The 576716-nt window shown below is 42.1% G+C and overlaps 6 protein-coding genes and 1 long non-coding RNA gene across 25 annotated transcripts in view; 5 read left to right on the forward strand and 2 right to left on the reverse strand.

Moving 5' to 3' along the window:
- Nucleotides 1-46956: 46956 nt before the first annotated feature.
- LOC311520168 lies at nt 46957-146959 on the reverse strand. The gene is made up of 5 exons (XR_014711499.1): nt 146192-146959; nt 65815-65969; nt 58907-59106; nt 55501-55577; nt 46957-47453 (listed from the first exon to the last, which is right to left on the reverse strand). It is a non-coding gene; the product is annotated as an uncharacterized lncRNA (long non-coding RNA).
- On the forward strand, nt 83827-97456 carry FRG1 (FSHD region gene 1). Its single transcript, XM_084625832.1, has 9 exons — nt 83827-83985; nt 84519-84586; nt 86475-86597; nt 90951-91008; nt 91273-91387; nt 91777-91881; nt 94486-94577; nt 95311-95421; nt 96559-97456. The coding sequence occupies exons 1-9, from the start codon at nt 83924-83926 to the stop codon at nt 96593-96595; spliced, it is 771 nt and encodes a 256-aa protein (XP_084481958.1). The 5' UTR covers nt 83827-83923; the 3' UTR covers nt 96596-97456.
- On the forward strand, nt 115937-143555 carry ASAH1 (N-acylsphingosine amidohydrolase 1). The gene is made up of 14 exons (XM_084627237.1): nt 115937-116111; nt 126994-127040; nt 127244-127334; nt 128580-128666; nt 130394-130472; nt 131595-131669; nt 133022-133067; nt 135247-135391; nt 136796-136850; nt 137084-137165; nt 137839-137970; nt 138307-138430; nt 139228-139284; nt 140445-143555. Exons 1-14 carry the CDS (start codon nt 116040-116042, stop codon nt 140532-140534), a joined length of 1182 nt encoding a protein of 393 aa, XP_084483363.1. The 5' UTR covers nt 115937-116039; the 3' UTR covers nt 140535-143555.
- Nucleotides 146960-165419: 18460 nt separating the features above from the next.
- On the forward strand, nt 165420-171869 carry LOC311519983 (general transcription factor IIE subunit 1-like; the record flags this gene model as incomplete). The annotated part of the gene is made up of 4 exons (XM_084627130.1): nt 165420-165867; nt 167921-168122; nt 169746-169975; nt 171481-171869. 4 exons carry the CDS (start codon nt 165420-165422, stop codon nt 171867-171869), a joined length of 1269 nt encoding a protein of 422 aa, XP_084483256.1.
- Nucleotides 171870-178700: 6831 nt separating this feature from the next.
- On the reverse strand, nt 178701-267801 carry PCM1 (pericentriolar material 1). Of its 11 annotated transcripts, none has more exons than XM_084626936.1 (40): nt 267644-267801; nt 258005-258118; nt 257084-257329; nt 254779-255051; nt 253956-254126; nt 253650-253766; nt 248761-248938; nt 244573-244682; nt 243531-243747; nt 234744-234945; nt 234147-234320; nt 232875-233032; nt 232376-232581; nt 229627-229781; nt 229411-229540; nt 220743-220874; nt 213522-213712; nt 212415-212606; nt 210520-210742; nt 210230-210375; nt 206113-206306; nt 204912-205089; nt 201200-201561; nt 200277-200444; nt 198806-198862; nt 195206-195378; nt 194994-195122; nt 194128-194248; nt 193735-193872; nt 193358-193491; nt 192419-192553; nt 191147-191344; nt 189465-189524; nt 187313-187451; nt 185814-185971; nt 182958-183033; nt 180610-180866; nt 180288-180380; nt 180031-180154; nt 178701-179032 (listed from the first exon to the last, which is right to left on the reverse strand). In XM_084626936.1, the coding sequence occupies exons 2-40, from the start codon at nt 258098-258100 to the stop codon at nt 179007-179009; spliced, it is 6237 nt and encodes a 2078-aa protein (XP_084483062.1). In that variant the 5' UTR covers nt 258101-258118; nt 267644-267801; the 3' UTR covers nt 178701-179006. The 11 variants fall into 11 exon arrangements, with proteins under 11 accessions (XP_084483062.1, XP_084483059.1, XP_084483065.1 ...); XM_084626933.1 differs by having other exon boundaries at nt 232370-232581; XM_084626939.1 differs by lacking the exon at nt 253650-253766 and having other exon boundaries at nt 232370-232581.
- FGL1 (fibrinogen like 1) lies at nt 266321-335878 on the forward strand. Of its 2 annotated transcripts, XM_084626944.1 has the most exons (10): nt 266321-267561; nt 284206-284360; nt 290447-290522; nt 307317-307497; nt 312707-312866; nt 319492-319589; nt 321581-321669; nt 322647-322834; nt 327058-327181; nt 334948-335878. In XM_084626944.1, exons 3-10 carry the CDS (start codon nt 290457-290459, stop codon nt 334990-334992), a joined length of 951 nt encoding a protein of 316 aa, XP_084483070.1. In that variant the 5' UTR covers nt 266321-267561; nt 284206-284360; nt 290447-290456; the 3' UTR covers nt 334993-335878. The 2 variants fall into 2 exon arrangements, with proteins under 2 accessions (XP_084483070.1, XP_084483071.1); XM_084626945.1 differs by lacking the exon at nt 334948-335878 and having other exon boundaries at nt 266322-267561; nt 327058-334313.
- A 41881-nt stretch (nt 335879-377759) lies between these two features.
- Nucleotides 377760-576716, forward strand: part of MTUS1 (microtubule associated scaffold protein 1) — a 202678-nt gene continuing 3721 nt past the window's right edge. Inside the window, exons 1-15 of one of the 8 annotated variants that reach the window (XM_084627576.1) lie at nt 377772-377923; nt 435203-437548; nt 439357-439552; nt 456018-456185; nt 459341-459475; nt 465431-465535; nt 467025-467075; nt 514863-515080; nt 545958-546024; nt 565361-565575; nt 566610-566715; nt 567920-567993; nt 568116-568211; nt 574736-574852; nt 576620-576716. The exon at nt 576620-576716 is cut by the window's right edge and continues 1 nt beyond it. In XM_084627576.1, the coding sequence (XP_084483702.1) occupies nt 435407-437548; nt 439357-439552; nt 456018-456185; nt 459341-459475; nt 465431-465535; nt 467025-467075; nt 514863-515080; nt 545958-546024; nt 565361-565575; nt 566610-566715; nt 567920-567993; nt 568116-568211; nt 574736-574852; nt 576620-576716 (3787 nt within the window). In that variant the 5' untranslated portion in view covers nt 377772-377923; nt 435203-435406. Of the gene's footprint in view, nt 377924-378360; nt 378564-435202; nt 437549-439356; nt 439553-456017; nt 456186-457284; nt 457744-459340; nt 459476-465430; nt 465536-467024; nt 467076-467596; nt 467631-478566; nt 479001-514862; nt 515081-544678; nt 544914-545957; nt 546025-565360; nt 565576-566609; nt 566716-567919; nt 567994-568115; nt 568212-574735; nt 574853-576619 lie in introns of those variants that run through there. The other 7 variants (XM_084627578.1, XM_084627577.1, XM_084627579.1 and 4 more) reach the window with 7 other exon arrangements.

Below are 576716 nucleotides of genomic sequence, written 5' to 3' on the forward strand. Positions count from 1 at the left end.
GAGAGAAGATGGTGCTAAACTGAGATTAGTGGCAGGATGCTGGTCAAAAGACATATATTTTGGGAATGGATTTGGAGGAGGATAGGTAGGTCACTTGATACACAAGAAGAGGAAGCCTGTTCCATATCTTGGGAGCAATATTAAGAAATAAAGGCTTGGAGTCAACAATGAGAGAAGAAAAAAAGTGTTCAGGACAGAGGGTGGGCAGAGCACAGAGAAGGGCTGGGGGCGGGGCGTTGCTTGCACTGTTCCAGGAGAAAAGATCTTTGGATTCTAAACCCACAATTATGTTTTAAAAATGCTTCCAAACCATGATTTCCTGTGGAAATGGCGGTTTGAGATTACCTCAAATTGACATGACAAAGTGCACAACATTATACAGACAACAGTGCTTGCCAGGAGTAGAATCCAGGACCTCACTGATGGTGGGCATATATCGCTTCTATGCTATGGATTTATAAACTCTGTTCTAAACTAAAGGCAGTATTTTTGGAGTGTTCTGTGACTTGGCACACAGGAAGTAGAAGTTTGGAAAGGAGTGCAGCAATGGTGACCTTTTGTGAAAGCTTGCTCGAGTTAACCCTACCAAAAGGAGGGCAGTATAGCTCAGCAAAAAAAGAAAAGTAAACTCCTTTATTATCAACGTGGTGATAATTTAGTTTTACAGCAGATGCCATCCAGAAGGCTCTAGTCTGTATGCAGCATAAATGAAAGTCAGAAATGATCAACCATTCTGCATTCAACAGAAGGACTGTATCTTGATACACACTAACTTGGAAGGGTGCCTATGTGTAAGTGACCCTCTGCTTGCATATCAACAACACTCTCCCTACCACTGTCGCCAGTCACTGCTTTTATGATCATACAGATGTGATGCCAAAAGAAAGAATTGTAATATGTCTGGTTACTATTTCAAAAAGGAAATATCATCCCAAAATAGGCTAATTATAGTATACTGACTAAGCTACTCAGAAAACCTATGCATGTCAGCACATTCGTAAGCACCAGTCATTTCAACTGCATACTTTTTAGTTTTCCCCCGTATGTACACCTTCAGCTGTACATCATTATCATAAAAATGAAGGGCTGGAAGGGCCCTTGAAAAGTCATCCAGTCCAGCCCCTTGCACTGAGGCAGGACCAAGTAAATCTAAACTAACCTGTTCTTTCAAAACCTCCAGTGACAGGGATTCCACAACCTCCCTTGAAAGCCTATTCCAAAGCTTAACTATCCCTTATAGTTAGCAAGTTTTTCCTAATATTGAACCTAAATCTCCCTTTCTGCAAATTAAGCCCATTATTTTTTTGTCCCATCTTCAGTGGACATGGAGAAAAATTGATCAACAGTTCTCTTTATAACAGCCTTTAACATATTTGGAGACTGTCCCCCCTCACGTCTTCTTTTCTCATGCCCTCTTTTAAAACTTTTCTCTTTAAAACTTTCCTTATAGGTCAGGTTTTCTAAACTTTTTGTCTTTTTTTACTAAATGGAAGTGGGGGGATGGTATCCTATAAGAAATAATTAATAGAAATAGAGGAACATTCTAAGACATCAGTAGACTATCCCAGAGTCCAAAGGAGAGCATTGTGAAGAATAGCACTCATTTCACTCAAATTTACCTTGTTACTATTGTATTGTACACATGTATATTCAAAACAATGTATGTAAATTTATGCAAACCTGTTCTCATTCTTTACTACAGGGATTTGTTGGCAACTGAAATATTCAGTCTTAAAACTGGAGTTTACTGGAAGTTTTATTCGTTTTTAAAAAGTGAGCTCTCATTGGTTTATGCAGTAAAAAAAATAATCTGTAAAAAAGGGATAAACAATAAAGTGGCAAAGTTTGCAGATTATACAAAATTACTCAAGATAGTCTAAAGTAGACTGAAGAGATTCAAAGGGATCTTACAAAACTGGGTGACTGGGCAAGAAAATGGCAATTGAAATTTAAAAAGTTGATACATGCAAACTAATGGCCCTGCAGGTGTGGCTCGGTGGGGCCACTTGGGCCGACAGCTACTCCTTAACCCCTTGCTCACCACTGTGGGGTTTGTATACCCCATCACAAATTCACTATACATACAAAGTGATGGGGTCCAAATTAGCTGTTACTACTCAGGAAAGAGATCTTGGAGTCATTGTGGATAGTTCACTAAAAACATCTATTCAATGTGAAAATGTCATGCTACTATAGAAATCCATGGTATATCCACACCTTGAATACTAAGAGAAGTTCTTGCTACCCCACCTCAAAAAAGGCACATTAGAATTGAAAAATACAGAGAAGGACACCAAAAACTTTTAGGGATATGAAACAGCTTCCATATGAGGAGAGAAAAAAGACTAGGACTGTTCAGCTTGGAAAAGAGACAACTGAGCAAGGATATGATAGAGGACTATAAAAATCATGAATGATGTGGAGGAAATAACACATCACAGAACACAAGAACAAGGGGTTGCCCACTGAAATTAATAGGAAGCAAGTTTAAAACAAACAAAATGAAGCATTTCTTCATATCATGCACAGTCAACCTGTGGAACTCACTGCCAGGGAGGTTGTGAAGGCCAAAAGTATAACAGGTTCAAAAAATAATTACATAAGTTGATGGAGTATAAGTCCATCAATGGCTATTAGCCAAAATGGTCTGGGATGCAATCCCATTCTCTTTTTGTCCCTAAATCTCAGACTGCTAGAAACTGATGGTGGAAAACAGGGGATGGATCGCTTGGTAAATTATTCTGTTTGGTTCTCTCACTCTGAAGCATCGGGAACCGACCACTGTCAGACAACAGGATACTGCACTAAATGGACCATTGGTCTGGCCCAGTATGGTCATTCTTGTGTTTTGTTTGTCCTTCATTTATAGTGCTTTGTCATTCATTTTTAAGATAGGATGTATATTGTACTTTTTGCTCTTGGCAGGACGGTCACTATGTCATTCTAATAATAAACATATAACTAAGTCAAGAAAGTCCATTCCTGTTCAACAAAGCACTTAAGCATGTGCCTAAAGTTAAACATATGCTTAAGTACTTTGCTGTATAGGGATGGACCAAAACATAAATGCTTTGCTGAATTGTTTTTTCAGGTTCTGCCACATGACTTTTCCTTATGCTAAATTTTTCATGCAATGTAGCCATTCCATAAAGATTAACTGTGGTTCGCTGTATTGGCGCAGTTTCTCAGCTAATGGGTAGTGGTGTAACCTATTGACATTAATGGAACTATGCAAGTTTACATCAGCTAAGGAACTAGCCCAGTGTCTCTATATGGAAAGTACACTTGCTCTGTAAAGTCTATAGCAAAGGAGCTGATGATCCACTGATGTCTTTGAAAATGCATCTGTTGCTATTATTTCCTTAGGAAGAATCCTACAGGATACCATTCCCCACAAAAAAACCATTTGCTGTCCCTTCTTCCCCACAATGATTTTCACAGGCTGTGTGTAACACTGCCCCAACTTCAATCTATAAGAGACAAATGGGGCTTTCAGCAGGGCCCATCAACAAATCTTCAAGTTGTTGCCGAAAGAAATTGGTTGAGAACACCATGAGCCACTTCTTTCTCGCAGGTCCAGTGAGACCTGGTCTGCTACTGCCAGAAATGAAATCAGACTCCTGAACTCACATTGCCTGCACAGGCAACACATTGGTCTACCACTGGAGCATCAGGTTAGCCCTTTTGCATCATTTTATAGATGAAAAGGCATTGATTAAGACGGTCTTCTTGCCAGATGTTACAATCAAAGTCAAGTTAGTATCCTGTCTTGGCCCGGATTTAGAAAAAAACCCTTCTCTTTCATTGTAATTTATATTTCAGGTTTACAAAGCTAAGCTAATTTGCAGAGTTAATTAAGTACTAGCCCATTGAGGAAATTCATACGAGATCTATATTCAGAAATGAACACAGAGTGTACATATAGTAAGAGGCATTTAGACATCAGCTATTCTACAAGTGCAATTCTCCCTTTTTCCTTCCTTTATATAAGATTCATTGCCCCTTAGCACAAGGAAAATTATCTAAGTTTTCCATTTAAACCTAACTGCCAGGCAACTCTCAAGACAAATGAATGGAAAAAGTATAAACCTCTTTCAATCTTTTAAAATCCCCTTGGCCTTTTTCTGAAAGGAACTTGGCCTCTCTGGAATGGTTAAGACAAAGTATGAAAATAACATATTTCATTCCTTGGCAATCTACAAAATTATTACTTTAATCCATTTGCAGAACGAAACGTTCTTATCTGATGCAGATAACCCAGCTGAAGCAAGGCTGGCTTGTGAGATTCATTATCCATAAGAAGAAAAGGAGTACTTGTGGCACCTTAGAGACTAACTTATTTATTTGAGCATAAGCTTTCATGAGCTACAGCTCACTTCATCAGATGCATTCAGTGGAAAATACAGTGGGGAGATTTATATACACAGAGAACATGAAACAATGGGTGTTACCATACACACTGTAATGAGAGTGATCAGTTAAGGTGAAAAGAAAAGGAGTACTTGTGGCATGAGCTCATGCTCAAATAAATTGGTTAGTCTCTAAGGTGCCACAAGTACTCCTTTTCTTTTTGCGAATACAGACTAACACGGCTGTTACTCTGAAACCAGTTAAGGTGAGCTATTACCAGCAGGAGAGCCGGGGGGGCGGGGTGGGGAGGGGAAACCTTTTGTAGTGATAATCAAGGTGGGCCATTTCCAGCAGTTGACAAGAACGTGTGAGGAACAGTAGTGGGGTGGGTGGGAATAAACATGGGGAAATAGTTTTGCTTTGTGTAATGACACATCCACTCCCAGTCTTTATTCAAGCCTAAGTTAATTGTATCCAGTTTGCAAATTAATTCCAATTCAGCAGTCTCTCGTTGGAGTCTGTTTTTGAAGTTTTTTGTTGAAGAATTGCCACTTTTAGGTCTGTAATCGAGTGACCAAAGAGATTGAAGTGTTCTCTGACTGGTTTTTGAATGTTATAATTCTTGATGTTTGATTTGGGTCCATTTATTCTTTTACGTAGAGACTGTCTAGTTTGACCAATGTACATGGCAGAGGGGCATTGCTGGCACATGATGGAATATATCACATTAGTAGATGTGCAGGTGAAGGAGCCTCTGACAGTGTGGCTGATGTGATTAGGTCCTATGATGGTGTCCCTTGAATAGATATGTGGACACAGTTGGCAACCGGCTTTGTTGCAAGGATAGGTTCCTGGGTTAGTGGTTCTGTTGTGTGGTATGTGGTTGCTGGTGAGTATTTGCTTCAGGCTGGGGGGCTGTCTGTAGGCAAGGACTGGCCTGTCTCCCAAGATCTGTGAGAGTGATGGGTCATCCTTCAGGATAGGTTGTAGATCCTTGATGATGCGTTGGAGAGGTTTTAGTTGGCGGCTGAAGGTGATGGCTTAGTGGCGTTCTGTTATTTTCTTTGTTGGGCCTGTCCTCTAGTAGGTAACTTCTCGGTACTCTTCTGGCTTTGTCCATCTGTTTCTTCACTTCAGCAGGTGGGTATTGTAGTTGTAAGAATGCTTGATAGAGATCTTGTAGGTGTTTGTCTCTGTCTGAGGGGTTGGAGCAAATGTGGTTGTATCGTAGAGCTTGGCTGTAGACAATGGATCGTGTGGTGTGGTCTGGATGAAAGCTGGAGGCATGTAGGTAGGCATAGCAGTCAGTAGGTTTCCATTATAGGGTGGTGTTTATGTGATCATCGCTTATTAGCACCGTAGTGTCCAGGAAGTGGATCTCTTGTGTGGACTGGTCCAGGCTGAGGTTGATGGTGGGATGGAAATTGTTGAAATCATGGTGGAATTCCTCAAGGGCTTCTTTTCCATGGGTCCAGATGATGAAGATGTCACCAATATAGTGCAAGTAGAGTAGGGGCATTAGGGACGAGAGCTGAGGAAGCGTTGTTCTAAGTCAGCCATAAAAATGTTGGCATACTGTGGGGCCATGCAGGTATGCATAGCAGTACCGCTGATTTGAAGGTATACATTGTCCCCAAATGTGAAATAGTTATGGATGAGGACAAAGTCAAAGTTCAGCCACCAGGTTTGCCGTGACATTATCGGGGATACTGTTCCTGATGGCCTGTAGTCCATCTTTGTGTGGAATGTTAGTGTAGAGGGCTTCTACATCCATAGTGGCCAAGATTGTGTTTTCAGGAAGATCACCGATGGATTGTAGTTTCCTCAGGAAGTCAGTGGTGTCTCGAAGATAGCTGGGAGTGCTGGTACCGTAGGGCCTGAGGAGGGAGTATACATAGCCAGACAATCCTGCTGTCAGGGTGCAATGTCTGAGATGATGGGGCGTTCAGGATTTCCAGTTTTATGGATCGTGGGTAGCAGATAGAAGACCCCTAGTCGGGGTTCCAGATGTGTGTCTGTGCGGATTTGTTCTTATGCTTTTTCAGGGAGTTTCTTAAGCAAATGGTGTCGTTTCTTTTGGTAACTCTCAGTGGGATCAGAGGGTAATGGCTTGTAGAAAGTGGTGTTGGAGAGCTGCCTAGCAGCCTCTTGTTCATATTCCGACCTATTCATGATGACGACAGCACCTCCTTTGTCAGCCTTTTTGATTATGATGTCACAGTTGTTTCTGAGGCTGTGGATGGCATTGTGTTCTGCACAGCTGAGGTTATGGGGCAAGTGATGCTGTTTTAATGCATCCGATGAAGTGAGCTGTAGCTCACGAAAGCTTATGCTCAAATAAATTTGTTAGTCTCTAAGGTGCCACAAGTACTCCTTTTCTTTTTGCAGATACAGACTAACACGGCTGCTACTCTGAAACCTGTCATTATCCACAAGCTACTTTAAGTAAATGGGTGATGGACATGCCTTCCAATTCTCACCATCATGTGAAGGAGTTAGATCTGTGGATAAATCTTGACAAAGGCTTTCATTGACCTGACAATACATTCTATGTGGCACAGTTCCAGAAATGTTTAATGCCTGTAAATATGTGCTGGCCGGTATTGCACTTTCAGAGAACAATGTACAATGAAGACAGTGAAAATGTAATAAAAAGAAAATCTTATCTTTACTGCCCCCTGCAGGCTATAGTGACTTTAGTTTTATGCAGCTGAACATATTCTATACTGCAATAATTTCTGACAGTCTTTGAGGTAAAACTTTTCTTTAAATTGTCTTTAATTTACGACAACTTCCTTTAAACAAAATTTATAAAGGAGCATGAATCTATTGTGTGTGAAATTCAGGTTGTAGTTTTGATGGCTTGATTAGTGAAATGCACAAATCACAAGTTGCAAGTAACTGAAAGATACATAGTGAAACTATCTGCTAAGCATTATAGAATCACAACTGTCCTATTCATATTAAACAGCTCTTTCATAATTTACAAAGCATTGTTTCTCATTTTGCAAAAGAGCCAAAATCTATCACTTAGTTATTGTGTCATTTTTCACCTCCCATTAAGTTAGTGTTTTATATTACTTTTGTCCAGTTAGTGTAATTTCATTTTTCCAAGCTAAATCTCATATTATTTTTGCCCATGTTCCTTACCCCTTATTTTTGTCTCAGTAGTATTTGCAATTCTTTACAATTTAGGACCATCTTCATATTGTATTCATAACATCTTAATGTGTTACTCCCTCTTCTATAGCTTGTATAAATGGTTAATTAACCTGGGCTTAAAACAGTCTCCAATGTGCCCACCAGACAATTCTCCCCATTTAATACACGGTCATTTATCATCTTCTTTTGTTTATATTCCTTCAGCCAGTTTTCACTTTGAATGACTATTCCTATCCAAGCAAATCTGAATTAATGTCTCGAGTAAGTTTTAATATGGTATAATATCACCTGATTTATTAAAATTCAAATATCTACTGTGTTCTCTTCATCCACTAATATTCTACTTCTATCAGATCAAGTTTGTCTGGCAAGATTTAGTCTTTATAATCTCACCATATTTATTACTCATTGTTCTATTAATTACTATCATTTTGGCGAGGACGCTAAGTCTGATAGCACCTGCCTTTAAAATTTGGGACAAAAACACCCAGCAAGGAATACAACAACAAAATCTGTAGAAGATCTTGAAACAAATAGATGTTCAGTGACTTATGGGATGGTAATTTCCAGAATACTTTTTTTTCCTTGAAAATCCCCTAGGCACTTAAGTTTTCTCTAGTTTTTCAGAATTCCACATTAAAAAACATGGCAAAGACCAACATTAACCATATAAACATAAAAGCAAAGCAGGTTGTATCTATCCTGTGTGTAAGAATGCTAATTTACATAGTACATACAAAAACATGGGGTGAAATCTCGTTTGCTATTAACCTCATTAAGGCAATGATTACATTCCTGGTCCCTAAATTCTGACTGCCACAGCTGTGTACCCTCACATCCAATTCAAATTCTGAACTATATTCTATTGTTCTATTCTGGAACCAGATTTTAAATTTTATTTTACTTTTATGCTTCCCAAGTTCTCTGTTCTTTCCTTAATTCACTTTACTTTTTTCCTGGATTTTGCCCAGCCTTTCAAGAGCTCAGCTTCAGTTTCCCCTATAATTTATTTTTCCCCCCACCTTCCTCAGTCTAAGGTCTTGTCCACATAGGTGCAATGAGCACTACAGTGGCATGATTTCCAAAGTGCACTAATGTGGTGCATATTATTTGGTCCCTGTAGACCCAACTGGTGTGCACTAAAAGTTCCCTACTGCACTTTAACTTAGTGCTGTTTAAACAGTACCATATTAAAGCATACTAGAGTACTTTATTGCACACCACACGGTCTACAGGGACCACTTAATGAGCAACTTTAGAATTCACAGTCCTGTAGCACACATTGCCCTACCATGTAGACAAGCTCTAAATCTCTCCTCCGTCCCCTCCATTCTCCTCCTCTTTCAGTGCTCCCTCTGTCATATTCCCTTTCATTCTTCTTCTCTGTCCTGCAATATATTTTGGATATCTCGCCATGATTGTCACTTATGCAGGGTTTGATCCTGCTCTTTATCTCACTGAAGAATGTTGTATGACTTGTTTGTTGTGCATATAAATTACACATCATGTATTTTACTAATGTAGACATAATATTGAAATATGACAAGTGGGAGAGACAGAGAAACACAGTATGGTAGCCAAAAAACACAAAACTACTACTGGGCTAAGTTTTGAACAGCTGAGTTCATTACTAGTGGTAATCTCAAACAAGTCCAAATAAAACCTTTACAGCACCATGAACTATCGTGTATTTTGCTTACGACACGGTATAGAGAAAATTCATTATTTACGTTCTAAAATTGTTTGCATTATATTTTAATCCCTCCACCTCAAAAGACAAGTTATCCTAGAGCCTGATCCAGCAAAACGTGCTTAACTTTAAGCATGTGAGCAGTTCCTGTTAAATGGGACTTAAAATTAGGCCCATGCTTAAGTGTTTTGCTGGACAAAGGCCTTAGTTACCATTCATAGCCCTTGGACTGATGGAAATATTAGAATAATTACACTTCAAGGGAAGTACAATGTAACTGTATATGATTAGGCTTCCTGAGTCAAATAATTTGGAAAGCTAAACATAGTAACTTCAGAAATAAATTTGTAGGTGAAGGTAAAGCAGTTAAACTGCATTTATTCTGCCCCTTTATCATGTTTGCTCAGCTAATGACATGGTTACAGAAAGAAAGGAATGTATCACACGCATGGATATTACCACATATGCCAGAAAATTAGGTCCGATTTTATAAATATTTCATAGATCTGGATATTGCATTTTTTCCCCACTGTTCTGATCCAGTTTTTAAGATGTGCCAGACAGAAAGATACAAATAGGACCTTGTTTGATCTGATTAGGCTGGAATGGAAAGTTTGATTCCTCTCCAAAGTATTCTAATGGGTAACTAGAAATGTGTCAAAAGAGTTTCCATCTCTTTTGTTTCTATTGAGCTGTCCCAATTTTCAGATTTCAATGGGCTCCCTAATTACCCTGTCTTTGAAGCTTGTTTGTTTGTTGTTTTGAATGATTACTTGAATGATTAGCAGATTTCCAGCCTCAAGAGTGGTTTCCCATTTGGGTATGAACGGGTAGGGCTGACTGATATACATGTCCATGCAGGAGCAGAAGCATTAGGCTACAATATAAGCACAGAGAAAATCACTGGGATTACAGCTTTAGCATTTTACAGTACAGCAAATCTATAACCATAGCCTTAATTAATATTCTGGCAACTTTACTGGTCACTATGTCTATGCATCTAGTACAATTAGAAACTTAATAAGGAGGTATTTATAACAGGAATTATTTTTCAGTATAGTTTCATCAAGGCATAGTCAGCACTCTCATAGTAAAAGATTGCACCGAATTGATTATAGCATACTGGGGATTAGAAAGTAGCGAACAGCACAGCCGCTAACAGAAGGAGTTTGCCTGGGATCTGCCTGAGAGGAGGTACGCTAAGGGCTGCATTAAGGAGGCTGTGTTGGTGAGTATCTGAGTGTTTGTTTGTTGTGAGGACAGTTTGACCGTGTGCTTGATTGGTTGTTTGAAAAGGGCAGGAACTGGGAGTGCTTTGTTCCAGCTGAGCCTTAAGTGGGCCTGACTATATAAAAAGCCAGTCAGCTATGAACCAGCTGAGCAGGGAACAGCACAGCAGCTAACGGAAGGAGTTTTCCTGGGAGGTCGCCTGGGGAGAGCCCACTGAGGCTTACGTCTTGTCGAAGTCTCTGAGTAATTACTACAACTCCTGAGGAAGCTTGTAGAAGGAAGGGAATATGGATGGGGGGTGTTCAGCTGTTGTGACCTGCATTGGATGTGCTATGTTTGTCTTTCTTCCACAGGACAGAAGCGACTTTGTCTGTACAAAGTACAAGCTGGTCACCATATTGGAAGAGAAGGTTCAAGGTCTGGAGCAACAGGTATCGACCCTGCGTTGCATAAGAGAAACTGAAGATTTCCTGAACAGACATCAGGATATGCTTCTACAGGCACAAGGTTCTGAAGATTCAGAGCAGGCTGCACATAGGGGACAGGAGGATGATGAAGAAATTTGGCATCATGTGACCTCCAGAATCAAAAAGGGGAACGTCCATGTACCAGCAACGCAGATACAGGTAAGTAACCGTTTTCATGTTCTCTCCACATGTACTAATGCGGAGAGTGGACCAGATGATACGTCTGAGGGAAGGGAGCAGGAGACTCTGCCAGTTGGAAGGCATGAGAAGCACTCTCCTAGGGTTGGGGGTTCCACGACCACCACTCCCAAGAGAAGGAGGCGGGTGGTGGTGGTCGGGGACTCTCTCCTCAGGGGGACTGAGTCATCTATCTGCCGCCCCGACTGGGAAAACCGAGAAGTCTGCTGCTTGCCAGGAGCTAAGATTCGCGATGTGACGGAGAGACTGCCGAGACTCATCAAGCCCTCGGATCGCTACCCCTTCCTGCTTTTCCACGTGGGCACCAATGATATTGCCAAGAATGACCTTGAGCGGATCACTGCAGACTACATGGCTCTGGGAAGAAGGATAAAGGAGTTTGAGGTGCAAGTGGTGTTCTTGTCCATCCTCTCCGTGGAAGGAAAAGGCCTGGGTAGAGACCGTCGAAACGTGGAAGTCAACGAATGGCTACACAGGTGGTGTCGGAGAGAAGGCTTTGGGTTCTTTGACCATAGGATGGTGTTCCAAGAAGGAGGAGTGCTAGGCAGAGACGGGCTCCACCTAATGAAGAGAGGGAAGAGCATCTTCGCAAGCAGGCTGGCTAACCTAGTGAGGAGGGCTTTAAACTAGGTTCAGTAGGGGAAGGAGACCAAAGCCCTGAGGTAAGTGGGATACCAGGAGGAAGCACGAGCAGGAACACGTGAGAGGGGAGGGCTCCTGCCTCATACTGAGAAAGAGGGGCGATCAGCGAGTTATCTCAAGTGACTATACACAAATGCACGAAGCCTGGGAGACAAGCAGGGAGAACTGGAAGTCCTGGCACAGTCAAGAAATTTTGATGTGATTGGAATAACAGAGACTTGGTGGGATAACTCACATGACTGGAGTACTGTCATGGATGGATATAGGCTGTTCAGTAAGGACAGGCGGGGCAGAAAAGTGTGATTAAAAAAGAGCAGTGTGATTTATTCCTTTTGAACCCTATGTAAGTCCAGAGTACAAAACAGTGTCTCTAACATGAAAATGAGAACGAATTTCCCCCACTGTGTTAGTAATGACATTGAGAGTTTTTCAGCAACAATCACTGCATTATTGGTCGGTCATCTCCCTTAGGAAGGAAAAGATTGAATGTTTACCTCTGCATTATTTACATCCATTCCAAATCCAATAGCATTGGCTTCATCATAGATACAGTTAACATCCACAGCTATTCTCCCTTATTGCAAAAATTACTACAGTGTTCAATAGTAATATTCCAACCCACTGTGGAATCTTTATTGCAAACTGCAGAGTTTTGGACCAAATATTGCAGAGCTTTTGTGAGAAGGATTGAGTTTGACTCCTGGAAAAAAAAACATTTTTGTGGTGAAAACTCCAAATTTTTAAATGAGGATGTGGCGGAGCACACTCATCCTGCACCAGATGGGAAGGGGTTAACACTGAGACAGCCACACCCCTTTCTCACTACTGGGCATGCTCCAGGTGTACCAGTATGAAAGAGAACAGCCCAGCTCAGTCAGGGAGAGATGCCAGCAGGGAAGGACATGCACCAGAAGCCCCTGCTGAGGATGGCCTGTAGCCTGCCCCAGAGGGGAGCGGAGAGGAGATGTGGACCACAGCCTCAGACCCCAGCAGCCCCCAGAGTGACTGGTGCTGGGGAACTAAGCGATCCCAATGCCTCCTGGACTACAATGCCTGAGACTGAAGTAGGAAGTGACCTGGGGCGGTGTTGGAGTGAGAGCTCCCACTGAGGTAAGCTCAGTGTGTTTTGGTGGGACTCCCCACTAAGCTGGTAGCTGGTTGTTCCACCACTACTAGGGCCCTGGGTTGGGGCCCCTACCTGGGCTGCTGGCAGCCTCTGTGAACTCTGGCCATTGGGCCACACTACCCTGGTAGCAGGGGCTTGTTTCATGGACTCTGGCCACAAGGCTGTACTACTTCTGAATGAGCAGGGTGTTTGCATAGACTCTGGCCACTGGGCCACAATGCCCTGGCAGTAGGGGTATGTTTCATGGACTGTGCAATACTAGGCCACAGTACCCCTGAAAGAGGACAACGTGGTCCAGAGAGCAATGCATGTCCCAGTGGTGGAGACAATGCAGCCAAGCAGACAATAGGCAAGACACCACCTGCTGAGGGTGCTCTGAAGCTGAATGAGCTAATTTCCAGAGCAGCCAGCAGGAGGTGCCATGGTGGTGAGCACAACCTGTTACAGAGGGCAAATGCATTATGTGTTTTACTATCGCCTCTAACCCAGTTACATGCCCATGGGACTATATCCCTTCCCATCTCATGACTTACTACAATCCCTTTTTCCTTCTCATCTGACACTTTTCATTCTGCCTGTAATCATACTAGTGTTTCTTCTACTGTAATAAAATAAAGAACACCCTCAATTCTTCCTACATCTCTACCTATCACCCCATTTCATGCCTCCTGTTTTTTTTCCATCCCTCTTGGGCTTGCTATTGATACTCTGAAACCAGGAATTTGAGTAACAGCCGTGTTAGTCTGTATTCGCAAAAAGAAAAGGAGTACTTGTGGCACCTTAGAGACTAACCAATTTATTTGAGCATAAGCTTTCGTGAGCTACAGCTCACTTCATCGGATGCATACTGTGGAAAGTGTAGAAGATCTTATTATATACACACAAAGCATGAAAAAATACCTCCTCCCACCCCACTCTCCTGCTGGTAATAGCTTATCTAAAGTGATCACTCTCCTTACAATGTGTATGCGATGTCCATCTCCTCTAATTCTCATTTGGATTCCCTGCCCTCTTGCTTTGATTTGTACCACTCCTAGGCTAGAACTCTAATAATCTGCTTCTGTTGACTCCCGCAGGCATCTTCTCCAATCTGATCCTCCATGATCTGGTCACTGCCTTTGACAGTCAGCCACTATTAGAAAGGTCAAAAAAAAATTGACGAACATTTTTTTTTCAATTAACATTTCTCAGGTCCAGGATGGAATTTTTAATTGGGGAGTATGACCAGGTGCTCAACTTGCCACTAGGGTGGCGCTTCCTCCTGGCCATTCTGGGGATTAGCTTCACAAGGTTGACACCCCTTCCCACAGATGAGCACCATCACCCTGCGGCCAAGTCTCTCTCTCTATGCATTTTTCCCCTTCCAGGGTATCAGTCTTTCTTCAGGAATCTTAGGCAGTCCTCCCATTCACTGCCTTAGTGACCCACAATGTCACATCCTCAGTGACTGGCAGGAGAACCCAGGCGTGCGTGCACACACACACCCTCTCTGCTTCCAATTTCCTGGCTTTATAAACCCAGCCCAGCTCCTTCCTCCTCTGCTGGGCTTCCTCACACAGTCAGGGAATTACTCAGCCACCTGATTCCCCATAGCTGTGGCCTGTTGGGTTAATTAGCCCCATCTCAATCTGCATTAACCCTTTCAGGGCAAGGGTGGGGTAAACACCCCAGGGAGAAGGAGACCCCAGAATAGCCGGGTGGATAGGGCACTCCCCTGGGATGTGGGAGACCCAGATTCATTTAGAGCAAGTACCTGAACCTGCTTCTCCCATATCCAAGGTGAGTGCCCTAAGCACCAGGCTATTGACTATTTTCTCTTTTTAAAAAAAAAAACCAGAAAATATTCCAAAGATCTCATTTTCCTTCCAGTGTGGAAGAAAACAAATTTTGAAACCAACTTTTTTTTGCAACATAGAATTCTTGTTTTCCAGCCAACTCTAGTCACTATATATCAGCACACTCTTCCCTGGGCTTATGGGTTTCTTTGCTCAGAGTTCTTCTAACTCTCTGATCATTGGTCCTTCAACATCTCACCTGGTGGTGCCTCCTCTTCCCTGCTCCCATATTCTGTGTCCCTCATGTCTGTTCTTGGACCCCTTCATTTCTCCCTTTAAACCCAATCCACTCACATGGCTTCATATAATCTGTCTACAGTGATGACTCCCAAATGGACCTTTGTAACCCCAAACTCCATTCACTCATGCTTCTGCAGCTGCCTGTGGTGGAATTGGAGCTGCTCAATTTATGAATATTGTATACTGGTTATTGGGATGTTTACTGTATGAATATATTGTGCTAGTTTAATAGGGGGAGTTAATGGTCAAAACCACAAGAGATCATAAAAACCATAGTAGAATTTAAAAAGGAACTCTCTTGAGAGAAGTATGTGGTTCAGGGGAACCAAACTGTCACAGGAAACTGCTGGGGTGTCTGAAGTAGTTAGGCCTGCCTAGGTTACAATCAGGGGATGGCAAGCATTTAGATAATAGTCTACGTGCATGTCTATCTTATCTTAAACCCATTTTCTCTAAATACCTTGTCCCCACTGTGTGGGGAAAACAATACTTTGTTTTAACAAGGTTGTTTTGTCATTATATGCCACTGGTCACAGATTCCCCAATGGAAGAACTCGGGTATTTGAACTCAGTTGGATCTTCTGGGTAAGCACAGTTGCTACACTGGGTGTTGTAGCTCAGGGCTTGGTTTAAGAGTGGGAGAATTTCAGAATTCCACCGTGGGAAAGTTCTGACTAGCACCCCTATGCACTATAGGAATATAACAAATATAAATAACAATAGACATGCCTGCCACCTGAGGGGATGCATTCAGAGGGACAGAGGTGAAGCTAACTCCTAAATGTGATAGGACCACTCTGAAGTTTCCTCCTGGATATCCAACTTCCAAACAGAGAGGTTAACAAGTATACTTAGCATTACACAAACCACAGAAACTTCCAGTGTGTTAATCCTCCTTGTCCCAGAACCCCATCTCCTTTTGTTTGCTTTCCTGTCATGGGATGAAGGGCCTGCACTGTAGCACCCCCTACTCACCTACTGTGACACTGCAGGCACTCCATGCTTCAGTTTCCCTTCTCCCAGGGCCCCTTAAGAAATCTACACTATCTAAAAGAGTCAAAGCAAAACTCCTCCTGGGAAAGTTTGTCTTAAAGTACAAATAAACTTGAGCTAAAATATCTCTCATCAGGCTCAGGGATGCACAGCCCTCTTCTAGCCCTCAGACCTGGGAGGACAGGACAGTAGTCTCTCCCCTTGGCTCAAGGGTTGCAGAGCTCCTCAAGTCTCTAGGAGCTCACCTCCCTTAGAGTTTGTGTATCTCACTCAGCACCTCCCCTTCAGCTGAGCACAGATAACCTTTTATCAGCCTCAGGTGCTCATTATTCCATTAACTGCCTCATTCCCCTTAAATGAGCTTAACACAGCTTACCTGACACTGGACTCCTTTTAAAGGGGATAGCTGCCCTGTGATACTTCCACTGTTGTATTAAACATCCCTCATGATATTGAAATAAAAGAACCGGTCCCTGCCAAAGGAATTTTGTCTGTAAAGTTCCATGCACTCCTGTAAAGTTATGTGAATTTTTTAAATTAAATGAGTTTAATATATAATTGTATTATATTCAAAGGCATCATTGATACCCTTTGTTTTTTCCTTCAGAAGGGAGCACTGAATGCCAGGTATGATAGCAGTTGGATACTATACTGTAAGCATGTTACTTTAAATGGCAGACAATAAAAGCTACACATTCTTTTCCTTTAATTTACTTTTATTCCCATACTTGGAGGCTATTGCTTTGGAGTTTGGATATTGTTGATACCTATGTTGGACTATTGTATCTTAGTAATATAGACATGCTACATCCTAAAATAAAGGAGGGTAGCACAAACACTTTAGCAAATGATCCAACCCTAAAGGTAAAAAATAGGAAAAGCCATCTAACATTTTCAAATTAATAATTGATCTGGATATTGATTATTTCACCCTATCAAATTCTTCAACATTTTGACTAAGATAGAAATGTCATGATATAAATACAGGTCTTTTCTGCTATTAAAAAGGTAACCATGTGGGCATGTATATTGTGCAGTCAGTACTTGCCTGATCTGTGCAAATCTCTTCAATATGCAAAATTGGTCTCTATCTCATAACAATTCTTCCTATGAGATTTCTGGAGCTTCCTGCTTCCAGTCAGATGGAAATGATATAGGAACATGTTCTTTTTAGGGTATTTTCAGGGCTCCCACCTCCAGCACCCCAGCCATAATCAGGCAATGCAGAAAATCAGATAATTACCTACATATTTTTAAAGTTTTCTACACCATTTTTGAGCTTCAAGAAAGGCTCACTTTGGGTTCACACTAAATGAACCCAGCCAGGCAATTCTTAGAAGCACAGAGAACCTCAAACATGCTGCTACTCAACATCTGCATTATGGGTAACCCCAGTTTTTTATACACAATTATATATGGTTTAGTCATTTAGATGTTAAAATACTCCAAAAAGGCTTTCAGCACCCTAACATCACAATAAAATCCCAGCAGCATTAGTCATTTCACAGAAACTCAGCTAGATACCTACAGCGATCCCTTGCCACCCCTGTATCACTCATACCCTCAGCTGTCTCCAAAAACCCTGTGAAACAGATGTATTTTGAAGTGTAGCTAAAAGTCACCAAATTTTGGACCAAGTCAGGGAATGAATTCCACATACTGGAGCCCTCACAGAGCATGCTCTGCCAGCCACCCCATCTCTTTCATAACTGAATCATTTCACTTCATTTCTCAAGCACATCAAGTTCAAGCTACTTCTCACCTTTCAGGTCCTCCTCATTCTTCCCTCTTGGATTAGCTAACTTTATTTCTTTTTGTACCACACCTTGTCCCCTGTGCCCTACAGATGACCTCAGCTTGCATGCCCCATTTGTCTGCTTTTTTCAAATCTGTTCACACTTTCTTGCATGCCCAGAAACCATTTCCTGAGCTGATTTGTGCAAGGACCTCATTCATTCAACTCTTAAGACCATGTCTGCCATGATGCCTATACTAAATTGGACAACCGAGGGTATATCTACACTGGAGGTGTAATTGTCAGCTCAGATAGACATACCTGCACTAGCTCTGATTGAGCTAAGATGCTAAAAATCACAATCTAGCCATGGTGACACAAGCAGCAGGAGGGGCAAGCTGCCTTGAGTAGGATTCTGTCTGAAACCCTAGTACATCCTCAGGCAGCTAGCCCATCCCACCACTTGCAAACTCCTGGCTATACTTCTATTTTTAGCAGCCAAAATCAGTCACAGTTAGTGCAGGTATATCTATCCAAACAGGAAATTCTACATCCTGCTCTAGTGTAGATAGATGTATCCTAAAACATTCATTTAGACCTAAACAGAAGAAAAATATCTTCTGTGCTCCACCATGTCGTACACCAGCCACTACACAATCTTCTTGATGCTACTGAACCTGTCCTTTCCAAGCCCATCCCTACTGTCATTTTTATGTCCTATCTAATTTAGTTGTCTGATACCTGCCCCAAAGGAGCTTACCTATCTTTCTGTTTTGAAAGCCACCTAGAAAGCCTTAAGACATTAATAATAAATAGCAGTCCTTATCAAGCAACACCTGAACTGCCATGCTCTGCCTGCCTGAATTTTAAGGTAATGTCTTGTATGACTTTAGAGGCACTGTAATGCTATTGTATTCCATAACCCTTCTATTATTGTAGGATCCAAATAAGCTATTTATTTCTATATATCTGGCTGGTCTGGAGATTATCATTGTTATGAGTGTGTGCTCCCTTCACATCACACATTGGGTACTGCTTTCCTAAGGATAGGAACCTGAAAGGGAACAAATTTCCGTCACACATGTAAGATTTTATTGCTAGCAACCTGGCACAAGAGAAGGTCAGTAACTCAGTACAAACCTTGTTATATTGCATGGGTAACACAGCAAGAACTATGAATGAAATATCCTTAAAGGCTTAGGGTGAATTTTTCAAAGCTGCCTTAAGTATTGGGATGTAAATCCCATTCATTTGAATTAACAGAATTAACATTTTTAATTTGAATGGCATCCAAATCCCTTGTGTCTTAGAAAACCTCACCTGAGTGCTGGGCTAAGGCTCTTAAAACCAAAACAAGGGAAGAGAGAGGAGACAAAGAGGCATGGCACAGACCTGCACATGCTAAATGTTCTTTAGCAGTGATAACAGAAATTTCAGTTGACTGAATTTAAGAAAATTCATTATTTTTGCCATGTTTGCAGGGGAAAAAATTGTATTTAGCAGGAGTAATGGCTCATTTTAAAGAATTTTGTGGGAATGCATAGGTTTCCCACGTGAATACTCAAAGCAAAAACTGGTTGTTTTGCATAGCTCTGCAGACCAAGAAATATCATGGAACTGTTCTGGATGTAACTGACATCAATGAGACTTGTATGCACATAGAATCATAGAATATCAGGGTTGGAAGGGACCTCAGGAGGTCTAGTCCAACCCCCTGCTCAAAGCAGGACCGATCCCCAACTAAATCATCCCAGCCAGGGCTTTGTCAAGCCTGATCTTAAACTTCTAAGGAAAGAGATTCCACCACCTCCCTAGGTAACGCATTCCAGTGTTTGAGGGCAGAACTTGGTTAAGCACACTTGGGGTTGTGATGAGACCTGCCAATCACTAGGGCATGCAAAGTGCTGCTAAATCACAGCCCTGGGACAACTGGAGTACTGCGGTGTGGTGTGGTGGCAATAAAGGACTCCTGAGACTTTTAGACTGAAATGCAGCTAATCACACCAAAACCCTATATTTTCAAAGACCAGCACAGAATTGTGGTTATACAACTAAATCTCCATACATCTCTTCACATTTAGGAGAAAGTGTTACTATTGGATTAAATATTTAATACTGCTGTTTGGACCAAGAGACTCCAATACATCTAGGGAGCTATTGGTTGCTGATAGAAGTCTTCCATGCAGCATTGGACTTCTGGAAGCCTAACTTGAGATACATTAAAGGGGCCTGATTTTTAAAGGGTAGGAGCCTGGCATTTCTGAAAATCAAGCCCTTTTAACTAATGGTCATTGTGTATTCTCTCTCACTATTTTTAAATCAAGATTGGATGTTCTTCTCAAAGATATGCTCTAGGAATTATTTTGGGGAAGTTCTATGGCCTGTTATGCAGGAGGTCAGACTATATGATCACCTTCTGACCTTGGAATCTATGAATCTATAAATGTTTCAAGCTGAACACCCAGGAATTTCTGAAAATTTGGGCCTATTAGTAGTTGCATGAGACTTGTAAACTATCATACATAACTTTATTTCATCTAAACTTCCAGCTGTGATCCCTCCAGTGTTTGCAACTGAAACCAAATGATGCATGTCAATTTCTCACTAGGTTTCTTAATCATGTTTGTCACCCCCAGAGAAATAGTTTACTTTTTTTTAAAGCAGTGGGTTGCTTTTACGATCATGGAGCTAGCAACATTTCATGTGGCTTAGCCAAATTCTGTTTATAACATTCACAAAGGCTCATTTCTAAATCCCATGTTTAGTCAATAAAACTCCTGCTTTTGAGGACAACAGGAGTTCTGTCTGAATAAAGAGCACAGAGTAGCCCCGGGTCTTAGTCAGATTGACTAAATCCTAAAATAATCGGTGGCATATATGACTTGTGTCTTACAGATCACATTCAGCTCCACATTAAGCTTGTCAGTTATGAAAGCTGACTTTTATTAATCAGTTGTCCATTTTTGAAGCTAAAACTAAACTTCTGGATGATTTTGTTTTTTTTTTTAAATATCTAATGTCCTACTTTGAACCAGATTCTTCACACAACACCATCAGGTGCTTTGAGGAAGTGTGCTTTATAAATATACAGCAGATCGATTAATGGAAGACTTGATGGCTGGTTTATGTCATGACCTTTACTTTCACTCATGATCTATCACTCATGAAGCAAAAGGTCAAAATAGGACTCAGCCATTATGTATTCTCACTCCCTCACTCAAGATAGTTATATTCATAGATATATGAAGGCTGACATAAATGGGCTCACCTCTGTGCTTTTCCATTTCTTTTCTCATCATAGGTGAGTGCCAAATGTCAGCACACGTATCCAGCTTGTCCCATATTCTTTTCCATTGTTTTTTACATTCCCATTGACAGGTATAACATGCAATCAAAAATGGCTCCCATAAGAATTGCCCTTTTTGATTTTCTTTTTAATCTTATTTTTGCTGACAAGAATCCTTCAGTGACCGAAAGGAAACTGGCAGGATGAACAGAGTTTGTGAATGATAGCTGCTTTTATTGAGAGGAATGGATCCGTGCAAAACTCAGCGGCTGTGCTACGGAAAGGTTTGTGTAGATATCTTTATTGGCTTCAGACTGCTTAGGTTGGTATTCCTCTTTTTTTCTTTGAGTTTTGGATTTAACCTAACTCAAAATCTCAAAGCAAAACTTAATAAAAAAGCCACAAATTTCAAATGATACCCAGGCAAAGCTAGTAATCAATCCAGGTTCACTCCATTAATGACCCAGGTTTGCTCAGATAGCTCAGGAACCTTTTGAGGAACACGGTCTGAGTTTCCAGATTGTAGCAAAACCCAAAGCCATGGGAGTTTTACTTAGTGCCAGGTTTCATCTGGAGTATTTTACACAGCTGTAATGAGGTATTTGATGCAGCAGTTACATGAATCAGCAAACTACTAATCTGCACTGGGAAGCAGAGGTGGCCTTGATGTTCTGCAGTGGTCCTTTTGGGGGAGAAAAGAATAAGCAAATTATTGAAGTCAAATGATAACAATGGTATTGGAACAATAATGTCCTACAGATTGACATGAACAAAAGAGCTTTGCTTTCCGATTCCACACAAAGTGTGCTTTATCTGCATGCCTAGAAATAAAGTAATAACAATAGCATGTAATAATAGATTAGAAGAATTTCAGTTTCAAGGCAAAGGAGTCATGTCTATACTAAAATAGCCTATCAGTTGAGATGCCATAGAGAATAATTCTGAGCTGGAAATGTATGTTAATGAAATATGTAAAGGTAACATGGATGTCCCATTATCCAAAGAAGCAAAAAATGAACAAGCCCATGTATTCAGAAGATGGGACCTTTACTTTTAAATAGTCAGACTGTGACATCAATGAACAAGTACACTTTAGGGAGCATTCACAATTTTATAATCGACAAAATTCCTACAGTATTTTATTCTGTTCACTTAATTATGTCTTCTCTAAATGATCACTTTAATTTTTCATAGTACCAGAGTCTGTTCAAAGAAGTTATTCATGCAGTGTTAAAGGCATAATGCTTCTCTGCAGCTTTGGGAAGCCTTTAAAAGGAATAGAATCCTGCTGGACCTCAGTGGAGATTCCAGGGGGTGTAAGCGCAATGACATTTTATCAATTTTAGATTATGCTGAATAGGTGTCTTATTGTAAAACCATTTCTACAGGTGCTGGGAGGAGAACTCTTCACTTCAAGACAATTGTAATTCAGAGGTACAGCCACAGTTTACCAGCTGTCCCTTTCTGCAATGGTAGTGGCATCTCCCAGAAGAAACCCAATCTTTTAGATTAATTTACCACATTATTGGGGTCTTGAATGTATCAAGGAAAAATCATTCTTACAAAGCCCAAACTGCAATATGCCCTAATAAATTGTTACGTTTTTCAAGGATGGCTTCAAAAGTAATTTTTTATCAAAACATTTTAGAAGGGAAATCCAACATTTTCAGTTAAAAATCCTGCTTAATTGTTGTCTGAATGTACATAATGGCAAAGGGAAGCATTTGCTGGCACACACAACCTGTTTTTCTCCCATGTAGCTGAGGGTGAAAATTAGGACCCTAGGGCCAAAGAAGCATAAGGTGAAATGCTGGCCCCATTTAAGTCAATTGGAGTTTTGCCATGGACTTTGAGGACAGGATTTCACTCACAGATTTTAAGGCCAGAAAGGACTGATATGATCATCTAATATGATACCCCAGCATGACAGAGGCCTTCATCAAGTGATTCCTGCATCAAATCCATACATACTTAAGGCTTTACCCATTAAGGGCAACTCCTTAACAAACACATGTTAAGCATGGACATGGAGGGACATAGGATATAAGGAGCCCATGTAGAAGGTACAAAGCTCATCAGAGTTCGCAACAAAAAGACAGGTATGGGACAGGGACAGTAGGTCTGCCATCATCCCAATCAGCTGGTCATTGTCCTACATGCAGCATGAGGTGCTGCTCCGCCTCCACACAAAAACTTCCTACCTCAAAGCCCAGGTGCTCAGGCTGCATGTTTGGAGAAGGATTCACTCTCAACTGTACATGACAATGTATTCTTGTGTCCACACCCTACATACTATTGTAATATTTGTACAAAGTATGTCTTGTGAAATATCATCTGAAAACTCATAATTTGCTGCTCAATATGGTCTTGATAAAATGTGTGTGGCAACATTGTATGTGAAGTTATAACATTATGCAGGGAAATCTTAACACATGTTCCAAACCACAGGAGAAGTTGGCACACAGGTCTGTCTCTAACAAGGAATGTGTGCTCTATTTAATTTGCATTTTAGAAGTAAACAGAGTCATCAAGCAGGAAGGGTAGGCAAAGAAACACCAAACACGTGAGGAAAAGCTACAGGGAACATCCTTCTCCACAGACTTTGTCTCCAGAATCTCAGCTGGAAATGTTTTCCAACAGGGGGACCGACCCTATAAAAAGAAGGGGCAAACACCCCAAGGCACCCCCTTCTCCCTCTCTTTCTCTCTCTCTCTGTCAATTCCTGCACCAGAAGGGACAAAGACAGCAGTCATTGAACTGGAGAAGGGGTCCAGAAGACTAAGAAGTTTGGTCGGTAAGATTGCTGAGAGCATGTGGTGAGAGAAACTTTGCTTTGAATTTAACATAGTTTGTTTAGTTAGGCACCTGTTGTGTTTTATCTTTATTGATCTTGTAACCATTTCTGACTGCTATGCCTCATTACTTGTACTCAAGTTTATTAACTATGAAGAGGAGAGTTTGTTTTGTTTTATCAAATCCAGTGTATTTAAATTGAAGTGTCTGTGAAATTCCATTTGGGGTATCAAGGTGTGCGCATATTATTTCTGTTAAAGAAATGCAGACTTTATATGAATTTGTATTGTCTAGGAGAGGGCTGGGCAATACACAACATCAATTTCTGGAGGGAAATCTAAGAGGACAGCATTATCTCCCATAAATGTAAACAAACTTGTTTGTCTTAGCAATTGGCTGAACAAGAAATAGGACTGAGTGGACTTGTAGGCTCTAAAGTTTTACATTGTTTTCTCTTTGAGTGAAGTTATGTAACAAAAAAATCTACATCTGTAAGTTGCACTTTCACCATAAAGAAATTGCACTACAGTACTTGTATGAGGTGAATTGAAAAATACTATTTCTTTATTTTTTATTACAAATATTTGCACTGTAAAAATGGCAAACAAATCTAAAGCAAGTACTGTCTACTTTCAATACTGTGTAATTGAAATCAATATATTTGAAAATGTAGAAAAACATCCAAAAATTTAATAAACAATAGAATACCAATTGAGATTTAACAGTGTGCTTAAAACTGTGATTAATCACAATTAATGTTTTTTAACCGTGATTTTTTGAGTTAATCATGTGAGTTAACTGCAATTAATCCACAGCTCTAGCTATTAAGTTAGAGGATGGATGTCCTGACTGTTTTTAAAACTCACAAAGTGACCTTCTCAGAAAAATCTCATATATATGGGTATATACCTACAGGTAAGCAGGATTGACTATTATGTCTCCACACCTTTGTCCTCACTGCATAGGGGTGGATATTGCCTCCCAAATCAATTGGTGCACTGTACTAAACTCTAGTGTAAGCATAGTATGAAACAAAACCAAAAATAAATACAAGCATGATTATCATTTCTTTATTACTTCAACTTATTATACTTATATGATACTCAACTAGTAATAACAAAATTATGTTGCATAATAATGCCATAAATATTCTATATACAGGACCTTTTCTTGGATGTCAATTTTCCGTAACTTTAACAGCCTACTGCAATGTTCGTCATCTTGGATGCATTTGAGCAAATACATCTGTCCATCTTATCAAATCTATTTTGTAAGACAGATCCATCTAAACTGCAGTCACAGCCAGGTGGTTAAACTTTTTCTGTGACATTGTTGAGCAGAGAGAGTTCTTGATTCTCTTCACTGTGGAGAATGATCCCTCAACCAAGAGCACATGGGGAAGGTCATGGCCACTCACACTTAAGGAACTCCTCTATCGCTCAGTTTTTGATTGCTTGTGACATCATCAGAGATGATCATACACGTAAGCATTTAGCATGTGTAAACTGGAGCTATTGGGATTCCTACTGTTTTTCTATAGCATCAGTTGGGGAGTCACTATATTCATATTAAGTGGCCCCAGTGCAGATATACCCGAGATGATGTCACGATTGTCTGTAAAGCTCTTGTTGAGTTCACTGACTGATAAGACAGTTGGCTCAAACATGATTTTGCGATAGTATAACTGCACATCTTCTCACCTTTCTAGTGATTCAGACATTCCATAGCTGGAATTAAGTCAGCTTGATACTGTTTCTGTTGTCATGGTGCTTCTCCCATACATCAGCCTTATGTGCCATACTGGTAACATCAGTCCAAACCTCACCTAATCACATTTTCACAAGGTTCACCAGGACAATTTCCACATGCAGCAATGATCTATCAAGTGTGATGTCCTCCTTCGGTAGGCTCTCAGAGAGTGGTTGTGTTTCTTTCAAGAGGTGCAGTAGGGTGATGTAAAAGGATGAAATCTCTGCTAGCAGCCCATCTGCATCTTGATCAGTAGTTGAATGGTCCAGCATTCATTCACACTGACTCACTCTCCAGTATCTGAAGGATGCAATCAAATTGATTCACAAACACATATACGCAGATCCAATGTGTGTCACATTGGACTGTATCTCCCATTTGTGTATTCCATGAAGTTCTTGGACCTTCATGAATACATCATCATGTTTTGCAGAGATGCTGAAAAAAGAGTCAACCTTCTCCATAAATCTAAACATTTTGTTGATGTGAGGGATCCCTCATGCTAGGTTGAATCTGGTGGTTGTTGTCCTATGTGCCATGTAGTAAATGTAAGGGTATGGCTTCTGGCTGGCTTTTCTTTTAATAGTTTGGATCCCATTCGTTGTTCCAGACACGATGTTGAAATCATAATAATTTTGTGCCATGCAATTTTTGATCAAGAGATTGGCCTAATTAATTTCATCCAATGTTTGTTGTTTTTGCTACAGAAAATGCATCATATTTCTGCATAGTGACAAAACACAGGAACCTTTCCTTGACTTTGCCGGAACTAACAGCTACGTAGCAAAAAGAGATAAAAAGCCGTTTGATATCTGAGATGCCTCTAGATGCATTGGCTCTGTGATGGGGTATACAAACCTTGCACCAGTAAGGAATGTGTTAAGCAGCTGCTCTGGGCCCAGGCAGCACACCCTCCTCTTCCCCCCCGTCCCTCCCCCCACCTGCAAAGTGTACATGGCTTGGAGGAGAAGCTCAAAAGGGGAACAGGGAGCTCAGTAAAACATCAGATTGTGGAGGTGAGCTGACCTAAAATCCTAGGAAGGAGCTCCACAGGAGTTCCTGAGGCCTGACACCTAACTAAGGAAGAGACTTGAGATCTGTAGAAGGTCTGAGACTTTATCTTTGATTTCCACTTATTTGATGTCTTTACTTTACCTGTTGGAAAAGAGGGGTGAGGTAGGAAGTGATCCAGAGAGACAGCAGTATAGCACTTTGGCAGTGCAGGATGTAGTTGCTTACACTGGGCCCTGAATCAGAATCCAGTGGCAAGAGTGGGCCGTGGTTCCCCTACCAGCCCCTAAGTGGTGCCAAAGGCAGAAGCAGACCCCTGATACAAGGAGTCTACGGGAAAGAAGGCTCTGAAGCCTGAAGGCCAACACCCTTGGACCTCAGCCCAGAGAGCAACCCAGAGATCCTCCCTTAAACCAGGAGGCTACCTATTGTTGGGCTCTTTATATACCCCAAAAGGGGTAGACATGAAACACATGACCTACCAGAGGTCAGAGTCACAAAAGGGCCAGATCACTACAGGACCAGAACAGCTATCAACAAGGGTGCCAGGAGAGAAGAGGCCCTGCCATACACTTTGTATATATTCACATGCCTTTTCCCATCTATTAAATCTAGTTGTAACAACTGACTCAGTGCCAATGCTACCAGATACCTTATTTATTGTGGACAGAGTGAAGTGTCAACAATAGAAACAGAAGACAGCACCAGCCGGGACCAATATTCAGTGAAAGGGAATTCTTTGTACACTGCCAAATTAAAACAACTTTTCACATTACCAGTCATCTGCTGTGGACAATTTTGAAGTATCAGTTGACATGGTTTCTCATCCTTACCAGCAGATAGGGCACCCTGTAAGAGAGTTGAAGCTTGTGAAGTGATTGATGGAATTGCAGTCATCGATGTTTCTAGAATGTTTCATTCTCATGGGTCTTCAAATTCTCTGAAACACTTCTCAGGCTATGTAGTAGTTAGTAATCATCCATTTCCCAAAAAGTCTGCTATCTTCCTGGACATGATTTTGAGTTTTGTCTAGTATTGATGCATAGCATGTAGCCTCATCTTTATTTACTATCATAGATTTCTCCCCAAACAAGTAAATAGTTCATGCTTGGAGTCCACATCTTCCTGACCATTTGGAAGCCATGACGATATTGCAAAGTATGGTGACCAATTCCCTCTGCTAGGAAAAGAATCCAAAATCTTTGAGGGGGGAAAAATCTTGCTTAATATGTACACTATGTAACTATCACTTCCCTGATCCACTTTATCACTAGTCTTTCCTCTTGCTCCTTACTGACTGCAGTCAGAGTCTGTCTGCACAGCTTCTTGGGGATGGGATGGTCTTTTGCTGTTTGCCATGGTCTGAATGCTGCAGGTCAGGTACCTCTAACCTCTGCATATAGCTTGCCAGAGATCAGGCATTTGCATTCAAGAATGGTCCACAGCAACTGTCCCAGCATACCTGGATATTGGCCAAGATAGATATCTTAAGTAAAAGAAAGTTTATGTAACATTGTATCTAGTACACAGCATAGGCAACAGCCAAGGTAGGTAGGTTAAACCTTATAGTTACAATACTGGTAAATCAGAGATTATGCTGTATTCTAATGTCCCATTTCCTGAGGTCATAACTGGCCATGAGATTCTAGTCTAATCTCATCCTCTAAGGGTCTGTCATTTATATTCTCAATTTTTCTGTGATCTACATGTAAGGGTCAATGGGACTAGAACCCACATCTGCTGAGCCTGGGCCAGATGATAGTCCCACATCACCATTGGGAGGCAGTGCAGACCTATATCCAGAGGATCACTATGGAGATTAGTATTATCCAAAGAACTCGGTGCAGCAGCACCTTCCATCCTTCTGATTAGCCTGATTTCTAATTAGCCCTGAAGGGTGGCTCAGGAAGTTGTCTGGACAACCATGCAGACTTCTGACTTGCTGCAGCTCCAGGCCTAGTCTCACAATATTCAATCTGCAAGCCTGGCCTGAATTTGACCCTAATTTTTGCTTCCTGTTTCCAGCTTGGTAACCACTCCTGATCTTTGGTCTCTGACCCTGGCCTGACTCTGACCCTTGCCTACAGGTTCTGGATCTCTGATCCCTGTTGCCAACTTCGTGGCTACCCCTTGACTCTGCAACATCAGCCCAGCAGTAATCACTAGGCCTGATGGCCTACAACTGGTCTTTTATGCTAGATATGAACACTTTTACGTGAAGACTGCTAATCCGGCAGATATGATACAATAGATTTTGAAGCCAACATACCCTTTCCAGTATATGTCCCAATTTTATTTATTAAGAGTACTCCGCTTTCATGAGTAGAATTTTTCATCACCTGTTACTCAAGCTACATCACTTCAAAGTAACTCCAGGAACTTTTGGATTTCAAGACTTGCAATTGACGTGCTTGCACATGCATCTAGTGGGCTCATTTTAAAAGTTGAAAAAATGAGTAGATAAAATCTGCTTACTGAGAATTACTTGAATCTGCTAACTTTTGATCCACTGCATTCATGGTACTTAACTTAGATTTGTAAAACAGTGATGTTAGTGGTTCTAGTATAAACTTTTATTAAACTATAACATTCAGCTTGTGTCCTTTTGCCATATTATATGTGACAGGTACATTCAACATCACAAAACTCTCTAGAATAATGTCAGTCTCCTTTAAAAAAAAAAAAAAGTTTGCTGCCAAAAACAAAATCAGTATTATTATAATGAATGCAATGCTCTCTATCTTTCTCACCCCTCCCTCCCCCTACAAGGATACTTTGATCCAAATTCTGCACTGCCTCTCACAATATACAAATAACATTTAAATTAATGGGAGGTATACTGTGTATAAATTTAGGCAGGATTTGGCTCTTTTGAATTAATCTTTCTGTACCTGAGGGGCTTCATTATAAACATTTATCTTTCCTCTGAACTAAACATTTAGAGCTTTGGAGGCATTTCCAACAGCTGCTAACCCAAGAAGTAAGAACCTAGGAATGAGAATCAAACAGGGTTTCCCACATAGTAACCACAGCAGAATTCTGATACTAAAGTAGCCCAGTTTTTTAAAAAATACTTCACTCCACTCCTAAATACTTTAAAATGACCATCATCCTTACATGTAGGCTCCAGAGAAATTGAGGATATAAATGACAGGCCCTTTGAGGAAGGGATTGGAATAGAATCTCATTTGCATACTGCTTGCCCACTCATAGCTTGACTTGAATTCTAAAGCCAATTTGAGTGAGTCACTGCTTGCAGTACTGATGGCAGGTGCCAAACCTGAGTGCTGATACAATATGACACACAGGTTGCAATGCCAATTACTCAATTGCGAATGCATGGTTTTGTGATCCCATATGCCAGGTCGCAGCTGCACTCAGGTTTGCCCTACCTGGGCCTGTCGTCTGTGGGTGCAATTGCACCCAGGGACCCCAACTAAAGTCTCCCCTGATGCTGCCCCTCCATACAGCACACTCTTCCCAAGCTGGTCTGAAAGGCCACCAACCTCTCTTCACTGAAATTGCTCCTGAAGAGCCATATCTACTGGGATGCCTACAAGAAACCACCCTGCTGATTACAGTGAGATTATGAGTACATAGGACTAATCTATTTATTTTATTGAAAAATAAAATAGCACTCTCAAAGCACTGTATTCTGAAAGCCTTGTATTACTAGAACATGGCCAGTTATGATCTTGAATGCTATGCTTATATACTGTATCACATTTCTCTGCCCCTTTGCCCAGTGTGCTTGGTACATTGTGGGACATATCAGAAACAAATGATGAACATCATAGTAACAAGAACAGCTCAAGCAGAAGTCCAAGCCTGCTCAGACCAGTTGCTTACAAATTGGTGAAACCAAACCTGGACATTGAGTGTTCAGTTCATAACACACAGTGTCACAACACATTGTTATACAAACACCATTGCACACTGGTGGCTCAGAAGAGTTCTGTGTTGCAAGGGCTAAGTCCCAGACCACAGGAAAGAATTTGAATTTGTCAAATTTTGTGGTTACTGACCAAACGCAAATATCTTTTGTTTCACTCACCCTGTGATGGAATAGTGACTGGCCTCATGTTCCTATCATAAAAGGCCTCTCAGATTTAAAAGTCCCAGATTTAATGGAGGCCAAGGTAGCTCCTACACTCTAGCAATTTTTTCATTGTCTTGTTCATTTACAGCAGGAGTGGGCAAACTTTTTGGCCCAAGAACCACATCTGGGTATGGAAATTGTAGGGTGGGCCATGAATGCTCACAAAATTGGGGGTTGGGATGTGGGAGGGGGTGAGGGCTAGGGCTAGAGCTGGGAGTGCAAGCTCTGGGGTGGGGTCAGAAATGGGGAGTTCAGGGTGCTGGAGGGGGCTCCGGGCTGGGGAAGAGGGTTGGGGTGCAGGAGGGTACTCCAGGCTGGGACTGAGGGGTTCGGAGGGCAGGAGGGGGATCAGGGCTGGGGCAGGGGGTTGGGGCATGAGAGGGGGTGAGGGGTGCATGCTCTGGGTGGCACTTACCTCAAGCAGCTCTTGGAAGCAGTGGCATGTCCCTCCTCCAGCTCCTATGAGGAGGTGCACCAGTTCCTGGCCAATGGGAACTGCGGGGGCAGTGCTTGGGGCAGGAGCAGTGTGCGGAACCCCCTGGCTGCCCCTACGCATAGGAGACAGAGAGGGGGACATGCTGCTGCTTCCGGGAGCTGTGCAGAGCCACAGCATGCATGGAGCGGGGCAAGTCCCCGATCCTGCTCCCCGGCAGGAGCTCGAGGGCCTGATTAAAACTTCTGAAGGGCCGGATGCGGACACCCCCAGGCCGTAGTTTGCCCACCCCTCATTTACAGTAAGCATCATTTATTCTGTTGTTTCTTGTTCTCATCAGTGCCTTGAATGCTGGACAAGAACTTATAAAATTAACTAACTAAAAATAATTACATGAGAATAGTGCATGAAATGACTTGACTTTTCTGCATATCAACCTAGAGGAGTAGTTAGAAAAATTTGTCAGATTTCGCCTCCTCTCGTGTCATAATTTTCTACCCTTACATTTCCTCCAGTGTCAACGAATGAGAAATCTTGACAAGTGATAAAACACTCATGGGTATTTACTACCTGTGATAAAAGTCTGGGGGTTTTTTATGTTGTGTCTTTTCTCTCTGCTTGTATATATACAGAGAGCAATTTCTGATAGTAAAGCATAAACTCACAAGTAAAAATTCACTTTGGTACCAAGCGGAAAACTCTAAGAGGGAAGAATTTTATGAAGGGAAATAAAAAGGTGTTTTAGTGGTTAAAAAATATTGTTCCTGCATCTCTTCATATAGATATTTTTAGGTCTTTTTAGGCCCCTGTGCTGAGCGACCTTGCATGCAGAGGGTGAGGAGGTTGCCAGTGCATTACAGAAATGGTGGCACTGATGAAGAATAACTACATTGGCCAGGTTGAAAAGTTATCTCTGGTTCTCTGATTTGTAAGAAGCATTGCAAAGCCTTAGAGACAACTTCAAAAGTTGAGTCATTGCACTCTACAGCTTTCTGACAATTCCTATTCTGGCTCCATTTGTACATTAAAGTAAAACTTAGACTAAGAAAGGTGCTGTAGTTGAAAGACACTGACACTTGCAGGTAATAATATTTAGCAGCTTTTGAAGTCTTTGATCACCTACCAGCTGCCTCAAGCTGATATATGGTAAAGGCTAAACAGTGAGAGCCAAAGCTATTATGGTGCAAACCAAGATGACATTATGAGACACCTGTAGCAAGGGGGAGTTCGCTTAAAGTGGGACACAGAACCATACCTGGGGGACTCAAGATTTTCTTACTTCACTCACAGACAATAATAAAATCTCTCCCATGTATTTATTTTAAAGGACCTTTTAGACAACTCAGATGTCTTACTAGGATATCCAGGATTTGTAAGTTCAAGAAATCTAAAAGAATTATAAGCAACAAAACATTTCTGCTAATATTTACTCCAGTGTTCAACGCTGGCTCACAGCCAGGCCAGTGGCTAAGGAGTCATTGAACTACAAACCAAGAAGAATTTGATGCAGGAACTAGTGTAGACTGTCAATCTTCTGTGCAGCAGGAGCTCAGACTACAGGATAAGGATCTCATCCAAAGCCTATTGGAGGCAAAGGGAAACCTCCCACTGGCTTCACTGAGGTGTATATCCAGGCCTAAGTTTCTTGGGCAAGGTTAAGATTGGGGATTGCACTATGCCTCACTCTTACAGTACTGGCTGTCCTTCCAGCCATACACAAAGTAGGGAATTCTAACAAAGTGTCAGTTCAGCTGCAGGAGGCCTGTGATATAAGTAATTTGGGCCTGAGGACAGGAGGGAGAGGAGGGCAATCATCATAGTATTTAGGAACCAAAATACATTAATGAAGAGTAACATCAGACTTTTAAAAAGTGGGCTCTGCTCTCATATACATTTTGTTTGGCCGCTTATACCTGGAGTTCTCTCATCCTGCAAAGCTAACTTAAATAGCCCCATCCCCCTGCATTATCCAATGGTGGGAGGGTTACCCAGTCCATAATTGTGTAGCTACCATACTCTTCCTCTTCTGATGGAAGAACTGTGCTTCAATAAGTCTCAATGCCTTCAGGAGCTGACACCAAGACTGTGCAACCTCTGCACTGTACCTTACCATCGGCTCACTTGTATTAGGGCAATTTAGCCTGAAGAACTTTTTAGTGGTTAGCCTTAGTCATTCAACTATTTATTGAGGGGGAAATCTTCAAAGGTACAAATGTGAATTAGGCACACAAATCACACTGACTTTCAGTAGGAATTTTTGCCACTTAACTGACCTTTGTACCTTTTGAAAATATTCCACTTATAATTTATTTGAATCCCTAATCATTCAGGTCTTAAAAGAGCATCATCAACACCTTAAATTGCAGCACGAATAAGAAGCCAGTGCAGAAGCTTCAGCATAGGGTCCACATCATCCACATCGTGGGTAGCTGCATTTTACAGAGACTTCATGGTGATGAGTAACCTAGGTGACAGAAAAGGTCTAGAGTCCTTTTAAAAACCTAATCCAGGGATGCCATGTAAACTGTGTACTGACTGTAAGTATCCAGTTTGAGATTAATATGCATATGCTGCTTATCTGCCAGACTAGATACTACCTGACTTCTGGAAGTACAAGGGAATTCCAGTTAAAATCCCACCAAATATTACTGGATTATTACAAATTAGTATATTATGAGATTATTTTAAACATAGTACTATGAACTGCACATGGTGTATGTTATGTTCTGACTTGAGCGAGCTCAGAAGGCACCTGCATGAGTCTTTTCAAAGCAATTGTAATATATTTCACTGGATGTGACAAACCCTATAAAAATGAAATAATGTCATGCTTTACAAGCATTTCAGTCAATGGGACCAAACACATGGAGGGCATTGAGGATGATATTTAACTTTTTCCATGTGTTGATTTAATACCACACAAAAGTTTGAGTCCCATATTGCCAATTTTCCACCATGTGGTAACTATTTAGTCAGGTTTTTAAAAGTTACTGAATTACAGAGTTGAATTACAGAACACAGCAACTACCAGTGGGCACTGGGTGTAGGCATGTCCCTCAGGCTTAGCACAGGGTCACATATACCGGCAGTAAATCATGGAAGCATTCCTATGGCAGCACTGTAGGTTTACACAGGAATGAAAGTGCCAGATTGCAAAACCATAGGCTTATGTTGTTCTAAAAATAGAGAATGTTAGTGTCAGATTGAATTGATGTAACTCCATCAGGTTCATGTCATTTTTAGTATACCTATGGAAATATAGTTCAGTATAGGGGATCTGGAATATGACCCTGCTAGAGAAGCCTGCTAAGTTATATGGGGTCAATTAAATCAAGCTCAGACTATTTTACATGGCTATGCAGGTCCAAATGTGAACCAAGAAGTACCATTAACAACAAGATTTGAAATATTCACCGAACTTTCACATCACAAAGAAGTAACATTGTGAATTTGTCCTTTTCAGGTTAGGGTAAGGCCTGAGTTGACAACTTTTGAAGAGAGAAGTACTTTTAAAATACATCACAAATCATTGAAGAGGGAAAACATCAATCGTTTCATTCATTCAATATCAGTGATAAAGATCATTCATTTAAAGCCAATGTGTTCTGTAGTGGAGTGATCACCCACTCCTGCCTGGAAGGACTTAAAACAGCCCTGGGAGAGGTCTGGAGCAGAAGAAAAGCTGGGCTGATTGGGAGGAGCCACACCCAAGCAGACCCAGCTGGCCCTACAGTAAGCCAGTGAAGCTGGGAGCAGGAGACACTCTCTCTTTCCTGTTGAGAGGGAGGGACCTGGCTGCTGGGAGCATACCAAGGTACCTGAGGTGGAGCAGGACTGGGGGAAGGCCAGAGGAGCTGGGGAGCTCCGGCCTGGAGACCCCCGCCCCAGGCTGCAGGCCTAGTGGAAGGCCAGATAGGTGTGGGGTTGCAGAGGACAGCCCAAGGGGTAGGCAGAGGCAGCAGGTCCAAATGCTATGATGAGTGGTGCTTACACTGCAGTCAGCCCCAGGGAACAGGGGCTAGGTGAGGACTGGCAGTGGCCACAGACTGAGGTGAGGGTAGAGGGTTGGGGGTTCCCCGGGGAGGGGAGACCCAGATCTGTGTGGGGTACTGCAGGTGGCAGCACCCCAGGGGAAAGGGGGCACCGGGGTCCGGGAGGGACTCTGGCCTGTGGAGGGCACTCCCGAGGCTGGAACACTAATCCCTGGATGACCAGCAGGAGGCGCTGCAGAAGTGAGTCCCGCACCACTACAGTTCCCAACAGCAAAGATCTATTGCAGAGCATGAAGTCTGCTGAATTATCTAAGCATTTTATCTGAGGGATTTACTATGATGATAAACAGCAGTATATCAGAGCACCCACCTCGTAAAATCTATAGCAAAGATCTGCCCAAGCTTTCACATGTTAAAATAGGCTGAAAATATACTGCATTATTACCAGCTGTACAATATATTGAACATAGTAAGATATTGTGCATGTTTTCTAAGTTAGTTATTCTGCAGCATGTCTTTTGAGGAAAAATGAAAGTGTATACTATATCTCATAACCAAGTAAATCTTCAGTGCTACCTGTGATAACAGATCAGTGCAACTGTCTCAAGTAATAAGGCCAAACAGCATGCAGAAGGGAGCAGACAAACCCGCGATTCCTGCCCAGGCATACAGAGGAACTTCCCTCAGCACTCCCTTCTCGTCTCACCACCATCTTGACACTACAGCAGGATCATTGGTGCGGGATCCTGCTGCACTCGGGAGAGTTCCAGAACACCGATGCATTGGGAGTCAATGCTGCCTCAGGCTGTATGACTTGGTTGCAATTTAGGTGGGGGACCTTCCAGTCCAATGCCTCCCTCTCACTCCTGACTACTCCCCCAACTTCTACCACCCAAACCAGCGAACACCTAGATATTTTGCACAGGCAGTACAGAGAGAGCACATCCCAGTTAGCCACTTTCCCTTTCCACCTGGGTCCGTTATGGCTTTTAAGAACATCAGAATAGCTATACTGTTTTATCTAGCTCAGTATCTTGTCTTCCAACAGTGGCTGGTGCCAGATGCTTCTGAAGAAATTAATAGACTAGGGCAATTTATCAAGTGATCCATCCCCTGGCATCTAGTACCATCTTATAGCAGACAGATGTTTAGGGACACCCAAAGCATGGGGTTGCATCCCTGACCATCTTAACTAATAGTCATTGATGGACCTATATTCCACAAATTTCTCTAATTCTATTTTGAACCCAGTTCAAAACCCAGTTTTGTCACAGATTTGCTCACTTCTACATCACAAAGTGTGATGGAGACAGTATCAGCTAATCTTATTATTCATTCCTTTCCATAACCCCACAGGTATGCATAATATCGTACACAGTTAGACAAACTCCATGGTCCAAGAGTTTACAGCCTAACCTAATGGATATAATATGAACAATGAGACACAAGGTGGAAGGCAGACAAGAAATGGCAAGAAGGGTGGGGTTTTTGATTCAATTAAAAGTGGAAATGGAGGATATTTCATTCCAACCATGAAAAAAATAATAGAAGAGTCAATAGTGAGAGGAGAGGACAAATGGCTCACTTTGGAGAACATAATCCCTAGGACTCCTATAACAATTTTTCTATTCAAGGCAGTTTACAAAACATTAACGAGTGACTCCGCACCATATTCCTCTTTAGTTAAATCCCCATTTTACAGAACTCAATGGTAGAGCAATTAAATTGTTTGCTCAGGCCTACGGAGAGATCAGAACAGGGATTAAATTTCAGGGCTTGTCTACACTGGAACTTTCTCGCTCAGGGGTATGAAAAAAACATCCCCGAGCACTGCAAGTTTCGGTGCTGTAAAGGGGCAGTGTAGAGTGCACCCGCGCTGGTAGCTACGCCCCTCGTGGAGAGCTCTCTCCCAGTGCTGTGATGCAACTACACGAGCCATGAGCTTTAACATTGCCAGTGTAGACAAGCCCTCGGAAAATCCTTGGTCCTCAGCCAGTTCTCAGACTACTACATCACGCCTCTTTCTGGGAGTATCAGAGAAGTCTGATCATATGCATTTTCCTGGACAATACATGCTTAAGGGTCATTTTTCAAATGTATTTCTCTTTTGCTATTCCTTTGCTTTTACATTCATGAAAGAAATGTTAACTTCCCCATAAAATATCAGAGGAGCCAGCCAGCATCTGTCATTCCTGACTGTTCTTCTGTTTTGAAGCTCAGACTACCTGATGCAAATAAAACTTGCTCTAGCTAATTATTGTTTTTGGCATGAATCAAGTCAAGTCCATAGAATTTAGATGCTCTAAACATTTTTTGAAATACCAATTAGGTATATAATCATGGCTACAATCACTAGTACTGACTATTCTTTTGCTGATAATGCCACATCTCACAGGAGCTCATTACCAATCCCCATTTCGACAATCATTTAAGCATCCTGTAGGATAAGAAGAATGAATCAGAGAATTAGCAAGCGGCCTTTTACTACAATATCCATCCATAGTTTTGGCACAGTTTATCAGACAAAGCCCAAAATTAATGAATACATAATCTCCAAACCCCCTCTCACTCAAAGACAATATTGTCCTTTCTTCTCACTTAGAGACAATATTGTCCTTTCTTCTGAAGTGTTTCTAGTGCAGTTTGGATGTCCAATCCACGTGTACTGGGTTGGGGAGAAACTGGACCTATGCCCTACCCCATCAACCTCCAATATTTCCAATACTTCAACATTTTATGAAAAGTAGGAGAGACAAGAAAAGAAGAATATATATCAGCTTATTTCCCACTTTAATACACTAGGGGAAACATCCTTATCTGATTGTAATGGCTGTAAACCTTAAAAATAATCACTAGACAGAAAGAGGACTTCTGTATCTTTCTTCTATTACAATATGAAAGCAGTTCATTACTGTTTAAAGAATCAAGTTTCCACAGGAGGTTAATACTGTACTCGTTCTGCTGCTAGCATGATAATTTTTCACAAGGACTTCAAAGTCTTTCATAGGACCCTATGGAAGACAAAGGCTGTTGCCAATGAAGAGAATGAAATGTCTGCACATCACCCTAGAGCTTTTTGTTTGGACATTTACAAGGCATTTACTGTAGACATAACAAATTGCACCATTGCTTATACAGAATGGCTACCTAATAAATAAGTCTACTGTTATCCATCTTTTATTATATAGAGACCAAAAGGCCAACAATACAGATTTATTTGTGTCTAACACTCGCCTTCAGAGTGATGGAAAGAGGACAAGAACAAAGCACAAGAGTCCCTCTCCAATTAAAAGGGATGTTATCAGCCTTTGAGAATAAAATGTCCCATTTCAAAACCCATTCTGAAATCAAATTAGAGCATAGACATCAGAATGCTCCAGCCAAGGAAAAAATGCAGTGCCCCTTTCTTGCAGTTTGTATGCAGGCCATTGGTGACCCATGTGGACACTCACAGAGATGAGGCACCTTGCCTCAGTTGTAGCATTAGCTGGACACCCCACTGAGCCAGACAGTAGCATGGAGATTTTGGATGCACCAGAAAACTATTCAGTAAATAAATGTGAAACCTCAGAGAGGGCTTTTTCCGCTGCACTTGGGATTTATACTGAGTTTCTGTCTAGCTGCACGACAGACCCTTGCCCAGCAACACAATGGTTATTATCTGGGTTACATGTAAATGTTAGCCTTCCAAGTTATATTATAAAGGTGTTTGTCACAATGCAGCAGACAGACAAGTCTCTTTTAATTTCCAAATGTCTCCTCTTAAAGTATGCATTGGTGGCAGAGGGCTTAGAGATTGTGGGGTCCAAGACCCTATTTATTTTCTGTAGTAGCTGAAAACAAATTGTTTCAGAGTAGCAGCCGTGTTAGTCTGTAAACGCAAAAAGAAAAAGGAGGACTTGTGGCACCTTAGAGACTAACAAATAAATCAAGAAATGCCAGTGGAGCCAAATTGTCTCTTTATGATAATAGCTTTTCTCCTTAGCACAATACAGTACTGCAGGTCAATATTTATGGAAGAAAGTGATGGACAGATACAACATTACCTGGAGTCAGGTATAGTGCAGACGCAGACAGATGCCGTGCAAGCTACTGAAGAACCATGCTAATACAGAGTGGAGTATGCAGCAGGACCTGTGACTAGTACTTGATATCTAGTACTGAAACATCCTATTATGCTGAACAATATGCTAGCCTGTAGCCGAAACCAAATGGTACTAGTTTCCAGCGGTGAAAAGATAGTGCAATACCCTACAGTGACACTATGCTAAATACCCCCTGTGGATTTTGTTTCTTCTAGTCAGAATGTTACTTTCGCCACCAAACATCCATTTGTCATCTGTTTCACTGGTTGCACTGGTATAGTGGTGGTGTGGGAGCATTCAGAATGAAATTAGACATTGAGCTCCTATGCATCCTTCCTAAATCAATTCCTGCCAGTGAATGAGCTGTTATATTTGCCTATAACGCAAATCTAATGCAAAGGCAGCATCAGTTTCCACATTTAAGTTGCACTTGACACTTGACACTGAAAAATGCAGAGAGACATTTAAATGGTTCTTGGTAACTTAATTAAAAGTCATGCTGCGAACTAAGGTTGTACTTTTGAGCATTATGGTCAGTAGAAGAATCTTTTTCTAATGTGTACACACACACACACACCCCAATTGGAGTGAAGGTTAACCTAAGTAACCACAGGCTATGAAACTTTCTGCACTAAGCATAGTTCACTCTCGGAGTCAATTTTAGCTTTTTCTCCAGGGCTGATGCCTTAAATAAATCTGCATACCCACCCACGACCTATCAAGCTAGCATCACTGTGGAGCAAAGCTACACCTCAACTGGGCAAGGATCCGATTCTCAGCAGTGGGACTTCTACCAGAGTAGAGCCCAACCCCCCACTGTTCACATCCAAACACAAGACCTACACCTTTGATAAGGACTCCTCAGTATCACCCTCAGACCTAATCATAGGCATGTTAGGTCTGGTCTACATTATGCACTTATGTTGATATAACTACATCAGTCAGCGGTATGGAAAATCCTGTAAGTGTAGACAAGCACTTAGAAATATTTCAGATCAGACAGACTGTTTTCATGGCTTTGAGGAAGAATGGTGACACGCAGAATATAAAAGTGTATAGGTACCACGGCTAGATTCTGCAGTTTGAGGCAGGTTGCTTTGATTCCTATTGACATCATCCCCCACACACACACACACTCTCCAACAGGTCACAGAGAAGATTGGTGAAGCTGCATGACTGCTGGTATATTTACTCCATCGAAAACAAAACGAAAGCTGATTGTCCCTTTTTAGACTCAGGAGAGGGAGATAATCAATAAAACCCTAAAAAGGGAAGTAGACAGAGTTCTCAGATCGTTCATTGCTTTTCCTGTTTGCTCTTGCTTTGCTCTTGTGTATTTATTTCTCTTTTGTGTGTTATCAATCCTTAGTCACCCAGTGATAAAATAGTAAGAATTAAGATGCCAAAAAGTAACAAAATATGGGACACAACATCAATCATGTAGGAAGGAGCTCTGAAACAAAATGCAAAACATCCTTTGAAACTTGTAAATGCTACTTGGAAGTAAAGTTATTTATTTAGGTTTTTTTAAAATCTTATTTTGCATGTTCGCACTAACGTTTTCCTATAATGGTCCTGCGCAGCTTTTCCTACATGCTGCATCAATTCATTTTTACAGGGAGATTTGTCACATTAAAATACACATTGCTCATTGAGCAGAGGCATGCCTAATATACTTTTGAAACACTCCAAGCACAGAGCTAACTGAAATGGGATTCCTTATCCTCACTCGAAAGGAGCTTATATCTCAACACACACACAAGTAAGTCATCTTCCACTATCGAGAAGCTAGGTAGGAGGCTCCCTTTGAGGCTGAACAACTTCACACCATTAAAAAGAGGCTGTCTTTCTAGGGCAGAGTCAAAGCTTTTAGAGGGGGTACTGTAGAGCATATTGTGATTGCCTGCATCATACTAGGTCTGGACAAATGGACAGCCTTAGCTCCCTGCAAAGCAGCTTTCAAATTTTGAGATGCTGATTCAGGCTACGAGAATCCAACTGGTGAGGTGGGATTTTATAGCAGGAAAAGCCTAGGGAAATCTAAGTATATTAAGATACAAAGAAACATGAAGCCATAAAAAATGGTATGTTTTGGAGGCCTCTTGTGTGGTATTTATAAAGATTCATGACTACTCATTAACCTTCAGAACACCCACACTACAGAGTACCCATACTAGGGACAGCACACTGCTTGTACTACGCCACTACATAATATCACCAGTTTAGACAGGGCCTAAGCTTGCTAAAGCAATTATTTACAACAGGCTGCACTGTTTACAGGACACTCATGTCCATGGGTATGTCTACACTGGAGCTGGAGGTGTAATTTACAGCTCGAGCAGACATATTCGTACTAGGTCTGATTGAGCTAGCGCGTTCAAAATAGAAGTGTAGCCCTGTGGCAAGACAGGCTAGTCACTCCAAGTATGAGCCCATCTGAAACCCTAGGCAACTATTCAAGGAGGCTAGCCCATCCCGCTGCTCATCTTGCTGCAGTGAAACTCTATTTTTAGTGCACTAGCTTGATCAGAGCTAGCATGGGTATGTCTATCCAAACCGGAAATTATACCTCCAGTTCCAGCATAGACATACCTTATATGTCTCAACTGTATTTTGGTGTGTGGCATGAGGCCAAATGCCTTTGACCACCCCAGAATATTCTGTAGCATTCTGTTTTTATAAAATAGGCTGTATTGCATTTCTGAAGATTGTTTGTCCATATTATATTTTAATTGTATACGTACAAAGTTCTGTAGAGTGCTAAGCATTGGGTCAGCACTGAACACATACGCAGAATGAGGGATGCAGTGTCAATCATGGTGAGCAAGTCTGAGTGGAGGCTGTGTGAAGGCAGAATGCTAGGTTCGGTCTTCTGCAATTCGTGGCAACAACTCTCAAGCTTCCTCTGCAACTGCTCCTTTACTCACAAGCGCACAAGATAAAAAAGGAATAGGTATGGATAGATAATGTATGTGCCTGGGAAGATGTGCATTTGTGTGATTACTATCATGCTAATGAAGTGCTTACCCTTTTAGGCCTAACAACTGCACTCTCGGAGGAATCTACATGTATGCTGTGCAGGATCAAGTCCACAGAGTATCTGTGTGCACAAGTAGCTAAACATCCAATTACCCCATTTTATGCACAAGCTCCTTTTTTGCCAGCACAAGTGATTATGTGCCCAAGAGTTGGCATTTAACCAGAGGCTGATTTTGAAAATGATCCAGACTAGTGGCCCTTGGCTGCTGGAGTGCAGAGATCACTGCCTGTCATGCTGACCAATACTGTCTCATTGCTTCTTTGCACCTAGGTCTGTAACCATCTGTTACTTCTTGTCTTGTACTCAGGCTACAAGCTTTTGGGGGAAGGGACAGTCTTTTTGTTTGTTCTGTGTTTGCACAACTCTTGGCACAATGAGTGGGGCTCCTCAACACTATGATGATAAAATAATAACAGCAACAATAAGGAAAACCAAAGGAGAACAAGTGCATCTGAGCACCTAAAATGCAGAAATTCAGTGTAGGGTTTAACAAAACTACGTAAACCAATGAAGTTGGTACATGGTCAGGATTTATTGGTGACTCCTGGGAATAAATTTTAGACAGTAGCTTTCCCCTTTTTATGATTAAAGAACTTGTATATTCGGAAGACTATTTATTTTAAATACATCTATCTATCTATCTCTATGATGTAATATCGAAGAATAATTATAATAAAAAGAGTTATGTGTATGGTACCTGGTTGTTAAATACACAAATCATTTCCTTTGAAGCTTCAGGGGCTATTCTTACACAAAATAAATCTGAAATGTTCGGGTTGAATTGCTTTTGTTGAAGACTAATGTAAACCTTTGATGTCATAGATACGCTTTTAACATTTCTTATTTCTTGTGTGTTATGCATACAATATAAGTGTGGAGATGATGTCGATAGGATACATTATGGAGTCCTGTGATAAACATATTTATCATTCACCTTTGACTGCTTCATCTGTCCTTAGCACACTAATCCATATCTGCTGAAATTAATTCCATTGTTCCCAAGTTCAAGTCCATTGACCATTTCATTGCCTCTCAGGGTTCCTCAACAAATTCCAGCTATGGAAACACAGCCAAGGGAGAGAAATGTAATCCACTCATTAGTTCCCAAAATCTTTATAGACCAGGAAGTAGATCCCAACTGCTGCCATCTCCCTCTACTGTATTTAGTTGTTGCCTTCTGTGGAGGAAGGGAACAGAAAAGGCTCCTACCTGTATCTTCCTCACCACCTTCCACTTAGCTTGGAATAAAGACCAAAAAAGATACAAAAAAGCACCTATTTTTTTAAAAGCATTTAAAAAGCATTTTTAAACATTTTCATGTTCCAACTCATACTGATAAAACCTTTACACCACCCTATGCCATCATACACACACACAGTGGTATATTTTTGAAACAAATGCTTACAACTAAACCAGAGAACTTGCCTTTTGCCTTACGGCTTGAGTCTAGTAGCAAATTATGCCTAAGAAGAAAATAATAGGGTATAGCTGTAGTCTGCTGTGAAAATGAATAAATCAGATGTGATCGCTGCTTGAGCTCAGCTTCTGAAGTGTTGATTTTTAACAGATCTGTGAAGGAAGCTGACAGGCAAAATAATCTCTCTAATCACTCGGGATGAAATCCACCTTAACTGCATAAAACTTAAGTAATCAGGCCTTGTGCAGAGTACCAAATGAGGGGCTAGGAAAGATGACATTCATAGATACACATCTCTACCTGTGAGCCGGCCATGGGGTCACATAATGCAGATACTACTCTAATACAAGCGTTAAAATAACAGATACTGCCCCATCCATCAATGCTCTGAAGGGACTGGCCCCCCTTAAGCACAGATCCCGTGGCCCTTCCCTGGCTTACTATGCTCTGGGTACCCCTGCGCAGCCACCAACACAAGGCTTAATTATGAGCTGCCTCCTGATAGTCAGGCCTCGTGATTGGAGTGGAGGTCAAAACCCAGACATAGGGTCAGGACTGGACTGAGGGTAGCACTGGAATTGAGATCCAGGGATAGGCAAGGATCAGAACTGAGATCAGAGTCCGTAGACGAGCCAAAATCAGTACAACAGCTGGAGTCCAGGTACAAGCAAGGGATCGAAGACAGATATTCGGAGTCCAGGAGGGTCAGGAGGCAGAGGCAAAGCTGGAGTGAGTTTGTAACAGGGCTGGAGCAAGGTCAAAGTAGGACAAGAACAAGACTGGACAGGGCTCAGGCAAGGCTGGGCAGGAACAGGTTCCAGAGCAGTCTAGAGAGTCTGTTACACTGTGTGGCAGCAGGAGAGTCCCTCCCTGGCCAGGTAGTGCTGTTGCACACACAGATCTGCAGCTCTGGCAGGGTTGGGGAAATACCTGAGCCTGAGGGTCATCTAACCAGGCTCAGCTCAGGGATAGCTGACATGTGCCTGAAGGCTGAGTCACTGCAGGTTCTGATGGCAGGGTAAGTCAGGGCAGCTACTGAGGCACTGGGTATGGGCCTACCCACATCTAAAGGCCCCTCCCTAAGCCTAAGGAGAGGAGCCACCAGACCCAGGCACCAATTAATCATGGGGGACAACTAATGAAAAAACAGGGATGGGAGTGAAGGTCACAGTTTCAAAATCAAGGATCCAGAGGGGACCCTGAGCAGAGAACACTGGACAGAGCCCATTGCTCCTCAATGGCATCCGGGGAGCCAGTGGACACTGCCCAGAGGAACACTGCTCAGAAACATGACAGAAGAGAGGACCTTTACAGTGGCGCCACGGATTGGGTGTGCGTAAATAAGGAAGTGCAGGAAAAAGTGCAGCCAGAACTTAAGGAAGAGGTTCTAAAGGAGCTCCAGGACTGCATAAGAGGGGCTGCAACCTGGTGCACTCAATGTAAATGTGTGCCAGGGTCACCCTCTCGCCACAGAAGGAGCAGGTGTCAGGGCGGTTGTGAATCATGCCAGGTATGCGCCCACGCTCACAGCTCCATGAAGGAGCCACCAACTAATATCCCTGTCTGTTGGAGGGGCACCTATTGAGTCTCTGGGGAGCTGAGCAAGCAGCCCTGGGTTGACTGCAGGTTTGCCTCACAGTGACTGGGAGCAAGGGGTCAACTTCCCACTGTGCAACTGTCTCCATCCCACAATGTCATGTATGTCCCATAAGTTTTGCACATTTTTAAAAAATACCATGAACCTACCATGGTCTGCTATCTCTGACAGAAGCATGGAGCCTGCACAGCTCTGCACTATTGTCATAAGCGTTGCAAGCACAGGATGCACAATCCTCCAGTATTTGCAGAGCCTAAAGAAGAACCGAATCATCAGGGAACATAATTTCTTGGAGGACAGATTGCTGTGGGACATAGCTAGAACCAATTTAAGGTCATTGGTGTCATTCATGTAAAAGCTACAGATGGTGGAGTGCCATTTCTAGGCCTGAGAAACAAACACTGATGGGTGGGATCGCATTGTAATGCCAGTTTGGGATGACGAGCAGTGGCTATCAAACTTTTGGATGTGCAAGGCCACATTCCTGGCTCTGTGTGCCAAGCTTTCCCCAAACCTCCAGCACAGGGACACCAAAATGAGAGCTGCACTGGGAGTGGAGAAGCAAGTGACGATCATACTGTGGAAACTTGCCAGACCAGATTGCTACCAGTCAGCAGGAAATCATTTTGGAGTTGGGAAATCCACTGTGAGGCTTTTGTCATACAAGTTTTCTGCTACACAGGACTGTGACTCTCAGCAACACGCAGGACACAGTGAATAGATTTGTGGCAATAGGATTTCCAAACTGCAGTGGAGTAATAGATGCCACGCATATCCCTATTTTGGTTCTAGACCACCTTGCCACAGAGTACATCAACAGAAAGGGCTACTTTTCTATGGTTATGCAAGCGCTGGTGGATCACTGGGGATGCTTCACTGACATCAATGTTGGCTGGTCAGGAAAGGTGCTTGATGTTCACATCTTCAAGAACACAGAACTGTTCAGAAAGCTACAAGCAGGGACTTACTTTCCTGACCAGTGGATTACCTTTGGCAATGTTGAAATACCAATAGTGATCCAGGGGGACCCAGCCTGCCCCTTGATCCCTGGCTCATGAAGCCATATACCAGCCTTCTCAACAGTACGAAAGAAAATTCAACTACCTGTTTAGCAGGTATAGAATCACAGTTGAATATGCTTTTGGTAGATTGAAGGGATGTTGGTACTGATTATTTACAAGATTGGATCTCAGAGAAAAAAACATCCCAATAATTATAGCTGCCTTCTGTGTCCTGCATAATATCCATGAAGCAAAGGGGGAAAAGTTGCCACTGGGGTGGAGGTGGAACAGCTGTCGGCTGAGTTAGAACAGCCGGACACAAGGGCTATTAGAAGAGCTGAACACAGAGCTATTCAGCTAAGGGAGGCTTTGAAAGAGCACTTTAAAAGTGAGCCAAAGTAATGCTTTGGGGTTTGCTGTGTTCTACTTGAACCTGCTGTTTGGGGGCCTGTTGGGAGTTGCATGGTGCTTGGTGTACATCTACGAATATAACACAGTCAATGACCTATTAATTTTCCAATGCTTCCTATCTATTTATGATAATTGCACTGTGTTTGTCACTGATCCTGTGAGTTGTCACACTGAACAGTAACAAATAAGTGGGTGCCTTCAGAGCTGCTAGGCACTCTGCAGCATATGTTGTGAACTAATAAAGATGAATTATTTTCCAAATAATAGAATAGTAGTCAGTAACAAAACCAGTGCAAAGAAAAATCTGTGCAATTTAAAAGCAAATACATTAAAAACTTAATAAATTAATGGAGCAGAACTTATGAAGGGGAAAGAACATTTATGTCCATTTTACCTACACATTCAGCAACCGTGGCTTTCACAGGTCAGTGTATGTGAAGCTGTGGTTGTCTCTAATGTCCCCCGGAGTGGAGTAGTAGGTATGGATGAGGCCCCTGATGCCATGTGGAATGTTAAGGGGGGGAGGTGTAGAAGTTGCTGTAATGGACTGCAAGGGTGGACAGTCTGTGATGGTTAAATCTGTAGGTCCATAAGAGTCTGTGTATGCTGCTGGAGAAGCCCATTATGTCCTTGTGCATCTCCCTCTTCTTTTACTTCTGGGACTCAGGGGCCTTTCTCCAGTCTTCTGTTTCCTTCTCCAGGATGTCTGCAATAGTCACCATCCAGGCCTTTTGCTCTAGGTCAGATGCAGCACTGGTTTGCAGGATCTCAATGAATATGCCATCCCAGGTCCTCTTCTTTCTCCTCCTTGTCTGGTGCAGATGTTCTGTAGCTGTCGAGGGGTGACCCCTTAGTGCTGCCATGGCAGCAGCTGCAGATAAAACACACAGAAGTACCATTGTCAGTACAGTCACAACAGAGAGCAAGCGTTAAGATTCGGAACTCCCTTCCCTTGCTCCCCTAAAGTTTTAAACAAGACATGTCTATTGACACTTCTACTTGGGAGTGCTTGCGTATGGCACCACTCACAGCACCAGCCCTGGTGAGTATGGCCTGCCGGAGCGAGGGAAATGAGGAGGGAATTGCTCGGTTGCATGGAACTATAAGTATAGGGCAGTGGCATTGAGTACTGGCACCACTGTCCACAGGCAGCGGTGATTTTAGCTGATCTCTCACTTTTGTGTGTAACAAAGGCACGGAAAGCACAGCTGCTGCTGGTGTCCCAAAGCCACCCGGACCTGTATGCTGCTAGCTTGTGTAATGCAATGGTGCCTGCCAAAGTTATCTCTGACTGGTGTGGGGAAATGTTGTACCGCAGAGGAAGAAATAAGGCAGCCATCACTAGAAGACTTTGGGAGAGGATTGCAGAGTACCTCCATAAAAGTTTCATTGAGATCTCTCAGGAGGATTCAAGGGGCATCCCTGTGTACATAAAGAAACAGCTCTGCGTGGCACCCTGCCTAACTCCAGAGGGGAATTAAAAGCAATTAACCCCTCTCTTTGTTGTACCACTACCTTTTCCAGTACATGTAAATTTAATGAAAAGTTGATAGCTGTGTCCAGCAAAGTTGGGGTTGCCATTAGTACATCAATGCAATGGGAAATACAGTAGCACACTTACCCTAGATTCCTTCCCCTGCATCAGCCTTGCCTGTGCTCAACTGCCGGGACTAGCTGGAGTGCGGTGGATTCTCAAACAGGTCCTGGATTGTAGCATAGCGGGACCCCACCCCTTCCCCCGATCACATGTCCCCCATCATCCTCCTCCATCTCATCCTCATCCTCACTGTTCAGGCCAGGGGTCTGTTGCTCAAGCTCCTTGGAGGAATCCATGGTGGTCTGCAGGGTGGTGGTGGGGTCTCCACAAAATATGTTATGAAGCTCCTTGTGAAAGTGGCAAGTCTGCAACTTGGCACCAGATAGACTGTTGACCTCCCTGGCCTTCTGATATGCCTGACACAGTTCCTTTCTTTTCATGTTCCACTGCTGCTGATCTCTGTCATATCCCTTCTCCTGCATCCCCTGGGCAATCTGCTCATAGAAATATGGACATCTGTGCAAGCCTCTTCTCCCCACAAGCCCAGGAGATCCAGTATCTCCTGTCTACTCCAAGCACGAGCACATCTGGAGCATGTAGCCAGTATGGTCAGTTAGCCAGTTACACACAACAATGGAGTGTTGCTAGGTGTACTAGGTGAGCTGCTAGGACAATCGGGAAAAGGCATTTCAAAAATCTGTAGGGCTTTAAAAGGGAAGGGAGCCTTCCTTTCTCCATGACCCCTGGGCAGTAGAGTTCACAATGTGACCAGAGCAGTCAATATGGAGTACGGTGGGACAGTTAGGGTCAACATAAGCAATACAGTGACTACCCTTGCGCTGCCTCAACCTCAGTACATCTACCATGGCTCAACTCTACTCAAGGAGGTGGTATCACTACGTTGCTGTAACATGGCACTTACATCGGTGGGAGACAAATCCCAATGTACATTCATACCCAGCTAGGTCGATGCAAGGTGGCTTATGTCAACCTAACTTTGTAGCATAGACCAAGTCCGAGTAAGGCAAGCAGGAGTTGGTCCTATGTTTGAAACAGCACACTCTAGTTGAAAGGCACACAGCTGGGCTTTCCAAAGCAAATGTTAGCATTGTTTAACTCAGATAGGGGCACTCTGTTATGTATGCTATGGGACTGTCCAAATCCCTGACAGAAAATAAACCACCAGTATTCAAATAACTGCAGATTTAGAAATTCCACATCTGTTTGTTTAGAAGCCCTAACAATACTCCTAAGGATATCTACAGTTCCAGAAAAATGGTCACTCTGGGGATTCCTCATTGCCAAAAGAGTGATCTTTATCAAATAGAAATCAACAACAGGCAATATGTTGTTGCAGGGATGCATTACAGGAACAAGCACTGAATTGCAGCATTTTGTCTTTAAAAGAAATCTCATTCCTTTCACTATCCAGAATCACTCTTATTAAGGGCTAAATCCTGCTCACTTGATCATGCAAATATTCCCTTTGGCTTTGGCCCTAAATCAGAAACTTGGAAAAGAAGCTGTAGCTCACGAAAGCTTATGCTCAAATAAAATGGTTAGTCTCTAAGGTGCCACAAGTACTCCTTTTCTTTTTGCAAATACAGACTAACACGGCTGCTGCTCTGAAACCTGAATCTACACTGTTTGCCATGGTTTGCTCATCTCCATCACCCACTCTGTTTAAATCACAACCCACAGTGGATTCACTGAAATTGCTCCCCAGAATACTTAAGGGATACAGTTTAGTAAATACCTGTAGACTTGATACAGTTGGTAACAACTGGATGAAGGTTACAGGTACCAAAAAAACCTTCCCTTCCTTTGTATGTATCTTCTTGATTCCACCTCCACAATCATTCATTTCTGTCAACTGAATATTCAACCCCCTCTAAAAGCCCTAGTTCCTCCCATGGCACTTCTAGACTGAAGAAATCAGATTTAACTAGCAGACAAATGAAAGCCATCAATACAAAGCATAAAATATTAAAACCAAAAACAACACAATCAAACAGATCCTGTGGCACTAACACAATAGCTGCTCCACTTCACTCCTTGCAACCTGAGCTCAGCCTTCATTTGTATGCTGTCTTCCTACATGGCAAGCTGTTTAGGGCCATTCCTTCTCTTTTTGTCCATTTGTAAAGCACCTAGCATGACGCTGGCCTTATACAAGTAATAATTAACCATAATTATACTCTATATCAAAAGTTTTGCCTGTTACAAAGATTGGTCCGAAAAAAGAAAGCTGGAACTGGAAGGTATGTTTACCAAAGAATTTACACTTAAATTCTGCTGAGACTGAACACTGAATCTTTAAAATTCATTTTATTTCTAAAGGTCCTTTAAAATTAAGCTAAAATTACCTGTCAACCACTAAGAAAATAGAGCAGGAGTACTGAGCTGTGGATACAGCATTTTTATTTTCATGCAATTATATATCATTTAAAATCTTTTTCACAAGCTCATTTTCTTTTTTGTTCATAACATTTTGGTTTATTGCTTTTAATCACTTCTCAGCAATTTAGTAAACAATATTATCAACTACTCTCAATTTATTTTGAAGATTTAGAGCCCAGTGAAGTCAGAATTTGCAATCAATGCAAATAACACCCTTTATCTACTCTCAGATCCCTGCTCATGAATCATGATATGACAGTATCTATATCTACAAGGTGCAACACTATTTCTAATTCACCTTGTTTAATACCAGATCACAAAATCTTCATAAATCATATCCTGTTTTTATACATCTCAGCTGCAGACACATTCATTTTTCAAATGCATCATTTCAAGCAACATTTATTTTCAACTTCAATTTCCTCACCAATCTAGTCATATAGGTTATGACACTCCTTAATAGGTTTTGTATGTGTGTGTGTATATGAGTGTGCAAGCACACTCTTTAGAGCAGTGGTGGGCAACCTGCAGCCTGTAGGCCGCATGCAGCCCGTCAGGGTAATACGCTGGTGGGCCATGAGATAGCGTTTACATTAACCATCCGCAGGCATGGCCGCCCGCAGCTCCCAGTGGCCGTGGTTCAGCGTTCCCAGCCAATGGGAGCTGCGGGGAGCCATGCCTGTGGACAGTCAATGTAAACACTGTCTCGCAGCCCACCAGTGGATTATCCTGATTGGCCGCATGCAGACCGTGGGCCACAGGTTGCCCACCACTGCTTTAGAGAAACAGCATTGTATTTTCTGTGAACTATCCCAGCTGATAAATCTAAACCCTCATTTAGTTATCCTTTTGCATCCAAAATCTATTGCACCTCATCAGCTGTCCATAGGGCCTGATTCTGCTCCCACTGAGTCAATAGCCAAATTCCTATTAAGAAATAGATATAGATGATCTAGCCTGGTAGTGGCCACAATGTGCTAGGCAGTTTCTAAACATAAAAGGAAGCAGGGCCCGGTCAAAAAAAGCATTAAATTTCTTTCAGTGGGAATAGGATCAGGCCCATGTCCTGTAATTTTAAAAGTAAAGAGACAGGCTCTAGACCTTGCTGAACAAAATTAATGAGAGCTCATCAACCCCCTAGGGCCAAATTCTCAGCCTCAATTCCATTCTCTTTGTACGAACCCAGCAGCACAAAGGGGCCATCACCTGGCCAGTTCAACATTCCCTCTTGCTTTTCTCATTAATAAAGAATTTCATCACTAAGGGGCATGTAGGGGGAAGGAATGTGACAGGATCAGAGATGGGTAGCTCCACTTTGCTCCCCTAAGGCAAATTTCAGATGGCATACCAGTTCCAACCAGCACCATAGCCATCTGGCGTGACTTAAAGCAGCCCCTAGACTGCTATAATTTTTGTCAGGGCCAGGGCAGTTTGAGAATCAGGAAGCTGTAACAGGCACCCTGACAGCCCCCTCTGCTTCCCTCCACTTAATGTATCTTGACACTGGGTGAATGTGGCCCTCCTTTGTCTCAAATTTATGCATGGAAAGGGTACGCCACTCACAAATCTTCCAACTTCCATGCAGATGTGGGGCTCAGCTGACTCCATGGTACCATCCCCTATTCTGAACCCTTCTGAGATTTTTCAAGTAAGGCCATTTTCTACCAGTGCGGGTATTTCAAAAATACAATTTATCCACAATGGTATAGAGTTGGGGGGGGGGTTCTGACACTATCGAAAGATACTGTGATCTATCTAGCAGTCTCAAAGCTAAAACTTATCGTATCCAGTTAGTAACACAGACAGTGGTCACTACAAAAAAAAATTCTACTGATACCCTGTCAAGGTTCCTTCCGCACTCTGAACTCTAGGGTACAAATGTGGGGACCTGCATGAAAACCCCCAAAGCTTATTTTTACCAGCTTAGGTTAAAACTTCCCCAAGGTACAAACTATTTTACCTTTTGCCCTTGGACTTTATTACTGCCACCACCAAGCGTCTAATAGATATATAACCGGGAAAGATCCCGCTTGGAAATGTCTTTCCCCCAAAAATCCTCCCCAAACCCTACACCCCCTTTCCTGGGGAAGGCTTGATAAAAATCCTCACCAATTTGCATAGGTGAACACAGACCCAAACCCTTGGATCTTAAGAACAATGGAAAAGCAATCAGGTTCTTAAAAGAAGAATTTTAATTGAAGAAAAAAAGTAAAAGAATCACCTCTCTAAAATCAGGATGGTAAATACCTTACAGGGTAATCAGATTCAAAACATAGAAAATCCCTCTAGGCAAAACCTTAAGTTACAAAAAGACACAAAAACAGGAATATACATTCCATTCAGCACAGCTATTTTATCAGCCATTTAAACAAAACAGAATCTAACGCATATCTAGCTAGATTACTTACTAAGTTCTAAGACTCCATTCCTTTTCTGTTCCTGGCAAAAGCATCACACAAACAGAGGGAGTCTTTGTTTCTCCCCTCCTCCAGCTTTGAAAATATCTTGTATCCTCATTGGTCATTTTGGTCAGGTGCCAGCGAGGTTATCCTAGCTTTTTAACCCTTTACAGGTGAAAGGGTTTTTTCCTCTGGCCAGGAGGGATTTTAAAGGTGTTTACCCTTCCCTTTATATTTATGACATACCCATAAACAGACTTACTGGGAAATTTTATAATTCTTATTCTGCTTAACCTTTACTTAACATTCTGAATTGCTGAAATACAAGATAATTTTAAGCATCTTTTCTCATTAATATTATGTCAGGAGAGATCAAGGCGCATTTATTTAGCCACTGAAACCATTACATTTTTTAGAATTCTGTGTTTTCTTCTAATTTAGCAATGTTTGGCATTAACATAGCAGAAACACGTATATAATGAAATAATTACAAAATGCACTTAGGTTCCATCTTTGTTCCAAAGAACTTTAAATGATCTACAAAGTTATGTGAGTAACTCTGTGCCCACTTCAGCTGGGTAACACGAGACATAGAGAGGTTAAGTGATTTGTGTAAGGTCACACAGCAATTCAGTAGCAAAACTAAGGATAAAAGCCAAGTTTCCTGCTTCCTAGGTGTCTGATCCAACCACTGTTCAACACACCTCCCACAGCTATTCAGGACTCACCAGTATCAATCTTTATGTTTCTAACACACACACAAAAGTCATGGACCAGATCCCAAGATAGGGCAAATTGGAGCAGTTCTATTAAAGTTATGCTATGCTGATTTATACCCACTGAAGTTCTGGCCCCATTTTTCTAACCTCATATCTTTATTTGATTGCTCTTGTAGACAGCAGTAAGGAAACATGAAATAGCCAAAATGTGACCTGAAAGTAGTTTAAGAGTAGAAAATAGAGATCAGATCCTGCAAACCTTTATCATGTGAGTAGGCCTATTATCTTCAGTGAGGTCCATTCGCATTAATAAGGGTTTGCAGGTATCGTAAGTATCCTCTGCTTCACACACTGGTATTACAAAGAAGGATTAAAGAGAAGGCACTGAATTCATAGAAATTAGAGATGGAAAAAACTTTTTTAGTCCATCCGTTGATTGTACGATTGCTTCTTAAAATATATTTCCAGTAATTTTTTTTCTGATTAACCAGACTGAATACCAGACTTCCTATTAGAAAGTGCATAGAAATTTCTCCAGAAGTAAGTAAGCAATGAGAATTGCAGATACACAATGTGAGTTTTCCTAATTCAAAAAAATGACATACCAATTCCCCAAATCTTCTTGCTTTACACTGTGAGAGTGTTATCGCAAATTATACATCAGATTTTAAAAGCAAAAATGCCGGGTTTTCAATGCAAATTAACAAGTGATGATTCTTTTCCACAGGCCTTGATCGAATTTCTGTCTTCCCTTTATTTTTTGAAAAGTTACTCCTGCTTTACTCTTGACAGCAAGATATCCTAAAAGCTATAATGATTGTTTATCTGGAGTCTTAAGTGCGTGCATTAGACTTACCATATTCCCCAAGCTAGCTGACTGATTTAAGAAATGCACATGTGTTTTTATACTTCACAAATACAATCAAATCTACATTTGGAGAACATTAAGTTGAAGGAGATAAAATAATGTCAGGTTCTGTGGAAGTAATTTTATTTAAAGATAAACAGTATTTCAATTATATTTTTAATTGTCATTATGTTTGACAACCTAGCAAGTACATTTCCAGAAGCGTGTTTCTATAAAGGAGTATTTGGGTGTATCTGTTATGAGCCATCATCTCTGAGGGCATTGCCATTATTAGTATCACTGTCACTTTTCCAAGATGGCAGAAGATGATGTGTACAGATAACTGGAATCTAAAATGATATTGAGAATAGTATCCCATACTATGAAATGTTTCCTTTTTAATCTTATATGTTAAATCATTCATATGTGACATTTCAAAGGAAATGTTTTCCTACAACCTTTGATCAGATAGATTTTACAAAAGAGCAAATGTCACACCAACCATAAACAAGGAATAAGAAAACATCAGGCTCCTTAGGACTTTACCCGTTATTCATACAGCATCTCCAGGTGTATGGTAGACTTAGCACTAGCGATATTTGAAATCTGGTAAGAGTTTGCTGCTTCTTGCACATTCTAGCTGCTACAATATGTATGTGAGTTCAAAACTCACAAACAGAGCTTGTCTTATGTATGTAAAAAGAATGGTATTAACTTGAGTTAACTAACACAAGATAAAATCCTAGTGAAAACAAAGCAGTTGCTGATCAGGGAAGCAATTACTGGTGCCTGGGAGGGCAAGTGAACTGCTTATGTTATAAATCTAGAATGGTTTAATAAAGAGAGGGAATGTTAACTAAAACTCCTAGGTGCACATGCGGAGAGTCAAGAGGCTGAAACTGAGGTAACTGTGTTGCTATGCTGGGGACGAGAGTAGTCTGTCCTGAAACAAGTTGTATGTTTAACTCACAGGATTAATATTGTATACAGCATAAAGTCCAAAAGCTGACATTTACCTCACTCTGAGTCAATCGTAGCTGTAATGGCAGTCATCTCTTGTTCCCTACGTTTGGAAAAAACTGGATCCCTGCTTCTGGAGAGGTATACAGTAATGGAGAGTCAGCAGTTCTGTCATACGCATGTGTTCAAAAAGCACGAGTCAATCCCCCAAAACATCATGAGATTTTAAAGAATAATCAGTTTGGGGTTCTTTGTATACTGAACCTTTAGGTTACATTTGGGTCCTATTTTCTGGCTTTTCTCCACAACCATGAAGACTAATTACTTTATTTTTTAAATGAAAGCTGAGATTGTCATGACTCCAGGAGCTGGTCTTTAAGAAAAATAGCAAGTATGGTGAGAGTTAGCAACACTTAGTCAGTCTCAGAAAGTCTCAAATCTTGTCTCACCTCTCTGAGTATGTGGGTAGCCCAGTGCTCTCTGAAGAGATCTAGGAGAAGGAGAGTGTATTTTCTGATACCACAGATCTTTTAAGTGTAAGCAGAGTCAGGATGAGCTCCACCCTGACATCTGGTGGTGAGGTATGGCAAGTTGTGGAAAAGAACTTCAGGGGCCGATCTCATTTGCATAGGCACACCCACCCTGCCTAGAATGAGGCCATAACTGCCCAAATGGTCACTTTGGCTGTTGTGGGATCCCCAGTGTCTCTGTTATTGGGGTGGGAAGAATAAATTGTTATTACCCTGATTATGGGAACTGTGCTTGGAACTGTACTTGGCCTTTTGTTATGATGGAGGGACTCACCATCAACTAAGTAGCACTCGCTAGACAAGGGACATGGGTTCCAAAACTCTGTGAATTGAGATAGGTTTAAGACAGGTATTAGTGCCTGGTGGTGTGGGCCCTTTGTGAGGGCCTGAAACACCAATTGCACCTCTGTCTCTCTCCACTGTGGAATGTCAGAGCTAACTTTGGGTCTATTAAGAATCTTGCTACAGGTACTGTGCTGAATTCACTTTGGCCTTATGGTGCACCAGCACTAAGTCTCCCACTACTATGAGCTGAAATCACTGAGCACTGTGTCAGGTAGTGGGGAGCCAGAAGATCTAGAGTGCAGTGGTGCTGTTCGTGGATAGGCTGGTGGAGCGTTCGTGAGACGGCGAGGCGAGCTGTGCAGAGCAGAGCCGTTCATGAGACGGCGAGGTGAGCTGTGCAGAGCGGAGCTGTTTGTGAGATGGCAGAGTGGAGCGTTCATGAGACGGCGAGCTGTACAGAGCGGAGCCGTTCGTGGTGGAGCGGAGCACTGTGGGGCAGTCAGCTTCAGGACACGTAAGGTGCCCCTTACCTGTTTCCCCCACACAGAGGCACATTTTAGCCAGACTGGGGAGTAACACTAAGCAGATGAACTTTTGAACTCTGGGGCTGGACTTTTTGGACTTTGGGTGATTTGTGGATTGCTGGACTCAAGAGACGTTTGGGTTCTGGGACTCAAGAACCCGAGGGAAAGGATGTGGCCCAATTTGCTGGGGTGGGTCTTTGCTCATGGTTTGGTTAATGAACACTAGTTGTGGTGTTTCCCCAATTTAATGCTGATGTCGTTTACCTCATGTTATTAAAGATTCTCTGCTACACCGAGACTCTGTGCTTGTGAGAGGGGAAGTATTGCCTCTTTGAGGCACCCAGGGGGTGTGTAAGATTTTCCCAGGTCACTGGGTGGGGGCTCAAGCCAGTTTTGCATTTGCTTTGATGAGAGGAAACCACTGTGTACTGAACCCGGCCCTTGCTGCTATCAACTTGGCCTGGCAGAAGGGTTACATAAGAGCTGAAGAGAAAAGTGTAGCATTAAGGTAACTTTTCTCATCAGTTCCTAATAATCTGTAGGTATCTACTGCTCTTATAATGCAATAAATATTTGATACAAAAAATTTCTAAATGGTGCCTTGGGAATCATATGGATTTTTCTAGGCTTTTAAAAACAGCATTCACTCAATATCTAGTTATGTATCAAATTATTTTACCTAAAGGCCAGGGCAAAGAACTGATTTTTTGTTTGTTTAATAAAGTGGGGAGATAAAAGTGAGACTACAGTTCAGGCTCACAGAGCATTCAGAAAAAAATTAATTGTTGCCTAAACTTTTCAGTTTATCCCCACAACTGAGACGACAGATTTGCCATAAGATAGCTGAGAGGTTGAGGTGCTTTGGGATAATGACTTGCTTATGAGAATGCCATGTATCCCCTTTCAATCAGAATTCCTGTACTTAGTATTGCCACATTCACAGCAGCTTTTGAACTTCAATTTACCTAGGAAAGATCTAAAAATTGGAGCCACAGCGTTACACTCTGTTAAGATTCATCAGCATGGTAATTGATTTGCTAAACAGAGCTTACACAAATGATGATATGACCTCACTTTTTGCCTGCATTAGTATTTCAGGCTAAGTAATTATACTTGTTTCTTCCACCTACTCACTTCAAACCACCAAAGTCTCAAAAATGAGACCAACAAAAAATCTCTTACAATGTAGAATATGTCTGAAAAAAATGAACATGTATTTGTGAAGGTCTCTGCAGCTTCTTAAGACAATCTCCAATCTACAGGAAAATATCACCTCTCAGGAAAGGGATGGAACTTACATATACTATCTTTTGCAAAATAAAAATGACAGGCTTTCAAATGAACAAAGTGTAAGTTCTTCATTTTATTATTAATTATTAATTATATAGTGCCATAGACAGGCATGGCACTTAATATATACAAAGACAAGATCTCTGACCCAAGGGAAGCTTACAACTTGAGCCACATCCTATCATTGGGATTACTTGTGTATGTAAACCAGAAGGATGTGACCCTCAGTCAGACAGCTAACAAATTTCATGGAGAAGGGCTGATGCCATTAACATACAGTTGCTCAATGTGTTGTATTTATTTCAAATTTAATGGGCCAGATCTTCAACCAGTGTAAATTTGCCTAGTTCCATTTAAATAAACTAAGGATCTAGCCCTATATCTCTTCACCACTGGGTGCCGGACTGGTAATGTGCAGTACCCATGTGAAAATTAGGAATGGAAAGTAAACAATAAGAAGCATCATTAATGCCTGATTCAGACCTGTGATGTTTTTTCTTTGATTTATACAACAGGCATGTATGATATTATAGAAGGAATACAGAAGAGCTGGCGGATGAGAATAATTATCCTTTCAATTTCTGTGTGTGTGTGTGTGTGTGTGTGTGTGTGTGTGTGTGTGTGTGTGTGTACACAAAGTGCATGCATAACTTCCTATATAAGATTTGAGTTGCTCTGAGCTGCTAAAATCAATCAAGGTAATTTTTACATCATTTTTCTGGGTACTGTATTGACAAAACAGACTTGATGGATGAGACTTTTTCAGTGTCAGGAGCACGTTTAAGAAAGAAACGTGCTGAAATGCCCAAAAGCCAAACCCAATTCCCACTTACTGTATGTTGCTCAGAGTCTCTAGACTCTTCCACTGATTGCATGCTTCCTCTAATGGGAACATATTCAGCATCGATCTTCACATCCATCCTCTGAACATGAGGATTTTCTTTCCTGTGTAGCTTTACTAGTTTTGTAGACACGTGTGGACATGTGCTACTCTTCCCTCTGCTGCCAGGTAACGTGTGAATTTTCTGGTGTACTGGAAGTAGATGAGATAGCCAAATTAACAAATTCATCCAGAGCTTTTTAATTAATTTCTGCATTTGAATCAAGATGATCTGAGTCCAAATGGTATTTTTTTCTGGTCTGCATCAGAAAAATTCAAATCCCCAGACCTAATGTGTACCACATTATTTCTAGAATTGGCTTTTATTTTCACCATTGCAAATGGAAAATTCTCTCTCATAGTCTTCCAGTTATCAACTCAGAACCAAAATAATCTTTAGATTTTTTTTAATGATGCTTACTAGGGCTGGGTAAACTGGTCAAAGAAAATTCTAGACATACTTGTTTATTTTTTTAAAAAACTTCTCTGTCAAATAGTTAGCCCTTTGCAGCCATATCATTCCACTTGTCCTCTGCCACAGTTTTAAAAAACAAAAATGAAAGCTTTCCTTCACTGATTAATCATTACTTCCCCATTACTGAGCTAGCACCCATCAGAATGCTACAGTGTATGTTAGGTCTAAGGATGATCAACCTATCAAATATTACCAACAAAATTTACCAGAACTGGAAAATTAAATCTGAGAACCTAGTGGATCCTCCAAAGTGTTTATTTACAGCAAGGGAAGTTAAATGGCTTATGTGCAGACAGAAAAATGGGTGTGTCAAATCAAAACCCTCAAAAGGAAATGAAAGGTGCCACTGTGTTACACTGACACCAGTGACCGCAGGAGGCTGAAATAGCAATCAGCAGGCTTTATGGAAGCCTCTGGCCACATCTCTTCTGCCAGCCATATCGTCTACACCAGCAGCCAGGGGGGAGGATGGTGTTGTAAGAGACCCTATGCCAGCACTGTGGTGATCCTCCAGATAAGCCATTTCCTCTGGCTCATTTCTGCCAACAAGATGCAAAGCAGCCACATTGCATTCAAAAATCAAAAATGCATGAAGGTTTTAACCAGCACAAATGGAGTAGATCTGACCTTCATTACTCTCTATATATATAAGTAACTCTGATGGAGCCAATCTAACTGAACAGAAAGGTGTCTGTTTCGGGGGTCTAACACCACCTTTGAAACAAAAAATCTTTTTAGGTACTAAGTTCAAAATATGCAAATAAAACTGGGTCAGTGTTGATAAATGCAAAAAATGCACATTGGAAAACATAATTCCAACTATACATATAAAATGATGGGGCCTAAATTAGCTATTGCCATTCAAGAAAGATCTTGGACTCATTGTGGATAGTTCTCTGACAACATCCACTCAATGTGCAGCAGCAGTCAAAAAAGCAAATTGAATACTAGGAATCATTAAAAAAGGGATAGATAATAAGACAGAAAATATCATATTGCCTGTATATAAATCCATGGTACGCTCACATCTTGACTACTCCTTGCAGATGTGGTCGCCCCATCTCAAAAAAAGATATATTGGAATTGGAAAAGGTTCAGAAAAGGGCAACAAAAATGATTAGGGGTATGGAACGGCTGCCATATGAGGAGATATTAATAAGACTGGACTTTTCAGCTTGGGAAAGAGACGACTAAGGGGGGCTATGATAGAGGTCTATAAAATTGTGACTAGTGTGAAAGAAAATAAAAAAGGAAGTGTTATTTACTCCTTCTCATAACACAAGTACTAGGGGTCACCAAATGAAATTAATAGGCAGCAGATTTAAAACAAACAAGAGGAAGTATTTCTTCACACAATGCACAGTCAACCTGTGGAACTCCTTGCCACATGATCTTGTGAAGGCCAAGACTATAACAGGGTTCAAAAAGAACTAGATACATTCATGGTGAATAGGTCCATCAATTACTATGAGCCAGGATGGGCAGGGATGGTGTCCTTAGCCTCTGTTTGCTAGAAGCTGGGAATGGGCAACAAGGAATGGATCACTTTATGGTTACCTGTTCTGTTCATTCCCTCTAGGGCACCTGGCATTGCCACTGTCAGAAGACAGGATACTGGGCTAAATGGACCTTTGGTCTGACCCAGTATGGCCGTTCTTATGGGTCTTCGCTCCTTACTGCAAAATGAGTCCAATGGTCAGTGAGTTTTAAGACAGTATCAAGTCTGTGTTTTGATTTTCCTCCTGGAAATTAGAAGTTCTTTGTTGAAATGCAACAGATTTTAGGATTGTGAAAAGATAAATTAGCTATTACAAAGCCCAATGATACCCAATGGACATGGCAATAAAAAAGTAAGGAGGCAATGACAAAAAAATCACTCTCCCCCTACTATCATACAGGCTTCGAAAGGGTTAAATGAACTGTCCTCAGAGTGTACTATTGTACTGCTGGTTCAGACAAATGGGTTTCATTTTATTGCATCTGATAAGGTTTTTCGATTGATTCTGGTGAGTCACCATGCCTTACAGCACAGGTTGTTATTCTTAGAACAGCATCTAGTGCCCTTCACAACACAGTGGTTTTCCTTAAAACAGGCAGGTGTTATCAAAGCTAAAATGATCAGTGGAAGCAGCTTCTCAGATTTTGTGAATCAAATTAAATCAATTCTGCATCAGCACAATAACCATAACAACCAGAAATACAAAGAGACCAAGACAAAAATAATGATATTTTTCTCTTCTGTCAATGTTTGGACAGCATGAAGATCCAGTAGAATCCACAATTCATAATCCCAATCCACAGCAGGAATGGTGTCAAAATATGTGTTTTCAAGTCACAAGTGCTGTTCTTAATGAGACTAAACGTACTTTTCACTGGAATAATTAGCAATACGAAGAACTGTGACTTCAGTTTTAGAATGCAGACAACCAGTGAAGCTAGGATCCTTCTTCATCCTCACATTACATTGAGTTAATAATAATGAGAGGTGAACCTCAAAAAGTTTCAAAAATATGGATAGGTTTTAAATAACAAAAGCAGTGTATCTAATAATTAGAACAGAAAATGAAAACTCAAAACTCCTTGAGTCCAACTCTTCCATTGACTCAATGAGTAATATTGGAAAAAAGTCACCTCTCTGTACTCCATTGTTACCCTATATTTAAAAAGGGATAATAATATCTATTTACCTAACAGGAGTGCTGAAAGAATTCACTGTTTGTAAAGTGTTTTAGGAATCCCGGACACATGACACAATAAAAATGCAAAGTATTATTATACTGCCATTATTATCCATAGGTTCTGACGCTTATTTTGAACCTCTGGATTGGAAATATCAAAAGAACAGGCTCTCCAGAAAACTTTGCAGTACTTCTTTGCAGCAATGTCAGAACTCCTGCCAGAGTAGTGTCTTTCTTAGTATTCATGCTTGTGATCATATCAAGCAAGTGCAGAGGCCCTAAAACAAATTAAGAATTAACTAAAACTTTTTCAGTCTTCCATTTGAGTTTTGGATGGTTTGTCTTTTATCCATACAAGTTTGTCTGTGCTTAGTTTTTGTCATTGCAGGTGTGCTCTGTAATTTAGATAAAAGATTGATTAAAATCTGCTAGGATTGTTTTAAACCTCTTTTTTTCAGGATTTTTCTTAAAACTCCTAAAAAAGTTCCGAACAAGAGATTTAATCTTATTCAACTCCTTCCTTCCTGTCTGTTTGTTAGCAACTAGAAACATGTCCAAGCCACAAACCAGATCATGCTTCAAATTTTCCCAAGATTTGAGGGTATTCAGAATCACAGTGCTGGTTTGGCCAGCTATAATAATAGAGTAAGGCCCAGATCCACAAAGGGATTTAGGCCCCTAAATCGCAGATATGATGCTACTGTGAGCCACAAAACCCCCATTCAACTGCTTCCAAACCCTATGGGTTCCTATACTCACTCAGCACCTAAATTTTCACTGTAAAAGTTTCCTAGGCACTTAAGTTTCTGCCTCTGGCCATGTGCACTACTGCCTCAGGCAGGTGTCCAGATACCTATCTCACTCCTAAACCCCAGTACGATCATCAAAATAAGTGAAGATAGGTGTCACCCCACCTATCTCGCCTGTGGGGCCCAATCCGCTAGGCATACTCACAGCAAGTCTAACTCCACACAAAATCAGTTGTGGGTCGGTGCTTTAGCTCAGTGGTGAGGGTGCTCACGTACGCTGTGGGAGACTCCACTTCAATTACCTCATCTGCCTCATGTAAAAAAGGGATTTGAACTTGAGTTTCCCATTTCTCAGGTTACGGCCCTAACCACCAGAGTATATCATGCTCTAGTAGGGGGCACGATCAGTCGCTCTTGTTGAAGCTGTTCTGCTTTGTGACACTAATGAAATATGCAGAACGGTGAACCACAAAAAGAGTGAGTCGATAGCCCAATGGTAAGGGCACTCACCTGAGATGGAGGGAACTCCTTTGCAAGTCCCTTCTCCACAATAGGCAGAAAAGGGAATTGAACAAGTGTCTTCCACATTCTAAGTGAGTACCCTAACCACTGGGATAAAGGTTATAAGGCACCTTTATGTCCTCCCTACCCATTTTGTGTGGTGTTACACATGCACTACCATCATTCTTGCAAGAAACAGCATAGGCGTCCAACACCAGAGCTGTTCCCAGCTAAAGATCACAAATAGAGATAGGTGCCTCTCTATCAGATGGACTTTGGTGCCTAACTCCATGTGAGGAGCAGGGTTTAGGTCACCCACTTCTTGTCAGCATCTCCCACTGGCTAGTTTAGGCAACTCCCTGCCTAGTGTGCTGGCTTTTGTGGCTCCCATTCTCAGGCACCCATCTCTCCACATGCATTGTATAAGGGTCCTAAAGTGCCTAATCCAGAGTTTGTGGATTCCACAAATTTTCCAGGTACCTACAAGTTAGGTGTTGCAATGTCTAAGTTTCTTTGTGACTCCAGGCCAGGAAGTTCAGATGCAAATCTGGAATTTCCCAGTTTCAAGGTGTTTTGATCCTGGGTTTTAATTCAAGCACAATCTCTATTAGAAAAATTACAAAACCTTGGCGTATGATACAGAAAAAAGTTCAGTGCCATCCTCCAGTGGAGCAGGACCTGTCCTTTTATACTCATGAGGAGCTTTACATCTGTTCCTGAGCTTTCCTTTCAAATTAGCTGCTTGTCAATTCTATTACCAAACAAACATGAAGCAGCTGTAGCTCTCAAACTATGATTAGTATTAAACCCTCCAAATCCAGCCCAGCTTAGACAGCCTCCCTACAGTTCTACTCAATTGATTAACTCCAACTGGTTTGCTACTAAAACTAATCTATTAATTTAACAATCTGAAAAAGCTTCAAATAAAATGCTTCACACCAGAGGGATCCAAACAATAAATTAAGTAAAACATCAATGGAGACACCACAGAAGTGTTTTAGGAGGGATAAGTAACTTTACGTTTTAAATCAGCAAGTTTTCTTTTGCCTTATGGCACTAAAACTGCGGATTATTTTATTGATTCAACACTCATTGTTTTCCTTTGCAGAACACTGGAGGACTGGAATAATGTTATTATTAGTCTTCTGAGAGAGGTAACATAGAAGACTCTAGGAACCACAAACCAATCAGCCTACTATCTGCAGCCTATAACGTCTGTGGCAAAGTATTGAACAATTGATTTACAGTAAAGCTGGATTCCAACCATGCTAAAGAATAGCATTTTGATCTGAACTTTCCACAACATATACCACCTCTGTGCAATCAACAAAATACAGGAAAAGATGACAAGCTATAACCCATCAATTTGCATTATCTTGTTAAGTCATGTTGCGATGTGTAAAATACGATAAAGGAAGAAAGTTGGTTACATACAATATACTTACTGATCTACTGGTTCAAGGGTGCTAACCAAAACAGTGAGGGGCTGTGTCACTGCCTATCCTGTAATCCTGAGTGCCTCACAATGCCTTGCTGCTGTAGCTCCCAACCTAGGACACTCACAACCAGCCTACAAGCTTGCAGATCACACCCTGCATGTCTGTGTGCTTAGACAACCCTGGTTCAGCAGCTCTGACCGCAACAGCCTCTCTACAGCCCCAGTGTGGCTTCCACCAGCCCTAGTTACTACTTGCAGGGTGACCCCAACACACTCCCAATTCAGAACTTTCCCAAACCGTGTGCTCTGTAATGTCCAGCTCTCTCCTGGACAGTAATAAGGTTTGCTTTTCCTCTAAACACAAAAGCACATCAGAGCATATTAACTTAACTGGAGTAAAGACACCATCCATTTAAATACAGCACTGAGATGGTTTATATTAACAATAAAACAAGTTTATTAACTAAAGAAGATAGGTTAAGTGATGCCAATTAAAAGGAATAAAGTTAGAAAGGGTTACAAGCAAATAAAAATGAAAACACACATAAAAAAGTCTAAAAATCTAGTAAAATACAGGCTTTGTTCAAGATATTTTTCTCGCCTATAGTCAGTTCCCAGAGATTTCAAAACAAACACACACACACACACACACCTTGGTTGAAGGGCCCATCTTTCTCAGCTTGCAAGAGCTCTCTTCACTTGTGTCTGGCTAGTGGATGGATGCCAAACATGGCTGCTCTCCTTGCTTATATATTCCAAAGTTCAATAACTTTGTTTCAAGAGGCAGGGTGGCTCCATGCTGTTCTTCCCTTCCTGTGGGCTTCCCATCCCCTTCTATATAAATGGGACTTCTGTTGTTTTGATTCCATCATCTTTAACTGACATAGGAGATAGGTAAATAGTTACCTTCTCTACTGTGTAGAGGGAACCTGTTTCTCCCCAAATGGCCACAGACTTCAAAACATAATATCATTTCCTCATATAGTGTTAATACATACATTTCACAATTATATTACTCACCAAGGTGTCATTAGCTTTCACTCCTATACTGCAACAACATTGCATACAGTCAGTTGATTCAATTGCTTTCCTCCAGAACCATGAGGGCTAGAAACATCCTTTTTTAAAATAAAAGCTGAGATTTTCACATAATCACTTCACTCCAGGAGCTGAACCTTAAAAAAAACACCAAAAATGAGAGTTGCAACAAAATCATGATAGTTGGCAAGACTGATTCACATATTATAAAATAGGTTCTATACATTATATAATACTATTAGATGTTACATGCAGATGGCAAAGGTCCAGTGGTTTAGGTGCAAGCCTGAGATTTGGGAGACCCCAGTCCAGTTCCCAGCTCTATCACAAATTTCTTGTGTAGCCTTGGGACCTTGATTTCAGTGGGAATTAGACACCTAATTACTTTTAAAAATCTGGCCCTTAGTCTCCCTGTGACTCAGTTTCCCATCTGTAAAATGAGAATAATAATGCTTCTCTATGTTGTGGGGCATAATACATTACATACATTCTGAAGATAAATACATTAAAGATTATGAAGCATTCAGCTATTATGGTAATGGTAGAAGTAGAGAACTATCCTAGATTGAAAAACACTTGGAAAACAAGAAACCAGTTGGCAAAACTAATAACTAACTATTACAAAACGACTAACAATGAGCACTGCATTTTTATGACTCAGGCAGTTGAGCAATCATGATCAGTGTTCTGTGGTTGCTGGCATCCCACGAGTTCTTTCCCAGGCTAACCCAAATGAAGTTTGTTGCAGTAGTCCAGCTTAGAGGTAACAAATGTTTCAATAGCAAAAAGTAATGCGGCAAGCAGACAGGGTAGAAAAACACAGTGCTTTGTTAAACTATGTCTACACTTAAAACACTACAGCTGTAGTTAATCCACCTTCCTGAGAGGCAGTAGCTAAATTGACGGAAGGATTCTTCCATCAACCTAGCGCTGTCTACACGGAGGTTCAGGTCGTCTTAACTACGTCTCTCAGGGATGTGGATTTTTCATAGCCCTGAGAGATGTAGCTATGCAGATTAACTTTTCAGTGTAAACCAGCCCCGAGAAGCCAACATTACATGCTGGGGCTTTGTTTGTTTCCAAAAAAGCCCCAAGCTTGCATTCCTCAGGCCAGGTCTACACTAAAAAGTTAGGTTAACCCAGCTATGTCACTCAGGAGTGTGAAAAATCCACACCCCTGAGCAACACAGTTAAGCCAAACTAAACCCCACCCCAAGTGTAGATGGTGTAGACAGAAGCATTCTTTATTCCAACCTAGCTACTACCACTCAGGAGGGTGAATTAAATACAGCAATGGGAGAACCCCTTCCATCACTCTAGTGAGTATCTACACTGAAGCACTACAGCTGTGCCACTGCAGTGGTTTAAGTGTAGACATAGCCCATCTCTGGTCTCATACTAATATATGTCCTTCTTGAAACCTGATCACCTTTTTCCAGTCCCACTCAGCATACTACATCAAAAGCATGGATTACCATGGCAAGGCCAAGTTCTGAAAGAAAAAGTCACAGCTTCTGAATATTTCAGAAGCCCCAGCTGAACTCCTGGCCACCTCAGAAACACAGGCTTCCGTGTTCAATTTATGGACTTTTTGTTTGTTTCTTTCTTTCTTTTCCTACCCAAATTATTTTTTTAATTCAATAGCTTTAAAAATAGCCTAACCAATATTTAAGACTATGTGGATATAGGCTCATAATATAATCTGAATGGATTTTGCTCACCTAACAGATTTTCATTAACATGAGTCTTGAGACAGCAATGCATGCTCTTGTTCCTCCTTAGTTTGTGTTGGTCTTAAAAACTCAGATTCAAAAAGTTAGATAGCCCAAGTATATTAGGTTTATGATGGAGAGAAAATATTGACAAAACAAAAGCAAAAAGTAGAATTATTTACTGATGATGTCCTGACTAAGGTACAGATTAGGAAATTAAATGTACTGTATACTTTTTTCATCCCTGTCACTGATATAAATCCAGTTGACCGTTATTACATTAGATGGGTGTTGGGATGGAAAATAAATGTGACAGTCTCATTAGTCAAGTTCCTAATGGAAAAAACCACTAGCACCAACTGACACTGTTAAGGCATCTAGAGTGGCTCAAGATTATGAGTACCAACCGCAGGGCAGACTTTTAAGAAGCAGAGCACAAACCCCAAACTGGTGTGAATTCTATCCTTAGATTTCACCAACCAAGTATCAAGTGTAAACTCCTCAGACACTATAATAGCCTACCCATGGAGTCACAGACAGTCCCCTTGGGCACTCCAGTCTATCTTGCCACCTAGGCAAGTTTGCCTTTTCTTTCACCAAAAATCACAACAATATTCAGGTTAATCCTAGTCCCAAAGAACCAGTTACTTGCCCCAGGTCAATTGTACTTTAAATCATATACCAAAGATGACACTTATAGCCAATCCTATGATAAACTAACTAAAGATTTGGAGTACTTGTGGCACCTTAGAGACTAACCAATTTATTTGAGCATGAGCTTTCGTGAGCTACAGCTCACTTCATCGGATGCATACCGTGGAAACTGCAGAAGACATTATATACACAAAGGAAGATGATGTCTGTCTGTATCTGTACAAGTTTTTTCATGCAGTTGATAGATTTCCACTCCATACGGCTTTTCTTTTTGCAAATACAGACTAACACGGCTGTTACTCTGAAACCTAACTAAAGATTTATTCACTAAGAAAAAGAAATGAGAGTTATTTACAAGGTTAAAGCAGCAGGTAAACATATACAGACAAGTGAGTTACAGTCTTAGGTTTCAAAAGGTGGTAGAAACTTCTATAATAAACCAACTCTATCTGTCCTGGAGGGCTAACCCAGGCCAAGCACTGGGGAACTTCTGCTTATTCTTAGTAATCCTTGCCCCTCAGAATATGTCTACACAACAAAGAAAAACTCCCGGCTGACCCATGCCAGCCACCTTGGGCTCGTGGGCTCAGGCTGTGGGGCTGTTTCATTGCTGTGTAGACTTCTGGGCTTGGGCTGGAGCTTGGGCTCTAGGACCCTCCCACACCACATACCCTCAGAATCCAAGCAGCACAAAGATACCCTTTCATCCTGTCACGGATTTTTATTCCCTTCCCCCAGAGTTCAAACTTATGTGACGAATCCACACGCACGTCTCTTCTTCATAGGCGTGTGGGAGGGAGCAATCAACGAAAGTCTTTTATCCTCTGATGTTCCACAATGATTTGTCTATAGGCCTTCTTTTGTTGGGCAGGAAATAACTCCTGCGGCAAACCAATATTTCACACTGAGTAATTTTCTCTCCTGACTGATGGTATGAGTTACAGAGCAAACACTTAAATATTATCTTATAACATGGGATATGGTTATTATAAGTCAGTTTCATGCATGCAGAAACTTGCAAGCATTTCATAAACACTAAATGCATTTTTATAAGCCTAATACCTATTTTACCTACAACACACCCATGAGCCAGACTGGTTTCCTATGCATCTGTCAGTGTTCACTTGAGGCCTAAGGGCCTTGGCCTGAGCTGGTTTGCTAGTATCACAGATACTTTGCCACAGTCATAGTAGTGAGACAATAGACTGAATGGACATGGAGAATGAACACCTAGAGGTTTTCTTTTCAAGCCAGGAAGCTTGCTCTGCCACTGCCTGTGCTCTGCCTGTTCTGCAGATAAGGGTCCTTTGCGCTTTCTCCCACCTTTCACAAGTACTAAGTTTCCCCAAAACAATTTAAAAAAAAATAAGTTGTTTAAAAACTCAAGGATTTCACTCCCATTGCGTGTAAAGAAAATTGTGGTTTTGTGGGGACAGTATCTGGATTCAGGACAAATGACACAAAATCAGAAGCTCTGTAAGATATGTAGAGGAAAGTCACCTACAACAGCTCTTCCAATTAAAATGGGCAATGAAAACAATCAAATACCTTGGCAGTACCTTATCCCAGTTAGACAAAACTGTAAAGAAATGATACAGCATTCCTGTGGGACAGCAAACATAATTTAGGAAGAAAAGGCTTATGGTTTTATGGCTGGGGAGAATAGCAGCAGTGAAAATGGATAACCTGCCAAGGATTCATTTTCTTTTTAAGCTCTGCCAATTCAAGTGTCTAGGGAAACTATAAATGACATCCAGCATTGTAACACAAGATTTGGGGTTAGAAAGTAAACTGCCAAGACTTACCAGTCATGTGCTATCAAGGGGAAAAAAGGGTATGGGATGGGCCCTCTACAACACTGAAACATATCATTGGGCTACACAACTAAGGACCCTGTTCCAGAAATATGGCCTTTCCAGAAGGAAGCTGTCACGGTTCCTCCCCCACTCTGAACTCTAGGGTACAGATGTGGGGACCTGCATGAAAAACCTCCTAAGCTTATCTTTACCAGCTTAGGTCAAAACTTCCCCAAGGTACAAAATATTACCTCCGTTATCCTTGGACTGGCCGCTACCACCACCAAACTAATACTGGTTACTGGGGAAGAGCTGTTTGGACGCGTCCTTCCCCCCAAAATACTTCCCAAAACCTTGCACCCCACTTCCTGGACAAGGTTTGGTAAAAAGCCTCACCAATTTGCATAGGTGACCACAGACCCAAACCCTTGGATCTGAAAACAATGAAAAAGCATTCAGTGTTTTAAAAGAAGACTTTTAATAAAAAATAGAAGTAAATAGAAATAAAGAAATCCCCCCTGTAAAATCAGGATGGTAGATATCTTACAGGGTAATTAGATTCAAAAACATAGAGAACCCCTCTAGGCAAAACCTTAAGTTACAAAAAAGATACACAGACAGAAATAGTTATTCTATTCAGCACAATTCTTTTCTCAGCCATTTAAAGAAATCATAATCTAACACATACCTAGCTAGATTACTTACTAAAAGTTCTAAGACTCCATTCCTGTTCTGTCCCCGGCCAAGACGACTACAGACAGACACAGACCCTTTGTTTCTCTCCCTCCTCCCAGCTTTTGAAAGTATCTTGTCTCCTCATTGGTCATTTTGGTCAGGTGCCAGCGAGGTTACCTTTAGCTTCTTAACCCTTTACAGGTGAGAGGAGCTTTCCCCTGGCCAGGAGGGATTTCAAAGGGGTTTACCCTTCCCTTTATATTTATGACACGCCCCCCAAATCTCAGCTAGGGTGAAACACTGGCTGGGATTTCTTCCTGGAGCTCTAGGAAAACAGAGTTAATAAGACACATGCATCTCTAAATATACTACCAAGTACATAAAGACTAACAATATTTTCCACATCTCAAGGACGATTTTAACCAGTTGATTCTGGGAAACTTTCACGGGAGAGTGCATCAGCCACTTTGTTAGAAGCTCCTGAGATGTGTTGGATGTCGAAATCAAAATCTTGGAGAGCTAAACTCCACCGAAGAAGTTTTTTGTTAGTTTCTTTGACGGTGTGAAGCCACTTTAGTGCAGCATGGTCGGTTTGCAGGTGGAAACGCCGTCCCCAAACATATGGGCGTAGCTTTTCCAGAGCGTAGACAATGGCATAACATTCTTTTTCAGTGACTGACCAGTTGCTTTCCCTCTCAGACAGTTTTTTGCTGAGAAACACTACAGGGTGGAATTCTTGATCAGGTCCTTTCTGCATTAAAACTGCTCCCACACCACGCTCGGATGCATCTGTGGTTACTAGGAACGGTTTGTCAAAGTCTGGGGCCCTTAGTACAGGGTCAGACATGAGTGTCGCTTTAAGCTGGTTAAAGGCCTTCTGACACTTTCCGGTCCACTGAACAGCATTTGGCTGTTTCTTTTTGGTTAGGTCTGTCAGTGGGGCAGCGATTTGGCTGTAGTGCGGTACAAATCGTCTGTAATAACCGGCCAAGCCTAAGAAGGATTGAACCTGTTTCTTTGACTTTGGGACAGGCCACTTTTGGATAGCATCCACTTTGGCCTGTAGGGGGCTGATAGTTCCTTGACCCACCTGGTGTCCAAGGTAAGTCACTCTGTTTAGGCCTATTTGACACTTCTTAGCCTTAACAGTTAGTCCTGCCTCCCTTATGCGCTCAAGGACTTTTTGTAGATGTTCCAGGTGGTCTGCCCAGGAATCCGAAAATATGGCCACATCGTCAAGGTAGGCGACTGCATATTCTCCTAATCCCGCTAGGAGACCATCTACAAGTCTTTGGAAAGTGGCGGGTGCATTTCGCAGCCCGAAAGGGAGTACATTAAATTCATACAGCCCGAGATGTGTGATGAAGGCTGACCTTTCCTTGGCAGATTCATCTAGCGGTACCTGCCAGTACCCCTTGGTTAAGTCCAAGGTAGAGATGAACTGGACCCGTCCCAGTTTCTCTAATAGTTCATCAGTGCGTGGCATTGGATAGTTGTCTGGGCGAGTTACAGCATTTAGCTTACGGTAGTCCACGCAAAAACGTATTTCCCCATCTGGTTTGGGAACTAGAACCACTGGAGATGCCCATGCACTTTCAGAGGGGCGGATTACACCCATCTGTAACATATCCTTGATCTCCCGTTCTATAGCAGTTTTAGCTTGAGGAGACACCCGGTAAGGGTGGACCCTAATTGGGTGAGCATTACCTGTGTCAATGGAGTGGTATGCCCGTTCAGTCAGTCCTGGGGTGGCTGAGAACGTTGGCGCGTAGCTAGTGCACAGCTCCTGGATCTGCTGTCGCTGCATACGCCCAAGCGTCATGGAGAGGTTCACCTCTTCCACACCACCAGCACATTTCCCTTCGTAATAGACACCTTCAGGCCACTCAGCGTCGTCTCCTCCCTGGGCTGTAAACTGACAAACCTTTAATTCTCTGGAATAAAAGGGCTTTAGAGAATTAATATGATACACCTTAGGCTTCCGGTTGGAGGTGGGGAATGCTATGATATAATTAACAGCTCCCAGGCGCTCCTGGACCACGAATGGTCCTTCCCACGATGCTTCCATTTTATGGGCCTGGAGCGCCTTTAAGACCATGACCTGGTCTCCTACTTTGAAGGAACGCTCTCTGGCATGTTTATCATACCAGGCATTTTGCTCTTTTTGAGCATCCTGTAAGTTTTCTCTAGCAAGGGCTAAAGAGGTTCGGAGGGTGTTTTGTAGGTTGGTTACAAAGTCCAGAATGTTAGTTCCTGGAGAAGGTGTAACTCCCTCCCATTGCTGCTTCACCAACTGCAATGGCTCCTTAACCTCACGGCCATATACAAGTTCAAATGGGGAAAACCCTAAACTGGGATGTGGTACAGCTCTGTAGGCAAAGAGCAACTGCTGCAATACTAGGTCCCAATCATTGGAGTGCTCATTTACGAATTTACGTATCATGGCCCCCAAAGTTCCATTAAACTTCTCCACCATGCCATTTGTTTGATGATGGTAAGGAGTGGCAACCAAGTGATTTACCCCATGAGCTTCCCAAAGGTTTTTCATAGTTCCTGCCAGGAAATTAGTCCCTGCATCTGTGAGGATGTCGGAGGGCCAACCTACCCTGGCAAAAATGTCTGCTAGTGCCTGACACACACTTTTAGCCCTGGTGTTGCTTAGAGCTACTGCTTCCGGCCATCGGGTGGCAAAATCCATGAAAGTCAGTATGTACTGCTTTCCTCTGGGTGTCTTTTTCGGAAAAGGACCCAGAATATCCACAGCTACTCGCTGAAATGGAACTTCAATGATGGGGAGTGGCTGGAGAGGGGCTTTGACCTGGTCTTGGGGTTTTCCCACTCTTTGGCACACCTCACAAGACTGGACATAGGTAGAAACATCCTTGCCCATTCCCTCCCAGTGGAATGATCCCCCCAAACGGTCTTTGGTCCTGTTCACCCCAGCATGGCCACTAGGGTGATCATGGGCTAAGCTCAAGAGCTTGGCCCGGTATTTAGTTGGAACTACCAACTGTCTCTGAGGATGCCAGTCTTCCTGGTGTCCACCAGAAAGAGTTTCCTTGTATAAAAGTCCTCTTTCTACAACAAACCTGGATCGATTAGAAGAGCTGAGAGGCGGTGGGTTGCTCCGTGCCGCCGTCCACGCTCTCTGGAGGCTTTCATCTGCTTCCTGTTCGGTCTGGAACTGTTCCCTTGATGCTGGAGACATCAGTTCCTCATTGGATTGGGGACATAGGCTTGGTCCCTCTGGAAGCGATATAGGGGATGGAGCTGTTTCTGTTGACTGTGAACCGCTCTCCGCTGGTGCACTATGTTGGGATTCAGGCTCCGGCTGAGCCTCTTGTGTAGGGTTATCGGCTGCTGCCAGGTCAGGTTCGGTGGGGCCCTCTGGTGTTGAGGTTGCAAGTACTGGATTCAGTGCTGGCACGGGGTCTGGTGTTGGTTGTTTGGCTGGTTCCGGTTCTGGGACTGGTTCCGTCCGGGTCTCTGGGACTGGATCCACTACTGCTGTTGCAGACATTGGCCTGGGGTCCGGGTCCATCACCTCTGACCGGGCCCTGATAGAAGTTTCCGGAACAGAGCTAGGCCCCACGGCTTGTTTAGCCTGGCTGCGGGTGACCTTTCCCACCCTCTTGGCCTGCTTCACATGATTGGCCAAGTCTTCCCCCAACAGCATGGGGATGGGATAATCATCATAGACTGCAAAAGTCCACATTCCTGACCAGCCCTTGTACTGGACAGGCAACTTGGATGTAGGCAAATTGAAAGAGTTGGACTTGAAGGGTTGAATCGTCACTTGGATCTCTGGGTTGATTAAATTGGGGTCCACTAAGGAAGCATGGATAGCTGACACTTGTGCTCCGGTGTCCCTCCACGCGGTGACCTTCTTCCCGCCCACACTCACAGTTTCCCTCCGCTCCAAGGGTATCTGGGAGGTATCTGGGCCTGTGGACCTCTGGTGTGATTCCGGTGCAATGAACTGTAATCTGTTGGGGTTCTTGGGGCAGTTGGCCTTTACATGCCCCAGCTCGTTACATTTAAAACATCGTCCAGCTGACGGGTCACCGGGGCGAGGTGGGTTGCTGGAGAACGGGGTGGTGGGACGATAAGGGGTCTGGAGGGTTCTTTGGGAGGTAGGTGGGGCTTTGGGCGGCCCCCGGTAATAGGGTGTGGTCTGGGGTGGTCCCTTCTGGTCTCCGCTCCAACTGCGACCAGTTTTCTTCTTCTCTGCCACCTCCACCCATCTGGCTCCAATCTCTCCTGCCTCGATTACAGTTTTGGGCTTCCCGTCTAGGATGTATCTTTCTATTTCCTCAGGAACACCCTCTAAGAATTGTTCCATTTGCATTAGGAAGGGCAAATTTACTGGAGATTCAACACTTGCTCCTGATATCCAGGCATCCCAATGTTTCACAATGTGGTAGGCATGTCGGGTAAATGACATGTCTGGTTTCCACCTTAGGGCTCGGAACCTCCGACGAGACCGCTCGGGTGTTATCCCCATTCTGACTCTCGCCTTGGATTTAAACAGTTCATACTTGTTCATATGTTCTTTAGGCATTTCAGCTGCCACCTCAGCTAAGGGTCCACTGAGCTGCGGCCTCAGCTCTACCATGTATTGGTCAGTAGAGATGTTGTACCCAAGGCAGGCCCTTTCGAAGTTTTCTAAGAAGGCCTCAGTATCATCACCTGCCTTGTAGGTGGGGAACTTTCTGGGATGGGAAGTGGTACCTGGAGAAGGATTGCTAGGGTTTGTTGGTATATTCTGCTGGGCCTTTATCCTCTCCATCTCCTCCACATGCTTCCTTGCCTCCATTTCCCTCTTGTGGGCAGCCTCCTGTACCTCCTTCTCCAGCCGCATGAGTTCTATCTGTCTTTCATGTTCCCTTTGTTTTTCCTCAGCCTGAAATTTGGCTAATTCCAGCTGTAGTCGAGCCGAGGATTTGGCCATTCTAACCTCTCTGTTTTTAACTAACTTTACACCCGAGGTTTAGAAATAAACAAACAAAACTTGGCTGTAAAATTTTGCTGTGCTGGAATAGAATACCTATTCTCTGATAGTGATTGTCAGCCTACAGAAAAAGACAATTCCCTTGTCTCTGCTCTGGGCCCAAATTAAAGCAAAAAACCTCCAACTACTTGGAAACCTGCTTACCCAGCCCAAAGAAAAAAAAATTTTCTTTTCAAACCTGTGCTCCTTGTAAAACAAAAAAAAATCAAAATCCTAAAAAAAAAAACCCTGCCACTTTTGTCTCCAGGCAAATGGGTAGAGCACACACCCCCTATTTACTTTTAGGAAGAAAAGAAAAAAAAAAAACCTCTGGGTTGGAAGACTGTGAATTTCCCTGCAGGAGTTAAGTACCCTGCCTCCAGGCAAAGAAAACCTGCAATTCACAAGATAATCCCCTTTTGTCTCTGCTTGGCCACAAAGCAGAGAGAAACCAAGCTGCTTTCAGTTTCAAAGCTGCTTTCTGGACTTCCTAAAAATTCCTTTTTAAAATCTGTATTTCTAGTTCAAAAAATCTCAACTGGATCTCAAAATGATTTCAGGTTAATCCCACCACTGTGCCACCATGTCACGGTTCCTCCCCCACTCTGAACTCTAGGGTACAGATGTGGGGACCTGCATGAAAAACCTCCTAAGCTTATCTTTACCAGCTTAGGTCAAAACTTCCCCAAGGTACAAAATATTACCCCCGTTATCCTTGGACTGGCCGCTACCACCACCAAACTAATACTGGTTACTGGGGAAGAGCTGTTTGGACGCGTCCTTCCCCCCAAAATACTTCCCAAAACCTTGCACCCCACTTCCTGGACAAGGTTTGGTAAAAAGCCTCACCAATTTGCATAGGTGACCACAGACCCAAACCCTTGGATCTGAAAACAATGAAAAAGCATTCAGTGTTTTACAAGAAGACTTTTAATAAAAAATAGAAGTAAATAGAAATAAAGAAATCCCCCCTGTAAAATCAGGATGGTAGATATCTTACAGGGTAATTAGATTCAAAAACATAGAGAACCCCTCTAGGCAAAACCTTAAGTTACAAAAAAGATACACAGACAGAAATAGTTATTCTATTCAGCACAATTCTTTTCTCAGCCATTTAAAGAAATCATAATCTAACACATACCTAGCTAGATTACTTACTAAAAGTTCTAAGACTCCATTCCTGTTCTGTCCCCGGCCAAGACGACTACAGACAGACACAGACCCTTTGTTTCTCTCCCTCCTCCCAGCTTTTGAAAGTATCTTGTCTCCTCATTGGTCATTTTGGTCAGGTGCCAGCGAGGTTACCTTTAGCTTCTTAACCCTTTACAGGTGAGAGGAGCTTTCCCCTGGCCAGGAGGGATTTCAAAGGGGTTTACCCTTCCCTTTATATTTATGACAGAAGCACACTAAGTTCCAAGGGATCTTCTGCAAACACAGATCAAGGGCACAGAGGAAATAACTGCTTAGAAAGAAAAAAACAACTGCTGAAGTAGCAGTTGGCAGTTTGAGGAAAACTGAGGTTATTAATTTTATCTAGGGCTCAGGGACTGAAGCCTTGAAGTACGGGTTGGGCAAGGCGCCTTATTTTCTCAGGCAAGAATAAGGAATTTTGGGAAAGTGGGTTTTATATATTCTTCCCTCAGAGAGGGGGAGATTGTGGAGGCTTGCAGTCTCTCCCAGAGCTACAGAGATCTTGGCCTATTTTGCTTCCAGCTGTGAGGAAGAAACATTTTGAGGAATCAGTCTGATACAATAAAGGTAAACACTGGGTAGCAATTGCTTTGGAAAATCATATAGAAATTAAATTTTGGTATATAATAAAAAGAAAAGACTAACCTCAACATTAATGGAATTACATGAAACACCAATCACTAAATTCTCTCTAGAATTTTAGAGACAGTTGTTTGAAAAGTTGGCTATTGCCTCATTTTCTTTCCCCATATTTTCATTTCTCCTAGGATGTGAAGCTAGCGTATTTGCACAATGAGATCCATACATTGGGCCACATCAAATACCTACCACAGGGAATTAATGTAATTACGGCAAACCAAGGAACCGTCAATATGATTACAATATAATAATGATTACTAAGAAACAGGAAGGGAAAGGCCAATATATAAAAGCTAGGAAGAGTTAGTGGAAAAAGAACAATAGACTTTAATTTGGGAAAGAGTAGATGTCAAGGTTCCTTCCCCACTCTGAACTCTAGGGTACAGATGTGGGAACCTGCATGAAAGACCCCCTAAGCTTATTCTTACCAGCTTAGGTTAAAAGCTGCTACTACCAAAGTGTTACACAAAGAACAGGGGAAGTGCCCACTTGGAAACGTCTTTTCCCCGCAAAATATCCCCTCAAGCACTGCACCCCCTTTCCTGGGGAAGGCTTGATAAAAATCCTCACCAATTTGCATAGGTGAACACAGACCCAAACCCTTGGATCTTAAGAACAATGAAACAGCAATCAGGTTCTTAAAAAAAGAATTTTAATTAAAGAAAAAGTAAAAGAATCACCTCTGTAAAATCAGGATGGTAAATACCTTACAGGGTAATCAGATTCAAAACATAGAGAATCCCTCTAGGCAAAACCTTAAGTTACAAAAAGACACAAAAACAGAAATATACATTCCATTCAGCACAACTTATTTTATCAGCCATTTAAACAAAACAGAATCTAACGCATATCTAACTAGATTGCTTACTAACTCTTTACAGGAGTTCTGACCTGCATTCCTGCTCTGGTCCTGGCAAAAACATCACACAGACAGAGAGGACTCTTTGTTTCCACCCCTGCCTCCAGCTTTGAAAGTATCTTGTCTCCTCATTGGTCATTTTGGTTCAGGTGCCAGCGAAGTTATCTTAGCTTCTTAACCTTTTACAGGTGAAAGGGTTTTTCCTCTGGCCAGGAGGGATTTAAAGGTGGTTAGCCTTCCCTTTATTTTTATGACGGCAGACAATATCATGTACTCAGAAGGATAAAATGAAATCAGAAGAGTTAATCCCAGGCAAATCTACAGGGGCCAAGAGGGCCATGGAACAGCTGCAGGACTGTTCTGTAGCTTCGTTGCCCTTTGACTCCAGCAGCAGTGCTGTGCAGAGGAGGAGCACTGTATTTAAAGGTTAAGCAAAATCCCACTACCTTCTGCATTGTCTCCATTGCTCCCTAAGTTATTACAATTATAAAGATATAATGCTTCCAGGCATCTCAGTTCAGGTGATATACCTCCTCCTCCCACCTGCACAACTTCTGAATGTAAGAGGCTAAGGCAGGCTAGTCCCTACCTGTCCTAGCACTGTGCTGCGCCGCGGAAGCAGCCAGTAGGTCAGGCTCCTAGGCGGGGGGCCACGGGGCTTAGCGCACTGCCCCCTCCCAGAGCACCAGCTCCACACTCCCATTGGCCAGAACTGTGGCCAGTGGAAGCTGGGGAGGGTGCCTGTGGGCAAGAGCAGCACGCAGAGCCTCCTGCCCCACTCCTCTGTCTCCACCTAGGAGCCAGACCTGCTGGCCACTTCCGGGGCGCAGCACGGAGCCAGGACAGGTAGGAATTAGCCTGCCTTAGACCTGCTGCACTGCCGGGAGCTGCCCAAGGTAAGCCTGCAACCCAACCCCCTACCCCAGCCCTGAGCCCCCCCACAAAGCTGGAGCTCCCTCCTCCATCCCAAACCCCTCATCCTTGGCCCCACACCCTGCCCCAGCCCTGTGAAAGTGAGTGAGGGTCGGGCAGAGCAAGCGGGAATGTAGTGAGTGGGGGTGGGGCCTGGGGAAGGGGTGGGGCCTAGGGGAAGGGGGCAGAGCTAGGGTGTTCGGTTTTGTGGGATTAGAAAATTGGCAACCCTAGGCATCATGGAAGTTTTATGATCAAAATCTGTCAAATAAGCAAAAATGTACTATAAGCTCTTACATTTTTTCTGATATCCTAAATATTGTATTATGTATTGACTAAAGTTGTAAAATGCTTGTTTATGAATGTTTACTTGTCCATGTAAAAATCTGAAATTAAACTTCTTATTTAACAAAACTGGCAATTTTCAAGGCATCTGTAATATTCAGAAGTTACAATAAAAACATTTTCAAAATATAGTGGGCCAAAATGACTCTATTTTGACATCCAGGGGCTGTGCTCTGACATCATGACTTGCATCATGATATTATGGCGATGCATCAGCATGATCACACAACTATTTTGGAATGTTGTAACAAAGCATTGCAAGGTGGCAGCCTGAGCTCCACCTCACATCAGACTTCCCTCCTCCAAATTATCAAGCAAAATGTAAACCTCACACAAGCTACCTTTTATGCAGCTTGTTATATCTGCCAAGAGCGAGATATTTTAGGAGGGCCACCCATAGCTGTAAAGAAAGAGAAACTGAGCCAACTCCACAATTAAGAGAGCTCATTCACCACTAGAGTTTGTCTTAACCTGGAAGATTTCCACATTTTCTAACTATAAATAAAAGAGATAGACCTAGACCTATACAAAGTTCAGATCCCAAAGTTCAAGGATGTTCAGATCTCGGATTTTGGTTCAAGCCCATCTCTAGCATATGCATCTAAAGCACTTGAATATATCCATGCAAGCACAACTTCATCTCTTTATTTCCATCACTTCAAAATGTCCTAGAGACATGTTGTTCATAAGGATTTTTTTTATAACTTGAGCTATGAAGGTGCCCATTTTGCAAATGACACCTCAGCGAAAATACCCCATCTGCATGAGAGACGGCAAATGATCTCAATCTTTAGGAATCTTTATTAAAAAAAAAAGAAAAAGCACATACAGCAAATTCCAAGCCAGTAACAAAATCCATCTATGATTTGTTTTCTAGATTTTCATATACCAAGGCTCCATTTATTTCCACTACCATAAAGAAAATGAACCATTACACATTTTTAAACAATCATAGCTAGCACATTTTGGAAATGTTTTAATTTCAAAAATACTAACTGGCAAATTAGAATGTAAATAGCTTTCCTAAAATGGCACTATTTTAGACACTGTTTTCTGATTGATGGTATGACTTTGCCCTGAGGGAGAAGATTTCATAGTTTTGTATGTATAATGTAATGATGTCTTTTTGCTGTTAGTGTCACTGAAATGAAAAATACTTTAAAATATGTAATTATTGTAAATAAAATTATATCCATTAAAAAGAAGAGAACTTAAGTCTCACATTATAGGAGCTTGAGAAACTCATGCCTAAATTTTTTTAAGCACTAGGAATGTATACTCTCAGCATTGTAGAGTAAGAATTGCAAGGTGGCAGCCTTGCAAATAAATAGTAAGTGTAATAAATATGGCCCCAATCCCGCAAAAATTTATACACATGTTCAATTAAAGTGCATAGTTGCTTCATGGACCACTCAAAATGCACAAAGTTAAGCAAGTGTGTAAGACTTTCCAGGATCAGGCAGATATCATTAGCAAACTGTAACAAAAGTATAGACATTATAGTTTTCAAAAGTTTGTTAATTTTCATGTATTTTTGTGGATACAGCAACATCTGGTGGACAAATAGCAGAATATAAAGAGAAGACATTTCAGTTATCTGATAAAAACGAGAAGTCCGGTGGCACCTTAAAGACTAACAGATTTATTTCAGCATAAGTTTTTGTGGGTAAAAAGAAGTGTGAGCTATGAACCTGTGAAATGGATCCATGTCCCTCCTGGCTGGTGAAAACCAGCAAAGAACTATGCCTACTACTAAAGGAAATAGTCAGTGCTTCTTTCAGAAAATAACATAACTACCAGACTTTGTGAAAAATGCAATGGTTAACTCAAACTTCAAGAAACCAACATTCAGTCCTGAATTTCTCTCCATCTACTCACCCATCTCCAGCCTCCTGTTCCTGGGCAAAATAACTGAGAAAGTAGTAACCACTAAGTTCCAACAATATGTGACATCAGTCAACATCCTGGATGCCTCAGTGTTCATACTAAAGCACATAGCTGGTTCTAGTGGCACTAGAAGACAATCTCCTCATGATCATGGTCACAGGTAAAATCTCCATGCTCATGCTGCTGGACCTCTCTGCAGCCTTTGATGCCGTGGACCAGAAAGTACTACTAACTTTCCTACTTGACACAGAAGATGACCCAGCTCTAGTGGCTCCAATAATTCCTCTCCAGAAGAACTCAAAGAGTAGTGATGGGTAACTTCTTCTCCCTCTGAAGACCCTCACCTAAGGATCCTGCAGCAATCCCTTCTTTCCCCCCAGTTCTTCAATATCTACATGAGACCACTGGGAGAGAGAGCGAGATGCTACGGGCTTAGCTGTCAACAGTATGCCAATGATACTCAACTATATATCTCATTCTCAACTGATGCAACCATCACCATTTTTTAAATGTCAGAACATTTATGGAAAATAAGCTCTTGGATGAAGAGCAGCTGATTCAAGCTGAACCCAGGTAAAACCAAAGTGGCACTGATCAGAAAGAAGAACAGCTTGTAAGAGCTGGCCAAGACATTGTCTTCACCTTCCATCAAAGGACACAGCCCTCATTCGTCAAAGTGATGTGAAGCCTCAGGGTCCTATTTGACCCCTCACTGAGCTTGGATGACCAGGAAGCATCAGTTTCCAAAAATGCCTTCTGTCACCTCCAGGTTGATATGAAACTTTGTCCCTCTCATGCAGACAAGGACCTGGACATACCGATCCATGCATTTGTCACCTCCAGACTGGATTACTATAACTCATATCTGAAACTGAATATGCAGATGATGCACTGACTGTAGCTGGTACAGAATATGGCTGCCCACCTTCTCCATGGCTCAGGCCATCATGAACACATCAAGCCTGTGCTCAAGTTTCTTCAAGTTTTTAGTGTGGCCCATCACACTAGTTTCTGATGCTTTCATCCTGATTTTCTAAGCAATTAATGGATCAAGGCCCACCTAAATCAAAGTCTAATTTTTGATCTATGAATCACCGTGCCAGCAGAGCTCCTCTGGGACAATGAGATCTGAAAGCCCTGGATAAAGCATGTGAGAGCTGGGGACCAAGCATTCTCTGTTGAAGGGATTTGGCTATGGAACAATCTTCCTGAGGAAATCAGGTGAATCTAGAGTGTGACCATCTTTAGGAAATGTTGCAAAGCCTTCCTCTTTGAGAAATCCTTTTCAACATAAGTGATGCTCATAGTTCAAACAACTCTTTTATTTCCAAATGCCTTTCATCACCACCCAAAAAGAAAAAAAGAATCAACCTATCCCAAACAGAGTTTTGACCTGAAAAGGAAGAAGGGCCAGAGACCTCATGAAGTACATTGTGTCCTGGCTATTGATATTGATTGTATGTAGATGTTCAGATATTATGGTGATGGGCTGTACTATAAAACCCTTAGGATACATCTACACTGCACACTCCTTTTGGTGGCATGTAGAATACAGACACTATACACACCACTAGCATGGATATAAATAGTAGTGTAGATGGTGAGGTACTGCTTAGGCAAGTAAAAACACACCTGAACCCTTTGGTCATGTCCCCTATGTGGCACTCTACACACCCAAGTAGTACCTCCGCCCCTCTACACTGCTATTTTTAGCAGTGTAGTGTTCCACTGCCTCCCGGCTGCTGGAGTATTTCCCCTCCATAAGGAAAGGCTCCAGCAGCGGGGAAAGGCTCTGGCAGAGGGAAGGCAGCGTGGAAAAGCTTTGGCAGCTCCCCGCTGCTGAGTCTTTCCCTGCTGCCTCCCCTGCCAGACCCTTTCATCAAGACCTCTGGCTACACACTGTAGTGTGGACACAGGCTGCTTTTCACTGTGCTGTCTAGTTACACATACTCTACACACTGATGAAGGAAGTTCTAGTGTAGACATAGACTACGAGTATGTCTACGCTGCAATTAAAAACCCCTGGTTGGCCCACACCAGATGAGTTGGGCTCGTGAGGCTCGGGCTCACAGGGTTGTTTAATTGTGGTGTGGACATTAGGTCTAACACCCTGCAAGGTGGAAGGGGCCCAAGCCCAAACGTCTACATGGTAATCAAACAGCGCCTTAGTCAGAGCCCCAAGCACCGGAGGCGGCTGGCGTGGTCCCGCCCTGGGTATCTAATTGCAAACTCACAACACCCGCCCGAAGGGGGCGGGACCAGCCGGGTGAGAGCAGGGGCTTCGCTTTCCCACTGCGCATGTGCACACCACTCGCACGCGTTGCCTAACGGCCGGCCGTTCCCATTTGTCCCTCGGCGGCCCCCGTTGGAGTTGCGGAAAGGCGTGGACGTTGTGTCCGTGCCGCTACGCGGCGGCCTCTGTGGTTCAGCAATGGCGGAATATACCTGCGTGAAATCCACCAAGCTCGTTCTCAAGGGGGCGAAGAAGAAAAGGTGCGAAGTGGCTGGGACGTTCCGCCCCCCCCGACCCCCCCGCATTGGTCGCCCACGCGCCGCGATGAGCCCCGCTCCCCGGCATGGACAGGCCGGTCCGTCTCTGTCTGCTGCTCCCGGGCGGGGGCCCTGCCCGGGGCTCGCTCCCCAACCGTGAAGTCACCGCGCGCCCTGTCCCCCGCCCCCGCGTGACCGCGCTCGTTCCGGGGTAAAGCGGCCCTGGCTCGCTGTAGCTTCGACTGACTGGGGTCAGGTGTGAACTAAACCCCAGCGAGAGCGTCCACACGGCGTCGTGCCTGGTTTTGAGTAAAGCGGTTTAAAAACCGACTTCTGAGATGGGTACAACGTGAGCCTGCTGACAGCTCGGTCTGCAGAGCCCAGGGCTGCCCTGTCAGAGCGGAGGTTTGTCCTGGTGACCCGCCCCTCTCTCCTCCTCCCGTGTTACTGTGTATTAGTGGTGGTGGTCCAGAGACACACGGTTAGTTAGGGAAGGCTTATTATTTAGCCGTTTTTGCCATTGTCTCGCTTTGCAGTAAGAAAAAGCACAGAGATAAGAAAAGAAAAAGAGAAGAAAATGCAGAAGATCAGCTTGATATTGTTGGTGAGTGGGCTTTCAAGGATGTGCACACCAGTATAGAAGTAAAGATAAAGACAGGAAAAGTTAGGGTGTTTGTTTTGTTTTCTTGTTTGGGCTTCTGGCATGAATACAAAACACTTTTGCATTGACTATTTGTACATGTCTGCAAACCTATAAATCATAGTCCTTGTAGTCAAGAAAAATACATAAATGACTGTTTAAAAAATCTGTACAGAAATCTTTTTTTATATGGGGTAGAAGGGAGGTCTGATGTCCAATAGCCTCTGTTTCTCTACACACACTATGCTCTCTTGGCTGCTTCCAAAAAAGAGGAAAAGGCCATTCTAAGTTTAAGGCTACAAATAATCTTTCCAACAGCTAAGTCTAACTTCTAATTGCAGTGTGTCACATCATAAGTCAAAAAGGGTATTTGGTGTTTGTCATTTATTCGCTTTAAAGTGAATGATGCAGAACACTTTTGTTCAACTTCTGGAATACTTGTAGATTGTTTTACTGCAAGAGCAAAATAAGCCTAAATATAATTATCAATCAAGGCTTCACAGCAAACTACCTAAACAGTAGGAGCTTATCATGCTACTACATATTACTAGATAAGATCTATTTCCTACCCAGACCAAAATCTGCATCTCCTCGTGGATGTCTAGCCATCAGCTGAAGCTCAACATGGCTAAAACAGCTCTTAATCTTCCCTCAATGCCCTTTCGGCACTGCTTCCTTTTTCACTCAGGCACATAACCTGGGCATCATCTTCAACTCAAACCTCTCTCTAGATCCTCATATTTAAGCTATCTTGCAGATTCTTTCTGAGAAACTTCTCTAAGATATAGCCCATAGACAATGTTTCAGAAGTAGTGTGCTGAGTCTTCATTTATTCACTCTAACTTAAGGTTTCACGTGCCAGTAATACGTTTTAATGTTTTTAGAAGGTCTCTTTCTATAAGTCTATAATATATAACTAAACTATTGTTGTATGTAAAGTAAATAAGGTTTTTAAAATCTTTAAGAAGCTTCATTTAGAATTAAATTAAAATGCAAACCCCCCCCCCCCCTCCCCCCCGGACTGGTGGCCAGGACCCTGGCAGTGTGAGTGCCACTGAAAATCAGCTCGCGTGCTGCCTTTGTGCCTTAGGCTGCCTATCCCTGATATAGCCTTTCCTATCCATCCATGCAGCTATCGCTGCATCTTGATCACTGGAACATCCTTTTCTCTTTTTAACATCTGTAACAAATGAAATCTTGTCCCATTCATATCCATTCAGAATGCTGCTGCAAAGATCATATTCCTAGCCTGTTAGTTTGACCATATCATCTTTCTCTTTGCAACACTCCACTGGCTCTCCCATCTCTAGCATATCAAATATAAGCTGCTTCTCTTCACTTTCAAAACGCTGCACAGTGTATCCCAACTCTACCTATAATTTCTCATTCACAGTTGAGATGTTGATTCACACCTCTGATCTGCCATTGATGCCAACCTCTATCACCCACTTATTAAACTTTCAAATAAGCACCCTAATGCTTTCTCCCGTGCTGTCCCTCATGCTTAAGAGCATTTCCCACAAACATCGTTATCCTCCAAACCCTTTCCTTTGCCATGACACCTACAAAAAGACTGAAGACAGTTAAGTTGCTGGTATGCTGAGACCACTGCCTATCCTGCTAATGAATACTGTCTTGGTTCCTTGTACTCCCCTGTCTGTCTGTATCCATCTGTTGTCAGTTGCAAGTTCTTTGAGGGAGGGACCGTCATTTTGTTCTGTACAACACATAGTCTGATGGGGTTCTGATCCATGATAGGGCTCCTACGTTCTATGTTAATTCAAATAATAATAGTATTTGGCTAAAATCCAGTTGTAAGTGTGCTATGTTATTTCATTTTCTTATATTTTAGGAAGCTGGTGGGCAGTAAAAAATTTTGGTGAAATCACAGGAACTGTAGCAATAGAACTGGACAAGGGAGCCTATATCCACGCTCTTGACAATGGCCTTTTTACACTTGGAGCACCACATAAAGGTTTGTATCAGAAAAAGAAAAATTTTGCAGTGTCGAGGTATGAAACATATTTTGCTAAGTGGAGAGTTTTTGTTGAAGACAATAACCTAAAGATTTTTTTATAGTGATGCTAGTTAATATACATAATACAAAATATCATCCTATATGGCACAGCCAAGAGGATAACTGAATCCTAATGACTGACCACTAATTAATTTTTCTAAGCCAGTCTTGATGTTTTCTTTATACATGCAATTCAGTTCCTTTCCTGATGCTCAATTTCCTTGTATAAAAGTCCTTTTTCTACAATAAAACCTGGATTGATTAGAAGAGCTGAGAGGCGGTGGGTTGCTCCATGCCACCGTCCAAGCTCTCTGGGGGCTTTCATCTGCTTCCTGTTCCGTCTGGAACTGTTCCCTTGATGCTGAAGACATCAGTTCCTTGTTGGATTGTGGACCTAGGCTTGGTCCCCCTGGAAGCGATGTAGGGGATGGGGCTGTTTCCGCTTGACTGTGAACTGCTTTCTGCTGGTGCACTACATTGGGTTTCAGGCTCCGGTTGAGCCTCTTGTGTAGGGTTATCGGCTGCTGCCGGTGCAGATTCGGTGGGGCCCTTTGGTGTTGGGGTTGCAAGTACTGGATTCAGTGCTGGCACTGGTTCTGGTGCTGGTTGTTCCGCAGGTTTCGGCTCTGGGTCTGGCTCTGTCTGGGTCTCTGGGACTGGATCCACTACTGCTGTTGCAGACGTTGACATGGGGTCCGGTTCCATCACCTCTGACTGGGTACTGGTAGAAGTTTCCGGAACAGAGCTAGGCGTGACGGCTTGCTTAGCCTGGCTGTGGGTGACCATTCCCACCCTCTTGGCTAGCTTCACATGATTGGCCAAGTCTTCTCCCAGCAGCATGGGGATGGGATAATCATCAAAAGTCTACGTTCCTGACCAGCCCTTGTACTGGACAGGCAACTTGGATGTAGGCAAATCGAAAGAGTTGGACTTGAAGGGTTGAATTGTCACTTGGATCTCTGGGTCGATTAAATTGGGATCCACTGAGGAAGTATGGATAGCCGACACTTGTGCTCCGGTGTCCTTCCACGCTGTGACCTTCTTCCCGCCCACACTCACAGTTTCCCTCCGATCCGAGGATATCTGGACCTGAGGACCTCTGGTGTGATTCCGGTGCAATGAACTGTAATCTGTTGGGGTTCTTGGGGCAGTTGGCCTTTACATGCCCCGGCTCATTACATTTAAAACATCGTCCAGCTGACGGGTCACTGGGGCGAGGTGGGTTGCTGGAGAACGGTGTGGCAGGACGATAAGGTGTCTGGAGTGTTCCTTGGGGTGTAGTTGGAGCCTTGAGCTGCCCCCAGTAGTAGGGTGTGGTCTGAGGTTGTCCCTTCTGGTATCCGCTTCAACTGCAACCAGGATTGTTCCTCTCTCCTCCCTCCAACCATTTTGTTCCGGTTTGCCCCTTCTGATATTTGCCCTAACTGCTACTAGTTTTTTTCTTTTCTGCCACCTCCACCCATTTGGCTCTAATCTCTCCTGCCTCGATTACAGTTGTGGGCTTTCCATCTGTATCTTTTTATTTCCTCAAGAATACCCTCTAAGAACTGCTCCATTTGCATTAGGAAGGGCAACTCTTCTGGACAGTTAACGCTTGCTCCTGATATCCAGGCATCCCAATGTTTCACAATGTGATAGCCATGTCGAGTAAATGACATGTCTGGTTTCCACCTTAGGGCTCTGAACCCCCGACAGGAATGCTCGGGTGTTATCCCCATTCTGACTCTCGCCTGGGTTTTAAACAGTTCATATTTGTTCATGTGTTCCTTAAGCATTTCAGCTGCCACCTCGGCTAAGGGTCCACTGAGTTGCGGCCTCAGCTCTACCATGTATTGGTCTGTAGAGATGCTGTACCCAAGGCAGGCCCTTTCGAAGTGTTTTAAGAAGGCCTCGGTATCATCGCCTGCCTTGTACGTGGGGAACTTCCTGGGATGAGAAGCGGTACCTGGAGAAAGATTGCTATTCTGCTGAGCCTTTGTCTTCTCCATCTCCAGTGCATGCTTCCTCTCTTTTTCCTTCTCCTCCAGTTCTTTTTCCTTTGTCTCCGTAGCTCTGCTGCGGGCAGCCTCTCGTTTTTTTTCTGCCTCTTTCGCTGCCTCCAGTTCTCTCCTTTGGGCAGCCTCTTTGTTTTTTTCTGCCTTGGTTTCTGTCATGTTTGCCTCTCTGTTTTTAACTAACTTTACACCCGAGAGTTAGAAATCAAACAAACAAAAACACTTGGCTTGTCAAAAATATAGGTTGTGCTGTAACCTGATACCGATGTTCTCTGATAGTTTTCTCAGCCGACAGAAAAATCCTTTGTCTCCAGACAAATAGACAGAAAAACCCTCTAATTGTTCTTGGCTAAAAAAAAACAAAAAAACCCGACCTCTTCAGGTCTGTGAAGAACTTGTGAATTTCCTTGCAGGAGGTTAACTACCCTGCCTTTAGATAGAGAAAACTGCAGCTCACAAAAGCAAGCTCCCTTTTGTTATGCTTGTTGCTTTGTCCCCTTTTACAAAACCCTTTAAAATCTTTTAAAATTCTTCTGTGTTTTTGGTTCAAAAAAAATCTCAAAATGATTTCAAATAAATCCCACCACTCTGCCACCATGTCAAGTTTCCTTCCACACTCTGAACTCTAGGGTACAGATGTGGGGACCTGCATGAAAGACCCCCTAAGCTTATTCTTACCAGCTTAGGTTAAAACTTCGCCAAGGTACACACTTTTACCTTTTTGTCCTTGAACCTTTATGCTGCCACCACCAAAGCGTCTAACAAAAATAACAGGGGAAGTGCCCACTTGGAAACGTCTTTCTCCCCCCTTCCCTCCTCACCCCCCCAAAAAATATCCCCGCAAGCACTACACCCCCTTTTCTGAGGAAGGCTTGATAAAAATCCTCACCAATTTGCATAGGTGAACACAGACCCAAACCCTTGAATCTTAAGAACAATGAAACAGCAATCAGGTTCTTAAAAGAAAAATTTTAATTAAAGAAAAAGTAAAAGAATCCCCTCTGTAAAATCAGGATGGTAAATACCTTACAGGGTAATCAGATTCAAAACATAGAGAATCCCTCTAGGCAAAACTTTTTAAGTTACAAAAAGACACAAAAACAGGAATATATATTCCATTCAGCACAGCTTATTTTATCAGCCATTTAAACAAAACAGAATCTAACGCATATCTAACTAGATTGCTTGCTAACTCTTTACAGGAGTTCTGACCTGCATTCCTGCTCTGGTCCCAGCAAAAGCATCACACAGACAGAGAGGACCCTTTGTTCCCCCCGCCAGCTTTGAAAGTATCTTGTCTTCTCATTGGTCATTTTGGTCAGATGCCAGCGAGGTTAACTTTAGCATCTTAACCCTTTACAGGTGAAAGGGTTTTTCCTCTGGCCAGGAGGGATTTAAAGGTGTTTACGCTTCCCTTTATATTTATGACAACATGTAATTCAGTTCCTTTCCTGATGCTCACCTGTATGTTTAGGCCTTTAACAAGGTGGAAAGCACTATCGCTCTTGTAAGTAACCATGCAAAACCAGAATGAGGGTCCTGGTCTAACTTTAGTTTCTCTTTTTGTCTTATAAAAAGAGAAACTAAAGTCAGACTAGGACCATCATTTACCAACCAACAACTCCCACTCCACGTCAAAGGGTGCTGACTAACCCTCCTATACCTGTAATTGTTATGTAGATGTTCTGTGGAGGTGGCCTGGTAACTGGTCTTTCCCTCACTCTGAGAGTGAGAGAGGTACTGCTCAAGTAGGGAATCCCTGTTCTGGAAGCAGAGTGAATTTGGATGTATTTCAACCCCAGAGTAAGGTAATGGCCAGTCCAGGAATGGTGGCAGTATATCATTCCCGCTGTTGCAAAAGTGATGGTGGCTTTTAAAATACTGAATTCTAGTCATGCGCTCAAGTAAAACAGTGCAAGTACATTTTCTTAGGAGAAGCTTATATAATGCATAGGCTGAGATTCACAAAGCAATTCAGTGGATTTAGATTCACATTTTCCATGAATAGTTATAAATTCTCAATCCTAAATTTGTTGGGGGCAGGGATAGTCTTTATTTGTGTCTTGTAGAATGCTAACCATATACTGTAAGTGCTTAGATAACTCCTATAAAACTCTTCTTTGCTTTTACAGTGTTTGGATACTCTTCTGAAAATTTATGTCAATATCTGGCCCCGCATTATAGCCTTTTCCTGTATTGTATACTGATCATTCTTGTGTAATCTATCATCTTTATTTAAACTTAGTGTCATAAATTCAAAAATTGTATATCTAATGCTTTATACCTAATAATAATTTTCAAAAAAAATGTCTTTCAGAGGATGATGGCCCTAGTCCTCCTGAGCAGTTTACAGCAGTAAAGTTGTCTGATACCAGGTAATTTCTCCAGTGGATTTTTGAAAAATTTGATGTTGTGCAGGTTTTACTTCAAGAATGTCCATAAGGTCTCATTTAGACTGCTATATGTGATCTCTTACCCTGAATCAAAGCTAATTATCCCTCCCTTAAAATCTCCTTTATTGTAACATCTAGCTCTTAAAAGTATAGCTAAAACCAAAATACTGGACCTCTTTGATATATTGAATATTTTACAGAATGTTTTAAAGTTAAAACACTATCTTTTTTCCTCATTTCTCTAAGAATTGCACTGAAGTCTGGCTATGGCAAATACCTTGGCATAAATTCAGATGGTCTTGTTATTGGACGATCAGATGCAATAGGATCAAGAGAGCAATGGGAACCTGTCTTCCAAGATGTAAGCCATCTCTAATATTAACTGCAGGTGATGTTCTTGGTAAAAATTGTTGTTTTAAACTTAACATTAATAGTGCTAATGGGATACTCTTCCATGCAAGTGGTAAAACAATGACATGACAGGTATTGCAAAATTATAAAGAATAGTTAATTTGTAAGTTGCAGTTGGGTACATTACTGTATTTTTAAAGACTTTAAATCAAAATGTTTTTCTGGTTTTGGCAGCAATATACAATGTAAGAGTAAAAGAGAGAGCAGATTGCCAAGGGTGGCTACTAAGAATTCCTTAGACATCTGTGGTGTCTTCTGGAGTATTCTAGAATTCTTATAATTTTAAGGCATGTCTAAAATTTGTTAACAGTACTAACTTAAATGGTGGTATTTTAACAGGGGAAAATGGCTTTATTAGCAGCAAATAGCTGTTTTATCACCTGTAATGAAGAGGGAGATATAGAAGCCAAAAGTAAAACTGCAGGGGAAGAAGAAATGATAAAGGTAATTTGTGTGTGATATATTCTCTATACTTATCAGCTTGAATGCTATAGTGGAAAATGCAAAACCTATGTACTATCCATAATATTTATGGAACAAACATTCTAACATCGTAAGTTTACATAATACCTTTCATCATGAATTTTTCTAATTCACTTTACAAACTTCATATTAAGGAGCATCTTCATTCATCACTGAATTATGGACCTCTCCAAGGTCATATGGGGCAGCTTTTCAACAAATCTGCTGCCTAACCATTTAAGATGGGAAGAGAGTTATACTCATTGGAAATTGCAGGTAGGCAGAATACTCAACAAAACTGGCTTATGCCAAGTAACCAGGATTGCAAACGCCTTACTCTTGTGCAAATGCCACAAGATCTCTGACCACAAGTGGTCACTGTCTTTTTTGGTCTGAACAAATCAGATTGTAGTTCTGACAGCAAACTGCTCTCTAATAGTATGCTAGATTATTTGTTCAACACTTGCTCAGAAGTGTACCACCTCCTCCTTGCCAGTAACTGACAGCAACTTGGGTTTTCCTTGGCAATGTCGGGTGCAAGTACTAGATGTCCCTGGTTTGTACAAACAAGACTATCACAGTTTCTAATAGAAAAGCACTTAAGCTCCATCTATAATTCAACATCAGTTAAATTAGAAATGCAATATATTGTCACTCCTGGACATTAAAGGAGTAAAAAAAAAAAAAATTCTTGTCTTGATTTCTAGTTTCTAAAATCCCATAAACTTAATCTAAAACTTGGTATATAAAATTTGCTAAGAACTCAGTCTTGTAAGATTGTACAATTTAAATAGGAGTCTCCAAGTCCTCTTTCATCTTGCCAAGTACAGATGATGATGTTTTAATTGCATATATAGCAAAGCATTAACTGTTTCAGAACATGACACCATGCCCCATATAATTCATAGAAATACTGTTATGATAATGGCATAATTAAGGTGTATTTTATGCAAGATGAGTCATGTGAGATACCATTGGAAAGGTTATGATTTACTGAATATGATTATCATATTTGTATTCATGTACATTTTTGTATCTGAAGTTAGGAATATTGTCTATACACCTATTACAAATGTGTTTACACCTGGGGAACACGCACTAAACAATGCAGTCGGTCTAGTTGCTGGCTGGAAAGGGCCATTTGGAAAAACAGTAGGTCTTTGAAGATATCCCACCCTCCTGGAAAGCCTTCCTGTGGACTCTGCAAATAGACTTTTAAGTTATGGCTGCAGGGTCATGTGATCAAGTCACCTGACTCCATGATAAAATCAGTACTTTTCCACTGGCCAGGAGTGGGAATCACTGGAAGACAAAGGATTCCCACCATATGTAAAACCTATTTAAGGCAGGAGAGTGACATAATTGTGGTTCATTCTTCACTGAATCCCTGCCCAGGATGACTGCTAGAAACATCTAAGGGTATGTCTTTATTAGCAACGTACGGCAGCGCTTTAACGTGGCTGTGTAATCATGGCACCAGCGCTGGGAGAGAGCTCTCCCACCATTGTAAAAAAACCACCCCCATGAGGGGAGTAGCTACCAGCACTGGGAGTGCAACTACCAGCTTTGGTGCACTGTCTATGCTGCCACTTTACAGTGCTGAAACATGTAGCTCTCGGGGGTGTTTTTTCACACCCCTGAGTGAGAAAGTTGCAGTGCTGTAAAGTGGCAGTGTAGACAAGGCCTTAGAAACAAAGACTTGGGGAATGAGGAGGAGGAGCTGAGCCCAGGTTGGGAGGGTGTCTTGTCTGTGAAAGAAATTCCTGGAGTTTTAAGCTGCAAGCAAAAGCAGCTTGCTTTCAAGAACCTCTGCAATCTGCTTAAAACAACATTTAGTTTCTTTAGTACCTTAAGCTTAGCTTGCGAGTTTGTTTTATTTACTCAGTAATCTGCTTTGATCTGTTCACTATCCCTTATAATCACTTAAAATCTATCTTCTGTAGTTAATAAATTTTGTTTTTGTTTTCTCTAAAATCCAGTTTGTGGAATTCATAACGGGGCCAAAAAGCTGTGCGTATCTTCCTCCACATTGAGGGAGGGAGCGAATTTCATGAGCTTATACTGTACAGTTCTCTGTGCAGCACAAGACAATTTTGGGCTTACACTCCAAAGGGGGGTGTGCACTTGAGTGCTGGGCAAAGTGTGTATCCTGGAAGGGAGCTTGAGAGTCTGTCACAGCAGCACAGTGTAAAGGGAACCCAGTTCCAAGTGGCACCCTGGGGGAACCAGTCACAACATGAATCGTGGCTAATCCCTTAAATGTAGTGTTTATTACTGTAGATTCAGAATATATTTTGTTTGTATATTCAAGAAATATGTGAAATGTTGTTTAGTGTTTGTATGTTTTATATATACAATTTCAAGGTAGGAGCAAAGGCTTTATAAAACCAGAATAGAATAGAATCAACTTTTTTGTTAAGAGATCTTTGTCATATCCTAAGAAGCTGTTAAACTGAAAAGACCTACTCAAAAATTCAATGCTTTTCATATCCTGAGTGCCAGGAGAAGTTGGAATGTGTTTAGTTTTTTCTTACTATCAATTGTAGTTCGTATAATGTATATTTTCTATTTTCCCCTAATAACTAGATCCGTACTTGTGCTGAAAGAGAAGCTAAGCAGAAAGATGACATTCCAGAAGAAGACAAAGGAAATGTTAAACAATGTGAAATCAATTATGTGTATGTAATTGAAAGCTATTTAGCTGCCAGCCTTCTACATCTAAAATAAACTATCCATTTCCGTATCTGAGCACAAAGGATTCCCATCTCCCCTTGTTTAAAACAATCCTGACCCACCATCCTTCTAGTCAAATGAAATTCTCTTCAGAGTCCTGTCAGCACTGCACATTAACAACCCAAAGAGGTTCCTGCTGAATGACAGTCTTCCCTCTCAAAGGCGGGGAGGCTAGTCTATCTTCCCTCCCCCCCCGCCCTGCCCGGAGGAGCTTGGGGCTGGCCAAAGCCACACCATGCCTTCCCTTCCCAGGCCCAGCCCGCCCAGGGGAAAAGCATCTGTTAGAAGACTGTTTCGATATGCCCCATGCAGGTTCTGGGGCAGCCGAGGAGGCCATACCACCTCCTCAGCCGCCCTGGCACCTGCATGGGGCATAATAAAGCAAAAACTTCACCACCAAACCCCGCAACCAGGGGTCCGGCAGGTGTGGCAGCAACACCCCTGGCCTATTGTACCCGCCACCCATGATCTTAGAACACAGACTGTCTGAATAGGTTGTACCCACAACACTCAGTGTAACATGTGAGACCATTACCGATTCTCTTGCATCTTATTCTACTTTTAGGCCACGAATCTAGCCCAGGAATTGAACTTTGAAATCCTTGCACAACTATTGCATTTTATTATATAAAGTTCCAATAGAACTGGAGCTATTTTCACCCTCTTTATTGGTTGCAGAAAGAAGTTCCAAAGTTTCCAAGATCGTAAACTCAAAATAAGCCAAGAAGACAGTAAAGCTCTCAAAAAAGCTAGAAAAGAAGGCACTTTCCATGAGACGTTGCTGGACAGGTATTTTCAAATCCAAATAATTCCAGCTGTTAATTAAATGAAAGCTATTGACAGATAAATCTGTGATATACCTGGAATGCTAAAGACAACTAGAGTTAAGATTGCCTAAATGTTCTCACCATAGTCCATTTTCTGCTGCCTGTATATTTTTGAAACTCGCCTTTTTCAAGCCTGCCTGGTTTCTACCTGAAAGAAAACCTTTATGGAAAGCTTGAGCAAAACTCGTTTAGTCAATTGAGTACAAGGAGAGTGGAGAACAATAATACTGTATTATAAAAGCAAAATTCTTACATTTATTTTTTTCAACAACCCTGACACCAAAACAAGGATAGAAAGTTGCATTTTTGTAGGGAAATAGCCATTATTAAGGATTCTTTTCACATTGTTTAGTGAAAACTACTCTTGGTTTGACCAAGCTATGAGGGTGTGAGAATAGCACTTTGTACAGGTACAGTATTTGGGGAATGCAGAATATTCCAAGCACTACTTACCAGCTTTCTAAGCAAAAGAAAGCTGTACTGTATACCTATAAGTAATTAACTCAGCTGCGAAAAACATTGAGAAGAGCTGATGCCACTACTGTACAATTGTTACGTCGATTTAAGGCATTAGGGTTCCATAGGAGCCCTGCCCCATTGCATTGACTTGTGCAACTGAAAATTTTATTAACCTGGCGTAATGTTTTCTGTGATGTTCGCTGTGTATGCCAATGAAGCCTTTCCTTGTTAAGTGTGATGTGGCATGCCAGAGATGGTCCAGCCAAATAGTTTTTGACTATGGAATCATTTTTGTTTACATTCCCTGTCTTTAAAAAAATTCTATTAAAAAAAACAGTAAAAGATTAAGGCTTCGTGATTCAGAAACCAGAAAACTCCAAAATTTTAAGGTTGCATGTGCGACCAGTGGGCATATTCCTCACGGCTCTAATGCAAGAGCAAATACTAGCTGTACAAAGTAACAAAGCCAACAAACAATTCAGAAGTACTAACAGGCCTCTAACGTCATTTGCCAATGTTCCAAAGTTAAGTAGAAGCAAATGTTATAACAGCCTCCCCGTATGTCTTGTAACTATCACACTGTTGAAATGTATGTGGCTTTTGTGTAACCTAAATTTTGTCTGTCTTCTCTTTCATATAGGCGAGCAAAATTGAAAGCTGATAGATACTGCAAGTGACAAAAACAATTGGCTTGTTTGCTTGCTTTTATATCCTTTGGTTGTCCAACTGAACATACTATCTGAATAAGACATTTTGCAAATGTGACTTTATTTATGCAAAGACTTTTTTGTTCCTTCTTCTCATTAGAGTTAGTATCTAGTGTCACTCTGCATAAGAATTTGTCATTATTCTGATGGAATGCCATTTAGTTTATTATAAAACTTTACACGGTATTGAAATTTGGTATGCAGAATTTTATCCAAAAGCAAATAGCTTTAGCAAATTGAATTGTTGAAGGTTGAGAGAAGCAACTCAGTAATCTGAAGGTCATGATTAATAATCACGAAGAGAAGAGCTGCATACAAAACCAAACTACAAAGTTGCCCTGACCAATTGTACTTTCATTGGATAAATAAATTTTATCAAACTAATGTCTCTCTGAACATATGGGACTGAAGTCTCAGCTTGACTTCAGTGGAGCAATGCTGCCTGATACCAACTGAGGATCTAGAATGGTTTTCAACATTTATAGAGAACAGTGGGTCTGTAAACATTAAGCGAATGTTTGCATAAACTATGTAGTTGAAAAACAGTATGGGGAAATGAAGAAAAGGCTGTCAGAAATGTAGAAATTGAGGTTCTTCATGAGAAAAGGAAACCCTTTAATTACCCATATGTTGCTGATGGTTTTTATGTTTTCAAATTTTGCTAATTTAAAGCTGTTGGATGGACTTGTTTCTATCTTTTAAAGTAAAAATGTTAAAGAATGTTTAAAATGCAGATACTGTGCATTCCTAATAACTATTACATAGAATGCTGTTTGCTATTTATGCTTGTTACCAAAATTTTATTTTAATAAAAACCGTTTATAGGAACTATTCCAACTGTACTGATTGTAACACCACCTTCACAATTCAGCTCTAACCTGTCGTCAAAAAGTATTTGGTTACCAGGCTCAGCCTTTTCATCTCAAGTCTTACTTCTAGTGAAGGCCATAATTTAAGTTACCTACATGCAACGTGTAGTCTATGCTGGTTTTTGTGGTTTTAAATTTGGAGCGTGGAATTGCCTATAACCTAAAGCAGGGGTAATTAATAGGGAGACCACGAGCCAAATCCAGACCGCCAAACACTTTTAATTGGGCCCCCAAAATATTTTTATTTACTTACTTTTATTATTATTGTTATCTGGCATTGGGACCTTGACTATATCTTGACCAAGAAATTTGGACCTTGACAAAAAATAGACTACGCCTGACCTGAGGCATAAAAATGGGATCATTAAAAGAACAGGTAGAGTCTGAGCATAAATACCCATCAGCATAAGGCTGAAAGACAGCACTGCCAGTTTAAAGTGGTGTCACTTCATAGCCAGCCTGTGTGAAAATGAAACAGGGTGAACTTAATTGCCTATATTCAGAACAAGTTATAACTGGTGCTGAAGCCAAGTTAAGAAAGAATTGCAGTAGTAGAGCTGTATACACATGAGAGTATGTGATGCTGGTGTCAGGGACTCATAAGACAAACAGGTGTATAGCTTGTGCAGATTTATATTGCTGAAAAACTCATGTTGCACACCATTTTATTGTCCCTCATCACATGAAAAGCTAACTGATTATTTACTGTATCAGGACTCAGACTGGTGCTTGGGAAAGTTTACTGGTTCTGTGCTAACTAAGCACATTGATTGTTGGCTCTCCAACATGGTTTTAATGCCAGGAATCGAATGTTTTATTTTATACTATTAAAAAGATAAAGGATCCAAGTTTTAGATAATATAGAGCAATGGAATCCAACTCTTAGTTTTTTAGAAAATATATATATTTAAAAAAATAAAAACCATAGCACTTGTCCATTGTATTATCACCTACTTTTTATCCCTTGTTGCTGTTTGTCTAGACGTACCAGATCATGCCATTTACCTTCATGCAGAGGGGACTCTGCACCTAGGTCTCCCTCATGGAAGGATGGGAACCATAAGCTGCACTGTTCCCCTGTGTCCCCAGTCCTGAAGAAAGCCCTCTGCAGGTCTGAGAAATCATAAGAGCTAGGGACGTGCTTGGGAATGCACATCCTCCTGCCCATGCTGCAGGGATCTCACATGAAAGTTAATATAACGTGGGGCTATATCCCTCCTGTTGGGAAGTAGCTTTTCAAGGGGAATCTGTCACAAGGTTCATTTGCTGCTGCGCTGCCAAGAAGTCGGAGGGAGGGTCAAAAGACTTTCAGAGCTGCTGTGGAGTCAGAGGGCCTCCATGCATATGGCTTTTGCCTCCATGTAGATCTCAGCCGATCTACTTAGTCCACAGGGTGGTCAAACTTATTACTCAACAGAAAAATAGGCAGAAACTCTGCCATTTTTCCTTCCCAAGCCTTTTTGTGTGAGATTTTGCCTGAGAAGAGGACTTGTCTACATGAGGAAATTTACAGCCATGCTACCAATATAATTATACTGGTATAATTTCCCATGAAGACAAGCCTTTAAATAGTAAGTTCACTGGAAGGCACATAAGACCTATGAGGTTGATAGAAATAAGTTAGAATACAAAGAAGTTAACTTAAAGCAAGGGCCGTAGCCATGCCAAGCTGTAAGAATGACTAATAATATGATAAATTAATCAGAACAACAAGAGAAATTGCCATCACTTTTGTCTATTTCATTCAGTAACCTGTATCTGACAGTATCAACTAACAGATGCATCAAAGATGAGTGCAAGAAACCTCACAGTAGACAATTGTGGTCGAACCTGACCTTCAGAAAAGTTTCTCCTTAATCTCTGTTACCTATGGCCTGAAGTATGAGGGTTTATAGCCTTTCCTAAACATAACTCTAATGCTGGACATTTGCTTTTACTATATAAATGTCTAATCCTTTTTTGTATACAGTGACCTGAAGAAGAGCTCCATGTAAGCTCAAAAGCTTGTGTCTCTCCTTAACAGAAGTTGGTCCAATAAAAGATTCTCTCACCCACTTTGTGTGTCTGATTGTTTTCTAAATATTGTTCAGCTCAGCCATCTCAATATTGTTTAGGAATGAGTCTGTCTTAAGTTATGTTGTCAGGTGTTGGGGTTTTTTTTAGTATTTGCAGGTATCAGTTTTGAATTTGTTGCTTTCCAATTTCACTGAACATCCCACTTGTTCCTGGATTGTGAAAAAGGATAAATAGGAGCATTCAGTTTATCTTTTCTGGGCTATTTGATTGTATAGTACACTTCCATTATATCACCTGTCATTTGTGTCCTCTCTAAATGAAGCAGTTCTGGTCTTTCAATTCCTCATCCATACAAAATCCTGCCATGATCTAATCATATTCATCACACATGTCTGAATTTCTGTTTCTGCCACGTTGTTTTGAGGTAGGGTAACTAAAACTGAACACAGTATTCCAAGTAAGGAGAACTATAAGCTTGATGTAATGGTGTTATGTTCTCAGTATTGTTCTTTCTTTATGCATCCTAATGTATTTTCTTTTGACAGTTGCTGTAGAGCAGTGGCTCTCAACCTTTCCAGACTACTGTATCCCTTTCAGGAGTCTGATTTTTCTCTTATGTACCCCAAGTTTCACTTCCCTTAAAAATTACTTGCTTACAAATCAGACATAAAAATACAAAAAAGTGTCACAGCTACACTATTACAGAAAAATTGCTTACTTTCTCATTTTTACCATATAATTATAAAATCAATTGGAATATAAACATACTTACATTTCAGTGTATAGTGTATAAACAAGTCACTGTGTATGAAATTTTAATTTGTACTGACTTCACTAGTACTTTTTATGTAGCCTGTTGTATAGTTAAGCAAATATCTAGATGAGTTTATGTACTCCTTGGAAGAGTTCTGTGTACCCCCAGGGGTATGCGCAGCCCTGGCTGAGAACCACTGCTGTAGAGCACATTGAACTGTCCATGCTGACACTTGTGTCTTTCTCTCTCTCTTTTTTTTTTTTTCCACTATCTTGCATTTTGTCAACAACAAATTTTCATCTGATCTGGTGCTGCCCATCTACCTAGCTTTGTTAGGTCCCTCTGACGTTGCTCATAGTATTCTGCGGGCTTGACTAAACTCTAGAATTGTGCCACCTGTAAATTCTGCAGTATCACTTTTCACCCATTTTACGAAGATAATTTAAAAATATATTGAACTCCAGTCCTTGTACAGAGCCTCATGTCACCCTACTTTAACCTTTTACCATGTTGAAAATTGGTCTTTCATTTCTATTTTTTATTTCCACTTTATGGCAGTATTTTACCTACCAGAGTAAGCTACCCCAGAGAGTTTGCAGATCATTTAGAGTGAAACAAACAGTAGTCATGTAGTTACCAAACATGTTCCGTGTTTCTCTAATTTTTTCACGAACTTCACATGAAATTACATCCCTCCCTTCACATACGGTTCTTAAGGCCCTATCCCTCCCACACCTACACAGACACACATCATGTACAATGTGTTTCTGTTTGGGCTAACTGTAGGATTGCATATGAGAATTTGGCTTGAGTCCTTTGGGACACCACCCTAAGAAAAACTGAAGAGGCGTGTAAAGCCTTAGTCAAGCAGTAATACAAATCACATACTGCTGCTGAAGCCTTAGAGACATGGTATGCATTGGTATGTTACAGAGATAACGCCCCATAAATGCAAACAAAAAAAAGATGCTTATGTAATTAGTGGATAAACAGTTTTTGTGAATGAGTTCAGACATTTTATATAAAGCTTACCACATAATGAGATCACTATCTGATTTTTTAAAATAAAAAGCTTAGCTATGCCAATCTCTACATGACTAGCAAAAGCCCAATGTACATGGTTGTTTTAAAATGTAGAAATAAAGACCAAATAGCCATTTACAGTGTGTCTGGTATTACTACCGATATTTTTCAATTGTCTACAATATAAATCAGGCACAGGCAACCAAATAAAACACTGTTAGGTAATGAATTCTCAAAAAGTTGGCAATTGTTAGTCTTAGAGAATTTTTAAAATAAATGCTCAGTTCCTACTTTAAAGTGTGTTTGTGGTCTTAAAATTGACTATAAGCTACTGCACAAGTCTGCTTCATTTAATGACAAAGTTAAAATCATCAATGAATATGTGTCAGTGTGAGATTGGAATCTTTTTAATAGCATCGACTGGAGCCACTCGGGCCGTATTCTCCTCACACTCCTGTATGAGGGCATAAAGGGCAGGGCAGCTGTGACCCTCCACCAGTTCCCTCTTACTGCCCAGTGTAGGGAGACAATCTGGTAAGTTTCCAACACGTTTGTTCTTAGCTTCAGAAAAACCTTCAGAACTCTTCTGATTGCCTGACAGGACTGCTGTGAATGACACTGTCTGAACTGAATATTGGACCTGAAAAAGAGCTCTGTGGTGCTTGAAAGTTTGTGTCTTTAACTAACAGGAGTCGGTTCAATATGAGAGATTACCTCACCCACCTTGTCTCTGGACTGAATACAAACCCTCTTGTACAGGGCTCGATATGATGGATTCAAACCTCTTCTGTTTAGGAAAGTCCCATATAGAGAATGCTAGCAAAACTCAGTAACACTGACCTGCCCAGGTATAGCCATATGTGCTGGGAGGGTATAAAGAGAAAAAAAAAACAATTGCTGAATAACGAAGCAATTCTTTTGTGAGTGATCCATACGTTGTTTCCCAAACAGAAAAAAGATTATTAATAGAGAGCCTGTAATACGGAACTGATAAGCCTCCCTATTACTTAGGGTTAAAACTTTGGTGTCCTCTTTGATTCCTCTCTTTCCTTCACACAAAATCAAAACCTTTGTTAAATCCTATCATTTTTTCTTCTATGATATCTCTAAATGTAGCCTTTCTTCCATCGTTGCGACTCAGACTCCTGTCTATACTTTAGTACCTTATGCAAGAAAAGTTGTCCATTCTTAGCCCTGGTCTACACTACGGGGTTAGGTTGAATTTAGCTGCGTTAGGTCAATTTTAAAATGAATGCATCTACACAACTAATCCCATTCCATTGACCTAAAGGGCTCTTAAAAATGACTTTTGTACTCCTCCCCAGCGAGGGAAGTAGCACTAAAATCGACCTTGCTGAGTCGAATTTGTGGTAGTGCAGATGCAATTCAACGGTATTGGTCTCTGGGAGCTATCCCAGAGTGCTCCAATGTGACCGCTCTGGACAGCACTTTGAACTCCGATGCACTAGCCAGGTACACAGTAAAAGCCCCAGGAAATTTTGAATTTCATTTTCCTGTTTGGTCAGCGTGGCGAGCTCAGCAGCACAAGTGACCATGCAGTCCTCGCAGAATCGCAAACAAGCTCCAGCATGGACCGAAAGGGAGACACTGGATCTGATTGCTGTATGGGGAGAAGAATCTGTGCAGGCCGAACTTCGATCAAAAAGAAGAAATGCTAATATATATGTCAAAATCACACAGGGCATGGTGTAGAGAGGCTACAACAGGGACACACAGTAGTGCCACATGAAAGTTAAGGAGCTCAGGCAAGCCTACGAAAAGACAAAGGAGGCAAACAGTCGCTCTGAGTCAGAGCACCATACATGCCACTTCTATTATCAGGTGCATGACATTCTAGGTGGGGACCCTACCACTACCCCACCACTGTCCGTGGACACCTGCAAGGGGGGCGTCTCACACAACAAGGAGGAGGATTTTGTGGATGAGGAAGAGGAGGAGGAGAATGTGCAGCAGGCAAGCGGTGAATCCATTCTCCCTGGCAGCCAGGATCTTTTCATCACCCTGGAGCCAATACCTCCCAAGGCGGGATCCCCGACCCTGAAGCCGGAGAAGGCAGCTCTGGTGAGTGCACATATGTAACTACAGTACAGCGTTTAAAAGCAATAGTGTTTAATGTTTGATTTGCCCTGAACAATTGGGATGCATTCACGACCAGTACAGCTACTCGAAAAGTAGCTGTTAACGTGTCTGGGGATGGAGCGGGAATCCTCCTGGGACATCTCCATGAAGCTCTCCTGGAGGTACTCTGAAAGCCTTTGCAGAAGGTTTCTGGGGAGGGCTGCCTTATTTCATCCTCCACAGTAGGACACTTTACCACGCCAAGCCAGTTGCAAGTATTCTGAATCATTGCAGCACAAAGTATGGCAGCGAATGGTCCTGGGTTTTGGTCGCATTCAAGCAACATTCGGTCTTTATCTTTCTGTGTTAGCCTCAGGAGAGTAATGTCATTCATGGTCACCTGGTTGAAATAGGGTAATTTTTGTAAGGGAACAGTAAAAGGACCCCGTTCATGCTGGGTTGTTTGCACCTGGCTAAAAGGGATCATCCAGGAGAATAGCCACGTGGCGGGGGAGGGGTGAAGGGATCATCCCAGAGAATAGCCACGGCTTGGGGTGGGGGAGGTGTGTGCTGCACATCCGCCCGAAAACCACAGCCCCTCCTTTTAAATGTGAAACCCAACCGGCATTGCTTGGAAAGGATGGCGCTGCAGTTTGAAACCATTCCCATATGTTATGAAGGCGTAAGAAGCCAACACCTCGTACCCTTTGGCTTACTATGGCTGCCTGGAAACTGAATTCTGTTGCCCAGCTGTGTGATGTATCACCATACCGGCAGGCGCTCAATATAAAAGGCAAAATGCGACCTTGTACCTAAAGTACATGTGCTGTCTGCTGTAAATTGCTTGATTCACTGTGAAAGAGTCTCCCTTTTGTTCTCAGAAATGTATCATCTTAAATTTTAATCTCCCTTTTTATCTCCCCCCAGGTGCAAATGTTTCTATGCTCCCCCTCTCATCTCTGTCCGTGAGGTTAGCACAGATTAGAAGGCAAAAAAAACCTGACTTACGATGACATGTTTTCCAAGCTCATGCAGTCCTCCCACACTGACAGGGCACAGATTAATTCATAGAGGCATTCAGTGGCAGAGGCCAGGAAAGCATTAAGTGAGTGCAAAGCACAGAGGCAGGAGGTGATGCTGAGGCTAATGGGGGAGGAAACGGACATGATGAAGCATCTGTTGGGGCTGCAGGAAAGCCAACAAGAGCACAGAGCCCAGCTGTATCCATTGTATAACTGCCTGCCCTCCTCCCCAAGTTCCATATCCTCCTCACCCAGACGCATTGAGAAGTACCCCTGGTGGTTTATATACTGGTTGGCAAGGTGGTCCGGTGCCAAGATAGGGATATGTGTTCCGTCTATCACCCCACCACAGTTAGGGAACCCCATTGCAGCAAAGCCATCCCGTATGACCTGCACGTTTCCCAGAGTTACTACCCTTGATAGCAGAACGTCAGTGATTGCACTGGCTACTTGGATCACAGCAGTCCTCACAGTAGACTTGCCCACTCCACATTGATTCCTGACTGACCGGTAGCAGTCAGGAATTGCAAGCTTCCACAGGGCGATTGCCACTCGCTTCTCAACTGTCAGGGCAGCTCTCATCTTGGTATTCCTGCGCTTCAGGGCTGGGGAAAGCAATTCACAAAGTTCAAGGAAAGTGGCCTTATGCATGCGAAAGTTTCACAGCCACTGTGAATCATCCCATACCTGCAACACTATGCGGTCCCACCAGTCTGTGCTTGTTTGCCGGGCCCAGAATCAGTGTTCCACTGTATCAACCAGCCCCACTGCCACCATGATGTCCCAATTGCCACAGCCCGTGCTTTCAGGAATGTCTGTGTCCATGTCCTCATCACAATCGTCCTTGTGCTGGCGTCTCTTAGCCTGGTTTTGAACATACTCCAGGATAATGTGTGAGGTGTTTACAATGCTCACAACAGCAGCAGTGAGCTGAGCGGACTCCATGCTTGCCGTGGTATGGCGTCTGCATGGGTAACCCAGGAAAAAAGGTGCGAAACGATTGTCTGCCGTTGCTTTCACGGAGGGAGGAAGGAAGGGGCGACTGATGACATGTACCCAAAACCACCCTCAGCAACGTTTTTACCCCATCAGGCATTGGGAGCTTAACCCAGAATTCCAATGGGTAATGGAGACTGCGGGAACTGTGAGATAGCTACCCACAGTACACCGCTCCGTAAGTCAATGCTAGCCATGGTATTGAGGACACACTCCGCCGACTTAATGCACTTAGTAGGGACATACATAATCAACGGTATAAAATCGATTTCTAAAAATCGACTTCTATAAAATTGACCTAATTTTGTAGTGTAGACATACCCTTAGATAATACAATAACTATAGTATCTTCTTATGGTCTGCCCTCTGTAGCCAGACAGCCAGCCCCCCCCCCCGTCAGACCAGCATTGCTGGAAATACAGGAGGAAGCCGGAACAGGGCACTTAACATATATTCCAGCACAGCCTTTGAAGCTGTGAAAGCACAGGTGTGCTGCTACAATGTGCCTCTGGGAACAGATACCACGATTAAGCTCACAGCAGGCAGAGGCCCTGTGACAGACATGGCTCTTAGCCCCTACTAAATAGCGTGATGCACACACACCAACATCCTAGGTGGGAAAATATTTACCCTGATAAAAGAAATGTCCAGTAGTCGACACTTACTGTTTCTCTCCCTTGCAAGTGTAAACTACTCTTGCGAGAGCTGGCGTCACCCCGACAGACCAGCCTCAATTTGGCATAAGAAAGGAGAAAGAGAATAAAGGAGTACAGAGGTATAAGTAGGGGACCTACAGCACCATGATTTTTGAGTGCTTTTCACTATCTATCTGCTGGTCAGATAAGTGACAGCCTCCCAAGGCTTCTGCAGCTAAGAGGGTCCCTACGCCTTGTCCCTTATTCGTCTTTCCGCGGAATTGAGTGACCGATCCTGGTTTGGCACCACTGGAATCGAGAGATGCAAGGAGGGTAAGAAGCACCCACACCTGATCTCCTATCTTTAGTGTACACATATTTTGAAATAGAGCTCTATACTTTGTTTTCTTTCTTTGGGATTGTGGCTTCAGTTTTGTAACTTGTTTGTGTGTGTAACATCTCTACATTTAAATAAGTAGGCACTAGCAATTTTGTAACCACATGATTAGAATCTAGCTTAATAAATTTTGGTAACCATTTGTGCATAAGCCTGACTTGTTTTCTCTGGTTTACTGTAAAGCAGCCAACACAATTAAAGAACCTCAGCCGTTTTGGCTCTAAAGCCTGGCCATTAGGTGAGAGTACTAAGAGCCTAGCGTTGAGTTGTGCCGCCTCCACGGGGCAAACTCTTGGGGCACCTGTCAGTCAATCCTGGCTGCCCGCTGCAAAGGAGCTCTGAACTCTAGCAGTTAAAGTCACGGGTGTGGAGAGGCTCTTAGTGCTGCCATTGGGGCACCTGTCAGTCAGTATTGACTGCCCGCTGCGAAGGAGCTCTGAGCTCTAGCAGTTAAAGTCACGGGTGGTTAGGACCTTGGGGCATCCGTCAGCCTAGCCCGGGCTGCCCGCCGCGAAGGGACAGTGCGTCCTAGCGGTTAAAGTCACGGATGGTATAAACGGGCATAGCTGGCACCTCACCAAACATCCTTGGCCGTCCGCTAACACCCTCCCTTGATACCATCTAACTTTCATGCTGTCCTGATCTCATCATATATGTCCCTTTACTCCTTCTGTAATAAAAAATTAGTTCTATTGGAAAGTAATAAATATGCACCATTGTAACTAGCTACAGTAAGTATAGCACTTTGATGATATTCATGTTCTGAAGGAGTTAAAGTTTTCAGCACATGCTCCTCTTTTATCTTAATATTTTGTTGTTACACAGCCCAACTAGTAGCTATTAGTCTAATGTGGAAGCAACCTAAGTGACAACATCTGTATAATGCACAATATTTTTTTTCAAAGGAGTTTTGCCGTGGAAGAATTTGGCCCACTTCATCTGAGGTTGGAGCTAAGTTGTAGTCCTAGTTTGATTTAGGAATCTTATATAAGAAAAACAGTAATACATCCTTAACCTATATGTACCAAGGTTATCTGCATTAACTGCATACTTGAAAACTGGAAACCAGATGTTCAGCTATTCTCTCTTGTTGGCATTGATGCAAGTCAGTTTTCCCATGGAAATGGTGTAATATACTTTTGTAAGCTAGCAAGATTAAGTTGGCTGGTCTCTTTTCTTCCAGTAGACCAAAACAATGCATCCAGCTACCACCAGTAAATATGAAGCTAGTGTTCTGCCACATGCAAGGTATATTCCCTTCCACCCCCAATGAGGACACCCAAGTAGAAGGACAGGTAGCCACCAAAGAAATTAGTGTAGGTGATTTTCTGTACATTAGGTACTAAAACAAGCTTCCAGAGCCCTTTGATGATGAAACACTCCTGTCAAAGTGCTGAGCTCCACAGTTACAGCAGCAATTTTCCCTATTTCTCAAATCCGTACACAGACTTCACAATGTCCACATCAGGCTTCTCATCGTTACCTTAAAAGCTTTATGCAACTCCACACCTGTCTGCATCTATTAACTGGCTTCCTACTCATGGCTGCACACCCTACATTTGCTTCAGGCACTCTTAACACTTTGTTTCCTTTATCGTTTTGTGACACTATACCTTCTTCGGTGCCTCCCACTCAGTACAGTAACCCATTGGCATTTGCCAACAACACATTCCCTCATCTTCATATCATCTGGGTTTTATTTATTTGGGGGGCAGTTCAATACCTGAATAACTTGGATAACTGCAGAGACTAGCTTATTAAAGAATTTATATCTTGTGTATGTGTGCTTTAAATTATGTGACGTGCCTAGAAACTGAGTAGGCCATTGGAAAAATCAAAAGAAACAAAATTAAAATGCTCCCATTCCAGAAGGCCTACATACCTAACATTCAGACACAGTACAGTAGAGTGCCTGTGTTTTAGTACAAAGCACACAGTATTAAAACAATACTAGTTTGTATTTTTTTTATTATAAACTCTTTAGCATCTGGACCTTGTTATCTGTTTGCTGAGTTATTTATAGCCCTGTAAAACATCACATACAGTGACACATAAATAATAGACACACTGTCTAAGGTGGTAGGTCTAATGCTACATCTGTGTTAGCTCTGTGGCTGCATGCCTGTGGGTAATCTGCTTGTTGCATTCTTGAGCAGGCAAGATAACAAAAACTCCTTCCCCACTCCCACACGCCCCCCAAGAGTTTCAGGAGACTAAGCTTCTTTATTACCATAACCTGCTAAAAAGAACTAAGCAAATAGACAGAGCAATTAGATAGAGCAATGGATACAAAATTAAACTTACCGCCAGAGGTTTGTTCAGACAGGGTTGCCTAACAGAGAAAATAGAATCCTCGTGTTGCAGCCTCACTTTTGCAGAACAGATAGATTTTTTTTTTCAGTCAGGACACTCGTTTGAATATGTATTTTTAAGGTAGGTTCCATTTTGGGTTAGTATTTTAAGTTGCTGTATCAGCTGAAAACCAGTCAAGTATCTTTTAAAACAAGCCAAATGCAATCAACAAGAACCTGATTGTCAAGTTTCTGTTCAGTGAAACAAGTATTGTCTCACAGAAAGAAATGTCAAAAACATAAAATACACTAATGCGGTATTACAGCTGAAAATGTTACACACGACAAGTTGGACATTCAGCTGCTCAGACCTGTTGTTCTCAATGTAATAATTTATATTATTTTGTATTAACTATACTGCCATAAAGAGACACTTTCAGATTAAAGAATAAGTGATTAAATGAAGTTACTGAATAATTCTACTTTCAATATTTATGCAGTCTCTTTTGTTTTTCATTCTACTTGGATAATGCAAACAGATTAAAAAGAGTTCACTGGAAATTTGGGAGGGGGATTCCCATGGAAAATTTAGACTTTTTGTGCAAAAAACCCATGAAAGCCTAAAATTTTGGGGGGTTAGATGAAAAGTCAAGATTTTCCATGGAAAGCAAACACTTTCCTCAAAAAAATTATTTTGTTGAAAACCCAATTTTCTGTTGAAAAACAGTTGATGGAAACTTTCAACCAACCCAATTGAATAATACTGTTTTGCCCTTCTACCGCACCTCTAGCCAACGAGCTCACTCAGCTTTACAAACATTAAAGAATAAAATCTTCCTAACACCTTGTGAGGAAGATATAGTTTATTATTGCTTTGAGGCAGAGACCATTTTTTCCTTTCAGTCTGTACAGAACCTAGCACAGTAGGATTTGGGGGCATGACTAGGGCTCCTAGGGGCTACACGAATACAAATAAATAAATAAATAAAATAAGCCAGGTTCACCTCTGTGCTTAGAAGTGCCTTGTTCTGTGAATATGACTTTAAGGAGGTGCTGAACCCTCCCAATTTCAGTTGAGATCAACGAGAGCTACAAGTGCTCAGCACTCCTGAAAAGCAGGCATCAAGTGAGTTCCCAGAGAGAAAATTGACTAAATCCCTCGAACGAAACCCACATTGCCTGATTCTCAGTCCTGTGCTTTAACCCCAGCCGTCCTCTGCCTCATCCTAGTTTGAACTATTCATGTGAGTAAAGGTTTGCGAAATGACACCCTTAGACTGACTTTTTTAATAATCAAAGTTATGTTACTTCTTATCCAGTAGCACAATGCCTCAGTGTTTGGAATGCAACATTTACAAAGTATATTTTGTTTGATTTTCATTTTTTTTTTAATAGCTGCTGTTGAAGTCAGCCATGCAGCTGCACAACTGGTGGGATAAGTGGGCCACTCACTTCTCATCCTGGTTCTGCCACTAGGTTGCTGTGTAGCTTTGAGCAAGTTATATGAACTCTCCTGTACACAGATGCTTATAAGGAAAGTACCTCCCCAACTATAACTATGTGTTTTAAGAGGTTTTCATGTCTTATATTTTATAAGGTTTTCATTTGACCTGAGCACCTTGGGGTTGGGTGTTTCTGGGTGTATTACTGATAAAGTTATTGGGACAAATTAATCCTCACTGTAACTCTTTTGACTTCACTATACTACAGATAACTATATCCCATTTTTATTAAACTATTCAAAGCAAACACACCTATAGATATAAAAGAAAAAACACATTAACTACAAAAAGACTGGACTGGTTTGATCAGGTTCATGCAACCTTCCTAACTGCCCACAGTCCTGCTGTTGTATTAATAACACTATCCTCACCTCTAAAGGTTAAAAACTATTTCAGCCCAAGGTTGGATTGCTATAATCTCAGGAACTCCCCATTTGCAATATCTAGGTGTTCCATCCTCTGCACATGAAATGATACCTGTGTTAGATTTCTTAATATATTTCTTCATACAGTTTATTACTCCCAGGCTGGAAGGAGGCACCACCAAAAGGAGATAAACCACAACACAGAACCAGATCCCATAGAGTAAGATTATGAACCAGCTCTCTGGCTCCTGTTCCAGGTGTTTTGTGCTGCAGCAGCAGAGCAAAACAGCTGGAAAGTTGCCCTTAAGAGTCCGGCAAGGATTCCCCTGAGATAAATCATCAGCTGGTGGAGTAGTCCCTATGAAAGTGCTCCAACTGATATAATTTACAGCATCCCTTGGGCTACTCTATGTTGGAGGGAAACAGTCCATGGAATAGATTTGAGAGAATGGAAAGGTGACTGAGAGTCATCTTCACTTCCAGCCCAACCTCAGCTGTAGGAGCATGACATAGGGACAGCTGAGGGCTTGACCCCATATGCTTATTTTACAGCTCAGAGTGCATCCACTGAGGTAGACATAGTCTTTCTCACTGCTGACAGTAGTCTGAAATATTTAACCGAGGCAACAAGACAATAGCAAAAGTCTTTGGAGATTGCTTCACTCCCACTTATTCCTTATTATCATTTACCCAGATAAGTCAAAATATGTCCACAAAGATCAGCCAGCAAACTAGCAGCCGTACCTTGATAATAAGCCATCACTCGAAGTGTTTGCAGCATCAAGGCTGTCAACCAAATAATTTGGCAATTCCTGTTTCAACTACTTGAAAAATATAATTTTGATATTGTTTTAAAGTGCCAAAGCTATTCTACAATACTCCAAAAGTTGATCTCTTCTTGAAAAAGAACTCTGCATCAGCTGATGCTGTCATAGATCAAAGAACAATGGAGATCCTAAAACTCTTAGGGGTAAGGACTGTTGTTTACTGTATGTTTTCACAACAAATAGCACAGTAACTGGCTTCTAGGCACTACCAAAATATAAATCTGTGATAAATGTAGCCTCCTTGGTATTTTGGGGGCTTGAGAAAAGAAGCTTCCAGCAGCTCATGCAGTCAGAAGCACAGAGGATTGGGGAAGTGCTACTGAAACTGCTTGCCTGGCTTTTGCTTGAGGGACACAAACTGCTTGTGAGGCCTGGGGAACTGGAGTCTGACTGACAAAGCAGGGCAAACACATACAGACCCTGCATAGCCTGTACATGACTGGGACCATCCTGACATTGGAGCTGCACCAGACAGACCCCTTGTTTGGGAGGAGAAGGAGTTACCATATCAGAACCTGCTTGCGTGGCCTGGAAGACCATCTGCAGACCCCGGAGAGCTTGCATATGCCTAGAACCAGCCTGACATGTGCACAGAGAGCTGGGCAGGGGCACTGTTTGTGGGAGACAGCTGGCTGCAAGGAGTTAGGTTACAGCAGCAGGAGGAGAAGCAGACCTAGCGTTGCTCCCTGTAGCAGAAGGGGAAACAGCCATTTTATCTCTCTCAGCCAGAGGGCTTGAGACTGACCTAGAACCCCTAGCTCCACAAAGAAGAGACTGAGTTCCAACCCAGTGCTGTGCCTGTGAGGCGCAACTGTCAGATGCGCCCCAGAGGCCTCCCGCTATGGTTGTCAACAGTCCCTTATTACAAGGAACATCCTAATTTTTTATTTCTCTACAACAACATTGAGAGTTGCTGAGGGATGGTGGAGTTGGAGCTCAGTAAGAAGGGCTGGTATCCCCCACTGGGAAACCAATAGCTCTTCCTTTTGGCTGGAGTAGCCCTGCTGACATCAGGCACTGTAGGGTTGCCAACTTTCTAGTCACACAAAACCAAACACCCCTGCCCTGCCCCCTCTCTGAGGGCCCGCCCATACCCCACCCCTTCTCTGAGGCCCCGCCCCCACATCACTCACTCTTCTCAACCCTCACTCATTGTAACCGGGCTGGGGCAGAGGGTTGGGTGTGGGAGGGGAGGTATGGGCTCTGGGCTGGGAGTGGAGGCTCTGGGGTAGGGCCGGGGATGAAGGGTTTGGGGTGCAGGAGGAGGCTCCGAGCTGGGTCAGGGGATTGAGGTGCAGGAGGGGTGAGGGCTCTGATTGGGGGTAGGACCGGGGATGAGGAGCTTGGGGTGCAGGAGGGGGCTCCAGGCTGGGCCAGAGGGTTGGGGTGCGGGGTTATGGCAGCACTTACCGGGGCTCTTGGAAGTGGTCACCAGGTCCCTGCGGTCTCTAAGTGCAAGGGTGGCCAGGCAGCTCTGTGCGGTACACACTACTTTTACGCCCACAGGAACCGCCCCCCGCTCCCATTGGTCGTGGTTCCTGGTCAGTGGAAGCTGTGGAGCTGGTACTCAGGGTGGGGGCAGCGCGTGGAGCCTCCCAGTCCCTGGATGCCCTAGCGTCTGGGGGCCGCAGGGAGACGGCGGCCCCTTCCAGGAGCTGCAAAGAGCCAGGGCAGGCAGGGAGCCTGCCTTAGCCCCAGTCCGCTGCTGAGCCACCGACCAGACTGGTGTAGGGGAGCGTGTTGTACTCCTAAAGCCAACTAATCTTGTTGTCTACCACTTCAGAGCTCACCTCCCTTCCAACACTACAAAATAATTTAATTTAGTCTTACAGCAAGGAACAAAATCACTAGTTGCTTCTAAACTAAACTACAATTCATGCCCTGCTGGGTAGAGTTAGGAAAAGTTTCTCATCTGGGAGGATATTTTGCCAATAATTATAATAAGGTATGGAACTGTTCAGAACCGACTATAATCTCTCAAATACTTTTAATTATCTGCACCCTGTCTTCAAGACTCAGCTAGAGAACAAGTGAGAGTCTCACAGAAATACAAACTGAGAAATCTCTTTCAGTAAGGATGGACTCAAAGCAATTCATCTCTGAAATAGTCTCTTCATGCTCCATGCAGTGAACTCTGAGAATAGAAACTCAATATTATGTTGACTAATGATCATTGCTTTGAGATGTTGCAACATCCAACCTCATTCCCAATGTGCTGTAGATTGTCTCCCTCAACTCTTTCTTTAAACAGCTAAAATTCTTTATATAACATAGATTGCAAAATAGGACTTGTCATACTAGTTCAGAATGGTGAACCATCCAGTCTAGTAAGGTATTCTACATCTGGCAGCAGCTAATACAGGGTGGACAAACTTTTTGGCCTGAGGGCCACATTGGCGTTGTGGCCTCTATGGAAGGCCGAGTAGGGAAGGCTGTGCCTCCCCAAATTGCCTGACCCCCACCCCCTATCCACCCCCTCTCACTTCCCGCCCCATGACTGCCCCCCTCAGAACTCCCAACCCATCCAAGCCACTCTGCTCCTTGTCCCCTGATCACCCCCTCCCAGGACCCTTGCCCCTAACCACCCCCCCAGGACCCCACCCCCTGTCCAACTACCCCTGCTCCCTGACTGCCCCAACCCCTATCCACACCCCCAACCCCAGGCAGGCCCCCCAGGACTCCCATGCCTATCCAATCCCCCTGTTCCCTTTCCCCTGACCCCCCCGAACCTCCACCCCATCCAACTGCTCCCTGCTCCCTGTCCCCTGACTGCCCCCTGGACCCCTCTGCCCCTTATCCAACCCCACCGCTCCCCACCCCCTTACCATGCTGCTCAGAGCAGCAGGAGCTCGCAGCTACACTGCCTGGCCAGAGCCAGCCACGCCGCCCACGCTGCCCGGCAAGAGCAGCAGGCTGGTGGTGCACGCTGAGGCTGTGGGGGAGAAGGGACAGCGGGGGAGAGGGGACAGCGGGGGAGGGGCCGGGGGCTAGCCTCCCCAGCCGGGAGCTCAGGGGCAGGGCAGTACTGTCCCATGGGCTGGATGTGGCCCGCGAGCCGTAGTTTGCCCACCTCTGAGCTAATAGATGCCTCTGAGGAAGGGGTACTCCTGGGGGAATTTTGCATCACTGCACGTGCGCAAAATTCATGACCTCTGCAGATTTCTTTGCTTCCCTGCAGAAAAATTATTTCTAACGGGGATACAAAGGGAAGCCGCAAGAGTGGTTATGTGCCCCTCCCCGGCAGTGCAGACAGATCAGTTTGGCTGCCCGGAGCAGCCAGTAGAGACACAAATCTCCGCAGGGACAGGAGGGCTGGGTAGTCATACATATGAGAGAGAGACACTCTGTTCCTCTCACTTGCTATTGTGGTATGCTTGGTGTGGAGGGGCAGGGCTTTGGGGTGTTTCTCAGGAGGTAGGTGTGGACCAGACTCTGTCCTCTCAGGCAGAGCAGAATGTAGCAGTCTGCCTGCTTAGTGAAGTGTTCTCATTCTTCTTACTGAATTCCCCCAGGAGTATAAAACAGATGTAAAAATTTTAAAGCTCCTTTACATTGCCAGAGTGGTGTAAAGGAGCCTTATTGTAAAGTGTGGCCTTAGAAATGCTTATGGCGCTTTAGTGATTAGAACCTGTCTAAATTTTGGGACTGAAAAAATTTCTTATCAAAACGTGCTCCATGAACTGTTTGCTACTGACCTTTCTGGAGATGGTCAGTAGCCAATATTGTGAGTTTGAGTCCCCAGCCCTTACTTGCTCTTCAGTTGCCTATGATGTAACAGTGAGCAGATGGCCATATATTTGTTGACTAACAACTAGAAGAAAGGGTCAATGCTAGCTACATTGCTATTAGACAGAGGGGGTTTGGGGATTTCCTCCAATGCTTCCCACTCCAATTCTCCATCCATTATATTGCAGTTTAATTACCAAAATAATTGAAACCAGCATGATTATGGTTGTGTTATTTTGACAAACAAAATACGTAGAATTTTGCAGAATTTTAAAATATTCTGCACAGAATTTTTAATTTTTTGATGCAGAATTCGCCTAGGAGTAAAAAGGAACAAACCCTGGAGTGGACAATTATGGAATAATCTGCCCATGAGGGAAACTTATTCCTTACTCCAGGAAGTTAGTGCCTGCGTTATTCCAGGTGGCCGCATGAAGGCTTATAGCCCTGAAACAGTTTTAATCTTAACTAATACAAGGCTGGGTGTTCTCACTTCACTGTCCATATAACTAGCCCTTCCCTTTTTTGCTATGACGGCTCTGCATCGCCGTGGTAGTGAGTTCCACAGGCCAATTGTGGGGGGTGCAAAAGAAGCATTTCCTTATGCCGCTTTCGGCGTGTGCCGAGGGCTGCTGCACCCTGCTGAGCCACCTGGCCCAGCGCCCGCACTCGGACTCCTGCACTGCCCCTTGTTTGCTTCTCGCTGGGTGCCAGCAGACCATCCCTCGCTTTCTCTCCCCCCTCCACCGTGAGTGGTACCTTCCTGGGGATGATGAGTCACGTGGCGCGCCACACACTGGGCGTGGGTGGTGTGGTCTCAGAGCCGAGTCACATGATGCCGCTTTTCTCCTGGTTCCTGCGCGTGCCGGCTCAGTCAGTGTGCGGTGGCTGTGCGCGGGGCCCAGCGGGAGGATGAGTATCTCGCGCTGGTCGCTGCTGGCGGTCACTGCCGCCGCGGCGCTCGCGGCGCTGGCCGAGGACCCGGTGAGCGGGGCATGCTGGGCTGCTGCGTGGGGCAGGCTGCAGGGCTACTCCCCGCGGGTGACAGCTGGAGGTGCGGGGCTTCGCCCTTCTCCGAGCCTCACCCGCAGCGCCTTGCTGGGAAGCACCGGGGGGAACTGCAGCTGCGCCGGGCTGGGCGAGGGCTGCCCCTGCTTGCGGGACGGAGCGCGGCCCTCAGCGGCCCGGGCACTCTCTGGGGTTGTGCCCCCTTGCAGCGCTCTCCTCTCAGGCAGAGGCGGCCCTCGCCTGATTCGGCCTCTGGGTCCCCGGGGGAGGACGCGGAGCCTTGTCGGTACTAGTTATGTGCATGGGCCGCACCTCGCTCTTCAAGGCACCGCCCTAGGCTGAGAGAGAAGTGGGCTGCCGCGCCTGGGTTAATAGCAAGTAGGTGGGGGCTTAGGATCCTGGGAGTCAAGCTGGTTTCAGTTGTTCTTGTAATTGGTATCGGTCTAAACTTTCAGAGTGGGGTTCCCGAAATTAGGCACTGCAGCCTGACCTTCCAGCATGGCAGAGGTGCAGTGCTCCTGACTGCTTCTCTTAGTATCTTATCCTCTGTCTTCAGGGGAGGCTGGGGGTGTGTAGCTGTTCTGAAAGTTAGGCCACTGATCTAGGTACTGAATTCCAGGTGGCCAAACTCATAAACGGTAGCCCCTGTTAATGATGTAGGAGCTTGGTGTATTGCTGTGCAGAAAGTGGTACTGTATAGTCTACAGTAAGAGCAAATCCTTTTCAGCCTGTTTTATGTGCTGCTGAAGTTATGGGTTCCCCTCTTCTTAACTATTTGCCCCAAGCCACTCTTTGTATGGGTTATTTGTAATGTATAGCTTTATTCGGTAAAGCAGGAGATGGTTGGGGCTGTTTACATTGTTTAGTGATGCCCTGAACTAGTTAACCAGTGGTCTTGTTGTTTAAGCAGGGTGATTTAAATGTGCAGAACGTTATTGGGAAAACTTGATTATTCTCTGTAGAAGGTATAGGCAGAAAACTAGTATTCAAATGAGATCTTCTAGGAGTAACCAGAAGTATTTATTATTCTGCTTCATATGACAAAACATACAATTAACATGTTCCCTGGGTTAGGAAATGTACAGACAAGATAATACACAGAAAAACCAGTGGTGGTGGCCTATGGGAGAACATTTGTAAGACCCCACTTTCTCTAAAAACTCCACTGAAGTTAGTGGCCCAGGGAACTTTTCTGAATTGAAGCTTGGATTTTCTTCAGTGGAAAAAGAAAACACTTCAAAGTTTGCGCAATAACCAGAATAGCAGAAATCTATCCAAGCTAGTTAAATTCCTAGCTGATTAAATTTACACAAATTGGCTTTTGAGGTAGCCCGATGCAGCAAGTGAGCTAGAGCTCACAAAAGCTTATGCTCAAATAAATTTGTTAGTCTCTAAGGTGCCATAAGTCCTCCTTTTCTTTTTGCGAATACAGACTAACATGGCTGCTACTCTGAAACCTGTAACTTTCCTACACCTCTGAATTAATCCTCTCAATATCTGTAACTTCATTTCAGTAGTAGATGAAGTGAGCTGCGTGTATACATTGAGATGAAAAAATGTTTAAATATTTGGATTACAGTAATTTCTAGAGACCTCATTCAGAATTGGGACCTCATTGGGCTGGAAGCTGTGCAAACAGTAATAACTTAAATGCCTGTCAATATAATGACAAGTTTCAGAGTAGCAGCTGTGTTAGTCTGTATCCGCAAAAAGAACAGGAGTACTTGTGGCACCTTAGAGGCTAACAAATTAGAGCCTAAGCTTTCATGGGCTACACCATCATAGAACCTAATCACATAAGCCGTGCCTTAAGGGTTCGTTCACCTGCACATCTACCAATGTGATATGCCATCATGTGCCAGCAATGCCCCTCTGCCATGTACACTGGCCAAACCAGACAGTCTCTGTGCAAAAGAATAAATGGATGCAAATCTGACATTAGGAATCATAACATTCAAAAACTGGTAGGACAGCACTTCAACCTCTCTGGCCACTCAGTAAAAGATTTAAGGTTGGCAATTTTGCAACAGAAAAGCTTCAAAAACAGACTCCAAAGAGAAACTGCTGATCTTGAATAAATATACAAACTAGATGCCATTAACTTGGGTTTGAATAGAGACAGAGTGGCTGGGTCATTACACATACTGAATTTCCCTAAGTTAAGTATCCTCACACCTTCTTGTCAACTGTCTAGATGAGCCATCTTTATTATCACAACAAAAGTTTTTTTTCCTCCTGCTAATAGCAGCTCATCTTAACTAATTAGCCTCTGTTTGTATAGTAACTTCCAACTTATCTGTATGAAAAAATATATATATTTTCCTCTTACTATATGTTCCATTCTATGCATCTGATGAAGTGGGCTGTAGCCCATGAAAGCTTATGCTCTAATAAATTTGTTAGTCTCTAAGGTGCCACAAGTACTCCTGTTCTTTCTGCCAATATAGTTAAGTTTTGTTTTAAGAAGAGTCCTCTGACTTTCTTCTCCCTAGTCCACAGCAACTTACAACAGAACAATTGCTTCCTTTTATGACTTTGTGGTCTAGGTAACAGTTTTCTTGTTTCATAAGAAAGGAGTCCAGGAGAGCTGGCTGTATTTTAAAGAAACCATCTCGATGTGTAGAAAGAATAGTAAATATGGCAGGCGACCAGCTTGGCTTAACAGTGAAATCCTTGCTGATCTTAAATACAAAAAAGAAGCTTACGGGAAGTGGAAGATTGGACAAATGACCAGGGAGAAGTATAAAAATATTGCTCAGGCATGCAGGAGTGAAATCTGGAAGGCCAAATCACACCTGGAGGTGCAGCTAGAAAGAGATGTTAAGAGTAACAAGAAGGGTTTCTTCAGGTATGTTAGCAACAAGAAGAATGAGGGAGGCAACCTAGTGACAGAGGATGTGGAAAAAGCTAATGTACTCAATGCTTTTTTTGCCTGTCTTCACAAAGAAGGTCAGCTCCCAGATTACTGCACTGGGCAGCACAGTGTGGGGAGGAGGCTGTAACGATGCTGGTTCTTGCAGGACCCAACTGAGTGTGCCAGTTGAGGACCAATTGCTTAAAGCAGGGCAGTTACAGCCCAAGGCTGGAGTTCTATGCACACCAAGGCAAACCAAAGCAGCTAAACAGAGAAGACTTCGGTTTTACCCCACTGGCTAACCACAAATCACACAAGCAATTCCCTTAGACACTCCAGTTTCCCAGTATTACCACCAGTGCCACTCATTATGGGACAGATGGGTATGAAAACCTTTTTTCTTTTACTGGGGTATTGGTTCTCAATCCTAAAGGACCAAGCCCCAGACCCAGGTCAATATACAAATCAGATCTTACCCACAAATCACGCTGTTGCCAATCCTTTAGAATCTAAAATCTAAAGGTTCATTCATAAAGGAAAAAAAATATAGATGAGAGCTAGAATTGGTTAAATGGAATCAATTACATACAGTACTGGCAAAGTTCTTGGTTCAGGCTTGCAGCAGTGATAAAATAAACTGCAGGTTCAAATAAAGTCTCTGGAGTACATCCACAGCTGGGATGGCTTTCAGTCCTTGGTTCAAAGCTCCAGTGTAGCAAAGCTCCTCCAGAGGTATGAAGCAGGATTGAAGACAAGATGGAGGAGCTGCAGCAGTTCTTTATATTCTCTTGCCATGTGGTCTGTCTTTCTTTGTTCCAAAGACAAGTTGTCCATCACATGGCATGGAAAAACCTCAGAGTTCTGTCCATAGGCATGTCCCTGCATACCTTGCTGAGTCACAAGGCATGTTTGCCTTCTCTCAGTGGGTCACTTGTATAGCTGATGGTCCTTAATGGGCCATCAAGCAGGCTAGGCAGAGCTGACACTAACTTGTCTGGGGTGTCACGCAGAAGCATAGCACAAGTTTGAAATACAGACAGTATAGAGCCAATACTTAACTTTAAATACAAAAATGATACATGCATACAGATTGCATAATCATAATCAGAAAACCGTAACCTTGTCTTAGACACCTTATTTGACCCCTGTTATACAATTTTGGTGCTACTACAGGACCTTGGTTGCAACAATGTTCTATACAGTCCCAGTTCAAGTCAGTCACAGAGGCGACCAGCCATCTGTGGAGAGTGTGGTTCAGGACTATTTAGAAAAGCTGGACGAACACAAGTCCATGAGGCTGGATGCGCTGCATCTGAGAGTGCTAAAGGAGTTGGCGGATGTGATTGCAGAGCCATTGGCTGTTATCTTGGAAAACTCATGGTGATCGGGGGAGGTCCTGGAAGACTGGAAAAAAGCTAATGTAGTGCCCATCTTTAAAAAAGGGAAGGAGGAGGATCTGAGGAACTACAGGCCAGTTAGCCTCATCTCAGTCCCTGGAAAAATCATGGAGCAGGTCCTCAGGGAATCAATTCTGAAGCACTTAGAGGAGAGGAAAGTGATCAGGAACAGTCAGCATGGATTCACCAAGGTCAAGTCATGCCTGACTAATCTAATTGCCTTCTATGACGAGATAACTGGCTCTGTGGATGAGGGGAAAGCAGTGGACATGTTATTCCTTGACTTTAGCAAAGCTTTTGATACGGTCTCCCACAGTATTCTTGCCAGCAAGTTAAAGTAATATGGGCTGGATGAATGGACTATAAGGTGGATAGAAAGCTGGCTATATCATCGGGCTCAACAGGTAGTGATGAATGGCTCAATGTCTAGTTGGCAGCCGGTATCAAGAGGAGTGCCCCAAGGGTCCGTCCTGGGGCCAGTTTTGTTCAATATCTTCATTAATGATCTGGAGGATGGCGTGGACTGCACCCTCAGCAAGCTTGCAGATGACACTAAACTGGAAGGAGTGGTAGATACGCTGGAGGGTAGGGATAGGATACAGAGGGACCTAGACAAATTGGAGGTTTGGACCCAAAGAAATCTGATGAGGTTCAACAAGGACAAGTGCAGGGTCCCATGCACTGCTACAGACTAGGGACTGAATGGCTAGGCAGCAGTTCTGGAGAGAAGGACCTGGGGTTACAGTGGACGAGAAGCTGGATATAAGTCAAGAGTGTGCCCTTGTTGCCAAGGCGGCTAACAGCATTTTGGGCTGTATAAGTAGGGGCATTGCCAGAAGATCAAGGGACGAGATCGTTCCCCTCTATTTGACATTGGTGAGGCCTCATCTCGAGTACTGTGTCCAGTTTTGGGCCCCACACTACAAGAAGGATGTGGAAAAATTGGAAAGCGTCCAGCGGAGGGCAACAAAAATGATTAGGGGACTGGAACACATGACTTATGAGGAGAGGCTGAGGGAACTGGGGATGTTTAGTCTATGGAAGAGAAGAATGAGGGGGGATTTGATAGCTGCTTTCAACTACCTGAAAGGGGGTTCCAAAGAGGATGGCTCTAGACTGTTCTCAATGGTAGCAGATGACAGAACAAGGAATAGTGGTCTCAAGTTGCATTGGGGGAGGTTTAGGTTGGATATTAAGAAAAACTTTTTCACTAAAAGGGTGGTGAAGCACTGGAATGGGTTACCTAGGGAGGTGGTGGAATCTTCTTCCTTAGAGGTTTTTAAGGTCAGGCTTGACAAAGCCCTGGCTGGGATGATTTAACTGGGAATTGGTCCTGCTTTGAGCAGGGGGTTGGACTAGATGACCTTCTGGGGTCCCTTCCAATCCTGAGATTCTATGATTCTATGATTCTAAGTGATCATACCTTTTAAAATACGAAATGTGGCCTTCACCAGTACAACAAATATTTGTAATATGTTTATAATGAAAGTACTGCAAAGGTAATTGAAGGGAGGCAAAGGGGATCTAAAAATCCAGCCAGATTCTTAGATCCTGATCTTGTAGTTGACTGCACCCAGGTGTATCCTTGGGGCTCCATGTTCACATGGAGCATACTACTGTAGTGGTTTAGAGGCACTAGTGTGAAAAAGTGTTGGGGTAGGCTATTTAGAGGTGTGATGGGAGAGTTGGTGGTGAAGTGGATGACTATATAACTTTTAATTTGTGTGATTCAGTTTCTTAAAGAACTTCAGGTTTCTTTTGATTTGATGCAGATGTATTAGGTTAAAGTATACTTCATACCACTGGCTATCAAGCTGGTTTCTCTTGTCACTTTGTCACTAGTATTAAATATCCTAATGCTTTCAGTTACAGCTGTGTAACCCCATTGTATTGAGAATTGCACAGATTGTAACTGAATGCTTTCAGTGGGTTGTACACATGTAACTGAGGGCAAAACTTGTCTTGCCATTTCAATTTAGATAGAACTAAAAGCAGAAGAAAATTGGGTTCACTTGCCGTATCTGCATTGTCTGCAATTCTGTTAAGTTGTGTATTACTTGTTACTATTATTCTGAAGGATGAAAAACATCAGTAGGATTATTACAGCATGGCAGAATACTGCCCTGTAATGGGAGAGGTAAAGAAACTGTTTTATGGAACATAGAATTCTAAGCTGTCTTTAGTTACAAAAAAATGCTGAATATCAATTAGTCTGATAGCTTTAATGTGATATCTTTAATCTATAAAATACTATTCAAAGTTATAGTTGTGCAAAGGGAGATTATTAGGAATAATAGGGTTAGGTAAGGGAAATCTTAGACTGAGTAGTGAGGAAAATTTCCAGAAATTCTGGAGTACAGAATATTCTTCCAAGGCAATGATGAAATCCCTGTTGCTTGGAATGCTCAGAATGGACAATTTAAATGTCCAGATGAACTTTATAAATGTAAATAGGCTGGGCTTGAAAAGTTTACCCAACTGTTACTAATCTGGGCACTAATGCTACTCTACAGTGACAAATTTGTGGCACCATGTTTCCTGCCGTTTACAACAGCTATATTCTGTATTTAAATGTAACTGTCAATTTTCTATTTAATAGACTTTTTTGGACTCCCTTTCTTTGTAACTTGGCTTCACTCACTTTGATCATGGTGTATCTTTTCTATGTGGTCTTCAGCCATCTTACCTCTTTCCCTGCATTGCATTACCTTTCTCCTCCATTATATATTTTTCCTTCTGCTTCTCCTCCACAATCTATTGTATTTCTCTTTCGTAACTTATGCTGCCACGCACCCTCACATACTTTCATGTACACACGAAATTTAGAAAAACTTTACTCGACATTTAACAATCAAAACCTGGTAGCAAAAAGTTGGTAAGATAGATGCAGCCTGTCTGGGCCAATGTCCAAGCAAGAAGCTATCCTATCTTCAACCAAAATTCCCTAGCTATTGAGAAAGAGGAAAGTATAGGAATTTTTAACAAGATGCCGCTTCAGGCCCCTGCTTCCAGGCTCCACTTTTTGTAGCAGCCTCTGATTAAGTGTCTGACATACCTGAAGCCCACTTTCATGGCTTCTGAAAGTGAAGAGAAGATCTGTCTACTAAGAGCAGCCTGACTGTTGAGAGGAGAGGGTGTGTCTCCTCTATCCTTCCTCCAGCTTCATGATAGTTGTAAAGGAAGGGGTCTCCCTTACCACAGTAATAGCTCCAGACCTGCTCCTAATTTCATTCTGTTGCTGGGAAATGTGTCAATTTCACTGCTGCTCCAGAGAAGCTTCTGAACAGCAGTAGTGAAACTAATCAGTCTTGTCAATTTCATGCTTTTTGCTTAGGAAAGCTATGAATAGTAGATGCTCTAGAACTGTCTGAAGATCTGGAAACAGCAGTGTGTGTTGGTTCATGAATGGAAGGCTATGTTTGTAACCCTCCACCTAGAAACTTGTCTGTTTTCTTGAACTTTAAAAATAAGTTAAGGGTGGTGTTTTAACTAACTGTGACATAATACACACTGACTATAACTGAAAGACTAGAGAAAAGTCACTTCTGGACATAAAGGACGGTTTCATCCACCCACCCCACACCCCCTTTGACTATGTGGGTTATTTTACACAAAGAAAGGGGAAGCCTTGCAAAAGTGATTATAGAACAGCCAAAATTAGCTGGGGGATATAGCAGCATATGTAGGACTAGAAACACCAAACTTAAAAAAAGGTTGGATTTCAAGCTAATGTCCTATTATGTTCAATTTGCTAGAGGCAATAATATTTCCTCAATTAATATAGACTGCTTAGGTTACCATATTGAGCTTCTTATCAAGAAAAGGATTCTAGAGTATCCAGCTATCACTTAAAAAAAGAGACAAACTTCCAAACTGAAATTTGTCATTTTCCCTTAACAGTAGATAACTAATAAGCAGTTGGGTGCATTGCCTGGAAGTCTTCAAACTTATACTGTTTACCTAGTTTTGTGTTATAATTTTGTTGTGAAGGGATAATGTTTTTAAACAATGGTGGCAACAAAACCATTTATCATTTTGAGATACTTGAATATTTGTCTGTTTAGCAATGTTTTTCAGCCAGGTATCTATTTTTGAAGTGGCACTGTACTAACTGCCTGACCTAGTCCTAATTTTGCTTTATCTGTTAAACAGTTTCATGTGATGGAATATTTCCTTTTTGAGTATTGTGAAATGTAAAAGTTTCACAAGATACAGTTTTGCTGTTCAGAATTCCGACTCCTTACAGCCTTCTCAGTCACCTGATGTCTCCAGCTAGCTTCCTTATTTCAGATTCCTTAATTTGGTAGTTGCCTCTAAGTTTGAAATTTTTTTACATTTGTCTTAATTAGGAAGAGGATATTATAACTGTGCAACATTGTGTTCATGCCCATGAATCTGCTTACTTCTTATAGTCATGTCTAGCATGAGCTGTGATTCCCTTCATAAAGTTTCTTACCAATCACCCAAAACAGCAAGAATACAAATGTATTACATTTATTCAGCGCTCTGCTGATGACTGTTCTTAGCTGTGACTAGCACAACAGGGTAAGAGTAAGAAGCAGCTGCCAAAGGGTAACCTCTGATGGGTATAAACTCTCTTCGCTAGATTAATTTGTTACAGATCAAAAATCCTCTCACCAATTATATTGCACAAGTATGAATTAACTTTAACGCTTTTAAATGTCCTGTCTTCCTCTGTGATTGATACCATGGAATAACTTGTAAGATGGAAGGTATCTTGCACAATGTCACAGGCTATTTGAATTTATGAATCTAGGGAATTTAAGATGAGTTGCCCAAGGACAACTTGCATCTCCATCCAGATTATTGAACACTGATATGTTGGCTGTCAGTTGTTTAGTCTGAATGAGTTGTATGCCCATTTGTCAAGGACAAACTTAATCTTTCTTACTGGTGCAACCAAACTGCAAATAATTGACCTTCTGCCTGTTTACTTGTAAATGGCATTTGTGCCCATAAAACACTTCAGGGTGCACTTATGTTGTTAGCAGTGTGCCCTTGTTCGGTAGGGCAATGTGGGGTGTACTTGGGTGAACAAAACTCAGAAGCAGGCTGGTAATTTTTTTCCATTACTTCTGTTAGCTGGCTACGCTTACAAGTCAAATGAGGTGAGTTGCCAGAGTGAAATAGCTGGTGCATCACAGGATTGGAAGCAGGAAGACTTGGGTTCTGACCCTGATGCTGACTCCTAGACTTCCCTATACTACAAAAAGAATACTTATTGGGTGCAGCTGATATGCTTGGGATTATGCTTGCAGTTAATCAGTTTCTATATTGGTGCTGAATGTAAAATTAATTAAATGGTGCCAAATGTTACCTTGTATTTAAGTCATATTCAGCACCAGTTTAGCTGCTCACGTCAGCAGTCGGTAATGTCTGTACCATATAGCAAGCTGTGATGACTTTAGGCAAACCACTTAATTTGTATGTGCCTTTGCCACCCATCTGTAAGACAAGGATACTGTCTAACATGCCTGTCTTGCACGTGTGTTGTGATTTACTTAACGCTTCTGAATTATTCTGACCTATGAACAGAATGCTCTGTAAATGCCAAGTGCTATCACTGGCACCTCTGATCACAGTAGAGTAATCAGTTAATATATAGGATTAAATGCAAGCCATTAGCTTGTCCACTAAGCAATAAATAATAATTTCACTTGTTCAGCTTGGACTACCAAAATACAGGATTTTTTTCCCAGCCTGTTGTGATTGCTCAGCTAACCAACAGGTTATATTATCCTTTATGATAAAAGTATGAATGATTCCCGGTCATCCCAAAGTACCCCCTTGTGTCTGAGCACCTTAAGGCCAGGGTTACTGTCCCACTTCCTCTGTCAGGCCCTCTAAGGACTCCTCAGCAGGCTCTCTTGCTTCAACACCCCTCCTTGGGGCCCATTTATTACAAAAACATCATGCAAATCAAAAACAAAAGTCCCAAAGCATAGTCCATCTATATCACCACCAGTGCATCTAATCCATTAACATAGCACATACCACACTCCCAGTACCTCTTTGGTCCTCTCCTAGCCTTCTGCCGAACAGCCACCTAACCATTTCACCTGGAGTACAACCCCACTATTCCCAGCAGGGACCCCTCTCTGCTGGGAGTTCATCCATGTCAGGGGAACATACCTCACTTCTGTTAACCTTTTTCCAGCTCTCCAGCATGTAGCTCATTGGGTAAACCCCTCGTTGCACCCTTGCCTTTAGTCTTCTCTGGTCTTTGGTTTCAGCTCTCCAGCTTGGAAGTCAGTAGGTAACTTCCTCTCTAGCTTGGGGCAGTCAGCCAGTAAACATCTCTGTAGCTCCCCCCCCCCCCCCCCCCAAAAAACTGCCCTCCTTCTGTGCTTCTCCCTGATCCTTTATAGCTGCATGTGCTTCCTAGTCCCCCTAATTGGTCAAACTGGAAGCACCTGTACTGACACAGAGGCACTGGACATGCTTCATTTAAAAGGACCAAAAACCTAAGACTACTTGGCATATTAAAAACAAAAGTCAGATAACCAAGAAATTGGTTTAAAAAAAAAAAAAAAACACCTTGCATTCTTAAACAGTATTGTTTCTCTCTCTCTCTCTCTCTCTCTAGTTTGGAGAAGACTGCAGAAGTAAAACATATCCTCCTACAGGACCAACGTGAGTAACTCCAATTACTACTACACTTTCTACCACATTACAGGAAAACAGTGAATTGGGAAGAAAAAAAGCAGTTTAAACTTTTGGCTTGCTTACATAACAAAATCAAATGAAAACATCTCTTCCATAGTTTTGGCCTTGTACTTGGTATAGCACAAATGTATAAACCTGTATAAATATGAACTTTGGTACTCATTTTTCAGATTTAAAGGGACGGTTCCTATATACATCATAAATCTTGATTTACCACCCAGCAGAAGATGGGATAAGTTGATGAGTGACAAAAAAATGGAGGTATGAAATAAAGCTTTTGCTCTTAAGTTTAGCTTTAATAACTTGTATACAACTTTTTCATGGAGTGGGAAGAATTTATCTTTGAAATATTTAATGATTAACGTTTCTAATTCCAGTCTTCTGTACTTAAACTGATCTGACTTAAGGTCTTGACCAAAAAAAAAATAAAATGGCTAAGTAAACACTTTCTTCCTACAAAATGTAGGTTGTCAAACTAGATCTGACTTAATAGAAGGTAAGTTAACTAGTAATTAGAACACTTTGAAGAGTGGTGTTTCCCGAGGTGGACTTAAGTTTTTTCCTCTTCAAATCTAAACACGTTTATTACGGGGGAATTGTGCCAGAGTGACAGCCTTCTGGGGGCTGAAGTATTCTATCCACAAACGCAGGATACAGTGGCAGTAGTCTTAACTTTCCCACACGATCCAGTCAGTATGCCTCCTTCCTAATATGGAGAAACTGACTCTGGTGCTGAATGGGTAGTACATTCCTCATCACCATACTGTTTTTGGCCTTCCTAACACTGTATGTAAATTAAGGCACCAACTGTGGTGGAGTTTTTTGTGGAGTGGAAAGAGGTCACTAAATTTGGTTCATTCAAGCCATCTAATAAGCCATTGGGTAGGAATAACTCTTGAACAATATTAAGGTGTTTGGTTTGAACCTAAAGAGAAAAGAAACTGTCAAATTTTCAAGTTTGCTGGTCTCAAGTTAGCCTTAAAAATCATATTTAGGCCTCTAATTAGAAGTGGCTTTTTTCCCTAGATGTGTTGGGCATGAGCTTCTTGCATTGACTCCAGTGTCAGCTGGGACTGTTAATCGCCTCTTAAAACTAAGCTAGTTCTGCTTTTGCCCAAATGCAAGTTTAGGAATCTGTTTTTAGCTAGACTGGAAAACACCTGCCTATATTTTAGATCATGTACCCCCTCTTGAACCATGTAAACCAAATCAGTGGATTTGCACCATTTACAACAGGGCTGCATTTGTTATGTGCTCTCAAGTGGAGAAAATTTGAAGCTTTTCCAGTGTATATACTTGAAGTTTCTTAGAGTAGGGCCCTTATCGTCTTGTGTGAATAAGATAGTGAGTAAGGGTTCAAGAATTGGGCTCTTAAATGGCTGCAGAGACTGGCAATGTTTGTCTCATCACTAGCATCAGATTATCATTTTCCTATCATTTCCTATATTAAAATGCAAAAGTATCACAATCTTGAACTCTATTAACTTAAAATTTTTGCCTTTCTAGTTGAAGACTGTAATTCAGAGTATTAAAAATATAGCAAATGCATTCGTCCCTAGTGGCAAAGCGGTTGAAATAGTGGATACTAAGTTGGTAAGTATCTTCAGTGTCTAATTTTTTTTAATCCTCCAACTGCATGCCCTAGCCTCCAGAATGCAGTCCTAGAATCCATAGAAATGTAGGGCGGGAAGGGACCTTGAGAGGTCATCAGGTCCAGCCCCCTGCACAGAAACAGGATCAAATACACCTAGACCATCCCTGACTGGTGTTTGTCCAACCTGTTAAAAACCTGGATGGGGATTCCACAACCTCCCTTGGAAGCCTATTCCAGAGATTAACTATCCTTATGGTTAGAAAGTTTTTCCCTTGCTGTAGGTTAAGCCTGTTACTTATCCAGAGACTGAGACTTCAGATGTGATAGATACTTACTCTTAGTTTAGAAAACTTATTTTCTGGAGTTAAATTCTATTGGAAGACAGTTACTAAACTGAGGAAAAAATTATTGCAAGTGTTCTGTTTGGGGGAATTCTTATGAATTCAAGAAAGTTTGAACGTAGTCTATCTAGTAGGAAAATTATTACGCCATTGAAAATGACGGTCTAACAAAACAGACTTACTGCAATGCTGTTTTTTCTGCTGTGCTGTACTCCTTAGTCATTTTCTTTAGTTCACTGCATGTGACAAGTGTCTGACCACAACAGCACTTATGAATTTACCAAACGGTCTTGATCAGAGTCCATTGTTTTGGACTAACAGCAAAACTGTGGCCCCCTCCCCTTTAACTACTAGCAGATATGTGAAGTATTTGTGAGTAATTCACGAGTGTGGCAAAACTGAATTGAAACAGTACAGTTTTGAGCAGCAGCAGTAATATCTGGAGTTAAAAGTACCATTTTACTATGTGCAGTTTTGCAAAGGGTAAAAGGGACAAAAGCAAGAGAAATTGCAGATGTGGTGTTGATAAATCTGCTGATCTATATTGTAAGACATGTCTGTATACACTGCAATTTCCCTTTTATCCTTTGTAAATTTTTAGACCTCCTCAGCTGCTAAACTGACTGAAATGATTATCTTTAAACTCTTAATAAAAGTTAGATTCTTTGGGTCAAACCTTCAAGCCTAGTTGATCCAGACTTGGTACAGGACCTGAGCAGGGAGCAAGATGACATGCTCAAGCTAATGTGCTAAAAAGAGCAGAGTGGATGTTGAAACATAGAGTAGCCACCCAAGTATGGATCCGGGCATCAGGCAGGCTTGTAGCTGGTCAGCTAATTCTTTGCCAGGTTATCTTAAGCAGAGCTTGTGTGTGTCTGTCTTCCTGGACTGGGAAGCATTCTTAGTTGCAGTGTAGACATAACATTAGACAACTCTGCTTGCCTCATCCTGAAGGCAGCAGGCGGCCAGGTCTGTCCCTACACAATATACAACAGTCTGATGTCACTCCAGTTTGCCTCTGTGGTGGGGAATGGGTAGTGTAGGTAGGGATTCCCCTAATCAGCATTATTGTGAATGATGCCTTGGTCTTGTCTTGGTCTTAACAGTCCGTGGTCTCAAAAATTAACTGGACTTTGTGCCCATCTCCATTGTTTGAGTGTAGAGATTTTAATAAACTAATTTTTATTCTTAAGGTGCTTCCTTGCTTTTCAGTTTTTTCCACAAACCCCTCAAATATTTGCAGATATTCAGTGTCCAGTTTTACAATGTCAGCCTAGAAAGATGTGACTAAGGAGGAGAGAGCCTCTGTTTAGAGACCAAGATATTATTCATCATCAGTTACAATTTAAACAAGTTGTGGGTTTGGTATTTTTTTTGTCCCCCAGGTTCGGCTGATTTCCACCCTTCCCTACCCTTTCAATGAAGAGCTCAAAGGGATTGCAAATGCTTCGGGCATTCCTTTGGGTAATAATTTCAACATTTCAGTTCTATAATGTCTGAATCACTGATTTTTCTTCCTCCCCTTTAAAATTGCAGTGCATTTATCTATCACATTAGCCTACACTACCTAATTATTCAGTATATAATGATAATTTAATGATTTATATGAACACATTATCTGTAGGAATATGACAGCAAATGACACTTGAAAGATTGCAACTTGTAACCCTTGTGTCCAACCATGCCCTCTCTCTGATGGCCTTGTGAGGCAGATCTTCTGCTGAGAGATATGGAGGCTCTCAATCTAGGACTGCTAGAAGTTGCAGCACTGCTTTGTTGAGAGTTCTTTGCATTTCCTTACACCCACTCCCAACATGCCAAGAGGGGGCAGGGGCAGGAGTGCTTGTGGGACTTTTCTCCCCAGAAAGGCTATGTGTAGCTACATGCCATAGTAAAAAGCAGGCCGCAGCTACACATGCAAATGAAAGGCATCCCACTTCCAGAGCCATACTGCTAAAAATAGCCTTGTAGACTGAGGAGGTGCTGCTTGGACATGTGGAGAGCCATGTAGGGTACATACCCACAGGGTTCAGATGTGACTTGAATTGCCTAAGCAATGCCTCACCATCTACACTGCTGTTTATACCAGTGCTAGGGGGACATGCAGCGTATGTACTCTACATGCTAATATAAGGTGTGTGTGCAGACTCTCACACTGGATCTCTGGGTACTACATGTTCTCTGCCAGAATCCAGGCAGATCAGGAGAACTGCTGATCTGTGCTTTTTTCCCCCAACAATCCTGGCAGTGTGCAAGCAGCACGAGCAGTGCTATGTTGAAGATCTTGTGTGATGCAAGTTGCTGAACAAGGAAAGCTGTATCTTCAGTGTCAGATTTGGGTGGGCACATAGGTGCAAGAGAATCTAGTCCCCGTGTTAGTTTAGTTAAGATATTGAAGCTCCTTATACCTCTTGAGGCTCTTGCCTTTAAGTGAACTGGCCATTGACTCAAACCCTAAGAGTCAAATTGAAATTCTAGAGAGGTAGTGCTGTAGGATTCTCCTTTCTCCAATAGACTTCTTTTCTAATAGCTACTCTTTTTATTGACAGTCTGGCACTTGGATTGAATGCTCCTTTTTTTTCCTAGGAGAAATTGTTCTGTTTAATATCTTCTATGAAATCTTTACAGTATGCACTTCAATAGTAGCAGAAGACAAATCAGGTAAAGTCTGTTCTTAACTACTTTTATTGTGAATCTTATGGGAGCAATGGCTTTTGTCCTGTGTAAATACTTTTTGGTTGAGCTTTTGATAATAGTCCACTAGGAACTTTGCTATTGCTGGCTTCTGTTCCTTGCTCTGTTGCTGTCCAGCTGGATGAAGTGACTTACTCAAGGTTGCTGTTTCCTGCATCAGTTTCCCCTTCTAGAAAGTAGAGGCGATGATGATATTGAACACTGTAAAGCATGTTGTGATCTAGAGATGAAGAGCACTATGTACAAGTTCGGTACTTTATGTGGAAGGTGCTCAGATACTGTGGTGATGGGCAGCATTTATATAACTCTAAACCAAAATAGTTTTAAGTGGCTGATTCATACCTACTGAATTAAAAAAAAAAATCACTCCATCGTTGCAGTGTTCTCAGTTGCTATGTGAGAGAACTGGGTTTCTGGTTTTCTTTTCTTGGTCCATTCTTTCCCCTTCCTAAACTGCACAGACACTAATATGAGTTGTCGCAAAAGGAGTCTTCCATTTTTCAGCCAAATGGGTGATAGTTTTGAGGGTAGGAGTGAATTCAGTGAACAAATGACATGAGTATTTCATTTGCTGCTTTTTCCCCTTCCTGGAAATGAGTTCTGATATTGCATGGTCACTCTTCCCATAAACAGAGTTTTTAGAGCAGGGGGAAAAAAAAACACCTTTACAAACAGAGTAGATCTACTTATTTAAAACAAAACCCTCAAACAGCTGTGGATTGAAGCAGTAAACTGGAACTGCTTTGTATTCATCATTCCAGGGACTCTGAAACACTATTAGCAATCTGTAAACTACTATAACTTTGCCTAGGTTTCAGATTTACTAGGGTAGTTGAAATGCCTTTCCAAGAAGGCACAGCATTTTTAAAGTTACCTGATTATGTATTCATTCAGGTGTTCTGTCATGTTAATTTGATAACATTCCATGTTATTTAAAAAACAAGTAATGGAAAAACTGGGAGAATTGTATTTTAATCCCCAAATAATGTTGGGGATTGGAGTCCATTTTGATATAGAAAACAATGGGACAAGTGTCAGAGAAAAAACACTAAGGTTAGGAAACATTAAATTTTAGAAAGGAAAAGCTTTAGAAGCAGACTTGTTCCAAATATCTCTTTGGTCTCCCTAATCATTCTTAATATAGAATGGTATTCTTTAGCATCCATGTTGGTATAGCAAGAACACCCACAACACCATCCAGTTATAAAAATCTATCTGCTATGAGTTCAGCTTGCCTGTTTTTCTTTAGTCAGAGCCTTAACCCCCTAGACATGCCTGTTTTTAAAAATATATTAAAATAACTTCTCTTCTAAATCCAGGAAAGCTGTACCATGCTAGAAATTTAGATTTTGGACTATTTCTGGGGTAAGTACATGTGTGTCTATCTGCCCATTAGAAATCATAGAATGATTCCAAATAAGAGTCCTAAAAGCAACCGAGGCGTGAATGTTACTCTGCTGTTTTTCAGTACAAGCTATTAATTTAACATTTACACATTGTTTGTCACAACTAGTTACTGTTACTAATTAACTCTTCACTGTATATTGCTGGTATAATGAAAAAGACTAGTACAGGGTAAGAGTACAGCTCTTTACCTCAAGTAGTAAAATGACCCTTCTTCCATACTTAGCAGAAATGGCTGTTCCATTTTTTAAAAAAATCATATCTTGTCCTGCTAGCATGGAAGAACCCCATAGATGGCCCAAGTGAATCCCCCCCACCCCCTCACACACACCAGGGAATGGGCATGAATAGTTGCTGGAAACACTTGCACTCTGTGTGCTCCACTCTGTCCCAGCAGGTGGGACTCACTCCATAGCACAGCATCTGCTGTGGCACAATACACAAAAGAAACCGTGTAAAAGAAAAGTAGTGGATCACCGGGGTCACCAAGCTTTGGCTGTGGTCAATATCTAATTCTTCTAATAGCATCATGTGAACTGAAGAAGCACTTGTACCATGTCATCTGGATTATTCCTGCTGCTTGTTTTATGGTCCTGTGTGTGTATACACACATACCGCACAACAGCACCATCAGTGTGAACTCTGGAATTGAGTTTCCTTAAAAGGATAGCTTGGGTCAGACACACTTCAGCTTTTACATCTCCTAAGATCAGTAGAAATGTTTCCATGGAATAATCTTCTAAATTCTCTTGGAGAGTTTGCATCCCAAATATTGCCACATGGTAGTGCAAGAGTTTGACCAGTTTGTATTTTTCTTAGCTCAGAGATTGTAAACCATAAACAGTATAAATAGTAAACTGAGTACGAAACAAGGGTGAGATCTTACCACTCTTAAAATTCTCTGGTGCTGCTTAATGTGCTTTGTTTTTAAATTTGTATATGTTTAACCTGCCTATCACTGTACTTTCAGGTTGTTTTCAGTTTTTTTGTTAAATAACTATAATCATGTAGTTATGTCCTTAGTATCTGAGGCCTACAGTACACCTTGCTGCTTATAGACAGATGGACTAGAGACTCAACTGTGTAATATTCTGAGCAATGTCTCTAAACAATTCAGTTTAGATTTGGGTAACCGTTATTGTACAGGTCATTGTTTTCTTGACTTCTCTCAGTATTCACAATCTGTTCTGTCCAGAGCTGGAGTCTACTCACTATTATATATCTTCTAATGATTCTGTATCATGTTCCTTTCCACTCTCTTTGTTTGAATAGAGTGAGCTCCATTGTTTGGCAGTAGTTTTCCTTCCAACTGTCTTTATAGCCAAGAATTTCAGAATTCCATTAACTTATTCACCCATTACATTTCTGAAATGTCAGTTTTATCTAGGTTTTTCTAATACCTCCACAAATTAACCATAACTACTGTCTTCTCCATATTTTTACTAGAACTTCTGCTCTTTTATTCGAGCTTCATTGATCAGTGCTCCTCAGCATCTTTCAAATTTCCCTTGACTAATATCAATAATAACCTCCCCACAAACAACTTCAACTCTGGTTCTTTCAGCTTTCAACAAAGAAAACCTCTATGTCTCTTTAATGAATCCTGATAATATTGCGTCTTTGGTTTCTCAATGTCTGTATAAGATAAGGACCTGGCTGAGACTTTAAACTAAAGATGGACAAAGGGTGATCAAATCTCATGGCGGAGACCACCAAGAGGTATACATCTTTGGGGTGCTTTAAAAGTCTCAGTAGCTCCTGGAATTCCAGGTAATCTCTGCCAAAAGTGGGGTCGTTATGACAGTTGAGATCACTTCATGACCCCTTACTAATAGGGTTAGGGTGGCTTAGTAAGTATTGCGTAGAGGTCCAGTTTGGCACTGAACAATCAGGTGTGGGCCAGTATTGGGTCTTTAAAACCATATATTCACCCATAAACTGCATTTTATAAATTTGATTTACACTTTCTTCATGCATAGATTCGCTAGAAGTAAGGAATTAAAAGTAATGCTAAATGTGGAATTAAGAACACTGTTGTATTGGGTTTATGTGTACATTTAATGCATAGTTAAATGTTGCAGTCTGTATAATAACATGGGTTAGCAGAGTTGTCTTAATAATGCACACTTTCCTTCTGTAGGTGGGACATAAAAAATAGTTCCTGGATTATAACTCAGGAACTGAAGCCCTTAGTGGTGACTCTGGACTTCCAGAGAAACAACAAAACAGTATTTAAGTCTACAAACTTTGCGGGATATGTGGGCATGGTGTCTGGAATCAAACCAGTAAGTGTTCTTTGTTTGCAACACCACAAAACTTTCTGGCTCAGATTTTCCTTTTTTAGAGCAAGATTAACCTTCCTTCTAAGGATCAGTTAGGAACAGGTTTGAAACTTGTTCATTTGTCACCTTCAGAGATTGTCCATCTTTTGTAACTGAGCCCTTTACACAAGTTATAGCATCCAAGTTTACTTATAGTTGAGATGGAAATGTATGCTTCCAAAGAATGGAAAAAGAAGAAAGGATACTTGTTGGAAAATGCCATTGATTTGCACAATTTCATTATAAAAGGAAATTGCCCACATAAAATACTTGAACTTTGAAGCTAGCTTGTATAGCTAAAGGAAAATTTCACACACTCTCAAAATTCAGAATCGTGCGGTCTTGTATCTAACACAGATTTGGCTTTAAAAAAAGAAAAGTTAGATGAGCAGCTTTGTGAGCAAGCAAAAAATGAGATCACCCGTGATTCCCAAAAAGACGAAGAGCTGAACTTAGTCAGTGTTCTTAGTGTTATGTGTTCATCTCTCTTCCTGGCAAACGTAGGCATGTATTTTAAATTAACTTGTCTTGATTCTTAGGCAGCTGAGATCTGGGGTTTAATCAAGATTTTAAACACTGACTATAAACATACACCCTGCTTCTCAAACGGGTGGCTTTTCTCTCTGCCTCCTCTTTTCCCTATATTTTACCATCACCTCAGATCTTCTCCAAATGCTCTGTTCCACTCTTCTCTACCATTTTAGCCACAAACACAGTAAAATGAGCTCCAGCAATATAGTGTGAGTTCCACCTTCAGGAGTCTAGGCCTTAGCTGTTGAGTTCCCTTCCCACCCCACTGGAGGAGTGGAGTACACAGGAGGGGTTGGGGAAATTAACCTGGAAGCTCATACACCTTGGTAGTTTCATGTGCGACTATAATTTATAAGTGTGGTACCAGTGACCATGCCATGGGGCAAGTCTTCAAGCCTGGAACTTTCCTAAGGTCTGGTCTCTTTCTGGGAGACTAATTAGGTGGCTAAAAGGGAGGTCGGATACATTATTGGCAGGTAGCTGATGTGATGCTCCTGTAGTGGTTTGAAGGGAGAATGACCCCAGCATTGGATTAGCACGACAGGAGAATCTTCGTGGCTTGCTACAGTAGGCTACAAACCCCAGAATACAGTTCAGCCTGGTCTTACCCACATCTAGATTAGTGAGGTTCTGCTGCACGTGTCTAATTTTGCGATTCCTTTCTCAATGAGTAGTTCCACTGGTATCTTTTGGGAATATTCACACACAGAGCAGATTACAGGATCAGGCTATATGTCCACCTTAAAGTACAGTGTTACTCACTGCAGTGTCAGTAATTAGTAAAAGTATCTTTCACTTCATTATGAAAGCTAACTCATTTTGTTTACTGTTTCCCAGGGAATTTTCACTCTTACAATGAATGAGCGCTTCAGTCTTGATGGTGGCTACATTGGTGAGTAACTGAGACTTGTTTCTTGAATACATAGCAAAGTTTTCAAAATTTAGGGGCATCTGCTAATTTACACACAAAAAAAGACTGAAGTCAGTGTCAGATGTACAAGACGGGGAAAAACAGAGATGCTGAGGCTAGGGATTATACCAGGGATGTAGAAGCTATAAAAGTCAAGGGGAAATAAGATTGTCTCTCTATGAAGAAAAGTTGTTATAACAGGTGATTTCTTTCAGGAATCTTTGAGTGGATTCTTGGGAGGAGAGATGGTATGTGGATGGGTTTCCTCACCAGAACTGTGCTAGAGAACGGTACAAGGTAACGTGTTTTCTGTTCATCTTCCAGTGGGTTTGTTTATCATGGTAGTGTTGTGGATATTAACATTTAGAACCCCCCTACTCTTTTTTTAATCTCTTATTAGAAACTTGAAAATTAAACTGATCTCTGCCTATTTTAAAAATGTGTGGTAGATCTTTTTAGAAGCTAGAAAAGGAACCTTTTCCTGGCATGCATGTGTGGGGGTTCCTGACGAGCCCTTGTTTTCTTAAATGAAGCTAAAATTAACAGGACCACTTCCACCTCTCGAGTGGCATATCATGACAGAACCTCTTCAGACACTAACAAGTTAGGATGTCATGATATTGGGGGAAAAAATGCTTTGTTTCGCTGCAACCCACTAGGTGGGTCATAAAAAAGTTCCCATTTCTGTCTTGACAACCATTAAAAGAAAAAACTATCCAGGAGACGTCTCCCAGAAAACTATAGGCTTTTTTAATAGAAAATCAAATTGTAAACATGAGCAGCTTGCTATTGGAGAATTTTTACTTCTAGAAACTCAGTATTGTTACTTTATATAGTTCTATTAAAGTTTACTTATTGAATAAGCCTGATATAATGGAAAATACTTTGAGCATCAATGTTTGGGTATTCGTAGGGCTTAAAGCACACGAGTCTTGTTGAACTACATTTTTTTCTCTAATGCATTATTTAGTTATCAAGAAGCAAAGGACCAGCTGGTTAAAACAAGACTACTGGCTCCAGCTTACTTCATACTGGGCGGAAACAAATCTGGAGAGGGCTGTGTGATCACTCGTAGCAGACAAGCTGCCTTGGATGTCTGGGAGTAAGTACACTTAAGAGTAAGACAAATTCCGTTGACATAGGCACACCTATGTCTAATGTATGAGCTCTTTTTTCCTTAAAAAGCTGACTCTGGAATCTTATTGCTTGATTGGATTAAAAGCTTTAAAAACTCTAAAAAGCAGCGTTTTGATATAGTATCTGGCTTATTCAGGAAAAAGTGCTTTTATAATCCTAGGCTATTTCACTAATCTGCTCAGGAATCTCAAATTCTTTAACTAGTGCCGTCAGTGAAATACAGATACAGTTAGCATAGGGGGAAAAGTGTATCTGGAGTATTTAACCAGAAAATGAACACACATTTACATCTCTTTTCAAGCCTTAATGCAAACAAGGGCACATGGTACGTGTTGGAAACAAACTATGATCGTTGGAAGACTCCCCTTGTCTTGGATGACCGTAGAACACCTGCAATGAAGTGCATGAACCAGACAAAGCAAGAGGTAAATATTTTAAAATAACTTAATTTAGTATTTTGAAATTATCTGAACTCAAGCCACCTCATAGTAAGGGTCTGCACTAACCATGGCAGTTCAGGGCATTAGCTTGGTAACAGGAACAACTAAGGCTTTAGAGTAACAGCCGTGTTAGTCTGTATTTGCAAAAAGAAAAGGAGTACTTGTGGCACCTTAGAGACTAACCAATTTATCTGAGCATAAGCTTTCGTGAGCTACAGCTCACGCTCAGATAAATTGGTTAGTCTCTAAGGTGCCACAAGTACTCCTTTTATTTTAACTAAGGCTTTGATGCAAATTTGCCTACATGATGTATGTATAAAGCAGCTCAGCTGGCTGCTGCTAGGTTTAATGGGAGGCTTCTTTCTGGGCTAGCCTGAGGCTCTCACTGCTTTGCATTTTTAAACTCCAATTTCTGAAGTATTTTTTTCTTCAGCAGTGCAAGCAGGTTGGGGTACAACTGATCATATAAAAACACTTCCTAAACTACATATAGGGATTGCTTCATCCATGAGCAAAATACTACAGCTGAGTTTACAGGTGCCAAATGTTACAAAACTGCCCTACCTTCAGCAAAGCCTGGCCTGCCAATCTCTAGTGCCTGCTTATCTTATGTCTGGAGGATGGTTGGGGAGTTATGTATTTTCAGTCTGCTTTAACTTTATAGCTTAAGTAGTCAGCAAAGATGATAGGTCACTGTTCTCAGCATGATCTTGCTATGTAATTTGTATGTAAACATGAGCTAATATAAACCTAGCTAATTGCAATTTACTCATCTCTTTCAGAACATCTCCCTACCAGCCATCTATGATGTTCTCTCCACAAAGCCTATCTTAAATAAGGTAACTATTTTTTCACATTTCTTGCAGTGGTGATGTATTTCCACAACGTGGGTACATCACTTTAGGCCAGATTCAGTGGAGTTTCACCTACTCATGGCTGACTCTAAATTTGACCCTGGTTGATCTCTGTATATTTTGGTAGACACTTGAAACAAAAAAAATATTCTTGGTCTTGAAAATGTTTCAGTAGATGTCTTAGTGGTTATTTTACATCAGTGAGAATGCGATGATCATACTAGCTTGGTAAGAGGATGTGCAGCAAATCCAACTTCATCAAAAAAGGATGAACATCTAATCGTTTCTAACAGCAGTCAAATTACAAAAGCAAGGAGAAGTACTGACATGAGATTCCTAAGTAAAACTTCCTTCAAAATATGTTGGCGTCAAAGTTCTCTGGCACTTGCAAAATGTATATGAAATCATTTAAACTTGTATCTGTAAATAGTCAGAGGCAAAAACACTTAGTGAATCTGACCTCGTCCAAATCTCATGCTGTTACCTATGAATTTAGAGTTTAAATATCCAAGGGATAAATCTGGTCCACTCTGTTTACAAATTGAGTCATCACACACACCTTATCTTCCTTAGTGCCAGGAGCAAGGAATCTAATGTCAAGGAGCAAAGATCAAGGGATGAAAAGTGTTTGATTTATTTTTATAGGGGTGATGTAAATTTTAGGATAATGTCTCCTCTTTTATAAATACACGGATTCAAAAACATTTCAGAGGTTCTGGGCCTTCATTAAGCATAGTACAAAACTGGTTAATTGGCGATCCACATAACTTAGACTTAATTCTTTTAAAACTTTCGGGTTGCAGCTCAAGGTGCTACGTCCCAGCATGCCTAAAGTTTTTCTTTTAGCATAGAATGGACACTTGTCGGTTCTTCAATGGGATTAGGATTAAATCTAGTTATAACTAATCATAGTGGCTAGACTATAGGCTTTTTACCTCTGTGGATGGCAAGAACATAATAATTTTTGCTCTTACAGCATACACCTAATGTTTTACTAAAAACAAACCTCATAATATACACAGCTAGAAATATTAGAAGCTAAAAGAGCCAAATAGTTCTCATCCTCTCTGTTCCTCAGGGACTATCTGAAATAGGTAAAATGTGAATCACAGGAGGGATAAAATGAGTTTCCTTTCTCTTGCTAGCTGACTGTGTGCACAACACTGATGGAGGTTTCGGAAGGCCGTTCAGAAAGTTATCTGCGGGAGTGCATAGGTTCCTGTAGTCCATGGTGATCCTTCACCCATCTGGGATGAGCTCTGCCTGTTGGAATTGGATACCCTTCAATAAAAATAACTGTACCTCTGGAAAGGGGATCTTCAGCCTACAGATTTTTCATCAGAAGTTTGATAGCTATCTGCAGATAGCTAAGAATAGATCCAATGTAGGACAGGTCATCCATCTGCTTCCTTAATTATTGACTGTTCAGACAACTAGTGTTCTTTTGTTTCTACTTCCAAGTATCTTTGCTGTAAGTGTAATACAACAATTACCTATTAGTCCCTTCTAATTTGTTACCACAATTGTTCACTATCTGAAAATTCCTTTTTTAGAGTATATGCTTTTAAACTACAAAATTGCATTAGCATGGCACCCTCTCCCAGTATGAGAAAACTGGGAATGGTGTAAAAGAGGCAGTTGATTAAATGAGTTCTCTTACTCTCTTTTCACAATAACAAAATTAAGAGTTTATATTGTTTGGAAGAATGTTTAATGCAGCTATTCATTATTAAGGATGTATTTCTAAAATGTCTGTGTGTAAAATGACCTATCCATAAAGTAGCTCCTATTAGAATAAACAAGCTGTTGGGGAATGTCTTGTGTTAGATCTGGGACAGAAGTAGACTTTGGTGTTTGGGAGATTTTTACCCACGTTATTTCCTTGGCATGACATTTGCACTCTAACAAAAATAACATTTCAAAACATTAATATTCCTCAATTTTCCTAGAGAATATCTATCTATTTTGACATCCAAAGTGCCTATGTATGAGTCACTGGTGCACAAGACACCTATGTACTCAGGTGTAATATAACAGTGTGTCATTTGCAATGAAAATAGGACATTGCAAACAACTTACATCAAGTAGAGAAAATATCCTGTGAGGAACATAAACACCAATTATTAAATAGCAGATAAAACCATAATGTAAAGCTGTACAGAGAGTGTACTACAAAAGTAGTATTTGAAAAACCAGTAATGTTGGTTCTATTTCTCAGTTGTTAAGGACAAAGGAACTATAGAAACCAGAACTAGTAAATTGGGACAATACTCAAACTGTAGGAAGAAGTTGAAGATGCTTACTAGAGCTGAGTGAATGGGTTTGGTTTTTCCAGTTCCTGGGCAGAACTGAAAAATCCCCAAAAAACACTGTTTCAAAGTGAAACTTTTTTTGTTGTTGTTGGTTCTCTGCTTGTTTTGGGTGGGTTTTTCTTTTTTGTTTCAGAATGGTTTTAGGTGTTTCACCCTCTAAGTAAATAGCTACTTCTGAACAAAACACAATTTTGAAATGAAACGCCAAAATATTAGCCAAAGCTTAAACAGTTTCAACTTAAAAAAAAAACTGAAGTAGTGTACACACTAACTTGCGCTCTAGATACTTGGGTCACATTGGAGGCTTTTCCCTCACCCACCTGATACTATCTTAGAAGTTTCAGAGAACCACGGTCTCACATAGAAATAGAAGTTTTGAACATTGATTTTAATTTGGGGGGGGGGGGGACTATTGATATTGCAACAGTTAATAAAGATGAAGACCATGTATACCAAACTGTTAAGCGATTACCACTATTATAAACTTTCTGGTTTCTATTCTCAAACTATAAAACAAATTAGGGTTTAACAGTTTATAACAGGATATATTATTAAAATGGTTTAGGGGACTACTCAGTAGGTTTTAATTACATCCAAACAGAGGCAACGTTCACTTAACATATAAAACGCCAACTGTCATTTCAGGGATTTTTCTTTTTAAACAAGTGCCCTGTTTAAACATAAGTGTGAAAGGGAATGTGTATACAAATGTGGGAAAGACTAGACAGTATTCTAATGGTGTGGGAAGACCAATGTTTTGTATTCAATAGCCAAAAATATTCCTAAAAAGTGAGGTTTAAGTTGTAGTCTTCACTCTAGTGCTTAATTTAATTTAAAGCAGACAACAGAACTAAGTGTGATTAAATAGTGAGAATATAGTGATTCTGTAGATGCTAAATTCACACCCCACTATGACTAACTGGCATGGTAGTCAGACAGCTACACGCAACTTATCCTAACTCCATTCCTTTGCAAAGTGCTGTAAAGATGAAAAATAGGTACCTCAACACTGAATGTTCAATAGGTCAAGAGCTTAGTATGCGGAAGCCATAAACCTACATTGCAACAGTTATGAAAGTCTCTTTTGATGCATGTGATTATCATGGGCAGATATCACCACCTCCTACACATACGGTTGCAAACTCTTCCCATTAGAACTATTTTCCCACAAACTCAAATTTCTGAAATATCTGCCTTTTGGAGTTTGAACTACTGTTGTGCTTTAAGGAACATTCCTTTGGAAAGGATAGACTAAGTGTCTCCAGCAATTTTAATGCAATCAGAAAAGAAACTAGTTTTCTATTTTAATAATTTGTTTTTAAAAAACTTGTCAAATGGGAAAAAATTCATCCCAATCAGTTTGCTAAAACTATATAAAAATGACATCTCTTTCCTAGACCACTCTCCCTACACTCCCCCATATGCTCCTAGAGGAGGCTGGAACCTGCCTTAGGGTCTGTCACAGGGACCACTTAAGCAGCCAGCCTATCTTAAAAAAAATCAAGCTTATGCTCAAATAAATTGGTTAGTCTCTAAGGTGCCACAAGTACTCATTTTCTTTTTGCGAATACAGACTAACATGGCTGTTACTCTGACACCTGTGAATTTTAGTAATTTTATTTACTGAGGGTTAAATAAAAAAAAGTGTTAATCTTTCCTTAAACTGCTAAAGGATGTGCCCAAAGTCTATTTAAATGTGTGTGTAAAGATCAGCCAAAACCACTGGTCCAAATCAATCCAGTTTTGCAAATAGTTTCAGTGCCCCCCAAAAATGTATTTTTTGGCAAATTTACTGTGTGCTGAAAAACTTTGCCTGGCTCTAATGCTTAAACCAAGCATCCATAGTTATCCTACATGACTGGCACGGGAAAATTTTACATAACTAAAGTTGATTACTTGCTTTGCAGGATTCCAAGAATAATAAATAAATAATAATAAAACTCAGATGTGTGGAGTATGTGTCATTGATTATACCTGGGATTAGTGCCTATTCTCCACCTCCATACATTAAGCTTGTAGGACCAAGTGTGTTTTTTGACTTATACCCACAGCCTCTTAAATTTAATTTATGTTGTAGATAGTGTTATGGTGAGTAGCTACAAAGCTGAGCAGTTCATGCCTATCATATGAGCAAAGTGGCATTCTTCTGTCCCTTCCTGATGGTATACAAAATTATTTTTTCCTACTATCCGTATCTGGATAAATCAAAGGGGCTTCAGGTGTCCTACCAGCTTTGAGGCTGTCACAAAATCACTGTTTTGCCTGAGGCATTAAAATAAAATGTAGTAACGTTAATAGACAAACTAAAACAGCTACATTAAACATTTTAAATTAGTCATCAAGTCAGCAGTAATGCTGAATACTTGGCACCTGTGTAATTTTCTTTTCCAGATTCTCCTCAAATGAAAGATTAGGCATACTTTTTTTACAATTAGTAATTAACCATTGGAACAATTTACCAACGGTTGTGGTCGATTCTCCATCACTGACCATTTTTAAATCAAGATGAGATGTTCTACTAAAAGATATGCTCTAGGAATTATATTAAGGAAGTTCTGGGGCCTGTTTTGTTCAGGAGGACAGACTAGATCAAAATTGTCCATTCTGGCCTTCGAATCTGTGGAAAAAAAGTGGCTATATTAAAACAGCAAGCACAGCCTTCCCTTCATAGTAGTAAATAAAAATCTAGTAATTTTGTTCCTTTTAGCAATCTAGGAAGTCAAGAGGGAAGATTGTGTGTGTTGGAAAAGTTAGTTAACTCTTATTACAAAGATCAGTGCAGAACTTAACAGTGGGAGTGTCCATTGAGTTAACTGTCCAACAGCAGCGTGAGGGACAAATTAGTTTCTATTTTACCATTGCATAGGTTTAATAATGAAACTTAAATTTTACAATACTTAATATTCATGCATTAGAACATTGGTTCTTTTTAAACATTGGTATGAAAAGAATGGTGGCTTTTTAAAAATTGGCCATTGTCATCACCCTTCAGCAAACTGGGTTGCAAGTTGATGAGAGACTGAAATGCCATGAATCCCTCAGCCCCACAATAACCAACAAAATTGATTCCCTCTTACAGAGAGCTTTTCACCTGAGGATACTGAAGCACTTTATAAACTTAAACCTCAGCCTGTAGTGAAGCAAGTCTCATACCCAATTTACAGTTAGGCAAAGTGTGACGTGCACATTTAGGGGAGCCTAGGTAAGTTACTGAGAGGCAGCGAGGGAAGAACTGGGAATGAGAATAGGACTCAAGACTCCTAGGCCCTGGTCCCTGAGCTAAACAGGGGTGTTACCTTCGGAGTTTAGAAGCCAATTAAATTACCTACAAATGTATCTGACAAAGGGAAAGCAAGGTTGTGGCCCTAAAGGAATTGCTAGGGTTTTCCCAGGGGGTTTGTCTCTGACCTGGAGAGGGCTCCCCAGAGCAAGCTAGTCTTGATCCTTGAAAGGACGCAGATACCACTTTCTGCTCAAGGATTGTTACACAAGTAGAAATTCTTTGAAAACAAATATTTAAAAAAAACGTAAGAAGTTACAGGAAATTTACTAAAGAAAGAATGCATCAAACATAAAACATAATAGAATTACATTCAAATACACAGTGCAGCACACAAAGACACAGACTATATAATGTATAGCAATGTAATCATTCACTTAAGACAGTCACATTTAACACTAACAATTTAATACCTAACAACTGTCTACATTAATATGTACATTAACATTCTGTGAGGGCTGATCATAAAATCATAGGACTGGAAGGGACCTCAAGAGGTCACTTAGTCCAGTCCCCTGCACTCATGGATGGACTAAGTATTATCTAGATCAGGGGTGGCCAACCTGTGGCTCCAGAGCCACGTGTGGCTCTTCAGAAGTTAATACACGGCTCCTTGTACAGGCACCGACTCTGGGGCTGGGGCTACAGGTACTAACTTTCCAATGTGCCGGGGGGTGCTCACTGCTCAATCCCTGGTTCTGTCACAGGCTCTGCCCCCACTCCACCCCTTCCCCTGAGTCTGCCATACCCTCGCCCCTCCCCCTCCCCACGAGAGCCTCCTGCACGCCACAAAACAGCTGATCGGCAGGGCTGCTGGTGGGTGGGAGGCGCTGGGAGCGGGGTGTGGAAGTTGCTGACGTATTACTGTGGCTCTTTGGCAATGTACACTGGTAAATTCTGGCTCCTTCTCAGGCTCAGGTTGGCCGCTCCTGATCTAGACCATCCCTGACAGGTGTTTGTCAAACCTGCTCTTAAAAATCTCTACTGATGGAGATTTCACAGCCTCCCTAGGCAATTTATTCCAGTGCTTCACCACCCTGACAGGAAGTTTTTCCTAATGTCCAACCTAAACCATCTGTGCTGCAATTTAAGCCCATTGCTTCTTGTGCTGTTCTCAGGTTAAGGAGAACAATTTTTGTCCCTCCTCCTTGTCACAACCTTTTACGTACTTGAAAAGGTATGTCCCCGCTCAGTCTTGTCACAGGATGGGTAGGGGAAAGCTCACTCAGACACAGGCATCCAGCTTTGTTGACAGATGCACCCATACATTCCTTAATAATAGATGGGGATTTACACTTACTTCTATTATTCCCTCTGTAGCTCTTGAGCCCTCAAGGTCCTTTTGCTCGGTCTCACTGCTGTTCCTCCCCGATGGTACACGACACCAGCGCTGATTATGGCAGGCAGCTGAGGGAGCAACAGCTACAGAACTGCTGCTGGCAGAGGCTGTTGGTTTGGTTGCTATAGCAACCATTGCCAAGGCAACCTCAGGGTTCTTTTGCTGCTGCAACTGCTGCTTCTTGAGGCTTCTAGCAGGCAGTCTCTTTCTGGAACCCCAAACTCTCACAAGACTCCACCCAAAATCCAGCTTGTTTTGCTTGCTACGTCTTGATGCCCCTTGTAAGTGGTGGTTCTTCAGAACCCCAAAGCAACCCCTTCCCAAAGCCTCACAAGAGTCTACCCAAAGCTGCCTAAGAACCCTCTTCTCGGGGAGGAGTCTTGCAGCTTCTGTTCTTCTTGAAGGTCTCAAACCATTAGGAATTCAGTCTAGTGGCTGTTGCCCTTATATACACTTTCCAGTCTACCCTGCTCAGCTCTGATTGGTTGCCTTTCAGTGGCATGATATTTTCTCAGTCTCTGATTGGTTGCTCTTTCAGTAGGGTGACATTCTCTTAGCCAATCAGCTACCTGCTTTCTAACTCATGTGTACCTACATGTGACTACTTCTCCCTGGCACCATCTTGGGTTCTAGGAGTTCCTAAAAAGTTCTAGGTGATCTTTCCCTGTATCTGCCATTTTGGTCCTCTATATTGGATTTTATAAATTTAAACTATTAATTTTTATTTATTTTAAGCCTTAATTTTAAAACTAATTACTATTTTATGCACACTAAAGTGTCCTGATACTGTCATCACTCTTTTTATGTCCAATTGAGAAAAAATTTACAAATTTAAACCCCCTTTCAAGGTTTTTCTGCAAGCCTTTATTCAAAACTTTCAAGGCAAAAATCTCTCACTACACTGTAGTCCCCACTTGAGCTTAGGGTAAAATAAGTATATAACTACTTAACTCAATTGACCTGAACAAAAGCAGTGAGAGAATTTCTTTAATTCTGTACCTAATCAAAAAATGTTAACAAGTAAGCAACCAGCAACACATCATTCAGTATGTGGGATTTTTGTAATTCACGATTATCTTTGGGTTCTTTCTTTAATCTGATTGTAAACAAATTTGATTTGAGTTTAATCTTTAACCTGTTTTTACTAAGACTTGAGCATAGTGGAGTAAGGTCTTTATTCCCCCATGGACATAAACATGGATACATGACCCACAACATACCTGACTAATGGTACAGTGCTATGGTTCACATGAACCACTTTACCTAAACAAAGGTAATCAAATGTTACATTTCATGGCATTAAAAAAACAGATTTTATACTACTCCATAATCCACACCCTAATTCAGGAGTTGGTACCATTAAGGTAATTAGGACTACTTGTGGAGTAAATATCTGTCCCTCAATTAGCCTGTCCTTCAAAAAAACCAACCAAAAAACCATCCAGGTAAGGCATCCTATCATCATCAGTAGTGAATGCAATTCATTTACAATATTCTGCATAAAGTAGGACAGTACTTCTTTGTGTGTGCTCTAAATTACCCTAGCAGCTCTTTTAGTTTTATCAAGTGTCCCCTTAACAAGTACTGTGGCTGCCTCTTGTGCAAAATAGCCTGGATTTGTTGACTTTCAAGTTATGCTGCAAAAAGAAAAGGAGTACTTGTGGCACCTTAGAGACTAACCAATTTATTTGAGCATAAGCTTTCGTGAGCTACAGCTCACTTCATCGGATGCATCATGTTATGCTGCAGGACTCATTTATTTCACCTGCCTTTCAAAGAGAGCCAGGAGGCTTGAGGTATAAGCTGATGTATGATTTGAATTTTGTATTTAATTCCAAGCTGCTACTTCTTACAAGGGGCGAGCTGCCTGAATTGCATTTTTGGTTCTGTAATTTTAAACAACTGGCAGGGTGGTCAAAGTCTATGGATGGGTGGCCTTTTTGTTATGCTACATAAAAAAAAATAAGTCAATAAAGCAAGGGTCCAGTGGGAAAAATAGTGTGTGAGGATATAATTGAAGACTGTCATAATACATGTGGACAAAGAATCTAATTAAGGTTGCACGGGCAACTTTAATTTTGGCATTTCCTTACATTTGAGTGCTTGACTTTGCAACCTTAATGTTCATCTAATTTAGCTTACTATGTAATTTCCTAAGTTAAAAAACAGTAAAAATTTGTTCCATGTGATGATGATTTTGTTTTTTCATATTGATACAGAGCATCATCGTCCTTGATATAGAGCATCATCAGGATTGCGGTCTTTAAATCCACAGCACATATCCATTATGATATAGTCTTTAATTACATGATCACATACTATTTTTGCACCAGACTTGTGCAATTCAGTGCACAGGCTGGATGGTGAGCAGGTTTTCAATATTATGTTTTCTCCTCATTGTTTAATATGTAGCCCTAAGCTTTATTTACTGCTGATAGGATTATTCTGCAGATAGGATAGATAGATAGATAGATAGATTATTCTGCAGAGAGGATTATTAATGTCTTCATGGACTTTTTTCCTTTGGTATCTGAGTTCTTCACAAACACTAACTTATTTTCACAACACCTCTGTAAAATGAGTAGGGAATATCCCTGTTTTACAGATGGTGAACCATGGTACACTGATTAAGGTAAAAAATACCCCCTAATTTTGGGGTGGCCAATTGGAGACACTTAGGACCTGATTTTTCAGAGTACTTAGCATTATCTAACACTTTATACACTCAAAGCACAGCTCCCCTTGCCTTCAGTTGCAGCTGTCAGTGCCCAGTACTTCTGCAAATCAAAAGCCAAAATATCAAGTTGGACACCCAGAAAATGAGGAACACAGAATTTTAGTGGCCATCTGTGGAAAAACCTGGTTTATGTGACCTACCCAGAATCATATAGGAACTCTGATACAGGCAGAGGTAGAATCAGATTCACAAGGGCAGCATTCAACTGCAAAACCATGAGACCTTCCTTTCTCTTCCTGCAATTCCTTGTCTGATCCACTACACACCTTCCAATTTCTGCAAATGAGGCATGGGTCCTACACACAACACTTTCCTTCGCTACACAACCATTATTCATCCCCAGCACAGGCCTGTGCTGTGCACTAAATGAGGCAGGGCACCTGTGGAAAAAATATGTGACTATGTAATCAAAGACTATCTTAATGCATAGGTAAAAGTGGGCCAAATTATTGTTGCACAAGAAACTTAATTCTGGCATTTTCTATCTTTCAAGTGCTTTGCAAGCAATTCTTTAACATAGTTTTTTGGATGTAATATACAGAGTAGGGCAGCTTCTGTGCCATGCTTTCTGAGAGATTCAGTACAGAAGTCGCGTCTCAGGGGGAGGTAGGGTGGGGCAAAAGTTACTTTAAACCACATTTGTGCTACTAAGAGTCTTCTTTCAAGACCAGGAGACACTGTGGACACTAGTGTAAGTTAGAGCAGCCCCAGGGACCACTTACACTGGCCTTTTGCTGCACCTATGCTGGTGTCCAATGTACTGTATTTGCCCAGCTTCTTGTGGCTCTCCTACAGCTTCAATGTGCTACCAGACCAGTGACCAGTATGTGACCCAATGTACTTATTGTTTTTATTAATTGTCACTCTCTGCTCTATTCTTCAGTCACTTAAATTTGTTTTTCACTCTGTGTCTGCTCCATTTTCCATTCTATATTTTTCATTGGTTATGTCTCCTCTGTGCAATGCAGATGCCATAATTTTCCAGATGAACTTTCAAACCATGCTTACGTGGGTTTGAAGTGAGGAAAAATGCATTTGTCTATTCTGGTCTCTAACTCCTATTTTTCAGTGAGGGTTATATTCCAGAGCATTATGATAGAATGTTAGCATGAAAACAGAACCCCCCAGAGCAGGGGCAGGAAACTTTTTGGCCTGATGGCTGCATCGGGTTTCTGAAATTGTATGGAGGACCAGTTAGGGGAGGCTGTGCCTCCCCAAACAGCCAGGCATTGCCCGGCTCCTGCCCCCTATCCGATGCCCCCACTTCTCGCCCCCGATGGCCCCCCCGGGACTCTTGCCCCATCCAACCTCCCCTGTTCCCTGATGGCCCCCCCAGGGACCTCTGCCCCATCCACCCCCAATGCTCTTGGTCCCCTGACTGCCCCCGGACTCCCTGCCCCTAACTGCCCCCCCGGCCCCATCCAACCCCTCCTCCTTCCTGACTGCCCCCCGGGACCCCTGCCCCATCCAACCACCCCTTCTCCCTGACTGACCCAGATCCCTTGCCCCTAACTGTCCCCTTCCCCTAACTGCCCCCCACCAGTCCATTCAACCTCCCCTCTCCTTCCTGACTGCCCCCCCTGGAACCCCTGCCCCCATTCAACCCCCATTCCCCTCCCTCTGACCGCCCTGACCCCTACACATGCCCCTGACCACCCCCCGAACTCCCCTGCCCTCTATCCGACCTCCCCGCTCCCTGCCCCCTTACCGCACTGCCTGGAGCACTGGTGGCTGGCTGCGCAGCTGCACCAGGACAGGCAGCCGTGCCGCGCAGCACAGAGCACCGGGTCAGGACGGGCTCTGCACCCCCGCAGCCCAGAGCATTTTGCCGCGTGACAGCATGGCTGTGGGGGAGAGGGGACAGCCTCCCGAGCCAGGAGCTCGGGCCAGGCAGGATGGTCCCGCAGGCCAGATGTGGCCCACGGGCCGTAGTTTGCCCACCTCTGCCCTAGAGGCTGTGTCTTGGCTATGTATATTGGGAAATCCAGTGCAATCCACACCTTATTTTAACTCTGATTACAGGTCTCACTTTTACTCTCTCTAATTGCACAGTATAAAGCCAATGAAAAGGGTGATAGGTACACAAAATAATGTCATATCAAATTCTCTGCTAACCTTATTACCAGTGAAATTGCCTGACTGAGCAACCATCTCATCAGTGTTGTGGAGATCAATTGTATCCACCTCTGAAAACTCATTTTATTGATCACAACTTGCTCAGATTTGTGTGATTTCATGCTCCTGAACAATTTTATTTGATGATGAGAATGTTATAAGCCAGGTCACAATACTACTTATTTTAGAAAGCCATTTAATGTTTTCTTATGATCTAGCCTCCTTCTCCCCATTGACTGAGGACTATTTGAAGATAAGATTGGTGAATGGTCAAAATACTTTGAAGTTGGAAAGTGCCATATAAGTGCTAGGTATTAAGTGTAAAAATTCCCAAGGCTCAGGTTAAACTTGATCTGTACAGTTGTTTGTATCTTCAAAGTCCTCATGCAATGGCAGTAACAGTCTCGCTCTTTGATTTGTTCTAATTTAACCAAAACACAGTTAACTGAGTGTATTATATTCCCTGTCCTAAAATGATTTTTGTGGGGTAAATCAACTGTGTTTACTTGTACAAGTATTTAGAAATCTAAATTTCATTTTTATTTTCGGACTATTGGAGTTGAAATACTGGAGTCATTCTTATCTGTTACATTCCTCTGTTGTACTGGAGTATTCACCAGATCTAGATTCACATTTAATAGGGTTAAAGAATGCTGTGACCCTTCCCCATGATTGAGCATTACATTGTTGCAGCAGGTTTCAGAGTAACAGCCATGTTAGTCTATATTCGCAAAAAGAAAAGGAGTACTTGTGGCACCTTAGCGACTAACCAATTTATTTGAGCAAAAGCTTTCGTGAGCTACAGCTCACTTCATCGGATGCCTACTGTGGAAAGTGTAGAAGATCTTTTTATACACACAAAGCATGAAAAAATACTTCCCCCCACCCCATTCTCCTGCTGGTAATAGCTTATCTAAAGTGATCACTCTCCTTACAATGTGTATGTGTCAAGGTTCCTCCCCCACTCTGAACTCTAGGGTACAGATGTGGGGACCTGCATGAAAAACCTCCTAAGCTTATCTTTACCAGCTTAGGTCAAAACTTCCCCAAGGTACAAAATATTACACCCGTTGTCCTTGGACTGGCCGCTACCACCACCAAACTAATACTGGTTACAGGGGAAGAGCTGTTTGGACGCATCCTTCCCCCCAAAATACTTCCCAAAACCTTGCACCCCACTTCCTGGACAAGGTTTGGTAAAAAGCCTCACCAATTTGCCTAGGTGACTACAGACCCAGACCCTTGGATCTTAAGAACAATGAACAATCCTCCCAACACTTGCACCCCCCCCTTTCCTGGGAAATGTTGGATAAAAAGCCTCACCAATTTGCATAGGTGACCACAGACCCAAACCCTTGGATCTGAGAACAATGAAAAAGCATTCAGTTTTTTTACAAGAAGACTTTTAATAAAAAATAGAAGTAAATAGAAATAAAGAAATCCCCCCTGTAAAATCAGGATGGTAGATATCTTACAGGGTAATTAGATTCAAAACATAGAGAACCCCTCTAGGCAAAACCTTAAGTTACAAAAAAGATACATAGACAGAAATAGTTATTCTATTCAGCACAATTCTTTTCTCAGCCATTTAAAGAAATCATAATCTAACACATACCTAGCTAGATTACTTACTAGAAGTTCTAAGACTCCATTCCTGGTCTATCCCCGGTAAAGACCAGCATATAGACAGACACAGACCCTTTGTTTCTCTCCCTCCTCCCAGCTTCTGAAAGTATCTTGTCTCCTCATTGGTCATTTTGGTCAGGTGCCAGCGAGGTTACCTTTAGCTTCTTAACCCTTTACAGGTGAGAGGAGCTTTCCCCTGGCCAGGAGGGATTTCAAAGGGGTTTACTCTTCCCTTTATATTTATGACACGCCCCCCAAATCTCAGCTAGGGTGAAACACTGGCTGGGATTTCTTCCTGGAGCTCTAGGAAAACAGAGTTAATAAGACACATGCATCTCTAAATATACTACCAAGTACATAAAGACTAACAATATTTTCCACATCTCAAGGACAATTTTAACCAGTTGATTCTGGGAAACTTTCACGGGAGAGTGCATCAGCCACTTTGTTAGAAGCTCCTGAGATGTGTTGGATGTCGAAATCAAAATCTTGGAGAGCTAAACTCCACCGAAGAAGTTTTTTGTTAGTTCCTTGACGGTGTGAAGCCACTTCAGTGCAGCATGGTCGGTTTGCAGGTGGAAACGCCGTCCCCAAACATATGGGCGTAGCTTTTCCAGAGCGTAGACAATGGCGTAACATTCTTTCAGTGACTGACCAGTTGCTTTCCCTCTCAGACAGTTTTTTGCTGAGAAACACTACAGGGTGGAATTCTTGATCAGGTCCTTTCTGCATTAAAACTGCTCCCACACCACGCTCGGACGCATCTGTGGTTACTAGGAACGGTTTGTCAAAGTCTGGGGCCCTTAGTACAGGGTCAGACATGAGTGTCGCTTTAAGCTGGTTAAAGGCCTTCTGACACTTTCCGGTCCACTGAACAGCATTTGGCTGTTTCTTTTTGGTTAGGTCTGTCAGTGGGGCAGCGATATGGCTGTAGTGCGGTACAAATCGTCTGTAATAACCGGCCACGCCTAAGAAGGATTGAACCTGTTTCTTTGACTTTGGGACAGGCCACTTTTGGATAGCATCCACTTTGGCCTGTAGGGGGCTGATAGTTCCTTGACCCACCTGGTGTCCAAGGTAAGTCACTCTGTTTAGGCCTATTTGACACTTCTTAGCCTTAACAGTTAGTCCTGCCTCCCTTATGCGCTCAAGGACTTTTTGTAGATGTTCCAGGTGGTCTGCCCAGGAATCCGAAAATGTGGCCACGTCGTCAAGGTAGGCGACTGCATATTCTCCTAATCCCGCTAGGAGACCATCTACAAGTCTTTGGAAAGTGGCGGGTGCATTTCGCAGCCCGAAAGGGAGTACATTAAATTCATACAGCCCGAGATGTGTGATGAAGGCTGACCTTTCCTTGGCAGATTCATCTAGCGGTACCTGCCAGTACCCCTTGGTTAAGTCCAAGGTAGAGATGAACTGGGCCCGTCCCAGTTTCTCTAATAGTTCATCTGTGCGTGGCATTGGATAGTTGTCTGGGCGAGTTACAGCATTTAGCTTACGGTAGTCCACGCAAAAACATGTTTCCCCATCTGGTTTGGGAACTAGAACCACTGGAGATGCCCATGCACTTTCAGAGGGGCGGATTACACCCATCTGTAACATATCCTGGATCTCCCGTTCTATAGCAGTTTTAGCTTGAGGAGACACCCGGTAAGGTTGGACCCTAATTGGATGAGCATTACCTGTGTCAATGGAGTGGTATGCCCGTTCAGTCAGTCCTGGGGTGGCTGAGAACGTTGGCGCGTAGCTAGTGCACAGCTCCTGGATCTGCTGTCGCTGCATACGCCCAAGGGTCATGGAGAGGTTCACCTCTTCCACACCACCAGCACATTTCCCTTCATAGTAGACACCTTTGGGCCACTCAGCGTCGTCTCCTCCCTGGGCTGTAAACTGACAAACCTTTAATTCTCTGGAATAAAAGGGCTTTAGAGAATTAATATGGTACACCTTAGGCTTCCGGTTGGAGGTGGGGAATGCTATGAGATAATTAACAGCTCCCAGGCGCTCCTGGACCGTGAATGGCCCTTCCCACGATGCTTCCATTTTATGGGCCTGGAGCGCCTTTAAGACCATGACCTGGTCCCCTACTTTGAAGGAACGCTCTCTGGCATGTTTATCATACCAGGCTTTTTGCTCTTTTTGAGCATCCTGTAAGTTTTCTCTAGCAAGGGCTAAAGAGATTCGGAGGGTGTTTTGTAGGTTGGTTACAAAGTCCAGAACGTTAGTTCCTGGAGAAGGTGTAAATCCTTCCCATTGCTGCTTCACCAACTGCAATGGCCCCTTAACCTCACGGCCATATACAAGTTCAAATGGGGAAAACCCTAAACTGGGATGTGGTACAGCTCTGTAGGCAAAGAGCAACTGCTGCAACACTAGGTCCCAATCATTGGAGTGCTCATTTACGAATTTACGTATCATGGCCCCCAAAGTTCCATTAAACTTCTCCACCATGCCATTTGTTTGATGGTGGTAAGGAGTGGCAACCAGGTGATTTACCCCATGAGCTTCCCAAAGGTTTTTCATAGTTCCTGCCAGGAAATTAGTCCCTGCATCTGTGAGGATGTCGGAGGGCCAACCTACCCTGGCAAAAATGTCTGCTAGTACCTGGCACACACTTAGCCCTGGTGTTGCTTAGAGCTACTGCTTCCGGCCATCGGGTGGCAAAATCCATGAAAGTCAGTATGTACTGCTTTCCTCTGGCTGTCTTTTTCGGAAAAGGACCCAGAATATCCACAGCTACTCACTGAAATGGAACTTCAATGATGGGGAGTGGCTGTAGAGGGGCTTTGACCTGGTCTTGGGGTTTTCCCATTCTTTGGCACACCTCACAAGACTGGACATAGGTAGAAACATCCTTGCCCATTCCCTCCCAGTGGAATGACCCCCCCCCAAACGGTCTTTGGTCCTGTTCACCCCAGCATGGCCACTAGGGTGATCATGGGCTAAGCTCAAGAGCTTGGCCCGGTATTTAGTTGGAACTACCAACTGTCTCTGAGGATGCCAGTCTTCCTGGTGTCCCCCAGAAAGAGTTTCCTTGTATAAAAGTCCTCTTTCTACAACAAACCTGGATCGATTAGAAGAGCTGAGAGGCGGTGGGTTGCTCCGTGCCGCCGTCCAAGCTCTCTGGAGGCTTTCATCTGCTTCCCGTTTGGTCTGGAACTGTTCCCTTGATGCTGGAGACATCAGTCCCTCATTGGATTGGGGACCTAGGCTTGGTCCCTCTGGAAGCGATATAGGGGATGGAGCTGTTTCTGTTGACTGTGAACCGCTCTCCGCTGGTGCACTATGTTGGGATTCAGGCTCCGGCTGAGCCTCTTGTGTAGGGTTATTGGCTGCTGCCAGTTCAGGTTCAGTGGGGCCCTCTGGTGTTGAGGTTGCAAGTCCTGGATTCAGTGCTGACACGGGGTCTGGTGTTGGTTGTTCGGCTGGTTCCGGTTCTGGGACTGGTTCCGTCTGGGTCTCTGGGACTGGATCCACTACTGCTGTTGCAGACATTGGCCTGGGGTCCGGGTCCATCACCTCTGACCAGGTCCTGATAGAAGTTTCCAGAACAGAGCTAGGCCTCACGGCTTGTTTAGCCTGGCTACGGGTGACCGTTCCCACCCTCTTGGCCTGCTTCACATGATTGGCTAAGTCTTCCCCCAACAGCATGGGGATGGGATAATCATCATAGACTGCAAAAGTCCACATTCCTGACCAGCCCTTATACTGGACAGGCAACTTGGCTGTAGGCAAATCGAAAGAGTTGGACTTGAAGGGTTGAATCGTCACTTGGATCTCTGGGTTGATTAAATTGGGGTCCACTAAGGAAGCATGGATAGCTGACACTTGTGCTCCGGTGTCCCTCCACGCGGTGACCTTCTTCCCGCCCACACTCACAGTTTCCCTCCGCTCCAAGGGTATCTGGGAGGTATCTGGGCCTGTGGACCTCTGGTGTGATTCCAGTGCAATGAACTGTAATCTGTTGGGGTTCTTGGGGCAGTTGGCCTTTACATGCCCCAGCTCATTACATTTAAAACATCGTCCAGCTGACGGGTCACTGGGGCAAGGAGGGTTGCTGGAGAACGGGGTGGTGGGACGATAAGGGGTCTGGAGGGTTCTTTGGGAGGTAGGTGGGGCTTTGGGCGGCCCCCGGTAATAGGGTGTGGTCTGGGGTGGTCCCTTCTGGTCTCCGCTCCAACTGCGACCAGTTTTCTTCTTCTCTGCCACCTCCACCCATCTGGCTCCAATCTCTCCTGCCTCGATTACAGTTTTGGGCTTCCCATCTAGGATGTATCTTTCTATTTCCTCAGGAACACCCTCTAAGAATTGTTCCATTTGCATTAGGAAGGGCAAATTTACTGGAGATTCAACACTTGCTCCTGATATCCAGGCATCCCAATGTTTCACAATGTGGTAGGCATGTTGGGTAAATGACATGTCTGGTTTCCACCTTAGGGCTCGGAACCTGCGACGAGACTGCTCGGGTGTTATCCCCATTCTGACTCTCGCCTTGGATTTAAACAGTTCATACTTGTTCATGTGTTCTTTAGGCATTTCAGCTGCCACCTCAGCTAAGGGTCCACTGAGCTGCGGCCTCAGCTCTACCATGTATTGGTCAGTAGAGATGTTGTACCCAAGGCAGGCCCTTTCAAAGTTTTCTAAGAAGGCCTCAGTATTATCACCTGCCTTGTAGGTGAGGAACTTTCTGGGATGGGAACTGGTACCTGGAGAAGGATTGCTAGGGTTTGTTGGTATATTCTGCTGGGCCTTTATCCTCTCCACCTCCTCCACATGCTTCCTCTCTTTTTCCTTCTCCTCCTCCACATGCTTCCTTGCCTCCATTTCCCTCTTGTGGGCAGCCTCCTGTACCTCCTTCTCCAGCCGCATGAGTTCTATCTGTCTTTCATGTTCCCTTTGTTTTTCCTCAGCCTGAAATTTGGCTAATTCCAGCTGTAGTCGAGCTGAGGATTTGGTCATTCTAACCTCTCTGTTTTTAACTAACTTTACACCCGAGGTTTAGAAATAAACAAACAAAACGTGGCTGTAAAATTTTGCTGTGCTGGAATAGAATACCTATTCTCTGATAGTGACTGTCTTTTTCTGTAGGCTATTCCCTTGTCTCTGCTCTGGGCCCAAATTAAAGCAAAAAACCTCCAACTACTTGGAAACCTGCTTACCCAGCCCAAAGAAAAAGCAAATGGGTAGAACACACACCCCCTATTTACTTTTAGGAAGAAAAGAAAAAAAAACCTCTGGGTTGGAAGACTGTGAATTAAGGAGTTAAGTACCCTGCCTCCAGGCAAAGAAAACCTGCAATTCACAAGATAATCCCCTTTTGTCTCTGCTTGGCCACAAAGCAGAGAAAAAACAATCTGCTTTCAGTTTCAACTGCTTTCTGGACTTCCTTTCCAAAGCAAAAAAAAAATTCTTTTTAACATCTGTATTTCTAGTTCAAAAAATCTCAACTGGATCTCAAAAGGATTTCAGGTTAATCCCACCACTATGCCACCATGTCAAGGTTCCTCCCCCACTCTGAACTCTAGGGTACAGATGTGGGGACCTGCATGAAAAACCTCCTAAGCTTATCTTTACCAGCTTAGGTCAAAACTTCCCCAAGGTACAAAATATTACACCCGTTGTCCTTGGACTGGCCGCTACCACCACCAAACTAATACTGGTTACTGGGGAAGAGCTATTTGGACACGTCCTTCCCCCCAAAATACTTCCCAAAACCTTGCACCCCACTTCCTGGACAAGGTTTGGTAAAAAGCCTCACCAATTTGCCTAGGTGACTCCAGACCCTTAGATCTTAAGAACAATGAACAATCCTCCCAACACTTGCACCCCCCCCTTTCCTGGGAAATGTTGGATAAAAAGCCTCACCAATTTGCATAGGTGACCACAGACCCAAACCCTTGGATCTGAGAACAATGAAAAAGCATTCAGTTTTTTTACAAGAAGACTTTTAATAAAAAATAGAAGTAAATAGAAATAAAGAAATCCCCCCTGTAAAATCAGGATGGTAGATATCTTACAGGGTAATTAGATTCAAAACATAGAGAACCCCTTTAGGCAAAACCTTAAGTTACAAAAAAGATACATAGACAGAAATAGTTATTCTATTCAGCACAATTCTTTTCTCAGCCATTTAAAGAAATCATAATCTAACACATACCTAGCTAGATTACTTACTAAAAGTTCTAAGACTCCATTCCTGGTCTATCCCCAGTAAAGACCAGCATATAGACAGATACAGACCCTTTGTTTCGCTCCCTCCTCCCAGCTTTTGAAAGTATCTTGTCTCCTCATTGGTCATTTTGGTCAGGTGCCAGCGAGGTTACCTTTAGCTTCTTAACCCTTTACAGGTGAGAGGAGCTTTCCCCTGGCCAGGAGGGATTTCAAAGGGGTTTACCCTTCCCTTTATATTTATGACAGTATGATAATCAAGGTGGGCCATTCACTTGGTAAACTTAAATTAGTTCCTCTTCTCTCAGTTTCTGGTTTGCAGAACAAACATTTACTGTAGTTTCCAATTTGCGTATTCCTCTTGGACCTCATCCCTCCATGTGCTCAGTGCCTTGAACTCTCACTGAAGGGAGTGAGATTTGCACCATTAATTTTGTTTATAGTGTTGTTGTAGCCATGTTGGTCCCAGGATATGAGAGAGACAAGGCAGGGGAGGTCATATCTTTTATTGGACCAACTTCTCTTGGTGAAAGCTTGTCTCTCTCACCAACAGAAGTTGGTCCAGTAAAATATATGACCTCCTCTGCCTTGTCTGTCTCTCCCTGAATTCTGGCACCCAATGTTTCACAGGCTCAGGCTCCTTGGCCCTTGATCCTACAAGCTGCTCCATTGATTTTAGTGGGGCTCTGCGGGCACACAGGGTGCCCCCATGCCAGGCAGTTTGCAGGAACAGAGCCTCAGTGTAGGGGAAAACAGATCTGTGGTGAGGAACTGGCAATATGTGTCATGTGAGTGTGGAGCTCCTATGGACAACCTCTCATCTCCACATACAGGAACAGATATGAGCACATATGTGTAGGAGATGTGTTGTCTGATGATCAAAGGATGGAACGTGGAGTTAGGCTCTGCAGTATTCTAATCCTGGCTCTGACACCCTCTCTGGCCTTGTCTTAATTTTTCTACCTCAATTTCCCCATCTATAAATGGGAGATTATACTACCCACTTGCTTCCCTATGTCATGGAGATGTTGTGCGGATTAACTCCTTAATATTTGCGAAGGGCTCCAAAGATGAAAAATACTAGTATACATAAATAGGTTGATGACACATAGGAGTTCCATTCTCTCTTCTGCAGAATATACTCAAACTGCATATATCTTTGCAAGCTGCTGTGGTTATGAAACCTTCTAAATGCAAGTTAAAACAGGTAAGGCTAAGGATCTGTTGTGCAATCAAGTAAAAGGGCTTGGGTTTAGTTTATACACACTGAAAGAGAGTTACTATCATCTTGAGGAAATAGGTAATAGAAATGAGTTTAGTAATTCCACATACCCATTAGTTCTTTTCCACATTGCTGAATTAATTTTGCTCATAGCTTTAATCTTCTACAGAACAGCTAATTAAAAAGGCTACTTTTTGATTGCAACAAATAACCATAATCATTTCAATCCCTTGTCTGCTCTGGGTGTGTTTGTTTAGCAATAATATTTGCATGGTGTAATTTAAATGTTGATTTCATTCTGGTGCTAGAGAATCACTTTGAGTGCTTCTTCTTCCAGATGGCTATCAGCTGGGACTTATCATTGACAGGCCCAGGGAGAGGGTGGCAAAGAGTTAAGCTTGGGTGAGGGTTGACTCTGAGCCCTTGGAAAAGGCTTATATCTGCTGCAAAATTAAATCAGAAACTTTCTAGGGAAAGTTGGTCCTGTATGCTCCCAGAGAGGTAATAATGAGGGGTTTAATTCAATTGCAAGGGGGTTGATTGTTTAAGACTTATTAAAGGTTTTGGTATAATAAACCCCAGCATTTTAGTATTTCTAAAATGTATAAATTGATCAAACTCTCACTGATAAAATGATTGTAAGACAGTTTTTACTTTTTCTTAATAGCTGTGGTAAGAAATTAACTTTAAGCAACTGGCTTTTTAAAATTCTGCCACACATACTGTGTAACTTGAATTCTGCTTTGATAATTGTCTACCAATTTGATAAGTAACCTTATGTAAGCCTCCTGTAAGCAAAAAATCTCTGAGGGTAATTTCTACATTCTTTATCTGAGGCTTTTCCCAAGGAAGTCAAGCTAGTTATCATCCTTACAACTTGATTAAGTTGCCTATGATCTAATGGAGTTTGTCTATTTCTTACCAACACTGGCAAGTGATGTCTCAGGCTGGGGTGGGAGGGTTTGTTCCCACTCCTGTCTATGAGGCGGCTTTGGAGCTGTGGGATGGAAGCGCTTTCCAGGTGCAAAGCATCTTGCCTTAATAGAAATTAAATTGGTTTTGCATTTGTTTGAAAATTGAAAGTTCTGTGCAGTGTCTACTAGGCCATTTTAAATAATGCTTTATAGAGAGAGAGAGAGAGAGAGCTCATTCTGCTGAAACCAAATCTGATTTAACAATGGTTAGGGCCAAGGCTGAAGTCAATCAGTTTAATTGATACAATTGTTTAAGAACAACTATTTTAAAAAAAACTGAAGTCACACTTATTCAAGAAGCTGCAAATGTACCTGGCTTCCTTGCATGGGGACTTGGGATGCTGATCCTGCAAATTACTGAATGTAAATGGATCCACATTGAAGTCAATAGGGCTCTGCCTCCAAGCAGCTCAGAGATTTGCCCCTAGTCTCACAAGAAATCTGTGTTAGAGGCAAGACCAGAAACTATGGCTCCCAGCAGCTAAGTCCAGGTCTCTGCTACCAGACTACAGTGCATCCAATCGGGTCACTTAATCTCTGTATCTTTATTTCTGTCTCTCAAATGGAGATAATACTGATCTGACTCCCCTGTGTGAGTATCCATCCCATAGCCCTCTTGCTTAATGCAAAGCTAGCATCTAGTTTACAGTCACTCCCATGTAATGACTTGGAGAGGTGTGTGGGAAAGAGTTCACCACCTAACAAATATGTGGGCCAACTGTCAGACCAATGAAATTATTTTATGCAGGAGTATGTTACTAGAGGTAGCTTTAAGGGAAGGAAACTTCGATGAGGAGAAAGGGGGTGTTGGTACTACACTGTCCAGCAAGCTGCCATAATGTGTTGTGTCAAAGCAGCATTGAACAAGCTAAGGATGGGAACAGAGGAGTGGCTGAGCCACTCCTCTCTCGCCCCTGACTTTATGGCCTCAGTCAGTGGGGCTGACATGGAGCAGGATAGTCATGAGGTGACAAAAACTGATGTCTCAATGACTTGCCAGGAAGGGTGGGAGGGAGCACTTTGCAAGGAGAATGGTATTCAGGAGACCTGGGACCTTACCTTCCACCACCCTCAATTACACACCTCTCCCATGTGGCACACTAGCAGGTACTTGTCTCCTGCAGCAGGAGAATAGGGCTCCTGGGTTCTACTCCTGGTTCTGCCACTAAATTCCTGGGTGACCCTGGGCAAGTCTCTTAACTTCTCTGACTCCCTATCTATAAAATGGGCGTAACGTTATTGAATTACCTCACAGGGGGACAATGCATTGTCTACATTTTAATGGTTAAGTAAATTATTACGGTGCAAAGTCTGTTAGTTGGTGCCTGCTGCAGCTTGGGGTAGCAGTGCACAGGGGAGACTATTCCTGTCAGTAGCCTAACTATGCTGCCTTTCACAGAGTGTGCAGGACAGGGATGTTATCAGGATATATGTAAAATGAGAATTACTAGAAGGGGCTTGAAGGGGAGAGTGTTTGGCAGAAGCATTTGCTGTGAAAAGAGAATCTGATATATAAAGACAATGAAAGAGAAACAGCAGTGGGGCTTCTAAGCCATGCTGAAGAGGTGGCAGAGTGGTCCAAGCACAACATTTTGAGATATTTAGCGACCAGTTCAAACGTAGGCAGGATTAGATCAGCTGTTCATCTTCAAGGTAGATAGACTGAGCTCCATGCAGTTTGCTGTGGGAAGTATTCTGGCCAGGCCCTAAAAACTGGAGCTCAGTGTGGACATTGGAGAGTATATGATGCATTTTGCAAGAGAAGGTTTTCTCAGTGTCATTACACAGACCATCCTCCCACTCAGCCACCCATCTTGTGCTGTCGTTGGCAGGTGGCCTCCACCCCAGAGGACATGGCCCTCTAGTTCAGTGGTGCTTTATGTATATATTTTGGAGAGTATGCTGAATAAAAAATGCTGTGTAAAATGTTACACGATACTACTCAACCTGGACATATTGAATCAAGATGTCTGCTTTCTTTGGGCCGTAGCCAGGGAACAGATTTTTCCCTGATAACCTTCATTATCGCTAACGGTTATAATATCTGAATTAGAGAGTATGAGCATAAATTTTAACTAACAGGACTGATTTTGTGACAAAGGCCCCAAATCTGTGCCATGTACAAGGGCTGGAAACCAGTCACATCATCCCACCAGGGAACATTCCTGTCAAAAGGAATATTCCTTGGTAGCTATGGGCCAATGGAACACTCTTACGCTGCACCCGGTCTACATGGGTATTTTGGGGGAAGGCTGGACTAGGCCTAACCCCTCTGTGCTCTGACTCTTCTGGGTTGCTGAACACTCATTCCCTTGGGGACCATTGCAATCTGGACAGAAGTCAAGCATTTAGAAGATGGGAAATGCCAAATTAAGATTTATAGTTCAATCTCAATGCTGCCCTCTTGTGTTTATCCCTTGGAATGGTGTCATGAGGTATGTTAAACTATTTTATTCATTAATACAAGAGATCTAGGGTTGCCAACTGTGTAATCACACAAACATCCTTGTCCCACCCCTTCCATGAGGCCCTGCCCCTGATTACTCCATCCCCCCTCCCTCCTTCATTTGCTCTCTCCAACCCTCACTCACTTTCACCGGGATGGGACAAGGAGTTGGGATGCAGGCTCTGGGCTGGGGCCAAGGGGTTTGGAGTGTGGGAGGGGACTCTGGGCTGAGCCTGGGGCAGGAGGTTGGGGTGCAGGCTCTGGGAGGGAGTTTGGCTATGGGAGGGGGTTCTGACCTGGGGCAGGGGGTTGGAGTGCATGAGGGGGTGTGGGGTGCTGGCTCCAGGAAGGGGCTCAGGGCAGGGGGTTGGGGTATGTGAGGAGGTGAGGGGGGCGCTTACCTCAGGTGGCTCCCAGTTGGCAGTGCAGCAGGGCTAAGGCAGGCTCCCTGCCTGCCCTGGCTCCACACCACTCCTGGAAGTGGCTGGCATGTCCGGCCCCTAGGTGTGTGTGTGGGGGGGGGGCGGGCAAGTGGCTCCATGTGCTGCCCCTTCCCCCAGCACTGATTCCACAGCTCCCATTAGCCGGGAACCGCGGCCAACAGGAGCTGCAGGGGTGGCATCTGTGGGCAGGGGCAGTGCGCGGAGACCTCCTTTCCTAGGGACCGGACATGCTAGCAGCTCTCAGATGCAGTGCAGGGCCAGGGCAGGTAGGGAGCCTGCCTTAGCCCTGCTGTGCCACCAGACTTTTATCAGTTTAAAATGTCCCGGATTGGCTTCAGTGGCCTCCCGGAAGATTAAGCCCGATTCTGGGAGACTCCCGGCAAAACCGGGAGGGTTGGCAACTGTAAGAGATCACATGACACTTGCAGAGATTTCTCACTAACCTTGCACACAGTAAGTTCCAGCACAAGACATGAGATGTTCACTTACAACCTGAATTCCAATTTGATGTGATCTACAAGCCAAGCTGAAAGAAAATGGTGGTCTTAAAGGTGGGGTGGGTGACCTTTAGAAACCAAACAAAGCATCCTGTCCTCCTCCTAACCCCATGTCCACCCCAGAGGAGATAGCTCAAGGGAAAACTGTAAGAAAAACTCCACAAGCTTCCTCTAATGCCTTCTCCCTTGCTTTCTTCTGTAGGCTCTTACCCAGCAGGGTCCATCTGTTGTATGGACACTCACTAATACACAGCTCGGCCCAAAAGCATTCAATAAGCTTTAATATCCAGATGTGGTGGGGTTGATCAGAACCTAATAACGATTGCACAGAATTCAGATGCAGACTCAGACTCCTTTTGAAAGAGCAGCACTGCAGATGACCTGCTTTAGAACAAATCCGAGCTATCCAAACATTCACAAAGCACTTAACGTTGCGTAGGCTGTATATGTAACCCACAAACCTCCTGGGTGTGGTGTTCTGGCCTATCTAGTGGTACTGAGACCATTTAGAGAGAGAGAGAGAGATTGGGTTTGCTCTACATCCTTAGCTAACAGCCATATGGCTTTTAGTTCATGCTGTAGAGCAGTGGTTTGTTTACCTGCCACGTCTGCAGGTTTGGCCGATGGTGGCTCCCACTGGCTGCAGTTTGCTGCTCCAGGTGCTGGAAGCAGCGTGGGCTGAGGGATGTGCTGGCCGCCCTTCCCGCAGCCCCCATTGGCCTGGAGCGGCAAACCGCGGCAAGTGGGAGTGGCGATCAGCCGAACCTGCAGACGCAGCAGGTAAACAAACCGTCCCGGTGCGCCAGGGGCTTTCCCTGAACAAACGGTGGACCACAGTTGAGAACCACTGCTCTAGAGGCTCATGCACTGAGGCCCCAAGTTCGATCCCGCCCACCAACGACTGGGGTCTGTCGGTGTTACATATACTAACGCTCCTCTTTCTGACACAGTTTAGTTACTGATGGAAGATCAAGATGTTATTACCGAAGTCCCTGCAGCACTGAAACGGCTGGCCAAATACATGGTGCGTGGCTTCTATGGGGTAGAGTACTCACTGGTCCTTGACTTATTGATCCGATACCCCTGTGTGAAGGAGGATGACTTGTTGCTACTGCTCAAGTATGAACGCAAACAGTTGCGCACTGTCCTCAACACACTCAAGGCAGATAAATTTGTCAAGCTGCGCATGCGGGTTGAAACAGGGCCCAATGGGAAGAGTACAAGGCACAACTACTATTACATCAACTACAAGTTGCTGGTGGACGTGGTGAAGTACAAACTGGATCATGTGCGCCGGAAGATAGAAGCAGATGAGCGGGATTCAACCACCAGGTCCTCCTTCAAGTGTCCATCCTGCTTCAGCACTTACACGGACCTGGAAGTAAATCAGCTGTTTGACATATTCACAGGTATGCCAGCTAGGCTGCTCATCTGCTCTCATCCTTCAGGAAATTGTTGGCAGCATTAAATGTGTCTGCACCTGTGCACATTTTGTAATAGAACCAGGTTGGTTGGGTTTGGTTTTTGGACATTTGCCCTAAAAAAAAGTAGAAGGAAATAACTGGGCTTTTAGAATGACCTGTGGTGAAGAGGAAGGGTATTCCTGTAGCTAAGATGCAGTCCTAGGATTCAGATTTTAGTCTCAGCTCTGCTATGGACTTGCTGTTTGACCTTGGCCAAGTAGTTTAACCAAGTTTTATGTTGTCTTTAATTTCCTCACCTGTAAAATGCAAGTAAGTTGCCCATTTCACCTGGGTGTTTTGAGGTTAAATTAATTTAATGGTTATAAATGCATGAAGATCCTGAGGCAAGATGCCATAAAATATTAATAAAATACAGTATTTCAAATTGTTTTAACAAACCTTAACTAATTCTCCTAACACCAGAGGGGGAGGTATAAGCTTCCCCATTCTACAAATAGGGCAACTGAGACATAGAGGTTCAGTGTCTTCCCAAAGGCACATAGCAAGTCAGGAGCTGAGTTGGCATTACAACTCAGGAGTTTCTGCCTCCTCTTCAAGCCAACTGAACCAGAAGTTGCATTTCAGATTCACTGGACAAGGCATTGTGAGGTATGGTGCAATGGCAGTTGACACCTACACTATAAACATCTGGGTAGCTGATAAGGATGAATGACCCAGAAAGAACGAGCAAAGCTTGATTTTGAGATTGTAAGGGGAGTTTGCAGGGCTGCGCGCTGGCAAAATCCTTCTTGGCTTGTAAACTGAGCAAATTTGATCTGTAATCATTGAAACAATAAACATGGAAGCTGCTGATGGTGACACTTTTACAGAGTAGCTTTTCAGAGTAGAACTGTACACTTCAAACAGGTTTATTGAGGTAGAGGTACTGGTTTTTACTGCAGGATTCAGCTAGAAATAGCACCATTGTGTTTAAAAGGACACTGTCAATTTAAACATCAAATCTGCCTGAAAATATTTTACCTCTTGTTCTATGTTATGTCTAAGCTGAATGAACAAGTATAAGACATTAGAGAGAAGGAATTGACTATACAGAAGATGTTGCCAAATGCACAATTTCTCTTTCCTGTGGTAGTCTGTTTGTGTGGATCTTTCATACAACAGGTGTGTCAAAATCAGAGGCAAATGTGATTGTAAAATTCTCAATGTTCCCCAGGATTCAGAGGCAGGAACAGTATCAGCAACTGCTTTTTAACCATTTTTTTTTAAAGTAAATTTGTTCATCTCTAACTTGAAATCTGTTATTTGGGCATAAGCTTTCGTGGGCTAAACCCACTTCATCGGATGCATGCAGAGGAAAATACAGTAGGAAGATACATATACAGAGAGAACATGAAAGAATGGGTGTTGCCATATCAACTGTAATGAGACCAATTAATTAAGGTGGGCTATTATCAGCAGGAGAAAAAAACCTTTTGTAGTGATAATCACAATGGCCCATTTCAAACAGTTGACAAGAAGGTGTAAGTAACAGTCGGTGGAAAAAGAATTAGCATGGGGAAATAGTTTTTACTTTGTGTAATGACCCATCATCCACTCCTAGTCTTTATTCAAGCCTAATTTAATGGTGTCCAGTTTGCAAATTAATTCCAATTCTGCAGTTTCTCATTGGAGTCTGTTTTTGAAGTATTTTTGTTGGAGAATTGTGACTTTTAGGTCTGAAATTGAGTGACCAGGGAGGTTGAAGTGTTCTCCGACGTGTTTTAGCCCACAAAAGCTTACGCCAAAATAAATTTGTTAGTCTCTAAGGTGCCACAAGTAATCCTCGGGTTTTTTTGCTGATACAGACTAACATGGCTACCACTCTGAAAGATTTCAAGTTGATTGTGTCCCTTCAAGCAGCATAAATGGTTGTAGCAAGGAACTGAGTTGTTCTTCAAAAGTCTTATTCACTGGGGGAGCAGGTTCCTTGGCAAAGATCACTGCTGAATTTTTGCATCTTTTACTAACCTGTGAATTTCCAATGGGGGTGATGTTGCAGAGACTTTCCGCTGCACCTACTGCAATGCTGAAGTGGAGGAGGATGCCTCTGCGCTTCCCAAACGAGATGCTCGAACCTTGCTAGCAAAATTTAACGAACAGATTGAACCCATCTTCGCACTACTGCGCGAGACTGAAGATGTTGTTCTACCACATGATTTGCTTGAACCTCAGCCAACGGAAATTCCAGAGCTATCAGAAAGGTATGAAGAGAAATCCCTTCTCAATCCAAGTTATAACTTATGGAAAACCAAATGTTTTCTGGCTCACTTCTTCCAGAGCATAATTTAAGCTAAACTTGTAAATCTTTCTTCCCATTTAAGTGGAGGACAAAAAGTGGCCCAAGGTGGTGAGGTGAAATCATGTTGACTAGAATCACGAATTGTCTTTCAAAAGGCCACTAAGGCCTATTTTTACATAAACAATTTTAGTTCTGACTCCTGCGCATCTAAACATTGGCACCTTTTCTTCACTGTGCTTTCCTTAAAACTAACAGCCTACTCCTCTCTGTATCTGCCTAAGATCCTGCTAACTACTTAAAGAATTAGAATTGACACAATTTGCTAGGCTCTCCTTTGCTTCTTTCCCTCCCTGTCATCTTATTTTTCATGCCAATCTCTTCCTTCTCCTATTATCTCCAACCCAGTTATCTGCTCTCTTGCTCCTAACTCCTTCCACTACTAACCTTAATCCCCTTCAGCCACCCACCTGTCTCAATTTCCTCATCATTGATACCATTACCAGTGACTCCTAGATCTGCCTTGTTGACAGGTTTGTTTTTTGTTTTGTTTTTTAACTTTCTCACTTAAGCCCTGTCCTTGCCTCATTTCTTAATCCTTCCTATTACCCAAGCTCTCAGCCTTGATGTCACTTTTGATTCTCCTCTGCCTCCTTTCCTGCACTCCCAGGCCGTCAAGCACATCTTACTGCTTCTTTCTCTACACTTCCAAAGTTCCAGCCCCACAAACTACTCATTGGCAGGCTTTCCTAACACTTCCTCGTAGACTACTGCTTTTTACTTCTTACTCGCTTACAAATAGGGATGGAGACAGAGAACTTTGAATCTTCTTGCACACCTGCCCAACAACTCCTTTGTCTCCTCTAAACTTTGTCATCCTTTCATGAAGTCTAGACTGGAGTCTCTTTAATGCTTCACTGAAACTACTTCTTGCTTAATATGTGCAAAGTTCCATGCATAGAAAATAATAAATAAGAAAACCTAAAATCCTTTTCTGTGCAATGTTCTAGTTTCATGGCTCTTTCTACTCTATTTGTCTTGTATTGTGCCTGTTTTTTTTTTTTTTTTACCATAACTGCTTAACGTACAGAACTGTGTTATGTTTGGCATATCTGTAGTATATGGCACTCTAAAAACTCCCAATTATTAAATGTGTGTATTTACCCCTCAAACTCAAAGATTTTTTTTTCCCACATTGGGGAGAATTTCTTGCTTCTTAAAAGTTTTATATTTCTCTCAATACTACTTTTGGCTACTCTCTCGTTCTTTGCTCTCTACTGTCCTGTGAAAACCATGACATTAATCCTGACAATACACTTGATCCTAAAATGTATTCTAGAAAAGGGTATGCAGCTATTAACAGCTCAGAACCACACGTTAATCATGGGTTGGGGAGGAGATAATTTTGTCTCAAGATACAGTGTAGCTGGCCAAACTGAAATTAATCTTGTGTCAGTTTCCTTGATTGAGAGATGAGGTGGTGGTGTGTTTTTGTGTGTGTGGCGGGGGGGGGGGGAAGACTTTTAAATACCCTGAGGTTTTGGGAGAGTGACTCTCTGCAAGCAAGAATTAAACTTTTTTCCTTCAGCTTTGAACAGAGGGTATGTTCAAGCATCCTGGACTCCAGTATCCATCTTGAGAAATGGGCCAACAAGAATTCATCTGTCAGTAATATGTATGTTCAAAACTTGGTCATTGATTTCCAAGAGTCTGAGCCAAAGAAGAAAGGGAAGGAAAAAGTGATTAAAGAACATCCTATATGGATGTCCCAAAGTACTGTACAAGGAGCATCTTCAAATGCAACTGATTCCAATATTGGTAAGACAAAGTTTGAGAACCTAAGATTTGAATGTATGGTCATGTGTTGATATGGCTGTCTCGTTAGGAATGTACTGTAATTAATTCTCTCCTCACCCCCACATTAGTAGCTGGTGGATGCTCAGCACTTATGATAACTGTCCTCATGTAGGGACCTAAATACAGATTTAAGAACCTTGCTTTATGCACCAAATCCTGGAAAATCCCTGTCTTTTAGTAGCCTTATATTTTAAAATGTCTTTTTGAATGATGTATTCTATGTAACAACACATCTTTGTAAAGCTCTTCTCAATCTGGGAAGAGCAGGAAACTGAATGCTTCTTTAGGGATATTTATATCTGTACAAGTACCTGTGTAGGGAGACTTCTGCTAGTAGAGGGCTCTTTAATCAAGCAGACAAAAGCTTGACAAGATTCAATAGCTGGAAGCTGAAGCTAGATAAATTCAAGCTGGAAATAAGGTGTATTAACCGGGTAACTAACCATTTGAACATCTTGCCAAAGAATGAGGTGGATTTTTCATTCCTTGAAGCCTTTAAAACAAGATTGGGTATCTTTCTAAAAGATACATTCTAGGTCAATCAAACATTATGATCTGTGATATATAGGAAGTAAGATTAATTGATACTAGTTCCTTCTGGCCTTTACAAATATAAATCTATACAGAGCAAGATTTTTCAAATGCTAGTAGTGATTCAGCATGTTCACTTAGACACTTTAAAGTGTACTAACTTTCAAAAAGTGCTGAGCACTCCCCTTTGAAAACTGGGTGCTTTTTGGGCACCAAGTTGAGAGCGACCTTATTCACTAGTCACTTATGAAAACGCTGGCCTCGGACTCCAATAGCTGAACATGAAGTTTGGATTAGATTTATGAACAAAGATCCAAAGGTTTAAAGGAATATTCTGTATATAAGGCTGGGGGTCCAGTCTACTGATAAACAGGAAACCAGTATTAACAACAGAACAAACCATTAAAGTAGGTCAGTTTAATCAAATATGATCTTGTTCAGAATTCTTCAGTAGAGGAGTAAGTTATATAAAGTGCCAGATGCAACTACAAAAAATATCTTCAGTGGCTCAATGCTGCTTCTGTAACTTAAATAAGAAGCTATATTTCAAACACAAATCTAATTTTATTTCCTAACTGATACATCTGGTGCTGAATTACAGAAGAACCAGGGTGCCATGTCTAGAAAACCATTGAAACAGGTATGCTCAATATCAGATACAATAACTACAGCCGAGATGGCTCTCTCTATATTTTAAAGGAGAGCTGGAGGTGCATTTACTGTCCATCTCTTTCCATCCCATTTTAATACACTTCATATACCCTGCTTATAAATGAACAGGAAAACACTCATTCCATTCGCTTGTGAAAGATGTCTTATAATCCTTTGATTGCAATTGTCAAACTTAAATAGGATTGTTCAAGTGGAAAATTACTGGTCTGTTTACATGTTAATTGCTTGTGGCTTATTTGATGCTCTCTTGTTTTTGGGAACAGAAATGTCCAAAGAAACGGATGACTGTGTTAAGGAGGCTGTTACTGATAATGAAGTAATAAGGACCCTTCTCATCCATGAATCTAAGTCTTCCTCTGGCACAGGGCATCCCCCTCCTCGTGCCAAAAACAAACTGCATGAGTCAGAAAGTGACACCAGTGAATCAGAGGAGGAGGCCAAACATGCAAAACCTGTGGTAGTTAAAGCAGCAGGGAGTGACTTGGAACAAGAGGAGCAGGAAACACTGGATCCGACAGTAATGGTTGCTGGACAGGCCCACTTGTACAGTGAAGTTAGTGACAATCCAGAGCTAGTGTCACTTATGACAGATGAAGAGAGAGAAGTTTACATCAAGGTGGGACAAGAAATGTTCCAGTCTGTCTTTGAGTAAATGCATGAATTAAAAAGCAGTTGTTATACCACTCGTGTAAGTTTAGATGTTCTGCGAAGTTCTTTCTGTAGCTTAACCTACAGTAGTTGTCGGGTGAAACAAATGTAAAGTTCAGGATATTTTTGTGAAGGTGGTGGTGAGGTCTGAATCTGCTCCTTGGAGAGCCTGCTATTTATTTTTTGCTCATGTTATTTCTCTAAAGCAACAAAGTGAAGATGTTGCAGATAACCTTGGTTGGTTTCAGTCTAGAGCAGGGGCAGGCAAACTTTTTGGCCTGAGGGCGGCATTGGGTTTCAAAAGTTGTATGCAGGGCCGGTTAGGGGAGGGGGGGCGTGGCCTGACGACTGCTCCTCCCCCACCGCTGCACCATCCAACCCTCCCTTTCCTTCCTGACTGCCCCCCCCTCCCGGAATCCCTGCCCCATCCACACCCCCACTTCCTGACTGTCCCACCAGGACCCCTGCCTCCATTCAAAACCCTATTCCGGCCCTCTGACCTCCCTGACCCCTCTCCACCCCCGCCCCCCAACTACTCCATGAACTCCCTTGCCCTCTGTCCAACCCACCTGCCCCCTTACCGCGCACAGAGCACCGGCTCAGGCCAGGCTCTGCAGCCCCCCCCGCCCAGAGCATGGCGCTGGTGGTGCAGTGAGCTGAGGCTGCGCAGGAGGGGGAACAGCAGGGGCTCAGGAGCCGGGCATGAGGGTCCCATGGGTTGTAGTTTGCCCACCCCTGATCTAGCGTATTTAAATTGTTTTTGTTTCCATATAGTTCCTGTTTGTGAAACAGTCCTAAATTTTGTTTAACATGCTAAGTATTGTACTCACTTTTGCTTAATATGCTAAGTATTGTAATGAAAAGACAAAATGTAATGCTTTAATTACTTTAGAAGCAGGAATCATCCTGTTTGATCAATAAATAAATTGCAACAGGACACAATTGTCTGAGTGCTAAAATATATGCCTAAAACCAAGTGACAGTCAGAACCTAAATATTAAAAGATCTAACAGGTCATGTAATCCATCTCCCTGCCAAGGCAACGTTAGATTAATTTCCCTTTCTTGATAAGCGAGTTAAACTCATTGTTGCTGTAACTCCTTCATGCCAATGTGTCCAACAATTCTTCTGGAGTGTATGCTTATACTGAGGTGGAGTATTAATGGCAGACAGAACAATCACAAAGGGATGTCCCTGCAACAAATCCCTGCTCCCAGATTTCTCTTTCTAGAGTTAATACGAATACTTGAAATCAAAGCAATGAACAGTCATAACAGCTTGACAGATAATTTAAAAAGAAAATTGTCTGGATTAGCAAAACTGTCCAAACAAACCCACACAGTTAAGAGAGATTACCAAGTGCTCTGCAACTGATCCCTTTTGGGACGGGGAGAAATTTAAAAAATCTCAGGGTAAAGTGTGAGCTGAAGTCCTGGAGAAGAAGTGGGTTCGATGACGTGGGCTGTAGCTCACGAAAACTTATGCTCAAATAAATTTGTTAGTCTCTAAGGTGCCACAAGTACTCCTTTTCTTTTTGCGTATACAGACTACCACAGCTGCTACTCTGAAATCCATAGGAAATGACATCAGTCATAGAGTCCAAGGCCAGAAGGGACTATTGCAATCATCCAGTCTGACCTCCTGTACAACACAGGCCACAGAATTTACCCATAATTCCTAGAGCATATGTTAAAAAAAAAAAAAAAAAAAAACCTCCAACCTGATTTAAAAATTGCCAGGGATAGAGACTCCACCATGACCCCTAGTAAACTGTTCCAATGATTAATTACACCCACTATTAATTTATTTCCAGTCTTAAGTGCTGCAGTGTGTTAGCCTTTGTCTGCTAGATTTGAAGAGCCCATTATTGAACAGTTATTCCCCTCTAAATATTTATAGACTAATCACGTCATCCATTAGCCTTCTCTTTAAGATCAATAGTGTGCTCTTTCAATCTGTCTCTATAAGGCATCTTTTTCTAATCCTTTTCAATCTATCAACATCCTTTTTGAATTGTGAGTACCAGAACACGACACACCATTACAGCAGAGATTGCACCAGATATAGAGGAAAAATAACTTCTACTTTTATTGAAGATTCCCCTCTTTATGCATCCCAGGATGGTGTTTGCTTTTTTTGGCCAGGGTCACACTGGGAGCTCATGTTCAGTTGATTATCCACCATGACCCCCAACTCTTTTTCAGAGTCAGTTTCCCAGAATAGAGTCCCCCACCCAGTAGGTTCGTATGGTCTGTTTGTTCCTAGACGCATATCTTAACAATTTAGCTGTATTAAAACATTCTTTGTATGTACCCAGTTTACCAAGTGATCCACACTGCTCTGAGTCAGTGACAGTTCTATTACTTACTTACCACTTCCCCAACATGTCAGCTGCAAACATTTTCAGTGATTTTATTTTCTTAACATTAAATTGCATATGTTCAAGAACTGATCCCTGCGGGCCCCCCACTAGAAACATCTGCTCAGTGATGATTCCATGTTTACAATTCAAGACCTATCAGTTAGTTAAACCCACTTAATAGCATTCTATTTTTTTAATCAAGGTTGTGCTTTTTTTAGTCATGAAGCTTCAGGCTGCATTGGTAAATCAGAGGTAAAGCTTACATTGTTCTATGAAAGTAAATACACTCAGATTTACCATGTTACTTTGGTTTTGTAACTAGATTATGCTTCAAGCAGTAGTGGCAGGTACTGTATTATGCCTTTGGTCCCTAAAGGGTTCCTGGCCCATTCCCTTTTGATGTACTATTTCATTTCCTCTAAGCAATAGTTACCTTTCCTAGGTATATAGTGTTCTTGAGTACCTCTTTGCCCCTGTATCATGTTTGATGATGAAGCCACCAGAACACTGGCTTAAGTCTACTTTCTCTTGCAATCCTATTTAAAGTGCTATACACCTTTCTGGTATTATGTAAATGTAATCTAAGTTATGCAACTTTAATAGGATGATTAGGAGGGAAGGATAAGTTCACAGGATCCATGGACAAACTACAGCCAACAGGATCATCCGGCCTGGCCCTTGAGCCCCTGGCCCCTCCCCTGCTGCATCCCCCCACAGCCTTACTTTGCCACTCTGCCAGCGCTCTGGCCTGCTGCTCTGAATGGCAGGGTAAGGGGGAAGTTGGATAAGGGGCAGGACGTTGCAGGGGACAGTTAGGGGTGGAGGTGTGGATAGGGATTGGGGCAGTCAGGGGAAGATTAGTTGGGGCAGAGGTTCAGGGTGGGGGGGTTGGGATGGAGAACAGGGTGGTTGGATAGGCATGGGAGTCCTGAGGAGGCAGGGAGGGTGCGGGATACGGGGCAGTCAGTGGACAAGGAGCAGGGCGGGTTGGATGGGTCAGCAGTTCTGAGGGGGGCAGTGGACCAGGCTGTTTGGGGAGGCACAGCCTTCCCTACCCAGCCCTCCTACAGCTTTGCAACCCCAATGTGGCCCTCAGGCCAAAAAGTTTGCCCACCCCTGGACTAGAACTACAGTTGGAAAAGTGAGGCATCGTCATGAGAACTATTTTAGCTTGGTGTAAAACACAGAAGCACCTCTATTCCACAGTAGATACATCTTACAAAAGGCAATAGCTCTAAGGCAGGGGTCTTTTTGCCATTTCAAGTGTTCTGAACACTTGTCAAAATGGGGGACTGTAAAGATATAGAAGTGATACCTGGATCAGCCCACCAATAACCATACTACAGCATTTAGCCTCAAACCATTTTTCTTGACGAATGAAATGTTGGGAGCCCTCAGTGTAACTGATGTGAAAGTGAGTCCTTGAGACATTCTGCCTGAGGGCTAGTCTGTCTGCTCAGTTCTTTATTAAACAGCTGAAGTTGGAAGTCTAGACACAAGACAGCTGAGGCCTTGGGCCAGGTGACTACTCACATGTACACCCCAAGCATTGACTGTAGTGCTTTAGGAAAACTTCTGCTGTCTACCAAAGCGACAGACTTAAACAGTAGACATAGCTCGTTCTATTCATTTTCCCTGTGGTGGATCAATGCTGACATGTGGGTGAATTCAGAGAATGCCTTGTTCAAGGAACTTTGAAATTCTAAAGAACATCTTAAAGCACTCATCACTATGAAAAGGTAAAAAGAAAAGCTGTAGCTCCTAAAAGCTTATGCTCAAATAAATTGGTTACTCTAAGGTGCCACAAGTACTCCTTTTCTTTTTGCGAATACAGACTAACACAGCTGTTACTCTGAAACCTATGAAAAGGTAGTGATTTCTCCTACTCTAACTGTTGTAATTGCAGCAGGGAAGACTGTTTTGACCAATAAATACTGCAACCAATCTTTAGTTCAATGGCTTAAGTGGCATAACCATCTGGCAGATTCCTAGGCCCATGTTTGAACCATATGTTCAAATACAGTATCTGCAGGCTTCAAGATTACCACAGAGCTTAGGGGTGTCTTTTTGGCTCTGAGCAAAAAGCAAACAATCCTTATCACAATTTAATCTCTATAGAGAATAGAGAGGCTTGTCCCCTCTGTCCATTTCTCTCCATGCCCCCCCCCTCCATTTGTACAGAAGTTGTGCAGTAGTGAGGAGCAGTTATTAGTGGGTCTGTATTACTCCTCTCTTCTGGACTCAAGCAGCAATGCAGCTGCTGAACTTGTTCCCCCAGTTGGAGAGAATGACTTCGACTGTCCAATGATCATCAAACAATAAGGAAAGGAACTACTCAAAGGATGCAATTACTGGAGCCCCAACATCAGGGATGCTTACTGCACCATGTAGGGAAACAGCCAAAAAGATAGAATTAGGATAAAGAGTGAAACATTTAAGTCAGGTATTTCAAAAGTTACAGTTCTCATAGGTGGTACCAAAAGGCCCTAATGGTGATAAAATACAAGCTATTTTTATATTTGTCTACAGTTCAATAATGTACTGCTATTAATTTTAAATTAGTTGATACCCTAAACATGAATATTCACTTTAAGGATTTGGCTAAATAAAAATAAGTGCTCAATATACCTGAACTAAGAAGTTAGCAATTGAAAGATTGCGGTGTTGATAGCCACAGAAATCTGCTTAGTTCAAGTATTGATTTGTACTGTCAAGTGTTAACTCTAGGTTTCAAATTGGCATTTTGTAAATAAATGTTAGTTAAGAATTATTAGTCTTGCTTATTGAATGTGTAATGGTGTTAGTTTCTAAAATCTTGACTGTATGCTAATATCTGAACTGTTAAGTGTATTCAGTTTACATTAAGGTTACAAAATTCAAAGAGTCTAGAAATGCCAAAGTTCAAAAGTAAGTGAACTGGACAGAGCTGGAACAAGGTAAGATTTACTTTGTAATTAGCTAGCAGATGGATGTGGAAGACGCAACTACAGTTAAAATTGGGGTACAGAAGCAAGGAACAGGCTACATGTCTTGAACTTAGAGCCCAGTAGTTTGTTGTGTGTGTGGTTTTTTTTGTTTGAGGAATAGCACTGATAGTTTCAAACTTCTTATATATGGGATCATATTACCTTGGAGGAGGGGGCAATAGGCAAGTCTTTGAGATCATCCTTGGGAACAATGACCAATGCAAGTGTTAACTGAAACTGACTCTTGTAAATTAGGCAGTTAAAAATGAAATATTAGAAGTCTCCCTCAACACTGCCTTCCCTATGAAATTTGTCACTGGGTGCTATTCAAGTTCACTGTTTTATTACGTGGCAGTGACTTTGAGGCACTGCCCTTTACACCAGGGAATCATCAGACACACTCTTGACAAACTAAACACAACTGAATCCAGTCAGTTTATACGTTAGAAGTGGTTTGTGATTATGCCAATGTAGTTTTACAGTCACATTTTCCTATTTCTTAAATTTTGCTTGTTGTGTAGAAGACCTATTACAAACAAAGGGGGAAAACTGATTATACAAGAAGTACTCTCAAATGCAGATCAAAAACTTCTACTCCTTGTTACAGTAAATTTAGATATGAAACAATTGTAGGCAACTATATTTTCAGAGCCATTTAAATTGTTTGCAGTGTTTACAGCAATGTTGGGCTCACCCTCATATAAATTGTGTAAGGATTTTTTTTTTTTTTTTTAAATCCAGCATGTAGGAAATAGTAATGATTTCTATCTCCTCTCCAAAAAGTTAAGTGAACTCATAAAAATTAAGTAGATTAACTTAGAAAATATGGCTGGTTGTGGGAGGCAGAATTCAGAGAACTTAGAGTAATATGAATGCTTCCATTGAAGGCTACATTTACTCTTCAAGCTAGGGGTCTGATGCCCAGCTCTTCCGCAGATGCTCAAGGAGAGCTAGCCTGAGTATAAACAGCAGTACGTCTGAAGTAGCACAGGAAGCAGTAGTACATACTCACAGGATTCAAAGATAGTGTATTCAGCACGGCTAAGTCATACCAGTGCCCCTGCCACCACAGCTACACTAATACTCCTGCTAGCTCTTATACATGCTCACACTAGGTTGATATGTGAGTTGGCACTCCCAGCCCTAGGTCATAGTGCAGATGTAGTCCAAGATGACAAACACTCCTGTTTTCCTTACAAACACCAATCATCTGCACGGGCACATAACAGCTACACCTATATAGTACTGTACCAGGTGAAGGGGAAAAATCTGTGGGATTTTTTTTTTTTTTTTTTTAAAGAAAGCTACCCTTCCCCACCACATAGATTGATAGGACAACTAGTTTTCCTAGGCCAGGAAAACTGATAGTATCCCTTTGAATGGCACACTCTACTCTCTACAAATAAGCATTCACTACTAAGCACTTCATGTTGTCCAGGAGAGCAGGATGCCTTCACGCAGCATCATCAGAACTTCTCCAGCAACTGTAAAATAAGGGCTCAAAGACTTTACAGACAAGTCCAACCTTTATTTAAAACTACATTTTAAACCATTTTAAAATTACTAAACAAATCACAATGAATAAAAAAGATTAAGACAGAAAAAGAACAGTGCAGTAAGAATAACTAGAGGATTCAGTTACAGCTGTTTAAACTGCCCTGGGCAGAAGTTAGCATATCTATCCTAAAGGCAGTAGTGTGTCAAACTAATTTACATTTTTATACAAATTCAAATTGAGTGAAGTTTGTGCCCATTTTCTATATGCACTGGTATATGTGGAGAAGGGCTAGGAAGGAGTTTCTGGAAAAAATGTTCACGCACTTTGAGCTCCAGCAGTTTCTGCAAAATAAAAATTGTACTCATTAATGTCCAGGAACAGTTACTGAATCTCAAACACACATTTTAACAGGTATATGTTTAAAAGTATTGCTGAGAACATCTTGACAAAACAAGTCCCTCCTCATTGTTGGTCTATACACAGTTTGCACATTGTGTTAGGTTGCACCTATTCCACTATCATGTGGGCACTCGGATTTCAGATAAAAAGCACCCTAATGCAATTACCAACTTAAGCAAAATTGAAAGAGGGTACTCAACCCACAATTAGTGTCCACAGAAAGGAGCTCTACCAATTTAACTAGTTTGGTTTAGAAACCAATTAATTCAGTGCAAAATGAACTCCATGAACTGTTTGCTACTGACCTTTCTGGAAATGGTCAGTAGCCAATATAAATTGTGAGTTTGATTTTCTAGCCCTCATTGGCTCGTCAGTTGCCTATGATGTAACACTAAGCATATGGCTGCATATATTTGTTGACTAATAACTAGAAATAAATGATCAAACCTAGCTATATTATTATTAGGCAATGTTTCTGGGGATTTCCTCCAATGCTCCTCACTCCCATTCTCCAAACATTGTATTGTAGTTTAAATAAATTACCGAAATAATTGAAACCACCGTGATTATATTGCAGTATTTTGACAAATAGAATATGCAGAATTTTTAATTTTTTGGTGCAGAATTCCCCCAGGGGTAACTGACTTATAAAACTTACACAATCAGATCCTTCCTTACCATTAACTTCCATTAGAAAAGGATTGCTTCTTTAGTCACAGTCAAGAATATCCTGACTTGTAAAAATTAATGGAAGCAGCAGTAGCAAACAGAACATTTAGGTCAATACACATTTTCCAGTATGTCATAATGGAAACATTGACAATCAGAAGATTGAGTTTTCTTGCTTTACTCAGCAATAACCCTGAAGGGTTTAGACCCTAATAAAGCTTAACTCTCCCAAGAAGAGATTAAGGCGTTAGGAATTTAAAGAATCTCTCACCAGGTTCTTTTAGTGTTTGAGAGTCTCCAGCTAATTCTTCTCTTTGCATTCCATCACCATCTAGTATTGCATCAGACAAAGTGTTTGTCTGGGCTTCCGCCACCATTTTATTCATTAGATCTGCCTTGGGAGTGGATAAAACAAATGAGTTTCCAGAGTCATGTATATTTCTTCCCTTCCCGCATCCCCCCAATTTAAAAAAAAGACTCATTTTTGTGATGGGCACTTCTAAGTACAGAAAACCTCAAGCAAAATACCTCTGAATATATTGTAAGTTTAAGGGGCAAGTCTTCAACTCTCACAAAGTCATCTTCATCAGACTTTTGACTTATGTTTCCGGACCCAGCTTCCTGTTGATGACAGAATTTATGACATTTTAAGAAGAAAGTAGAGAGGTGCATGATTCTGTTCTAAGTACAGATACCTGATAACTAAAAATAAAAGAAATTAAGAGTTATATTTTAAGTGCTTGTATGCTCAATTTAACCTACAAACCGAATGAGTCTGGAGAGAAGGCTTAACTTTGAAATGACATTTTATATTTAAGAAAGACAATATGGAAACACAAATTATACGTACATATTCAGTCACTAACACAGGTGACTCTGTATCAGGGCTTCCAGCCATAGAGCTTCCTGGGCTTCCTGTCAAGGATTTGGTTTCTATGCACATTGTTTCTGATATCTGAATTTCATTTACTAGTAATGAAGGGCTTGGCTCTTCTGTTGCTGACACCTTGGTAGCACTAACAGACTCAGGTGCACTGACTGTTAGAAGTTTCTTATTCTCCAGCATATTGAGATAATGAGGCAAAATAGCAGGAACATCTTGTTCATCTAAAAACACAAAGCATTTTAAACAAGACATGGATTTTGACAAAGTAAATGGCTTCTTAATATTTTGTTTAAAAAAAAAAACAAAAAACAAAAAAAAAACAACAACCACCTTCAAATGAATAACAAAAGCGAGTTTCCAGCAGACATGAGTCAGTATGTCTTTGAAATGAACAGGAACAGAAATTAATTCTGCTGAAACATTTGAGGGGGCAACAGCCTTGTAAACACTCATTGCAAACTAAAATGAACCTAATTAAAAGCCAATATATCAAGTTACAGATACCACATATTAAATACCTTTCTGAAGTTTATAGGCTAACCTTAATATCAAGAATAATTCTGTGAATACAGAGATCAATTTTGGCAAAAAACTTGACCAATCTGCCTAATTTATAGATCAGATGCACAGTAAGCAGTTCAGTATTTCAGGCATTTTTTTTTAAAGTTATTTCAAAGCATGTATAAGAGCAATACTATAAAGCCATAATTTACAAGAAACTCATCTACCCCAGTAGGTCATTTTAAAATGTTGACAGTGTATAAACAGTGACATCAAAATCAGAAATATTTTAAGTTTAGAAATTAGTGCAATTATTTACTGGTAAATTGCTAAAGTGCAGAAGTACACTCATTTTAAGTTGTTTGGTAATAAAACAGAGTAATCCTTCACAGAGTTTTGGAAAGTTAATCAACCTGCAGTTGTTGTTAAACCACAGATTTGTTAAGATTGTTAATTTAAAATTCTGATGTCTAAATTAGCTTTTTAAATCATCCACAAACTTTATATCAAAACAAAATGTAAAATACAGTCTGCTGAAGGCAAGGTTAGTATTTTTTATGCTGAATCAGCATATCATGATTAAGTTAGTTTTCTTCCTTACACTGAAGGTATTGACAGAGACTTGTGACACTATTCCCAGTATTCAGAGTAACAGCCGTGTTAGTCTGTATTCGCAAAAAGGAAAGAAGGACTTGTGGCACCTTAGAGACTAACCAATTTATTTGAGCAAATTGGTTAGTCTCTAAGGTGCCACAAGTCCTCCTTTTCTATTCCCAGTAGCAGGTACAACTTTAGAACAGACTGGTGCATGTAGAAAGGATCTGACATGAATGTTGAAGTTAAAGCACAATTATTATTATTATGACTGATGGGAACTTAAACGGCAAATGTACAATATGAGGTGCACATAACTGTCTGCCTTTTTTTTTTAAGTCTGCGTATGCTGCTCTTACATAAACATTTTAAAGAGTACAGTGTGCAGAATTTCTTAATGTTTTGCATGACTGCTGAAGCACAACAGAATCCACAGAGATACAGAGCTGTCCATCTATGAGAGGAACATAGGTCAGTGCAGAAAACACAGACTACTGCTAATTGTCTGTAATAGAAAATATATCTTAGGTGAGATAAGAAGCAACCACCATGACATGCGGTAGACTTGCCATCTTTTGCCAATAAGTAGCCAAGAATAGAAGGGCAATTTATTTTTGGAATAGTTATAGGACGGTTGACATTTTCCCATCACTTCTCTAGTAGATATGTACTTGATTTAGTCCCCATCTAATGTGAGGTTTCTTACACAGTAAAGATCACTTAAATAATTTTAAAAGCCTTATATTATGGACAATGAAGGATGAAAATGGCAGGGAGTGAGAAGCTGGCACAGCAGCAATTATCTGTTGATTATGAAATTCAAACTTTACTTTCCAGTTTACTAAAACATTATCCTCCTCAGCTATTATTCACGGTTTTTCTTCTTGATACAAAAGAGTTATTCAATTAAAATTGTGTGAACCATGATATCAAAACAGTCCTGAAAGTTATGCCATGGACAAATGTCAAAACGCAACCCTATCATATACACTCAATTATATTGAGGTTTCTCTTTTAAAATGCTTGTTTTTTTTCATTTAAAATAATTAGATCACAGCATGTGCAAGAATCAGTAAAGCAATCCAATTAAAATAAAATCTAAAAAATTCTTACAAGTTTATTCAACTTCTTCATTCTTGTAGAAGGCAAATTCACATGAAAGTGATAGTATGTTTTTTTTGTTATGTACATAATTTAAAGTTTTACTCAGATCTTACCTTTAGAACTAACAGATTTCTGCTTCGATGATAAAATCTCATACTCATTTGGTTTATCAGATTCATCTGTTGAAATCTATATGGCAAAAATCATGTTTAGACAATCATGTTTAATTTCTATTAGGGAGAGTTTAGTATTTCATCTAGTCTACCCCTTCCTGTCCCAAGTCCCCCCCAGCAGGTATGCTTGTTCCTTACAGTATAAGCGCCAACATCTTGTCTATATTAGTTTTAAATTCTCGGTAAGTTCCACTGTTTACTTGTTAGTTGCTCTTCCATAGATTAAAAGATCTCACTGTTAAGATGTTTTTACACAATAGCCTTCGTTTTCCTTTTACCTTATTAGTCCTCATCATAAACCCATGCATCAAACTGAAAAGCTCCTCTATAAGCATTTACATCATTCAGTACTTTTAGGCAGTTATACTTGCCTACCTCTTGTTCATTTTGCTAAATTGCCTATTTTTTAAAGGTCTTCATAGGTCAGTCCTTTCAACCCTTCACTCATTGGTAAATTAAGGAACAAGTCTCTAGAACCAAATCATACTCATTCAAGAGTTTCTAATGAACAATGAAGTGACTCAACAGCTAATAAAATACTGAAATTTTATTTTGAAATTTGCTACCATACTAGAAGGCTGGAGAGTAGCCAGTAGTTGTACCTATCTTTTTAAAAAGCTCTAGAAGTGATCCTTGAAATTACAGCCTAGTAAATTTACTTCAGTGCAGTTAAACTGCATTGAAAAAAATTTAGAATACAATTATAAGGCAAGTATTGGCACACTGGATGATGGAATGGCTTCTGCAAAGGCAAACTGAGTTTTAGTTATCTACTACAATTTTAGAGGGCCTATCAACAAAACAACGAAGAACGAACCATCACCTGACATGAACATTAACCCAGCAAAATTCAAACTGGAAATTTAAAATAAATATATTTATTTATTTAACACTGAAGGATGTGGTACATTTTCTCTCACTTGGTGTCTTTAAATCCAAGCTGGATATCTCTACAATATATGCCTTACTTCAACCATAAGTTGTTGGGCCAGATGCCAGGAATCACTATGTGAAGTTTGATGGCCTGTATTTTGCAGGTCAGACTAGATGACTGTATCAGTTCTACTTCTGACCTTAAAAATATAAGACGACAAGTGATGGGACTAGATGAATATGAAGTTTTAAATGTTGACAATGTATGAGACCTGCAAACTTCTCTGAAAAATCATCCTATTCAAAGTCAACTCTCTTCTCAAATTTTCTCTTTCCAATTTGGTGGGGGGGGGGGGGAAGGCTTTATTTATCTAGTCATTACTTATTTCTAACTTAAAGTAACAACAGTTTGACATCACAAATGGCTACTGACTAACTAGGTGTTATAATAAACTGAATTAACATTCACTGAAGGTGGGAAATGAACAGCAAAAATATTAAAGCTAGAAACGGTGAATTTGAATAAAGTGTGAAATGCACCCAAACTGAGTGGCGTCACAGGGTCATAATGCAACCGCCTCTCTGTCTCCACTTATGGAGGGGTGAATGCTCCAAACCAAAGTATTGCTGCCACCACATGGACCAGGTCACAACACCTGAAGTGGGGAACCTGGCCCTGTCCCATGGGACAGGAACCACTGCTGGGGGGAGTGCAGGGTGGGCTCTTTCTCCAAACCCTTCCTTCTCTCCTCCCACCCCCGCCACCCTACAGGCTCCCTGCTCTCTCCCAATCATGGATATATTGTGGTTTTCATGCACCTCTGCTGTAAAATGTATTAAAAATTGGCATGCCAAATTCTAGTCTTAATGGTAAGGCCAGAAGATACAACTGATCATCTAGTCTGACCTCCTACATATAACACAGGCCATAGGACTTGCCTTTGAACAAGAACATCTCTCTTTTTGAAAAACATCCAATATTGATTTAAAAGTTTCCATAATGGAGAATCCACCACAACCCTTGATAAGATGTTCTAATAGTTAGTTATCCTCACTATTAAAAAAATTACATCTTATTTCCAGTCTGAATTTGTCTAGCTTCAACTGCTAACCATTGGATCTTGGTCTCCTATATTGAAGAGCCCTCTTATCAAATTTCTGTTCCCCATATAGGTTTTCCAATTCTTTTATCACTCTCAAGGCTCATCTCCGAACCATCTTTAATTTATCAACAATCTTCTTGAACTGTGCACAGCAGAACTGGACACAGTATTCCAGTGAGGTTGCACTAATGCCCAATATAGAAGTAATATAGCCTCCCTACTCATATCAAGATTGCCTGAGTTACAGATCCAAGGATTGCATTAGCTCCTGTTAGCTACAGGGTCACACTGGGTGCTCATGTTCAGCTGATTATCCTGGGAAGCAGTGATTCTGAAAAAGATTTGGGAGTCATGGTGGAAAGAATCTCCCATTCCTTAAGTATGGCCTACATTCTTTGCTCCCAAATGCATGACTTTAAATTTTGGCCATATTAAAACACATTGCTTGCTTACCAATTGATCAAGATCACTTTGTATCAGTGATCTGCCCTCTTCCTTTATTTAGAACTCCCCCAACCTTTGTCCCATCTGCAAACTTTATCAGTAATGATTTTTGTTTTCTTCCAGGTCTTTGATAAAAACATTAAATACCACAGGATCAAGAACTGATCATGCAAATATCCTTACTAACAAGAACTCAAGAAGAATGTATGACAGGAAAAAGGGTATCCACGTATAATATTTCTTTAAACAACCCTAGTAAGTGTAAAAGAAGAAAGGACTGGCATTCAAGAGTACAATGCATAGGTAACTTCCCTTCATTAAAATATTTTTTGGGTACCAAGTAGGTTAGCTAAGGTTTGTAGAACTCTGATAATACCTGTCCTTGTTCATTTTCAACTGTAGTGTCATTGCTGGCTTGCAGTGAAGTCTGGACATCCACAGGTCCTTCTTCAAACTCTTCTATTTCGTCATCTTCATTCTCATCTTCCCCACTTCCATAATTAGTTAGAGCTTGTGTTTCCGCTTTAGACAAACCTGAAGTCAGTCAATGCAAGAGTTTCAATATAGCTTAATCACTGATATAAGTTATACCGGCTCTTCATTAAAACTCTTGTCCTCGGTATTTCAAAAAAAATAAAATTCAGACTTTAAGTAAGTTCTCTTCATATTCTGGAATAGGAGATAAGGCAACATTAGATACCTAGAACCTCAATATAACATGATAAATTATACGTCTGTGAGAATGGTTATGACCTGTAATTGTCTTGTGAGACCTTTTCCTGGAATGCAAATATTCTACAGAAACCTGACTGGAAGTACCACCGAACACCACTGCCGTGCTGTAATGTAATTAAGTACTTTTATTTATTGTAAGTCTACTTGAAGAGTACAACCATGGTGGAAGCAGAGATATTCAAGGATGGAACACAGGGACATAATTAGGAATAATGCAATGAAGGAAAACATTTAGGTGGAATACTCAGAAAAAGTGTAGTGATAACAATTAAAGCTGAACTGCAGAATCAGAATAATAAAAAGAGAATGAAAGCCATTAGGGCTTGAAAAGATTCATATGAAGAGAGACTGAAAAGACAAATTATCTGCCTTAAAAAGGAGAGGAAAAAGAGGGAAATGATAAATAATGGTACAGAGAAGGTAGATTATAAACTTCTATTTCCCTGCATCTCAACATACGAACTTTCACTGAAATTTAAAGGAAATATTTTCTTCAAACAATGCATTAATAGAGTGCAGAACTCATTGTCAGACGATATCACAGAAACCAAAAACATGACAAGATTCAAAAAGTGGACATGTATGTGAACAACAAAAATAGTTATTAAAGTAAGAAAAAAATCAGAAGGGATGTAAACCACATGCTTCAACGTTTAAGACAATCTAACTAGGAGAGATCATGCATGACAAGGCCTTCACAGGAGATGAGGTGGGGGATTTATCCCACATCTGCCTAATGTGGGGTTTCTTGACCCATCCTCTGAAGCTGGCCTGGTGGCTGGCCAATGTTAGACACAGGTTACTAGACTATATGGACCATGGATTTGATCCACTATGAGAATTCCTGTAAGATACAAATCCATGGAATAAATTTGCTAAGTAGTGGAAGCTCAGCTGCTTTTGGTATTTAAACCTAGACTGGACAAAATACTAGAAAATGTAGTACTGGAAATAATCGTGCATAGAGAGGAGAATAAACTAGATGAGTTAATAGAAAACTGAGATAAGACCTATTAACCTTATGCATGTATAGCTCACACGAACAGTACATCATTAAAAATGTTGTCATAAAATTAGTTGCATGAAGTTACAGTAAAAATCTGAGTAACAACCTATCAAAACAATTAAAAAAACACTTACTTATAGACACCGGACAGCCTTCACTCTCCTCATCTTCCTCCTGATCAGAAGCATCAGATCTCATACTTTGAGGAACTTCACCATCATTGTATATTTCTGATTCTTGTGTGGGTTTAACTGTTTCAGTTTCATCCTTGTCCTAGCCATAAGTAAAAGTAAACCTCTATTGAATACATTTTCCCCTTATTCTGGACAAGAAGATTATTGTTACAATTAAGTGCATTGCCTCTGCTGTACTCTGCACTAAAAACTTAGAAGCATCAGGAGAAAAAGCACCCAATGGAACAGATTAAGTACCAGATTAAGTATCATGAAAGGCCAGAAGAATCTGATCCTAGACACTAATGCATAAAAACAACTGAATATAGGTTGTCTTTGGATCTGAGTCCCTCACCCACAATGTCCTCCCTGCTCAGAATAATACCCTTGTTTTTCCTCATAGAAACAACATTCACAATTGCTTAGAGAAGAGTTCTCAGCAGTATGCCTTTTCTTCTTTAAAGACAGAAAGAACTGGGAAAAAGAACGGATATAAAAGCATAAACTCGGCCTGTGTGCAAAGATGTGTTTGAAACAGACAGATCAAATCCAACACATACTCAGTAGCCTTAGACTACTTTATGGAGGCTTGGTGGGAACCAGGCAACTTCAGATCCCAAGACCACCTCAGAATAGACACCAGGACATTTAGAAGTTTCCAAGACTTCTTTCATGCCAAAGGAGGTGGATCCTTAGACAGACCCAGAACTAAAGGATTCCAAGAGTCTAGTCTTCAGGCTCCTACAGTAAGCTAGTGCAGCATTGTTCACTATCCTCCACCTGTAAGAAGTAAACCCTGTGCGCACAAAGCAACCTCAAAGAATATTCATGTGCAAGGCACAGACAGACAAGGCATGTGACTCTTAACATCAAATGAGTGACACCAAGCACAGTTCAAATCTTGCCAGCTTGCAGAGATCTGCCACAGAGCCTACCAACACCACAACCCTGAGTAACAGAGAGGGAAATAAGATAGCTGACAGAGCTGAGTGGTCATTTGGAGTCAGAAGAAGCAGGAGTTGATCACACAACGGTGATTAGTCAAATAATCCACACAAAAACCATGCTAATCATGAAGGGTGCAGAAAAAGGTTCCTATCCTCATAGCTAGCCATTATCAAGAAGGAGCTGAAAGTGGCTGGAGTCACAACTCCTCTTTATAACCTCTTTGTTTGGACCTGCAAAGTGGTCACTTTGCTATGCTTTTCAAGATGATTCTGCATTCACAGCACTGAGGGAAAACATCCCACAATGAGGCACTACAGAGGCAATTTTTGAGAACAAGTACTGAAAAGAAATAATGATGTGGTTCTACTCTGAAGAGAGATATTAAAAAAGATATTGAGAAATTCCATGTTTATTGTGTCTATTTCTACATCAATTCTGCTAAGTTTATAAGCTATTTTTGTTTGTTTTAAACTACCAACCCTGCAAACTATTACTGGGATCTCAAAGTCAATCTGGCTCTTTCACACTTGCATCACCGTTAACAGAGATCCTGCAGGTCTCATTATGGTTTCAGTTAAACCTGATGTAACCTTTGTGTTCAAAGAGATTTCACAACTGTGAATGTCTTTAATGGGGATGCACAAAGATAACTGAGGGCAGAATCTGGCGCTGCAACAAGAATTTAATGCATAAGAAATCGAATTAAACTCGTGTCTGTAATGGCTCTGCTGTGCTAACAGAATGAAAATGAGTAAATCTTGGTCACTAAGTAATCTGCCATTATTGAATACATACAGAAGGGTATTTACTGATTAAGGAAGTTCACTTTCTTCTACATAAATCATTTTTCAGAAAGCTGCACTTTAAAAGATAGGTTACAGTACACATTGTGTTTCAGAGACAACTAAAGTAAAGAGTTGGTAACAGTCTAAGGAGACAGAAGAGGTATTAATAGGATATTTTCAATCAAAATTGAAATTCTGAAATATTTGCTTTCCAATAATCAGAGTTAAATGGATTGTTCAGAGACATTGGGTTTGTATTATCACTTTTGTTCAAATCACTACTAAAAATGCACTGAAAGTGATAACCACTAATGACTTCTGAAATTCTCCTACAAAAGGAGGAAAGACCGTTACAGTTTTAAAAAATAAGTATAACCTACTTTGTCTTCATCAATATCTTCAGCGGATGAACGAACGCCTACCTCAAGAACTCTCTTTGCCTAGAAGACAACCAATTAAATTATCTTCAATTCTGAACTGAAAATATCCCTTTTACAAAAATTTAGTCTACATATAAATCCACATTTAAATCAGAAATGGCTTTGAAATACTGGAAAAAATTGACTAAGCAGTGTCATACCCTTACTTAGAATTATGTTTATATATCATGCCTACTATTATAAATTCAAACTAAAAAATTGCAATAAAATACTCTAGCAAATATTTCTCAAGTCTTGCTGTAGTTTTTGAAGGGATACATCTTTAAATAGGTGTCATCACTATCTGGGAATTACAATACTCATTCAGAAATGCTTTGCTGGGTTTCTTACTGTTTAGTTATGTTTTAAATGAATATTTAGGACTCTTGTACTATCCCAATTTCACAGATATGTTCTATTCACATTAAAATGAAATTAGTTGAGCTGCATTTTTTTTAATTTGAGACTTCTAAAGAAAGCTACTAGGACTTCCATTAAAATATAAAATGGGAACAATTACAGTATATAAAAGGAAGTAATTAAGTAGTTGCGTAATGCTATGGTGGGGCAGTATTAATTTAGATTATACAAAGTATTTTTGTTATAATTTAGTTTTTTCTACGGTAAGTTCATTATGAACCCTGAGGATGCTGCTATGACATTCTTTAAGTGCCACCATGTGATCCCACAGCCTAGAACTAACAGTGATCATGATACATGCTGCTGGAATAGATGGTGCCAACAATACTCTTATTTTCATTACAGGAGGAGAATTTCTATTACATTCTTATTCATCGATTCCAAGGCCAGAAGGGACCATTGTTTTTATCTAGTTTGACTTCCTGTGCAAGACAAGACATAGAAATTTCCACAAAATAATTCCTGTTTGAACTAGAGCACATCTTTTAGAAAAAAAGATCCAGACTTGATTTAAAAATTGCCCATGATGAAGAATCCATCACAACCTTTGGTGTTGTTCCAATTGTTGTTTACCTTCACTGTTAAAAACATACGCCTTATTTCCAAACTGAATTTGTCCACCTTCAACTTGCATGTTTCTTTTTAATAAGAGGTTAACATTTTATTTACATTCCTTATTGAAGTTAATCATACTTCCAAGAAACCCTGCCAAAACTGAAACTTTGCCAGACTGGTCATTGACATAGCAGCGTAAGTAGTATTTCTGCAAAACTTTAGTCTCACTGAAGTAGTGGATGAAAGGGCAGAAGGTGCAGGGCTAGAGAAGTGGTGCAGTGGGGAAATTGAAAGAACAAACTCATGAGCCCAATTCTACAACTATTTACTCAAATGAATAATCTCATTAACTTTAATGGGACAATTGACCTAAGTAAACTCACTCGTGCATATTTATAAGGTTGGACCCTATGTTTTTTGCTTATGTGGAAAAACAGAAAAATGTGACAGAAAGAGCATTCTCTCTGAAATCTTCCATGCACTAGGCCACTGATGTGTCTATATAGAATCATTTTTACTGTGATGTCACATTAATAGAAATAAGTTTTTAGAAGTCATATGTTCTTTTTTTCCTAGGAAAAGTTTTTAAAATAATTAAGTTAAACATATACATATCAACTGAAACCAGAAAAATTACATGCTTAAAAGAAAAAGCTTAAGCAGTTAACCTCTTTATCATAAGGTTGTATCACTCCCGCTGCTTCCATTTTACTTTTGCATCTTTGTTTTACAGTAATACTGTTGCTGTCCAAGTCTTTCATGAGTTTAAAGAAGGCTAGTTCATTAAATAAAACTTCAGAGATCTCCACAAGAAGATCCTCTCCACAATCTTTTAGTTTTCTACCAGCAAATTTTGCCAGTGAATCCTGTCAAAAGAAAAATAGTTCTTCAGTTTGAGTCATGATCTTAAAACTGAAATGAAGACTAAACAGCTTTTCCTTATATACCCCTGAAGATCAGGAACTTAGCATATTACAAACAGAGCTAAGCTAGTTAGAAAGATTGTCTAGGTAGCTTGTTTAAGTGAAATCCATCATGACGTAACATGGAGCTCCTCGTTACCAGGTCATGGCTCTGAATTGGCCCCAAGCCTATGGCAGTAAAAATTCATGATCACTTGATGACTTTCCAGTGATCCACATGAAGTAAATTTCTAGTTTCAGCATGATACAAGTCTCTGCCCACAAACAAAACCATCATTATGGTTACCTTTAAAGGCAATCTCAGCAGATGTATTTCTCCACAAGTATTTTATTTTAAATATTTGTTCATATTTTATAATTAAGTTGCTGCTTGTTGTGGAAGGTATCACGATTCCCAGAACTTCACTGTTCTTTGTATCCAGGCATATAATAGGCCAAAACACAAGACGAGGGCAACACAAACTTGTCTACTCACATTGCTCAATTCTATTATAGAGAACCATATATAAAGTGCTCTCAGTACTGTCAACACACACAATCACTGCGGTTTCTGGGCACTAATGACAGGGCGGTTTAATTTTAATCAAATACTTGACTTTCTGACCAAATTCCAAGTTACGTTAATATCAATTATGCTGGCAGCTGGTTCATAGGTTTCAAATCTATATTCATGTTGCCAGATTTGTACTACTGTCTGATCCTGAGAAACCAATTGAGTGTGAGATATCAGAAGAGGTGATATTTATGTGAGGAAACAATGTACTATTTTATTAATATGTCAAAGAAGAAGGAAGAAGAGAGGCAAGGGTTTGTGTCACTGAAAGTATGCTCGATTGGAAATTTATTACCTGATTTTCAGAAGTCAGTTGAAGCTGCAAGTTGCTAGGCACTATTGAAAATCAAGATCACTATAGTACAGTTTTAAGGAATGTTTACACTAGAGATTATGTATCTTCTGCAAAGTATCCAATTTGCAATATAGCCCAAAACAAAAATTTATGAAGAGAAGTTACTGACCTGCAGTATGCCACCAAGTTGCTTATGAAAAAATTTCACAAATTCTTTGCTTTCATCATTTTGTTGTGTAAGAGTCAGGACCATACGTCTTACTGATGTCAATAGCTGAGAAGAGCATACTTCATCCATGTGTTCCTAGAAAATCCCAGGGGATAAAGAAAATTATCACGACTTTAAAAAGTGGTCACTACATCATATCTTGAAGCTGACTTTTACAGACAGACATTTTTCCAGAACTGTAACATGTTCTGGGAACACAGTTAAAGCATGGTTCAGTTTCATCCTATTCACGTGGCACAACCAAGTTGTGTTTTTAACCCATGTCATAACCTTAATGGTCCCACACAGGAGGAATTATAGTGAAGACCTTATTTATATAAAATTTAAGCCTAACCTAGTCCTATTCCACCTTCCCAATATAGTTACTTCACACCAGCCACCAGAAATTTTACAACCATCTTATGATCTTCAGATACTCCGTGGCTGTGAACATTTAAAACCCTATATATGCTGGATGGCACTGTTAAAAGATATGTACAGTTGTAAGCCTCTTTGAATTCATAGGCAAACCTTAAAAGTTCCCACCATCAGGAATTGTGTTAAACCATCAGGCTATAGAGGTCAGCCAGTAGGAATTATTTAAAATGTCAGCCAGTAGGAATTATTGTCACAGATCTAACTAACTTACATTGTGTGCAGATTACGGTGATGACAACGTCAGAGTAAGATTGCTTGTAAATTAATCATTTCTGCATTTACACTTCAACTTGAAAAAGTTAGTTTTAGAGTAGATGGGGTCCAAAATTTATCTTAAATTGGAAAGTTAGTTTAAACCATACGTATAGAGAAGCTACTGCTGCTTCATAATTTGTTTTTGTACAACTATGTTGTGTGATAATTTTCCTGATGAACAAAAGTTCAGAAATAAAAATCTCTTACCTTCAGAAAAGGGATGACCTCTTTCATAATTGCTTTAATCTGTCGGTCAAGCTGCTGAGTATCTATACGAGGACATGGAACAGAAGAAACTTCACTAGGCTGTGGCACACAGGGACTCTCGCCAGTAGATTGACCTAGTAAAATGAAGTGTATTCAAACCATAAGATATCTCCATTTAATAAGTATCAGTTTCAAAAAGTAAACTGTACTTTTAAGTTAAAACTACATGTTTAGTTATGGCAGAAATCCTATGCAACTTAACTAAAAATTACAGCGAAGTACAATTAAGATGGAACTGAATTGTCAGGTGAATAGTTCCTGATATCTACAGATACTGTTTTCAAACACAAAATAAAAATACTTATATATGTGCAAACCTTCTAATTTAACAGCAGAGGCACTCTGGAGATTACTACAGCAGCCTTCGGAGTCAAGGGTACTTTCTGCTTCAGTTTTCATACGCTCATATTCCCTCATCCTAGCCAATGCCTGATCTAAGTGAATCACGGTGTTGCCTATGTTTAGAGCAAAAATACTTTTTATAAGTTTTTTAAAATGTACATTAAGGTTTGCATATGCAAACACAATCTGCATAATTGTAATAACGAATTAAAAAGTAAGGTTATATTTACGTTTAAGAGCCATAATTACATAATTACATAATTACTTACATAATTACTTATACAGGAGGTATATATTTTAGAGTTAATCAAAAGTATTTAAGTGTTTCACATACATTAATTGACAGTATTATACTATATAACATTTACCAAGATCATCAGTGGCAAAAGGTTCAAAATTTGAAGATGTAGACATGGTACTGCCATTGTCCGCATCATTTTGTTCACAATCTCTACTTGCTCCTGTGTCAAAGTTCTTCTCAAAAGTTTCCTAAAAAATATACCAACAAATTTACACAAAGCAAGCATATGTCCTGCTTCCTCAAATATCCCAGCAAGCCACTGATTCTCTCTTCACTCTGCCCCTAAGGTTACAAAATGTGTTCCCAGACTTCCATACTGGGAATGACCTAACTTATGAAGGAGATAACATAGGGTGCTTCTATAATGATCTATTTTGTATCCTTATATAGGTAACGTAATTGAATAGGGCATTGCTGTTAGTGATTTCGTAACAAACTACGAAAAGTTTTAAGTCTTTGGGATTCTAGTGGGAAGTGCCGTCACTCCCTATAAACAGCCCCATTTAGAGAATCTCTCATCCTCCCACTCCTGAAGCAATTTTGACAGCTGATGGATTGAAGAGAATTGCTGCAAGTTCCTGATAGAATCTCTGTCTCAGATAGGAAGTAATCTGGGCTATTTACATTAACTGCAAGGCACTGAGTCTTGCTTCCATTCATACCAGCTTTTATGCTAGTTTTCAATATTAAATGAGACAAGATTCTACATAATTTCCATGTGAAGATATCCTGTAGCAAGCTTCTTCTTACAAGCAAGTGACTACTTATAAGCTAGTGTGGGTTTTGGAAAACAAGTCATTATGGTGAGTGCAGCATAACAACCTGCACAGAAACTGAAAGATGAAGAAATGAATTTCATATTAAACTAGTTTCTGAAGATAAAATAAAAAAATAAAATTTAAAAAAAACACAAAACAAACCAAAAAACCTTACATCATCAGTTGTAGCAAGACTTTCACTAGGAGTAAGTTCAGAGTTTGAAGCCATCCATGTAGCTGAATTCAGAGACTTCGTGCATTCTCCTTTTTCATTGTTCTCAGATATGTGTCTAGTCACTATATCCTAGAAAAGATAATGAATCTTAAAATCTATATTGTGAAGAAAGTTTATTCAATGCATAAATGTAAATAAAATGTTTTGCATACCTGTAATGCATACAATGCTCTTTGCCTCAAGTAGTCTGTATTTAGCAGCTGAAGCTCATGGAAAAGTTCAATAAGAAAATGTGGACGAGATTCATTTTGAGATATCAGAGTAGCTACTTCAGAATAAATGGTGTCTCGCAAAGCTTCAAACATGGAAAGATCGCTACCAGTTTCTGTAGAAGAATAAAGGAGCCAGTCTATGTTCATGAAATTCTTGATAGTTCTTTCTCTATTGACATATACCTCAATTATATTTGAAAACTTTACCTTGGATTCAGCTTACATTTTAAGCAGCTGAGCAAGTTTACTGTTTCTTAAAGCTTAGTATTTCCTGAAGGCTACAAAGATTTAAACATAATACAATTACATTTTAGACCAGTGGTTTTCAATTTTTTTTAATTTGCGGACCCCTAAAAGATTTAAAATGTGAATGTGGACCCCTTTGAGAATCTTAAGAGTCTGCAGACCACCAGGGGTCCACGGGCCACACGTCGAAAACCACTGTTTTAGACAGTTTGTCTTCATGTAAGTATTTATGTATAACATAATAATTAAAATGTACCATACACGCCCATGTATTAGAAATTAGGACAAGCTTTTTGTCTTTGTTGTTTTTCTTAAGCTTCTGAATGAAAACTTTAAAGGTGTGGCATATAATTGAGTATATTATGCACAAACACATATATACGGACACAGGTTTTGAGAGTAGGTAGAACGCTTTTTGAAAACCAGGCCTCTAAGATATTTCAAGCTTGGCATCCAAAATCACAAGCTTACTTTTGAAAAATCTAGCATTATACATAACATATCCTCTTTAAAGAAAGAAGGAAACAAAGAAAATCTGGGCTGGTGCTAATTTCTACATTCTAAAGGGGATATTCACCAAACTGCTGAAGTCCCAACAAAACCTTCTGCAACACTTAAATCCTACTGATAGGCTGCACATGGGGAGGGAGAATACAATGGCTGTGGATGGGAAAAGAGTCTCCCTCCTAACTATGAACAGGCTAGTGCAGACGGGGGCCTAGCCCAAAGAACATATGCTTAGAGGAATCCAGTGGCCCACAAATACCAGGGGGCAAAGGCTAACATTCCAGTAATGCTACAACAGGACTAAATTTCATCCCAGCTTCATTTGAGAGAAAGAGAGATACTAATTGAGCTTTTTGCAGAAGTGAATTTATTCCTCAGATTTTAGACTCTCACCTCTTATTGTTTGTTCAACATTTTGATAAGGATGCAAGGATAAAAAGGATCTCCATTCATTTGAAAATAAAGTACTGTACTCCTGAGGAAATTCTGTGCCAAAAAACTGAAAATTTTGTGCACATTTTAAAATTCTGCGTATTTTGTCAAAATAACACAATGTAATCGCACTATTTTCAAATACTTGCTGACAAGTATTTTGAAATAAATTACCAAAATAAATTGAGAATGGTCCAATTATACTGTTATGATGTTACGGTGCTATTTTGACAAAAAATATGCAGAACTTTGCAGAATTTTAAAATTTTGGTGCAGAATTCCCTCAAGAGCACCAGGGTTCTTTGTGGTGCAATCTGGGTGCAGGCAGCTCGGTGGCGGTTTGGGTGGGATCTGGATCCACAGGGGCTTGTTGGGGCTTCTGGGTGCAGGGGGACTGGGACTCTGCAGGGGAGTTCAGGTGAAGGTGGTTAGGGCTCAGTGGTGGGGGGTCTGGGTGTGGGGGGTTCAGCGAGGGTGCTGGGGGAGTGAGGCTTGGTGGGGTGGGGGATCAGGGTGCAGCTGGTTGGGGGTTCAGCAGAGGTGCGAGAGGAGTGGGTCTTGGTGGGGTGGGGATCTGGGTGCAGCTGGTTGGGGCTCGGTGGGGTGGGGAGTCCAGGTGTGGGGGGCTCCCAATGTAAGGGGGGAGCTTTTGGGGGATGGGTGCAAGGGGCGAGTGGAGTGAGGGGACTCATGGGGGGGGTTCTGGGTGCAGAGACTCCCAATGCAGGGGGTGAGGTTTGGTGGGGGACGGAGGGTGAGACTTGGCAGGGGGTCCAGATGCACAGGGGTTGGGTGGACAGAGGAGCAGTTCCCTGTATTGTGACACCCTCCCACCCTGTGGCTGAGGAGCGATGGGGCCAGAAAGCAGGGGGAGGGATAGCTCAGTGGTTTGAGCATTTGCCTGCTGAACCCTGGGTTGTGAGTTCAATCCTTGAGGGGGCCATTTAGGGATCTGGGGCAAAAATTGGGGATTGGTCCTGCTTAGAGCAGGGGGTTGGACTAGTGACTTCCTGAGGTCCCTTCCAACCCTGATATTCTGTGATTCTGGGAGGGATCACTGTATGAGGAGCTGCTCCCCCTGTCCGCCTACCCCTCATGCATCCAGACCCCCCCCCCACACCCACCCTTCCCAGCCAAGTCTTACCCCCACACCTGGAACCGCCCCAGCGTGCAGAGCTTCCTACAGCCAGATGTGGGTTCTGGGGGTTGATCTGACCCAGCCCTGGCTGCTCCATGCAGGGGAGGAGGAGGGGGAAGTCCGTCTCTGTCCTCCTCCTGCCACCCCTCACCCAGGACTAACGTCCCTGGGAGGCCGGGGCATCCCCGAACCCAACACACACACACTCACCCACCCACCCCATGGTCACTTACCTCTCCCACAGCTTCCTGAACAGACGCGCCTGCGCTGCGGGGGACGGTGAGTGAGCACTGATACAGCTTCTCTTTGCTTCTCCACAGAAAAATAGTTTCTGTGGGGAAGCAAAGAGAATCTGTGGGGGTGGACGTGTTTCTGCATGCACGCAGTAGTTCAGAATTTTCCTCAGGAGTAGTACTGTAAGTTCCATTACTGTTTCATGTAAGTAAAGTTAACTATTTAAAAAAAAAAAGGGGGGGGGGGTTAAGGGAAGTGTAGTCCTTGGAAAACTCAGTAAGCTTACTGATCCTAATAAAGGGCCATTCCCTACTATTTTAAAGTAACAGAAGTACTATGGGATATAGTTCTGTTGTTTTTCTTCTTTAATTAAAATACAGTTGAATGTTTGTGGCTTATAACAAAGTTTACTAAATTATTCAAGCATGCAGACAAATATATTAAATCTACTATCAGATGTTAGTTTAGCAGTCTTACAAGTGTGCTTAAATGCAGTTTTATTTTTTAAAAGACTAAAATATAATGGTCGCCTTTCAACATTTACTGACATACTCAAATGTACTTTGCTTTTCAGTGGCAAACTGAATCCAATCATCAATTCTACCAAAGCTGCAGGCTAATAATTAAGGGCACAAGAACACCTGTAATTAATTTTACTATGTTCAACATGCATATTTTGTATCAAAATCAGTTATTAATGCAATTAACCATATTGTACTTTATATAGGAAAAATATGAAGTACAAACCAGATATGATACAAGGTAGCTGTGTTATCGAATATTCAGCAAAACACAAGGTTCTTGTTTTCCTGGGGTTGGAGTGGGGAGTTGTTTTAAATAAAATACTCGCAACAATATAAATTAGTATACATAATGCTATTTCACTAAAAGAGCTCTCGAGAAACACAGTTTAGTTTTAGAACACAAACTAAGAAAAGTAAGTAGCTGTGAACAGTTTTGAAGCTAAGCAATTAATGCATTACCTGGGGCTTCAATGCATGCATTTCTGTTAGACTGCTGCAGTATTCTCCTAGCATGTGCTGTAGGAAAGCGGGGACAGACAGTGATAAACACAAAAATGTGTACTAGAAATAAAGACTCGTCTATATGAATCAGTGGGAGGAAGACTCATTAAAATGACACTAAACTGAATCTACAGAACTAGTGGAGGGGAGAAGGGGGTTTGTTTGTTTAGGAAGTTTTGTGTTTTGTTTTAAGCAACTAAAACTAATTATCCCAACTAGAAAAGAAATACAATCGAATCTGGTCAACATTAACTGACAAATGCCAGAGATATTCAAAATATTTAACCTAAAACCAAGAATCAGTTTACAAATGTGATAAACACTATATCCCATATTCTGCCCTATCATATATGCAAAGATCCGACTGGAACAACAAACGCAATTTCAAGTTCATCATTTGCCCATAAACCTTTGGATACTGAGACTCAGGGATAAACTACATGGAAGAGAAGGACAAAGTCTGACTAAGTGTAATAAAGAAGCAATGGATCAAAATCACAATTCTTAAGTGAATCTTAAGTGTTTCATAAAGGTCAAAAGGGAAGGGGGGGGAGATACACTTATAGGGGCATCGTAAGGTGTTTGTTTTGATAAATTTCTTTTTCTCCTCCACAAAACCTAATAATCAATATGTTTTAAGGAATTAAGCAAAATATACTATTTTAACTAAATTTTGGCATTAAACATCTTTTGGGAAGCAGTGTTTCCACCCAAACACTGTTGCACTGATCCAACATTTAAGAATCTAAAAATGATACGACATACAGTATGTTCACAATACAGGTTGCAGGAATGCAAAAAAGGAAGCAGTTTAAACAGTGAAATGTAAATGCAGATTTTTAAAGATATGACTGTTAAGTAAGGATTTACTTTTTTTTGATCCTGGAAGAGTCCTTTTAAATGTGAACGTGAATGGAAAGAAAGAGCATGCAGTACAGTTTGTAATTTAAAATATTAAGTGCAGGTGGAATATATCATCTGAAAATCTAACTGGTGTTTTTTGTCATGACTGTTTATCTATCACAACTGGCACCTCCCTTAAAATAACATTAATGAGTACATGTATCTTTCCCCAGACTGCTTTCATAGTAAGATTCCAGTTGAGTTTCAAAATTATGTTAATCTAATATTTAGTCTACTTCAGAACGCTTTCTGCTTTATTACAATATTTGTACAGCAGTTTTGAAGATGAAAATGTGATGCAAGATCTTAAATATTATATATGTATCCTATATACACATTTAGCAAGGGCTTGAATAGTGACAGCAATTAATTAATGGAAGTCATGAAGTGACTGTCCCTTACCTGAAAAACCCTTTAGTAGCTCACAGGAAGACTGGTAAAATACCCTTAACAGTTAATAAGGAGTTACAGGATCAACACTCTTTTACAGAAGTTTTTAATATTGTTCAGATTAATTAAAGAATACCTGAGGACATTTCTGTAGATCTACTATACTTAATTATTTTTTCCAATTGTTCTTGATTCTTTTTGCTGAACACTTTTGCTTGAACAGCCTCTTCACTGTGCACAGAGCGCCTGCTCCTATTATTCTCGCAAGGTTCCCATGTACTAGAAATGCTGGCACTTTCATAACCTTAAATGAACAAAAAGTGTCTCTTTACAAAAAGATCTTAAAATCAGCCATTTCTAGTCGGTTTTAATGATAGCTCAAAAGTGCAATCCAAAGACTTGTTAACCACTCTTTTGTTACTTCAAACTATGCAGAACTTAAATTATTTTTACAGTAATGGGAGGTTGAGATGTCTATGTAATTAGCATTGACAGCGTCAAACATGAATGAGAGATTATTACGGAGAGGAGAGCAGTGGTGAAGTATTAACAATGAATAGTCTGCAAGATGCAATTCACCACAGAATGTTTGTTGGCTAATAACAAAGTCTGATGCAGAAGCATATTGGCAGATTACAAGCACCCAGATCAACACTAACGTGTTTTACATGCGCGTATGCACATTGGCAAACAATTCTGTACTACATTACACTGTTTAAACAAACTGCAATTTAAATTGGGTTTTCTCTTAGAAAAAAATGTTATCACTAGTAAACACTGCGGAATTCACTCCCATCTTGTTGAGTTTCATACCTTTCCACACTGAAAGCACCATGTTCAAGCCATTAGCATTTCTGACACGTGTAAGATGACAAAAATAAAACTTCTGCTCCATCACTTACCATCTCCACATCTTGTGTAAAATTAACTTCCATTCCCAAAGCTATACTATTCCTTATGGACACTATCTACACTCCAGAGTACAGCCGAAGCAACATTTAAGTTATATGATTAAAATGGAGTTTGTCTCAGTGCCCTTAAAATTAACTGAAAACCTACCAGTATTTTTAACTCTGCTTTTTAGCTGAGAAGAACTCCTCCTCTTATTCTTCGATTTAGGTGTTTTATCTTTAGATGCCAAGCTGGCCTGGGCTGATGCTTTTCTAGATTTAAATGTTTTAGTCACAGTAGTTGGATCCACTGGATCAGGCATACTGCTAAAACTCTCCAAAGATTCCTCATCAAACTCTCGTCTCCTCCGGCTGGTATCAGACTGACTTTTGTGATTACCAGAAGCCATATTTTGTACTGAAACCGCAAACCCTGCCTTCAGGAATGGCTGTTTTTCTTTTCTTCCTTCTTGGCTGTCATCTAGCCAAACTGCTCTGTTTTCCATTTCCTCTTCAGGTTGTCTCTGACTCCTTATCAGAAAGAAAAGTTGTAAAATACTATTACAACAAAGCTCTTTGGGGAAGGAACTGTGAATGCTCTCAGACAAATAAATTATAGATTCATCCATATTTGAGGAATACCTGTACAGTGACCCAAGAGCCAGCAACTGTGAGGTGTTGCTGCAGAATTAGCAACATTTAAAAAAAAAAAATGGGAGAGAGTTACAGGCATTAGAAGAAATTCAAATTACCCACTGAGTTGATCATGCAGAGATATATATTTCAGATTTATGGTTGTATATAGTGTCTTTTTTTTTTTTTTAAATCAATGCAGCAACACATTGTTCTGAAGAACATAAGGATGGCCATAACGGCAGACAGATTGTCCCTCTAACTCAGTATCCCGTTTTATGGCAGTGGCTGGTGCCACATGCTTCAGAGAGCACGAACAGCATCGGACAACTTATCCAGTGATCTATCCCATTGTCCAGTCCTAGCTTCTAGGAGTCCAAGGTTTAGGGCCACCCAAAAGCATGGAATTGCGACCCTGCCCATCTTGGCTAATAGCCATGGATAGATGTATCCTCCATGAACTTATCCAATTCCTTTCTGAACCCATTTATACTTTTGGCTTTCACAACATCCCCTGATGAGATCCACAGGTTGACTGCACATTGTATGAAGAAGCGCTTCCTTTTATTTGTTTTAAACCTGCTGCCTATTAATTTCATCAGGAGAACCCCTGGTTCTTGTGTTATGTGAAGGGGTAAATAAACTTCCTTATTCGTTTTCTCCACACCATTCACAATTTCATAGACCTCTATCATATCCCCCCCTTAGTCGTCTCTTTTCCAAGTTGAACAGTCCCAGTCTTTTTAATGTGATCACTCTCCTTATAATGTGTATGATAATCAAGGTGGGCCATTTCCAGCACAAATCCAGGTTCTCCCCCCACCCTCCCCAACAAACCCGCTCTCCTGTTGGTAGTAGGTTATCTAAAGTGATCACTCTCCTTACAATGTGTGTAATAATCAAGGTGGGCCATTTCCAGCACAAATCTCTCCTCATGTGAAAGCTGTTCCATACCCCTAACAATTTTTGTTGCCCTTCTCCATACTTTTCTCAATTTTATTTTGAGATGGAGCAACTGGAACTGCATGCATTATTCCAGGTGTGGGTGTACCATGGATTTATATAGTGGAATTATGATGTTTTCTGTCTTATCTATCCCTTACTAATTATTGGCTTTTTGACTGACGCTGCATACTGAGCATGTTTTCATCCACGTCTCCAAGATTGCTTTCTTTGCTAATTTAGATCCCATCATTTTGTACATCTACTCGGTATTACGTTTTCCAACATGCACTATTTCGCATTTATCAAGACTGAATTTTATTTGCCATTTTCTTCCCAGTCACCCAGTTTTGTGAGTTCCCTTTGTAAGTTTCTGCAGTCTGCTTTGGATTTAAACTATCTTTAGTAACTATGCATCCTCTGTAATTTTGCCACCTAACTTTTTACCCCCTTTATCCAGATCATTTATGAGTATGACAAACAGCATTCGTCCCAGTACAGCTACTAGGGAGACTCTGCTATTTACCTCTTTCTACTGTGAAAACTGATAATTTATTCCTATCCTTTGTTTCCTATCTTTTAACCAGTACTGATCTGAGAGGACCTTCCTTCTTTATCCCATGACTGCTTACTTCACTTAAGAGCCTTTGGTGAGGGACCTTGTGAAAGGCTTTCTGAAAGTCCAAATACACTGTATCCACTGGATTCACCTTTGTACACATCTGTTGACATCCTCAAAGAACTCTAATAGATTGGGAAGAGTGAACACGATTCTTGTAAAGGGAAATCATGCCTTACCAACCATATTGTGTTCATCTAGATGTCTGATATTTCTGTTCTTTACTATAATTTCAGCCGATTTGCCTAGTACTGAAGTCAGGCTTACCAGCCAGTAATTACCAGGATTGTCTCTGAAGACTTCTTTAAAAATCAGCATCACATTAACTATCCTCAAGTCATCAAGTACAGAGGCTGATTTAAGCGATAGGTTACATACCACAGTCAGCTGTTCTGCAATTTCCTATTTGAGTTCCTTCGGGACTCTTGGGTGAATACCATCTGGTCCTGGTGACTTATTTCTGTTTAATTTACCAAATTGTTCCAAAACTGATACCTCAGTCTGGAACAGTTCCTCAGATTTATCACCCAAAAAAAAATGGCTCAGGTGTGGGAATCACCCTCACATCCTCCACAGTGAAGAACAATGCAAAAAATTCATCTAGCTTCTCCACAACAGTCTTTTCTTCCTTGACTACTCCTTTAGCACCTCGATTATCCAATAGCCCCACTGATGGTTTGGCAGGCTTCCTGTTTCAGATGTACTTAAAAAAATTATTGATGTTAGTTTGTGTCTTTTGCTAGTTGCTCTTCAAAATTCTTTGAATGCCTAATTATACTTTTACATTTGACTTGCTCGAATTCATGTTCCTTTGTATTTTCCCAAGTAGGATTTGACTTCCAATTTTTAAAGGAAGTCTTTTTGCCTCTAATGTCTTATATTCTGTTGTTTAGCCATGGTGGTGTTTTTGGTCCCATTACTTTATTTTTTTTTTTCTTTAATTTGGGATATAGATGTAGTTTGAACCTTCATTATGGTTTTTATGTTTTTAAAAAGTTTCCATTCAGCTTGCTGACATTTCACTCTTGGGATTGTTCCTTTTAATTTAACTACTTTCCTCATTTTTGTTTAGTTCCTCTTTATGAAGTTAAATGTTACTGTGGTGGATTTCTTTGGTATTTCCCCCCTACAAGGATGCTAAATTTAATTACATTATGGTTGCTATTGTCAAATAGTTCAGTTTGTGGACCAGCTCCTGTTTGCCACTTAGGACTAAATTAAGAATTGCCGCTCCTGTTGTGGGTTTCAGGACTAGCTGCTCCAAGAAGCAGGGATTAAAGGCAATAACATATCCCTCTCTGCATGATGTACTTTAGCACAACATTATGTAACAGTTTGGCAACAGAACATATCGTCTACTCATTAAAATACATATTTCAATATTTGTAAAACTGATATTTTTTCCTACATATAAAAACTGTAAGATCATTCGGCAAACATTGGGCCTAACTATACCCAGTGTATTTTCCATACACACCAAAAACTGTACATTAAGAACTTTTTTTTCTGTCAACAGAAAATAGTCATAACATAGGTAGGGAAGAGCAAATTACAATGAGGATTGTTCACCATTTAATGCAATTGCTTACCTTCCAAGTAGAAGCTCAGATATCACTGATGGGTCCCAAAACCAAATTACAGGTAAAGAATGATTAAAGGAGAATTTCACCATAAATAGTTAAAATACCTTTGTTTCTCTGCTCCAATAGAGGAACTGCTTTCAAAGGGCTTTGGAAATGCCATGTATTCAGTTTTTCCTGAAGTGTGATCTAGGGGTTGCTGCTGCGGCTGCTCACTGTTGTGTGGGGTAACATTGTGTGCAAAATCTCCAAAACCAGAGGGAAACATAGGGTTGAAGTTCATACCTGTGAGGGTAAATTAAAGCTAATCAGAAGACATACCACACTGCAAAAAAAATAAAAGTGACATCACATTAGAGAATACACTGCATATCACTACAACTTCAAAGTTTTATCATCATGCAATGTTCTAGTAAATATTTTAAAAATGAAAACTATGGGGAAGAGACAAATAAAAAAAACAAAATAAAACCAGTAGTTGACTTTAAACTACTGCGATACTGAGGCCTTGTCTTAATTTGTCCAAATTCAATGATCTCTGAGCTACCACCACTGTAGATGCACAAGTGCAACCCATAGCTTAGCCAGGGTAATCTGCCATTTGCACAGTGTAGCTTTTTACCCAGATTTCAAGCAGGGATAAGTTCTGCAAGTGCAAATAGGAACTTGTCTGTCTACACTAATGGTTTGTACTGGTGTAACTGCTCAGTAACATATAATGCCTGTTTGGTGGCAGTTTCAATCCAAAACAAGTGCTAGCAGTCAATGAAGTAATGAACAAGTTCACGCTCCCCACAAAGGCAGCCCTTCTTCAGAAGGCTGTTACTGCATAATGGCAGGGGCTTGTGTGGAAACTTCTTTTAACATTCCTCATCCTATATCTGACCTATACATAGGAGGATTTCAAACATCACTGGTGTAATCTGGCATGTTTCACCAGCACTAAGATCACGTTTTTCCCCACACTGCTAGCTAGAAGTCATGCCCTCCATACGGAGATCAAAATATGTACGCCATCTTTTGGCAGCAAATGTTCATGCCCATCTGCTTGGACTCACTCACAAGTTGTTTGGACCATTTCATTAGGCAATATGATCTGGGGAACATATACAGACAGGCAGGTAAAGCAGGCCTCCAGCAGCTGAGGTTAATTGGTTTGTGGAAGGAAGTAGAGGGAAAACAGTAAAAATACTATTTTAACATGAGAACCTATTTACCAAAGTCCAACAAAGCAAAAGGTTTATGTAACCTGTTCACCAAAACTATGTTTAGTCATTTCCTTCTCTTTACATTTCCAGAAATACCTACCTGGTGTAAAAGAAGAAAAATTAGTAAATCCAGGTATGTTAAATAGATTCATAGGTTGAGGAGGAAAACTGAAAGGACAAAATACTGTAGGAGATGGAGGTGGTGGTGCGCTGCTGCCTCTTTCCTTTCTTTGCGGCTTCTCCTGCTGCTGCTGTTCTTGTTGGTACATAAGATCATTTAACATCTGTTTCAACCTATGAAATACAGAAAAGTTACTGCTGAAGAGAAAGGCAAGTTACAAAAATGATACATAGTACAAAGGTTCACTTATTTCAAATACATGTAAATTTTAAAAGGACCATAACCAACTGGCTTTCCTGCCCCCCCCCCACCTTCCCTTCAGTACATCAACTTTGAATGAATTATACACTCCATATACTGGAAACCCAACAACTAAAGCAACATGGAAGTCATATAGATTTGCACCTACCTATTAACAGACAACCATAGTTATAGAGTAGGCAAAATTCCCAGAAAAGCAGATATTAATACAACAAAGCATTTCTGGGGAAAATTTGCTAAACCTGTTTTCTTTCATAATTTCAATGTACTGAATTTGAAAATAGTTACTAAGCTGAGTTTTGAACTTCAAGGTAAGTAAAAAACAAAAGAGAAAATGGCTACCATTTGAAACTTAAAAAAAAAACCCACAAAGTAAAGGAGAGATACTAAATATGGAATATGTTCCTAATTTGGAATACCATGCTATCAGAAAATACATGGAGTGATCTCTGTTGAAGATTATACTCTCTGCTTCCTCTAGTCACGTAATGATAGGCACTGGAATATTGTTGGTTTTCCGATAAGGACATTTAAGATTAAGTAAACTAACTACTTTTCAGGTATTTTTGATAGGTTAAGGAGTTAAATGCACTGCTATCCATTACACAAAGTATCATGCACAACACAGTATGATAAATTATTTCTGTAAGTTCTCTTTCAAAAATATAAATTTTTTATTATTATTAGCTAATTATCAGCCCCCTAACCAGTAACCTAACTAAAGCTAACTTTTACTTACAGTGTGCGTGAGTTCTGAGTACTGATCTGGATAACAATGCCATGGCATAAGTGATATACTGGTAAATATTTATTTGTTCAAACGTTCATGTGACAGTTAATTGCATTATTATTGTCATGTATTCCATACACAAAACATGGAAGTAGTCCTGAACATGACACATCCCTCAACAGCATCTTATGAAAAAGGCATTATTTGCCAACACGTGAAAAAGGAAATTTTGCTTCTAGCAAACACAGATTGGCTACAATACAGGAGGCAACCAATGCAAGACAGAAACTAAGATTTCCAGAATAGGGATGCAATTGATAGAATTCTAAACAACTCTTCAATCTGAATGCAGGTAATGATTACTCTGGCATATAAACCGTTATGCATGCACAGATCAAGGTAAAATTGGCAGACTTCATAAATCCATTGAAGCTACTAGTAAAGAGTGAACTTCAAACCCAATCTTGCGTTACAATCACCAAAACCTCAATAGTGTTTCAGAGTAAGGTCCCCCACAGTGAACTGGAGTCTTTGCATTTTCTGCCAGGATTCAAGTTCCATACAAAAAAAAAAAAAATTCCTTGGTACCATTCAAAATAAACAAATATATATTTGAGGCAGAAGAGTATGAACATGAGTTCAGTGTACGTGTAAATGGTGTTAAGTGACCTTATAGCCTTAGAAAGGATATACCACCCTAATTGCTATAAGCATTTCTGGAGAAAAGTAACAAAAACTAAGCACGAAACCACTAAGTGCTCCTGGCTTGACAATGGTCTCACTTAGTAATGAGTTAAAACATTGTGCTCCAAAAGGATGTGGAATTTTCACAGACATGGACTTTTTACTGTTTTCTCTCAAATGAAGCTGGTGAAGAGGTCCAACATTCATTTACAAGTTGTATGGCAACCTTCAAAGAAAAATTTTCTACTATTGATGGTATTTACAAATTCATTGTCTTAACTGATCAACCTGCTTCGAAGAGACAAACACTATTAGTGCCGATCAAATTTTGTCACATCCCTCTCTAAATTGTTAGGCAGTAAAGCAGAAGAAAATGCATCAACCATTCCATTTTCCAAGACCAAGCTGGAAAATGAATTTCTCTCAATGGTACATGTAGCACTGGAATTACGTTCAGATATACTTGCTCATCCTGGATGCCATGGGTTAAACACCAATGAGGAAGAGGCACTAGCCTGTGTGCCAAATAGCGCATAAATGTTTTTGCAACTCATCTTGGCTGGCCAGTCTACTCTTGAGGTAGGGGAAGCTGAAGAAGGTGGTGATGGTGATGGTGATAAGGAGGGAGGACACAGAAGATAACATTGCAGAAGAATGTGAAGAGGAGAAACAGGAATCACAAACAGTCCAGAGCATTAAATATTACACATTTCATCGAAGTGTAAGTGGAGGTAAGAAGTGGACACCCAAACGTGTTGGCCTTGGAAGTATACTTCACCAGGCAACAAGATAAAAAACACTTGTCCAGTTGTTTCACAACGCTGGGCATTGCATCAGCTGCAAGGACATACTTCGAGTTGACATAGCACTGGCCAAGAGCACTCTGATGTCAGTGAATGAGGATGGAACAGTGATCCCATCAAACTTGGTTAAAGGAAGATTTACCCATATCACTGTAGATAATATTGATATAAATAAGCACACACTTGATGGGCAAAACACATTACATACCACGCAGTATGGAGCCTAGCAGAGGCAACCGGCATCAGATCTGATACTGCACAACACAACCAATACATCATGCTACTTTAAATGTTCCCGATGCAATACACCATTTTTCCTGCTAATATCACAGCAGAACCAAAATTCAATTAAGATGTCCTAGCAGAATGATTTAATGAACACACAAAAGATTACCAGTCAGCTTTGAAAGCACAAGCACAGGATATGTTATTTTCCCTCAAACATCAATTTGAAAATCCAAAATCTGACTGGATACGTTTTAACGAAAAGCACAGTAACGCAATTCTCCATTGAACTACATATGGCTACATGTCTATCTTTCAGTCACCAGTTTGTGAAGCTGATACATTGAATGTTGTCATGAAAAGACTTGCACAAGTCACACACATCATCAACAAAAACATGTAGTCTTAACTGTTGATCAACCTAATATTAGGTTGACAAACAAAAGAACATGTAATTGCTGGTAAAAATTATGCAAAAAACCACTTGAGATTACAAGCTCACTCTATAGGCAATGTGGAGAACTGCTATTATGACAATTTCTGAGCTATCTACAGCAACATGACAAGAAACTCAAAGAAAAGTTCCTGGATTTGGAAAAACCCGATGCTGCAGAAGATTACAATGACTGAATGGGCATCCAGTCATCAGCACGTTTCCGTGACCAGATGGCATCATTTGCACTGAACAGTACAGACAACCATCGCAACTTCAAGTACATGAATATGGTGTGTATTCTTCTACTCTTCATCAGAGCTCAACAGAATGGAATTTGGGACCTTCATCTGTATGCCTTCAAAAGAATGCTTCTATTTTTTCACTAATACAACCACACAAATTATGCTCAGTGGGGATTTGTGTACTTAGCAGAAATAAACCATCTCCCTCTGGAGGTACTTGAAGAGCTCCATAGAGGCAACTGGGTTATGAAAGTTTCCAACCACAGATTCAGTCAGGTAGATCCGGACCACTCCAAAGAGTGGCTCAATGCCACTGTTAAAAGAGGAGGAGGAATTATAGGTATCACAAGGCTAACACCACCAAAGAAAAGTAGTACATTATAAATGCTTCCTAAAGAAATGGAAGGGTTTTTTCATTCACTGTAGGAACTCCACCTCCCAAAGCGACAGTAGCTAGCTCAATGGACTCATTCATCTGTCGACATAGCTGCATACGCACTGGGGATTAGGTTGGCATAGCTATGGCGCTCAGGGTTGTGAATTTTTTACACCCTTGTGTGCTGTAGTTATGTCAACCTAACTTTTACATACAGACCAGGCATCAGTTTGATTTATTTAAAATATTTATCAGTTAAGTAAGCTTTTTGTTACTTCTGAATCATTTCAATATAAGTATTAGCAAAAGTCTCTCTCAAATACAGGATAAATAGCATACCTTTGAACATTATTCTGTTGCCATGTCAGCTGAGTATAGCATTGGTTTAACTGGTGCATTATAAGGTGCACTTGTGGAGATGCAACATTACTGGGCATCACACTGTAAGGGCCTGTAAGCAGAGTCTGTAGTACACAAGAGAGGGTCTGTGGAAAGAAAGAAATGCTGGTCACCAAAACTTCAAATAAGTCAGCTGAATTATTCCTGAAAGATTTAGAGGAAGACACCACCACTACAATATATAGCATATAGAGTAATACGATACCAGAATAAATGCTTTTGATATTTACCTGCTGATCCTGCATCAAGGTCTGAGAAATACGGACACTAAATTCAAGCTGTTTCTTTAACTGGTTAATCTGCTCTTGCCATTGTTCCTTCTCCTCCACATAAGAGAGTTCAGACATCCACTTAAGGTTTTCTTGCCGTCGCATGCTAATATTCTGTTGTTGCCTTGTCTTAGCCAATGGACGGTAATTCCCATCTGCAGAAAGAGGGCGGCGATTCTTCCATCTGGGGAAAAGGGAGTGTCAGATTTCTTGAAAGTCAAAATAAACTTTGCAAATTTCAACTTTCTCCTCTTACAAAGTGTTCAGAGTTTCAGTTCTAGGTAAACTATTAACAATTAATTAATACCACCAACACTTTTTTGGCATGAGCAGTTTCAGTTTCTTATTCAAGAAACTTACCCATTAGCACAAAAAAAGCTACTTTAACTTTTAAATTCAGTATGAGTTAGAGAACTGGCTGATGAGACTGACATCTAGGAATTCAGTATCTTCTGTTGCAGCTCTTCTCTTCTTACATCTCATATGGCAAGACTAACTTGTGAGTAAAGAATTTATCCTTCTAATTTCCACATATACTCTCATACTTTTATAGCTTATTCGTTGTAAGACAGCATGGGAGCCAAACAGAATATTTGCTGGGGTCATATCGGTGGCATTGTAAAATCATGCAAAACTGAAGAAGTGTGCTCAGCAAGAATATGGGACAAAGGCACTAAAGATGCAACTGTATATGACAACTATTAATATACCGCCCTCCACAAATGGGTTTGAACAAATGGCCAACCAGTGGAGTGTTTCCATCACTAAAATCAGCTACTACCCCATGGGGCTACAGAGTAACTAATGTTATATCTTTTTAAAAAGTTGATAAAGGTGATCTTGGGAATTATAGACCTATAAACCTTTCTTAAGTACCACAAAAATTAGTAGAAGTGATCATTAAAAACAGAACCATAAAATACCTACACAAACATGCTAGGATAGGGCACAGCTTCTGTAAAGGCAAATCATGTCTCTAATCCAGCGGTCAGCAACCTTCCATAGGGACACGCTGGCTGCCGCTTCCCGCAGCTCCTGCTGGCCGCTAACAGCGAACTGCGGCCACTAGGAGCTGCAGGGGGCTATGCCTGCAGACGATCAACCGAAAAACAATGACTCGTGGCCTGCCTTCGGACTATTTATGGACCGTGTGTTGAAGGTTGCCAACCCCTGCTCTAATCTTTTAGAATTCTTTGAGTAAGTCAACAAAACAGAGGAAGGCAAATTGGCTGATCTGATTTATTTTGAAGTTCAAAAAGCCTTTGAAAAAGTCCCTTAACAAGAGGCTACGAAGGAAACTAATTAATTAGTCATGTAATGAGACCAAGTGCTGTCATGGATTAAAAACTGGCTAAAACCACCACCAAAAAAAAAAAAAAAAAAAAAAAAAAATCAGAAATAAATGGTTAATTTTCAACATGATAGAAGTTAGCATGGAACATTTAGGGGCACCCAAGTGTTAAAACTGATGTTTAATGAAAAAAGTGTTGAACAATGAAGTGACAAAATTTGCAGAGCAGATCAAATTATTTAGATTTGTCAAAACTAGTAAAGACTGAGAAACATGAGGTGAATGAACAGCTTGATTGCAGATGAAATCCACTGTTGATTACACAAGTTGGAAGGAATAATTTGAACTACTCAAACACTGCACATAGCTAGTTTAGAATCAAGCTATAACCTCTTGACAAAAAAGATTTGACTAGGTGCCGCAGTTGACAGCTCAGTGAAAACCTCTTTTACTCAGCAATAGTGGAAGAAGACATTTTGTTATCAGCTTTCTCTGTATAAAAACTGAAACACTATTTTATAAAACTTACCCTAATATCAGACCAAAATTAAATAACGCTACTAACCTATCTTTATTTTCCGTAACACAATATGTACTTTGATGGTTGTTATGGGGATACATGGAGAAATTGTCATTAGAACTGGACTCTTGTTCTTCCTCCTCCTCTTCTGCCTGAACAAGTCCATCAGAAAGATAACCATCTCCATCTTCTTCATCTAGCACACACTGGGTAGAACCTCCCCATGTTGCCACTGTTCTAGTGAACATTAGACATTAAAAGATACAGTCAATCTGCCATTAACAAAGGATAACAGCTAAAATCAGAATACTAACAGTAAATTTAGAAATTTTATATGCCAATTATATCTACAAGTTGCATCAAAATGAATTTTGCAAACCTCATACCAATGCAGAGACAGTAAACTAATTTATAAAGAACTACTTGTGTTTGAACTTTGTAACTTATCAGAGAAACTTTTCCATTTGTTTGGATTCATAGATATAGCCAGCAAGGACCACTGTGATCATCTACAAAGACCTCCTGTATTACACAGACCATAGGACTTCCCTGAATCAACTCTTGTTTGAATTAGAGCATTTCTTTTAGAAAAACAGTGTTGATTTAACACTTGAAAATAAACCATTCTTTCAAGCTGGAATCAAACGAACAACTTAAGGATATCTTTCCAAACAGTCTAGAGTCCTGCCAGTTGAGCTATTGAAGGACAACCTAGTATTTTAGGTATTTGACAGCATTTTTCATACAGCCCTTTTTCCTTGTTTTTAAGGGTTTTTCCCAAGTAATGGAGAAAAAAGAGAAAAAGCATTTTGAAAAATATAATATCAAAACCCCAACAAAATGGCAGGAAGCTCATAGGCAAGTGGGTATATCTCAGAAAACTTTTAGGTAATGTTTTGAAAGTGACTAGATTATAAATTTACAGTATGTCTTTAAAACTAAAAACAGTTTACTACTTTTTCCATTAAACACTGGATGTGGAATTTTGTTCCAAGTAAACAGAATTAAAAGAGTTTCTTACTAATTTATTTTTAAATTGAATACCTGTGAGACATTGTTCACAACAAATGTGAAATATACAGTAAAGGATTCCAGACTCCGAAGGTAAGACCATTTAAAGTGGGGGGGGGGGAGGGTGACTCATGCTCTTACTTTTCCATCCTACTTTGTTGTGGAGTACATTGGGTCTCTGATCCATCACTTTTAACAGATGCAGCAACAGTAGATGTGGTTTCTGCCAGATCTCTTCTCCTCTGGTGTTCAGCCATTAAAGCTTCAAGCTGCTTTCTTCTCTGTCGTAACTCTTCCCTTAAAATCTCATGCCTACGCATCTCAGACCATAGCTATTTGAAATAAAATAGTTTGATCCTTCTGTTTCATTTTCCACATTTAACTATATTCAAAACCATTAAACAAACTAACAAATTAGGCAAAGCTATGGTTTTTCAAAATTAATTTGATGTGACTATATAGCAGAACAAGCAAAACGAAGAAAAAAACCTAAATTTCAGCTTGACAAACCTATGATCTAAGTTTCACCTTTTATGTTGTAAGAATAGAATGCAAGTTATGTCAACAAAAGTGAGGCTGATAAAATGATGATTCTCCTGTAATATTAAGAGGTGATCAGGACTGGGGCCACATGTGCAAAGGGCTGCACAAACTCATAAAAAATAGTCTCTGTCCTGAACACCTTAAAATCTAAAAAGATAAGCAACATAAGAAAGTGGGGAGAGAAGAATCCAATCAAATTGTTTATATTAATACTCTAGAAGAATAATGAAAGTGTATGATGATCTCCATTTATCACTCAAGCTAACCATCATTAACTCGCTGATTTCTTACAAATGTCAAGGCAGAATAGGAGGAATTTGAAAGAAAAAAGTGGTAGTGGTTTTATGGATCACTTCATGAGCATAGGAAGCATGAATGAAGGGACAGATGTTTCTGCAAGAAGCTGTGGCCCTAGCCTCTCCCCTGGCTATATAAGGACAGGTCCCCACTCCTCTCATTTCCTTCGCACAAAATGTCCAGAGTACAAATGCCGATCCAGAAGGGAAGGAGGATGGGTTGTGGAATACATACCTGCATCACCAATATACAAGTGGCAGCCGTGCAAATGTCAAATATAGGAACATGCAAGTCCCAGGATATTAGAGACAAAGTGGGTGACGTAATATCTATTATTGGACCAACTTCTGTGGGTGTGAGAGAAACTCTGTGTAAGATTGTCTCTCTCACCAACAGAAGTTGGTCTAATAAAAGATTACCTTACCCACCTTCTCTCTCCAATTTGCAAACATTGCTTAGAAATGCCACTGAGTTTGCCTGGGCCTTCATGGAATGAGCTTGCACGCGTTGAGGCGGCACAGTCTGAGCTACTTCGTATGCTGTCAGGATACAGGAAGTTATCCACCCAGAAATCACTTGTGAAGAGATCACTTGCCTCTTCATTTGGTCCACATATGAAACAAACAGATGAAATGAAGAATGGAAAGGTTTAGTCCTATCCAGACAAAAGGCTAAACAATCGCCTGACATCCAATATGTGAAGATGCTACTCATCTGGGATTGAGTGCAGCTCAGGAAAGAACCCTGGTAGATACGTAACTTGGTTCAAAAGAAACTGAGAAACCTCTTTAGATAAAAACTTAAAATGTGGCTGCAAAGTTACTTTGTCTTTGGAAAACTGTACATAAGGAGGTTCTGCTATCAAAGCCCGCAACTCTCTCACACACACACACCCCCCCCTTCCAGATGTTTTTGTCAGAAGGGAAGCAGTTTTATGACACAGAAGAAGGAAGTGCCAGAGGCTTGAATGGTGGTCTCATAAGAGCCGCTAAGACGATATCAAGGTCCCACAAAGGGAACCAGTTCTTTAACCAGTGGATGGAGACAAATGACTCCTTTCAAGAACCTCGCTTCCATGGAGTTCAAACACACTGACTTCCCATGGATAGGTGAATGAAACGTGGAAATCACCGCCAGGTGCACTCTAACAAACTAAGTGCAAGACCAGAAGACTGAAGGTGTCAGCAGGTACACCCAAATATCCTGGATACAAGCCATTTTCGGTTGAATTCCCCAGGCTAACGACCTGAGGAGGTTGGAGAACTAACATTGTCTTGGCCACGGTGGAGCAATGAGAATGAGGTTGTCATGATCCAATTTCAGCTTGAGAATGATCTGCAGAATAATCGGAATTGGAAGAAAAGAATCCCAGCTCAGGTGAAAAGCATTGCTCACCGAGCCTGGACTGAGACCTCTCAAAAAGCAAGAGAGAGACGATTGTCGAGAATCCATAAAGATGGATTACTGGATACTGGGCTTCAGAAACCACTCATGATTCAGGGAGAAATTTCTACTCAGGTGATCCACCAGGTGATCCTAGAACCCAGGTAAATGATCAGCAATAGGATAATGTTTTCTCCGATGCAAAACTGCCAGAACCTGATGACCTCTTGACATAGCAGGTTGGCGCATGCTCCCTCCTTTCTGTTCACGTAATACCTCACAGTGGTATTATCAGTAAGGATGTGCATCGCCGAGTCCCTGATGTGATCTTAAAGGGCCTGATTGGCACTGTAGATGGCACAAAGCTCCAGGACACTGATATGCAGAGAAGTTTCCTATTGTGATCACAGGCCTTTCAGCAATCCCAGATGCACTCCCTAACCTACTAAAGAGGCATCGATGGAGACTTAGTGAAGGAAACACCCTTGCACACATTGCCCTGAGCCTCTCACCACCATAAGGACTCGAGGATCGGCAGAGGAAGTCGGACCGGTCCATCCACGAGTTCAGATGACAAATCAACTTTAGCCACATTTGAAGAGGACGAAGGCACAACCTGATATATTGGATTACTTATTTGCATGCAGCCACAGGGCCTAGCAACCTCAGGCATACAGAGACTATTGTTGACGGTTGAGTTCCCTGCAGCTCCAGAGATAGGTGGCAAATCGCATGGAATTGGTCAGTAGTAACACTCGAACTCAGAGTCTAGTAGGGCCCCAAAGAACTTGATTCTTTGAGTTGGAACCAATGTTGACTTTCCACTGTTTAGGATGAGACTTAGATGATCAAGTGAGTGTAGAATGAACTGAACATGAGAGGGGTCTTCTTCTCTGGACTTGCTTCTGAGGAACTAATCATCCAGATAGAAGAAGATATGAATTCTCTTCCTGAGGTATGCTGTCACCACAATTATGCACTTGTTAACATGCCAGGTGGGAGTGGAAGACAGACCAAAAGGAAGCATGGTATACTGATAGTGCTGGTCCAGCATGACTAACCACAGAAACCGCCTGTGGCTTGGGAGCACTGCTACATGGAAATAAGCATCCTGAAGGTCCAGCAAACCAGTTGCAATTTAACACAGGGAGGATAGTTGCTGAGGTGACCAGATGGAATCCCACATATCTGATGTATTTGTTGAGGTCACACAGGACATGACTCATCCCTCAGGGGAGTAGAATCCCTGTCCCCAACATTGCAGTGGACCCTCCTCTACAGCCCCCAAAGCCAGTAGAGACTGAACCTGCTCCAGGAGCTGTGTCTTGTGGGAGGGGTCCCTGAAGAGGGATGGAGGGGGAACTGTATGGCACAACCCCGGGTAATTGAGTCCCAAACACTAAAAAAAATGAGCCAGCCTGACCCTGAACAGGGGTAATGAAGATAGACTTCTGCTTGGGACATACAAGTCAAAATAGGCGCTTACTGGTTGCCAGTGGAGGACAAGCCAGTCATATACAGAGAGCAATGCCTGCTGATTCGCAGTGCACGTCTGCCAGGAAGAAGTAGTATAAATCTTCCTCCCCATTCCCTCCTGGACTCTGTCTTTAGTACAGATTTATATCTTCACTGTCATTACTGTGGTTACCACAACAGAGTTAGGGGCTGGTGGGAGCAGAAACCTTCAAAACCCAGCATGGGATTGAAGTATGACTTCTCCGCACACTTTGTCTTAGGAAATTATGAAGTTGGAGTATACCAGAGTGTCTTTGCAGATTCCAAGACAGCCTCATTTATCAGACCGGCTATTCTCCCTGGAGCTGATGACTGGAGAAGATCCAGCAGCTTACGTGTATTCTCCTGCATAAATTCAGCCTGGATGCCTAATGTAGCAGACATACACCTAAGAAGGTCCTAATATGCCTTAAAGTCCTCAAACATCAAAGGAGAGCAAGAGCCTGGCATGGCAGAGCTGTCCGGAGATGCTTTTGCTCCACCAGTGACAGGTCCTTTCTTAACCCACAGTTGGGATTGGAGGCCCAGACGGACAGGCTCAGAGTCGCCTGTAGCTGAGACTGTTTGGGAATGGAAGCCACCCATGGGATCCGTGATCTTGTTTTGGAGCAGGATAAATAATGGGACCTGAAAGACCAAGGAGTGTCCCAAGGATTCCAAGGCGGCCACTAGAGAAATGGATATGACATTGGTGATCAGCAGACACTGGGCCAAGAGCCCCCCTCTTGACTGCAGAAACTATGCCAACCTCCGTACCGATGGTGAGCCAAGGACAGTCTCTAGCGCCTATCAGACAATGACAAAGGGGAGGACGATCTGAACCTGGATCTCGAGGAGTCGCAGAGATTCTCTGGTGACAATGGAGCCAGCCACAACTGAGCAAACAAATGACCAGATTCATCTGAAGCCCAACAGAGATAGCATCAATGCCAAAAAGGAAGGGGGAATCTGCACTGAGCGAGACACTCCCCCACCCAGTACCGGAAGAGGCACCAGCACCAAGGCCAAGGACCATGGCCGAAGGGGACATCAGCATGGCAGGGGTCTTTGGTGCTAGGCACAGCACTGGCCTCAGTTCCACAGTCTGGGACCTGGGCTGCGGTGCTGATGAACCCAGCAGCTTTACAACCCAGCCAGAATGGGCCAAGGGCACAATGGAAGATGACGCATAGAAGCTACAGCACCTTCAAACTCCTGAACCACTGGAGAGTCATGGACTGAGAGATAAAGCAGGTCTGATGCCACCTGATACACCTCCAGCATGGAGGCAGTCAGCACTGGTGCAGACATCATCGGTACCAGACTCACTGGATGCCCCATGGCTGGAACCAGAGTTGATATGGGCTCTTGCTGATCTTGGCACTGTACCAAGGAGAGGTTAGATGGACCTGTTCCACTGCGCGTGCCAGGAGTATGGTGCTGGTGAACATTCCTCTTAGAAGATGAGGAAGTCTCAGAGAAACTTGGAGTGCTCCATAATTAGTCTTATGGGACATCTTCCTCGCCTCACCAAAGGAGGGAGAGCAACGCCTCTTCCTCTTGGAGGAAGCACTAGAGTCCGAACGTGAAGTCGCATCACTTGCTGGTTCTGACACCAACCGCCAAGCAGACGAGGGTCTCAGTGCTGAAGCGAGCCTCTTGGCCTGTTCCAGAAGGTGCTGCTTCACCCGTAAGTCTCTTGCCACCTCAGCTCTCTTTTTGAATGACATATAGGTGGAACACCATTCCTTATCATATCCCTCAGCCACAATAAGCACCTCATGTGAGAATCTCACACACACACAAAAAAAGACAGGCTAGTTTTCTGAGAGTTTTTCCACTAGATTATGAGACCAAAAACGTGAGATGAAAATATCACACAAAGCTTCAACGTAAGGCACAGGCGGTGAAAAAGAACTGAGTGGGAGTCAGGACAGAGCTGCCCTTATATAGCTAGAGGAGGGGCTAGGGCCTTTAACGCACAAATGCTTTCCTTCTGGGCATTGCTAGGCAAAGTTCTCCAGCTTCAGTGCACTGGGCACATGTACACCTACGTGGAATACATGGCTGCATCTACTCAAAGAGAGTAGGATGAAGTAATGGTTACGTACGGAGGAGCAAAGTTGTGAAGGACCTTGAAATCAAGAAGACACTTGAACCCGATGCAGTGAAACAGGGTAGTGGAGGAATTCAAAGGGGAAGGTAATATGGTTACAGCAGCAGGTAAACATAACTTTTGAATAGTTTCGAGCAGTGTTTTGAATAGATTTGAATGAGGTGATAAAGATGTCAGGGAAGACAGATAAGGTGGTATATTATACAAAGCATAAAGGCAAGCAGGCTGTTTTTGTTGCGAAACAGCTGAACACCTTTCTAGGCAAAGTTTCAGATATCTCTGAAAATATGAATTTGTTTATAGAAAAGGCTATATTTGGAAGTTAAAAATCAAAAGTTACTTGTGGAGTTTTAGAAATATGATCATCACTACATGCTCTTACTGTTATACCAGGACCTCTTTTTTTTTTTTTTTTTTAAAGTAGAAAGAGACCCACACTGGTTATCAAAAGGCAAATTTAACTACATATATATTTGTAAGATGCCTAAGTTTAACCAAATCCTGCTTTTCAAAAGATCTTGGAAACCCAGCCAAATATATTTTAAAAAATTTGAGTTTAAAGCATGAGTATGCAAAATGGTCACCCATAGCTGGGACAGCATCATGTTATTAACCATAGTGTTGTGAAAAATATTAAATGGAAAAACATAACTGGTAAGTGAAAATGTATAGTTGATCGCACAGCAACACCTATCGTTAAGGGTGTACAAGCATTTTGTTCTAAAGGATAATTTTTAGACCTCTGTAATTTATCTCTTTACCCTTTGTTCTATTCTCATTTTTTGTTTTAAAGTCCCCAGTAAAAAATTTTCAGCCATTTGAGAACAAAAACATGACACAATACCATCTTGTCTTTATTTATAAAAAAACATTTATCCAACACTGTTAGAAGGCAAAAGCTATAAATCTTGCAAGAATACTCCTTCAATAAGACATCACCTTTTACCTTTTGGTGGTTTAGGGGAAAATCTTGAATTCAGTGACATTACAAGGATTTTAGACAGACAAAATTTCAGTTAATTGATAAAACTAATGATCTGCCAATGTAAACTAAGCAGTGTGTGTGTGTTTACATACGGTGAAATTATCCAGTTATAACATGTCAGGATGGAACAGTGGAGCTACATTTGCATGCACGAGGCAGATCCCTGGGAAACTAATTTTAAGATGTAAGCATGTGTGAAAGAGTGTCTGTCTCATATTCTACATGAACTCCCTGATTGGATGGGCTGTTCTTGGAATCCAGTTTCCTTGGAGATCATTCAATCCCTCTGGTTATAATTCCAAAATCATATCCCTTTTACAGCCAAATTCTGCAATATTTGCTTAAATATTTCTTTTTTGGCAAATACTTCTTGCTACTAAGGTTCAATGTTTGCTTTCTACAAACACACTTTTAAAAATAAACACATCTCAACATGTATATAAAAGACTTAAAATGTTTCAAAATATTTAAAAGGTATTTAAGGGTTTGTTTGTTTTTTTTAAAAGAGTAACTGACTCACAAGCAAGTCAGAAATGTCAAGTACCTCATTGTCCACTGTTACTGATTCTTCAGGTTCAAGAATAGGATTGCCTGCTGTGCTACTTTCAACAGCTGGTGTTGAAGTAGCAGGTGAGGCTGGTCTATTTGCTGGGCAATTCCCCAAGCTAGCTGACAACTGAAAGAAAAAGAAGATTTTAAAATTAAATAAAATATATATTACTAGAGTAAAACAACATATGTAATAAATTATTGCGTTCTGAAATTTCTACTTATTTCTTACTGTTATTGGATACAGCTATTCCCCGCTCCCTCCAACTACTCATCCCCAACTCAATTTTAGACTTGAGATATCAGCTCAAAGTCAACATATGCTATGAAGAATAGTCTCAGAACTAACATTACCTATACTTCAACCAGCATGCAGCCCATCTTACATTATGATCAATGCTACGTATAATATAAATGAAATCAGAAACTTTGTAATCACAAATGAATTTTAAAAACTCAAACCAACATTGTGCAATGTGGTAGAATACTGGTCCCTTTAGCTCTTTTAGTAATTGCAGCATTTTCAACTGCCTAAATGAAACATACTTTTGAAGAAAAGGCAACATCTTGTTAACTTTCATTTTGAGAGAACCAGTGTTACCTTCAGATCTAGGATATATTCCAGATTTAGGGAAAGATTGTAGTGAAAATGAAGTACACAAAAATTAACAAACTTTGCAAAGTTTGGTAAGATGGGCTCATCTGAGCTTCTGTTTTAATGCAGCCAAATATAAAGTCACCTTCACAAGATGAGACATTACTCTGGAATAGAGGGGTTCTGAAAAGGACTTAAGGTTCATAGTAAATAAGCTAATGACCATGAGTTTCCAGTGAGATTATGTAGCTAAAAGGGCAAATGCAATCCTTGCACCTATAAGAAGGAGATCACCACACAGGAGCAGAGAGGCAGAACCTAGCTCTGTATATGGCAGTACTGAGACCATTACTAAAATACAGTGTCCACTTTTTCAAATTTTTCAGTATTCATTCAGGAGTTCAGAAAGGAGCTACAAGAACAATTTGAAGTCTGAAAAACATGCCTTATATAGTGAGCCCTGGTCTACACTAGGACTTTAGGTCGAATTTAGCAGCGTTAAATCTATTTAACCCTGCACCCGTCCACACGACAAAGCCCTTTTTTTCAACTTAAAGGGCTCTTAAAATTGATTTCCTTACTCCACTCCCGACAAGAGGATCAGTGCTGAAATCGGCCTTGCCGGGTCAAATTTGGGGTACTGTGGATGCAATTAGATGGTATTGGCCTCCCGGAACTATCCCAGAGTGTTCCATTGTGACCGCTCTGAACAGCATTCTCAACTCAGATGAACTAGCCAGGTAGACAGGAAAAGGCGTGCGAACTTTTGAATTTCATTTCCTGTTTGGCCAGCGTGACAAGCTGCAGGTGACCATGCAGAGCTCATCAGCAGAGGTGACCATGATGGAGTCCCAGAATCGCAAAAGAGCTCCAGCATGGACCGAACGGGAGGTACGGGATCTGATTGCTGTATGGGGAGAGGAATCCGTGCTATCAGAACTCCGTTCCAGTTTTCGAAATGCCAAAACATTTGTCAAAATCTCCCAGGGCATGAAGGACAGAGGCCATAACAGGACCCGCAGCAGTGCCACTTGAAACTTAGAGCTGAGGCAAGCCTACCAGAAAACCAGAGAGGCAAATGGCCGCTCCGGGTCAGAGTCCAAAACATGCCACTAACCCAACCCTGTTGTTTGACTCCTTCAACGGAGACAGAGGCAACACGGAAGCAGGTTTTGGGGACAAAGAAGCTGATGATGATGAGGAGGTTGTAGATAGCTCACAGCAAGCAAGCAGAGAAACCAATTTTCCCGACAGCCAGGAACTGTTCCTCACCCTGGACCTGGAGCCAGTACCTCCTGGACCCGCCAGGCAGAGAAGGGACCTCTGGTGAGTGTAAGTTTTAAAATAGTATACATGGTTTTAAAGCAAGAGTGCTTCAGGATTAATTTGCCCTGGTATTCGCGACCAGTACAGCTACTGGAAAAGTCTGTTAACGTGTCTGGGGATGGAGCAGAAATCCTCCAGGGACATCTCCATAAAGCTCTCCTGGATGTACTCCCAAAGCCCTTGCAAAAGGTTTCTGGGGAAGGCAGCCTTATTCCGTCCACCATGGTAGGACACTTTACCACGCCAGGCCAGTAGCACGTACTCGGGAATCATTGCAGAACAAAGCATTGCAGTGTATGTTTGCTAGCATTCAAACAACATCCGTTCTTTATCTCTGTGTTATCCTCAGGAGAGTGATATTGTTCATGGTCACCTGGTTGAGGGTGCTTTTCTTAAGGGGACATTCAGAGGTACCCGTTCCTGCTGGGCTGTTTGCCTGTGGCTGAACAGAAATGTTCCCCGCTGTTGGCCATGGGGCAGGGGGAGGAGTTAGCCACGTGATAGGGGGAGGCGAAATGCGACCTTGTAATAAAAACACATGTGCTATGTATGTAATGTTAACAGCAAGGTTTATCGTGAAAGAGTGTACCCATTTTTCTATAAAATATGTCATTTTAAATACCACTGTCCCTTCTTTTTTTCTCTACCAGCTGCATGTGTTTCAAGGACCACAGGATCTTCTCCTTCCCAGAGGCTAGCGAAGATTAGAAGGCGAAAAAAACACACTTGCGATGAAATGTTCTCTGAGCTCATGCTGTACTCCCACACTGACAGAGCACAGACGAACGGGTGGAGGCAGACAATGTCAGAGTGCAGGAAAGCACAAAATGATTGGGAGGAGAGGTGACCGGCTAAAGAGAAGGCTGAAGTTGATCGGTGGCGGCAGTGTGATGAGAGAAGGCAGGATTCAATGCTGAGGCTGCTGGAGGATCAAACTCATATGTTCCAGCGTATGGTTGAGCTGCAGGAAAGGCAGCTGGAGCACAGACCGCCACTACAGCCCCTGTGTAACCAAACGCTCTCCTCCCCAAGTTCCATAATCTCCTCACCCAGATGCCCAAGAACGTGGTGGGGGAGCCTCCGGCCACCCAGCCACTCCACCCTAGAGGATTGCCCAAGCAACAGAAGGCTGGCATTCAATAACTTAAAATTTTAAGCTTTTAAAGTGCTGTGCGGCCTTGTCCCTCCCTCTTCCACCACCCCTCCCAGTGCTTCTCTCCTCCACCACCCCTCCTGGGCTACCTTGACAGTTATCCCCCTATTTGTGTGATGAATTAATAAAGAATGCATGAATGTGAAGCAACAATGACTTTATTGCCTCTGCAAGCGGTGATTGAAGGCGGGAGGGGTGGGGAGGGCGGTTGGCTTACAGGGAAATAGAGTGAATCAAGGGGCGAGGGGTTTCCATCAACGAGAAACAAACAGAACTTTCATACTGTAGCCTGGCCAGTGATGAAACTGGTTTTCAAAGCTCCTCTGATGCATACCGTGCCCTCCTGCACTCTTCTAACTGCCCTGGTGTCTGGCTGTGCGTAACCAGCGGCCAGGCAATTTGCCTCAACCTCCCACCCCGCCATAAACGTCTCCTCCTTACTCTCACAGATATTGTGGAGCACACAGCAAGCAGTAACAACAGTGGGAATATTGGTTTTGCTGAGGTCTAAGCGAGTCAGTAAACTGCACCAGTGCGCTTTTAAACCTCCAAACGCACATTCTACCACCATTCTGCACTTGCTCAGCCTGTAGTTGAACAGCTCCTAACTATTGTCCAGGCTGCCTGTGTATGGCTTCATGAGCCATGGCATTAAGAGGTAGGCTGGGTCCCCAAGAATAATGATAGGCATTTCAGCATCCCCAATGGTTATTTTCTGGTCTGGGAATAAAGTCCCTTCCTGCAGCTTTTGAAACAGACCAGAGTTCCTGAAGATGCGAGCGTCATGGACCTTTCCCGGCCATCCCACGTTGATGTTGGTGAAACGTTCCTTGTGATCCACCAGTGCTTGCAGTACTATTGAAAAGTACCCCTTGCAGTTTATGTACTCGCCGGCTTGGTGCTCCGGTGCCAAGATAGGGATATGGGTTCCGTCTATGGCCCCACCACAGTTAGGGAATCCCATTGCAACAAAGCCATCCACTATGTCCTGCACATTTCCCAGGGTCACTACCCTTGATATCAGCAGATCTTTGATTGCATGGGCTACTTGCATCACAGCAGCCCCCACAGTAGAGTTGCCCACTCTAAATTGATTCCTGACTGACCGGTAGCTGTCTGGCATTGCAGGCCTGCACAGGGCTATCGCCACTCGTTTCTCAACTGTGAGGGCTGCTCTCATCTTGGTATTCATGTGCTTCAGGGCAGGGGAAAGCAAGTCACAAAGTTCCATGAAAGTGCCCTTATGCATGAGAAAGTTTCGCAGCCACTGGGAATCGTCCCAGACCTGCAACACTATGCGGTCCCACCAGTCTGTGCTTGTTTCCCGGGCCCAGAATCGGCCTTCCACTGCATGAACCTGCCCCGTTAGCACCATGATGCCCGCATTGCCAGGGCCCGTGCTTTGAGAGAAGTCTGTCCATGTCCTCATCACTCTCGTCACTGAGCTGACGTCGTCTACTCGCCCAGTATCACTCTGCCACGTTCTGGTGCTGCATATACTGCTGGATAATGTGCGTGGTGTTTAATGTGCTCCTAATTGCCAAAGTGATCTGAACAGGCTCCATGCTTGCCGTGGTATGGCGTCTGCACAGAAAAAAAAGGCATAGAACGATTGTCTACCGTTGCTCTGACAGAGGGAGGGGCGACTGACGACATGGCTTACAGAGTTGGCTTACAGGGAATTAAAATCAACAAAGGGGGTGGCTTTATATTAAGGAGAAACAAACAACTGTCACACAGAATGGCCCCAAGGACTGAACTCAAAATCCTGGGTTTAGCAGGCCAATGCTCAACCCACTGAGCTATCCCCCCCCGCAGGTATTTCAGGCAGGACTGAATCTCCATTAAACTTTTCAAGGTGCCCCTGACAGACCTCACCAAAATGACTGTCGGCTGCTGATTTCACAGAGGGAGGAGCAAATGAATACAAAACAAATCTAGTGTATTTCTTGTTTTGATCCACTCCATCTATCTTTTACATCTTTGGCTGGCAGCAGACGGTGCCTGCTCAGCAGAAGATGGTGCAATAGGACTGCCTGCAGGACTAAAGAGAATGACCTGGTCTATTTTAAGTCCCTGCGACCATGTCTGCCCAGGCACTCCTGACCAACCTTACCGAGGCAGCCAGGAGCACCTTGGACATGACGACAATGGTTATCAGGCCTATTCATAGATATTAAGGTCAGAAGGGACCATTATGATCATCTAGTCCGACCTCCTGCACAACGCAGGCCACAGAATCTCACCCACCCACTCCTGCAAAAAAACCTCTCACCTATGTCTGAGCGATTGAAGTCCTCAAATTGTGGTTTAAAGACTTCAAGGAGCAGAGAATCCTCCAGCACATGACCCGTGCTTCATGCTACAGAAGAAGGCGAAAAACCTCCAGGGCCTCTTCCAATCTGCCCTGGAGGAAAATTCCTTCCCGACCCCAAATATGGCGATCAGCTAAACCCTGAGCATATGGGCAAGATTCGCCAGCCAGATACCCAGGAAAGAATTCTTTGTAGTAACTCAGATCCCACCCCATCTAACATCCCATCACAGGCCATTGGGCCTATTTACCATGAATAAAGATCAATTAATTACCAAAATCATGTTATCCCATCATACCATCTCCTCCATAAACTTACTGAGTTTAATCTTAAAGCCAGATAGGTCTTTTGCCCCCACTGCTTCCCTTGGAAGGCTATTCCAAAACTTCACTCCTGTGATGGTTAGAAACCTTTGTCTAATTTCAAGTCTAAACTTCCCAGTGACCAGTTTATATCCATTTGTTCTTGTGTCCACATTGGTACTGAGCTAAAATAATTCCTCTCCCTCTCCGGTATTTATCCCTCTGATATATTTATAGAGAGCAATCATATCTCCCCTCAACCTTCTTTTAGTTAGGCTAAACAAGCGAAGCTCCTTGAGTCTCCTTTCATAAGACAGGTTTTCCATTCCTCGGATCATCTTAGTAGCCCTTCTCTGTACCGGTTCCAGTTTGAATTCACCCTTCTTAAACATGGGAGACCAGAACTGCACACAGTATTCCAGGTGAGGTTTCACCAGTGCCTTGTATAACGGTACTAAAACCTCCTTATCCCTACTGGAAAAATCTCTCCTGATGCATCCCAAGACCGCATTAGCTTTTTTCACAGCCATATCACATTGGCAGCTCAGTCATCCTGTGATCAACCAATACTCCAAGGTCCTGCTCCTCCGCCGTTACTTCTAATTGATGCATCCCCAGCTTATAACTAAAATTCTTGTTATTAATCCCTAAACGCATGACCTTGCACTTCTCACTATTAAATTTCATCCTATTACTATTAGTCCAGTTTACAAGGTCATCCCAATCTTCCTGTATGATATCCCGGTCTCTCTCTAAACTGGCAATACCTCCCAGCTTTGTATCATCCGCAAACTTTATTAGCACACTCCCACTTTTTGTGCCGAGGTCAGTAATAAAAAGATTAAATAAGATTGGTCCCAAAACCGATCCCTGAGGAACTCCACTGGTAATCTCCCTCCAGCCTGACAGTTCACCTTTCAGTAGGACCCGCTGTAGTCTCCCTGTTAACCAATTCCTTATCCACCTTTCAATTTTCCTATTGATCCCCATCTTTTCCAATTTAGCTAATAATTCCCCATGTGGCACGGTATCAAACGCCTTACTGAAATCTAGGTAAATCAGATCCACTGCGTTTCCTTTGTCTAAAAAATCTGTTACTTTCTCAAAGAAGGAGATCAGGTTGGTTTGACATGATCTACCTTTTGTAAAGCCATGTTGTATTCTGCCCCATTTACCATTGACCTCAATGTCCTTAACTACTTTCTCCTTCAAAATTTTTTCCAAATTCTTAGATGAAGATTATCTGGGCCCCCCGATTTAGTCCCATTAAGATGTTCAAGTTTGGCTTCTACCTCGGATTTGGTAATCTCTACCTCCGTATCCTCATTCCCATTTGTCATGCTACCATTATCCCTAAGATCCTCTTTAGTCTTATTAAAGACTGAGGCAAAGTAATTGTTTAGATATTAGGCCATGCCTAGATTATCCTTGACTTCCACTCCATCCTCAGTATTTAGCGGTCCCACTTCTTTCCTTGTTTCCTTCTTATTTATAAGACTATAGAACCTTTTACTTTTGGTTTTAATTCCCTTTGCAAGGTCCAACTCTACTTGACTTTTAGCCTGTCTCACTTTATCCCTACATGTTCTGACCTCAATCATCAGGCGTATTGCACCGTCTGCTGCCACAAGGCAATGGGCTGCTGCTGTGTAGCAATGCAGTACCACGTCTGCCAGCACCCAGGAGATGTAGGGTGACAGTGAGCTGAGCGGGCTCCATGCTTGCCGTGGTATGGTGTCTGCATAGGTAACTCAGGAAAAAAAGGCGCAAAATAATTGTCTGCCGTTGCTTTCACAGAGGGAGGGAGGGCTTGACGACATGTACCCAGAACCACCTGCAACAATGCTTTTGCCCCATTAGGCATTGGGATCTCAACCCAGAATTCCAATGGGCAGCGGAGACTGCGGGAACTATGGGATAGCTATCCACAGTGCAACGCTCCAGAAGTCTATGCTAGCCTCAGTACTGTGGAAGCACTCTGCCAAGTTAATGCACTTAATGCACTTAGAGCATTTTGTGTGGCGACACACACAAGTGACTATATAAAAACGATTTCTAAAAAACCGACTTCTATAAATTTGACCTAATTTCGTAGCCACACTCTTAAGACGCTCAATATATTGAGTTTATCCAAAAGAGGTGTAAGAAATGAAATGATCATGGTCTACACTACCAGTACATACATAGGGAAGAGATTCTGATTGTAGACGTTGCTAATCTAGTAGGAAAAAGGTATAACGAGATTCAATGTTTGGAAGCTGAAACTAGACAAAATGTCAGACTAGAAATAAGGTGCAAATATTTAACAGTAATTTACCACTGGAACATCTTACATAGGAATGTGGTGATTTCTCCATCCTTTGAAGTAAAAATAAAGACTGCATATCTTTCTAGAAAGATATGCTATAGCTCATATAGAAGCTACAACCCTCATCCAGAAATTATCAGGCGAGGTTCTATGGCAAGTGTTACAAAGGAGGTCATACTAGATGATTATAGGTGATCCCTTCTAAGCTTTATCTATAATTATGAATGAGTCAACAAAACCATTGTAAGAACAAAAGTCAACATTATGAGCATAAACAACTTGAAGTTCTGAATTTCAATTTTTCTACTAGAAAAACTACTGCTGTGAGACATTTGGTGCCCCATTGCCTGATTTATTGCAGTGTAGACATAAACCATCACCACCACCCACGCTGGATCTGTGTCAGCAGACTTGGGCTCACAGGGCTCAGGCTGTGGGACTATACAATTGCAGTCTAAACGTTCAAGTTCAGACTGGAGCCTGAGCTCTAGGACCCTGCAAGGGGAGAGGGTCCCAGAGACCGGGCTCCAGCCCAAGCCTGAACATTTACACTGCAATTTTAATAGCCCCACAGCCCGAGGCAACTGACGCAGACCAGTTGTGGATGTTTTACTGCAATGTAGACCATACCCCTGGAGTCTGTGAAGAAGTATGCTCTACCTACTTGGAGGTCAGGACAAGCCTTCTGTAATGCTTGGATTTTTTCTTGAATCTCAATCAGTTTCCTTCTTTCTTCTTGAAGTTGTTTAAGTTCCCGCTGCTGCTGCTGAAGTTTAGCTTCATAGAATTTTTCTCTGTAGTAGGAGATATTAGCTGCATATTACTTAGCAAGAGATTTGATGGAATTGTGATCTTTTAAGATAATTAAAAGACAATAAACCTTGCTTTTTCATTCAGTCTCACATCTTGCTGCAATTTGTTGGTAGTAGCTCTGATGTTATTTGGTTGCTGCTTTGCCTCCTCTACTTCAGCCAAAAAGAAGTCACCCGCATTAGATGTATCAGCAGTAGTTGCTTCAGGCTCTGTCTCATCATCCTGTAACAGCAGCCATATTTTTCAATTGGTACACTGATATTTCTAATCAACCATATTTTGCCAACAAATCTGGAAAATTTTACCTTTGTGTATTAAGATCACATTTTATGTTTATATGTAAATAAACACACACAGTACTCCAATATATATTACTCTCCAACTCTAAACTATACAACACAGACAAATCATGCTCCAGCCATATGTGCGTATATATAGTCTATATAGCTGGAGCAACAGTTTACAGATGGAGAGTAATTTATTGGAGTACTATGAACAAAAATATGACAGTTATTGAGGGACAAGAGTAGAGAAGGAATAGCCAGTGGTCACAACCCCATTTTAATGGGGTCACCAGGGCTGGCTTAGACTTGCTGGGGTCCAGAGATGAAGCCCAAGCCCCACCACCCAGAGCCAAAGCCCAAGCCTCAGGGCTTTAGCCCTTGGCGGGGACTCAGGTTACAGGTCCCCTGCCTGGGGCTGCAGCCCTTGGTCTTCGGCTTTGGCACCCCCACCACGGCAGAGCTCAAGTGGGCTCAGGCTTCGGTCCCCCCTCCTGGGATCGTGTAGTAATTTTTGTTGTCAGAAGGGGGTTGCAGTGTAACTAAGCTTGAGAACCCTGGAATAGGCGATTGCCTATTTAATCGTCGTCCTATTGAGATCCTGGAAAATATTCTATACACTTAACCAGAAACCAAGCTATGCCTGAAAGATACAAATTTAAAAACATTTTAAAATAAAATGCCCTTTATGTAGCTAAAAAGCCCCATTTTCTTGGCTTTTGATTTTTTCCCCCCCATCTCATCTAAATTTAGAAATTTTTGGCTTCACCTAAAAGGCTATGAAGCTGAAGCATCCATTCCTGTTGCTGTCCAAGATGAACATTCTGAATCAAGAACCAATTAAAACAGAGGGATTATGGAAGCCAGAGCAGAGAGATCCGCATATTCACAATACAGGTATTGATTATGCAAATAATTGTGCTCAGGTTAACTAAACTGCTGTCAGTCACAAAGGTTGGATGGATTCAAATGTACAGTTTAAAACTATTTGCACCATGATCATGCACATCATAAATCCACAACCAGAGTTCAAAGAACAGCACAACAAAAAAAACCTGTATCTGTTCAGCAGCTCTCCTCTCTGGCTACGACAATTCCACTTACATAAGAAATAAAGCACACACCTTAACTAAATTCTCAGATTGTAAGAATTACAAATTTTTAATACGGTACAGGTTTTTATCTTTAAATTTACTTACTGTATAAAAGTAAAAGATGTACAGTTTTTTAAATTGCCTTTTGTGGGGTATTATGTTAATAATCTTGTTTCAGCTGAAAGTCAGGAGGAGGAATTGTTTGGGGAGACCATCAAAACCAAAGAAAGAAAAACTTTTTATTTAAAAACATTAAAGGGACACAGGCATTTCTTATTTGGCCCACAAGATAAGAGTTTGAAAACAAACTTTTATGAAAATATTGACCAATACATTTTTTTAAATTCCAGTAGAATCAGGTGCTATTAAAAAAAAATCTGTTCCCCTGTAGTAATCAAAAGCCAAAGTTGCAGAACTCAGAACCTCAAAGTGAGACTGATTTCACTAATATTCATTATCCAAGATGGAAAAAAAATGCAAGAGTAATAGAGCATAAACACTGAAAAATTATTAGATTTTTAGAATTCAGTTCGTGATCCACGGGTTTTTATAAGAAAGTTTTTTATATTATAATTTAAGTTTAAAGTCCCTCTAAAACAGGGGTTCTCAACCTTCTGCTTTCTGAGGCCACACCAAAATGCTATAAAACTCCAAGGCCCAGCTGTGCCACAACAGTAGTTTTTCTTCATATAAAAGCCAGGGATGACATTACAGGGTAGCAAGCAGGGCAACTGCTCAGGCTTCAGCTTCAACCCCAGGTGGCAGGGCTTGGGGCCCTTGGCTTCAGCCCCACGTGGGGCTTGTCTTCACTACAGGGGTAAGTGAACCAAAGTTATGCTACTCCAGCTACATAAATAACGTAGCTGGAGTCAACACAGCTTAGGTCGACTTACCCCGTTGTCTTCACTGCGCTGCATTGATGGGAGACGCTTTCCGGTCGACTTCCCTTACTCTTCTCAGAGAGCTGGAGTACTGGGGTCGACCCGAGCGCTCTGGTGTAGATTTAGCAGGTCTTCACTAGACCCACTAAAATTGATCCCTGTCGCATTGATGGCAGCAGTGTCTATCTCCCCGTAGTGAAGACAACCCCGTGGTGAGGCTTCGGCTTTCTGCCCTGTGCCCCAGCAAGTCTAACAGTGGCCTTGCTTGGCAGACCCCCTGAATCCTGCTTGAGGCCCCACATGGGGCCCTGGACCCCTGGTTGATAACTGCTGCTTTAAAGAGTATTTTAGATTTGTGTTACAAATGGACGACCTCCATATTAGACAAATCAAACTATTCTCCTTTGTCAAGCTTTACAGTGAGCACTACCACTATTAGTCTGGTCTGCGTTTTTTCATTGTGCACAAAGTTAGTTCATACACAAAAAAACACACTACTAACTCTTAAATTAATGTTCACGGGCATGTAATAAGATTGTATTTGTAAGAAGTACCTGTACCATAGCTACAAGATTTTGTAACTGTTTAAGTTTTTGTTTTGCAGCTATAAGTCTATTGATCTTCTGCTCAAACTCAGCATCTCCAGCATCAGCAACACTGCTTCTGCAGCTAGATAAAGAAACGTCACTGGCTCTGTCCTCTTCCACTTCATCATCACCACCTTGCGATACATCAATATCTTTGTCATTGTCCCTATTACGACAATCTGAAGGAAAAACAACAAACAGTGCCAATGCTGCAGATAAACACTAGTGAACTTGTTAAAAATCACTAAATGTTCATATGACTAGTGCGTTTCAGATCTGAAGCTGTACTGCTCAATGAAAAGAACCCAATCTAGCATTTAAGCCCTTGTTGAACACTTAGTTTATATGCAAATCTGAAACTCACAAACCATGTGACCAGAAAGAAAGCCGAAGGAGTTAACATGCTCCCAAACACACACACGTCAGTTTTAGCTCTATATACAGTAATACTTCAATATCTTTTAACGCATACCTAATGTTGAAGACATATTTAAAGTCCTTAAATTAGCAGCAGATCGGTTATTTATTTCACAGTCTGTATTAAGGTGTCTTCCATCTCTGTTAGTAGTTCCACACTGTATGTTGGAATTGCTATTTATTTCACCCCAGCTACTAATTCCCTGGGGGTTTCTAGGAGAAAACATTCATCATATTAAAAAATTGGTTTTAAGTCCATTAAAACTTTTATATCTTATCTAGTTTTTTTTAAATTGTTGGAAGAGACAAGCACATGGATTTCTTTTTTTTTAAATTTAAATCATTTTAGATTAATGTGCTCAACACGACAATTGCCAAGATAGAAGGTCATTCAAAACAAGCATATACAAACTTTAACATCCCATTTCCCCTTCAGCGGGACAACCAAAATTCCCCAATCCAGCTCTGCTCTACACCCCACATCTATCACAGACAGGAGATGGTCTATAGCGTAAGAGTCCCCTTTTAAATATCTCCCATGTAGATTTTCAAGTAGAGTTGAAGGTGCTGGTCTGAAAGTACAAAATGTTACGTGGTTTGGGACCTGGTTACTTGAGAGATTATCCGTGCACTCAAGTACATACAGAACCCCTTCAATATGAACAGAAGAAGCCTTTGACAGGGCATATCCATGAACATTCCTCAACACTGCAATTCATTTCCGCCTTGATTCTCAAGACTAGATTTGTTAGCCTTCCAGGTACTTTGAAAATCCCATCTTTAACTGTGACTATGTGGGGTAAGGAGGAGTTGGCAGCCTGATAAATTGAACGCAAGGAACTCCATTTGGATTTTATAAGGCCATTTAATGTGCTTGGTTATCCTTTCAGTATCTTATCTTGAAATTCTAATAGGTCTCAAGAGTTGCATATTAATGCTATAAAATCTAAACAGGAACATTAATTTTGAAACAAAATTTTAAAACTTTATAACATTTATATGAAAAGCATAGTTTATCCATGAAGTTCTTAGTGGAGTTTTGTGGTGTAATCAGCACAGGGTCTAATTCACAGTGCATAATTCTAGAGCTGTTGTATATTTTAGGAAGACCGTTAAAATGATTTATCAACTGGATTAAGAAAAATATTGTATTAACCAAGGTTAGGTTATCAGCATAATGAAGGGTATTCAAATGAACTGACACAAAACAGTGTCAATTTAATCTAAGTATTAATAACTTTTGGTTAACCACACCATCTTACTATGCAGAACTTACAACAACTAAGGGCCACAAAATTTAAGACAAAATATAAAAAAAAAGTGTAACCTGATATTGGTAACAGGTTGTGAATTCTCATGCTCAGAATCACATTCTGATTCTCCTGTGTCCTCCTCTTTAGTGTTTTCATTCACGGCATCAGTCATCATATCAGATGTCTGTTCATAGTAATGAACTAACTCACGCAACTCATTCAATCTCTTACGAACTTCATTCAGTTTCCTGGAATGAAAGCAGAATACTTTATATGCATGCCCCTCCTGGATCAAAAATCCTAAATGTAGTATTCAGTTCTTTATTCAACAGTGCTCTCAAAAAAAAGTGCAGCAAAATTAACCAAATTTTAATTTTATCCAAGTCCTAATATACATAAACTGATTAATATTTAAACTTACTATAATTTGAGATCTGTAACAATCTTTGCTTGAAGATGTTCTGAAGCCCAAATTAATCTGTATGATATTTCACAGAAAACAATACTAATAAGATAACCTAGTTATCTTAAGTTATGTATTTCAGACTTTCTACATCTTTCAAAAATATGCTACTTAGGAAAAAAACTTGAAACCTAACAAAAATGTATACAGAACCACTTAGTTCATCACAGCAAATTAATTAGATAATAAAATTTGTTAAACATTTTACTGGAGCTTTTCTGTTGGGTTTAGATTGTCATCCTCTTCACTCTCATTCTGAGAAGCAATGGAATCAGGAGGATAAGGAGCAGATGATGCTAGGCTGTTAGACTCTCCATTGACAACAGTTGCTATGCCTATAGGAGCAGAGGCAGCTGAAGTTGTACTTCTTTGATCAATACTCCTTTGAGGAGCACCGGACACAGGCAAGACTACAAAAAAAATTGAAAGTATCAAATTTGGCATCTTATTAAAAACAAGTTACAAAAAAAAAGCGCCACTTACTATCTTTACATATTTTTATGTAAATCAAATAACTATTAACAGAATATGCAGATCAGCAATAAAGATCTTTCTTAGTTTTTGCAAATGTCATTGCATTTATTATAGGCGGGGCTGGTGGTGCTGCTTATTATGTTTGCCCCACACTTCTCATTATAAGACCCTATTTTCAGTTCCTTGTAACCTTACCAAACCGTAACCATTTGTGCTTAAGTTTTCCATGCTGGATATCTGCTTCACACTCAGTTTGGTTGGAAAATTTCAGCCAAAAGAGTTCAATTATAATCAAGCAAGAAGTTAGAGAAAAATACATTTTGCCCATATTAAAAAATTCTGTTAACCATCTTTTTGAAAAGCTCTAGCACTTCAATGCTTTGTAGTAGGGACTTGAAATTTGGCAAGGCTGTGGCCTTGGTGACGTGACTTTTGCTTTCCCCATAAAAATCTGCCCAAATTTGTTTAAGTTATAAGCATATGAAAAATTTCAGTTTGAACATGCTCAGTAAAGATTCTATGATTAGCTAAAAATCTCTGAAACCTCTCCTCAGTGAGCACACTCAAGCCTCGCACAGCTCCTGTGTGTGAGCAGACCTCGCATGTACCATCCCCAAAGAGCAAGCTTCAGCCCAGATCTAACAGGGACAAAGCCTGGCTTTCCCCGTAATTGTTTTAGGGCAGGGACGTCTCTTCTGAGCTCTCAACTGACCCTGCTGCTGGCACAGCAGCGTGGAAAAGGAAGTTGTCAGATTTTAATGCAGAAGCTACATTGTCTCCAGGAATCAAAGATTAATCTAATTAAAGATTATGTCATGTGATGAAATCTCCAGGAATACATCCAACCAAAACAGGCAACCCTAAGCTACAAGAGAGTGCGTCTCGGGTGGGGAGGAAAACTTAATTCTGGCATTTCCTAACTTTTCAGCACTTGCCTTCAACATTAGCTATGGAATATTATTTTGAAATGAATGGCTTTTTATAAAATGAAGTATTAGTAATCAGCCACTAGTTATATTAAAATAAATTTTATTAATAAATTAGATATTTGTATATTGTATTGAAGCTTACAATGGAGAAAGTTTAACTTGCAAACCTACCATAGTTTCTCTCTTAACCATACACAAACTCTATTTGAAAAATCTGTATTGATGTATAATTTCAAAAGGTTTTCACGTATCAGAGGGGTAGCCATGTTTGTCTGTATTGCATCCGAAGAAGTGGGGTTTTTTACCCATGAAAGCTTATGCCCAAATAAATCGGTTAGTCTTTAAGGTGCCACTGGACTCCTCATTGTTTTTATAAAGTTTTCAAATTCTTTAATTGTCATTGTAGATATGTGCATTTAAAATGAAAGGCAATATTTCTCATCTTCCAAATGTTGTTTCTTGGAGAGCTTTTATATCAGACTATTAGTGTAAGTAATTTGTAACAGGTTTCAGAGTAGAAGCCGTGTTAGTCTGGATGGTAACTTCCAACTTATCAAAATATATATATCTTACTATATGTTCCATTCTATGCATCCGATGAACTGGGAGGTAGCCCACGAAAGTTTATGCTCTAATAAATTAATTTGTAACAGTAAACAGAGATATTACAACTGAACCTATGAGTGATAGCTGTAAGAAAGGTTTGCCAGCTCAGCATCAGTTAAGCCTTTGAAAGAATAACCACACTATTCACACTTATGGGTAATATGCAGCCTGGTGGTACCTAACAGCAGGCCTCCTCCAAGCAGCAGCCACTAGACCACAAATGCACCTCCTCCTTCCCCTTCTCTCAGTGTCCCTGAATGTTTTGAGAGTGAAGCTATAGAAGAGGGCAGTCTGCCCTTTACTGACTCAGTTCCTTCCACCACTAACCCAGAGAACCAAGGTAGGACTTGGAAAAAGAGGGGAAGGTGGGTGGGAAGCATGACTATGTAACTCCTCTTGAAGAACTCTCGTGACAAGTAAGTAACTTTTATTTCTTCTTTGAGAGGCTTTACATATTCCCCACTTATGAATAGTTTGACAAGCAGTGCTGAAATGTCAGGCAGATGGAACAGAGTACTAATAATGGCTAAAGCACTTATCTACCAACTCTGGCATCTGCTCTTGAAGCCAAATCCAAAGCGTAGTGTTTGGTAAAAGTATGGATTGACCTCCAAGCAGTAGCCTTACAGATTTTCCCAGTAGAAACATGTTTAAGGCACTGCTCTAGTAGAAAGAGATTTTACAATAGCATGCACAGGAATTAACAACATTCACTGATACACTGTTTACTAAATCTGGAAATAGTCTGAATATATACACTATTAACCACACTATATTAGCATCTAAAATATGTAACGCTGATTTTCCTTTAGCAACAGGAGGCTTAAGGGAAAAAATAGTAAATTAATAGTTTGATCAAAGTGAAATTCCAATACTATTTTTGGCTGAAACATGAGGTCAGATCTAAGAGCCACCTAGTCTTTATGAAAAATAAAAAATGGCAGATCTGCACATAATCCACTCACCCTTCTGGATGATGGTCTAACTATAATAAATAGACAAATAAAATAAGAAACTCTGTCAAAGGTTCAAGGGGTGGCTTGGCTTCATCAGTCTGGTCAAGACCAAATAGAGATCCCATGGAAGGGCTGGCACCCTCAAATGGGAATACAGATTGCATGATTTCAGATAAAAGGTTTATGAAGGGGTTGTCCAAATAGTCATCTACCATCAATCAAATCCTGGTAAGCAGAAATAGATGCCAAATAAACTGTTAAAGAAGCATGAGATAAGCCTTCAGACTTCAAACACATTAGATACTCTAAAACAGACAGAACAGAAGTTGAGACTGAAGAATCAGATTTGCCCCAAACATCCAAGAGACAAATCTAGTCCATTTCAAAAACACTCTCTTGTGGACAGCTTCCTTGCATTAAACAAGGAATCATGGACAACAGAGGAACAGCATTGTTCAACATTAGTCAAAGTCAATAGCCCAAGCCGTCTGATGAAGGATCCTGCCCTGCTGTTGCGACAGCTGATCAGGAGACAAAGGGAGACTTTTGTGAATCCCACCCAACAGATGAAGTACCACCACTACTGTTTCAGCCAAGCTGGGCAATTGCATCATCACTGCTTTGTTTTGATGTACTTTCCTCACCACTTTCTAAATTAATGAGGGTGAAGCACACAGAAGACCCTTTCCACAGTGTAGCAGGAACATGACTGAATTGGATTGTTTGTCTCTTCCTGTTCTTGAACAGCAGAGGGGACACTTCTTGTTGAAAATGGTTGCAAACAAATCTACAATGGAGCAATCCCAGTTGAAAGATCGAATAGCTCAAGACATTTTCTCCAAGGACCACTCATGCATCTGTACACTGTCCTACAGAGACAGTCGACTAAACACACTGCTCTCCTCTGTAAGATGCAAGGCCAGACACACAAACATTGTGAAGAGGGCACCAATCACATAAATTGACTACCTTGACACACAACAGGTAAAAATAAGTGCTTCCTTGCTGTCGATGTAATACATAGCCATTGCATTGTTCATTGCTACGTGAATAACATTCCCCATTACGTGAGGAAGAAAGGATCTGAGGACCAAGTGAATGGTTCTTAATTCCAAGAAATTCCAATTTCTGCGAGACAGCCAATGGCCTCAAACTGTAGGATGACCCAGATGAGCTCCCCAGCCATTGTTGGTTATCGCAACCAAAGGTGAAGAAGGACTGAACAAGACTCCTCTGCGGACTTTTGATCTGTTTTCCACCATATCAATAAATTTAGGACGTGCTGAGGCACAATGATAAACATTTGAAGACTGCCCAGATTGAGTCTGTAAGCCTGAGCTATCCAGGGCTACACTGACCTCAATTTGAGATAAGCGCACGGAGTCTTGTTAATGGTTGCTGCCGTAAGGCTCATGAGATTACATCATGAAAATCACCTTCTGGGTCAGACTCAGCTGGATGTACTAAAACAGATTGTTCTACCTTCAGAGACCTTTCCTCTTGGAAAAAAGTCATTCCCCTCCTGTTACCAAGTCCAACACAGAACTATTAAATGAAGTCTCTGAGTTGGGCAGAGATTCAACTTTTTCATGCTCAGCAGCAGTCCCAGCTCTGTAAATAAGGTGACTGTGGAGTTGATGTGAAGTAGCAGGTATTCTCGTGCAGAGGATTTCAGCAGCCAATGCTGAAAATATGAGAAAAACAAAAGTATATGTAAATAGCTGTCATTTTCTATCAAGAATTGTGAATCAATCCATAGTTGAAAGCGAGCGGATTATGAAGGTCAGGTTTAGCATTTGAAACCGGAACTTCTGAATGTATTTGTTGAATCTTCCCAGATTTTAGACTGGACGGAATCTGCCATCTTCTTTCCTGTACCAGGAAGCATCCTGAATAAAACCCCTGATGCCAAAGATGTTTGGGAACCTCTTTGACAGCACCTAACAGAAGGAATTTTTGAACCTATTATAGAAAGACAGCTTTGCAAGAAAGCTCACTGTAAAGGGAAAGGTAGGGGAAATTGAAAGGTGTCAGTTTTTCAAACTGCACAGCTAGCCATCCCCTAATTTCTAGAACCTACTTGTCTGATGTAATAAGCCTTCAATTGTTACTTAAAGGGCTATCCTGTCTCCAAACAACAGAAGGAAGGGATCCACATTAATTGGTTCATGACGCTTAGTCTTCCCATCAAATCTGAGGCCTGGTAGTTGAGGAAGCCAAAGAGGAAAGAGCAGGTTGTTTTGTCTTATGTCTGTACTGAAAGTCCACTTTCTTGTGCTGGCTCTGCAACAAGCTTCCTGATGATATTGCCGATGTGTCTGATTGGAGGGTAAACCAGTCTCTGATAGAGGAAAGATGGCATCTTCTTCTGAGCAAGAGATGAAGACCCAGTTATTGAGCAGTGGATTTAGTATCCTTTAATTTCTCCAACAATTTGTTGATCTTGTTGCTGAAAAGACCATCCCCCATCATAAGGAAGATCTTCCACTTAAATTTTGGTATCCAGAGTCAATGAAGAGGAATAAAACCATGCACATCTCTTTAAGGTAACTGTATATGTCAATGCTTTAGTGGCAGAGTCTGAAGCATCAGACAAAGCCTGAGCGCATGTTTCACCATATTTTGAGCCACCATCAAAATAATATTTGCCAGCCTTCTGTTATCTGACAAATCCTGAACAAAATGCAGCCATCTTTCCTCACAGATGGAATTGGCAACAGGCCATGAGCACCTAGTAATTAGCCTCATTAATACCAAGAGAAGAGGAAGAAGGGGAAAAACAAACAACACAGATCTTTTTTCCCTTTCACTCACCAATAGTTGATGGGCCTGACTGGACCTAAGCCTATTACTGGCAGCAGCCACCACCAGTGAATTAAGTAAAGGGTGAATGAACAAACCAACAAAAACACACCACACCCCCTTCCGGGTTATCTGGTTTTCATTTAGAAATAGGTGGACAGGAAGCAGAGATCATCCAAACAGTCCTAGCAGGCTACAGGAGACTATCCAGCATGGGCAATGATATTCTATTCCTAGAGGCAAACCCAAGAACATCAAATACCAGGTGAGAATTTTCATCCACAGTCAAAGGTGGTAAAAGTTCAATGTGAATGCCATGTGGTCCACCAGGTCATGAAATTGCAAACTGTCCTCAAAATGAGATGATGCAGAAGCACCACTCACATGCTCATCAAGTAACAAATACAGGTTAAAGTCTGTATCCATCTGCTCTCATTCAAAAAGAGGCACTATCTCCTCATCCTGCTCTTCAGAAAAGCACTGTCTGAGCTACAGATTGATCTGATGGAACTGGATCCAAGGATTGCTCAGCCACCGAACACTTAACCAATGAAACACTGCCTCTTCATCTAATAAGGCGGTAATTTAAAAAGTCCGGTGATTGAATCCAGTGAGGCCACTGAGACCAGGATTGCCAGTCTCTCCAGTAGCTGGGATCCAGTTACTTGCCCACAAGTAGGAGGAACAACACTGGAGAGGGGAAACCCAAACTGAGGGGGCACAAATCAGGTCTCTTAATTCTTCCTCTACCCTCCTCCCTGAGGATCTGACTTCAGATCCTCTACGGAACTCACCAGACATATAAACAGAATCCAAAGATGAAGAGCAATAAAAGGTGAGAAAGCTCTGCCTGGAGACCCTTGTGGGAGACTTCAGAAGCGGACGTGGCATAAATTTCTCTGGAGAAAGACTAACAAAGCTCCTCTGCTCTTCTACTTTAAGGTGAAGAGGAAGCAGAACACAGAACTGAAGAAGCCTGTATCTTCCTCGTAGCCATTAGCGTCTCACGCAGATCCATGGAGCTTTCAGAACCAGGAGGGTGCACATTAGCCACCACAGTAAATAATCTCTTTGGATCTAAGGATGACCTTCAGAACAGGACTGTAGGAAGAAGCTGGCCCCACAGACCTGGAGAGTACCAGATCCAGCAAAATATATTCAGTTCTGCACCTCTGGTCTTTGAAGTTGAAATTGAAACCAAGTTGGGATTCAATGATGGAACCACAGAGACCATGTCAGAATCAGACAGATCTTGGAAATCTGATGCCTGGAATTTGGCACTGCCAACAGTGGCTATCTTTTAGCTAGCCTTCTTCATGTGAACAGATATTTCAAATCTGACAACCTACCTCTAGGACAGTGGTGGGCAACCTGCGGCCTGTCAGGGTAATCCACTGGCTGGCCGCAAGACAGTTTATTTACATTGACTGTCCGCAGGCACAGCCGCCCACAGCTCCCAGTGGCTGTGGTTCACCATTCCCGGCCAATGGGAGCTGCAGGAAGTGGCACAGGCTGCAGGGACGTGCTGGCTGCCACTTCCCACAGCTCCCATTGGCCGGGAACAGTGAACAGCTATCTTCTATTCAGGAGTGAATTAATTAGTCTCTCCCATAATTACAGCAGAAAACCTTGCCTGAAAACTTGGCAGGGGCAGGATCCTCATCCTAGGCACCTTTACAAGTTCAAAGTCACATTTAAAACTCTGTTGCTGAATCACCCAACCTTAAAACAAAAGCCCTGAATCAGGTTTCTGAAACCTCTGGGCCCTTACAAAGTTTTTAACACCTGTGTCTTAAAGAAAACTAGAAGCCAGAATATTATTCCCAGGACAATGAATGCCACATGGAGAGAAACCAAGCCACTCAAACATTTAAACAGCTAGTCACGGAGGGTGTGAGGAGCAGAAGCTGGCAAACTTATCTTAACGAGAAAAGTCAGTCAGTACAACTGTAAAGTTCCTGTCTGTTGTACGTAAAGAACTAAATACCAAGTGTGTACATCAAAATAAGCAAACAAAAAAAATTCCCTAGGAAGTATGCCAATTTAAAAAAGTTATATTAAAGGAACAAAGAATTGAAAATAAAATTTTGAAAATGAAATTTTACCTTTTATTACAAAACACAAAATGACAAAGATTAGAGAAAAAAATCTTTTTAATTTACTGTATGCATTTGACAGAAGTGTGTATACAGTTAAGTTCATTGTTTGTCCCTATATATTCAGTTTCTACCATTTGTTTTGGCCTTTTAGTGAGAGAAGACAAATATTTACAAGATAGGAAAGTGAGAGTTTTACCACCACAAATGTTGGTCAGGAATTCAGGGCAAAGCATAGCACTAAAACTATTTAACTCTGTGTCCCTTTAAGTCTTAGCCATTCTAAAGCACAAAGGTTAAACTTTACAGATCTCTGTTAGTGTAAACCTTCCCAAACATTTCAGGAACTTAGCCACAAAAACTGCTATTAACAGAGGGAGCAACCTATCACTGAGGTTCAATGCAATCATTTTAACCTAAAGAAAGCAATTAAATTTAATTATTTTCAAGACACTGGGGGAAGTTACTGAAGAAATCACATTAAACTGCACTTTTTGTCTGTAATATTGGGTATTTCCACAGTTACAGAGTTCTGTAGTCAGATTCTTCACTAAATCAGTTTGGTGGACTTTCATAATATTATAAAGCAAAAGATTATTACCACAGAAAAAAAAACATTCCTTGTTCTGTATTTAAATCTCTACATTAAAAAGGAAACATTTAACTAAAATTTGTTATTACTGAAAGCTACACAAATGACAATACTTCCAGGAGAAAGACAAGATGGGTGAAGTAATATCTTTTATTGAACCAATTCCTGCTGGTGGAAGGGACATGCTTTCAAACACAGAGCTTTTCCTCAGGTCTGGAGAAAGTAACCAGACTGTCTAAGCTAAATACAAGGTGGGACACATGGTTAACTATAAGAGGTTCACATAGGTAGCAGGAAGAGCTGTATGAAGCTTGAAAGCTAGTCCATTTCACCAACAGGTCCAATAAAAGGTATTACCTCCCTCACCTTGTCTCTGTCGTGTCCTGGGACCAACACAGCTACAACAATACTACAAACAATACTTCCATGTACTAAGATCAGTGACAATTCTGAATCATTAGTTGCACGTTATGTTCAAAAGGACTATAAACTACATTAAACAAATCCAGTTTAAAGTGAGTTCTGCATACATTTACTTACAGGAGGAGTTGTTTAGATGCTCGTCATGAAGCGTATGAAGTTCCCCTAACAACTTGTCCATTTTTTGTTTTTTACCCTGCAACATTCTCATCTTGCTAAAAAGTTGTGCTTTCTCATCAGATAAGTGCTGTGACATAGAAGAATTTCTACTTTGTGAAATCTCTCTAGTAAGTGAAAGACTTTCTGCTTGCCTTCTATTATCTGGCACAGGTTGAGTCTAAAAACAAACAAACTTCATTTTACTACAAGTACTATGAAGATGCCATAATAATTTGCTAGTTACCTCTCCCAACTCCATAAAAGTAAAAAAATACCTCATTTAACTTCTTAAAAAGGCTAGTGCTAAGAGCTCCATAACAGAAAACCAAGGTTCTCAAACTAAACAATAGTTAGCTCTTATATAATTCCAACTGCATAATAACTAGTACTATGATGTGGAACTGTTGCTCTTGGCTTCCAAGAAAGAGCCAGGTATAAACTGACACTAAGCTTTTAACAGTCAATGAATGACCGCTTCTATCCAAAGTAAAACATAGGAAGCATCAATTGGAATAAAAGCAAAACCAAAAAAACTTTACAATCAAATCCAGTTAAGGTTTACATATAATAAATTTCAAACATGTTGTAGGGTTTTTTTTAAACTGAATATTGTGTCTTAAAACTGTGGCCATACATACAATTCTTGTTATGAGTTATGTAAGTAACCTACAGGGCATGTTATTGAAAACATAATTAGAAGAAACCATACCTCAGCAAGTCAGACAAGTATAGGCATTTAAGAGGTAGCAATACAAAAAGCTTAAATTTTGTGCATCACAGAAACAAGATCTAAGAAACAAAATCTTTTAAACTGCATATTACTGCCCCGAAGATTTAATAAAATGTTATCAAACAGCAATCACTCTCACTGTGTGAGAAAGTATACTGAAAACTAAGTCAGAATAGCTTTGTAAATAAACCTATTTATTCTAGTATTTTTAAGACCCTTATAGGGAAAATGAACTAAAATATACATAGCAACACTATATAAAAAAAAAGTTACCTGAGATTCATGAAGCTGATTGTGAAAACGCTGGATTAGCTCATTTAATTCTTCATTTAGTTCAGATGTAAGACTCACTCCTGAAATGCTACCTGTGGTCTCTGTTACAACTACACAAAACAGTAAGTCCAAAACATTAAACTAAAAGGTAAATTAGAGAAAATGGTTTAAGATTTCAAAATAAGTATATACCATATCTACTAACATACAGCACTGGTTGGACAAATTTATCTTATTTTTTCAACTGAACTAACCAAACGCTGTGCGCACATTATAGAAATTTAAATCAAACAAACTTCTGAAGTAATCCTTAGAAAAACAGATGTCAAAAAAAAAAAAAAATTGTTCCCAACCCCAGAAAGAAATCATCACTTGGGCTTATGTCTACATCATCAGTTTCACCGACAAAAGTGCTAGTGTGAACAGTGCTACGTCGGCAGGAGAGACTCTCCTGCAAACATAGCTAAGGGTGCTTGTTGGGGATGGTTCAATTATGCTGGCAGGAGAGCTCTCTCCCACCAGCAAAGAGCAGCTGCACAGGAGACCTTACTGCAGCACACCTGTGCCACTGTAAGGTCCGCAGCGTAGTGTAGACATAGTTTTCGCAGTGAAATTGTACATTGATTGAGGCTGACTATGCAAAAGTGTACCTTGTTCAACAGATCTTGTCCTTTTGCGTTTGGGGTTTGTTTTTTGTTCCCCCCCCCCCCCAAAATCAGTTAAGTTCAGTTTTTGTTGTGTTTTTTGTTTTGTTTAAAAACTGTATGACCCTGCAGAACCAACACAGCTAAGAACAAGCAGCTGGATAGCATACTTCTCATATATCAACAGAACTCTGTGTTCCAGTCAGTTACAGTCGAAGACAATAATATAATTTGGCCTCAGAACCTTTACTGACCATGGTATGCTAGGAGGAAATACCTCATCTTGACATTCAAATCTGATTTGCAGAGCTGGCAGTTAGGAAAAAAGGCACATTTTTACTTGTAAAAACACGTTTGATATGGAAATCAAGACAAATGTAGAACTCTACAATATTACTTTAAAAACAGTCACTTGTCAACACAGACCAGGATCTTAAATAGCCACCATTTTTAGCCATACAAAAGTATGGGTGTCTGGCCTATTTTTAACTTCACATGAATCGTTTGTTTAGTAAACCCTTAATTGGATTTATTTTTAAAACATTACATTTATTTAATTTTACACAAATTTTTTTTTTTCCTTTTCCCAGTCCTGGCTTCTTCTACCTTTTTCAACACAAGGGTTAGTGGGATGCTGCTCTGAGTACCACCAGGACAAATGCGACACAAATAAGAGTAGCACCAGGGAATAGAGAATAAGCCTCTCCTCTGTCCACAACCACCTCCTCCTATGAAGAGAGGTTATTTCTGTAGGGGAGAGGAGTATAGAACTTCAGATTTCTACTAGTACTGGGAAGTTTGTTTAGGACAAAAGACACCATAAGGCAGAGCTGAAGATGCCCAGAAGCTGATTCAGAAGACCTGCAAGGAAGAAATGCCTTCCCCAGAACCATGGTATGCTCTATCTTTGAGACTGGTCAACCGGAACCTCAGCCAGTATTCAAGGTGTGGGCATAACATGGATTTATATAGTGACATTATAATATTTTCTGTCTTATTATCTATATATATTAGAATTGGAAAAGGTACAGAGGACAACAAAAATGATTAAGGGTATGGAACAATCTCCCTAGGAGGAAAGATTAAAAAGACTGGGACTTTTCAGATTGGAAGAGAGATGACTAAGGGAGGATATGATAGAAATCTATATAATCATGAATGATGTGAATAAAGTGATGAAGGAAATGTTACTTACTCCTTCACAAAGCACAAGAAGTATGGGTCACCCAATGAAAATAGGCAGCAGGTTTAAAAGAAAAAAAAGGAAGTATTTCTTCACACAACACACAGTCAACCTGTGAAACTCTTTGCCAGGGGATGTTGTGAAGACCAAAACTATAACAGGATTCAAAAAAGAATTAGATAAGTTCACAGAGTATGGGTCCATCAATGGCTATTAGCCAGGACGGGCAGGGATGCAACACCATGCTCTGAATGTCTCTAGCCTCTTTGTCAGAAGCTGGGAATGGGTGACAGTAGATGGATCACCTGATGATTGCCTATTCTGTTCACTCCCTCTGACCTGGCACTGGCCACCGTCGAAAGACAGGATACTGAGCTAGATGGACCATTCGTCTGACCCAGTATGGCTGTTCTTATGTTCTACTAGCTGCCTGGAGGATCATTCCATCTCAAAGCAAAACCATCCTGTATGGTCCTTCTATCCCACCTCAAAGCTGGCTTGTTAGGAGAGGACACAGGAAGAGACCAATTACTACAGGCAGAGCCCTAGGCTACAATTTTGCTTGTCAGTTTGTTGGTGCTATTCTTGTGTGTGATGTCACAAGCAATGCACTCCATTTCTAAAAACAACAAGGTAGAAGTTAGGCAAAGGGAAATTTGAAGTCAAAACAATTTTAAAATGATTTTCTCCCAATTAGAAATTTACTAAACAAGCTTTTAAAAACAAGAATGGTACACACTCTGTGAGGATGGTAAGCAGATCGGAAACCATAACCACCTAACTTTCAAATCATTTATTATTATTAGAGGTTGTTTAACGCTGATCTCAAACCACTTCTGTTCATACTTTCCAAAATAATTTATCTTTTGGCAGAGACCAAATGTGAGAAGTTTCAACCCCAACGATTCTTTTGACAACGTTAAGGAAGTATTAAAGTACAGGTTTATAATGGAACAACACTTAACTTATCTTTATAGTGGTTGTGATGTGTTTAACAGTTGGAGGCAAGTCTACAATTCAGATTCTTTAGAATCTGAAATCTAGTTTTATATTTGGTTAAGATATGGTAATCAAATTTATAGTTGTTCTGTTCTTCCTTATACAAGGAAGGTTTAAAAAAAATACATTTTTGAGTTTTTAAAGTAAACTTTGGTGGCTCATCTCAAAGTACCAGGAAGGAACTTAGGGTTTTAAGTAGGGCTGTCCATCTATTAAAAGATTAAATTAATCGCACTGTTAAAAAATAATAGAATACCATTTATTTAAATATTTTTGGATGTTTTCTACATTTTCAAATATATTGATTTCAATTACAACAGAATACCGAGTGTATAGTACTCACTGTATATTTTTGATTACAAGTATTTGCAGTATAAAAAAGAAAAGAAATAGTATTTTTCAATTCACCTAATACAAGTACTGTAGTACAATCTCTATCATAAAAGTTGAACTTACAAATGTAGAATTATGTTAAAAAACTGCATTAAAAATAAAACAATGTAAAATTTTAAAGCCTGCAAGTCCACTCAGTCCTACTTCTTGTTCATCCAATCGCTCAATTTGGAAATACCTTGCAATGCCAGCTACAAAAGTGCCATGCTAATGCCTGTTCTCACTTTCAGGTGACGTTTTAAATAAGAAGAGGGCAGCATTATCTCCTCTAAATGTAAACAATCTTGTTTGTCTTAGCAATTGGCTGAACAAGAAGTAGGACTAAGTGGATTTGTAAGCTCTGAAGGTTTACATTATTTTGTTTTTGAGTGCCGTTATGTAACAAAAAAAATCTACATTTGTAAACTGCACTCAGGACAAAGATTGCACTACAGTACTTGTATGAGGTGAATTGAAAAATACTCTATCATTTTTACGTTACAAATATTTGTAATAAAAAATACACTGATTTCAATTACAACACAGAACACAATAGATATGAAAATGTAGAAAAATGTCCAAAATATTTAATAAATTGCTATTGGTATTCTATTGTTTAAACAGTGTGATTCAAACAGCAATTAATAGCGATTAATTTTTTTATTGCTATTAATTTGAGTTAATCGCCTGCGTTAACTGCGAGTAATCGACAGCCCTAGTTTTAAGTTTGTAGCCTTGTTACCTAATAACATATTAAAAATATTTAAATTAAGTTCTCCCACCAAATGGCAGTCCTGCAGTAATACTCCAAATATTACAGGTATTTTATATAAGGCACAGAATGTACAAGCTTAAGAATATATCCAGAACATTTTTTTTAATTGTGTGGTACATTTATACTTTAATATTATTTTTTTTAAATTCAGAGTGTCAGTTTTAAATCAATCAATATATCAATTTATCATTATATACTCTTGTCCTTCCACATACCAGAATCATCCATGACAGCAATTGCCTGCTCTGCTTTATGCTGCAGAGCAAGAAGAGCAGCTTGTCTTCCCTGAAGCGCTTTCAGCTGTTCCTGTTGTTGTAACATCCTTGTTAACAGGTCATGTTGCTTCTTCAAATTCTCTAGCTCCTCTTTAGCCTCCTGCTGGGGGTCTCTGGCCTGGAAGATAATAAAGGATACCACCATAGCTGTGGAATTTGATAACTCTGCAATAGTAATACACAAAAAGAACAGAAGTACTTGTGGCACCTTAGAGACTAACTAATTTATTAGAGCATAAGCTTTCGCGGGCTACAGCCCACTTCATCGGATGCATAGAATGGAACGTATAGTAAGAAGATATAGATATATATACACACACATACAGAGAAGGTGGAAGTTGCCATCCAAACTGTAAGTATGGAAACTTCCACCTTCTCTGTATGTGTGTGTATATATCTCTTCTTACTATACGTTCCATTCTATGCATCCGATGAAGTGGGCTGTAGCCCCCAAAAGCTTATGCTCAAATAAATTGGTTAGTCTCTAAGGTGCCACAAGTACTCCTGTTCTTTTTGCGGATACAGACTAACACGGCTGCTACTCTGAAAATAGTAATACAATGACATCTTAATGTAAGCAGAACCTTAACAGCTCAATGAAAACCTGAACTGTTAGTCTTGAGAAGTGTAAAGAGGTGAATACTTAACTATAGTCTCTTCACACTTAAAGCAAGTTCTTCTAGACTAAGTTCGAGTCCTTTTAGGGAAAAGCTCTTACTGCCAACAACCATGCTGCACAATGCCTTGCAGGTAAGTAACGTTCTTTTGTCTTCGGGTCTACCAACTCAGCACCTTCCACAAGCAGATTACAAAATTAAAAACTTGCACGTTTCTTCCTTTAACTACACTTTGTTTGTAAATTCATTAACACAAAAAGTATATAACCACAAAGCCATAAGAGTACTCCTTCCCTCAATCCCTGATGGATATAAAATGCAATTCAAGATACTGAATTAAAATAGCAAAAAAGCAAAGACTTCTGTTTGGTGTTGAACTTATTTTAAAGAGTCTCTGCAGTAAACACTTTTTAAAAATATCTACCTGATCCTCTTCATTTCCTATACTGGCTTAACAGTCCAGCCTAGAGCAAAAACAGAAACTGAATGATCTGTTCACAAGTACTCGTTATGCAGCTGCCAACCCAAAGCAGCACCACTGGACCCTGCCTCAATAAGATTCAAGGTCCAAAATGATTCACTCACCTCAAAGCTTTCTCTTTCACCACACAATTTTGCAACAAGTTGTTTCTCATTCCATAAAACCATATGTAGTCTACAACTCTGCATCAAGTTTGAAACTGCATTTTCACAGTAGGAAGATGGACTACAAAAATACCAGTATTATGAATTTTTAAATATTTGCCAAGCTGAAAGTCCCACTCCTAAAGCAAAAAAATTCACCTGCCATCTAGTGTCGAGTGCCTACTGTAAGCAACTATGTATCTGAATTGTGAAAAATTCCTACATTGAAGAATATGCTTGCATATATTAAAGTACTTGGCCCTACTGCAGAGGTACTCCCACAGAGTTTGGAAGTTGTTGGAAAAAGCAAGGTCAAGCACTTTAATGGACAGTAAATTAACTTTGTAGCTGGGGTGCTGCTTCTTGCCCCCCTCGCAGACAGTGTGGATCCCAGAATGCAGTGAGCAACAACTCCTTCTCAGCCTAGGCATCAGAAATGTCAATCTCCAAAAATCAATGTTTTAAGGGGTAAACCATGTTCAGCTCAATCCACTGTTTTTAAACATCCAGAATTTAATTATTAATAAAAGGTCTTCAAAAATGTAATAACACTTTCAAATGACTCTAAACCACTAAACATCAATGATAATCCCTGTGTAAATCCCCATTTTAGACAAAGAAACTGAGGCATGGAAAGATTAGGTGATTTGTGCAAGATCACATGTCAAATCAATGGCAGAGGGAAAAAAACAAAACTGATAAACAAACCAAGCTTAATTTAAAGCATGTCAGAGGCATCTATACTCATTAAAACGAAGACCAATTTTTTTCCCAAGTTGGGTATCTAAACTTAGGCACTCAAGCTTGACAAATTTGCTATTTTAAGGGTATAGAAATACAGTAACTCCTCACTTAAAGTCATTCCGGTTAACATTGTTTCGTTGCTGATCAATTAGGGAACGTGCTCGTTTAAAGTTGTGCAATGCTCCCTTAATGTTGTTTGGCAGCCACCTGCTTTGTCCAATGCTTGCAGGAAGAGCAGCCTGTTGCAGCTAGCTGGTGGGAGCTTGGAACCAGGGCAGACTGGCAGCCACCCCATCAGCTTCCTAAGCCCAGCAGGCTACCAATTGCCAGCAGTTCAGCTGTCCCTCCCCACACTGCCATGTGCTGCTCCTGCCCTCTGCCTTTGAGCTGCCCCCAAAGAGCCTCCTGTTTTCTGTGCAGGGGAGGGAGGAAAGAGGGGGGACTAATGTCAGAGTGTCACATTTTTCAGGCACATAACTACAATGTTAAGCGAGAAGTTACTGTATTCAAATAATGTATTTAAACAATTTGAGTTTAAACAAAAAAGATGGAGCACTAAAAATTCAATTATAAAAATATTTATTGAAAAAAAAATCACAGGAGGACTGGACACATTTCAAAACACGGTTTTTAAGGCACTGACCCCCACAAATGTGTTTTTCCCTGCAGGTATAACTGGGTACTGCAACAGGCATGCACAGTTTATCCTCTGTAGAGAGTTTATTACAGATCATATTTTTCCTTGGGGCAACAGAAGTTTTTGATCTTCCACTACACTTTCTCTGCACAAGATGTTTGTTATTACGTTCTTTCAGGCAGATTAATAGCATGAAAATTAACAGATCTAAGTGTGAATTATCTAAAATGACACTACATTAAGCCAATTTAAAAACACTTTCCCAGAAATAAGAGTGCAATTGCATCAAGGCATGAACCTGAAGTGGCAAGCTGTGGTTACAAAAAGTTAGATTAATAGCTGGACATAGAGTTAGATTTATACCCCTCACTAATAAAAAAAGAACATATGTTGGGTTGGAGGAGGAGATTAGTAAAAACTCATTTTTATAACATCTCCACTTCCCAAAACAAGTCAACATGAAGAAGAAGAGACATTCAATGAAAATTTAGCCAAACACAGTTAAGACAGACAGATCTATTGTTATAGTGGTAACTAAAGCATTAAACACCAGAAGCTTCTGTATGAAAAGAATGAGAGAAAAAAGTAATTGTTCATTACAAATATTAGTATGTTTTAAAGCGCTTTAGCAACAAAGGAACTGAGGAAGAAAAAGAAAATCAGCAAGTACAGACCCTATTTTGGAGACTTGCCAAGTTAATATTCTGAAGAGTACCTGTGAGGGTAATCCAATCCTAATAGGCCAGATTTCCCTGCCATTCAGAGCAGCTTTGTCACCTTTCCCTTTTGGACTTGTTGTAACGTCAATGTCTGAAACCTGTCCTTGTGAAGCTGAATTCCCTAGTTTGTCCTCAATGCAGGGCCGAATTTTCAAACTAAAAGATACTTCCTTTATTAAATAGTTTAGTAGGTTAGATTTAGAACACACTCCTGTTTAACATGCATTTTTAAACTATAACATTGCTTACCTAGTTCATTTGTGTCTTATTTATTATATATGGCAAACTATTACTTCAAATAAGTCTTCGCTTGTTTAATTTTACTGTATTTTCAATTTCCTTTATTAAATTTTTTTTAAATGACAGGATTCCAAATATCACTGTATCATGTAATTATAGAGATACTTTTAATATTTCAAAGAACTATATTATAAAAGAAACCTAATTCCAAAATTCTTAAAGCCACACACATAAAAATGAAAAAATATGCTTTCTGTATAAACAACAAGATACAAGCTTTGTTTACGAGAATTCTACATGGATATATATTTCTATCAGTATTGGTTATTTTTTCACATTTTAAACAACATTAAAAAGTTAGATGTAGATGTTTAATCTCTACAATGTTATCATTCTGAAAGACCCGATAAAAACAAAAACATCTTGCAGGACTTTGATATTAGATTGAGAGACTGTCTGGTTTCATTCTGAATTTTAATCAAGTACCTCTGTATTCTTTATTTAAACACTACTTTTAACTTCCTAGAACACACATTCCAACCCGTAGTCTGTGGAGCACTTTGCTGATGGTCCACAGCACGCTGGCTGGAAACAAAGAGTCAATGCCATATACACAGATGCTTAAATTTTATTTAAAAGGAGATAAAAAATTAGGAAGAATTCAATTTCTTTTCCACGTGAGCAACTGCTGAAATTGCTACAGGAAAGTTATGTGATCACAAATGGGAGAGGAGATGGTCTATGCAATCATGAGTGTATATATGTAGAAACGCCAGAGTCCATAAGACACTCTAATAAGAGGTGGCCCACTCAATGAAAGAGGTTGGGAACCCCCGTCCTAGAGCAATGCTTTTTATGGTATCACTATAGATATACTTATGCTTTCTATAGCAACAACCCATGATAGTGAACCATTTCCACTCTTCCATTACCCTTCAATTCCCCCTGTACTGGAAGCACACCACTTACCGAAAACAGCTTTGAAAACTAGTCCTTTCTGCATTAATAGGCCAGATACATATTTAACCCCTAGAACTATTTAAAAGATTCATAAGCTACCAAAAAGTAAAACTGCTACAACAGAAGCTTTTAAAAAACAAACTTTTTAAAAATATACATCATTGAGAGTTTGGGGGGTTTAAGTCTCCTTGAACTGAATTTCAGATTAACAATACTATCAAGTATCAGTCAGGAAAAGAAAAAAACAAGTCTTCATTTCTAGCACCTTAATTACTAAAAGCAGCTTACCGTGGTATCTGAAGCCTCAGACTGCACATCTATGTTTAGCGATGTGCTCTCAGCTACAGAACCAGATCCCACAGCTGAATCTATAGTCCGAACATCCTCCTCCTCATTTTCTCTAGCCTGAAATATTTTAGGGGCATAAATCAAAAGCTATATAAATGGGGTAGTAAAAATGAATTATTATGGATGGCACTGTATCTTGAAGTTAACTCTCCCAGCAGTACCATCAAAATGCCAATGATTGACTCCTTAAAGTTTTCTCACATTGCTTAAGAGAGACATATCTATTTTTAAGGCTCTGAAACTTACAAGCATCTTTTGCAAAAATTTCAGATAGGATTTTTCTTGCTCTTTAAGATGGTCTATGAGATGTGACAAGCGCTCAACATTAGCAGATCTTTCATTTTTCTCTACAAGATCATCCCGCATGGAGCTGGCCTTAGCAATATAGTCACGAATTTGAACTAGTCTGCTCACAATCTGCAGAGAAGACATTGAAATTATTCAGTAAATTCATCAATAGTTTTGATATTTGTGATCCACAAGACATGAGGGTGATAATTTAATTTATACCACACCTAGGTAAATAAAATGAAAGGTGACATACTAGAGTTTATGGCCTCAATCCTATTATTGGCACTGACTTCAACATGTGCATAAAGTTCCAAGACTGAGGATTAATGTTGCTTCTGTCACAGATACCAGGTGCACCATTGAGCTCATATCTCTAAACATTATGTCACAATTTGTATGCTGGTCCCAGAAATTACCAAAACCATTAAAATGGTAATCAGACCAATCTCTAGACTTAAAAGTGGTGTATTAAATAGACTGCTTCTCTCTCAGTATGCAGAGTTACTAGCATTATGTGATCATAAGCATTCCCACATGTAGTATAATTTAAATCTCATTTAATGTATTCCGAAGCAAGTTACTGTGTAAAAAATTAAGAGTAGCAAAATATAAACCATCTTAGTAACCATTTGGAATTAATTTTAAAAATTAATGAAACTTTCTAGGAAGCTTCATCAGGGTGTCTACAACACAACAATGAAATTAGACATTTTCTAAAAGTTACAGTTTTTTAGGAGGAAGAGATTACAATAGGAATACACTGAGTCATGAACAATACCTGGCTACTATCCATAGCAGGTTCTCCTCTTCCATCTTCTTGAACAGACACCTGATAATTCTGCAAGAAGTCCTTACTTAGAGCAGATGCAAATAATTCTTTACATTGTGATGATCCATCAGTTTCTTTTTTTTGAGGGCTTGTGGCAGCATCCTTGCCTTTGTTAGTGTTAATCTGCAGTGATAGGAAGTTGAATGGTTTTCTGGTTTCATTAAGCTGACGTTTGTTGTTAGCAGCTGTTGCTCTACCTTGAGAATCACTTCCAATGCTCCTCTACATAAAAACAAACCAAAGGAAGTTATCATATATTACTTCAATATTCCTTTAAAAACATTGTTCTACTTTTATTAGTTCACAGTTGAACAAGAGTGGTACCATCATGTGGCATTATTGGGCATAGCGGGGGGGGGAGGGAGAGACACACACACCACACGACACCACCAAAAAATTCACCTCCTAGCCAGAGAACTAAACTTAGTAGCTGATGACAGATTAAAAATGATTAAAACCATCTCCACCAGGCGGATTCTGGTCAGAAACTTGACCTTCCAACCAATGTATTGGGAATGACAGGGAGACTTCTACAATTTTTATCAGGGTGCTGCCCCGGGACCCTGCTGTGAACTCCAACTTCATGCCTGATAATGTGAAGCCACATCTCCCTTCCAAATGCATGAGAAAGAAGCTACTTATCCCATAGCCTCCTCACTATTGAACTGGAATAAAGAACATCTGATACTGAATTCCTATATAGCCTCTTGCTTGCTGTGTGGGAAGATCTTCTACCCTAGTCTAGACTGCATTTTTTGTTATCCTCCCCCATCCGTAGCTCCAGAGCTTTCTTCTGCCACTACTAGGCTGGAATGTTTACTGATGCTATTCAGAACTCTGTGTGCAACCGTGACGTTAAGTATATCAGTTCCACTCTACTGTTCCTTGAAAAGCTAAGAGCAGCAACAGAAGCTCTAGAGTAGTCTGTCTTCAGATTTGGGAAGACTGCAAAGCAATGGGTCACATTAGCCCAAGTTACTGTCACAACCATAAAGACTAGGTTTTATCGTCACTGTTTTAATGGAAAACTTAAATTCAGCAAAAATTTAGGGAAGTATAGAAAAAAGTATGACATTCCATTCTGCCACAAGGCACCCAATCCAGGGTCAGAATCTCAAATTACAGAAAGAAATGCATTCAAGAAAATACTTTCAAGATTGGCAGGTACTAAATAACCTCTAACTCTCACAGATGTGTTACACAGAGAAATACTCATTTGGAGAACTGCAATTTATTACACTACCGAGTGACACCATATGCCAACCTTCAGGTATGCGGTCTAGTGAAAATAGCTGACCTACCAGAAGGTATCTGGACACCATGATCCAGAATATATGTATTTTTCTACACTTTTTCCAATTCAGAATATGGATTATTATTTGCTATGTGATGTCAATGCACTTTTTTTATTTGAGCCACTGACTTTCGAAGTCTTTCCTTTTGAAAAAACAGGAGTACTTGTAGCACCTTAGAGACTAACAAATTTATTTAAGCATAAGCTTTCATGTGCTAAAACCCACTTCATCGGATGCATGCAGTGGAAAATACTGTAGGTAGGTAGGTAGATACACACGCACACAGAGAACATGAAACAATGGGTGTTACCATACACACTATAACGAGAGTGATCAGTTAAGGTGAAAAGAAAAGGAGTATTTGCTATTACCAGCGGGGGGGGGGGGGCATTTCCAGCAGTTGACAAGAATGTGTCAGGAATAGTAGGGGGGAAAAATGGGGGGAAATTATGTAATGGATGTGTCATTACACAAAGTAAAACTATTTCCCCATGTTTATTTTTCCCCCCTACTGTTCCTCACACGTTCTTGTCAACTGCTGGAAATGGCCCACCTTGATTATCACTATAAAAGGCTTTTTTCTCTCTCCTGCTGGTAATAGCTCACCTTAACTGATCACTCTCGTATAGTGTGTATAGTAACACACACTGTTTCATTGGGGGGGAGGGGAGGGTTGTATATATACATACATACATACATACATACATCTTCCTACTGTATTTTCCACTGCATGCACCCGATGAAGTGGGTTTTAGCCCACGAAAGCTTATGCTCAAATAAATTGGTTAGTCTCTAAGGTTCCACAAGTACTCCTGTTCTTTTTGCAGATACAGACTAACACTGCTGCTACTCTGAAACCTTTCCTTTTGAAGTCTGTCAGATTAATAAAGACAGTTTAGCAGGTTTGTGTGGTTTTATATTCACATTTATACAATTTTTGCAAATACACATCCACAAACCTGATCCAGATCACTGAAGTTTATTCTTTGTTTAAGCCTTTCTAATTCTGCTTGCTCTGGAACAGACATCTGAGTCATATATCTAGTGTGAGGAAAACTATGAAGAGTCCTTGTCTTCCGCCGTCCCATTCCAGGTGAGGACTCTGGAGATATGTCATTAGTAAGCCTTGTTTCACCTTCCCCACCAAATTTTTTCTTGTTTTTCTCTGAAGACCTGTTTGCTTTCTTCTGTTGACCCCCCCAGTCCTTCAGAAAAGCAGAAAAAAAAGCATATTCATTATCTCTTTAGTGAAAAAAAGATATGGTTTACTTCAGTGAATTGAAGTTTGATTCTATTTTAGAATTACAGAAAAAAACAAAAATGTCAAAACATGCTTTTATTTAAGCAATAATTTGAAAATCAAATTGGATAATATAGTTTTCTCTAAAGCACAAATAATAAGTTATCTGACAGGAAGTTTGGTCCACTTAACCTTTTTTGTCTTCAGAAGTATTTGTTCACTTGAAACAAAGCTACACTAGCATTTTTCTTCCACTGAGTCTTCGGAGGGTTATAATGCTTAACCTTGAGGGAAAATTCCCACTTAAGGCTTTCAATCAAATAGTCTCCTTCCCCCACACCCCTCCCCCTCCCAAAATGGTTTATACATACCTAGATTTGCAACTCAGTTTTGATAGGCCATCTCTTGACCACAGATGATCATTCGTAACAGTGTATGGCTTTCAAATCTATCATACATTTATTTGTTTGCTGACTTTTGTTTCAGTTGGACACATGTATTTAGTTTTATGAACAGAATGTAAGCAACAACTACTACTACAGTATTTTGTTTGCCAATTTTTATGGTTTCATATCTATCCATCATGTCAATTTTCACTTTCAGTATGATGTGACAATTAAAAAGTTAACATGAATTATACCGTATTGTTCAGCCGGTCATCAAAGCTTTCATTGCTCCAGCTAGGCAAGTCCTGATCATTCATGCCTTCCTCAAAAGGACCACCTCCTGTTGCCATGGTATGCAGTCAAAAATGCTATAAAAAAATTATAGTTAAACCTATTTTAATGCAGCATATTTCCCGTTGCAACTAAAAATTAGAGATCTTTTCTTTAAAGACAAACTATTCTAATCCAAACTCAGCACTATGCACTTTTCATGAAGTAAATGAGACCATAGAAAATTATATGCAGTTCCTCAGAAGCCTAGGAAATTGAGCTATTATGAAAAATATTTTACAAAGGTATTTTATGAAACACTAAAATCCATAAATATTAGCAATGCAGAGAAAAATCAAGACAGGTGCTAAAACTAAACATTCTCACAGATGTTGTCAATAAACTATGAGGTTTACTTTCTAAAATTGTTCTATTATAAAAGAACAGTACAAATTAAAAATATTTTAGAATATTCACCTTGTGCAATAAAGAGCACAAAGGTATAATGAGAAATTTTAGTTCATGGAAACACTATAAAGAATGCAATACAGTAACATCAGGTCCACAGTGATGTCAGTCTAATACATCTTCCAAGAATTAAAAGTTTCCTATAAAGAACGTAACCAAAGCAAAATGCCCTTTATTCAATACTAAAATATATCCCAACAGAGCGTTGAAAGGGACACTAGCTAACAACCAGTAAGAGGAATTCCTTTTCCTTGCTATACCACAAATTACAAACATTTAATTAGAAAATGCCCTGGGGTTTATCCTAAATATGGTTTATATAAAAATAAAAACATATGAACCACTATATTTGTGTATTTAGCAAGGAAATAGTTTGGCTAATATAAGATAAACTAAGGGTCTGCATTAGAAACAAATCTGAAGTTAAATTCACTCTGTCAATAGTTAAGGAAATCACTTCTGCCTAAGTTTAACTAGTTTTGATACAAGCAACACCTACTTACATATAGCTAAAGAAAATTAGAGAAAAATATAATAGCTTTTTAAAGCTGAATCCTTAGCTTATCCTGTTGAGCATTGGTATGAAAGATCACAAACTATGTGTAATTACATATACAGTAGTGCTGCGATACCAAGCATGCACAACACAAGAACAAATTTGTAGTCCAGGTAGCCGTGAAACACGTTAGCTGGGTTGAGCAGGAAACCAGTTCCTTTCACCCACACTGATATTCACATAACATTCAGTTACAGAAGTGGAATACTGACACACTTTTGCAAGTAATCGCTTTCCTACATAGCCCAAGCTGTCAGGTGAAAATTAGGATCATGTTCTGAAGTTATCTTATGCAATACAATGTGGTGTTATTTTATTTCTTCTGGTGCTAGTCAGAACTTAGTAGCTTAGATAGGAGACCAAAAAAACCAGAAGGTATATAACACTAGTGGGTCAGACTTTTGTCCCCATCTGAGACCACTAATTCCAAAAAACACATTTTCACATCACAGAAAAAGCACACTATATGTCCAGAGGTCATCTGTGTTTATAAGTTGGCTACCAAAGTGATTTCTTGGTATCCATCTAGGATTGATGCTAGAAGAATTAAGCCTGATCTACATCTGAAAGTTGTACCACTGTAAATATTATGGTTACCTAATGTGGATGTACTTACACTGGCAAAAAAGGTGCCTTATATCAGGACAGTGCATTCCCCTTCCTGTACAGGAATAAACTCTACCAATATAAGCACTTTTATACTCATTTAACTGTGTCCACATGAGGGTGTTGTACTACTTTCACTTTTATTGATGTAGTTAAAGCAGTAAAACTTCAGGTGTAAACAAATCCCTGGTTCACCTCTGCCTAGGCACAAACTGCATAGCTAGGCTAATTTACAAAACAAAAAAAATTAAAATATCAAGCATGTATTACTTTTGAAAACAGTTTCTAAATCCATAGAAGGAACAAGCACTAAACAGATTACAAGGTTTGCAAGCAAAACTATCTTTGACTTATTTTTTGATAGCGGCGGTAAACGTGACTGTATGAGCCCCTCAATGCCCATCTAGCTACAACTGTTGCCAGGCCTGACAAACTCACTACACAAAGCACACTGTTACAATATTTATCCAAAGAATATCTTGTAAGGTACCATATAAACATTGATGACACTCTAGTCATTAATATTCTTGCATGATGCACTTACAGTTAGAATGTGAAGAGTTATGTACGTGTGCTGGAAATAAATTACTAAAATATATTTAGACCAAGCAATCCAAGTACAGTAACTCCTCATTTAAAGTCATCCCAGTTAACGTTATTACACTGCTGATCAATTGGAGAACATGCTCGTTTAAAGTTGAGCAATGCTCCCTTATAACGTTGTTTGGCAGCCGCCTGCTTTGTCCACTGCTTGCAGAACCAGCAGCCAGTTGGAGCTAGCTGGTGGGGGCTTGGAATCAGGGTGGACCAGCAGTCCCCCCACGCCCCATCAGCTCCCCGCTCCCTTAAGTTCCCTGTGCGCGCAGCTGCCCAGCAGGCTATCAACTGCCAGCAGTTCAGCTGTCCCTCCACCCACTACCATGTGCTGCTCCTGCCCTCTGCCTTGGAGCAGCTCCCGGGAGCCTCCTGCTTGCTGTGCAGGGGGAAAGATGGAGGCTAATGTGAGGATGTCCCCCTCCCCACTGTTTACCCCATCTCCATAGAGTGGAGAGGGATGGGGGACACACACGACAGGGCTCAGGATGGAGGGAGCCTGCTGGCAGCAGCTGCTGTCTAAACTTGCTGATCTACTCAAAAAGGCAATGTACTTAGAATGGGGTCAGCGTACTTAAAGAGGCAATGTGCATCGTGCTCGCTCTCACACATAGGGTGTATGTCTCTGCCATGCTGTCTCCCCTCCCTCCATTTGTGCTGCCTTGTAGAGTGAGAGTACGTGTACATACACACACACACAGTCTTTTGTCTGGTGAAAAAAATTTCTTTGGAACCTAACCCTCCCTATTTACATTAATTCTTATGAGGAAATTAGATTCGCTTAACATCATTTTACTTAAAGTCACATTTTTCAGGAACATAACTACAACATTAAACGAGGAGTTACTGTAGAACTGATAAACTGGTTTGTCCTAAACAATGCAATGTATGTGGGCAGGCTTTGCAAGCAAAACACAATAAAAGTATGTTGCATGTAAGGTAAACAGAATGACCAAACAGCAGGAAGAGGGCACCAGCTTGCTCAAAAACACACAGTAGGACCAAAAAGAAAAGGAGTACTTGTGGCACCTTAGAGACTAACCAATTTATTTGAGCATAAGCTTTCGTGAGCTACAGCTCACTTCATCGGATGCATACTGTGGAAACTGCAGAAGACATTATATACACAGAGACCATGAAACAATACCTCCTCCCACCCCACTCTCCTGCTGGTAATAGCTTATCTAAAGTGATCACTCTCCTTACAATGTGTATGATAATCAAGTTGGGCCACTTCCAGCAAAAATCCAGGTTCTCTCACCCTCTGCCCCCCCCCCCAACTCACTCTCCTGCTGGTAATAGCCCATCCAAAGTGACCGCTCTCTTTACAATGTGTATGATAATCAAGGTGGGCCATTTCCAGCACAAATCCAGGTTCTCTCACCCTCTCCCCCTTTTCCAAAAGCCACACACACAAACTCACTCTCCTGCTGGTGAGAAAACCTGGATTTGTGCTGGAAATGGCCCACCTTGATTATCATACACATTGTAAAGAGAGTGGTCACTTTAGATAAGTTATTACCAGCAGGAGAGTGGGGTGGGAGGAGGTACTGTTTCATGGTCTCTGTGTATATAATGTGTCTGCAGTTTCCACAGTATGCATCCGATGAAGTGAGCTGTAGCTCACGAAAGCTTATGCTCAAATAAATTGGTTAGTCTCTAAGGTGCCACAAGTACTCCTTTTCTTTTTGCGAATACAGACTAACACGGCTGGTACTCTGAAACCTGTCTACTATTAATAAACTTATTTTTAGTTTTACCATAAAATCATTTCAGTCCTCTGTATTAAACTGTGGGTCCTCAGATAAACTAACTGGCTTTTATGTCTCTTTGAAAGAAACAGACTTGATAATTTTGGTGACTGTTCAGTGATTGGGGATTGACACTGCAGAGAGAAGCCCCTGTGCAGCTTTGATGGGAAAAGTGACTTTGATGGGAAAAGTAAAGACTTTGCCACGCAAAAGCATAATCACCTAAACTAGAGAAGGCAGTGCACCTGGTGCTACAAGCAGATGTCACCACCAAAGGTCTACAAGTGAGGAGGAAAACAGTATGTCATCCAAAATTTTATGAAAGATCGTTTAATAGAGACCTCATTTCAAATCAATATGCTCCATCAACACCAAGTGCAAACACAGAATACGTTTTGCAATTAAGGGCAAATCCACCAAGTGAATATATGCCAGGCTTGACAGTGTAACAACCATTTTATCCTTACCTACATCACTGGCCATTACGAGTTCATCTTGGCAAGATTAAAGATCATCTGGTTTACAATCAAACTAGGTAAGTATATTCTTCCCTTATGATGTTATACAATTTGTCTAAGTCTCGTATAAGATTACATCACAACAGCCATTTTTTTTCCAGTGTAAAAAACAATGGGCAATATTTATCTTAGCATCTAACAGAAGTAAGACGCACATCAGATACATTTTTTACTACTACATAAAACCTCCTGTAGGGATTGAGTATTTCCACTTAATTAAGACTCCAAAATCAGGTCAGTTACACCTATGCAAACTTCTGAAATCTTAAGTAACTCTTCTCTCCTATTTACCAATATTTTGGTGGCATTGAGACTTTTAATCCTGGCTTATAGCATTCACTAAATCAACTAGACTTACTTATATGCTTAAATTTAAGCATATGCTTAGGCACCTTGCTGAATCATTGTCCAGGCAGCTTATCATATCCTGATGATTTCTTACATTTGTTTTTAAAACGTTTTCTAATAAACCCACATCCCTATTGGACTCACATCAATTCTTAGAAACTGATGCAAATTATTTGTTACTTTGAGATGAGATATTTTTCACCAAGATGAGCTTGAACTATACAGCTCTTCCAACTTTTTTCTGATTCATTCGTTTTAACTGAGACCACATGCAGCTCTTTTCGAATAGTTAATTCAATAAAATGTCATGCACGTGAAACTAAGTTCAGTTTTTCTTGGTCTTTTCTTGGTGTACTTGTGGCACCTTAGAGACTAACCAATTTATTAGAGCATAAGCTTTCGTGAGCTACAGCTCACTTCCTCAGATGCATATCGTGGAAACTGCAGCAGGCTTTATATATACACAGAGAATATGAAACAATACCTACTCCCACCCCACTGTCCTGCTGGTAATAGCTTATCTAAAGTGATCATCAGGTGGGCCATTTCCAGCACAAATCCAGGTTCTCTCACCCTCCACCCCCCCACACAAATTCACTCTCCTGCTGGTGATAGCCCATCCAAAGTGACAACTCTTTACACAATGTGCATGACAATCAAGTTGGGCTATTTCCTGCACAAATCCAGGTTCTCTCACATCCCCCCCACCCCCATACACACACAAACTCACTCTCCTGCTGGTAATAGCTCATCCAAACTGACCACTCTTCAAGTTAAAATCCAAGTTAAACCAGAACATCTGGGGGAGGGTAGGAAAAAACAAGAGGAAACAGGCTACCTTGCATAATGACTTAGCCACTCCAAGTCTCTATTTAAGCCTAAATTAATAGTATCCAATTTGCAAATGAATTCCAATTCAGCAGTTTCTCGCTGGAGTCTGGATTTGAAGTTTTTTTGTTTTAAGATCGCGACCTTCATGTCTGTGATTGCGTGACCAGAGAGATTGAAGTGTTCTCCGACTGGTTTATGAATGTCAGGATACATGAAATCAGATGTCAGGAATTATAACATTCATAAACCAGTCGGAGAACACTTCAATCTCTCTGGTCACGCAATCACAGACATGAAGGTCGCTATCTTAAAACAAAAAAACTTCAAATCCAGACTCCAGCGAGAAACTGCTGAATTGGAATTCATTTGCAAATTGGATACTATTAATTTAGGCTTAAATAGAGACTTGGAGTGGCTAAGTCATTATGCAAGGTAGCCTGTTTCCTCTTGTTTTTTCCTACCCTCCCCCCTCCCCCAGATGTTCTGGTTTAACTTGGATTTTAACTTGAAGAGTGGTCAGTTTGGATGAGCTATTACCAGCAGGAGAGTGAGTTTGTGTGTGTATGGGGGTGGGGGGGATGTGAGAAAACCTGGATTTGTGCAGGAAATAGCCCAACTTGATTGTCATGCACATTGTGTAAAGAGTTGTCACTTTGGATGGGCTATCACCAGCAGGAGAGTGAATTTGTGTGGGGGGGGTGGAGGGTGAGAAAACCTGGATTTGTGCTGGAAATGGCCCACCTGATGACCACTTTAGATAAGCTATTACCAGCAGGACAGTGGGGTGGGAGTAGGTATTGTTTCATATTCTCTGTGTATATATAAAGCCTGCTGCAGTTTCCACGATATGCATCTGAGGAAGTGAGCTGTAGCTCACGAAAGCTTATGCTCTAATAAATGGTTAGTCTCTAAGGTGCCACAAGTACTCCTTTTCTTTTTGCGAATACAGACTAACACGGCTGTTACTCTGAAACTTTTCTTGGTGTGTTATTTTCTTTCACTTTACTTCCTAGCACAGAGGTGGGCAAACTGTGGCCCACGGGACCATCCTGCCCGGCCCCTGAGCTCCCAGCCCTGCTTTTCCCTCTTCCTCGCAGCCTCAGTGCACTGCATCGCTGGCGGCACTCTGATCCGCCACTCCTGCCAGGCAGTGCAGCAATGGGGGCTGTAAGCTCCTGCCACTCTGAGCAGCATGGTAAGGGGGCACAGGTAGGGGGTTTGATAAGGGGCACGAGGTCCCAGGGGGCAGTCAGGGAACAGGGAGCGGTTAGATGGTGTGGAGGTTCGGGGTGTGTGTGGGGGCAGTCAGGGGATGGGAAGCAGGGTAGGGGATGGGAGTCTCGGGGGCAGGGGTGTGGATAGGGGTTGAGGCAGTCAGGGGACAGTGAGCAGGCGGGGTTGGATGGGGGTAGAGTCCTGGAAGCGGTTGGGGTAGGGGTATGGATAGGGGTCAGGGCAGTTAGGGGACAGGGCAGGGGGAGGTTAGATAGGGCAGAGGTTCGGGGGAGGTCAGGGGGTGGGGAACAGGGGAGGTTGGATAAGCGTGGGAGTCCCAGGGGGCCTGTTGGGGGCGGGGGTGTGGATAGGGGGCAGGGCAGTTAGGGGACAGGGAGTAGGGGGGGTTGGATAGGGGGTGGGGTGCCAGGGGGCAGTTAGGGGCAGGGGTCCCGGGAGGGAGTGGTCAGGGGATAAGGAGCAGGGGGGTTGGATGGGTCAGGGGTTCTGAGGGAGGTAGTCAGGAGGTAGGAAGTGGGAGGGGGCGGGGTGCAGGCTGTTTCAGGAGGCACAGCCTTCCCTACCCGAGTCTCCATAAAATTTCACAACCCACATGTGGCCCTTGGGCCAAAAAGCCACATTAACATCTTTTATGTTTATTTTCTCTGGTTTTCGGTGACACTTCGCATATAGTCAGTTTCACCATTTCCCATTGGTCAGTATCTCCCTTGCTGAAGGGCCCCTTAGAAGCACTAACAAAGAAGAAAATAGTTCCTACCCTTTAAAGGTTTTAAAATACAAAAAAAAAAAAAAAAAAAATCAGGTCATTGCAGTTAGTGGATAGTCTATCAGAAAAATGGGTCATTAAGCTAATTTTAAAAAAATTCCAAAAATTTAAAGTTGAGAATGTTCACTCATTTTTATCATCAAGCAGTCACAGAAAGCCAACATACCAACTCCTCACTCTATCAGGACTTGCACTAATGATCCATACCATCAATTTTGTATTGTATAGACCTAACACAATCCAATATCAAAACTGCTGATCCTATTATACTGGCAATAAACAAATTGTGTAAAGGTACAAGTCAGGTAAACATTTGCACAAGAACAAACCAATGCCAAGATGTAACCTTTTACTTTAGGCCTTTTATTTTATGTACACTTACAACTTCAAGTGTGACTCCAACAAGTTATGAAACAGTCTCTTGTCAAATTTTAAAGTATCCATTTGAGCTGAAAAAGCTCATATGTTCAACATTTGTAATTTGATTGTGGAGGGAATCAAATATTCTGCACAATCTTCAACTCAGAAGTTCTGAAAACTAGATATTTTAAAAGGGACAACATTAATTTAAAATCTAGCCTTAAAAAAGCTAAATTAAAAGTAATTTCAGATACCACAGACACTTCATGAATCCCCCTTCTAATCTCCAGTTTTGCCTTCATATTCTGTTGCTACTGGGAGATCCAAGCAGCTGAGAAAGCTGGCTATACATTAAACTGACTAAAGCAGTGTTGCCAACCCACGATGTAAACAAACAAAATCCCAGAGAAATAGTTCTCTAATCTCTTTCAGCTGACAATCATTCGATGAAGTGAGCTGTAGCTCACAAAAGCTTATGCTCAAATAAAATTCTGTCAGTCTCTAAGGTGCCACAAGTCCTCCTTTTCTTTTTGCAGATTAACAGGGCTGCTACTTTGAAACATATCCTCACATGTATCACAAACAACTGTGAACAAAAACACTGCAGCAGGAATGTTACTTGGACGGCGAGATGTCCCTCCAGTGGGGGGTACCGAGAAGCCCCGGCTCTAGCACAATAAATCGCCCATAAACACGCTCGATACCGAGTGGCCAGGCACACGAAGGGCCCCAGCTGAAGTCCATTTTCATTACGATCGCTGTTCCAGGCCCAGGCAATAGAACCCAGGACCGACCTACCTGCCTGCCCTTCAGTCGCTCCGAGACCCCAGCGCAGGAAAGTTCCTGCCCCCTCCACCTCCTGCTGCCGCCAGCGGGGATGGAGGAGCCGAGCTGCGGCCTCAACCGCTACAAGGTGGGGAGGCCGTTAGCAGGGCGGACCCGCTCCTTCCCAGCGGCAAAGCCGGCGGGCGGGCTCCGCGCCAAGGGCCGCTGGCAGGAAGCGGTCGGGCGGCCGTTGCCCGTGAACGCGCAGCGTCTCCTCGGAGAAACGAGCAACATACCCTCCCCCAACACCCCTCCACGCGGCGGGAACGACCGGCGCAGCTGGCCGGGCACCTTGGGGCGAGGAGCCGCTGCACAGAACCGGCGCCTCCCCCCACCCCGCTCCGTGAGAGAGCGAGCTGTCGGCGGCCGCTTTGTCCGCCGGGACCCGGCGACACTGGCCGGGCAAGACGAGCGCCACGCAGCTCTCCCCGTCCCGCGGGGGCCGTGCCCGGCCCGGCCGAGCGGGCTGCGAAGGCCAAGGGCTCCTCACAGGCCCGTCCCAGCTCTCCCTTCCGCGGCGCCTCCGGTGCAGCGGGCCGGGCAGCGAGCGGCGGACTCCCCGCGGCGAGCGGCAGGGAAAAGGCCATGCGGGCAGAGAGAAGGGGAACAATGCGGCAGCGGCGCCGCTGGAATAACATCGGGGCTGCCCTGGGGAAGGATCCCGCCTTGGGAGGAGCTCCAGGTAACCGAGATCGGGGCCCTCAACCAGGCCCGCCCCCCGGCCGGACTCGGGCTCCCAGACCCCGGCGGGGCAGCGGTGTTACCTTGGCAGCAGCACTGCTACCTTGGGCCCTGCGGCACCGACCGGGCCCTGTTGGTTGCGGGGTGAGGGGGGACAGGGACCCTCACACGCAAGCCTCAACGGCCACCTTCGCCGCCATTTTGGTTCTCCCCTGTACGCGGAGGCGGGGCGGGGCGGATGGATATACACCGTTACTTAGTAACGCACTTCGCAGATGCTCCTCCGCGCGGCCCCCTGCGGCGGCGTAAGGGCACGTGACTGACGGCCGACACAGCGCGCTTTTTTTTCACGCTATTCCGCTCACTCCATTCCTGGCGGGAAACCTGAGACAGCTTAATAGAGCCAGTGCCCCAAAAATAACCAAAACTATAAATCCCGACATGCCATGCGTGACCAAGCTAGTTCCACCTACTGAGGAGCAGAGCATGGTGGGATTGGTAGTGTCAGTGGTCTTGAGGATGACTATGGGTGGGTGTGGAGAGAGGGGGGAAGAGAGAGCGAGACACACACCCACACACGCTCCGATCGCAATGCATGCTGGGAAGTGTAGTCTCCTCTGACAGGTTAGTCTGTATTCGGCAAAAGAAAAGGAGGACTTGTGGCACCTTAGAGACTAACCAATTTATTTGAGCATGAGCTTTCGTGAGCTACAGCTCACTTCATCAGATGCATTCATTCTCTTTTGGTTACAGTGCTCCAATAAGGGTCAAGAATTTTGTCGCTAAAGCCTGGAGTGTCTGCTGAGAGAGATGGTCCCATGGCATCACAAACAGGGTTGAGAGCACTTTTTGTTCAGCATGTCACTGGTTCAATCACCACTGGGATTCACAGTCTGTTTTCATCCAGTTTTTAAGTTCTCAGCCATTTTGACTTTATAATTACACTGGTGCCATGGACAGCTATAGTATATAAAATATGTATTTATCCCATGCCAAGAGTTCAACACCACTGTGAAATCTGATGTAACTCAACTAATCGCCCCACCCTTACTCAACAGCTAATGTTTGTGCATGCAACAGTCCCATGGGTTGTCTGGCGGAGACTGCACACGTAGTAGATTACAGGGCCTAAATGCCACAATTCTTCAAAACAATACAACTAGCCCATGCAATTGCCTCAAACTCACATCCTCTCACCCTAGCACACATCCTTATTCACCCCTCACACAAATCAAAACAAATCTTCCAGAATTGTCACTTTCTACGTGTGTCACTCTGAAGACCAGAATGTCTGTCAAGTCTGTGTGAAGTGACAAACAGCAACAAGTATGGTAGAGAGCTAATTTTGGTTAGAATATGAGCAGGTTCAATCATCACTGGGATTTGCAATCTGTTACCATCCAGTTTTTAAATTATCAACCATTTTCAGCTTTTTTACCACCCGACTTTATGAATTACACCTGTGTGATGATACAGGCTTCTAGCTACTAGTACTGCATATTGATCTAGTTCAAGGATTCTCAAACTGGGGGTTGTGACCTCTCAGGAGGTTGCACGGTTATTATGTGGGGGGGTCATGAGTTGTCAGCCTCCACACCCCCAAATCCTACCTCACCTCCAGCATTTATAGTAGAATTAAATATTAAAAAGAATGTGTTTTTAATTTTTAAAGGGGGGTCACACTCAGAGGCTTGCTGTGTGAAAGGGGTCACCAATACAAAAGTTTGAGAACCACTGATCTAGCTGCATTATAGGTGTCCTAAAAAGAAAGGAGAATTGTTGGGATTGTGCCCTTTGTTTACTTCTCTATGGTTATATATAAAAGATATGAAACATTTTTTAGATTTTAAATTCATGGCATATTAATAGGATCATAACATCAGTCATCAAGTGTGAGAAGTTATTTTTATTTAGACTGCAATAGAAACAGTTTAAAGTGCATACTTAGGTTTAAAAGTTTTCATATTGTCTCCTAAGTCACACATAAAATGATAAATAAGAGATTAAAGAGAAAAATCTTCCTTTCAGCACATTTAATTTGTGCATTTATCTCCACATTGTGTATATTCTTTTTAAATTTTTCCCCTGTTGTGTCTTTTGTGTCATTTGTAGATATTTTTACACAGCAACAAGAGAAAAAAGCAAAACAAAAAACTTTCAGGCCCTCATTATACATCATAAAGAAGCACAGGCACACAAAAAGCACATAGAAGAGAACTTTATCTCTGTTTACACATAAATAGTTACATAGTCTTAAGCTTCAGAGTGGTAGCCGTGTTAGTCTATATCAGCAAAAACAATGAGGAGTCCTTGTGGCACCTGAGAGACTAACAAATTTATTTGGGCATAAGCTTTTGTGGGCTAGAACCCCCTTCATCAGATGCATGGAGTGGAAAATACAGTAGCAAATATAAATACACAGTACATGAAAAGATGAGAGTTGCCTTACCAAGTTGGGGGCGGGGGGAGGGTCAGTGCTAATGAGACAATTCAATTAACAGTAGAATACCAAGGGAGGAAAAATCACTTTTGAGTGGTAATGAGGGTGGCCCATTTCAAACAGTTGACAAGAAGGTGTGAATAACAGTGGGGGAAAATTAGTTTTTGTAGTGACCCATCCACTCCCCATCTTTTTTCAGGCCTAATTTGGTGATGTCCTGTTTGCAAATTAATTCCAGTTCTGCAGTTTCTCATTGTAGTCTGTTTCTGAAGGTTTTTTTGTTGAAGAATTGCCATTTTTAAGTCTCCTATTGAGTGACCAGGGAGATTAAAGTGTTCTCCTACCGGTTTTTAAATGTTATAATTCCTGGTGTCAGATTTGTGTCCATTTATTCTTTTGCATAGAGACTGTCTGGTTTGGCCAGTATATATGACAGAGGGTCATTGCTGGCACATACTGTGTACATATACCTGCTACTGTATTTTCCACTCCGTGCATCTGATGAAGTGGGTTCTAGCCCACGAAAGCTTATGGCCAAATACATTTGTTAGTCTCTAAAGTACTATAAGGACTTCTTGTTTTTATAGTCTTAAGCTTCATTTATTAACATATACCTGTGTTTTGTAAGATCAGTAACACTTTGGCTTCCTCTCTGCAGCTCTTTACATCAGCTCTTCACGCCTGCCACCAGAGGTGAAACTAAGCTGGTACGCCCAATACGGCATACCGGCAAGAGCCAGTGCATCGTACTGGCGCAGCCCGGCTTCCCCAGGGGGCAATTTAAAGGGCCTGGGGCTCCCAGCAGTGGCTGGAGCCCCAGGCTCTTTAAATTGCCTCCAGAGCCCCGCTCCTGGAGCCCTGGAGTAGCGGCTGCAGAGCTCTGGGGGCTATTTAAAGAGCTGGGGTGGTAGAAGCAGGGGAGCCCCAGGCCCTTTAAATAGCCCCCAGTGCCCTAGGGTGGGGAGGGGCTCCGGGGGCTATTTAAAGGGCCGGGACCCCAACTGCCTCTGCTGCCCCGGTCCTTGAAATAGTCGCTGGAGCCCCACTGCTTCCCAAGGACTCTGGGAGCTATTTAAAGGGCCCACGGCTCCCCTACTTCTACCTGGGGAAGCGGCGGGGCTCCAGCGCCTATTTAAAGGACTGGGGCTGCAGAGGCAGCTGGAGCCCCCGCTACCCCAGGGATCCGGGGGCTATTTAAAGGGCCAGGGCAGTGGAAGAGGGGAGCCCCGGGCCCTTTAAATAGCCCCCGGAGCCCTGGGCTGCTGCTGCTGCTACCCAGGTGGGGGAGGCACTTACATATCAGGGTGGGCTGGGGCTGGCTCTGACCCCCTCAACCCCACCCCTTCCGCCCTAGGCCTCGCCCCTTCCGGGGGCCAGAGCTGGCCCCAGCGTACTGGTAAGTCACTCGACTTACTTTCACCCCTGCCTGCCACCCATTGGTCTACTTCATATGACGTTACCTTTAATATGCTATAACTCCTGCTATCGTGTCCTGTGGTCTCTATCAGCTACATCTCTGTTTTCAAAATAAGATACCTGGGGTGTTATGTCCAACATCTAGGCATCGCTGGCATTCAGAAAACCCCTACTCAGTTGCTGCCTATCCCCATAGGCATCTTAATTCCCTATGTGCTTAAGTTTCTGCCATTAAAGTCCCCAAAGTGCTTAAATTTTGGTAGCTGGGCACGTGCTCAGCCACCTCCATCCTGACGCTGCCCAGCTGCTCAGTGCTTAACTCTCATTCACACACTGAGTGTTCCTCTGCCTTTGGGGCCCAATCCAGTAGACATACTCAGAGCATGTCTAAACCCACGCCAAATGTCTGCTGGTGGTGCAACCCTCTCTTATGTCCTTTAGACCAATAGTTAGAGCTCTCACCATTTGTTTTTTTTATAGGCTTTTCCCAGAGTGACTGGTGATATAGTAGCCATATGATATCCAGGTCCCTAACTAAGACCAAAGGTTGCAGCTCAAGAGGGGTATCCGATCATGAGTTGCTCATACCTCTACTCCTACTGCCAGAAGTAGGGAAAAGGGGCCATGAATTCCTGAGCCTATATTACCTGAGACTCCAAAAGCAGGAGGCTCTAAGAATTTGTTTGTGGTTTATTGCTGAATGCTGATCCTGTGCAGTGGGTGTTTTCTTTATGCTCCATTAAAAATATGGTAAAGGAGACTTACATTGTTACTAAAGCCTTCATCACCTTATTTTACTTTACACGAGCAAAACAACAGCTGCAGGAAATTATTTTCCATGGCTCATCAACTGATCCCCTTTGTGCTAGAAGAACACAAGGACCAGAAACTCTGTGAGGCAGCAAATCTCTGATTTTTATGGCAAATGTCCCCACAGCAGGGAAGGGCATAAGGACATATTCCTATGTTTCCACAAGTGAAATCACTTAAAAAAAAAGAATATGCAGCAACTTCCTGTAATAGATCATGCTGATTTGTACCATTACCATCTCTATAACTATTGTGCAACTAATAATCTCATCTTAGAGCATGTAACAGATACTTGTTAAAAATAATTCTGCATCTATTACTTGAGTAATGTCTTTTTCTCCCACCCTCTACTGCCCTGCATGCATAATCAGCATTATACTGGCAATGGTTCAGAGAAAGATGTTCTATGTTTCAGAGTAGCAGCCGTGTTAGTCTGTATCTGCAAAAAGAACAGGAGTACTTGTGGCACCTTAGTGACTAACAAATTTATTCGAGCATAAGCCTTCGTAGGCTACAGCCCACTTCATCGGATGCATAGAATGGAACATATAGTAAGGCTAATCAGGAATCATAACATTCAAAAACCAGTAAGAGAACACTTCAGCCTCTCTGGCCACTCAGTAAAAGAGTTAAGGGTACCAATTCTGCAACAGAAAAGCTTCAAAAACAGACTCCAAGGAGAAACTGCTGAGCTTGAATTAATATGCAAACTAGATACCATTAACTTGGGTTTGAATAGAGACTGGGAGTGGCTGGGTCATTACACATATTGAATCTATTTCCCCATGTTAAGTATCCTCACACCTTCTTGTCAACTGTCTAAATGAGCCATCCTGATTATCACTACAAAAGTTTTTTTCTACTGCTGATAATAGGTCAGTTAATTAGCCTCTTACAGTTTGTATGGCAACTTCCACCTTCTCTGTATGTGTGTGTATATATATAAATATATCTTCTTACTATATGTTCCATTCTATGCATCCGATGACGTGGGCTCTAGCCCACGAAAGCTTATGCTCTAATAAATTTGTTAGTCTCTAAATTGCCACAAGTACTCCTGTTCTTTATGTTCTATGTTGTGACTGAGCAGTACCTATTATTGTCCTGCAGATGGCAGCAGCATCTAGTCCAGTGGTTGTCAACCTAATTATCATTGTGGGTCACATATGCAGCTCTATATGTGTTATGTGGGCCACATCCACACAATATACATATACTACCTGTACATCTACAAAAAAAAGTGTTAGTATTTGTTTTATGACAGAAATAAGATTCAAATCAATCTTGTATCTTTCATTTCAACACCAGCAAATGCCTACCAAGAACATTTTAAATTAGCTAAATAAGTAAAATCATTAACTGTTAAAAATTAATTTACTGTAAGGATGGCATGGTATGGTGTATTGTCACCCTCACTTCCGTGCTGTGGCTGGTGGTGCGGCTGGCCTGAGCGCCCAGAGAGTGCAGCTGCGGAGCCTGCCTGCAAAGATGGGGAGCCCTGTCAGATGCATGGGACTGCCCACCGTGGGACTGTCCACCATGCACCCAGCCCCCCTGCTAGGGACTGTCCCCCATTCACCCAGGATCTAGATCCCCCAACACTGGGCTGGCACACATGCCTGCCCTGCAGAGACAGGGTGCCCTATCCAAGGCAGAACAGCCCCCCATGGACTGCCCCCTCCAGAATCCAGCCTCCCACCCAGGGACTGTTCCCGCCCTGAACCCAGCCTCCCACCTAGGGACTTCCCCTCTGCACCCCCCCCCCACCTAGGGACTGCCCCAGCACCTCCATATCCAGTGCCCCAGTATCTAGCTCCTCATCCAGGGAGTCCCCCAAGTCACCATTGCCCACACCTAGAGCCTGCCCCCCATGCACCAGCTGCACCCCTCTCCCTGCAGCCCTGGACCCTCTCCCTGCACTAGGGTTGCCAGGTGTCCAGTTTTTGACAGGAATGCCCGGTCAAAAAGAGACCCTGCTGATGGGGCCACTAAAAGGGCGGTCATGGGGTCTCTGCTCACTACCTCCACCCCAACCACTGTCTCCACAGCTCCCATTGGCCAGGAACCTGGCCGGGGCAGTGTTTGCGGGCACGGGCAGCGCATAGAGCCGCCTGGCTGCCCCTGCGCCTAGGAGCCGGACATGCTGGCTGCTTCCAGGAGCTGCCTGAGGTAAGCGCCACCCAGAGCCTGCACCCCACACCGCCTCCTGCACCCCAACCCCCTGTCCCAGCCCTGAGCCCCCTCATGCACCACAAAGCACTCATCCCCAGCCCCACCCCAGAGCCCACACCCCAGCCGGAGGCTGCACCCCCTCCCGCACCGCAACCTCCTACCCCAGCTAAGAACCCTCTCCCACACTCCGAACCCCTTGGCCCCAGCCTGGAGCCCCCTCCTGAACTCCAAACACCTCATCCCTGGTCCAACCCCAGAGCCTGCACCCCGAGCTGAAGCCCTAACCCCCTCCCGCTTCTGAATGCCCTGCCCGGTGAAAGTGAGTGAGGGTCGGGGAGAGCGAGTGACAGAGGAATAGGGTTGCCAACTTTGGTTGGACATATTCCTGGAAGTTTCATCAGATGACATAATCTTCAATTAAAGGTTAATCTTTAATTCCTGGAGATTCCAGGACAATCCTGGAGGATTGACAACCCTACGGAGGAAGCGGGGATGGAGTGAGCAGGGGGCAGGGCCTCAGGGAAGGGGCAGGGCAAGGGTATTCATTTTTGTGCGATTAGAAAGTTGGCAACGCTAGCCTGCATCCTAGCTCACTGCACCCCATTCCCATGGCCACTGGTCTACTAGGTTAGCTGTCTGTAGTTGAGCAGTGCAGCCTGCTCTGCCCATCTGCCGCTGCAGTCCTAGTGCCGGGAGCCTGCTCCAGCCAGGGCCACTGGAACCATAATCCTGTGGGGTGGGTGGGCACTGAGCACCCTGGCTTTCTACTGATGCTGCTGGGCCCGATCCTGCATGGCCCAATTTTTGCACCCCCCTACCAGCTCTGTGCCCGGGGCAAGTGACCCTCGCACCCCACCCTAGTTATGGCCCTGCGGAGGTCACATGAGCCACAGCTATATGCTGTTTGGGCTGCAAGTGGCCTGCATGTGGCAAACCACTAATCTAGCCACTTTCACGTTCTCTAGCTATCTGAAATAGCAATGTAGAAATGTGCTAAATGGAAACAGAAAAGAAAAACAAAATGAGAGAGAGAATTGTTAACTTGTAAAAGCCACCCAAATTTCCTCCCTGACCCCAAACAAAGAACTATACAATGAAAGAAACAAACCAAAAACTAATATACCTTATGAAGAAATTATCACAGCCAGGAGTTCATATGATTTTGTCCCTGTTTTTATTCAGTCCATTTTGAAGCTAAATTAATGAGGGAATTCTCATTTTCTATTCTTTCTGCATTATCATAGATAGCAAAAAGAGATAGTTCCAACATTTGAGATTCCATTCTAAAAAGAAAGTATTGAGGGGGCTTCTTTAAAATTGGAAAATTAAAAGAGCATCTGATAGCAGTCATTCCTGCACGTTTCATGAGCCCCATGGACTAACTGCTTTCTTTACACCTTATGGCTTTGATTTACATTAAAAATCTGTCAGCATTAAAGTATTTAGCGTATAAAGCTATGCTGAATACTGCAAAGTCACCCTAATTTTCATGTCCGTATGTGCTCCTATTTTAATATGGAAGCAATCTGCCAAAATGTGTACCACTATAGAGTACATCTGATTGAAAATAAATGTGTTCTTTAGCAGTTGCATTGTCTTAGGCTCACACCCTGGAGGTGCATGTTGACTTTGTATATTAACACAAGTTGTCAAACATGTCACATAGTAGCAATACAGAGTTAAGAAATTTCACAAAGTACCATGGAAATTAACTTTGTGGTGTGTGATACTGCATACTTTACTGAAGCAATAAAGCATGCAATACTGAGCCACACGTCACAGTGGGTAAGTGTGAAGCACTGGGGTACCATTTAACCAGTTCAGTAACGTTCACTTTTATAAAATACTGCATGCACTCAAATTTCATGTGATTTGTGTTACTTATACCCAGATATTTTATTTGCGTTTTACTCCAATAGCCTTCAAAAGCTACATGCTATTGATATTTATAATTTACTTGTTCATCTTCCTTTGTTGGGGAAGAGATATTTTAGGTGCCTCTTACCAGCCAAGAAAGCCTGTACAACTATTCTTAAAGTGTATGTTTGCTTTTATGAATCAGTTTTTAAAAATGAACAAATACTTGTAGTAATGCATGTCATATATGTACATTAAATTTAAAATAATGAACACATAGACAAAAGTTAGGATGGCTTTGACGTGTTTTGATTAGATTTATAATCCAAATATTACTGACATATTTCTAACATAATTGCTTACTTCCTTTGTTGAACTGCACTGGCAGGTTTGGATGACATACACTTAATTTCCAAATTACTTTGCTATATATCTTTACTCAGTGGGGCTACGGCTACAGAGTGCTCAATTGTGATGTTATGAAGAGACTGAAACCACTCCACAGTTAAGGTTGCAACCAGGACTCTATTATAATGCTAATTTCTGACCCCTAAAATAAAAATGCTCACTTTTAAAATTTGAAGGGAAATTTTTAGTAGAAGGGAGAATTTTTCCAGAAAATTTGAAAGAAAGTAAGACTTAAAACTGAAAATACAGTCAAATTATGATTATGGAATTACTTGGTAAATAGTTTCCATCATATCTACAGGAGAGTTTTCAAGCAAAGAAAATAAAAAGTAATCATTAGCATCTTTCAAAAAGTAGATATAGGCCTTGAATGCTATATCCAGCAGAGCAAAACAATGTAGATAATATTTTCATTGGCAACATTAACATATAAAAATTCACGTGTAATTCCTCCCCCCGGAAAACATTAGATCAGACCCCATTTCACAGGGACTTTCTATGTCAATTGATTTACCTAGGAGCAGGTTAGAAGTTTCAATCTTAGAAGGCCTGGGCACTCTAGCCCCGATCCACAAAAACATTTAAGTATGTGTATAGTTCAAGAAACAAGATGGAGGACAATGGTGAATTGGGCTCCATATAGCTACATGGTAGGTATCTTCCCTAGATAATCAAATACCTTCTTTCACAAGGCCAATTTATTATTATAATTAGAGATAAACCTTTACCAAAACCATAGATCCAAACACCCTTAAACTTTGAGAAAGTTTGCATCAGGAGTCAGATCCAAAATTTGCATCTTGGACCCATCTCTAATTATTGTATATAGTCTTTCAAATAACTGTACCTTAAACCCATATAGACAGCCCTGTAATTGCAGCGATTTACCTGAATGTCCATCAAATCCATAGACCACTGGTGAGGCAGAGGAGGTAAGTAGCACAGTTGGAGCTAGTCAACATTCCTGCTTGCCTCCACTTTCAACTGGAGAGGCATATACATGTCCCAGACTACAATAATAGGGGTAGGAAAAAGCAGAGAGCCAGTTCTAAGTGTGGTTCCCATTATGGTACTGCCTGGGGACACTATTATAACCTGTTGGCACTGGGGTTTGATTAATTCTCATTGAAAGTGATAGATGTAACAGCTGCCTTTCATTCAGAATAAATGCAAAAAGCAATTAAGCTCCTTTATGGAATAGACATCTGAAACAATAGGAGCCACTGGCTAAAACACAGACCATGTGCGAGGCTGGAATAGGTGTTGAGCCATGCAGTCTGAGTAGTTTTCCTTGAGGTCTGAATACAAAACATGTGGGGGCTGCATACAGTTTGATAGAGCTGTGCGCATGAGGGAGAGAGAAGGGGCAGTAACACCCTGGAACCATCCAGTGAAGGGAGCAAGGAAACCCCAGAGACAGCCAGAGAAGTACTTGTAGCATGACCCTAAGAAAAAGCTAAGAGAGCTTTTTGTTAAAGTTCTGACTAAGAAGAGACGTGGAAGTATGAGCAAAAACTGGATGTTTCATTCCTACTATGTTGAGGAAAACAGGACTTTATGTACATTCTTGGTAAATAATACCTGACTCCATCATCAATTTGTCCTCCTAATGGAAACAACTTGCAACTTCCTGAGTATTTGCTAAAGGGGGTAGCCCTATATTAAATTGAGGGGGAAACAACTGATTCCATTTCTGAAAGAATTCTACCCAAGGAAGCCAGTATTCAGTTGTAAGACGTATGGATTTGATCTCAAAGAAGATATGTAACATACAAGTTTTTTCAGTGTTGCCACCATTTAACTTAACAAAGAGTATGGGCCAGATTTAATGGTGAGGTAAATGATGGGTTAACTTCCACGCTGTTGAGTAAGTGAATATGTCACTAAATAAGTATAAACTCCAAACTGCAGGCATGCAATGGCAGTGAGACAGAACTGGTGGGGGCAAGTGCTTTATGTTATATCTTTTTACACAATCCTGTTTGTTTTTTCCTGATACAGCCACCACCCTTCCACCTCCTCATATGAATTTGCACCCACATACTGACATAACTTAAAACACTTTTGAATTTGGCCCATTATTTGTTTCTATAGGCTTTGAAGCCATTTTGCATTTCACTTTCAGTTCAGCAGGAATGAGCACTAGTCTACACACACTTTGTGCACCAGCAAGAGTGCCTTACACAGATGTAGCTTATTTTGTTTTGTAGCTGATTTAGTTAAATTGCTGCAACCCCCTTGTATGTAAATCAGTTTCAAAATCTCGACAAAAGGGAACAACTCCCACTTAACTAAAGGGTAATTAAGAGTAGACCAGCCCCAAAAGAAAAAAAATATGTTTTTTCAAAGTATGCTGTTTTTCATAAATATGACTCCAAAATACCATATGGAGTATAAACAGTTACTAACTTTATTTAGCTGTTTAAAAATTATCTCTGTGTTTTTACTAACAATCTAATTGTTCGGTATTTTTGGTCACATATAAAGGACTCTGAGTTTCCAATCACTCTAACTGTTGAATGACATGGCGGCATATTATATATGATGACTCAAAGTGAGCGCTTGTACGAGCTAGAGCAGTGGTTCTCAAACTATGGGGCAAGCCTCCCAAGGGAGGCACGAGCAGTGTGCTTTTTTTTTTTTTTTTTTGAAGAGCTCTGGCTATCAGCCCTGGGTGGCTAGGGCTCGTGCAGAAGAGCCATAAATACCTAGGAAGTGGGAATGAAGGGGACAGCCAGAGCCCAGCCAGGCCAGGGCTGACAGCTGGAGTCCTGCCACCCAAGCACGGTCTCTCCTTCCCACCCAACCCCACTGTCTCACTGTGAGGCAGCCCAGACTTGGGCTCTCCTTCCCTCCTCCTTCAATCATAGAATCATAGAATATCAGGGTTGGAAGGGACCTCAGGACGTCATCTAGTCCAACCCCCTGCTTAAAACAGGACCAATCCCCAATTTTTGCCCCAGATCCCTAAATGGCCCCCTGAAGGATTGAACTTATAACCCTGGGTTTAGCAGGCCAATGCTCAAACCACTGAGCTATCCCTCCCCCGCAAATCCCTCACCAGGAGACAGTCTGAGCTGAGGCTCTCCTTCCCCCACTCCCCAATCCCTCATCTGGAGGCAGTGGGGCTCCGGCTGTAAGCCCCAGGGTGTCAGCAGCAGCACAGAAGGAAGGGTGACAATGGGGCTCAACCCTTCCTTCTGTGCTGCTCCTGGCACAGCGCTGCCTTCAGAGCTGAGTGCCCAGCCAGCAGCTGCTGCTCTCTGCTCTGCCTTCAGAGCTGGGCAGCGGGATATGTACTTGGAGGGGGTGGCGTAAATAACTACAGATACAAAGAAGGGGAACCCAATCAAGTAAGTCTGAGAACCACTGAGCTACAGCAATTTTGTTGAAGTCAGTAGAGTTGTACTGTGATGTTGCACTCCACATGTTTAATGGAAATATGTTTATAAGTGTGAATATGATGTAACTGGAATATGCTTCATGAAAAGGTCTCTTGTAAGGTATCATTACAAAGCTTATAATCTACTGAGTGTGTTCATCCTCTTTGTATGAATGTATCATTCTTGTATCTGAAGCTAGAAATATGAAGTATTACTCTAACATTCTATTGTAATTATGCAAAGTGTGGGCCATTAATGGTGGTTTAGAATCTTGATGGCTCCCATTGACCAGGAAAATTGGTTGTAAATGGCTCTGTTTACTTGTAAGTCTTCCTATGTGGGGCGGGGACCCAGAGAGACAAAAGATTCCCGCCTTGTGCCAAAGCTATAAAAGGGGGTGGAACAGAACAAAGGGGGCTGCCAGTCATGAGAAATCCCCTAGTTACCACCTGAGTTGGCACTAACAAGAACTGTACTGGGGAAAGACATGGGCCCAGACTAAGAAGGAGTCTAGTCTGTGAAAGAAGCTTATTGGAACATCTCTGAGGGTGAGATTTACCTGTATTCAGTTTCTTAAATGTATTAGGCTTAGACTTGCATGTTTTGTTTTATTTTGCTTGGTAACTTACTTTGTTCTGTTGGTTATTACTTGAAACCACTTAAATCCTACTTTTTATACTTAATAAAATCACTTTTGTTTATTAATTAACCCAGAGTAAGTGATTAATACCTGGGGGAGCAAACAAGCTGTGCATATCTCTCTATCGGTGTTATAGAGGGCGGACAATTTATGAGTTTACCCTGTATAAGCTTTATATAGAGTAAAACAGATTTATTTGGGGTTTGGATCCCATTGGGAGCTTGGTGTCTGGGTGCTGGAGATAGGTGACTTGCTGAGCAGTTTTTGGTTAAAGTCAGCAGCTTTGAGGGCATGGACCAGACCTGGGTCTGTGTTGCAGCAGACTAGGATGTCTGGCTCAACATGGCAGGGTTCTGGAGTCCCAAGCTGGCAGTGGAAAACAGGCTCAGAGGTAATTCCAGCACATCAGGTGACAGCCTCAAGGGAGTCTCTGTAATCAAACCCGTCACATGTACCCACTTACATTAGGGCTGAATTTGGTCTGTCTTGTGTAAAAGTGAGACTGTGCCTTTTAACATGTCTATCAACTATGCACACACTCAAGGCATATATGTGCTTTTATTCACAAAACACATTTATGATGTTGAAATACAATATTATTCTGGTAACTGGCAGCTTCATTGTTGTGATAATGATCTAAGCAGGTTTTAAACATGGAAGGCTAATTTTTCAGTCATTCTCTAATCTAGTTTATACACGCAAACCTTAAAGGCTGCTTTTTAAAATTGGACTCATAATGATTTTAAGTTAACAGGAAAAAATTACAAAGCTGAGGCTGGCTATCTCTGATTTCAATTATGTTTTGTATCAGGTGTAAATAAATTACATTTTTCAAGCTATGATTACTACATAAAAGTGATAGAAGCAACAAATCATTAATGGTGTGAATTACTGAAAAATACATGAATCAGAGAGTACAAAAGTATTTAGGATTTTTGATTTGATTAATCAGATTTTCGGCATCCATAGTAAAAAATAATTTAAAAATATAATCTTGGCTAAACTACCAAAAATTCTAGCAACTTCTTATAAAGGCATTTTTGTTACTTGATCAGCATATGTGTATAAGACTATTTGAATATCCTCTTGCTGGATATATAATACTGTACTTTCTTGGGACACAATTTAAAATGTGGTTTTTACCGACTTTAGAATCAAGTCTATTACATGTTTTCTATTTATTCTGGACATTCCACAAACCAAAAAAAAAAAAAGCCATGAATCGTGTAAACAAATTAATTCATAACAGATGGAGTGAAAGTAAATTTTGGCATGTACAGAGCTACAATTTCATGGTTGTACAATCTTTGACCCTTCTGTGTTTTTACATGACAGCTGAAGTTGATTTGAAACTTTCCAGGCTAAGAGTCAGCCACATATGAAAAGATGAAGCTCCACTTCTTATAAATGGCACTTAACACTTGCATTATAGCTTATCAGGAAGAAAAAAAAAAAACAACCTCTTAACAACTCAGCATACCACACAAATTCTTGTCTGTTTGCAGACTCTTTTGAGTTTGAGTGACAAAGGGCTGACTTTATGAACACATTATCTTGGATGTACTGATTTTACAAGCTCTTGAAATTGTGCCAGATAAAAGACTGCAGCAGCACAGCTAAAAAGGCTCATAACATGAAGAAAGACCCTCCACTTTCTTTGACTGAAATAATTTCTTTTAAACATCGATGTAAGAAAGTAGGTGGCTTTTTAAAGTTCTATTGCCCTTGAAGTTGACTGTCAATTCACAGCATGGACTGACTGATGTCACCATGCACATGGGAAGTTTAAAGTTTTACGAGGTCTAGCATAGAAGTGAGCAACAGCGATATAATTTTTATAATTGTTTTTAAGAAATTAGCTGAGAGATTAGTGAGTAATTCATGGTGTTTGATGACTTTTCCCTCACGTATGGTTGCAAGTTGTCCAAGAGCAACTTATTCATAGACTTGGGTGGCCAGGTCATTAGCTGGGTAAACTGGCATAGCCCCACTGAAGTCAATGGAGTTTAGCCAATTTACAATAGTTGAGAGTCTAGGTCTGGATCCTCAAAGATATTTAGGGGCCTAACTCCCATCCAAGGGAATTAGGCACCTACATGCCTTTGAGGCTCTGGGCCCTAATCTTATCTCAAGATAAGAAGGGATCATTATGTTCTTTTTTCCTCTGGTGCTTATATGTCTCCCATTTCCATAGTATCTAAGCACCTCACAATACTGGGCGTAAATATCCTCATGGCACCCCTGTGATGATAGTCATCTAGCCCGACCTCCTGCATAATACAGATGATTGAATTTCACCCAGTAAATTCTACATTGAGCCCCATAACTTGCGGTGGAACCACAGTATATCTTTTAGAAAGACATACAATTTTAATTTAAAGACTTCAAGTGATGGCGGCTCCCTTGGTAAACTGTTTTAATGATTAATTACTCTGAATTAAAAATTGTGTGCATTATTTCCAGTCTGAAGTTTTCTAGCTACAGCTTTGAGCCATCGGATCTTTTTATGCTTTCTTTCGGCTGCTAGGTAAAAAAGTCCTTCTAATAATAGATGTCTTCTTTCTGTGTAGATTCTTGTAGATCATGATTTTCTCAACTTTATCTGCTATTTAAAATGACTTGCAGAATATCTTCTCTCAATGATTCATTATCTAGGTCATTCGTGAGCATTTTGTTGTAGGTATTTAACATTTGCAATGCAAAATTAGAGCTGTGTTGTTTAGTTTTAATTGAACCTATGGCTTACATAGTATGATTTCTCTTCCCTGAGTGGATAAGTATTATTCTTAAAATTAGATTGCCAGTGCAAAAACTCACTTTCAAAATTGTCCAAAATTGCTTTCCTTGAATATTCCTTAATATTTCTTATAAAGTTCACTCTTTCCAGAAGCATGCCTACCAGTACACTCATTTGCTGGGCTGTTCTTGGAAAACCAACACAAGTGAAGTGCCAACAGTCAAAACAAATTCAATTTTTTTGTTTGAACAAACATACATGGAAAATGTATCTCTGTCCAGCTCTAAATTAGCCCATAGTAGTATGACTATGTCCCAACAAAGTCCGAAGGCTCATGTGCCTATAAGATGTCACTAAAACAATAATAAATGTTCCCTGTGTTTGTCCATCATAGTTAGAATGTCCTTGTCCATCATAGTCAACCACAATTCTCTGCCTCTAGCCCCTTTGGCTCTCTACATTACTTTTTTTGTGTGTTTTTGCAGACATTCCTTACTTTCCCAGCTCTACAATGTATTATCTATTACACAGTTCTAAATTAATCTTACATGCTTGTGTGTTTCTGAAGCCTAACAAATTTAGGCCCTGATTCAGGAAAGCACTTAGGCATGCGCTTAATGTTAAGCATGTGCTGAAGTGCTATCCTGATGAGGAATGCTTTCCTGGATCAGGGCCATAGAAAGACCATAGATCTTTCTTCCTTTCTTTTTTTATTAATTTATTTTTCAATTTGTGTATTATGCACTATATTATAGTCTTCTCTCTCCTGTGTTCCAATTTAGTTACAGTCTTGATCACTGCAACTCCTCAGTAACATTCCTGCCCGCTGACTCATAGCAGACCTAAGTCTCAACTCTACAGAATTTAATAGCAAAAACAATCTCGCTCACAGAAAGGCTGTGGAATTCTTTGCATCAGCGAGGAAGATTTAACAATTGTAAGTTATGTCTGGAGAGTAAAGGTAAAGATGGTAGGTGGGTTTGAGGGTGTAAGCAGGGATTTGGGGTGTTTTCTACAATGCTGAGTAAAAATGGACATGTTTTTGAACTAATAACATATTGTTTTAATGATCCCTAATGATGTGACTGTGTTAAGGGTGGATATAGATGTTTTGCTAAAACATTTAGTTATGTTATTCAATAAACTCTAAACTAAGATCTGTAGTCCTAAATATATTTTAATACATTAATGTATGAACTATGGCAAGACTGTTTTTAGGCCTTAAAATGGGTTAAAATCATTGACAGCGTTGCAGAAAAAGTGGGTGCATTTCTGTAGATGATATTACCCAATGTAAAACAGTGCAGTGCTTGAATAATGAGGTAATGAATACTTGTTCATGAGAATGGTTTAGCTTTTAATAATTCTTAAGAATGCAAGGAGAAAAATATTTCCCTGCAGGTCATATACTGACCAATTTACATTTTCAGCAGGAGATTTCACTTCACTGCAAAGGTTCTTGCCTATTATTATTATTATTTTATTTTATTTATTTAGCGCCATTGATGTTCTTGGCATTGTACAAATACAGATGACACAGTGCAAACTCCACACAGCTTGCAATCTACAGAATTCAGGCAGGCAAAACCAAAACCAAATCACACATCGAGAGTCCAATATTTTAGCAGTGTAGTGTTTTTTGATGGTATTGATATCTATTTGGTGGATTACCATTGAAGAACATTGAAGGATAAGTGATTTTCGGAGGAATTTGAACAGAGGGGAAGTCTGACTAGAGCATAAATAGTGGGAGGAAATTCCATGCATAAGGATGGCATGGAAGAAGAAAGTTTAAATACATCTACCTGGCTTTTTTTTCTTCAGTGAAATAATTTAAAATCTCTCAGAGAGCCATGCACATCCCCTCCCCGCTATAATATCTTATCTACTATATGGGTACCACTGTCCTTTTATGGATGGAATGTCAGAACATCTCATAAGCCTTAATACTGCTTTACCTAAAGATGATTCTCCTTTGGATCAAGTGGTAGTATTTTGTGTCTTCAGATGAGAAGAACTTTCTTTAGGTTTTTATCTTCACCTATGGCCTTTCATGGTGTGTGGAAAACTGATGACAGCAAATCTGTAAGATCTGTTATCCACCTTGAAGGTTTTTCAGGGGAAGAGCTCCTATGTGTACAATTTCTGTTTCCTTTACGGGTAAATGTTGATGTTAGAGGGAAAGTCATCTTTATAATTATTCAGCACATATTATCTCTTTGGAGTCACTAAAGTCAGTAACAGAAAAATGTTCACTAAAATCATGTGACTGATTTCAGCTGTGTTGTGACTATTTATTTACTCGTATGGCAGCTTTATTGGAATGAATAGGCTTGCTTGCTGCTTTAATATGTGAATGTTTGTTTATTTATAATCATTGACATAGTGTAGGGAGAGACTTTCTTAATTAATTGTTTTACCTTTGAAGGAGATTTCTGCTTAAGTTGTAAGTAACTATGTAAAATGAATGTAACTGTTTAAATAGGCAAAGAGATTAGCATGAGGATGTAGACTGTCATGATGTCTGTCTGGAGTGGCTCATGACTGTGAGTGCCTACCTCAGGGCAGACTGTCAAAATAGGGGGACACCCCAGACTAGTGGTATATTCTATAATTAGATTTCACTAAGCCAGTGACTAATGTGAACTCCTGGATCACTGTAACAATCTTACCATGGAGTCAGAAATAGTCCCCACAGACTCTCCAGTCTATCTTGCAGTCCATTTTCTCTCTGATTGTTATGTTTCTCTGAATAAATAAATAATACTTTGTTTTGAAGAAGGTGTCTGCCACTTGTATTTTCAGACAGATCACTGCTCCTGAAGGGAAGTTTCAGACAGGTACCAAACTTGGTTGAGCTAGCTAAGGAAACAAAGTTGGTAAACCAGGGTACTGTAACCTGGAGACCCAATCTAAAAGTAGGCTGAATCACAGGATTCCAACCTGAGAGACAGAGAGGTCAAAGGTTCAGCTAATCCTGAACCATGACTTTTTGTTAATAAAAATCAGTGGGAGTACAGGGTCCTGCTGCAAGTTATATTGGAAGGGAGGTCTAATTAGGTGCAATGGGAGGAGTTGTACTATACATTAAGTGCCCAGTTCTGCAACCTGCAACCTCACAAGTGGTCCCATTTACCTTACAAGTATTTGAAATATGAAGAAATAAATAAAATATAGGGAAGCTAAGCCAAAGAGGTGAATTTATACCAGATATCATCATAGGCACCGACTTCTTCTGGCACCAGTGAGTGCTCTATCGCCCTCTGTCCCCACCTCCACCCCGACCCCACCCCGGCCCCGCCCCCTCCTGCCCCAACTCCGCCCCCTCCCTGCCCCTATTTGACTCCTTCCCCAAATCCCCGCCCCGGCCCCACCTCTTCCCCACCTCCTCCCCTGAGCGTACCATGTTCCCGCTCCCCCCGCTCCCTCCCAGAGCTTGCTACAGCTGTTTGGCAGTGGCAAGCACTGGGAGGGAGGGAGGAGTGGAGACGTGGCACACTCAGGGGAGGAGGCGGAGGAGGAGGTGTGGCTGTGGGGGCGGGGTGGGGAGCTTGGCTGCCGGTAGGTTCACCCACTAATTTTTCCCCATGGGTGCTCCAGCCCTGGAGCACCCACAGAGTCGGCACCTATGGATATCATATCAGTGAAACTGTCTTTTGGCTGTGCTAGAGCCGATATAGACAAAGTTGTATTCCAGAGAACTTCCAACTCCAATTCTTGTGCACCTCTGCATGAGAGAGACTTCATTTAAAATGAGCGACCTTTTAAATAGAATGGTTACTTCATTTTAATAGAATATACAAACTCAGCTGCACAAATTCTAAACTCCTACACCTGATCTATAGTTTACATGCAATAGATCAAACATACGGTAAGAGGTATAGGCTGACTAAAAGAACTCTGACGAGTAAAGTCTGCTTTTGCATCAACACCTATTTAAGGTGTGTTTGCTACTCCCTTTAAACAATGAAGTTACTCTAGTTAGAATGATGTTCAATCCTGGAAGGATTAACACTCCATTCAAGCCCGTCAGATTGGGGAACTCTCTGTGGAACAGTTGGACTGTGACGATTAGTGTGCAGTTGATGAAAATAAATGCCTGCAGTTATGCATACTAGATGAACATGAATTATTAAATGAAAGAAATATAATCCTCAAGTCCTAGACAATATATCTTGATCACAACTGTATGCAGAATAAGTAGTATGACCGAGATAGTCAAAGCTAGAAACGAAAGGTTATGTGCAAGTTGCCCAGCTAGCTGATGTACTCTTAGGTCACTCATCTCCCATGACTGAAAGAAAATAATTGTAACAGGTGGCAACAGCTGCTTTCAAGACTATAGTAGCTGCAACAAGAGAATGACTACACAGATATGTGAAAGTGCCTCAGGTTTGTCATGGTTCAAAGTATTTGAAATCCAGATTAAAGTCAGAGTTCAATGACAGGCAGGTTTTGCAAATTCTGCTTTCATTAAAACTGAAATTAATAGGGTTGCACCGGTGTAAATAAGAGCAGAATTTGGTCCTCTGCGTTTAAATTAAATATTCAGATAATATAATGCCTATAATAATATCTGGTCAGCATGGGAAACAATTTAAAGTTATGATTCAGAAAATTTATGACAAATAGTCAAGGCTGAGATTTTCAGATCATACTTTATAAGACACATTTATAAAAAGTTTATAAAGGGCTAGTCAGTGATCAATAGATATTGGAAACCTACTACAGGTATGAGTAGCATTAGAGACTGTCAGCAGCACATTCGTGGTAGGTTTTATAGAACGTTTAAAGCCATGGTTATTTGGCTTGGCTTGTTAGACTCTAACAATTGATTAACCATTATTAAAACATCTATTAATCATTTATTAACCCTTCATAATTTTTTTTAAATGTAACCTTAATATAAAATGTGATTTTTTTTTCAAATCTTCCCTAAGAGAACTGGATGCTCAATTGCCATTAAAACTAATGGGAATTTGGTATCCATATCCCCTAGGTAACTTTAAAAATTTCAGTCCATGGCACATAGCAACACTTACATTAACATTGCCCAGGGTTTTTCATTCTAAAGGGTCATTTTCAGGTTTCTCAAAGTTTTAAATTTTGGGGTGAAGTTTGATACATTTGCTCTCTGTCCCAGAATGACTTCTGTTCTGAACATTTCACCAAAAACAGATGAGCCATTTTCAAGCATAGTAAATTACATGGTGGGAAAAATGCATTTTTTCTACAAAATCAAAAGATCTGCAAAATGAAGGTGATAAAAATGACATTTGGCAGGGCCAGAGCCTCTAGGACATGTGCTTTTCGGAGGTCTTGTGAACATTAGATCTGATTTGGCTGAGTTATAAGAGTTTAAAAAAAGATACATCACATATGCACACTGTTTTTTGTTACACAATATAAAGAACAATCTGCCAGTGTTCCTTTGGCATTGCACATGCATGTGTAAATAAACCGAGTAGAAATTTCCACAAAAGCTATTCTCTATCACGCACATACTGAAGTGCTTTGCTAAAATTGAACCTTAATCTCTCTGTATATTAGGCCTTGTCTAACCACAAACTTGCATTGGTTTAATTGAAATTGTTTTTCAAACTAATTTAATTAGTGCAAAAGGCTCTGTGGACACTCTTATTCCAGTTTAAACCAGGCTTATTTTGGTTTAGTTAAAGTCAGTTAGGAATTGGTTTAAGTTAAACTGAAATAAGCTACTCTTAAACTGAAATGAGTGTCTATACAGCAGTTTGCACCAGTTTAACAAAATCAATTAAAAAACCCAATTCAAGTTAAACCAACACAGCTTTCTCATGTAGACAAGCCCTTAGTTCCCCATCTGTAAAGTGAGGACAATAACACTACCCTACCAAACAGGAAGTTGTGAGGCTAATTTTATTAATGTTGAGACACTGAGACACTATGGTCATAAGAGCTTTTCATAGAATCATGGAATCTCAGGGTTGAAAGGGACCTCTGGAAGTCATCTAGTCCAATCCCCTGCTCAAAGCAGGACCAATCCCCAATTTCTACCCCAGATCCCTAAACGGTCCCCACAAGGATTGAACTCTCAACCCTGGGTTTAGCAGGCCAATGTTTTTTAATGTAAGGTTTTTTTGAAATATGATATTATAATAATAATAATTGTAATACTTGTAATAATAATAATTAATTGAGTTTATAACTCAAGTAAAGCAGTTTAAAATGTCATATACTGTACAGTACAACATACTCCCAGAAAATTTTTCAAAAGCAGTTTTTGTCTGGGGTTGCCAGTTTTGGTTGGACCTATTCTTGGAGGTTTCATCACCTGACATAATCTTTAAGTAAAGATTAATCTTTAATTCCTGGAGATTCCAGGCTAATCCTGGAGGGTTGGCAACCCTATGTCTTGTCATCAGTGGTATGGAAGCTGAATATCAGTTTCTATTCTACATTATTCTAACAATGATTCTGTGGCAGAGGTCTGATTATGTTCTGTTCTATCCTGCTGACAGGAGAGCTTCATAGAAGACATCTTCTCTAATTCAGACAAAATTCACCTTTCAGTTCTGTCGATGTAATTGAGAGCCAAATTTGTCCTACCTTTTATATTGTCTGTCTTGTCCATATTTTTTCAAGGACCAGTGCAGCCTCAACATTATCCCAAGCCTGCTTCTACCAAAGTCAATGGGAGTGAATGAGGTTTTTGTTTGTTTTTTTTTGTTTTGCATTTTTGCAATTTTGTGATTTCCTAGCCTCTGAATATCTTTGCATGAAAATATATTTTCAGTACTCATTCAAATGAATATTGGTGATCTATTAAAAGTGGTGTGCAAGGGAGGAAATGATTTTGTGCTGTCTTTTTTTTTTTTTTTGGCTTGTTCATGATGGGTAAAGAAAGTATGAGTTTCCCTGCCCCCACCAAAATAATTTCCCCCCCACTTATTTTAAATATAGTGAAAATAGTGCCTGGAGGATTTTAAAGGGCTAAATAAAACAGATTTAAATTAATGCAGATTTTATTGTTACTTTCTTTTGCAGTTTCCTGAGAATGAAGATTTTGAAACTGTTTAATTTCATCCTTGCAAATTGCTTAATAACGGCCATTGGTAACTCGGTAAGTTTTACGAATTCCAATCGTATTTATAATGCCCTTGTTTATTTCTAACAGTATAGAAGAGGTCAAGAATAAGTTACATTATTCTTATGTCTAAATTTTCCTCTAGCAATAGGTTAACTTCAAAAAGTTCAGAAGGATTGTCTGGAGAAGCACCCAAAAGTTTGGGCGATATAACAAACATCCAAATCAGTCAGATTTCTTGGACCTGGAAATCTCCTGAGACTGAGCTTTGTGGGAGCAGACTTCTGTGGCAGTAATTCCTGTTGTGGTCAGGCTAGAACTACCACAAGAACAGTCTCTCAAATTCTTATATTCTGGCACTTCCGTTTCTAGTTCTGGTAGAAAGAAGAGTGGAAACAAATGAAAATTAAATCAAATGAAGGGGGAAAGTCTAGGTTTGCTTCATTTCTGTGCAAGTTCACTGACCGCAGTGGAAAAAATCATTACATTAGCATGAAGTCCATTTTCTTTCTTTTAGTTTTTGGTGGGAAGCTTCTGGACTCTGGTTGACTTTGAAGTAAATAAACTGGGAGCACTGTAAAACTAATCCCAGGGTTTTCACCACTTCAAGGATGCATAGCATTTCATCTCATTAAAGTCCTAAAAAAGAGGAAAATACAAATGAAAATTCAGTGAAAGATCCTTTAAGTCCTTAGCCTAATTTAAAGGTGTCTTTTACTGCAAGGATGTTAGTTCCTAAAGAGTTACAAAATGAAGAAATAAAGGGTACATGTGCATATTAATAGCATCAACTGGGTTAAATATGGGACAATGTGTCCAAGAATAGATCTGTCAGCAGCCCTTGAATAATTGCTTCTAAATGTATAGAATAAACAATTGTAGTCAGTAAAGCAGACAAAAGAAGCTATGTTCAATCTGGTTTAAATCAGTGGCACTACTATTCACTAGAGACAGAGCCACAACCAAATAACATTTCTCTAATTATTATAGTATCATAATATTTTTGCTTTGATTCATGTGTTGACTAAAGAAAGGAAAAGGAAAAGCAATCTGTTTTTGCCAAGATTCTTGTACTATATGCCTAGGGCCAGAGTCACCATTTTATTACTCTACTTTTACACTGGACTAACTCCAGTGATTTCAGTGGAGTTATCCTGGGTAAAACTGGAGTAACAGGCCCCTAATCTACACATCTGAGAGCCAGGCTGATCCACATTAAAGTTATAGAACTGGTTTCTGATTGTCCCCATGGGAATAGGTCCGGTATTCCAGATATGAGACCCTTATTATTGCTGCTCATCAACAAAGCCTTATAGGTCCTGTTTGGAGTTCAGCGAAAGAGAGACCAAAAACTCGAAGTTAGTACTGTTCATGCATAGCTAGACAGATATTGTTTTATTCTTTTTCTGGTCAGTCAGTTTCTTATTACGGTACTAGCTGTCCAACACCGCTGATAGGCACCTAATATCCACTAACATGGGGATCTTCGAGCTCTTGTATCCAGGGTATTTTTACATAGTGTATTCCAGTTTCTACCATAACTGGCTACACAAGGTGGAAAGCAGTGGAGATTATTCAGGCTCTGTGTTGGTCTTTCACTTTCATGAGCTCTAAATTGCAAATATTTAAAGTAAATAAAAAGAAAACTTCAGTTTAAAATCCAAAGTTTAGAATAACAGCATGTAGAGACTTAAAATATCTTCAAATGATACTGATAAGTAATTTAGACTCAAAATAAGTGATAGACCTCCATTTATTTATGCCCTCCAGATTTGAATTAATCTTTCCCCCCCAAAAGTCTCTTCTGCATTATCAAGATTATATAAAATAAACATTAACTTCCGATTATTGCTAATTTTCTTGGAATCTTGGGGTATGTCTACACTACAAAATTAGGTCGAATTTATAGAAGTTGGTTTTTTAGAAATCGTTTTTATATATTCGAGTGTGTGTGTCCCCACAGAAAATGCTCTAAGTGCATTAAGTGCATTAACTCGGCGGAGTGCTTCCACAGTACCGAGGCAAGCGTCGACTTCCGGAGTGTTGCACTGTGGGTAGCTATCCCACAGTTCCCGCAGTCTCTGCTGCCCATTGGAATTCTGGGTTGAGATCCCAATGCCTGATGGGGCTAAAACATTGTCGCGGGTGGTTCTGGGTACATATTGTCAGGCCCCCGTTCCCTCCCTCCCTCCATGAAAGCAGCAGCAGACAATCGTTTCGCGCCTTTTTTCTTGAGTTACCTGTGCAAATGCCATACCACGGCAAGCATGGAGCCCGCTCAGGTAACTGTCACCGTATGTCTCCTGGGTGCTGGCAGACGTGGTACTGCATTGCTACACAGCAGCAGCAACCCATTGCCTTGTGGCAGCAGTACAGTAGGACTGGTAGCTGTCGTTGTCATGTCCGAGGTGCTCCTGGTCGCCTCTGTGGGGACGAAATTTGGAGTGACTTGACCAGGTCATTCTCTTTAGTCCTGCAGTCAATCCTATTGAACCATCTGATGGTGAGCAGGCAGGTGATAACGGATTGCTAGCAGTCCTATTGTATCATCTTCTGCCGGGCAGACAAGAGATGTGGATGGCTTGCAGTCCTTCTGCACCATCTGCTGCCAGCCAAAGATGTAAAAGATAGATGGAGTGGATCAAAACAAAAAAATAGACCAGATTTGTTTTGTACTCATTTCCCAACACCGCCCCACCCCGCTGTCTAGGGGACTCATTCCTCTAGGTCACACTGCAGTCACTCACAGAGAAGATGCAGCGAGGTAAATCTAGCCATGTATCAATCAGAGGCCAGACCAACCTGCTTGTTCCAATAAGAACAATTACTTAGGTGCACCATTTCTTATTGGAACCATCCGTGAAGTCCTGCCTGAAATACTCCTTGATGTAAAGCCACCCCCTTTGTTGATTTTAATTCCCTGTAAGCCAACCCTGTAAGCCATGTCATCAGTCACCCCTCCCTCGGTCAGAGCAACGGCAGACAATCATTCCGCACCTTTTTTCTGTGCGGACGCCATACCAAGGCAAGCATGGAGGTCGCTCAGCTCACTTTGGCAATTAGGAGCACATTAAACACCACACGCATTATCCAGCAGTATATGCAGCACCAAAACCTGGCAGAGCGATAACGGGTGAGGAGGCGATGTCAGCACGGTCACGTGAGTGATCAGGACATGGACACAGATTTCTCTGAAAGCGTGGGCCCTGCCAATGCATGCATCATGGTGCTAATGAGACAGGTTCATGCGATGGAATGCTGATTCTGGGCTCGGGAAACAAGCAGAGACTGGTGGGACTGCATAGTGTTGCAGGTCTGGGACAATTCCCAGTGGCTGCAAAACTTTCGCATGCGTAAGGGCACTTTCACGGAACTTTGTGACTTGCTTTCCCCTGCCGTGAAGCACATGAATACCAAGATGAGAGCAGCCATCACAGTTGAGAAGCGAGTGGCGATAGCCCTGTGGAAGCTTGCAACGCCAAACAGCTACCGGTCAGTCGGGAATCAATTTGGAGTGGGCAACTCTACTGTGGGGGCTGCTGTGATGCAAGTAGCCCATGCAATCGAAGATCTGCTGATATTAAGAGTAGTGACCCTGGGAAATGTGCAAGTCACAGTGGATGGCTTTGCTGCAATGGGATTCCCTAACTGTGGTGGGGCCATAGACGGAACCCATATCCCTATCTTGGCACCGGAGCACCAAGCCGGCGAGTACATAAACCGCAAGGGGTACTTTTCGATAGTGCTGCAAGCTCTGGTGGATCACAAGGGACGTTTCACCAACATCAATGTGGGATGGCCGGGCAAGGTACATGACACTCGCATCTTCAGGAACTCTGGTCTGTTTCAAAAGCTGCAGGAAGGGACTTTATTCCCAGACCAGAAAATAACTGTTGGGGATGTTGAAATGCCTATAGTTATCCTTGGGGACCCAGACTACCCCTTAATGCCATGGCTCATGAAGCCGTACACAGGCAGCCTGGACAGTAGTCAGGAGCTGTTCAACTACAGGCTGAGCAAGTGCAGAATGGTGGTAGAATGTGCATTTGGATGTTTAAAGGTGCGCTGGCGCAGTTTACTGACTCGCTTAGACCTCAGCGAAACCAATATTGCCACTGTTATTACTGCTTGCTGTGTGCTCCACAATATCTGTGAGAGTAAGGGGGAGACGTTTATGGTTGAGGCAAATCGCCTGGCTGCTGGTTACGCGCAGCCAGACACCAGGGCGGTTAGAAGAGCACAGGAGGGCGCGGTACGCATCAGAGAAGCTTTGAAAACCAGTTTCATGACTGGCCAGGCTATGGTGTGAAAGTTCTGTTTGTTTCTCCTTGATAAAACCCCCAGCCCCTTGGTTCCCCTCCTCCCTTCGATCACCATTTGCAGAGGCAATAAAGTCATTGTTGCTTCACATTCATGCATTCTTTATTCATTCATCACACAAATGGGGGATGACTACCAAGGTAGCCCAGGAGGGGTGGTGGAGGAGGGAAGGAAAATGCCACACAGCAGTTTAAAAGTTTACAACTTTAAAATTTATTGAATGCCAGCCTTCTGTTTTTTGGGCAATCCTCTGTGGTGGAGTGGCTGGTTGGCCGGAGGCCCCCCCACCGCGTTCTTGGGTGTCTGGGTGAGGAGGCTATGGAACTTGGGGAGGAGGGCAGTTGATTACACAGGGGCTGTAGTGGCGGTCTGTGCTCCAGCTGCCTTTGATGCAGCTCAACCATACACTGGAGCATATTGGTTTGATCCTCCAGCAGCCTTAGCATTGAATCTTGCCTCCTTTCATCACGCTGCCACCACATTTGAGCTTCAGCCCTGTCTTCAGCCCGCCACTTATTCTCTTCAGCCCGCCACTTACTCTCTTCAGCCTGCCACCTCTCCTCCCGGTCATTTTGTGCTTTCCTGCACTCTGACATTATTTGCCTCCACGCATTCATCTGTGCTCTGTCAGTGTGGGAGGACAGCATGAGCTCAGAGAACATTTCATCCCGAATGCGTTTTTTTATCTTTCTAATCTTCACTAGCCTCTGGGAAGGAGAAGATCCTGTGATCATTGAAACACATGCAGCTGGTGGAGAAAAAAAATGAACAGCGGTATTTAAAAAGACACATTTTATAAAACAATGGCTACACTCTTTCAGGGTAAACCTTGCTGTTAACATTACATACATAGCACATGTGCTTTCGTTACAAGGTCGCATTTTGCCTCCCCCCACCGCATGGCTACCCTCTCAACCCTTCCCCCTCCCCGTGGCTAACAGCGGGGAACATTTCTGTTCAGCCACAGGCAAACAGCCCAGCAGGAACGGGCACCTCTGAGTGTCCCCTGAAGAAAAGCACCCTATTTCAACCAGGTGACCATGAATGATATCTCACTCTCCTGAGGATAACACAGAGAGATAAAGAACGGATGTTGTTTGAACGCCAGCAAACATACACTGCAATGCTTTGTTGCACAATGATTCCCGAGTACGTGCTACTGGCCTGGAGTGGTAAAGTGTCCTACCATAGAGGACGCAATAAGGCTGCCCTCCCCAGAAACCTTTTGCAAAGGCTTTGGGAGTACATCCAGGAGAGCCGCGAATGCCAGGGCAAATTAATCCTTTCACATGCTTGCTTTTAAACCATGTATAGTATTTTAAAAGGTACACTCACCAGAGGTCCCTTCTCTGCCTGCCAGGTCCAGGAGGCAGCCTTGGGTGGGTTCGGGGGGTACTGGCTCCAGGTCCAGGGTGAGAAACAGTTCCTGGCTGTCGGGAAAACCGGTTTCTCCGCTTGCTTGCTGTGAGCTATCTACAACCTCATCATCATCCTCATCTTCTTCGTCCCCAAAACATGCTTCCATGTTGCCTCCATCTCCATAGAAGAAGTCAAACAACATGGCTGGGGTAGTGGTGGCTGAACCCCCTAAAATGGCATGCAGCTCATCGTAGAAGCGGCATGTTTGGGGCTCTGACCTGGAGCGGCCATTCGCCTCTCTGGTTTTCTGGTAGGCTTGCCTCAGCTTCTTAAGTTTCATGCGGCACTGCTTCAGGTCCCTGTTATGGCCTCTGTTCTTCATGCCCTGGGAGATTTTGACAAAGGTTTTGGCATTTCAAAAACTGGAACGGAGTTCTGATAGCACGGATTCCTCTCCCCATACAGCGATCAGATCCCATACCTCCCGTTCAGTCCATGCTGGAGCTCTTTTGCAATTCTGGGACTCCATTCATGGTCACCTCTGCTGATGAGCTCTGCATGGTCACCTGCAGCTTGCCACGCTGGCCAAACAGGAAATGAGATTCAAAAGTTCGCGGTTCTTTTCCTGTCTACCTGGCCAGTGCATCTGAGTTGAGAGTGCTGTCCAGAGCGGTCACAATGGAGCACTCTGGGATAGCTCCCAGAGGCCAATACCGTCGAATTGTGTCCACAGTACCCCAAATTTGACCGGGCAAGGCCGATTTAAGCGCTAATCCACTTGTCAGGGGTGGAGTAAGGAAATCAATTTTAAGAGCCCTTTAAGTCGAAAAAAAGGGCTTCATCGTGTGGACGGGTGCAGGTTTACATTGATTTAATGCTGCTAAATTCGACCTAAAGTCCTAGTGTAGACCAGGGCTTGGTTAAGTGATTCAATTAAGGACTAAGAGTCATGGGTTCTGGACTCTGTCAGTGACTCGCTGTGTGACCTTGGGCATATTATTTAACTTTCTATGCCTCAGTTTATCCATCTGTATTATTATTTATTGCTTGTATTATAGTAGCACCTCGGAGACCTGGTCTAAGACTGTAGATCCTTTGTGCAAGGTACTGTATAAACACAGAACAAAAAGACAATCCCTGCCCCAATCTAAGTATAAGCCAAGAGACAGCAGAGATACAGACAGACAAAAGGGGAGTACAAGGAAACAAAGAGAATATTGGTCAGCCTCAGAGGCTGTGGTCTCAGCATACTAGCAGCCTACCATTGTCAAGTTTTTTGTAGCATCACAGCAAAGGAAAGTTTTAAATAGGGATCGGAAGGAGAACAGTTATGTTTACGGGAGCTCCTTTCAAGAGTGAGGGGCAGCAGGAGAAAAAGCACAAACGTGTTTGTTTGAAAATTTAACAAGGGGGAATGGAGGCTGATATTATGGGCTGATCAGAGGCAAGAGGCAACCTTTTGACATTGAATGAGAGATGATAAGTTGGGGGGCAGGGGAAATAGGCCATGAAGGGCCTGAAAGTGAAGACAAGTAGCTTATTTTTATACAATAGAGATGTGGGAGCCAATTAAGAGATACAAAAAGAGAGAGAACATGGTCAAAACAATGGACTAGGAACATGATCTTTGTAGCAGCATTCTGAATGGATATGACTGGGACATGACTGCATTTCTCAAGGCCAGAGAAAAGGATGTTGCAGTACCTGAGACATGAAATTATGACAGCCTGGATGAGAGTTTTGGCTGTGTGAATAGATCGGAAAGGCCATATCTTAGAGATGTTTCACAGAAAGAATCTGCAAGATTTAGACATAAATGGACATGAGGAGTCAGAGAGAGGTCAGAGTCCAAGATGATGCCCTGGTTATGGACCTGAGTGGACAGGTAGAATGATGGTGATGTCCTCAGTGATCAAGAAAGGAGATAGCAAGAAGGATTTTGTGGGAAGGGAAAGGAGAAGAAAGGAGAAGATTAAGAACTCTGTTCTAGCCATGTAGAGCAAGACGTCCACTGCTTTCCCTTCATCCACAGAACCAGTTGGACATGTGGACGTGTAGGTAGCCAGGAACACCCATAAACCCAGGATCTGGTCCAAGAAGTTCTTATGCTTGGTGACATCTCCTCATCTCTGTCAGGACGACTGGAATAAGGCTAATGTAGTGCCCATCTTTAAAAAAAGGGAAGAAGGAGGATCCTGGGAACTGCAGGCCAGTCAGCCTCACCTCAGTCCCTGGAAAAATCATGGAGCAGGTCCTCAAGGAATCAATTCTGAAGCACTTAGAGGAGAGGAAAGTGATCAGGAACAGTCAGCATGGATTCACCAAGGGCAAGTCATGCCTGACTAATCTAATTGCCTTCTATGACAAGATAACTGGCTCTGTGGATGAAGGGAAAGCAGTGGACGTGTTGTTCCTTGACTTTAGCAAAGCTTTTGACACTGTCTCCCACAGTATTCTTTCCAGCAAGTTAAAGAAGTATGGGCTGGATGAATGGACTATAAGATGGATAGAAAGCTGGCTAGATTGTCGGGCTCAACGGGTAGTGATCAATGGCTCCATGTCTAGTTGGCAGCCGGTATCAAGTGGAGCGCCCCAAGGGTCGGTCCTCAGGCCGGTTTTGTTCAATATCTTCATAAATGATCTGGAGGATGGTGTGCATTGCACCCTCAGCAAGTTTGCAGATGACACTAAACTAGGAGAAGAGGTAGATATGCTGGAGGGTAGGGATAGGATACAGAGGGACCTAGACAAATTGGAGGACTGGGCCAAAAGAAATCTGATGAGGTTCAACAAGGATAAGTGCAGAGTTCTGCACTTAGGACGGAAGAATCCGATGCACCGCTACAGACTAGGGACCGAATGGCTCGGCAGCAGTTCTGCAGAAAAGGACCTAGGGGTTACAGTGGATGAGAAGCTGGATATGAGTCAACAGTGTGCCCTTGTTGCCAAGAAGGCCAATGGCATTTTGGGATGTATAAGTAGGGGCATTGCCAGCAGATTGAGGGACGTGATCATTCCCCTCTATTTGACACTGGTGAGGCCTCATCTGGAGTACTGTATCCAGTTTTGGGCCCCACACTACAAGAAGGATGTGGAAAAATTGGAAAGAGTCCAGCGGAGGGCAACAAAAATTATTAGGGGACTGGAACACATGAGTTATGAGGAGAGGCTGAGGGAACTCCCGGGAAAACCGAGAAGTCTGCTGCTTGCCGGGGGCTAAGATTCGTGATGTGACGGAGAGACTGCCGAGACTCATCAAGCCCTCGGATCGCTACCCCTTCCTGCTTCTCCACGTGGGCACCAATGATACTGCCAAGAATGACCTTGAGCGGATCACTGCGGACTATGTGGCTCTAGGAAGAAGAATAAAGGAGTTGGAGGCGCAAGTGATGTTCTCGTCCATCCTCCCCGTGGAAGGAAAAGGCCTAGGTAGGGAGCGTCGAATCGTGGAAGTCAACGAATGGCTACGCAGGTGGTGTCGGAGAGAAGGCTTTGGTTTCTTTGACCATGGGATGGTGTTCCATGAAGGAGGAGTGCTGGGCAGAGACGGGCTCCATCTTACGAAGAGAGGGAAAAGCATCTTTGCCAGCAGGCTGGCTAACCTAGTGAGGAGGGCTTTAAACTAGGTTCACCGGGGGAAGGAGACCAAAGCCCTGAGGTAAGTGGGAAAGCGGGATACCGGGAGGAAGCACAGGCAGGAATGTCTGTGAGGGGAGGGCTCCTGCCTCATACTGGCAATGAGGGGCGATCAACAGGTTATCTCAAGTGCTTATATACAAATGCACAAAGCCTTGGAAACAAGCAGGGAGAACTGGAGGTCCTGGTGATGTCAAGGAACTATGACGTGATCGGAATAACAGAGACTTGGTGGGATAACTCATATGCCTGGAGTACTGTCATGGATGGTTATAAACTGTTCAGGAAGGACAGGCAGGGCAGAAAAGGTGGGGGAGTAGCACTGTATGTAAGGGAGCAGTATGACTGCTCAGAGCTCCGGTACGAAACTGCAGAAAAACCTGAGTGTCTCTGGATTAAGTTTAGAAGTGTGTGCAACAAGAGTGATGTAGTGGTGGGAGTCTGCTATAGACCACCGGACCAGGGGGATGAGGTGGATGAGGCTTTCTTCCGGCAGCTCACGGAAGCTACTAGATCGCATGCCCTGATTCTCATGGGTGACTTTAATTTTCCTGATATCTGCTGGGAGAGCAATACAGCGGTGCATAGACAATCCAGGAAGTTTTTGGAAAGCGTAGGGGACAATTTCCTGTCGCAAGTGCTAGAGGAGCCAACTAGGGGGGGTGCTTTTCTTGACCTGCTGCTCACAAACCGGGTAGAATTAGTGGGGGAAGCAAAAGTGGATGGGAATCTGGGAGGCAGTGACCATGAGTTGGTTGAGTTCAGGATCCTGACGCAGGGAACAAAGGTAAGCAGCAGGATACGGACCCTGGACTTCAGGAAAGCAGACTTCGACTCCCTCAGGGAACGGATGGCCAGGATCCCCTGGGGGACTAACTTGAAGGGGAAAGGAGTCCAGGAGAGCTGGCTGTATTTCAAGGAATCCCTGTTGAGGTTACAGGGACAAACCATCCCGATGAGTCGAAAGAATAGTAAATATGGCAGGCGACCAGCTTGGCTTAATGGTGAAATCCTAGCGGATCTTAAACATAAAAAAGAAGCTTACAAGAAGTGGAAGGTTGGACATATGACCAGGGAAGAGTATAAAAATATTGCTCGGGCATGTAGGAATGTTATCAGGAGGGCCAAATCGCACCTGGAGCTGCAGCTAGCCAGAGATATCAAGAGTAACAAGAAGGGTTTCTTCAGGTATGTTGGCAACAAGAAGAAAGCCAAGGAATGTGTGGGCCCCTTACTGAATGAGGGAGGCAACCTAGTGACAGAGGATGTGGAAAAAGCTAATGTACTCAATGCTTTTTTTGCCTCTGTTTTCACTAACAAGGTCAGCTCCCAGACTGCTGCGCTGGGCATCACAAAATGCGGAAGAGATGGCCAGCCCTCTGTGGAGATAGAGGCGGTTAGGGACTATTTAGAAAAGCTGGACGTGCACAAGTCCATGGGGCCGGACGAGTTGCATCCGAGAGTGCTGAAGGAATTGGCGGCTGTGATTGCAGAGCCACTGGCCATTATCTTTGAAAACTCGTGGCGAACCGGGGAAGTCCCGGATGACTGGAAAAAGGCTAATGTAGTGCCAATCTTTAAAAAAGGGAAGAAGGAAGATCCTGGGAACTACAGGCCAGTCAGCCTCACCTCAGTCCCTGGAAAAATCATGGAGCAGGTCCTCAAAGAATCAATCCTGAAGCACTTGCATGAGAGGAAAGTGATCAGGAACAGCCAGCATGGATTCACCAAGGGAAGGTCATGCCTGACTAATCTAATCACCTTTTATGATGAGATTACTGGTTCTGTGGATGAAGGGAAAGCAGTGGATGTATTGTTTCTTGACTTTAGCAAAGCTTTTGACACGGTCTCCCATAGTATTCTTGTCAGCAAGTTAAGGAAGTATGGGCTGGATGAATGCACTATAAGGTGGGTAGAAAGCTGGCTAAATTGTCGGGCTCAACGGGTAGTGATCAATGGCTCCATGTCTAGTTGGCAGCCGGTATCAAGTGGAGTGCCCCAAGGGTCGGTCCTGGGGCCGGTTTTATTCAATATCTTCATAAATGATCTGGAGGATGGTGTGGATTGCACTCTCAGCAAATTTGCGGATGATACTAAACTGGGAGGAGTGGTAGATACGCTGGAGGGGAGGGATAGGATACAGAAGGACCTAGACCAATTGGAAGATTGGGCCAAAAGGAATCTGATGAGATTCAATAAGGATAAGTGCAGGGTCCTGCACTTAGGACGGAAGAACCCAATGCACAGCTACAGACTAGGGACCGAATGGCTAGGCAGCAGTTCTGCAGAAAAGGACCTAGGGGTGACAGTGGACGAGAAGCTGGATATGAGTCAGCAGTGTGCCCTTGTTGCCAAGAAGGCCAATGGCATTTTGGGATGTATAAGTAGGGGCATAGCGAGCAGATCGAGGGACGTGATCGTTCCCCTCTATTCGACATTGGTGAGGCCTCATCTGGAGTACTGTGTCCAGTTTTGGGCCCCACACTTCAAGAAGGATGTGGATAAATTGGAGAGAGTCCAGCGAAGGGCAACAAAAATGATTAGGGGACTGGAACACATGAGTTATGAGGAGAGGCTGAGGGAGCTGGGATTGTTTAGCCTGCAGAAGAGAAGAATGAGGGGGGATTTGATAGCTGCTTTCAACTACCTGAAAGGGGGTTCCAAAGAGGATGGCTCTAGACTGTTCTCAATGGTAACAGATGACAGAACGAGGAGTAATGGTCTCAAGTTGCAGTGGGGGAGGTTTAGATTGGATATTAGGAAAAACTTTTTCACTAAGAGGGTGGTGAAACACTGGAATGCGTTACCTAGGGAGGTGGTAGAATCTCCTTCCTTAGAGGTTTTTAAGGTCAGGCTTGACAAAGCCCTGGCTGGGATGATTTAACTGGGAATTGGTCCTGCTTTGAGCAGGGGGTTGGACTAGATGACCTTCTGGGGTCCCTTCCAACCCTGATATTCTATGATTCTATGATTCTATGAACTGGGGATGTTTAGTCTACGGAAGAGAAGAATGAGGGGGGATTTGATAGCTGCTTTCAACTACCTGAAAGGGGGTTCCAAAGAGGATGGCTCTAGACTGTTCTCAGTGGTAGCAGATGACAGAACAAGGAGTAATGGTCTCAAGTTGCAGTGGGGGAGATTTAGGTTGGATATTAGGAAAAACTTTTTCACTAGGAGGGTGGTGAAACACTGGAATGCGTTACCTAGGGAGGTGGTGGAATCTCCTTCCTTAGAAGTTTTTAAGGTCAGGCTTGACAAAGCCCTGCCTGGGATGATTTAATTGGGGATCAGTCCTGCTTTGAACAGGGGGTTGGACTAGATGACCTCCTGAGGTCCCTTCCAACCCTGATATTCTATGATTCTACGATTCTATGATGCTATGATTCACATCACCATCGGAAGCTCAGGATGGGTTTCTGCTAAAGGAGTCTGTGAAGTTGCATGCTGCAGGATATACACCCAGAAGGGCCTGAGTGGTAGCCCCCCACAGCCCACTGATTGGCTCATGCTGGTATATAGGAAGTCATCATAGAAAGCTGTCTGAGCAATGATGCAAACTATTTGCTTGCTTCTGCTCCAGACCTTGTCTTGCTGTGAACCACAGACTCTGCTACTTGCCTCCTCTATGCAACTCAGCACCTGACCCTGACTTCCAGGCATCCTGACCCTGCCTGACCTGATCTGACCCTGACTCCGCTACTTGCCTCCTGTCTGCAACACAGTGCCTGACTCTAACTTCCTGGCATCTTGACCTGGCTTGACGCAACTCTGCTACTCATCTCCTGACTGCAGCTTGGTAACTGACCCATGCAGACAGACTGCCCAAGGCCCAGCCCTGACACTGAGACAAGCTGAGATTTTAGTTTGGACAGAAAGAGACAGGTCTGGAGCAGAGAGGTACTACACTGGCTAGTCTACACTGGCCACAGCAGCGCTTTAACGTGGCTTGTGTAGTCACAGCAGAGTGCTGGGAGACAGCTCTCCCAGCATTCTAAAAAACTACCTCCAGGAGGGGCGCAGCTACCAGCGCTGAGAGCACGGCTCCTAGCGCTGGTGCCCCTGTCTACACTGGCGCTTTACAGCACTGAAACTTGCTGCCCTCAGGGGTGTGTTTTTTCACACCCCTGAGCGAGAAAGTTGCAGTGCTGTAAAGTGCCAGTGTAGACAATCCCTAAATTGTAGAGATAGTAGTTAAATTTGTGTTTGTAGATGAGATTACCCAAAGTAAATAGATGGTGTAGAGGAAGAATAGAAGAGGACAAAGTACGGAGCCCTGTGGAACCCCAGAGAAAACTGAGGATATCCTCCAAAGAACCTTCTGAAGGAGCAATTAGAGAGGTAGGAGGACAATCAGGAGAGGGCAGAGTCATGGAAGCCAAGGGAGAACAAGATTTCAAGAAGAAGAGTATGGTTGACTGTGTCGAAGGTGGCTAACAGGTCAAAGAGAATGAGGATGGAGTTCTGATCCTCAGCTTTGGCTAAAAGGTCATCTGTAAAATTATGATAATACTTCTCTACATCCCAGGAGTGTTTAGAGACTTAATTAATTAATTTTTTAAGCACTCAGATCTTCATTTGAAATGCACTATAGAAACAAAAAATATTGTATAATTTTTAAAAATAATTATTAAGATCCTATATGGCTAAATTTTACAAACCCTCTAACTTTGTCACCCACAGTTTTGCTTCTGCAAAAACTGACATTTTTGAGTGCAAATGCTTCTGTGCATGAAAACTAAGCAGCTAGATCTCTAACTGATTGACATGGTCATGCAAGTGCTGTGTGTGTGTGCAAGATCCACAAGCAGTTCTGTGTGTAAAACTGTTGGAGCAAATGTGGCACCTGTGTTGAGGGCACTTCAAAAATTTGGCTCATATTATTTTGGGCTTTGCTAATGAAGAGCCAGCAGAGGGAGCATGAGCATTTTACACTTACATCAAACAGGATAAGAAATACAATCAAAACTACTAGTATGCTGTGAGGCAAAAGTGCCCATTCCCTGAAGCTGAAAAAAATACCGTCTCTCATAAGTCATCTGTAAGAATTTTGCAGTAAGAATCACTTGACCAACAAGGACCATCTAATAAGTTTCAGAGTAGCAGCCGTGTTAGTCTGTATTCGCAAAAAGAAAAGGAGTACTTGTGGCACCTTAGAGACTAACAAATTTATTTGAGCATAAGCTTTCGTGAGCTACAGCTCACTTCATGGATAAAGTGAGCTGTAGCTCACGAAAGCTTATGCTCAAATAAATTTGTTAGTCTCTAAGGTGCCACAAGTACTCCTTTTCTTTTTTCATCTAATAAGTGACGCTTATCAGCTTTTCAGGAGTATATTACTGTATTGTCTATCATTGTGCCCATTGTTACTGACACCTGGAAAAGATTTTCAAGGCACTATTCAAATAAGTTAGGGCTCTGGGGGTTAATAGGCCACTGAAGGGCTTGTGTGTGTCTCTGGTGAGTTTTAGGATTTGGTCAACTAGCTCATCTCACAACTTCTTGTGGCCAAAGGTCCTGCTGCCTGCTCAGCATGGCTTAGGTTCAAGCAGCCAGCTGGTACGGAACTTACTCCATAGCTGAATCTGGTCCAAAGATTTTTATGGAGTTTTCAAAAATGCATCACACTGGCACATGCAGTAAACCCTCTGCTCTTCAACAGGTTCCTGAAAAACTACCTTATCGTGCCATATGTGTTCCAGGCTGCTAACCATCGTCATTATATACTGGATTACAACACAGTATGAATTAAATTAAAAGCAAACATCTGAGATACAACACAAACATTTGGAATGAAGGCATGTGATCAGGATTGCGCTGCAGAGCCAACATGCCTGAAGCAACAAATACTCATCTAAGGGAACCTTGAATATTAAAAGAAAATAACATTTTATATAAAAAAAAATCATTATAACAAACCCATTTGAAGTGATTCTTTATCTCTTGCCTAAAAAGATCAACTCTTCTCTCTTTTCAATCTCCTACTCTAAGTTGGTCAACAAAGTGAATTGCATCGTCTAGAATGAAAAAGCAATGCGGTCTGGCCTCCTGTAATAATCTTGATTGAGTCTTACCAGAAACAATAGGCCATGTCTATGTAAAATGGATCATGAGTGTTTATTGGTTGTAGTAAAAGCCCCTCTTCTTTTTAACTAACGCTAAAGTATAATCATGTGTTAACTTCTCAGTTTGTGGAATCTTATGAGTGCTGTGTGTCTTAATTAAGAATCCTATTCTCAGAGCTGTACAGACATTAATGATGGTGCTGATTCACCAACAAGGAAGCAAATCTATAGAGAAACATGCTGGTTTGTGCTGCATTTGGATGCACTGGAGGGAACCTATGTCTGTCAAATTGAATAGGACAAAATTAGTATGGAAAGACATTTGGTTTTTTTGCAACAGTGTGAAGTGAGTGCAAAACACTACTATTATGTTCACGGCATACACAAAGAGAAATTAAATAAAAACATAGATTCTCTTGCAGGAAGGTTGCAGCATCATGCTTCATTTCTTAGCTCTAGATCCCTCTAGCCAACAGGCAGGACTAGGATCCCCCCTCCACCACCACCATTCAGACTGATAGCCTGTGATTCCAACACGGTCTTCAATACACCAAAACTACCAGATCAGAATGCAGTAGTATAATCAAGGGTAAACAAAGTTTACCCACTTCTCATTGGGAAATATGGAGTGTAGGTTTACCCATTTCTTTCTGTACCACCACACCACTGCCAGAATGTTAGCATTTCACACCAGCCTTGCCCTGGTGTAACTGATTAAATGAGTAGTAGGATAACAGTGAATCACGTTCTTTGTACTTAGCATTTATTCTTCATGTTCATCAGCAACTTGTGAATGATCATAATTTTTTTTTTGTGAGCGCTGGCAGTGGGTGTGGAGCTGTACAATCCATGCATAAAGGAAGTCTGAGTCCATACCCTAAGAACCTTGTACTCTAAAATGAAATGAAAGTCAGACATAATGGTGTTTAGAGAGCAAAGCTGAAAAAGTACCAGTGTCCAGATTATATTTCCTGAGACCCTTGGGGACTACAAGGTTTGGGGAAGATCCCACTACCTGTTCTCTGGGGACTAAACCCTGTCCCTGACAGGAAGATGGGGGGAGACAATTCTATGAAGGAATCCTTACAGTAACATTCTCCACCAGAGTCCCCTCCTGCAGATTTTCCTGTGGGAGTGGATCATCCATCCCCATGATATAAGAGCTGGTCTCTAAGCGGTGTAAATTCCTTATTTATAAAATATATAAATGGATTATTGTTTAAAGACTCCATGGAAGAAGAGTGTTTTAAGGAGAAGTCTGAGAAAGTGCTGGTGGATGTTTGGCCACCCTGTAATATACTTGATAACTTTAAATAAAGGGGGGGAATGCTAATCATAATCAATTTCTACAGTGACTGGTGAGAACTGCCTTCTTGAATCAAGTGGTTTATTAATGCTAAACACACTGTGACAAACGTTAACTCTACAAGCAAAAGTGCATTTTCCCCTCTAGACTCTACAGAGTTGTTTTCAAGAGCAGCTGAGGCTCAAGGCCCAGGTGAGACTTCTGGAGTATCGTGTGAAACAGCAGCAGGTAAAAATAGTGCAGCTCTTACAGGAGAAGGAGATTCAATACAGTGACACCGGAGATGAAAACAGTGTTATTGACCTGGGAGAAAAAAGACAATACGCAGGTTAGAATTTATTTCTTCTTTTCACATTGTGTCTATTTGAACTCGTGTATATGTTTCCATGGCCAGTACAACAGAGACTTCAGCGTTACAGTGATGCTTTACAATTCCCCCAGGAAACTGTCCCACCAAGACATAGCATTCAGCTATTATCCAGGCCTTTGTTGTCTTGAGATCAGATTGTGCAATGCATTCTACATGGAGCTACACCTTAAAACTGTCCAGAAACTGAAGTTGCTGCAGAACATTCCAGCATGCTTTTTAAAATGCTATCTTGCCAAATTATACCTGCTCTAGATCTGTACTAGCTACCTGTTGGCTTCTGAGTAGATTTTAAGGTGATAACCTTAGACTTTAAGGTGACCTATAAAAACCTAAGAAACCGGACAGCTACCTATCCAAGAATCCACCTCTCCCCCATTGTGTTACTGCTACAGCTGCAGTGAATGATGGCATTCAAGATGGCGCTTCCCTCCATATAAAATAAAAGGGGCTGGCTGTTTTCCATGAGGGCCCCACAACTTTGGACCTCATTTCCCACCATCTCAGTCCAAAACAGCTGATCTGTTGAATTAAAATTCTAAAACAGGTGAAACTCTAATAAAAAACAAAAAGTGTAATAAGAGCAGGGAAAGAATTTTTCATGCTTTAAAGAACATGATACAAATAAAGGAATTTTAAAAAAACCCCACAGCTATGGTCTGTTGTTTAGAGCCACATTCTTTAGGTATATAAACAGAGCCTGAGCTAAGAGACTGAAGAGAAAGGGCAAAGCCCTTTCAAACATGTTTTTAATCATATTTTTTCAGCTGAAAAATGAGTCTAACTCCCAACTGTTTTCAATTTAATTTTAGGAACACCCAGCAATGCAATACTATATGTCTTGATTTCTCCCAGAAGCATAGACACTACCAGCTCAGCCAGGACACATGAAACAAGACTATACAGAACAATAAAAGTTAATAAAACTTTAGAATCCTATTGCTCGGTGACCAGAAGCCAGTACAGACTTCATATAATTTGTATTTGTGACCTTAGCTTTAGTTTGGCTGATGATTTCGTTATTCAACTAGATTCTGGGCTCCACTCCAGCTGCTTTGTGCCAGCAGATCTAGCCTCTTTAGGATCCTCCCCACAAGTGCTGTAGAACTACAATGGTAGAAACAGGACTACCTCCAGTACTGAAGAATACAAAGGTGACTTAAAGCCACCATTTCATAAACCCTCCTGCCCTGTGCTGAACTCAGCTCAGCTGGAATGGAGGATTTGATCCTCTGATTTTTGCTACCTTAAGGGTATTGTTAAAATGAAACATAAATAACAGATAGTCAGCTAGGACTGCCACCTTTCTAATGGCTGGTAACCAGACCCTCAAGGCCCTGCACACATCTCTGCCTCTTCCCCCCAAGGCCCTGCTCCATCACTCGCCCCTCTCCCCCCATCCTCCCATAGGATTGCTGTTTCTGAGGTACATCTGCTCACACATCCTAGGGTAATAAGGACAATCTGCACACACATAGGGGGATTTTCACTTACACTCATTTGAATTTCTTCATTTCCACACACATGCACACAGTGGAAAGTTTGCTTCATTAGCACACTGGTTCTGGAGAGCAGGGGAAGGGAGCTCCCCTTTTGCACATACAGCTGAGGTGAAAGGGAGGACTCCCCCTACATTTACATGGATGCCTAGATAGGGGAAGAGATTCCACTTATTTGCACCAGTACCTAAGAGAGAAGAAGGTCCCACCCACTTGTACACACAGTGGAAGAGTGGAAGGAAGAGAAACAGATGCTCCCCCATTTGCAGCACACCCACCCAGTTCCTGTGTCCTGCCAAACTCCAGGCTGAGAAACTTACTGAACTTTCCCCAGTTGGTCTGTTGGGAGTGGCTGGGGCAAGGAGGACTGTGAGCTGTGATTCGCTGGGTGGCAGGGCACTCAGCTATGATTGGCTGGGCTCTGTTCCCCTCCTCACGAGGGTGGTGTGCGTTCTCTGGGTAAGCATCTCTCAAATCAGAAGTGAGCAAGTTTCCACAGATCCAAAAAATTGGACATCAGGGCTTGTGAAATGGTACTTGGACACACAAGCTGAAACCCGGACTGTCTGGGTGAAAACCGGATGGGTGGCAATCTTATAGTCAGCTAACAGAAATCTCAGGTTTCTGCCTTTCACCCTTCATAGCCTGCTAAATCTGTGTCTAATACTAGCCAAGTCTAGACAAACACTAACACATGTCAGCCATTTGCCATCTCCAGTCCCGCTGAAGGAGGAGTGAAAGATTAGGAAGGACAGTGGACATAGACCACCCTACAATGACTAAACTACTGAAAATATTTTAAAAATTGTAGTTAGAGACCAGATTTCCAAAGGTATTTAGGTGCCTAAAAATGCTGATAGGCACCTAATAGTATTTCCAAAGGTGCCTAGCCAGGTTAGATGCCTAATTCCCATTGAAAGTCAGCATTAGACACCTAACCTGCTTAAGGGCTTGTGAAAATCCCACAAGGCACTAATCTGCATCTTTAGGTGAATGTGAATATGAATGCCCAATTGTCCGTATAGATGAGATTTTTTTTTTCAGATTAAGAGCCTGATCTAAGTGCATCCTGTAACTGTTATTATTTTTTGTCTTAAAGTAGCATCTAGAGATCCTAACTGAGAGCAGGACCTCATTGTGTTAGGCACTGTATATAAACCTCATAAGACCCTATGCAGAGCTTGCACTTTAAATGGACAAGACAAACAGTGGATGAAAGGAAAGCAGTGCTGAGTACCCTGAACTCCCACTGAAGTAAATCAGCAGGGTCTCTCAGCACAACTGTAGGATTGGGCCCCATTTCATTGTCTCTTCTAATATTCAGGGCGCCATATTTCACACATTATTGCCACATTAACTAGCAAGATATGGAGAACTTAATTATAGTTGGGTTTTTGTTGTCTCTGGTACTATAAAGAAAAATCCCCAAACATATCCCTCCTTTTCCCCATTTGTCCTGTCAACAACGCATCACATTCATTATTAAAACCATTCTGCCAGTGAAAGCAAGCAATCAGCTTCCATGCTGGGTGTGAAGCTCTGGTTTTGATCTAACATCTATAATGCTTACAGGACAGTGAGACTCTTTTAGAGACTGAAAATATTGTTACAGCTGGAGGGCATTTTAAGGTGAGAAAACATCAAAGTGAGCTGTAGCTCACAAAAGCTTATGCTCAAATAAATTGGTTAGTCTCTAAGGTGCCACAAGTACTCCTTTTCTTTTTGCGAATACAGACTAACACGGCTGTTACTCTGAAACTTAAAATTTCAAAAATTGTCAGCCAGCCACTTGTTCTAGTCCAAGGCACCATTTTGGCAGTCAAGGGTTCAAAAAAAGAAAAGCTTAATCACAGATTCATATTGAATATCTTCTGTTTCTATAAAAGACGAAGCTACTTCCATAGTTTTCAGGACATTTGTGTTGTAAGAGTACAGCAGGTTTGTTGCAGTTCTAAATAAAATCTTCTCTTCCTTCTGGGTCACCTCATTCAGTCACTACCCAAGTCCTAAAGGGCCAAATCTATCCATAATGTAAATCCATTGAAGTCAATGGACTCATACCAAGAGAATTTAGTCCAGTGGGCCTAATATGCTCTCCTCTCCGCATGCTGCTCTCTCCACTGTTCAGCTACAGTTTTCCCATGTCAGGTGTGTGCAGATAATCAAGAGCCAATACAGACACAAGCAGTTTCTTAGACAGGAAGGTTTGGATGCTTGGATAGCTGAGTTTCCAATGTATATTATATATATTCCATTCTACAGCATGACATGCCTTCTTATAATAAAGGCATGTCCTCCTCCCTGTGCCAACCCCTAAAACCCAGATTTCACCCCACAATCTTTGGGGGAGAATCTCCCTTCCTGCAATACTAACGGCCCCTTATACAGGAGAAAAGGCCACTGGATTGCTGTATTTATTAATAGTAATATCATTGTTGGTGTGGTTATATATTTGTATAGCATCCACAGTTCACAGGGCACTTCACAGAAAAATAAGGCAGTAAAGTCCTTGCCCCATAGGGCCCGAACCCTTACCTATCTCTATAGTCATGCACAGGCATCTTCAAGGAGCTGAGCACATCATGCTCAAATAAATTTGTTAGTCTCTAAGGTGCCACAAGTCCTCCTTTTCTTTTTGCAAATACAGACTAACACGGCTGCTACTCTGAAACCAGTGGATTAAGCACATTCTTAAGTACAGTGCAGACTTGGGACTCTGCTGAGAAAATCATGAGTGTTTGAAAATTTGAGACTATACTCTAAACTAGTGAAACATTCTTTAAATTCCTCCCATCGACTGGCTTAGATCTTATTTACATTACTTTTCTCTATTATAGTCTGTTCAAACCCTGGCACAGTCTTTTGTTTTCAGTATAAACTGTTTATTTTCTGGTCTAAAACGCACTGGGGCTTTCACAAGGGAGAAAGAAAATAGTTCAGAATGTTCCAAACTGGCCCACAAATGCAATTAAAAAAACAAAATGTTGGCAGAACCCCAGCCAACGTGTTCAGCAAGTTTTCAGAGGTAAATCTTACAGTTAATCACCTCTACCTTTGCCAGGAAAAACAGAAAGAGTTGAAAATTGTATGTCTTTCCTGTGTGACTGACAGTCTGAGAGTAGATTAGATATTAACAAAGAACTCCTTTCATATAAAAATTAACTCCTAGGAGGAAAAAAAAGATTATAGAATTATGGAATTATTGTGCATTCATTGGGCCTTATTCTCTGAACCTTAGTCAGTCACTTATACCAATTCAAAGTGAGAGCAAAATAGTATCAAATCACAATGGGAACATTTTACATACCGGAGTATGTGAGTTTGGACTCATGCTTTAGAAGGTGCAAAGGTGTACCAGGTTCAATGTTTATTATTTTTCTCCTAACAGTGATGATTCCGTCCTGCTGTTTGTGGCTATTCTACAATGAGCAAAATTCTGTAGTACGTGGAAATCCCACTGAAGTTAGTGGGTGTTTTTACATTTGAGGAGGCTGTACAAACATGTAATTATGGTAATCAATGAAAATGATAAAACACAAAGATAATATGCAAGTTTTATATTTTTACCATACATTGATTATGTTGATGAAGGTCCCTCTTTGTGAAGCTTGTTTTCAGTAATAAGTAAAGGACCTAAAAAAATCTGTTTTCAACTGATATTTTGAAAGCAGATTGTGCAGAGATCTACAACGATGGACATAAACGCAGTGGATTTTACAAGATGAAACCTCTTCAGAGCCCTAGTGAATTCCTCGCCTACTGTGACATGTCAGAAGGGGGAGGCTGGACTGTTTTTCAGAGACGTTCTGATGGCAGCCAGAAATTTGATAGGTAGGTGTTGGAGCCAGCAGTTATAATTACAAACAAACCACAGGTATCTGAGACCAGGTGAGACCAAGTTATACATTAACTCTAAAGCTATCTCCGTAAGAGACGATCAGTGGTGAAAAGAGAGGAATGATGATTTTGTACGTAAGCCACCAGACTGGAACACCAAAGTTCTTCGTTCAATTCCTGACTTTGCCTGACTTTGCCTGACTCTGTGCCCTGGTCTACACTAGGACTTTAGGTCGAATTTAGCAGCGTTAAGTCGATGTAAACCCGCACCCGTCCACACGATGAAGCCCTTTTTTTTTAATTAAAGGGCTCTTAAAATCGATTTCCTTACTCCACCCCTGACAAGTGGATTAGCGCTTAAATCAGCCTTGCCGGGTTGAATTTGGGGTACTGTGGACACAATTCGACGGTATTGGCCTCCGAGAGCTTTCCCAGAGTGCTCCATTGTGACTGCTCTGGACAGCACTCTCAACTCAGATGCACGATTGTCTGCCGTTGCTCTGACGCAGGGAGGAGCGACTGATGACATGGCTTACAGGGTTGGCTTACAGGGAGTTAAAATCAACAAAGGGGGTGGCTTTACATCAAGGAGTATTTCAGGCAGGACTTCACGGAGGGTTCCAATAAGAAATGGTGCACCTAAGTCATTGTTCTTATTGGAACAAGCAGGTTGGTCTGGCCTCTGATTGATACATGGCTAGATTTACCTCGCTGCATCTTCTCTGTGAGTGACTGCAGTGTGACCTAGAGGAATGAGTCCCCTAGACGGGGGGGTGAGGAGGGGGGGGTTGCAAATGAGTACAAAACAAATCTGGTCTATTTCTTGTTTTGATACACTCCATCTATCTTTTACATCTTTGACTGGCAGCAGACGGTGCAGAAGGACTGCATACCATCCTCATCTCTTGCCTGCCCGGCAGAAGATGGTACAAGAGGACTGCCAGCAATCCGTATCGCCTGCCTGCTCACCATAAGATAATTCAATAGGATTGACTGCAGGACTAAAGAGAATGACTTGATCAAGTCACTCCAAATTTAGTCCCTGCACCCATGTCTGCCCAGGCGCTCCTGATCGACCTCAGAGAGGCGACCAGGAGACCTCGGACATGACGATGATGGCTACCAGTCCTACTGTACCATATGCTGCCATAAGGCAAGGGGTTGCTGCTGCTGTGTAGCAATGCAGTACCACGTCTGCCAGCACCCAGGAGACATACGGTGACGGTTACCTGAGTGGGCTCCATGCTTGCCGTGGTATGGCGTCTGCACAGGTAACTCAAGAAAAAAGGCGCAAAACGATTGTCTGCCCTTTCTTTTACGGAGGGAGGGAGGGAACGGGGGCCTGATGATATGTACCCAGAACCACCCGCGACAATGTTTTAGTCCCATCAGGCATTGGGATCTCAACCCAGACTTCCAATGGGCAGCGGAGACTGCCGGAACTGTGGGATAGCTACCCACAGTGCAACACTCCGGAAGTCGACGCTTGCCTTGGTACTGTGGAAGCACTCAGCCGAGTTAATGCACTTAATGCACTTAGAGCATTTTCTGTGGGGACACACACACTCGAATATATAAAAACGATTTCTAAAAAACTGACTTCTATAAATTCGACCTAATTTCGTAGTGTAGATATACCCTATGTGTGGCCTTGGGTAAGTTACTTAGGCCCAATTAAAGTAGTTAAGAATTAACCCAACTTTAAGCATCTTTTAAAAACAATCCACTGAAACCCTTGGGACTACTCCTGTGTTTTAAGTGAGGCACATATTTAAGTACCTTGCTGAATCAGGGTCTTAATTATTTTGTTCCTCATTTGTAAAATGGGGATAATAGCAACTACCTACCTCACAGTGTTGCAAGGAAAAAATCAATAATGTTTGAGGTGTTCTGATACTGTGATGATGCGGGGGTATGTAAGTACCTAGATGCTGTACCTAGGAAAGGGGATAATATAGGTAAATTGGATTTATGAGCTGCTGCTCCTTTCCCCACTTATCATGTCCAAATGAATTTTGGCTATATCCTCTCTAATCAGAACACCCACTGACTATCAGTAACATTGGCCTAATTATTTGTAGTTAACACTACAGACACATTAAATTCTAACTATAGTAGGCCACAGCAAAAATGGTCATTTGCTGCACTGGGGTATTTTCTTTGACAGCAGTATTTGTGGTAAATCAGATGTTCATAGCACCACTGTCCCACTGTGTGTAACTAAGTTCATTTTCATGTCATTAATAAGCACTGAAATAGTATCTGACATGTTTAGAGTTCTGTGCAAATACTAAACTAGGGAATCCTTTAAAAAAACACCTGTGATGCAGGTAAGCATATATTAAAAATAGTTGGAAAATTGGGGAGGAGAGAGTGTTCTGTGGAAAACCTGGTCTTTTCAGCAAAAAATTGAAAACCAAAATAGTTTGATTCAGAAATGATATTTCAGTGTCCCATGGGAGTGGTAGTTCAGGCGCCTCATGAGTCTGTTCTCCTCTATAAGCCCAAGCTCCTGGGTTGGACTACATCTCCCATGATGTACCATGTGAATTAGGGAATCCCTGGCTGTGGTGCATCATGGGAGGTGGAGTCTGGCTCGGGAGCCCAACATATAGAGGAGAATGGGAACATGAGGCAACTGAACTACAACTCTCATGAGTCACCATGGTGGCATATCTGAAACAAAATATTTATGTACTTGGCTGAAATATTTCAATTTTTGGCTGAAAACCAAAATCTCTTTGGTTTTCAAGCATTTTTTGGTGTGGATTTTGTGTGCATGGGTTGGGTTTTGTTGTGGTTTGTTTTATTTTATAAATTGGTTTTCAGGCATGAGGGTTCTATAAAAAATTTAAACTTTCTATGTAAAGCAGGTACTACTTGGGGGAAAATTATTTTGTTGAAAACCCCATTTTCTGTCTTTTTTTTTACAAAAATATTAACTAGTTTTAGTAAGTATTACTATCCTCATTTTATAAATGGGAAAAACTGAGGTACAAAGAGGTTAGAGACACAATAAGTCAATCTGGGAAAGCGAAGATTAGAATTCAGTAGCTCAAAGTCCTGATTCCCAGCCCTGTGTTCAGTCTGCCAGACAATACTGAGTCCAATATGGTTTTAATATTGTTACATAACTCATACTCAGTTAACATTAATGATGTTACATGCACTACCCTGTTACCATATGTTCCTGATAATCTTTGCAGCCTCATGACCTAGTCTGTAATAACACACTGTAGTAAATGAAGATCTTTAAATGTCTGACACGTTGTTTACTTCTTTTAACTGTAGTGAGTACACCCTGTATTATCCATTATGTATTTTATAGCGCATGCTTGGCTAGCCTCTTTTACAAACTCTTAAACCTCACTGCTAGATATCTCTGCAGTCACCAGTAAACAATACCTTAACATACAGAAACACAAGTGAATCTTGAGGCAAGTTCATTATTAGCACATTTTCACAGTCATATATTGCCATTTCACGTGACATAAGCTAGCAATGTATTTGGTTTTGTCAGTTGATATCTACAGTAATTTTGACAGGTTTCAGAGTAACAGCCGTGTTAGTCTGTATTTGCAAAAAGAAAAGGAGTACTTGTGGCACCTTAGAGACTAACCAATTTATTTGAGCATAAGCTTTCGTGAGCTACAGCTCAATGAAGTGAGCTGTAGCTCACGGAAGCTTATGCTCAAATAAATTGGTTAGTCTCTAAGGTGCCACAAGTACTCCTTTTCTTTTTACAGTAATTTTGTGTCTTTGCTCTATTTCACTAACTTTTTTTCCCTTTTAAAATGCTCTAAATACCAATAGGAAAAGTGTTCTTCTGGAATTGTACTTTTAACCTAAAAACTACTCAGCACATTTTATCGATTAACAATAACTAGTCCTCACAATACCCTTGTTGGTGGTGCGGGTTGATCCTGAGAGGCTGAGCATCTGCAAGTAGGCGAAAAGTGAGCAATACTATTTCTATTTTTCAGATGGAGGGAAATAAGGTTTTAGTTCATTGATTGACTGAAATTGAATTACTGTGCCTTTACAGTGAAGTAACTGAGATCAGTATTAACCCCAAAGAGATTACAGTAAGTGATTTATACAAGACCACAGCGGGAGTGTGATTCTCTCTTCAGGACACTCAGAACCATAAGCCACTGTGTTACTCCTCTGCCTCAGCAAGTGAGAGCTTTGCTACTGTTAAACTGTATGTCAGCTCTCTGACATACCAGTCTGTCTGCCTTGCCAGCAAACTCCTTGAGACTCTTCCATTCTAAACCTTCCTTGCAGGTAACAATCAGTAAAACCTAACTCCTGAGTTCCCCAGAGATGTCTTTCTGCAGTGTCCAGTCCCTTTCACAGAGACAGCGTGCACACCAGCCTGTTAGGTTACCTGAGGACTCATTCTTCACTTAAATATAATAGCAATGAGATGGGTTATAGTAAAACTATTAATAAGTTTTTATTAATAAAGTACAGAGATTTAAGTGATACTAAGCAAGAGAAAACGACAGGTATGGTTACAAACAAAACACGCATTCTAGTCACTAAAACTTTTCATTTTAGCAAGTTACAATCTTTGCCTAAGCAGTTCTCACTTACATCCGTTTACCAACATATTTAGCCCTTCAGGCCAGGGGACAAAACTTGCACAGACACAGAGGATAGTGTCCCTTTTCTTCCCTAAGTGATGGATAACTAAGGGGTTCTCTCTCCTTTTTATAGTACAGGAAACCTTTGAAAAGCAAACCCAGACAAAGTTCCTCTCCTCTCCTGATGTGTGGACACCATGCTGTCTTCCTCATCCCTTGATCAATTTTCTTTTTCGATTGGCTTAATCACTGTAAATGTACTTCCATTGTCTCTGGCCTCTCCTTGCTCAATTTACATTGGAGACAAAGGTAAACAGGTGAAACAATGTTCCTTTGTCTATGGCAAACCTGTTTATCTGCTCTACTCAGGTTGCTTGATCTGAACATATTTCAGGAATATATTTCCAACACATATACACAATTCTTTACACACTGACTGCACATACGTCACACAGTAATATTAGGGACCACTGTATCACCAGTTCTTACATGATACCTCACAAGATACTCTTTGGCTAAATATTCTGACAACAGCGTGTTGGGTGCGACCTTTGCCTGTTGGCATAAAGGGGGCTCTTAGGGTCACAGAGAGTCTGTCAGAGCCACTCTAGAGATGGAAAAATAAAGATCTGCTCGAGCCTAATTTTAGAGCCCAACCCAACCCTGAGTTGACCACAGCCAATCTGAACCCAGCCCAAGCATGTTGGGTTGTTTCATACCCGACCCAAACCTGACACTAGTATTTTGGTCCTGTCAGGTTCAAGTCAGGTTGCAAGGGTCTAACCTCTGGCCCAGAATGCATTTTCTTTACTTTGTTTCTCCATGGAACCATTGGGGCTCATTATCCCCTAGCCCTGCTCTCCCACCACAGCCCATCAGCTGCTCCCAGCCCCAGCCAAGCACTGCACACCCAAAGGGTGGCCAGTTTTCCCCTTTCCCTGGCCACTCCTCCCAGACCTGTGTTAGTGCCACTGCCTCAACCTTGGAGGTCAGGCTGGTGGGCCTTCCCCCTCCCCATTCTCCATGCCCCAGATCTGTTTCCGGCAGCTCCTTCCTGTAGGGTCTGGCTGCATGCCCTGCCTGCTGGCCACAGCTGCCTCCCTTAGCTGTGTGTGCTGTGGAAAAAGAGGCACGGCAATTTGACACCACAGTACAGTGAGGTGGCAGTGGCCAGCAGGAGCAGGGCAGGCAGCCACTGCTGTACCAACCCCCAGTGCAGCTTGTGCTCAGAGACTGCCTGACTCAACTCGAGCCTGAGTGTCAGGTTGTTCTCCACCCGATCCATCCTGAACCTGACACTTTAGTCAGGGCTCATTGGATTTGCGTTCCATTGCAAGGCAAAGGAAACAACGATTTTATCTGATCTGTCTGGCATTTCTAGTACTCCCTTCACTATAGTATCTAGGCACCAGAGAGAGACACAAAAATGGCAGGGCCTATCAAAAGACGTGCCCCTAGCTCAAGGGTGGGAAAAGCAAGGTGATGCTACAGCTTACAAAACAGTAGCAGCGAGATCTGTGGAAATTTCATAAGCTACTCAGTCAAATCACAGAAGGTATATTATTTCTGATGAAATGCTGTGTGTGACACTCCTACACATAAACTTTCATGCTGTGGTCACCCGGGAAGTGTCTCTTCATTGTACACATTTAGGCGATGATTACTGGAATTTAGGCAAGTATATTATGCAGGAAGTCAGACAAAATGGTCATAATGATACCTTCTGACCTTAAAAGCTATTGTGGCTGTGTTTCTGGAAACCAAGCTTTAGTTTGGGTTTCAGCTGCCAGCATAAAAAACTAAGGACCTCCCACTTCCATGTGTGTAAATCAGAAGTAACTCCAGTTAAGTTAATAGACTTACACTAGTTTAAAACCAAGGTAAGTGAGGTCAGAATCATGCCCCAAAAAGTAATTTATTAGTGACTTGATATCATATAAGACTGTGAGGTTAAAACAATGGTGTAGTTCCTAGCAAACTTATTATCCTCTTTCATTATCCCAAATCATTAGTTTCAATTTTATTTTCAGAGTCTGGGCTGACTATGAACAAGGTTTTGGAAATTTTGTTTCAACAAATGGTGAATACTGGCTTGGAAATAAAAATCTTCACTATCTCACCAATCAAGGTAAGATTTGTACAGAAATATTTTTCTTCCTTAGCGGCCTTTGCAATACAGGCAAATCCACCATCTGTTTCTGCCTGTTACTTTGTTTCAGGACCAGGTTCTGATGCAATTTGCACTCGTGTAAATCCTGAGTCACACCACTCATTTGAATGGGGTTGTTTAGAATTTACAACAGTGTAAATTAGATCAGAATCTGGATCTCAGTTCCTAATAAAGGATTCAAACCCTCATTGGACCAATGTGTCAATGGTGTGCAGGGATCCTCTACAGAGCAATGCTCTGCAGTACATAATGCCAGCATCCCCCACGCTCTCAGATCCTTCCTCCCCATAGCAGACCTGCATCAGTTTAACTGACAGTCCTGACCCAGTCAGTGAACTGCATCCGTTCCATTTAGTCAGGACTTGTAGTGGCCACATATGTGACACAATCTGACTGACAATGCAGGTCTGGGTGTTTTCTTATTTCTCCTACTCCTAGGAATGCTAGCAGTGTCTCCATATTTCTAATAATTAAAGGTAGTTAATCTCCTATTGTCCTAACATACCCTCCTCTAAGGGCTTGTCTACACTTAAAATATTGCACTGGTGCAGCTGCACCACTGTAGCACTTCAGTGAAGATGCCACCTACACCAACAGGAGGAGTTCTTCCATCAGCATAGGTAATTCACCTTCTGGGAGGTGGTAGCTACAAGGAGGGTTAGGTTGGTTTAACTGCATCACTCAGAGGTGTGAGTTATACTGACCTAATTTCCTAGTGTAGACCAGGACTAAATTATTGCTTGTTAGATCTTATGATTCAATTTAGTGTACTCATTCCTCCTCCCAAAACCTTTAAAAGGCAGACTTCCTAAATTACTCTGCTGACAGTTCACAATGGCATCATGCCCCTCATTGCTCAATCAGCCTTTGAACATACTCTCTCCTCAGATAAAAAATCGAGGTCAATGGGGTTGAATGGGTGTAAGTGAAAGAAGAATTTATGCTATGCATTCAGGGTCAGATCTTCAATTGTCTTAAATTTGGCACAGCTCCACTGAAGTCATTGGAAAGATGTCAGTTTACACCCTCTGAGGATTTGGCTCTGATTGTTTAATTTACTAATCTACAGAGGACCCAAAGCCTCAAATTTTGGATTTGGATGGTAATTCCCCCAAATTTTGAGGAAGAGCAAATCCAGGATTATGGCTGGATCCTCTTTCCTACCTTCATCAGCAACTCACAAATCCTACCAATGTGAGAGGGCTGGGTGGCTTACACTGGAAAACTTGTACCAGTGTAGCTCCATCAATTTCTGATACAGATCAGCCCCATATGTTTTGTGGAGGGAGAAATACTAATGAAAATTAATTTTAAATGTCTAAAAATTGATTCCAAGCATTGTGGTCTGTTATATGCTCACCTTTAAAGACCTTCATGAGAAAATGTGGCTTTAGCAGAGGCGATGCATGGGGGGGGGCGCATGTGGGGAGACGTGCCCTGCCAGATTTGCTGCTTGGCTTGTACTGAGCATGCTCAGTAACACTGCTGAAGCTGGCTGCCCTCACTCTGTTCCCCTCCCCCACACTACTGGCAGGCACAGGTTGTCTCTAGACGTTAGTGACTATTATAATTTGTATTCTTGAAGTATATCCCACACCTCTTTATCTTCTTTCTTCCTCACCACTTAAGCATTTCTTGCTATTCCTTGTTTTACAACAATTTTAGGAGCATAATTTAAAGAAGATGTTGCCAGAACAATATTAGTTTTATAGAAATTGCTGTGATTTTTATTCATATGAATTTGTCCCATAACTTTTTAAATATGCTAAGTGGCTAAGTCACTAGTGCATTTAAATAAATGCAAATGTGAAAATAAAAAGGCTTGTGGGAGCAAAAGAAGAAACATAAATAGGATTTTAGTCTTTTTACATAGCACAATGGCTTTATTCTGAGGAATGCTGAGAGAGGTTGATTTAACATGAATAAATATTTGTTGTTGTTTTGTTAAGGAAACTATACCCTAAGAATTGATCTCTCTGATTTTGAAGGAGAACGGCGCTTTGCACAATATAAACGCTTCAGAGTTACAGATGAAGAGGTAATAAAATACTGAATAACTTAGTTAATCGGTTAATTCATTTTTTAAATGAAAGCTTGGATTCCGTAGGCAACAGAAAAAATATTATGGAAGGCCATATAATTATAGATTCCACAACTTTCATATACATATATGGTTTTCTAATATCTCTTATTAACACATTTTCTTTCTCACCAAGACCTTAGAATTTTGGATTATGTAATAATACATTGGTTTAAGTTCATAAATTGGTTTTACACAATCATACTTTGTGCCTGTCTTTAAAGATTTTAAATTAGTTTTCTGGTTCTTCAGCAACCTTTTAAATAATAGGCAGTTTTCATAGAACTTTGCTGATGTTATCAATGATGTTGGTTACAAAGATTTTTTGACATGAAAATGTTCAACATAAGATGAAGTTTTTATTAAGCAAAATTAGCTCTGTTAAAGGGTAAATCACAGAGAATATTCTTTGTTAACAAAGGCCTTGATTCAGCAAGGTACTTAACTATGTGGCTAATTTTAAGCATATGAGTAGTCCTGTTACAGTCAATTCACTAGGACCATACATGGTTAAATTTAAGCAATACTTAAGTACCTTGCTGAATTGGGGCCAAATGGCCCAATTATGCTGAATGCCTTCTGGTAGGTGCTGAGTACCCTAAACAGCCACTAAAGTAAAATCCAATTGTTTTGGAGGCAGTAGGAGTTAAAAGCATTCAATGGCTAACAGAAGCCCTTCAGCACCTTGCAGAATTGAATCCTAAAAGCCTGCTTTTAAACACGTATTTAAAGTTCTTGAAAATTCTTTTGTCTTACTGAGCATCATCCCAGTTGCCTTTTACACTGTGTTTAAATGGCAAGAGCTAAATGACATGCCATTTCTGAGTTTATATTAAATAACAGTGAATGGAATGTGTATATTTCCTAGTTAATACCCATATTTGTCAATAACACCCAGAGATTAGTCTAATTTTTCTCTCTCCATTTTTCATTAGAGCTCATACCAGCTGAGCTGTGGTGAATACTCTGGCACAGCTGGTGACTCCCTAACTGGGGGGTTTCACCCTGAAGTGAAATGGTGGGCTGATCACCGAGGAATGAAATTTAGTACACAAGACAGAGACAATGACAACTATGAAGGGAACTGTGCTGAGGAAGAGACAGCTGGCTGGTGGTTTAACAGGTCAGGTATTTCATGAGAGTACCAATACTAGTGATTATGATATCTCCTGATTACATATGATGTAGAAACATATAATATTAGGTGAGATTAGTACAGAGGTGGGCAAACTACTGCCCGTGGGCCTCATCCGGCCCGCTGGACTATCCTGCCCAGCCCTTGAGCTTCTGGCCAGGAAGGCTATCCCTGGCCCCTCCCCTGCTGTCCCCCATCCCCCGCAGCCTCAGCTCGCCGTGCCAGCGCTCTGGGCGGCGGGGCTGCAAGCACCTAACAGGCAGCACGGGTGGTGCAGCTGCCAGTCCTGCTGCTCTGAGCGGCATGGTAAAAAGGCCGGGAACGGGAAGGGGTGGCTGGATAAGGGGCAGAGGGTCCCTGGAGGCAGTCAGGAGACAGGGAGCAGGGGGTGGTTGGATGAGGCGGAGGTTCTGGGTGGGGGCAGTCAGGGGACAGGGAGCGGGGGGGTTGGATAGGTGTGGGAGTCCTGAGGGGCCTGTCAGGGGGTGGGGGTGTGGATAGGGATCGGGACTGTCAGGGTACAGGGGACAGGGAGCAGGGGTGTTGGACAGGGGGTAGGGTCCCGGGAGGGCGGTCAGGGAACAAGGAGCAGGGGGAGTTGGATGGGTCAGGAGTTCTGAGGGGGGCAATCAGGGGGTAGGAAGTGGGAGGGGGCAGATAGGGGATGGGGGCCAGGCTGTTTGGGGAGGCACAGCCTTCCCTACTCGGCCCTCCATACAGTTTCAGAACCCCAATGTGGCCCTCAGGCCAAAAAGTTTGCCCACCCCTGGATTAGTATAATTAATTGTAATTGGGTAATCTGTCATTGACCCCTATCACAGACACCTCAGCACTTGCCCACATGACTGAGCCTGACCCTTGAACGAACTCCTTGCCTGATACCCCTGTATCACACCATCTCTAGCTTGCACTGGACTGACAGAAGGGATTTACTATGTGCTGGGGTTTGCACTCCAAATTCTCACTTGCTGTCATTCTGTATCTATTCTATCTCCAATGTACAGATTCTCTTTAAGGTCTCTGACTTTCATTAAAACAAGTCACCTTGAACACACATTACCACTGCTTCCCATTCTTGCACTTTCCCAGTATTTAGCTAGACCAGATGTGACATTTGTGCAGGCTCTATGACAAGTTAGTGCTAGTGGTTGAGTTAATAGATGCCTAATGTTAGGGGAACCATTTTTCACCCCACTTCACAGGGTCTCAAGCTCATTGTCCATTCATCAAGAAAGGAATGCACCCCCTTATTTAGTGGTTGTTCTCAGAGCGATTATTCTGAGAAGGAAACTTCCTTAAAGATGATGAAGTCAAAGTTTTTAAAATGTAACATTTCTTATACTTGTGCATGCAAGGTGACACAGAAGATTGAACATAAATGATAAATAACCTTGGCCTTGAATATATGGGCAACTATCTATATAGGTTCACTTGAATAATAAGATAAATATAGCTGCAAGGTGCCATTATGCAATATAATTATGCAATATATAGCTATAAAATGCAGTTCAAAGAAGCATATTATCACAATGCAATCTCAGTTCACTTGGGAAGAATTGCCAGGCAGGATCAGCTCCAATGTGTGTGTCTCTCTCTGTGTCACCCTTTGTCTCCCTTTTTAACCCCTCACTTCCCAAAATTCAATACCACTTTCTTTGAGAGGACTGAGATAAGTTAGGCCGATCTCATTACCTGTAGCCACCTCATAGGTTTGTTTCAAAATTAATTTTATCTTTTAGCATATGCTAGGGAAGGAGAATCAACATAATGGATAGTGCAAGGAATTGGGTATAATATCATAGCAAAACCACTTGTGGACTGAGTTTCAGTGCTACTTAAAGCTACAATTATAGATATAGAAAAAAAATCAGTTGTGATCCTGTTCCCAATTAAATGAACCTCCAACCCTAAAATTACATAGGATTGTGATAACGTATCACAGCTCTCATGTATGATGAATCACCAATGACTATTAGTCAACTGAGTCCATTTTCCTCAAAACAAATCTCTTATTATGTCTGATAGCTCAGGCAAAAGCATTATACTTTTGTGGAAATAGCTGCATGACAGGATTTGACAGTTCTTTGTATCTAATATACTATTATGATTCGTATCATATAAATACCACAGATAGCTAGCTCTTGCGGTGCAGGTTTCTATTAGCTGTGGGTCTTTCTCTCTCTTAAAGTGATAATACTGTCTTGTAGCAACTATGCTCTGGATTAAAGATGAAAGCTGCTAATGAAGTTACCCCACTTCCATGATTCTGCCATTTTGTTGAGTAAGCACTTACTACTGAAGTGAACACTGAAACACTCAGCAGAATGCTTGCAAATATCAGTATTCTGCCCACACAAAAGAACAAAGCAAGCAGGCAGAGTGAAATGAAAGCACTGAGAGCACTCATTTGTCATGCCCACATTAGCAATCATGGATTGGGGGAGAACCAGTGCTCTGGATTGGGTTATATAGACTCTCCCAGCTGGGTAGGAATTTGTTTTTCTATTGAAATGCAATTTTTGCCTTAAAAAAATTAAGGGATCAGGAGACAATAGGAATGGAAACAGGCTACTTCTGAGGTGTGTACATGAGCCTGCCAGGTTTGGCAGTGTAACTTTAAAAAAAGCATACCTTTATTACTTTTTATTTTGTATGAGCTGAGTACTTAACATATGTAATCAATAAATCATATGCCAGTTGTGTTTCTTCTGCATGTCTAGTTATTTCAGTGTCCAGACTGTTACACAGTATTTGTGTAGTTTTGTTATTGTGCTTTTTTTGCTCCCCAGCACCAATTTAAGAGTTGTTATTCTTGGCTCATGGTACTTTCAAAAAAATCCACTTGTGTCCATTTCCTCCAAAAGAAGGAAATGCAGTAAAGGAGTCAGTAAAGAAGTCCAGTAGCTAGTCACCACCTGTTACCCTCTATGCCTTTGCTGAGGAAGTTTGTGCTTGAGTGAGTAGTGCAAAGTAAACAAATGCCTACCCAGTAAGGAAAGTGTACGACATATTGAGCATGTCAGTTCTGTCATCAGTTTATCCTTTTGAAAATCAAAACCACCTTTTATATCTGCAGGTCATAAACTTTCAGCTGGTATATGGCATGATTCAATTTTTAAAAAGTGTTTGCAACGAACAACCAGCTAAATAAGAATTTTAATATATGGCTTTTATTATTATTGCTTCTATTTCAGTTCTTTGTAACTGTTGAGTGTAAACATGTGCAAACATACCTAGAGAGACTAACATTTGCCAATAGTTATATCCTTAAAGCTCATTCTAGATTGTTTTCTGTTTGAATTCTACCTAAAGTCAGCTTTCTAAAATCCATCATAATGTGTGACAACTAGCTACTACTAACAACAAAATACCAACCCAACAGTTGTTATAATCTAGTATTGGAGCTATAGCTAAACAGATTCACTACAATATCCTGCAAAAAAAAATGTTTAAATGTCTATATAATCACAATCATTCCTTCTTCTTCATGGAAACAAAATTAATGAGGGAGAGGGGCTGTAGCATAGCAAAGTATTTCTTTGACAGTTACAAATGTAACTTATACTGTTGCAATGTATTAGAGAGCCAGAGAAGGATGCCAATTGAAATGGCAACTCAGATGATCCAGCTATTGGAGGATGGCCAGAATGGCTATATTTAACTTGTAGAGAGATTTCATATTTTTCCAACAAATATGAAATCAGTAGTTTAATAGCTGAGCTGATGGTGATTATTCTTATTTTTGCATGTGAAACTCCAACTGTTAGCAGTAAATGCAGGATTTAGAGCAATTGCTCCAAAACAACAAACAGAGGAACAATGCCACGTTCCTTTCACAAAGTTTTCATTGCCACATACCCTTGTTGCTAGGTTTGATCTTAACAAGTCTGGAAACATTCTCTAATGAAGCAGATTAGCAGGCAAAATGTCAGGGAACTAATGGTGTTAAAGGAATGGAGTCAAGGAACAAAGGATTTTTTGTTTTGGAGCCGCTAAGAACCCTTGAAATTGTGCCCTAATTTAGCCTTTATTGTTTAGTGGCATTGAGCCCCATGAATACAGATTCCTGCAGCTGTCAAACTAGACTGTCATCAACATAGTGATTTTTTTGGCTCATGCAACAACTACAAATCCCTGAAGCTTTTAGACAAAACAGATTTGTTTAATTAACATGAATGTCTTATTTTTGTTTTCCCCTTCTTTCCCACCAGGTGTCACTCTTCCAACCTGAATGGTGTGTACTACAAAGGACCTTATACAGCAAAGACAGACAATGGAATTGTTTGGTACACATGGCATGGGTGGTGGTATTCTCTGAAATCTGTTGTTATGAAGGTCAGACCAGCAGACTTTGAACCCAATGTTGTTTAAATATCTAGTTAATATAATTCATCCAGTTAATCTTTTAGCAAATCCATTCAAATTAAGCCAGATGGGCAGATTTCTCCCTCCACCAGCCCCGCTCCCCTGCCTCATTTATGCCTGTATAAATCTGGAATAACTTCATTAAAATCAGTGGTGTTATATGGGTATAAATGAGAATAGAATCTGGCCTTGAGCCTGGAGATACAAATAACTTGTATGGGATTGCTAAAGAGACCGGTCAACATTCACCCAGGGTTTATGGCAACTTTCACCCATGTAGAATACTTAGCAGTAGATCCCTAGAAGAAGGGGGAACTTCCACTTGACTGACAGGCACAAGGGGGGCCAGGACTTCCCCAAAAGCGAGCGGTATTGGTCAGGAAGGAGGAGTGCAGTGCTATTGTAGCCTCTGCTGGTGAGGTTCCTTTGGAATCCCCAGTGGAATTCAAAGCAGCCTACAATGCTAGAACCTCTGAGGAACGACAGCAGTGGGAATCACCTGTCCTTTCCTAGGACACAAGAGACTAGGCTGGTACACAGGTGCAATCTGTGCCTTCTGGAGAATGGGGTACAGGAGGGGATGCCAACTTGGCCCACACTATTTTGGACTTTTTTTCATTTGGAAACCATCTATATCGAAATCTATGCACAATAAATAGGATTTAATGGAAAAATTACAAAATAGATTCACTCTATTGTCCTAAAAAGCAATGTGACTATATATTACACATAAAAATGACATTAAAATCATGTTATAGGCGCCTCGTTTAGTGCACAGAATGGACTGTTTCTGGGAATTAATCCTGGTTGTGTAGAATGAAGGTGTTGTATGCAGGAGTCCTGTGTCATTTGCTGCAGAAGTTGAAAGATGGGTAGTGAATGAGGCAGTAGCTTGAATGAAGAAAAAGAATGGTCTTGTGGTTAAGGCCCTTTCGTGCTGTCCTGGAAAATTGGGTTCTATCCCTACTGCTACCATATAGTTCCGATGTGATGTGGGCAAGTCACTTAAACCAAACTTTTCACAGATGGCCACTAATTGTGGGTTCCTCATTTTCTGGGTGCCTGACTTGGGCACTCACAGCTGCAACTGAAGTCAATGGGAGCTGTGCTTTGAACATACAGAGTGCTATATAACTCAAAGCACTCTGAAAAATCAGGTCCTAGTTGTTTCAAATTGAGCACCCAAAATTAATGGTTCTGGAGCAATTTGTATACTGGGGGTGCTGAGAGCCATTGAACCAAACTGTAAACTCTGTATGTGATTGACACCATTTCAAACCATGCTGCACCCTTAGTTCCAGCACCTATGAGTGGACATGCTGTGCACTGAATGGGGCAGGGGTCCAGTGGAAAATATAATGTATGATCCTGTAATTAAAGACTGTATCATAATACATACGCACAGGGGAGCCAAATTAAGGTTACATGGGCAACTTTAATTCTGGCACTTCCTAGCTTTTGAGTGCTTGCTTTAGCAAACTTAACATTCTTTTAACGTAGTTTTTGTGTGTAATTTTAAAGAAAAGCTGAACCCATTTCCATCATGACATCCAGCAGGGTTGGAACCTTTAGATCCATAGCACAGACTTCTGCCACTTGAGCTCACGGAGTAACTGATAGTAGCAGTAGGTTATCTTCTACGTGAACTAATGACTAGAGGGGGAATGGAACACTCCCTTTTCCAGAGGGTTTCACAGATATTTGCAGACAGCAGAGGAATGCTGAGTCTTCAGAATCTTGACTTTCAGTCTAAATTCTGACGTATAGCATGCTTTACAGGTAACAGACCCTTGTGACCCCCTCACCTCAACAAGACTGCCCCCTTCTACCACTTGTCCCTTTAGCCTGTTCCTTTTCCAGTCCTGGCTCTCCCCCTCCTTGCAGATCCTTTCCTAACTAGTCCCAGTCTAGATCCTCCCAGAATCCTCGCTCCATTCCCATTGTCCTTGCCCAGTCACATCCAGGCTCCCCGTCCAAGCCACAGTCTTTCCCAACCCAGGCTCCTTGTCCCAGTTCCCTTGCTCACTCAGTCCCATTTCCCACCCCCAGCTCCTCATCCAATCTCAGTGTAGCATCCCTCCCCGCCCCTAGCTTTCACTCCAAGTCTATGCCCAGCCAGTGTCCTTGTTCCACTCTACTCTCTCTTGTGTCCCCCCAATCTGGCTCTTGTCCCTTCAGCATTCAAGTCAGGAAATTTCTGCCTCCATACTGCCTGGGGGTTTGCAGGAGAGTGCTCATGAGCACAGGAGAGACAGCCTTCCTACTCTCAGTCCTTACTTCCACTCTCACAGCCAGAAGCAGCAATTTCAGGCAAAGTTCTACTCTGCCCCAGTAGCCCTAAGATGTAGTATGCCCAAGGCAAACTGAGTCATTAGAGAACTGAGCTGCAAAAGTCTAAGTCTCTGCTGAGCATGTGTAAACTGAGAGTTTTCAAAAGCTTATAATTTGGCCAGATTTGGGTGGGGGTTTTTTCAAGGATAAGCAAAAGATACATCCCTGGCTTGTATTTTTCAAGTTCCTATTCCAAAACATGGAGATACTAGAGCTTTTCAACTGAACAGCTGTAAGAATTTATTTCGGGGAAGGGGTTGGAATGGGGGCAGGGCCGGGGCAGCAGGGTCAGTGATGCGGCCCTCAGGCCAATGTACTAGTCCTCATGTGGCCCTCGTGCTCATTTGAGTTTGAGACCCCTGCTCTCATGGTTAGAAACCTTCACCTAATTTCAAGCCTAAACTGTTGATGGCCAGTTTATATCCAAGTTTTCTTGTGCCAACATTGGCTCTTAACTCTGCTCCCTCCCTTGTGTTTATCCCTCTGATGTGTTTATAGAGAGCAATTATATCTCCCCTCAGCCTTAATTTCATTAGGCTAAACAAATCAAGCTCCTTGCGCCTCATCTCATAAAGGAGATTCTCTATTCCTCTGACCATCCTAGTAGCCTTTCTCTGCACCTGTTCTACTTTGAATTTCTTTGCTTGTCCATGTTTAAGAGAGTTGCGCACAGTATTCCAGATGAGGTCTTATCAGTGCCTTGTATAATGGTAATAACACTTCCCTATTTCTACTGGAAATACCTCGTCTGATGCATCCGAGGATTGCATCTGACTTTTTCCATGGCCCCATGACATTGGCAGCTCATAGTCATCCTGTGATCAACCAATACATCCAGGTTTTTCTCCTCCTCTTTCACTTCCAACTGTTATGTCCCCAGGTTATAAGAAAAAATTCTTGTTGTTAGTCCCTAAATGCATAACCTTGCACTTTGCACGATTAAGTTTCATCTCCTTTCTATTACTCCAGTTTTCAAGGTTATCCAAATCTTTTTTTATGATATTCTGGTCCTCCTCCATAATTGCAACACCACGTCACCTTGTCTCATTTGCAAATTTTATTAGCACACTCCCACTTTTTGTGCCAAGGTAATGAATGAAAATGTTAAATAAAATTGGTCCCAACATTGATCCCTGAGGAACTCCTCTAGTAACTTCCCTCCAGCCTGACAGTTCACCTTTCATTATGACCCACTGTAGTGTCCTCTTTAACCAGTTCCTTATCCACCTTTCGATTCTTATATTAATCCCCATCTTCTCCAATTTAACTAATAATTTCCCATGTGAAACTGTATCAATTGATTTCCTGAAATTCAAATAGCTTAAAATCTACTGCATTTCCTTTGTCTAGAAAATCAGTTGTCTTCTCAAAGAAAGAGATCAGGTTGGTCTGGTATGAGCTATCCATTGTAAAAGCATGTTGTATTTTATCCCAGTTACTGTTTACCTCTCTATCCTTACCTTCTCTGTCTTTCAAAATTTGTTCTAAGACCTTGCATACAATTCAGGTCAAACTATAGTTTCCCATACCACTTTCTCCCCGACCACCCTTTTCATAAATATAGGTACTATATTTGCAGTTCTCCAGTGGGGTATGGCCCATAGTTTACAGATTCATTAAACATCCTTGCTATTGGTCTTGTAATTTCATGTGCCAGGTCTTTTAATATTCTTAGATTAAGACAATCCACAGCTTCCAATTTGGTCCCATTAAGTTGTTTGAGTTTGGCTTCCACCTTGGATCTTGTAATTTTTACTTATCTTCTTTCTCATTAGACACCCTGCTACTGTGCCCAGGCTCTTCATTCTTAAGAACTGAGGCCACATATTCATTTAGGTGGTGGGCTATTCCTAGATTATCTTTAATCTCCATCCTATCCTCAGTGTAAGGCCCCAGAAGTCTAGAACTCGGGCTAGTAGAGCTCCTAGGCAACTGAAAGCTCCAGGCTGCCATCCAACAGCAGCTGTAACCAATTTGCACTACACATCCCATGACCTGCTGTGGACACAGACCACAGGAAGTTCTGCCTCAAGAGTTTGATAGACAGCAGCCCCATGGTTCCTGATTGGCTCCCAAGAAGTTTCCAGGCAATAATGTGGATCTTCTGTAGTGGTTATTACTTATTCATTGCTCTTGAATTCCTGGTATTGGTGTGATTCTCCAACCTTGCCCCTTCTGGATGCAAATCTTTTTGTCTTCTGTTCTCACTTGCAATCTTCTGAGAGTCATCCTCTGTCTTCCTGTAGCTCTGAACTCTGGTTATCTCCATTGTCTCTGCCCTTCTTTTTGTAGGGCTAGCCACTCTTCCTTGATCTCCCATCTTCTGTTAGTGACTCTCTCTCCCCTTCATTTTCCAATTCAGCAAACCTATTCCTTGGCTCTGTCTCCTGTGTTTGCTGATCTTTTCCTCTGACTGGTTCTTGTAAGCACATGTTTCCACTGGCCACTTAATTCATCCAGCAGTCTATCCTCACAGTTGTCCAGTCCAGCTTCCATCTGCAAGTCTTGAGTTTTCCCCTTCAACCTCTTCTGGCCTTTCCTTCATCATCAGCTCAAATCCCCTTCAAAACTCAACCATAGTTTCTACTTGCATTTCAAAACCTCAGATCTTCTCTTCCATCAGCTCTATCAGGCAGCACATCATACAAATGAAGCATCTTTCAGGTACCCTCTCCAGAATAATGTACATCCTCCATCTTCATTGTCTTGTCCATTCTTGGGGTTACTACCCCTGCTGCCTCTGTAACAGGCATGGCCTCCCATCCAAAGCTTCTGTCAACAGATAACCCACACTGCACACAAAATCCCCCCTGCAGCTTCCCTTCCAAATTCCCCTGTTTTCGGTTGTTTTCTGGCTCATGTGCTGCTGACTGACCAGTTGGCTGCCTTTATAGGCCTGCTGATTAGGAAAGCCTGGTCCCCTAATCAAAGCTCAGCTGTGATCCTTTTCTCACAACACACTGCCCCTTACCACACTTTGCAAACTGAAAGCAACCTAGCAAGCAAGCAGACACTCTTGAGAACACACACTCTGCCACTAAGAAACAGGGGCTTGCCTCCCTTCTCCTCCAGCAGGTTTCCAATCAAACTCCCCTGATCTCAGCTCTCTTTGCTGGCTCCTGTGCCGCTACTATGAAAGTTCTTGCAACAATCCCAGGGGATTCATGTATCTCTCCATGGTTTTACTTGGTGGCCAGTGTCCTGCCCCACTCAGTACTATTCACTATTTAAATTCCTTCTCGGGTCACACACTATACATTGGGAAATAAAGAAGGAAGGTGTTGTGATTAAGGCAACAGACTGGGGATAAAGAGATCTAGATTCTGTTCCAGGCTCTCTCATGGATTCACTGTGTGACATTGAACCCCTGTAAAACAGGTGTGACATTTACTTTAACTTCACAGGGTCTGCTGAGAGTAGATACACAAATGTGTGGCATTCAGATACCAGGCTGATGAGGGCTGGAGGAAAGCCTATAAATAAATGAGATGTGGTTCATATGCATCTCTATGCTGCAGTATAAACTTTAGCTTAAATTCTATAATGGGTTTTAAACTTATGCTTTAGTAGCAATTAAAAAAATATTTTAAAAGATCCAGTCACAGGACTGGATGCATTTTCAGCATACTAGTGTAGAACAGTTCAGTCACATAGAAAATCCACAGAAGACAGGAAGATACACATGTGTACAATATGATATATTCAACAACAAAAGAGAGCCTCCAGTAGTTATTTCTAGCCAATTTTCTCATTAAACTCAAAGTGATCCTGCATCTTCCTCATGCACACTCTATAAGTCTGAATCAGTAGAGTGAAGATGAACGCTTGTTTTTCCAAACAAAAAGATAGGTTTCTAGAGATGTTAGAAACGCATTCTTTCCTGTGGGAATTCTCAAATTCCTTTCAGAAGCCTGAGTTGAGGAGGGTTCATTCTCTGCCAAGCCATGAATGATATTACAGATAACAGTGAAATTACCCTTAGTATTTTGGAGAGGAAAAAGGAAGGAAGATTACTTAATGCATTCAAAGAAGCCCTACTGAGGCTGATCTAATTGCACTTAATGTAAATATAAGACATGGAAGGCTTAAATAGTAAATTCTCTAGCAGAAAAAAAATAGATTGTTCCCAAACTTGCTGATAAAATCTTCAGCAGTTTTCTTGAGCTTGTTGTAGGATAAATCAAGGCTTATGATAAATCAAGGCTTATGTAGGATAAATCAACTTATGAGAATGCGAACAACACTCATCAGGTTTCAGAGTAACAGCCGTGTTAGTCTGTATTCGCAAAAAGAAACGGAGGACTTGTGGCACCTTAGAGACTAACCAATTTATTTGAGCATAAGTTTTTGTGAGCTACAGCTCACTTCATCGGATGTGTGACAAGTACTCCGTTTCTTTTTGCGAATACTCGTCAGCTGAGCTAGGACATATTCCTAACATTTGAATGCAAAAGTGGCAGAAAAAGCCATTTCCCTTCCCCTTTTGGAAATCTCATGAGGAAACGTACTCTAGATTGATGTACAACCCGGTTACACAAGGCAACCCTCTTTCTGCATATTTTTTCATGCGTTTGCACATTGTTTATTTGGATTGTAACCTCCTGAGGACCAGGATCTTGTCCTCCTAGCTGCTTGAAAAGCGCCTGGTATATTGGTGGCATTATGCAAATAAAATATAATTCCCCCTCCCCCATTTCCATGTTTTTCTTTGTCTATAATCAATGCGGACTGTATTAAAATGTATGAGTAAAGTGTTTTTAACTCAAATGTGATCCCATGTTTCTTATCAAATAAGTAAAACCTTTATTTTTAAAGAACAAGTTCAGATGGATTTTTTTTTTTAAAGTACAATTTGGAAGTGAAATCACAAGCTGCTAAGTGTTCCTTGTTGTGCCTGGCATTGCCTGTTAGTATTAACTTGTTTCCTCTACAGGTTTGAACATGTCCTGGAGCAGACTAGTATTCATGCATGATTGTAGAACAAAGATCAGTGTATTTGTTCAATCATTAGATAGGAACCACAACACAGAGCAGAATGAATTTGTTTCACTTGATACAAATTATACACCCCAAATAAAGAACAATCAAAGAAATAATAAGGGTTTTGCTGGGTCATTCATGATTGAACAAAGAACACTATCCTAGCTACCAGCAATACGCCAAGCAAAAAAGCCCTCTCTTTAATCATCCTTTGTGAGAAATGTCTCAATGTTTATAACTAGCAGTTATTCTAATAGTTTTCCTTTCCCTTCAAATTGTTAAACTCTTTGGAGAGTGAAAGAATGGAAATCATAAATCAGCATGAATTAAGTGGAGTAGGAGGCATAGATCCATTAGAAATCTGCCTTCTAACCTCTCTCTACAGTCAGAAACCTAACATAGTGCCCTGTTTGTTTATTTTTTAGGGAGAGAGTGGTGCACTGAGGAGAGAGAGGAAGTTCCTGCCATAATTTGACCTATAGCTTTCCTGCAAAGATTTTTCTCTGAAGCCCCACTGGCTGCCTAGAATTACTTCCGCTAACTCTCCCCCTTACACACTGCTACCCCACTAACATCCTGTGATGTTCCTTTGAAAGGGTCAGAGCCTCAGGCCAGTTCTCAGCCCAGCTGCTGGCACAGTGCATGTCACCAGGGGAAAAGTGCAGGGTAAGGGCTCCCCAGATGGCCAAACATCCCTTTCAGGCTTCTCTAATTCACAGCAGGGACAGGAACAGTACCTCAGTGGCCCAAAGACCTGAGGAGCACAATGGTGGCTTTAAACTGCCTGTATCCCTCTTCAGCTGGGTTAAGTGCTGCTCCACTACAGCTGAAGATTGGAGAAAAAGTTTCTTGGCTTTAATTCCCCACACTTTTGGGGTGTTTCAGTTCACCTGGAGCTCAACTTGGAGATCTCAAAACAGGCACCAAAAATTAGTAGATATTTTAAAACTTAGATATTGATGTCTTACTGCCTCACTGTTGCATTGGGATCTTCAGACCACCAGACTCAGATCCTAAGGATCCCATATTAATGTGTCCATAATGATGTAATATTATTTGTCTTATATTTAACTCTCACTGTCTGTGTCTTTTTCTCTTATGAATCACTCCTGTGTATCTAGTACTGATTACTGGAACATTCTTGAAGAATTGAAAACAACTCTTAAAAAATGGCTACATTCCCATAGCAATAGAAGGGATGTTATGAAATCTCTGTGAAATGAGCTGAAATTAGGCTCCTGCCATTAGAGATTTATTAAAGCACCATAACCACTAAGTTGTCATGGATTCTGCAATAGTGTCACATCTGTTTTAAGTGGATGTTGGGGAAACGTACAAATGGAGCTATTTACTATGAAAGATGTCCTGCCTGACAGAAAATAAATTAAAAAAACCCAACAAATGATATCTGATTTTTAGGAGGATAAGGAAGCTGCAGATTTACTACACAGAAACATATGGCATTGGTCCTGTGACACAGAAATCCCTTGGTAAAGAGTCCCCTATTCTTTGCAAACATCTCCCACCTCAGACCTCATAAACTTACTACACCAAATATGTCTTACAGAATATTTATGCACAAAGAGTAACATGTAAGGTACCTATAGAAATCTCATAACTTGTTAAGATTCATAATCATTGAAAGAGATATGTATAGGAAATATTTAAGGAATAATGTATTTATATTGTTAGTATGTTTTATGGATCTGGGTTAGAAATTAATCACAGGAGATGTGTCTTGGTGATGGCCGATTTGGGCAAAGGGGGGTTGTCAATCCTCCTTGTTTGGCCAGTGATGCAATGCAAGGCTCAGTTGTTTAGCCTTGTGCACTACTAAGGCATAGACAACTCTTGCCTCCCCCTAGTTGGGGGGGAGGGCACAATCTTAGGGTGACCAGATAAAAAGTGTGAAAAATCGGGACAGGAGGTGGGGAGGAATAGGTGCCTATATATGAAAAAGCCCTGAATATTGGGACTGTCCCTATAAAATCAGGACATCTGGTCACTCTACACAATCCAAAGGGGAGGACACGTGACCGCCCCACATGTCTCCTCTGCCCAATGCCCCCTGTTAGGATATGGATATTCAGGCATGTCTGTAAAGGCCTATACTCAAAGAATTTAGGTGTATTCTTATCACTTAGCTAGTTATAGAAGTATAAAAGAAAGAATCAAAATCACTGTCTGCCAGTGTAAGGGCCTTACTGTGACAGTATGAGGCCCTGTTCTTAGGCTAAGGCCTTTGGCTAAGCAGCAGAGGCAGCCATAAGCTGGGAAGTGAAGGATCACATCCTCACATTCCAAACTAGTCACACTGAAATAAGGTGCTATTGGGCTGTTAGGAATACAATCCTGTCCTGATAATGCCTATTGCCTCCAGAGAAAGGGAAGTGCCTAGAAAATGTAAAAGGAAACTTAGTTTGACAGCATCCTGTCTGGCAAGAACTCACTTATCAATAGACAGAGCTGGGAAACCCTTACGTCTTTATAGATGTAGTTGTTGAAATCCTCACTTCTGTATTGTTTTGTCATTATAGTTCCCACTTTGCTATTGTTTATTTGCATGGTCTCTGTCTGGTTCTGTGATTGTTTCTGTCTGCTGTATAATTAATTTTGCTGGGTGTCAAGGTTCCTCCCCCACTCTGAACTCTAGGGTACAGATGTGAGGACCTGCATGAAAAACCTCCTAAGCTTATCTTTACCAGCTTAGGTCAAAACTTCCCCAAGGTACAAAATATTCCACCCTTTGTCCTTGGATTGGCCGCTACCACCACCGATCTAATACTGGTTACTGGGGAAGAGCTGTTTGGACGCGTCTTTCCCCCCAAAATATTTCCCAAAACCTTGCACCCCACTTCCTGGACAAGGTTTGGTAAAAAGCCTCACCAATTTGCCTAGGTGACTACAGACCCAGACCCTTGGATCTTAAGAACAATGAACAATCCTCCCAACACTTGCACCCCCCCTTTCCTGGGAAATGTTGGATAAAAAGCCTCACCAATTTGCATAGGTGACCACAGACCCAAACTCTTGGATCTGAGAACAATGAAAAAGCATTCAGTTTTCTTACAAGAAGACTTTTAATAAAAATAGTAGTAAATAGAAATAAAGAAATCCCCCCTGTAAAATCAGAATACCTTACAGGGTAATTAGATTCAAAAACATAGAGAACCCCTCTAGGCAAAACCTTAAGTTACAAAAAAGATACACAGACAGAAATAGTTATTCTATTCAGCACAGTTCTTTTCTCAGACATTTAAAGAAATCATAATCTAACGCATACCTAGCTAGATTACTTACTAAAAGTTCTAAGACTCCATTCTTGGTCTATCCCCGACAAAGACAAACTATAGACAGACACACAGACCCTTTGTTTCTCTCCCTCCTCCCAGCTTTTGAAAGTATCTTGTCTCCTCATTGGTCATTTTGGTCAGGTGCCAGCGAGGTTACCTTTAGCTTCTTAACCCTTTACAGGTGAGAGGAACTTTCCCCTGGCCAGGAGGGATTTCAAAGGGGTTTACCCTTCCCTTTATATTTATGACACTGGGTGTAAACTAATTAAGGTGGTGGGATATAATTGGTTAAATAATCATGTTACAATATGTTAGGATTGGTTAGTTAAATTTCAGTAAAATAACTGGTTAAGGTATAGCTAAGCAGAACTCAAGTTTTACTATATAGTCTGCAGTCAATCACGAAGTAAGGGGGGGAATCGGAACAGGGAATGGAGGTGGGGAAATTGGAATAATGTTTTGCTGGGGGGGAAATGGGAACAGGGACACAGGTAAGGCTCTGTGGTGTCAGAGCTGGGAAGGGGGACACTAAGGAAGGAAACTGGAATCATGCTTGCCGGAAGTTCACCCCAATAAACATTGAATTGTTTGCACCTTTGGACTTTTGGGTATTGTTGCTCTCTGTTCATGCGAGAAGGACCAGGGAAGTAAGCGGGTGAAGGAATAAGCCCCTAACACCCCCTCTGCCCTGCACCCAGCCTGGGGCCGCCACGCTCTCCCTGCCCCACCAGAGTTACCTGTGGGCTCTATCCTTCTTCTGCTATGCCTCCCTCCGAGCCCACTAGACCACTCTCACTGGCAGCCAGGCCCAGGTGGGGAGTGGGATGGAGCTGCTTTTCACACGGCTGAAGCTGGCCACTCCAGGTGCCACTCTGTGCAGCGCAGCAGCTGCTTGAGAGAGAGAGCCTGGCTGGGGAGGTGATGGCAGCGGTGGACCACCCCCTGCCCAGGGCCAGCTGCTGGGGACAGGGGCCGAGCGAGCTGGAAACATGCCTGTCTACTTTATGATATATGAGACTTCCTGTCTACTTTATGAGATAGGAAATGTAATTATTGGTAAGTGTAGACCTAGGTTCACATTTTATGGGTTTTTTTTTATATCGTAACCACTTATTTCTACCACTCAGTCTTCTTTCCAGTTAAATCTTTATTCTTTCTTAAATAAACTTAGTTTTTGCTTTATCATGAGTGCTCACAAGTGCTGTGTGCTGTACAGGAACAGTTGTTTGAGTAAAACTGGTAAACTGGGTTATACTGCATCTTTGGGTGCAGAGTAAGGGGCTGAATATCACAGGGGAATGATTCAAGGTGTTGGGGTGTACCTATTGTTAACCTGCAAGGTGAAGTTAGGGCTGGCACAGCCGTGAGGAGAGTGCTTGAGTGGCTGAAAGGCTAGTTAGGCAAGACTCCCTCATGCTGGAGGCGGGGGTAATAAGGTAGTCCTGGTGGTCACCATGCCTCAGTAGGTCACAGTTTAGAATACCAGATTCAGGACAATCTGCTGAGAAATGGGGCAGACTCACCCCAAACTGATAGTTATTCTTCCAAAAGATATACTAAGCCAGTAACAAAAGTAAACTTCAATCTCACCACACTGATTAACAAGATGTCAGAAATGCAGTCTCCTTGGGTATCCCAGGCCTTGTTTCACCACCCAGATACTAGACTGAATGATGAGTGGGTATTCCAAACCAATTTAATCAAACAAAGGGTTCTTCTAACTCCAAGACATCAGCCACACAGCCAGGCCAATATATGTCAGATCTTACCCAGTAATCATGCTGTTGCCAATCCTTTAGTATCTACTATCTAAAGGTTTATTTATAAGAGAAAATAAATAGGAGAGAGTTAAAACGGTCAAAGGAATCAAATACATACAACCATTGCAGAGTTCTTATGTCAGGTTTGAAGCAGTTATGGAATAAATTGCTGGCTTGTAAAATCTCTGGTCACTTCCAAAAGATTAGAAGGTCCTCAGTCTATCGGTTGGAATGTTTCTTTTAGTGTGAGTCCAGAGATCAGAGCAGGAAAGAGGCAAAATGGAGATGCTTCCAGGGCTTTTTATACCTTCTCCCATGTGGACGGGATGCTCTCAGTCTTAGTTTGTGGAAAATTACAGGCACAAGATGGAGTCCAGTCACATGAGCAAGTCACATGCTTTGATGAGTATCGGAGGAGCCAATACCTGTATTCTGGCTAAAGTGTCCACAGGAAGGCCCATCCAGAGGGGACAGGCTTCTTTTTCTATTGTGTAAGTTGAGTGTCCTTCAATGGGCCATTAACCTGAATAGTCCATTCACAATGTGCTGGCTAGATTGGATGTAAACTGCCTGGTGGGTGTCACCCCAGGAGCAAACATTTGGAATACTGGTACGTGGTCAATATTCATAATTTCGAGTACAAATATTATACATGCATACAAATAGGATAATCATATCCAGCAAATCATAACTTTACACAACACCTTACATGATAAACCTTTTACAGGATTTGTTGCAATTGACTAACAATAGCGATATTAATGATATAACTGGTCATGTTGCAGTGGGGGAGATTTAGGTTAGATATTAGGAAGAACTTTTTCACTAGGAGGGTGGTGAAACACTGGAATGCATTACCTAGGGAGGTGGTGGAATCTCCTTACTTAGAAGTTTTTAAGGTCAGGCTTGACAAAGCCCTGGCTGGGATGATTTAATTGGGGATCGGTCCTGCTTTGAGCAGGGGGTTGGACTAGATGACCTCCTGAAGTCCCTGCCAACCCTGATATTCTATGATTCTATGATTCTATGTTTCAATCAGACAGTGTCACACAGAACCATCATAGGTATGTTCATTGTTTCCTCAAGATACAGCCGAGAACTAGAAAAGGTAAGAGGGCTTCAAATGTTTAGCCAAAATCCACAGGTTTACAAACTGAGAGTTGAAGAAATTATAATTTCCTCCTATTTAAAATGTTTCTTCAACTTTGTACATGAGAAAAATGTAATATCCTGCAGTAAATATTTTGCCCTTTGACATTTTATTAGCCCTTGTCATCCACACAGAAAACAAATATTTTTTTCTTTTCATATGACCATCTGGAATTCCCTCACTTCATATATATATATATTTTAAACCTCCTGTTAAAGGTCCACCTTCCTAGTCCAATGAAGACTAGATATCACCCCTCAGAGCATGTCATTGCCATGCCGTTAGTCAACCACACGGGAGTCACTGCAAAGCAGCATAGGATATCTTGTGTCCTCCCACCCAAAGACTAAATGTACTGCCTCCAAAATAGAATGTGTGTGTATATTCACAGAGTTTTTATAGCAGTATTGGTCCCAGGATATGACATAGACAAGGTAGGTGAGGTAATGTCTAACTGGACCAATTTTTGTTGATGGAATAGACAAGCTTTGGAGCTTCACAGAAATCTTCCTCAGATCTCGAAAAGGTAACCACAGTAACACTCCGATTACTTTCTCCAGACTTGATGGACAAACAGAAGGATACCCACACTCCCTTCATGCTCTCCAGTCCCAGAGGAATCTAGTGCCCAGCTTGGGTAGGGACATAATCACATAGGGAATCCCAATTCTAAAGAATGCCTCATGCAACATTGTGGACAGATGGCAAAGCATCTCCTCTCAAACTGAAATGGTTCTCTCAACTGATTACAAGGAGTTCAGGGCTTCAGTACCTGCTGGCCTGATTTCCTGGTTACAGGTCATTCTCAACCCACTTTTCCCATGTGACAGCACACTTGTATTTCTAGCTGAGCCACTACGCTGACACGTTATATAGACTGTAATATTTAATATTAAATTAGCTTAATATGTATAAATGGCATATGTAAATCAAAAGGCTTTTATAATAGTTGCATTCCACACTAGACAGTGTTTTGCACATGCTTCATTTTATTAGACAATGCCACATTTGCAAAGTAATTTAAATATTTCTCACACCCAAAATAGTGTAGTATATAAATGCTTAAGATTTGTGGTAAAAATTTTTAAAGTGCCTAAGTGACTTAGAAGCCTAATTTTCATTTTCAGAAGTGATTTAGACCCACTGAAATCAATGGTAGTTAGATGCCTAAATACCTTTGAGGATTTGGGCCTTAGGAGACTAAGTCTCATTGAAAGTCAATGGGATTTAAGCTTCTAAATCACATAGACACTTTTGAAAATTTTATCCTGAGTCTTTTTAAACCTCCCCCTGAAATCCTTGTGTTTACATAATCTGCAGAAACAAGGCTGCCTAGGCAGGGGGACTATGAATGATTCTTTAGTATCTTTTCATAGAATCATAGAATCATAGACTATCAGGGTTGGAAGGGACCACAGGAGGTCATCTAGTCCAACCCCCTGCTCAAAGCAGGACCAATCCCCAGTTAAATCATCCCAGCCAGAGCTTTGTCAAGCCTGACCTTAAAAACTTCTAAGGAAGGAGATTCCACCACCTCCCTAGGTAACGCATTCCAGTGTTTCACCGCCCTCCTAGTGAAAAAGTTTTTCCTAATATCCAACCTAAACCTCCCCCACTGCAACTTGAGACCATTACTCCTTGTCCTGTCCTCTTCTACCACTGAGAATAGTCTAGAACCATCCTCTTTGGAACCACCTCTCAGGGAGTTGAAAGCAGCTATCAAATCCCCCCTCATTCTTCTCTTCTGCAGACTAAACAATCCCAGTTCCCTCAGCCTCTCCTCATAAGTCATGTGTTCCAGAACCCTAATAATTTTTGTTGCCCTTCGCTGGACTCCCTCCAATTTATCCACATCCTTCTTGTAGTGTGGGGCCCAAAACTGGACACAGTACTCCAGATGAGGCCTCACCAATGTCGAATAGAGGGGAATGATCACGTCCCTCGATCTGCTGGCTATGCCCCTACTTATACATCCCAAAATGCCATTGGCATTCTTGGCAACAAGGGCACAGTGCTGACTCATATCCAGCTTCTCGTCCACTGTCACTCCTAGGTCCTTTTCCGCAGAACTGCTGCCTAGCCATTCGGTCCCTAGTCTGTAGCGGTGCATTGGATTCTTCCGTCCTAAGTGCAGGACCCTGCACTTATCCTTGTTGAACCTCATCAGATTTCTTTTGGCCCAATCCTCCAATTTATCTAGGTCCCTCTGTATCCTATCCCTACCTGCCACCGTATCTACCACTCCTCCTAGTTTAGTATCATCCGCAAATTTGCTGAGAGTGCAATCCACACCATCCTCCAGATCATTTATGAAGATATTGAACAAAACCGGCCCCAGGACCGACCCTTGGGGCACTCCACTTGATACCGGCTGCCAACTAGACATGGAGCCATTGATCACTACCCGTTGAGCCTGACAATCTAGCCAACTTTCTACCCACCTTATAGTGCATTCATCCAGCCCATACTTCTTTAACTTTCTGACAAGAATACTGTGGGAGACCGTGTCAAAAGCTTTGCTAAAGTCAAGAAACAATACATCCACTGCTTTCCCTTCATCCACAGAACCAGTAATCTCATCATAGAAGGCGATTAGATTAGTCAGGCATGACCTTCCCTTGGTGAATCCATGCTGACTGTTCCTGATCACTTTCCTCTCGTGTAAGTGCTTCAGGATAGATTCCTTGAGGACCTGCTCCATGATTTTTCCGGGGACTGAGGTGAGGCTGACTGGCCTGTAGTTCCCAGGATCCTCCTTCTTCCCTTTTTTAAAGATTGGCACTACATCAGCCTTTTTCCAGTCATCCGGGACTTCCCCCGTTCACCATGAGTTTTCAAAGATAATGGCCAATGGCTCTGCAATCACAGCCGCCAATTCCTTTAGCCCTCTCGGATGCAACGCATCCGGCCCCATGGACTTGTGCACGTCCAGCTTTTCTAAATAGTCCCTAACCACCGCTTTCTCCACAGAGGCTGGCCACCTACTCCCCATGCTGTGTTGCCCAGCGCAGCAGTCTGGGAGCTGACCTTGTTCGTGAAGACAGAGGCAAAGAAAGCATTGAGTACATTAGCCTTTTCCACATCCTCTGTCACGAGGTTGCCTCCCTCATTCATTAAGGGGCCCACACTTTCCTTGGATTTCTTCTTGTTGCCAACATACCTGAAGAAACCCTTCTTGTTGTTTTGCTCACTATTTAACAGAAACGAACAAACTCTGAAACTTCCAAATTGTACATTTAGCAAATATATTGCAACCCCGTATTCCTGTTAGTCTTTCCCCTCTTCTTCTCTGCTGTGTTCCTCAGGCACTTGTCACATCTTGATCACAGTTCAGACTGTAAGGTCTTTAGAGATGGGGCTTGTCTTTTATGAATTTGCAGCGCCCAGCACTACAGGGCTTAATCATGATTGGGCCCACTCGGTGCTACCATCATACATATACTAATAAAACATTTAAATATTCCTTCATCATTCCTTGGAAATTAAGGTCAATGGGCTTCATTGACCCCTGCTGGCATAAGCAGGGTACAAACTGCATCCCCTTCTTCACCAGCAGGCATACCTATGCTCCATGGGGTACTCACCATGAGGGAGGGCAGGTAATGTTTGCTTTTGGTGGAATGGCATTTACACTGTTGTGTGCCCTCTACCTCTTCAAGAAAGATTACACTGCAATAGGCCCACAGCCCTGGTTCTGTTGGTGGGTCATAGATGAAGCACCCAGTAAATATACCGGTGATTCATGCTATCAATATAATTGACCAGTAAGACCTGCCAAGTCTTCCTCATTTGGACAGTAAATATTAATAATTCAAACAGAGGCAGTCAGACATTTTTAAAGTAACTCCATTTTGTGATAAAGGATTTTGTAATGTGTTTCAAAGACATTAGAATCTCCCAAAGAAATTTTTTAAATAATTCTCATTCAGAACATCACAGCCCTACTCTACTGAATCTTCCCCACTCTGATACCTCTGTCATGTAATCTACTCATTGAAGGACTTCAGCTGACAGAAGTACTTCTCATAATGCCTCTTTTAACATGAGACTTCAGAAAATGGATGGAGCAACTTCTAAGAGCTACTGAGGAGTCTCATTACCCATCTGACATGTTGCAAGGATAAATCAGTCAGGATTGGGAAGAGAATGAAATTTCAGTTTAAGGATTATCTACTTGAATAGTGCTTACTACTGAAGGAAGTTAAGGACTTCCTCAGTCTGCATATTCAGCTGGAAAAACTCATTAGCAAGTATAGGGGAAGGATAGTTCAGTGGTTTGAGTATTGGCCTGCTGAACCCAGGGTTGAGGGGGCCATTTAGGGATCTAGGGCAAAAACTGGGGATTGGTCCTGCTTTGAGCAGGGGGTTGGACTAGATGATCTCCTGAGGTCCGGTCCAACCTTGATAGTCTATGAAATATTTTTATCCTGTGACGATAACTAGTAAATCCCACACTGGGTTTTCTACTCTAGCTATATCCTAACTCCTCAACAATAAATGAAAACCCATGAGCTTCTCCCAGACAAAAACCCAATCTGCCAGACAAAAACCTATCATATTTGTGAAAGTATTCTCAGAGAAGCACTGGGCACTGGAGACCTCTGCAGTTATACAGTCCTGGACTTTGCTTTTAAAATAATGGGTCAGTACATCCCTGGTGTAAATCCATTGACTTCAGTGAATTTGCCCTGGGGATGAATTTGACCTGTTTGCTGCCGGAGCAGATCATTTACATTGTATCACAGGGAAAAGACACTTAAAAACAAATGGATTCCAGTGCTGAACTTCCTTATGAAAAAAGTCTTGATTGTATTCACTGTGTAGTATTCTAGCTTGTATCTCAGAGACCTTGAACCAAAGCGTCAACCAATGTAAATCAGTATAGCTCCATTACACCACCCATGGTTTTGGCCCCATGAGTTGTGAGTGCACATTGGCTTTGTAATGTGAAATAGTGTAGAGATACTTGCACCAGAACCCATGCTAGAAAAAAAAAACAAAAAAAACCACCACCACTTTGGGATCCTCCCCAACTCACATCTAAGTCTAATGGAAGTGAGAGAGCTTATGATCCCTCTGGATCTGTTCATGATCACCAGATTGCATGATCACCTATGTGCTATTGTCATGTGAATCAACAATTTATAGACTATCTGTACATTTAATAAACCCTCCAAAGGGAAATCCCCAGCAAGTCTAAGATACCCGGTAGCCTTTCAAAAAGGAAGAAAAGAGAAAAACAAGAACATTACCAACGAGAAGCATGAGGGTCAAGGTCTTCATCACATGAAGAGTTCCAGACAGAAAGAGAATGATACCCAATTCACCATTGGCCTATGGTCTCTTTGCATAAGTGTAACCATCACAAAATGGCCCTATGGAAGATATAAGCCTACCAATGCCTAGCACTAGCACTCAGGCCTTTCCACCAGATAAAAATATAATTTTGTATGCAGGGGCATTCACAGGAATAAAAATTTGGTCGTTTTTGGAGGGGCACGTTCTGTAGGCCTCCAGTCCCAGCAGCCATAGGAGCTGGATCTCCCGCCCTGGGCGGATCCAGAAGAGCTTGCTATCCCAGCCCTGGAGGAGTTCTGTGCATCCACTGATTAGCAGGGTCCTACGCCCCAGCTTGCCCGCACCCCCTTGTGCACATCCCTGTTTGTATGGTGTGACAGGGTTGGGCTAGATGGCTATAGGAGAGTAATTTTTTTGAAGCAAAAAAGGTATATTTTTTATTTGCATAACACACTTACGGAACAAAACAACACATATGCAATGTGTAACACAGCAACCAATCACAATTGTTTTCTCATTAGCTTCAGGGGAGGGAAGTGTTCAAGCTTGCCTGGGCCCAGAGCGGGGGGCTTCCTCAACTCTCGTGGTCTTCCACCCTTTCGAGTTACCTGGTGGCCCAGAGCGAGGGGGCTTCATCGACTCTCAAGGTCTGCCACCCCCTCGAGTTACCTGCCGCCACGCCCGAATGTCACCAACAATTCCCTCCTCTGAAAGCACCCAACAAAAGGGGCAGGCTGTGGGGTGGACAATCGGGGAGTGGGGGGCACATGTGCACCCATGTGTGAAAGGACCCCTCTAAGGTGGTGGTGTCCACAGCAGCAATGGCTGGGGCTGGGGTCCCTTACTCTCTCCCCCAATCAAAGGGTCAAAACAAAGGGAGCCGGACGGGGAAAATGAGCAGAGAGCCTCGGACAGCGCCCACCGCTCCTCAAAAGCATCAAGGGAGTTGGTGGACGCCGCCCAGAGGAACTCCACCCGGATATGTGAACAGACTGAGGATTGGGAAATGGCCCCACAGTCACAGGAAACTCCACCGGCCAACCTCCTCTCTCTGGTTTTATAGATGGCCGTTTTAGCCAGGGCCAGGAGGTTAACTAGGAGATCCCGTGACTTTGTGAGGCCACGGATGGGGAGTGCATAAATAAAAAGGAGAGGGGAAAAATGCAACCAAAAACGTAATAAAGGATTTGTGAGGAGCCGGAACAGGGGCTGCAGCCTGGCACACTCCAGATATATGTGCGCCAAGGTTTCCCTCACACCGCAAAAGGGACAAGTATCTGGGATGGGGTTGAACCGCGTCAAGTATGTGCCTGTGCTCACAGCTCCATGAAGGAGCTGCCAACTGATGTCCCCGACGGGCCTCGGAACTGAGGTGGAATATAGTCTGGCCCACCGGGGCTGCTCACCCTCCAAAGGTGGCAGAAGGTCTCGCTACTTTGTGTCACGGTGGGACACTAGGGTGAGGGCGTGACGGGTGTGGAGCACGAGCATTTATAGATGTTTCCTTGGTGCGGTTTGGAAGCATACTGGCTTCAGTTCATGCAGCCAGCTTGCCATAAAAGGGTGAGGGGGTCAATTGGGTCTACGGGGCAGGGGTCCAATTAAAAGGTCCGGCGGGCCTGGGGTAGAGGGTGGGCAGGGCGTGCCCTCGAGCAGGACCTGATCAAGGTAAGCTCTAGCAGTGGGCGGCAAAGCGGCCTTCACCTCCTGAAGTACGCGCCGGGGGGTACGAGGTCTGGAGAGCCCCATGCGCCGAGCGAGCGTCAGGGGATCCAGCCAGTCTCCCCGGTCGTAGTCCAGGAGGTCTCCGACTCTCGTGACTTCTGCCAGGATCAAGCTCTGGCGCACCGAGCGGGACTCCGCCACCTGCATACGGAGCTGGGGGTTGTATAGCAGGGGCTCTGCGAGGAGATCTGCCCCCTCGGTGGCCGCCACGGACCTGGTCATTAAAAACAGTTTCCAAGTCCAGAGGAGGTCCTGGTAGAAGATCGGCAGCCTGGAGAGGTCTCGCAAAAGACCTCCCGGACAAAGATAAAAGAGCTGCCGGTCATATTGGAGCCCTCGGATGCAGCGCAGGATGGTGGGCACCAGTACTCTCCACGCTGAACTGCGTGCACCATAAAGGAACCTCTGTAGGGCCTGGAGGCGGAAGACGCGGACCTGAGTGTGTAGACACTTCAGGCCCTGTCCTCCTTCCTTCAGGGGTAGATGAAGAACCCCTACAGGGGCCCAGTGCATTCCTGACCAAAAGAACCCCAGAATCGATGTCCAGAGGTTGGTCAGGAAAACCAGGGCCGGGACCAGGGTGTTGAGCCAGTACCAGAGCGTTGACAGGACTAGTTGATTAAGCACCAGCGCTCTCCCTCGGAGGGAGAGACATCGGAGTAGTCCCGTCCATTTCTGGAGCTGCTCTATCACCCCACCCTCTAAGTTTTCCCAGTTCTCCGGTGGAGAGGGATGCGTGGCAGAAAGGTAAACGCTGAGGTAGAGCAGTGGACCCGCACTCCACCGGACGGTCTGAAGCGCAAGTGGGAGGGAGCTTGCCTGCCGCCAGTCTCCTACCGCCAAGCCAGAGCTCTTGACCCAGTTGACCCAGGCGGAGGAGGCTGCCGAATAGATGGCCTGGCAAGCCTCCACCCAAGCCAAGTTGCCCGGGTCCTGGACCACGAGGAGCACGTCATCAGCGTACGCCGACAGGACCAGCTGCAGCTCCGGCTCCCACAGCACCAACCCTGTCAACCTCCTGCGGAGGAGACAGAGGAAGGGCTCAATCGCCAGAGCGTACAGCTGGCCTGAGAGGGGGCACCCCTGCCGTACTCCTTGCCCAAAGTTGACCGGTTCGGTCAGGGTCCAATTGAGCTTAACCAGACACTCTGCGGAAGCATACAGCAACCGGAGAAAACCCACAAACTGGGGTCCGAAGCTAAACTCCCGCAGAGTGCTCAGGAGGTACCCGTGGTCCACCCTATCGGAAGCCTTCTCCTGATCTAGGGACAGGAGGGCGAACGACAGACCATCTCTACACCCGAGTTCCAAAAGTTCCTGAACCAGAAATAGGTTATCAAAGATACTGCGGTCCAGGACGGTGTAGGTCTGGTCTGGGTGGATCACTTCCACCAGCACAGACCCTAGCCGCAGCGAGATTGCTTTCACTACGATTTTGTAGTCCATGCTGAGGAGCGAGACGGGCCAATTTTGTAAATCACGGAGGTCCCCCTTCTTCGGCAGTAAGGCGAGCACAACTCACCTGCACGAAAGAGGGAGGACCCCGCTCTGCAGAGACTTGGCCCAGACGGTGATTAGGTCTGGGCTGAGGATGTCCCAAAACATGCGGTAGAACTCCACGGTCAGCCCGTCCATGCCTGGAGACTTATTAGTGGGCATAAGACAGAGGGCTTCCGAGAACTCGGCCAGAGTGAGAGGCAACTCTAGCCGGTCTCGGTCGCTTGCGCTGACCATAGGGAGCTCCTCCCAGAGCACTCTGCAAGCACCAGGATCCGGGGAGAAAAGACTTCCGTAGAAGGCTCGGGCCCTCCCGCACATCTCCACTGGTTCCATGAGGGGGGTGCCGTCTTCTGCCAGGAGGCAGATGACGTGTTTCTTGGGCCCCCTCATTTTCTCCAGGGCATAGAAGAAGCGGGAGCCGCGATCCATCCCCCGAAGGAGGCGAATGTGGGATCGAACAAAGGCGCCCTGGGCCCGATGGTCCTCGAGGGCCCGGAGCTCCTACCGCTTCTCCTGGCACGCTCCACAGAGGAGTGAATCCTCGGGGCTGGCGGCTAGACGCCTCTCCAGCTCTAAGACCTCCTGTTCCAACTGCTCTATCGCCGTATTTCTCTGTCGGCTGGTGCCCTGGGTGTACTCGCAGCAGAAAAGCCGGGCGCACACCTTCCCCAGCTCCCACCATCGCCGCGCCGAGGGAAAGGCACGCCGCTGCCCTCGCCAGGCCAGCCAGAATTCCCGGAAGGACATCACGAAGCCCTCATCCTCCATCAGGCTGTTGTTAAAATGCCAGTAGGCCGGCCCCGGCCTCTCCGCACAGAGGGAGGCTGTCACGGTGGCTAGATGATGGTCAGAAAATGGGGCCAGCTGAATGCTGGAGGAGTGGGCTCGTGAGAGATGGAAGCGTGATAAATAAATGCGGTCCAACTGGGAGTGGCTCGACCAATGGGCTTCCACCCGGACAAAGGTGAATGTGGAAGTGTCATCCGGGTGGTGGTCGCGCCAGATGTCCACTAGGGAGTGATGTTCGACTATCTCCTGGAGGGTGTCCGCGGCGGCCGGGCTGTGCTCGGTCCCCGAGCGGTCCTGTTCCTCGAGGGTGGTATTAAAGTTCCCTCCCAGGACCAGGCACTCATGAGAATCTAAGGTGCCGAGGAAGGCGGATGCCCACTGGTAGAATTGCAGCCACTCTGGGCCCGATGTCGGGGCATAGACGTTAACGAGGTTGACCATGAGCCCCTCCATACGGACCCGGAGATGCAGCAGGTGACCCGGCACGGCCTCGGTGACCCCTAGCACCTCGGGCCATAAGTCAGGGGAGAACAGGGTCGCCACTCCAGCCTGTCGAACTGTGGCATGGCTAAAGTAGACCCTGTCCCCCGACTCCACCCGTCAACTGTCTTCGGCGGTCGGGTCCGTATGGGTCTCCTGCAGGAAAACCACAGAGTACCCTCCCTCCCGAAGGAAGGCTCAGTGGTCGTCAGCGGGGTGCCATCAGCGGCTGGGTAGGTGGAGGAGTCCAGGGGCTCCTCGGAGGTGGGAGCGGAAGCAGCAGTTAAGGGGAAGGAGCATGGGGAAAAGAGGGGTGGAGTGAGGTCTCCCAGATAGAGATTTGCTGGCAAAACGTCGTCCTCCCCCTGGGTGACCGGGGTCAGATCTAAGGCCTCAATCTCCTCGAACATGGAGGAGAGGACACTTTCTGCCGCCCCAGGGTTCTCTCTGCCGGCACCCACCACGATGGTTGCCTCGGGGTTCACGGGGGCTTCGGGTAGCGTCAGGACAGAAGGGGCTTCCTCGAGGGTCTTGGAGGGTCTCCCTTGGAGGGGAGACACTACCCTCCGGTGCTGCCACGTCTTTCCCGGCTGACACCAGTGGATGGGACGCACTCTTGGGCAAAGCGGAAGGTTCGGCATCGGTGCCCCCCTTCCTGGTCTTCCAGGGGGCCTCTGCCTCGGGTAGATGAGGCGGAGCTCGAGCCTTCCGCTTGCCTCGCTTCCCCTGGACTAGGGCCCAGCCCTCCATGGCATCATCTGGGGGCTGGTTAGCAGGGGTCGTGTCAGGGGGTAAAGGCGATGGCTCAGGGACTTGGGGGGGGAATGGTGGGGCAGCATAAGGGAGGGAGGATTCTCCCTGGGGCAGGCTCTCTCCCACACCTGGTGGTATCTCTGCCACACCCTCCTCCATAGGCCCCGCTAGATTCTCAGCAGCGAGGGCGGGGCTCTCCCGCTCGTCTGGGCCTTGTAGGGGAGGTGCCCCTTGGGCCTGAGTGGGAGTAGCGGTGGTCCGAAGGGTGGGGGGGGGGCGGGTTCGGGTACCGGGCAGCCAGGGACGTCGGCAATGACAGGGCCGATGTCCTGCCGGGTCTCGGGGATCCCAGGTGCCCCTCCTTGCCAGGCTAAGGGGCAGTCCCTCCGGACATGCCCCAACGCCCGGCAAGAGGTAGCACCGGGCTTCCCCTGTGGAAAAGTACACCCGGTAACGGGCCCCATGGTGGGGGACTAGGAAGGACCCTTCGAGCACCACTCCATCACGCGCCGCCGACGGCAGTAAAAGTTGCACTTGCCAGCCGAAGGAAAAAATGTGATGGAGGATGTGGTCCTTGCAGCCCAACGAGAGAGGGCTGATAACAGAAACAGGTTTCCCCAGGGTGGAAAGGGTGGGTAGCAGGGCAGCACTGGGGTGAAAAGGAGGGACAGAGGTCAGGACCAGGTGGATGCCCACATCCTCTAGCGGCTCTAGGGGGACAAACACCCCCCCCACGGCTTCCTGGGTGGGAGCCTCTGATGCTAAGAAGAAAACGACCTTCCCATACATTTTGGAGGCTGCCACAATGGCCGAGGGCCCCACCACCCTCACCAACACCCGCATGTAGGTCTCCATGTGGGGCGAGGCAGGCACCAGGAGGTATCGGACACCGTGCTTCCTTGTCATGGTGGGAAAGGGGCCCTGGCCGCTATTGATGGTGGCAGAGGCAGTGAGCGGGAGAGATGATGAGGCGGGAGGTGGCAGGCGGGGGGGCTGCCGCCGCCCAGGTGTACATCCTGGGGGCTGAGGGAGGGACATCCGCAGAGCTGGTGGAGGGGGCAGCGGGGGAGGACGCCATGGTCGGTGGCGGGGCTGCAGCAGTGGGGGTGGCCCCTGCCATGGAGGGCCCGGGGGTTTTAGCAGGGCCCTTCCCCTTCTTCTTGCCCTGGCCTTTCCCGCTGGCTGGGGGGGCTTCCCTAGAGTCTGGGGAGGCGATGGGCATGGCAGCGGCGGAGGTCACCCCGCTGCCCTCCATTGCCGATGCCCCAGCGGGGGTGGTGGCAGGTGATTAACAGGAGTTGGGGTCAGGTAGAAAGGGACAAGCTGTGGGGTGGACAATTCGGGGGGGGGCACATGAACAAACGTACGCTTGTCCAGAGAGTCCTGTTTGCTTGGCTGGTGCTTCTGGCCCACGCGGTGGAATCAGGGCGAGCAGCTGAGTCCAGAGGCAGATGTTAGACAGCCAGCAAAGATGGTGGAGTGGGGGGGGTGAAGATTGTAGTGTGGGGGTTGGGAGCACACAGATGGATCGGGTGGCAGCTCCGTGCCACACCCCCTGTATCCGCACAAACACAGTTGAGACACAGTCAAGGCCTCCCCCCACACGAGAGCACAGTTCGAAAGTTACTCAGTCTTAGGCCCCCTCCATGGCAATTTGTAGATTCCCCGGAGGGGTGTTCCTCCGGTGGACAGCTTTTTCTCTGTCTGTTCCAGGCTTTCTTTTTTGCATTCCAGAAATGCCGGAGCAAGTGATAAGAGTCCTCTCGACCGGAGATGGGTCCACAGACAAACAGCAAGTGGCTGAGTCTGGGGGCTGGGTCCTTCCACTCCCCCCCCTCTGGGGAAGTGGGCTGGCAGGCCCCCCTCTCTCGGGGGGGGATTTCAGCTGGAGCGGCAGCAGCGTCCAAGGGCGGGCGGGGCGGGGCTAACAGCCAGCTGGCAGCCAGCCAGCACTCTAGCAACAGCAGAGAAAGAGAAAAAAAACAACAAAAAGAAAAGACAGGGAGAGAGCGTCTGGCCCGGTTGTGGGGGAAGCCAAAAGCAGGGGCAAAAAGCAAGGAAAGCTCAGGCCAGAGGGCAGCAGCAGGAGAACAGGCTAAGTAGGTCCCTTTTCCCTGGGTAAGGTAACAGGGACTTTTTTTTTTTTTAACAGAAAAGAAGTTTATTGGTAACACAAGAATTACCAAAGGAAACAAAACAGCTGTGCAACAAAACAACGCAAACAGAAGGTATAACACAGCAGCTTTCAGGAGGGAGAAGTGTTCAGGCTAGCCTGGGCCCAGAGCGGGGGGGGCTTCCTCGACACTCGTGGTCTTCCACCCTCCTGAGTTACCTGGTGGCCTAGAGCGGGGAGGCTTCCTCGACACTTGTGGTCTTCCACCCCCTCAAGTTACCTAGTGCCGCTCCCAGTGTCACCGATCCTCCCTCTCCTGAGAGTGCCCAGCAAGATGGGCACGGCTGCGGGGTGGGCGGTTTAGGGGTGGGGGGGTAGACACCCATGTATTATAGGACCCCTCCTAGATGACAGTAATGATGGTATCCACAGCGACAACGGCTGGGGCTGGCGTCTCTCGCTCTTCCCCTCAATCAAAGGGTCAGACGGAGGGAACCGGACGGGGTCACCGAGCAGAGAACCCCGGACAGCGCTCACCGCTTCTTGAAGGCGTCAAGGGAGTCAGTGGACACCGCCCAGAGGAACTCCGCCTGGATATGTGAATGTACTGAGGATCGGAAAAAGGCCCCACAATCGCAGGACGTTTCATGGGCCAACCTCCTCTCTCTGGTTTTATAAATGGCTGTTTTAGCCAAGGCTAGGAGGAGGTTGACCAGGAGATCCCGCGACTTTGTGGGGCCACGGATGGGAAGTGTATAGATAAAAAGGTGAGGGGAGAAATGAAGCCAGAAGCGCAATAGAATATTTGTGAGGAGCCGGAAAAGGGGCTGCAATCTGGCACACTCTAAATATACGTGTGTAAGGGTTTCCCTTACATTACAAAAAGGGCAAGTATCCGGGATGGGGGTAAACCGTGTCAGAAACACGCCCGTGCTCACAGCTCCGTGAAGGAGCCGCCAACTGATGTCCCCGACGGGCCTCGGGACCAAGGTGGAATACAGGCTGGCCCATCGAGCTTGCTCACCCTCCAAAGGTGGCAGGAGGTCCCACCACTTTGTATCGGGGCGAGACACCAGGGTGTGGGCGTGAAGGGTGTGAAGCGTGAGTGTGTATAAATATTTCCGTGGTGCAATTTGAAAACTGACCGGCTGCAGTTCATGCAGCCGGCTTGCAGTGAAAGGGTGAGGGGTTTGTTGGGATCTATGGGGTAGGGGCCCAATGGAAAGGTCCAGCAGGCCTCGGGTAGAGGATGGGTGGGGCGTGCCCTCGCGCAAGGCTCGGTTGACATAAGCCCGAGCAGCGGGGGTCAAGGCAGCCTCACCTCCTGAAGTACGCGCCGGGGGATACGGGGGCTGGAGAGCCCCATGTGCCGAGCAAGCGTCAGGGGATCCAGCCAGTCTCTCCGGTCGTAGTCCAGGAGGTCTCCGACCCTCGTGACTTCCGCCAGGACCAACCTCTGGCGCACCGAGCGGGACTCCGCCACCTGCACACGGAGCTGGAGGTTGTGTAGCAGGGCTCCGTGAGGAGATCTGCTCCCATGGTGGCCGCCACGGACCTGGTCGTTAAAAACAGTTTCCAGGTCTGGAGGAGGTCCTGGTAGAAGACCAGCAGCCCGGAGAGGTCTCACGGAAAACCCCTCGGACAAAGATAAAAGAGCTGCCGGTCGTATCGGAGTCCTTGGAAGCGGCGCAGAAAGGCGTGCGCCAGTATGCTCCATGCCAAACTACTTGCACTATAAAAGAGCCTCTGCAGGGCCTGGAGGCGGAAAACGCGGACCTGAGTGTACAGACACTTCAGGCCCTGCCCTCCTTCCTTCAGGGGTAGATGAAGAACCCCAACAGGGGCCCAGTGCACTCCTGACCAGAAGAACTCTAGAATCAATCTCCGGAGGTGGGTCAGGAAACCTGGGGCCAGGGCCAGGGTGTTGAGCCGGTACCAGAGCGTGGACAGGACTAGTTGGTTAAGCACCAGTGCTCTCCCTCGGAGGGAGAGACATCGGAGTAGCCTCGTCCATCTCCGGATCCGCTCTGTCACCCCGCCCTCTAAATTTTGCCAGTTCTCCGGCGGGGAAGGATGCGTGGCGGAAAGGTAAACGCCGAGATAGAGCAGTGGACCCGCACTCCACTGGATGGTCTGAAGTGCGGGTGGGAGGGAGCTTACCTGCCGCCAGTCCCCCACCGCCAAGCCAGAGCTCTTGACCCAGTTGACTCGGGCGGAGGAGGCTGCCGAATAGATGGCTTGGCATGCCTCCACTCGCGCCAAGTCGCCTGGGTCCTAGACCACGAGGAGTACGTCATCGGCGTACGCCGACAGGACCAGCCGCAGCTCCGGCTCCCGCAGCACCAACCCTGTCATCCTCCTGCGGAAGAGACAGAGGAAAGGCTCAATCGCCAGAGCGTACAACTGGCCCGAGAGGGGGCACCCCTGCCGCACTCCTCACCCGAAGCTGACCGGTTCAGTCAGGGTCCAGTTGAGCCTAACCAAACACTCCGCGGAGGCATACAGCACCCGGAGAAAACTCACAAACTGAGGTCCAAATCCAAACGCCTGCAGAGTGCTTAGGAGGTACCCATGGTCTACTCTATCGAACGCCTTCTCCTGATCAAGAGACAGGAGGGCGAACGATAGACCATCTCTCCGAAAGGTTCCAAAAGGTCTCGGACTAGAAAGAGGTTGTCGAAAATGCTGCGACCCGGGACAGTATAGGTCTGGTCTGGGTGGATCACGTCCACCATCACGGACCCTAGCTGCAGCGAGATTACTTTCGCTACGATTTTGTAATCCATGCTAATGAGTGAGACGGGACGCCAGTTTCGTAAATCGCAGAGGTCCCCCTTCTTCGGCAGCAAGGCGAGCACCACTCGCCTGCATGACAGAGGGAGGACCCCGCTCTGCAAGGACTCAGCCCAGACGGTGACTAGGTCTGGGCCGAGGATGTCCGAGAACGTGCGGTAAAACTCCGCGGTCAGCCCGTCCATGCCCGGAGATTTATTGGTGGGCATGCGACGGAGGGCTTCCAAGAACTCGGCCAGGGTGAGAGGTAGCTCTAGTCGGTCTCGGTCGCCCACACTGACCATAGGGAGCTCCTCCCAGAGCACCCCACAAGCGCCAGGATCGGTTGGATCCGGGGAGAAAAGGCTTGTGTAGAAGTCACGGGCCCTCCCACACATCTCCTGTGGATCCGTGAGGGGGGTGCCGTCTTCCGCAAGAAGGCAGGTGACGTGTTTTTTGGCCCCCCTCGTTTTCTCCAGGGCATAGAAGAAGCGGGAGCCGCGATCCATCTCCCGAAGGAGGCGGATGCGGGACTGAACGAAGGCACCTCGGGCCCGGTGGTCCTCGAGGGCCTGGAGCTCCTCCCGCTTCTCCCGGCACACTCCGCAGAGGAACGGGTCCTCGGGGCTGGCGGCCAGATGCTTCTCCATCTCTAAGACCTCCTGTTCCAACTGCTCTATCGCCGCATTTCGCCGTCGGCTGGTGCCCCGGGTGTAGTCACGGCAGAAGAGCTTGGTGCGCACCTTCCCGAGATCCCACCATCGCCGCAATGAGGGAAAGGCACACCACTGCTCTCGCCAGGCCAGCCAAAACTCCCGGAAGGACGTCACGAAGCTCTCGTCCTCCAACAGGCTGTTATTAAAGTGCCAATAGGCCGGCCCCGGTCTCTCTGCACGGAGGGAGACCGTTACGGTGACTAAATGATGATCGGAGAATGGGGCCGGCCGAATGGCGGAGGAGTGGGCCTGTGAAAGATGGAAACGGGATAAGTAAATACGGTCCAACCGAGAGTGGTGTGACCGATGGGCCTCCACCCGGACAAAGGTGAACATGGAAGTGTCATCTGGGTGGTGGTCACGCCAGACGTCCACTAGGGAGTGATGTTCAACTATCCCTCGGAGAATATTCGCGGCGGCCGGGCTCGGCTCGGCCCCTGAGCGGTCCCGTTTCTCGAGGGTGGTGTTAAAGTCCCCTCCCAGGACCAGGCACTTGTGCGAATCCAGGGTGCCGAGAAAGTCGGACACCTGCTGATAAAATTGTGGCCGCCTGGAGCTCATTTGCGGGGCATAGATGTTAACAAGATTAACCACGAGCCCCTCCATACGGACTCAAAGGTGCAGCAGGTGGCCCGGCACGGCCTCATTGACCCCTAGCACCTCAGGCCGTAGGTTGGGGGAGAACAGGGTCGCCACTCCAGCTTGCCAGGTCGCGAAGTGGCTAAAATATACCCCGTCCCCCCACTCCAGCCGCCACCTGTCCTCGGCGGCCGGGTCCGTATGGGTCTCCTGCAGGAAAACTACAGAGTACCTCCCTTCCCGAAGGTAAGAGAGCATCTGGGACCTGCGGAGAGCCATCCTCCAGCCCCTGGTATTCAGGGTCGCAATAATAAGAGGCGTCATGCGGAGGGCTGGGGGGGTGGGGGCCTCGTGTTGGCGGGGGTGTTCAGGGCCCCCGGCAGGTTGCGCAGCAACCCGTGACCCATCCCGTGGGTGAGTAGATCACGTCGGAAGCTGCGGGCTCGCTCGTAGGCCGCAGCACCGCGTCTTCCTTGCCCCCTGCCCTCCTTTATAAGGGCCTTTGTGGCCTGGAGGATTTGATCAAAGTCCCCCCAGAGCTGAAGAGCCAGCTGTGCCCTATCGCGGGCGCCACGGGTGTGCTCTAGGAACTTCCGTAGCACATGCCGCAGCTCATGGGGGGGGGGGTTACAATTCCCGAGGTATTCCCTGATGGGCCTCTTAATACAGCCTTGTGGTCCGCTAAGGCGGGTAGACAGGGTGCGGACCACCGACGGGGCGTCTGACAGGCTGGGGTTATTAAATTCATTTCGCGCCTTGGGGTGGAGGGGGATGGCAGGGGAAAAATTGCCACTCCTAACGGGTCGCGGCTAGAAAGTGCAAAGACTGCTCCCTGGGGGGAATCCGCGAAAGGCAGAAAGGAAATAACCCCAGGGGCGGCATTAACATTGCAGGAGGAGGGGACTTGGGCAGGGGCAGGGGTGGGGGCAGGGGCAGGGGCAAGTCTCTGGGGTGCAGGAGGCAAGCAGCTAAAGGAAAGTGCCTCCTGAGCAGAGTCAAGGGTTAAGGGGTAAGGGAGGGGGCTCCCAATAATGCTATGCACTGGCTCCGTGGTGGTCTTGGCGGCCATGACATCAGGTGGTGGACCACCTTCTTCAGGGTGCTCGCCCAGGAAGTCAATTAGGGGGAGGGAGCATGGGGAAAGGGGGGCTGGGGTAAGGTTGCCGAGCTCGAGGCCAGCTGGCAGTAGATCATCCTCTCCCTGGGTGACCGGGGTCAAATCTAGGGCCTCAATCTCCGCATACATGGAGGAGAGGCCAGCTCCTGCTACCCCGGGGGCCTCTCCTCTAGGGCCCGCCTCAATGGTCGCCTCGGGGTCCGCGGAGGGTTCGGGTGATATCCAGGCAGAAGGGGCATCCTCAGGAGTCTGGGAGGGGAGGGTCTCCCGTGGAGGCGGGACTCTGCCCTTCAATGCCAGTCCGCCTTCCCCTCCCAACACCAGCGGATGGATCTCACTCATGGCCGTAGCGGGAGGCTCAATATCAGTGCCTCCTTTCCTGGTCTTCCGGGGGGCTTCCGCGTCGGATGGATGCAGCGGAGCTCGAGCCTTCCGCTTGCCTCGCTTCCCCTGGACTAGGGTCCAGCCCTCCATAGCGTCATCTGGGGGTTGGTTAGCAGGGGTCGTGTCGGGGGGCGGAGGCGATGGTTCAGGGGTTCGGGGGGTAGCGGTGAGGCAGCATAGGGGCGGGAGGTCTCCTTGGGGCGGGCCCTCTCCTGTACCCAGTAATATCCTTGCCACACCCTCCTCCATAGGCTCTACTGGATTGGTAATAGCAAGGGTGGAACTCCCTTGCTCGCCCGGGCATTGTAGGGAAGGTATCTCTTGGGCCCGGACGGGAGCAGCGATGGGTCGAGTAGGAGGAGGGTTGGTTTCAGGTGCCGGGCAGCCAGGGGCGTCGGCAGCGACGCGGCCGATGTCCTGCCGGGTCTCAGGGGTCTCGGGTGCCCGGGCCAAAGAGCAGTCTCTGCAGACATGCCCCGCTGAGCGGCAGAGGTAGCACCGGGCCTCTCCGGTGGAGTAAAAGACCTGATAGCGGGCTCCCTGGTAGGGGACTAGGAAAGACCCCTCGAGCGCCTCTCTGTCACGCGCCCCCGCCGGTGGTAAAAGCTGCACTTGCTGGTGGAACGAAAGGACGTGACGGAGGGTGGGGCCCTTGCAGCCTAACGGGAGAGGGCTGATGACAGACAAGTTTCCCCAGAGTGGAGAGAGCGGGTAAGAGGGCAACATTGGGTAAGAAGGGAGAAACGGAGGTGAGGACGAGGCAAACGCCCAGGTCTTCTAGCGGCTCTAGGGGGACAAACACCCCCCCCACCGCCAGGGCCCTCTCCACTGCCTCCTGGGCGGCAGCCTCCGAAGCTAAGAAAAAAACGACCTTCCCATACATCTTGGAGTCCACCACAATAGCCGTGGGTCCTACCACCTTCGCCAACGCCTGCACGTATGTCTCCACGTGGGGCGAGGCGGGCACCAGGAGGCAACGGACACCGTGCCTCCTGGTCAAGGCGGGGAAAGGGCCCCGGCCGCTGGTGACGGTAGCTTAGGCGGGGGGGGGGGGCGAGATGACGAGGCGGCAGGCAGGGGGGAGCCCATCACCGCCCGGGCATACGTCTTGGGGGCCGGGGGAGGGACAATCGCAGAACTGGTGGAGGGAAACGCAGGGAGGGGCGCCACGGTCGATGACGAGGCCACAGAGGTGGGGGCAGCCCCTGCCATGGAGAGCTTAGTGGTTTTAGCGAGGCCCTTTCCTTTCTTCCCGCCCTGGCCCTTCCAGCCAGCTGGGGGGGTTTTCCTCGAATCTGGGGGGGCGGTGGGCGCAGCAGCAGCAGTAATCACCCCGGTGCCTCCTGCTGCCGGTGCCCCAGCGGCGGGGGGTGGCAAGTATCTTAACAATAGTGGGGGGGGACGACCTTGGGGGTCGAGCAGGGGGGGAGGTGGGGGAGGGACAGCTGATTTTGTTAGAGGGGCCTCGCCCTTCTCATTCCCCGCCATTGTGAGCAGAGAGAGACGGGGAGACACCGGAAGGAGGAGGAGGGAGGGGGAAGCAGAGTAACCGCTCCTCCCTGCTGGGCCGCAGGCGGGGGGAGGGGAATGCCGAAGGGGTTGGACTGGGGGGGGAAACAAATCGCGGTCCGGTAATAGGGGCAAGCTGTGGGATAAGCAATCCGAGGGGGGGGGGGTGCAGACCCACGCACGTTTGTCCAAAGAGTCTCGGTTGGTCGGCTGTTATGTCCGGTCCAAAAGGCAAAGTTCAAAGCGAACAGCTGGATCCGAAGGTAGATGGCAGGTTGCCAGCAGGGACGGACGGCGGGGGGGGCCGTAACAGTTGTAGTAATGGTGGGGGGGTTAGGGGCACCGATGGATCGGGGGGGGCTCCGCGCCACACCCCCTGTGCCACCACAAACACAAGTAAACCACAGTCAAACTCCCCCCCCCATGAGAGTATAATTCAGAAAATTACTCAGTCTTACGGTCCCCTTCACGATGATTTGCAGCTTCCCTGGGTTATTTCTCCTGTCTTCTGAAATCTTCTTCTCCAGCTGTGTTGGCTGTGTTCCAAGGCTTCCGGCATGCTGAGAATGATATTAAAAATAAGAAGTAAAATCCGAGCTGCCAGCAAAACGGCTGGGTCTGGGGGTTTCCACTCCCCCCTCCGGATAGCAAAATTGGCAATCTTCCCCCCCCTCCTCCGGGGGGCTCAGCTGAGGCAAATAGCTGCACCCGAAAGCAGGCGTGGGGGGGGCGGGTGCTGGCAGCAAGCTGAAGGCCGACCAGCACGTAAACGGCAAAAAGAAAAAAATAACAAAAAATCAAAACAAAGCAAAAAAAAGCGTCTGGCCCGGTTGGGGGGATGTGGGGGGGGGGGGGCGGGGACTAAGGCAGGTTCAAAAAGTAAGAAAAATCCAGGCCAGGGGCTTTAGGAAAGAATAGAAAGCAGATAGCTGAGGAGCAAGCAAAGGACGTTCCGTTTTCCAACAGGGACGATTCCAGAACAATCAGGAACCTTCTGGAGACAATTAAGACAGGCTGATTAGAACACCTGCAGCCAATCAAGAAGCTGCTAGAATCAATTAAGGAAGGCTAATCAGGGCACCTGGGTTTTAAAAAAAGGAGCTCAGTTCAGTTTGTGGTGTGCATGTGAGGAACTTGGAGCAAGAGGCACTAGGAGCTGAGAGTGAGAACGTGGACTGTTGGAGGACTGAGGTGTACAAGCATTATCAGGCACCAGGAGGAAGGTCCTATGGTGAGGATAAAGAAGGTGTTGGGAGGAGGCCATGGGGAAGTAGCCCAGGGAGTTGTAGCTGTCACGCAGCTGTTCCAGGAGGCACTCTAGACAGCTGCATTCCACAGGGCCCTGGGCTGGAACCCGGAGTAGAGGGCGGGCCTGGTTTCCCCCCCAAATCCTCCCAACTCCTAGTCAGACACAGGAGGAGTTGACCTGGACTGTGGGTTCAGAAAAACGGTCAAGCTGAGCTGCCGTGAAGCTCCAAGGTGAGCAAATCTGCCAATAAGCACAAGACCCACCAAGGTAGAGCAGGAACTTTGTCACAATGGATATTGATTTCTGTTCTGAGTAGCCTCTCTTTGTCCAACCAAGGTTGAGAAACATTGGGATTGATCCTACAGCCTTTGCTCAGGAAAAGCTCATATTAAAGACAATGCTGTAGTGCCATGCCTAAAGGTGCGACCTATACCCCAAGGGAATGATGTCTCATGTTATAGCTTTTTGTAATACCAGTGAGTGTTTAGGTATTTTTGGAGCTCTCACTAGTAGCTGATGTTTGGCAGCCCTCATGTCTCTGTTACTCACCCCTTTTATTTTACCTACAGTATCTCCTTTCACTTGAATGGTAATGGAACCAAGAAATGTAAAATGAGAGTCAAGAGAAGTTAGCTGCTTATGAAGATTCCACTGTCCTTTCTTGCTGGCCAACTAATTTAAATGCAAGCATATTGTATACTTGATTCAAAAGGGAGACTTCATAAAGCTAGGATTATATTTAATCATTAAAGCAAAGAGGTTTTAGTTTATATTGTATCTCCAAAAATGTTGTGACAGATAAATTCTAAACTACAATGCCTCACTAGATGGATTGCTAAAAATAAATATGTTTTATATAAACCACACTATTACGGTCTGAGAGAACAAAATACTTCAGAACTGTTTATTTTAGTGCCTGATTATTTTAGCATAAATTTGCATTTGTCGGTTTCATGCTCCTGGCCTACCAAGGACTAGTGCCTTTGCCTGCAGATAGAACTATTGTTATAAGTTAATTTTGGCTACTTCTAGCTTTACACTATATTTTGCTTATGCATTTACATTTGAGGAAGAATTTTTTGGAAAAAATAATGAAGAATCAACACTTAAAATCCTTTCTCTAACGGCACAATGTGAAAGGTTGGAAAAAACTCTTTCACTTAGAATCTACGTTCTGTAGCTTGATTACAAAAATATGTGTAAATGTTCAATTCTGTGGATCTCCTTTGTTAAATATAATTTAAAGAAAATGAATACTACAAACACCAATTTTGCCAGGCAATCTGGTTCAATAGTTAGACGAAGGGCTGGGAATCAGGGGATATGGGTTCTGTTGCCTGCTCTGTCACAGGCTTGCTGTGTAATATTGGGTAAGTCAGCTAAACTCTTTGTGCTGCAGTTTCCCAATATATGAAACAAAGATAATAATGTTTATCATCTTGGTAAAAATACTTGGAAATCTATGAAGGAAAAGTGCTACATAAATGTTCAATTTATAATTTTATCCAGATTATAAGGCATTAGAGTTTGTTTTCAACAAAATCAATGGTCCAAGTCATTGAAACATTTTGCCTATTTATACTAGAGGTGAATTTAACCTTCTGGGCTAGATCCACTGTATAAGTAGCGAAGAGTGAATTTAAATTTCTGTGGGAAATTTCAAAGTTTCTAAACTTCCAGATCAGAACAAAATCTTTTTCAGAGTGTCAATTTTCCATGGAACTCGTTTTTAATTTGCTGGAGATTCCTCCTAGAGAATTCCCTCTTCCACTTTCTGTGCCAGCTCACGTTTACAATCCCAGAATAAGCAGGAAAAGGGTCCAAGTCCAGGGCCTGCTTGATGGCATGTTGGAGGCAGAAGGGGGCTTGGTGGAGTCAAGCATAGTTATTCCCGGTTCCCTGCTCTCCTAAACTCTTATGCTAGTAGTAGAAATAGAATTCCTTCTGCTTTAACTTCCACTGGGGCCAAGTGGCTGGGTATCGGGGAGCAACAACCAGCTCCTGTTGGCCACCACTGACCACTATGTCCATGTGCAACTGAGATGTAGTGGAGAGCCAGCAATATCCCTGTTAATAGGAGCACTGCCTGCTGGAGCAATCTAAAAAACACCTTGTAAATTGTTCATAAAAATTGGCAGATGAAAGCTAAAAGTACAAGCCAAGGTGCCTAGTTGTAGGATATAACACAGATTCTGAAGCATTCATGTAAACTGGGAAAGAACCAGATGTAAAAGGATCCTTCAGGGAATTCCGTCAGCACACGCAGGACTTTAGAAAATGTCATTTGTTGTTACAACTTGCATTTTGGAATGTGGATAACCATAAAAACTGACAGATACCCACTAACAAGAGTCTGAGCAAGAGATTGTGGTTAATCAGGACACCATGTAGGAGAGCAGGGAGGAACTTTCCTCCTCCACCTTCTAACTCAGACTCATGGCAATAGAAAACATGCAAGTTTTAAAAAGAGCTTGCACAAATAATCTGCCTTCCCCTTCCAAAATGTTCTGAAGCTGTATCCTGATTGATAATCTGTGTCAAAGATTTGTTTATGAAGTGCAACAAAAGAAACAGTAACAAACACTGAAGAAATAAAAAACATACCCAAACTTGAACATTATAGGCAGCACAAGTAGTGATACATGTAGTTAAGGTTGCCTCATAATTTCTATTGTAAAACAGTTTTCAGTTGCATATAATTTGACAAACTTCAACTATTTGGACAGAATTTTTCCATGCTAAGTTATGTTTTTGCCTCAGATTCAAATTTTTGGGTTAGTTTCAGTTGAAACGATCCAGCTGTTTCTGTGAATAATATGTTGGTTTGCCAAGGTTAAAAAAATTCTTACGACAGTTTTGTTGAGGAACTCTAGTGCCTCAACTTATTTATGCACATGTAATATCAACAATGTGCCATTTCACAGACAAATCTTATCATATCCCCAGTCTGAGGATTCTGTGTTTGTACAATACATTATCTTAATTTAATGCTCATCCTCATTTACCCTTCAGTTCTTTAACAAGAAAGCAACGCCTTTTGAATTCAGGTATTCCAACTTCAAACAGCATTATGTTTTGTTCACGTGCGTAAAGCCTAATGACTTAAAAGCAAGCTCTGAGCAAGACTTAACACTTTTATTTAGACCCTGTCCATATGGCAGTTGAAACTATGCCAGCAATAACAGTTTTTTCAGGGCTGTGGGAAATGATACAGATGCACTAAGTATAAGTGAGAGGACAATCGGATTCTTTAGTACAGTGTTATCTTGCACTGTAAACTGTATTTAAACTTTCTAATTTTCCTCCCTTGGGCTTGAGTTGCTATCCAGAAAAGAAAAGACCCTAATATTACTTCTTACTTGCTCCCTGGAGCTGCATATACAATCTCTTCTAAATTGCATACTAACTGACTATTGTGCAGTTTTTGTTACTCATTTTCTATTCTTTCATTGTTTACTTAGTAACATTCAATACATACCTAATACTGTGTTCAGTTTTAAGAGCCAAATCAAATGCATATGTTCCCCGTTCTTTAGTGTTGGAATTCAACTGTCAAGGCAAATGGGGGAAAGGGAGGTGTTCATGCTCATTTAGTCTGACCTTTCTTTCTGAGAGGTATTTATGCTCCTTTTTGATCAACAGGAGTTAAACTCTGTCAGACCTTGGCATAATATCAATGTTGCCACAGCATCCTTTAGTCCCATCCCTTCCAGCAAGCCCAAGAATCTGACATTATATGTCTGCAGGCATTTACTGAGTTGTTTCAACCTTCCTTTCAGCTTTTGTTCTTGGTAGAGCTGAAGTCACCCAGAAAGTTGTATATTCTGAAACCATTACATTCAGCATATTTGTCCACAGCTTTGTTTCTCTAAAGATTCTACTCTCCATTAAATATTCCTGTGTCTCAAGAAGACCAACTACTCTAGTCAGTATCCAAGTTGTTTAGCACTACTTGGAATGTATCAAATTTTACATGAAATTTATATTCAAATTTTACATAAAATTTATGAATTTTACATGTAATTCATATTCATGTAGGTCCTGGTCCGAAAAACAACTGAAGTCTTTCAAAAGACTCTCCTTGACTTCAACAGGTTGTGGATCAGGTGTGAGGGAAGAGCATTCTGGTGAATCAAGTCTCTCCTATGACCCAAACTCATATTAAGAAGATGCGACAACAGAGCAATGAAGAGACTTACGCAAAAATTAGATTAATCTGATTGGTTTAATATTAGGCATATTAACAGGGACAGGAAATCTACATGTATGTTAATATCAATTTTTAATTTTATTTGTATAAGCAACTGCCCGTATACATATGAGCAAGGAAACAGTCGTGCATCAGCAACATATTTTCGTTCCTGAAAATCAAGAAGTCCACAGTGAAATGGCAATGACAGCACTAGTAAGCTTATGTGACTCAAAATAGATATCCATTTTCTCTTTAAAATGTATTTATACATATATATAGAGAGAGAGAGAGAGAGAGACGTTTTTGTCCAAAACATTGGCAGGTTTATTTAAATTCATGTATAGGCAGCTGAGAGGTATTTTTCAGGGAGTCTGATACTAAGATGCAATATTTCTGTATTGAGCCTGACCCTCATCCCTTGCACATTCTGAACTCCCACACTGTGGGATTTCTAGGAGAACAAAAAATGCAAGACTGGGCCCAAAAAACGTAGGTGGATCAAATTCAATGGTAATATAAATGGTGGTCTAAAAGTTACATGTCATGTGTAAGTAGGATAACCTGCATCAAGCTGGCAATCCGAGATGGTACAAAGTAAATGCTCAAAAACTTACCCTGATTTCACATTCTGAAATTAGACCCGTCATACAAGTAGATGTCACCACTCCCATTTGAGTCAAAAGAACAACACAATGCCATTTATACCAAGCCTGCAGAGCTGGGCCGCCACTCTCTAGCCACCCAGCTCTGAAGGCAGCAGTGCAGAAATAAGAATGGCATGGTATGGTATTGCCACCCTTACTTCTGCGCTGCTGCTGGTGGGGTGCTGCCTTCAGAGCTGGGCTCCCAGCCAGCAGCTGCCACTCTCCAGCTGCTCAGCTCTGAAGGGAGTGCCGCCGTCAGCAGCAGCACAGAAGTAAGGGTAGCAGTACCACAGCCCTCCCTACAATAACCTTGTGCCCCCACCCCACTCCTTTTCGGGTCAGGACCCTTACAATTACAACACTATGAAATGTCAGATTTAAATAGCTGAAATCATGAAATTTATGATTTTTTAAATCCCATGACCGTGAAATTGACCAAAATGGACTGTGAATGTGGTAGGGCCCTAATTATCAATTAAAGAGCAGATGCTTTAATTCACACCATTTATGGATGTGTTACCTTCTGGCTCTCGTTATGTAATTTACATTCATTTTACACACTCATTTAATGTCAGCTCAGTGCAGCGCAGAGTTACTTTGCTACTTGCATCCATTTTCTCAACCAGATTCTGCTTCGTTACCCCAGTTTAAATCTGGAGTAGTTGCACTGAATTACATGGATTTGTACCACTGTAAATGGGAGCAGAATCTGACTGATAATATTTACATCACCATTATTAAAGTCTGTGTAGAATTTGGCCCAGAGACTCCTTTGGGAATTGCACTTACTTATTTCTTGCTGCATCTGGCTGAATCTCTCCCTGTGTATACATAATGATCATACAACAGATTGGCCTAGATTCTCAGCTTGACCTGGTATCCGCTGGCTGCAACAGTTTGCCATGACTGAACCCAAGCTGGTTAGAGCTTCCTCATTCTGTGGCAGCTGTAGGCCAGTCTTGTGTAGAGCTGCTGTATACTGTGTAGGCTGGCAATGGCCTATCTACCTGATCAAAATAGCTGGAGTGCAATAGAGATCTCCTGACACCAGAGAATGCCCAGCTGGGGAAATCCAGTTGCTTTCAGTGAATTTAAAATAAATCTGTTAATTAATCTCTGAGTTAAAACTAATTAAAAACTGTGTCCTTTAAGAACTGTAGCATCATCTGTGTCAGTTAATTCTTTGTCCTAAATAAACTTAATAAGGGGGTAATGTTAATAAATGAAAGTGCCTTGTCTTGGCTATGTTTTTATAGTGGGATAGCTAATGTGTGTTAATTACCCCTCAGTCTGACCATTTTCCATTTATCTTGATTATACAGAACAAAAATTCTGGAGGGAAGACAGGCTGGTTACTCTGAATGGCATGGCTTGCTGGAGCATCATACAATTTTGGTTAAAACAATTCCCTTCTGAGGCCTGGAAGAGCAGCTTCTGCATGGAAAAAATGGAGTTAATACAGTTTGTAGCCACAGTCCCACTGAATATGCCTGAGTCAATAAAAACAAGAAATGTAACAGATCACACATGCCACCTAGATAGTGACTATGTGTGTGTAATAAACAAATATGATTTTTTTTAAAAGGAGAAATCCCTCATGATCCAGTTATAGCCCTGACTGCAAGGGTAGTTAAGCACTGGAACAAATTACCTAGGGAGGTTGTGGAGTCTCTGTCACTGGCGATATTTAAGAACAGGTTAGACAAACTCCTGTCACGGATGGTGTAGTTAATACTTAGTCCTGCCTCAGTGTAAGGGACTATCTTTTGAGGTCCCTTCCAGTCCTACATTTCTATGATTCTATAGCAATTGGATTCATTTCCTAATACATGCTTTGTCTGTTAAAGAGATTTAGGGGCTTGAACTAATACCCATTGAAGTTAATGGGATTCACAAGAACCGGCTTCCTCCTTTCCTTAGGGGTACTCAACCCACGCTCAGCCCCAGGCCCCGTGCCCACTCCACCCCTTCCCCCAAGGCCCCAACCCCCACCCCACCTCTTCCCACCCCCACTCCACTACTTTCCCCCAAGGCCCCAGCCATTCCTCCACCCTGCCTTTTGCCTCCCAGTCCGCCCCCTCCCCTCAGCACACCCCATCCCTGCTCTTCTCCCTCCCTGCAACACCTCCTGCATGCCATGGAACAGCTGATCCATGGTAGGTGGGAGGCACTAGGAGGAAGGTGGAGGAGTTGATCGGCGGGGCTGCTGGCAGGTGGGAGGCACTGGAAAGGGAGGGGCCCCAAATTTGGAGGAATGATTCACCTCATTAGAAGAAATTATTGAAGTTCTGCATGAGAAGAGATAGGCTGAGGGTAAGGACATGTATACTGTTTTTTACTTAAAGCAATTACTCAAAACACAATGGATGAGAGTTTTCTATGAAAGTCGTACGCTTGTTAGTCGGTGCAAAATTCCCCACAAGTAGGCAAACTGCCAACCTTGATAAATCCAGGAAAGATTTGCTTTTCTATGAAACTATGGGTCTGATTCTCCTCTCACCATCTGAGAAAAATCAGGGGTAATTCCACCAAAGTCAGTGTGTCTGATTCTCTAGTGCCTTGTACCATGAACATGTTTCCCTGTTGACCAGGTACTTGTGTATAGTCATATACACACAGGCAAAAGAAGTGAAAAATGTGTGTACAGTGTTGGAATTCTGATTTAATAGCATATTACACCCACTCAGCACTGGTGTTTATGGCTATACAAAGTGTATAGTGGAAAAATCAATGAAGTGACACTGATATAAGTGAGCAAAGAATCAGGCAAAATAATGCTGTTTTTGTGTTGTTTTTTTCAATATTGTTGAGTCTCTTATGCTTTCCATAGGGGAAAAAAATAGTTTAAAAAGTAGAAGGTATCCACTGAATCCCAGATACTACAGTGATGGTGATTATATAAGAAAATACTACAGAGATAGAATTTACAGCACATTAACTTGAATAAGACAGGTAACAAATATATTAATTTAAAAGGAAGTAATTAATACCATAGGTTCATTATGTGGTTCCCTGGAAGAAAACCCCTTTGAAAAACTATTGAACAAAACTGTTCTTAAAAATTGCACTAGACACAATATAAGAGAACAAGCGGCTTCTTTTATATGCATTTAAAAAAAATGGAAGAAATAAATATTTAATGATACACAAACCCATAGACTGTATGTAACAGATAGTGGCCTAGGAAAGAAAAAGGGTTTTGTTACATTAAGGAATCAAGTGAATGACAATTAGTCTAATGGTTAAAGCTTTAAACCAGTTTACTTTATAGCTGTTCTACAACAATGCTCTTATTTCGTTTTAATATAAAGGACCATAACCAACCTTGGTGAAAGCTAATTGAAGTCAATGGAGTTACAGCAGGGATGAATTTGGTCCAAAGACCTGTTCATCAATATTTTACCTTTGTGGGTATATCTTTATTCTTTGTCGGGATGCCTTTTCTGCAGAGTGCTCATCACCATTAAGAAAGGATTCCTACATAGGATCAATTCCTCCAACCCTTACAAGAGCACAGATCAGAACCATATTGACATCGCCCTATGCTTTCGGCAGAGTTGGTCTTATCAGTTTTCTTTGGACACATTAGAATTGTCCATATGTTGGCAAAGCTGGAAGTATGTAGTTATATTTAAGACAGAAACAGGTCTATAAGTAGACAAAGAAATCACATGTACATACGCCACTACTTGAAGTGTACTGTAATGAAATACTAGAGAAATAAAGGATAATAAAAGTTACTAATTAACTATGCCTCGGAAAATGTGATAGCTCTGAAATGTAATGTTAAAAACTTTTATTAAAAAGGAGATTGAGGCTGCCCTCCTAGAAACGTTTGGTTTTTTATTTGCCATTGTATAAGTTTATTCTGCACAAGCAAACAAAAGGGGGCAATGTGATTTGGAAAACATTAAAGGCAATGTGATTAAATGCAATTTTTGACATTCTTTCTCCAGCTCCTTAAAAAAAAAAAATTTATATGCAGCATATATTGACACCATAGCACACTGGCAAACATTGTGAGAGGAAATCAGTGTTCCTGACTGGTCTACAATACAGAGAACTAGGCCAAGCCACAAGAATATGAATAAACCTTCAAGTTCACGTTTCCCCAAGCACAGGCAGAATATGTCCAAAGTTAATAATAAGAAGTAGGTAATTACCAAGATAATGACACTTATTTAACCACAATATCCAAATGATGTAGCTAGAAATATTAATTCAACGTAAGTATCCATAAGCGTAAAATTTCAAAGACACAATGCTAGGAAAGAAATGAAAAATTGTCCTTATCTTTCATTATCTGGAATCTGAAGGCTTTGCTGGGATAGTAGCTACTGGTCTACCGTCATTTTTATAGTCTACAGAGCAGTCTTTTTCCATCTGTAAAGACTGCTGGCAAATTGGCGCCAATCACTTCTGCCTACTCTTTGAGTCCCCTTTATTTTTAATTATTTTCAAAAATGCCTATATGACACTATGCAGCACCAGTTTGCCTTCTCCTTACCCCCAGATTGACAAGAATAGGGTCCACACATCTACCAGGGAAATACAGTAAAATGACCTCCCCAGCTCCACTGAGAAACTTCAGTTGTTTATTTGAGGTAATGTTTAGTGACCTTTCTACAGGGCCGTCCATAGCCATTCTGGGGCCCTACGCAGCCTCTGGGTGCGTAGGGCTGGCTTGAGGTGCCGGGGGGAACCACCCCCCAGCACTCACTAGCGACGCGGCTGGGGCTGGGTCGCTGCATTTCCCACCGCCAGTGAGTGCAGGCCCTGCCCTGCTTCAGTCCTCAGGGGAGTGGGGCGGGGCTGGGGCAGAGAAGGGGTGGGAAGAGGCGGGGCTGGGGCGGAGCAGAGGCCGGGGCGTGGGGAAGAGAAGGGGCAGGGGCGAGAGCAGCATGCAGCTGCGCAGGGCACCAGAAAATTTGGGGCAAATTTCCTGGTGCCCTACGCAGCTCGTACTTTGCTTATGGGTAAGGACAGCCCTGCCTTTCTATTTAAAATGAGGGTTTATAGTCTGTTCAGCTAATCAAGTAATTTGACAGACTGCTTTTTGTACACTATGATTTAAAGGGACACGGTCAACTTGAAATCTGATCAATTTAAAAATAAAAGATGAGCTAAGAGTAGCACCTGGGGACCTTTCCCTGAATTCCCCAACAAATTTCTGTTGTAAAAACACAGTATGATTTTTTTTTAAACAATTGCTTTTCTTTCCATCTTGTTGTGTGAAAGACCCACCAAAACAATAGGGGAAAGAGTAAAAATGAATATTTCACATGGGGCTGTCAGATGGAATGGCTCTAGGGGAGACTGAATAAACTATAATCTTTAGGAAAAATCAATGTGACAAGCTAACCCTAGCAATCAGTTGGTATTTTCAAGGCTCTCTTTGCAATGACAAAGATAGAACCTTTTTTAAAAAAATGGAAGATGAGATTAGCCTTGATATTTATAGTTTTACTAAATTAGGGCTTGAGCGCTATGCCTGTGGGCTTTGTGAGATCCAAAGGCTGGCTCTGACTGCTATTTGTCACCTGGATCTATGTAAATAGTAACTTAGTAACATCACAAAACCTATATGTTCTGTTATGTCCTATATGGCGGTCGAGTCCTGTTGGGATGTCTCATAATATGAGACTCTGTTTTCCAATGCTGGAAATGGAGGGGTTCTTAGTTGTAAACCCTGACATTTGGAACTTGCTCCCCCGATGGCCTGTCAGAGACTGAGGACTCAATCCTACAAGGTGCTCACTCAGCACTCTGTCACTGATCCAGCAAAGCAGTTATGCATCCGTTCAATATCAAGCACATTAGTAGTACCTTTGATTTCTTCAAAGGGCTGTGGATCAGTCCTATAATCACTGTGTAAGGATACACACAATTGGCTTGTCATGGGTGGAAGTAAACTATTTTGTTTGCCTTTACTACTAAGCTGACCACCAAAAAACAAACAAACAGTTTTCTTTCATGTGGTGACAAAGCAAAACAATGGAGCTGCATTCCACTCATTTTTTGTTAGTCTGAAACATACAATACCCCTGAATCGTATTCAATGTATATATATAGCCTGCAACTGTGAACAGTAGCTAGGAAAAAATTGGCTCAATCACAAAAGAGAACTTTTCCTACAGTCTATCAATTTATACTCAATAGGTATAAAGAAAAGGAGGACTTGAGGCACCTTAGAGACTAACAAATATATTTGAGCTACAGCTCACTTCATTGGATGCATGCATAAGCTGTAGCTCACGAAAGCTTATGCTCAAATAAATTTGTTAGTCTCTAAGGTCCCACAAGTCCTGCTTTTCTTTTTGCGAATACAGACTAACACAGCTGCTACTCTGAAACCTGAACAGGTATAGATATCCTGTAGGTTATCTATATATGATAGATATCCTGTAGGTTCTCGAGCCACTGTATGCCAGGGGTGCAGAGGGAGAAGAATTCTGCCAACCTTACTGGCAATCTGAATCTTTAGCAATCATCTCATAAGGGAAGTCAATGGATGTAGTAGAAAACAGACAAAAATGATCTACTGAAAATTATGAAGGACCAGTTTCACCCAATGAGCTGCATGACTACAGAGCACTATTTTTATACTGTCGGAGTGATAAGATACCCTTCAATAGCTCTGTTTCCTTATTCTTATTCACCTACATAAAAACAAATAATGAGAGGTCAACTTTTGTTCGAGAAGGGGAAGAGGTCCTTTGTGGAGTTTTGGGGTTCACAGGATGGGAGCGGACACACTAGAGGACAGCATATTTTCCACACCAAGCCCCATCAGGGAACCCAGTGAAAAGTTAATGAAATATCAGTTGGCCTTGACACTGTTGACCCCATACTCCAGGGGGCAGGTTGTAGGGGAAAGAAATCTTATCAGTACAACTCTGTTGGGAGCCTGGGAGTCTCCACGTCAGCCGATGTAGGCCAAGTTGGAGGGCAGCCATGAGGGCAGGCTAGGACAGTGGTCACGGGATTCACTACTTCGTAGTCAAGGGGATCAGGTAGCTCTAAAGCCAGGGCAAAAGCACAGGGCCTAGACATAGATTCCCCTTGCCTCCTTCAGGCCCCATGGGATCTGTACATTAAGGGGCAGAACTCCGTTCATTTCACATGGGTTTGCGGGCAAGTGAGGAAGGGGAAAATGCTGCTCTGCTCTCCCTCCCCTACTGAATGATTTGGGAAAATTCTACTAGGGGAATATCTGAGTTTTCATCCTCCAGACACCTCTCCTGCACATTTTTCATGGGCAGAGGGTGACTGGTTCCATGGAGCCAGGTGACAATAAGAAGGTGTACGTTAAGGTTGAGTGAAGGATTTGGTGATCAAATCCAAATGTGAGCCACAGAAATGGGGTTATTTCTAATCAAAAAGTAGGAACTCCTTTAATCAGATTTGGATTTATTCACCAAACTCTTCCCCCAGGTCTAATTTACATGAAACCCCAGCAAACAACTAAGTAATTTTTTACATGGTGCATTAATCTGTGGAACTCTCTGCCACAAAATATTTTATAGGCCAAGAAATTAGATGGATGAAAGGAGTAGACAATTCTATAGATTCTCAAAAAAAACCCCAAAAAACAAAAACTGCAATAGTATAAAAAAATACAAGGGCTATAACCCACATGTTTCAGGGCATAATCAACCATTAACTACTAGTCCTACATTCAATTCCTAGCAACAAACAAGATGATGGTAATTACACATCTTTGAATATGCATTTAACTACACTTATACATATTTAGATCAGCATAAGATTCACTAGTGGCATATGAGAGGGATATGTTTTGAAAGGTTATAATACTGTCCATTTCTATGGCCCTTTAATTCAAGGATTTCTTATCAATGTTACGTCAATCAAAGAATTTCAGGTGGTTTAAACACTTACGTTATGATAAATATCTAGAGAAATTTACAAGATTATTCTATCTACTACTTTTGAGGCAGTTAAAACAGCTTAATCACTTATGCTATTCTTGGGGCTAAAAGAGATTTAAATTCTTATTTTAGCATAAGAAATCTCCCGCCTCACCCGCCCCCAGCTTTCAGATACACACAAAAACCCTAGGAAGTTAAATGAAAAAACCTGCATTAACTCAATATTGAGAGCACAGAGTTAAAATACCCAGTAGTCAAGTTCCAATAGCAACATGAATTTGACCACGTTGCACATACATAGTATTTTATATTCCCGTTTTTCTGATAAACTATACATTTTGTCATAACATGAATATCACAGATCATACAAGATGTGCAATACAGATGTGTTAGCATTGCCATTGAAATCTTTGCTCATGGTTTCTTGAGAAGATTGTTTGAGTTATGCAACCTTAACATTGCATTAGTACAGTACTTTGCAATTATATCCTTATTTATTTCACATATGTACTAATATTAAGCAGATTTAAAGCAATGCTAATTTGCACTTATATCACACTTTTCCCCATCCATAAGTCTCAAAGCACTTTACAGAAATAGCAGGATGACCTTCCTCCTTTGGGGAAAAAAAACAAAACAAAGGCAAAGAGATCAAGACCCAATATTAGGAGGTGCAGAGCACTTCCTGTGGCATGCTGAATATCCTCAACTACCATTAAAGGAAGTACTCTGCACCTCATGTGATCAGACTAAGGGTAGGATCCACAAAGGAATTTAAGGTTTCAGAGTAGCAGCCATGTTAGTCTGTATCCGCAAAAAGAAAAGGAGTACTTGTGGCACCTTAGAGACTTTTGTGAGCTACACTTTCGATGAAGTGAGCTGTAGCTCACAAAAGCTTATGCTCAAATAAATTTGCTAGTCTCTAAGGTGCCACAAGTACTCCTTTTCTTTTTAAAGGAATTTAAGCATTTCAACAATGAGCATCATATGGGTGCCTAGAACTTCAAAGGAACAACACTGCCATCCACAAAGCCTGAGTTAGGCTCCTATACAATGAATGGAGAGAGATTGGTGGCATCAGAATGTGATCCACCAAAGCTAGGATACTAGGCAGAGAGCCACCTAAGCTTGGCATTTCCTATTAGCTATGACAGGGATGGACATTTATCTCTGCTTAATGATCCACAACCTGGAACATGCTGCCTAAGCCACTTCTCATGGGAATGATTTAGGCATCTGCCTCACACAACACACAAAATGGCAGAGGAGTCGCTGCCCACCTTCTGTCTTTTAGCCCATATCACTCACCTGCAATGTGGGAGATCCAAGTTCTGTTACCCTCTCTATGCCAGATGGGAGAGTGGACTTCAGACAGAGGTGTCTTACCGCTCAAAGAGGGGTTCTACCCATTATGGGCTATTCTGGCCCAATGACTGTTCCATTGTGGATAAACAGTCATTCGGTGTGAGAGAAAATGGAAATGACTCTGTAGTCCAGTGATTAGGGCACCCACCTGGGAGGAGGGAGACCCAGAAGCCAGTCCCCATGGTTCAATCACTCTTTCATTATTTATCCACAAGGGAACAGCTTCAATAGGAGAGACTGAGGAAGTACATCAGACTCTCCCATAACTCAGTGGTTAGTGCATCCTCCTGAGAGGTAGGCAGATCTCCTGTTCAAATCTTTTCTCCCTCTCTTGCAGAGAGGGGGGGAATTGAACCTGGGTTTCCCACATCCCATGCAAGTGCTTTAACTACTGGGCTAAAAGTTATGGAGGTGGCCCCTCCACCAGCCACATTTTAAATGGGAGTTATCCTGTAAGTGGCCTCTGCGCATACTCACTGTATAGGGCCCCCATATGCGACTTAAGCAGTCCTAGTTTGTGAATTTCTCTGGGGCTTAGGTGGGAGACAGGAATGCCTAAAATGGGGCAGCAGCATGCATGCCCAGAGCCTGAAATATAGATGCCTAGGGAACATTTACCTTGAAAACTTAGGCACTGAGCAGGTTTAGGCACCTACAGCATTTGGAGGGAGCTTGGTGGGTCACATTTGAGCCAAACCTGGGACTTAGGTGCTTATGTCTGGGGTTTAGGTGCCTAAATACCTTTGTGGCTCTGTGTCTAGGTTACTTGCCCAAGGTCATGCAGCAAATGACTGACTCAAATCTCATGATGCTCAGCTCCATGTGCTATGCTTTAAGCTACACATATGCTAAAATAAGGTGAAATAAAACAGGATTTATAGTTATTAGTTATAATTCTAACTAATACACCCAGCAGCTATATAAAAGGTGGGGCAAGTCCATTAAGATCATAGAGGTAACAAAGATGCAAAGCTAAGCTTGAATGTGAGAGGTACCCAAAATGCAACTCAGAGCATTGCTAATTAGTCACCTAACTTGGAACATGATTCAAAACAGCTGAAGACCTGTGATAGTAATGTAAGGTCTGTAAGGTACTCTTATGCCTAGCCTTAAAAACCTCTCCAGGTTACAAGCTTGAAATGGATGATTCTCCAATAACAAGAATATAAAAACTCCATACCTCAAACAGCGGAAGACACCTGTTTACATCTGTAAAAGGCAGATCCTACAATGAACCCAATATGGGCAGACCCCTATGCCTGTCATGCTGCACTACAGGATTGGACCCTAAGAGGCCTCTAGGGTTAGGATGATCTTCCTGATCTTCCTTTTTCTTAGTTGCATCTTGTTACTCCTAGTTATTGACCGATTAAGCCATTCTAACAGCTTCCTCTCTTTTCCTCAAGATTTGCATCTGATTTTATTTATTTAAATCAAGTGAAAAGAAAACAAATTTGTACCTCTATAGCTCCTTCAGGCAGAGGCTCCCAAAGCACTTTGCAAAGGTGGAAACACGTTACTAGCGCCCCATTTAACAGTGGGGGCAACCGAGGCACAGAGAGTTCAAGTGACAAGCCCAAGGTCACCCAGCGAGCCTGGCACAACCAAGCACAGCACCTCCCTGTCCTATCCTCCCTCCCAACCCCCAATTTCCTGATCTAAGCTCTGTCTCCTAGCATCGGGACTAAACCCAGCCCTCCTAGCGCCCATCAGCTTCCGCTAATCACTACCCCAGACTTCTCCCGCAGTGGTAGATGCAGACAAGCTGTCCATTACTAGGATCCTTGTTTTGTCTATTGCACAGACAGGTGAGAGCGGTTTGCAGGGGCAGCCAGGAGCGCTCCTGCGGGAGAGGGAGACTGAAGGGAGGGGGCTCCTTGCCGGCCAGGTGCGCTCCTGTTGGGGGAAGGCGCTGAGGTGTGCTGACGTCACAAAGCAGAACAGGTGCCGCCAGAGCCCGAGGCAAAAGAGGGAGGGAAGGCGCGGGCGGGCCTGGCTGGTATTGAGCACGCGCGCCCGCCTGCCCGCCCGCGAGTCCCGGGGAGAGCGAAGGCGCGCACAGAGCCAGCGAGAGGAGCGCCCGAGTGCCGCGCAAAGCGGGGCAAAGCGCAACTGCAGGGGGAGGTGAGTGGGGCTGTGGTTCAGGGGTGGGGGTGCTCTGAGAGGGCCGCTCTCTTCTCCCGCCCCGCCCCGCGGCGCGGCTCTCTGTGCCTCTGGGAATTGCCGAGGACCGGGGCTGGAAACTTCCCAGTGGGAAGATGGGGGCTGGTGCAACTTGTGCGGGGTGTTCCACGGGCCTTTGGGGCTGGGCTGACAGCCGCCGTTCCCCCCCCCCCCCGGGGTGCAATGCAGTTGGCTGTGCCTCCAGCAATTACAGTTGTAGAGCGCCGAAGTTCTTAGCCAAAGGGGAAGGGAGGGGGCTGGGCTGGCGAGGAGCGGGGGCTTTGTGAGGGTTGGGGGATGCTCCTGTTCTGGTGAGCGCGCCCCCCCCCCCACACATTTTCGGAGAGTAGTGGAATGGCAGCAGCAGCGAAGGAGGTAATGGGAGCGTGGAGCTGGGTTTCTCTCCGGGCCCCTCCAAGCTGTGCTCTCCCTCCCCGTTAAATGCCTTGGGCTGCCTGCGACGCGGCTCCGTGGCCTCCAAGGGGCGGCTGCAGCGACTTCTTCGGCTTTTGTTTCGCTCTTGGCCGCGCCGGACCTGCAGCCCCGGAGGCTGACTCAGAGCTCGGGCAGCTGGGCTTGCGGTAGGTGATTCTCCCAGCAGGTAGTGATTTTTTTTCCTCCTAGTCACTGCCAAGGACTTAGCGAAAAATTGGCCAGATTTCCTGGCGCGGCAGGGGGAGAGGGAGCAAAGGGCTGGCTGCGCCCGGGGCTGCAGCCTGTCCTAGCCGATCGGCTCAGTTCCCCCAGACTGCGTAGCCGAGGCTGTAGCGGGAAGGTAATAGGAGCAGTCGCTGACAAGCACCTGGCGGGCTGTCGCTTTGCTGAGCTACTTGTTGACTTCGCCATGAACTTGAATAACTAGTCTTCGTTACCACGGCGCTGCGGCTAAAGTCGGGCTGTCTCTGGAAGGGAGGCAGTGCCCGGTGGCATCCGTGCATCTCCCATTCCTGCGCTTAGGGGCTTGGTCAGGTGACTATTTTTGTGACAGCCACTGCGGATAGCAATAGCTAGACGTGCTCTCTCGCCCTGGGTCAGGCGACAGTCTCCTCTCCTGCACTCCTAGCTGCAGTCTCCTGCTTTTAGTCCTTGCCATTTAATACAGTGTGTGTGGTCTTCGTATACTACATCCTGCCTCTTGTGTGGGGGAGGAGGGAGAAGATGGACAGGATGACCTCCTGAGCTCCTTTCCAGCCCTATATTTTTATGGTTCTATATTACTGTGAGAGGTAAATGTATGGGGATATTGGTTTGACTGTAGTTCCCAAGGCAACCTGCTTTTGATGCAGATTATATTGCATGAAGCAACACAATGGTGGTTATGCTTGTCATTAACGCATATAAAGGTATGTAAAAAAAAGTAACCCATTTTTTGGCAGGTGTTAGAGTTTAAGGGATCTACAAACTGAGCTGCTGTTCTGGTTGAACTGGATAAAATAACTTTAATGGGACACTTTTGTCTTGAAATCTAGGCAGTTTCAAAATGAGTTCAAAGTAATCTACATATTACTCTTGCTTACGAATCCCTTCGCTGATTCTTATTATCTTAAATCCACATTTTTTTTTTCTGTTTTTGAAATATTTTTTCTTTGTGGGAAAAGAACCCCAGACAAAATTTTATATAGTGAAATATGAAGCTGTGTATATATACAAAATACTGTCACATACATTAACATGTGGGGGGAAATATGTTTTTCTCATCTTAAATCTTGGGTGTTAATTGTAAAAGGAAATAAAATACTCAGACAAGTGATTTTCTTTTTTGTTGTTGTCCCGTTGATGTCCTTTCATTTAGTTTTGTATAGCTTTGTGCTGACAGAATAAGGGAGTTAGCAGTGATGAACCAGAAGTCATCTGCTCCTTGCTCCAGGGATTTACTTCCATTTTGTGTCCCTATATTACTGTATAAATGACCTTAGCCTTGATCCTGGAGGGCCCATCTACTTTCTCACTGTAACAAGTCTAGCAGTTCAAGACTCTGTCTACTTGGAGACTTTAAAAGTTGTGGCTTTCATGTGACTGAGCTAATATCATCAAAATCTTAATTGAAGACCTCAAGTTGAACGTCAACTATGCTTTCAGAAATTGTCAAGTGCTTTGTCTAGTAACCTTTGTCTACTACCTACTCCCCATATAATTAAAAATACTATATTGAGAATAAATACCTCCCTTGTACATTTTTGTGACCCGCCACATAAAACAAACATCTTCCAAACAAATAGTAAGAATTTTACTGTATTTTAAAACCAGTACCCTCTTTACAGAGCAGATTGATGCATTTCCCATCTACCCCCAGGGTCTGGTAGAGTTGTGTACTAAAGTCCTCTTTGGAGGACTAAAATCAGTGTTGACATTTGGAACATGTAGTTAAAGTAGTACACTACGGTGAGCATCTCCAATTAAAGTGGAAGTTAAAAATGTTAAAATAATGGTGACATTTTAAACTACTAGTAATTGCTAGCACCCACCTTGACCAATTTAGTGTAGTAATAAGAGCTATAGCATTCTTGTCAAATTTTTTGAAAATATTTTGAATGTTTACACCTCCTTTTGTTTCTATTTATACAACACAGAGTTGACAAAGAGAAGAGCGCTAAAGTTTGAAAAGGGCATTGAGCTCAAATTTGACACCATTGTTCTAAGGCCAAGCAGGGATTGTGGGTTTAAAAAAAAAATCAAGTTCACCATCAAACTGAAGAACCAAAGGTGCTCTGAAAATACTTGTTAAGGAAAGCTGCTTTAATTTAATAAGTGTGCATGATAAAGTGTGCTATTGGGACAAAGATGATGAAATTCCTTCATAACTTGCTTCACAGTACAGGCTCATAAAGTACCACTGGGTAAAATATTTCTAGGGTTCATTCATAAAGGTTTTTCAAGATCGGGTTAGGCTGTCACAGGTGTTTAATGACAAAATTCAAGTTTTTACCTGCCTTAAGTAATGATGGTACTTTCCTCTCCAATGTATCAAGGGTTTGGCTACACTTATTTTGTTTTAGGATAGTAATATTATTGAAGGAAGAAAAAGCCCTGAGTTTAAAATTTGGTGAACACTTAGGCTATATTGTATAGCATGATGATTTTGGTGAGCTGAGTTATTGATATACAGTAGTTGCTTCCAAATTCCTTATGGGAAAAACTAGTCATGCTGTTAATGGACTAGCATTTATGTGAGCAGGAAGCCTTTGAGAGTGCTGACTAAATCCTCAAGAATTTAAAATCAGTTAATGACACATATGGATGCAGTTAATGAGTCTGGATTACAAATATGAGCTGACTTTATTTACTGCCTTTTCTTGATTGTGAAATATAGTATGTCCTAAATGTCCTTTTTCTATATTGCAAGTGATAAATTGTAGGGGCTGGCTCACCACAGATTCTGTTGAGTTCTAATAAAAGCTGTTTAACTCCAACTGTGATCTCTTAGAGTAAAAAGTTGAACATTAATCTTAGTCTTGCTTTACAATCTTCATTGTACCAAACATATAGGAAGAATAAACAAAATGTGAAGGATGTGGTTTAATTAAGCCAAAACTTCATTTACTTGTCTGGGAAATATCTGGCAATAACTTGTCCATTCAAATCCTCATTCCTTCCTTGCTCAGTACTACCTTTTTGCTCTTGTCATCGAGGCACCCGTTGTGAGCCTGCTTGCCCTGCCCAGATTTCTCTGTTACATCAGTGTGGCATGAAGAATGGTCTGAGGTCAGAAATAGTCTCTTATAAACTGACCTAATCATGCGTGTACCCAGCTCTGATTTGCCATGCCCTTCTGAATTGATTCTCGAATGGGTTAGGGTCAGCAGCTCCCCACCCTGCTCTGGTGCAGCCTTTCAGAGTTTACAGTTGCCCCTGGGAGAAGGCCCTGATTGTCATAAAATTCTAAATTGTCTTCACCCAGGTGCACTAGAATCCTGTCCAATGGCTACTTCCTGGATGTCTGAGTGCAAGAGGCATCAGCTGGTCCCAGAGCAGCTCCTTTTTTCATGCCAACTCAAAATCTCCTTGTCTGTGAACTTACAGGTGAACTAGCAGCCCACCAGTGGACCCAGTGCACAAATCATATCTGCAGATACATGCATCAGTTCATGTGACCCACTCCTTTACGCTTGAAAATTGAATAGATATTAAAATTAGCCATTCATGCCGTTGAACTTGGATTACCCACTGGAAGCCTCACATATGTTCTGTACTCCATCTGAATTCCAATGCCCAATTGTCTGCATCCCTCGTGCAACACCAAACCTGAACAAAGGGGACCTAAATTCATTAGCCAGGATTGGTCACATTATTAAGCCTCCTTGATTGCCACACAATAGTATTTTTGTGAGGTAACTCCTTAAGCCCTTAATGCCCTGACTAGCAAATCCCTGCCTCACCACCCCCTTGTAGCACTATGGACTCATCTTGTCCTCTCTGATTTATTTTTTACGTCTACAAAGTCAAGATGATCGCTCACCATCCTGAGAGTCCCTAAACTCCAAAAGCCTACCTGAAGTATCCCTTGCTGACCCAGGCACTAGTTCACTGGCTCTAAATGCTCAAAAAAATGGCATCAGGAATGTGGCCTTGAACAAGGCTGCCTCTTGGTTGCACTGGCATATCTGGTGGAAAACCTGTGCCAGATATATAAGAATCTGAATAATGAATTGTTGGGGATTTTCTCTTGGCCCTCTATCTCAAGACCACTCCTCTAACATCCTAACTAAACCTGCTGCAAGGATAGAGTAACCTTTTATCCAGCTACAGATGATGCCTGGTAAGTGTCCAGATATGGCTGGCACCAGAAGAACTGTTTTAGCTCGAAAGCTTGTCTCTCTCGCCAACAGAAGTTGGTCCAATAAAAGATATTACCTCAACCACCTTCTCTCTCATCCAATAGCAGTCATACTCCAAGTTTCCAAAGGGCCAGTGGCATCTGTTTTGTGTTCCTTGTTGGCTCCTGGAGTCAAGTCTCCGTCTGTCCTGTGCATCTGAAATTGAGAAACAACATTGACTATTCCATTATTACGAGTAAACCAGAAGTTATTTATTGAATGCTGCAGGACAAGTGCCCTTGCAAATCTCATCACGCTGAGTGATCTGGAGGACTGTTGATCAATAACATGTGTCGCTTCTGCGTTGTCACTCCAGAAACACTTTGGTTTGTAAACTCCTTCTCCCAAATAGTCACTGCAACTAAAATTGGAAAGAATTCCAGGAATTTACTATCTCCTTTTGCATTTAGTCAGTAAGCCATTTCTGAGCACACCACCTGCCTTAGTTTAAAAAAAAATTACCCTGATGCATCAGAGCCAATTTTTAGGTCTGCCTCTAGCATAGCATCCATTCCTCTCTCTGAAAGGCAACTCCATTAAAGTGATTTAGGAACTGTTCCCATATCCATAAATCTTCCAATTGTTTACTCACTCTTATGAAAATAATTGGGCCTCAGTACCCTAGCAGTAGCAGCTGACAGCCAAGCAGAAAGTGCTCATCTTGGGGCCACGACTTTATATGCAAAATTAGGATGACCAATAATAGTCTGCACTTCATGTAGTACAACCTTATTGACTGCCCTTACCCTCCTGATCAATCCTAAAAGTTCTGTGAACTTATTTCTGGAGTATCCAGAGATCCCAACTTGGCTATTTAACTCAATTCTTAAGTAAGTGACCTTAGAGAAGAGCCTCTCTGTCTGTTTTTAGTTCTGCTAGTGATGCTCTCAACCTACCCGCCACAGTCTGGAGTGAGGCCAGCAGATGCACACTCATGCTCTATTAGGAATGGCAGGATATAAAGATACCCTCTCTCAGGCCCACAGGGGGCCAGTGGCTTACCTGCGCCCTTCTGATCAATGCCTAGCTCAAGTGTTGTCACTTTCCAACCCAAAAGAGGAGGAACGCTTAAAAGAGCTATGACCCTCTCCTTGACCAGACAAAGCCTGCCAGCTTTCGGAGTTGGAGGGGGTCGCATTATGAACATTGGACTTAAATTTAGGTTTATATTGCATATAAGATTATGCTCACTCATTTTAAAGAGTATTACACAACTTTCAAGTAACTTGTAGATAGGGTTGCTTTAAAACTCTTGGTTTTGTTTGAAAATAAGATGAAGCAGATAAACCTGCAGCTACAATTCAGTGCAGTGCTTTCACCAGTTACATGCTATCCAGCATATGAAGAGTCTACAGTTCATAAATACCCAGTGAACAAATTTGAACTCCAACTAAAAATGGCATACAAAATAGTGGCTGCTGGGCATCATTGTTAAATAATGGCAGAGTATTACTCTTCATTTTTTGGGAGCTCAGATTGAGTGTATGGTGGAACAGTAGAAAGAAACGTTCTTGCCGTACAAATAAATGGCTCACATTGTTCTTGGATGCCCAGCTTTACTTTTTCCCCCTTTTATTCCACTTAGATTACAGGTCAGAAGAACAAATCTACCTCCCTGCTTTTGAGGTACCAATTTCAGCCGTAAGCATAGACCTGTAGTATTTCCAACCCAAAGTGTTATGTAAGTCAGGGCCCCCAAATTCATGAGTGAAGAAAAAATCCTAGGCTTTTAATTGCCTTCTTAGCTTTAGGGTACATGGTTTCAAACTTCTCTGCAACCATGAGGGCTAGAAACATTTTTATGAAAGCAGAGATTCTCATGTAGTCACATGACTCCAAGGGCTGGGGCCTTCAGTAACAAAGTACTGTGAGACACATGATAAAATAAGCAGGGTTGGCAAACTAGATCTGTCTAGTTGAATGGATAGTAGCTGTTTGATCTAAGCATTATGAAAATACTTACTGTAAAAATTAGAAATGAAGGTTATGGAATCTAACCTAGCCATCCAGTAAATATTGGATAACGGCAACTATAAAGCTGACGGCATAGCACGTTCCTCTTTCGGGTAGGTGATGCGGATGCAAGTTTCATAGTATGAGCACAGACTCCAAATGCCATGTGATTAAGTAGGAGGTCTCATAAGTCCCTAATGATGTTCACTTCCTTCTATAATATATCATGGTTAAGGCCTTGCTTGAATTGTGGAATGATTGTCAAATAATTATGGCTGAGTTGCGGAGAAGACCTAGAAAATCCCAGAATAGTAGTAATGGGCCTTTATTAATTGTGATAATTTGGGAAAGCCAGAGAAGACCTGTTTGTTTAAGAAAAATTTGCTGGAACAATATAAACACTCAGTATTATGTTATGCCTGCTAGTAGTTTGTAACCAGATATTTTGCTGCAACTCTATTACAGTCATTAATGCCCAGGGCTCACAGTGGAAGCCCTATCATACCCAGACAGGGGGAGCCTGAGCCACTCTCGGCTCAGGTAAATGGGGTTGTACTGTGTACTAAAGGGGGCGGAAAGTGTGTTGCAAACCTCAAAATATATGAAAAATTGTGGACAGGGCAAAGTAAGCTAACTAAACTCAAAATTGCTGTGGAAGCCTAGTATTGTGGGATCCGCAATTTCTGCAATATCACAAATTAAGCAGGGCCTTAATCATGGTCACTATGGTAACTGTAAGGCCAAGAACTTTGCAAGTTCAACTTAACTGTACAGGTCTAAAAAAAATCACTTGAAAAGTTACTGGAATTGCCAGGTTTATGGCACCAAGAGGAACTTTTTTTGATCTAGCAACAAATACAGCTAAATGTGTTCACTGGAGTTGCAATGATAGTCTTAAAGTACCTTTGAAAATTTCAAGCTGTAAGTTCATAATCAAGTTTAAAGTAGTAGAAGAACCAATAGAATATTGCACAAAGCATTACTGTATATGGAACACTATAAATGGAGTTTACCTTTCACCATATGTTGAGGTAAGTGTCTCAACATTACTTTAACTAATATAGTATAATGCAAAAAGTCAGAGGTAATTAAACAAAACTGTCTAGAGAAGTTGTCTGCCACATGCCTCACAACAGAGAAATTCATCTAGTTCTTCTGAAATTGTGGTACCGAAGTAACTTGACTGTTCAAAATTTTTCTGTAGCAAACTTAATATGGAGTACCAATGAAGATTTCCTTAACTTAATTGCATCTTTATTGGGCAAAATTACATACCAAGTGCACATTAGAATGGCTATGCTGCAACTCTAGAAGTAGCTTTGCAACTCAGTTATGTTAGTTTGAAATAATTTATGTATAGTATAAACTGTTATGGCAATTGTTCAACCTCTTTAAATCTATAAAATTCAAAACTTCATAATTCTAATGCCTGACCTACAGAACAGGAAAACTGTTTTTACCACTTCATAGCCTTAAGACCTTTGTTTCTCACTGTTTAGTATTGCTTGACGCAAACAAAAAGGTAAATTAAACAGCAAGAAAGTTGCCAATTGAAGACCATTGACAGAACTTCTAATAGCTAAGTTTGCTAGATGCTGAAAGTCGATGCTAGCTAAATAAAACTTCTGTACTACAGAGTCTTCAGAACTTTGTAAGATTTGATGCAAAGCTCTCAAAGCTTATTTGAAATAACTCCTTCACTGTTCAGGAAAATATGAGGTTGTCATAGGAATAAGTACCAAGGATAGCCTGGTGTGTCACTTTGAGTAGATATGTTGAAAGTTATTGGTTAGGGCACAAGCATTTTCAGAGATTGTGGAGGACATTATTTAATAATTGGTTCAGTAAGTTACCTAAATGACGGTAAGTCTAGGATCATCTTAATTTTTCCATTACTCAAAACTTCTCATGGAAATGAGTGTCCAGCTGACAAGAATCAATCAATTTTTAGTTTAACTGGATTATTCTAGCAAGATTTGTCTTAAGCGTGGAAATGATACAATGACGTCTCTTCTGAAGGGCCCTTAGTTTACTTGAACTGGGGAATGAAGAAAATACATTTAAACATATTCATGAAACTGGACTCATGGTTCAGTTCGGTTGTAGGTGTTCAATTTAGTTTCTCCACTTCAGACACTTTCTGGTAACTTATGTGGAGGCACTGTTTAGGCAAATGTATGCTTTTGTACATAAACACACAGGTATTTTTTCCCAAAAACTGTTTTTACCATTTGGCTTTAACAAGCAAAACAAAATCGAATTAGGTAACAGCAATATTGATCAATGGCACTAATTATGATTTTAGCAGTCAGGTTAGTGTCCATCTTTTCCATGGTTTTCCTAGTTCCAAAAAGTTGCCCAAAGGTTTAAATACTGGTGTACTTTCTATTGCTAAAAGAACCTTCTCTTCCTTCCAACCGTAAAAAAAAACCCCATTGCTTTGGCACATTCTTTCACTATTTTATTCTCCTTGCTCTGAGATGAGTAGAGTCACTGTAATTTCTCCTTTAGCTAGAGAGATAATAGTTGATGTTGAGTGACCATCTTTATTTCAGCTATGGTTCCTTAAGTGCACTTAAGGTGTTTAGATGTTGCTTGTGATTATTAGAACTGGGAGCACTGGCTGTTGGGAGTCTGAAAGGACAGGAAACAGGAAAGGGGGCGGGGGGAGTTGAGAGGCTGGGAGAAAGCTACAGAGGGTGCAGCAGCAGCTTGGTAAAGAGGTTTCCACTTTGAAAATAAAGTCCTGTTGAAGCTTGTAAGTACCTTGCCTGGTTGCTACAACACTTTGGCAATGAGGATGGATCTTCTGCCTCTGAACCCACCTGCACCCTTTCTGCAGAGCCCAGGTGAGCCTCCAATTGTTTTTACTACCTGGATCCATATGTTTGAGACTTACCTGCTTGCAATCAGTGCTATAGAGATTTCTGAAGTAAGAAAGCATGCTCTGCTTATCCACTGCCTTGGAGCAGAAGGGCAACATATATTTTATACTTTTTCCCTTGCAGATGATAAATATGAGACTGCACTCACTGCACTAAAGATTTTTTTTTTTTGTGCCAGAAGTGAATGTAGTAGCTAATCGCTACAGATTTCGCCAGTGTGAGCAGAAACCAGGGGAAACTATAATGCAGTATATTGCTTCTCTGAGGAGTCTGATTGTAATTTGTGACTTTGGGAATATGGCAGATGAGATGATTAGAGACCAGCTCATTGAGAAAACAACCATGCTTCATGTAAGAGAACACTTGCTTCTAGAATCACTACTTACACTAGAAAAAGCAGTAACCATTGCTACTCAGATTGAGTCAGCTACAGCTGAAGCCAAAATAATGAGCATGGATACAGGAGGCACAGTCCAGGCTGTGACTCCTTTGCAGAAAAGTTCACTACCACTGCAGACACACAACTGCAAGAGGAAAACTTATGGAAAAACCACTGAATCAGCAAATTCAAATACAGTAAAATCATGTTTTGTCTGTGGATCCTCACAACATCTTGCAAGCTACACAGGAAGTCCAGCAAAAGTAGCTCAGTGCAATCGTTGCAAAAAGATTGGACATTCTGCTAAAGTATGTCACAGCAGCCAGTTCAATCAACCAGTGCATGCAGTTACAATACCAGATGTTACTGTGCTGAGTGTGGACAAAATTACTACTGCACTTATTCCAGAACAGATAAAGTGCACTGTAAAAGTTTCTGCCATACCCTCAGGCAAACCACACTATTCAGCTAATGTTGGACACTGGCTCAGCGGTATCTATACTACCCGATTCCATCTATCTGCATTACTTTAAAGATGTGCCTCTTACTGAACCCAAACTTCACTTGGTGTGCTACTTGAAAAACCATATTCCAGTACATGGCTGCCTGCCAGTAAGAGTTACTTTTGGTGATTGCTGTGTAACTGCAGAGTTCTACATTGTCCACAAAAAGAAAAGGAGGACTTGTGGCACCTTAGAGACTAACCAATTTATTAGAGCATAAGCTTTCGTGAGCTACAGCTCACTTCCTCAGATGCATATCGTGGAAACTGCAGCAGGCTTTATATATACACAGAGAATATGAAACAATACCTATTCCCACCCCACTGTCCTGCTGGTAATAGCTTATCTAAAGTGATTTCCAGCACAAATCCAGGTTTTCTCACCCTCCACCCCCCCACACAAATTCACTCTCCTGCTGGTGATAGCCCATCCAAAGTGACAACTCTTTACACAATGTGCATGACAATCAAGCTGGGCTATTTCCTGCATAAATCCAGGTTCTCACATCCCCCCACCCCCATACACACACAAACTCACTCTCCTGCTGGTAATAGCTCATCCAAACTGACCACTCTTCAAGTTAAAATCCAAGTTAAACCAGAACATCTGGGGGGGGGGTAGGAAAAAACAAGAGGAAACAGGCTACCTTGCATAATGACTTAGCCACTCCAAGTCTCTATTTAAGCCTAAATTAATAGTATCCAATTTGCAAATGAATTCCAATTCAGCAGTTTCTCGCTGGAGTCTGGATTTGAAGTTTTTTTGTTTTAAGATAGCGACCTTCATGTCTGTGATCGCGTGACCAGAGAGATTGAAGTGTTCTCCGACTGGTTTATGAATGTTACAATTCTTGACATCTGATTTGTGTCCATTTATTCTTTTACGTAGAGACTGTCCAGTTTGACCAATGTACATGGCAGAGGGGCATTGCTGGCACATGATGGCATATATCACATTGGTGGATGTGCAGGTGAACGAGCCTCTGATAGTGTGGCTGATGTTATTAGGCCCTGTGATGGTGTCCCCTGAATAGATATGTGGGCACAGTTGGCAACGGGCTTTGTTGCAAGGATAAGTTCCTGGGTTAGTGGTTCTGTTGTGTGGTATGTGGTTGTTGGTGAGTATTTGCTTCAGGTTGCGGGGCTGTCTGTAGGCAAGGACTGGCCTGTCTCCCAAGATTTGTGAGAGTGTTGGGTCATCCTTTAGGATAGGTTGTAGATTCTTAATAATGCGTTGGAGGGGTTTTAGTTGGGGGCTGAAGGTGACGGCTAGTGGCGTTCTGTTATTTTCTTTGTTAGGCCTGTCCTGTAGTAGGTAACTTCTGGGAACTCTTCTGGCTCTATCAATCTGTTTCTTTACTTCTGCAGGTGGGTATTGTAGTTGTAAGAAAGCTTGACAGAGATCTTGTAGGTGTTTGTCTCTGTCTGAGGGGTTGGAGCAAATGCGGTTGTATCGCAGAGCTTGGCTGTAGACGATGGATCGTGTGGTGTGGTCAGGGTGAAAGCTGGAGGCATGCAGGTAGGAATAGCGGTCAGTAGGTTTCCGGTATAGGGTGGTGTTTATGTGACCATTGTTTATTAGCACTGTAGTGTCCAGGAAGTGGATCTCTTGTGTGGACTGGACCAGGCTGAGGTTGGTGGTGGGATGGAAATTGTGTTTTACTAAAACTAGACAAGCCATTTACAACGCACATTTTGCTTCTCTACAAAAGAAAAAGGACACTAAACTTTCTAAACTACTACATGCTACAAGGGGCCACAGCAATGGTTCCCTCAACCCACCTAGCAATATTGTTAACCTATCCAACTATACTCTCAGCCCAGCAGAAGCAGCTGTTCTATCTCGGGGCCTCTCCTTCTGCCCCTCCACCCCCACGAACATGATACAGTTCTGTGGTGACCTAGAATCCTATTTTCGACGTCTCCGACTCAAGGAATATTTCCAAAATACCTCTGAACAGCATACTAATCCACAGAGGTCTCCCTACCAACACTACAGAAAGAGGGATTCTAGGTGGACTCCTCCTGAAGGTCGAAACAGCAGACTGGACTTCTACATAGAGTGCTTCCGCCGACGTGCACGGGCTGAAATTGTGGAAAAGCAGCATCACTTGCCCCATAACCTCAGCCATGCGGAACGCAATGCCATCCACAGCCTCAGAAACAACTCTGACATCATAATCAAAAAGGCTGACAAAGGAGGTGCTGTTGTCGTCATGAATAGGTCGGAATATGAACAAGAGGCTGCTCGGCAGCTCTCCAACACGAGTTTCTACAAGCCATTACCCTCTGATCCCACTGAGAGTTACCAAAAGCAACTACAGCATTTGCTCAAGAAACTTCCTGAAAAAGCACAAGATCAAATCCGCACAGACACACCCCTGGAACCCCGACCTGGGATATTCTATCTACTACCCAAGATCCATAAACCTGGAAATCCTGGGCGCCCCATCATCTCAGGCATTGGCACCCTGACAGCAGGATTGTCTGGCTATGTAGACTCCCTCCTCAGGCCCTACGCTACCAGCACTCCCAGCTACCTTCGAGACACCACTGACTTCCTGAGGAAACTACAATCCATCGGTGATCTTCCTGATAACACCATCCTGGCCACTATGGATGTAGAAGCCCTCTACACCAACATTCCACACAAAGATGGACTACAAGCCGTCAAGAACACTATCCCCGATAATGTCACGGCTAACCTGGTGGCTGAACTTTGTGACTTTGTCCTTACCCATAACTACTTCACATTTGGGGACAATGTATACCTTCAGATCAGCGGCACTGCTATGGGTACCCGCATGGCCCCACAGTATGCCAACATTTTTATGGCTGATTTAGAACAACGCTTCCTCAGCTCTCGTCCCCTAAAGCCCCTACTCTACTTGCGCTATATTGATGACATCTTCATCATCTGGACCCATGGAAAAGAAGCCCTTGAGGAATTCCACCATGATTTCAACAATTTCCATCCCACCACCAACCTCAGCCTGGTCCAGTCCACACAAGAGATCCACTTCCTGGACACTACAGTGCTAATAAACAATGGTCACATAAACACCACCCTATACCGGAAACCTACTGACCGCTATTCCTACCTGCATGCCTCCAGCTTTCACCCTGACCACACCACACGATCCATCGTCTACAGCCAAGCTCTGCGATACAACCGCATTTGCTCCAACCCCTCAGACAGAGACAAACACCTACAAGATCTCTGTCAAGCTTTCTTACAACTACAATACCCACCTGCAGAAGTAAAGAAACAGATTGATAGAGCCAGAAGAGTTCCCAGAAGTTACCTACTACAGGACAGGCCTAACAAAGAAAATAACAGAACGCCACTAGCCGTCACCTTCAGCCCCCAACTAAAACCCCTCCAACGCATTATTAAGAATCTACAACCTATCCTAAAGGATGACCCAACACTCTCACAAATCTTGGGAGACAGGCCAGTCCTTGCCTACAGACAGCCCCGCAACCTGAAGCAAATACTCACCAACAACCACATACCACACAACAGAACCACTAACCCAGGAACTTATCCTTGCAACAAAGCCCGTTGCCAACTGTGCCCACATATCTATTCAGGGGACACCATCACAGGGCCTAATAACATCAGCCACACTATCAGAGGCTCGTTCACCTGCACATCCACCAATGTGATATATGCCATCATGTGCCAGCAATGCCCCTCTGCCATGTACATTGGTCAAACTGGACAGTCTCTACGTAAAAGAATAAATGGACACAAATCAGATGTCAAGAATTGTAACATTCATAAACCAGTCGGAGAACACTTCAATCTCTCTGGTCACGCGATCACAGACATGAAGGTCGCTATCTTAAAACAAAAAAACTTCAAATCCAGACTCCAGCGAGAAACTGCTGAATTGGAATTCATTTGCAAATTGGATACTATTAATTTAGGCTTAAATAGAGACTTGGAGTGGCTAAGTCATTATGCAAGGTAGCCTGTTTCCTCTTGTTTTTTCCTACCCCCCCCCCAGATGTTCTGGTTTAACTTGGATTTTAACTTGAAGAGTGGTCAGTTTGGATGAGCTATTACCAGCAGGAGAGTGAGTTTGTGTGTGTATGGGGGTGGGGGGATGTGATAACCTGGATTTATGCATGAAATAGCCCAGCTTGATTGTCATGCACATTGTGTAAAGAGTTGTCACTTTGGATGGGCTATCACCAGCAGGAGAGTGAATTTGTGTGGGGGGGTGGAGGGTGAGAAAACCTGGATTTGTGCTGGAAATCACTTTAGATAAGCTATTACCAGCAGGACAGTGGGGTGGGAATAGGTATTGTTTCATATTCTCTGTGTATATATAAAGCCTGCTGCAGTTTCCACGATATGCATCTGAGGAAGTGAGCTATAGCTCACGAAAGCTTATGCTCTAATAAATTGGTTAGTCTCTAAGGTGCCACAAGTCCTCCTTTTCTTTTTGCGAATACAGACTAACACGGCTGCTACTCTGAAAATTGTCCACAAAGGCACTCCTATCCTTGGCAGAGATTTATTGGCTGCTTTAAATCTCAGGGTAGTGAATGGACGAATTGATCTTCCTCAGCAAAGCACTCTTGCGGTACACACACCAGTTTCAGCTGGGACCCAACACCAGGTTGAGGAGAAACTCGGCTGTGCTTATGGGTTTCTGCATAAAGTTAAAATGCGGAATAATGTGGTGCCTGTATGACAAGTTACAGCGCTTAACATTTTCAGTCAGGGAAGCTGTTTCAGAGGAACTTAGAAAACTTGTTCAAAAGGACATTTTTGAAGAGATCGACTCCTCGGAATGGGTTTCACCTATAGTAGTGACGCAGAAGAAGGGTGGAGACATTCACCTTTGTGTGGACTTAAGGGAGCTAAATAAAGCTATTGTGATTGACAGCCATCCTCTTCCTCACATAGAAGAAGTATTTGCAGAACTCCCATGGGGCAAAGATGTTTTCTACGCTTGATTTGCAGAGCACATACGACCAGGTCATGTTGCATGAAGATAGCAGAGACCTTGGAGCATTTATTACACATGAGGGACATTTCGTTTTAAACGTGTTCCATAAGGTCTCGCATCTGCCCCAGTGCCTTTCAAAAAATGTCATTGATTCTGGAGACTCAACATGGAGTTCATTGCTATCTGGATGATGATATTGTGTTTGGAAATACTTCTGAGGAGCATGACAATAACCTGCAGTCTGTACTAAAGTGCATCAGCACAGCAGGCCTCCAGCTCAATAGGTCCAAATGCAAATTTAGACAAACTGAACTCTCCTTTCTGGGGCATACAATTTCACAGGCTGGACTAAAACCTGATCCAGATCATATCCTGGCAATTTCAAATGCTAGGAAACGCAAGCTCTGTCAGTGTAGCATTGACTGCTTTCCCAACATCATTAAGAAATTTGACTACATTGATACTCCAGTGTCTCCGTTCTTGCCATTCTAGTCTAATATATTTTTTCTAGTTCTGAGAGAGTTCATTGACTTATTGATGCTTGATTTTTTTTTAAACATTAACTCATTTTCAAGTTACTGCAATCTTTGGACTATGGTACCAACTGCCATCAACAAATTGCAAATATTGGCTTTTGCACTGTCTCACTTCATATAGACTCAAATAGCTCATTCTAAAACGGTGGTTCTCACACTTTTGTATTGGTGACCACTTACACACAGCAAGCCCCTGAGTGCGACTCCCCCTTTATAAATTAAAAACACTTTTTTAATATATTTAACAGTATTATAAATATACTGTTGTATATTTAACAGTATTATAAATATGCTGGAGGTGAAGCGGGATTTAGGGGTGGAAGCTGACAGCTCATGGACCCCCCCACACTTAATAACCTCGTGACCCTCTGAGGAGTTTTAGACCACCAGTTTTGAAACCACCAGTTTGAGAACCCCTGTTCTAAAAACACTAGCTGTATAATGTCCTCTTAGGCTTGGAAGTATATCAGCATGCACAGCTGTAGTCCAGTATGGCTCTAAATGGTTTTACAAGGAAAGAAAATCATGTAGACTTGATACTCCTATTGTACTGTTTATGAAGGTTGTAATATAAAGCAACCCAAATCAAAAAACCTCAGATTAAGGTATTACTATCTGAACTGTATAATTATGAATGAGTGAGCTCATTAAAGGATGCCCATATAATTAGGGAAGCCTACATTGTAGATGCTGTTACATTATCATTCCTTTTTTGTTCTGTATTTACAATGGTGTAGTAGCTACTGTTGTTGAAACCATTATATTTCAGATGTGATTGAGCGAGATGCTTTGAGGCCCTCTGGGTGACAGTATGCATCCGATGAAGTGAGCTGTAGCTCATGAAGGCTTATGCTCAAATAAATTGGTTAGTCTCTAAGGTACCACAAGTACTCCTTTTTCTTTTTTCTCTTGAGACTAGTAGCTGAGACTCCCAACAACAGAATGATGTGACTCAGCCTGCCTTCCAATAGTAATCATGATGGAAGAGCCCTTTGTTTTACTTAAGACTCATTCTCCTCCCCTTCCCCCACAAGAGCCAGATCCCCCTGCCATGCTTGATCTGACCTTAATATTTCACCAACAAAGAAGGTGGGATGCAGCCTTTCAGATGCAATTCTTGTGCTAACAAAGAGGCTGTAAAAAGAAGGAAGCAGGAGACTACTTGAAGTGAAGTCAAGAAGCTGTTGGGAGGATGTATGAAATAACTGATGTTCAGTGATCCCTCAACAAAATCTATATTGAACCTTTTGGGTTTGCCAGCTGCTTTCAGTACCACAGACTGGCAAATTTATGTTGTCTAGTTGAAGAGGTTTCAGAGTAGCAGCCGTGTTAGTCTGTATTCGCAAAAAGAAAAGGAGTACTTGTGTCACCTTAGAGACTAACCAATTTATTTGAGCATAAGCTTTAGTCCGCTACAGCTCACTTCATTGGATGCAAAAGAGGGTAATCTTTTTGAATGGCACTGCTCTTTTGTGAGGTTGCAAGGAATAGCTTTTAGTGTTTGCTCTGATACTGAGAACACCTCATGGAGAAGTACTGCAAGCTTCCCTCTTGTCTTGTCTCCTGCTCTGCTTGTATGTGAGGGTACTGGGATGGCCAGTGACTGGAAATGGGCTGGTAATGTCTTTGGCTAATTCATTACACTGCTCCAGCCAATTCAGGTAACACATAGACTGAGCAGGTGTCCGCCTACCAATGTTTGAATAAGCGTAAGGAGCTGATCGGAAGCTATCAAGGTTGAAGAGTCACACACAGATTGGGGAAGCAACCTGAAGATTTCCAAAAACATCCACACCCCTGATTATGGGGAGTACATTGGTTTGTTACCTAATCTGAGGGTGTACATTCTGGTACAGCTGTAGCCAAGAGTGGTTTTTCCATATGTCCTGGTGAAGCCAGTACAGCGTCTGCTCCAGGTGTGGGCCTTGTTACAGTTGGTCATACCTCTATCTCAAGAGTAAACTGTAATGTGTTCTGCACGGGGGCTGTCAAGGCTGATTTCCCCACTCTTGCATTTTGAGTGCAGAAGGTGGGGCCCACAAGGATTTTAAAAATTAAGATTGGCCACTCCAGGCTTGTATTAAACTCCCAAGGTTACAGTTGCTCTCTGACCTTGGATGGGTAGATGCTGCCACCACGCAAATGCAAAACCCCTTGGAACCCAGAAAGGCGCACTTGGGAATTCCTTCTTTTGGGATACCCTCAAGCCCTTTCACTCCCGCCTCCGGGGAAGAGCTAAGAAAAGAAAACCAAGAAATTGGCTGTTGCCACCAGCTAACTAAAAACATGTGCACAAATCTTAGACACAAAAATCCAAATCCTGTTCTTAAAAAAGTTACATTTTATTAAAAACTAAAAGAAAGAAAATACATCTGGATCTTAGGCTTTTACTAGATTTGAAAATCCCACTTACAAAAATTAAACATCAAGAATAACTTCCTTGAGGTCCAGCTTAAAGGTTACAAGCAAAACAAAAACATTTGGGGTTAGCACAGAGGAGTCCACAAGACATAAGAAATAAACAAAATAAATCTAATCACATCTTCCTACACCCTTTCTGATCTACTTACGTATCTGGGTTCCAAATAAGCAATTCTAGGTATGATTCTGATGATTTTTATGCCTGGCCTTCAACTTCTCACAGCATAACTGCTGCCTTGTTCCCTTTTACCCTGGAGAACAACAGACCCAAAGGGAAAGGTTTTTTTTCGCTAATTTTAAAAAGTTCTAGCCTTCCTATTGGCTCTTTTGGTCAGGTGCCCACTCCCTCCCTTTACCTATGGACTTTTTTAACCCTTTACAGGTAAAGCAAGAAGAGAACAGCTACTAACTGGGATTTTATGGCTGGCTGGCTGTGTCCATAAAATGGAGCTATCCCCCACCCCCATTTATCACAGGGGCTATGCCTTGAAACAACAAGGAAGTTGAAGATTTGGAGTGAAGATGCCCACTGTGTCATGTGCAGAGTGCATGACACCAGTCTCCTGTTTGCATAACACAGCTGCATCCCTTTCTGACCTTCCCATCATCTTAATATGGAAGACATTAAATCAAACTTCCTTAAAAGAGTTGTTCGTAGTTGGGGGGGGGGGTGGATGCCAAACTTCCCAAGGGAAAAAGGAGTGGGAAAGGTGACTTAAAGAGTAGAACTAGGTGGGTGTCTGGTTGGTGAGGCAGACAGAAATTGAAGTGGACCTTTATAGGCATGTTTCAGAGTAACAGGCATGTTTCAGAGTAACAGCCATGTTAGTCTGTATTCGCAAAAAGAAAAGGAGTACTTGTGGCACCTTAGAGACTAACCAATTTATTTGAGCATAAGCTTTCGTGAGCTACAGCTCACTTCATTGGATGCATGCTGTGGAAAGTGTAGAAGATCTTGTTGTACACATAAAGCATGAAAAAATACCTCCTCCCACCCCACTCTCCTGCTAGTAATAGCTTATCTAAAGTGACCACTCTCCTTACAATGTGTATGATGATCAAGGTGGGCCATTTCCAGCACAAATCCAGGGTTTAAGAAGAACGTCTGGGGGCGGGGGTAGGAAAAAACAAGGGGAAATAGGTTACCTTGCATAATGACTTAGCCACTCCCAGTCTCTATTCAAGGCTAAGTTAATTGTATCCAATTTGCAACTGAATTCCAATTCAACAGTTTCTTGCTGGAGTCTCGATTTGGAGTTTTTTTGTTGTAAGATAGCAACTTTCATGTCTGTAATCGCGTGACCAGAGAGATTGAAGTGTTCTCTGAGTGGTTTATGAATGTTATAATTCTTGACATCTGATTTGTGTCCATTTATTCTTTTATGTAGAGACTGTCCAGTTTGACCAATGTAAATAGCAGAGGGGCATTGCTGGCACATGATGGCATATATCACATTGGTGGATGTGCAGGTGAACGAGCCTCTGATAGTGTGGCTGATGTTATTAGGCCCTGTGATGGTGTCCCCTGAATAGATATGTGGGCATAGCTGGCAACGGGCTTTGTTGCAAGGATAGGTTCCTGGGTTAGTGGTTCTGTTGTGTGGTATGTGGTTGCTGGTGAGTATTTGCTTCAGGTTGGGGGGCTGTCTAGTCAAGGACTGGCCTTGTTCCCAAGATTTGTGAGAGTGTTGGGTCATCCTTCAGGATAGGTTGTAGATCCTTAATAATGCGTTGGAGGGGTTTTAGTTGGGGGCTGAAGGTGATGGCTAGTGGCATTCTGTTATTTTCTTTGTTAGGCCTGTCCTATAGTAGGTGACTTCTGGGAACTCTTCTGACTCTATCAATCCATTTCTTCACTTCCGCAGGTGGGTATTGTAGTTGTAAGAATGCTTGATAGAGCTCTTGTAGGTGTTTGTCTCTGTCTGAGGGGTTGGAGCAAATGCGGTTGTATCGCAGAGCTTGGCTGTAGACGATGGATCGTGTGGTGTGGTCAGGGTGAAAGCTGGAGGCATGTAGGTAGGAATAGCGGTCAGTAGGTTTCCGGTATAGGGTGGTATTTATGTGACCATCGTTTATTAGCACTGTAGCGTCCAGGAAGCGGATCTCTTGTGTGGACTGGACCAGGCTGAGGTTGATGGTGGGATGGAAATTGTTGAAATCATGGTGGAATTCCTCAAGGGCTTCTTTTCCATGGGTCCAGATGATGAAGATGTCATCAATATAGCGCAAGTAGAGTAGGGGCGTTAGGGGACGAGAGCTGAGGAGGCGTTGTTCTAAGTCAGCCATAAAAATGTTGGCATACTGTGGGGCCATGAGGGTACCCATAGCAGTGCCACTGATCTGAAGGTATACATTGTCCCCAAATGTGAAATAGTTATTGGTGAAGACAAAGACACAAAGTTCAGCCACCAGGTTAGCCGTGACATTATCGGGGATAGTGTTCTTGACGGCCTGTAGTCCATCTTTGTGTGGAATGTTGGTGTAGAGGGCTTCTACATCCATAGTGGCCAGGATGGTGTTATCAGGAAGATCACCGATGGATTGTAGTTTCCTCAGGAAGTCAGTGGTGTCTCGAAGGTAGCTGGGAGTGTAGGGCCTGAGGAGGGAGTCTACATAGCCAGACAATCCTGTTGTCAGGGTGTCAATGCCTCTACATACCACACAAACTATGCTGACAGCTTGTGCCACACGCTCTCAAAGAAACTGCGGAATCACCTGATCAACATCCTCTACAGCAAACAGGGAAAGATCAAGAATGAGCTCTCAAAAATGGATACTCTCATAAAAAAACAACCTTCCACACAAACTTCCTCGTGGCTGGACTTTACTAAAACTAGACAAGCCATTTACAACACACACTTCTCTACAAAAGAAAAAGGACACTAAACTTTCTAAACTACTACATGCCACAAGGGGCCACAGCAATGGTTCCCTCAACCCACCCAGCAATATTGTTAACCTATCCAACTATACTCTCAGCCCAGCAGAAACAGCTGCCCTATCTCGGGGCCTCTCCTTCTGCCCTTCCACCCCCACAAACATGATACAGTTCTGTGGTGACCTAGAATCCTATTTTCAACATCTCCCACTCAAGGAATATTTCCAATATACCTCTGAACAACATACTAATCCACAGAGACGTCCCTACCAACACTACAAAAAGAAGGATTCTAGGTGGACTCCTCCTGAAGGTCGAAACAGCAGACTGGACTTCTACATAGAGTGCTTCCGCCGACGTGCACGGGCTGAAATTGTGGAAAAGCAGCATCACTTGCCCCATAACCTCAGCTGTGCGGAACACAATGCCATCCACAGCCTCAGAAACAACTCTGACATGTCAGAGTTTGACTCAGACTCACAATTTATCAGACCACTCTGTTTTATTAGCAAAGCTGCTCTGTTAATACATTTAGAAGTGAGCCCCCCGAGTGGGGCTTGTCTTTTAATTTATACAGTTTTTTTGGAGAACAAGTTAGACAAAAGAAGAAAAAGATTTTAGTCACCATCCTTCAAGATCCCTGAGACCAGTCACGTATCTTCAATTACCTGCCACCCTTAACAATCTCCTTTAACCGCTTCCAGTTAACGTAACTAATTGCCCTTCACACCTTCCATTCTGATGTCTGCTTGTTAGACATGCTGGCTCTATCTTAATTGCTTTTCCATTCAAAATCTAACTGTCCCTACATGTGCTCCCTCAGATACTTTGTAACATGTTTTGGCATGCCCTCTCATATACAATGTATCCAGCATGTCCCCTTATACAATGTTATACTTTCACAATCCCCCCTTTTGGTCAAGGCTACGCCCATGACCAATGACTTACTGGATTCCATACATCAATCGTTCTTTTTCATTACTTTCACTGGTGACATTTAACAACATTAGATTAGCACTCTGGTTAGGGGTAACCTGATGGATGGTGTGTCTTGTGCAGTTTTGGATACAACAAGAAATCAATTGAAAACACACAAAGATTATTAGAATTCCAAATAGGATAGTCAGGATTCCTTGAAACAACCAGTTTCCCAGACTGGAGAAATTGAATAAGTTACTTATCCATTTCCACAAGGAGCTTGGTTCTTCGTGGGGAAGGTATGCAATTTGCTCCAGATGGCTAGCACGATTTATTACCTCATTAGTATTATCAGGTATGTATACACAGCATTCTGTTCCAATTAGAGCACAGGTCCCTCCTTTGGCTGCCAGTATTATATCTAATGCCCAACGGTTTTGGAGGGCCACTTATCAGACCGCTCCTGCTTCTTTGGCTAGAGCTTTTAAGCTCTCTCCTGTTTCATTGGCCATGATCTCAACCACCGCTTGTAACCTTAAAAACCTTTTTGTATGGTGGATTACCCCCCATACTGGGACTAAAGAAATGCCAACAGCTTCTTCCCAAGTTAGGGGGCTTATGTTATCCACATACCATTTAGCATCTGGCAAGTCCCTCCTTTTTCGCCTGAAATTACGGAGGCAATTTCGTGGGAGGGATTGAAGCACCTGGAATTGTGGGAAAAGCTGAGCAGGATAACAGATACCTGACCAATTTGCTGGTAACACAGTGTAAGCATTTTCCCCACAAACCCAGTGATGTCCCATTAAAGCTGGGAAGGGTTGACTGCAACCCTTTGACATGTAAGAATTTACGAAGGAGGAATAGTATCCCCCAAAGGGCACAGGATGATTTTCACTGGGAGAAGAGGTAGCATTCACATGACATTTGTAGATGGTGCTGTTTTTCTCAGGGAGGCTGTAGGGGGAGCAAGAGATTGAATCTTTGGTTTGATCCCAGGTTGAGAGGAAGTTTATCTTTCCACACCCAGTTCGCCATTCTCCAACTTTGTTTGAATAGTCCCATACACCATGGGACACGATGTACTGGAGACAGCTGCTCCTCCCTAGATTCAGCCCTGTCCCATTACACACCCAGCACCAATGGCCCTTTCCTTTCACCACACTTATAAGTTTAGGAACATATGTTTTTCCCAGCCTCCAAGTGTCATTTTCCTTCCATGTCCTTTTAGGTGGATAGGGTCCTCCAGCAAGCTCTGAGGAATTCAAAGGGATTGCCATGGTGGGGATACTAGCTTGTGAGTGAGCTGGGATGAGGCTGCAGACCCAGCAATTAGAAATATTTAGGATCTGGGCTATCTGCACCTGTTGTTGGATGAAAGAATTGTCACTGTCACTCTGGATTCCCCAGACCCTCAGGACACAGTAGCTGAGCATTAAGCTTCTCAAAGGACACATGTTGGAAGCAGGACCCTTTCTGGTTCCGACAACCCCTTTCGAGGGAACCACAGTCATGGTTTTACGTCCACCAGGCAGCAGGCGCTAAGCTCACTACTGCTTCTTGTTTGTTGGGTCCTGCTGTCTGCTTACCCTCTGCTTCTGGCAACCCTTACGAGAGCGCAGATTGTAAGGTATTGCAGGCTGTTCCTCTTTGTCTTCTGGGGTTGAAGCTGGTTCTGCGTGGTCTTGCAGAGGTGCTTGGTCCCCTTGAGGTGGCGCTGGCTTACACTGTGAGGCGTGGATCCATGCAGCAATGCCGGATAATTTCACTGCTGTCTGGGTGGTGAACGGTACCTGGTATGGACCCTTCCACTGGGATTCCAAGGCGTGCTTCCGAAGGTGGTGCCGCAGGTAGACCCAATCACCAGGCTCAAGAGTGTGACAGGCAGCAGAGGTGGGTTCCGTCGGCCAAGCTGCTCGCACCTGCGAATGGAAGGAGCTCACAGCTTGCATTCCTCCTTTGCAGTACTGGAGGAGCGTGCTGTGAGTTAGGTTTAGGTCTGGGGCTGGGGTAATAGTAGCCATTGTTCGCATAGGGCGTCCCATGATGATTTCAAATGGACTCAATTTGTGTCTCTGGGATGGGGATGACCGAATTTCCATAAGGGCCAGTGGTAAAGTAGCTAGCCAGTTTAACCCTGTGGAACTACAGATTTTTGCCAGCTTATTTTTAAGCACACCATTTTGCCTTTCAACTGCCCCTGCACTCTGTGGATGGTAAGGGCAGTGCAACATGTAATACCTGGTTTAGATGTTGAACAATTTTTCCAGTAAAATGTGTTCCCCAGTCACTAGACAAAGTGGCAGGAATTCCCTTGGTAGGTATAATGTGGTTTAACAGACATTTTGCAACGGACAATGAATCAGCTTTGCAACAGGGAAAGGCTTCAATCCAACCCGAAAACAGACATATTATAACTAAAATGAATTCATATTTCTGACACTTTGGCATTTGTACAAAATCAAGTTGCCAGTGTAGGAAAGGTGCTTGAGGCAAACCCCGGAACCCTTGTGTTACTTTTACAGATTTGCCTACATTGTGGCTTTGACAAGTAACACAAGCAGCACAGTGGTGGGTTGCAAAGGAGCTGAAATGGGGAGCCCACCACCCCGCCTTACGCATAGCAGAGTCCATCCCCTCCTTGCCAACATGTGAAACACTATGTAGCAGGGCGGCTAGAGACGTGTAGAGTGAGGGGGGCTACAAAGGTACCGGTGGGCGATCGCCAAAGGGAATCAGAATGCAAAGAGCAACCCAAAGCACTCCAGGAGTCTTTCTCTGTTTCTGGGGCAGAATCCTGGAGCTGAGCAAGATGAGACAGGGATGGTGGCATTACAGAGACAGAGAGGGGACCAAGGAACGCTTCTGGTGAGGGTTTTATAGTGGCGTCATGTTTTGCAGCAGCATCAGCAAGTGCATTACCTTTTGCCACCTCGGTGTCTGCCGCTGAGTGGCCAGTACACTTAACAATTGCCAAGGCAGACGGTAGTAAAACTGCATATAGGAGGGCGGCAATGTAGGGGCCATTCTTGATAGGGGTACCAGTAGAGGTAAGAAAACCTCGAGCCTGCCAGAGGGTGCCAAAGTCATGCACAACCCCAAAGGCATACAGAGAATCAGTAAAAATAGTGGCAGAGAGCCCCTCGGCTAGAAAGCAGGCACGGGTTAGAGCAATCAGTTCAGCCACCTGGGCAGAGGTTACAGAGGGTAAGGGCGCAGCTTCTATGGTCTCAGAGAGAGAGACACCACAGCATACCCTGCAAGAAGGTGGCCTTGGTCATTTCTATAACAGGACCCATCAGTGAATAATGCCAGGTCAGAGTTAGGGAGAGGTACATCTGAAAGGTCGGGGTGCGGGACAGTGATAGCGGAGACCGTTGCAAGGCAGTCATGGGGTTCACCATCACTAGGTAAAGGAAGGAGGGTAGCAGGGTTTAACCGGGAGCAGCGCTTAATAGTGATATGTGAGGCTGAAAGTAGCAAAAGTTCATACCTAGTGAGGCGAGCAGAGGAGAGGTGAGCAGTGTTGCGTTGCAGAAGGAGAGTTTCCACAGAATGGGGAACCATGAGAGTGAGAGGAGAGCAGAGGACAAGGGACTCGGACATCTTGACCAGGAGTGCTGCAGCAGCTACAGCGCGTAGGCAAGGGGGTAAACCCTAGGCTACAGGGTCCAAGGTTGCAGAAAAATAAGCCACCGGGCGATTTCTGTCACCGTGCTCCTGAGTAAGAACCCCGAGGGCACAAGCAGATTGTTCGTGACAGAAAAGGGTAAAAGGCTTGTCATAGTTAGGTAACCCTAAGGCAGGGGCAGAGGCTAAATTCTGCTTAAGGGAGATGAAAGCAGCATTTGCTTCAAGTGGCCATGGCATGGAGTTAGGTACAGAGGATCGAGTGAGTTCTTGGAGTGGTTTAGCCAGAGAAGCATATTGGGGACTCCATTGCCTACAGAACCCTGTCATGCCTAAGAATTTTCTGACCTGGCGTGGAGAGCAAGGCTGGGGAAAGCTAAGGATGGCTTGTACCTGGGCTGGAGAGAGTGTACGGGAGCCCTGGGAGAGAAGGAAGCCTAGGTATGTGACAGAGGTTTGGCAGAACTGCAATTTTGTGCGAGAAGCCTTATGACCCTTGTTTGCTAAAGCTGTGAGAAGTGTTAGTGAATCAGTTTCTGAGGCAGACACAGAGGGGGAGCACAGGAGTAAGTCGTCCACATATTGGATCAGTGTGGATCCTGATGGGAAAACCAGATCAGCGAGATCCCTGGCTAGGGCTTGAGAAAAATAGGATGGACTCTCTGTATACCCCTGGGGAAGGGTAGTCCATGTATATTGCTGACCTTTGTAGGAGAAGGCAAAGAGATACTGGGATTCAGAGTGAAATGGGACAGAGAAGAAAGCGGAGCACAAATCTACAACAGTAAAGTGGGTTGTATTTGGAGGAATAGACGCTAGTATTGTAGCAGGGTTAGGAACCACTGGAAAAGAAGGTATGACAATACGGTTAATAGCTCGAAGGTCTTGAACAAATCTCCACGATTTGCCATCAGCCTTTTGAACTGGGAGGGATAGGGGTGTTACAGGGGCTGGAACAAGGGACAATAATTCCTTGTTCTTTTAATGCAGATATAACTGGAGCAATCCCAGCCTCTGCCTCAGGATTCAAAGGATACTGAGACAGGCGAGGCAGAGGTTTGGAATTGTCTACAGTAATCCGAACTGGGTCAATATTTAATCGGCCCACTTCAGATGGGTGCGATGGCCATAGGGAGGAAGGAACCTGAGAGATTAGGTGCTCTAGGGACGGAGTTAAGGGACAGCAAGGGACGGGAGTGGAGAGGGAAGTTTCAGACAGCAGGGAGGCTACAGAATCACATTAGGAAGACTGAGGGATTTGCAGATAGACACCATCTGGGGAGCAGTAAATAGAACAGCCAAGTTTGCATAGCAAGTCCCATCCCAGAAGGTTCGCAGGGGTGGAATCAGAGAGGAGGAATGCATGCTTCTCAGAGAGGGGACCGACCTGAACAGACAAAGGTTTTGAGAGGGGAAAAGAGGTAGGGATCCCTGTAATGCCAACAACAGACACAGATTTTCCAGATCGGGGAACATCAAGCAAGTCAGTGGTGGGGATTGTAGAAAGAGAAGCTCCAGTATCAACAAGGAAAGGGAGAGAGAGATCATTTACAGTCAGGACACATTCTCCAGTAGGGGACAGAGGTAATAAGGGAGCTAAAACTTTGTGAGGTTCCCCAGCATCCCGTCATTGTTGGGGTGAAAAATAGGGTTGGGGATTCGCTGGAGGAACCAGCGGGGGGTTCACTTGATTTCCCATACAATTATTATGTCCCATACAATTATTAGGTCGTCTTGGACACTCTTTTTTTCCAGTGTCCAGGCTGTTTACAGTAGTTACAAACCCCAGTTAATCCAGCCCCCCACCCCTTTCCGCAACCCCGTCCCTGTCCCCGGTGTGGTCTGCTTAGTCCTGAATAATGCTGTATCTGCAGAGCCATTAACTTTTGGGAGGACTGTTCCTCCTTTCCTTTTAAAGTGCGGTGGCAATGCTCTGCTACTGCCAGCAATTTGTCCATGGTTTCAGTTTCCCATCCCACACTTATTCGTTTTAACATGCTGCCTGTGGCATGGAGAAGACCATCAACAAATGCATGTGCCAAGGCCCCCTGCCCATTTACATCGGGCTCTTGTATTCCTGAACGTTGTAGGAAAATATCAGTTAGCCAGGACCTATAGTCACCTGGGCTTTCTCCTTGCCCTTGCTTACAGCAACGTATTGCTGTCCAGTTTGTTTTAGGAGACCACACTTTGGGAATGGCTTGATGCAGGCGCTTCCAAAGAGCCATACACCGGTCTCTGTATGCCGAATTTGGGCCAGTACTTTTTATGGTTGAGTGGCATGCCTCAGCTGGCCAGTCTGCGGCAGCCAACCATTTTTCATAATAACTGGCAGGAGCTAACAATTTACACAGTTGGAGGAGATCTGTCTCAGAGGGTTCATAGGTTTCACAGATTAACAGAAACTCCTCAGCAAATTTGACAGAGTTTTCCCAAACCACAGGAAAACTTTTAACTATAGATAAAAGTTCCGTACGAGTCCAGGGTTTATAATCCCATATGGACTCACTTTCTCCCATCTTAAGGACTCATAAGGGTGCCACAACAGTTTGATCAGAGTCTCTCATTAACCTCCCATCAGGTTCTCTTTTCCAAGAAGAGATGTCAAGAGAATCTTTGCAGTCTGCTTTGGATTTCTTCTTCATAATATTTTGCAGAGCTGCGAGGCCAATGAGGGTATCTTCTTCACTTTCATTATCTGTAGTCACTGAAGATTTTTCCTTTTCTGATTTCTTATTTGCGCAGGAGTATGGTGGGGGTCGGGTTTGATCCGGATCATTGCACAGGACTGGGCAAAGGGGAGCGCTCGGACTAGTGGTGGGAGAGACTGCATCCAATTGAACTTTTAGTTTTTTGATAAAATTTTTAAGAGGTGAGTTTTGACTCAGTCCATCTACGATTTGCCTCTTCCCACCACTGCATGAAGCAGTCTACTTCTCCTCTCTCCAATTTGGTTTTTGGGAGGACGAGTTTGCTTTTTAAAGCATCCACTCGATCCTTGTCCCAAGAACCTAACAGTGGCCACTGTAATTTGGGGTTCTCTAGAGCTAATTTGGACCATTTTTCAAGAAACCTACAAGAGTCCGGACCCCTTCTAAAATACATAAAATAAGCTGGAGTTCCCTTAGGGAACTGTCCTACCTTAGTCTTCTGATTACCCATCCAGGAGGACTTCACACAGCACACTCACAAGAAGGAAATTCGGGCTCAGCAGAGCGGCACCTGGTGCAACACACAGAAAGGAGCCCACAGGCTACTGCCTCAACTGCCCTTGCTTTCACACCAGGGGTTATACCCAAGGCGTGGTGCGGCTGCAGCTGTGCAGATTCCACTTATTCGGACCGTGGGGACGGGGACCCCTTGGTCAGCCAGTCTCTGGACAGAGATGGCTCCCAGATTCTCTCACACACCACGGGGAAGACGGATAGACACAAAGACAAGACAGTCCTCAAACCAGTTAAAGCACAAAAGTAATAATTACCTGAGACGTCTGATTCCAGAAGCTGGATCCAAAGACCCCTACCCGAACAGAGTGGGAACCAAAAAGTTCAATGGTGTAGACTGCGCTGCTGCTGTGTACCTTTCTGTCTTGTGGAGGATCGCTTGGACTAAGCATCCAGGCGCCGGCTGCCATGATCGTCCTGCAAGGCAGTCAGGGATCACACAGCCTCAGTGAAGCCGCTTGCCATCTCGGTGGAACCTCCAAATTGTCAAAGTTTGACTCAGACTCTCAATTTATCAGACCACTCTGTTTTATTAGCAAAGCTGCTCTGTTAATACATTTAGAAGTGAGCCCCCCGAGTGGGGCTTGTCTTTTAATTTATACAGTTTTTTGGAGAACAAGTTACAGACAAAAGAAGAAAAAGATTTTAGTCACCACCCTTCAAGATCCCTGAGACCAGTCACGTATCTTCAATTACCTGCCACCCTTAACAATCTCCTTTAACCGCTTCCGGTTAACGTAACTAATTGCCCTTCACACCTTCCATTCTGATGTCTGCTTGTTAGACGTGCTGGCTCTATCTTAATTGCTTTTCCATTCAAAATCTAACTGTCCCTACATGTGCTCCCTCAGATACTTTGTAACATGTTTTGGCATGCCCTCTCATATACAATGTATCCAGCATGTCCCCTTATACAACGTTATACTTATACAATGTTATACTTCAACAGACATCATAATCAAAAAGGCTGACAAAGGAGGTGCTGTTGTCATCATGAATAGGTCGGAATATGAACAAGAGGCTGCTCGGCAGCTCTCCAACACCACTTTCTACAGGTTATTACCCTTGATCTCACTGAGAGTTACCAAAAGAAACTACAGCATTTGCTCAAGAAACTCCTTGAAAAAGCACAAGATCAAATCCGCACAGACACACCCCTGGAACCCCGACCTGGGATATTCTATCTACTATCCAAGATACATAAACCTGGAAATCTTGGGCGCCCCATCATCTCAGGCATTGGCACCCTGACAGGAGGATTGTCTGATTATGTAGACTCCCTCCTCAGGACCTACACTCCCAGCACTCCCAGCTACCTTCGAGACACCACTGACTTCCTGAGGAAACTACAATCCATCGGTGATCTTTCTGATAACACCATCCTGGCCACTATGGATGTAGAAGCCCTCTACACCAACATTCCACACAAAGATGGACTACAGGCCGTCAAGAACACTATCCCCGATAATGTCACGGCTAACCTGGTGGCTGAACTTTGTGACTTTGTCCTTACCCATAACTATTTTACATTTGGGGACAATGTATACCTTCAGATCAGCGGCACTGCTATGGGTACCCTCATGGCCCCACAGTATGCCAACATTTTTATGGCTGACTTAGAACAACGCTTCCTCAGCTCTTGTCCCCTAACGCCCCTACTCTACTTGCGCTATATTGATGATATCTTCATCATCTGGACCCATGGAAAAGAAGCCCTTGAGGAATTCCACCATGATTTCAACAATTTCCATCCCACCATCAACCTCAGCCTGGTCCAGTCCACACAAGAGATCCGCTTCCTGGACGCTACAGTGCTAATAAACGATGGTCACATAAACACCACCCTATACCGGAAACCTACTGACCGCTATTCCTACCTACATGCCTCCAGCTTTCACCCTGACCACACCACACGATCCATCGTCTACAGCCAAGCTCTGCGATACAACCACATTTGCTCCAACCCCTCAGACAGAGACAAACACCTACAAGAGCTCTATCAAGCATTCTTACAACTACAATACCCACCTGCGGAAGTGAAGAAACGGATTGATAGAGCCAGAAGAGTTCCCAGAAGTCACCTACTACAGGACAGACCTAACAAAGAAAATAACAGAACGCCACTAGCCGTCACCTTCAGCCCCCAACTAAAACCCCTCCAACGTATTATTAAGGATCTACAACCTATCCTGACGGATGACCCAACACTCTCACAAATCTTGGGAGACAGGCCAGTCCTTGACTACAGACAGCCCCCCAACCTGAAACAAATACTCACCAGCAACCACATACCACACAACAGAACCACTAACCCAGGAACCTATCCTTGCAACAAAGCCCGTTGCCAGCTATGCCCACATATCTATTCAGGGGACACCATCACGGGGCCTAATAACATCAGCCACACTATCAGAGGCTCGTTCATCTGCACATCCACCAATGTGATATATGCCATCATGTGCCAGCAATGCCCCTCTGCCATGTACACTGGTCAAACTGGACAGTCTCTACGTAAAAGAATAAATGGACACAAATCAGATGTCAAGAATTATAACATTCATAAACCAGTCGGAGAACACTTCAATCTCTCTGGTCACGCAATTACAGACACGAAGGTCGCTATCTTACAACAAAAAAACTTCAAATCCAGACTCCAGCGAGAAACTGTTGAATTGGAATTCAGTTGCAAATTGGATACAATTAACTTAGGTTACCTTGCATAATGACTTAGCCACTCCCAGTCTCTCTTCAAGCCTATTTCCCCTTGTTTTTTCCTACCCCCCTCCCCCGACTTTCTTGTTAAACCCTGGATTTGTGCTGGAAATGGCCCACCTTGATTATCATACACATTGTAAGGAGAGTGATCACTTTAGATAAGCTATTATCAGCAGGAGAGTGGGGTGGGAGGAGGTATTTTTTCATGCTTTAGGTGTATAAGAAGATCTTCTACACTTTCCACAGTATGCATCCAATGAAGTGAGCTGTAGCTCACGAAAGCTTATGCTCAAATAAATTGGTTAGTCTCTAAGGTGCCACAAGTACTCCTTTTCTTTATAGGTATATATATGGATAATTATAAGGATAAGTCATTTGGAGTGCTGGGATGAGGAGACAGCACACTATCATAAGTTGAAGGCCCTCTTTGTAGCAACTGTAGCTGCAGGCTTTGGAGTTTTATTAACCCAGGTTAATTTTAACTGAATGCACAGAAGGGAGCATTCTTTAGTTACCATTTAAATATAAAATTGGATGTGACTCAGACTAGTAGAAGGGTGTACTTTGTTAAAAGAATTATAGAATTACAATATGCAGTTATAAGGCTGGTATGTATTTAGGCATCTAAGTTTCTGTAGACTTCTGTTTTAGCAAAATACTATAGCAGTTTTGATATTTCCACATTTGGTTGAAATTAAATTGTAACTGTTGACCATTGTGATTAATTGAATCATCTATTTTTTTCTATGGTACAAAATAGTTGGGTAACCAACTATGAACAGTCCAAACATCAAACTAGCTTCAATATCCGTTATCAGTAGCTTTTTTCAATAATCTTTTATTAAGCCACTTCTTATAGGCAAAGCAACGATAGCTTATGGAAAATTTATGAATATTTGTTTAGGAGCTTCACCTTTAAAGTAAGATTTGGGGAAAATGGTGCTGTTAATTCCTTTTGGGAAACTACTGTGTCAGCAGACACAATCTGTTGCTTGTGTTCCAGGGATATGAATCTTTAAATTTAAGACAAGTTGCTTGTTAAGGGTCTTGAAGCATTGTGCTATTTGTGACCTTTCCATTGATGTCACATTGGGGAGAGTAAAATTAATAAATTGAAGTTAAGTTACTTTTCTTTTTAAATCTGTCCAGACAAATGTATAGTAACATTATTGGTCACTGACAACAGGGATTTCAGTGCAACTTGAGAAGAATAATATATACACCAATTTTTCCCTTGTCATATAGTTTGACTTTCAACAGCACTTAAACCCCCTTAATCTTACTATCACTAGCATTTGTTTTAATCTTTAATATAAATCCTGAACTGATTTGTACAGTTCCTGCTTATTTTAAAGTATCTTAGCATTTGGGTCACTCAGTCCAAGAAATCTTTGTCTTCAGAATACATGACTTGCAATGTTAAGCACTGTGGTCAGTTAAGAAAAACATCCTAATTCAGTGACTGACAATATAATGGAGAAACTGCTGACTGAAGACACTGGAACAGAACTAAAACAAGGTGTAGCTCTGTGGGAAGGGCAAAACTGCTCTAATCACTGGGGCAGGACTCGGGGGGTGGGGTTGGGGGGGGAATGTGCATCCAATATTTGGATTGGCAGTGTAGAATATAAAAACAGACATACTTTTTTATTACTGGCTTACACCTTCATTATAAGATTATGGGCTTCACATAATAGGATTGAACAGTAGACATGGGCAGTGGGCCACAACTTCGTTGACCTCTTTTCCTTTTGAAATATGCATGTGGGTTTGGGTTTCCTTGGTGGTGTTATGGAATCAAGTATTATCCATAATGGCTGTATAATTAGAATGCATTAATCCCTTTTCTATATGTTCTAGTTTCAAGGTTACTCATGATTCTTATAATTTCAGTAGATTCCATAGTTCATACTATGCTGTATGCCTCAATTCATTGTTTCCTAATAGAGCAGTTAAATGGAATATTACTTGTGCAGTACCATCCTCGCATGAACCTAATGTATACCAACATGCATTAGGGGAGATTGGATTTATACATTTGTGCGTCTGTCCATGCAAACTTATGGATTGTAAATGGGCACATATTAATTCATGTGTTCCCCAGCTACTTGTCTGAGAATTTAATTCAATGAACTGAGCTGAGTTCTTTTGATTAGTAACACTAATAAGAAATACTAACACAAAAGCTTGCCTCATCATCTGAGACTGGTCAAGTGGACAGACCCCAAACTGATACAGATCATTGGGTTGTTTTTTTTAAACACCCCCCCCCCAACATAGCAACGTTCTTTTTTTAAAATGGGATATTTTCAACTCAAAGTAGGTAGGGACGCAAGCCTTCATATGTTACTAATGGCTTAAGGTGGTCTAGTGAATCATAGTTCTGCCATTGACTGCAGTGGAATCAGAATCAGGCTTTTTTGTTCCATAAACTCTCATAGCATGTGTATCATTGATAAGAAGTCTGTTTCTGTGGAGGTCATTCCATAGTACTAGCCCAAGTTATATTTAGGGCTTGTTCCTGATAGATTCACTTCAGAGTAAAGCTACCACTACGTATTATTCATTTTATAGATAAGCAGAACAAGTGAATGCCAACTTCCTGTAGTGAAGCAGCATGCATCTTTGCTCTTCAGAAAAAGAGGGCAGGAATAAAAAATCAGTTGCAGTGTTGTTTTTTAGTATTGTTTTACTTTGGCAGCAAGTGACCAAATGTAAAACTGGTTCTAACTTTGCCAAATTAAAGTATAGCCAACTGCTTTAAAGAAAACTAAAGACTAAATCCTCAGCTGCTATTTTAAAGCAACCTAGGCTAAGTGGGTAATCATGTGGGTTAAAAATGTTACAGGGGGAACGTAACTTGCCCTGCACAACTTTATTTCACTTTCAGTAGTTGAGAGTATGTAGATTTCTTTTCATAAATGAAATATTAAGTCAGGAAATGAGCCAATTACATAGACCTTGTCTGCTTTATTCATTATTAGGAAAATACTAAAAGGTGTTTCAGACGGCACACCATTCTGTACAGAGAACTTGTCAAACTAGTGTATTCAAGCTTTTGGTCACGGTTATTGCGTTAGGATTGCAGGAAGAAAGTACGTTGGTCTGGACTCCTGTTCAGTTTTTTTTCAAGCAACTATTTCCTTTAAGGTTAGTAACTTAGTGTGAACATAGAATCATAGAATATCAGGGTTGAAAGGGACCCCAGAAGGTCATCTAGTCCAACCCCCTGCTCGAAGCAGGACCAATTCCCAGTTAAATCATCCCAGCCAGGGCTTTGTCAAGCCTGACCTTAAAAACCTCTAAGGAAGGAGATTCTACCACCTCCCTAGGTAACGCATTCCAGTGTTTCACCACCCTCTTAGTGAAAAAGTTTTTCCTAATATCCAATCTAAACCTCCCCCACTGCAACTTGAGACCATTACTCCTCGTTCTGTCATCTGCTACCATTGAGAACAGTCTAGAGCCATCCTCTTTGGAACCCCCTTTCAGGTAGTTGAAAGCAGCTATCAAATCCCCCCTCATTCTTCTCTTCTGCAGGCTAAACAATCCCAGCTCCCTCAGCCTCTCCTCATAACTCATGTGTTCCAGTCCCCTAATCATTTTTGTTGCCCTTCGCTGGACTCTCTCCAATTTATCCACATCCTTCTTGAAGTGTGGGGCCCAAAACTGGACACAGTACTCCAGATGAGGCCTCACCAATGTCGAATAGAGGGGAACGATCACCTCCCTCGATCTGCTCGCTATGCCCCTACTTATACATCCCAAAATGCCATTGGCCTTCTTGGCAACAAGGGCACACTGCTGACTCATATCCAGCTTCTCGTCCACTGTCACCCCTAGGTCCTTTTCCGCAGAACTGCTGCCTAGCCATTCGGTCCCTAGTCTGTAGCTGTGCATTGGGTTCTTCCGTCCTAAGTGCAGGACCCTGCACTTATCCTTATTGAACCTCATCAGATTCCTTTTGGCCCAATCTTCCAATTGGTCTAGGTCCTTCTGTATCCTATCCCTCCCCTCCAGCGTATCTACCACTCCTCCCAACATGTAATACATCATCTCCATGGACTTGTGCAGCAAGGTAACATAAGGGTGCCACTCATGTAAATCTGTAAATAAACTTGCTATGTTCAGCAAGTGACAATGCAAATAAGTGCTATAAGTGTGAGCATGGAGTATAGTAAGGATTTCAGAAATTTTAAACAATCCTTTCCATGAACATGAACTCTCCCAGGATTAGTGTTTTCCTGCCAATTAGACACTGTGTCTACTAGTTCCTGTCACTGGGAACGGGATGGAAGCTTTAACAATGGGACTGGACATCCAATCAGCCTTTTCATTATTACCTCAAAAGGACTTGGTGCTCCACCTACCCATGTAAAGATCAGCACTGCATGCCTATCGCTGCCCAGAAAAGGGACACAATTCTTTTTTCCTCATCCTGCTTTGTGTCTGGCAATGTTTCCTGAGCCCTTTTGTGAATATGGAAGTTAATCCTGAGACTTTTTAAAAAGAACCCTAAAATACAGCCAAGTAATGTCTAAATTCTGTAACTAAAATCTCTTCAATAATCATGTACTTAAACATTCCAGAGTGTGAACTCTTGTCAATTAACATTAATTAAACTGTATGGTTTCTGTATTTAATGTTCAGCAACTAGATATGCTTCTGGACTGCTGTTAAACAAAATTAATCTCTTGAACTCATGCCTAGTTCAGCCAAAGAATGAGAATATTGCACATGGCCAGCACTGAATTAACACATCATTTACTGTATCACCTATTTATAGGCCCTAGAGAGTGGTGTCTAAGACACTGGTATGAAAATGTAAACTGTGCCAAAAAAAAAATACTATCTTGTGAATATTAGTCTGTGACTAGAACGAGGAGTACTTGTGGCACCTTAGAGACTAACCAATTTATTTGGGCATAAACTTTTGTGGGCTAAAACCCACTTCATCGAATGCATGCAGTGGAAAATACGGTAAGAAGCGGTTTTAGCCCACGGAAGCTTATGCCCAAATAAATTGGTTAGTCTCTAAGGTGCCACAAGTACTCCTGGTTCTTTTTGCTGATACAGACTAACACTCTGAAGTCTGTGACTGTTACAATTACTTTTAAAGGAATATAAACGACCTGGTACTTATTTCTTTGCCCTCTGCTCCAATCAAAAATATAAAGGTAGGGAAAATGTAGATTTTGCTCTGGTTTAGTTATTTCTGGGGCTTCTAATATAAATGAAGTCAAACTCTAAATCATAGTAGTAGTTTCTTTTTTTTTTTTTTTTTTTTTTTTTTTTGAGAATCTGACATTTCGTTCAGGGTAAAGTGGTGATGGGCACCAGCTCAAAAGCCTAAGACAAGTAAAAACTTAAATATCACCCCAACTGAAGTGTACTTTCAAAACACTAATGCAAACACTTCATTTCTGTTTTACTAGAAATATTTTCCTATGAACAATTCTGTGCAATTATTTAGTCCCAGCATTAACTGACTTCACTAAAGCAAGTTTAAAATATTTTTAGAACACTTTCAATCTACATATGCCTAAAGAAAACTGTACTGGTGAGCTTAATCTTTCTGGTCATAAACCGACTAGAGAGATTCCACCCACAGGTAGTGGTTATTCTAGTGGCCTGAAGGTTCCATACTGTGTATGAGATGCTGATACAGGGGCAATTTATATGTGGAGGTTTTTTGTTTGCTCCTGTGTCAGCACTTGCAATAAAAAGCTCAGATAGTGTAGGCAAAGGGAAGAACCTACATTTTGTAGGTATATGAACATGGTACATGGTCAATGCATGCTGTTATATCTAGGTGTTCTGAGCTAGTCAGCTGTTAGTGCCCAATGTTTTTTCAACAGATACTGTATTTTAAAACCATTATCTTGTCATCTAAATGCTAAAAGCAATTGCAAAATGCACAGAATCAAAAGTTAATTAGTGTTCGAGTGCAGCTGTTGGTGCTAATTGGAAAGAGGTGTGCCCATCCAATGCCAATATAAATCTGACCTGTGTGAAAACTAGGATGTCAGTGGGACTTTTAAACTCCAGCTTCCATAGATCAGGTCCAGATGTCTTCTAGAGTAATTCAAATTGTTGAATCACTTAATGGCTGAGACTTCTACAGCAGTGTACTTGACACCAAGATATTCCAAAAACTACCCTTAGAATTTGGACTGGTAATGACTTGGAGGCTGAGTGGAAAGGTCTGATATATTTTACGCTAAAAGTCAAAATATCAAGTTGGTGGTGTGTGTCTTTCTGTACTTTAACCCTCAAACCCCTTGTCAGCAAACATTGGGAACATGAGGTATCAGACTATTCCTGTAGCTGAACTATATTTAAAAATAGACATGTTCTTTAGCTGGCTTATGTTCAGGACCTATATTCAAACAAGGTGAAAGTGATCCTGTATAAGTTGGGCCTGTGTTTTCCAGTTGTAATGTTGGGGGTGGGTTAAAATCCATATCAAGCAACTAAACTATACAGAAAACTCTAAGCCTGATGTTGGGTGCCTTACTAGCTAGCAGTAGGAGGATTACTCTGTGTGCCACAGGGCAACCAAATGCCTCAATTGACAGGTTTCATTTATAAGACTTGAATTTTTAAGGGATAGGGTCAGGTTAAAAATTCTATTTAAGGAATTCTATTTTAGGCTAAAATTAATTTACACTTAAGGAATTAACGAAAAGTGAGAGATCAGTTTAGTCTTAATTTGGACAATGAAAATATGCTAGTCAGTTGCACTTAGTTTTTAGTCTTTTGGGTTCTCATAAGTTTTACTGGGTACAGAAAACCCATTACACTGCTGCAATGTGTCGCTGGTTCCAAACACTATGGGGAATATCAAATAAAAGTAGCCCTGACCTTGTTCAAGGTTCTATTGTGCTAGGTGAATAAGTAATGCAGAACTTGCCCAAAAGTACACAATTCAGTCTCTTGACAAGATACAAAAGGTGGATGAAACAAATAAGGAAGGGGATGATGTGATGGAAGGACATGATATCAGTAAAAAGACTACACTTTGCACAGAGGCAATGGTTTCAGTATTGGCTCGTATACGCTCGGTGTGTATTTCCTGGAGACAAAACCACATGATGCTTAATCATAGTGGGGTGTATACTAACAAAGGAGCCTTCCAACTCACTGTACCATGATATGGGGCAAGTGGTTGCTTTGAGAAATAGCTTCATTAATACATATGGAAGACAGTTGGAGAGTCCTGTCCTGACCTAACAGATCCTTCCTGTGAGGATGCAGAAGAGTCAAATACTGCTGGGATCATCCCCAGGTTCTAATACTGAAGTTAAGGAGTACTCCAAGAGCTGCAAGCATGGGAAGAGTACACCTACTCATGGGGGTGGTCAAACTATTGACTCTGTTGAACACACACTGGGTCAGTCTTGGAGGCGGCAATGGTACTTGCTAACATATTATGTGAATCTATGGCTGTGAGGATAAACCCGCCACTATCAACCCATTGGACAAAATGAATAATCTTATTCCCTGCTGCAGATGGACTTGCCTTATTATTTGGCTCCCTTCTATCTCTCCTTGTCTTTTGGCCTCAGTGAAGGAGCACAATGTGACAACAGGCAGCAGATGATTCCTATTATTCATAGGTATTGTGCTTTGAATGCTGTAACTACTTGGGCTGTATGTCATATGCTTGGAAAACGTCTGCCAAAGCATCAGCTTCCCTTCCACCATTTTCTTCATCTGGTGACATATTGGAGTTTTAACACTCCATGTGTTGGCTTGGCTTTGCTTAGCACACTGCTATCCAGTGTTTATTCCTGTTCCTTTCCAATCAAGCACAAAAAAGTGGAGGCCTGAGCTTTTGTATCAGCAGACTGGACTCTAAGGCTTCTCTTAAAGCCTTTTAAAGACAAAGTTGTAATAAAAAGTTAATGTACTATATTTGTAAACTACTTGTTCAGGGTCAGTTAATATTCAAAGAAGCTGGTTAAAGATTCTGGCTTGCTGGCTAAAGAGTTGTCATCCTCTGAGTATGCTAAAAGGGTGATCAGCTTCTAAATACCTATCCTTGGTGCTTCTCTTGTATATGTACTTAGTGTGAAAGCTTTTCCTGTACAAGAAAAGTCCATATCTTACTAGAGCACAATTCTCTGAGGAGGGATCACATTTTTCTAATAATGTGCAATAGAGTATAGCTGCTAATACCTTGAGGTTTCTTGATACCAAAAGGTTTATTCGCGGAGATCAATACTCCACATCAATACTATTTCTGGGTCGGACTAACTAAGGAGCTGAGATTGCATGCTTGAGGGAGGGAAGTAGGTGAATGTATTTTTGTATTACAGAAGCGGTCTACTTTTGTCAGGAATGTAAGGATTTCCAGGTATTTATTACCTACTAGGAGTGAGACTAAACAAACTTCCAGAAGACAAAGGTGAAACCATGGGATTCATGAGTTGAGCAGACTGATCCCTATTGATAACCTGACGAAATTTCTAAAAAGAGCTGTAAAGCGCTTTGGTTAGTAAGAATATATGTTATTAATCTATATGTATATAATCAGTTTTTCTAGAGCTCTTTACAATATGGTTAAAGAATCTAACGGAGGTAAGCCTCCAGTCAAGTTTTATGAAAGCTTCTTCCTCTGGGTTTCTTTGTGAGGCAAAGACAGACTTGCTGCTTATAGTACTGTACATTTTTTTAATACATAAAAACATTTAATTTGACCTGAAACAAAATACTGGGTTTTTTAGACTTATTTAAACAATTAAAGAAAAGTTTGAAATGAAAAATCATTTTGAATCAAAACACTTGAATTTTTAGGTTTTTCTTTTCCACTGAAGCAATTCAGCAAAATGGTATCACCGGATCTGTGTTTTGTTTCAAAAAAGTTGCAGTCAAAATTTTGCCCAGCTGGCTATGTAGGCATTTCTGTTCTGCTGGAGCTAAGGAATTCTCATTTCCAGGCTTCAGTCACCAGTGGTTTTTTTTTTTTTGTTTTTTTTTTTTATACCATATTACGAATCCATCCTTCCATCTGGAGGTGGACTAGAATTAAACTGCTCCATGCTGAGCTGCTGCTGATTGCTGTGAAATTTACAAGACTCGTACAGCTACCCTGCAAGTTGGGTGCAATATAAGAGATTAAACTTCTTCTATTACAGAGACTTGGAGAGTGCACACATGCTTCTTTTCTGGGCCCCAAAACAGTGTTTTATGTTCCCTTTGAGTCTGTGGCAGCAGTAACCACTTCCAAAGCTGTGCTGAGAGCAATGATGCTGGCGTGTAAAGGTGTGTTGGCACAAGTTGTTATAAAACCATTCATTTTCCAGCTTTGTTTCTAGTGAAAGATGTTTTTTTATATGCTGAAAAAACAGCTTTTTAGGGGATAAATCAAATAATGGAGTGGTAAAGTTCTTCAGTTGACAACCATGGAAAAAGAATTCGCTATCATGACAGATTTCAGTGTTCAGAAAAGTTAAGGGTAAAGTTGCTAACTCAGATAACAAATTTCTGAACTCCCCTGTGCTTTGTTGTCTGACACACATAAGCCTACAACTGTGTAAAAACACGAGTTTTCAATTTACTATCTCAACTATTTAGAAAGTCTGTCAAAATTTAAATGCCTCTTCCTTTAAGATTTCACATTAAATTCTGGAAATTCTAAAGTTTTGAGAAACTAATATCCAAACTAAAGAATATCTCTTTTCCCCACCCCCATCATTGAGTTTCCTTGTTGTCTTACATTCTGACTGATCAAGTTCTCAAGAAATCACTATGAGGGAAAGCTAATTTAGTCTAAGTCCCTCCCATTCTCCTATTGGATACTGATAGGCTAACCAGTTGCTCACTTTGTCGTATTGAACTCCTTGTCTTTCACTGTAAATAAGCTATGGAACTTGAAGTGCTACAGATGAATGTCTGTGTACAAGTATCTTAAAGTCATGAGATGCTTGGCAACCTAGTCTATGATGCAGTGTTGAGAGTTCAAGGAACATTCTTTAGTTTGAAAAAGTCACTAAGCTGAGCTCTTTTATTGCTGCATGGCTGAGTTGATCTTTGAAAACAGAAAACTCATGAGAGGACTTCCTATGCAGTCTGACATTTGGATTTTTCCTACTCTACTAGCAGCTTGCGTGCTACTGAGCAGACCTTTTGGCAAATACCCGAATCTGATGACAACTTCTCCTTTAAAAACCCAGTGTTCTGATAACTCTGGCAAGTAACTTATGGGGTTTTGTCTCTTTCATGTGGGAGGAATTATGATGTGTTCTGAAAAGCATGAGCAGTTTCCCAAGCCTAAAAACGTAGCTCTTAAAGCTGATTGTGCTATAAATGTGAAGTGAGGTGTACATCTCTTGCTGTTTGTCTTCTGTGGTTAGCAGAGACTATACTTCCATTTCTTGAATTATGTGCTTGAATACAAAACAAGGTTAATATTTCAGGCACCGTATTGATTATTGTAGTTTTCTCAAGAGAGGAAACTTACAAACTTCTGTGTCTGACTGTCACTTAATGCTACAGTGCATTTAAGACCCTGGAAAACATTATGAAATGAAGCAAACAGTTAAAACGAAGTATTAGTGGCTTTTGTTAATAAAAACATGTCCCACTAGGAAAACAACTAAGGAAATTGGAACTGATTTACCGTATGTTGGCTGGTGCATTGTATCCTGTGAAGCTGGCTGATGTGCTGGCAAAAGCTAGTGTGGTATGCTCCCCTTTTTTAAGGTATGGGAGAACTATTGAACTACTGCTTTTTAAATGGAGTGTGAGAGAAATCTGGTTAAAACTGGTCAGTCGTATTTTCTTCATGCTCCAGAAAATTTCAAGCAATCTTTAAAGCCACTTTAATAACCCTATGAGTGTAAAAAGTGTGATCTCTGATCAACTTTTAATCAGAATACCGAACATGTCCAAAGAGAAACTTGGTAAGCGTGTACTTTACTTAATACAGTATTAATAGTATTTGTATTGCAGTAGTGCCTAGGAGTCTGTCATAGACCAGCACCCTATTGTGCTAGGCAATGTATAAATACTTAACAAAAGGTTTCAGAGTAACAGCCGTGTTAGTCTGTATTCGCAAAAAGAAAAGGAGTACTTGTGGCACCTTAGAGACTAACACATTTATTTGAGCATGAGCTTTCGTGAGCTACAGCTCACTTCATCGGATGCATATCGTGGAAACTGCAGCAGACTTTATATACACACAGAGAACATGAAACAATACCTCCTCCCACCCCACTGTCCTGCTGGTAATAGCTTATCTAAAGTGATCATCAAGTTGGGCCATTTCCAGCACAAATCCAGGTTTTCTCACCCTCCACCCCCCCCCACACACAAATTCACTCTCCTGCTGGTAATAGCCCATCCAAAGTGACAACTCTCTACACAATGTGCATGATGATCAAGTTGGGCCATTTCCTGCACAAATCCAGGCTTTCTCACCCCCCTCCCTTAACTATTATAATAACTATTTATTTTACATTTGGGGACAATGTATACCTTCAGATCAGTGGCACTGCTATGGGTAACCGCATGGCCCCACAGTATGCCAACATTTTTATGGCTGATTTAGAACAACGCCTCCTCAGCTCTCGTCCCCTAACGCCCCTACTCTACTTGCACTATATTGATGACATCTTCATCATCTGGACTCATGGCAAAAGAAGCCCTTGAGGAATTCCACCATGATTTCAACAACTTCCATCCCACCATCAACCTCAGCCTGGTCTAGTCCACACAAGAGATCCGCTTCCTGGACGCTACAGTGCTAATAAATGATGGTCACATAAACACCACCCTATACCGGAAACCTACTGACCGCTATTCTTACCTACATGCCTCCAGCTTTCACCCTGACCACACCACACGATCCATCGTCTACAGCCAAGCTCTGCGATACAACCGCATTTGCTCCAACCCCTCAGACAGAGACAACCACCTACAAAAGCTCTGTCAAGCTTTCTTACAACTACAATACCCACCTGCGGAAGTGAAGAAACAGATTGATAGAGCCAGAAGAGTTCCCAGAAGTCACCTACTACAGGACAGGCCTAACAAAGAAAATAACAGAACGCCACTAGCCGTCACCTTCAGCCCCCAACTAAAACCCCTCCAACGCATTATTAAGGATCTACAACCTATCCTGAAGGATGACCCAACACTCTCACAAATCTTGGGAGACAGGCCAGTCCTTGCCTACAGACAGCCCCGCAACCTGAAGCAAATACTCACCAACAACCACATACCGCACAACAGAACCACTAACCCAGGAACTTACCCTTGCAACAAAGCTCGTTGCCAACTGTGCCCACACATCTATTCAGGGGACACCATCACAGGGCCAAATAACATCAGCCACACTATCAGAGGCTCGTTCACCTGCACATCCACCAATGTGATATATGCCATCATGTGCCAGCAATGCCCCTCTGCCATTTACATTGGTCAAACTGGACAGTCTCTACGTAAAAGAATAAATGGACACAAATCAGATGTCAAGAATTATAACATTCATAAACCAGTCGGAGAACACTTCAATCTCTCTGGTCACGCAATCACAGACATGAAGGTCACTATCTTAAAACAAAAAAACTTCAAATCCAGACTCCAGTGAGAAACTGCTGAATTGGAATTCATTTGCAAATTGGATACTATTAATTTAGGCTTAAATAGAGACTGGGAGTGGCTATTTCCCCTTGTTTTTTCCTACCCCCCCCCCCCGCCAACGTTCTGGTTAAACTTGGATTTAAACTTGGAGAGTAGTCAGTTTGGATGAGCTATTGCCAGCAGGAGAGTGAGTTTGTGTGTGTGTGTCCCCGGGGAAAAAGGGGTGGGGGGGTGAGAGAGCCTGGATTTGTGCTGGACATGGCCCACCTTGATTATCATGCACATTGTAGGGAGAGTGGTCACTTTGGATGAGCTATTACCAGCAGGAGAGTGAGTTTGTGTGTGTGTGGGGGTGGAGGGTGAGAAAAACCTGGATTTGTGCTGGAAATGGCCCAACTTGATGATCACTTTAGATAAGCTATTACCAGCAGGACAGTGGGGTGGGAGGAGGTATTGTTTCATGTTCTCTGTGTGTATATAAAGTCTGCTGCAGTTTCCACGGTATGCATCCGATGAAGTGAGCTGTAGCTCATGAAAGCTCATGCTCAAATAAATTGGTTAGTCTCTAAGGTGCCACAAGTACTCCTTTTCTTTTTACTTAACAAAAGACCGCCCCAACTGAAATGAACACTTCAGATGTGATATGAGGGAGTTTGAATGTACAATACTCCCACCTGAATATGCAACAGAATCACATTTTTATGCTCAAAACATTATTTGCTAGTGATCTGTGTCTGGCCCAGGTTTTGGGAAGACTAGAGAATCCTTACAGCTCACTGACTGATTCTCAGTCTTGATAAGACTGAGGAGGTGCTGAGAAAAAACTGGAAAATGTTGCAAGGATCTATAATCCCCTTCTAAATGAGGATGTTTGACTGTCACTTGTTACATGAGCTAGCAATGTAGAGGATAGGTTGGATTAAGGAATACACACTATATGCCTGCATATAAGGCCCCAGCTCCTGGAGTCATAAGTCAGATTCTAAGGTTCTCATACTTGTGAAGAACAGTTGTTTTTTTGTTTTTGAATAGTGACCAGAGTGTAACCAGTGTAATGATGTTCGCTGCAGTCTATAAACAGTCTCTAATAACTGTCCTCTGTATCCCAATAGAATGTTCACTCCAAGACGCTGCTCGGGTGTTTTCTCAATACCTCCCCAGCAATGTGGCAGAATGCAATAGGCCAAGCTCACTGAAGCAGGTACATCCCCCACCTCCCCCAGCAGGTGTGTAAATATTGAGGATCACCCTACTGTTACATAGGGTTGCCAAGTCCCCTATTACAAGGGATGCCGCCCTAAATAGAAAATTGCTTGTCTTGTACTAAATCAGTAAGAGGTGTCTTTTATCCTGTATTTCAACAGCAGGGGGCCAGTACACACACAGGTAGATCTTTCCGCTCCCCTGCTGATCCTGGCCCTTCAGTGGTGCGTAGGGAAAGCAGACAGGGCTGCACTCAAGGGTCAGGGTCAAGAAGGCAGTGGAAAGATTCACTCATGCACACTGGCGGCTGCTGGCCAGGGCCTCCTGATGACTCTAGCACTTGAGCATGGGCCCAATCTGCTTTGCTTGCCCAGGCTGTGTCTGGTAGAGCAAATGGATGGGGCTGCATGCACTGGAGCTGCACTGAAGGGTCAAGTGTCTCTCTCCCCTCTAGTTCCCTAGCTGACATCCCCTCCGAACCCATGTGAGCCCAGCTGGAGCTGGCACCAAGCTTGCTTGCAGCAGGGTGCCAGAGTCCCAGCTGCTCAGAGGCATGCAAGGAGCTCCGCACACTCGGGGGCGGTCACGGGAGGAAGCCAGCAGGGCAGTGGGTGGGGCTGGATTAATCAGGGCAGCATGGTGTCCTGGTGGAGGTGGCAGGAGCCTTGTATAGCCTGGCCCGGCAGTGGGGCTTCTGCTGCCTGGTGCTAGGCTCTTGGAGGGCTTTGCTTGCCTATCCCATACTCGGCACATGCAGTGCCACGCGGATCTGTTGCAGTGAACCAGCGTTGGGCATTGTGTCCTTCCCCGTCTTGGAGAGAAGCACTGAGCACGAACAACACAGACATGTGAGTAGCACAGAGGCTGGGCACTGGCTGCTCCCATGTGGAGACTCTGGAGCTACTGGGAGGAAAACCTCCTGGACACCAGGAGTCTGGACAGAAACTAGGAAAATTTGGCAAACATGGAAGGCTCTATCTGTCCAGACACCTGCTTGATTGTGCCACAGAATCTCTGCACATTATTACACAATGGATTTCTCATTTGTTGGTTTTGCTCTTGTTTCTTAACTGATGCCTTAGTGCCTTTGTTGATCACAAGCACCATGAGCGTAGTCCTTGTATTTGGCTCTGGACACTCTCTGCCCAGACTGAGAAGGGAAAGTCCAGCCTTCCTCTGTGCTCGTGTTTCACTGATGTTCTCCAACTCTTAGCTTCTCTGTATGTATGCAGTGGCATACCCCAGGGATGTGGAGGCCATATCCATGTGATAAACTGGATACATAGCAACATTGTTTTACAATCATTTAATAAAGTTGTATTACAGTAGCACCCAACTGAGAGAGACCTCCCCAGGGCCATGCACTGTACAAGTGAGTGAGCCCCTGCTGTCAGGAATTTGCAGCTGACAGGGTGGGAGGGAAGCCAGAGTCAGGAAGTAGTGCTGTCTAGCAGAGGAGTCAGTACTCCTGGGCTGTAGCCTCCCCACTTGCAGAGTCTCTGCCAGCATCCCCAGCAGAGGTGCATAACTGCTGGTCCATGGTTACTGCAGCAGTGTGGGAGTGAGATGGGCAGGGAGCCTGATTCTGACAGCCAAGACCACCTTCAGTGCTGCAAAAAGCAGCAAGAAATACCCTTGGCAAATGTAGGTGAGTACGGCTTATTATTGAAGATATCAGGAGAAGCAGTAAGCACCGACTCCATGGGTGCTCCAGGGCTGGAGCACCCACAGGGAAAAATTAGCGGGTGCTCTGCACCCACTGGCAGCCAAGCTCCCCTCCCCAGCGCGCTATGTCCCCACTCCTCTGCCTACCCCCCAGCGCTTCCAATATAGCAGGACAGACAGTAGAGCCCTAGAAGCTGCCAAAGAAACCGGAACCCTCATTTTCCTGGGACTCCTGGAACCACAAACTGAGTGGAGGCTAGGAGGCAGCAAAATTGCATCAGCAACTCAGGGTCTAATTGTTTGGAGCTGTGACTTGTGTGCCCTATGGTAGTAGGTTGTAGAAAGTGATACATTGCAGTCAAGGCTGTCTATATCCAGGGCAAAAATTCAGGTCAACTGGCTAAGCTGACATGCCCTGTAAGCAGAGGAATGGGAATAAGATCAGAAGATCCTCGCTTGGCTAACAAGCAGTTCCTCCCTTAGGCAGGCCCCTTTGCTTACCTGATCCATCAGGAAGTTAGCAAAGCTTTCCTCCCATTGTTTGCATGGAAAGTTGAACACTGTCAGTTCTCTGGCCAGGCTTTCTACTGATATGTTCCCCTTTTTCTCTCATGTCCAACGTGGCTAGGAAGATAATTCAGGACCAAGCAACAGTAGTGCTCTGGCCCAGATTGTCGTTTCCTCTAGGCTTTTGGATCTCATTTATCAGAGTACTCTTATCCAGACATTCAACATTTGAGTCTTGCTGCCTGAAACCTGAGCAATCTTTCGCCTGTATGAATGCTGTTCCAAGCAGTGAGTAGCTCAGATACAGGAAGCCTTCAAATGACTCACAGAAATAGCTTGGACAATATGGTGTGTATGAAAGAAACTAAATCCTATATACCTTCGGATAGAAATGTCAAATTTTAATTCTACTTAACTTCCTCCTGTCTCAGGTCTGTGAAGGATGCAGCAATGGTGAAATGTGGAGTATTAACACCTTGTTGCTATTAATATAGAATTGAATTTCTTCTAGTAGTAGGAATAGGAGAATCTTTCATCTCTTTCTGACTTCACTCAACCACTTCCTAATAAACTCACTTTTCTTATTTTTTTGGGCAATGGCATGTCTGGCCGGGTTGATCTGGCCTGGGACACTTTTTGTCATCAGTAGGGTGACCAGATAGCAAGTGTTGGAAAAAATGTGCCCCTTGCGGGGGAGGGGAGGGGAGAGGAATAACTTCATATGTATATAATACAGCCCCTAATATCGGGATGGTCCCAATAATATCTGGATATCTGGTCACCCTAGTCATCGGTCACTTTAAAAGTTGGTAGGTAAACAAAGGGTTACTTAACGATGAAGTGAGCTGTAGCTCACGAAAGCTCATGCTCAAATAAATTGGTTAGTCTCTAAGGTGCCACAAGTACTCCTTTCCTTTTTAAGGATATCCATGTCATCCAAACAATCACTATACTACTGCTGCTTATAACTTGGCATTTTATTCATAAGCCTTGGAAGTCTAGCTGGTGCAATCATGTCGTAGAAAGGCATGTTTTAAACTAATATACACCTCATAAGGTCTTCCAAGGATTAGTAAAATGTGGACCGCATTGCCATCAGCAAGCAAATGGCATAAAGTTACAAGGATTTCACTGAATCCAGTTGCTGCACATGGGTGAATTACTTACCATCTGCTTGACTTGGGAGTGGGGATGAAAGCTAACTGAGGCTCCGTTTCTTATAGCCTGGGAAAGGCAAACCAAAGAGATGTCAGAAAGCTGTCACCTGTTAATCATATTGGCAATTTAGTTGGGGTTAGTCATGCTGGACTGTTGCTTCTTCCAGTGTGTATGAATTATGGTAAGAAGAGTGCTTATTTTCTTGCTCTCAGAAAGCAACTTGTATCTTCTTAGTACAGTAACTCCTCATTTAACAGGTTTCAGACTAGCAGTCGTGTTAGTCTGTATCCGCAAAAAGAACAGGAGTACTTGTGGCACCTTAGACACTAACAAATGTATTAGAGCATAAGCTTTCGTGGGCTACAACCCACTTCATCGGATGCCTAGAATGGAACATATAGTAAGAAGATGGATATGGATATATACAGAGAAGGTGGAAGTTGCCATACAAACTGTAAGAGGCTAATTAATTAAAATGAGCTATTATCAGCAGGAGAAAAACTTCTGTAGTGATTATCAAGATGGCCCATTTAAACAGTTGACAAGAAGGTGTGAGGATACTTAACATAGGGAAATAGAGTCAATATGTGTAATGACCCAGCCACTCCCAGTCTCTATTCAAACCCAAGTTAATGTTATCTAGTTTGCATATTAATTCAAGCTCAGCAGTTTCTCGTTGGAGTCTGTTTTTGAAGCTTTATGTTCCTGAAAAATATGACTTTAAGTGAAATGTTTGTCATGTTTCCTTCCCCACTCTGAACTCTAGGGTACAGATGTGGGGACCCACATGAGACCCCATAAGCTTATCCTTACCAGCTTAGGTTAAAAACTTCCCCAAGGTACAAACTTTGCCTTGTCCTTGAACAGTATGCTCCCACCACCAAGCATTTTAAACAAAGAACAGGGAAAGAGACCACTTGAAGACATCTTGTTCCAAAATATCCCCCTAAGCCCTACACACCCCATTTCCTGGAGAGGGTTGAGAATAATATCCTAACCAATTTGTTACAAAATCATAAAAGACCCAAACCCCTGGATCTTGGAACAATGGAAAAATCAGTCAGGTTCTTAAAAGTAGGATTTTATTTAAAGAAAAAAAGGTAAAAAATAATCTCTGTAAAATCAGGATGGAAAATACTTTCAGGGTATTCAGATTCAAAACACAGAGGATCCCCCTCTGGGCGAATTCTTAAAGTTACAGAAAACAGGAATAAACCTCCTTCTTAACGCAGGGAAAATTCACATAAAACAAAAGATAAACTAATCCGCTTTGCTTTGCTTACCTATACTGGTTGCAATATTGGAGACTTGGATTAGGATGGATTGGAGAAGGTGGATTTCTGTCTGGCCTCTCTCAGTCCCAAGAGAGATCAAACACGTAAAACAAAGAGCACAAAACAAAAGCCAGCCTTCCCCAAGATTTGAAAGTATCTTGTCCCCTTATTGGTCCTTTGGGTCAGGTGCCAGCCAGGTTATCTGAGCTTCTTAACCCTTCACAGGTAACAGGATGTTGCCTCTGGCCAGGAGGTATTTTATAGCACTGTGTACAGAAAGGAGGTTACCCTTCTCTTTATATTTATGACAATGTTAAGCAAATCTAATTTCCCCATAAGAATTAATGTAAATAGAGGGGTTAGGTTCCAGGGAATTTTTTTGCCAGACAAAAGGCATTATATACATTTTAAACAAGTAAATGAATACAGGTATTACACAGGCTGGCAGCTCCCTATCAACTTCCCTACACCCCGCCCGCAGATCAGCGTCTTCCTCCTGCTCTCCCTGCCTCCTGCCTCTGGCAATCAGCTGGTTTATGACTTGTAGCAGGCAGGAGCTCCCACTTGTTGAGGAGCATATGTCATCAAACGAGTGCAAGAAGTGTCCCTGCAGTCACTTCCTCTTCACTGAGGAGCTCTGCCATGTGAGTGGGAGTTGAGCATTTATTCAGACATCCTTCATACTTTGTAGGGCCTCAGCCAGAGAAGAGATCCTTGTTGCTGCTCTCCTTCGCCTGACTCTCCATAGAAGAGGAGTCCTTAAACAATGCCTCCGGTCTGGCTTTTGTTGAAGACATAGGGACCCCTTCTCCTGACGGAGGCTCTCTATAGGCTCTCTCCTCATCCAAAAGGAAAAACAAGTAGTACTGACTGACCTTGGATAGGATGAGAAGTAAATGAGGAGTGTTTGGAGGAATTTTGTGATAAGTAGAAGACTGAGGAGTTGAAAGAACCAGGTGATTGGGGCAGGAAGAGATAGTTGAGAAGGAGTTAGGATAGATCAAGTATTCCGACAAACTTGACACTATTCAAGGGAAAAATCAATAGGGAAAGAGTTGCATTAAAGAAACTGAAAAGACCAAATTAGAAATGTCCTTCAAGGCAAAAATGACACAGTAATTTTTTCCGAGTTTAAACACAACGTTTTTAAGATAGTAGACATTCCAAAAAATGGAGAGTGGAAAAACAGAGACAAAGAAGCTATCAGCTCCTATGTGAGTAAAAAGACAGCTGTCTCATGAGAACCAAAACTTGTTAGCCACCTTTCTCCATTAATGAACCACTGGTTGAAAGAGATGGGTGTAGAATATTTCTTTGAAAATAGAGGAAAACAAAGTGCTTGTGCCTGATCTTTGCCTGTGCCTCCCAACACTTACAAAAAAAGCCAGCCATTAGCTTTTATGTATCCTGCAATCTTGTAGTTTCTGTGTATTGACTAATCTGAGTCTGTTTTTGAGCGCTTTAAACTTCAATTTGATGTTTGTTTTCAGCAAATAGTGTTGCGCCCTATATCTGCTCCTCTGAATACTCGTGTCCAACACTGATGTTAGTCAGAGGTGGAAAACATAGTCCATCCGGTGAAATCCATGTCTTTTTGTGTATTGGAAGAATGTTTTTCGGCACAAAATTCAAGAAGTCTCGTGCTGTTGTCTGTGGGCCGATGACTGTTTCCCAACCTCTTCTTTCATTTCTGATCTGGGTATTAAAATCTCACATAACCAGGAGGTAAACCATTGTGGTATAACTTTGTTTTTTCTCCAGATAGTATCATACCTTGATCTTTCCATCTAACTTCACAAAGTCCTAATATGTCAATTTTATATCTATCAATTTCTTTGATTAGCTGTGCTAATTTTCCTGCACTATGTAGCAGTCATACATTCCAGGTGGCTATGGATGTATTCTTTTTGGCTGTCAGAATTTGTACTATCAAGTGGTTGACTTCCCAATGGATTTGGTCATCCACTGTCATATGCGCATCTGAATGCTTTCCATCCTCAGGCCATGATTTTTGGTTTATGTGGGTTATGTAAGTAGTTTAGCACTTTTTTTTATTTATTTTTTTATTTTTAATGGTGATGGGAAGCCGCCACATTGATCAACCCTTCTCCTTTTTGATCTGGGCTTGGGACTGGCACTGGCGGAGTTCTATCCAACATTAAACAGTGTTAAACAAGGTCTGGGGTTTGATATACAGAGATCTTAGCCTGCTTAATGCCATGGCACAAACGCACTAAAAATCCTTTTAACCTTTCATTAAAGTACAGAAAAGAAGGAAAAACAAAGGATTTAAAAAGTTAGATATTGAAGTATTTCATTTTACCCTTTCTTGCTCCCTTTTCCCTCTAGAAACTTTTTAGAAAGTCTTAGATAGTATCAAAGATGGTGGCAACTGTCCTTTCGGGGGCTGGGGTGAGGGAAGTTAGTTGAGATGAGCTGGAGCTGTTAAAGTCCAATTCCATTGAATCTCAGGTGATGGTTGGGATTTCAGCTGGACCTAGTAGGGTTGGTGATGTCATGTGGATCCTTCTCTGGCCCAGTCTGCTCAGGACATCTTTCATTATCAAGATGACATAGGTCCAGGGTCCCAGGAAATGGTGGAGGTTACAGCCATGATGATGAAGCTCACTCCGGTAGCTTCAGTCTTCCCCCCCCCCCCCAAGTCTTTCTTTAAAGACCCACACTGTCTTATTTACCAAGCATGATCTTAACACAGTACTTGAGTCATGGGTCTTTTTGTTTAGACTAATTTAGTCTCTCTCCTTTTTCATATTTTTCCCATCAACATATGTTGCGATATCTTATGAACTTCTGCATACTTTTTACAATTGAGCTCACTATTAGAGTAAATTTCATAACAGGTCCTGCAGGGACTGATCATTGGTGCCATACTATTTACCACTTTTATTAGTGACCTGGAAGAAAGCATAAAATTATTACTGATGTTAGTTTATTGGTAACAAAGATTGGTGAAGAGGTAAATAATGAAAAGAACACGTCACTGATACCAAGCAATCTAGATTGCTCTGTAAGCTGGGCACAAGGAAACAATATGCATTATAATATGGCCAAAATACGAAGTCATACACTTGAGAACAAACAAATCAGGCTGTGCTTACAGGATGGGGGACTCTATCCTGGGAAGCAGTGACCTTTTTTAAAAAAAAAAAAAAGACCGACCTGGGGTCAAGGTGAATAATCAGCTGAACATGAGACCCGATGCAACAGTGTGGCTGAAGGACTAAAGTGGTCTGGGGATGGATAAACCGGGAATCACGAGTAGGAGTAGAGAAATTGTATATTTAAGGCTGCGAGTTTGTCACGGATTCCATGACTTTCTGTGATCTCCATGACTTGTGCAGCGGCTGGTGCTGGGGCAGTGTGGGGCCCCTGTGCAGCTCCCCGCCAGCAGCAGAGTTTGGATATGGGAGGGGTTGGGGCACAGGGCGAGGTGAGGTGGGCTTTGGGTGCCGCTTACCTGGGGGACTCCCCGGAAGCGGTGACATTCCCCCTTGCTCAGCTGCTAGGTGGAAGTGTGGCCAGGCAGCTCTGCGCACTGTCTCCGCCCAGAGCACTGGCTTCGCAGCTCCCATTGGCTGGGAACAATTTATGAAGGGTTTTGGTGGATTCTCCATCACTGGCAACTTTTTAAATCAAGATTGGATGTGTTTCTAAAACATGTGTTCTAAGAATTATTTGGGCAAGTTCTACAGTTTGTTACATGGGAAGTCAGACTAGATGATCACACTGGTCCCTTCTGGCCCTAGAATTTACAAATCTACAGTAGGCCACGTATGTGCAGTTATGTGTGCTACTTGTACATTTATTACTTTGAAAATTTGATCCGTTGCCATTTTGTAACCCCAACTGCTACATGAATGGAGCTGCTATTGAAGGCCTGGAACATGGTCTTAAATAACTGTTACAAGTGAGCCAAACTCATCAAAGTTGAATGTTGGAAACTCCGTGTACTTTTTTAAATGAAAAATGTAAATTTGTGAAAACAAACTTTTTGTGGGAACGTACTAGTTTCAACTAAACATTTTTACCAGGAAATAATTAAATATTATTGTAGTAGGGACTTGAAGGTGCGTGTCCCAGATTCCTAGTGAATATACTAATCATGAGGCTGTTGGCCATTTGTGGTGGGTGTTTCTGGCTTTTAACTGAAAAACTTCAAAAGGTCTCCGGCTCATTCTGATGAGGAATGCAAGGATTGGTGGGTTGGTTTGTTTGTTTCTGTTCCATTTTTAAATTTCTCTACTCATCATAGTCTGCCTTTCAATAAACCGTTTTTCATTCAATGGTGCATTGGATCTCAAAGAATTATTTTCTGCACAAATATACAGAAATGATTTGTGTGCTGTTTTACTTAAGTCAGTTTAATCTTGTTTCCTATGACTTCAGCATTAAACTGATTGAATTGGATAGGGTCATACGTTGGCTATATTGTTTAGCAGATTTTCTGTTTATTAAAGTTAGAATGCAAAATAATCAGTGCACTTGTAAAGTAAGACAGTAAAATAAAATGCATACATGCTTCACCAAATGCATTTTTTACAAGTATATCTTGTCTAATTTTGTGCAGATATTTATAGCAAGCACTAGTTAATGCTGTCATTAAGGTTATCCATGTCTGTGTGATATGACCTTTTCAGTCAATTCAAACTCTGCTGTTGGTCTGAAAACTTTCAAGTCTTGTAGCTGAGTGTCAACTCTCACTAAACATTGCAGCAAAAACAGCTCAGCCTCTAGTGAGAGTGGAAAGAACACTTTTATAGGAAAATAATGTAAATCTTCTTAATAGTTCTAATCAGAATTTGCTGGAAGGGGTAAATACGTATCCATGAAATTGTCTTCTGAGGTATTGTGGGAAAACCAGTTTTGATATGATGAATGAATATTTGAAAAGCATCCTTTGTGCATGGACATAAATGTTACTACTGTAAACAGTAAAAGGGCTATTCATCAACAATTGACCAACCTTACTCAGGAAGGCAGAGGGGACTAGCATGCATGATTAACTGACTGTGCAGTGACCACTTCTTCGGTTTCCAAAGTGTGGACCCCTTTGGTTTCTAGTCAAATTGCTACAAAAAAAAATCCATAACTAGATCTAAAATTAAGATTGCATGCACAGGTAAGTATTCAAATCAGGAAATAACTTTGTTCTTTTGCTGTATTATCTTAAATTACATGATCGCATGCTATATTTTGAATAGAAACTGTTTTTATAGCTTGTCAAATTATGCGGGGAGGGGTAGCCCTTGCCTAATTCACTGTAGCTATTTTATGCGAGGTCTCTTATAGACTGCTACTCATACTACACGATAGTAGATGCTAAGAATTTACGTCAGCATGGTCATGTAAATTTGTAATCTAGATTACAGTGTAGTCACAGCACAGGGCTGTAGTACAATTTACACACTGAGAAAACTTAGGTTTATGTATGCAACGTTAATTTAATCATTTGACTCAAGTGACTGTGACAGGTATGTAACCTTAACATTCTTGACACAGCTTTTTTAATGGATTATATAAGCACCGCAGCGATCTGCTCATTTTACGTTAATACTGTTTATGCTCTCAATGGCTGTGCAATACTTGATGCACATCAGGACTGCCCCCAACTCATGTCTGTCAAAAAGGAGGGTCTGTTCAACACTTTTTCTGTTCGTACAAAACACAGCAATGTAGCTGGCCAAGTTCGTTTATATGTAAACACTTTGATTGTCCATGGGGGGGAAGGTATATAGCTGCAACTCATGCTAACTCAGGTGACCTTCAGTATCCTATAGAAACTTGCACTTGCATACAGCAATTCTTAAAAGCGTTATGAATAGGGCCCTACTAGTAGGGCCTTATGAATAGAGCCTCTTCTCAGTGCCACTCTGTTCATTGCTTTGCTCCTCTGTGCTTATGGTGACTATAAAAAGGTGAGAAAGGAAGGTCACAAGGACTTCTATATACTAGTCTCCTCCCTTTCCCTCAGAGCAGGCATTTTACACTGATTAGGTTGGGAGACACTTACAGCTCATTGCAGTACTGGTTGACAAGTTTTGACCTGAACAGTGATTGATATGAAATGTGCTCTCACTACGTGAGAGTGAAACAGGGAGGTATAAAATACTTTGTGGGCACAGACGTATATCTCAAACACGCAATTACAAAAAGCCAGAATATTTTCTTGATATGGGAAAAACAGGATGCTTAGAGCATTGTAAAGAGTTTGGGACATCCTATAAAAAAACTAGGATGCAGGTCTCACTTAAGAGTGAGACTCAGGGTGGTTCAGAAATCTCCAGCTACTTGCTGAGAAATACTAACTGTTGATGACTCTACCAAAATATTCATCAGCTGTATGAATTTTCAGCAGAGGAGGCACACAGCTGATCATTTTAAATGCAGAATAATAAAAATGAAGGATGCGTATAGGCAACGTTTTCACTGATTCCTGATTTCAGAGTAGCAGCCGTGTTGGTCTGTATTCGCAAAAAGAGAAAGGAGGACTTGTGGCACCTTAGAGATTAACAAATTTATTTGAGCGTAAGCTTTCGTGAGCTACAGCTCACTGCATCCGATACTTACGCTCAAATAAATTTGTTAGTCTCTAAGATGCCACAAGTACTCCTTTTTCTTTTTACTGATTCCTGAGTTACTCAGTTTTGTTTTCTGGCTTCCAGTTACCACTCAGCTGCTTTTCAGTTTCAGAAAATATTGACACATTGTGGACAGCTACTTGACACTTTGTCTCCCCCGTTAAATGCAGGAGTGGTACTGGAGTTGTGTGGGGGGTGGAAATGAAGGTTATAATCCAGATTTACTTGTTTAAGAAGTTACCTTTTTGTTAGCAGATACTCTGGAATGTTTATCTGGTAGGGCTGTTGAACATTTTAATTTGATTACTTTTTAAGGCAAAAGGATTTCCATTTGTAAAAACTACAGATTTTTTGACAGCTAAGCAGCCTATGAAATGTCCAGTATTGTATTCTGGTTCAGCTAACTTTCATGTCTTTTTAATTTTAGAATACATAAGGGGCTCAAGTTGTAGAACATTTGTGGATATACTTGAAGAGCACGTAAGCAAGAGGAACTGCATCTTGAGTGTCTTATAACAAAATTGAACTGTTCTGGGGTCAAGCTTTGCATTCTCCAACACTCAGAAGAACCTGCGATTTCTAGAATTTTAAGTGAAAATAAGATGACAAAAGTTTAAAATTAAAACTCAGAATGAACGTTGAAAAATCAGAGAATAAGGCAAAGAATGGCTTGCAGTCTCCCTTATTTATCAGCAATGAAAATGGAAATAAGTTTACATGTAACAAAACTACACCACCCTCAAGTAATCATACCACCAATATAAATGGAAATTCAGGTAGTCGATGTAATAAAATGGCTGAGCATGAAGATAACCTGGATTTTAAGGATATAAATGATTTCACAACTATTTCTTTAAACCAGGAATGTATTGGAGTACTTGATCTACAAAAGACTGGGGCTGAATTTATCTGTAGGAGGGCTTCATTGCGTGATACTGATGCCGCATTTGTGTCTTCTGCAACTGAACAGGCTTGTATTTATGTCTTGAACCATAACTTAAAGGAACCAACCAGCCTCCTAAAAGAGAACCTTGCCCTAAAAGGAGTGCAGAATCAAAGTACTGAGCAACCAGTGCCTTATAGACAGATTGACTGTAACTGTGCAATGCGTGTTACCCCTTTGGAATGGAGCAAAAACTCTGAAATCGAAAATGAAGTAGGTTGTGCTCCTGTGGCATTAGATGTCTCTAGTGTCAATGAATCTCTTGGTATGTTTAAAAACCAGGAGGAAACTATGGGAAGTGAAAACCAAGATGCATTTCTCCCTCTGACAGTCATCTCTTCTGATGAAATGTGTATGAGAAAAAGTTTTGATACAAGTAGCCCTGAAAAACCTCCTAGTTCGTCTGTGCTGGAAGCTTCAGGGGGCCCAAAAGCATCAAATTGTTCAGATTGGGTAGTACCACCTCTTCCTTCTCCAGATGTTGGAGGGGTTAGTGAACAACCTTTAAAAGGCACCAATTATGTCAATGTAGCACAAAATAGAGTGTCTCAAGAAATGGAAATTCAGTCCTTAAAACTAGTTGGTGAATGGGTAGATTGTCACTCTAAGAATTCAGTGTCACCAGAGCATTTTAATATGGACAAAGATTCAAAAAAGTATTTGCATAGCACACCTGAACATGCTGAAACTGACACATCTCCAAACAGAATGGTAATTAATTACTCTGTAAATGATTTATGTGCTCTGCCAATACAGAGTTTTGATCTAAGTACAGACCAAGAACAGGTGATAGATAAAGTGAGTGAGCATTCAACCAAAGAACAAAATGTCTGTGCTAAAAACACTGCTTTCCAAGATGCACATGGGTATTTTGCAGTGTCTGAATCAATAGAAAGTACTATACCAAAGCCAGAAGGGGCTGCTACAGCTGGGCTGAAATGTGAGGCAACTTTTGTGGTCTTCAGTCCAACAGCTGGTGAAACCAGTCCTGATTCATGTATTTCTACATCTATGACAGGATCGAAAAAACCTGAATTTTCTGTTTCAGCTTTGGCAGAAGCTGGAGATGGGCCTTTTAAATTGGGAAAGAATGATGCATTAATGAGAGGATGCAATAGAAAGATTTCACTTAAAACCAGTTCTGAACAAATTGCAATGAAACCAAAAAACCGGTCTCCTATTGTTTCTACTATAACCAAAGCTAGAAAAGCTGAGATTGTTAGCTTTCCAAAACCAAACTTTAAAAATGTGAAGCCAAAAGTTATATCCAGAGCTGTGTTACAGTCAAAAGATAATGCTTCATTAAAAATATCCCCGAGATCCCCTCAACTCTCTACTGCCTCATCACCTTCACTAGTTTCTTCCCCAAGGCAATTGCCCTCTTCCATCAAAGCATTGAGGGAAAAACGTGATTTAGACAGAGATACTAAAGCAGAAATACCAATGACTAAGCCTCATAAGCAACCTCTTAATAAACAGCTGTTTCCTAGCCAAGTTATACATGCTACAACTCATTCAAAGAACGCTTCTCACAAAATTCCAAAAACACTTTCAGTAAAGCAGACTCCAGAAGACATTAACAAAGCAAGCTCCTCCAATTCAACATCCTCCTCGGTTTCTGCTGCAGTTGTAACATGTGTACAGAACTCAAAAGGGAAATTGAATGACAAAATGAAAAGCACAATGTCCTTGGCACAGCCTTGTGTCACAAGCACCTACTGGAGTGGAGCTGAAAATGGGCAAAATTGCAGTTTGGGAACTCTTTTGGAAATGGAAGAGCTAATAAAAGATCCAGCAAATGAAACATTTGAAGTTGGCCCTGTTCCCTTGGTAAGTTTATGCATTTACTGTTCAAATTAACTGATTTGCATGTGTTAAATCTGGAAATGTACATTGTACAGCCATGAATGGAAATTGATGTATATTAAAAAAAAAAAATCTGTAAATCTCAATACAACCTTGACTATGGAGTTAATTCTCCCTCCATAATACTGAGGGAGAGGGAAAATCTTGAAAGGAATCCTGCCATCTCAGTTTGCTAACCACTTAAACCACACATCCACATAATTTTTTTTTTTTTTGGTGGCAAATTTTATTATTTAGAAGCAAGAGAGTCACTAGTTACACTAGCTCAGCTAAACAAATATCAAGTCTAAAATGTATCTGTCATGACTTCATTATCTCATTGATAGTGTGTGTGTGTCTTCCTTTGTAATATTTGCCAGCAGGCACCCCTTTGAATAGGTCAGGAGAGGTATAATCTAAGCAACTGACGGGAGCCAGGAACTCTGGTCTAGGGTGAAATCCTGGCCTCATGGAAGTCAATGACAAAATTCCGATTGACTTCAATAATGCCAGGATTTTACCTACTGTCCCTTTAGGTTCTTATACTGTACCCATGGCCACGTTATGGTTCAATTCCTTTGGTCTTTATTGCCTTGAGTAAGACAGTTAAACTGAGACAGAGTTTATCACCTGTAAAATATGCTGGCAGTTTAGTACATTTGACACTTGGATGAATTCAAGGCTAAAATAATATTCTGTTATGAGTAAGAATTCTAGCTGTTCAACCAATTTGAAAGTTTGATTTCTCATGGTTTCTGAGGGAGGTATACATCACACTGTCAAGATTTTAAGATTTGAAAGTCCTTGGACTAAATTCCCTCTGCTTAGATGGAATAATTGGAATATTGCACTGGAGTTTCTTTAATCAAGTTCTCATGGGGGAAGTGATCTCGTCTTTAGTACAAATTTCTGGAAATGCATCTGAACTGTGGCTCAAGTCAAAGTGGGTTTGGTTCCCCTCTTAATATGATCAAATCAGTGTGGACAAAAGTCCACAAAATGCGCAGGAGCATGACGAGGTGCTTACATTTTGATACCTATTCCTATACTATATGAGCTTCTGAGCTTGTGCCTGTTAAAAATGAGAGAGTTCTGTGGTGAAACAAGTGCAGTAACAAATATGGCATTCAGTTTGAGCCAGTGGCTACCTCTTTGATGTGCCCTGCATCCACTCCTCAAGTTACCTTAAGTATAGTCTCCTCTGGGTGTGACCGATCTACGTAAACAATTCTTTTAACACATTCGGTAAGTATCCTTATTGAGATTCTGATTGCTGGTAACTTTCCTTAAATGACCAAACTGGCAATATTTTATGTTAATGTAGCCATGAAGACTTGTAGGATGCCACTAACTGCATTTCCTTCAGTTCTTTAGCCCACATGTGAACTACTACTTTACCATGAATTTATTTTGAAATAAACTACTTGATTCTTACCTGTACCCAAACAAACCAGGCATTCAGAATTAGGCTTAAATTAAACCTAAGTTGCAACACTTTTTCTTTTGGCACAGACTTTAATATAGGTATCCGTGACCAATTTGAAATTTTTAGTGTCCCCTCATATCCCAAACATTATGTGACCTCTAAAAATGAATTATGTACATGCACATGCAGTGGATAACATTCATCTGTGTGTGTTCCTTTCCTGGACCAAATGATAACAAGCACCTACTTGAAATCACTTGCCTTTGTGACTAGCTTTCTTTCTGGTAATTGATGCTAAACGCCCCCCGCCTACTTTATAAGCTAGCAGTGAAACAACTTGTTCTTACAATAACGTTGTGTTTTACAGGTTTCTTCAGCTAAAACTGGGGCAGCACAAGGAAAAAATATACACAAGGAAGGCCCTATCAGTCTTAGAAGTATACCTGCCCCCAAGGTGAAAGTGGTGCCTTCTGTGTTTTGCTCTAGGCGAGGAAGTGAAAATAAAAATGTGTGCGCAACTAAAATGTCATCTCCTCAAAGAGCTGTTTTGCCATCAAGTTCTGGTAAGAGAATTTCTATTAGGCTAACCGAGTCCTTAAAAACAAGGCATTAAACTTTACCATTATTCCAATAGGTTAGTTTTATAACGTTCGTGACTAAGATATGTGACCGATCTGAACCCAGTCAGGAGTGCTGGAAACTACACAAAGGTTAAAGCAAGAACAGTAACGGTCCAAGCATCTCAATGTGTATCAACACTCTGGAAGCTTCTCTTTTATTTAGTTTAGTCTGGGTTTCCTCTTATGAAAATGTCGTCAGAAATGTTACTTGTGGTGGCTTTTGCCAGTGCAGATACTGGTGCATTAAAGCTGAGGAAATTGCTCTGTTTTCATGGACTACAGAAAAAAATGTGGGAGGGCAGTCACTTTAGGTTGCTGTTGACCTGATTTAGACCTGATCAGGTGGTCTAGAGTCGTCTCTGGCCCTAAATAACTTCTTCCCTATCCTCTTTCCTCTAAATAGGAGGCAGAGGTTATATGACAGCCCGTGTCTACTAGATTTCTATCTTCAGTGTCCATAAATCTAATGTAGAAACAAGAGGCTACTTGGATGAGTCTGAATTGTACAGTATTTGCATCTTTCACTTGGATGTATGATGGTATAATTAAATTTGCAAAAACCAGTTTGTAGGTTCATTAGTCCCTAACAGGGCTTTACAAGAATGAGGAACTGGATTACAAACTACATCTACAACTAGCTCTCACCAGCTTCAAAGCACAGTTTTCATGACACTGGAGGGGCACCATTTTTAGGGTTAAACCTGATTTCTATCCCACCTATAAATCTCTGATTTAGCCATATTCCAATTCAATGTCTTCAAATCTCATCCAGTAAAGAATGCCCAAAGGAGGGTGTGGCAATATTGTGAGGAAAAGATATTAAGATTAAATATGTATAGGTTTGCTAAGTGAAAATAGAACTGAAATCATTGGAAAGTTGTGAAAGCCAGAGAGAACGACTTACGATACCACACATACAAAACTTTGTGATACCGTTCAACAACTCCCCATGTTCATCTCAAGGGATTTCATAGGAGCCCCATTGCTTAGACTGAACAAAACACAAACTTGTACAATCCTCCATTTGCAAGGAAAGGGACTGAGTGAATTGATGAAATGAGGGGCTCGAATTCGTTGGCCTACTGGCCATTCAGCCTCAAACTGATTCTTCAGGGCTTCCTTCTGTTAGTCTTCCAGTTGACTAGTCAGACTTGGTAGTTGTAGACAACTAGTTCAGTTGTACAGTAAAAGCCCAGAAGGTTCTAGTAAGTGACATAGTTGATCTTACTTGTTGCAATAACGTAACTAATTACAAAGGTAGTTGGAACATAAAGGACTGAACTTGTAATATACTATAATTTGAAAAACATACTCCCAACCCAGAAAAACTTGCTCTGCATTTTGCTTGACTTTTTCCCACCCAATTTATGATTTTAAAAAAGCACAAAATGCTCTCCTTAATTATACATGTGGTGAAGCATGTTAAAATCTTTCTCCACAGCCCTTTTGAAGGAGAAAACCGGTCGAATCAAGTGAATAGAGCTTATTTCTGACTTCCCTTGCCCAGTATTATGGCAAATATTTTTTTCGGCCTTTCATAGTTTCCCAAGGAGAACAGTAAGATTCTTTGATCAGCTGCAGCATACTCTAATGGTATAATAGAAAAATTAATATGAAATCTAACATCTATTCAAATAGCTTTCCCTATACAACAGTGAATATTTTTAAAAAACAGCTTTATTAGAAATGTATTTCAAGAAAGCTTCAAGTGACAATTGAAATATTGACCCAGTCATTCATTCATAATCAAAAAATACTTCCCTTTTAACTAATTTATCATTTCTCTTTATCTATGAATGAGTAATTTAGAAAAGTTCCAATAGTTAAAACTAGAACAGAAACTAGGCTGTAACAGTACAAGGCAGTCTTAGATCACTGAATGTATGCCATTTATTGTACAAAGAATGGCTTGTCTAATAGAATTGAAACCAACTGAGTTTCCATTGTCCCTACGAACAACTGGTAAAGGTGACAGATAACCAGTCTTTCCTATAAAGTTTACATATACTTCCCGTTTTAACCATGGAGGTAAATCTTATTTCAAGGAACCATACAGTAAAGAGCTGGAATGACGAGAGCCAGGAAAACCATTTGCAGCAAACAATGTTTAGTTTACCTCTTGTGTTCAATGTCTGAACAGAGCTATGTCTACAGATTACCTCTTAAGTTTTTTGGTTTTTTTAAAGTTCTGCCTCATTATTTAGTACTATGCAAGGCTTTACTAAGTACTAAAAAAGCTAACATACTTCCCAGGTCCTTTGATCTGAAAGCATGTTTTCAGGCTGTTTTCAGAAGCCTAGCAGACAGGGTTCACATATATGCAAACCACCCCCCCGCCCCCGGCCTCCCAAATGCTTGCACATGCTCTCTGCTACAAATCTGATGTGGACAATCCAGAAGGATCAATGCCAGATTATGCATTGCAATGGGCAGATCCTGTAACTCTCACTTGCTTCTTTTTGAGAGGCAGAACCTCCTTCTTTAAAGATCCATCTTCATCCCAGACCAGTGGTGCTCTGTTTTATGGACGGGCTTATGGAAGGAGTTTCATCAACTATTTTCAGTAGAGTCCTCTGTACTCTACCAAACTCCCATAGTCACCAACATACCTTACTGTAGGACTTGGTTTCAGAGTAGCAGCCGTGTTAGTCTGTATCCGCAAAAAGAAAAGGAGTACTTGTGGCACCTTAGAGACTAACCAATTTATTTGAGCATAAGCTTTCGTGAGCTACAGCTCACTTCATCGGATGCATGCTTGGGTTGTTCCTGTGGATTGGTGTAGAACTTGCCAGGCACTCAAAGGCTATGCTTTCTGATCTAGTTCCTCCTGGATATCATTAATAGTGTTTTCAGCTAGTTCCTGTTTGGGACAGGCATTAACTCTTGAAGTCCACTAGTGTTGCCAAGTGTAGGGGGGCTCATCCCACTTTGGCTAGGTTGTTAAAGTCTATAGCCTATCTCAGACTTTGCTCGGTGGGTAGCAAGCTCTGTACGCAGACTTTGCACTCTTTTTCTCTTTGGTGCCCTCCAGTATGCTTTCCTTGTGTGTGATGTTACTTGAAGCAGTCACTTTGTTCTGGGTAGTGGGGTAACTCATGGCTCCTTCCTCTGCTATATCTTTTTACAGTTCTCCATACCTGTTATAGTTTTCACATCAGCATGACTACCTCTTTCCATATTTAATCAAGTTATTTCTTTCCCTAAATTCTGCCCTAAAGCAAGGCACAGAATATCGTCCTCAGTATTTGGAGGGTTCTTTACCTAAATGCGTATGAAGTGTTCAGGTGACAATTTTTGTCCTTTTGAGTGCCCTTGCAAGGGACTTAAAGCCTCCTGGTCATTCACTCCTCCTGGAGCTTTATTTCTTGTCAATACATTGGTAAGTCATCTTTACCAGTCCAGACGAACCTGTTCCAACAGACTAATGATCATTTCCTGGTCAGCCCTTGTGACGGGGTCGGGCTAGATGGCTATAGGAGAGTAATAGAAGGCAGATATATTAGTCCCCGGCTAAGTAGGTCCCTTTTCCCTGGGTAAGGTAACAGGGATGGTTCCAGAACAATCGGGAACCTTCTGGAGACTATTAAGACAGGCTGATTAGAACACCTGCAGCCAATCACGAAGCTGCTAGACTCAATTAAGGCAGGCTAATCAGAACACCTCGGTTTTAAAAAGGAGCTCTCTTCAGTTTGTGGTGTGCGTGTGAGGAGCTGGGAGCAAGAGGCACTCGGAGCTGAGAGTGAGAACGCGGACTGTTGGAGGACTGAGGTGTACAAGCATTATCAGACACCAGGAGGAGGGTCCTATGGTGAGGATAAAGAAGGTGTTGGGAGGAGGCCATGGGGAAGTAGCCCAGGGAGTTGACAGAAAGCAACTCTAGACAGCTGCATTCCACAGGGCCCTGGGCTGGAACCTGGAGTAGAGGGCGGGCCTGGGTTCCCCCCAAATCCTTCCAACTCCTGGTCAGACACAGGAGGAGTCGACCTGGACTGTGGGTTCATGAAAACGGCCAAACTGAGGGCTGCAGTGAAGCTCCAAGGCGAGCAAATCAGCCAATAAGTGCAAGACCCACCAAGGCAGAGGAGGAACTTTGTCACGCTCTCCATAGAAATGCTTTGCTGGGCAGCTCACTGGAGCTCAGTTAGTGCTCAAACAATGTACTGCCCTGAGCCTCTGCATCAGCCAATGCATAATTTCGACACAATGGTCAGGAAATCAGATTTTAAGGCTAGAAAGAAACATTCTGATCTTTCAGTCTGACCTCAGCATAATGTAGGTGATTGAGTGCAACCAGTCATTAGTATTAAGCCTGCAACTGGAGGGAGAAATCTCACTGGCTGTGTATATTACAGTGACAAACTAGAGGACTTTTCATTGTGTATCCAAACCAGACTCTGCTCTCATGTGTTAATGGATAACTACTACTGTTATCCAGAGTCCATGTAAGATCTGCAGATGGTAGGTTCAGTTAGAATAGACAGTGAACTGTCAGCAGGGGAAACACAGGTAAAAGTTAATGGATGGTAAAATTACTTTCTTTGTCATGTGTCTCAAATTGTTTTAAAGCTAAAGTAGGTCACTCCATGAAGCTGTGCCTGGTATTAATTTGGTAGATTAGACTTCCTTTCTTCTTGCCAAGTACTGTGGAGGCCTGGTTTTAATGCAGGGGGATTGGGATAAACCTGATCCATAACCTCAGCAACAGAACCTAGAATAAAGGAATAAATACACCTAGACATCCAGCTTCCTAAGGGAAACATTCTTCAGTTTCATTTTTGGCATTCACAACAAACTGTGCACTATGGGGTTCAACATATCTAGTCCTTTTAGTTTCAAGGCACACTCTTGTTTTTAATGTATTGCACCTGAAGCAGGATGCATGTTGTAACAATGCTTGCAGAGACTGGCTTTAACAGTCCAAAGATAAGTATTGTCTGAAATATATCTATACCCATGAGAAAACTTTCCTCTTGGAGTAAGGTGTGTACCAGTTCCTGCAGGGCAATTTCTTGGTACTAGATCATAACTTGTAAAGACTTGCTGGGATATTTTTGTACCATTCCTCAACCATACTCATTAACCTTGAATTTTGTTGAGGATTTTCTCTGAGAAGACCAAACTAATAACCTTTTTTCCTCTTCTTGAACTAATTGTAAGGGGAGAGACTATGTATTCTGCAACAGTGAATGCTTTTCCAAGTCAGTTACCATGTAGTCTAATGAAACAGAAATTTGACAACTTGTATCCGTAATATAAAGTACGTACACAACATTACATGCTACCTGTAGGGATCAATCCTACTGATGAACAAAATGTTCCTAAAAACTAGCAGTGTGAGTAGCTGGCTAACTTTGAGAATTTGGGATGGGTCTTTTGACTTAAAGAAAAATTCTTTATCAAGTCTTCATAATACAAAGAAGCTTGGCAATTAGATTTGCTCTGAAGTAGGATCTTTTGATTGGAGAGGTGTTTTCCTCCCTCCCCCGTCCCCTCCATGGGAAGGGGATGGTTGGAAAGAGTGTTGGGTGTGTAGAGAAGAGTGAAAATCGTTAAGACAGATGTTGGGTATAGATGTGGACAACAATAGGAAAAAGCACAACTGGATCTAGTCACATCTGGCTTTATCCTGCTTTCTTTGTATACCATTAATCCCTTTGTCTCCCTACAGTGCTTGCCATTAAAAAACCAGTGCTTTCCAACAGTGTTACATGAGGCTCCTTTCATCTATTCTTGATAAAAATCAAGTGTGATTGTCCTATTTATCATATGATATTTGCAGGTAAATGTTGACTTTTATTTAACTGTCACATCTGTGCATCGGTGGACTGATTGCTGGTTCTATTTGTTGTCACAGCATTGATTTATTCAAATCTCGTAGCTTGGGAACTTGCTCAGCTGCACTGCAAAAACCTGAATAGCACCAGGCTGTAGTGTAGCACTGCTGATACTCAGAAGCCTTCTTATCCCTGTAGCAAAGATTGTGCAGGATCATGGTATGGAGGCCAAAGCTTAAATTGGGTGAGATGACAGGGAGAAAAGCATAAAACCAGAATATGAAGGTCCTGTGATGGCCTATTGGCAGAACTGGAGTAGGCAGGCGTTGCTACAGTAACACATGTTGCCACTGGTAGAGCTGCAGCCAGCCTCCTGGAGGCTGAAGCGCACCTGGCTGCTACCAGTACTCCTTGCAGAATTCATGTCTCCTGCAGATATTCTTTTTCTGCAGGGAAGCAAAGATAACTTTCTGATGGGGAAGCAAAGGAAAGCCACAAGAGTGGTCATGCAGCCCTCCCCAGCAGTGTTTTTGGGTGCCCAGAGCAGCCGGCAGAGAGATAAATAACCATGTGGGGGGAGAGAACGGGGAGGGTGGGGGGGACACAGTGCTGGGGACACCCCAACCTATGGCTCCTACCCTGTGCTGGGCTCAGCTGCTAGTCCTGGCTTGGCTGGCGGTTGGAGAGGATGGGACTTCATCTTCCCCTGCATGGAGCAGCGGGGGCTAGGTCAGATCCACCCTCAGAAATCTCCCCTGGCTGCAGGAAGCTCTGCACCCTCCCCTGCTTCCTGCTCCCATTACTCCTCAGCTGCAGGGGGAGGGGTCACTGTATGGGGAGTTGTTCCACTGTTCACCTAACCTATGTGCATCTAGACCCCCCCAACGCGTCCTGCTGAGCCTCACCTTCCCACTCACCTGCACCTAGACCCACGGCAGAGTCCTATTCCTGCATTTGGAACCCCCCAACTAGGCCCTGCACCCAGATCCCCCCTACTGCACCTAGATCCCTGCACTGAGCCACCTGCACCCAGATTACCCCACATGGAACCCTCTCAATCCACATCTGGATTTCCCTTCCCCCCCAAACTCCTCCACACTTGGATCCTGTTGAGCTGAGCCTGCCCACCCACACCTGTTGTGGAGGGGCAGGCCCAGCACAGCCCTTGAACTGTGTCAGGGTCAGGTGCAGCCTCATTGCTGAGTTAATATCCCAGGCAGGAGCTGCAGCATGATCTCCCACCTCTATGCAGCCAGTGGCCCATGCTGGAGCCTCTACCTTTCTGAGAAATGAAATTTGCAGGATTTCAAAATACTGTGCGAAGAATTTTTTTTGTGTGCGTGTGTATGCGGACGCGGAACTCCCTCGGGAGTATACCAGGGGACTGCTGGCTCTGCAGCACAGACTGCAGGCAGCAGAGGGAAGAGGAACAAAAGAAGTAGGGAATGCAATTCTCTGTGGGACAATTTCAGTTCAGCCCCACAATGGCAAAACATAGGGTTGTTGGCACAATTCTGCTGCCTCTGCCTGGGCCCAGTACAGCTGTGTCAGTGGGGTGGCTCCAACCCTACTGAATGCATTTTGGGGCAAAGTGGAAAATCTGGAGGGTTGCGTGGGAAGGAGTGTTCTGAGCCCATCAATGTTGGGTGAATGAGGGTTCAGAGCAAGGGGCATATTTCTGAGCTATTAAGTGCTTAAATAAGGAGCTGCACCTTGGATGGAGTGGGGCAGACAGCATGTTTCTGCTCGGGTGGGGGGAACTGAAGGGGTTTGGAAGGTTCTGGGCAGAGAGTAACTGTCACTTGAAGTTGTGAATGAATTGGTGCTGTGGAGCATAGAGGAAAATGGTAAGAGATTTCTGAAATAAAAGGTGAGGTTGGAACTGAGGGGGCAGTAAGGGGGTAGCAGAGACAATAATACTGTTCTCGTTGTGATGGGGTAAGGCCAGATGGCTATAGAAAAGTAGTGGGAGATAGATATATTAGCTCCAGGCTCAACAAATCCCTGGTACCAGGATAAGTGAAATGGCAGCAGGTCAATTAAGACACCTGGGGCCAATTAAGAACTTTCCAGAAGGCAGGGAGAAGGCTAGGTTGATTGGGACACCTGAAGCCAATCAGGGGCTGGCTGAAGCTGTTAAAAGCCTCCCAGTTACTCAGGTGGGTGTGGATGTCAGGAGCTGTGGGAGGAAGTTGTGCTGTTGGAAAGGCTGAGTAGTACACACCATATCAGGCACAAGGAAAGAGGCCCTGAGGTAAGGGTGAAGTGGAGCTTGAGGAAATGAGGGTTGCTGTGGGGGAAGTAGCCCAGGGAATTGTACATGCCATGTTTCTAAAAGGTCAGCTACCATAGCTGATACTATTAGGGTGCCTGGGCTGGAGCCTGGAGTAGGGGGTGGGCCTGGGCTCCCCTGCCCCCCCTTTGCCCTCTGATTAATCACTGAGACTGGGAGATAACAGACTGCAAAGAAGGATAACTTCTCCTCACCTCCCTCGCTGGCTTATGATGAAAATGGCTCAGTAGACTGTGACCCTTGTCTCTGGAGAGAGAAGGGTTACGTGGAGGGTCACAGTGAGCCTCTGAGGCTAGCGAAATCCGCCAGGAAACACGGGACCCATGGAGGCAAGGACAGAGCTTTGTCACACCATGCTCTGTCCCACTTGTTCATTCTGGAAGGGGAGGTGATGGACAGGGAATAGTGAAACTGTTTTCTTCTTGCTTACCAAAATATTGCTGTGTAACACGCATGACAATGCACTAGTTTTATTTTGAAAACATTAACTTGTAGGGGGAGGGGTGTTTGTGTACACACAAGCTGCTGCTTACAGCTCCACCATATTTTTGGCGTGAGCTGCTACTGGGTCCTAAATCTGTGCTAAAGAGGAACATTTTCATAATGACTTGTGGATAAATGAACTAATATTATAGCAGGCCATCTCATGTATGGAATGGGATTTTGCCTCGAGTCATGTTATCCCCACAATCGGTGTGTCTCAACCATTCTAGACTACTGTACTTCTTTTAGGAGTCTGATTTGTCTTGCATACCCCAAGTTTCACTTCATTTAAAAACTACTTGCTTATCAAGTCGGACTTAAAAGTACAAAAGTCTCACAGCACACTGACTGAAAAATTGCTTATTTTCTCATTTTTACCATATTATAAAATAAATTGGAATATAAATATTGTATTTACATTTTACTGTATAGAACATAGAGCACTATAAACAAGTCGTATGAAATTTTAGTTCTGATTTCGCTAGTGCTTTTTATGTAGCCTGTTGTAAACCTAGGTAAATATCTAGATGAGTTGATGTATCCCCTGGAAGACCTCTGTGTACTGTGAGGGGTTAAGATCCAGAGTCCTATATAAAGAGAAGTACTTAAAGGAACAGCAACAACATAACTTACTTGTCTGAGAACTCTCAATGTTATTATTAGTAATACCCCAGACTATCATAATGAAAACTTGTCTACATTTTTATTTCCTTGTTTAGTATATTTGACAGATGTTTGTGAATTGATAGTTTAAATCTTTTCCCTCAATAGTTTGCCACTCTACTTTGTTAGACCCACAAATGGAAGAGAAATACTTTGAAAAATAAATGTCTGGTAACACTTCATTGATAGTGGGACTTAAACGTTTGTGTAGAGGCTCGTCTGTTCTTTGTGTGTAGTTGCTCTGATCAGCACTATAAAAGCAGATAGGATTAATTTCAGAAAGCTAGCTGAGCTAGACTGTAGCACAGTCTACTAGTAGACTTAGTAGAACAATCCTTGGAATTCTCAGCTAGTTGTCTGAAATTTGTTAATCCTGCCTTTGTTTTTATAGTGCTTATCAGAGCAACTACACACGATTACAAAAATATTTAAAGATGAGTCTGCTGGGAACAATGCCTTTGTGTATCATTTCCCATGATTTACTTTTGACATCTGCTGAAAATGTCTCATATTAGAGAAAACAGTTAAGGACTGCATTCATTTTAAAATGGCCAAAACTGCCTTCTCCTACAGATTAAAAGTAGATACATTTTGTCATGTCTCTAAAATTCAAAATATCCTCTTAAAATTACTGAACAAGTTTTAACCCTTCCAGATAGGGACAACTATTTTTTTTCACTTTCATTTAAAAAAAAAATATATCCAGGAATCCCAACCGTAATCTTAGAGGTGTAAAACTGTCAAGATTCAGAACTGGTTCTTTTTCATGTTTGAGTTTTTCTCTGCAGTTCTAAGAGAAACATTCCCAACCATCTTCCTTTGTGCACTTAATCTACCCAAATTTCCTGCTGGGAAAAGCCCCAAGGCTTGTATTCCTCCTGCATGTCACAAAGCTCCATGAATTGTGGAAGCTTTTCAATCAGTCCTAAACCTGAAATATTTAAATATGGCTTTGGTAAATGATGCTTTACCCTCAGAATTGGAATCTACCTTTAATCCTAGTGTTCAGTTGACAGTAAAGCATGAAAAGCAGAATTATAAACACAGGTCTCTAATCAATGTGGAAGTATGTTGGTACCGAGTATCTTTCTTCCTGTCACTTTTGATGAGGGCTGGGATTGCATAGGTTTTACAGAGGAAATGTTTAAATTGAGATTTTGTGTGGGGAGGATGGAGGCATAGATCTGGTGAGAGACAATCTAACTTCTGACTACTTGATTTTTTTGTCTCAAGCATATTTTCCCAGTAAGGCTTCTGTAGCAGAGGAAGTTCCAAGGTCAGCAGCAAGAAGCTTTTAAAGTTACTTTAGCCCATGATGATCTGCTCAAGACACAAGTGAGATTGACTTTTTGATTTAGATCATGAAGTTTGAGCTTAGCAAGTCTTGATAAATGAACATTGTTATGTGAACGTTTTCATTCTGGTACAAGAGGTACTTTTAACCTACTTGACGCTATGTAGTTATTACATACTGGTTTTTTGTTTGTTTTTTGGTTAAAGTTCTAAGCAGTAGCCAACTCATTACTCCAGGGATGAGGAATGCAGTATTTCTCACTCCACACTACAGTAACTAGAATAAATAATGGATTCAGGCTTATTACACTGACAGGATGGGTGACTGCTTTTATTCTTTATAACACTGCTTATTCTATATCTGTCCTAGTGTCTTCTGACTGGCCATGCTGAACTTCCAGTGATACTACCGAATATGCCATATCGGCCTGTTTCTCTCTCAATAGTCTTGGGACTCTTTTCTGTGCTGTTCCCTATCTAAGGAACGCCCTTTTTCTGGTCTGGTTTGTGAAGTCACTACTATCCTTTTTAAATATCTCTTGAAGCTCCACTTCCTTATGCCTACAGGAAACTTGTTAATTAAGCCTTCTACTTAATTCTATATAGAGTTCTCATATAAAAAAAAACCCTGTTCCCTCATGCTATGCACTAGAGTTTGCTAATTAACAGTATAATCTTAATGAGGCTCCTCCTTTTTGTTCCCTGATCTTATGTCATATCTGAAATTGGTCTAACGTCGAGGGGCAAGGATCTTGTCTTACCAGTATTGGGAGGCTTCAGCACATATATGGGGTGCTGTTAAAATATAACAAACAACTGTAGTAACATGAGGGAATTGAGATGTTTATATTTTTAAGCATGGGAGATTTGGATTGAATTGGTAGTTGTCACAGACTTCCTTTGTGAATTTTGGTAAGTGAACTTCTCAGTGCATTTGTTCCCTTGGGGGGTACCTCTTTTCTTTTACAAGGGGGCCTTCTGAGGATAGACTATAAATGGCTGGGAGGTGTTTCCAATACCAGCATAGGAGAGGGGGCATATAAGCACTTTAGAATGCACTTGCAGTATGTAGTCGAGGAAGCTCTAGAATTTTAATGAAAATTCAAATAAGTTAATGTCATAGAAACATAGAATATCAGGGTTGGAAGGGACCTCAGGAGGTCATCTAGTCCAGTGGTTCTCAAAGGTGGTCCACCGCTTGTTCAGGGAAAGCCCCGGCGGGCCCGACCGGTTTGTTTACCTGCTGTGTCCGCAGGTTTGGCCGATGGCAGCTCCCACTGGCCGCGGTTCGTCGCTCCAGGCTAATGGGGGCTGCGGGAAACGGCACAGGCCAAGGGACATGCTGGCTGCCCTTCCCACAGCCCCCATTGGCCTGGAACAGCGAACTGCGGCCAGTGCGAGCCGCAATTGGCCGAACGTGCAGACGTGGCGGGTAAACGAACCAGTCCGGCCCGCCAGGGGCTTTCCTTGAACAAGCGGCAGACCGGCTTTGAGAACCACTGATCTAGTCCAACCACCTGCTCAAAGCAGGACCAATCCCCAATTTTTGCCCCAGATCCTTAAATGGCCCCCTCAAAGATTGAACTCAGGACCCTGGGTTTAGCAGGCCAATGCTCAAACCACTGAGCTATCCCTCCCCCCTACTTGAGATGGTATGTCAACTTGAGATGATTCTCCAAGTGGGAGGAATAAAAATACTGAACAAAAGGTTAGTTATAATGATACTGAGGCAATACTTTGCATTTTTATACTGCCTTCAATCTAGGAGCTCAGTGTAGCTTCAGAATGTTCTTGGAAGTTAGATAAGTATTCTACAGCTGGAAAACTGAATTAAGATTAAGTGATTTCAGTTTCCAGTAGAAATCTGCAGCGGAGCTGAGAATAAAACAAAGGTCTCATGACTCCATCCTGTGCTTTGAACCAAATACCATATTCCCCCTCTGGAAGAGGTATGTTAATATTTTTTAGCCACAAGGTGAAGTGGCTGAATTAACCACATTCCAGAGTGTAGGAACTAATCCAGGAAATATTTTGAGATGTAATTATTCAGTTTTTTTCATAGCATTTATCATTCTGCTCTTAAGTTTGTAAATTAGAGGAAGGAACTCTTTCCAATTTACAGGTGATACCTGGTTTTTATGGTTTCTTCTTGGAATTAGCTACTTAGTGATCTCAGACCACGACCTCTTGGAGATTTCCTCCCCCAAATTAATTTTTCTAAAACTGCAGTTTGGTGTTCGGTAGTCACTCTTACAAATATTTTCCAAGAGAGCACTGATCTCTAGGGAACCAAAAAGAACATGGGTCACCTATGAACAGGACCTGTACTTGACATTTCCAGAGCTGGGAACTCAGCACCATTGAACTGGCTATGTTCGTATGTTAATTCTCAAAATGACTTTTGTTATAAATCCGCTGCATTCTCAAGACTTTTGAGCTTTGAAAACAAAGGAAGGGATCTGGAGATATTTTCAGATGTTAAATTCAGGATGCACTGTTCACAGGGGTGAAAGTAAGTCTAGGGACTTACTGGTATGGGGGCTGGGCTGGGGCTGCATCTGGTCCCCAGAAGGGGGCGGGGTCTCAGGCGGAAGGGGCGGGGGTGGGGGAGGTCAGAGCCAGCCCCGGCACACCCTGTACCAGCAAGTGCCTCATTTCCCCCTCCCCGGGGTAACAGTGGCAGCCGGGGCCTCTGGCAGCAGTTTAAAGGGCCCTGGGCGGTAGCAGTGGCCGGAGCCCTGGGCGCTTTAAATTGTCCCTGGAGCCCCGCCACCACTTCCCCGGGGCTCTGGGGACGGGGCTCTGGCCGCCACTACCATCCTAGGCCGTTTAAATCGTCCCCAGATCATGCTGGAGCCCTGGGGAAGCAGCGGCTGGGCTCCAGCAGGGGATGGTTTAAAGGGCCCAGGGCTCGACCGCCGCTACCGCCCCAGGCCCTTTAAATCGCTGCTCCAGCCCTGCCGCTGCTACCCCAGGGCTCTGGCAGCGGGGCTCCGGCAGCAATTTAAAGGGCCGGGGGCTCCAACTGCTGCTGGGAGCCACAGGTCCTTTGAATTGCGCCTGGGGAAGCCGATCCACCCCAGTACGGCGCACCAGCTTTTGCCGGTATACGGTACCGGGGCATACTGGCTTATTTTCACCTCTGGCTGTTCAAGCAGGGTTTCTGGAAGTCTTTCTCACACTCAGCTTCCAGATCTCTAGGGTGGAAGTTCATGGAAAGAATGAATCAACCTCTCCTTTTGCTTCCCAAGATGAACCCAGCAAGATCCCCCTCAATGCCTGGCAGGCACACCATTCTTGATACATAGTGTATAACAGGTGGCTAACTGAACAAATACAGATTCTAATGAACATGAAAATAATGCAAATTCAGCTTGTACTGTTTCTATACTACCTGATTCTGGAAGTTCTGTAGTATTTACTTTGCCAAGAATCTAATGTAGACTGTGGAAGAGGAGTCGTATATTTAAAAAAAAAAAATCATTTACTACATCAATTAGAGCAAGTCATTCTATAAAGTAAAAATTATTCTTGACCCTCTTCAAAAAAAAAAAAAAAAAAAAAAAAAAAAGTTGGTAGAGGTTGCTTTGTGGCTTTAAATTTTCTCCGTTTGGGAGCTGTTTAGCTTCATTTATTTTAATTTACACCAATCACAATTCGTACCAGACAGAGGTTTCTGGTGTCATGGAAACTCCCACAAAAGATCCAAACACTCAAGAATGGATTCTAAATGTTTCTATGCTTGCTTAAGTACTTCATTACCTTGTTGCAATAACTTGCAAACCAGAAAAAAATCACACAAACCTGGCTCTTTACCAGGTCTCAGATTTAAAACTAGAGTGATGTTGTGACATTTTTCTCAGATCAGTTACTCTTACAAAATGTACACTTAACATGTCAAAATAAGTAGTAAAACAGCACTTAGTAAAGGGTTTCTTTTTTGGCACACTTGTTGTGTCACTCATCTAATTTGCAAAATTCAGTAATCTGCAATGCATCTTAATGATCAGGGTGACTTAATGAGGTCCTGCTACACATTTGTAACTTGCATATACAAGTGGAACATATATAAGAGCATTTATAACTGCTCTTTTGTGTAGTTCAATAGTAAACTAACTAATTACTTTACCTACACTTAAATTTTAGGCCAGCATTGCCTAAAACACCATGAATTGTTTCTTCTTGGCTTGAAACTTTATGGACATAATGTTACAGCACCATCTGGTGTTGAGAAGTGTATTCATTTATGCTGAGATGCATATAAAGTCATGAAGCATCTTCCTTCCTAAATCTCCATGTAGTGTCCTACTTTATAAGACAGCCTAAAGCTTTTATGATCATCATACAAATCTTACGTATTTACAATGTCACTTAACCCCTCATGCCCAAGAGTGAGAGGGGGACTGTTGACATACCAATATGAAAACCAATATGGAATAAACTGAAATAATTTAAATACCTCGTTTAATCATATGGCAACTAAACTATCTTGTGGGTCTCATACATGGTATTAATCTGAATTATGTGGTCATGGCAAGTGGATAAGGAGAAAGGAGAAGTCCTTTTTTTCTTGGTGAAATTGATGTGCTGTATTTTAACATTGCATGTTCTGTCTAAAACAAAACATGCCTAAGAAGAGATTACATCCAGAGGAAAGGAATTCAGGTAAAACTTTAGTGATCATAATATCCAGAGGCCTGTATCTCTGCACTTCTAAAATAGTATTGAATCTTCTCACTCTTGTTTTGTTTACGTATAAAAAGCTTACCTTACTTGTCCTGTTACAAGGTGATTTGGAAAGCTCAGCACCTGAAATCAGATGTAAAGTGGCATTAATCAGAGCTGGCAAATGACAATCCAGTGATAGTTTAATATACCATTTTTCAATTAAAATTATGGGAAGAAAATTCTGATATACATAATTTCTCCTGCGGTCATAATCCTTTATTTTAATCCTAATGCATGTTAGTACAGTTTTCCTGGAATGGAGCTGTAAATCCATTTGGCTAAACATATTCAATTGCAGATTCTCTGGCTTAAATAGTAAAGTTGTCCTGTTGATTACTATTCCAGTAAATGTCATCTGAAAGTGACCATAATAACCTATTTGAGATAGAATGGAGGTATAGTTAATACTTTTCACTTCTGTCACTTCTGTTTACAAGCTTCAATTGATAGGACATGGTAAATTATGCAAAAACATCATTGTGCCAGTATACCTGAATGGCAACAAAGTTCTGAGAATCCTATTTATCCAATCTTGCAGACCCAGAAGTCTTTTAAGCTATCATTTGAAATATAGTAGAACTTGCTGTTCTTGTTCATTGCTTGTGCTTGTTCTACTCGCATATGGCTCAATTTACTTTGCAAAAGAAATTGCATACTGGTGCTATTTGTCCCTCATATGAAAATCAGCATACGTTAAGCTTCAGCCATCGGCATGGAAGTATTTTCTGATCATTTATGGTTTCAAAAACAGGAAAGAATCTGAGTGCCTTTTGAGCTAGAGGTAGTATTTAGAATTGCCAGTATAGAGAACTGTAACATGTTTTGTCCTTCCAAGATGGATTTTGACTTTCCCAAGTCAGGTACTTGCACAGAAGCACTGATTTGTGGAATCTGGGCAGATCCTATTTTGATCATTCTATCCAAAGTGCACAGATGAAACTGGATACTTTTGATATTGTATTAAAACAGTCTTATGGTAAGTCAAATCTTGGACTTAAACCTTTAAGGTGTTGTTTTTACTACACTTCTTTAAATGATATATGTGGCATAAAATTATTTTTATTTATATATAATAAAATATGCCTTTCTTATTTGGGCCAGACTTTATCCTTATATCTGTAGCAGCAGTAAGCGTCCCTTTAAAGTTCTATCTCTTTCTCCCTTAAATTACCAGGAGTGGAAACTTCTTCCAGAGGGAAGCCTGCCTCCATGAAAACATCTCTAGCATCTTGGACCAGTTCTGGCAAATCACTAACTAAATCAAAAGTACCCATTCGGAGAACTCCTAGCATCTCTTCAATCAGTAGTACCCAGAGTGAGCAAAGTACTTGCAGTAATAATTGTAAGTATCTTTGTCAGAGTTCTCTGCTGTTAACAGTTGTTCTCCACGACCAAATCCTTCAATCCTTAGCTGGCAAAAATTTATTTGAATGGGATTATTGCCTAGCTAAGGATTACTAGTTTTGGCCCTTAAGAATTTTGCCTTTTTATGTGTCTTTCATTCTGTAGTTTTCTCAGTTGAAGGGTCTTGAGACTTGGTGCCTGACTTAGCAAAAATGAACTTCTTAAAAAAAAAAACAAAACACAACAACTTTCTACGCTCTCTTGGTGCATTCCAAAACTTCCTGGCGTTACTGAGCATGATGCTTTCCTTGAAAGGGCTTTTTGTACATGGTGTAATAAGTTCAGAAAGTTTGAGCATTGTGAATTGGATGCCTGTTGTAACACTGAGAACAGTGCAACACAGCCCCTTTTTACCCATTTTTGATGAACTATAATTCATATGTTATCCTGGTGTGTTCTTAATGAAATGTACTATATAGATGAGACTTTAACATTTAATTGCTTTCTTGCTTGAAAGTTCTGAAATATACAGTTTCAAATTACTAAACTAAAGTAAATATAATCAGTACATTTTGGGTGTACAATTTAAATGTAAAAAGAATGAATTCTTGATAAAATGATCAGTCTAAATTACATATTGTTTATGGTCTTAAATAGTGGATAAACTAATGAAAACTCTTGTATATCGGTTGCAGGAATATTACAGAATGAAAAACCAGCAAAAAGCAACATAGAATCACTTTCCCTATCTATGGGTTAATTTAAAATTTAAATTTAAATTCAAATCTCATCTTACTATTCTATTGTCCTGTCTTTGGGGAAGGAAGTTCCTTTTATGCTAAACTACTAAAAAAAAAACAAACCTGAATTGAAGATGATTCATAGTACATATTTCTTTATCACTGAGTTGTCCTGATTGTTCCTGCTTTTTTTCTTTTCCCCTGAAAATAAAAACCTACCATGAGCTGAAAGGAATACGTATTTTTTTTTGTATTAAAATTTGCAACACATTTCTTCTATAATCAGAATGGTTCTGTTGCCCTGACAGCCATGTTGACTTTTGGTGTTCAATTTTTAGTACCATGACTGAAATTCTGAAGGAGGTTGTAAACGCTTTGTGCTCTCTCTCCTAACAAAGAAAGGTTCATCGCTTCATAACAAAGAGATGTATTCCTTTCAGATTAAGCATCCAAACCGATGACTCTTTCTTAGTGTGATTTGCTAGCTGGTTTAATCTGTGTTTGTCCTCTGCCTTGAAGCTTACAATTCTTTCCACTCTAATTCACTAAGAGCAAGCATGAGGAATATGAGAGGGTGAACATGGCTGCAGTCTTTCTGGCTTTAAGCTTGCTTTGATTCTTTTTAAATGACTATACCAGGAGGACTCCGCAGTTGTACAGAAACTGATTTTTCTCCTCATATTTTCATCAATTCTACACTAGCACCACGGACTGATTCAGGAAGCCACTATGATATTACCTTATTGACTTTGCTGGTAGTGGGATCTTACAGCTTTTTTATTATTCCTTTGTTAGCCACGTTTACTGGGAAAAGAAGTAGGTCATTAGCCTTCTTTAAATAAAAGCATGTTTGTTTTTTTGTTAAAGTTGGTAAATGTATCAAATTAAATGATTTAATTTGCTAGTTTCCAAGGACAATGCTTTTCTTAATTTAAATTAATAACTTTACAGAAAATTTTCAAACTAAATCTTGATTTCAATGTTTTTGTGATTGTAATCATGTCTGGATTACATGTGATTAATATTTTCTGTGCAGTGCAATTTTTTGCTGACTTTTTGAACCATCTTGTAGAGAGAATCAGTACAATTTTACTTTTTTTCTAGAGGCATACAGAGTATTTCTTGTCCTTTGTGATAGTTCATTAGACAATGACATCAGAATAAAATCGTAATTGGTAAAATCTAAAATTCTTGACTATCAGATTACTGGGACATTCGAGTGTCAAGATGGGATACTTCAGTAAACATAGTGTAATGTAACCTAGGATGATAATGTTCTGTTTAACATTAAACTGACAAATGATTTAGCTTGATATTTAAGATGATTAGTTGATTTTTTTTCTGTAAAAATAACTTCATGAAATATAACCTTCCTGTTGCTGCCTGCTCAGTCCTTTGTTGTGATTTCTCCTAATGGGTTAAATTTCCTATGATAGTAACATGCTGCCTTTGAGTCTAATGAGCACTTTGGTTTTATGACTCTCTTCTAAGGAAAGTCTGTGTTTGTGAAATTTTGGCATAACGTAATTGTGTATAATAAAAAAGAAAAGCATAATTTGCATGTGAGTTAATTATTTGCACTATTAAATGTGGTTGAGGATTGAAAAATGAGAATTGCAGCACCCTGACCTTTATTTAGCAATTGTGTAGTGTGCACATGGTAAATTGTATTATGATGTAAATAAAGATTGAGAACACAAGTGTGTAAATCATAAGGCTTGCAAGTATGAATTCCAAGTGCTATTTTTTCCTCGTATAGGAGTAATTGCATGCAAAGGAAATGAAGAAAGATGTAGAATTTCAGCAGTAAGATGCTGATCTCAGCAATTCACCTTGAGCCATAGGAATAAAAACCAGTCTGCTTTCACTTTGGCTTGACTTGAACGATGCTGTTCAGTAACTTGGTGGGGCTATTTTACATCTCCTATTACTGTATATAGAACAATTTGGGGGTGTCTCACTGATGGAAGTTTGATATAACAGCAAAATTATTTTTGAGTAATACTTGGATAACTCTGAAATTCTCAGGAGTGTAATCAGACTACTATAACTCGTTAGTCTGAACAATGGGCTCAAATGTCTAAAGTGTATATGCATTTTTGTACATGCCTGACTTGTACTCTGTGAACAAACCAAAGCTGCAAAACTTGGGCTTTGAAATGCATACAATGAGATTAGTCTTGGTGAATATCAGACAAAGCTTTATGCCAATTTATCCGTGTAGACAATATGGAAATACAGAAGCTTGTACTCAGCTATTTGTGATTGTTATAAAATGTTGCTAATTAAAGGTATAGGAAATAGGACCATCAGTAACTTACACGTGAGACTTAGTTTTTATAAAACATCTAGCTAAATGTGATAAGCTAATTCTCCAACTCTCTCTCTCTCTCCATATGATTTTTTGCAATAGCTACAAGTGCCACAATCATCATCAAGAATGGAGAATGGCCTTCAAAAGCTACCTGTCAAAATGGCATTTCTGGATCCATCTCTTTGAAGCCAGTGCCCAGACCTAGAGTGTACTCCTTAAAATCCACTCCAAAAGGTATCAGAATCTTTTTATACATAATGAAGCTAAAGTAATTCTTTACTAGCTTACATTGTTTTACATTACTGTTTCCCAAAGCAGCGACTTGCCAGTAGTAGTCCAAGAAACACTTGTTGGTAGTTTTGTGGAAAACTGGCTGATCATAGAATCATAGAATATCAGGGTTGGAAGGGACCCCAGAAGGTCATCTAGTCCAACCCCCTGCTTGAAGCAGGACCAATTCCCAGTTAAATCATCCCAGCCAGGGCTTTGTCAAGCCTGACCTTAAAAACCTCTAAGGAAGGAGATTCTACCACCTCCCTAGGTAACGCATTCCAGTGTTTCACCACCCTCTTAGTGAAAAAGTTTTTCCTAATATCCAATCTAAACCTCTCCCACTGCAACTTGAGACCATTACTCCTCGTTCTGTCATCTGCTACCATTGAGAACAGTCTAGAGCCATCCTCTTTGGAACCCCCTTTCAGGTAGTTGAAAGCAGCTATCAAATCCCCCCTCATTCTTCTCTTCTGCAGGCTAAACAATCCCAGCTCCCTCAGCCTCTCCTCATAAGTCATGTGTTCCAGACCCCTAATCATTTTTGTTGCCCTTCGCTGGACTCTTTCCAATCTATCCACATCCTTCCTGTAGTGTGGGGCCCAAAACTGGACACAGTACTCCAGATGAGGCCTCACCAATGTCGAATAGAGGGGAACGATCACGTCCCTCGATTTGCTCGCTATGCTCCTACTTGTACATCCCAAAATGCCATTGGCCTTCTTGGCAACAATGGCACACTGCTGACTCATATCCAGCTTCTCGTCCACTGTCACCCCTTGGTCCTTTTCCGCAGAACTGCTGCCTAGCCATTCGGTCCCTAGTCTGTAGCTGTGCATTGGGTTCTTCCATCCTAAGTGCAGGACCCTGCACTTATCCTTATTGAACCTCATCAGATTTCTTTTGGCCCAATCCTCCAATTTGTCTAGGTCCCTCTGTATCCTATCCCTCCCCTCCAGCGTATCTACCACTCCTCCCGGTTTAGTATCATCCGCAAATTTGCTGAGAGTGCAATCCACACCATCCTCCAGATCATTTATGAAGATATTGAACAAAACCGGCCCCAGGACCGACCCTTGGGGCACTCCACTTGATACTGGCTGCCAACTAGACATGGAGCCATTGATCACTACCCGTTGAGCCCGACAATCTAGCCAGCTTTCTACCCACCTTATAGTGCATTCATCCAGCCCATACTTCCTTAACTTGCTGACAAGAATACTGTGGGAGACCGTGTCAAAAGCTTTGCTAAAGTCAAGAAACAATACATCCACTGCTTTCCCTTCATCCACAGAACCAGTAATCTCATCATAAAAGGCGATTAGATTAGTCAGGCATGACCTTCCCTTGGTGAATCCATGCTGGCTGTTCCTGATCACTTTCCTCTCATGCAAGTGCTTCAGGATTGATTCTTTGAGGACCTGCTCCATGATTTTTCCAGGGACTGAGGTGAGGCTGACTGGCCTGTAGTTCCCAGGATCCTCCTTCTTCCCTTTTTTAAAGATTGGCACTACATTAGCCTTTTTCCAGTCATCCAGGACTTCCTCGGTTCGCCACGAGTTTTCAAAGATAATGGCCAATGGCTCTGCAATCACAGCCGCCAATTTCTTCAGCACTCTCAGATGCAACTCGTCCGGTCCCATGGACTTGTGCACGTCCAGCTTTTCTAAATAGTCCCTAACCACCTCTATCTCCACAGAGGGCTGGCCATCTCTTCCCCATTTTGTGATGCCCAGCGCAGCAGTCTGGGAGCTGACCTTGTTAGTGAAGACAGAGGCAAAAAAAGCATTGAGTACATTAGCTTTTTCCACATCCTCTGTCACTAGGTTGCCTCCCTCATTCAGTAAGGGGCATGATGACATGATGGTGTGTTATTTCCGGCTGTTCACGTTGCATTAAGATGGCCAAAAATATATTACTTCTGCTGTAGTTGCTTGTGCTCTAGAATTACCTTAAGACTACTTCCATTTCCAACAGATATTGAAAAGTAGTAACTCTCAGCACCTTCATCAGACTCTAACAGAAAATGTGATCTGACCTCATACTCAATTATACCAAACAGTTGCCACATATGACTGTAACAAAACCCATACATTCAATATTATTCTGCCTAAAGTTGCTGAAAGTTTGCCATTAAAGTGTGGGTTGTTGGTTGGTTTTTTTTTTTTTTTTTTTTTTTGCATTAAGCCTAAGTTTGAAGTATTACTGTTTGGTATCTGTTGGAGATGGAGGTGGAAAAGGGCACTTGCCAATGGTTAAGTAAATCAAAATAGAAGGGAGGAGATGGTCTATCTGGGTGGCTGTCTTCACCCGACTTGTTACCTGGTAACAGAGCACAATATGAAAGAGCAGGGGTAAGGCAAGAAATGTGTATAAAAGGAGTTCCCGTCCTCAAGTGGGCAAAGAGAACAAGAGTATGTCTACAAAGCAAAGAGAGACCTGTGTCTGGATCGGGCTCACGGGGCTGTTTGCATTGTTGTGCAGACATCTAGGCTCTGGGATGATATCGCTGCGGGGGGGGGGGGGGTGCCTGAGCCTGGAAGTCTACACTGCAATGAAACAGCCCCGCAGTGCAAGCCTGAGTCAATGGGTACAGTCCAGATGTGGGATTTTCTTTGCTGTGTGGACATACTCCAAGTATGGCCTCAAGAGACCATAGCCAGTCAATGCACTGTTCACATGAACACTTGATGATACAGGGTAGGGGTATATCCCAACTGCTTCCCAAGCTAGACAAATTCAGATTGGAAATAGGCGTAAATGTTTAACAGTGAAAATAAGTCCTTGGAACAATTTACCAAGGGTCATGGTGGATTCTCCATCACTGACCATTTTTAAATGCAGATCTATAAAACATCCAATCTTCTCTAGGAATTTTTTTGGGGAAGTTCTCTGGCCTGCGTTATACAGGTCAGACTAGATAATCACAATGATCACTTCTGGCTATGGAATCTATGCATTCCCATCCCTACTCATAAAAATGCTGCATTTAACACTTGACCAGGATGAAGAATAAGTATGAATGTAAAATAGGGAAGGAAACCTTGACTTTCCATTTTAGAGCTTTTTTTTAAAATGCTCCTCCCAAAATTAATTTTAGGTGATTGTAACCCTTCTGCCAGTCAGAGTTGGCAGTAACAAGGGCCGGGTTCGGTATCTAGGGATTCCTTTTCACCAATACAGCACAAAACCAGCTTAAGCCCCCACCCAGTGACCTGGGACAATTGCACACCACCCCCTGGGCACCTCTAAGAGGCAATACTTCCCCTCTCGCAAGCACAGAGTCTGAGTGTAGCAAAAAACTTTTTAACAAAAGGAGGGAAATAATGCGGCATTAATTTGGGGAAACTGCAAACAGGGTTTATAAACAAACCATGAGCAAAAGACCCACCACCCAGTAAGCTGGGCAGTGTCCTTTTCCCCTCAGGTTCTTAAGTCCAGCAACCCAAAAGTCCCTTTAACATGCCTGTCCCTTCTCTGTACCCCACTCACAGTTGCTGTCCTTCGACAGTGCAGACACAGAGTTCAAAGGTGTATTTGCAGAGTTCAGCTCCCACCCTGGATGTGGGGTGAGGGATAGGGGAAGAGAAGGCACCTTACTTGTCCCACTGCTCGGGCACTCACTCGCCGCTCCTCTCGGTGGGGCTCTGCTCTGGCACTCTCTGCCTGCTGCCTGCACCAAGATGTCTTCGGGGCCTTCCCCCTTAACACAGCTCTCAGTGATTTCAACTGTTAGTGGGAGATCCTCACTGCTGGTGCACATTGGGCAGTCTCTTGCATCAGAAACTCTGTCCAAAAGCAAGTCTAATACTTAGACCTAGGTATCTGACTTCAGCTCTGCAGCCTGTAACAATTCTCAATTGAGTCTAAACTAGCTCTGTTATTAAACAGTAGAGTGAGGAACAGTCAAATGATGTCTGGGGCTCTTAGGCAAGGCTCATACCACCAGGTACAAGTACCTGTGCCTGCCCTCTCTCAACTCACTGGGCTTTGGAATCCATGTCCCCTGACTAACAACTTCCATTCAGTTGCGGGTGGGTCCCTCAACTGGGCAATGCCAAGTACAGTTCTGCTGTCCTTGATTCACACAGCAAGGCTAACAATCCTTTATTACTCCTGCCCCAACAACAAGGAGACTGGGGATCCCCCACCAGCCAAAAATGACCATTTGGGCGAGCAATCCCATAATGCTGAGCATGTAGGCAGGGTGGGTGTGGCCATGCAAACGAGATCAGCTTCTGAAGTCCTTTTCCACAGCTCACCACTAGATGTCAGGGGAGAGCTCATTCGGACTCTGTTTACATGATAACATTAGAAGAGAGTTTTCAGTGCAAAATCTATTGTCACATATTATGCAGCTTCAGTTTGACCCCACCCTGCTCAACCCACAGAGGAGAGGGAGCTTGAGGAAAGGTAGTCATCGTCTAACCCTTCCAAGGGTGAGGGGACCATGGAGAGAATGCGCAATCATTGAGTTAGGGTACGAGTGTCTGAGATACATAGCCTGCCCTCCTCAGATGTTACTGCCCCACCTTCCAGTGGGAGTCCAGAAACTCCTCTACCAGACACTAGCTCCTTCTGCTGCCCTCATTTCTAATGCCTCTTACCGGCTAAGGAGAAATCAGAGTTTTGCTTTTGGCAGAGACTGGGTACTTGTGCTATAACCTCTGCTGCTGCGAGTAGTTTATTTTAAACACCATCTCCCAGTTCTTGTTAAACGTTTCATTCTGGTTCCTCTCCATGTATGCAGTGTCTGCACTGCAGCTGGGAGATCTAATTCCCAGCTCCCTTAGAGACCTACATTCTAGCGCTCTTTGAGCTAGGGTGCTAAAAATAGCAGTGTGGCCGCAGCGGGCTAGCCACGAGAATACAGCCCCATCAGAGATTGTAAGTATGTATTTGGGGTAACAGCCTGTGGTGCTGCAGCTACACTTCTATTTTAGTGCGCTAGCTCAAGCGGACCTAGAGCGTGTGTCTACCAGATCTAGGAATCACACCTTCTAGCTGCAGCATAGACATACCCTTAAGTGACTGTATGTAGGACTTCTCCATCAGCTGATAAGCTTAATAGTGCTGTTTACAACCATAGAATGCATCTGTCCAGGTGCCGGTTTTTCTTAAATCTTCCTTTGTACAGTATAGCAGCTGAACTGCTGCCATACATGGTCTGAATGGAGTAGCAGCTTCATTCACTGGCCAAAATGAAGTGGAGATGGCAGAAAAGCTTTCTCCGAAATACTTACTGCTAAAATGTTTCTGTCAGGCACATTTTGGGCTAAGAGGTGACTGAACTCAGACATGTCTAAGTCAGGAGTGGTGGTGTTGCACATTTTTGTATTTCAGTGAAAAGTAGGAATTGGAGATAGGGATGGGGAAGTAAGAAGAGAATTTAATGAAAACCACAACAGAAAAAATTGGATTTAAAACACTGAATAACAGAAGCGATTTAACGCTTTGACAGGATGACAAGCTATAAAGTAACTTGTAACTATGAAAGGCAGGGGCCCTGAGGTTGTACTTTGCTGCTTTTTTTTTTTTTTGCAACTTCTATATTTTAGATGTAATAAAAGGTAAATTGAATTTTGGAATACATCTGAAAATGCGTTTACTAACCCTCCTTATTAACTTAAAACTATTAAAAGTATCTTATTTTTTCTATTCTCAATTTTCAATAAAGAAAATTGACTTAAAGTAGTTTTTATTCATCTAAGTCATTGTTCTGCCATTTTAAAAATCTTTCTAAAGGAGACTATAGTTCAGAATCAATTTCCTCTTTAACTGCATGTTAATTATTAAAAAAAAAAATTCAGGGTTTTAAATGATCAGTAACCTTAAGTTATTTTCTTAAATTGGACAAGTTCTTATCACTGATCTAGTTTTTTAAATTTAAAAACCTAATCTAAGTCTTCGTTTTTTTAGGAACAAAGAACAAGTCTGGTTCACCGAACCAATGTATACCAAAATCAGCTGGACCATTTCTTCCAGCAAGGAAAACCAGTGAGCCAAGAGGCAACCAGCCATTGGGTAAAGTCTTTCTCATTTACACTTTGCAGTCTTCCCTTTCTTCAGTGAGAGCTTTGCTGTTCAATTTTTAAATGCTCAAGATTGCCAGTTCTAGCAGAGCTTCAGCCGTAGCTGAAACTTTGAAAGTGGAGATGGATTTCACAAATCTGTTCCCAATACAAAAATCCCTAATTTCCTTTTTTTGTCAGAGTGAAATACTAACCTTTCATTTTCTGGAAAAAAGATTAAAGGGCCTGTAATATCACTTGTTTATCTATATTTAAATTTGTATGTATAAAAACAAATGTTTTATAAGCAGGATTGGAATAATGCTTACTTAGAGTATACATACAAGATAAGGCACAAATTTAGCACCTTCTTGGAGTTTTTGTTTAACTTAGAGTCTCTGTCAGAGCTTGCTCCTAAGCTTGGCTATTTCTAGGATAACACTTCTGCCCCTTTACCTCCCTGCCTCAGATACTCAAAACCTTTTTAATGCTGAATTAGAGTTTAAAAGGACATATCTAGTTGGTTGTCTACACATTTAAAAGTACGGATCTGAATCTTCATCAAAGGTTCTAGAATCTGATACCTTGTCATAGGTGTTCACTGACTACTCACAAAGTTCCTAGCATGTGGTTAGAGTTAAAACTGAACTGCATCAGACACTGGCTAATGTACAGTAGTTAAGATACAATGCAAATTGTGTTGCCCCCTATTTACTGAAGCATATGCTTGTAGGGTCTCACATGGAGACTTTGATACTTCCTATGCACAGAGAGATGAGTTGAGCCTTTTAATTCTTAATTTTTATCTTTGCAAATTGGACCAAGTAACAGGGTTCTTGAAAACCAATAAACCTACTCTAAAATTCTTTATTTTTAAGTCTCTACCATGCAAGAGTTATCAGTAATAGTTCCACTTAATTGATCTTTACACTAAAGGTTACTGTCAATTATATGGTCCTTAGGTCATACTAATAAAAGGCAAATTAGCTTTTTTTCCCTGTTAATTTGGAAGGTCACATTCTCTAGTGTGTAACCATTGGTTAACATTTTTCTCCTTTTTGAAAAGGATCTGTAAATATTTGCCCACAGATGATATAGCTGACAATTATTACAGGCAACTTCATTCTTAAAGGCCTCAGAAGTGGCAATACTGTGGACAGAATAAAATAGTACTATCTGGCTTACATGAAGCACAGCACTACCCAGTGCTAACAAATGGGATAGTTAAAGGTCAAGCTCTTAACTAGTGATATCAATTAAAAGTGATTGATTACAGTAAAACAGGAATCTTGTCATGTTTCATTCTCGCATATCTTACCAACATATTAATGTCATAGCAAATTTTGGCATTAATATTAATAACTTACTGAATTATGTATGCCACCAAACAAAGAGGGTACATGAAAGGAGTCTGGGAAGATGCTCTTTTACCCATCTACCGGAACTTATTCATAAATCTTAATACAGTTTAGTTACATCCATATCTTCTCTGAACATTATAGGTACTCCTGTACTAAATGGACCCCGAAGACTGTTGTCAGTTTTCAATTCTGGTGAGTTCTCAAATCTCTTTTCTACCCAAATCGTTGTTAATGGATAACAAGGGGAGGTCCCCAAAATTATATATCCTTATATGCTATTCTTTAAGAGGCTTTTGGTATAGTATCCTAGTGTTTCATTCTTAAATTAAGTAGCCTCACAAGAAGTTTGTATGATGTAACCAACCATGAAGACTGAAGGTTCAAACATACAATTTTACCTTTTTTCTCTGTGCTTTAGTTCTGTGCTATTAGACCATCCAGCTGCCAAACTGTAGAGTCGATATTAATATTTGTCGTCTTATGCTTTGTAGACAAAATGTTGCTTTGAAAAAACTGCCATACAAGAACATATGGGTAACAAATTTGGATATAGTGACTTTGCAGTTTAGTCATGTGGCAGTAATTTGTCAAAACAAACTTGATGTGGTTTAGGAAAAACAGAAGATTCATGTTGAACAAAAGCTTTTCTTTTTTTTAATGCCTTGTGCTGACGAATTCTTGACATCTTCTTTTTTTTTTTTTAAAGCAGCAGCCTCAGCATATGTTACTGCATGCTGTGCTTGAATGGTAGGTTGCAATTAACTAGAAATGTTGATATCAACTTTTGTGACCCTGGGAAGAGTGAAGAGGTTAAAAATGTGGCTGATATTCTAAATAATTCTGTTCTGAGGCTTCTGTCTTGTATACTAGTTCTTCTCTCTCCTGTATTTCATACCACTCCACAAACCTGGAGCTAGTTCTTACCCAGCCAGTTGAAAAATGGCAGAATAAATCTTGGGTGGACATTCCCTTGTACATAAAGATCTTTCCAACTCACTTGAACAGATTAATGGGGTCTTTGTCGAAAGAGAGAAAAGGTCTGTGATAGGAACTTGCCACTGGAGCATTAATATGTCCCTTCACTAGAACTAGAAGCTTGCTGGATGCAACATAGGGTGGAAAAGTGCTACATGTCTCTGGAAGACCCTGCTACCTCCCAAATGAAGATTGGATGTCTTTCTGAAAGATGTGCTCTAGCTAACCAGAAGTTATGGGTCTAATGCAGGAATTACTGTGTGAAATTCTCTTGTTCAGGAGATCAAACTAGATTACAAATCACTTTTGGCCTTAATTTGTGGATCATACATTCGCTTTTACTAAAGCAATACAATGATTCCAAGTGTCTGGAATTTGATCTTGTATGCAGGAGAAGAGAGAATTATTTTTTACTTGTTGGCTTCCTTTCTTTGAGATCTTCTATTACAAGTTCAGACCCTTGTCATGATGCAGCAGTTTAGCACAATGACTTTGAATAGAGGTTTACTTTGGTTTCTGCAGTCACTTACGTTTTGCTAGTACTACTTTTTAGTTTCAGTGGAGTTCTGTGAGCCCATTTGTCCATCAGTTCAGAGAAGCAGAAAGGGTAATCTCACAAAGATTTAGCTGTTTTGTCACCATTTATTGGCAATGGGCGCCATTAAACCTGTGCATCTGGTCTGGAATAGAGATCTCTGGGGGAAAACGTTGGGAAATGAGTCTCTCCATTCATTTGCCAACAAGTGAGCCACACTTTGTACACTGAAATACATAATTCATCACATGCCTGTGAAAGTTCATCCTCAATTTGAAACACTTCATTTCCTGCTCTTTGGAATTATGGACCTTTCACCACTGTAGCACAATTTTTCCATTTTATGCTGACCAGCTTTTCTAATGGATTTTTTTTTTTTGCTTTTTCAGAAGCTGCTTTTTTTGTTTTTCATTCTTAATGATCTGATTACATAGAGCTGTATCAAAATGAAAAAAATGGTGTGAGCAATACTGAGGGGTTTTGTTTTGGATGTTCTGTAGCACAATGCTTTTACGCTTCAAGGAAAAGTCAAGTGATCTTTTTCTTCAGAATAACTGAATGCCCAGTACCAGCTCGTGCCATGGAGAATGAGGCCCAGCTTTTTGTTTTTTTTTGGTTTTGTTTTGAAGTAGCCTGTGGCTCTCAGAGTAAAGCTTTTGTTCTAAAACATTTTAGACTTCCATCCTTGACTTGACTGTGAGGGGTGTCACTCTCATTCAGTGAAGACCAAGTAAGGTTTTTATTAATTGTCTGTATGCTGTATCTATGGCAGGGGTGGGCAAACTTTTTAGCCCAAGGGCCACATCTGGGTATAGAAATTGTATGGCGGGCCACGAATGCTCATGAAACTGGGGTTGGGGTGTGGGAGGGGGTGAGGGCTCCAGCTAGGAGGTGGGTTCTGGGGTGGGGTTGGGGATGGGGGGTTTGGGGTGCAGGAGGGTGCTCCGGGATGGGACTGAGGGGTTCGGAGGGTGGGAGGGGGATCAGTGCTGGTGGGGGGGGGGTAAGGGGGTGGCAGCTGGTGGCTCGGACGTAGGCTCCAGGCGGTGTTTACCTCAGGCAGCTCTCAGAAGCAGTGGCATGTTGCCCCTCCAGCTCCTACACGGAGGCGCAGCCCGGTGGCTCTGCTGCGCGCCACCCTGTCTGCAGGCACCGCCCCCACAGCTTCCATTGTCTGCAGTTCTCAGCCAATGGGGGCAGCACTTGGGGCAGAGGCAGCATGCGGAGCACCTTGGCTGCCCCTACAGGTAGGAGCCAGAGGGGGGCCATGCCGCAGCTTCCAGGAGCCATGCAGAGGGGCCCCTGACCCTGCTCCCTGGCTGGAGCACCGGAGTGGGGCAAGCCCCAAACTCTACTCCCCAGCAGGAGCTCGATGGCTGGATTAAAATGGCTGGTGGGACAGATCCAGTCCAGAGGCCATAGTTTGCCCACCTCTGATCTAGGCATAAGGACCCTGTAATATGCCTAATCCACAGAAAGTCTCCTACTGCTAATAGGTTGATTTTGATCTTTCTGTAGTAATGAAACTTGTACTTAGGAAAGTTACTGTTGCATTTAACATCACTGGAGGAAAAGACACTTTTAGAATAAGATTTTTATCCTGTGACCATTTGCATATGTAGTTCACCCAGCTTCCACTCTGTTGCAGTAATTGCTCAAATTGGGGGCATTATTTAGATGTAAACTAATTGTCTTATTCATCAGTAGGGTATTGATATTTGAGTTTCAGGCACTCTACAGATTTGAGAAGACATCACTGTACTGGTTTTACACTTTGTTCATGTTTGGAAGACTTCTTTACAATCATAAGAACGAAAAAATTGTTTTCAAATAAGGATTTGTTTTCTCTGAAATCTAAATCAGTCACAATAAGTTTCAAACAGACTGGATTTTTCCTGAAGGCCAAGTGTTTTACAACACTGTCTTATTGCTACGCCGAAAATAAAATTTACGTTCATTAAAAGAAATTGAGAACTTGAGGTTTAACACCAGTCTCTACTAAGAACACAGCTTGTCAAATCTTTCAACCTGCTGAGCAATTTAAAGAAAGAACATTATACAAATGTGTTCTATTGCTAATGTAAATACTTTTAAAATTCTGAACTTGATTTAAAAAAAAAAATCCCCCTTCATGTAACGCGAGATGGAAATAGGATGCAGCTAACTGAAATGTGCATTAACGTGGAACATGAGTAGTGGCAAAATCCACGGCTGGCTTGGATTCAAGTTCCATTTTATTCAAAATTGGAACAATTGGGTTTTGGGCCTTTAGCTAAGAACAGTTTTTTTTCTTGGACTCAGCAAGGACTTAATCTCAGGGATTTATGGGTACAATATTATGAATCTATTAATTTGTGGGGGCTTTTGTGAAGGGCAGAGGGATTTGGCAATGACTAACTGGATTCATATGGTAATCGCTGATATTTTACAGAAACTATAAAACCTATTGCATTGGAGCTTAGCTGTGGGTTAAGGATGTTGCACATGTTTTGAAGTGTAACTTTTGCCTTGATATGCTTATTCACCCATTAGCATAAAAGGTCTTGCTTCTATTTTAAAATGTGAGTTCAGGGGTCTTCTCTGCAGTATGGCGTAATTTTCCATTTAGCTATCTATTTGTAGAATTAACTGATCTTTTAAAGATCATGAGTGAAAACAGCAGTGACCTTGAGGTGTCCACTCAGTCCACACTGACTGGTAGACCACAATTGAAATGCTGGATTGGTGAAGGATATGTATAAGGAGTTATAGTATTTTAAGCCAAAACACTGTCTCCTGTGAAAGTGCAGTTAAGGCACTAGTCCAGTGCTATTTTTGTGTATGTGGTGTAGCTACTGATTTGAGCAATCATTTTAGAAATCCTAGATACAACTTGAAAACCTAATGTTAGTTCACGGTAGCAATTCTGCAGATAGGTAGACTGCTATTATGCCGATTGATTGAAGCTGAAATTCTGAACAGAAAGTGCTGGCATGTAGATTTACACACCACTTCCTAAACCAGCATTTCTCAAATGCCACCGGGGCCTCCTGTGGCCACCAGGGGCTTTTCTTATGGCCACAGCTACCTGGGCTGTGATGGGGGGAGGGGAAGCCTTCAGTAGTGGTTGGGCCCTGCCCCGCCTCTGGAGAGACACAAGCTGGAGGAGCAGGCAGCCAGTGAGTTCCTCACCTTCCCGGGGTCGGGATTCAGCCCTTGGGTGGTGGGTGGCAGGCTCCAGCATAGGGCGTCAGGCTCCATTCCCAACAATATTGAGGTTACTCCCAGTCCCAAAGAACCAGTCACTTTCCACAGGTCTTTTGCACATCTGATCACACACCAAAGACCAGGCTTGTAGCCAATCCTACAATTAACTAACTAAAGATTTATTAAGAAAAGGAAATGAGATTTACAATGTTAAAGGAGGTAAATATACACTCTCAAATGAGTTAGTCTTAGGGTCCAGAAAGTAGTAGAAGCTGTTGTGATGTGCAAGCTCTATAAATCCTTTAGGGTTAACCCAGGCTAAGCATCTTGGGGATCCTTTCCTTTTGCTTGGAATTTGGAGAGGGCAATAATTCTAAGCAACATAATAATTTCTTCTTGACTGGGATTTTTATTCCTTTCCCCCAGAGTTCAAGCTGTGGTGGGATGAGTATTTGTCCCCTCTTCCTGGGTGTGGGGGAAAAAAATAAACAGTCTTTTGTCTGATGATTTTCCACATTGGCTTGTCTGGTGTCTGTAGGCCTTTTATGGGGCAGAAGATGACACCTCTTGTGGTAAACTAGTATTTCACACTTCGTAATACTTCTCTCCTCACTGTAGGGATTTCTAGTTCCATAGTAAACACTTCCATAGTTAGAGCAACAGTTAACTATTACCTTGTAACATGGATACAGATCTAATAAGTGAGATTAATGCATGCAGCAACTCACATGCATTTCATAAAGTCCAAACACTAAACACATCTCTATGAATCTAATACCAATTTTAACAAGACTAGCGTACAGGTGAGCCAGATTGGTTTCTAGCTATGCATTTGTCAGTATTCAGTGAGGCCTAGGGGCCTTGACATGAACTGGCACAAGGTCTGCCAGCATCATAAATACCAAATCAGCATGGCACATGTTGATTGGATAATAGTGGCTGAGAGATCTCAAAATTTAATTGTAAATGGAGATTCATTACATAGGTGCTGGCTTGAAGTGGTTTCCATTATATAGAGGGTATACAGTTTGCTCAATGGCTCTCATCACAGCCACTATCAAAAATTGTTCCAGCATCCCTGAATCATTGAGTGTTGTTTTAAGTGGTATCCCAAAGGGATTGGTTCTTGGCCCTGTGCTGGGTAATACTTATCACGGACCTACAAGAAAAGAAAATAATTAATTTCTAATAGTTTGCAGATTGGGCGAGTGGTAAATAACAGGGACAGGTCCCTGGGGCAAAGCAATCTGGATTGTTTGGTGAGTTGGATACAAGAAAACTGAGTTTCAGTAAACCCAAATGTAAGCATGTAGGAACAAAGAATACAGAACATACTTGCAGGATGGGGGACTCTTGGGAAGCAGCAACTGTGGGGAAAAATTGGGGGGGTCATGGCTGAACATGAGCTTCCAGTGTGATACTATGGTCAAAAAGGTTAATGTGATTCATGGGTGTATAAAAAGGGAATCTCGAGTAGGAGTGGAGAGATTACATGACCTTTGTATTTGGCACTAGTGTAACTGTTACTGGGATATGGTGTCCAGTTCTGGTGTCAACAATGCTGATAAATTGGTGACAGTACAGAGAAGACCAATGAAAATTATTACGATTGGAAAATATGGCATAGCTGCTACTCTGAAACCAGTGATATTCAAGGTGCTAAAAAAGACAGTTAAGGGGTGACTTGATCGGTCTACAAGTACCCTCATGGGAACAGAAATTTGAGAATAGGGGGCTCTTCCAGTCTAGCAGACAATGGTATAACAAGATCAGTGGCTGAAATAAGACAAATTCAGACTCAGAATAAGACTGTTTTTTTTTGTTTGTTTTTTAAAACCAAAGTGAGGGTAAATAATCATTGGAACAACTTACCAAGAACTGTGGAAGATTCTCCATTCTTGGGACTTTTAGATCAAGATTGGATGTTTTTCTAAAACATGTGCTCTAGTTCAAACTGGAACTGATTCAGGGAACTTTTATGGCCTGTGTTATACAGATGATCACTATTTTCCCTTCTGGCCTTATCTTATGAATTGAGATGGGGAAATAATGGATTATTTCAATTCACTGGCAATTCTGAAAATTGAATAATTTTGGTTTGGGTCAGCAAACTGAAAAACTAGTTATTCACACGCATCTGCTGTGTGGTACAGCTTGTGTTGTGAAATGCAGAAAAGCCTGGTGACCCAGGAACTCCTGGAAAGACTTCAGCTACTTTAGTCCTAGAGGTTGCAGTATATCTGATTAACAGCAAGGGTCATCTGACCCTGCAGCAGACCATACACAGCAGTGGGCAAAAGGAGCAGAGAATACAGGCTGTATGAGGCTATTCAGTTCAGCCAACCCAGAGTCCGAATATGTGTCTGTGCACTCTCCTTCATACTTCTGCTCCTGCCTTTCCAGACCCAGCTTCAATTAAAGACTACTTCAAAACTGGATTGATGGGTGCTGATTAGCAGGGGGAAGAGCTTGTGCCTAGGACCATCAGATGGGAGGGGACTGGCTCTAAGTAGAAAAAGGTAAAGAGTGTGTGTGTGTGTGTATGACTGCAGCAGGGAATTAAGTCAATTTGTGAATGAGGTTGTGGGTTAAACTGTGTATGTGAAGGGAGATGGTAGCGTAAGAGGGAGGAGGAGAAGGGACTCCTAGAGCAATAGTAAAGTGGTCATGCCATCCTGCCCTTGAGTGTAGTGTCCCAATTTTTTATTCTGAAAGAGTACCCCTTTTTCTTCCCACTTCTCCACCAAAAATACTTGTGTGACCATCTTGCCCCAACCAGTGAACAGTTTGAAAAAGAGGCTCAATCTGCGAGGAAGGGTATGGTAGAATACACAATGCTACCTGCAGCTTAGCTCCTCCACTTACTTTGGGTATCAGTCACCACTGGGGAAAGACCTACTTGTCAATGGTAAATAGATTCTTTGTTTGAGAGAGGGAAAGCTAAGAATTTCTGCAGAATTTTAAGCTTGTGTTTTAAAACAAATATATTTTCTGCCTTATGGATGTAATTTTCCAAATATAAAGTGATGCAGTGATGTATTTCTGACCATGCAAATAGCTACAGTGTCTCGGATACAGCTTAGCTTTCAAGTAATAGTATAAAATTGATACTATTTAGAATTGTGGGTAGCAGTGAAATGGATAAGAAAAATTTAACCTCATTTTTCTTGTGCTTAGAATAGCAGTGAGCTGTTATTTTCCATGTGCAGTTATATGGTTCTTCCTCAAACTGCATTGTTTTCTAAATTTCTGTGGGATTTCTTTGGAAGAAAGGGAGCTGTGTATACTGCAACAGGCAGAAGCACTAATATTAGGAGCTTTAAAACATGAAGCTTGCACAATTCAGCTAGAGAAATCTCAAAAGAATTAAGACAGAGCTCCTGTTATTGCTAGGGAATTAAGGCTGTCATAGTTACCAAGTTTCAGAGTAGCAGCTGTGTTAGTCTGTATCCGCAAAAAGAAAAGGAGGACTTGTGGCACCTAAGAGATGAACAAATTTATTTGAGCATAAGCTTTCATGAGCTACAAATAAATAAATAAATTTTGTTCGTTTCTAAGGTGCCACAAGTCCTCCTTTTCTTATAGTTACCAAGCTAACTGCACCTCGGACTCCTGGTCTCTCCAAGTGCATCTTGTCTCCAATCTCAGACTTCTCGCTTCTATTGGGGTGGAATAGTATGACTCTCGCACTCAAACCATACCCAGGATTGGAGTTCCCTGGGTATCCGCCATAATTTACTTCAGCAGGTCTGACGGGTATCCAGACCATGCAGTTCTGTTCTCTCCAGGGTAATAACCATGGTAATCAGCAACCGAACAGCCTCTTTAAAGCCAAGCGTTAAGAACAGAAGCCTCTTGGTGAAAGCTTTAAATACTGGTGAAAGCAAATTTTAAAACCTACTGTATGAAAGTGTAGCTTTCCAGGGGTGTAACCATCTTCTGCATGGGGACTCTGGTACAACTAGCTCCCTGTAAACTTGACTCCCTGTCAGTGCTCACTGGCAACTCCCTGGACAACTTCTGGCAATGCACTCATCTTTGCAGGAATTGAGCCACTTTTGAATTGTTTATATCCCTTTTATCTGGTAACCCAGCTCTGGAAAAATGTTTGCAACTGGTTAGAGTTAGGCTCCTTCACGCTATCTGTTTCGTATTGCCTTTTAAGTGTGTGTTTGTGTGTTTTTATCTGAAGCCTGTGTATCGCTTTTGTGCACAGACCCCACAGAATTATAGGTGTATAGATCAATATAGTTGGACAGGAAATTCTAATAAACCAATATACAGTAACTTGCCTTCACTGATCTGGTCACCTACCCTTTTTATAACATTGTATAACATCTAAGTATTCATAACTTTCCATATCAGCTTTTAATGGAAGTTGCATCAATATAGTTAAACCAGTGCCACTTTGTGCATGGATTCTCAAGCAGATTTAAACATGGTTTAGTATTTCACTTGTCCAGAGAAATTTATTTTATTTTTAAATTGATGTAATATATCCACACAAGGGTTTGCAGTTGTTTTAACTGCAGTGGCAAGAGAGAGCATAGACCAGCCCTTGGTGACACCAAAACCTTAGGTATTGTTTCCCTCCAGTAATTAACTTCAGGGGGTCAACACAGTTGAGAGAGGTCACCACTCTTGAATTGCACATGTGGACTCAGGTGGAAAACTATTGATGACGTCTTTAATACTTCCCTACCTCACAGGGTGTTGAAGGTAACTTTGTTCATAAAGCACATTGAAATCTATGGATGGAAGATAAACCCATTTATCACTTGAGACTTTATCTTGAATATTCAGTTTCAGAAGACTTGATGACAAACCACAGCTTACAGAAGCCTTATTTGCTTTGACATCAGCTAGATATCACCAGCTAGGTTTACATAACGCTAATAACTTGTTTGCAAGTTAAGTGTAAGTGATGGCTTTTTAGTGAACCTGTGCTCTTTCCTTTCCCCTGTGTGTGTGTGTGGTTTGTTTTGGTTTTGTTTTGGTTTTTTTAAAAGTGGAACGCAGTTGAGAAAAAATTTGCCTGGCTCTACTACAGTTGTGGTGGTGTTGGTAGGGCCTAGCCTTGTTAGTCTCTAATGACTCTACCCAGGAAAAACAGAAGCAAGACTTGCTGGTATCTCCGCTGTCCACCTCAAGTCAGCAGCCCTGTTCCATTTTAAAGACTTCTTTCTTCTTCCATACTTTCTTTGCACCTCTTTTCTGTGTTTTGGTTTCATCCCCTTTGGTTTTACCCTCTGCTGTCCTGTACTTTTTTCTCATCATGTGTCCTGCTATATTTTGCTCCTAATCCTTCACTGGATAGCAGAGGGCTGCTCAGTAATCCTCATGGCTACCCTTGGATGTAGACTGTGCATGTTCTTGTCACAAAATCCCATCTGTGTTCCTTGCAAGTGGGAGGTGACCAGTGTAAATCTAGTATTCAGCAGCATGCATTTTTAGAATTCATGTTCATATAAAAATGTGCTGTTGCAAAAGGAAACTGACTATCAGGGTCCAAAACACCCCAAAAGGAGAACAGGGGTGTTGAACCCCTAAAGAATAAGCAGTTGAATCAACTGATTGTACAACATTGTTGTATTATAACAATAACGACAATGTTACTGTACTATAAAAGTGTATTGAGCCATGTCTTTTTGTAAAATCCGGTGACATGCTGATTAATATAATTGTGAAATGTATGGATTAACACTCTATATGAGGAATTATCGATACTTACTGATATTATGCTTTTAAAGTCGGTGGTCAAACAAGAGAAACCGGTTTTCTCCCAGACAGCTACCATGTCACCTATCTCCCTGTCTCTAACATAAATTAAGCAATCGAAGCCCTATTTACATAGGAGTCAATAGGGGGATTGGAAATCAACAGGAAGAGAACAGCAACGAGTCATGCTGACTCTGGGGACAAAACAGTGAGTTTGGGGAAATACAAGCAAAAAAGTTATTTTGGCATCCATCTCTTAAGGGACAAAGAGGCCATTACTCTTGGGATCTGTGAAAGGTGTATCCTTCAGCCATGTGGGCTGAGGATGCTGAAAACTGATTGTGAGAAATTGCCTGAGACCAGTTGTCTAATCTGTTAAACTTTAGACAAAAAACAAAAATAAAACATGCTTTTCTTGTTTCTATTATCCTGGCTTCCTAGTAAATCCTGTTGGACTTCTGTTCTCTGCTTTCTAGCTTTCAACTCCAGATTTAAAAAAAAAACTTTTTTTGTTTGTTTGGCTGTGTTACAGGCCTAGAAATCTAGGACGGCATTTCTTTCTACTTAAAGGTAGAATGATTTAATAACTTGCATCATAAAGGAGTGGGGAAAAATATAAACCTTTTGGGTCATTTAAGTATATACTGAGCCAGCATGTTGCGCAGGGATTTGCATAACGGTGGTTTACAGTAGTGTTTGAATCAATCAGTTATCAGATTACAGCTGAATCTAGACATACTGGTTTCTTGTTGAAGTCCAGAGAATGTCATAATACTAAATTAAGATTAGTACTTCCTTGATTTTATCCCAGTACACTGAAATGTGCAGGGCCACAAAACTGAATGGTACTTATGAGCCTTCTAAATATGAAACTTTGTACAGAATAGCATTATTTTATGTGGACTTGTAAGGACTTAAATATGGATGTAGTGGTATGTTCAATATATGTTAAAAGAAGCTTTCTGTTAGAAAACATTAAACATAATTAAAGTAAGTTGTTGGGATAAATTCAAGTCAATTAGAAAATTGTCAGAATGGAATCAGAATTAGATGAATGAAACAAGTCTTGATTGATATTCCTGAAGGCGTATTTTAGTTCTCCCCCCTCAATATAAAGTAATTTTCTTCTTAACAGTCTCTGAAGAACAATTACATAATCTGTGACATTACTGGGTGATATTCAGATTGGAGACCACCCACTTTCCCCTCCTCCTCCTGCTAGGTCTTCATTCCCATTGAGTCTCTTAACAGATTAAGCATGAACAGTGTGATGTAATTCAGAGGCTGCTGGTCTCCTGAATCACTAAGAGAAGGTTTTATTCTGAGGACAAGCTTTGTTTCTGCAACATCTGGTGGGGAGAGAGGCTGCCAGCAGCATTTGCATTGTGGATATCTTTCTCACGTTCTTATTTTGTCTGTGAATATGGAATAACCGTGAAGGAATGAGGGATATTTGTTTTCTAGTCTTGTTTTCCTTGCCAAGTATAGCTTGGCTTCAATCAGTGGTGAATTAAAATATATAGTATGTGACAGTATATGGAGGCTGTTTCTTGCTTGTCTGTCTTCCAATCGCTCTGAAGACATGTTATGGTCTCCGAAATTTTCCTTATCCAACATGCGTGTGCGACTGACTGCAAAGGGACTGCTCCGAAACCTTCGACTTCCTTCTGGGTATAGGAAAAGCACAGTTATATTTCATACAGGTTTGTATTTTTAAACCTTGTACTTAGTGTGTGCCTTGGGGACATCTTGTTTACCTCAGTAGCTGCCTATTAATTAAAATATATTCTGGGCATGAAACATTTCATTTTTCACAGAAACCTAAAGCTCTTATAGAAATCAAGTCCTAGTTTATAAAAGTGGACAGTTTGATCTTGGATTTCTCATGTGGGGGTGTGTGTTTGTGTTTGACCTGCTCATCTGGAAAACATGGTATTCTATTTGTTTGTGGAGTGCTGAATTGGAATTGACACGTTTTTCCAGATCCAGAAATAGAATCTGGAAATTGATCACCATTAAGCATCTCTTTAATATTTTTATATTGTGGGTAGATACATACTGTGATATTTTCCCTTCTCTGCCCCTTGAAGGGGGGAAAATGGGGTACAAAATCATATTGTATAGCTTTTTCTTGAGGGTTATGCAACTTTGCCTGACTACAATGTATCTTAATATCCCTGTTATAGATATAAAAAATAATTCATGGTTTGTAAGCAGGGAGAGTAAATTTCATCCTTAAAGAAAATCCTTTTTAATGTTAGCCGTAATAGCAATGTGAGTGGAAGTCTATATTAGCCAGGGGAACGTAAAAAAAACAAACAACAAAAATAAATGTTCTCCCACTCCCACTTTGTCTGACCGATCTTCTCTCCTTCTTCCCCTCCAAACGTAAGTTTGTGCAGCTGCCTGTGTCTCGTTTTGCCTCCCAGGCATCTCCTTTCTCTCTTGGCCACCACTCATCTCTTCTAACATCTCATGGAATCTCTAGGTCTCCTTGACAGGCCATTTAGCTCTATTAGTCACTGTTTTCTCATCTCTCCTGGCATTTTGTTAATGTCTGTCTCTCATCTCCCACTTAATGCTAAAAAGCGTTAGGAGGTTGAATGCAACATAGCTGAAAGTCTGCTTGGAGATTCTATGTAATATAACCTGTAAGATAACTTTTAATGTAACTTGATGTTGCAAAACTCTTTATGGATAAATCTCCATATCTATTCTACTTATCTGAATGTTACTAACAATCTGATGTCTTCACATACAGCATGTCTCAGGAAGTACAGGTCTAGCAATAATGCAAGAAATCAGTCAATCTTAGACTTATTCTTTATTGGTTACCTGAATTTGTATATTTTAAAATAGTAAAATATACCTAAGGCCCTTTGTTAGTGGTTTTTACCTTTCTCCCCCCTGAAAAATTCCTAGGCTTTACAAAAGGTATTTGTTTTTTACTGTTTTTTTTTTTAACCTGAATTTTGGGATTCTTTCTTGTGGTCAAGAAAATCCAATAGATTATATTAATTAGATGTACTTATATTAATAAATTAGACTAAGTGTAAATGTAAGGCTGTCCCTTAAAGTAAGGCAATGTAGTGTAAGATATTCTTATACATGTACAAATGCAAGTGTACATACTGTTAATGTAGACTTCAAATACACATTTTTGTTGCTTTTTTTTCTGTCTTCCTGTCTCCCAGTATTAACCCTGGTATTTACCCAAATAACTGAGTTATTTTTGCACTGATTTGCACTAGCTTCTTTTTAATAAATACCAATAAATTCCCAGGAAACGTTGAACAAAAATAAAGGGCCTTGAATATACCCAGTGAATCTATAGCTGTATATAGTATTAATCCAGTTTAAATTTCCAGTATCATATTGCAATCTTAAACAAAAAAAGACTTGCATTGTTAGCATTAAGTGGACATCTGAATAAAATCTGCCTCCAGATATTCCTATTCATAAAAAACTATTGAATACAGTACATGAAATATATTGCTGACCATAAGTCCTAGTTATACAAACATCCCTATAAAGAGATTCTGGCTGGCTGTCTTTTTCATGCTTTCAGGTATGACCCACAGCCCTTGAAATGGTAGTCAAAGTTCAGCTAGACCATGCTTCTCACTTTTCTCATTTCTTGTCACGTCAGTGCTTCTGAACAAACAGCAGAGCATATAACTGCACCAGCAAAGAGAGTGACCAGTGCTGAATATATGTTAAACTAGCTCACGTTCAATACTGGGTAGTAGTATAGACGTTCATCGGCGTTTTACCCCTGTTAACTCAGCATAATATATTGACAATTTTATGTTTTTATGTAACTTGAGAGCAGATAAAGCTTGTGTGTGGGCTTCTTACCTTGAAATAAGGGTGACAACATAATAAAATTCATGCACATGATCATGCTATACATAACACTGATGTTTCAGATCATCAGGAATAAGCCTATTTATACTGCTGCAGCATCAGCCAGCATGTCTCTTAACACAGTGATTTCATTGCATTAAAAAAAATGTAGCATCCTCCCTGGGTCTCGCAGCATGCCCAAGTGATCACACTGTATTTTTATAGTGTGGACTCTGTTTTAATAGAGATTATCATGGACCCCCTCTCGGTTGTAATTGCATAGATGGCTTTCCTTCCCTTTCATGAGCGAAACCTTCTTGTGACAGATATGCTAATTGCTTATACAGCTGTAGTAATCAAGTAATCTATTTAATATGATTTAGCAGATTGAAAATAAAGGAGACAGTACCAGCTGACATGCTACATCTTCACAGACCACCAGCAGCTCACATATCAGATTCAGAACCTCTGGGAAAATAGGATTTAACTTCTGTCATGAGGAATGGTATCAGAAGTTACTCACAGATTTGTAATGCTCTATTTTCATCCTCATTTGTGAAAGTCTCAAAGCAACCCATTGTTTTTTTTTACAGTATCTACACATTCTGTAGATAACTTAAAGATGATATGAAATCTGAAGTCTACATAGTGACCTTATTAAAAAAAAAATCATCCTTGAGTTCCCTCCTTCAAACATTCTTATTAAAATAAGTCAGTTAGCTTATTTAAGATTGAATAATTGCAAAAAAAAAAAATCTTAATCAGCATGTGTACGTGAAGAGTTAAAAGTGAATCATCATTCTGATATTTCATTAATGAAGAGACAAACATACTTTCTATTATTACTGACTGTTTAAGAACATGTTTAACACAAACAGTGAATAGAAGCGATCTTAAGTACTTAATACTCTTCATGCATGATTGGTGTGACGGATTAGATCAGCATGTCTGGATGGCTGTCACCTTAAGAATGTTGGAGAAAGACTGTCTTGACCATACATATATTCTCTTTCCTTTTTTATACAAAGCAGTACATTTGACAAAAGGACCTAATGATGGTAACTGAGAGCAAAACTACAGTGGTTTGCAGTACCATAATTTTTGAAGGATTGTGGGTGAAACTACATAGTTCTTTGTATTATTCATATACTTTGAGTCTCACAAAACAAAATCTTAGTATCCTGCTTTTGGCTTGCTTTAAAAAAAAAAAGAGAGAGAAATAAATGGTAGCTATGTGGCTGACTACTTGACCTGGAAACATGACTTCTCATATCAAGACAGCCAATGCACAGTCATATCATGACAAGAATTTCAGACCGTTGTAACCCCAAAAACCTTTCCCTCTCAAACTCTAAAATAATCAGACAAATCAATACAGACCTAGCACCTTTTAAATCGGGCAGATACCATTTGTTTGTACAACCTAGTTTTTAAGACCACTCATCAAGTGGTCCATGTGAGGTGGGAATCTATCAAATTGTTAAGGGTAATAAAGCAGTGCCTTCAAAGCACAATAACACACAATTTCCAGAAGGCTCATACCTTGGAATTGTCACTTAATCTGAATATTTTCTTAAAATCAACTTTCCTATAGTACTGTTCTTTTTAGAAATAACTAAAACACAGAATAGTCAAATAACTGCAAAGTCGTGTGATACAGTAGCAGGGAGCTATCAAAAATGCCTTTGAAACTGCTACAAGAAATTAACTAAATCCAAAAGTCTACCAGAGACCGATATAGTTTAATATAGCAGAAATGATGCAACCTGTACATAATGATAAATATTCATTTCACAAGACAAGGAAAAATTGAAAAACAGAATACCACTCTAGCAGTAACTATAGAGCAAAATCTTCAGTGTAATCAGCATGACATGCTTATTTGAACTTAAAAGCTAGTATAGCAGATTCCAAACTATTGTCATACACATCTGTTTGAGTGACTCAACCATATTTATTTGCACTGTATTGGGTAAAAACCCTATGGAAACAAATACTAGTTATTCTTAAAACTAGTATCATGTATTCTATTCTGTAATGAGAAAAAAGCATCAGGATAACTTTTATGGTGAAATCTTCTCAGCACTACAGATAACTGCCAGTTCTGATAATCTGTTCTGGCAACCACACACAACCACCAGTCCTTTAATTTCAATCCCAAATGCTTGAATTAAATGGACAATAAAACTTGACGTTATCTGTTATATGCCTATTTTAACTTCTGTCCATACCTTTAAATCTATGCTTAGTCAGTTTAAGGTGATCAGAAACCACCCCCTCATCTAGTCTGACCTTCTGTGTATCTCAGGCCACCAACAGCACCTGCACATTAAATCAAAATTTGACCAAAATATTACAGCCCACAGGAGACTTTTATGTGCTACAGGCAGAGAATAGGGGGGACCAATGCGTGATGCCCTGCAGTGGCAGAGAATTGGGTATCTCTAAATCAGACAGTCCCAGCAAATGACCTGCGCTCCATGCTGCAGAGGAAGGGGGGTAAGACCCCTCAAGATTACCAACAATCTCATCTGGGGGCGAACTTCTTCCTCACCTCCCCCATACATGGGGTGGTCAGTTGGCCTCTGAGTATGTGAACAAGAACCAGCCAGCCAAGCAGCTGAGAGAGTGCTCAGCGCACTGGGCCATGCTGTCCAATGTCCCAGCTCCAGCTATGGCCATCTCTGATCCTTCAGAAAAAAAAACAGAATACATGAGAAGGCAGGGGGAGGGGAGGAATCCCTGCCTGACTGCTAGAGGTGACCCAACCTGATTTCCTAACAAGCTGCCTAAACATGGAGTGACTTAATCAGTTATTTCATATAAAATACCTGATCTTTCATTTTCCTATTTAAGAATTCAGTAGCTGACATGAATGCCCCATTTAAGCTTGAGGTTTAATCACTGTAAACTGAATTGAAAGCTTTGCATAGTGTTGTGGAGGGCTGGTAGCTATCCCATTAGCTGTCACCTACAGATTTATCCTCAAGTGGTAGAGGCCTGTGATGTTGGAGTTATAAGTTCATGACCATTTCCATTGACAGCTGTGGCTTATTATGGAGAGGAGCTGACCCCTTTCCATAATACTTAAGATTACAGCCACCTTCCCATTTTAAGGCTGACTTTTGTTTCTCCCTTCTCCCCCAAAGGAAACTCCAGGATTTGCCAAATTACTCTTCTTGCTTTTCCTGCCCACTTTGAGTGCCTCTCCCATTTTGGCAGTGGAAAAAGGTGCCCAGGTCTGTTGGAGATGAGATCAGGGAAGAAGAGTGTTACCTGCCAAAGGGTTATATAGACCAATTGACACTCTCATAAATCCGCTCAAATTCCTGCACTTAGTTACACTAGCTGTAAAGTGGGGGATAATACATGTCTGTGTAAAATTATTAGAAGGCTATAGAAAAAAGCACTAAGTGCATTACTAGCTGCATTTTTAGATGGGGTAACTAAAGCAGAGAGATGTTCAGTTGCTTAGCAGGAAGGCACTGTGGTCTAGTTTGGGATGTTGGCTGTGGAACAAACGACAGTGGGTTCTAGTCTGTCACTTAATGGGTCGTGATTTTTAGTACTTCACCAATATTGGAATGAAGCAAAGTTGTCAGACGTCTGGCTAACTTAACTTCAGATGTGATGTGCGCATCTCCATTGTGGACTGAAAGAGATGAAGATCCACAGGCACCACAATTAGTTATCAGCAGCACTCAGACTTTTAACTTGGCAATATGTGATGTGCCAAATTTAAAAAGGTTTTATTTACCTGCATAAGGAAACATGAAATATTTAAAAGAAAATAGCTACTAAAGCAAGGCAGTAGTTCTTAGTCAAGTATGACTTACTGTGTAAATAAAAGTACAAAAATTCATTTTTCTTATCACAAGATCCTTAATTATGACTCAAAACAAATATTCACCCATTATCTCAAAATACAATGTTTTGTAAAGAATATAATTATGTATAGGATAATGACACACATTGGTCAGCCTTAAATGCAAGCCCTGCATAGTTGGTGGTTTAAGTGAGGCTGTGCGGCTTTTATTTGTGGGGAGGAAGAACTGGGGTTTTGAGAGAGCAGAGATGGGTTAACTTAAATATGCGGCCCCTTTTCGTATGTGGCACATGGTTGGTTTGTTCCTGTGGCTCTTAGTTGGGTTATATTTTTAATTATCTATGAAGTGCTCCTGAATCATTCTTTGAAATCAAAGTAAAAAATTAATAAAACTGATATTTTGCAGTCTACTTCCTAAAAGAGTAACTTAGGTGCTAAAATCAGGAAAAGAAAAATACATAAAGCTCCAGTAATCTGTGGATTCTAATTAGGGTTATTGTGTACCCCAAAATGCATTTTGTTTTCTAGATATAAACAATATATATGTGTTTAAGCAGTATAAGATTTATTCTATAACTCTTAAGTTTCCTTGCTTTCTAGCATTTGGGTTTTGTAACAGAGCAGTAACAACACCACTTAGCAATCTTAATGGCTTTTAAATAAAGGCTTTTAAAATTTTCAAATTCCAGCCTTTGTCATGCCAGTTGTGAAATCCGTACAAGTGAGCCTGGTATCAAAGGGCAGATGACTTTTGGTAATAAGAAAACAAAGGATTTCTATTACCAACCTGCTCGATTTATTTTTAACTTTCTACAGCACAAAGAAACCATTCTATGAGGAAAGCGATGCCCTTTAGCTTCAGTGCTGGACCATGGTAGTTTGGGTACTTGTAGCTTGATTTCAAGACAATGATGAATTGGTTCATTGTTTTGTAGTACTGTTTGCAATTTGAACTTCATAGGCACACAAGCCCTTGCACTTTGAAACGTGTAATATTTGTAGAGCAAAAGAGTTGTCAAGTTACTTGTTGGCTGAAGTAGATTTAACTTTAATCAGTCAAAATCTTGCTGCACAGTGTGTTCTCTACCTGTAGTACTGTGGAGCTGTTACTAAATGGATTGGGACCATATGACCCATTACTTTGGTTACAGGTCCATGTCACATGGTAAGTGCAAGAATCACTGGTGTTGTAGACCAGTGTCATTCATTGGGTACAGAAGTTTATATTGCAACCTGCAAAAGAACACCCACCCTTCATCACTGAAGAACATCAAGTGGGGGGGAGGGGAGGGTATTGGTCTTATAGTCTACCTTTTAATGCCTCTGGGTAGACAAGGTGCCAAAGCTCAAAATGTCTTCATGTGGACCTTCACCAAATACCACACTGTATAGCAGTCATTATGGGGTAAGGTGACCGAAGAAGACTGTGGCATGGCAACAGATTTTGCAAGATGGACGCTTTTGGAAGAGGTAAAGAAAATCAATATGGCTTATGCTTTGGAGACTGGAGTAATCAACCTGGCTGATTTCCAGTTAGTGGTTCATAGAAGTCAGATGTCCATTCTGATTTAGTCCAGTTGCCTTTGATAGCTGACAAAAGTTTTGCTAATACTTGTGACCCATGGCTGAGATGGAAGCAATCTTATTTCATTGGTTCCATTCATTTCTCTGTTGTGAAATAGTCACATTGGGTCAACCGTTAAACTGTTCTGAGAGCACTGGTCTTTCATATGTGGTTATACAGGGTTCTGTGCTACGCCTTTTCAATTCAGCGTGTACTATCAGGCTAACTTAAATTGTGACCCCAGGACCTCCCTGTGCCAACTGCCAGAGGGCAAAGGAGAACATAGGGGTGCAGGGATCCCCTGGGTTCACCAAAAGAATGGTCTCTGAAGCCTATGTCACAAGGGTGGTCATAATCATTGTAAGATGTGTGTATGGAAAACATGTGAGCAGAGGTGTGAGTCTGTATATTCTTTGAGTGATGCCACATGTCCATTCCACTGTAGGTGTGTGTGCACGCTTGCCAGAGGTTTTTCCGCTTAGGGGATACCCATTGGAGTGGCACAAACACGTATTGCATGCAGGCATAAAGGGTGGAGCTGCCCCTAATCCTCTCCTCAGGTTTTTCCTACCAGCTCTGACAACTGTTGGAGCTCCCTTTCCTTGTTTCTGCAAGTCTTGTGGTCTCGTGTGTAAATAGTGCCCTTTTAGTTTCTGTATGGTTTGTTAGTGTAGTTTTAAAATTTGTTGGTGTGGCTCTGGCACCCAAACTGGCTACTGGACCCAGTACAGGAGATATGCTGCATGCTCCAGGTTTCGAGCCCTGCCACTCTTGTGGTTAAGCAATGCTATCAGCAGCCCTCACCCCAGCTGTCTTCAGTGCATGGGGGAGGCTCATGTAAATGACATATGTAGCATCTGTAAGGGCTTTAAGCCCAGTTCATGGGCTAAAAGGACATGGCAGTCTGACGTGGATATCTCCTCCTGTAATTGCCTCTCCGTGCTCCATCTGAACAATCTACCTCAGTCTGGGTACCGAACACCTCTGCATCAATTAGGGCTTGTCAACGTTTAAAATGCTGTAGTGGTGCCAGGGTTCTCCCATTGGTGTAGATATTCCACCTCCCCAACTGAATAGGGACAAGTTGTTAAGGAGGCATATAAAATAGCACAAGAATGTAGGAACAAAATCAGAAAGGCTAAGGCAGACAATGAGTTGCACCTAGCATGGGATATAAAAGGCAAAAATAAAATGTTTTTTAAATACAGTACGAGTAAGAGAGAGACAAAGGAAAGTGTAGGTCCTCTACTGGTGGGGAAGGAGAGCTAAATAATGAATGAGAGCCTCAAGAAAGCTGAGGTGTTTAATGCCAGATTTGCGTCAGTCTTCACTAAAAAGGTGACCAGATACTGAACATGATTAATATTAATAAGGCAGCAAGAATGCAAGTCACAATAGGGAAGTAACGGGTTAAAGACTATTTATGATAAGTTAGATGTATTCAAATTGACAGGGCCTGATGAAATTCATCCTAGGGGACTTAGGGAACTAGCTGAAGAAATCTTGAAACCATTAGCAAGTATCTTTGAGAACTCCTGGATGACAGGTGAGGTCCCAGAAGACTGGGAGAAGGGCAAACAACAGTACCTATCTTTGCACAAGGAAACAAAAAGGATCTGAGGAACTATGAACCACTCAGCCTAACTTTGGTACATGGAAAAATACTTGAACAAATTATTAAGCAACCAATTTGTAAGTGCCTGGAGGATAAGAGGGTTATAAGGAATAGCCAGCATGAATTTGTCAAGAACAAATCTTGCCAAACCAACCTCATTTTCCTCTGAGACGGCTACTGGCTGTGACATTCTGGGGTGCAATCCAGACCAGTAAGGGTTTATCACTTGCCATGTATCCCTGGGTGCCTTAAATGCCTCAAATGTGTGGTCTTCTGTTTTGTGCAGCCCTGGTTCAGCGTCTACCTACAACACTGAGAGCCCCGCTGTAGTCTTTCATCCATTACATGATGCAGGGGTGACTCCAAAACCCTTTCCTGGTACACTTACAGAAGTTAATAAGTTTGCTGTTCCCTTTGAAGAAGCAGTACATCAGCTGCTTACCACCTTACTGTAATTCACAAACACTCTATTTTAATCAAAGTACCGGGTTGGTTTATAGTAAAAATTAAAACAAGTTTAAGTGATGCCAAATAAAAGGAATCAAGGTTAGAAAGATTTACAAACAGACAAAATTAACAATACACTTATAAGACTAAAACCTAATTTCAGCCAATTACTATCTTTCCCTTAGCAGGTTTCTCACCTATAATTGATTTCCAGACACTTCAGTTCCCTTGGTTGAAGGACCAATCTTTCTGTAGTTGCAAGAGGTCTGGCCTCTTTAGTCCACCAAATAATGGATAACTTAGGGGTTCACCAGCACTCGCTATATTCAAGTAAACCATTGAAAAGCATATCATCATTCATTGACCTTGGTTCAAGAGTCAGGAAATCTTTTTGGGGACACAGTTTCCATCCCCCATCAAGATTGTGATAATCTTTCCCCGCTTGGTCTCCTGATGGGTTTCTTTACCTTGCGTGTAAACATGTCTTCATTGTCTCTGCCTGTTGACCAGGTTTGTCAGATGTACACAGTCATTTGTTATCTAAACATGCTGACTTCCCAAGTAACTTATAAGCTTTGAAGGTTCTGTTTACCACACGTGTAAATTGCAGTGCCATGGTCACTGGTCAACCCTACTTTATTTCTGTTCAAGACCTGGAGAGACCTGTTTCTAATTGGTTCAAATACAGACTTTAAAACATAATATCAGAGAACATCCATAACTCCATATATAGTATTAATACATGTGTTTTACAATGGTATTAATAACCAGTGTTTTTTTTCCAGTGATATATTACATGACACCAATGAATTGAGATACTCTCAAACCAGCTGAAACTCATGGCTAGGTACTAGGAAGCCACATGACCTCTGGCCTTGGGATGCTTTTAGGGTCAGACTGGCCTAGTGGATAGTGGTGGTGGGGAGCAGTAGATGTGATATATTTTGATTATTATTTTTTTTAGTAAGGCTTTTGACACAGTTTCACATGAAATTCTCAAGTATACTGGGGAAATGCTTTTTAAAGAGAGTTTTACATTTTAGGTTTGTGGTACAGATGATGACCCTGAAGAGACAGGCCCAAATTCTCCTTCTTCCTTCTCCTTGACCCAGGCTACTGTGTCCTAGGAGGAATTTCCCTGCCAAGATCCTACAACTGTACTTGTTTTTTTGGTTCTGCAGCCTTGCTTTGTGAAGGGAAATGGACAGTGGATCTGTGCAGTTGCCTTGGCAACATGGCTCCCAGCATGTACCTTCCTTTCACTAGACTTCACTTTGTGGGAATGTCTGCAATCCTTTCTTGAGCTCCACAATTTCTGCCCCAGCACAGCATGAATGCAGGAACCCTGCATGGACAGCATGTGGCCCTAATGAAATACAGAAGAGTATAAGATATTTTTAAATCTAAAAAGCTTAAGCCTCCTGCTCAAATTAGCAATATGAACATTCACAAAAAGAGAACTCACCTTAAATAACCCTAGTTTGTATCTGTGCGAGGTGTTTAATTACCATTGCTATTTATAAATCTTCCATTGGTAGCAGTATCTTGTCAAGTGACATCTGACACTGGTAGTACAGGAGTCTCTAAGCTTATGAATAATCTTCCATCCTGCTTTACAACAGACGCCTTAATTTTTAACTCCTTTTCAGTCTTCTATGGCCAGTTGTTGTCCATTATCACATGCTGTTTCTGGTATAAACATCATAAGTAAAGTGTTCAGATGGTACTTGTGGGAACACTGAATAATTTTTATGAAAGTAAAATCTGGGGAAATGGCAAGATCTCATTTCAGTTAGGGAGGAAATAGGAAAACTGGAGCATCTGAATTGACATACTGTTTAGTGAAATTCTGTAGTAAAAGGTCTCTAATCTAAATCTGGTGAAAAATCTTAGCTAAGTTTTATATAAAAACTTTTAAGTAGAAAAACACAGCAGTTGTGATTGTCATGCTTATTAGGTAACCATCTTCCTTCACCTTGTCTTTAAGCATGCAGGCATCTCAAGTGCACCTCCTTTTTTTCTCTCCCTCCCACCCCCATTTGATTTAGTGCCAATATCAGAAAACCATTTAAAAAACCTCTGTCTAGTCCAGGGGTGGGCAAACTTCTTGTTCCGAGGGCTACCTATGCGTATGGAAATTGTATGGCGGGCCGTGAATGCTCATGAAATTGGGGGTTGGGTTGCAGGAGGGTGAAAGGGCTCTGGCTGGGGGTGTGGGCTCTGAGGTGGGGCTGGGGATGAGGGGTTGGGGGCTCAGGAGGGTGCTCCGGGATGGGACTGAGGGGTTCGGAGGGCAGGAGGGGGATCTGGGCTGGGGCAGGGGGTGGCACACAGGAGGGGGTCAGGGGTGAAGGCTCCAGGCGGCGCTTACCTCAAGCAGCTTACAGAAACAGTGGCATGTCCCCCTCCGGCTCCTACCTGGAGGAGCGGCCAGGCAGCTCTGTGCGCCACCCTGTCCACAGGCGCCGCTCCTGAATCTCCCATTGGCTGTGGTTCCTGACCCATGGGAGCTGCAGGCGTGGCACTTGGGGCGGGGGCAGTGTGCAGAGCCCCCTGGCTGTCCCTATGTGTAGGAGCTGTAGGGGGGGACATGCCGCTGCTTCTGGGAGCTGTGCAGAGTATGGCAAGACCCTGGCTGGAGCACCAAAGTGGGAGGGATTGTTAGGGAGTTGGAGAACTTCCCCTATGCAGACCCTGGCTGACCCCTAGCTTCTCCCATTCAGTCAGGCACATCTGCCCTTTCCATATGTGTCCCTGCACCCCGCACCCATTTCAGTGTGTCTCTGCACTTCCACTCAGCCACTCCTACTCCCCTATCCCATGTGTCCCTGCCCCCATTGTCCCTGCATCCCCACTCAGCACCCCTGCCCTGATGTGGCCCTGCACCTCCACTCCCATTCACCCCTGCCACAGTCTGTCCCACCCACTAGCTCTTCTGAACCCCAGTCCACTTGGACCCCAGCAACCACATGTGCCCTGTTCTCTGTACCCCCCACCCCCAATAGCCTCATGCCTCCTCACCTGGCCCCGTGGGCAGGATGTTATGAGGAACACAGTCTCTCATCCTCCGTATTAGCTGCTGATTGCTATATCTGGTGAGTCAGGTGCCTCTATTGTGGTGTCTTAGCATCTCCTGGTGGGCAAAATGCATAACTGCAGCACTTCTCCAGCAGAATGTATTTTCTATAGAGAGAAAAATTTGCTGGGGACATGAATTCTGTGCGTGCACAGTGGCGCAGAATTCCCCCAGGACTAAGGACAAATGTTGAAAGTAGTGTGTGCATGTAGGAGGGAGAAAGGATGGGTCTCCCATGGCTGTATAATATACAGAGTGCTGTGTCAACTTGGCAAGACATTTCAGAGGGCTCTATTGTGTCACTATTAGACCACATTCAGCAAAGAGTAATTTAAAATAATGGTCATGGAATGTTCTGAAGACATCCCCAGAGAAAAATGCTTGTTAGTTTGTAACCTGGAGAATACTTCTGGTGTATCATAACAGGAAATACAGAAATAATTCTTTTTCCTGTAGCTACGAAATTGTGGGGGTAAGTAATTGGATAGTAATTTTTGTGTGCTTCATTTTTTTTAAAATGAGAACTTCCCTTTTGCCCCCCTTTTAGAACTGGCACCTGGCTTTTGAGACCCTATTTTTTGTAAATCTTGTATTAAATACTGACATTTTCCTTCTCCCCAACATACTCTCATTAGGCCAGTGTTGAAGACTGACTGAGTTCACTTAGTTGACTTTCTAGCCAGCAGCAATAGAAGTGGTGCTATTAAGATAGGGTGTGTGGAAGAAAAATGTAATCTTGTTCTGTTGACCAGAAATTAGCATAACCTGGAGGCATGCTCTAAAATACTTCTTCTTAAAGTACATTTATGGAAGCTTGTTCAATTATCGTTTTTTTCCAAACAAATGATACCGCTGCCTGAAAGATACTGTGTGCTTGTATCCTTAAGCAGTCAATGAAGAATGAAATTTGAGAGATTACTTAAAATTTAAGTCCCCAGCTGAAAGACTGCACTTCAAATTAAATATTCACTTTAGAATGTGAAATGGGAGCACATGTTGTTTTAACATTTTACTGAGGGAGAAATTTAACTTCCACTGTGTAAATGCTTCCAGACACTGAAACTACGCAAGAGCGGGAATACGCTTAAAAGAAAGGGGTGGGGGGGAAGAAGCCCACAAACTTAAAATATTAGGCAACTTCTCTGTAGCCTGAATTCCTCTGAAAGACAAATAGTGTTAATGTAAATACTACTAAGAGCACTCTTTATGGGGATCAAATAAAAAAGGCACCACAGTATTTAAGATTTGCATATGGAGGGTCTTTCTATGTTGGTATCAAAGCTGTGGCATATCTTTCCTTCTGTTTGGACATTTATAGAACTTGTTACAAGATGGGCACTGAAGGCAAAAGTATGGTCTTTCCAACACTGAAACTTAGTGAGCTTCAGACTTGAGATGGCTTTTCACATGTGGAGCACAATCTCGCCATAATTAAGAAATTTAAGGAACTTAATCTTCATTTAGTGCTGCCAGATGAATAACCACAGAGACTGAAATCCCCTAGTTATGTATAGGATAAGTATACTATGTCACAGAATGGCTGGCCCCTGTAACTGAAGCAGGTCCAGCTCCCCTGAGTCAGAGCAGGGACTCTCATTTGGCAAGGCAGCACCTGGAGACTGAGAGGTCAGGGGGAAACCCATTGAGTGAGAATCCAGGTGGGAGTCCATCAGGAAACTGGAGGAGGTCTTTGGGGAAAGCTGCAGAGAGAATTGGAAAGATTCCTACAAGTCTTCACTGGGAAGAGGGGAACAATTGACTAGAAGACTGTATGTTTAGGACCTGAGAGAAGGCTGAAGGTACGAGAGCAGCAAGAGGAATCTGCTGGCTGGCATCCCCAAGCCAGATAGCTAGGGCTGAAGGCCAAGAGAAGCAAAGGAGAGAGTTGCCTGCTGGCTCTGAGCCAAAGTCAGGGGCCTCAGAGGGCTGAAGGCAGGGGAGCAGTGGAGGAATTTACCTGCTGACACATCCCAGGGCCAGAGAGCTGGATGCAGAGGAACCATGAGAGGGCCAGTGAGAGTGAGGGATGCTCCCAACAGAGAAGGCTGTGGGGGTTTCTGCTGGGAAGTGCAGTGTTGCTTTCCAGTTGGAAGGGATAGGGTGGCTGTTCTGGTACAGGAACAGTGGAGAGCTGCAGTTGAGAGCTGGGGCATGGTGAGGGATATCGGGGTTGTATGTTGCATCTACTGTTTGGACTATGCTGGGGGATATCTGGACTGTAGTTTTGGGACTTTTTGTAATTAACTGCACAAGGTCTTTACCCACAGAAAGCCTCTGGACTATTGCTGGGGAGTCTAAAGAAGGGAAACTGAGGCAGGTGCCACAGCCTGCTGCAGGGGAGCGCTTCAGGTGGGGTTTCCTTATATTATCCTTCAAATGTGCTGCAGCAGTTACCTGGATGTGAGAGAGTTCATTCCTGGTCTATGTGAAGTCATTGATTTCTGCTGTAACTGCAAACAGGGGTGTCGGTTGCAGTGTGGTGGCACTGTGGATATGAATATCTGCTCACAGGGAACTCAACTGACTACCCAGCTCATTCTATATTGGCTACTGAGCAGCCATCAGATAGTAGTATCTGGCTGGTCTGACCCATATAGAACAGATTTTAATTAGCAACTGATGCCTTTGGATGTTACTGCGTTACAAATAACGTTGAAATAATACTAGCAATTCAGGGTTACCTAGTCTTCAGATTTTAAGAGCTCTGTGTCAGGTTCTGCAACAAATCTTGTCACTAACTTAATGGGAGAAACTGTATTGGCTGTATCTGACTTATTTCCCACCCAAAAGCTTTATCATGCCTGCGTCCTCACTGTTACGTGTTCAAAAATGTTAGTTTTAATCTATAGCCTAAGTAGGTCTGTTGTAGACTATATACCCCAGTAATTTCTTCTGGCTTGTCCCTGAAAGATTACATAAGGGCTGTGTAGTGTAAGCAAAAGGGAGACTATTTTTAGCAAACTACTTTTCATCCTGAAATTGCAGCAAACTGCATCAGGGTGAGTATGTGGGATTGAAGCTTCTGGTCCTGATATGAAGCACAATATCTACATAATGGGAGGTTTCTTAATGTGTTTAATTGTAATGCTTCTGGTACTCTTTCAAACATTTTCACTTACAAATGTGGAAATTGCTCCTTAGCTTTCGAAGCAACCTCTCTAGAACTGACTTGCATGCATGCATGCAACCATAAGTCTCTAGTGCAGGTTGTCTTTGAATGCACTGTGTTTTGTAAACTAGGAAGCTGAAGTTGGGGATATAATCTTGGCACCACCTAATACAATGATTTAAAATATGGTTCAAGTGTCTGGAGACCCCTCAAATTCTCAACCTATGTACTACTTTAGGACTTCCAGGGTGTTCTATATACAACGGGCCGAATTTAAGTCCACTGGCAATTATTCCAATAATTCAACATTACCCAACTGCACTAGCATGATTTAAATAACTAATGGATTTAAAGGACTTCAAGAAAATAACCAGCAATGTCTGGTTATAGTAATACTTTGGCTCAGTTAAGTCTTTGATCATCCCAAGTAGCTGTGGGTACGGTTTAAGAAATGGTGTTGGTGATAACGTTGGATTATTTTAGCTTTTTGACCACAGTGGTCCTTGTGCAGCCCTCTGCAAACCCTTGGGCCTTACACAGGGTCTCTTTCAAAAACTTTGGGCAGTTCAGATGAGCTTGAGGCAAATGTCAGAACTTGTGGATGTATGATTAAATTGAGTGGACAAATCTTCTGAGTTATATTGTTTGCTAATCCATTAACTAAACATTGGTCATGTTGGAAGAATTGCTTCCCATTAAATTAGTGCTTGGCATAGTTACTTAAATTCTGTTCAAATGTCTCACTAAGGAGAATTATTAAGACTGTCCTGTTGAACTTTTTCCAGCCTTCACTTTATTTGGGAGTGAATCCAGTCTTGACCTGGGGTACTTATTTCTTCATATTTCTGTTCTGTCAGTAGTTCACTTCTACTTGATTGTAACACAGGAAGGGGAGGAAAAAAGTGTGGAAATAGATTAATATGCATTATGCAATGTGGTCTTAAATTTCATAAAACCTAAGGTTTTTTCTTTTGGGGAAAGGTTTAATTTACATGTGGAGATTTAACATCTGCTGCTGATTAGCTCTTCCACAAAACTGTTCAACCATCAGAGAATCCAGGATCAGAAGAGACCTCGAGAGGCCAGCCCGTCCAGTCTGCTGCACCTACAGTAAGACCAAGCATTATTTACCCATCCCCAACAGGTGTTTGTCTAACCTGCTCTTAAAAATCTCCAATGATGGAGATCCCACAACCTCCCTGTGCTTTACACCACACCATCATTCAGTCTCTCCCTGACACCCTCCAAGTGCATACGTGCATGTATCCAGAATATGACTTTTGTCATTTGGCAGGCATTGCAAGTATTGTGTAGCATGTTCATTAAGGCACACATCTATTATAGAGTACTCGCACAATTGTTTTTCTCTTTGGTGTAAGCCAGTGAAGTTTTGATTAAATTGGTAGGTGTTGCTTCTCCTAATACATGGCAAATACTATCCCACACTGTCAGTGTGAACTCTGCAGTGTTTTCTAGGTCATGAAGATGTAACTCTACAACAGTTTTCTTATTGAATCAGTGGTCTCAAAACTCCTTACACTGTCTTCATCCAGTTGGAGAGTGACAGATTGCCCCTCCATTGTGGACAAGCAGCTTGGTGGACAACAAGTGGTCCCCACATCACAGTTTAAAACCTGCTTCTATAGAAGAAAATTACAACACTTGCTCTGTTTTGTTTTCCTGCATAACCATTTTAAATCTCATAATAAATGTCATCTTATATTGGAAACAGAACTTTGTGTACACAGGCAGATCTGTGTCAATATAACTGATGGATTCTAATTCCAGGCTGACTTGACTTGTAACAGTAAAATAGATCCTGTCTTCTCCCCTACTTTAAACAGAGATGTGTACTATTTTACGGCTCAAGAGCAGATGTTGGATTTTTATCCTTGTGAACAAACTACAGCATTTTACACCATCAGCTTTCATTTAAAAACTTCAAAATCAAATTTATGCCATGTCTCGAGAATGCTTCCTCCTATGTTTATATATCCTTTTGTAGAAATTGAAAATCTTTCAAACTGTTTTAATTTAGTTGCCAATTATCTCTGTAGATTTCGTCCACACCTATTGTTGTAGACTTATTTCAGAAATCCATTCTAGACCTCTAACAGCTAGAATCAATTTCAATTCTAGCTGTTACAGGTCCAGAATGGATTTTTGAAGTAGGTGTAGTACAATAATTAACACTATAAAATCAGCCTGTCCTGCATGCCTCCTTTCCTTTTCTAAGGTAGGCACATAGACTATTTGCCATGGGCATAGTACAGCAATCTAGACAAGTACCAAGCTGGGTTTTGCTTTTAGTATTTTTTAAAACCTCTTAATTACCTAAATAGGCAAGTAATTGTCTGCTGTATTAGTTACACCTTTCAAATCCAAATCTGGACACTCTTTCTAGGTGCTTGTAAAGCCTGGTTTATAAAGACTGTCCCTTCAAATTGTTCAAGAGACAAGGGAAAGTCTCCATTTCTAAGGTTTTCCTGGATTTCTATTCTACTAATACTACCAGCAGTGATAGCATTGATGGAAGCTCTTATTGTAGACAAAGCAGTGGCCTCTGGCATCTTACCATTGTGTAGTCTATCCTGCTTGTCGGAGGAGTAGTGGTGACAGTAAAACAAGCTTCCGTGGTGACTGGTAGAGCTATACCAATTATAGGAAGAGCTGGATGTTGAGGAAGAATGTCTAGTGTATCTAAAGACTGAGTGCAGATTCTAATGAACTCTGTTCCTCTTCAAAATGGTGTAGGAAGGGAATGTCCAGGAGTTGGAGTAATGGGGTTGGAGTCTGCAGATCTTATTCCCAGTTCTGTTACTGACTTTTCTGTTTGGAAAATTACTTATCCTATTGGCCTTAGGTTACCCCAATTTTAAATGTAGTTAAACTATCTATCTCTGTAAAGGTGGAAGTAAAGCACAGTGTAACTTTTTAAAACCATAAGTGTTACAGCAAGAGTTTAAAAGCTTGGGTAGGAACAAGAACAACATGAAACAGAGAGCCAAACCACAAATAACCATGCAACCCTGAGATTTTGACTTTCAATTAACACTTGAATGGAAATAAATTCAATGAGTAAAGCAGAGAAAAAGGGGCATGGAAACCATGTGATGGAAGAAGAGTTCCAGTGATACAGTTTGAGAAATGTTAAAGTTCAGAAAATGAACACTTTTGAAAGTGCTGATGAGACTTGCTTATAGCAGCTCAGAAGCCCACTTCTATCGAAGTAATACCATCATAAAGCCACAAGGAAAAAACATAATTTTGGAAAAGACTCACTAACACATCATTTTGAGTAGGGGCCCAAGTGGGGAATGCTGAGGCCTTATTCAACAACTAATTTAAGGAAGTAAAATGTGCTGGTACCCAACTCCTAGAACGATGTCTGGTCCCCTCATGCAGGTGAGGAAGTAGAAGCTGGGAGACACTGCACTCTGACATCATTCTAGGAGTTGTAATGTCAATAAATTATCTATACTCACTCACACACTTACTGAATATTCTGCTGGCCCCAATACCTTGCTTCCTGAGGTAGCTTCCTATTTTCTGTGTGACTGAGCCAGCCTTGACTGGTGGTCTATTCCTATGGTGTTCCCCTATCGCAATCCGCCAGGAAGCCAAGACCATCACACCCTAGGGCAGAGGAGACTCTGCCTACCAAGTGTTATTGCTGTTAATGACAGAGTCTGAAAAGAGCAATGAATATTTATTTTAGATGATTTTTCAGCCCGTTATTTCCAGTAGTTCTGGTAAGAGGATCCATTACAGAATTGAAACTGGTGAAGGAGGACTAAGTTTTCTGAACACTTTTAATCCTTAGTCAAGTAATGTAACCTTTCAGCCTGAAAGTTGAGTGAAATTTGGACAATGGAAATTGCTGCTAGAGGTGACCAACAAATGACTGCTATAATAGGGTCTTCATTTGAATGCTTTTTGCCATCATCCTATTTAATTCCATTATGATGCAAAAAGAATGATTGAGAGTAACACAACCGAAGGAATGATGCTTCCCATAGTAACAGTAGACTTGATTTGTGTGAACAAAATGGAAAGGCTGATAAAAGTTGTGTGGCAACATATTATGGTGCCTTTGTAAATGCTTTATGCTGTGAAGCTTCTGAATGGCCCACAAAGATTTCCAGACGTTGATTATTTTGTTGCTGGAAGAGATGAACTAACAAACTTGAATATCCAGAGTTGACAGTGCAACAGTGAATAATTGGAAAAATCGCCATATGAAATGTAGGTGGTATACAAATAATAGTGGAATTAATGTCTAAATACTACCTGGCAATCAGAATGGAAAGTGAGACAGTGAAGACAGTAACATACTATGGCTATGTCTACCCTACAGCTGGGATCGACGCTCTGAGATCGATCCACCAGCGATCGATTTAGTGGGTCGAGTGAAGACCCCTGTACTATACCCCCAACAAGAAGAGTTAGGTAAGTTGACGGGATAGTTTCTCCATACACCCTGTGGTAACTTGACCTAAAGTACGTCGACTCCAGCAGTTGCATAGCATAGGTCTACTTACCACAATAGCGTAGACATAGCCTAAAGGACTTTTCTTCGAAAGAGGCTTGCTCCAGACCAGCAGGCAACATAGGCATTTGAAATGTTCCTGAGTGTATTGCAAGGTTTGTGTACTAGACAGGCTTAGTTCTTCGAAGCACATTAAATATTCAAGTCCCTCTTCCCTCCCACTTTCACCTCACTTGCACCAACAGCATGTAAATTAGGAGGAAATCCATGCTCTGTAGAGGGAGACAAGGGGTAATGAATATATTAAAGTTAGAAATAATAATGTAAATATTGTATTGATGCCTAACCCAGTGGATGATGTAATGTGCAATGTACAAATATGGACTGTAACAATCGAGTGCACCAAACTCCAGATTCTCTCTAAACGGAGGGTCTCAAATTACAGTGGATACTGACACTGCACACTTGGTAGGATGATGTCAAACTTCAAGGTAAAGGTTGAAAGACAATGTGCTTCTGTTAACAGAAGTAGAGAACCTTCTGCTACATAAGCTTTTTGTCTTCAACAAACAGATTGGTTCAGCATCTAGGCCAGGCCTACCAAGCTACAGTTAATTGTGTTCAGTTCTGGAGGGAGTTATATATTGCTCAACTTTCAAAAAGCGCTTCCTTTTCCTCTAAATTTTGCTTCAGATTTGGTGACAGTTAATGGAGATAAACAGTATCCCCAGACACAGCCTGACTTCTGACCTCAAGGAGGGCAGAATCAAGAAAGGTAACAGTATGAGAAAAAGGTTAGCATGTGTTTGGATCTGTAACACTGGTCCAAAAAGTGCTTAAAGGACACTGACTTTAGACAGCATGAGCACTGGGAGGTTTGTAAGACATGAGGGATGGTAGGCTTATAAATTTCCATGTGGCTCCTATGATTACTTGAATAAAGATAGCACCAATAAGCATCAGGAAAGCTTGAACAGATAGAGGGGTCACATTCAGAATTTATTTATATTGTAGTAATGCCGAGAGGGCCCCAACTGAGACTAGTGTCCCCTTAGGGTAGGCACTGTATGAACTTACAGTGAGAGACAGTCCCTATCCTGAAGAGCTTATGATGAGAGCTGTCTGAAAAGGGGGAATCCCTCTCCTTCCTGATGAGGCAGGGAGACAAAGCATCCCTGTGGACGACTGTTTCAATGGAAGTTTTGTCAAATCCATTCTAGGTTCAGCGAAACATTTCACTCTGAGTCGGTGTTCTCCAATTGAACAAAATTTCTGACCAACCTTATTTACAATTTAAGTTGGCAAAATGGTATTCTAATCCTTATGTGGCAGCTGTTGAACTGAGAGCAGAGATTAAATTACCTGCCCAGGGTCAGCCGGGGATGAACCTAGATCTCCTGAATTCAAAATTGAACCCAGACAAGTGCCTTTCTCGCAAGGCCATCTTCCCTCTCAAACTGGTCCCAAATAGGCTTAACAAATTACATTTTGAACAAGTACTCTGTTCTCTTTGTAGGGAAATAGAATTTAAAAATAGTGGCATGCTGGAAGAATACCTGCATTACCAACAGACAAATGTCGTGGGTGCCCAAATGCTCCACTGGAATTAACAAAACCTCCAACAACACAGTTACTCATATGGTTGCCTGGGTTATTGTCATAAACATTCATGTAAATACTACCCTTACCACTGTTCATCTCTACTGTATACTATAAAAACAAAAGTGTCATTACAGCCAAATATAGACAGTTAAGGGAAGAAAAGTCATTTAATCGAAACTGAAATGTGATCAGTATTGGAGATTGCTAGTTCTCCAATCATGCAGACCATGTCACGTTTATTCAGGTGAACATTCAGACCTTCTTTTAGCTATGGTAAAGCTAACTGGCTTATTAGTGTGGATAAGGAAAATATTTTGAATTTACCATTCTGAATGATGTAACTTGTGCCTCTGGGAGCCCCATAGTGCCAACTGGCAGAGGGTACACCATACTGTAACTCACATGACACATCTTTACCCCCAACGTACCATTGTCATAATCCGTATCAAAAAGGTGTCATGTAAAGTATTATATGCAAACTGGTAACATGCTGATCCCAAAAATCATTGTGTGATGTATATATGGAGTACATACAAAGAGTTATGTGCTGAAAATTCAGACAGTGTAGAGTTCTTCAAAAAACAAAGATCACTGTCATTTAAAATCTTTCAGCAGAATAGTGTAAAATCCATACGTTTCACTATTTTGGAAGAACAGGCAGCCATCCTTGTTCTAGAATGTTTTTGCTATTGCTAGTAAAACCCAAATCTCCACATTCAGTGCACTAACAGGATTTAATTATTTCATGGTGTAGTAATTCTTTAAACACAGTTGACATTAATTGTCCAAAGACTGTTACAATACTCTTCCAAGCATAGGTATTTAATGGCTATTTTCCAATTCTTTTAGGCTAATATGTGAACAGTCAAGTTAAAACTAAAATAAGTCTGCAGATAGGCAAATATTTGCTTGAGTAAAAGAGATGAAATAAAGCTCCTTGTCCCAGTCTCCTGATCTAGCCAGTCCCATTCTCTACTCCCTTTCTGGCTTCTAGTCTTTGCCTACACCAACTCTCTCCTTGCCCAACCAGTCTTTCTTCCCATCCCCCAAACCTCCCAGAACAACCTGGCTCCCATTTTCCATGCAAGTCCCAATCTCCCCCAGCTGCTATTTCTGCCTATAATAATCATAAGACCCTTTTGTCTTCTCTCAAAACATTGGTGAAGTAGTGAAAAGATTGGCTGGTTGAATATCTTTGTTTCCCTCTTTCCCCCCACCCCTAATGGTCACCTGTTCAATTTCCATTCTGTTCTCCCCCTCCCCCACCAAGGTCAAGTAAGTACATATTTGTTAATTTATTTAAGATATTTAATTAGGCTTATTACTTTAAAGGTTCATACACTGTGTCATTAAACAAGGTACTAAATAGCAGTAACTATGGCTATTCAAGATTTGCCCACATAGATTTACTCTTCAGTTCTCTAGTCAGTTTATTTTTGTTTAAACAACTTCAAAATGGTACCAGAGTGACACTTGCTTGGACTCTTCTCCTTCCTAGATTTATTGTTCTCGTATTTATAGAAATATGGATAGTCTGTTTTTGCTTTTAGTTAAATAAAGAGAATATTTAGGGTTTCTATACAAATACCATAAATATTGGAAAACTTGTTCAAAATGCTTGACGACTAACAACTATCTGTACATTTTATGGTCAAGTAAAACCTTGCCAAATTTTCTGTACATGATTTGTTTGTTTACATACATTGACTTCCTGTTTGAGCTTAATACCTCATTAGCCTTTGAGACTAGGTAGTTTGGTGTGACTATTAGTCCAGGATGGCTATTACATAAACAGGAAATATTCTCAAGTAAAGTAAATCCTGAGATGTGAGTGAGTCTGTCTGTCTCAAACTAGAATAGAAGCTGAATCATTTTATAGCAGCATAAATAAATAAATGAGTAGTATGTAAGAAAAGGTATAAAACAAACTTTAGTTAAGCAATTTCATAACTGAATACCTATGCCACCTTCCTTAGGGTTTTTTTATTTTCATGTCTTGACTAAAAGAACTTGAGTTGAATTTAGTTTTATAAAGTTTTATTAAACATCCTTAGCAGCAACTAATCGGATATAAGAAGGCAAAAATAATATTGGGCTGTGATTTGACTAAGTAGAAAATTGGTCAATGTAACCATTCACGTTTTCTGAACCAAATCACACACCCACAATAACACTTCATGACTGAGCATATCTTGGGAAGGACACTGTTTAGATTTTTGATGGAGTCCCTCAGAATAGGGGGTCTTGTGTCATTTGGTTATGAACTCCAGTGTTGCTAACATAAGAGGAAAAGCAATCCCAAACTAGATCACAAGAAAATTTGGTTAGTTCTTACATACCAATTCATCAAGGCCTCTTTTCCAATGGATTTATAATAGTCAACCTCTTGTTACCTACTTTCCACTTAATGTTACCACCAGGATCTGATTAACACTCCTGACGGACTGTATAGACTGGGTGCAGTTCAAGAGGCTTGTACACTTGATCAGTTTTATGTCTGTATCTACCTAAACTTGAAAGGCAGTATGAAACCATTAACTGTGGTAGACACATGGACAGTGTCCTACAATCTGAGTTAACAGTAACTTGTTAATTCTAACTCTAAAGTAGCTTTGAAAAGCACGGACACTACTATAGTCCTTTTTCTGGTGCATTATTGAGCAACCCAAACTGCTGGAAAATAGACACCATTAAAAGTACTTATCTGAATTAGGTACTTGATCTCAGCAGGTGGCTCAGAACCTCAGGCTTCTCACTTCCAGGTGTCTTCAGCTTTCAGAAAGTGATGTGCTGACAGACAGGTTGCTTTATCCCAATTCTGCTGGGTGGTCCAACTTAGTTCCTGTTCTTGGAGGTGATGGTGTGGACCAATCAAATGGTGATCCGTAGTTCTGAAGATTCAAATGGTCCAATCAAAATAGGGGGTCCTTTTTCATCATCCAATTGGGGAATGAGGCATCACCTTTGAGTTCTTGCAAATGAGGCTGGAATTTTCCAGTCTGTTTATGTAACACATCTTGTCAAACCACCTTGTATAAGACAGGTTAGGCCACAGCTGTTGGTCCAACCGTCTTGGGACATACCTTCAACTTTGGCTGTCTTGCTCCAGACAACAACTTACCTCTACCAGTCACTTTCTGTAGGACCCTGTGCAGTTCATCTCCTGGCCAACTTCAAAGTGATGCTTGCCCAAGATGCAGTTTCTCCAGCCCTCTGCTGAAATATCCATTATGAAGTTCATATTATGTTGATATAATTTATGCAAAGTCCCTCTGTTCTTTGATGCTCTTGAAACTTGTTTTAACAATCCATTGTACAATGCGAAATCACTTCAGTAGCTGCTGTGGGCTGGAACAGCTGTGTAACTCTTCCATTTCTTTTCTTGTTTTAACAATGGTGGGATTTTTATGTATGGCTGAGCTGAGTCTGTGCATTATTAATCAAACAGTTATGTTTTGATTATTCCACTCTGGTCAAGTGTCCTTATAAACATGCTATTCAGTTCCTTTTTATTTACTGCCTCTTTCAGTGGATGTGTATTTCACTAACTTAATACCATAAGCATGCTTGATTACAAATATTAGCCTTACTACTTCATTACTTAAGATGAAGGAAATCAACATGAATTCAGCCCTTTTCTTTTCCTAATAAGGTTGCCCATGAGGTAAACCCTGTAATTAAAGTTGACAATATTTTGCCCAAAGCTGTATCACTTATCGCTAACGTCATTTATACATCTAACGTCATTTAAACATATTAGATTCCACTAAGTTCCCTCTCTTTTCCTACTGTATCTGGCCATATAATATATCAATGTTTGATATTTTGTTTTTAACTAATTCAGACAGAGAAAAGGGAAGTCTGCTTAGCTGCAGTAGCAGTACGCTCTTGTGAAAGGCTGCAGCAGCTCCGAGTTTTCTCAGACTATTGATGAAATCTAGCCATTAGACTTTGAGTTTCTGTGCTCTCGGCCCTCTGTTTTTATTTTTTCTAAAAAAGCCTTGAAGCCTAGACAATTCTTCAATACTGATAACTCATTGCTAGTTACTACAACTAGCAAACAATTTGCAGGAGTTTGTGGTATTGCTGAAAGCTGTTTGTGTATCAATAACTACATCGTATTCCTGCACTCTGACTGAGAAATTCAAAACACTAAACTGGGAACGGGGGAAGTGTCGCAACCTTTGTTTAGGGTTGCCAATTTCTTAAAACCGGATACTACAGATCCTCTCCCCCAGGACTCACCTGCCACCTGCAGAGCTGGGTTGGGAGCGGACACTGAGCCTGTCTGTCCACAAGATGCGGGTAGGAGGGAGCCCCAGAAAGGGTCTGTTGTGTGTTGATGACCAGGCAGCCCCCCTGCACTGCTCTACTCCCTATCCTGGCCCCTCCTGGTCCTCACGCTCTGTGCCATGCTGGCGGGGGGCAGGCTGGAGCGCACTTGTGGGCAGTGCCCCACCTGTTCTGGTGCCCTGAAGACGATAACCGGACTTGGCGTCCAGTTAGTACTTCTGACCAGATCCTGCACAGGTCCTCTTTCAATAAGACTTTCTGGTCAAAAACCGGGCGCCTGGCAACCATACTTACATTTTGTAGACTGTATTGCATGTATCGGGGTGGTCTTGCATTTTTCCATTCTACCCCATATGCTTCCTATGTGTCACCTTCCCATTGCCCTTCTATTTGAGGGACTCACTGCATATCTTCCCCTACTCCTTCCTTCATGCTTGGGGCTCCATGTGACCCATTAGTACCATGGCAGGAATTCTGTGTGCACCATCCTTCCCCCTCACCATTATTTTTTGTCTGGGAAATAAGTCATATGGGATGTCAACTTGTTGTCTCTTTATCATCCCAATAAAGTTTAAGGTGCGTAAGGTAATATCTTTCATTGGACCAACTTCTCTCTCCCCCACAGAAGTTTTCAAGCTTTACACAGTTCTTCAGGTCATTGGGAGGATAGACAGATGAGAGAGGGGTATTGTTGTTGTTAGGAAGGCATTAATGGGTGTCGTCAACCAGTTTTGTGATCTGGCCATTGTCCAGGACAGAATACTGAGCTAGATGGGTCATTGGTCTGATCTAGTAAGGCCATTCTTAAGCTCGTATAGACCATTGCAGAAGTGCTTGAGGTTGTAGGTGTGCTAAATGGGGGTTCATATGACCTCCATTTTCCCCCTTTGTTTTCTGATTTCCACAAAATCAGTAGGGTTCTGGCCACTGATACCTAGAACATTCTTTGAAATTGATTTCAATGCAGTGTTCAAAAGTTACACAGATGAAAATGCTATCCATATGCGTGTACGGCCTCTGCAAGCTCAGCCAATAAAAGACTGATCCACATATCCTAGTATAGAAGTGATGACTTTGTACTTGTGACTTCCCAGATGGTTGCAACTTCATTTCTTGGATGCAAAATCTATGCTTTTCCCACCATAATTAGATTACTGCATTGCACTCTATGTGGAACTACACCTTTTAAACCCATTTTGAAAATAGAACTGGTGTAGAATGTGGTGGCTTTCTTAAGTGAATGCATACTGTTGTGACCATAAGACCTAAGTGTCGCGGATCTGTATTGGCTATCCTTGCTCTCCAGGTGAGGTTAAACTTTTGGTTTTTAACCATAAAATCAATAAATGGCCTTACTACTTAACAGAAAACCATTTTCTGAATGCAGGCCGTGTCAAAGGCTGGGGGATTCTATCAAGGCATTCTTTTCCAGGTTTCTCGGCTCTGGAACTCTTCTCCATGCTCCCAAGATGCTGATGCTTAGGACTGTTGATCAGGGTTTTTAGGGAGGGCTGAGGGCATGGGATGTTGAATGTTCAAATGGGGTGGAATATCTCCCGTTTCCTTGAATTACTTGCTGGTTAAGTTAACCTAATTGTGTGGATGGAGGTTGGTGGGTGGTGTACTGCCGAGTTCTTATACTTATATGGATTGTTATCTTCAATAACTGTCAAGATGACTTGATTTGATAGGTGTCCTTTTGTCTGATGTTGGGATTCAAAATAGCTCCCATACAATGTACTGTGTATACCTTTTAGTTATTAGATGGTTACCATACATGTATATGAATGCTGAAGATTCATCCAGGAAAACCTAGATTCACCAGAATAAGACTAAACTGCATCTTCCAACTCTCCTAATGTAGCCTTGTGGGTTTTGAAGACTGAAATGTGAGGATATGCTGACCAGAAAGTGGACAGCTCTTATAGGGTGGTGTTGAGTGTGCTTATACTTATGTTTGCTCACTATTTTGAATTGTGGAAACTAGTCCCTTTGTTCCATAAGCGATCTTTTATTAAAGTCAAGAGTAGGATTCTTGTGAAGGTTGCTTTAGGGATTCTCCATAGTGCTGCCCACCTATAGGTATACAGGATGGGGTACTGTCATTTTGGACAGATCACCCTCAGGCGCTCTACATTATTTGAGGGTTAATTTGGCCCCCAAAATAGCCTGGAATCCTGAGAGAACAGAAGTGTAAAGCTTTGTTTCCTCTCTTTCTCCTGCCCTGCCCCAAGACTTCAAGTTCTGTGCTGCACTAGAATCTCACCCAAAATATTGTGTGCTAATTGAAGCTTTGATACTTGATAGCCTTCGAAAGGAGATTCATGTGTAAAGTGAAAAAGGGGGGTACTTCATTATCAACTCCAACGTGCACCTTGTATTAGTGGTTTTCAGAATCAATGTGCAGTGAGTAAATTGTCTCATGCTATTTCCAAATAGCTGGGGGGTCTGGTATCGAACTACTTGCAAATATGCTTACCTAGAATTATTACGAGGTCTATAGTTAGACATGAGACATAACTTTTGCTTTTAAAAAGCTAACACTCCAAAGTTTGCTGGGTTGGTAGGCCTACTGAATGAAGACGTCAAAAACACATTGAACAGTATAGAATAGGTAATCTTCCCCATGCTGCTTTGCCACTGGGCCTCAACTGTGAACTAGAGGACTTAGCTCAGGGATGAGGATAACTGATGTTCCATTATTGGTTAGTATGTAGTCTTCTTGAGACTGTCCAGAGGCAGTACTAGTTGTAGTGATGGTGTTTGTGGAAAAGGCACTCATGGATTTATTCATTAACATCTAATTAGGAACATCTGCCGTGTCCTGGTGAGCCACCCAGTTCAGCATAGTATTGAGGCCATTAACTGAGAAATAAGGGATTTCAAACTTACGTGCAGTTAAAAGCATTCATTTAAGCCCTTCCCTTGAAGAGGGAGGGTTTTTGAGTTCTCGTGGATGCCTATTGTGTTGCAAAGAAGCCAAACATATTGGCAACAACTCCCACTGGTGCTTTTGATTGACACCTGGAACAAGTGACTGTTGGGAGTGACTTTCCAAGTGACATCCCACATACGTGGATGAGCAAAGGATTTAATAGGTTGGGTGTGGCAAAATCAGGCAGTTGTTACACTAACTAATACTCTTGTTGAAATTTGGGACTGAACTATTCCACAGAGCTCTGTAAGGTGTGCTCTGCTTCTGAATAGTGTCTTCAGTTAAGTGTACTGACTATAACCTGAAGTAGAATACTTCACCAGAGGGTTACCTGCTTACTTCTCCACATAAGTGGTAACTAGTTGCTGGTGTGCAAACCTTCCTGATGGCCTGGAACCTGTGACAGCTGTTGTCACTGTGGAGTAATATATCCAAGAAGACCCCATGGCTCCTGCTGGAGCAGAGATAAAGAGTTAAGCTGCCATGATGGCAGAAATTAAAGCTAGCCAGGAGGCAGTGAAAGCTGGCCAAAAGGAATTAAGAAATGGCATAGAAGTTTCCCAACAGGAAATCGGAACAGTTCTTGTTGCACAGAGGAGCCAGCAACAGATGAAAGATGACTTCAAAGCAGAAATTAAATCCAGTGAATTGGAATTAAAAACTGTAGTTGAGGAGATCCAGACAGTGAGGAAAGAAATGGAAGTTCGGTTAAATGCCCAGGCTGATCTGGTATATCTGATTGAAGGAATTAGCAGCAATTTGACCAATGTTGTTAAAGTTTTCCAGAAAATGGAAAAAAGCCAGAAAGCTTTGACCAGCCTGGATCTTGCTAACAGAGAGGATCAGAAGCAAGGATTTAAGGACGACGACGAATGCTTGGATGAGAAAGTTAGTCGTCAAACCACTCTAGAAGCTAACAGTTTGGTGAAGGAACATGAAAAGAGGATGGCTTGGGGTAAGAGAACTTCAGACTCTTACCTGATCCTCGAATTAGAAAGTTTGGAGGTGAAAGGTTTGGTTGTTTCTGCTCTAATTCTTTCTTATTTAGCCCTGTTTGGAACACTTGTTTTTTTTAGAAATTCTATCATTCATATTTAAAAAGCTTTTTCTAAGGAAAATAACCTCAGTTTAAAGTAGAAGGGCATTAGCATGTACTCATATGTAAGGTTAAGATTTTGTCACAGGTATTTTTAGTAAAAGTCACAGGCAGGACATGGGCAATAAGCAACAGAAGCCCAAGCTCCCTGGCATGGAGCTGGATCCCTGATGCCACAAGATAGGCCAACAGCTCAGAGTCGCACCTCCACGGGGTTGTAGTCACGGAGATCTGTTAAAGTTATGGAATCAGTGATCTCTGTGACTAAATCATATCCTTACTCATAGGGTATGTCTATACTGCAATAAAACATCTGCAGCAGGCCGGTGTCAGCTGACTCTGGGGCTCCGGGGCTATAAAATTGCAATGTACACATTTGGGCTTGGCTGAAGCCCGGGCTCTAGAACTTTCACCCCTCTTAGGGTCCCAGCATTTGGGAGCTGGGATCTTGCAGGGAAGGGTGGGTCCTAGATCAAGCTAGAGTGTCTCCACTGCAATTTTACATCCCTGTAGCTTGATCCCTGTGAGCTTGAGTAATCTAGCATGGGCCAGCTGTGGGTATTGTTGCAGTGTAGACATACCAATAAAGTCACTTGGAATAATGCAAAAGGTTCTGGTTTAGTTCTATAAACTCAAGAAAGCAGTAGAAATTCTCAAGGGGATACGTTTCAGAGTGGTAAACTTCAGATAAGCTTTGGGATGTGGCCAAGCTTAGTTATTCATGGAGGCAGAATTTCAGTTGCTATTCAGCAACTAAGTGCGCAAAGGTAGAAGCTCAAATGGTTGTCAGGATTGAATGTTTTTTGTTAAAGCAATGTGGACCAAGCCACTCTGAAGTAGCTCAAGTTAGACTTTACAGGAGTGGTTACATTCCTTGTTATATCTAGGCTCTTAAATGTAACAAGTATATGGGATACACCCTAGTGATAGAATAGTTCATTTTCTCCTCCTGCGCAACTTCATATCAGATTGGTCAGACTCCCAGTGGAGTCAGGGGAACCAGTTCCTAAATTAAAAAAAAAAAAAAAAAAAAAAAAGGCTTTCACAAAGAAGTGGGCTTTGCTCAGCTTCAGCCGAATGGTAGCTGCATTCATTCAGCCAGACAATTGTATTGTAGAGCCCCAGGGTGTCAGGAATCTGAGCTTTCAGCAGAGCCAGTCTCCAGGCAACCTAAGGAGCTGGTCTGTGGTATGCTGCATCTTAGGCTACACCTCCTGTTTGGTTGGAAGAGTCAGCAGACAGGCTCTTAAGCCCAGCTGCTGCAGTTCAGTGGCTGCTTGAAGTATTTGCCTGTGTGGCTACAATAGCTCCTGTCCTTGCCTTGGTGCCCCAGCCCTTCCCCCACCCTGGTGCACTCCAGGTAACCAGGTTCTGACCCTTGGCTCTGGTTCCTGACTACCAACTTGAGCTCTGACCATGGGCACAACTGCCCATATCCTGGTCATTGGCACAGGGTAGATCTCTGAGGCTAGGAAGAGTTCTCAATTGAGGACTGTCCCAAGTGTGTGCAATGCACTTTTCCCAGAGATATAGGTATTTGGAGTCCTAGCCAATATGCACTGACCAGATGGGTGCAGTTTAATAAAATATCCAATTCCTTGTATGTTGACAGATGAGCTCAGCGGTCTACATAATTATGAGGATGACTCTATCTGGTTATGTTGCTTGTGAGATCTGGAACAGTCTGCAGTGTTTAATCAGAAGTTAAGTGCAATGGCAGTAGACACTGAATTTAAAAATGGACTGGATGGCATCTTGTTATAAAGACTCACATTAGGCTTAATGTAGAAAGGATTTGGGGGGTCATAATTAAGGGGAATAGACTTTATGTTCAGGATGGTGACTCGCTCTACAAGTTAGTCTCACCAAATTCACCTTACTCTCTTTGGCCTATCTTAATCTTCGTTTTGGTAACCGAAGTCACTCCCTCAATTTTGAGGGCCTTAACAGGAATCTATCCTAAAATATTGTTCGTTCATGTTTTCACGCTTTCTTGTATACTCTTGTTTCAATACAACTGTGATTTGGCTTTCTCTGAGGTTCAGCTCTTCCTGTACCGCTTTGGGGTCTTAGGAACGTTCCTCTTCACAAGAGGAACAAGTAGAGGTGACCTGCCCAGAGGTCATAACCAGGCATAGGAGGGATTGGGTGATCTTTATCTGAAGAGGCATCTTACACCATTGATAACGGTTCATGCTTGCGGAGAAGCCTTGAACATTGAGGCTGTTGTTGTACAGTGACCCTTATGTAACAAAAGTGCTTGGGGGAATGTCTTTGCATTGAAATGGGCTACATTTTGTGTGTTAAAGCATTATCACAAGTCGCCAGCGTTCGGTTTGACAGATATTTGGATCAAGTGACTAGGAAAATTATTTGGCAGCCTGAACACTAGGGTTTGATCAATGCTTTAATGGATTTGTGTGATAAATTCATTCTGGCTAAATAGTGGGAATATGGATATGGCTGGAATCCTGTGTCACATATGGTCTGCTTTTGCTTTGTACCGGTCTGAAATAAACTCCGCTAAGAAACAGTATCTGATATAATTTCTTTCTCCCAAAACAATAACACCCAACCCCACTCTGTGCTGCTGCCAAGACAGGAGTGAGTTTGTTTTATGGCAGATCATGTAGCTCCCCCAAAAAGCCATTAAATATTATCAACTTAGTCATTGATAGGGGTTAGATTCAGGCTATTAATTTTTAAGGTGAGAATGATTTGTACCAGTGCATTATCATTTTCTGAATGTGTGTGTGGGGGGGGGGCGGGGGTATGTCCCTGCAGGGTGCGAAAGACTGGCTGGGAGGGACATGGGAAGATCTCTGTTGTCTTCATTATGGTTTTGAGGAACCTTTGAAAGGTGACTAAGAGAATAACAGAGCAATTCTGAGTTTTCTGAGACACTGAAACTGTAGTTATAAGCTGCAAACTAGTCCACTCATTTAAAATGTGTGCTAATGCCAATGATACTTCAGTGGTCAGTGTTGTTACATGCTTCGATGGGCAGTGAAATAGTCAAGAAAGAAGCATCAATAGGAACTTCTATACCACTGTTTCCTGAGGGTGGGGTCGGCAGCACTCATGGACTCGTATGGGATAGAGTGTTTGGGGGAAAATTATACATTACCTTGAGGAGATCTTAACACCTGGCAAGGGAAAAGGGGCATGATTGGTTTAATGTTCCTGAATGAGGACTCTGCTTTCAAATGTTTGGGTAGCTGCTCTAAGCCACCCAAGGTTGTTACTAACAGTATTGATACATGTTGGTTCTCAACCTACTTTCAGTGATGTGATATAGTAGGATATTGATGTACTGAATGTATCAATGTTGTTTCACTGGTTTTCAGAGCTTTTGAAGGACTTTATAAACTTCTGATTATCATGCATAAGAAATATTGGCCTTTTTTACTTCTATTTTTTCCCATCAAATCTCACCTCTCTCAAATCGTTACAAATTTAGTTTCCTTTGATTCTCAACTTTAAATTCAATTAATCTTGATAGTTAAACTAATGGCTCATTTGTCTTGATGTTTTCATTAAACTACCTTGGGATATCTATATATTGCATCAGATTGTGTGGTTGCTATAGGATTTGTTCGCAGCCTCTGAGAACTAAAGGGAGACACTGGCCCTGCTTAACAGCTACACACTGCTGACTTTCCAAATTGAAGGCTATAGAGAAACCTTGTACACCTGTAAGAATCAAATATTGAATATAGAAACGTTGGTCTCTTCTGATGTGACATGATCCAGTTTTGACGCTATGCCCCATATTCTTCAGAGATATTATTGTGATATGATTATGGCATACCTATGATGTAAAATATGCAAAATAGGTCATGTGAGATATTGAAAAGGTTGATTTACTGAATATCATTATTCTATTTGAATGCAAGTACTATTTTGGTATCTGAAGTTAGGAATATTGTCTATGTATCTATTGCAAATGTATTTACACCCGGGGAATGCCCACTAGGCAGAATTCAGAGTAAAAAGAAAAGGAGTACTTGTGGCACCTTAGAGACTAACCAATTTATTTGAGCATGAAGACTAGGCAGAAGACACTCAGTTTAGATGGCTGGCTGGGAAGGGCCGTTAGGGAGAACAATAGGGTTTAGAAGATGCTAATCTCCCACCAGGGAGCCTTCCTGAGGATGCTACAAACAGCCTCTGACCCATAGCTGCTATGACACTATGGGATCATGCAACCAAGTCACCTGGTACTGGACTCCATCACAGAATACTAGTGTTTTTCCACTGAAAGGCATGGGAACTAAAGTTGGAGGGAAAAAGGGTTACCACCATTGCAAAAGCTATTTAAGGCAGGGGAGTGACATCATCCTGGGTTCTTCATTGACTCCCCGCCCAAAGGAGATGCTTGGAAACATCTGAGAAATCAGGACTAAACTGTGGGAGAAGGGCTGAACCCAGGCTAGAGGGATTTCTAGCCTCTGAAAGGTATATCTGGGGTTTTAAGCTGCAAGCAAGTGCAGCTTGCCCTCAAGAATTTCTACAAACTGCCTAAAACAACAGTTAGGGTGAGAATTTGCTACTCATATACAGTTTCTTTAGTATATTAAGCTTAGATTGCATTTTTGTTTTATTTGCTAGGTAATCTGCTTTGATCTGTTTGCTCTCCCTTATCACTTAAAATGTATCCTCATGTCATTAATAAACTTGTTTTGTCTGAAAATCATTACTGAAAGTAGTTTACATCCCTCTCCACATGGAGGGAAGGGTGAATTTCATGAGCTTAGAACCATAGAATATCAGGTTTGGAAGGGACCTCAGGAGGTCATCTAGTCCAACCCCCTGCTCAAAGCAGGACCAATTGCCAATTTTTGCCCCAAATCCCTAAATGGCCCCCTCAAGGATTGAACTCACAACCTTGGGGTTAGCATGCCAATGTTCAAACCACTGAGCTGTCCCTCCCCTCCAGTTCTCTGTGCAGCACAAGACTGTGTGATTTGGGGTTTACCTTCCAAAGGTGGGTGTGCACTTGAGTACTTGGCAGTTCCTTAACTGAGCCTTCCCATGCAGAGCTGTTCTTAGCAGCTGTGTGTAGAGCTGCACCTGGGTGTGTCCCTACCTGTATGTGTGCTGGAGGGGGCTTGTGGGCCTGTCACAGCAGTACACTGTAAAGGGAGTCCAGGTTGGTGGGTCAGGCGGGGTCAGTGGTATCCCAGTTCCAGGCAGAACCCTGAGGTGGGGGGAGGGGAGAACCCATCACACTAGTGCTGTTAAGTGTCTGAATTTGCAATATTAGAATATTAAAGTAGGTAATCCTCAGGCTGTGCATAATGGGATAGGGGAAGCTTGAAGTGTACTGGATGTGTGAAAATGGTAATCAAAATTGCAGTGTAAAGAGTTAGCTAAAATGCGTTCAATGAACAAATGTAAATGCATAATCATTAAGAGCTATCTGAGTTTATATGGTTTTTGTGGTAAGAGAATGCTGAAGTTGTTGTACAGTCCATTATCCTCAAGACCCTAATGCTACTAAAAAGTAACCCTTTTGACCCAGTCAAAGCGGCTCAAGTAATGTTCTTTAAATATTTGTTTCTATTTCCTGTGTGTTTTGACTTCCAGCTTTGGTAGCTAGTAAAACTTCAAAAGTGAATACTTTAATTAGAATGTCTTTTTTTTTCTTTCTTTTTAAAATTGCAGTTGAGAGAGGCAAGCAGAGGAGTCCTAAAAGTTCATGCATACATACACAAACCTCTCCAGATGTGCATTCAACTGAAACAAAAAAACGTGAGTTGGCACAATACAAAGCAAAATGTGAGAACCAAAGTGAAATTATCCTGCATTTGAAGAAATTCTTGGCAAGCAGTAACCAGAAGTTTGAAGCATTAACAGTTGTGATCCAGCACCTACAGTCTGAGGTAAGGCTATCCAAATACAGTAGTCTTTGCTTGAATTTGGTGCCATCTTCTAAATCTGGCAGGGCGTCTGAATATTTAATTTGTACACATAACAAGTCTTCATTTGACTCATCTGGTGAATCTACGCAGCAAAAAAACTTGTGGCAGCGAGTCTCAGAGCCTGGGTGAAGTGGCTCGGGCTTATGCTGTCGGGCTAAAAATAATAGTGTGGGTGTTCTGGGCTCTGAGACCTGGCAAGGGAGGAGGGTCTCTGAGCCCAGGCTCCAGGCCAAGCCCAAAAGTCTACACTGCTATTTTTAGCCCAACAGAGTGAGCCTGAGTTACCTGACCCAGGCTCTGAGACTCACTTACACAGGTTTTTTGTTTTTTGTTTTTGCTGTGTAGATCAGTGTTAACATGTGCCAGGGCTGAGCCCCAGTCCTCTAGGCTTGGTAGTTCAGAGCTCTGGCATCAGTGGGCTTGCCATGTCAGTTACAAAAATGAAAAAAAAAAATTACAAAAAAAAATTGTTTGAGCTCCAGCATCTTTATTTACAAATTAAGCACTGGTGTAGATGCACCCAAAGGAACCTTCCAGTAGGAGTGCTTTCTTTTTTTCTGTAGCATTCATTTTTTGTACACTTATCTTTTGTTTCATCTCTAAACTATATAGAAGTAGCATTGTGTATCTCTCTTTCTATGTGGGAAGTCTTCATAGTGGGCCTTTTTTCTAATAGGACCTTTAAGATATGACTACAATTAAAAACAGTATCCAAGATGAGGTTCTTTGCCTTCAATGCCTTTTTGGTGTTAATTGAAGGCCTCCAATTAACCACACTCAATATATTTCAATACCATTAAACTATCCCTTGTATTCTAACATTATTGACCACCTGCATTGAACAGGTGTTCATTATTTTGTTTACCGTAATGTGCAGATACCTTCTAGTGACTTAATTTACTTGACAATCAGTTGTGTACAACTAGTTCAAATTATTACATCCAATATATACACTGTACTGCTATCTCCTAACACTTTGAAAACTTTCTGCAAATAACATGCATATATAGTAGATCATTGGGTCACTGCCATAGCCCTGGTTTTTTCTGCTAAAATTTATTGTAAATATTTTCTATTTGGAGACTTGGCCCCATAGCCCTTCCTTTAAAAAGACTTGTTTTCGCAGTATGTAAGGATGGTGTTACACTTGAAGAGCAATCCAGTCGATGCTTAAGGACCCTTTAAACATGGTTGGCTCTTGTACATAAATTGAATCACTTGAATCTAGGTTTTATTATTTCAGCTAATAGAAGCAGGAATATTCTGTGACCTTGTTCAGCTTCTGTGTAAAGGATAAGCATCTTTCCTGATCGCTTTTAGAGTAAGGTGAAGGGGTGGATGTGACACAGAAAGGCCCAGACTAGTATATCACCCTGTATCTGATAACCTTCTCAATATTTCACTAAAGGGAGTCGAAAGCTCAGAACTAGCTAATTGTCATGGTTATTGCAATATGTTTCTATGGGAAACGATTTGAGTGATCTAACTTGTAGGATATTATATCCCAAATCTGATGGGAGTGAAACCTGTTACCTGAAGAGAGGAAATCTGAGAGCTAACCCAATTAACATGAGAACAATGGACATCTGTCAACTGAGCCAGTTTGTGTTTACCCAGTTGGGGCCAGATGCAGGGTTCAGAGTTTACAAGGACAAAAAGAACCCCATTAAAAGTCTCTGAATAGGGACCCCTGAATTGAAGGACACTATTCTGTGATTGTATAAAAGAAAAGAGTATAAGAAGTCAGTCAGTGGGGCAAGGGGGGTCCCATGAAAAGTGAATCCCAATCCTTTGGACTTGCTGAGCTCCGCAAAGGCTAACCTTGGGGTAAGAAATACTTTATTAGACAGGAAAGTAATTTATTAACAAGTATAGGCTACAGATTGCATGTTATGTTTTTCTTCTACCTGTAACTTTGTTTCCAAATTTATCCTTGCTTGTATTTGAATTTTTACCTCAAGCTCTGTTAAATAAACTGCAACTGAAGCCATTTTAAATTTCCCTTTGAAGTCTGCAAACCAATTACATTGTAGTTGAGCCAAATTATCTTCAGGACTATCAACTTCAGAAGATGCCTGCCATTAAAAGCTATACTATCAAAATTCATTATTTGTAAGATCTGTGGTGTCTCTCCTATTCTCTTGATAGCCATAGTTTAACTGAAGTCCTGGTGCCTAGTAAACTTCCACAAGCAGTACGTTATTTCAAGCATTTTCCTCCACTAAAAATGGACTTTATGGAATTGCTGTTAACTAAAATTCTTAGCAAAACGCGCATACATCCAAATCCACCCAGCCCCATTGGAGTAAAGTAACAGGATGGCACTCTATTTATATATTTCTTTAATTAGATCTAGTAATGGTACTGTACTGTTTTTCCTAATCTGAGACAGGTATTGGCCCCAAAGTTGTGTTAAACCCTAAATCTACCTTTAATATATGCATGTAGAGGCATTATCTTGTATTTGTCAATACTGTATTAGGAAATTATCAGTCAACCATTAAACTCTTCAGCTATCAGAATTTGCCCAGATTTCTATAGTTAGACTTAAGATTCATTAAGGGTAGTCTTTATAAATATGATATGCTTGAAATGTGGATAACCAGTTTAAGATTTGAGAATTCTTGACCTTAAAATTCTAAAACCCAGTTTTTACTTATCGGGAATTCAAGTAACTTTCTCTCAATTATTGTAATGTTGCTACAACAAACTAATGCAAGATAGTGATCTTCTTGTCAGCAAGAGTATTTATCGGAAATGAGCAAGGCATCTGATGTAAATGTCAGAAACTGGACTGACTGTCTATTGTTAAATGTGTGTGCGCTTGCAGTGTTAAAAGGACACATCAGATTGAAATCAGTCAAGTAAAAATGTCATTACCCCTGTTCTGTTGTCCCTTGCCAAGTTTTTGTGGCTTTATATCATGCTTTCCTGTTTTTAAAACCGACAAGCAAGAAGGGGAACAATGAAACTGAGAATACTCAGTGTTATCAAATGCAGGCTAAATCTAAAAGTTCGTTCTTCTGTTGTAGTAATCTTGGTAGTTGATGGTTGTAACTGTAGCAGGTTTAAAAAAAACATTGGGGCAGTGCGGTTTTCAGTTGATTATTGACTTTAACTCTTTGATATTACTTTTATCAACTTATTCACTATATTAATCTTCTAAGAATACAGTAAATTTGAAGTTATTTACATTAATAGAAACCACAAACCTAGTTTAAAAGATGTGGCATAATGAGTCTGTAGTAAACTCAATAGGAACCAGAGTTGGTTACATTAAAACAAATCTGAACCCCAGATTGTACTGTTATAATCTCTTGTAAAACTGTCAATGAGAATGAGGGGTGCTCCATGTCGCAGACAGCATGCTGAAAATCTGTCCATTTTACTCTCCTAAACCTTCCCAGCCAATACTGCGACCTCCTGGTTGCTCTATAAGATTGTAATTGGGCCACTTTTTGTTGTAAAATAAAAAATGATCCATACTTTGTGTAGAAGTAAAACTCTTGGATATTGCTGTTTGTTCAGACAAATGTTAAATATTATGAAACAGTTTTTTCATCCACTTTGAATTAAAATTCCAAATGTTTAAAATCAAAGCCAACCACTGAAGTACCACTGAACTCAAAACAATAAGTTGGGCTTCACCTGTTGAAATTCAATGCCAATAAGAAATATATTTTCTCACACTAATAGAAATAGAGTAACTCTAGACATGTCAGTCTTCTCCACAGTATTAGCTAGAGTAAATCTTCTTTCTTAAACTTCATACTCTGAAGCTATTCTGTTGAGGCTTATCTTTTAGGTGAAAATGAATTGCATTGTGGTAGTGGCTTGAATTACGTTGCATGACCACTGCAGTGATATTAGCATAGATCTTGCCTAAATCATGTTTTTTTAAGTAATACATGAATTGTAATTATTGTACATTTGTGTCCTGTTTAGAATCCGGACAATTGTACTTAAAATAGATTAATTTTATTTGGATTACAAAATGTTTATATGCCCATTATATGCAAAACTAACTTAAGGATAAGATACTTAAACTGCTATAGAAATAAGTTACTGAAACTTTAAATAGAGAACAGAACAGCTTAGAGAAATGTTGGGTGAGGAGGATATGTCTGGAGCACTGTCATGGATGGGTATAAACTGTTCAGGAAGGAAAGGCCAGGGAGAAAAGGTGGAGGAGTTGCATTGTATGTAAGAGAGCAGTATGATTGCTCAGAGTTCCAGTATCAAACTGGAAAGAAGCCCGTTGAGAGTCTTTGGGTTAAGTTTAGAGGCGAGAGCAACAAGGATGGTGTCGTGGTGGACGTCTTGCTATAGACCACATGACCAGGAGGAGGAGGTAGACGAGGCTTTATTTGGATAACTAACAGAAATTTCCAGATCACAGGGCCTGATTCTCATGGGGGACTTCAATCACCCTGACATCTGCTGGGAGAGTAATACAGCAGTGCACAGACAATCCAGGAAGCTTTTGGAAAGCGTTGGGGACAACTTCCAGGTGCAAGTGCTGGAGGAACCAACTAGGGGCTGTGATCCTCTTGATCTGCTGCTCACAAACAGGGAAGAATTGGTAGAGGAAGTATAAGTGGGTGGCAACCTGGGCAGCAGTGACCATGAGATGGTAGAGTTCAGGATCCTGACAAAAGGAAGAAAGGAGAGCAGCAGAATACGGACCCAGGACTTCAGAAAAGCAAATTTTGCCTCCCTCAGGGAACTGATGGGGAGGATCCCCTGGGAGGCTAATATGAGTGGGGAAGGAGTCCAGGAGAGCTGGCTGTATTTTAAAGAAGCCTTATTGAGGGTGCAGGAACAAACCATCCCGATGCGCAGAAAGAATAGCAAATATGGCAGGGAACCAGCTTGGCTTAACAGAAGTCTATGGTCACCTTAAACACAAAAAGGAAGTTTACAAGAAGTGGAAATTTGGACAGATGACTTTGGAGGAATATAAAAATATTGCTCAAGCATGCAGGGGTGTAATCAGGAAGGCCAAAGCACAATTGGAGTTGCAGCTAGCAAGGGATGTGAAGGGTAACAAGAATGGTTTCTTGTTAGTGTAAGGGAACTGTTGCTCCCTTACTAACATTCAGTGGGTGTGTTTTAGTCGCTAGCTCCCAGTACTAAAAGGGGGAAGAATCGATGGGGAATCAGGACCCTGAGACTGCCAGTCCCTAGGAGCAATGGGGAGAGGCCAATGCTCTAGGTCAGCCTGAATGACAGGGTGGGCAGGCTAATCAGGGATTCAGGAGGCTGGGGAGGTCCGTCATCCATGTGAGCTGGAATTGCCTGAGTCAGAGTGGGGCCAAGCTAAGGAGAAAGCAGGGGTCCAAGCTGAGCTGGGGAGCAGAGCTGTGCCAGATCCAGAGTGACCAGAAAAGGAGCCCGGAGAGAGCAGACCCTGGGGCTGCAGCTCTGCTCCCAGGACAAAGTCAGAAGCACAGCCCAGAGAGAGCAGACTTGCCCTGGGAGGAGAGCTGCAGCAACCAGAGCCAGAGGGGCCAGAGAAGCAGCCCATGAAGCTGGGAGCAGAGCAGCAGCCGTGCTGAGGGGGTGGGGGGGTGGGGCTGGGGCTGGAACAGTCCTGGGCCAGGTGTCGTGAGCAGCTGGGGAGAGCGAGCGGGGACCCTGGGCAGCGGGCCCAGCACAGGGAGACCCCTCAGCCAGGAGGCTCTGCAGGCCAGACTCGGAGGGGGATTGGTAACCCTGACAGGGTGGGGGCAATGCTGGGAAGAAGGGCCCTGCCACCTAGAGCCTGAGAGCGTGTGGCCACGAGCAGAGCGACTCCACCCCACAGCATCCCTGCAGCACAGCCAGGGCCTGAGAAGGAGGCCTGGGACTTACAAGGAACGGACTGAACTTCCCTGACATTCCAGAGAAACTGTTTGTGATGTTCCCTGCCACAGAGCAGGGTGATGTTTCCTTTAACCTTTCCCATTTTTCTTATTCTTTTTTAAATTAATTGTTGATTAAATAACTTGCATTTGCTTTAAATTGTATGTAATGATAAGTGGGTCAGAGAAGTGCTCAGTGCAGAGAGAGTACCCCGGAGTGGGGACACCCTAGCCCCTGTCCAAGGTGACCACAGTAGGGTTGGGGGTTAAGCCCCCTAGGAATCCTGGGCCCAGCCTTGTTGGGGTTATGAGGACTTTGCCAGACAGGAGAGTGGAAGGGAAGTCCTCAAGGGCAGGGAGGCCTCTGGGTTAAGGAAGTGGGAGTGAGGACTCAGATCCTTTCGCTAGCCCACTTCACTGGGGTAGTGCAGAAGCCAGGAAAGTTCCCCACAATAGCGGGACTGTTCCCCCGCTTACATTAGCAACAAGAAGGTGGTCAGGGAAAGTGTGGGACCCTTACTGAATAGGGGAGGCAACTTAGTGACAGATGATGTGGAAAAAGCTGAAGTACTCCATACTTTTTTTTTTTTTTTTTGCCTCAGTCTTCACAGACAAGGTCAGCTCCCAGACTGCTGCGCTGAGCAGCACACTATGGGGAGGAGGTAAGCAGCCCTCAGTGGTGAAAGAACAGGTTAAGGACTATTTAGAAAAGCTGAGGGAATTGGCTGACATGATTACAGAGCTGTTGGCTGTTATCTCCGAAAACTCATGGCAATTGGAGGAGGTCTTGGATGACTGGAAAAAGGCAAATATAGTGCCATCTTTTAAAAAGGGAAGAAGAAGAATCTGGAGAGCTACAGACCAGTTAGCCTCACTTCAGTCCCTGGCGAAGCGGCAGTTCTGCAAAAAAGGACCTGGGGATTACAGTGGATGAGAAGCTGGATATGAGTCAGCAGTGTGCCCTTGCAGCCCAATATGCTGTTAGCCTTCTTGGCAACATTAGTAGAAGTATTGCCAGCAGATCAAGTGAAGTGATTATTCTCCTCTATTTGGCACTCGTGAGGCCACATCTGGAATACTGTGTCCAGTTTTGGGACCCCCTCTACAGAAAGGATGTGTACAAATTGGAGAGAGTCCAGCAGAGGGCAGTGAAAATGATAAAGGGGCTGGGACACATGACTTATGAGGAGAGGCTGAGGGAACTGGGCTGTTTAGTGTGCAGAAGAGAAGAGCAAGGGGAGGGTTTGAGAGCAGCCTTCAACTACTTGAAGGGGGTTTCCAAAGAGGATGGAGCTCTGCTGTTCTCAGTGGTGGCAGGTGACAGAACAAGGAGCAATGGTCTCAAGTTGCAGTGGGGGAGGTCTAGGTTGGATATTAGGAAAAGCTATTTAATTAGGAGGGTGGTGAAGCACTGGAATGGATTACCTAGGGAGGTGGTGGAATCTCCGTCTTTAGAGGATTTTAAGGCCCGGCTTGACAAAGCCCTGGCTGAGATGATCTAGTTGGCATTGGTCCTGCTTTGAGCAGGGGGTTGGACTAGATGACCTCCTGAGGTCTCTTCCAACCCTAGTCTTCTATGATTCTATGACACTGCTAACAGTCCTCAAACAATGGCAAGAAGAGGACTGGAATTTTGATTCACAGTATCCAGGAATGTTTTACAGTGAGATGCATCCTGGTGACATAGCCCAGGAGAATTTGCTGGCTGGAACCCATGTGGTTGAGAGGATGATGAGAAACTAAACTCTAGAGGGCATAACTAAGAAGCAGATATCATTACGTCATCCTGTAGAATAGGAGAGACAATTATGAGAAGTGATGTAAAAGCATGAGTTATAGGAAGTGTGATTTAAAACAGATGTGGAAGTGGGTCATCAATCTATAAGCAGCCATAGTTCTGGCATTTCCTGACTGAGTGCTTAACTCTGTGCAACTAGAACATTCTCAAGTTAATTTTCTATTATTGGAATTTCCAAAGATTTCAAAAGTCAGAGGATTTAGAAATCGCTGTATTTTCAATGTCTGTCTTCAGTGAATGGGATGTCTCAGTGAGCATGGCTATATTAACGATACGGCATTGTTTCCCCGATAAAGACTCAGGAAATTCAAGTCCCATGAGCTGCCATTGGAAACGGATCAGTTGAAATTGCTCTAAGGCAGTGGTCACCAAATGGTAGACTGTGATCAGCTGGTCGATTGTGGAGCCTCTGACATTTTGTCTCAGTTTGTCACTGAGACTGAGATCATAAGAGGCTCTATGATGGACTAGTTGATCAACAGTTTGGCAGTGCAGCAGGGCCCACGCTGCTCCTAGAAGTGGCTGGCTTGTCCGGCAGTGGCTCCTGGTGGAGAGAAGGGGATAGGGTCTCTGCATGCTGCCCTTGCCTGCAAGCTCACCCCCGCAGCTCCCATTGGCCGGGAATGGGGAACTGTGGCCAATGGGAGCTGCGGGGGAGGTGCCTGCGGATGGGGGCAGAGTGCGGAACCATTTGCCCCTCCCCCCAGAGCCACTGCTGGACATGCCGGCCACTTCCAGGAGTGGCATGGGGCCAGGGCAGGCAGGGAGCCTGCCTTAGCCCCACTGCACCACCACCTGAGGTAAGCGATGCCCTGCTGGAGCCCATACTCCGAACCCCTCCTGCCCCCTAACCCCCTGCCCCCTCCCAGAGCCTGTACCCCAACCTGCTGCCTGAGCCCCCTCCTGGAGCCAGCACCCCATCCCTCTCCCCCAGTCCTGAGCCCTCTTCTGCACCCAAACTCCCTGCCCCAGGCTCAGCCCGGAGCTGCCTCCTACACTCCAAACTCCCCTGTCCCAGCCCAGTGAAAGTGAGTAAGGGAGAGGAGAGCAAACAGAGGGAGGGGGGGATGGGGATGAGCGGGGCATAGCCTTGGAGAGGGGGCAGGGCAAAGGGTGTTTGGGTTTGTGTGATTACTGTTCTTTCTACGTTTTCTTTAAGGTAGATCGTGGGGTGCACTTAAATTCAAAAAGTGATCTTGTGCTTAAAAAGGTTAGAGACCACTGCTTTAAGGTTGTCAATAATTCAAATGCTGCAGCTCATTGACCAAAAAACTTTACCCTTGGTTGTGCATGCTTTAAAAATTTTAGTCAATCATACTGAACATGCAGTATGAAATAGATTATTTAAATACAATGAAACACTACTTCAGTGAAATGACTGATAAACAAGTTATTTAACTGAGGTGGCCTTTTGTTGTACTGGGTACGCTGGGATATTTCAGAGTGGTCTCAAGGCAGAGAAGGTTGCCTAATAAAAGGTCTCTAGTACAGGGTTCACTGTGAAAGGTACTGAGAAGAGGTGCTTCTACTGCAGAATGTGTTGGTCTTCAAAGTAGTCAGAATCTCTAGATATGCCTTAAAGAACTTTTCAACGTGCATGATTTCTGATTATTTCCTGGATTGTCTTCATGAAAATGCAGAAATAGTGGACAGGAAAACGAACAGATCCTTCGCTAATAAACTCAGGGTGAAAGGGAGTAGATAGTGAAGGAAGGGGCCTCTTCCCTGCCTCCCCGCAGGGCAGCCTAGATGATTCTATAAAGTCTGTATTTCACTGATCAAATAGGACCATTTTGTCCATAATACTTCACACTTTACAATGCTTAAATTTCAGATACCTTCAAAAATGTGGCTAACACAGTTTACACAGGAGACCCGAGGCACAAATATCACTGGCTCAAAGTCAATGAATCAGTAACTGTGAACCTAGATCGCCTGACTTTCATGTGCTCTAACAAGATGAAACTTCTTCCATGTTGAAAAGAAATCTTGGGGGAAAATACTAAGAAATGTATAGAAATCTCTGCTGAAACTATGAATTTCAGTCAACTTTGTGTCTTAAATCAAAATACAGATTCATGATGAGATGGGGGGAGGAGGAAGAATAAACCTGTACAACAAAAAGAAAAGGAGTACTTGTGGCACCTTAGAGACTAACCAATTTATTTGAGCATAAGCTTTTGTGAGCTACAGCTTACTAAACCTCAATATAAGAAATGGATGAAATTAAAAACCATCCAACTACAGTTTTCTACATCACTTTCAAGAGGCAAAAATTGTAATGAATAGGGTCTTTAATACATCTGTGATTAATCTGCTACATCTCTTATCTGAAATTTAACACTGGCATATTCAGGTTACACCTGAAGTTGGGGAGTAGGAGAAAGAAATATCCCATACAGAGTAAGGGCTTGTCTAAACTTACAGGATTGCAGCTGTGCCAATGTAGCGCTTAGTGTGCAGACACTGCCTACCCCAATGGGAGAGTTTCTCCCATTGGCATAGGTACTCCACCTGTCAGGGAGGTGGAAGAGCTATGTTAATGGGGAATCACTCCCCTGGATATAGCACTGTCTGCACCGAAAGTTAAGTTGGGAGTTGGATTTTCCACATCCCTGAGCAACAAAGCTATACTGACATAAGTTTGTAGTGCAGACCAGGGCTAAGTCAGACCTAATTTGAATTGTAATTACACTTAAGAATCCTGTCTGACTAGACCTACTCAGTTCAGTGTCACCAAAGGAATGAATAAACATCTGATGGTTCAGAACTTGTATTAAATAAAGCCATTAAACCATTAGAGACTTCAGAGAATATGTACTGAAGACATGAATACTGTAGTCTGAGATTTAATTGAAGTCTGGAATTTGTGTTTACTAATAAGCCAAAGGCAAATGAAAATTGATTCCCTAGTAGAAGTGTTCTATAAAAACACAGTAACAGAAACTGAAGGTCATGATTAGCACCCTTAGAAAACACTTAAAAGGTTGTGTCAGAGGAAAGGCACTGCTGAGACAAATAATATTGAGCATCTTGTAAGAAGTTTGTTTGCTGTAGTATAAAAACTTTCTAGTGCCCTGAGGAATGTGGTGAATCCAAAAAAGGTTATGGAAACAAAACCACCAATAGTATTTTAGTGGTCCCATAATGAACTTTGCTGCCTCAATTTTGTATTTGAAGCAGGGTAGATAAGATGGCTCTGTCACTAACTCCTTTTCGTAAAGCACAAATCAAAAAACAATGCTTCTGTGCTCTTTGGAGATACACTGCAATGGTGTTCTTAGTCTAAGTTGCCCTCCTACTCCACCTGGTTAACACTTCATAGCTATTCATTATTATGTTTGGAATGCATGGTGACTTTTCTGAATGGCACTTTGTAAACGCAGAATATCAGCTGATTTCACCAACTCTCTTTGCCTCCTAAATAAGGTGAGAGAACTGATATTTCAAGTCAAACTTTTTGGACCGCTTTCATTTAGAATTGGTATTTTTTCCCCTCAAATCAAAGCATCTGCTTTTATTTGTAAATTCTTTAGGACCCAAATTGATCTTGTCTGTCCAAACATTGAGACTTAAATTTATAAGGGGTCAAATTCTGCCATCCTCTCTCTCTCGTCCAATTGAAAGCAATAAGACTACTTGTGTAGGTACTACTTGGGTGTATAAGGAAGCAGAAACTGGGCCACAACGATCAAAGTATATGTAATATTGATACATGGATTTTGGAGGAGCAATGCATAAACCACCATAGTTATCTTCTAAGGTAGAGTTAATGGTGCAAGAATGGGTGACCAAAGAGCAGATTATAGAAAAATGTCATTCATTGGGTTCTACAGTGTGGTCTGTGGCCAACTTTACCTCTGAATCAGAGGTGCGGTCTCATGAAAAAACAGGTCCCAATATGTGATGCTTCATCTTGATAAAATGAACCTCTGCTTGGATCAAGATGGTGCATTCCATGCTGTGAACTGTTACCATTAAAGGCTGCGTCTTACAGTTAAAAATAGGATGGTTGCAATCCAGTCTTCTGCAAATTAAGTATAACACCTGGCAAATTGCTAAAGTGACCTTTTGCTGGGCAGATTTGGATGCTTACATTGTAAGAACTATTTTCAAGTAAACAAAACGTTAATTTATTATACCTGCCTATTGTTCCTAATGTTGAACATGCCTTTTTCCCTTTGATTTTTAGGAGTAGGGGACTACAATTAGACAGCATAACTCACTTGTCAGGCTTTCCTTTTTAATGGTAAAATTAAGATCACCATTTACGCAACAGTAAAAATCATTTAAGTACTTGTTATACTAATAAGAAAAGGAGTACTTGTGGCACCTTAGAGACTAACCAATTTATTTGAGCATGAGCTTTCGTGAGCTACAGCTCACTTCATCGGATGCATGCAAAGCTCATGCTCAAATAAATTGGTTAGTCTCTAAGGTGCCACAAGTACTCCTTTTCTTTTTGCGAATACAGACTAACAAGGCTGTTACTCTGAAACCTGTTATACTAATGAGATTCTATTTGATGCACTCAGTTGAAATAATTAACTTTTTGCTCAGATTCATAGATTCAAGGCCAGAAGGGACCATTGTAATCATATAGTCTATGGTATATAGGAGGTCAGAACTTCCCCAAAATAATGCCTAGAGCATATCTTGTAGAAAAATCCAATACTGATTTAAAAATTCAGTGATGGAGAATCCATCACAACCCTTGGTAAATTGTTCCAATAGTTAATTGCCCTCACCATTTAAAAATATACACCTTATTTTCTATCTGAATTTGTCTAGCTTCAACTCCAGCCATTGGATCGTGCCTTACTTTTCTCTGCTAGGCTGAAGAGCCTGCTATGTGTGTTCCTCAGGTAGATACTTAGACTGTAATTGTCGCCCTTTAATTTTCTCTTTGTTAAGCTAAATACATTAAGCTCTTTGAGTCTACCACTGTCAAGCGTGTTTTCTAATCCTTTAATCATTCTCATGGCTCTTCTCTGAAATCTCTTCAGTTTATCAACATCCTTAAATTCTGGGCACAGTGTTCCAGCAGCAGCACCAGTGCCAAATATAGAGGTAAAATAACTTCTTTACTCCTACTCAAGATTCCCTGGATCACATTAGCTCTTTTGGCCACAGCATTTCCCTGGGAAGTCACGTTCAGCTAATTATCCACCGTGACCCCAAAGTATTTTTCAGAGTCACTGTTTCCCAGGATAGTCCTCCATCCTGTAAGTATGGCTTACATTCTTTGTTCCAAGATGTAAACATTTACATTTAGCTGTCTTAAAACATATACAGAGCAATCTGGATCGCTTGGTATCAGTGACATGTCCTCTTCATTATTTACCACTCCCCCAACTGTTTTGTTATCTGCAAACTTTCAGTGACTGTTTTCTTCTTGGTCATTGATAAAAGTATTAAATTGCACAGGGCAAAGAACAGGTCCTTGTAGGACCACACTGGAAACACACCACTTGATGACGATCTGCCTGTGCACACCCCAACACCAGCTGGGGGGTGCACAGGCAGCTGGTCTAGTCTCCTGGCTGCAAGGGTGATGAGTGAGGCATTCTGGGGCACTGTAGGCTGTGGTGCTTTAAAACTGAGCTGCTCCTCCAGAGTTCAGCATGCAGGCAGGAATGTGGGCTCCAGCTACAGCAGCAAACGCTCCAGGCCAGGTTCCAGCAGGACCTCAGGAAGTCTAGCACTGCTCATGCTCTGCCTGCTCACAGAGGAGGCACAAGATGCGCTGCACAAACTCCTGGATATTTTACGCTCATCAGTGCTGAGGCATGTTATGATCCTGATTAATGTGGGACTTCTGGAACCTGCAAGGATCCTCGAGCAGACTCTGGCATCTGTGGCACTCATGTCAAAATGAGCAGATAGGCAGTATCCGGTCCTGGTGATGGGATATGAACAGTTCTGTTCCCACCCAATGCTGGGGTCCCTGGTGGAGACAGCAGCTAATGAGAGAACTCACTAGGGCCACCAGAAGTCAACCACCAAGGACAAGGAGGCAAAATGCCTCAACTGGCTCTCTCCAAAAAGGCATACTCTAGTGCAGCCTCTCCAGATGAGGATCTCCAATTGTCAGGTTGTCCTAGCAAAATATGATTGCCTCAAGTGGAGTGCGTTGCAACAATTGATTGACAAGCTAGACAGGACTTCAGAGATGAATTCCAGATGATCCGTGTGAAGGGGCGTTGAGTAGCTAGAACCACACTACAGTTGGCCCTGAATGCCACAGATATGGCAACAGCAAATGAAGACTTACCATTTGAAGGCTGCTCACTTTCACAAGAGAATAGATGAGGTGTTGAAGTCCCTCTGACTATAGGGCCACCCTCAATAATTAGGAATGTATGTCCTGACCACCAAAATGAGCCACTTTAGGTTCCAACCTGATCAGTGGCACCAACAGCCATACTCCTATTTCAGACAGCCAGAGCCATCTGGCCTCATAGGATCTACCTCCCTCTAGCACCATTTCTGCACTAGTGCTGACCATGCAGCAAGTTTGATGTGACATTTGAGGACAGCGTACCATCCTTCCCTCCTTTCAGGAACCCTCTGACACACTTCCAACAGGCCTGGTCCAGTAACGCCCCAAGACTACTGGATGCTGGAGGTGATCCAGAGAATTCACACCATTCAGTACCTCTCCCTTCTCTCAACCACCCCCCCTCTTCACATCCCTATTCAGGGACCCTTCCCATGAGAATCTGCTTGGATAAGCACTGCAGTGCTTTCTCACTTTTGGTGCTATTGAGGCTATTCCCATCAACAGAGGGGAAAGGGAAGCTATTTGCATTACTTTCGTATCCCCCAGAAAATGGGGGCAGGGTTCAACCAATACTGGACCTCAAGAAGCTCAGGTTGGCAATGGGCTTTGTTGCAAGGATAGGTTCCTGGGTAAGTGTGTTTGTTGTGTGGTTGCTGGTGAGTATTAGCTTCAGGTTGGGGGGCTGTCTGTAAGCAAGGACTGGCCTGTCTCCCAAGATCTGAGAGTGATGGATTGTCTTTCCCACTGAGGGTTACCAAAAGAAACTACACCATCTGCTCAAGAAACTCCCTGAAAAAGCACAAGAGCAAATCCGCACAGACACACCCCTAGAACCCTGAGCAGGGGTATTCTATCTGCTACCCAAGATCCATAAACCTGGAAATTCTGGACACCCCATCATCTCAGGCATTGGCACCCTAACAGCAGGATTGTCTGGCTATGTAGACTCCCTCCTCAGGCCCTACGGTACCAGCACTCCCGGCTATCTTCGAGACACCACTGACTTCCTGAGGAAACTACAATCCATCGGTGATATTCCTGAAAACACCATCCTAGCCACTATGGATGTAGAAGCCCTCTACACCAACATTCCACACAAAGATGGACTACAAGCCGTCAGGAATAGCATCCCCAATACCATCACGGCAAACCTGGTGGCTGAGCTTTGTGACTTTGTCTTCACCAATAACTATTTCACATTTGGGGACAATGTATACCTTCAAATCAGTGGCACTTCTGTGGGTACCAGCGTGGCCCCACACTATGCTAATATTTTTATGGCTGACTTAGAACAACGCCTCCTCAGCTCTCGTCCCCTTATGCCCCTACTCTACTTGTGCTACGCTGATGACATCTTCATCATCTGGACCCTTGGAAAAGAACCCCTTGAGGAATTCCACCATGATTTCAACAATTTCCATCCCACCATCAACCTCAGCCTGGACCAGTCCACACGAGACCCACTTCCGGGACACTATGGCGCTAATAAGCGATGGTCACACAAACACCACCCTATACCGGAAACCTACTGACCGCTATGCCTACCTATATGCCTCCAGCTTTCATCCAGACCACGTCACACGATCCATTGTCTACAGTCAAGCTCTACGATACAATCTCATTTGCTCCAACCCCTCAGACAGAGACAAATACCTACAAGATCTCTATCAAGCATTCTTACAACTACAATACCCACCTGCGGAAGTGAAGAAACAGACTGACAGAGCCAGAAGAGTACCCAGAAGTCACCTACTACAGGACAGGCCCAACAAAGAAATAACAGAACACCACTAGCAGTCACCTTCAGCCCCTAACTGAAACCTCTCCAGCGCATCATCAAGGACAGACAGCCCCCCAACCTGAAGCAAATACTCACCAGCAACTGCACACCACACAACAAAAACACTAACCCAGGAACCTATCCTTGCAACAAAGCCTGTTGCCAACTGTATCCACATATCTATTCAGGGGACACCATCATAGGGCCTAATCACATCAGCCACACCATCAGAGGCTCGTTCACCTGCACATCTACCAGTGTGATATATGCCATCATGTGCCAGTAATGCCCCTCTGCCATGTACATTGGCCAAACTGGACAGTCTCTACGTAAAAGAATAAATGGACACAAATCAGACGTCAAGAATTACAACATTCAAAAACCAGTCGGAGAACACTTCAGTTGCTCTGGTCACTCAATTACGGACCTAAAAGTCACAATATTACAATAAAAAACTTCAAAAACAGACTCCAATGAGAGACTGCTGAATTGGAATTAATTTGCAAGCTGGACACCATTACATTGAATAAAGACTGGGAGTGGTTGAGTCATTACACAAAGTAAAACTATTTCCCCATGTTTATTTTTTCCCCCTACTGTTCCTCACACGTTCTTGTCAACTGCTGGAAATGGCCCACTTTGATTATCATTTCAAAAGGTTTTTTTCCTCTCCTACTGGTAATAGCTCACCTTACCTGATCACTCTCGTTACAGTGTGCATGGTAACACCCATTGTTTCATGTTCTCCATGTATATAAAATCTCCCTACTGTATTTTCCATTGCATGTATCCAATGAAGTGAGCTGTAGCTCACGAAAGCTTATGCTCAAATAAATGTGTTAGTCTCTAAGGTGCCACAAGTACTCCTGTTCTTTTTGCGGATACAGACTAACACGGCTGCTACTCTGAAACTTATATTTTCTGTATTATCTATCCCTTTCCTGATGATTCCTAATATTGTTAGCTTTTTTGCCTGCAACTGCATATTGAGCAGATGTTTTCAGAGAACTATCCATGGTGACTCCAAGATCTTTCTTGACAAGTAATAGTCAACTTAGACCCCATCAGTTTGGACATATCATTGGGATTGTTTTCCAGTGTGCATTATTTTGTACTTATCAACACTGAATTTCACCTGCCATTTGGTTGCCCCGGCACCCAACTTTGTGAGATCTCTTTGTAACCCTTCAGAGTCTGGTTTGGACTTAACTCTTAAGTAATTTAGTATCATCTGCAACTTTTCCGCCTCACTTGTTACCCCTTTTCCAAATAAATTATGAACATATTGAATAGCACAGGTCCCAGTACAAATCCTGGAGGGATCCTGCTGTTTACCTCTTTCCAGTGTGAAAACTGACCATTATTCGTCCTATCCTTTGTTTCCTATGTTTTAACCAGTTACTAATCCACGAAAGGAGCTTCCTTCTTAGCCTATGTCTGCTTATTTTGCTTAGGAGTCTTTGGTGAGGGACCTTGTTAAGACTTTCTGAAAGCCCAAGTACACTATCCACTGGATGTACTTGTTGACATCCTCAAAAACATTCTAATAGATTGGTGAAGCGTGATTTCCCTTACAAAAACCGTGTTGACTCTTCCCCAACATACCATGTTCATCTGTGTGTCTAATAATTCTGTTCTTTGCTGTAGTTTCACCCAGTTTGCCTCGTATTGAAGGTAGGCTTGCCGGCCTGTAATTGTCAGAATTGTCTCCAAAGCCTTTTAAAAAAAAATTGGCGTCACATTAGGTCTCCTCCAGTCTTCTGGTATAGAAGCTGACGTATTACTGTTAATTTATAAATTTGTTCCACAACCTCCTCTATTGACACTTCAATCTGGGGCAGTTCCTCAGATTTGTCACCTAAAAAGAATGGTTCAGGTGTGAGAATCTCCCTTGCATCCTCTGCAGTGAAGACTGATGCAAAGAATTAATTTAGCTTCTCTGCAGCAGCCTTGTCTTCCTTGAGTGCTCCTTTATCAGTTCAGTCATCCAGTGGCCCCACTGATTGTTGAGCAGGCTTCTTGCTTCTGATGTACTTTTTAAAAAACTTTTTTGCTGTTAATTTTTGCATGTTTTTCTTAGTTGCTCTTCAAATTCTTCTTTGGCCTGCTTAATTAAGCTTTTACACTTGACTTGGCAGAGTTTCATGCTCCTTTCTATTTTCCTCAGTATTTGACTTGCAATTTTTGAAGAATGTCTTTTTGTCTCTAACTGCCTCTTTTACTCAGTTAACCTTAGTGGCATTTTTTGGTACTCTTATTGTTTTTTTTTTATTTGATTAGTTTGAGCCTCTATTATGGTGTTTTTAAAAAGTTTCCATGCAGCTTGCCAGCATTTCACTGTTGTGACTGTTCCTTTTAGTTTCCATTTAATTAGCCTCTTCAAAAAGGGGAACTACACAAAAAGGAAGTTAAATGCTACTGTGGTGGGTTTCTTTGGTATTTTCTCCCCTAGAAGGATATTAAATTTAATTACATTATGGATGCCAATACTGAATGGTTCAGCTGTATTCACCTCTTGGACCAGATCCTTTGCTTCTCTTAAGACTAAATCAGAATTGCCTCTCCCCGTGTGGGTTCCACGACTAGCTGTTCCAAGAAACAGTCAATAATGGTGTTTATCTTGGCATCCCATCCTGCGGTGACATTTGGGTGTAGATGAAATTGCCCATTATTGCGGGGTTTTGTGGTCTCTCTAATCTCCCTGATCATTTCACAATCATTGTCTCAGTAGTTTATCCCTACTGCTATATTCTTATTATTCAAGCATGGAATCTCTATCCATAGAGGCTCTATAGTAGTTTGATTCATTTCAGATTTTTACTGTATTTGACCCTATGCTTGCTTTCACATATAGTGTCACTTCCCCACCAGCATGACCTCCTTCTGTCATACCTATACATTTTGTACCTGGTATTACTGTGTCTTATTATCATGCCTATTCTATCTGTATCCTCCGTTAATACCACGCACTCAGATCCACCCATCTTAGTATGAATTAGTATGACAAATTCCTTGAATTTGTATACAAACGTTTATAAAATTTGTCAATGTGCTGTTGCCTGCTTTGAAGTGCTTTAATTGAATGGGACTCTTTTTTATTTGACTGTTTCTCTTCAGTTCCTAGCTGTACTTTATCTACTTTTATCTTCTTCTCTTTACTAGGATATACAGAAACCCCTTTAATAAGCCCATCCCTAAGGGATGTCTGTCTGAGCTGTGTGCTTGTCTGCACCTGTCAGCTTTCCCCCAGCCCTTATTTTAAAAACTCTTCTGACTTTTTTAATTTTGCATGCTAGCAATCTGGTTCCATTTTGGTTTAAGGGGAGCCCATCCTTCCTGTATAGGCTCCTTCTTTCCCAAAAGGTTCCACAGTTCCTAATAAACATTAATTCCTCATTCCAGTGCCATCGTCTCCATGCATTGAGACCCCGCAGTTCTGCCTGTCTAAGTGGTACTGGAGGCATTTCACAGAATGCTACCAGGGAAGTCTTGGACTTCAATTTCTTACCTAGCAGCCTGAATATGGCCTCCAGTACATACCTTTCCCTATGTCATTGGTATCTCTGTGTGCCATGATCATAGATTCCTCACCACCACTGCACAAACATCTCTATCTAGGTGTCTCAAGAGGTCCACAATCTTTGCACCCAGCAGGCAATTCATCATGCAGTTCTCCCAGTTATCACAAACCCAACTACCTACATTTCTAATAATTGAATCCCTGCATTACTATTGTCTGTCTCTTCCTAATAACTGGGGTCCCTTGGTGTGAGAGGATACCATGACAGCATCTGGAAGGAGGTCCCAGTTTTGGGATCATTTACGTCTGCTCCAGTTTGTTGATCTTTCCCAGGGACCTTCATCCTCCTCAACAACACAGAGGCTGTCAGACTGGGGGTGGAACCTACCGTGTTCCTGAAAGTCTCCTCTATATACCTCTGTCTCTCTGAGAGACTTGGTCTCTGAGGGCCATGTACTGCTTTTACGATGTACACACATGCCGCCTGCCCTCAAGGCAGGCAATCATACATGCTGCATTCAGTACAATAAACTGGATAGTCCCCGCTCTCTTGCTGGACTTCTGCCGGCATTATTTTTATTTTGCAAGATGTTTTATTGGTTTTGAGGGGCGATTAACCTAAATTTAGTGTGTATATGTTAGGTGTATCTGCCTCTCTCAACCCACTCACAAAAAATCCCATTTGCTAGCTCCTCTGGTTGCTTAAAAGCTGCCTCTTTAAACCCTCTTTCTCCCTTAGTTAGCCCCGCCCCCTTGTCAAGCGATCCTAAAGGGATAAAGGATCAAATGGTAGCAAGCAAGAGCCTTGTCAGTAAGCTTTCAGCCTAGCCACTCAGGTCACTTGGCACAATACACAGCCTCCAAAGCAGATCACACTATAAACTGAATGTAAGCAAGCATCCAACAAACTCACCCCATAGGTCACGTAGTCTCTCCTCTTTCACCTGGAGAACTCCCATGCAGAAAATTCCCGTCTGCTACTCCTGTTCGCTCTGCACAGAGAATATGAAACTGGATTGCTCAGTGCATCAGAACATCCTATCAGCTAGCAGGCAGGTAACCATCCAACAAGATTTGCGCCCAGTCCACTAGAATACAGTCCAACTCTGTGATCTCCCTAGCAAGACTGACTATCCAAGATGCTTGCCAACTGGAAACGTGACTGTCAAGTGTATGCATTTTCTAAGCACTGTACAGTGGTGCAAGCAGCCAGGGATGCTGCAGGTTTGGGGAGATTAGTACTACAATCTGTTTTCACAGAGACTACTAATACCCCTGCCACAAGTGAGGGTCACAGCTGGGGAGTCACCAGCTGTGGAATACGCACACTGACTAGCACTTGAAGAAAAAGGTTGGCTATCTGTACAGTAGTGAATGTTCTTTGAGATGTTTAGTCCATATACATATGCCACATTCCACCTGCAATCCTTGGTGTTTAAGAGTCTAGGCGTCATGAGCTTTCGTGGTAGAGAAGGAACTGGGTGTGGCAGCATGGCTCTGCCTTTTATACCCTCCCATAAGGAAGGGAGGGGCTCATGTGCTGCACTGAGGAATACTGCTGACTAGAACATTCTGATGGGTGTATGCTGGATGTGCACTTAGCAACTGTGGACTATGTATATGGACTGTTTATCTCAAAGAACATCCATCACTGTACTGGTAAGCAGCCTCCTTTTCCTTTTGTGCCAATAGGGAAACTAAATCAGAGAAGGGTGGAGGGACTTGCTCACACAAATTAGCAATAAATACCCACTTCTCTTGTAGTGTAGACCTGTATCCGCTCCACTGGACCATGTTGTCTGTGTATGACAGTTACCATTATCCTACAGGCCAAGACTCATCAAATTTAATCATAGGCTGACTACATCATAATAGTATCTTGAGTTACCTACCTTCAGTTTGCAGAGACCACTTCATATCCCATCCACGTTGGTAAAACATCCCTGTGGCAGCTACAGCCGTTGCTTACATTGAAAAATATTGGGAAATAACTTAATGTATTTTTCAATGTCTTCAAGTGCAGTTTAGCAGCAGAAAAGAAGGGAAGATCATATTTTAGCACCATGTAACCAGCAAGTGCTCTGTGGACCACCAGAGATCATGGACCATAATTTTGGAACTGATACTCGATGCTATTTATGGAGTAATGTAGGTGTGTATACAATACTTTAAAATAAACTGGTAGATCCATACCCAAAGGATTTTACATTCCAAATTAGGTGCAATACAGCAAGAAGTGATAGATAAAAGCTACAGCAGTTGAAAGGTCCTGACATATTGATATTTATGCCCTTTCAGCCATTTCTGTTTTTGTAGTTAACTTTGTTTACATTTAATGGACAGGATATTGTGAGAATTGAGTGCTGAAGAAAAAAATGTGAAATCACCTGAGAGAAGACAAGGGGAGTCTGAAGACCTGATTTGTTAATCATACAGTTAATACCCTTTTTAGGAAGAGTATTAAATTTGATAAATACAGCTGTATATAAATATTGTGATGCCTGTTTATAGCAAGATGCAACCAGCATCTTGAAACTACAGACTGAAATGATATGTATATTGTATATATCATTTCATACAATATAAATATGGACCACATTAGTATAAAATATTGGTGCCTATTTGAGATGGCCTTGTTGCTTCAAAGTGGGGAAGCCGTGTGTTTTACACAGATCATCCCAAACAAGTATCAATAAAACCCTTATACTACTTGTGTATTTACATGTCACATTTTATATAAGTATATTAGAAATATTTAGAATTTTAATATATTTATTGGTACTGTTTTTTCATGTCTGCTTCTCAAGGCAGGATCCCTCAGTACCATGAGGCTATCTGTGCAGGCTTCAAAGAGCAAACTCATAACTTTAGAAACTTCTAAATATGACCTCCAGCCAGCTTTTCTTTACCAATATTATCTTGACTTCAAAAGGATCTTCTAGGCCTAGAAGAGTTTCCATTGGAATACTGGTATCTTCCCTTTCAAGTGATCTGAAGCTCCCATGTCTAGACCTGATGGGTTGCAATATTAAACATTAAACCTGTAACAGTGACACGCTTCCCTGAGGTACCCAGTGTTTTGAGACACCTCATTACCACCTAACCTTAGCATGAGAAAGTCTTGTCTGTGTCTGCCAGACATCAGCCCCCTAACTCCAACAGCCACAGACAACACAAGCATTCCCCTCTAAGCCTTGCAGGCCCTGCTGTTTCTCTACTGGTTAGCAACAGGAACAGCACAACCCTCAAGCCCTCCAAGCATCTCCCTGTTCCACTGGATGCTCTCAGTATTCACAGTTTCACTGCTTCCAAAGAAACAATACCCCCCAGCTTATCTGTTTCACTTCAGATCACTGCTCCACTTAGCACGAAAGACTTAGATATGTTTATAGTGAAACTAAGTGTGTTTATTTAACCAACCACATAGATTCAAATAATAGCAAGTAGAAGTATTGAAAACAAATGGGTACACTTTCATAGCATGAATGCTAGAGCCTAGGCTTTATTAACAAGATACTCGCGTATTGTGGAATTACTCACTCAAAATCCTTGCAGTGTTTTATAGCCAGGCTGGCGCTGACCCTCCTTTCCTAAGACAAACATGTTGTTAGCTTGCCTCTTTGGTGAGAGATCCTTTGTGCTTCCTTGTACTCCTAGATATACCCTAACAATCCTTAGTCCTAAAGAGGCCACCCCCTGCTGTTTTGTCCTGTAAATTTCCCCCCTCGTAGATTTTTCCATTTTTTTTTCTGCCTGTGGCTCAGTATGCAAATAGGCATACATTGAGAGGCATACAATCCCCATATGACCAGACTGGCAGATAAGCATCTGTTACTTCATGGCTGAAAGGAACATGTCTGAGGCATGTCACTCCTGGTGACCTACCTTACCTTTAAGGCCTTAAGAACATCATTTTTTGCATCAAGGCATAACTTCTTAAATATTATCTGTACAAACGTTTAGCAATGATCATGATACCCAGCAGCCTACTGCTCTTGGTAGAGACCTCACTCGTCACCGTTTGGTGAACTATGATGCATATATCTGACCTACGAGATCCCTATAAAACCCTGTACACCCTAGTGCAGTTTGCCATTTGGGACCAAGAGGTTCCTGGGTCACAGGCATTAGAGACTATTATAAGCATGGGCCTCAGACTAATGTGATTTTGAGAGAAATTTGGAAAATTCCATCTTTTTCATGGACTGAAAACTTCTCTTCCTGGTGTGGGTAGCTGTTTTTATTGTTTTTTTAATGGCAGCTGTCTGAAGCTGCCCAGATGTTTGGAATGTTACAGGCAGTCCCAGTGGAGATGAATTTGTGAGCAGAGTATGGGTGAGGTGGTCAAAGGTGCATGTAAAATGCAGTTTATCACGTGGATATCGGCACCACACGTGTGCATAAAATGAGTATTAACCCCCCCCCCCCAGACATTTCAATATATAAACGTAACTTTTCCATTGTTGGTTCTTGGAAACTTTCCATTTAGCAGTTTAAATACAATTTCAAAGGATTTTGTTTCCAGAGGAGGAAATCAAGTTTGTTTAGAGTTTACACTACATAGCACTTATAACTATTACCAGACTTGCAGTGATAACTTATTGGGCAGGTGTGCTAAAGTAAAGCCAGATTTACCACCTCTGTCATACAGTCGTTAACTGTAATATCTAGTTGTTGAGGGAATTACAGTTCTACACACATCAAGGAATTCCACAAAGTAAAACAGGATTTACACTTTAGTTTTAAGAGCTGCAAGACACACTAGGTATAAAACTATATAAAGTTTGTTTATTCTATAGTTGGGACTAGGATCCACTCTGGTATTGTCCCTAATCCCTTCCCATCCCCACACAACCCTCAAAATTGTAAGAAAAAAGTTGACTTGGACAAAATTTCTATGTATTTTTGTGCCATTAAAACAGATCAGTTTGAAAAAAAAAAGGGGCAGACACTAGTTATCCAGCCTGCCTACCTGATCCAGCAATGAGGTCATAATTGTGCTTACAACCTACCTGTTGCCATTGAAATAACTGATGTCACAAATTTAGAATGACTACTACTTGATAGTTCCATGAAGTTTGAGTGGGGTGGTCCTTGCTTAAACATAGATCTTTCATTAATACCTAATTTTTCTTTGAAGGTGACTTTTAAAGCTGCTGCATTAATTTCTAGTCGTATTTTAAATTAAAATCTTGCAAAGCATGTATTTATTTCTACTTTGGTGCTCCACCCTGAAGTACTACAATGTCATACTGCATAAAACTTGAAATGAAATGTCTATGATAGTTTTGATTGGACCACTCAAACGTCATCACATCTTCATATTCTTTAGTATTATATCATATTTCTGTTTCAAGTCTTGCAAGTTGGTTTTATTTCGTAGAACTCCATGTATGTTTAGGACTACAGTTCCCTCAGCACCTACCTATTACATTTAATACCAAGCTATATGACAGAGGTGGTAAGTCTAGTTATTGTTTAATGTATCTACCTAATAAGCTTGCATTTTAAGTATTGCATTCAGATTTTACAAAAGCCTGGAAAGAAACTAGGAGGAGCCCTGATTCTTTTATATCTGGAAACAAACGTTTAGTATCTTTGTTGTCCTTGAAGGTTTTGTAACTAACAAGGGAATTCTTTAAAGAAACAGAAAAACTCTGACAATTATCTGACTTAAATTGTCTTTAAATGCCAATATGTCTGTGTTCAGTTTATATACAGATTTTTTTTAAAAAATTGTGTTTTACAGTGGGTCTAGTGATGTTAAATGCATGAAGAGGCTTTGGCAGAGTTCAACAACCATGGCTGTAGTACTACTTAATTTTTTGCTCTTTGTATTCTTAAAATTTTCATTTTCCATAAATCTGTCTATGGGAAAATCTAATTATTTGTTTTCAGTGTAACTGACATGCAACAATTCAGTGAATGTTGGCAGCATTGAATTTTAAACAGGCTACTTGAATTTGGATGTGTTGGTAACTGGTAAAGCCCAAATTTACCATTATACTAAGCACTGTTTGAATTATAAACCCAGTGCTGGCTTTTAGCAAGTGGACAGTACAGGGTGGGTTTTGTACCCAAGCAAATTATGTGCCCAACTTCCACTCAAAATCAATGGGAATTAGGTACCTAGCTCAATTAGGTGCTTTTGAAAATCTAACTTATCTAACCAGAGCAGACATACCCTGGGCAGATTAGGACCCTGGAAGTGCAGTATGGGTACACGGAACACCCTTTGTGGGGACCTGATATTCTAGGAGGAGCGCGGGCCTTGGCTAGCCTGCCCTGAAACACCGTTAGCAGAGGAGGATGCTGCTTACCCACATGGCTGACCTAGAAGCACTCACTCTCCCTTTCATTCAGCACCATCAGTCCCATGGAACTTGGAGGGAAGGCAGAGTCTTGGCTGCTTTGCCCTGTGGCATTGCTGACAGAAGCATACTTCAGCTCTGCTCACCTTTCAGACGACACACTGGTCACAAGAGTTTCCTGCCTCTAACCGTCCAGGAGTTGCTTCTCCCTGTGACCAATACTGATTCCCAGGCCTTGTCTGTACTTAAAATTTATACTGGCATAGCTATGCCAGTAAAAATGTTGAGTGTAGAGTAGCTTTGCTGACAGAGTGCTCTTGTTGGTATAGTTAACATAATTTAGGGTCTGTCTACACATAAACCACTATGGTGGTGCAGCTGCATCACTGGAGCACTTTAGTGAAGACACTGCCTACACCAACTGGCGGGGTTCTCCCTTTGGCACTCTACCTCCCTGAGAGGCAGTAGCTAGGTTGATGGGGAAATTCTCCTGTTGACCTAGCACTGTCTACTCGCAGGGTTAGTTTGGTTTAACTACATCACTCGGGTGTGGATTTTTCACATCACTGAGTGACACAGTTGTACCAACCTAATTTCCTAGTGTAGAGAGGGTTGCTAACCCTGAAATTGGCATCAATTTCCCAGTGACTATTGAAAGCAATCTGGGAGATTTTAATAGGATATTTTTGAAAAAGATATTAAATCATGTTGGAAGAAAAGAAAAAAAAATCTCCTGGAATAGTTTCAGTCAGAGTTGGCAACCCTAAGTGTAGACCAGGCCTCAGAGAGGTGGTGTTCCTACACCAAACAGGAAAAATTCCTGTTGGTGTATGCTGCATCTACACGAAGAGGCTATACCAGCACAGCTCTGCAGTGTAGACTTAATCCTAGGTTATGTAAAGGCAAAGGGTGCAAAGCATTGATTAGAAGTATTCAGAGCTGGCTGGGCTCATGTCTGGTCTACACTATAGGCCTATATTGATAGAAAGAACTCTGTCGCCTGGGTGTGAAAAATCCACACCCCTGAGCAACACAGTTATACCGAACTAACCCCCAGAGTAGACAGCGCTATGTTGGTGGGAGCTTCTCCCGCCGACATAACTACCACCTCTTGGGTAGATGGATTAATATGCTGATTGGAGAGCTCTCTCCCCTCAGCTTAGAGCATCTTCATTAAAGTGCTACAGCAGCACAGCTGCATCAGTGCCGATGCACCAATGCAGTGTTTTAAGTGTAGACCTGCCCTCAGTCTCTTTGGGAAGCTGGGGGGAAAAAAAAACTGCCAGGTTGGAGATGAGGAGTCAAATAGCACCAGTAAAGGGAGCGGAAAGGGAAGTAACATCAAGAAAAGGACCCAGAGAGCTAGGAGACCTATGGAGGTAAAAAGGAAGAACATTGGTGAAGAAAGTAGCCGGAAAGAAGAATTGGGTAGTAACCCAAGCAGGGTTAAAGAAGGTTAACTAAGAATTGGAGTGAAGTTTTACAAATGAGAAGTTTGTAACATTGGAGGCAGGGAGGAGGAAAAACAAACACTGAAAGATTGAAAAATAATCACAGAACAAATATATGCAAGTATAAATTTAATTCAGAAGAGAACAAGGATCCTGAAGGTGGCTATGGAAAACTGTGTCAAGACAATTAAACAGAAAAGGGGAAACAAAACACAAGATAGACTGTCTTAGTTTGTAGAGTTCAACAAATGATAGTAAATAGTACTTAACTATGTACACAGTACTACAGTGAGATCTAATTAGATAATAAAAACTCTGCAGTATTCACTGCTTCATTCAGTTCTGTATATCTGTAGTGGGCACTGATGTTACAGTGCTATGATTCATCCTTTCCTCACACTCTTCTCCAGAGGAAAAACTGCATCCTGGTAAATTCCCTTGAACAAGTATGAAATTCTAATACCCTAAAGAGCAACCTATGGCTATGGTTTAGTCTTGATGGGAGAAAATGTGGTTTTCAATTCTGTTCAATCAAGTTAGAAAACCCCTCCTAATGCTTATTAATATGAGGTTACAACACGGTCCTCTAACAAGCCTTTGAATATGTTAGCATGAGTCTTAACCAGCATTAAGAGGAGTCTTCAATTAATTGAGTTAAGCTAACTTGATTGAGCTAAAATGACAAAGTTGCACCTTTTTTGCCTTTAAGACAGGACATATCAAGACATATGCTGTGCCAGTCTGCTCAGTACATAATCTCTCTAAATTTAGGGCCAGCCCTATAGTTCAGGATCATGTATAGGTGTCCTTCAATTGATTTAAACTAAAGAGGAGCAGACTTAATCAGCAATACTTTTATCCTCTCCCTCTAGGCTCAATGTAGTAACCTCACTTTTTTTTCCATTTGCATCAAAAGACGATGTGTTTTAAGGCAGCTTTTAACCTTCATATGCTAAATCTCTTTTTTTATTGTAATTAAATTGTTATAATATAGGCAAATGCATCTGAAGAGAATGTGTAGGTAGGTCTTTATATGACGCATAGCCAGTGAAGGACTTGCTTGAAAAGTCCAAATGTTACACCGTATGAGTTGACAATTTTTGGAAAAAACACTCTTTACTCAAGAACAAACTAGGCATTACAGCTGTGTGATCAAACTAGGAGATGGCTGAGATGTTGCACTTAATGCTAAATGAGTGGCTACCTAACTAATGGCTACGTCTAACTCCTTTGGGCTTTAATTGTCTTTAAGACCAATGTTTCATAGTTTCACTCACTCTTCAGATTTCGAAGGAATATTTGCCACCTCCTTTATTCTCCTCTAATTAGGTAATCTGATAAGTGAGTTTCTTATCAAGAGTCCTAAACTAATTTGCAGTAGGAATAAACGGGAGAAATAAATGTATTCTAAAGGTGGGGTTTTCTGTGAGCACTTCCCATCCCTTGGCTTTAAGTATGGCAGTGTTAATGTTTGAATTTAACTACCATAGATGTTTGTGTAGTTGCAACTCGAAAAAAAATATCTGAATGGTTTTGTACAACTGTATTATGTTTCTAATATAGTACAGGTGAGAGCAAAGTATAAGTAGGGGCATAGCGAGCAGATCGAGGGACGTGATCGTTCCCCTCTATTCAACATTGGTGAGGCCTCATCTGGAGTACTGTGTCCAGTTTTGGGCCCCACACTACAAGAAGGATGTGGATAAATTGGAGAGAGTCCAGTGAAGGGCAACAAAAATGATTAGGGGTCTAGAACACATGACTTATGAGGAGAGGCTGAGGGAACTGGGATTGTTTAGTCTGCAGAAGAGAAGAATGAGGGGGGATTTGATAGCTGCTTTCAACTACCTGAAAGGGGGTTCCAAAGAGGATGGCTCTAGACTGTTCTCAATGGTAGCAGATGACAGAACGAGGAGTAATGGTCTCAAGTTGCAGTGGGGGAGGTTTAGATTGGATATTAGGAAAAACTTTTTCACTATGAGGGTGGTGAAACACTGGAATGCGTTACCTAGGGAGGTGGTAGAATCTCCTTCCTTAGAGGTTTTTAAGGTCAGGCTTGACAAAGCCCTGGCTGGGATGATTTAACTGGGAATTGGTCCTGCTTCAAGCAGGGGGTTGGACTAGATGACCTTCTGGGGTCCCTTCCAACCCTGATATTCTATGATTCTATGAAAGGAGACAATGTTCACAGTGAAGCTTGTTGCAAGTGATGGGGTCATTAGAAATGCAAGTTTGGGTACTCATCATCATGTTAAACTTAATGTTTACATTGCATTCTCACTGGTGCATTATTTTGTTTTTTCTGTCCAGTTCAGGTCTCAGGTCAGTTATTTTTGTGTGTACAAATTAAGTGAAAGCCTGGTATATCTAGCTCAGAAAGCTAAAAATATACTCCATTATCCATGGAGAAGGTCAGATTTTCCTTTACTGAACCAGCTGATATTTGAGTAAGTGGCAATCGATCAGTCTAAGGTCTGCTTCTCATTTTTCATAAATGAAGGGCTGTGGCTTTAAGTAATCACTGACTGCTTGTGCCAAGTGCAGAAGCTGCAATATCTGCCTCTGGTGGGAGAGAGCAGTACAAGCAGTACGGTAACCTGCAAAGCTTGAAGTAAGGCTGAGACAAGGTCCAATGGAGCCCTTCCTAGTAGTGTCTTGTATCTAGCCAGACCAGTTTGGTGTGTGGTGTTGCCAGTACCACCTGTATACCCTGTTAGATGTGCAGGGTGGAAGTGGAGACACAGAAGCTGGAAAATGGGCTGCTCTAGCAGCAAAATGTGCCTCTATTCTCAATGTGCTGCAACAAGGGTAATCACTATTTGTTTTATAGTGCTTTTCTGGAAGAATGTCAGGGAATTTAGGCAGTGGCTGACTGCAGGGAAGGTGACATGGCTCCAGCAGCAAGCAATTCCTGACTGGAAAGCCTGAATCTTATGATCTCTGCAACATTATGCTCTCCACAGCAGTGGTTGCGTCTGGAGGATTCTGTTCATGAAGTGAACACTGAGCTGTGAAATACCTTTAATGTAGTTATGCTATGTATGCTGTGAATTGTCCTTCTTGAATCTGCTTCTTAAACTCTGTTCTATGCAGCAGCTAGTTTCAGGTTTTTAGGCGGTCTTTCAGTTGTGGGCAGAATATAAGGGGCAAAGGAGGTAGTCGGGTTTTTTTCGTGGCTTTTAAGTTGAATAACAAGCTGATTCTTGCTTTAAAAAGCTCTAGTTAGTCTTCCTGAATGCCAAGACCACTTTCAATATTTTTATATATTTTCTTTCAATTCTAATCTGTTTTTTGTAAAGCTAGAAGTTAAATCTGAGTATTTTAGCTGTCATTGAACCTATAAAATCTATTAATGAAAAAATGGCGATAGTTTAAAAGTGGGCTTTACCTTTCCTTCATAGAAGATTGAGCTTCTAGCAAAGTTTAGCTTTGTTTACATTCAGCACAAAGTCCATATGCTGACAAGATCTTAGCATAAATATTTAAGTTTGTGTTTGAAAGAGGCATGCATCATGTGTCCTATGCATGCATTAGTTGAAACATTGTGGGTCAATATACAGTTACACCCATGAGGGCGGGAAAAATCCTAATACAATCATTTAATTGCTGCAAACTAAGATTTAATTGGATTGTTAACTTGGGAAAACTAGGGAGGCTGTTTAAAGAATAACTTCCATAACAACTAAGGAACATGTGTGTGTTTGTAACAGCAAAGCTGTTACCCTAAATGATTCATTTCTTGGCTTCTCACTCTTGCCTTTTGTTTTCCTGCAGATAATGTGAGTTAATTATTGGAAGGTGTTCTATTCAAAACACTAGTAACCAAATGTGTTTTTCTTCTTTTTTTTACAGAGGGAGGAAGCACTAAAACAGCATAAAGAGCTATCTCAAGAATTCCTCAACCTTAGAGGAGAGCTGGGTAAGAAGCTATTTTCCCAATTTTAGGGGGGGAGGGAAGGAAATGCAGCAAGAGTTGTTTTGTAAAGACAGATGTCATGGTATTGTAACAGAAGTCATTAATTCCCTGGCTGAATTCTGTTCAAATGCTTTAACGCTGCATTACTCTGGAGTCTTGACAGCATGACCCCAGGTTCACTGAATTCCTGGCGCTGATCTGACTAAGCCTGTAGGGCCTCCTCAGGAAGCGTGTATCTGATGACCAAAAAGTTCACTTTCCAAAGAGGGGAGGATGTCTTACAGTATGCATATTCCTGTTTGATACCTAAATTATTTGTAAATTGTTTCTACAGACACTTTCGGGCAAAAGTTGATTAAAACTAAAATGTGCCATATAAATCTATTATATTTTCTCTTTACTGGTTTGTGGCAAATGAGTGTAAAATTAATAGAAGGAAATGCCATAAATCTCATGAGATTAAATGCTTGAGAACTTATCTTCGTGGACAACTATAATATTGAAAATGAACTTGTAATGCGCAAGGGATAGTTTTGCCAACTTTGAAGCTGCATTTAACTGTGTTTAATGGTGACGTCCGTTTGTTTTGCCTTGATCTTAGAGTGGTATTTTGCTCAGATATTTGTGTGTGAAATGAAAATGTAACTGCAGTTGAGGCAAATGAAGCTAATACTTACACAGTATCAGCACATTTTTATTGTGATAACCGTAGCATTCTGAAAACAGAAATCACCTGTGTGTTAGTCTCAGATACTTCATCATCATTACTTTCCAACACCGTGAAAATAGGACTTAAAGTTGTAAATAGTCTGTCAAAGTTAACTGTGTGTATAGCTCTCCTTACTTGCAGCAACAGCATTAACTGAAGGCTTATTTTCCAGTTGTGACTGATAGGCTAGGCATTTGCTGGCAGCTACTATCTAACTGAGTTAAGAGCTTAGTTTTCCTTGGCCCTTTGACTCTCCCCAACCATTAACTGTCAGGAAATGGCTTCCCCATCTGTCACAACTGCTTATATCTAACTTAGTTTTAAAAAAATGTAATTAAGCTTTCTGCAACAGTGTGTCTTTGGTGTTTTGTGTTGTACACAATTGAGCAAATGCTTTCTTTGCTGCCCTTTACTTTTAGTTATACTGAAGTAATTCTGTAGTGTAGATCAGGGCTTAATAATGAATAATCCCCACCCGGGAGCGACATAGTTTTATACAAACCCAACTGCCAGTGGACAGCGCTATGTTGGCAGTAAGTGGTTTAACTAAGCCGACAGGAGAGTGCTCTTGAAGCATCTTCACTAAAGCACTTCAGCAGTGCAGCTGCCTGGGTATGGTGTTTTAAGTGTACACCTGCCCTTAGGATACTCTTCACACAACTTCATCAGCTAGGCACTGCAGAGTCAAAGGTGCAATAGAAGACACAGGGGTTGCTCTCTTCATAGTTTGTCTGCTGAGCTTACTGCACACATCAGGGGTTCCATGCATTCCTTCAGCTCCCTGTTTGCCATCTTCCTGCCCCCCTCTTTCAGAGACTTCCTGCAACTTCCCCACCCTTTCCCTCATGCTAGAGGTTCTGGGGGCCTCCATATCAGGATGCCCTATTCTCCTGATGCCAAGGCCTGTGTGCGTGCCCCTATTCTGCATTTTGTCCTTACTGTTCATTATTCTTTCTATCTGGGAGTGCCATCTGGGGTGTCGTCTGAGAGGATGAGCAGGAATATTGTTATGCTCAAAGATGTTAATGGGTGCATCAACCAGTTTGACCTATAGACAATTGCAAAGCAGCTTGATGCTGTGTCTGTGTTAATTAGATGGGAGGGGCTCTGTGTCCCCCATTTCCCCACCCTTTTTGTTCTGATTTCCTCCCAAATTAACATGGCTCTAACCATTGAAGCCTAGAATTTTCCCTGAAATTTTGAAATTGATCAGATGTGGTCAAAGACAGAGAGATGCCTTTGAATTGAGTGTAAGGTCTGTGCAATCTTGGCCAATAAATGCCAGAAATTTTAATTTCAAATTTCCTTTTTCATCTTTTGCATGAAATTCAATATAAAATGGCAAACTTTAATGGGTTCGTACAATGTAGAATTGTCAACATGTGTCTTTAGCCTTCCTACTGCTTAGTAGGGAAATATATTTCTTCCACCCTAGGGAGATTATGGAATCTCCATCACTGGAGGTCTTTAAGAACTGGTTAGACAATGTTTACCTGTCAGGGATGGTCCTCTTGAGGTCCCTTCCAGTCCTACCCTTCTAGGATTCATGAACACTAAAGAGCCCTATTCCCAAAATAAGGCTATGTCTATACTAGAAATACTACAGTGACGCAGCTGTGCCGCTATGGTACAGCCGCTTAATACAGCGACAGAAGGGGTTCATCTGTTGCTGTAGTAAATCCACCTCTCCAAGAGGTGGTAGCTGGGTTGATAAAAGAATTCTTCATCTGTGTCTACACTGCAGCTTAGGTCAGTTTAACTACATTGCACAGGGTGTGAAATTTTTCAGTCCTGAGCGATGTAGTTAATCCGACCTAACTTTGTCGCGTAGACCAGCTCTTGAGAAACTCTTAATACTGGAGTTTTAGCTTCATACAAACAACTCTCAAAAACTGGTGTCATGTCAAGAGACAAGTTAAGACAGACTATCAGATAAACTTACAGAAAAGAAAAACAGTCTCTCACCCTGTCCTTCCATTCACATACCTTTTCAGCCTCCTTTCCCCATCACATTCATTTGCCTACTGACCTGGTTAAGAGAATTTCTTTAATCATCATAGCTCTTTATTAGGGATGGTAAAAACTAGTTTGGAAAAGTGGATTGGGAGGACAAAACTAGACTATTTTTTTCCCCAATCACCATTTTTAAAAAAAGGATCCTTATGTAGTTGTCTCCTTCTCAGATGACTCTCCCCATAGGCTCTAGCTGCCTCCCTATGACTACTAGTAGTCTGGTTGGTCTCTAGCTGGGAAGACAGACTTCAGATCCCATTCTCAAGTACTCCTTTTAGATGGTGTCAACGTTCCTTCCCCACTATGAATTCTAGGGTACAGATGAGGGGACCTGCATGAAAAACCCCCTAAGCTTATTTTTACCAGCTTAGGTTAAAACTTCTCCGAGGTACAAACTGGACTTTATTGCTGCCACCACCAAGCATCTAACAAAATATAACCGGGAAAGAGCCCACTTGGAAACTTCTTTCCCCCCAAAATCCCCCCAAGCCCTACACCCCCATTCCTGGGGAAGGCTTGATAAAAATCCTCACCAATTTGCATAGGTGAACACAGACCCAAACCCTTGGATCTTAAGAGCAATGAAAAAGCAATCAGGTTCTTAAAAGAAGAATTTTAATTGAAGAAAAAGTAAAAGCATCACCTCTGTAAAATCAGTATGGTAAATACCTTACAGGGTAATCAGATTCAAAACATAGGTTTTGCCTAGAGGGATTCTCTTAAGTTACAAAAAGACACAAAAACAGGAATATACATTCCATTCAGCACAACTTATTTTATCAGCCATTTAAACAAAACAGAATCTAATGCATATCTACTAGATTGCTTGCTAACTCTTTACAGGAGTTCTGACCTGCATTCCTGCTCTGGTCACGGCAAAAGCAACACACCAACAGAGAAAACCTTATGTCCCCTGTCCCGTCCCCCCCCCAGCTTTGAAAGTATCTTGTCTTCTCATTGGTCATTTTGGTCAGGTGCCAGCGAGGTTATCTTTAGCTTCTTAACCCTTTACAGGTGAAAGGGTTTTTCCTCTGGCCAGGAGGGATTTAAAGGTGGTTAGCCTTCCCTTTATATTTATGACAGATGGGTAGTGATTGGAAAACTTCAGATATGAGTCATCTTGATGTATAATGTTGTACGGGATTGTTAAACATTCTTTCCCACATAAATGTTGTTTCTTCAGTACTCCATCCCCCTACCAACTATGGGAGTGCTACACTAGGGACATCATTCCATTACTCTTACTCCTCCTGGTCTTCATGTGACATCCAGAGTGTTAACTTCCATGAAGTATCAGAGAACTGCAAGCTCTGTTTGATTCACTTACCTTTGGAAGATGCCTGTCATAGAGTGCACCACTCACTGCTGGGCTGGCGCCGCCTCCTGGTCACTTTGAGGATTAGCTCAAGGCCAATGCCACCGTCTGCAGTTTGCACACCGTTGCTCTGACTTGCCATCTGCAGCCACTCTCTTAGCCTCAGGAACCACCGCGTCCTTTTCGTGTCTCAGCCCTCTGGCTAGGTCTCTGTTCCCCCCCGTTCCAGGTGTCGGAGGTATCACTGTACAATAATCTAGCCACTTCCTCAATGATGAGTGGGGCCCACCCATTTCTCTGAGTCCCAGACCAGGGACCCTGTAGATGGCAGCTTCCTGTTGTGCTTCTTTACGTTCTTTCAATGCTGCTACAATTCCCTGAGCTGCTTTCCCACAGCCCCAGCATCTTCTTCGCCCTTACCTCAGGGCATTCAGCTACCCAGTCACAGCAGCCAATCAGGAGCTCCCTCTTGCTCCCCCAGTCCCTGCCAACAGCTTTTCTGTCCAAGGTGCTACCTTCCTGCAGTCTACTAGGAACACAGTCCTCACTCCTTGGTCTCCCTGCAGTGACCATCCCTGCTCCGCCCTGCAGCTCCTGTTATATGGGCCTGCTGGACCCAGATTGGCTGCTCCCTGTAGCCCTTCTCTAATTGGCTGCACTCCATGGAGCCTCACTGTGCCACTTGGAGGACTCGCCTCCACTGTTCCTTCCTGGGGACAAGATATGGTAGGACCCCGGGGCCTCCCTTAACCCCTTCCACTTCTGTGTAGGGTGGATACTACATCACAGTGGCTAAATCTTACTTTCAGCAAAGCATACCTTAATGCAACTTCCTGAATTAAAAAGTGACTCTGTACATAACGCAGGTCTAAGAAAACAAACATTCCCCCCCCCCCCGCCCAAATCATGTGAAAGGGAAAGGATTTAAAACCTACAGGGGAAAACTAGCGTGACATTCAAAGTCTTCTGGCTTTTAACAGGCTTTGTTTGAGAAAGTCAGGACTCAGCACTTGTGGATGAGGTGAATGAGCAACACTCGTAAGATATTATGGTCCACTAACACTAACAGTGGTAGTAGTGGAAAGCTGATTTGTTCAGTCGATAGAGCTGAACTACACTAAGACTCACTTAGGCTGCTTTAAGATAAGTATTCGAAGTTCTGATATGCAGGATGCTACAAGCACAGTTTAGAACTAGAAAGCCAAAGATAGTCCGATAGATTCTCAATTTTGGACAGATATGATCATTATGGACACATGTTCAAAGTTCTAGTCGTAAGCTCACTTTTCGTTAATACACTTTTAAAATTTGCATGGTTTGAGGGCCTAGCTTAAATTTGGCAGTGTAGAAGAGGAACCAAGCAGTTTAATGTGGTATGTAAACTTTGTGTTGTCTTGTCTTAGACAGCTGTCATCTTCCACAAACAACTAAAACTCCTGCAGCATACATTCAACAAAACTTTGAGCCTTAAATTTCCTTCTTTAAAACTTAATTTATCTTTAGCCTGTTTACTTGTCTTGCAATACCAAATTAATCTGGCTGCTGAGCTTGTTAAGCAAACTGCTATATTCTAGATTGTCCTTTTTCTCTTTTCCAGGGTAATTTCAGTTTAATTAAGGTATTCAGGTGGTGATACTCATAATACTAAGAGGCAATGTTTCCTAACTACACTGTTGGTGGATGGACTATTCCATGCTTTCATGTAGGGGATGGTTGTTGTACATATCTTTTTTTCCCCCTTTTATACAATTTTAGCAGTTAAATGTGTTTCTGGAGAAGTGGGCATGGAGATTTAGGCTAGGATTTTCAAAGGAGTAGGTTTCAGAGTAACAGCCATGTTAGTCTGTATTTGCGAAAAGGAGTACTTATGGCACCTTAGAGACTAACCAATTTATTTGAGCATAAGCTTTCGTGAGCTACAGCTGCATCCGATGAAGTGAGCTGTAGCTCACGAAAGCTTATGCTCAGATAAATTGGTTAGTCTCTAAGGTGTCAAAGGAGTAGTAATTCAGTGGAATTTGGGTATCTAACTCAGCCTCCTTTGAAAATCGCAGCCTGAAAGCCTAAACACTGAAACTTAAAATATAGATCTCTTCATTCCAAGGACCCAGATTAGTCATGTTAAACTAGTTATCACGTCACTTTTCTTTCTTTCTTTTTTTCAGTACACAAGCTAAAGGTGCAAGCTAACTTTTCTTCACCTGTAATACAACATATATTGGAACAAGATATAACAAATAAACAATCTTACTTGGGTTAATTTGCCTTTGAAATATGCAGCTCACCTGCAAATACAAAAGATATATCTTCGCTTACTCTTCTGTCTGCAACTGAGTAAGACCGCCTCCTCTGCAATACTCCTCCAAAATAGTATGGGATAAACCTGACTCAACATTATCATTGGCCCTTTGAAAATTGCAACTCAGGAACACTTTGTGTCTGATGTGGAGGACTATTTGAATACTTCCTGTACAGTAAGAGGTGTTTAATAGAAATCTTGTCCTTCACAGTTACTCTATGGCAGTTTACTGTGTTCTCTTAGAATTCATATTTGCTGATTTGTCTTAACAAGGGACCTTTTAAAGTTGGGATAAAAAGGGCATTATTTTAGTGAAGAATTTAGTGAATCTGTTTTGATACTCAGAATAATGGTATTCTCCTTGCAAAGGCACTTGTTAATGCTATAAATAGTAACTCGATCAACTTGGCCATCAACTGAAAAGTTAAACCTTTGAAGGTATGTCTACACTGCAATTAGACATGTGTGAGTAGCCTGTACCGGCTGACTTAGGCTCATGGGGTTCAGGCTGCAGGACTGTTGAATTGCAGTGTAGATGTTCTGACTTCGGCTTATGCCCAAGCTCTGGGACCCTCCCTCCTCACAGGGTCTTAAAGCCCAGACTCCAGCCTGGACATATTTTCTGCAATTAAACAGCAGCCTTGAGCCCAAGTAGCTGGCGTGGGCCAGATGCAGGCTTTTAATTGCAGTGTAGACATACCCTAAGGGCTAGTCTACCCTGGCAATGATAAAGCACTGCGGTGGCAGTGCTTGAACGTGGCTTGTGTTGTCGAGGCAGAGAGCTCTCCCAGCATTCTAAAAGAGCCACCTCCATGGGGGGCGTAGCTACTAGCACTGGGGGCGTGGTTCCCAGTGCTGGCGCGCTGTTTACACTGGTGCTTTACAGGGCTGCAATTTGCTGCACTCGGGGGAGGGGGGGGTTCTTTCGCACCCCTGAGTGAGAAAGTTGCAGTGCTGTAAAGTGCCAGTGTAGACAAGCCCTAAAATACAAAAGTAACTTTTAATCAAGTTCTGCAAAATAGTGTAGCAGATAAATAAAGCATTTATTTTCTCAATTGGTGGTTCACCAAGCACTTGTTAACAGTCCATAGAGAACTGCTTGGACATATGGTGCTGGCTCCCTTTGCTGCTGGTTGCTACGTTGTATGAAAAGAACATTAATTATTTTCCTAATATTTTCCTATGTAATTAATTGCTGTACTTGTCTTATATATGATACGTGATTACCTTGTGGAACCCTCCCATTCACTGTCACATGAACCACCTCCTTTCCATTCACAATATCTCCTAAGATGGGTTCTACGCTACTGAAGTTTGAGAATCTGAGTCTGTTTTGTGACAGCATATACAAATGTTATAATTAAACACAAAGATCTTTCAGAATTCACAAAATCTTCAACTTGTGGGATTCTTTCTTGGTCAGATGAGGGCATTTTTAAAAACTATTCTGTTCATGAAAAATGACCCCCCCCCCATCAGTAGCTCCCCTTCTTAAAAAAATATTTCCCCTAACTAACTTTAGTTGTTTCCCCTTTTAATAAAAGAAGGGACTAAGACCAAGGAGTGTTCTGATAAAATCAAGTTAAAATGCATATAGGTATATGTAATAACTCTATGTTCAATTAAACAATGTATCCTTTTAAGCAACTTTAATTGTATATGATTAAGGCTATGATTTAGTTACCAGTATTTTCAGTAAAAGTCATGGACAGGTCACGGGCAATAAACAAAAATTCGCAGCCAGTGACCTCACCGTGACTTGTACTATACACTCCTGACTAAATCTTGGCGAAGGAGGGGTGCTGCTTTGGGGGGGTGGGCGTGGGCCAGTGGCACCAACTGTTGTGGGGGGGGCTGCCCACCTACCGCTGCTCTGGCTGCTCCCAGGACCGCTGCTCAGGCAGTCCCCCGGGCCAGGTGCACCAGCTGTTGCTCAGGCACTCCCTGGGGCCAGTTGCCCAGGGCCGCCCAAGCAGCGGCTGGTGCAGCTGGTCCCAGGGATGCTGCAGCAGCACCAGTGTGGCTGGCTGTGGGTGGCCCTGGGGTCAGCTATACCAGCCAAAGCAGAAGTCACAGAGGTCGTGGAAAGTCACGGAGTCCGTGACTTCCATGACACACGAAGCCCTATATATGATACCGAAGTACATAATGGTACTTCTGAAATGATGATCGCTGTGTTAACTTCAGTGCTCTTTTTATATTAACTCACATGTAACACATGGACATTACCAGGGGATCTTAAACATCTTTATTAGGTGTTTCAATTAACAGAGATTTTTGTGGTCTGTAATTTGCCAGGAGCTGACCACTGAGTTTTCCCTCTTTTCATCCCATATTACGCTTGATGCACTCTTGACCAACTGCCACTGCCATTGTAATGCCTTGGGTAGAAGACAGTAGAATATATGACCTCCTTTGAGGCTCTCTATTTGCATGAGGGATTCCAACACCTGCTCTTTGAACATAATTGCCCATGTATGAGGGCCAAGATGATTTTGGTCAACATGACTAATCTCAGCGGGTCCAAGAGCAGCAAGAACATGTAATTGGTTTTAATGTTCAGTGTACCAGCAGCCACAAAAGTAGCTTAAACAATTTTAGCTTATTAAACTAAAAGGGTGTTCTGTAGTTTTTTTTAAAAAAAAAAAAGCTTGCGTCACTGTGCCTCAGTTGGTCACAGCTGAGGATGCCAAAATCAGGATAGACTGCTGAGCAATAGGACAGACTCATCCCAAACTGGTGATTGTTCTGTCATTAGACTATACCAAGCCAGTAACAGAAGTGAACATCTGTATAATCACAGTGGTTAGCAAGAACTTAAAAATGCAGTCTCTTTGGGCATTCCAACCCTTGGCTCACCACCCAGACACTAGAATTTTTGATGAGTGGTTACTGAAAACCAATTTCATCAGTTATAGCATCCTTCTAATCCCAAGGGACCAGCCACCTAGCCAGGTCAATATATAACTCTGATCTTACCAATGCCCACACATATGCCAATCCTAAAAAACTATAGGTTTAATAAAAGAAAAGAAGAGTTATAAATGGTTACTAGATCATATACATACAAGTGATTGCAAAGTCCTTAAATCAGGTTTGAAGCAGTGGGAATAAATTGCTAGCTTGCAAAAGTCTCTCTGGAATCACCCAAACAGATTGGGGGTCATCAGTCCTTGTTTAGAGCTTCTTTGTTAGAAATCCAGACCAGAGAAATGAAGCAGGAAATGAAGATGTCTCAAATGCCTTTTTATATCCTCGGCCATGTGCATGGAATATTACAGTCTCAAATAAAGCCCAGAACCCAGATGCATGGAAAATTATTGGCCCAAGATGAGTCCAGGGTCACACAAGAATATCATGTACCCTTACATGCTTTGACTCTCAAAGGCAGCCATTGCTCATACTCTTTCTGAGACATCTACAGGAAAGGCTTACTGGGCAGTATGAATTTCTTCAGTGGCCTATTGTGAGCCGAGTGTCCTGAATTGACCATCAAAATAACTATCTGGCCTTGATATAAATTCTGTTGGGGCTGGCGGGGAGCAGGGAGTAGTGTTACCCAGGAACACAACACATGTAAGATGCAAGTACATAGACAATATTCATAATTTCAGATTCAAAGATGATACTTTGATTTAGCCAGCATAATCATATTTGACAGCCTAACTTTTCCATTGACATCTTACATGATACGCTTTGTATAAATTTATGGAAATTGTGTAACAGTGATATAGATGGTTACCTTTCTTATATACAGCATCACACTCAGCTTGAGCAAAAAATTAAAATTCATAGAAAGTATTAATTATGCTATAGGATTTTTTTACCCAATGGAAAAAAAATTGAGCACATCTGGATCCAGCATACTTGTGTGGGTCAAAGGAAGGTAGAAAGAAGTCTTCAGGTAAGACACATTTCAGCATTAAATGTAAAAATAAACTTCAAAACAGCAACTAAATATTATGTACAAACATGTAATTTCATATTAAGTACTTGCTGTTGTAATTTCCTCTCATTCCCATTAACAAACCTATTAAGATATACCTAATTCACTATGCTAGTGTCTTGCTTTTGGTTACTGCCTGTTAAGGAGTTCTCTGAGTACCTATAAATCTGGCACAATAGTGGATTCTCATAGGAATTAAGTAAAGTAAACCAGTAAATGACCATAATTTCTTGAAGAAAATGATTTTTGGTTTCAAAATCATAAAATTGATAGAATCATAGAATATCAGGGTTGGAAGGGACCTCAGGAGGTCATCTAGTCCAACCCCCTGCTCAAAGCAGGACCAATCCCCAATTAAATCATCCCAGCCAGGGCTTTGTCAAGCCTGACCTTAAAAACTTCTAAGGAAGGAGATTCTACCACCTCCCTAGGTAACGCATTCCAGTGTTTCACCACCCTCCTAGTGAAAAACTTTTTCCTAATATCCAACCTAAACCTCCCCCACTGCAACTTGAGACCATTACTCCTTGTCCTGTCCTCTTCTACCACTGAGAATAGTCTAGAACCATCCTCTCTGGAACCACCTCTCAGGTAGTAGAAAGCAGCTATCAAATCCCCCCTCATTCTTCTCTTCTGCAGACTAAACAATCCCAGTTCCCTCAGCCTCTCCTCATAAGTCATGTGTTCCAGACCCCTAATCATTTTTGTTGCCCTTCACTGGACTCTTTCCAATTTATCCACATCCTTCTTGTAGTGTGGGGCCCAAAACTGGACACACTACTCCAGATGAGGCCTCACCAATGTCGAATAGAGGGGGACGATCACGTCCCTCGATCTGCTTGCTATGCCCCTATTTATACATCCCAAAATGCCATTGGCCTTCTTGGCAACAAGGGCACACTGCTGACTCATATCCAGCTTCTCTCGTCCACTGTCACCCCTAGGTCCTTTTCCGCAGAACTGCTGCCTAGCCATTCGGTCCCTAGTCTGTAGCTGTGCAGTGGGTTCTTCCGTCCTAACTGCAGGACCCTGCACTTATCCTTATTGAACCTCATCAGATTTCTTTTGGCCCAATCCTCCAATTTGTCTAGGTCCCTCTGTATCCTATCCCTGCCCTCCAGCGTATCTACCACTCCTCCCAGTTTAGTATCATCTGCAAATTTGCTGAGAGTGCAATCCACACCATCCTCCAGATCATTTATGAAGATATTGAACAAAACCGGCCCACAGGACCAACCCCTGGGGCACTCCACTTGACACCGGCTGCGAACTAGACATGGAGTCATTGATCACTACCCGTTGAGCCCGACAATCTAGCCAACTTTCTACCCACCTTATAGTGCATTCATCCAGCCCATACTTCTTTAACTTGCTGACAAGAATACTGTGGGAGACCGTGTCAAAAACTTTGCTAGCTTTGCTAGCTTTTAGTCCTTAATCAATCAATTCATATATAATTAATTAATATACTTAAAACTGTGCTTATATTGGCTCTTACTGGGACCAGAAGAGAGGCTTGAAAAATACTTGCATGAAAACATCTATGACTTAGGCACAAAAGCTGAATAAGTTCAGTTATTATGGTCTGATATATATGGAGGGCAAACTAGATTTTATAATGTGGGGATCCAGTACATTCTTTTGTAAGCATTTATTATTTGAATTATTTTCACTGAAAACATGAATTGAATCTCTGTGTAAGGAAGAAGAGTCATTCGCTTTCAGAACACCTTCTTAATGTAAAATCCATAATGGCTGCTGCAGATCATCCGATTCACTTTTCACCTCTAGTAAGCAATATTCATTTGGAAAGGGAACATCCTGAAAACACTTCAGTGTGTGTAATGCTTAGTTGGAACCTTGGGATTGATATTCCAAGATAGCATTTCTCAATCTTTTCAGGTTGCCAACACCTTATATGAAGCAAACTTTCACATCTCCCTTACGTTTGCTATAAAAGGGGTGGGGGGTGGGAGGGGAAGTATCCGTAATAAGCTTATATGATTTGGATGTGTTTAGAGAGGAGTTGGCAGAGAGTGCTTACCCTTAAATGGTGGGGGGAAAAGGGGGTCTAATATTTTCTTTAGATTATATTTTCAATGCCTTGTGACCTGCCTGGTTGCCTTTTGTGACTCCCGAGAGCCATGACCCACTAATTGAGAAACACTGTTCAAAAACAGTAGCCATATCCCAAAGCTTATTACACCCCATGGGATACAGCCATGAGGAAGTGTAGCAGAACCAATTCTTGCCAAAATCTGGCAGAAACATCCATAAGTAAACAGAATACGAGGCTCCTCATGCTCTTGAGCTTCATGCTTCCTTCCCAGCTCCCTTCTTGGAAACAAGATGTTATGAATAAAGCCAAATTGTTTGTTTACTTTACAGTATTGCCAGTCCCAAACATTTAAAAATTCAAGAGTCAGACCCTCAGTTATCCTAGAGGTGGAGCAGATGAGCTACTTGTGTGAGTGCTAGATTAAGATGGTGGCTGAAGGGAGCCTGGCCCAGCCTGTCTCTTTGACCTCCAGGAGGTGGGAAACTCCTTCTCCACATAATGCTTCAGAAAGGGATAGGATACAATGCTGGAGATGTGTACTGGATCTGGGTGGTGTGAAAGTAAGGGGCAAGAAAAGCTTGCTGTGAACAACGGAGGTATGAGTGTTCGTTTAAAAAAAAAGTTGCAAGGATTGTTTTATAATGGGAAAATACTAGGTAACTAAAGTATTGGGGTTATAATAATATAATAATGAGTATAATAATGGGTACCCTTATAATAATGGGTGGGGTGTGGAAAATTGTGGAGAGTGATTGGCACTCTTAAGTGGCAGCAAACATTAGATTTGTCTATCTGAAACTACCTTCTAGTTGCTAAATATAGTGTTCCCTATAGTAACTGCTATGTCTCCAAGGCTTAAAAAAAATTGCCTTAATGTTACAAATGAAATTGAACTAACTTAATGGATAAATGGAAAGCACTTTCTTTCTTCTCTGGGTTTTGTGGCATTTATCTACGGTTACATCTGTGCTCTGTGGATTTGTAACCATGCATAGTTGAATCTTTTATTGAATGTAATATGTTAGCATGGTTGATGTATGGAACTGTGGTGGGAAGTGCTTTATGTTGGGGGGAGGGGGAAGGAGAGATGACAATTGTGAAGCATGCACTTGTTCAGGCAGTGTACTTGGTAAGAGGCTGTGAAGTGTAGGAAAAGCTCAAATGGGCATTTATTTATTTATTTTTAATGCTGAAGTTTATTCTACCAAAAGAGAGCATCCTCCAGTTAATGAAAAATGTATTCTTCAAAGCTAACTTTAAACACCATTTGAATAGGCAAAACATTTGAGTTGAACAAACTTTTCTCCTAGAGTGTCTGAATTAATAAAGAATTTTTTCTAGGTCAGGCTGGGGAAATAATTGGCTCTTTTTCACAGTGTGCCCTTATTACTTTTGCCAGATAATATTCTGAAGAATTCTATGCTTTTTAATCGTGTTTTAACATGGTAGGGAATAGGGCTGTGCAAACTAGTCCCAAACAATTTGAATCTTGCCTGTCTTGTTGTCAAACAACTTAATTTTTTAAGAATTTACTAGCTTTAAATTTTTGATAAATTTCAGTCAGTGGATTGCTTGAAACACTGTTTCATGTGCACTGTTCAATGCATTATTACCTTGGTTGATCACCTTGATTATATGGTACTTCTGTTCCTCTAAAATGGAGAAGGCATTTTGTTGATTCTCTCAAGACAACAGTCAGGGATTACTGTGACTGAAAACATTGTAGCCTGAGAGAGGCTAGCCTTCACCTTTCTCATCCAAGTAAAACAGGCAGCATCTGCCCTGGTCTATTCTACAAACTTATGTCAGTATAACCGCATAGTTCAGAGGTGTGGAAAATCCCTGCCCCTGTGTGACAGATTGACCTAACTCTCTGTGTAGATGGTGCTTTGTCACCTGGAGGGCTTCTCCCATCAATATAGCTACTGCTTTTCGGGGTGGTGAAGAGCCTGCGCTGATGGGTTAAGCTCTCCTGTTGGCAAAGACAGTGTTTTCACTAAGCGCTACACGCTGTGCCGCTGGGAGTCCCCTTCTTCCAAGATCATGTTACCTCCCTCACCACGCTTTGAGCAGAGGAAAAATCCTAGAGTTCTTCAAGGAAAGAGCACCCACTCCCCTCCACCTCCTGCTGCTGTTCTGGGGGTGGCTGCTCTACATCCTGGTAAATGCTTCCTCTATCAAGGCCTCCAGTTCATACTTGTGAAGAGCCCAGTATTTTGAGGTGCCCACTCTATCCCTCATTGTTACCTACCTTTCAGAGGGGTTGCAGGGCTAAGATCTCTACCCACTCAGAAGCAAACACTTCTATCAGGTATGTCAATTTTAGGATGGCTGCTGCACTGCTTCTGCCTTAAATTTATTTTTGGTAAGGAACCCAGCAAAATCCTAGACTTTTTTCACAAAACCTATGTAAAGAAAACTTCACTCCTATGAAGGTTTGCAAAAAGCAAACACAAAAGGTACATATATAGCAAATAGGTATTTTGTTTCTAAATCACTGCAGTGTTGGCAAATAGGTTCCTGACTGTTATCCCAGCTGTGGCAGTGAAAATGCATCATGTGCCTCAACTCAAATCACATGAAACTCTCTGTGTGGGGTAGAGATTGATTTGTAAGCTTCTGTCATGTTTCTTGTTACTGACTAATAAATGCCTATCTTGCCCCTTCTTCCTGCCCACAAACCTACACGCTCCTACTCTATTATACAAATTAGAACAGTTCTTCCTTGGACACTGGAAATAAAGTGAAGTTGCATTATGTGGGATCTCTATGGTATGCATCTCATTCATTCAAACATCTTCCACAAATGCACATTTGTGGATTATCTCAAGGTTACTTTTTGTCAGACATCCTGAATTCTAGTACTACGATCCTCTCTTAAATCCAAATTACAAATTGACTGAACAAGAACTAATGTGGCTATTCACTAAAGGTTTGGGGGTTTTCTTTGACTTCCTCTGTTTTATTAAACAGTATGTATCGTCCAAAATACTTGAGGTGGCAGTTTAAAACGCTATGTCCCCAAGGCAATGTATGGATGCTTTTGTTAATATGCAAGTGAAGGCAGCTTCTTTACCTAGAGACAGTAGAGACAAATGAATAATCTGGACCATTCAAATAATGAAACGAGATAGGTGTTAAAAATAATGGAAGAACCAACACAATGGATCATTTGAAACACTTTGCTATGATGCTCTCAAATTAAATAATCCATGTTAGCAATGACTGCTTCATAGCTATCTCTCTCACCACCATGCTATAAACGGAGATCAGAGTTCTGCATGTAGCTGTACCAGTGATGTTATCCGCTGGCTCTCTGCCTGCTCCTTTGTATTGTTTTAGTGATAGTAACCATCACTACTTACCCTTCCCTCAAAATACAGAACTATGCCAGGCAAATATATTCAGTGGCTTTCAGCTGACATGGTATTGATAAAAATTCAAATGTTTAACTTGCATTTCCAAAGGAAGGGGCTATTGTAACTTAGGAGGAATAAAGACAGATTTAAAAGAACCCTAATGCTGTTAAATGACAACTTTCTTCCTAAAATAGCATATGAAATCAGGATCAGTTACAAGCAATAGTCAGGAATTTTTGTCCATTTGGGGAAATTATGCAGTGTTGTAGCCATATCAGTCCCAGGATATTAGAGAGACAAGGTGGATGAGGTAGTATCTTTTAGTGGACCAACTTCTGTTGGTGAGAGACAAGATTTCAAGCTTACACGGAGATCATCTTCAGTTGAGTGTGTGGCAATGTCTGTTTGAAGGTGAAAAGCTCAGTTTAAAAATGAATTCTGATCAGCAACCATCCCAGGCAGATGAATGGAGTTGGCAAACTGTTCAAGTCTTTTGAAGATGGGGCTAATTTATGTAAATACTCACTTTACACAACTGTTTGTTACATAACAAAGCTTCAGTGGCTTCGCTCATAGTTCACTTGCAGACAGGGATGGCAGGTTTGTATTAATTTTTGGTGGTGCCCAGAACAGGTCCAAGTCCACCCCCCTCACCACACACACACACACCTGCATATTGGTGCACATAACAAAATTAATGGGGTGGGGCTGAGGGGTTTGGAGTGTGAGAGGGGGCTCAGGGCTGGGGCAGACGGTTGGGGTGTTGGGGGACGAGTGTTTTGGGATGTGGGAGGGTGCTCAGGGCTAAGGCAGAGGGTTGGGCTGGGGGGGGGGCAGCAATGAGAGATTCATGGTGCAGGAGGCGGCTCAGGGAGAGGCAAAGGGGTGGGGTGTGGGCTCTGGTTGGGGTGGGGCTGGATATGAGGAGTTTGGGGTGCAGGCAGGCTGCCCCAGGACTGGGGCCAGAGTCCCCCCCAGCCCTCTCCCCGCCAGCAGCATGGGCACCACAGGCCCATATAACTCCCTGCCCCTGCTTGCAGAATTCCAAATGGATACAGTGCCTAAAACCAGAGTGCAAGTGTTAATCATTCAGTAACTCAACCTCCCTTGCTCTTGATGAATGAAAGGTAATTGTAAAGATGTAGCAATATGACAGCTACAGAACTTCAAGGCATTCTGATTGGAATACTGAAGTAGTTGGACTAGTTGTACACTTTAGGGATCCTGACTAAGATACTGCAACTTATTTCACATGGTTCAAGCAAAGCTGTGACACTGACAAGCATTTCATATAATGCATGTATAAAAACTTGTAACTCCCATGCTGCTGTTACACACTCTGCCAAGAGCACAAATTTTTGGGGAAGGAAGGTATTTAAATCAAGTATACTTTCTATACACTATCACTTCCATTTCTCTTCATGTGTGTGTGTGCGCAGAAAGGGCACAACAGTCAACACCAACAACTGTCTCCCCCAAGATTACACCTGTCACTTCTGTGGGAAAATCTGCAGGGCACAAATTGGGCTCCTAAGCCACTTAAAAACTCACCAGTGAACCCCCTTGGCAGACATCATCCTTGCATTGAGGGATAGCCAAAGAGTAAGATATAAAATTCTTGCCTCCAACTAATCCAAGGTTATAGTATCCTTTTAGCTAGGTCTCTGTTTAAATAGCTTAGATAAGCCTTTAATTTTCTTTAATAAGCCTTGAGACTGCATGGAAATGAAACCTTATCCAATGGTATTCAGTGGTCAGCCTTCGCTATCCAGACTATACTCTGCTGCCATGACTCAAATGTACTACTTTATTTTCCCTTATAATCATGCTACTTGTATGCAGATGACGGTTTATATGGCAGAGCTTGTTCAGCTGGTCATGCTACCAATAGAAAAATGTGCATATGTGTGTGTGTGTGTGTGGGGGGTGTATGTGCCCTTTTGCTCTGAGTTGTGAACATTTATATACAGATTTGCTGTGGTAGAATTAATAAGTATAGATACTTGAATGGAAAGCAGATGTTCAAAGTACCTTTTAAATGGGGGGAGGGGGAGGAAAGAAATTTAGTTCTTTGTTAAACTGGATTAATGGAAACATTAAGAAACATTCTGTATTTCTAAAAGATTGCTTTCCATTCTCCATGCTGCCTGCAACTATCTCATAATAATCTTATTGTATTTCTGCTCTATTCTTTAGAATGTAGCCTAATATACTATGAGTTTCAAAAATCCTGGATTAACTGGCTAAAGCAGTCATGTAACAGTGAGCATAACTGGCAATGCAGTACTCCATTGTTTGAAAGTACACAAGAATGTATGTTCTAAATTCAATTTACTCCTGTTTCATTTCTTCTTGGAAAACATAGTTTACACACCCATTGCTAGGCTTGGTATCGTGGTAATGCATGGGTCGCTGGGAAACTGCATATTAGCTGCTGGAAAATATATCTTAAATGATTCATAGAATGTTACTAATGATTTCTGAGGGGACGAAAGGCTAATAGTGGGTACACTGGAAGGGCAGTGGAGGGTGAGAAAACCTGGATTTGTGCTGGAAATGGCCCAACCTGATGATCACTTTAGATAAGCTATTACCAGCAGGACAGTGGGGTGGGAGGAGATATTGTTTCATATTCTCTGTGTATATATAAAGTCTGCTGCAGTTTCCACGGTATGCATCCGATGAAGTGAGCTGTAGCTCACGAAAGCTTATGCTCAAATAAATTGGTTAGTCTCTAAGGTGCCACAAGTACTCCTTTTCTTTTTGAGTATACAGAAGCTTGTCCAACTAGCATTTTGATGATGATGTGGAGAAATCGCTTTTCTCTGGTCTATTATCTCTGTGTAATTAACATGTTAAATAGGTATTCATCTTTAGGGACCTAGGATTTCAGTTTATACCTTGGAAAAAGTAATTAGCTAAGTTTGAACTGACATACTAGTTTGAGGAATCCAGTAGTGAAATAAGATCCAATTAAGTAAAGTGGTAAATCCAATTAAGATCTTCATTAGGGCACTCCAGTCTCTGTAGTGAGAAACATGTCACTGATAAATTTTCTGTTGTGAACCAGTCATTTTTTAACTGTACATGAAGTGCTTTCCCCCCCCTTTTTTTCTGATCTTAAGGCCCCATCTATACTTATAGAGCTGTAGCATGTGTGGTGAGGAGGCTCTATGCCAATGGGAGAGAGCTCTCCCATTGGCATAAAAAACCAACCCCCTGAGCCGCAGAAGTTCTGTCGCAGAAGCTCTCCCACTGACATAGCACTGGGCACATGAGCACTTACATCAGTGTAACTTACGTTGCACAGGGGGTGTGGAATATGCATACCCCTGAGCAACGTAAGTTTTACCAACATAGGTTACATCTACACTGCCATCTAACTCTAAACTTAACCCTCAGCCTGAGAGGCACTGAATGGTCACTGTAATACTTTCAAGAACTCTTACAGACAGCAGATTGCCTCTTTAGGCAGCCTTAGAGGTGGCACTCTTTTTACAAGTAAATAATATTTTGTGTCATAATCCTGCTGTGTGGAATTTCCACTGCTATCTTTAGTACCTATAATGTAGACAAGCTCTGAAATTATGATTGGATTTAACAAGTCAAATTACTGACTCTTCATTTTTAAATCTTCAGTAACCACTTCTGCAGCCTGTGAGAAATTGGAGAGAGACAGGAATGAATTACAAGCTGCTTATGAAGGGTTTGTGCAGAAGCTAAATCAGCAACATCAAAATGATCTGACAGAGCTGGAGGAAAGACTTAAACAATTTTACACTGGAGAGTGTGAGAAATTACAGAGTATCTGTATTGAAGAAGCTGAAAAATATAAAGCACAACTCCAAGAGCAGGTCTGTGGTATTTGAATTAGAAGAGTTCTCTGGGGCTTTTGAAGCTTTCTTTGAGAGATTAGTAACCCAGCTACATCAAGTTTCATCTTGTACAATTTAACAGGCAGCAAATGTGCTTTACCAATAATTCATTCCTTTCTATGGTAAACAAGTCTCAAAACAAGCATGTTTTTATTCTAATAATGTTACCACTTAGATGATTTACCTTCATCTAAGATTAAACTCAACTTGATCTTGTTAACAAAATGTGTCTCTAAAATGTTTTCCAATGCTTAAATATTAAAGGAGTACTTAAAATACATAGGATAACTAGAAATGTGTTTAAAGTCCGTGTTGGGCTTCTGGAGCCTTAATGGTCATTTAAAGCTTTGAGATACAGCAAAACTGATCTACTTGATACCTTTGCCACCTTGAAAGCATTAAGCCTGTTAAACACCTCACTGCTTTGATCAAATGTCAAGTCTTTCCCACCTACAAAGCACTGCTCATGGTTTACTTCTTGCTATCTTAGACTATATTTATCTCTGCTTTTAACTCGGGTTAGCAGCTCAAATTCACCCCCAGGCTCTATTATAGGTTTAACTTGAGCTGCTAACCTGAGTAAAAAGTTGTGCCCTCCCTGATTTTTTAATCCAAATTAAGAACACACTTTTTTGCACTGTAGAAATACCCTTAGTGCTACATACTCCATTTTATGTGCTGTTGCAACAATTGAGAATAGCCGGGACATTCTAGTTCAGTCACCTGATTTGATTTGATTTGATTTGGGAACTGAAGTTGGAGATATTCTAAGTGAGGGGCCTGTTAGCTTCAGAACTTTGTTGCTCTGACAGTTTATTTCACATTCATGGCACCTTCCAAGATTGATTTAGTTAGGCTTTGTTTAAAGAAGGTTCCCTTAGGAGGACACGTTTTTGTTTACTTGGTGAAAGGGGGCAGAAATGTATTAGGTGACTTTCTCCCCCCCTCCCCCCCTTAAGAATTACATAGTTGTATAGGAAATTTTTTTTTTAAATCTTACCATCATCTTGCAGGTGGACAACTTAAACATTACGCATGAAAACTTCAAGTTAGAACTCGAAAACAGCCATGCAGAAAAAATAGATAAGCTGAAAAAGGAATATGAATCATCTCTTTCAGGCAAGTGCTTTGTGTTCCTTCATGAAGTGGAACATACACTACCAGATAATTCTCTAACAGTTCTGCATGTTAAGAAATGTCAAATGATTTTTAATTTTTTGAGAGCCAACCTATTCATTCAATATCCGCTGTTCCTGATGATAACCTTTGAAACTGTTAATCAGCTGAAGTTCTCATTTTGGGACTCAATAGTCTTAGTTATTCCTGTATGTAAAATAAATCTCATTGAGTTAAAAATTAGGGTGAGATTTGAAAGCAGTATAAAAGATTTAGACACATTTTCTAATTCTTTAATGAAAGTGGCGTCTACATTTTCTAGGCTGCTTTCAAAATCTCAAGTTCAGTAACTTGATCATTCTGTAGTTTTTGTTGCTAAGTGCTAAGGAGCCCCATAAAATTGGCTTTCTTTAAAATCCAAATACAGTGAAGACACAGTTATCCCCATTCTGACCTGGAGAGGCCTCTCTTTGGCTGAGCATTAGTTTCCCTAGTAGCTCGGAAACTACGTCTGGAATTCAGTTTTTCTGCGGGGGGGTGGAAAGTCTGGTCAGTATTTGGAAATTCTTTAAGATAACCTGCAATACCAAGCAGTTTTGAGCCTTAACTTAGTCCTTAAAAGAGAATAAATGTGTTTCATCTCTTAATAACCCATTTTATAATGGCTCAATTTTATATACATTGGAATCGGTGACAAAACTCCCATTGACTGCAAAGGAAACAGGAACAAGCCAAAAGAATCTACAGTATTTCACAGACGTATAAAATGGTGCAAAGATAATGAGCCTATTCCTTTAGGAGTTCCTCATAGACAAATATTTTAATTACAACTTTTGCTTTTTTTGTTTGTCAGACATGCATATTTAGTTGAGTGCTAACAATGTGTTCAGTGTATGCAATTCCAATAGCTTTTCATTGCATATAGCTAAGTACTTAGTACTTTCAAAGCTGATATTTTAGTGAGCAAACTTATGTATAGTGTACCAGAGATGTGAGGGACCAGTCTATGAATGCCTAGAAGGCAAATCACTTGGACATCTCATCTGTTTTCAAGCCAGAGTAATGATGATTAATATTACTAGCTCTAGTCAATATTCTTGCTATTGACTATGAATGCATATATCACCTTTTAACTATGACTTCTCTAAAATATGGTTGACTTGTTATGCAGTGTTGTAACCATCTGCAAATCTGGTATTTATTTCAGAGCTCAAGAATGCCAATGAATTGGAAAGGAATTCATTTGAAGATTCATTAAAAGAGAAACAGGAATCATTAGAGGTTTGTTAAGGGTGTGATTCACAAGACTTTGCAACAATTTCAAAACCAAGGAGGGAGAGATGTTTTTGGAGAGAGACATACCCAATTTCTGGCCTCACTCTTACACTGTGTTTTTGTTTTAGAAAAAAATTGATGAATTAAAAAGGGAAAATGAATCTTTAAATGAAAAGTTAAAGTTGGAAGAGCAAAAACAAATAGACAAAGAAAAAGCAAATCTGGTAAGTATTGAGCTTAATTTTTTTAATTCTCAAATGCACAGCATGATCAAGTCTATTTTTCCTTGTATACAGTAACTGACTTCGTACCATTTCAAGGAATGTATGTTGCTGTTTGTTACATGGTTCCATCTCTCCAGATGGATCTTCAGACATACTAAATTTGTTTAGTTTGCAAAAGTTAATGAAAATAGATATGGGATTTCTATTTTTTTTAAGGTGGTTTTTTGTTTTGGTTTTGGTTTTTTTTGGGTATTCCTAGGGTTTGCTTACAGGTAGGGACACTATCAAGTCTTCAGTTAGTAGCAAAGGTACATATGCCAGTAGAAATACTTGAAATTAGATGGGTAAATGGATAGTAATCAAAATATAACACATTTAAAAGTACACAATTGTTGAATAACAATTGGTACACAATTAGCAGTAGGTTATTCTGCAATTATAGCAGTAGGTAGTTCCTGCAAAGTTAACTGTCAGAAGTATGAACGGTTTTGTATAAGTAGGACCACCGTGTGCATCTTCCAGCTTAGGGTCCAACCTGCTTGACTATTCCCAAAAATACTGAGTAACTGGTTGTGATGGGTTAGACCCCCCACTTCTGGGATGCCACTTGATGTACTGGGATTTCACCTGCTCCACCAGCCTGTATTCCCTCTCCCTGTTTTGCTGAATTAGGCTCTCTGGCCTCTTGCAGTGCACGTGCGCACACACACACAGGTAGGGCCACACCAGCTGCAGACACAGACTAAAGTCAGCTCTGTGTGGGAGGATTCACCCAGCACTGACATGCACACCCCCTTTGGGGAATAAACACAAAATAATACTGTCTTGCGCTGTATAGAAAGATCTGCACAGCACAAACTCCTAAAAATTCAACCACTCCCTGAAGAGAGACATGCACAACTTCTTGCCCCCCCCCATTAGAAATTGCACAAACTAGGTTTAATAATAAACAAAACAAATTTAACTACAAAAGGCAGATTTTAAGCGATTATAAGAGATCGCAAACAGAACAAAGCAGATTACTGAACAAATAAAACAAAACATGTATACTATGCTTAAGATCTTAGAGACAGGTTTCAAGAAGTAATTTCTCACCCTAAATCTAATTTTAGGCAAGTGGCAGAGTTTCTGTAGTTTAGAGTTCGTTATTTCTTCTTACAGACTGGACCTCCGTCTGATGTCTACACTGGCACTTGAACGACAAAACTTTTGGCCCTACCTGTGTGTGTGTGCTGCAAGAGGCTGGAGAGCCTAAACCTTTTGTCTTTCAGAGGTGTTAAACCCACCCCCACCTGCAAAAGAGACAAGTTTTGCCGGAACAAGTGCCAATGTGAACAGAGCATTGTTGGCAGGAGAGCCAACAAGCAGTGGCTACACTGCCTGACTTTTAGTGGCACGGCTGTAGCAACACAACCATGTTGCTAAAAGCTGTATAGTGTAGACAAGCCCTCAGTCTGGACTCACCCTTGTCTTTCTCTCAGGTTAGTTCCTTTGTCCCTTCAGGTACTTTCAGCAGTCTTTCTTCTTGGGTAGGCAATGGAGGAGAGTCTAGATCAACCCCCTCCCCAGCCTTAAAAAGGATTTACCTAAGGCAGGAAACCTTTGTTTGATCCCCATCCCCCTACAGAGGAAAAGTACCAGCAGTGTCCAAGATGATATTTTGTATCTGGTGATCTTATCACCTGACCTGGTAGTGTCACAGCTACATCCCAGGATGCCTCTCAGGAAGGAGAGAGACTAGTATCAACAAAGCCTGTTGCCAACTGTGCCCACATATCTATTCAGGGGATGCCATCATAGGGCCTAATCACATCAGCCACACTGTCATACTGGTATTCCCTGAAGTGGTCATGAGATTGACTGAAAGCAATGACTTGTTCTAACATTCTTGTAACTTCTTCATTGCGTGAGTTGTTTTGGGGGCGTTTTTTTGTTAACCATAGTATTGCAATGTATGTCCTAGAAGCAACAGAGTTAAGTTTTTGGTCTGAAGGACAGCAACCAGAGCATGGTGAAGCGGGTTTTATCAAACAGTTAACTTGAATGTTAAAGGTTGAAATGTTTCTAAACTAGAGAAAATATTACTGTTGGAGGAACAAGTTAAATTTTAATATCAGGATATGAAAACATCAAGCATACTTAAAGGGATCTTGCACTTATGATTGAATTCTAAATACAAAAATGTATACAAAAAAATCTGTGGTGTTCCTGCTTTAAGAAGTGTGCTCTGAATGAGATTTTTCCTGCATTCTGGTGGGATAGGCATGTTTATCAATATTTTCAACTTGGCCTATAGTCATTTCTTAGAAGACCAAGTCAGATTTCAATTTTTTCAGGCTACTCTAATGCTGGTAGACATCAGACACTTCAGTCTTTTCTGTGGGGATGGTTCCCCTGGTTGTCATTTTAGCTGTAGCAAACTATCAGTTTGTCTGCTTCTTGCTATTTGTAACCTGCTTCTGAAGGTTTTACACAATTGTATGCTTGCGAATATGCTATGTTGTGGCAGCTACTGATGTATGTGCACCCATTAATTCACTTATGGACACAGGGTAGAGGCTTCTAGTCGATGGGTGGTCTCCTATCTCCAATGTTTCTTTTTGAAAAGTTTTGTCTGTCCTTGTTAAGATTTACTTTGAAAGCTATAAAATAAGGTTAAAGGGCCAGATGCTGCCCTCCCTTTACACACTGTTCAGGAGACCACAGGACTAGAAAAGGATGGTAAGAGAAGACCTGAAATCAGTTTGAGGGAAGCAGAATTCAAGCAGCAGCATCCTGGCAAGACCCATAAATCATGGACACATACAGGTTTTAGAGGCCTGCTGAGCCAGTAAGTGGGAGGAGGATTTTCTATGAATTTTTCTCTTGCAAAGTGCAGAAATACTGCTGGTTTTATCTAGTGGAAACCAGTGTCACTCACAGCAGAATTTATTTCCTTCCTTCCCTCCCTCTTGCTCTGCCTCCTACCAGTGCAGTGGGAGGAACCAATCGTAGCACACTTCTTGAGTTGTGTGACTGGGGAGGGAGAGATGAGGGCAACATGGATGGACTCTGGGGTTGGGACCATATTTTTCCATGAATGTTCAGGCACAGAGTAGGTTGAAGGGGCAGTAGGCTCAATGTCTTTTATGCAGCTGGAAATGCTTCTCCCAGCCTGATAGCCTGAATAGGAGAGAGTGACAGTAATTTGAGGTGAACCATGGGCTTGAGTCTTCCCTGCTTCAGATTTTTCAGTGGGAAGGATTAATTGGCCAAAACAGTTTTCTTCAGTGGCATATTTGTAACTCTTATTTTAATTTAACTTTATAAATCTGCTTTCGGAGTGGGGAAGAGGAGAAAACTTGCTTGCTGACACACGTGGTTCTGAATGTGAATTTTGAATAACTTAAGTTTTATACCAAGACTTGTGGTTTCCTCGCCCCCCCCCCCCCAAAAAACCCCCAAAAAACAAAAAAACCACCAGTAAAACCTAGACTGACACCTTTTGTGTCATTTGTGTCTCCCTATCTCCCAGCTTCCTCACAACAGTATTTAGGGAAAGGATCACTATGCCTTTTGTCCTTTGTGTACATATTATTTCATTCTTGGCCTTCTCTGAGATCAGAATCCAAATTCTCTTGCTTACTTTTTGTCCAAGGGTCCAAACAGAAAGAATCACAAATTAAGCAGACATTAAACACAGCTGCACCAATCACTCAAATATATGATGGCTAGTTAGGCTCTCACCTTAATTGCAATATGTACTGGTTGTCACCTGAAGGCCTTGCATTTACCAAAGCCCTCCATTTTTAGCCTAAAAGACTGTCGCATCAAGTTTCAGCCTGCCCCTCCGTCTGTGTGGGCTGTATCCCACAAATGTGCATGTTGTCTGGGGGTTGGGGTGAGAGAGAGGAGAGTCCTTTTCTCTCTGATGCGATAATGAAGACACTACTCAATTCAATACACCACTGTTTGCTCCAAATACACACAAACAACTTTCATCCCAGTTGCACAATTAATTTTATCTTTAAAGTAATAGACATGTTTCAACAGTGTTGGCTTCTCTCCTTGTTCTAGTTTTTACCTACATACTGACTTGGATTTAATAGGCCTTTTTCTTCTTATTGCCTGTGACTTCAGTTGTGAAACATAAACACTTTTACCATGGAAAAAGAGGCCTGGTATAGGTTAATTTTACAAAATAACTAGGGCTGTGGATTAATCTCAGTTAACTAAAGAGATTAACTCAAAAAAATTAATCCTGATTAATCACAGTTTTAACCACACTGTTAAACAATAAATACCAATTGAAATGTATTAAATATTTTGGATGTTTGTCTACATTTTCATATATATTGTATTCTGTGTTGTATGAGGTGAACTGAAATATACACTTTGATTTCAATTACAAGTACTGTAGTGCAAACTCTGTCATGAAAGTGCAATTTACAAATGTAGGGTTTTTTGTTACAAAACTGCTCTCAAAAACAAAACAATGTAAAACTTGAGAGCCTACGAGTCCACTCAGTCCTACTTCTTGTTCAGTCAATCGCTAAGAGAAACAAGTTTGTTTACATTTACACAGGATAATGCTGCCCTCTTCTTATTTAAAATGTCACCAGAAAGTGAGAACAGGCATTCGCATGGCACTTTTGTAGCCGGCATTGCAAGGTATTTATGTGCCAGATATGCTAAACGTTCGTATGCCCCGGCCTCCATTCTAGAGGACATGCTTCCATGCTGATGACACTTGTTAAAAAAATAATGCGTTAATTAAATTTGTAACTGAACTCCATGAGGGACAATTGTATTTGAATTGCCCTGCTCCGTTTTATCTGCATTCTGCCATATATTTAATGTTACAGCAGTCTCAGATGATGACCCAGCACATGTTCATTTTAAGAACACTTTCACTGCAGATTTGACAAAACATAAAGAAGGTACCAATGTGAGATTTCTAAAGATAGTTACAGGACTGGACTCAAGGTTTAAGAATCTGAAGTGCCTTCCAAAATCTGAGAGGGATGAGGTTTGGAGCATGCTGTCAGAAGTCTTAAAAGAGCAACACTCCAATATGGAAAATACAGAACCTGAACCACCAAAAAAGAAAATCAACCTTCTGCTGGTGGTATCTGACTCAAATAATGAAAATGAACATGCATCAGTCCTCACTGTTTTGGATTTTTATCAAGCAGAACCCATCATCAGCATGGATGCATGTCCTCTGGAATGGTGGTTGAAGCATGAAGGGACATATGAATCTTTGGCACACCTGGCACATAAATATCTTGCAACGCTGGCTACAACAGTGCCATGAAAATGCCTGTTCTCACTTTCAGGTGACATTCTAAACAAGAAGCGGGCAGCATTACCTCCTGCAAATATAAACAAACTGGTTTGTCTGAGCGATTGGCTGAACAAGAAGTAGGACTGAATGGACTTTGTTTTATTTTTGAATGCAGTTTTTTAGTACATAATTCTACATTTGTAATTTCACCTTTCATGATAAAGAGATTGCACTACAGTACTTGTATTAGGTGAACTGAAAAATACTATTTTTTTTACAGTGCGAATACTTGTAATCAAAAATAAAGTGAGCACTGTACACTTTGTATTCTGTGTTGTAATTGAAATCAATATATTTGAAAATGTAGAAAACATCCAAAAATATTTAAATGGTATTCTATTATTAACAGTGCGATTAATCATGATTAATTTTTTTAATCTTGACAGCCCTAAAAATAACCCTTTACAGATCTACATCACTTACTAACCAGTAAATATTAAGCTTGCTAGCAGGTACAAGTCATACCATGCAGCAAGACAATGTTAGTATAGTTGAATAATATGCAACTGTATGTTATGCAGCTAATAGTAGTATGAAAGCTGCATAGGGGAATTATAAAGTGCTGCTTTCAAACTGGAAAGAGGATTAAATGCATGTAAAATTCAAAGGTTTAAAGTTCAGCTTCTGAGTTACCCATATACAAGAAAAGTTGTTTGAGTGCTACAAAATATCTGAGTGACTCTGTGTGCATGCATGTGTACATATATATATTTTAACCTTCTCTTGGGCTTAGTTATGACTAGGAGAACACAGGAGGGTTCTGGGGTTCTTAGCAGCCTTAACTATTAGGGAGCCTCAGCACTACTGTAAAACGAATAAGTTTTACTATGCCTTCAATAATGTATCAATTTGATCCACAAGGGTTTTTATCATTTATACAAAAGCAAATTTGTATATGTTTGGCCAGTTATCCTATTTCTTTTGAACAGAGGTTAACCTTCTTATAGAGGTTTCTTAAATTACATTTTCAAAGGGAGTCTTTAGATCTTTATACTGAGGGACAAATGAAATTAAGGGAGAGGAGAATAAATATTCAGGAGTGGAAAAAGAAAATCTTTGTTTTTTCCTTCTGACTCAAAACCATGTCCCACTTGATTTCATAAAGTTATTACAAACACGAGATTTACAAGTGTTTACTATATACCTTTTAAAATTGAAGTTCTGAGAAATAAGCAAACTTTTGTGGAAATCATTTCAGAAAAACCCTCAGATTATGTATCTGAAACAGGAACTGGAAAGTTTGAAAGCAGTGTTGGAGATCAAGAATGAGAAACTACATCAGCAAGATATAAAGCTGATGAAGATGGAAAAACTGGTAAGATTCTGTGGGGACTGTTTTCTAAGTTGTCAGATTTTCAGTGAATTCATGCTGGTCAAGCTTAAACACTAAGCTAATTGTATACACGAAAAGCAAACAAAAATTTTGCAAAGGAGCACAAGGTACATGTTAATGTCACAGGTACAATTTTACCTGTGCTGGCCTGCAATCTGAGGAAAGATGTTTCCTGAATGATACAATAAGAGAAACAAACAGTGGAACAGAGAGGAACAAATCAAATTTCAGCCAATTTTCTGAACCGCATTTCTTCTTTCCATGCAATTTAACTTGTAAATCCTGTAAATGCTATTTTGTATTCTCTCTTGACTGAAGTGGGAGAGGCAAGAGGGGAATCCCCAGGTGGCATGATTAACTTTTTAACCTCTAGACTTCTGTTCCATTTTGTTTTGGGTTGTTAAAAATAATCTGTACTAGTTAGTTACTGTCCACAATATACAATCCCCACTCTTGACAAACATCAGGTGAAATTTCAAAGCATTTACCCAATAGGACTATAAGTCTGCTACATATGAGATTCTGATTGCATGGCAGAACCTTGTGGGGAAGCTTACGTAGTCCAGGCTGGCACTATGTCACAATGCCCATCAGGCAAAAAATGTTAACGGTCACGTTAAGGAGCTTATTGAAACAAGAAAGGAAGCAACCCATTCAACATGATACAGAAAAATAAAATTATCTGAATATGTTGACAGTGAGTAAATAAGTATTTCATTTCCACCTAAAGCCTATGTTGATCTGATGTATTGGATACTACTACGGCCTCTTTAAATTACCACTCTTTGGAAACCCCTCCTATTTTTGTTGTTTTACAGTGGAAGCTCTTCGGGGCAGGAAATCCTATAATGTTTGTACAGCATCTAGCATGATGTAGGCCTTGATCCTGGCTGGGGCATTTGAGCACTAGCTGAATACTTCTGCCATCATCTTCATGGAAATCTTACCATTTAATGCAGAGGAGAGAGGCTTAAATAACAGGGAGCAGGGTCTCAGTCAGCTATTACATTTTGTCTGGGAGCCAACTATTGCCATATACCAGTGATGATTTACAAGTCATTATGAAATTCTAGACGCTTCAGTGTAATCATGGGCTCTAAAGTCTTGTTGCCCACAGGGTCTCTTCTGACTAAAGATGTTGACTTTCGGAAATCCACTGAATGTTAACCCATTTCAAAGTTGTTTTTGTTTTTAAAAGAAGCTTTTTTCCCGTGATACTAATTGGGACATGCAGGAGTGTGGCTTTTTTAGATGGGGATCAGATCACTTCTGCTAATACAGAATTGATTTTGTGGGTGGTAGTGAAGGTTGAGGGAGAGCTAGTTATATATGGAGAACATTTTTTTGAATTTTTCACCTTTCCTAGACTATATATTGCATGGTGATCTAGTGTCTCAGCCATCTGTAATGCTATATGTGAAGAGAACTGTGGCCACCAGCCCAGAAATTCAAATAGTGGATTCAGCTTTTAGTGGGCAGCTAATCAAGCAAAAGTGGCAAAATGCCAACTAAGAAGCAAAAAGTAGACTTGCCTACTGATGATGAGCAATAAATCACTTTCACGTCACTTTTACATTTCCTCAAGATAATTCTATGTATCTTAAAATAATCTAACTTGTACTTAGTGTAACAAACTCAATTTCAGGTTAGTAATGCATATAATGGGTACTTGCCAATGCAATTATTCTGTATTTTTATAAAAAACAAACATCCACATACAACCCCCAACAATTTGTTCATTTGTTAAAGGTGGAAAACAACACTGTCTTAATGGATAAAATGAAGAAGTTTCAGCAGGAAAATGAAGAACTAAAAGCTCGGATGGACAAACACATGCAACTTTCAA

The sequence above is a fragment of the Lepidochelys olivacea genome, assembly GCF_965140295.1.
Source record: "Lepidochelys olivacea isolate rLepOli2 genome assembly, chromosome: 4".
Taxonomy (NCBI): Eukaryota; Metazoa; Chordata; order Testudines; family Cheloniidae; genus Lepidochelys; species Lepidochelys olivacea.

What these genes read in the sequence shown, in the direction of transcription:
- ASAH1 (XM_084627237.1), top strand. Translation starts at nt 116,040, where the DNA reads ATGAGTATCTCGCGCTGGTCGCTGCTGGCGGTCACTGCCGCCGCGGCG. An exon ending in AAATAGTGGATACTAAGTTG is followed by an intron (nt 128,667 to 130,393) that starts GTAAGTATCTTC and finishes TTTGTCCCCCAG; the next exon opens with GTTCGGCTGATTTCCACCCT. An exon ending in GTGCTAGAGAACGGTACAAG is followed by an intron (nt 137,166 to 137,838) that starts GTAACGTGTTTT and finishes TGCATTATTTAG; the next exon opens with TTATCAAGAAGCAAAGGACC.
- PCM1 (XM_084626933.1), bottom strand. Translation starts at nt 258,100, where the DNA reads ATGGCAACAGGAGGTGGTCCTTTTGAGGAAGGCATGAATGATCAGGAC. An exon ending in CAGTAACAGTGGACAATGAG is followed by an intron (nt 213,713 to 220,742) that starts GTACTTGACATT and finishes TATTTCAAATAG; the next exon opens with CTATGGTCTGAGATGCGTAG. An exon ending in TTTTGCCACTGATGATCTTG is followed by an intron (nt 193,873 to 194,127) that starts GTAAATGTTATA and finishes CTCTAAACATAG; the next exon opens with GCAACACCGTGATTCACTTA.
- FRG1 (XM_084625832.1), top strand. Translation starts at nt 83,924, where the DNA reads ATGGCGGAATATACCTGCGTGAAATCCACCAAGCTCGTTCTCAAGGGG. An exon ending in GGGAACCTGTCTTCCAAGAT is followed by an intron (nt 91,388 to 91,776) that starts GTAAGCCATCTC and finishes GTATTTTAACAG; the next exon opens with GGGAAAATGGCTTTATTAGC. An exon ending in GGGAAGAAGAAATGATAAAG is followed by an intron (nt 91,882 to 94,485) that starts GTAATTTGTGTG and finishes CCTAATAACTAG; the next exon opens with ATCCGTACTTGTGCTGAAAG.
- FGL1 (XM_084626944.1), top strand. Translation starts at nt 290,457, where the DNA reads ATGAAGATTTTGAAACTGTTTAATTTCATCCTTGCAAATTGCTTAATA. An exon ending in GGCAGCCAGAAATTTGATAG is followed by an intron (nt 312,867 to 319,491) that starts GTAGGTGTTGGA and finishes TTTTATTTTCAG; the next exon opens with AGTCTGGGCTGACTATGAAC. An exon ending in TGAAATCTGTTGTTATGAAG is followed by an intron (nt 327,182 to 334,947) that starts GTCAGACCAGCA and finishes TTTATTTTTTAG; the next exon opens with GGAGAGAGTGGTGCACTGAG.